At 45.8% G+C, this 514,049-nt stretch overlaps 2 protein-coding genes and 3 long non-coding RNA genes across 6 annotated transcripts; 3 read left to right on the top strand and 2 right to left on the bottom strand.

The window, feature by feature from the left end:
* Positions 1-42,618: 42,618 nt before the first annotated feature.
* LOC125399691 (uncharacterized) lies at positions 42,619-49,325 on the top strand. The gene is made up of 2 exons (XR_015003474.2): positions 42,619-42,694; positions 48,686-49,325. It is a non-coding gene; the product is annotated as an uncharacterized LOC125399691 (long non-coding RNA).
* An 8,883-nt stretch (positions 49,326-58,208) lies between these two features.
* Positions 58,209-475,928, bottom strand: Snx29 (sorting nexin 29). The gene is made up of 21 exons (XM_087910838.1): positions 475,836-475,928; positions 459,645-459,706; positions 457,362-457,414; positions 444,731-444,855; positions 420,695-420,875; positions 417,856-417,926; positions 416,502-416,750; positions 412,962-413,334; positions 405,959-406,089; positions 399,615-399,690; positions 398,626-398,708; positions 364,649-364,712; positions 362,471-362,599; positions 304,098-304,180; positions 248,544-248,650; positions 185,602-185,718; positions 160,193-160,248; positions 157,337-157,418; positions 105,065-105,205; positions 78,738-78,877; positions 58,209-62,017 (listed from the first exon to the last, which is right to left on the bottom strand). The coding sequence occupies exons 1-21, from the start codon at positions 475,840-475,842 to the stop codon at positions 61,888-61,890; spliced, it is 2,460 nt and encodes an 819-aa protein (XP_087766964.1). The 5' UTR covers positions 475,843-475,928; the 3' UTR covers positions 58,209-61,887.
* LOC148121058 (uncharacterized) lies at positions 453,078-460,902 on the top strand. The gene is made up of 3 exons (XR_015738936.1): positions 453,078-454,055; positions 457,404-457,525; positions 458,257-460,902. It is a non-coding gene; the product is annotated as an uncharacterized LOC148121058 (long non-coding RNA).
* A 2,716-nt stretch (positions 475,929-478,644) lies between the features above and the next one.
* On the bottom strand, positions 478,645-484,742 carry Tnfrsf17 (TNF receptor superfamily member 17). 2 transcript variants are annotated; one of them, XM_048433223.3, is made up of 4 exons: positions 484,584-484,742; positions 484,343-484,471; positions 483,344-483,490; positions 478,645-479,051 (listed from the first exon to the last, which is right to left on the bottom strand). In XM_048433223.3, exons 2-4 carry the CDS (start codon positions 484,455-484,457, stop codon positions 478,774-478,776), a joined length of 540 nt encoding a protein of 179 aa, XP_048289180.1. In that variant the 5' UTR covers positions 484,458-484,471; positions 484,584-484,742; the 3' UTR covers positions 478,645-478,773. The 2 variants fall into 2 exon arrangements, with proteins under 2 accessions (XP_048289180.1, XP_048289179.1); XM_048433222.3 differs by lacking the exon at positions 484,584-484,742 and having other exon boundaries at positions 484,343-484,577.
* A 7,757-nt stretch (positions 484,743-492,499) lies between these two features.
* Positions 492,500-495,518, top strand: LOC148121057 (uncharacterized). The gene is made up of 2 exons (XR_015738935.1): positions 492,500-492,898; positions 494,616-495,518. It is a non-coding gene; the product is annotated as an uncharacterized LOC148121057 (long non-coding RNA).
* Positions 495,519-514,049: the final 18,531 nt, after the last annotated feature.

Below are 514,049 nucleotides of genomic sequence, written 5' to 3'. Positions count from 1 at the left end.
AAACCTTACCTTCTGTGGCTGCCCTTGGAGATGGAGCTACTGACAGTTCTTGAGTTTATATGTCCCAACTTAAATCGCCTAAAATGAAAGAACAGCTCCCAGCTCTACTTGGAAAATCCTGAACGAAAATGTCAGCCTTGCTTGGGCCCTGGGCCACTTCAGACCAACTGGCTGTGGTAAGGCAGGGCAGATAGTAGTAAGATATAAGGTCTATAGGCTGCTGTCCCAGTGACAGGAACCTGCCCCTGTGAAGTGACTCATTTGGGCTGGCAAGCCCCTGAAAGTATCTTTTGGCAACTATCTACTGAGCCCTAGTTAGTATGTGGCACTACACGAGTGTGGTGCTCCCCTACAATCTCCACAATAAATTACACACACTTCTGACTTAGACAGCTATGAGCATGAAGTCAAGCTGGGCCGCCGGAAGGTCTGAAGACAATCTCTTTTGTTCTTCCCTCCCAGCTTCTGCTGGCTTTTGTGACTCTTGGTGGTCTTTGTCCTATGAACCCATCACCTCCACCACTGTCTCCCCTGCATATTCATTTTACATTCTTCCCAGCATCTGTGCACCGTGGAGCTCCCCAGCTTTCTCACTACCAATGAGAATGGCTACCAGTCATTGGGTTCAGAACCCGTATGGAGGGTACAAAATAATTCCATCCGAAGACCCCAAATTTCCCCTCACCCACCATGCACACTTAGTGATCCCAGACATTTGCCTCAGCTCGGGGAGGGGGGTGTTGTTCCTATACTCCCATGGGTAGAGGGCAGGGCTATGACTACACATCCCACTGTACACAGGACAGACTTCCATGACAGCTCAGAATGTCAGGATGGCTGAGAACGAAGAACCATGGTTGAGGATGTGGAGTCCTGTCTAACGGGAGCACTCGGTGGGCATAGTTTGCCTCAGCCCACCCCCCATTTCACTTCATTTAATCTCATCTACAAAGATTTCATTTCCCTGTAATGCCACGCTCACAGGCATTGAATATAGGACTTAGACATATTAAGAAATACTAGGGGCAGTGACTTGTCTCAGAGTAGGAAACGCCACCTGAAACCAAGCCTGGGGACGTGAGTTTGATCCCTGGGACACACATGGTGAGAAGAGAACTGTCCTCTGACCTAAAAGTTGTCCTCTGATGGCATGTGGGTGCCACAGCATGCATATGCCCTCCCTGTTTAAACATACACATGGAATAAAGTGTGTTCTTTATGAGTGCCCTGAGCACCTATACGTTCCAGCCCAGCTCCCTCCCAGGCTAAGGCCAGCTCACTGTGCTCACAAGTGAGAGGCATTGGAACAGCCCAAGACTGATTTTTATTTTTCTGTCTTATAATAGTTTTCAAGGTAACATTTGTTGGTCTTCTAAAACACGTCCTGCGCCACACAAGTATGTTGGCAATTACAAATTTAATGCAGAAAGGACAAGGGTTAGAAGATTCTTCCTGGACACCACTTCAGCATTTTCTCTTGAAGTTCTCATTTCTTTCTGAGTCCCCCCAGAGGACATGGCCACTCTGTCCCTTCTGACCTCCACCACCCATAGAAACAAGCAAGTTCCATGACCCTAGCTCCTTGTGGCCCAAATGGGACCATCCTGTCTCTAACTGGGCTGACCTTCTCATGGAGACAGCATTTGTCTGGGACTGAGGACAGCCACTGCCCAATGCTCTGGAGGCAAACTCGAGAAGAACAAGACAGAGGGAAGCCAAGATGAAACACTGGACGGTAAGACTCCTGGGTCTACTTCCTGTGTCCTGAGAGAATGAGAGAATCACATGGTGGACATATTGCCCACATTCGATCACATGGTGCCCCTGCATCATATGACAATTTCCCCCAGCTTAAAACTGTGTCAGGTTGCAGTGGAAGAGTCTGTGAGCTGTTCCATGGGAACCCAGCGGATCATCTTCCTCAGCAGTCTCGAGTCTCCTCCACCACCATGTCGACATCCTCCCGGGGCTTCCAGTGCCTCATCCATAGACATTAACAGTAGTAACTGCTGCACAGGGTATGCTACAAGTTAAATAAATGCACATACTAGGGTGTCAGAGAAATACACAGTGGATACTTGAATTCCTACCATGAGTGACCTTAATACCTCAGGTTCCTAGAAATATTACATTTTGTGTGTGGTGTGTGTGCAGTGTGTGTGTGTAGTGTGGTGTGTGTGTGTGCGGTGTATGTGTAGTTTGTATGTGGTATATGTGTAGTGTGTGTGGTGTGTGCGGTGTGTGTGTAGTGTGGTGTGGTGTGTGTGGTGTCTGGTATGCGTGTAGTGTGTGTGTGGTGTGGTGTGTGTGTGGTGTGCTTGTGTTGTGGTGTGGTGTGCATGTAGTGTGTGTGTGTGTGTGTGTGTGTGTGAATGCAGATGCACTCATGCACAGCATGCTTGTAGAAGTCAGAGAACAACACCAGGCGTGGTTCCTCACCTTCCACCTTGGAGGCAGTGTCTTTTTATTGTTAGCTGTGCCCACGAGCTTCCAGGGATTTTCCTGTCCCCACTTCCCATCTCACTTTAGGAACACCAACATTGCAGATACACATTGCTGTGCCTGGCTTACATGGGTTCTGGTGATTCAAACTCAGGTCTGGACAATTACACAGCAAGCAGTTGATCCACTGAGCTGTCTCAGCTCCACCCATCTCCTCCAGCCTGTGAGGAAGCCAAGGCTTAAAGGAGTTTGTTTGTCCCTCAGAGCCACACAGCTTGTGGTAGCAGCAGGCTTCAGTGTGCTGTCTCTACCCTGTGAGCTTCCCAGCAGCCATCACATCAGACTGGCCACAGGTGGGCTTTGGGGCTCAGTAACGGAAGCTCTGGGCGGCTGGGGAGCAACAGGCTGGGCCTCCGCCTGCCCTACATCTGTCCCGTGGAAGCCCCTGGGGCTGATGCGGAAACCAGGGACAGGACAGGCACTCGACATGCCACCTGCTTAGCATGCAAGGATGGTGACAGGAACCTCCCCCGGCATGCCGACACCTCGTGCTCACCCGGTTAGTCAGGTGGCAGTTCCAAGCCCCATCACCATCACCTACGGGTGGCACACAGGGCAGATTCCACCCGCACACGCTTCAGCCTCTGCTCCCCACTCCAGCCGAGGTTCCAGCTCTTTGCTTGCTCGCTGCTGCTTTTGTTTTAATTAAAGCAGATGATTCATCCTCGTGGCAAAACTCTCGCACAGCGACAGAAGACACAGACAGATGTAGAGGCACACATCGCCTCAGATCTCCGCGAGCACGAAGCTCTCCAAGGCCAGCTCCTGAAAGTAGTCTCCATTTTCAGGCTCTTGTTAGCCTTCCAGAAATAGTTTATGCATCCCCAAGTCTAGGAATCTATTTTAAAAACACAGGCACACACGCTTCCCCCTCTAGTTAATAGGACATGCCGGGCCTCTCGGTGTCACTCAGCGGAGAACTGCTGTGTGCTTCCCGTGGCATGCCAGGACGTGGGGCATCGTTTCGTTACTGCATGGACCAATGATGGGCCCACCCACTTATCCGTGCACACCGCGCCTGCATGAGTGCTTCAGAGCTTCTGGCTTTGCTTCAGGTGCAGGGAATTGCATAGAAAACCAGATCCTGGTGTAGAATTGCTGGGTCAAATTTTAAGTTTAATTTTAATTTCAATAAATGCCACCAATTTACCGTTCAGATTATGCAGATTACTAGGACAGTCCCCTCTTGCTCGGTTTCCCGGTGTGGGGTATCCAACTGTGTCTTTGAGAGTATGAACGCTCTTTTAGCTCCTGCCGTGTGCCCTCCTCCAGACAGATACCCACCCATGAGTTATAAGTCAGAATTATGAGGCTGGCTGCCAAAAGCATTTTTAGAAAAAAAAATCTTGTGAACAATATGAATAATGCATGCTCATATAAGCGATTGAAGCAAGTGCCCAAAAATGAAGAGAAATTTTTACATTAGATTAAGTGATAGATGTGGTTTTTTTTTCATAAGCAAAGCTGGGTTTGTTTTTTTTTTTTTTTTTTTTTTGCTTTGTTTGGGTGCTTATATGTTAGTGCATGTGTGCGCAAATGTATGCCAGTGTGTATGCACGTGTATGCATGAGTATGTGGAGACCAGAAGTCAAATTAAGTGCTTCCTAAGGATCCATCCACCTTGCTTTTTTATTTAGTGTGTGTGTGCATGGGCAGGGGGTCATATGCATACCTGTCCAGTACATGTACCCATAGAGTCCAGAGAAGGATGCTAGGTACTTTCTGTCATTCTCCATCTTGTTCCCTGAAGATTCTCACTGTGCCTGAAGCTTGTGGGTTTGGGGCTAGACTTGTGTAGTACTAGTGATCCTCCTGCCTCTGTGCACCCTCTCCCTGCCCCAAGCCAGGTTACAGGCACACACAGCCATGCCCAGCTTTTACAGGGAGGGGAGCAGGGACTCAGGTCTTTGTTGAGTCAGTCTCTCATTGGCCAGGTAGTAGAATTACAAGTGTGTGCCACTTTCCCGCCTCCTCCTCCTCCTCCTCCTCCTCCTCCTCCTCCTCCTCCTCCTCCTCCTCCTCCTTCTCCTCTTCCTCTTCTTCCTCATACTTGCAAGGCAAACACTCCTCTAACTGAGTCATCTCTCCAGCCCCAAATTCTGTACTTTTAGTAAGCTCACTAAGTCTTATTGTTTGAGTCAGAAATGTCCCCACAGGCTCATGTGTAGGGCATTCGTTAGGAAGAGAAACCTACCTGGCCTTTGAAAATCATAGCGCACTCCAGTTCCTTCCGTGTCCCTGCTTCCTGGTCTCACTCAGTAAGCTCGCCTCCATCACGTTCCCGCCACCATGCCCCCTTGACTTCCTTCTCTGTTCTGATGAACTAACATCAGCACAACCACCTCCCACCCTGAAACCATGAGCCAAATGCCCTGGACTCCCACTGTGATGGAAGCACAAAGGCTAACCCATCAGACCCAGCAGTGGGTGCTGAGTACAGAGACTAGAGGGGGAACTTGCTTTGCTCTTCATATTTTCCTGCTGTTCAGAAATTTTGATGTTCAGAAAATGGATGCTCTAAAAAGGTTTTAGAGTTCCCTTCCTCCCCCTCCCTCTTTTCCTCCCGTCTTTCCTTCATGTCTCCCTCCCCTCATCCTTCCCTCCTTTCTTCCCTCTCCCTCTCCTTCCTCCTTTCTTCTCTTCCCCCCCCTAGCCCTCTCCCTCCTCCTCTTCCCTCTGCTTCCATCCTCCTCCCCTTTTCTAATTTGGTTCAGGCTGGGACGGACCAGAGATGTGGACTTTGTCCCAACATTGCTGTCTCCATCTTTTGCTCTGGGGTGCATCGCTGACCAGGTGTCAGGACTTGACTCGGGATGAGAAGCCTCTAGAAGATCTGCGCTGTGATTCCTGACTGTGTGCACGGCTGGGAAGCTTAATCTGGACAGGAGCCTCACAGCGAACTTCCCTGATCCTGGGCTCCTTGACAAATCTGTGTCTTTTACTTCAGTTTCAGGCCCCATAAAATAACGATGTAATGCACATTTAAGGGATTCATTTTTTAGTCTGATTTTTGGCCTCTCTGTATGTCTTTTGCCCTTTCCCCATAAAAAAATAATTTAAAATACTTTATGATCTCATCGATATACTATTAGTATAAAATTGGTATAACAAAAGTATTATTACATATTTAAACACTCTCTTGGAGCTGAAAGTTCATGCTTGTTTGGTTTTTTTTTTTTTTCATCCTTGTAGACCTTGGCCTGGGGCTTGCTCAGTATAATGAAGAAGCTGGCCTCAAGTGAACAGGGCCTACCAAAGTGAGGTTATTATTGTTCTCTATTTTTACAAAAATGAGATCATGCTGAATGTCTCCACCATGATCTGCCTTCACCTTCAATAAGTCTCAGCTGCTTCTGCAGACACAGACAGCCCAGGAGGAGCTCATTCCTGGAAGAGAAGTCCACGGCTCGGATCCACGACTCGGATCCATGGCTTGGATCCACGGCTCGGATCTGACGTTCTTATTCCCTCACTCCCATCTCTGCCCCTGCTGGCACACAGCTTGTGGCTTCTGAACTTCTCTGCCTAGTTCCACTGTCTGAAAATGGTTCTACGGTCAGAGGCCCAGGCCTGGCATCATCTGGAGAGCTGGGAGGCTGACCTCTAAAGAATGTCTTCCACGATGGGTGTCCTTTGGTAGGGACACTGGAGCTCCCCACATCCCACTCCATTAATCTGGGAAACGATGCCTCCCGATGCTTTATGGCTTGTCTCAACCTAACTCCCACCCTGCCCTGCACTATCCTCTGGGATCTCCGCCCAAATAGACAGTTGTACCCACATCTTTGTCTCATAAGACAAAGCACTGCTGGGGGCACCTGCATTACTTTTTACATCACACAGATCACATTGATTACTCACAATCAAGTGAGTGAATATCAGTGCACTGTTTGCAATTGACACGGAAGCACGCACATTTCTGGGGCCCAGTGTTGTTTGGATAGCTGTATACTGTGAGGTGAACACATCAGCTGCTGGCCCTTCCCTTCCCTTAAGCACTCAACTTAGCTCAAAGTGGGCAGCACATCTCTGTTCACCATAGTCATCCTGCTGTGCTGGCACACATGGAATTTAGTCCTCCGCTCCCTGCCCTCAGGACTTGCTATCCATTTTCTCTGTCCTCCCCTCACCTTTGCCTTCTGAGCATCTAATGACCCATGTCCTACCCTCTTCCTCCATGACATCAACTGCTTTATTTTTGTGGATTGATGTCTTTGTTTTTAAAGCAAATTCTCGGTACTAAAGTGACTGGGTCAAGGGTTATGTGCTTGTTTCTGTTATCATTCAACAGCCACCGCCAGCCTAGCTGTCTCTAGCCTGCCAACACTGGGGCTCCCTTCCCTGCCTGCACTTCCGTCTCGCTCTCAGTGCATGGTGTGTGTGTGTGTGCACATGTATGTGCTCATGTGGCTATGAAGACATGTTGGCATGCATGTTTGCGGCAGTCTCTCACTGAACCTGGAGCTCACGATTTCCTAGACTTGCTGAGCAGTAAACTCCAAGAATTTCCTGTCTCCATCATCTCTCTGCCGCCGGCGGGGGTGCTGGGGACGTAAACTCAGGTCTTCAGATCTGTACAGCAGGTACCTTCCCCAATGAGCCTGTCTCCCCATCTTCTCTGTTTTGTGAGATTGAGCATTAGTACGTAGCCCAGAGTTGCCTGGGAGTTGTGATCCCGTTACCTTAGCCTCCCAGATGCTAGGGCTGTCGGCACCACCACACAGTCCTTTTCTTCTAGATTTACATTTTCTGCCCCTCCTGCAGCCACCCTCATGCACTACGAGTGCCCAGAAAAGCTGTTCCGTATAGGAAGATACAGGCTACAAACTCCCAATGCAGCCAACTGAGACTTTCTACTTGAGTGGTCGCTGGAGGCTGGGATTTGCTCACATTTGGAAAAGCCTCGCTTTAGGACTCGGAAACTTCAGTTTTGTGTGATAGCTTTTGGTCTTCATTTTAAAGTAATTCTCAGCTAGTAAAAAGAGTTGAAAGGATTCTGTTGAATGCCTATTTCAACATGAGATGTTTACTGGTTTTGCTTATCTGAAAGACACAGGATATACAGTGTTATGTAAATACGCATTAGACACACGTTTGTGATTTATGACTTATGAATGCACCTTTTTCTTTTATTAGCCATTTGAATAAGATGCTCACCAATTTCCCCTTTTTTCCTAATTGCCTAGTGTATCTTTTGCTAGGACAAGGTCACCATTGCATAGTCATCCTAAGTTTATCTGCTAGGAAGTTAACAGGCACCGGGCATGGTGATTTCACGTGCAGCTCACTTCCCCCAACGTTATCTCTCAGTCCAGAAATTATACATTTTTTCTGGGTCAGGCTCAAATCCAGGACAATGCATTCCCCTTCCTTCGGGGGCCTATGTTTTTAATTTTCTTTCATCTAGAATGTTCCTTGGCCTCACTCTGCCTTTTGTGACCTTGACATTTGTGAAGGTTCCAAGCCAATTACCGGCAGCACGTCCCTCGTTGTGGGTTGGCCTACCATCCCCTCATTACCAGATTCCTGTCTCACATCTCCAGCAGCAGATCAGAGACTGACCAGTCTGTCTTTGCCAGGCAAGAGAATGCTCAGTCTGTCCCCTGCTGTCCCTCATTTTGATCACTTAATTAAGGTTGTGCCTGCTGCTACTGTGCTACTGGCATGTCCCTGGGCCCCTCTTCCACTGCTGTCCAATGAGTGCTATGTGGCAAGGTATTTTGAGACTGTATCAATATCTTGCTTCTTTACAGACACCCTTTAATTTTAGTTTCATTGAGGGATCTCCACTGAATTATGTGTTTGAGGGGTGACTACAAGTCTCATTGAGAAGATTATAAGCAGGCATGTGTTGTGATTTCAAAGGATATATCTGAAGGAAATGTTTAAGATCCAAAGATTTCCATACCAACACCATATCGAAGAGAACACGGTGGAACAGTCAGAGTTGAGCCACATAAAGCTCTCAGGATAAAAGAAACAATTTCTATCCTACAGGCTCTGATGAGGCTGAGATGGTGAACTGTATGCTGTCCGAAGCAATGTGGGGTTCTGGACTGGGTCCTGGGCCATAGAGAGGATCTCAGCATGAACGCTGTGACGTTCTATCCCCATACACACATTTGCATGGGGATTCCATACCCTGAACCTCTGAGTCTTCTACCTCGGCCTCCTCGAGGGCTAGCACTATAGAATCAAGCCCCAGCAGCCAGCAAGTTGATGAAATCGGAAGCTGAGGTTTCACTGATGGTAAGAGCAGCATTAATCAATGCTGTATCGTCGTTATGTAAACAATACATGAGCATCCTCTACTCTGCCTTTGTAGTATTTGTAGAGACGTTTTTCCAAAATAAAAACTCCACTGAAAAGTTAAAAAGGGTGATAGGGATTTCATTTTGATTGCTGTGGTGGTCTGTGGATATAGAGAGTCTAGACACATCAGATGCATTAAGTTTTTACACTTTGTTATAAGTCAGTTATAAATTTATTTTAACCAGCACTATGGCAGGGAAGATGCTTTTTGACAGTGAGAACATGCCTTCCACACAGACATGAGGACCTGAGATCAGATCCCAAACACGATGTGAAATCTGGGTGCTTTGGCACACAGCTGTAACCCAGTGCAGGGAGAACAGGAAGGCCCAGAACTTGATGGTGCCCTGAAAAACAGAAAGGCCTGCCCTGAAAAACAGAAAGGCCCAGGCTCAGCGAGAGACCCTGCTGAAGAAAGAAGGTGGGGAGTAATGGAGGACAACACCTGGTATCAACCTTATGGCCTACACACACACATACCACATCACATACACACACACACCATACCATATACACCACATCACATACACACACATACACGCACCACATCACATACACATATACACACACACACATACACCACACCACATACACACACACACCACACCACACACACAACATCACATACACACACACACATGCACCACATCACATACACACATACACCACACCACACAAACACACCGCACATAAATACACAATATAACACACACATCACATATATACACACATACACACACCACACCACCCAACCACACCCACACATACATCACACCACACACCACACACACACACACCACACACATACACACACCACACACATACATGCACACATACACCACACCACACACATCACACACATACATGCACACATACACCACACCACACACATACACCACACATATACACACACATACACCACACTACACACACCACGCATAAATGCACGCACACACACCACACACACTTACATCTATACACACAGAGTGATGATTTGAATAAGAATGCTCCCCAGAGGCTCATATTTTGAATACTTAGCCATGAGGGAGTAGCACTATTTGAGAAGGATTAGGAGGTGTGGCCTTGTTGGAAGAAGTGTGTCACTAGGGATGGGCTTTGACATTTCAGAAGCCTATGCCAGGCCCAGTCTCTCCCCTCTCCCTCTCTCTGTCTGCCTGTGAACCAGGATGTAGCTCTCAGCCACTACTCTCGCTCCAGATGTGCTGTCATGATGATAATGGACTAAACCTCTGAACTGTAAGCAAGTCTGCTAATTAAGTGCTTTCTTTCCTAAGAGTTGCCATGGCCATGGTGTCTCCTCACAAACACAGAGCAGAGACCAACACACGCAGAGTAACTTGCTTGGGGTAAACTCCTAATACATGCTTACACACAGAATATATACACAAGGAACAAAAATGGATGGGAGACAGGAGAAGTGGCTCAGTGGTTAAGTCCTCTGAACTCCAGAGGACCCGAGTTCAGTTCCCAGCACCCACAATGAGCAGCTCACAACTGCCTATAACTCCAGGTCTAGGGGATCTGTCTTTTTCTGGTCTCTGTGGGAACCCACACACACTGGCATGCACTCACACAGACACACAATATATGTCAGTAAAATAAATCACTTTAAAGAAAGCCATGAACGGTGCTGGCATCGGGGCTGGCAGGGTGCAGGTGATTGTCTCTTGGAGCCCCACGATTTGCTGTGTTTCATGGTTTCCACACGACGCAGTTCCCAATGAGAGCATGAGTGCCCCACCCTGTCACACACAGAAGACCTTCATAGCTGAGGCATCTGCCACTTTGTGATGATGAAGGGATCCACATTCCGGAGCAAGGTCCAGAGCATCCCTGTGTCTGTGTGTGTTTTGAGGCAGGGCTGGGCAGGGGTTCACTGCTATGACTATGCAGATCCTCAGGCCCCAGCAGCAGTCTGATTTATTGTGTCTGGTGGAGGCCAAGTCCAGGTCCTGCTCACAGCCCAGGCATTTGCAGGTGGCTCAGCCAGATGTGGGTTGTGTAATCTTGCCCCTCTGAATGCACAAGGCTCAAGACCTAGCTGATCCCAGGCTCTTTCCAGAGTCTCTGGAACCCCTCCCTCGCACACCCTGAGTGGTGGTGGGTGGGCAATGTTCCAGGAGAGGTAGGGGGTCCCTTTTGCTCCTTTGTGGAAAGACCCAGAAAAGTTGAGGCCATGTCTCCAATGACCCAGGCCTGAAGTGGGCGGGCCCCGTCACCTCATTCCTCACTGAGTTCTGGGAATGTATTTGACTATAAGTATGTAGAGATTTGAGGGAGTGGGTTGCCTGAGGAAAGTCTACAAGGAGAAACTGAGGCAGAAACAGAAGGCACAAAGGCAAGGGGAAAGTTGGCCAGGTCACGGTGAGAGCCAAGGTTGAAGAGCCACAGGCCAATGCCCAGGAAGGCTTTTCTCTGCAGTGGAGAGTTGATGCTCTCCTGACAGCTCTTTCTGCAGAGGAAAGCCGGGTGTGCTGGAGGCAGAGACACCCTCCCTTTGTCTGCTCACAGGCTGTGACCCAATTAGCAGGCAGCTCTGGGGACTCTCGCTGTTCCAGGAGCAGCTGCTGCTTCCCAGGTAATAACTCAGTGCTGAGCCTGAGCTCCCAGGGCAGCACCCCATTTGTACATGGTGAAACATATGGTCCCTTCCTAGGTGTCTTCGCAAAGTCACTTTGTACAGACACTTTTAGGGGAGTCTGACAAGGGATGCCGTCCGCTGCAGCCTGCGGGGAGATGGGGTGAGGTTTGAGCAACAGAAACGGCATCAGAAGCATCAAGGCAGGAGGTGTCCCTCTCAGTCACAGGTTGGTTAGGCACACTATGGGACAGCTTTCCAAACTGTGCTGGGGGCCAGTGACAAGATCATTTCAGTGTCCAGGATGAGGAACAAACTGATAATTGCTTTAAAAGGGGTGGTGGTATCCAGGCACAATTGGGTGAATGGCCTACCAAGGGGTACAGCCTCAGAACTTGCCCTGTATGAGGTTCCAGAGTGAGGGGCAAGCAGAGTTAGGACAGATTCTCCTAACACATCTGTAATTCCAGCCCTGGGGAGAATAAGGCAAGAGGGCTGAATTGGGAGTTAGCCTGATCTACATAATGCCAGCTCCTGTTGCTCTGATCAGACTCCCTAGTGATCCTGCTCCAGACCTGCAGGAAGGTCAGCTCTTCAAAGTGCACCCCAAGTTCAGCTGCTTCTTTCCTCCAGCCCCGATGGAGGCTCCATGCCCTTGCCTGGTCACGATGGGCTCCTCAATGCTTTGGTCAAGCCCAGAGGCAACCGTTGTCTGTGCATGAATTACTCTGTGGCTTTGAACAGGCCTGTGTGATTGGTCATCCAAGACATGAAATACTGATGACCCAGGCCTAAGGTTAGCAGAGCCGGTATGTGGAATACATGGCGAAGACTGCAGCGAGGGTCATTGCTCAGGGCCGACACCATGCTGGCCTTGTGGTGCAGCTCAGGCAGTGTGCTTAGAGAAGGGTCAGAAAGTGTTTGTAGGTCAAGGAGACAGCTCCATCGGTAAAGCACTTGCCTTGACCTGAGATCAGACCCCAGAGCCCACGTGGTGGCACATGCTTGTAATCCCAGCTATGGGGAAGAGACAGGCAGCTCCTTAGAGTCACTGGCAAGCCAGCCTGGCCTATTTAGTGAGAGATTCTAACTCCAAAAAAGGAGGGTGCTCAAGGAGGGAACTCACAGCTGTGTTCTGACCTCTACACATGTGCACCAACACACACACACCCCACAGATGTAAATTTGACCCATGAGGAATATCCCATCATGACGCTGAGGGTCACCTGCACTCCTCTTAGGGGAAACTGAGGCAGGAGAGACTGTGACTTCCTGTAGACCTTTCCTACATATCACATGTCACTCTGGAGGGGCACTTATTCTGTAACAGACGCAGCCCTATGCTTCCCAGTACTCATCCTTGGGGGACTCTGAGTTTGTTCCTACAGAACAGGACATGGTGAGAACATGAGTACCTGGGGAGGGCCAGCTCGGTGGCTCAGCAGGTGAAGGCGTTTGCTGAAAAAGCTTGACCATCTGACTGTTGCAAGATATTCGATTACACCATGTAAAGATTTATCACTGTGATTTGTTTAATAAAACGCTCAACGGTCAATAGCTAGGCAGGAGTTATAGGTGGGATTTCCAAACAGAGAGAGCTCTGGGAAGAAGAGAGGCGGAGCTACCAGTCAGACATGGAGGAAACAGGAGGTACAAGATGAAAGAGAGGTAACACCATGTGGCAGGGCATAGATTACTACAATTAGGAATTTAAATCAGTAATTTAAGCTATAAGAGCTAATTGAAACAAGCCAAAGCTATGGGCCAAGTTTTCACAATTAATGTAAGTCTCTTTGTCACTATTTGGGAGCTGGCTGGTGGGATAGAGACTCATTATATATAGCATCCAGTATGGAGGCTGAACTATGCAACTGGGCCAAAAAGTGTTCTCTTGGGAGGCTCGGTCATAGCTCTTTTGAGAAGCCCTTCTGTACAGCAGAGCACTTGAGAAGCCAGCACTGGGTACCAACTCCTGCTGCAGGCAGACACAACAAATCCTCAGAGCTGGGGTGGGTAAATGCAGCTCCAGGCAGGTACCACTGACATAACTAGGCTCTCACAGAACCAAGAGAGTGGAGCCAGCCACCAGCCACCATATGCAGAGCCATGTGGTGGTAGCCTAGCAGCTTAAGATTTGACTCATATGATTAGAAAAGGTGACAGGTGCGCAGGAAAGTAGTCCAGACCAAGAAAACATTTAAACAAATACAGTAAAAAATGGGAATAGACAGTCATAGAAAAAAATTGTTTAAAGATAATAAAATCTTTAAAGAGAGAATAAGTAGGGCTGGTAAGATGGCTCAGAGGTTAAGAGCACTGGCTTCTCTTCCAGAGGTCCTGAGTTCAATTCCCAGCAACCACATGGTGGCTCACAATCATCCATGAAATCTGGTGCCCTTTTCTGGCATTCAGGCAGAACTATGTATATGTAATAAATAAATAAACGTTTAAAAAAAGAGAGAGAGAAAGTAATATAAAAGGAAAAAGCTGCATAAAATGGGAAATATACAGGGAGTCTGGATTCTATATGGTGTTTTATTGACTTTGAATGTTTTAAAGGCTAATGTGCAAAAAAACTGATGTGTGATTCCCCTCTATATGCTGTGGATACCAGTGTGCATGGTTCTTGGAAGAGGCCAGCAGCTCTGCCATGCTGAATTGGGCGGGGCAAGCAGGAAGTGCCATATTTCCCCTAGCAATGCTGCAACTTAAGTTCATAAGAAGGACTTAACATTTTAAAAAGTACTTCTGGTCAAAAATGATTACAGATATGAATAAAGACAAATCCAGATAAAAGAGACCTCTAAATGAAACAAAATATGTTTTTAAAATATATGTAGGCTTGGGAGAAAAAATAGAGAGTTATAAAAAAAAGTATAAATGCCTTTTAAAAATAAAACAAAGTCTTTAAAGAAACAAAGTAGAGACAGTCTTAGATTAAAGAGAGTAAAAAATAATAAACCACATAAAAATAAAATATATACAGAGAGTCTGAATTGTATATACTATCATGTTTTCTTTAAATTTTTTGACTGTAAAGGAGCTAAGTAGCCAACATGTATACTTTAAAGGTATCTTGTCTTCAAAATTTGGGTCTAACAATTTATTGCTTTGGAAAAGAGGTTTTCCTTTTGTTTCCACAGAGGATGAGAACCTGTGAAATCCTTCCAGACTAATGTGGTTTACTGAACCAAGATCTCCTAAAAGGTCGCTATAAATACCCAAAGAAATACTTTGTCCCCCCAAAAAGCAAAAAACAGTTTGAAGAAAACTACAGCCATATTCCCAAATATTGTTTATAAATGTTTCTTTACATTTAGAGGGGGATATGCTATAGAAATTTGCATTGGTATGGATCTTGGTTTATTGATACAAAGTTAAGGTCAATTTTATTATATGTATTTCTACTCTTGATTACGGTATTATGAATGTGCATTTTATTCAAAACTGTAATGTATAATTAAGAAATATAGGTTAATAAAGAGTCATCTATAATAGTCAAGCTTGTATACATGTTAGTTAGGTTTTCTAGATATATAGAGATATATTTCAGTTTGATAGGTATTATTCAAATCTTTCAGAGATCATCAGAATATGGCATTTAAAATGTTTTAAGAATTTAGGACTTTCCATGACAGTGAGACACATCTGCTCCTGACAGCACCAATAACTACAAGAGGAAGATGGGCACTGAAGAGGCTCCTAATGGAGTTTGTTAGCCATTTGGGCAAGAAACTGCTCTTACCTGGACTGCTTCATGGTATGCCGTAAAAACTGGTCATGTAGGACCTACATAGAAATCACTACTGAACTTGCATAAAGGTGAGATGGTCTTATGGGGTGCCTGCTTCATGAAAGAGTCTGACAGACACAGAAGAAAGTGACTGACAGACTGCTAATATAGGTAGAACTGTCTTTGAAATTTCCTGCTTTGTGAAAAAGTCTGTTGGATGCTATGGACCTGTATGCTGAAGATGGATGCCCCAACAGTACAGAAGAACTTTGGGTGACTGTCCAGGCAACAAGATGTCTCTGTCATTTCTAGAGTTTTAGAAGTTGCTTACAATGCACTTCCTGTTTACTTATGTAATATTATATCCTTCTGGAGACTTTGATGTAGTTAAAGAAGTGATAGTTGTAGTTTTCCTTAGCTACAATAAAAGATAAAGTAGATATAAATATTGTAACTATAATTCTTGCTTAATAACTGTTTGTTATACATAATTTTACTATGTTAAAGTTAAAACCTTCCTTTTATTTAAACAGAAAAGGGGAGGTGATTTAGGATTCCCCTCTATATGCTATGAATACCATTGGTTAATAAAAGAAACTGTCTTGATCCTATAACAGAGCAGGGCAAAACAGAGATGGGTGGGGGAAACTAAACTGAATGCTGGGAGAAAGAGGGCAGAGTCAGAGAGAAGCCATGTAGCTCCACCAGAGACAGTTGCTGGATGGAACTTCCTATTACAAAAAACAATGGCTGCTGAGAGATGCTGAATTATGGAAACTACTAAATTCAACCAACCTATATATTTTAAGAAAATTGTAACTTCAAAATGAAATTCAGAAAATATATTGTGTCATGGAGAGGTTATGCCTTTGTTTCCAAAGGAAACAAAATTTATGGTTCTCTTCAAAATTAATAAAGATCAGATTTGATTGGGGAAGAATCTTGGCTATAGACATAAAAAAAAAGTCAAGAAAGACAACAAGACAGGCAACGTATATGCTGATCCCTCAACATGGGAACAGCTCTGAGAATGGATGAGACATGACAAATCTTTTTGACTACAGAGTCCTCATAACCTACTATTACATGCCATCCTTTCATATGTCACAGATAGAGATTTATCTTACAATTTGGCTGTACAATCCAAACACACTTCCTGTCTGTCTGGTGACTCCTCTGACTCTGTCCTTTTTCCCAGCATTCTCTCTGCCCTGAAAATCCTGCCTAGCCATTGGCCTATTAGCTTTTTATTAACAATGAGAGCAATACATACTTATGATGTACAAAGAATATTCTACAGCATCCCCTAAAGATGTCATCACCCCCAGACAACAGAAACACAATACAGAATACAACACCTTCATTACCAAGAGATGGGATAGGTGGTTTTTGGTCATTCAGTGGATGTTTATCATCATTTGGGGCAGTTGGTTACAATTTGTTATTGGTCATGGCCAGGAAGGAAATTAAGCAAGGGAGAATAAATTTAAGGATCTCTTTCAGGAAAGAAAAAAGGGAATATGGGAATGATGGGAGAAAAGGGTATATAATTGAATCTACTTTAGACTAAAAAGCAACTATTAATCTCAAATATTTTACATTGATATGGATTTTTGTGTATTAATACAAATGTAAGGTTATTTTGTTAAAACATACTATATATATATATATGTTTCTGCTCTTGTTTAAGATATTTTATAGAGTGATACAAATTTAATACTATTTTTGTTATACTGTATATATGTTTCCATTCTTTAGGTATTTTATCTATGCAACTCATTTTAAAACGTAATATATAATTAAGAAATACAGGGTAGTAGCTGGGCAGTGCTGGCCAAACCTTTCTTTAATCCCAGCACTTGGAAGGCAGAAGTAGGTGGATCTCTGTGAGTTTGAGGTGAGCCTGGTCTACAAGAGCTAGTTCCAGGACAGGTTCCAAAGCTACAGAGGAACCCTTTCTCAAAAAAAAAAAGAAAGAAAGGAAGGAAGGAAGGAAGGAAGGAAGGAAGGAAGAAAGAAAGAAAGAATTACAGGGTAATAGTTAGTCATCTATAATAACCAATATACTTAGGTATATTTTCAAGGTTAATCGGAGATATATTTTGGATAGATAGGTGGTCTTCAAGCACTTCAGAGACTTACAGGATATGGCTTTTATGATGTTTTAATACCCTAAGGTTTTTCATGACAGTGAGACAAATCTTCTCATGGAAATATCACTTTACTTCAAAAAAGGATGATGGGCATCAAAGAACCTCAATATGTAGGTTTTTTTTTATTCTAGTAAAGTTAACCACTGGGCAAGAAACTTCCCTTGCTTCAACTGCTGACAGTATGCTGCCCAAACTAGACAAAAAGAACACAAAAGAAAGCGCTTGCTGAACTTTGCCAAGAAAAGGTATGACATTCATTCAAAATGCTGCTTCACAGAAAAATCTGTCAGATATTCTAGACCTGTAGGTTAAATATGGATATCCCAATGTTGCATAGAAAACTTGGGTGACTATTCTGGCAGCCAGCTGTCTCTGTCATTTCTATAGCTTTGGAAATTATTTGTTCTATACGTTCTGTTTACTCAGGTAATATTATGTTCTTCTTGGGTCTCTAATGGGTTCAAGAATAGATAGTTATAGTTTTACAGTTTTCTTTGTTACCAAATTCAGAAAAGAAACTTACATAAGAGATGTGAAGCTTATAAAGTTAAAACACATAAGAGCTTAAATTGTTTATATAAAAAGATGCTTTTAAGATTGTAATGCAGGTTATGATATAAAATGGTTTCACTATAAAACTTTGGGCTCACCAAGATGAGATAGTCAATGGAGTAATTTCTACAAATTTTTCAAATACAAATGGACTGAATACTGTAAATGCAATTCTTACCTGATAAATGTTCTTATTGCATGTAGTTTTATTGTGCTAGAGTGATGGAGGAGGGTTATCTGTCTATTGTGTTATTTTCATTGGTCAATAAAGAGACTGCCTTGGCCCTTTGATAGGACAGAAAATTAGGTAGGTGGAGTAAACAGAACAGAATGCTGGGAAGAGGGCTATGAGGCAGACGCCATGGAGCCAGCCACCAGGTCAGACATGCTGAATCTTTTCCGGTAAGCCACCACCTCGTGGTGCTACACAGATTATTCGAAATGGGTTAATATCAAGATATGAGAGTTAGTCAGTAACTAACTCTCTAGAGATAATGGGCCAGGCAGTGCTTAAATGAATACAATTTGTGTGTTGTTATTTCTGGGGCTAAGCTAGCCGTGCTGGAGCTGGGCGGGTCGAAAAGCAGGCCTGCCTGCAGCCCCTCACTACACTAGAGTTAAAATTTTTTCTTTTTATTTATACAATACCTGATAATTGTTCTTATTGTATACATTTTTACTATGTTAGAGTTAAAACCTTTCTTATTTATTTAGACACAAAGGAGAAATAATGCAGATTATTTGTTTATACTGTGAAGCTGTGTCTTTGCCAAGGTACCTCCTGATTGGTTAGGCAGGACTTCCTGATTGGTTAGGCAGGACTTCAGGGGACAGAGAGGACTCTGGGAAGAAAATCAGAGTTACCAGTTAGACTAAAAGAAAAAAAAAAACAGGAATTGCAAGATGGGAGAGGTAACACTGCATAACAGAAGGTATATGAATATAAATAGGTTAATTTAAGCTATAAGAGCTAGTGATGGCAGGAAATAATCGAATTGAGAGCTGAAATCAGCAAAATAGAAACAAAGAAAATAATACAAAGAACCAATGAGACAAAGTTGGTTCTTCAAGAAAACCAACAAAATAGACAAACCTTTATCTAAATTAAGCAAAAGGCAGAGAGAATATCCAAATTAACAAAATCAGAAAAAAAAGGGGGGACATAACAACAGACATGGAGAAAATCCAGAGAATCATCAGGTCGTCTTTTGAAAACCTGTACTCCACAAAATTGAAAAACTTAAAGGAAATAGACAACTTTCTGGATAAATATCATGTACCAAAATTAAATCAAGACCAGATAAACAAATTAAATAGACATATAACTGCTGAAGAAATAGAAACAGTCATCAAAAGTCTCCCAACCAAAAAAAGCCCAGGACCAGATGGTTTCAGCTCAGAATTCTACAAGGCTTTGAAAGAAGAACTAATACCAATACTCCTCAAATTATTCCACACAATAGAAACAGAGGGAATATTGCCAAACTTTTTTAATGAGTCTACAATTACCCTGATACCCCAAACCACACAAAGACATGAAAGAGAATTACAGACCTATCTCACTCATAAATATTGATGCAAAAATACTCAATAAAATACTGGCAAACTGAATTCAAGGACACATCAGAAAGTCATCCACCATGATCAAGTAGGCTTCATCCCAGAGATGCAGGGATGGTTCAGCATATGAAAATCTGTCAAGGTAACCCACCAACTGACAAAAAAGACCACATGTTCATTTGATTAGATGGTGAAAAAGCCTTCCACAAAATACAACATCCCTTCATGATAAAGGTCTTGGAGAGAGCAGGGATATAAGGAACATACCTAAACATAATAAAGGCCATGTACAGTAAGCCAACAGACAACATCAAACTAAATGGAGAGAAACTCAAAGCGATCCCACCTAAATCAGGAACAAGACAAGGTTGTTCACTCTCTCCTTATCTATTTAATTCTTGATCTATTCTTGAGGATCTAACTAGTGCAGTAAGACAACAAAAGGAGATCAAGGGGATACAAATTGGAAAAGAAGAAGTCAAATTCTCACTATTTGCTGATGATATAATAGTTTATATAAGTAACCCTAAAAATTCTGTCAAGGAATTTTTACAACTCATAAACACATAAACTCACAATCTTGTAGCAAGATACAGGATTAACTAAAAAAAATCTGTAGCCCTCCTTTAAACAGATAATAAATGGGCTAAGAAAGAAATTGGAGAAACATCACCCTTCACAATAGTCACAAATAACAAAATATCTTGGAGTAGATCTAACCAAACAAGTGGAAGACCTTTATGGCAAGAACTTTAAATCCTTGAAGAAAGAAATTGAAGAATACACCACAAAATGGAAAGATCTTCCATGCTCTTGGATAGGTAGAATTAACATAGTAAAAATGTCAATTTTACCAAAAGCAATCTACAGATTCAATGAAATGCCCATCAAAATCCCAGCATAAATCTTCACAGACCTTGAAAAAATAATGCTCAATTTCATATGGAAAAGCAAAAAACCCAGGATAGTCAAAACAGTCCTGTACAATAAAGGAACTTCTGAAGGCATCACAATTCCTGACTTCAAAGTCTACTTTAGAGCTACAGTACTGAAAACAGCCTGGTATTGCCATAAAAACAGACAGTATGACCAATGGAACTGAATTGAAGACTCAGATATCAATCCACATACCTATGAACACCTGATTTTTGACAAAAAAAAGCAAAAAATATAAAATGGAAAAAAGAAAGAATCTTTAACAAATGGTGCTGATATAACTGGATATCAGCATGCAGACTAATGAAAATAGATTCATATCTATCACCATGAACAAAACTAAAGTCCAAATGGATCAAAGACCTCAACATAAGGCCAATCACACTGAACTTCATAGAAGAGAAAGTAGGAAGTACACTTGAACACATTGGCAAAAGAGAACACTTTCTAAATATAATCCCAGTAGCACAGACACTGAGAGAAACAATTAATAAATGGGACCTCCTGAAACTGAAAAGCTTCTGTAAAGCAAAGGACATTGTCAACAAGACAAAATGGCAGCCTATAGAATGGGAAAATATCTTCACCAATCCAACATCAAACACAGGGTTGATTTCCAAAATATACAAAGAACTCAAGAAATTGGTCATCAAAAGAACAAATAATCCAATTTTAAAAAATGAAGTACAGACCTAAACAGAGAACTCTCAGCAGAGGAATTTAAAATAGCTGAAAGACTTTAAGGAAATGCTCAACATCCTTACGCATCAGAGAAATGTAAGTCAAAACAACTCTGAGATTCCATCTTATACCTGCTAAGAATGGCCAAGATTATAAACACTGATGACAACTTATGCTGGAGAGGACGTGGAGTAAAGGGAACATTCCTCCATTTCTAGTGTGAATGCAAACTGGTACAAACCCTTTGGATATCAGTATGGTGATTTCTCAAAAAATTAGAAAACAATCTACCTCAAGACCCAGCAATATCACTTTTGGGTATATCCCCAAAGGATGCTCAATCATACCACAAGGACATGTGCTCAACTATGTTCATAGCAGCATTGTTTGTCATAGCCAGAACCTGAAAACAACCTAAATGCCCCTTGGCCAAAGAATGGATAAGAAAAATGTGGTACATCTACACAATGGAGTACTACACAGCAGAAAAAAACGACATCTTTAAATTTGCCAACAAATAGATGGATCTAGAAAATATCATATTTAGTGAAGTAACCCAGACCCAGAAAGAAAAATATTATATGTACTTGCTTATAAGTGGCTTTTAGACATATAGCAAAGAAAACCAGTTTACAATTCACAATCCTAGAGATCCTAGACAACAATGAGGACCCTAAAAGAGACATACATGGATCTAAACTACATGGAGCATAGAAAAAGACAAGATCTTCTGAGTAAACTGAGAGCATGGGGAGCATGGGAGAAGGTAAGAGGGGAAGGCAGAGAAAGTGGGGGAGCAGAGAAAATCTGTAGCTCAATAAAAAGAAATAAATAAATTTTTGAAAAAAGAGCTAGTGAGACAAGCCTAAGCTACAGGCTGAGCTTTCATAATGTAAGTCTCCATGTTGTTATTTGGGAGCTGGCTGGTGGGACAGAAAAAAACTTGTTACATCTGACTTCCAACCCAGTGGCCCACATAAAAATAGAAAGAGAGAATCATTCCTCAAAGTTGTTATCTAGTTTCCATACATGTGCCATGCATGGCACATGTGAAACACCCACCCACATACAACAGATACACATATAATGAAACCATGTTTATACCTACATACACAATAATAAATTTTAAAGAGTTTTTTTTTTAAGTGCTTAGGAGGACTGGTGAGATTAATCAGAAGGTAAAGAGCATGCCAACAAGCCAGATGACCTGAGTTCAATCTCCAGGATCCACAAGGATGCACACATACCTATACCTATACCTATATCTATACCTATATCCACAATATTAATGTAATAAGAATGTTTTAAAGAAGATAAAAATGCCTAGGAAAAGGCAATATATTGTGTTGATCATGTAGTGGCTTCCCATGACGAGGGTCCTTCCTCCTTTGCAACCTTTATCCATATGGGTTCTAGATACCCATGTTTGTTGACATGTAGTTTTTTTTTTTGACATGCTGCTTACAAAGCAATGAGCCCTGGCCTTGGAACCCATTAGCTCTGGTCCCAATGACTGATGCTCCATCCATTACTAAAAGACAGCCCTCCAGACCCTTTGAACCCTCAGCCTCCTGCCCATTAACCCCATGGAGAACACAGAGCAGTCATTACTCAGCTTTGCACAGCTGAATCACCTCCTTCCCATGCCTCTTACCATTTGATTGACAGTCTGAAAACTCATGATTTGCCACAAGATCGATGGGGTTCATCACAATGGCTTGTAGATGGGCATTCCATATTAAATGTGGTACTTACAGCTTTTTACTTATGGTGTGCCTTTTTTTTTGCTCATGTTGTTTGGTAAGCAGATGCTCCAAATTTGTGACTATCTTAGTTCAAGAACCACTTGCCTTGCTCTGGTTTCTGTGTTGTGTTGTTATTTCACTCATGATGTGGGTGCCAAGCTCATGGGAAATATTCAGAAAGAAACAAAGTTTTCTGTTTTCAGTGGGGATGAAGGATGTGGAGGATGACGAGGATGGTGCAGTCTGCTTTAGGAGACTGTGACACCGACTCCCTCCGTGTCTGCTCAGCTACCATACTTGTTCTCATTCTCCGTTCTCTGATTGGTGGGAAGGCTTGATTGTGACTTTCCAGCTTTATTCCATTTTGGTTTATGTACACACATATGCCTGTGTGTGATTATATACCATGTATACATGTGTAACATGAAGGCCGGCTTGTTGGGGTATCTGTCCCGCCCAGTACCCCACAGCCGGCAAGCCCAAATAAAATCACTCACAAGACTTCATAAGATTATAAACTGATTGGCCCATTAGGTCAGGCTTCTTGTTAACTCTTATAACTTATGTTACCCCATTATCCTTATCTACATTAGCCACATGGCTCCGTACCTTTCTCAGCTGGGCAAGTTACATGCTGCCTCTTCGGTGGTCTGCGCAGGAGTGGCTGAGGAACCTCCCTGCTTCCCAGAAGAAATACTCCTGTTCTCATTGCCCCACCTCTACTTCCTGTCTGGTTGACCCGCCTATACTTCCTACCTGGCCAATCAGTGCTTTATTAAAATACATGATTGACAATACAGGAGCCATGTGGTTAATGTAGATAAGGATAATGGGATAACATAAGTTATAAGAGCTAATAAGTAACCTGACCTAATGGGCCAATCAGTTTATAACCTTATGGAGTCCTATGTGTAATTTTCTTTGGGGCTTGCAGGCTGTGGGGTACCGAGTGGGACAGAAACCCCAACAAGCCGGCCCTCATGTTACATACATGGGGACCGGTAGAGGCCAGAAGGTAACAGATCCTCTGAAGCTGAAGTTACAGATGGTTTTTAGGCCACCTGAAGCGGTCACTGGGAACTGGACTCTGGTCCTGTAAAGGACAGTACAAGCTCTTAACTGCTGAGCCGCCTCTCCGACTCCTAGTTTTTGCTTTTGGTATAAACAGTGTCGTGCTGTCCGCCTGGCCGTATGGCTTCCTTTTCTTCACAGTGTATCAGAGCCATGGTAGGGCACCTAGCCAGGTCTCCTACCATATAGCCTCAGCACAGAGCTATGGTACACATGAACTAAAGTGGATCTAGCCTCCTGCCTTGGGCAGGTGATGCTCACTGTAGCATATGGTGCTGAGTGGGCAGCCTGGGTCAGCTTGGTGACACTGGGAAAGGTTGTCCTGAGGGAAAATACTGAAAAGTTTAACTGCTGCATGCAGGGAATCATGTATGCTGTAGCTGCAGTTGACTCCAAGTGACAGATGAACAGTTACATTAAGGTCTTGATGCATTTTAATTTTTAGTTGTGTATGTGTGTGTGTGTGTTCACATGTGTGCGCACATGCGTACACACAACACCCCTTGAAGTCCAGAAAAGGGTAGCAGATCCCCTATAACTGAAGTTAGAGGCAATTGTGAGCCTTCCTATGTGGGTTCTGGGAACCTAACTGGTAACCTCTGCAAGAGTAGTGAGCACACTGAATCACTGTGCCATCCCTCTATCTTTGGGGTTCACTGATTTGATAAGTAAGAACATTTCATTAGACCAATGCTCTGACTTCAGCAATGCTGACCTCCATCTGGGGAAATGTAGACCAATGCTCTGACCTCAGCAATGCTGACCTCCGTCAGTGGGAATGCAGACCGATGCTCTGACCTCAGCAAGGCAGACCATTGTCAGTACAATGCTGCATTCACTCCCCCCAGAATCCCTTTTTTCTTCATTATTCTCCTGTAAGCAATGCAATAAGTTCATAACCTCTAAAATGCATACACATTAATTATTTTGTTATGTTTCAAAATCTTCTGGAATATACTTCTCTTCTAACTTTTGTCCTCAACAATTTTAAAATCTGTATAGTCAAAGGTAGTATTCGTGTGTGTAGATTAAGTAAATATTATCAAAGTCATATATATTTGCTCATATTTTATTGTCCCATTAATATTTTAAATAAAGTTTTAAATTTTGTGTAACATAGCCCATGTGTCCATTTTTTTTTCTAAAAGTACAAACAATTATTGGGAGATTTTGTTTGTTTGTTTGGTTGGTTGGTTGGGTTTTTTGAGACAGGGTTTCTTTGTTTCTGACTGTCCTAGAACTTGCTCTGTAAACCAGAATGACCTTGAACTCACAGAGATCCTCTTGCCTCTGTCTTCTGAGTGCTGGGATTAAAGGTGTGTGCCACCACCACTTGGTGAGCTTTTGCTTGTTTGTTTTTTTTTATTGAAGTCTCTCTCTACTTATGTAAATACTCTTTACTTACATCAGACCTCTGTCTGTACCTGCATTTGGTTCTGCTTGTTTGAACCTGTATTACTCTAGTGTCCTGTAGCTGTGTTGTTGCTGAATGGACACATTTTCCTTTGCTCTTCTTGAAGCTGCTCTGGTCCTTTTGCATTTCAGAACGAGACTCAGATTCCACAGAGACAAGGCTTGGATTGGGGAGACAAGGTTTGGATGGGTGAGACAAGGCTTAGATTGGGGAGACAAGGTTTGAATGGGGAAGACAAGGCTTGAATGAGGGAGATAAGGTTTGGATGGGGGAGACAAGGCTTGAGTGGGGAAGACAAGGTTTGGCTGGGGGAGACAAGGTTTGGATGGGGGAGACAAGGCTTAGGTGGGGTGTGTTACACTCACAGAACACAATGGGAAACGGTCAAAAAGTTTTATTATGTCTTCTTATTTTAAGATTTATTTTATTTGTAGTTATGTGTATATGTATGTCAGTGTCTAGCATGTACACATGCGTGCGGGTACCTAAGGAGGTGAGTAAAGGCCATTGGGTCCCCTGGAGCTGGTGGTTGTGAGCCACCCTGTGAGGTGCTGGGAACTGGACTCAGGACCTTTGCAAGAGCAGCAAAGATCATCTCTTCAGTTCATGTATTATGTCTTCTCATTCACGAACATGGTATATTCCTCACTTAATCAAATGCCTTGCTATAAAGGGCTATGATTTCTCTATAAAGATAATATTTGCATATGGTTTATAGTCTTACTGATTTTGCTAGATTTAGTTTTGAAATTTCCTTGATAAAAACACAGCATATGTATACAACACATGCACATACACATTCACACACACAATACACAGTCTTAGTTTGGGTTTCTATTGCTGTGAAGAGAAATCATAACCATGGCAACTCTTATAAATGAAGAATTTAATTGAGATGGTAGCCTACAGTTTCGGAGGTTGACGGGGGCGTGACAGCATGCAGGCAGACTTGGCGCTGGGGGAGTAGTCTTGAAAGTCCTACACCTCGCAGATAATAGGAAGTTGACTGAGGCACTGGTAGTCAGTTGACTGACTCGGGGTGGTATCCTGAGCATAGAAAACCGCAAAACCTGCCCCACAGTGACATACTTCTTCCAAAGTCTCTTCTGAGATTCATGTAATCTCTTAATTGTAATCCCCTGAAAATGAAAATCAAAAAGCAGATCACACACTTCCAACATATAATGGCACATGATATTCCAAAAGCGAGCAAAGGGAAAATAGCGAGGAAATACTGGACAGCAAATCAGCTGGGCAAACTCCAAACTGCATCTCCATGTCTGATGTCAAAACACTCTTCAGATCTCCATTCTTTTCAGCTCTTTTAGACTGAAGCACACTTCTTTCCCTTGGGCTGTTTCCACTCCCTGTTAGCAGCTCTCCTTGGCAGGGATCTCTAACATCTTGGATTCACCAAGGCAATCCAGGCTTCAACTTCACAGATTCATGCAACGGCCTCTCTACTAGGCCTCCATTCAGGGACACCTCTAACACATGCCTGGCTTCAGTGGCTTTATTCCGTAACTCCTTTTTTCTGTCCTTGACTCTACATCCAGAACCGTGTGACTGAAGCTGCCACGGTCTGCTGCTTACTGGGCTTGTAACATGACTCTCTTATTCAATCACATCTTCATCAGCTCTCTGTGCTTCACCCACTGCCTGAGCTTAGATGTCCTGAACCTGGATCTCTAGTTCAGGCTGCCTCAAACTCAAGAGATCCACCAGTCTCTGCCTTTCCAGTGCTAGGATTAAAGGTGTACCCCACAAACTGTATTTCCTTTACAAAGTTGGAAACTTAGCTGGGTGGGATCTTGCCCTGAAGTCACACCACTCCCTATATTCCATTTCTTAATTCATTTATCTCTTTGAACACAGAACTTAGCTGTATTCCACTTCCTGGTACTCTGTTTCTCCTCAAAATTTACATTTGGTTATTTACCCTGCTCAGCTTGCTCTTTTTCATTATAAATCTTTATAAGAATGAATTCTTGTAAACACAGACCAGCGTCTGTTCCAGGCTGTTTTGAGATTTTTTTAAATCAGTAACTCAAGTAAAATTTTATCCTTCTCAAAGATCTCTGATGCAGTTGGCAGCTCAGAGGTTCTGTCAGTTTAAAAGGACAGCCTCACCAAACAAATCTCAGTAAAATACAAATACAAATACAAGACCTGCAAGATATAAAGGTGTGAGGACAAATACAAGTTATCAAATTTCTCTCTTACACTGCCTTCCATAGTCTTAAAAATACTTTTTATTGTGCAAAGATATCTGTCACAGTCATCCTGATATAAATATGCTAATGTTTATATAATTTTATGTATATGTCTAAAATTTCTGTTTTCACAAGCCCCAAGAAATTCTTGTGAGTTCCAGGGAGCCTAATTTGGAGGATCCACCTTACAGGTCAGATACACCCACCTCAATTTCCTGGTCCTAAAATTTTTTTTCTAAACTTAACTTTGTCCTCTGTTCTGCCAATACCTTAAACAGGTATAAGAGACACCAGACATTGCCATACCACAAACACTGGACAGGAACCAACAGACCAGCTAAGCCAGTACCCAGCTTTCTCAGGTTCCCCCTAAGAGGGCACCCACAAATAAGCAGGAAGCAGTCTTGAGAATCTGCTGCCCCAGTTCCTTTAAACTGTTGTACCTAACCTCCTGCCTTTTTATTATAAAAAGGAGATGGTAATGTGATGGTCTGCTCTGTCCCCTTAAGAGACAAGCCACATCCACTCCCTCCCTGATCTTCAGCTTCCAGCCTGAGTCACTTCCCTTTCTGTATCCCTCTCAAAGAGGCAGCTTCTGTCTCTCCCTAGTTCTCCCCTTCCCCTCTCTGTTTCTCTCTCTCTCTCTCTCTCTCTCTCTCTCTCTCTCTCTCTCTCTCTCTCTCTCTCTCTCCCTTTCTCTGCTATTCTTCCTTCTCCTCTTTCATTCCATAACCTACTAAATAAATATCCAATCTCACTCTGTATGGTGTCCCTATTTGCCTGTCTGTTGCCCGCCATGTGGCTCTCTGCCTGGGACCAGCCATCTTTGGAGACCTGCGGTGTTGTCTCCTGGTATGCCCATCCATCTGTCTCTCCTCATGGGACTCGCTGCCCCTCATGGCTCACTGCAGCCACTTGGGGAACTGTACTGTCCCTGCCTGGGACTGGTTGCTCTTGGGACCCAGTGCCTGCTGCCTGCCCCTGCTCAGGAACCTGCAGCATGGTCTCATGGCCCACTGCCCGCTGCAGCCACTTGGGAACCTGTAGCATTTTACTTAATCCATTACACTAGCTAGGGTTGATATGATAGTGGTTAACTAGGGTTGCAATTAAATAAAGATTCATACCACCTATCATTTTATTGTTTTTCCAGGGCCATTGTGTCCCTGATAACTCCAGAATAGCTGGCACAGGAGCAGCATTATTTTCCTAATGTCATGCATAGTCCCCCTTGTTGCCGGAATAACAGATCAAGCCCTCTCCTGTTTTGGAGAACTACCTCAGGAAGGGAAGAGAGAGACTCCTCTAGGTGGGCGATGGGTTTCTCTAGGGCGGCTATATCTGCATCTATTGTCACTCTCAAGGCCTTGTAGTATCAACGCTGAAATTCCAGTACCTATGGCCCCAGCTACACTGACTCCTAGGAGCATGGATACTAAGACAGCTGTGACCGCTTCTCATTTTCCCCATCTTGGTGACATTTCTAATTGGTAAAAGTCTTTATCATCAGGGTAGTAGACAATTCTTGGGACTATCTGGGCCAGAACAGAGAAATCTTTGGTCTGACACAGGGTCTTAGGCCAGAAGCACAGGCCCACCCAGAGTCATCCAGCTGGATCAGGAAGTCAGCTCCCATAGGTACTGAGTGAGATTGCAGAGATAGACTAGCCGTGTTTACCTAGACAGAGACCACTTCCTGTCACCAGCAGCAAGGTGTGCCTCCCCTTAATTGGTTGCTGCCATCTGTGAGCTTGTGAGCTATGGGATGTAGTATAATTTCCCTTGACTGCTCTGCTTTCACAGCAAGAGGCCTTTGTATCGAGGCACAACCAGCAATTTTCAGTGAGACTGGGCTCTGAAGTGTTCAGAAATGAGAGGGTGGCTGATTAAGAGCCCCAGGGACCCCAGGCCAAAAGGCATGCCCAAATGTGATGCTTCAGTAGTAGATATTGGGGTTCTTGTGCCTTCTGGCTTAGCTGGAACAGTCAATACTTTACTGGGCCCCAAAGGTATGGTGATAGCAGAGTCTGAGCATGAAGCTACATAGAAACCAGCTTCCCTGGATCACCATATTCCCATTGCTTAAATATCAATACCCAGGTTTTACCTGATGCCCATACTTTCCTGCCTTACTTGGTGAATCAAATTAGTATTGAACTGATGCTCCAAGAGTAACCCCATTCACAAGCTGGGTGTAGCCAGATGTGGCCTGTGGAAACATGATCCCAAGAGGGACAATAGTATTTATCTCCCCCCCCCACATTTCCTTTCCAATTACTTGTTTCTGTTATGACTGGGGCAGATATAGAAATATTGCCCTTGTAAAGCACATGGGTTATACCTTGAAAAATAATGGGGTTTCAGAGTGAATAGGTCAAAGCCAGGTCCTCATGGGGGTCAGATCCCCAGCTTCTGAATTAATAATAACCCAAGTGAGGTTGTAGGACCAATAGGGAAATGTAACTATTCTACCCAGCTGTTAATAGGGGATACTCTTAGCAAGTACAGGCTAGGGAGGAGGACAGACATAGTCATTGTTTAGCCTACATAGCTGGGTCAGTGACATTCTGAATTCTCAATGTGAGAAAGTCCTGTGGGTGGGCAATGGCCTTCCAAAGTCCAGGGTGGCTTCTTCTGAAGCACAATCCTCAAGGTCAACACAACAGGTCCACAGGCTTCACGTGGGGGTGGTGGTTGTGGGTGGGGCTCCCAACCACCCTAACAGCTGTGGGTGTAGGCAGGATGACAGTGTGGGATCCCTTCCAGCCACGCTCTAAGGTCTCTTTCCAATATTGTTTGTTGATCACTAGGTTCACTGGCCAGAATCTGTGAGACACAGGAGGTGGTTCCTTCTCATTGACTGCACAAAGCTGGGGACAGAGTTGTCTTTGCACCTGAGAGCAAGCCTGTAGGGAGGAGAGAAACTTTGGTCAGCTAACAGTTCTGCCTTAAGGTTAGGGCAGTATTGGTGGAGGTCTGACATACGTGCTTTCCAATGGCATTAGGCCCAAAGGATAGGGGGAATTACAAACCTGATAAAGAGCAAAGGGGAGGGGAGAAACCACTCACCATCAGTATCAAGGGTTAATTTAGTTATGGTCTCCTTAAGGGTCCAATTTATCCATTCTACCCGACCAGAACTCTGGGAACAATAGGCACAATGAAGTTTCCCATTAGTCCCAATTACCTTAATTCGCTTCCGTGTTACCTGAGAAATGAATGCAGGCCCGTTTTATGAGCCCATGAACATTGGAAGACCATACTTTGGAATGATCTCTTCTAGTAGTTTCTTGAGTATTATTGCAGTCATCTCAGATTTGGTTGGAAATGGTTCAGTCCATCCAAAAAAAAAAGTATCTAAAAAGACTGATAAGTATCTATAACCACATAGTCCTGGTTTTACCTCCATGAAGTCGATTTCCCAGTTGGCTCCTGGTCGGGTTCCTCTTTCCTGGTGCCCTGTTCTTGTGACGCCATTCTTTGCATTCATGGGATGTCATGTGGGGCATGGCCATATGGCTTCTGCTGTTTTAGATTTAAGGTCAAAAGCCTTAAGGTGTGGTCTGCTCAGGAGCTCTTGTATTTTCTTCTCTCCCAGGTGAGTGCTCTGATGTATCTGCTGGACCAGTTGAGTGGTGAAGTCTGATGGGAGAATGATCCGTTCATCTGGGGTCTTGAGTCACCTTTTTCTTTATAGGCATTTGGACATATGTAGCTCCTCAGAACTCTTAGTCAGCATAAGCTGGAGATTCTGGCAGTGTGGGTTTGACCAGCTTCAGTTCTGAGATCAGACAGGCCAGTTGTTTCCCCTTTAGATGGGGTCTTCTCCTTTCTGGTGTCCCAGAAGTGTATAGCAGCTATTTTCCTGGACAACCATACGGCCCATAAGAGATCTAAAATCTCCTGTTTGTTTTTAATAGACCTTCCTTCTGCAGTCACTATCCCTCTTTCCCTGTAGATAGCACCCTGTAGATGTACTGTGGTGAGCACATATTGGTTGGCTATCACTGTAGATGTTGAGTCTCTTCCCTTCCAGCTGTAGTGCCTTAGTTAAAGTTATCTGATGTGGGGTGTCCTTCTGTATTTGTGTTGTTTTTATTGGTTGATGTGGCCCAAACATTTGACAAGAATTTCCACATAAAGGCTGAGAGAGTTTTAAAAAGAAAGGATTCTAGACAGACAATAACAGAGTCAAGCACAGCTTCTTGGTAGCCATCTTTGCTCTGAAAATCTCTCTTTGCTGGCAGTAAGCAGATGCACAGATACTTTAAGAAAGGCTTCTTGACTCAGCATTAGCAGCAAAGACCACATGGCACGTTTTAAGAGGCCCTGTCACCAAACATATGAGCAGCCAGTGGTATACTTTTTGGTGGTGGCATGAACCTAGAAACTCCACAAGTTGCAGCAAAAAATGTGGCTCCCACCAGAACCTCCACCATGAAGCTAGACTCTCGGGAAGCCAAGGATAGGGTGGAGTCAGCTACCAAAGTCGCAGCTATAATCTTAGTTATGCTGCTTAGCAGATTGAAAACTCATGTGGTCATAAAAAGATATACAGTAAAGACAGATTCAGACAAAAAACAAATTAAAAAAACTCTAAACAGTTTACAGTGTGTTTAAAAATATACATAGGCTTGGGAGAGAAAAGCAAGAGAAGAGAAAAAGGATAGAGAAAGTTCTTAAAAAAGAAATAGAGTAGCTGGGCTTGGTGGCACATTCCTTTAATTCTAGCACTTGGGAGGCAGAGGCAGGTGGAGCTCTGTGAGTTCAAGGACAGCCTGATCTAAAGAGTGAGATCCAGGACAGCCAAAGATATACAGAGAAACCCTCCCCTCAAACAAAAATTAAAAAATAAAAGTAAAAGAAAGCCACATAAAGATAGAAAACACACAAAGAATGTGGATTATATATAATATTGTGTTTTCTTTGAATTTTTTTTTACTGTGAATGAACTAATTACAGAGAAACATTCCATTGTATGGGCTGTTAAGCTAAACCAACATATATTTTAAAGGTATCTTGGCTTCACAATTTAAGTCTAAGAACATGTCACATTGGAAAAGAGGTTCTGCTTTTGTTTCCACAGAGGATAGAAAGCTGTGGATTCCTTACTGGCTAATATTGTTTGGTCAAACAAGACCCCCTGAAGCGATGGTCCAGAAGGTCTAACATCCATGACATCTTCAGGACTGCTGACTGAGATGGATCAATTACATAGGATACCCTATGACAGACCTGATTAACAGCACCTCCAATCAGCAGGAAGTAGTCTAGAGAACTATGCCCAAATTTGCAAATATTGTTTACAAATGTTTGTTTTCATTTAAAGGAGGTTGATTATAAATAGTTTGTGGTCATAGTGTCTTTCCAAAGAAAAATAAGGGAATATGCTATAGAAATGAATACTTTACATTGGTATGGACCTTGGTCTATTGATACAGATTTAAGGTCAAATGTATTATATGTATATTTCTACTCTTGTTTATGGTATTATGTTTATAGAGCTCATTAAAAATGTAATGTATAATTCAAAATTATGGCTTAATAGGTAGTCATCTATAATAGTCAAATTTGTAGTCAGTTATGTTTTCTAGATGTACAGTGACATATTTAAGATGGACAGATATTCTTCTAAACTTTCAAAGACCTACAGAATATGACATTTAAAATGTTTTAAAAACTTAGACTTTTCTCAACAATGAGACATGTCTGCTTCTAGCAGCAGCAGTTATTTCAGAGAGGTTGATGGCTATCGAAGAAACTCGTTAAGGAGCTCGTTAGCCTTAAATGTGACAAGGCTAGCCATTTGGGCAAGAAACTGCTCTTGCATGGAGTGTCTCATGGTATGCTGCATGAATGTGGGACATGCAGGACCCACAGAAAAGTGACTGCTAAAGTTCTCAAAAGTCAGGATTCCTGCTTCACAGAAGAAACTGCCAGACATTCTGCAGGACACAGAAAGAAGCGACTGATGAACTTTAGCAGTACAGACAGAACAGATCTTCAAATTTCCTGATTCACTGAAAAGTCTTCTGGATACTACAGACCTGTAGACTGAAGATGGATGTCCCAACAGTACAGAAGAACTTTGGGTGACTGTCCAGGCAGCAAGAGCTCTCTGTCATTTCTAGGACTTTGGAAGTTACTTTCAATAACATACTTCCTGTTTACTTAGGTAATATTATATCCTTCTTGGGTCTTTGATGGAGTTGAAGTTATAATTATAATTTTCCTTAGTTATGATAAAAGATAAATTAGATATAAAACTTTAGACTCATAAAGATAGGATAGATGATAGAGTATTTTCTTTAATTTGCCAAATGTAAATGGACTAAATATTTTAAATAAAATTCTTGCTTGAAAACTGTTTTGTATATGTAATTTTACTATGTTAAAGTTAAAACTTTCCTTTTTAATTAGACAGAAAGGGGGAGATGATGTGGGATGCCCTTCTGTTTATGTGTTGCTTGTATTGGTTCGTGAATAAAGCTGTATTGGCCAATGACTTAGCAGAGTAAAGCCAGGTGAGAAATCCAAGATATAGAGAGAGAGTAGACAGAGTCAAGGAGATGTCATATAGCTGTCAAAGGAGAAAGATGCCAAACATTACTGTTAAGCCACAGCTTCATGACGATACATAAATAGAAATGTGTTTATTTAAGGTGTAAGAGGTAGTCATTGAATATAATCCTGAGTCATTGGCTAAACAGTTTATATTTAATATAAACCTCTGTGTGTTTCTTTGGGACTGAACAGCTACAGGATTGGGCAGGACAGAAACGTCTGTCGAGAGCTATCTATCTGTTCAGGCCTCTGAGCTGATGTCCCAGGAGGCAGGGCCTCTGCCCATGTGACCTCATCATGGATAGTGACTGCTGCCACTGCGTACCTGGTACCATCTTGGATGAAACTACTGCCGTCAATATGCCACGTTATTTCATCCTTCATCAGAGGGATGTCCTTGAGATCTGGTCTGATCCCATGGAGATGACTAGGGTGTCCACCCAGCATGGAGAGGTTGGTCCAGGTTCAGATCTAGAAGCAGGGTGGCAGGGTTCAAGGCACTGCTGTTGGTAAACTACATTCTGGGTGGCTTTAAGAGCAGAGTTTGAAAATGGGTCAGCCAAACATTTGCCATTTATTGGGAGGGTGTTTAAGAATCTCATCAATAGCATGGGGGTGTCATTTTTGGGTTAATTCCAAGATCAGTTTTAGTCTTCAGTGTCTGTTGCTCCATTATATGGAGGCAAGGGGGCCATCCAGTGGCCACTGGGTCCAGTCTTTTTGATAAGTAGGTCACCAGTCTTTTCCCATGGACCAAGGTCTTACATCAGTACCCCCTTGACAGCTCCCTTTTTCTTCTCCACAAATAAATGGAAGGGTTTAGTGACTTCTGGTAATACTAAAGTGGGTACATTTAGTAGAACTGCCCTGATTTCATCAAAGGCTTTTTCATCTGTGGAGTCCAGTCAAGGGGAGATTTCCCTCCCTTTGTGACCTCATATAGAGGCTGTGCCAATTCATCAAACCCCAGGATCTGAAGTCTACAGAATCCATCAGACCCCAGGAATTCTCTCAGCTCTGATGGTTGCTAGGTCTGGAGACCCTTGGGATGGTTTCTTTTCTTGCTATTGGTAGCCATCTCTCACCCCCTGGACTATGTGTCACAGAGAAATTACCTCAGTCCGGCAGAGTTGACACACAATATTCCAGGTCTCCAGATGTTTGGGCAGCAGCTCATTGGCAGTTTTGCAGGTCTTTTCAATTGCTATTAGGAGATTGTCCACATACTGTAGCAGGCTGATGTTAGGGTATGTCTGTAGGCATCACCCAAGTCCTTATGAAGGGATTCTGCAAAGATGGTGGGAGAGTTTTTGAACCTCTAGGGTAGTTGAGTCCAAGTCAGCTGTCCATAGAATTCATCTTCTGGGTCTGCCCATTCAAAGGCGAGTAAGAGCTGACTGACTAAAGACAGCGTCCTAGAGGTCTAACACACTATAGACAGCCCTTTCTGGGGGCAAGGTACTAAGAAGTGTGTAAGGGTTAGACACCATGGGGTAAAGGTCTTCAGCCCTCTTGTTAACCTCTCTGAGGTCTTTAATGGTCAGAAGTCATTCGAGTTAGGCTTTTTAGCAGGCATTAGGGGCATGTTCCAAGACAATTGGCAAGGGATTTGGATACCATGTCCCTGAGCACTTGATATGGGGTGGGGTAATTCCCAGTTTGGCATCTCTGGCATTGGGCTTTGTCTGATGTGCGATGGCATTACATGGGCTTTCAGCTGTACTGGTATGGGTGGCCTGTGTGCTGCCAGCCCAGAAATGCCAGTCTCTGTCCATGCCTTTGTTGACCCATTTCTGTAGGAAGTCCCCAGTGTTTTATTGATTTGGGGGCCTTGCCAACAACTTATATTTATCTATGAGTGACATGGTGAGCATGTGTAGCACCTGTCTCTTAACTTCAGGATCTCCCAATGCAGCCCAGACTGGTGAGTCCTTATGTCCACTTATCTAAAGCTTTTGTCAGATCCCTGGTCTGTCTTTCTTCTGGGGTCTCTATTAGTAAACACTTTTCCCACAAATACAACAAGTGCAGCCAATTTCTTACCTTCAAAACCTTCTAGTTCATGTAACTTATAGCAGATGTCCAGAGCTGGTTGAGAAAAGTCGGGCTCAGTGCAGATCTCTGGCGCTCCTGGATCCAAGGGCATACGGGTCTTATAGGCCTCTATCAACTTCTCCAGAAAGGCTCCTGGCACTTCCTCGGGTCCCTGGCACACCCGATTTACTTCAGACAAATTTGTGGGTTGCCTCACAGCAGCCTGAGAACCTCCCATTAGAGCCTGGCAGTAGACTTTTAATCTCTCCCTACCTTCCGCCATGTTGAAGTCCTAGCTGGGTCACGTCAGGGGAAAACCAGGATTTATGAGGTCAGCACTGACAGCTGGTCTTCCCTCTGGGTCCAGAACCAATTTATGGGTCTTTACCAGAATCTGTTCCTTCTTCTCAGTACTAAAGAGGACCTGAAGTAATAACTGGTTATAGTCATTTATGTCGACTGGTGAGTAAAAGCACAGAATCTAACAAGTCAACGAGTCTTGCCGGCTTCTCAGAAAATTTAGGGTTCTGCATCTTTCAATAACGTGGGTCGCTAGTAGCAAAAGGCCAATGGACCAGCTGCTTGGGGGTAGGGAGCTGGGGCCAAGTAAAATTCCTCCTTCAGATCACTTGGAGAAAGGAGAACAGGGTACAGTGTGGCAGAAGGCTTGCCCCTTCCCTTCCGCCTTCCCTCTTCTCGGCAGCTACTGCCATAACCATCTTTGGAGGATGAAGAAAGGGTTTCAATACTTTAGGGGGCTTCTCTATAAGGAACTGCCAGGTGGTAATGTAGGGACCCTGATCAGGGAGCCCTAGTGATCCATATACTATGTTCTTGGCTCAATAGATGGTTGGGAGACCGAAAGTCCCCTCCTCCGGCCATCCCACATTGAGTGTGAGCCGCTCATTCCTGCACAAAATGGAGAATTTGTGCTCTTCCAGACCACAAACTCTAAGTGGCCAGCTTGGGTCCAGAAGTCCTTGAAGTTGTTCAACTGGATACTAAGGAGCTTAAGAGTTGATATTGTTTGCCCCATCTCCTTTTGGATAAGGAAAGAAGTTAGTGGACAAAAGCAGACAACAATGACACACACAGATGAACAAGCTGGCACATGCCTTAAACAGTAACCAGACTGGGACAGTGGCCTATCTTGCTGTATGCAAATCCCATTTTGCAGGAGCGACTTGATGCTTTGATGCAGTTCAACTGGGGACCCAGTGCCCTAGATCTCCTACAGATACAGGTGGGTCAGAGACGTCTCTCAACCCACATGGCATGAGTGCCAAAAGTGCATCCACTCGGTTCACTCGGGCCACTTAGTTTATCTTGAGCTTCCCAGTAAACAGCAGAGAACACGGAATACAAAGAACAAATGGAGATATGCAAAGAGCACTCATCAGCCAGTTTACAGAAAAGCGCTCACATGTCAGGTGTGTTCGGAAGATTTTCCAGCCATTGCATCGTATGTTAGGGTCCTGGAGAAGTTCCACAAAAGACCACCACCCATGTATGAAATCAACCAGAGCGTTTATAATCTCAGAAATAGAAGTAGCAGCATGCTGGGATCACACATCCAGCACAAAGGCCAAGATGGCACCGACCCCCAAGCAAAGCTCGCAGGCTCATCATACAGAGCCAGAGGATCATTCTCTCTATGATTGGCTCACACAAGTAAGTTATATTAGTACATTTATAATTGGTTAGGGCTGTTAGTGGTAGGCTAAGGCTATAGCTTGTCCATTTTTTGACAAGTCTGGACAAGTCCCCCACTTTGTCCTTATTTGATTATTGACTTGAGGTACCTGGTATGGAGGGCACTTGGCACTGTCCTGGTACTTGAAGTTCTTCATATCCTTGCTGCAGGGGCACTGGTTGCCCTTTGTGTCTTCCTCAGAAGCTGTCTTGTTTAGTTCAAGAGGCAGGAGCTGAGGCCTAGTTCTTAACTGAGTTATTAGGGGCCTGTCAGGACATCTGCCAGACTCTCTCAATCACCATGACAGGAAGCACGGCAGCTTGCAGGCAGACATGGTGCTGGAGAAGGAGCTGAGAGTCTTATATCTTGCAAGCAACAGGAAGTCAACTGAGGCACTGGGCAGTATCCTGAACATAGGAGACCTCAAAACCCACCCCCCATAGTGACACACTTCCTCCAACAAAGCCATACCCACTCAAACAAAGCTACACCTCCTTATTAGTGCCAGTCCCTCTGAGATTGTGGGGGCCAATTATGTTGAAACTTCCATACACACCAAAATGTAAAAACCATGTGTGATTGTGAGCATTGTACTTGGCCTGTCTCTTCTTGGATAGTTTGTACCCAGTGTTGAGGCCATTGGAAGACTTTTTGTGACCTGGGAAGTAATGGAGGACTTAGGAAAGAATTGAGCGAGAATCAGCCCAATCTCCATCTCTCTCTGTTCTTGTGTTGAATGGACAGAGACATTCTGTGTTGGGATAACTACCCATATACCATCATCTCCCTAGGAGCATAACCAAAGTCTGTCTGCACCCTCCTCTTTGTATCTAATCTACAATTTGTATTTGGGAGTGGAGTTAGAGGCATGTTGCAAAGAATGGGGAAATGTAGCCAGCAGCTACTGGAGTCTCAATCTCTGGTTTTAACTGGTGCATTCTCCATTTTGAGTTTTCCAAAGCATGTTGCTGTGTTTTTTGTTATTTTTCTCAATGCCTGGTAAAGCATTTTAGGGAAGAGAGGTTGCCTTGGACTTCATTGCAGCCAGGAAGATGGCACCAGAGCAGGATGCAGTGACTCCTCACGTCTTAGCCCATCAGGACAAAGAGAGATAGGTGACTCAGTTCTGCTTCTAGGTTGGTTGTACCAAAGGGTCTACAGCATCTGAAACAGCACCACAGGATGGGGCCATATGTTCAGACATACACCTTCAGTGATACCGCCCGTTCAGAGCACAACACTGCCAGACCATAAAATCATTTGAGATCTCCAGAGTCCTAAGACCTAGGTGAAGTTGATTTGAACCCCACCCCACGGATCTCTGGGAATTCAAGGCAGCCATATCAATTTCCCCAGATTCCCAGGTGCATCTAAGGGTGTCATCTGGGTTCTGAGTTTGAGCTTCTATTAAATTTTTACTTGTGCTAAAGAGAGCAGAAGATCACATCAGGCATCCTGGTTGAGTGATCTTCAGCATGGTCCTTAACTTTCCCGAGCTTCTTTGCCTGTGTGAAGAATGAGCTTGAAACTGCATTCCTTGCAGTTAATCTGAGGATTATGACTAATGAGCCCCTGACCAGGTGACAGTTAACACATGGAAAGTCAATACTGGGGAGCTAGGGAGGTGACCCAGGGGTTAAGAGCACTGGGTACGTGAGCAAGAGGACCTGAGTTTGAATTCCCAGCTCCCAGGTAGAACCCAGGGATGGCTGAGTGTGCCTGTGACCCCAGTATGGAAGAGGAGAGCAGGCAGACTCTGGGAGCTTGCTGTCTGGCCAGGCAAGCCAGAACAGCCTAGCTTCAGGTTCATCCGCTGATATCTCAAAATACAAAGTGCAGAACAGTAGAAGCAGATGCATGAAGTCCTCCTCTGGCCCCCACATGCACACACTCATATACAAGTGCACATATCACTCACACACACACACACACACACACACACACACACACACACACGAAGCCAATGCCATTTTTATTTTCCGGTCATGCCTCTCATCTTCTTCACACTTTATAAAGGAACCAGAAAAATCACTAGCCTAGTTGCATGTGTGATGGTGGCATTTGGGAGACAGAGGCAGGAGGCCTGTGTTCTGTGGTCAATTTGGGCTACACAGTGACTTGATCCATCACTGGGTTTCAATAAATTGCTGGCAAAAAGCACCAGTCAACAGATTTTGGTACTTGGGCCAAGTCCAGTCTGCTGCTGTTTAACCAGAGGTGAACTGTTCACAGTTAAGCCTTCTCTCAGAGCTAAACCCTCATACTGCAGATGGACGGCCCCCCAGAGTTCAGTCTGGACTCCCTGGCCTTTACAGTGTTTTTGCTGACCCTTCTCAGCATCAGTTTCCTCCTGGACTGCCATCAGCCTGTGCAACCCAGTCTGGAGACACTTGATTCAGGTGGCCAAGTTTTCCTAAAGGAACAGTCACTGCTTGTTTAGTGAAGTGTGTGTGTGTGTGTGCGTGTGTGTGTGTGTGCGTGTGTGTGTTCTGTGCATCCATGTTTGTGGAGGCTTGGGTGCACCACAATCCCGCTGCTGGAAGTGCTTAGTCTCCTTACATACATAAAGCATGTCTGAGGCCCAGAACAGAATAGAAACTAGTCTTAAGTCTGGACTTTTGTTTTTATGAGACAGAGTTTCTCTGTTTAGCCTTGGTTGTCCTGGAACTCACTCTGTAGACCAGACTGGCCTCAAACTCACAGAGATGTCTGCTTCTATCTCCTGAGTGTTTGGATTAAAGGCATATGCCCCACTACCCAGCTAAGACTGGGTTTAAAAATTGTTTATTATTGTTATTATTATTATTAGTGTAAATGACAGGGGGCATATGGAGGTTAGAGTGCAGCTCTGTGAAGCTGGCCCTCATCCTCCACAGTGGGGTTCTTCAGACTTGTGTAGTAAGTACTGAGCCATCTTGTTGACCCATGAGTTGTTTTTTGTTTGTTTGTTTGTTTGAAACAGTGTCTTTCTATGTAGCCCTGGCCAACTTAGAACTTACAATGCAATCCAGGATGGCTTTGAAATGTGAGGGACCCTCCCCAGGCCGTGCCCTTGGGCCAGCTTCTCCACTCCTGTTCTTCCTTCCCCCACACCCTTCTGCACTAGCTAACACCTCATTTTCCCCACTGCCATGTCCTGCACAGCTGCCTCTAGCCTGCACCACCACCACTCATGGACCACAGTGATGACCCTACTCTGTTTGAAGAGTCCAAGACCCTCTTGGGAGGGAGCAGGAACTCTCCATCTGTCTGCTGAGGGCATTTCCAAGGACACCTGTGTTCCTTCAGTGCAGAATTAGAGCTGCTAACTTTTAAACCGCATCTACCCACCTTATCCCTTCCCAGCCTCTAAAAGTATCAAAGCACTGGCTTTGTGGTCATTTCCCCACCCTCCTATGTCCACTCCACATTTAAGTGACTTCTCCCTCCAGGGTCTCTCTGAGCAGATGTCAAATGACAATGTGATTTTTGTCATATGCTCTACCCTTCCAGCATAGTGCCCCCCATTTATTTTAGTTGCCTTCTCTTAGCTATATTTTTTTTTAGTTTTCAGCATAAAACCTTATTTATTTGTTCTACTTAATAAAAAAATAATTAAAGCAATGCACATGACAAAAAGTTCTTCTGGATTGTTGCAACAGATGCAGTTCCGTGGGATAAATACGTTCATGACATTGTGCTTGAACAGCTCTGCTGGCCTCATCTTGTGAGCTTTACTCACACAGTAACTCTCCACTCTGCTGGCCTCCCTTAGCCCCTTCTACCCAACGTCTCTATGATTCCGAGTCTCCTAAATACCACAGTTAATCGTTCAGTGTGTCTTGTTCACTGCTGGGCTCATTTCCCCAGTGTCCCTGGGGTTCATTCATGTTTTTGCGGGGAGTCAGAAGGCCCCTCAGTTCCAAGGCTGAATGACGTGCTTGTATCAATTCATTCAGCTGTTGCTGGATGAATTGCCCATCCTTTTGATAATGGCGATCTTACTGGAGGGGAGGGGAGACTTGAGTGTGCTTTTACCTGCAGTTCTCTGACTGTTATGTTGACCATGTGTCTTGTGTGCATATATGTGTGGTAGTTACTTTTAATTGTCAACATGACATAATCTAGAATTACCTGGGAGAAAAGTCTCAATGAATGACTGTTTAGATCAGTATGATGGCTATTCTTGGCTATCAACTGACTACTTCTGTGCCTTTTAAAAAAAACTAAGTCTCTATCATTCTATTTTATCAATAAAGACTCAGAGAGGTAGATACTGGGGTGCAAACCTGCTAGCTCAGAGAGGCAGATGCTGGGGTGCAAACCTGCTAGCTCAGAGAGGCAGATGCTGGGGTGCAAACCTGCTAGCTCAGAGAGGCGGAGAAATCACCCTGCTGCTTCCTCCTCTGCCCTCTCCCCAAACAAAAACTCCTCCCACGGGATGTCCCTTCCATCTAGTTCCTGGGTGTGTTCTCGCTCTCTGTCCTCCTGACATCATCTACAATCTGTTTTTTCCCTGACAACTGATTGCTTGCTCTGACCTATGGTTGATTTTATTTAATCCTGTTTATAATATTCAAGTGGAGAGCTCTTGGATTTAAGGTGTGTGCTAGAGCTGAGCCACACCACAGCTAGAAGCAGGTCTTTCCAGTAAATAACACAATCCCAGGTTCACAGTGTGATCAGATATTGCAACACTTCCCCTTGTCTAAATAGAAAGGAAAGGTTTTGAGCGTAGCACAGTAAACTGGTGCGGGAGAATTGTCTGTATTCTGTCAATCATGTTCTAAATAAATGCTGATTGGCCAGGCAGGAGGTGTAGGTGGGAAAACCAGACAGGAAGTGGAAATGATGCAAGGAGAGCAGGAGTATTCTGAGGAGGAGGAAGTTGATTCCTCCCACTCTTGCCCAGATCACCGAAGCAGCAGGATGTGAGCTGCCCCACTGAAAAAGGTACTGAGCCACATGGCTAAAATAGATCAGAAAAATGGGTTAATCAAGATGTAAGAGTTAGCTAGTAAAAAGCCTGACCTAACGGGCCAATCAGCTTTTATAACTTACAGAAATCTCTTGTGTGATTTTTCTCTGGGACTAAACAGCTGGGGGAACTGGGAGGTACAGAAACCCCCAACAAACAGGCCTGGCCGCTCATGTTACAGTAAACTCTTTACAGCAGTGAAGTTATTTCTACCAAGTTTTCCACAATGTCCAACTCAGTTATATTTAGCAGTCTTAGGATTAAGAGTTTCTGAGTTTAAAGTTCTGTAAAATGTGCATGTCAGTCTCCTATGAATTCAGCAATTTGAATGACCTGAGCAGTTTTTAGTCCAAAGCTGACCTTTGGGTGGTGATTGTCAGCTTAGTGGTGTTCCCACAATCCAGATGATGGGTTTATCATTACAAAGCCTGGTCATCTTCTTGGAACCACAATCCAGATGGGCTTATCATTAAAGGGCCTGATCATGGGTTTATCATTACAGGGTCTTATCATCTTCTTGGAGAACTCAAAGGGTTGTGTGTGTGTGTGTGTGTGTGTGTGTGTGTGTGTGTGTGTGATCTTCTCCTGATGATTTGTCCTTTTTCTTCAGACATTTCACCTGTCCAGTGGTCTCCAGATTCCTCAGCTGGACACTCTTGTTCTTCTAGAAAGATAAAAGCAAAACCTTGTCCCAACGTGGTGGGGAGGGAGGTTATATCTTTGGTAGATAAAAATGGTTTTTGGCAATAGAAAAGTATTATCTTTCAATTTTAAAAAATTCTTTTGAAAATTTGAAACTAAATATAACTTTGTATGTGTGGATAAATATACCTTAGTATGTGGGGATGAATATACCTTTCTCTTTATATATAAATTCAAGGTTAAACTATATTTATTTTTAGATAACAAAGAGCATTTTCTTTGAATTTTAGTCTGTCTTTTGCAAGCAGCTTTTAAATCACTGTAATTCATATGTGCCTGTTTCTGCTTCACAAGTGTTTGAATTAAAGGCATGTGTCTCCCAAGTGCTGGGATTAAAGGTGTGAACCACTGCCTGGCTATGGATTCTTTATAATAGCTATTCACAGAGTTGTCCTGGTTTAATTTGGTTCTCCATTATCTCTTATTTTTTAGCATCAGAGGTAAACTTTCAAGTTTTTATAATGTGCAATCTATCATTCTTGCTGATTTATTCTGAGTTTTCCTGGCAAATTCAGAATAAATATTTAATATTCTAGTCTTAACTAAACATATTGCCAGTTTGTCCAGGGTTTCATTATTTTCAAATGTTTTGTCTGTCTTGCCTGTATGAGCTACATAATATTTGATGTCTTTGCTAAGTTTGTCTATTTCCATTCCCATCTCCCATGACCAGATATCTTTTCCATTTATCTGCCAGTTAGTAATTTTCCATTTTACTGATAGCTATACAATTGCACAAGCACCATGAACTAGAGAAGATACAGATTTTTATTTTGCCAAAAGGCAAATGTTGGTGGACTCCTTTTTTGTTTTATGAAGAGTCCCCAGTTGCCAATTCACCAATAAATATGATATACCAATAATTAGGGTATCATGTGGTTCAATATTGGTCAAGGCTGCAAGCATGGCTCACCAACAGCCACGAAAGCTGTTCCTGTCCCCGTTGGAAATCAGGTGCCTTTCTAGTAACCCTGGGGAGGGTTTTTAAAATAATCTGTAACATGGTGTGTGGTTTCTATAGTGTACAAACATACCAATTATGAGCCACATCTGAGTTTTGTCCCTGCATGGGGGAATAAAGGCTTGTGTTACCACCATCAGTGACCACCCTGCTCAAATATTTGATCTGAGCTCCAAATCACTCCAGCTCTGAGATATTTAAAATAGTTTGAATTTAAAATTTTTACATCTCTTAACTGTGTTTTTATTACCAAACAACAAAATATGTCTTATAATATTTAAGAAGAAAACTCAAAAGCTGATGTCCAAGATGGTGTGGGCCACGTGGCAATCTACAGTCTAATATTCTAACATGGAATTAAGACACATGTTTTTTTTTTAAAAAAAAAAACATTTTTCTTTCATGCCACTAAGGCAAGTGTGTCTTTGGTAAATTATCATTCAAAAATTTTATCATTTTTATTTTTATTTTTCATGCCTGATCAAATGAAAGACATTTGTTAGTCTTACAAGTTAGTTTGGACTGAATGACCAAGCTGTTTGATGAACCATCACCTCTCTTAATCAAGGGTGTCTTCTATTTGAACCTAGTGTTTATCAGTCTTGATGGTATCCATAGCTTTTCTTCTTCTCCTGTGGAAAGGCAAAACCTTTTCCCCAACATATATACATATACATATATACACCACACACACACACATATAAACCACTGTGTAATCTATCTCTGAGGGTTTTTCTTTTTTTTCTCTGACTTTATTTTTTTATTTTTTTTATTAATTTATAAAAGTTTCCACTTATGCCCCTCCTCTCAATACCCTCCCACTCCCCCCACTCCCTCTCCTCCTCCCTCTCCAGCCCTAAGAGCAGTCAGGGTTTCCTGCCCTGTGGGAAGTTCAAGTTCCTCCCCCCTCCCTCCAGGTCTAGGAAGGTGAGCATCCAAACAGACTAGGATCCCAAAAAGCCAGTACATGCAGAGGAAACAAGTCCCAGTGCCATTATCAATGGCTTCTCAGTCAGCCCCCATGTCAGCCACATTCAGAGAATCTGGTTGGATCACGTGTTCGTTCAGTCCCAGTCCAGCTGGCCTTGGTGAACGCTCATTAGATCCGTCCCCTTGTATCAGTGGGTGATCGCACTTCTGAGGGTTTTTCTTATCCTTGATTATTAAGCATATCTTTTAAAGTGTGATTAGATCTTTCTATAACTGCTTATCCTGTCGGATTATATATGGTATACCTGTAATATGCTTTATGTTGTAATATGCAAAACACGATTTCATTTTACTAGAGACATATGCTGGAGCATTGTCAGTCTTAATTAGTACAGGTATCCCCATAATAACCATAACTTCTAGTAAATGTATAATTACAGAATTAGCCTTTTCAGGATTTAAAGCAGTTGCCCATTAAAATACTGAATATGTATCTACAATACAGCATACTGTAGTGGCATTTCATTTATATTTTAATAAGTCAATAAATAAAGCTTGCCTGAAGGTCAGAGAGTAAAACAGCCCCACTGGTCAGCCTTACAGCCAGGCAGTGGTAACACACACCTTTAATCCCAGTGGTGACACCTTTGGTCATCTCAGTCCTAGACAGGAGGAGACAGCTCTCAGTCTCAGTCTCATTCTGAGATTCCAGGAGGCAGGATTGCCATTTCGAACTGAGTTGAGGTAAGAGCCAGTGGCCGGCTGCTTTGCTTTTCAGATCTTCAGGAAGGCTTTATTTATTAAAATACAAATGAGATGCCACTACAGTGTACATACGTTAATTTTCCGAACTAAGGAAAATGAAACACATCTATTTGTTAAATATCATTTCTTTGGGTACCTTTTGGGTTACTTCCTGCAGATAATAGAGTTGGTTATACAAAGAACAAGTGGGACATTTTGTTATAATTTCCTTGGCTTGTTGCCAAGTGATAGAAAAATGTTCCTTCAAACCTTTGTTGTTAATATGGTGTTTCTTATGAAATTCTGAGGCTTTTAGCACATTTCCCATTAATAACTGATCGATTTCATCAGTACTAGAGGACCTGGTAGACCTGTATAGGACCTGATATGTGTTATATACAAGCGATGATTTCTATTTCTCATTACTTTAGTTGAATAAATAGTGAAATTAATTCTGAATCATTCAGAATAAGTCGATCAATTTCATATGTACAACTTTTTCTGCATATTGAGAGTTCATAACTATATTAAGAGACACAGGAAAATCTAATAATACCATAAAAATTGCATACAGCTCTGACTTTTTAACTGACCATAAGGGCTTTGAGCCACTTTACCTATTTTTCCTGACTCATAATCTACTTTCCCTGATTTATTTGCATAAGTATAGAATGTGAGGGCTCCAGAAATTGGTGTCCTTTTTACTATACAAGGGAGAAACCAATTAGTTCTTTGATATAAACTGAAGTCTCTTGCTTTTGGGGATATTTGTTGCTAATCTCTCTCCCAAAAATTACTGCAAGCTCTTAGTCAGCATTCATTTGCCCATGGTGAGGTAATTTAATCATTAGTAAAATGTACCACAATTTCTGTTGGGTCTATTCCTATTAATTGACAAAGAATTGAAAATTTTTCTTTTCAGAATCAATTCAGAAAACTTTTCTACATAGGTCTTTTAATTTTTTATTCCATGGCCTATGGGGCAGGGGAGTGGCAGGTGGTGGGCAGAATGAAGATGGTGCCACAGACTCCTAGCAAGTGGCAGTGCTGGGAGGTGTGGCCTTGTTGGAGGAAGCGTGCCACAAGGGTGGACTTTGAGATTTCAGATGCCCAAGCCAGGCCCCGTGTGTCTCTCTTTTCCTACAGCCAGCTAATCTGGATGCACTACTCTTAGCTACTTCTCCAGCATCATGGCCGCCTGCATGCATCCATGGCCCCCACCATGAAAATAATGGACTAACGCTCTGAACTTGTAATCTGCCCTCAATTAAATGTCTTCCTCATAAGAGCTACCATGGTCATGGCATTTCTTCACAGCAATAAAACCAGTACAGTATGTTCACACGTGAGCACTTCCATGCCCAAGCATGCAGAGGTGAGAGGCCGCACACTGGGGATCTTCCTCTCTCACCCTCTGCCTTATTCATTGAGCCATGGTCTCTCACTGAATCTGGAGCCCTCTGTTTGGGTTGGACTGGCTGGCCACAGAGCCCCATGGGTCTGCTTGTCCACCCCGACTGCCCCTCGTGCTGGGATTACAGATGCTGCTGTCTTTCGTGTGTACTGGGTTCCGGACACAGGTGCTCACGCTGGACGGCGAGTACTCTGCTCATCCCTTCCTCGCCCACCCAACACTGGGCTTTGTTTTGCGCTTCTCTGATTAATAAAATTAACCATGTTTTGCATATTTTATCGGTCATCTTTACATTTTCTTTGAAGAAATGTCTATTTAAGGCCTTTGAATATTTTTTAATCAAGGTATTTGGTTTCTTTTGCTGGATTTAAGGAATTCTCTGTGTATTGTGGATATTATCTGTTACCAGATATATAATTTGAAAATACATTCCCCGACTCCATGGGTTGCCACTTTGATAAGGTGATAAGTTTTTTGAAGCACAAAATTGTTTGGTTTTCATGAGGTCTGATATGTGTCTTTTTTCTTCTGTGCCTTTGGTTGCAAAGCCTAGAAATCACTGTCGGGAGGCTTTCCTGTATTCTCTCTCAGAGTTTTATGCATTTTAGGTCTTTTATTCATTTTAAGTTAATTTTTGTGTATGGTCCTTAGGTTTAAGTATGACCAAATGAAGTCAAGTTCAAACTCTTTCTGGCCCATGTTATGGTGTGTATCATTTTCCCAATGCATGGCTGAGATTGGTCTTTGCACTCCTTAAAACATAAACATTTGAACACACAGTGGGATTGTCTATGCTCTTCCTCTGGTCTATAGGTGGGGAAGCATTCGGTGTAGCAGCTGTGGGCGTGGCTGTGGCTGTGGTCGTGGCCACTGAAATCTACCCTACATTGTACATTTGTTGACACTTAGGATGTAGTGGAAGCAATGTCAGAGTTTATTAAAGGAAAAGTTTGGCTCAATAGAGTTGAGAGTGGGGGAGATGCACTGAGGAAAAAAATGGTAGGCTGTACGAAGGGCAGATGCAGGCTGCACCAAGGGCGGATGCAGGCTGCACCAAGGTTGGGTGTGACTTCTCAAGGGAGTTCCTGCTCCGACTGGGAGAGTTAGTTTATGGGCAAATGCTAAATGGAAGGACTATTCAGGGGCTAGCAGGAAACTCCAAGAATAACTCTGACTCCTGGACCAGAGTTTACCTCCTTTTCTGTCCTCTTACAGGGTTTCCTGGATGTGTCACAGTGACAAATCAGTGCTGGCAGTGGCTGGTTTTCCAGGGCTGATAATTCTGTGATAACCATTGTGATGAAGCCGAGAGCACTGAGAGGTCACCCTGGTGGGTGTGCTGGCCCCAGTTTGGCAGGAGCGCACACATGGCATCCTAAACATCTCTTCAGTGTTGTGAGTTTCAAGCCACCTTACCATCTGCCCTTTTTCTTTCCTATGCCTGACTAGCCTCCCTCATTTCCCCCTCAAAGGACTCCATCCCTCCTCATCGATGTTGAAGGGAACAGAGTCCATTTCCCACATCTACCTCTGTCTGATGCCACCAGTGAGGGAAGAGCACCCTGGCCACCTGATCTATGGGAAGCAGAGATGTTGGGGGCAACTCTGAAGTTGGGATGGAGACGGTTGGAAGCTCATCCATGCCATCATTTCACCTTGAGCTGTGGACACTCGCTAGAGAATGCTCACCTTACAGGATTTAATGCAGAAGCCAGGTACAAGAAGCAGAGTAACCGTCATCAAAGAGCCTACGAGTGGCCGGCTTCTGTCTGGTTTAGCGAAGGCAGCTTGTATTGCCATGGTATTTGGGTGTGGGCTTTATTACATTAAAGGGGATCTGGAGAGTGGGGATATAGCTTGCGAGTATGAGGACCTGAGTTTCATTCTAGAACCCACATAAAAAAATTCTGGGTATAGGAGTGGGTCCTCGTAACCCCAGTACAGGGGAGGCAGAGTCAGGCAGATCCCCAGGGCTTGTTGGACAGCCCAGAGGAACAGTAAGCTCCAGACCATGCCTTAAAAGTTCCAACACTTTTTCAAGAAAACCATAAGCATTAATGAGCATAGTACTTGGGGTGGGCTTCAACAGCGATAGAGAAAACACATGATGATTGGTATATTCATGGGCCCCGGGGTGATGTTTCACTGCATGTGTGTGCAATGTGGAACAGTGAATAAGAGCACTCTGTATCCCCACCACATTAGACATTCACTGTCACATCCCATGGGCTCGTCCCATGGGGAGAGCGAGGACAAGCTCTCCCTGTGTCTGGTGACTTCGGGAAAACGTGTGTGCTGAAGGGGTCTGGGGAGCACTCGGTAAAGGACTTTGTGCACTGATGTAGTCACACTGACGGTGATGGGAACGCAGTCCTGTGGGTGGGGACGAAGTCCTCAACACAGTCTGGCACCTGGAACCTTCTCAGATGCTGGCTCCTTCCTTCGCTTCCTTCATTAACATAGGTTGATGTCCTTTGACTAAAGTGTGTCTTTCTGAGGGCTGCATTTCGAATCTCACTAATCAGCCAGCTCGGCAACCGTTGTCCCGGAGCTGTCTGTTACCCACTCTGCTTCCAAGGTGTCTGAGGAGAAGTGCTGGGACTCACCTCAGCTTTGCTTCTCTGGGATAAATGTCTGATGTGGGATTCCCCTCTGTATGCCACAGCCGGAACCAATGTGCAGCCTCTGTCTACAAACGTCTGCTGGGCTTACCATTGTTACATCATAGTATATGTCCCTGGGCCCTTGTTACCCGTGGCCTTTCCTGGGCCCCTGTTACCCGTGGCCTTCTTTGGACCCCTGTTATCCCAGCCTTCCCTGGGCCCCTGTTACCTGTGGCCTTCTCTGGTCCTCTGTTACCAGTGGCCTTCCCTGGTCCCATTACCCATGGCCTTCTCTGGGCCCCTCTTACTCCAGCCTTTCCTGGGCCTCTGTAACCTGTGGACTTTCCTGAATTTCCTCTAGGGTGTAACTTGTGTTAGTTGATTTTCTTGGTGCTGTGGCAACACTAACTTTAGGGAGGAAAGGTTCACATCGGCTTAGAAGGTGACACAGCCTACCACGGAGGGGAAGGCATGGCCACAGGAGTGAGTATCTGGGACTTCTGACTTGATCACATCTTGGAGGAACCAGAAACAGAGTGGACAGGGAGGAGGGCCAGGCAACCGACCTCTGAAGATCCACCTCTAGTGGCACAAGACCTCTGGTGAGGCTCTATGTCCTAAAGTTTCTGAGATATTCCAAAACAGCATTCAAATGTGTGAGCTGTGGGGAACACTTCTCATTCACATACAAGAGCCGTAGTATTGCTGAGTGCAGTGGCCTTGCTAGGCTGCTGCTCTGCTGACCTAAAGGATCGCCCTTGTCCATGTGGCCACGATGATGTGCCAGTGTCTGCAGCTCCTCTGTGTAAAGAAGAGACGGGCAAAGGATTAGCACCATCCGTATCTTTTTAAAGGCACAGCCCAGCAATGTCACACTTTCTTCTGCTGATAGTCTATCCTGTGCTGGGGATGTAGCTCCATGGGAGAAGGCATGACTGTCAAGGCTCCACAAGGAAAACAAACCAATGGCCATCCCTTAACTGCAAACGGGTTGGGAGTCTGATTAGCATTTGCTATCTTGTCATAGAGAGGAGCTAATTGTAACTAACGGTCCCTGCCTATCCTAGTCAGGGTGTGCTGCTGGACCAAGAGACGGCTAACTTCTCGAGAAACTTCTTTAGCACATAGGTTCAGAGACTTGCCTGGCCCTGCATAGGCTCTGGCTCCTGCCTGGTGGTGCATATGCAGAACAAGGCTTACACCATGAGACAGAAAGCATGGAAGCAGAGGTGGCACAGTACATCCTTCACAGATAAACCCCCAGTGCCGTAAGGGCCTATTACTGGTCCTGCCTCTTAGAAGTCCACTCCTTCCTTCAGTACTTCCACCCAGGTACCAAACCACCAGTCACGAGTCACTCCTTCCAGAAACGCACTTCTGACCATTGGGAGGGACACAAGCAGCCTGTAAGCAGCCTATCTTGTTTCCTCAGCCAAGCTACAGAATCCAGCCAAATGCTGCCATCTTTCATAGAAAGTTCTAGACGAATGATAAAGACCAAGAACATACAGACAGGCTGGAAATGTGGACAGAGTCCCAGCTCCTGTGTGTCTTGCTTGTCATCGGGAGCCGCTCACCATGCTGACCATGGCTGGCAATGGCCCTGAGATCAGAGCCCTCTGGGACAGCGCTGGGGACTGAGCCCCCACTTCATTTGCTAGGATGGCTGTCGGGGAGCCACTGGAGATGAACCTTATGAACATCATCTAACACAGCAGCTACCAAGAGGTCTGAGCACCTCAGAGGACAAATAAGACAAACTGTGGACAAGGCATACGTCTAAATCAAAACTATTTTTGAAAGCCTCATTCTTTGAGAAGATTCCTCCTGGATGTGTTTTATAAATAGGGCACTAGAATACATTTGTCATCTCTAAGCTTAGAAAACAGCTTTCTACTGAGAGTTTATGCTCAGGATTTTTGCTAACTAGGACACATGACAAAGAGAGTCTGAGGGCTCGATGTGATGACACACCTTTAATCCCAGTACCCAGGAGACAGAGGATCTCCATGAGTTTGAGGCCAGCCTTGGCTAAATCACAAGTTCAGGACAGCTTGGGCTACATAATGAGACTCTGTCACAGAGCGGGAGGAGGGAGGAGGGCAGTGGCGGGAGAGGGAGGGAGGAGCTAATCTCACAGTAAGGACTTTGGAGAGTCCCTGTCCACACCTACCCACATTGGCCCAGAACAGGCGCTTATCTCCAGAAGTTTAAGTAGTAGTGACTGCGCGTATCAGGTATGGAGGGTGTGTGTGAATGGCTGTGACCTATGGAGGCCAGAAGACAACTTCAGGTGTATGTATGTATGTATGTATGTATGTATGTATGTATGTATGGCCTGCCCAGAGCTTCCCAAGTAGAAGAACTGGCCAGTGGCCTTGTGAGAACCCACCTGTTTCTAGCTAGTTCCATGGATGGTAGGGACAGATGAGGTCCTTGTGATTGCAAGGCTTTACCGAATGACATGATGGCATTTGTTCAGTGAATTAAGAGGCATAGCACCAGAAATGTAAAAATGTGTCTGGTCCAATTGTCCTGCACAGCACAGCTTCCTGCAGCCCGACGCAGGACTGACAGCCAACAGTGTTCTGGGGGCTCCTGGCTTCACCTAAGTGTTTCATTCTCTATCCAGTTTGGTTCACTGTCCCCAAAATTCACTTGACCTCTTGGGAAAAAACAAAGCATCAGAACCCAAGAATATCACCCATGGACAAATAAAATGCACGCAGAGAGAGAACTGCTTTTCTTTCTTTCCCTTTCTTTCTCTTTCTCTCTCTCTCTCTCTCTCTCTCTCTCTCTCTCTCTCTCTCTCTCTCTCTCTTTCTTTCTTATTTTAGTTTTTGTTTTTGTTTTTTGTTTTTGTTTCTTCGAGACAGGGCTTCTCTGTAGCTTTGGAGCCTGTCCTGGAACTACGTCTTGTAGACCAGGCTAGGCTTGTACTCACAGAGATCCGCCTGTCTCTGCCTCCCAAGTGCTGAGATTAAAGGCGTGTGCCACCACTGCCCGGTTGGAACTGCCTTTCATGTGGTTCCTGGGGCTGCTGGGGCCATGGCAACAATCCCAGCTGGCTCATAGGTGCAGTGCAGGTGACGATACTGACAGAAGTCAGTACAGGGTCATTAGGTCACCAAGAACCTGGGGAGGCCCACGTATGCCTACATGAGTGCTCCTAAGAGGATCACTGTGACCCACATCGTCTCTCACACTCCCTGCTGTCTTTGCTGCCCACCACAGTCTGATGCAACAGAGCAGTGAGCACAGGCACCATCTTAGCCACAGGAAAGCAGCAATTGAGGGGATGGCTCCTGAGGCTCCGTGGTACTGAACAAGGCAGAGCTGGGCAGCACAAACTGTTGGCCCAATGGTGACTCTCCGTTGCTGTCTTCCCTCTTTGTAAGAGTTATTTATTTTATTGTATGTGCATGAGTGTTATACCTACATGGATGTATGTATTGCACCATGTGCATGCCTGGTGCTCATGGAGGTCAGAAGAGGGCACCAGATACCCTGGAACTAGATGTGGATGGTTTTGAGCTTCATGTAGGCTCTGGGAATTGAACCCCAGGCTTCTGCAAGATCTCTTACTTACTGAGTCACCTGTCCAGCTCTGTCTTCCCTCTCACTGGATCTATTTCCATCCATCTGGTAACCCAGCCAATGTGTATTCGGCGCTGCTCTGGGAGCTGAGACTCCAGGTGGAGGGAAGTGGGAACGAGTTATTGTGACAGACGTGGCTAGTCCAGAGTCTGAGGGTGACTGTTGGTGACTCAAAGGCAGGGGTGTGGAAAAGGGGTACCTCACCAGTGTAAATGGGGTGACCTGGAAGGTCCTTGATGATAGCACAATAATGTAGAAGACCTCCAAGAGTTCAGGAACAAGTGTGGTGGTCACAGGCCAGCGTTCCCCAGCCTTATACTGAGGACATGTTAAATTGCATCATCCCCAATTGAAGGAATGGGTGTCGTATGTGTTGTGGATGGTTCACCTGCCCACTGTAGACTGGTGAACATTATCTCTGATTTCAGTAGCATCCCCACCCCAGCCACACACACACACACACACACACACACACACACACACACACAAACACACAGTGAGGATAATCCGCACAGCCATCCTCGGGGAAATTGGCATGCTTCCTCATGATAACAGTGTTCTCAGGGCAGTGGCTGCAGCTTCTGCAGGGAGCCAGTGTTGGTCCTGGAATATTAGCCCGCAAGAGCACTAGTCCCCATCTCATACTGGACACGTCAGCTCCCCTTCCCCTCCCTGCTTCTCTCCTTCTTCCTCTTTGTTCTCCCCTTTCCTGCCTCCTCTCTTCCTGTTTCCTGGTAGTGGCACTATGTATGTAGCCCAGGCTAGCCTCAAACTCTTTATCCTCCGGCTTTACCTTCTCAAGTGTTGGGTTTAGAGGCATGCCCCACATGCCTGGAACTAGGCTGACTTCTGAGGAGTACATACCCAAAGGCAAGATTGCTGAGTCACAGGCTAGGTGCGCATTTGGCATTAGTTCTCCAAAGCATGCACATCTCCTCCCTAGAGGTGGAGGAAAGGAGGGGAGCAGGATCAGAGAGTAGCTGGAAGGCTGTGGGGTCCCAGGAGAGAGCTAGAGAGGAGTTGGGCTTGGGGTGCAGCTGGGTTTGAGTGGTGTGTGGCTTTCTTCCGAGGCCCCTGGAACAGATGCCAGAATGTGCTGCTTAAAGTAACAATGGTTCAGCCACCTAAAGGTGCAGAGTCAACGCAGGAGACCTGACCACTGAGGCTTCAGGGAGGAACCCTCCCTTGCTCTTCCAGCTTCCAGTGTTAAAGTTCTTGGTGTCCCTTGACAATAGCTGTGCGCCTCTTATCTTCGCCTGCCTTCCTGTGGACCCTCTTCTAAGAACGCCAGGCATTACATCCAGGACCCACTAAACTTCATCTCTACTCACATTGGAAAGTCTGGCGGACCTGTGGGTTTAGAGCAACACTGAAGGACCTGCTCTCAGAGTGTGAGAGGCAGAGCAAAGGGACGTGGCTGAGGCCCTGCTGTGATGGGAAAAGAGACAGGGAGACTCCACATGACTCGAGCGTTACTGACTGAGGAACCTTGTCATGGCAGGGGAGGCTACAGGCAGAGTAGGAGCATGGCTGTGAGCTATGTCTGAGCAGAACCAGCTTGAAAGAGTGGCTCAGACCTCCATGGGGAGCGTTTGTGCTTGTGTACAGTGTGCAGAGCCTTGGGTGACACCGTCCAGGGAGAATACACCCAGACCGGCCCAATGTCATCAAAGGGCTTCACAACACTCAGGGAAAGAGCAGGCCGCATTTCCAGGCCCAGCCTTTATGCTGCAGGGATAAATCAGAGTCGTGTTGTGTGCTCAGCAAACTGGGCAGTCGCCTGCCTGTCTCACCTAACTGCTGCTGAGCAAGACAGAGAGAGGCTTGTAGGATCCAGCACCAGGAAATGTTAGCTCTGTGTCCATCTTGGTTTTGTTTTCTAGAAGGGCTGAGCAGCCTCCACAGAGAGGTTCCTGAAGAGCACCCAGCAGTGCTGAAGAACCCAGGGGCAACCTTGACCTGCCGGAAGCTTCTCCTCTCAGGGTAGATTCCAGGCCTACCCCAGGATTTACAGTCATATGAATGGGACCTTAACACCAACGAGGTTGAAAAGGCCAATATGTCACCTCCATTCATGGAGCACCTGATGGTCAGATGTGAGCCGAAAATGTAATGGACAGGACAGAGTCTCAGAATCTGCCCTTGGCTCTGATGGCGTCGTCATGGGCAGCTGTGTAGAGAAACAAGGATGCCTGTGTCTTAACTGAGAAGAAGCAAAGGGGGAGCGATGTGAGGGGTTGGGGGGGGGTGTCCTTGCGCCATCCTTAACCTCTAGAAGAGAAATGGCAGCCATGGAGCTGCATAAATAGGTAAACAAACTTCAAAGGCAAGTTCATGCTATGGGGTTCAGAGAGACTGCTGGGAGAGACTTCAGAACACTAAGGAGGATGTCTTCAATGACCTGTCCTCAAGGCTCAGGGGACCGGCAGCAGAGAGATTGTAAGAGCTGGGAGGTGACGGAGGACTTCAAGGACACGTGTCTTCCAGACTCCACAGGGTTGACAAGCACGAGCTCACAGACTGTGGCAGCATGCACGGGCTGCATGGGTTCAAGCCAGATAAGGTCCCAGTACTAAGAGGGGGATGTGGACACAGGCTCCCATCCCTAACCAAGAAGCTATCTACAACTGACGCCCACTGGTGAAGGAAAAGCCATTTATTCCAATGGAGTCTCACTGGGTCTGTCAGCCACACCCCAGGGCAGGTCCACACCCAGTGGATGAATAACCAATACAGAATAACTCACTGATGCTTCTGAAGACTTTTTGTCTCATTTTGCTTTGTTTGGCCATTTGTGTATGTGTTAATTGGTCTTTTGTTTATTTGATTTTCATTTTTGTGAGATTATTTGTGTGTGTGTCTCTTGTTTGTGTTTGTTTTAGGGGTGGAAGAATGTAAGGATAGGTGGGCAATGAGGTGGGAGGATCTCGGAGTGATTGGGGGAGGAAATGATCAAAATATATGAAAAATATTGTTTTTCAATAAAAAGTTTAAAATAGGAGACTGCTGTGGAGGGAATGGTGGTAGCTTGGAGGGCCAAAGAAGGTTTATCTTCAAAAATGACCTTGAAGTTAGATCTGACAGATGGATGAATGGGGCACAGAAAGCAGGATGGACCAGCACATGCTGAGGGCCTGGGTTAGAGAAAGACATGGCATGTGTGGGGCCTAGAACAGGAGGCTGAAGGTAAAGGGAATGAGGGTGAGAAAGACACAAGGTGAACTGGAAAAACAATCTCAGGGCAAAGCCTTGAAATAGCACAGAAGGGATCGGCAGACACGAGAACGGACACAGAGCTCACAGAGCACCTGGTGGATGTCTGCCCTGGACTCCTAAGGTCTACAAATCTGCTGCATGGAATACTCAGCTTCCTGCTCCTCTGCTGTGGCCCCAGCCCAGGAGAGGGTGTGGGGACTTCAGGAGCCGTTGCCCTAAGGGGCACAGGACTGGTTGCAACGAGTCTTCTATGGGTAGTGATGTTATTCAGGGTCCTCCAAAATGGCAGTACTTGTGACAATGCCCTAAACAGATGGGATGTTAACGGATACACAGACGTCTAACTCTAGTATTCCTCAGGAGTCTCCTAAAGCGGTTTCTGCTTACCAGGGCAATTACCTCAGGCAGCATCTAGTTCCTGCCTGTAAAACATCGAAGGGTCCCATCCTGCAAGTTAGCATAAAGTCCACTTAATTTTCCACCATTTGCTTCTCTCCACTCCCCTTCAACACACACACACACAAACACGCTGAGAGAACGTCTTGGCGGTTTGATCCCCAATAAACCTTTCTACCCACTGAGTGGTGTCGTGTGGTAGCTCTGCGGCACCTTCAGTTACAGGACTCACTGAGGAGCTGAAAGGGAAGAGTGTCCTGAAGACCAGGAGCTGGGAACTGAAGCCATAGGGCTGACAGAGGGGAGGCCAGCAGGACTCTGGACCAGCAGCCACCACACGCAGACTCTCTCCCAGGGCCACGGTGGCTCCTGACATCAGTTGCTGGTGCTTTTATCTATTGTGGTAGGGTGGTGTGGGTTTCCCTGGCAAAGGCAGACCAGCCAGAGAAGGTTATATTGTGTCTGGCTGATACCCCAGGGTGACCCTGGCTGCTCCTGGATTTACACATTCAAAAGCATGTATCAGCTGGACTGCTGATACATACATGCTGCCTGCTGTTACCGTCATTGGCGGTCCCTGGTTCACAGCAAACACAGGGCCGGAGTTAGAGGAACTATGTACCTTTCCCCACTACTTCCTGACTGCGTGCACAGGAACCAGGCATGAGCTTGTGGAATTTTTTTTCTGAGTGGAATTCTTATTCTACATTCTACTTTACCAAGGTAAGTATAATACTACAAGTGACTCCCATATTTAACTCAGATAAAACGGCTGTTAGTTGAACCACATCTTGATGTCTGAAGTGTCACCTGAAGTGATAAGTGAACCTTCTAAACTTTAGAACCTAATGACTTTCTTGTGATGTATTCATTGAATTCCTAATTGTCAGTAAAGAATCTAGACAAAGAAAGCACAGAGAAGAAAATCTTAAAAAATGCCATTTTAATCCCCTCACTGAAAAGGCTTCTCTCAACCAGATTGTAACAAAATCCACAGCTTATTCCAAAAGAAAAATTTAATACAAGAGATTTTAGAAAATTAAACGTATTTGTTTAAAAATTCTATTGTGTAAACCTTAACATAAGAGGGGAGTTGGGATACCACATGCTCAGGCTTCTGGGCTCCAGGCACTGGGCTGCAGCAGCCAGAGGACTTCTCTGGGGTGGATGGGGATAGCAAATCAGATCCTCACTCCCCTGGAGGTCCCAGCTCTCAGGTTTTCTTCCGGTGCTCAGCAACCCTATGAGCTCCTATGTAACCCCCTGTCATGTATCCTGAGTCCCAATTCTTCCTGGGGCTTCCCAATCCATCCTACTGATAACAAAAACCTCCACGTGGTCAAGTGGTCTCCCCTGACAGGGAGTGGAGTTGAGCGGGTTGCGGATGTCGGCTGAAACACGCGGTGAGCAGTGTCTAGAAGACGGAAGATGGTCCCAGTGAGAAGTGAACCCGAGCCTTGACCCAGCGTCCACAGCAATCCACCCCTGTGCGCTCCACTTTCCCTGCCCACTGTCTACACTTTACTTCAGAACCATAATGGAGACCACGTCAGAGCAACAGAGAGCCGAACATTTGGCACAGAAACATTAGATAAAATATACAGTGCTACAGTTGTGCAAAGTTAGCGCAGAACCAACCTAAGCAGCAAACATTTAACACTAGCTTTAATGAAATAATGCACAATATTTTGAAGAATGTTCATTACAATAGACCTTGTTCATGAGGAGGCACCTGCCTTCTGGTCACAGCGCCCCTGACCAGGAGGCAGCTCTGTGGTGGGTGGCATTGTCCCTAGTGGGAGTGTTGAACATCAGGACTTATTGCCATGGGCACGTGACTGCTCCTTCTTGCATGCCTCCCAGCCAGTATAGCTGCGCAGGGACAAGGCATCATGGCTGGACTGCTACTGGGACATCCTGGCGCCTGAAGATCTAAGCTTCTCAGTCCTCAGCAGGGCATAGTTGGGTGGGTGTATGCAAGTGCAGGGTGCCAAAGAGATGGAGTCTGGTGGTAGACCTGTGAGACCAGGGCCCAGCCTGTGTCTCACACAGATGGAGCTGGTGTAGATGGCACAGGCGCCGAGGCCTGAACACTGTGACTTGGGCCTCAGGACACACAAACTGTTCCAAGAATGAAGTTTTAGCAGCCACAAGGATGCCAAGGCCACAGCCAGGTTCAGGGTTGGGAAACGGTCTCCTGAAGAGATGGCATTGTGTCAGACCCACTGGGTAGCCATGATCCTGCATTCCTCTCTAGACTTTGGGCCTCAGAAATGCCCTTTAGGAGCATTGTGGGAACAGTCTTCCATCACCTGACCCCCTGGTCTGCACTGCTCTGCCCAAGTTCCAGGGGGTTCACATGCTCACACTGTGAGGTAATGAGATAGGCAACCTGGAGCCAAGAATGATTGCTAGGTTTCTGTGGGATCAGTCTGAGCAGGTCTGGAGTGTGGTTCAGTGGAGAGCTTTTGTCCAGCACTTGCAAGGCCCCAGTGTCAATCCCCAACAAGGGGAAAAAGGGGTGGGTAAGAGGTGGATATCAAGCAACCAAAGTCCCACATGGTCCCTAGAACCATTCTCATATTCACATTATTGCAGAGTTGGACAAATTTCCCATAATTAATCCTCGAAAGCCAAGGCATCTACTCTTTCTCTCTCTTTCTTTTCTTCCTTCCTTCTTTCCCGCCTTCCTTCCTTTCTTTTTCTCTTCCTTCCTTCCTTCCTCCCTTTCTTCCTTCCTTCCTCCCTTCCTTCCTCCCTTCATCCCTCCCTCCCTCTGCTTTAACTGCAGGTGCTGAATGTGAAAGATGGTTCTGTACACCATCTGTGTTTGTACTGAGAGAACAGACTCTTAGTGACATGTGTTTGGGCCAGTCTGCTGCTAGGACCTCTAGGCTGTGGGAGATGTGGGAGGTGGCAGGATCCTTTCTTTACAGATCATGACAGAATACAAAGTGTCCATCTGAGTCTCCAAGCTCAGGAGGTGGGCTTGGGGCTACCAGAGTCTCACAGAGTCTTTTTTGCTGGGTCCATGTGCCCGCCCTACATTCTGGGTGTGGTGTTTGTGTGGAGTCTGTGGTCCCTTAGGCAGACAAGAGAAGAACCACGTTGACTTTCTATGGCTGAGAATCTCTTGGGTCCTCCCTTCCCAGCAAGCTGAAGATGGTTTCCCTACTTCCTCCAACTCCTGCTCCCAGTCATGAGGGAGGAAAGATGTGTTCTGCCTCATTTGGGCACAGCCCACCTGGCCCAAGGTGCCCTCCAGAATTGGAGCTGTTTAGGTCTCTCTGTCTCCCTGTACTCTGAAGTTCCCTCTTGTCTCTAGGGGACTTTTGCTAAGCTTTCCTTGGGCTAGAAAAGCCCTAACTTCCTCAGACCACTTGCCAAGGTATAGCTTTGAGCTGAAGCCCTTCTAGGACCACATTCAGGCTGCTTTCTGCGGTCGCCTCCCTAGGCAGATCCACTGGGAGCTCCTTGGCAGGCAGGGGCGCGCATACTGCTTGGTACATGGTTCCTTTTGTAAGCTTTTCCAAGCTGTCCCAAGACACCAAGGAGGTTTTGTTAGGGAGAGAGATCATTGACAGTGGGTCCTGAGAAGCAGACAGACCCAGGCTTGGTGGCAGAGGAAGGCAGAGTTGCCAAGCAGCCGGTTCTTATTCCACTCCATGCCTGAGAGCCTTGGCCTCTAGGATGGTGCCCTGAGATGAGAGCAATAGAAGACATCATCTTGGGAGAGACAGTATTCTGCTCCCAGTGAGACACATTAGGGGACAGAGTGTGCTAAACAACCTCAGGGGACAATCATTCTCCGCTCCATTCTGGCAGTGAGTCTGAGACACTATAGTGTTGGCTTGCCACAGTAATGCCCAGAGCCAAATCTCCGGTGACCTGAGGTCACAACCACCAATCTAGGGCCAGGGATGTTCTCCTCAGGGTCTTCAGGCTGCCCATGGCTGGACTGGATGGTGAAACCCCTCGGGTCCATTCTAGCTGCCCTTGCTGGAGCAGCCTTAGGTGTCTTGCACGGATGGTGCTTCCTGGAGCCAGCACAAGGAGAGAAGGATAAGATCTTCAAAGACCAAAGTCACTGCCAATGCCTTTGTTGGGCAACTAGAGATTCCTGGAGAAATCCCATCTATACCAGCCATGTGGCAGTGTGGTGGGGGACAGAGGAACAGGAGGAGAAGTCCCATCCGCAGGCTGCAGCAGTCAGTTGCATCAGGAGGAATCCAAGAGCGTAACAGTCATTCTAGCTCCCAGGCGGGAACACGTCATAGGTGGCATCTGAAGGATCCTTCTGCCCATGTACCGTGCATCTCAACCAGGGGTCCTGGCACCCACCAACCTGCTGGCAGAACTGGAGGAGGTGACAACCAGTCTTGGCACCCTTGGGGGTATAGTGACAGTGTCCCCATTTTCTCGGTCCAGTAAGCAATAACTTGCTCTAAGGACAGGGAGCCAGCAGCTAAAACTGACCAGTTTAATTGGGTGGCAGCAAGAAGAGCATGTTCTCTGTGGGAACATGGTCATCCTGCCAAGGTGTCCAGGGCCAGCCGCCATGGCTAGGTTGAGCACAAAGTGACTGGGGTGTGGATTCCACTGAGGTCAGAGGTCACCACTCTGAGGCTCCACATTGCGCATCTCCCTTGGGTGGCCTCGGGACAGCTTAGGGAAGCGGGAAGCTACTTTGGGCCTGCTGTTCTTGTTCAGTGGTTCTCCAGGCGGAGCGATATCCCTGCAAGACAGGAGGAGACTCAGTTGAAGGAAGAGTTGGAATACAAATGACACAGGCAGGGACAGGAGTGGCATGTGAGGCCAGCAGAGGTCACACAGAGACAGGACAGTGTCTGTTTGGCCAGCTCCAACTGGTCAGTGTAACTTGAAGAAATAAAATATTCGTGTTGCTGTGTAAGTTGCCCCCAACAGACTGTCTGAGCTAGCGTTAGGGCACCATGCCGAACCAGCCCGGCACTCTGCCATGCTTCCTTTCATCTCCCAATGAAGCCTCATCCAGAGCCAAAGAGAAAATGCTGCCCAAATCCTAGCACCCAGGGTTGTAACAGGTGTGCAGCCAGATGTGCAACAGGGACCTCTGCTGGTGTTCATCCAAGAGGAGAGTCAAGGCATATGCCAGTGTTTGGTGACCAAGGCATGGCTCACAGCCCTGTGGGGACGCTGCGGTGTGGCACGAATGAGCCCAGAGCCCAGGCCGCAGGTGAGCACAGGTGTGGTACTCAGCAGATCCTGAGCCCTTAGACTCTCGGCCGCAGCTCAGGACGCCCCTGAGTCCCCCTTAAAAAGAAGAACATATGTGGGGCACAATCTCAAAGCCTTTGGTGTGCTTTCCTTTCCAGTCCTATAGGGTCTCACCCTAGTCATCAACCCTCTGCATCCCAGGACAGCCCATAGCCTGCCTCACTGACCTGGACAAATGGTGGCTACTACTTAAAGCAAAGTGGGGGAGGATGACCTATTATGTACAGAAAAGCATGGGGAAAGCCCCTTGCAGACTCAAGCCTGCTCTGAGTAGATCGTGGGCTCTGACCTCTTCAGCTGCACCTCCACAAGCAGAGCAAGAGCCTTTTCTGTAGATGAGGAGGAGGCAGAGGCCACTGACAATGTGCACAAGGTAGGGTATGTCGAGATGAGGGGGGCAGGTCAAAACGAAGGTGGTGTCAGCTCCAACTCTTCCTGGCAGAGCGGTGACAAAGATAGCGAGAAAGTCCTGACCAATAGTGAGAGAGGGTTTTATGGGGACAGTAGCCAGTGTACCAAAATAGACGTGGGAAGAATGGAAGGGGACCCCACTTCAGGAAGAGTCTAAAGCTCCTACAGGCGTCGTGATGCCTGCTGTCATCCTAGCAGCCTTACTGTGCAGTCCATTTGGGGGTGGAAAACAGAAGCTAATCAAGGCAGAGTCTGGGAAACATGGCTACCTGTTCTAACCCCAGCCTTAGATGGATGACTCTCAGTGATGCCACTTCCTATAGTAACAATGCTCATGCTGAGCCCAGTCCCCCAGTTCCAATAGGCTTCAATGCTACCTCAACCTGTAGCTCAGAAAGTCTAGGAGCAAATCCATTCATTGAACATCACCCCTGAGTTGACTACAACCTGGATTCTGGACACATGCCCTGGGCCCATCCACTCCACATGGCAGGCCAAGGTCACTTAAAATGCCACCTGATCTTGTGTGTCCTGCATTCGTGTAGCCTTCTTACTTTCCACTGGCACGTCCTGTGCTTCCTCAAGTGGCACCCCAAGGTTGACTTCTTATGACAGTACTGGCTGGGTCTGCAACCTCAGTCTGCACAACCTCTTAGCCTCCTTCACACCACACATGCCACCAAGCCTGGAAGATTTCTTGTTTAGTAGGCGAGCATACAGCAGATACAGCTCTCCTGAGGGATGACTGTCCCCAGTCACCTCCTATTGGTTGTATGCACATGGTGTTGGCTATGGTGAGCAGCTGTTAACACAGACTGAGTGACCCGCAGAGCAACAATCACATCAACCAGGCCCTGCCTCCATATTCCTCTCTAGAGAGGCTGGCAGGCCTCATGTATACTGCCTGCATGGGTGGTGCCTGGCAGCAGGTCTCCACCTGCCAGCTTGGAAAAGGGCATGAGAGGGAGACCCTAAAGTCCACATGTTATTCTACTGCCAGTGAGGGAAGAGGGTCTCACTTTAGAGGAAAGGTTCAGCTACGGCCCTAAGCTATCTCACTCAGACCTGGGAGCCCCAGAAAGGCAACACTCACAGGACAACAGCCTGCAATGCACAGGGGGCAGCGGAGTCAATACACGTGGGTCTGTCCTTGGCTCACAAGAGCAGCCATTCTTAGCCCAGAGTCACCAGACTCCAAATGCAGTGCAAACCAAGCTTCAAGGCTTGTTTAAAGCTTGCTGGAGAACCCAGGATGGAGAAGCCGCAGTCCCAGGGTTTTGGAAACACAAAGGCTAGTTGAGAACAATTTCACTCATTGCTGAGGCTAAGGAGGCTCTTTGGTAGGTCAGCACGCTGTCTGAACTTTGAGAAGTGACTTTGGACAGTCATACTAGGAGGGTATGGAGTGCTCTCCAGTGTTCTCCTAGCACATGTGTCTATTGAGTCTTCATTCCAAGGAAAAGGGCTCAGCGAGGCTGGAAACCAAGAGCTCTGCAGCTTTCAGTCGGAAGCCAGTACCCAGAGGAGCAAACAGCAAAGCAGCAAGGCCACTGCACTCTCTGCCTGCACCACTCACCTCACAGTTAATTTCCACTTAAATGTAGTGAGGACTTCGGAGCCTCCTTCCTTGGCTTCCTCCCAGAACAAGGCTATTAGAACAAGACCACTCAGAAAGAAGGTGGCCCATAAAACCACCTCTGCACCTTTCTTAGAAGGCAAAGGAAATGTGGCTGAAGAGATGATGTCTGTCTTCCCTATCTCAGCTCTTCAGCCCAAAGGTACTTTTGAAATGTGTTATTTTATTTCATTATTTCCTAGAATAGGTAACACAGAAAGTACAGCAAATTTAAACAGAAAAGTACAGAGGTAAATGCCATGTGGGTCCCCTGCCCTGGTCTCCAGAGAACAGCCCTTCTGGTTCTGAGCAGTATCCATCTTGAACTACCTACTGCACAGTGTGTGTGTGTGTGTCTGTCTGTCTGTCTGTGTGTGTGTGTGTGTGTGTGTGACTTACATACTTTTTTGCTTGTTAATTATACAAATGGAAAATATACAGTGTGCTGCCTCCTGCTTCTTATGCCCATGGTACAATGTTGAGCTTCTCCATGCTGCTTCATAGAGATCAGCCCCGACATTCTGAAACAAGGCCCGGTGAAGGTCAGGCCCTTCATGTCTATAGGTCTGGGTGAGAGTGCTGAATGGGCACCGCTGCATCCCTAGCAGGAGATGCTGTGGACGGTGTGTGGGTGAGTAGCCCATAGTGATTAGCCTGTGGCAGTTTCTTGGGTTCTGCTTTCAACTTTTCTTTCCCTTGTGGTCCTGAGGATGAGCCCCAGGGCTTATACTCCTGTTAAGGAGTTCTTCTCCTTAACAGGAAGCTGAGTACAAATGAACAGATCTGCCCGCCACTGACATGGGGCCAGGCTCTGGTCTGCCATGAGCAGCATTGTTCTCTCTCCAGACATGCACATGTGTCAGGGACTATGAAGAGGAGGGACACAGGCTTCAGGGCCTGGTTCTGGGTTCAAAGTCCACTCTAGTGAGGTACAGAGACCCAAGGACTGGAACATGCAAATACCCAAAGCTAACACGAGCACGTGGAGGAAGTGCTGTGACTAGCCTAGAGCCTCATGCAAGACTTCCCACCTGCCGCCCTCTCAAAACCAGCCCACTTTCCCTTGCTATACACACGCCCATACTTGTCCCTTCTGAGTGGCCTGGGTTGTCTTCTTGGACAGCACAGTTAGACACTTTTGTTCCCAGATGACTCAGCAAATTTGGAGAATAGGCCTGTCCTCCATGGCTTCCTAGACGATGAAGCCGTAGAAAGTGCTAGGGAAGCACTGCTGCCTAATAAACTCTGGTGGTGTCCTTCCACCCTAGCAGGACCCTCTGCTGTGCTCTGCGTTTTGACCTTAGCCACAACAGATTCCTTATGAGCTGGGACCAAATGGGGCCTCTAAATTGTTTTTTTCCATGACGGGGTTCAGACAGAGTGACTGTAAATAGCCTAAGGGGAAACTGCCTATGGGGAGATCCATCAAAAGTACCAGAGGTCCAGAAGAGAGACACCAGCTACAACTGCCTCTCCAGACCCCAGTGCTGTCCCAGAGAGCAGTCTTGATATGACTCCCAGGAGCAGGGAAGGCTGCACTCAAGAGCAGGGGACTAAGCAATGGTCATTGTGACACAGGCCACCGTGGACTTCCAACACGATTGTGTTCTCTCATGATTGCAGTAAGTGTCTCCAGACATCATCAAAGCTGCGCAAGGCAGGAGGCCCACTTCCTTCCTGGAGTCGGTGAGGACAATTCTGTGGGAACACACTGAGCCCTGCCCTCATCTTGTGAAATCACTGGATGTTACCCTTCCCTAAACCACATGGGGAAGACCGGAGGCCCCAGAGCTCACAACAGGTTCTGACAAACTTTAGGCTTGTCCAAGACAAGGTCTCTCTGTGTAGTCCTGGCTATCAGGAACTCACTATGTAGATCAGACTGGCTCCAAACACACAGATCCACCTGCTGAGTCCATGGTCATCAGGCCCAGCACCAGCTGCTCTTTAAAGGCAGCTCTGCCTTCGTTCTGCACAGGTCTGTGCTGACCAACACACAGGCAGTGTGTGCACACCAGGGACACCTAGCCCACCCTACCCTCTTCTAGGTCAAGGGTTTAGAGATTAGCGTCACCTGTCTGATTTCACAACCTATTTACAACTCTGAGAAGGTGTCTCAAAGTCTTCAGCTACTGTCCTCAGCCTCCAGTCACTTTGGATTCCAGCAGAACCACATCCTACAGTAGGATCCCATAAGCAGGAGAAATCATTTCATGGGAATTAGGCTTCCTTAGGGCCACCTTTGTAGAACCAGAATCAAGTAGTGATCAACACACCACACCTTGCCTAGGACTGCTTAACAATGCAGCATTTCTCCTGTGCCCAACCTTAAACTAGACTTCACATCAGTATCCCAGCAACCGTCAATGCTTACAAATGGCAATTTTGATTAAAATTGCTTCCTGCCTTTTAATCATTACTTTCTTTTCTTCCTTTGAAATGAGTGACCAGGCCACTTCATCTTCAAACATCACAAACTCACAGAGCTTCTTCAAACTCACAGAGCAGGGGCTCTGTTTTAAACAAAGTGGATCAGTCCCTCATCCAACCCACCAATGCATTCAGGGATGTAGCACAAGGACAGTGCATTTGCCTAACATTTGCAATGCCCATTTCCAGCACAGCAATATACCCACCACCCGGTCCACATCCCTTCTGCAATGTAGAGCTGCTGGGGTCCCAGAATCACTAGTTAATGAAAATGGGGCCCAGCACCCCACCAACATGAATTTTCCAGCTCACCTCTCAAGCTGCTACCACTCTTAAGTCCCTCCCAGCTTAGCTCCGGCCCCCTTGGGGCTTGCAACTTCTCTGCCTGCTGAATTTATCACTAGTTTGGCCAAGGCACCTCAGCCCAGGCATGAGAATTCCTTTCTCTGTGGAGTGATATGAGAGTCCTGGAGAAGCCAGCTGTGGAGGAGGGGAGTGCTGAGGCAAAGAGAGATCAGGGGCCCACACCATTTCAGCAGATCGAGCATGCTGTCACCAGGTTTTGCTTCTGTTTTCCCAGAGCAGGCCTGGCTTCAAAGCATGTGTCCCTCAACTGTCCCAGTGACAGACATGATGGCTGTTATGGCTGAGTTCCTGTTGGCATCAGGCACAGCTGAGACTGCCTCTGCTTCAGCGGCAAACCATCTACACTCAATGCCCTGCAGCTTGCTCCATGCCCTAAGTGTGGCAGAAGAGACGCTGGACTCAGTCACATGCATGCTGGGTCTCAATCACAGCTCTGCTGTCATGATGGGCAACATCTCAACTTCCTTGGGCCTTGAGATCTTCTCCTTTAATGAAGACACTTAGTTTTCCCGGGTTTGGTGGGGATCAAAGGAGAAAGCATGGGCATGGAGCCCAGTGGTGTCTAGTTGGGAACGTACACTAAAAAGGACATCAGTGCCTTTAAGGATGTAGCATGAGGGCAGAGCACTTGCCTAATGTGTGCAATGCCCTGGACCCCATTTCAAGCACCGTAGAAACCAAACCAGAACCAGAGCAGTAGCAAAAATAAAAAACAGTTAGCAATATGCCTGGTGCCTGGTTCACATGGGTCACTCTGGGCTGCTCCTGCCTGGCAGGTATAGATGGCATCATCCACTCTCTAGCACCAGAGTGCCACCAGAGGGCAGGCCCCACCAAGGCCCCACCCAGAGGGCAGGCACACAGCCAGGCCACCTGTCTGCCCATGCAGCAGCTTCTATCTTCACTGGCAGGGAGGCAGAGGATGCTCTAGACTGGACGATCCTATGAACAGTATGTCTTCCCCCCTCCTGATGTCCCCAAGTGTAACCACTAGTCCTTCACGCCACTCTCTCCTCGATGACCTTACCTACCTCATGTGCCCGGCGTCACTTGTACCTCTCGCAGGCATCTGTCCTCAGGTTCTGCAAGAATGTCCAAAGGCTTCACAAAGCCCATCTCTTGCTCCTGAGTGTTTCCAAGACATTTATTTACTAACTCATCACCCTGTGCTTCTAATTCCACACACCAGCGATTTCCTCATGCACACTCCCTCATCTCCACAGTTGCCCAGTTCCACCCCCCATGCTCAAACTCCTCCTCAGTGTTCCTACCCCATCCCATTCCCTAGACCACAAGGTTTACTGGAACCTGCTGTCCTTGCATGGGCACCTCTCCTCACCATGCTGCCATTCTGCTGTCTCCAGAAGGTTGAATACTCTCAACCTCAGGGCCTTGAATTGCTTCAGCACTGCCAGTATCTGCTCGGAATACATCAGGCGCACACCCTGCACCTGGTGGAGAGCAGGAGCTACTCTGGGCTGTCGTAGTAGTAGTAGACTGGGCTACTACACTGACAGGCCCCAGGTAAGCTAACTGAGTGCTCCTCTGAGTGCTGGGACTAATTTGAACCCTTTGATTTCCTAATCGCAAATGTGTGAAGTTTTCCTTTCTTTTTTTTTAAGCAGGAGAGGTAGCTGCTTAAACATCTCTAATTTTCTCATCATGTTTTGTTCATTTTTTTAAATCAAAACAACAGTTTGAATCACAGCAGTCCTGTGGATAATGGGAAATAAAGATTTCTCCTCTTGTTCATGGTAATTATTTATAATTATCAATAGATCAATCTAGTATTTATATTCTCCTCACAGTATCCTTCGTTGGTTGAGCACGGGATGGGAAGGTAACATGGTTTTCATGATACTCAAGGCACCAGTCTATCACGCCACCACATGGTCATGTTAGCATCTCCACGTCACAGGTGCAAACCGGAGGACAGCAAGTGCAGCTCAAATACAGACTGAGTACGTCAACCCAGCATGGCCTCATTGTTTCCCATCTATTTCATGCACTGCGACTTGGGGGTTGGCCCCCCAAATTACAGTCCTGAGGGAGGTCTACATTAGCCCTTCACTGTCAATCAGTAACTAGCCCGGATTGCTACGAGAGGCAATAGGGAGCCCTGGCTGGGTTCCTGAGGCTCCCTCCCTGCCCACCACAGTCCACAGGGGTGAGAGCCACAGGCCATCATTCAGAGCCTGCCCTACATGGACGATAGCTTCCCCCTTTCCCATCCAACACTCCCATGGCCTGACTGCATTTCATTCTTTAATGACAGGGAGGGCTCCTCAGGACCGGGACCTGAGTCGTCGTGAATCTTACAGCCATAAAGCACAGGCCTGCAGCTGCCTGCTGTGTGAACACAGTCAAGTCACTCCCCTACTTTCCTGCCCCTGTAGAGGGGAGAGGAAAAGAAATGAGCCACTGTTGACGAGGTCAGGGGGGCTGATGACTGTCTTAAGACCACTTCTATGCTACGACGTTTCCATATGTAAGTTGAATCAAGACCCCTATGTGAAACTTGGCCTCTTGGATAAAAGAGGGGAAGCAAGTGACTAAAGGTGACCAGAAGGTCCCGTGGCCTCCCTTGTCTTGTCCTTTCCAGCGAGCTGCTGTCTCATGACTCCCAGCTGAGTATTAGGAGGTGCCATCAGAAGCCCTGGCCTCCAAGCCACCATCAGCTTTTTGACCTCATGGGCTGAGAGTTCTGCAGCAGTAACAGCCTGAACTTAGCTCTCAGCTGAAGCTCAAGTCTGTCCTTTACTGTGACTGACTTTACCACTCAGGCTGTAGGCACCTCTGTGGAGCTTCAAGACACATTTACCTTGCTAGGGACAACGACTCTGCCAGGGACGGCTATCCAGGCTGTACAGCATTCTATATATGCCAGGAGCAGAATACAATCAAGGGTATCCCAAGACCCTCACACAACTTGTGAGAAATGATCCCTGGACCCTGAGCCCCAGTACCCCCTTCCTCCCTCTACACCCTGCTCAACCTGTTGAGTTAGTGTGAGCTAACCCCTCCCTCCCACTACTTTGCCCTAGATGTGACCCAATGAAAACCATTGACCTGGGGCCCCAGTGAGAGACCAGCCAAGTACAGGCCTCCTAGCCTGTCATCTGAAGTGGGAGCAGTGCTAGAACGCTGGGCCACTGAGGCCTATAGCTGGTGTTTTCTACACAGCAGTAACACGGCAGGAGACACTGGTCCCCCAGCGACACGACGCTCCCACGGTCACCCTAGACGGCATATTTTAGAGGAAAGGCTGTGTGGCTGCCCAGCCCACAGAGAGAACACCTGCCATCAGAGCGGTGGCACTGCAGAGACAAAGTCAGCTCAGCCGTCACCACACCTCTGCCACCACAGCGATTCCGCCACTGTTTATAACTAACCCTAAACTGGAAGGAGGGCACTGTGCCAAAAATAACCTAATCTTTTTCTCTTTTTCCAAACTGAATTTTCTGAGACTCCAATGTTTAAATATAAAAGTCACAAAGTAGGGCAGGCAATTGTAGTAATATCTATGCTGCCAACTTGTATCCTTTGGGGACTAACGTGAGACTTTGAACACAAAAGCAAAGCTGTGACTGCAGTTAGAACAGCGCCGCTGTAAAGGCACACCCATGGTGGCATCTTTAAATCCTCTCTAGCCTGTGAGGTCTTTGTGACTAGCTCCATTTTACAGGTAAGAACACTGAGGCAGAGAGAGCCAGGCCACTGGTTATGAGGATCCAGCTCTGGTCACAGGGCCGTGTGGCCCAGTCTTGCACTTTCTGCGCTGATACGGCTGCAATGCAATGTGGCAGGAACCCCACCACTGCAGCTCAGCTTTCCTACCCTAAGGAAACCTGCCCACTGTGCTGAGCCTCTCACTCAGGAGAAGGAAGGCTTCGCCTGTGCTGCCATGGCTCTGGGCTCAGCCATGAGGGCGCATCTTGTGAACACCGTCACAGTCAAGGCCTTTCAGGTCAAAATAAAGGATGTGGTCACGGCATGGACACACATGGAGAGTTCTGTGGGCCTAGTGAACTGTGCAATGCTTGTTGTGCCCCTACATCCCAGAATGCTACACACTCTGCCCTGTTACTAAGAGCCCAGGAATGACCTGTGCACACTTCCACTAGTGACACGCCAGCTGCCAGCATTGTCAGCCGAAGGGACAACAGAGGAATGGAGCCTGCAAAGGGGCAAGTCTGAGATCACCAGGTCAGTGACACAGCCTCGGGTCAAACGCAGCCTGCTGTCCTCCATCACCACAGATGCCACCACTGAGCCACTGAGAGGAGAAGGTACCAGACAACATTTGTGCCAAGCGGCAGCAGCACAACTGCTTCTTGCCGTGTCAGTAGCTTCCTAAGCTGCCTTCCCAGATCAAGCGGGTGAGAAAACAGCCACAGCCCTGTCACAGCAAGTCCCCGAGTGTAAACAGGAGGAATCCAAACAGCTCTGCTCTTCCTCCGCAGGCGGATCGTGGACTTCAATGTTCTAGGGTCGTCCAGCACACTCCGGCATATTAGACAAGGGACATGAAAGGGCTGTGGCTCCCAAGCAAGCCAGCTAGGAGCAGCAGGTCAGGTGGTGCAGTGTAGAGCAGATATTTGAGGCCATGCCCCATAAGGATGCCAGATCCCGAGTTCCTCGTTGCATCTTCTTCAGCACCATTTTCCAACCCTTTCTGAAACCTGTGCTTCAAGTGAGCCCCAAAGCAGGGGCTTGGGCAGACCCATCTTGAACCCAGAGAGTTTTCAAGGAAATGGAAAGCAGACACATGCCCTCACCAGAGGACCAGAGAACTGGCAATGGAACCATGAAATCTCTCTGACCTGGCCAGCTCCACTCCTGCCCCTAGCCGAACGCTGGAGGTGTGCAATCTCATTTTTAGTCTCATTCCTAGTTTAATTCTTTCTCACCAGCGGAGGAATAACAACACACACCGACGGGGACACGTGGGTCTCGGTGACACAATGGAAAGAAGGCTAACCTAGCTCAGGGACGTTGGCAGGACAAAGCACCCACTGTTTTCAACACCTGTCTCTCTCCTGACCATATCTACAGACAGCTTTACAAGACGCAGCAAGTCTACCCTGCTCAGAATCTCTTAACATTATGGTAACACAGCACCATGGCCAAAGGGTTCCATTTCTGTATACCCTGCTCACTGTAGAATGAGGGCCTCCCACATCTGTCAGCTGGGTAAGGCCCTATCCATCAGCAGGCTGGGTCTGATCCCTTGGAGCATCCCTGCTTCCTCCGTGTTGACCTTGAGAGCTGGCTTGAGAGAGCTGGCTCTTGCACTGATGGAGTGGCAGGGATGCCACCACAGCTGTGCCATGCCGCCTGCTCCATGGGGCCTCTGCCAACTTGGCAGCCTATGTCGAGGGACAACTTACTATTCCTGATGCTCTGAAACTAGGTGCTAATTTCACAGCTCATTCATACAAAGGAGAAACTTTGGAAATGCTCCCCTCCATCCCTGGCAGCTTCTTCCCAGCTTCTCTTCTGCCTGGCTGGTGCTGCACACTACCCATGTCCCTAGAGCCCAGCCTTGGCCATCACTACTTTTTGTTCCTCCCTCTTTCTTTGGGTATCTCCATCACCTTAGTGACTTTCAAGTTAGCCATTCCCACTAGTGCACTGGGAATCTGTATCCCAGTGATGCTCCAAGGAGGAGTCTCCATGATTTTGATGCCTAGGTCAGACTTCAAATCCCCCAACAAGAATCTATTCTTAGGATACCCTCAGGCTTTTTCATTCACCATTCTATGGCCTACAGTGCCCTGTGCAGTGAACAGCAGAACCGAGAGTAACAGGCTAGAGTAACTTCCCGAGGCACAGAGGACTCCAGCTAACACCACCAGCACTGCTGCAATACTGCCTATTTTCTCACCTGGAGAAGGACACAAGCACCAGGTGGGTCTCAATGACTCCCTGGAAAGAAGGGCATCTGGCAGGACAAAGCACACACTGCTTTCAAGAACTGTCTCACGCCTGATCATAGAGCCCACAGGTCTGCAGGCAGCTTTACAAGACCCAACAAGTCTACTCCTCAGCCTGCTCAGAGATTCTCAACATGCTACACCTACCTCCTACTGAGGCTACAAGCACACCAGAAGCATGCTTCTAGAATGTACTTCTTACAGCTTCTATCCTGTGGCACATCCTATGCAAATTAGCACATTAGTCTTCATTGCATTTGCAAGCATACCCCGTTGTTTACAGCACACTCAGCATCTGCAAAGGCACAATGAACCAATGGGGAGGGAGGAAAAGGAAAGAAACAGGAGTCTTTCCTTGCAACACAGTAGCAGAGGAGGGCTGGGAGAAAGCTTACAACGGTGGGCTTTGCTCAGTGCCTTTTGACTAAATCTAGATCCAGGACAGAGGCAGCCTCCTGCCCCAGGTCACACAGGAGCTACCTGGGCAGACAATGGAGACTGGGATGCTGTGGAAGGTCAGAGTTCAACAAAGCAAGGCACGATCCTCTCAATGCTATTAAAGTTACACTTATTTTTAAACCCTCTCCACTCCTGGTCTGGTAGCTTGTATTAGGGAGACTTCTTGAACAGCTTGGCATTTATGAGGACTGTGCAGCCTAGACGGCTCCTGAGGATCTGCCACATCAGCTTAGGATAGAAGGTTCTGTGCACAACAGTAACCCCTTCTGAAACAAAAAGCCTCAATGTGGGCTCAAGTGGGCCCTGGCAGAGACAAGGCAGCCCACTGTGACCCTGGGCGAAACTTAATTGCTCTCTGGGAGAGCACGGATTTCTCATTTCAGCAGAAGCTATATTTAACAACATCTGGCGTAAAGGTAATGGTGAGTGGGGGAGAAACAGGGACCACACCCCTGCTGAACTCCGTGCTGAGACTTACTTCACTCTGTCTCCCTCACCTGTCCCACCAGGGGCATGGCAGCTTCCAAGGGGTGAATTCCTCTATAAAGAAATGTTTTAGTAACATGTTAAATGACAGTCTAGCAAATTATTGAAGACATGTGAGTGCTGCCCAGTTCCTCAGGGAACTCTTCAGCCCTCCTTTCATTAATGGCACCAGGGACCTGAGTAAACTTCCACAGCAGGTTGCTGACCTGGGACACTGGACCAACAGCTGGAGAGCCTGTGTGGGACCAACCTAGGCTCTCTGCCTGTGGGGTCTGCTTGTGGGAACCCTAGCAGTGGGATCAGGACCTGTCCCTGGCGCATGAGCTGGTTTATGGGAACCTATTCCCCATGCTGGGTTGCCTTGCCCAGCTTTGATATAGGGGGAGGAGCCTGCCTCAACTTGATATGCCATGCTTTGTTGACTCCCATGGGGGGCTGCCCCTTTCTGAACAAAAGAGGAGAGGCTGGGGCAGGGGACAGAAAGAGAGGAAGGAGGGAAACTGTGGTTGGTATGTAAAATAAATCAAAAATTTAATTAAGAAAACAAGTGCTCGGAGAACACAGACAATGTGGGGCTCCTCAGAGTGGACAGTAGGGGTTGCCATCTTTCTGTTCCCTATCTGGTGAAGGGGAAGTCTGGCACCCCATGTGCCACACTGGTACAGAATCCAAAATGGAGAAGAAATGCCCACTTTCCGTTGTCCCACTTCATGCCTCAGAGGGGCTGCAGGCCAAAGTGGGGAAGGCACAGTCAACCTGCCCTCATTCAAGTTCACTCTCAGATCTGTGGGGCTGGCAGACTGCTCAGAAGCCATGCAGTGGAGCCAGTAGGCTCTGTCCAACACTAGACCCGACACTGCAGAACCCTGAGGACTTAACGACATATTCAGGAGGGAATTCACCACTCAATTCCTCTCAGGGGCTCTGATCTGCCCTGCTCCCTGTCATATCTCCAGGGGGGATAGGATGTAAACACAGAGATTGGCTCACAGAACAGACAGGCAGGCACACGACATGAGTAAATGGTGACATGTATCTCAAGTCCATCACCTATGTGGACAGGCTCTGGGAAGAGCGGCCATGGTCTCTGCAGAACTAGGCAGGTCCTGTGACCGTGTGATACAGTGAGCACATGACACCATGAGCATGTTTGAAACCAGCCAGAGAGCCATGTGTGTGGTGGGGAGAACAGGGTAGCATTAGGATCTACCGGGGTAGCAGGATCTGAGGGGTACAGAGTCACCAATGGCCAAAGCCGAATGTTGTATGGTGGGGGGCAGGGCAAAATCAATCTTATGTTCAAGAGAAGCCTGGAATCTCAATGTTCTAATCTGATGGCGTTTTACAGTGGCAACCACATCACTTCAGAAACAGAGGGATCAGGTGTGTTCACAGGCTGTAAGTTTCCCAACTGCATCCCCAAACCTAGGTGAGGGCACCATCTGCCTAGGCTCCCCATGTGATGGGAGCAGCCCTAAGATCAATTATGCCTCCTCTCTGGCTGCACATGTTTCCATATTACAAAATAGTCTACACATGTAATCATATCGCTTTAATCTGACTGGTACAAAACCTTGTGGGGTTGGCATTTTAACGGCACCTTCATACAATTCCATCAGGAAACTGAGAGCCTAGAAGATGATGAGAAAAGACGGGTGTGGATGAGGCTGGTCCGTCTGACTGTGACAGTGTCTCAGAAATGCATCCTGAATATTCACTCACTCGACGTGAAAATACAACAAAGTGTCTGAAAGACCCAAGGGACAGCTGCAGAGATTTATTAACAATAATGCTTTGAGAGTTTATTTCTTTAATTAGAAATACATGCATATGTGCACATGTGTGTTCATATAGGTGTGTGTCTGTGTACACACATTTGTGTGTTTGTGTATGTGTGTAGGCTCATCTATGTATCTGTGTGAGTGTATGTATATATGTGTGCACACCTGTCTATGCATTTATCTGTGTGTATATATGTGTATATTTATTTGTATCTATGTACATATATATCTGTATATATGTATACATCTGTATATATGTATGTATATATGTTTGTGTATACTTGCCTGTGTGTCTGTGTGAGTGTATATGTATATGTGTGTATACTTGCCTGTGTGTCTGTGTGTTTATACTTGACTGTGAACCTCTGTGTGTGAGACTGTGTGTGTATGTGTACACTGACTGTGTATCTGTATAAACATGTGTATATACTTGTCTGTGTGGATGTGTGTGTATACTTGTCTGTGTATATCTCTGTGTGTGTAAAAGAGAGAGTGAGTGTGTGTGTGTGTGTATGTATGTATGTATGTATATGTGTCTCTTTGTGTATCTCTAACTGGAACTCTCTCGCTAGGAACTTCATCCGGGATGCTGGTCTCATGGTCCTCAAAGGTCATGAGGACCTTTGCTAGTATGGCCAAGATCTGGCTGCAGATCACCTCTCTGAACCCCCAAATGAGAACCACCTGCAACTTTCACCCTGCAATCTCATCTTGTCCACAAAAGACAGGAGATGTAGCTTAATTTGTAATGTCAAAGAAGGCCAAAGGGACACGGCTATTGAGTGCTGCCCAGAGTCTAGCCCAGTGTTTGGTAAAACTCCACTCCCCGGTCTCCTGATGAAATTCCCTTTGCTCTTTAAGCTCACAAAACTGGACCCTGTGTTCTGTGGCTAATCAGGGACAGAAAGTATCTCTCACAGCACCGATTAACACAAACTGCTGAACCTGCATTCCGGAAATGTTGCACACACAGTACAGTTGTCACAGCCTAACATGTGGGAATAAACACTGGTGCTGGCCTTCTGGAGCCAGCTGGGACCCTCATATTTCTTGCCTTCAGTCCTCTTGGGGCTTGTATGATAACTCTCTCTACAACAGAAGATAAACCCCAAATTGCTGGGACTCATAGGGAAAGGTTAATTCCCAACACACCTGGGCTGGAGATGTCTGTGAGAGATGAGTTAGTGTTTTTCATGATGTACTGTGGCCTTCCCCAAGTATGAACACCCAGGCACTGGTGTCCTACTAACTGGATAACGGTAAAATGTGGTGTCCCAACTTGTGTCTTTTAAATATGGGAAGGCATCTTTCAACACACAGTGCAGTAGATGCATGTCTTTTCACAAACCTTGAGACAGCCAGAACCCACAAGCAGTCTTCTCAGCTACAACAGAAGGGCCTCTGCAGGGCAGAAAGTAGCTCTATCTGGTCAGAAGTTCAGCCTGGAAATTCTGGTGCATCCCACAAACAGTGGAAATCAGCCTGGCTGTAGCATCACTGTGGGAATGAACGCCCCAGATGCCTTGCTGCATACTGTTTTAAAGAGCCCCAGTGGAAAGAAATTCTAATTTTGTCCCAGCAAATTATCCAGACTCAGACAAAGGCTTTGCAAATGAGATTCTGAAACATACCTGCGGGGACCCACAGGCTTTTTCCTATGGCTTCTCACACCTGGGACTTCCATGAAGAGAGTATATTAGAAACACTATCATCACCTTCAACAGTACCTGGAGACACTGAAAACTATAGGGCTTTGTGACCATGATCACTCTAACTGCAAGGACATAAACACCTCAGGCAAGAATGACACTTGGAGCAGAGTGACTGGTCACTGGTAAGGTACCATCTCAAGCACTGGCAAATATGCTTGACCTAACAATGGCACCAGAGAAGTGGGTGCATAGTCAGCAAGCAGAGGCACCAATGTGGTGAAGGACAGGTGCAAAGGAACCTGCCATCATCACCTCTGGGAGCAGAGACGACATCTGTTACAATAACAAACAACTCTGAATTGTCTTCTGTTTCTAAGGACATGACACACAAACCTCTCTCTCTCTCTCTCTCTCTATATATATATATATATATATATATATATATATATATATATATATATATATACTATATAGATATGGACTTCATTTTAAGATGATTTACAGTTAATGTGGAAATAACCAAAGTCTGTGGTGGTAAGAGTCAGTCAAGAGTTCTTCCTTGAAGCTATGACCCAAGCATAAGAAATACTCACACTGAATGTTTGTTTGGGAACACCTCAGAACTGGGAAAAATGCATCTTTCCTCTGACCAAGATCAACCAATGCTGATTCTGGGAGCAGTTTACTGGCTAAAGGCACTTACTGCCACACCTGATGACCTGAGTTGGACCGCTGGGACCCACATGGTGGAAGGAGAAAAGGCAACTGCAAGTTGTTCTCTGACACACACACACACACACACACACACACACACACACACACACACTTTAAAAAGATAATAAAAATTTTAAGCACAGTCCTGGACAGAGGACCATCAAGGATGCTCACTCACATAGGTCTCCCAAAGTACAGGGTGGAATTTGCATTTCAGCACCACTGACAGCTTCTAGGTACCACCTGCCTCAGACACTGCACAGAGCAACTGGCTCCTAACTTCCAAAGAAGCAAAGAAAGCAGAGCTTGCTGTGGTGTCCAGGAGCATTCCCCCACGACAGGTACTCACACAAAGAAGGGCACCAGCTGCACCAGGGTCTCTTTCTTGGGGTTGGCAGCAAACTCAGGCACCATCTGGATGACCTTGTTCATGACGCTGCGTAGGTAACTCTGGAGCTGCTTTCGTCGCTCCTCCACGAACTTGGCGTCCTAGGAAGGCAGGTAGAATGTGCACTCAGTATGCTTGTGCCATCAACTCAGAGCGGATCTTGTTCGACATGCACCCATCAGGCAACAACTGTCAGAGGATCTGGAGTACAGCTCCGTGGTGGAGCACTTGCCTAGTGTGTGCATGGCATCGGTTTCAATCACTGCTGTGCACAACTGGTCTCCAAGACTTTACATGTGCTATGGAAAAGATGTCTGGGATGGTATTTTTATCAAGCATAGGAAAGGCAGGTCCAATACCTGCGTACAGTGTGCTCCCACAAATGAGTGGGTGAATGAACGAACTGGAGTTCACAGGCCACTGGAGGTGACATAAGTGAATCTGGTAGCCACATGGTATACACAGTTATTAATCACACTGCTATCCTTTGGAGGACATGCTTAATTTGTGTTAACAGTTTTTCAAAATATGAATCTGTCACTGATTACAAAAGGTTCTATGAACAAAAAAAATTTACCATCCCTTCTAAATGTGGTTGAAGCTGTGTATGAAGCTGAAGCTGTGTGTGAAGCTGCCCAGAAGGCAGACACAGTATCTGAGTCAGATGGTACACACTCTCACCCAGCCTTACTCCATCCTGTGTCTGTCTGGTCTTGACAGGCAGGACCACTGCCCAGACAGTGCCCTGCACCTGCATGCCTCTGCCCAGGTGGGCTCTGGATCATGACAAAGAATGTGGGCAGTATGGGTGCCAGTGAAGGCTCCCTCTTTCTGGGCTCAGTGCAGAGAGGAGAAGGCTGTGGGGGAGCAGGGACTCTCAGTCTCACAGTCTGCTGGATCACACAGCAACAGAGGAAGCTGCTGCCTAGAGCAGAGCACACCCTCGCCATTGGACCACAGGAAGGGCCATCTCACCAGGGGCTTAGACGCACTCTGTCCAATGAGACCGTGTATTAGACGGTACTAAGGCTGGGGTGAGTGAGCACGAGTGGACACAGATGCCTGGTACCAGAAGAGTGACATTTTCAAAAGTCCACCCACATAGAAGAGCAGGCCCTGCAGGAGTGGACATGCGTAGATAGTACTGCAGGTTTTCTGAAACTAGAGTTTTATGGAGCCTTGTGTGTTCTCTGGCAAGTCTTCTTCAGGAACTGTGTGGGAGGAAGAACCAGGGAGACTCTGCTAGCAGGACTTCCCTGGCCCTATGAAGGCAGCAAGGTTTTCTTGTCCAAAGCCATGCCACAAGTTGCCCCAGCGCAACTCCAGTCCCGTGGGTTGGGTGATCACAACCAGCACTGCCTCCTCAGCCTGGTGGGATCAAGGCAGCAAAGGATCTTCCAGTCCAAGCCAGAGTCACTTGGACTATGTTCAGTGGGTCTGGATGCTGGATTCTGCTCCTTGGTCTCCACACTTAACACATCAAATGATTAGATGTTCATTCCTGACGGGGTTGATGGGAATGGGCTTACTCGGGCCTAGGTTTTAATTTGCACGAGAAACCTTGAAAGACTCTATAGCAAGAAGATGGGAAAGATGCTGTCAACCCTGGGGGCAGGGGGTGCTGTGGAGGGCTCTGGACTTGGACAGGGATAATGGGCAGTACAGCCACAGGTCAGAGATGGCAAGTGTCCCATGTGGAAGCCAGAGGACAACTCCTGCCAGCAGTCTGGCCTGCCCTTTTCACCTGAACAATAAATGTCTCCTTTCACCCAGGTCCTGCAGGCAGTCGTGACTTGGCAGATAGCGTCTCACCTGGAGGAACCCCCGATTCTTTCCTAGTACCATTCATATTGAGAGCCAGTACTGAGGAACCCGCTCTGTTTTGATTACAGAAAATCAAACTGAGCAGCAACCATTGTTGGGGGTGGGGGGAGAAACCTTGGGTGTCATCCCTCCAGAGGTACTGTCCACCTTATTTTTGAGACAGAATTTCTTACCTAGAGCTCTCTGAGTAGGCTGGCTAGCTGGCCAGTGCACGTCAGGGATCCTCCTGTCTCTCTCTCTCTGCCTCCACAGTGATGGGATTACAAGCATGCGTCATCATGCCCGGTGTTTTTTGTTTGTCTGTTGTTGTTTTAAGGCTAAGGTATTTTTCCTTTTACTTGGTGTTTTAATGGAACTCAGACCTCAAGCTTGCATGATAAACACTTTCCAGAATGCACTACCTCCCCAGGGAGCAAGAGCTCGAGTCTTCCTTGTGTCCCATGCTCCCCATGAGCTGCATCCTTAGGACACAACCAACGCTGGTGACGAGAACGATGGAAAGAACCAGCCCCAGGTCCTAAACTAAATGGCAGCTTAGCAGAGACAAGGGTCTTTAAGGTGCAATTTCAGACCCTCAACTCAACACAACCTCCAACCTACAGAAGCAAACCCTCCTGACCTTCTCTCCCTGACAGTCACCTGTATTCAGTTCGCAGAAATCCCACTTCCTCCTTGGCTTAAGCAGAAGCCATGGAATATACACAGAGGGATGCCTATCACCTCAGTACCAAGGCAGGCTGCCTGGCACAGAGGGATGCCTATCATTCCAGTACCAAGGCAGGCTGCCTGGCACAGAGGGATGCCCAGCACCTCAGTATGAAGGCAGGCTGCTTGGCACAGAGGGATGCCCAGTACCCCAGCACCAAGGTAGGCTGCCTGGCTTTTGACCTTGAGCCCTGAACTGCTCCCAACAGCTTTTGCTTTGGTCCTCAGCCTGAAACTCCATACTCCATGTGGACAAAGGCAAAGGAGAGACTTCCCAGCAACGTGGGAAGGTCATGTCATCCTCTCTGTAAACAGTGGTGGGTTTACTTTATTATGAACAATGGCAAGTTCCCAATAGCGCCTCATCTAATGAAACTGAACCATTTCCCACAGTTGTTTCGTCATTTTGGCCTTTTTACTAGATGAGCTGTGACGCTATAGGACTGAAGCCAGGGCCTCAGGCACACTAGGAAAGCCCATGTTAACACAGCTGCAGCTGGCTGCGGGGGTGCACTCCTGTTATCCCAGCACCTGGGATGTAGAAGCAGAAGGATCAGGAGTTCAAGGCTAGCCTTGGTTATGCAGCAAGTTTGAGGAATGCCCGTGTTGCATGAGACTCTATGTCAAAAACAGGACAATAAAATAAAATAAGTAATAAACAATTATAGCCACTTGATACTTCACTCTTAAATACTTAATTTAACAAATAATTCTAGAAAATTAGGATATGCTCCTATTTAAGCAAACACCATGACTACCGTCAACAAAGAGGACAGCACGTCTGTACTGCTGAGGTCCGCGTTTCAAGAGCTGCTTCTGGAGCTTTCCTTGCTGTCTGACTTTGTCTTGACACAGGTTCACATTTGTATCCCAGTGTGCACCAGCATGCCTGGCTGCTCTTGCAATGTAAGATGCCAAGGCTATATGTCAGCCAGAAGATGAAGGGGGCAGTGTGGACAGGGGTGCAGACCTCATGAAGAAGTCAGTCCCCACCATTTTTATCACAAGTACTGGCAGCAGTCCATGGACAAGGTTGGACCCACAGGCATGTTTTACATGGGCCGAGCAGTGTTTGAAAAGACTAAAGTGGGTGATTTCTTTAAACAAACAAAATCAGATCCTTAGCTTCCCTTTCAAGCCCAGCAACCCTGTGTTCTTGTCTTCACACCTGCTGGCCACTCACTAGCCTGCCGTCATTGGTGTTCTCCCTCCACCCCAATGCATATTCACATAGGTCTAGTTCAGCCTTCATCACAAGATGTTCACACAGTGTCCAAGGAGAACACGAGCCTTGAAAAAGTATGCTGGTTGAAATAACAAATACGTGCAGGAAGGTGACTGGTGACCAGAGAGAGCTGCAAGGAGGCCACAGGCCACAAGAGAATACAAAGATCCCAAAAACGCTGGGTGGTGAAGGCCAGGTTGACCTAGAAACAAGCCCTTGATTCTAAGGGCTTCTGGACAGGAGGGCAAAGGACAAAAGACCAGTATGTCAGTGAGCTGGTCCTTCAGAGCCTGTGTGTCATCCAGGGTACCTGGGGTGGTATCACAGGCACACAGTCAGTTCTTAAAGGTCCAAAAAACTGGGGAGCTCTGACTGGGCTCCTGGGGTGGCAGCCAGATTAGAAGGGTTGGGTCTGGACAACTTGCAGATTAGAAGGGTTGGGTCTGGATGTGAGTCTAGTACATAACCTGCCAGGCACCTCTGGGGGCCACTTGACATCTTTGTCTGGACACCATTGTCAACTGTGGGCAGAGTTATGGACTGAGTAAGCAAGGGTGCACACTGCAGTTTTGATGGGAGTGTCTGTCCCTGCAGAAGAGTCCCATTAGGCACAGCCCTTAATGAGGATGGATGCTATAAGATGAAGCTGAATACATGCTTGGGGTCCCCCCCCCCCACATTTCAAGGTGGCTCTGACAGGGGTCTTGGCTACAGGGAAAGCTCCAGCCTCCAGCAGTGCCTTCCCCAAGGAGAGAAGTCGCTGTACTCCTCTCGCTCCCTTATGCTCTTATCAAGCACAGCATGCACCTTCTGAGAGCAGCAGACAGGCCAGTCCCTGCTGAGAGGCAGCAGCTTCACAAGTGGTGGATCCAAAACAGGTCACTAGCTAGAGAATGTCAGAGTCTTGAGAGAGCCTCCCTGAATGGTCCTCCTGTGCCCATTCTGGTCCCCACCGCGGCACTAGCTCACTTAGCCATCTCTGCCTCCTGGCCTCGCATTAGACCAGCACCACAGGCAGGTTATGACCAACATAAGGTGACAGGACTGAGACTTCATGAGAAGGGGGCTGGATTTCAGGCCAGGTCTTCGTGGATCCTGGGGAGAAGGCCCATTACCCTAGGTGGTGCCCCAAGGCTCCCATGCTATCTACCACACCTATAGTTCACATCTAGAGAGCATGGTGTTAGGAGTTGAGACCAGCTATGGAAGGCTACAACACTCACTCCAAATCTCCTGAAATATGTGCAAAGATATTTACTTAGAGGAGAATGAAAATCAACACTGCTAAAGACAGCAAGCTGAGCACAGGCCCAGCAAGGATTTGACAAAATTCTTTCCACAGCTGAGCACCCCCATCTTACAGGGAGGACACAGAGGTGCCTGAGACAGAGATCACACCATCCATGGTCTTCATGGAGCTGGAATTTGAACCAGGTCCCCTGACACACCTAAAGACAGGTCAAGGGATGTACTGAAGACCTACTAGCCAGCTGCCCCATATCCTGCAATGTGGCTTCTCACACCACACACATGGAAACTGATGAGTAGGCTGGGAGCATCCTGGTTGGGTTCTGACGGTCCCTGGGTAAATGCTGCCTGGGATAGCAAGAAAAAGGGCATGTCATACCAAATACCATCTGCCTGACTTCTACAGCCACCATGCTGCCCTGCCTTTGCGAACCAATGTGCACACACCAGAGTGGACCTGCAGCTCTGCCAAGAACAGAAATAAGAGACCAGCTGGCCCTGTGGTTCATACAGGGTGAACCACAAACCACAGTTCAAACATTCTCACCTTGGCTGGGCTGTGGTTGAGGAAGGGGATCACAGAGGTCCTGGAAATTTGCTCTGCTCAGGGCAAGTTGGATATGGTATGGTAGCCTGTCTGTCTGCAGGCCAGTGTGAAACATCTCTTCTACCCCCGACCTTCAGCAGTTGTCACAGATTGGGTCCTTGGAGGGGCACAACGATTGAGCCACAGGAAAACATGAATAATGAGAAAACCTTGGTTTCTGGGGACCAGAGCGAATAGCCTTAAGTCTGCTTTCTTTTAATCTCTCAAGATGCCCCTCTATTCCTGCTGAACCAAAGAGGCCAGGAGATCTCTCCAAGACAGGAGGAGAGGTGATAAAAGCAAGCACAGTAGCTCTTTGGTCCCGAGGAGCTTTGGCATCACTGCAGATGTGCACTGGCGGTTGGAACAAGAATGTCCCCATAGGTTCGTATATTGGAATGCTTAGGGAATGGCATTATTGGAAAGGATTAGGAGGCGTGGTCTTGGAGGAAGTACGTCACCGGGGAGGGCTTTGAGGTTTCAGAAGCTCAGGTTAGGCCCAGCGACTCTCTATTCCTGCTGCCTGTGGATCAGGAGAGAACTCTCAGCTCCTTCTCCGGCACCATGTCTGCTTGCATGTAGCCGTGCTTCCTGCCATTCTTTTCCTTCCCCACCACGACACTGCTGACAGCAATATAGTCCCGTAAACAGTTTTTACTTCCTATGAACAGCCACGCTATCAGAGGCAGACACTCCCCCTCCTGGAATGTGGTGGGCACACATCAGGCCCAGTTGCTGGAGCATCTGTAATCTTGTCCATGGTGATCACCCCAATTATGGGCCCCTGAACAGAGACAGCATGAGGCTTAAACTCTGAAACATTAGAAGAAATTATAGCCCTCACTGAATGGGGATCCTGTGTTTGTGGTGAGAAGACTTTTACCTTATTAATTAATGACAATCATATCTCATATTCATTTGCAGATTCTGTATAATACCTATTCAAAATCCAATTGCTTTCTCCATCCCAGAAGTGACCCTAAAACTCATATATATGCGCACACACTTAAGGGACCCAGAGTGGTCAAACTAATATTGAGAAATAATTGAGAAGACTCATATTTCCCAATCCCAGAACTTACTACACAGTCCCACTGTTCAAGACAGCAGCAGAGAATAAATATTTAGATCCATAAAAAAAAAGCCTAGAAATACAGCCTCACATTTATGGTCAGTTGATTTTTCTTTCCATAAAGTTTCAAGACAACTCAATGGGAGGAGAGCAGTTCTACAGCAAAGGCGCTCGCTCAGCCGTAAGAACCACAAGTGACTCATGCATTTCTTTGCCATTCCATGGACAGCGGTTGCCGCAAATGAACAGCAAAACTGACAGAGCTGAAACTTAGAAACTGTTAAAAAACAAAACAAAACAAAACAAAAAGCTTCAGGAGTAGGTCTCTTTAACCCTGTTTGGTCAAGTTCCCTCATACATGACATTAAAGACATCAATAGCAAAACTGTCTTCTACAAAGGACCTCATCAAGAGAGTGAGAGGTAACACAGGATGAGAAGGAGGGGATTTCTGTAAATGACGCACGCACCAGGCTTTGTGTTTGAGGTAAGCAAACCGCTACCACAGCCAAACACTGTAAAAGGGCAAATGAGTCACCAGACATTTCTTCACAGACATGCAAACAGCCAAGAAGCACAAGAGATGATGCTGAGTGTCAGTGTCTACGGAGGCAAAAATGACACAAGGAGGCAGGACTCCAGGTTCTCTAGAGTGTGAGCAATCAGCAGTATTAAGTGCTGGTGAGAGTATGGAGAAATTATACATACACATGTCAACAAATACACTCGTATATTACAGACAGGCTTAGAAAATGAAGCAGCCAGCTTGGAAAACAGACTGTTCTTCAAAATGCTAAACACTCTGTTAACACATGCAACAGTCCAAATGCTTGGGCTCCTTCCAAATTAGCAAGTTAAAACCTCACCCCCAACAACATGGAGGCAGATGGACAGGAGATGGGAAGATCCTGAATTAAATGAAAACACAAAGGCCTGACTATGGAGGCAGTGTTAGGTGAAGCATTTGGAAGATGACTCGGTTGTACAGGTGGAGCCCTTCTGAATGGTCAATGGGATCAGTATTCTTGTCAAAGAAACGGGGGAAGCTAGTTGGCCCACTGCTGCAGCTAGAAGCCATTATGAACTAAGAAATAGACCCTTACCAGAGACTGACACTACTGATGACCTGATCTTGAACTTCTCACCTCTGGAAGTGAGAGAAAGGCGTTTCTTTTGGCTATAAGTCATCAGTCTATGGTACTTTGATACAGTGGCCTGAATAGACTAAGACACCATGTGATCCAGCAATTCTACTCCTACATGAAAAGGAATTAAGGGAATGAAATGGGAGAAGTAACTTGTATATCCATCAACTGATGTATGACCAGACAAAATGTGGTATATCCATACAATGAACAGTACTTGACAATAAAAATAAAATGCTGCTGCCTGCTACAACACAGATGAATCTTGAAAACAGTCCTGTGAGTCATGAATGCCACAGCACATAACTTTACTTATAAGAAATTTTCAGAGTGATAGGCTTGTACTGGAGAAAGGGTAGCAGTGGTTTCTGGGGGTCGGGGGCGATGGGGCATGACTCTAAAGGACGCATTTCTTTCTGGGATGATGAAAATTTTCTAAAAAGGGCCATGGTGATGACTGCACAGTGTAAACACTCTGAGAACCCTGGTGTACGTGTGAGCTATAGCCCATAGCCACTTAACAGGTGGGCTGGGAGATGGCTGTCAGTCAAGTGCTTGCTGTGGAAGCATGAGGGCCTGGGTTGGAGCTGCAGAGGGATTCCTGGGGCTCACTGGCCAAGTCAGCCTAGCCTACTTGGAGAGTTCCAGATCAATGACAGATCCTGTGTGGATGCTCCTGAGGAAGGTTGACACCTAGCTTCCATGTGTGTGCACCCCCTCCACTCTCACACAACAAAAGAACAACAACAACAAAAAAAAAACCCCACCAGGATATGGCACATGAGCATGGCAGACCATGGCAGAGTTTACTCCTTTTCCAAAGATACTTTTCCTTCTGGGAATGAAGCTAGCAGAAAGAAAGGAGGAGAGATCAGAGATGAAGGTTTGCAGGAGCTCTGGCGCCAGCCGTGCCTACAGCCTGGCTTCCACCTGCTACACCACATTCTGAGCTTATGCTTCACCAATCTGGGGGTAGTCTGCTCAGCTCCTCACTGCAGTTTGGATTCTCTGAGGCAGGCAATAGAATGTGCGGGTCACAGGATACCCCCTTACCTGCACTGCCCACCATGAAACCTACCCCAGGCTCAGGTTATTTCCTACCTGGCCCCTCCCACCCCACTATTTATCTAGCACCTGCTTCACAGGAGGAAAAAAGGGGGAAGACAAGCAGATAGAGGCAGCTCCGCACAGCAGTGGCAGGTAGTGGTTGCCAGAGAGGCAAGAACAGCAACCACGAAGTCTGGAAAGAACTCTGGCAGGATCCTACACGGCCCTGGTGAAGTCTATCACCCCTCTTCAGATGAACAAATTTCAAGTCATGGTACAGAGATACGTGGGAGCAAAAGGAAACGCTCTTGCTATTGAGCACACTCCCTGGAGTTAGGGTGCACACTCACAAGGGCCTCTGACTCATAAGTCCTAGGGTCTATTGGCTGCAGCAACCGCAAACTCATTACAAACTTAAGGGTGCTCCAAGACAGCAACCATGGCAGGGCTGCGACCTGACAAAATCCTGTGATTTCCAGTGCTGACTGAGTCCCAGAAGCCACACCTGCTGTTAGGTTTCATCATCCAAGTCTTTGGGAGAAGGACTTTATGCAGAGAGTAACTACTTTGATTTAAATGGAGAGATCCCCACAGGCTCATGAATCTAGACATTTGGCTCCCAACTTGGGGTGTTGTTTGGGGATCATGTAGAAATTTTAGGAGGCGGGATCCAGCTGGAGGAAGTAGATGACCGGGGTCAAATCCTTGCAGCTATGTTACCCCTGCCCATTTCCTGTCTTCTAGTTTGCAGTCCGCTACAATGGTCAGCAGCCTCCTTCACATGCTCTTGCCGCCACAAAGTTCTGCCCAAACACACAGAACCATTAAACCCAGAGAAACTTTTCCCGTTACAGTTATTGATTCCATCAGGTATTTGGCTATTGTCTTAGTTAAGGTCTCTATTGCTGTGAAGAGACACCATGACCACAGCAACTCTTATAAAGGAAAACTTTTCATTGGTGTGGCTCACTTACAGTTCAGAGGTTTAGTCCATTATCATCATGGTGGGACAAGGTGGTGTACATTCAGACATGGTGCTGGAGAAGGAACTGATAGTCCTACAGGAAGTGGTCTGGAACACTGGGTACAATCTTGAGAATATAGGAGACCTCAAAGCCTGCCTCCACAGTGACAGACTTCCTCCAACAAGGCCACACCTAATACTGCCACTCCCTTTGGGGGTCATTTTCTTTCAAACCATCACTTTCTGCTCCCTGACCTCCAAAGGCTTGTAGCTATATCATAATGCAAAAATGCATTCAATCCAGCTTCAAACATCCCCATAGTTTAAGACAGTCTCAATGTTTAAAAGTGCAAAGTTAAAAACTCTCTTTTGAGATTCATGCAATCCCTTAACTGTAATCCCCTATAAAATCAAAATAAAGCAGATTATATACTTCCAATGTACAATGGCAAAGGATATACATTACCACTCCAAAATGTAGGGAAGAGAGTATGGTGAGGAAACACTGAACCAAAGCAAGACCGAAAACATGCTGGGAAAACTCCAAACTCTGCATCTCCATGTCTGACATCAAAGGGCTCTCCAGATCTCCAGCTCCTTTCAGCTGTGTTGACTGCAACTTACTTCTTTCCCTTGGTCTAGTTCCACTCCCTGTCAGCAGTTATTCTTGGCAGGAATCCCATGGGTTCTCCAAGGCAATCCAGGCTTCAACTTCACAGCTTCATGTAATGGCCTCTCAAGGCCTCCATTCAGGGCCACCCCTGACACATGCCTGGCCTCAGCGGCTTTCCTCAGACATGGAGGCAAATTCCATATCCCCTTTCTGCTATACTTAACTCCAGAACTACACGGTTGAAGTTGCCAAGTTCCGCTGCTTTCTAGGGCTGAAATATGACTGCCTACTTCAATTACATCTTCACTAACTTTCTGTTTTTGATAATTTTCTTCATTGCTTAAGCTTGGCTGTCCTTGAACTCACACTGTAGACTAGGCTGGCCTCAAACTCAGAGATCCTCCTGCCTCTCCTTCTGAATGCTGGGATTAAAGGCATGCACTATTACACCTGGTACTAAGTTTTTCTTTAATTCCTTTTCACAAATTGGAAATTTAGCTGGGTGGGATCTTGTCCTGAGGTCACCACTCCCTTTATTCCATTTCTTAATCCATCGATCTCCTTGAACACAGGATTTAGTTGTAATTTGAAAGAATCACTTCCTGGTGCCTCTTTTCTCTTCAAAATTTACATTTTGTGAAAAAAAAATGTATTTTATTCACTCATCTTACTCCTTTCATCATGTATCTTGATTAGAGTTAACACTAGTAATTAGACAACAAAATCTACACTAGACTGTTTCTACTCTACCAGTGGAATTAATCCAAACTTCACTTTAGCCTCAGGCACTTTGGACAAGGGCAAAAGGCAGCTAGCTACATTCCTAACCAAAATAACACAATCTCTAGGTAACAAACTACAATTCTTCTCTAAAACTTCTGGAGCCAGTCCCCAAGTTCATCAAATCACATTCAGCACCATTGTTGTCTTCCATGCTCCTACTAGGATGGCCCATTATGCAGTGCTTAAAGCATTCCACTGCTTTCCTAACCCAAAGTCCCAAAGTCCAGATTCCTCCAAACAGAAGCATGGTCAGGCCTATCACAGCAACACCCCAGTCCCGTACCAACATCTGTCTTAGGCTTTCTACTGCTGTGAAGAGACTCCATGATCATGGCAACTCTTATAATGAAAAACATTTAATTAAGGCTCATTTACAGTACAGAGGTTCAGTTCATTATTATCATGGTGGAACATGACAATGTGCAGGCAGATATGGTGCTAGAGAAGGAGCTGAGAGTCCTATATCTTTCAGGCAACAGGAAGTGGTCTGCAACATTGGGCAGTATCTTGAGCACATATGAGATCTCAATGTCTACCTCCACAGTGACACACTTCTTCCAACAAGATCACAGCTCCTAATAGTGTCACTCCCTTTGGGGGCCATTTTATTTCAAACCATCACAGCCATAATGACAAAAATGACTAACAAACAGAAGTGTAGTTCTGTTTCAGACCCCATGACAAAACTGGGCTAAATAACCAGGTTGAGCCTTGGGCTGGCCCCTCTAAGCATCAATTTCCCCATCTGTAAAATGGGGCCATGCATAGTGCCCTGCCCACTAGGGAGAGCCAATGAGAGTAGTGGGCAGTGGGTGGCATTAACAGGCATTCAGACCAGGAGACCTGGGACATTTCATATTCTACCCTGACCTGGCAGACACCAATGCCAGAGATTTCTGAATACTTCCTGTGGGAGCAATATTTACAAGACCTCCCAATGACCTCAAGAATGAGGTGTCATTATCTTTCTGCTTGAAGACATTGAGGCACGGCAGGATGATTAACTTACATACTGGTGTCAAGATTTGAACTATACACCCTAACCCTAGAGTCCCACCCCTCACAGTCCCAAGGGAGAAGACACTATGTGCAGCCTAATCTGACCTTGTCCATCTCTAGCCTTGGTGGAAAAGCTTGCGCACATGTGTTGGGCATCTGCCTACTTGGGTCACAGGTGTCCTGAGCTGACATAGCATCCCGAGTCTCCACAAGGGATGGCCATCTTTCCATCTCAGCAGCAGGAAAGGACTGGTGTGGAACTAGTGTGGCCAGCATAGGTCTTGTGCTCAGCCCATCTAGCCACTGAAGCATCCCATGCAATGACAACAGGCCTGCTGCCACTCAGTTTAGCAGTCTTCACCCTGACTCCTGACCAGTTCAGACCAGCTACAGCCCTACCTGGTCACTGCAGAGCATCAGGCACCATGAAGATGTACCTTTATTATAGGCTTGTTTAGAGTCTCCTGTCTCTAACTCCACAGATTAGTACTGTCTTCAAAAATTTCAGGTCATTCAATTGAATGACCACAGAGAACAGCACATGGAAAGTAGGGCTGGAGTCCTTCCTGGTTCAGGCTGGGAGGGTAACACAGGACACAGCCCGTCATGGTGCACAGACCTCAGCAGGATTTTGAGGTGGCACAAGAGAGTGTGGGAAGGCCATGGCCCCCTGCTGCCCAGTTTGGGAACATCTATAGGGTCTTTCATCAACACCCATATCTAGAAGGTCTCTTACATCTGTAGGGTCTCTTCTCTCTAGAGGGTCTCTGGAGATCAGTACCATCCACTGGAAATGGGCAGCTGCTGGGCTTGTCTTCTGGAATCAAAGTGTCTGAGGTCATCAGTACCCCAAAGTCAAGTTGATGGGGGTTGCTATGACACCAAAGAAAATGGCCTAGTAAGAGAGCCAAGAATCCCTTTCCACTGCTGCTCCCAGGGGAAGCCTTCCATGAGAATCCCCATCAAGTGCTCTAAGTTGGGCTCTCTTCCCCCACTGCAGGAGGCTGGCAGAAGCAGGGGAGGGTGAGGAGAAAAAGTGAAGGTGGGAATCAAACAGGTAGCTACCGGGCATGTTTGTGGGTACAGCTTTCCTAAAGAACAACTTGCCCATCCCAAATGAGGTCTGGGTTTATTGTCCAGTATACAGAGCCACTTGTGATGCCTGTGGCTGAAGGTCACAAGTGCCCAAGAGACACTTCACTGATGGCATCAGATAGCCTTGCCACCTCAACGTCTACTCTTATCTTTCAAGGAAAGCTAAGGCCACTCTGGTTAACAACAGTGAGAAATTGGTGTGTGTGTGTGGTGGTGGTGTCTCAATAAGAATGGCCCCCACAGACTCATATACTGAATGCTTAGTCATCAGGGCAGAGCACCACTTGGCCTTGCTGGAGGAAGTGTGTGGCTCAGGGCAGACTCTCTGCCTGCTGCCTGTGGGTTAAGATGTGGAACTCTTAGCTCCTTCTACAGAATTATGTCTGTTGCATGCCACCATGCTCCTCATCATGATGGAAATGGACTAAACTTCTGAAACTGTAAACCAGCCCTAATTAAATGCTTTCTTTTATAACAGTTGCTTTGGTTATGATGTCTCTTCACAGTAATAGAGCACTGGCTAAGGTAGTTGTGTGTGTGTGTGTGTGTGTGTGTGTGTGTGTGTGTGTGTGTGTGTGTTTGGCAGTACTCACAGCCACCTGGGTCACCCTTTCAACATAGCTCAGACACTGCTCTTTGCCACTTTACATCATCCAAAAATAACTAAAGACCACCTGTGTGAGCACCATGTGCAAATACACCTCCCCAGCCTTTGGAGGCATGGCACTTATGCAGTGAGTTCCCTGCTGCACACAGGCTGGGCTGGCACAGTAGCTTCTCAAGGAAGATGTGGCAGACAACAGGGTAAAGGACCATGGTTTGGGCAGGATTTATTCATGAACATGACTTAGCTGATCTTCGTACCCATGACTGGGTCTGGCATGGCACAGGATCCCAGCATGAATCTATCATGAAAGCAACTGCTTTCTGCTTGAGATGTTTCACTGGTAGAAAGCAAGCCAGAAAGAAAGGTCACGTTTGCCCAAGAATAATCATACTTGACAAGAAAATCAACTTAGAAAAAATCAGGCAGAGTAAGAAAACACAGGACAACAAGCAGGAGTCAGGGAGTACCCAAGAAAGAGACTGCCCTGATCTTCTCAATCCAGCCCTTCCTGAAGTCAGACTCTTCCCCAAGCCAATACATTCTGGTTAAGTTGCCTTGGGCTGCACAGAGAGATTTTGTCTCTAAATAACAAACAAACAAAACTTAGATGGAAAAAGAAATTGTTCCTTCCAAGAAGCCTGCCCTGAACCTCCACGGTGACAAAAGTCAAAAGCTGTCACAACAGGGCACAGTCTGTGAAAACAGCAGGTCAGACATACTCATGACTGGAAGGACCCAGGGCACTGGATGCTGACGTGGGTTCTGGAGGACGTCCTGCTTAGTTACTGAGGAGTCCTGTTCCCCCAGTTGCCACTATGAGTTTCCATAACCATCCTTGTCACTGCCCTTACTGTGAGACACAAACCAGGTCTCAGAAGAATGTGGCCTTGGGGTCACCAGCTGACATCTGTGCCAGGATTCTGTCCACAGCACCATTCTAGACCTCACGTGGAGACCAACATCACCAGTGTAGACCTGACTTCCCCCGAGGAACCCAACTTTACCAGGTTGTCCCTGCATTCTAAGTCCTTTTCAGTCTTCCAAGGACTCTTGCTAACTACTCTGGCACGCCCTGCTAGGTCTTCTGCATACCAACTCCATCTTTCACCTAGCAGAAACCTCATCCTCCACCCGCAGTCACCCGATCCTCAACCTGTGGTCACCCCGTCCTCCACCTGCAATAACCTACCTCATCCTCCTCCATCTGTGTCACCTCGTCCTCAGTCACCCCGTCCTTCACCTGCGGTCATCCCGTCCTCCACCTGCGGTCACCCTGTCCTCCACCTGCGGTCACCCTGACCTCCATCCTCCACCTGCAGTCACCCCATCCTCCACCTGCAATCACCCTGTCCTCCACCTGCAGTCACCTCATCCTCCACTTGTGGTCACCCTGTCCTCCACCTGCGGTCACCCTGACCTCCATCCTCCACCTGCGGTCACCCCGTCCTCCACCTGCGGTCACCCCGTCCTCCACCTGCGGTCACCCTGTCCTCCACCTGTGGTCACCATGTCCTCCACCTGTGGTCACTCTGTCCTCTGCCTGCTGAAGTTCCTGTGTCTCTCCTGGCAGACAAGTACTCTCGTGTTCAGAAACAAACCACTAAATGTGAAAGCATACTAAAGCTACTAAGAGAAAAAGAAGGAGTGAAGAAAGCTAAACTCAAGGGGTGACTTCTCTAAGCAGGGAGGACTCAAGCTGAACTTTGACAGAGAAGTGGGAGGAATGGAGCAAATGCCTGAGGCAAGATGGGGACTGAGGACTCAAGTGTAAAGTGGGGACGGGTGTTATCCTATGAGGGGTGGCAACCAGGAGGCTGATGAGACTAAGTGAGTGTGTGCACATGGACACCGCCTATGCTTTGTGAGTACCGCCTGTGCACAGTTCACGACCAGGACAGCCCGCTGATGTGAACAGGGTTCTGCTCATCTCCTGCTACTGGGAAGAAGGCTGCATGGCTCACAGGAAGAGCACTAGCGAGATCAAAGGCTCCTTTGTGACTCAAAAGAGTTCCATTTTCAGGAGCTTATGAGGATCAGGCACTTGGCTCAAAAAAGCTTCAAAACTCATTATAAAAAAAGAACTGCACCTTCACTCAGAAGGCAGAAGCCCCGGGAAACTAAATGATGAGAATGTTCTGGGGGCTGAATTAATGCTTCTGTGACCCAGTCGAGAGAAACAGCTCTCCAGAAAAAGCCCCTGCTACTCAAGATGCAGTGCACCCACAGCCATTCCAGGAGAGGACTGGAAAGGTGGTGTGCTGGTTATTAGTCTTGGTTACCAACTTGACGATATTCAGAATTAACAAAAACTCAAATGGTTGAGCACACCTGTGAGTGATTTTTTTTCCTTAATTAAATCATTTGAAGTGGGAAGCCCCAGTTCTACTCTGGATCTGGAGGCAGACAGACACACCCAGCAGTGGTCTATATGACAGCAGTGCTTAGCCTGTGGGCCATGACCATCAGAAAACACATTTTTCCAATGGTCTTAGGAACCCCCAGCCATAAATCTATTTTCACTGCTACTTAATAACTATAGTTTAGCTACTGAGTAGTGTCTCAGTTACTAAGACCTTCGGAAATATGTGTTTTCCAATGGTTACAACCCACAGGCAGAGAACCACTGCTATATGGAAGAAGGAGGTTTTTGCTCTCTGTCTTCTTGCCCTCACTCTTGCTGGCAATGTCCACTCCTTCACTGGCATTAGAACCAACTTCTTCAGAATCCCAGCATGTACTAAAGCCCTGCTCAGATTTAGCCTCATGAGCTGGACACTGGTAGGCAGTCATTATTCATTTGATACATTCTGCTCCTCTAGAGATATCTGACTAATGCAGGTAGGTATTCCCTTAAATAATGTTCACTAAAGACCATGGTTTTGGATTTGTGGAGATGGTTGTGGCTGTGGACAGCAATGCCTCACGAGTACAAGGACCTGAGTCAACCCTAGGACAGGGCAGCATGTATGCATAACCCTAGGGGTGCAAACAAACAGAGCCTTGTTAACCTCACTGGCCAGTTAGTCCACCCGATTGATGAGAACCAGTCAGTGAGGGAACCTTCTCAAAAGACCAAGGTGGGCAATACCCGAGCAGTGATGTCCAAGTTGATCTTGTGTCCATGGGCTTGCACACAGACATGCATACACAAAGAACACAAGTCTAGCTTCTACTTGTATGAGACACACGCAAGCCTCCAGGGGAGCACGGAATCCTGCAGAGTCACTGCTCCCTCCAAGAGGTGGGGCTCCTCAAGTAGGCTGACTGACTGGCAGGCAGAGAAGCAGGCATGCCAACATTAAGGGGCATGCAGGAAGTGGGGGTGAACACAGAGAGTCTAAGCTGCCACCTGCATGAGGAGACAAGACAGATCTTACTAAAACACCGTGGAGACACAAGTCCCAGCTCCAGGAGAAAAGCCTTGTCAGCAGAAAAATGACCATGGGCTAACAGGCTTACAAGGTAAAACAAAGAAAAGGACGTTTGAACTGCTTATGTCACCCAGTCATCAGATATCTGGGGAGGATGGATTCAAAACTGGACTAAGATACTATCCTAGACCCAGTGCTGGCAAAAGAAATGAAACAGGCACTGCTGAGAGGGCAGGATCCACCTCTACCCACTGGAAGTGAGCAAGCGAAGCCACCGTGGGGATCAACTTGGCAAGAGTCCAACAAGGGAATGAAGACACGAATGTCTCATCAGCCAGCAGTCTCACGCCTTGGCCTACCTAGGGAAACTGAGTCTCAAGTAGATATGAGGTGGTGGACAGCACAGAATGCTCCTGCTGCAGTAACCAAGCAGGCATGGTGATGCAGACCTATAGTCCTAGAAATCAGGAGGCCAAGGCAGGGAAGTGGGTTCAAGGGCAGCGTGGGCTACAACACAGTGAGGCACATCTCAAAAGGGGGGCGTTGTTTAAATGACTAAATCAAAATCCTGTAATACACTGTAATACACTGAGGAATACAAGTTGGGAAAGGATAAAGAAATGACATTATTTATGCAGAGTCATAAAAAAACACTTTTATAATCCCACCACAAAAGCACAAAGGAATGGACCAACAGCTCCATACTGCTCCCCTCTGGGACGGGGGCTGCAGTGAGAACTCAGCTGTATTTATGATGTTTAATTTCTAAACATTAACATTCATTCCATCTGGATGGCGATATGTGCTTATCCTGTGTACTCTGGGGACTATCGGAAAATTTTGCAGTATTTCTTTTAGGAGCATAGAAGGCAATAGGACAAAATGTGCATGGCTGTTGGTGCAAAATGTTGATGTAGGCGGTGGGAAGATGGGCAGGTTTCTTACCCTATGAGTTCCTTCCTTTTCTTCCAAGAACTTGCACTAACTGGTGTGGCGGCTCCTGCCTGCAATCCCACTGCTGAGCAGCTTGGGCCAGAAGAATCACAAGTCTCAAGCCAGCCTGGGCTACAGAGGGGATCCTCTTTTAAAAAATAAAAATTAAAAAAAGGAGATCTACACACTATTTGACTAGCAATTCCATCTCCAAGTTCAGATCCCAGAAAGTAGAAAAGACAGGTAGAAGATTAAAAACAACATGATTTTTAATTAGCCAATGTCATCAGAGCTTCTAGAGACAGAAAAGATACTAAACTGTGGTGTCTTCACTGCGTGGAGTACTATACAGCAGTGAAGTGGGACCAGTAGGGACCCCATGCAGCAGCACAGAGAAGCCTGATGGCTGTGGTATCAGAGAACTTCACATGTGAGGGTCTCAGGCCTCAGATAACTTCTGTCATTAGAAATCAGGACCAGGACTATGCCTTGTGAAGAGAGTGACAGCAAGATGTTCCTGGTGCTGGGGCCTGTCTTGGCCTACTGTTGCTTGCAGGGGTGTTGGGATGTGTGTACTGTGAGGAAATACTCCAAACAGTACCTTCACACTGGAAGCTGCACCCCCAGTTTAAAATAAAACAACAGAGCTTGGAGTGACCTCACACTTAGGACCTGGGAGCTCAAGGGTCATTCCAGGCCATCCCAGGCTGCAGAGTGAGCTCCAGGCCAGCCTAATCTACAGAATGAGCTCCAGGCCAGCCTAATCTACAGAGTGAGCTCCAGGCCAGCCTAATCTACAGAGTGAGCTCCAGGCCAGACTATACTACACAGGAACAGAACAGCCATTCCTCAACAAGGTGACTTTCCTCTTCCTGGGGTAGATCACCTACAGCAGCAACCCTGGCGCCCTAAAGGAAAGAGTGAGGAAGGCATGGCAGCAGGATGGGCTGTCACACTGCAAGCAGGGTCAGACTCTCAAGTATCAACAGGGACCCATCTCTTCCTAAAGGTTCCACAACCTTCCAGAATAGCAGTACCATCTGGGGGACCAGATGCTCACACACATGAGCCCTGGCTATTTGTGGGGGGGGAGGGACATGTCATAGTCAAATCACAACAGAAGCCAAATTTGTGTGGCTTCCCTCTGGATCAGTTTGAAAACTAGCACCAGGGATTTGCATTATGCCAGTGCAGTATGAAGCCTGCACCGACCACATGCCCACAAGAACCTGAGCTGTCAGATACTACCATGGGCTGTTTGGCACAGAAGTTGTGTGACTTGACCAAGGACACACAGTTAGTGCTCCCCAGTGGGAAGGACCTGAACGAGGCCCACACTCTGCCCCCAGATCTCATGGTTTCTGAAGAAGTTCTTGACTACAGAGAAATTCAGCTAGTGAGCAGCCCGGAAAACTGGGGCCAGTGAAAATAACTAAAATGCCAGGGATCAGAAACACTGGAAATACACATACTTTTTTCCCAGCATGCGAAAGACTGTGATACCCAGCCCTTCATATGAGTGGGAACACTGGAGGGGAAGGTGGCAATTATTCTCAATTACTCAAGAAGAGAATAAGAGTCGAGAAGGACTCTCCTCTGGTGCCATTTTAATCAGCTGTCCAAACACACACACAAAACCAGCGGATGGAACACAGGTTAAGCATATTCTGAAGGCCTTTCGAGCTGGAGGGGAGATTAAATAATGATATACAAGCAATCTAACAGCCCCAGAAACTTTGTAGACAAGATCAGATGCTAGGCAGAGTCAAGTGGCGTGTAATCCACGTCAATTAGAAAAGCAGTGGGCTTGGCATAAAAACAAGGCTCTCCAGCCCAGCCGGACCGGGGTGAAGCAGGGAGACAGCTAGTTGTAGCTGACTACTTGGGAAGGCTATCCCCAAGTATCACATAGCTCCTTCTTGTCATCAGGCATAACTGGTTTGGCCTCTATATAACCCAGGCTGGCCTGGAACTTGCTATGTAGCTAAGACCGACTTCCAGCCAGGCTCCTCCAGACTCAGCCTCCAGACTGCTGGGACTACAGGTGTGAGCATCATACTTGCTGAAGATGTTGAACATCCTACTAACATTAGCTTTCCAGTGTCCAGGAGAGAGTGGTCAGGTCAGATGGTACCACATGGGAATCAATCATCTCTTTCAATAAATACAGTCTGTGCATCTATACCTGTGCCTCTCAATCAAATGAAAGAGGAAACTGGAGAAAGGAAATTAATGAACAAAATGGCTCCCAAACAACAATCTCTGCTGTCTGAGCTTGGGACTTGTCACAGGTTCATGCTCTGTGCTCTCTTTGCCTACCAAAGCCAGCTTCTGCTGTTCATGGTATCACCGGACAGAGAGATCATCAGGCAGCTGGTATCGAGTATGTGAAAGAAACCCATAAGATCAGAGAAGGCTTTCTAGAGGTGTCATAGGACAGAATATGTGACAGACATATTCGACCCTGAGTTCAACCTCTCCCCGTGCCACAGGCAGCAGACATGGGATGCAGTGGCACCCACACCTCCAGTTCTTTCTAAACGATAGCAAAGACTTTAGCGGATTTGATGCTGAAGTCTCCCCAAGGCTGAGCTCATGTCAGTGTGTCAGCTGTCCTGAGACGGATCTCTGGGCAAAATGACTCTGTATTGGAAAGTCCTTTCCGTGCCGTTTACTGACTCGAGAGAGCCGGTGCTCCTCTCTACTCTTGCTCAGTACATGAAGCACCAGGCCTGTATGCAGGGGCACAGGGCAAAAGAGCAGAGGTTCTGAATCTGGCTTTGTATGGACACAGCCCCGTTTATCCCCCAATTTCTCTTTGGAAAACTAGCCGTCTTAGATGTTGGGGGTCTCACCACCACATCTCTCAACTCCAAGCAGGGGCTTTGTCAATCAACTCTGAGACTGTATGACAAGGGGGCATCCCTGGGCACTGCAGCTCCACACAGACACCTGAGGGTCATAGCTCCAGAGGCTGATATAGGGTGAAGACAGGGGTTGGTGCAGAGATTTGGGAACAGGGTCACCCCATTCCTGCCTCTGTCACTTATGTGCTGCTGGGCCTTAGGATGCTCACTGACCTGAGCTCCAGTTCCCAGGCCTATATGCATTTCACATAGGGCTTCACAGAATGTACACAATGACAAAAGTAATAGAAAGCCATGGTTGTGTATGGCAAGCTTGGTATGAAATACCAGAGCTTGGCGTGCTGAGGCACTCTTTAGTTTTTAAGAGCTGGAACTGGACACAGTGCCACCAAATGTTCCCCTAGGTACTTCATAAATGTCACCACCTTTGAGCATCACAAAAAGCAACACTAGAGTGTTATGGCTGTTTCTGGTATTGGAGGGGACAGGCACAGAGAGGTCAAGTAACTTGCCCAAAGCTACACATCTAGGAAGAGCAAAGGACGCATCCCCAACTTCCTTCCCTTTTCTCCTCTCCCTTCACCCCACTGTCTCCATTCCCATTTCTCTCTCCCACTCCCATCCTTAACTCTCGGGCTCTCTAGCATGGTACACGCATAAAGGGATGAATGAACAGTGTTTGTCTCGCATGTGCTTCTGATCTCCAGGAAGGCTTGCACAGGCCCAAGGATGGACTGTGGAGGAGGGTACATCAGCTCCACAGATGGTCCCCGCGTGGGAATGAGGTACCAGGAGCATGGGAAGGTTCAGTGGGAGCAAGAAGTGATCCCAGCTCCACCTGATTTCACACAGAGCCAACACAAAGGTCCCCAGCTGGGCAGGACCCACTCACTCTCCCTGCTTACCCACCCCCCAGGCTTAAATAACATGCTGTGCCTCTACACACAGATGCTGAAGACTAGGACTCCACAGACTGTCTGCGGGGCCAGACATCAGCCCTGACGCTGGAAAGGCAGATAGCCTCGGTCAAATCACTTCACCTCCCTGTGCCTCTGCTTCCCCATCTATAAAGAGAGATAACAGTAACATCTCTACCACAGGCCAGAGAAGAGGTATGGAGCAGGCAGGAGAACCCCTCAGGAAAACTTAACCATGGCCAATGCCCACGACCTGTGAGTAGATGACATGGCATGAGAGGGTCCTGCTGAGAGGGGATACCACATTTCCCCAGGCAAAGTGGAAACTGTCTCCTTGATTTGCTTGGAAGGCGTGGCCACATAAGAACGGGCAAAGAAGAGACACTAAATATGGGGTGGAACACATGTCAAGGGGTGCAGAGGCCTCCAGAGGCCTGGATGGGCAGGGTGAGGAAGTCTGGCCTGAAGCCCACAGCAGAAATACTACTGCACTGAAGTTATGACTATTTCTTAAAGGTTCTCCACTACTTTGGAAGATTATGAATCTTTCTCTTTTGTTGTACTTTGTTTCCCAGAGACAAGGTTGTACTGCATAGTCTCGGCTGGCCTCTAACTTTTGGTCCTCCCATGGTCCTTTGCTGTGTAGGCTACAACAGTCTGAAGGGTGGATGAGCCCCTCAATGGCTTCCATTGGTTCCTCTAACAAACCTGTCACCAGAAGGTCCTGTTGGCTCCTCCAGTACTGGCCTCCTGTAGCCAACTCCTCTCCCTTCCTCATTATCCCAAACACAGTGCCCTGTGTGAAGGGACTATTGAGTGACATTCTTCCTGTAAGTCTGCCAACACCTAGATGACAGAGACCACTACGTCACTTAATGTCCCTGTACCTAGCACAACATCCCAGAATCTGGGACATATGCTACAATAGCCTCATGTCCTTTGAGAGGCCACCAGAGCTCTGTTTGCACATGTCCCTCTTGGGAGGGACCGGGAGCTGCACAGGGTGAGCAGCAGAAGGGCACATCTGGTGCAGCACCACTGTCTTCCCATGTGTCTTTAATGAGCATCTGATGGAAAGTTGAAAGGAATGTACCTTGCCTCAGAGCCAAGTGAGCACTCAGAAGGGCCTGCAGTTCTTGGTTCCCATCTGCTCACTGAACTGGAAGAGAGAGAATCAGCACCCAAGCCGAGACTCTGCAGAGGCATCCTGTAGTCAGTAGTTTGCCTGGCCTCTTGCACGTCCCAAAAAACTCACCCAGCTGGGGCGGGAAGGAGAGCTGCCTCAAGCTGACTAGCAAGTTTTCTACTGTTAGAATTCAGTTTGAGAAATTCCTGCTGAGACCCACTGCCTCACAGTCACCAGGGACAGCTGTGTGGGAAGGTACACAGACATTCATGTGGCCATAAAACAGACTGTGTAGCCTAGTCCCTGAAGGCTGCTCACACCAGTCAACTCAGGAGTGAGTCAGTTAACAGCCAAGGCTCACAGTGATTGTGTGTCCATGACTCAGTCACCCCAAATATGTCATGTATGGATTCTTCTTCATGGTCCAAACTCAAGAGTGAGTTACCTTTGAAAAACACCCATCAAACAAAAGATCCCAACATGGTGACTTTTCTGGACAATTTATATTCATGCCTTCTAGAAATCTTGCCATCAGGACACCAAAGCATATTCTAAGGTACTGGGCCCACATGAGTATGCATAAGTTTGGCCTTTAACTGGATTCAGTGAAGGCCCTGGCAGTCTACAGCCTGACCTAGTCCCTCTCTTGGAAATTTAAGGAATTGCCCAAATAGTCCAAGTTCTTCAGTCAAAGTGGACTAAAGGGAATGTATGTATGCCTCAACCTCATGCGAGGTCAAGATCACTGTGAAACCAGCCATCAACAATGACACGGTGGATGTCAGGGATGAGCTGGCAGTCAGGTCCTTGTGTCTTGACATCTGGTCACCACCTAGCTGGTCACTGGGCCGTGTTCACTTATATACAAATAAGAAAGAGAAAGTCTGTTCTATAGACACGGGGGTGGAAGGGAAAGGTCCACTATACTGGAAGGTGTGAGGCTTCTCCTGCATGCAGAGATCACGAGTGATGCCCTACAGATGGGGGCTTCTCCTGTATGAAGGCGACTGCAAAGACGAAACCTACTCCTAGTCTCTGTTGTACACAGGACAGATCCAGGATTGCCACTGTGCTTCCTAAATGATTGTGGTGGTATGAATAGGGATGGCTCCCATAGACTCACGTGTTTGAATGCATGGCCCATAGAGAGTGACACAACTAGGAGGTGTGGCCTTGTTACAGGAAGTGTGTCACTGTGGAGGTGGGCTTTGAGGTCTCATATGCTCAAGCTACACTCAGTGTGGCTTACAGTCTCCTTCTGCCGCCTGTGAATCAAGAACTCTCAGCTCCTTCTCCAGCACCACGACTGCCTGCACACTGCCATGCTCCCCACCATATCAAGAATTGACTAAATCTCTGAATCTCAGTCTCAATTAGATGTTTTCCTTTATAAGAGATGCCATGGTCATGGTGTCTCTTTACAGTGATAGAAACTAACACAAGGACTGAACTCCAGAAACTCTATTCCTCAGTCCTGAGCCTCAGTTGGTGAACTTGTTTCATGGGACTGGTGCTCTTGGTGGACTTTCTTCATGGAGGCTTATGAAATAGGGGAGGGAGAAGCAGGAGGTGGAGGAGTGGATTCAGCCTCAGAGAACACTTTTAGTGATACAAGAGTGTGGTAGGTTTAGCTAGTTCCTAGAACTTTACATGCAAATGGCTTTGGCAGATGTAATTAAATTAGGGACCTTGAGTTGGGAGACCACTGCAGGTCTGGATGGTCCACTGGCCTCACAAGAAAAGGAGGGGTCTAAATTAAAGAAGACACGATGATGGAAGAGATGAAGGGCCAGAATACAGTGTCCTGGTTGGCCGCCCATGCTGAGAACCAGCCTTACAGAGGGTCCTTGTCAATGCCATCCCTTCAGGTGCTCAAGGGTCCTGCACTGACCACATCTACCTGGATGTTTAGTATTCTGTAGCTGTACAAGTGCCTCCTTCCCACTTGATTCTGAATGGTTCCAGATGGCTATGCCCTGGAATCATCCACGGAGTTAGTGAGCCCTTAGTGCCCAGATGTCACTACAGGTGAGTGACACCAGGTAAAGATAAGAGACCTTGTGATGTGCTGGGAGCACAGTGGTTTTCAGCACCCTCAGCAGCCTGCAGTGCAGACACGGTAGTAGAAATGTCTCCACTCACTAACAGGAGGTTAGGGATGAGACCAACTGCTGGGACAGTTAACTGAGCACACTGAGACTGCCTTCTTCAGTCTCACCTAGTCCTTTGCATGGTGATTAATGACATGTTTCCTGCCTTCATAAAAGAAGTAGACATAACACAAGAGACCTTGCTAAGAAAGTCTGGTCCACCATCACACATGTAAATGAGTATTATGACAGTAGTGATTGGAACCAGGGAAAATATTGGATCAGAACAGCAGTCAGGAAGTATAACCAACCCAGATGCCAAATTATTCTCTCTGTGTGTGCATGTGTGCACATCTGTGTGTATGTAGAGACCAGAGCACAACCTTGAGTCTACCTTGGTTTTCACTGACCAGGAGCTAGCCAATAAGCTAGGCTGGGTAGTCAGTGAGCTGTCTCCACAGCATGGGATTACAGGTATGTGTGACATTACATGTATGTGTCACATTTCTAAGTAGGTGCTTGCTGGGCAGTTGAACTTGGGTCCTCAGGCTTGTATGGCAAGCACTGTTATGACTGGGCCAGCTCTCCAGATCCCTCAAAACTGTTTTAATTTTGTAAATTGTCTATTTGTGTGTGTGTACATAGGCACATGTGCTCACGTGTGAACACACATATGGAAGCCAGGAGACCTTGTCCCTTAACATGAGTTCCAGGAACTAAACTCAGCATCACAGGCTTGTTCATTTACCCCTAGGCCCTCTTACTGGTCTGTTTTTAAAGGACACAGCTGCACCTGCCGGGGTCTGCATTGTCTCTGATGTGTTCAGCAGCACAGGTGATGCTGAGTGTTCCTACTGGAAGGGCACAGCCCACTGTGCCCAGCACACTGGCTCTCTGGCCCTTCACAGTTAGGTATCACGATGAAATAAGGGAGACTCGGCCACAGGAAGACTACCCTTCCCTTAGGCGGTTACTTTCTCCACTGGTTTTTCTAACACTGCAGGTTTTCTGTGGTGAGTCGTCTTTGAGGACAGACCAAAGTGCAGTAGTGACATGGCCCCTGGATGCATACCTTGTTTCCGATGGCCTTTTTGGGTGGGAAGTTGTAGGCCCTCACTTGCGGGAATGTGCTCTGCAGCTGGTGGTGCAGTGCCCGGAACTCAGTGTACCTCCGGTACACATTCCACTCGTCGTCCTTTATCCGGATGTAGATCTGCCAACAAGGGAGACAGGAAGACAGGCTGAGTCCTCACAAAGGCGGGTGCTGCATCACTCTGTCCACAAAGGGGCCACATTTGCCTCACACCACCGGGCACCAAGTACCTGGCACAAAATGGTGGTACTGACAGCACCAATGGACACCAGAACAAGGCTGTGAGGCATGTGACAGGAGAGCTCAATTGCAAAGTATGTCCCCAGCAGGCTGAGGGGCAGCAGGGATACAGTTCCCTGTTCACACGTGAGCTGCCCTTGAGAGACGGCATGGATGCATCTCCCTGGTCACATATGTGGCTTACAAGCTGCCCCAGGGACACAAATTCCACAGGCCTGGGGTCATGCTGACCACCACATAGTAGGTCAGCACACAGTAGGGAAGCTCATTTAAGACAAAGGGAAGTGAGGTCAAAATCTTTTAGACTGCTGAGGGGCCCAGCAGAACACAAGGCCACATCCAGTGGCTTAAGCACATGCAGCGACAGTTTATCTCAGCCATGTTTGGGACACTGTCTGAAGAACACTCAAGATGCTGCTAGGACATAGCACAGCCACTGGTAAGGAAATCTGAGAAATGGGAGGCTCATTTTATTTTTTTGAGAAAAGTTTCCCCATGCATACCTGGTTGGCCTGGAACTCACTGTGTAGAACAGGCCAGATTCAACCTCACAAACATCCTACTGCTCTGTCTGCTGAGTGCTAGTATTAAAGGTGTGTGCTACTGCTCCAAGATGAAGTGTTTTAAAACCTAAGAATCATAGAGAGGACAAAGTCTCTGCACAATGACTATTGTACTTCATCACATAAAACAAGGGTCCCTATTTACAGAGCAATGGCAACAAACATCTCTACTGTGAGTCTCACAGTCTGACTGCATTCTTCATAATATATGTTTAAAAGCCAACTCCTTTTACTCAGCAGAAGCAAGAGCATGCTTACTACCCTGCTACAAGGATGCTTGGCTACTGTCCTTCTCTCCCCTATAGGCAGCCACACCTAGTTCTACAGGCCCCGTGTTTCTGCCCAGGACTCTTCAATCTGTCTCTAGTGCAGACCTCAGACATGAGCTGCAGCTCCAGTGTGCATCCGTACATTCTCTAAGTCTGAAGCCAGGCCCTAAGCCCTAAGACTAAGCTTCCTCTTAGGCTTTTACTGATCCATCTTCAGGAGCAAAGGCAATAACAAAACATGATTTTTTTGTCTCTACTGCTGCCTGCAAGCTGCCAGGCCAAGTCCAGAACAGTCTCCAGGAGCAGGGGATGAGATAAAGCTGATGGCTGAGAGTCGCAGGGCAGAGTAGGCTCTGGGGTTCCTGTTGTATCCACACTCCTGCCTTTGCTGGTATCCAGAGTGCATTTCTGGTGGCCACTATTATTATACCCAGAGGCCACTGATAACCAGGGGAACAAGAAGAGTGAGCTCTCAGCTCTGAAATGAGCCTCTGAACTCAGTGAGTGGGAGGTCCAAAGTTGAACATAAATGACAAACTCCAACCAAACATAAGACCTTGAGCACTGAGCACCTGTCATGGACTGGTGTTACACCAGGTACATAACATCTTCCTCTTGTCCTTGGGCTAAGTTGAAAAGCAGATGGTGGGAATGTATCCTCTTGAGATAAAGACATGGACTCAGAGAGGCAAAGTCACTTGCCGGGGGAAATGGGAAAATGAAGAAGGTGAGCCCAGAACTGTCTTCTCCCCAGTGTCCCATGTTTTCTGCCTCAATGCTCTGTGGCAATGGCTGGGGCTCACAGGGGCCTCTGAGACCTCAGACCAGCAGTGTGGCATTCAACATGACCTCCAGGTGTTCTGTTCTCCTTGCCAGAAAAGCCTGATTTCACCTTCTCGCACTTCACCCTTGGATCGAAGGATCTAATATGATAGAATAAAAATCCTCCATGTTAATAACAGCTGATCCCCCAACAACCTGTTCAGTATCCAAACCTGGGAAACTTGAGGTGCAGATGATGTGCTTCTACACCACAGGACTAAGCATGCATATACTGAAAACTGTTAGGGTCATTCATTCATTCATTCATTTTAAAGGGCTCCTCCCCTCCCATTTAAGTCTGACTGGCCCACTTTCCTCATCTTGAACCATGAAGACACTAACTCCTTGAAGGGAATGAAAAGCCACACAATCAAGCTCCCTTTTAAACAATGGATAAAACCATATATCTCTTGATCCAGCAGAAGGAAATAAAATCAAAGGGTGCTGCTGGGGTTGGCACTGGGGCTCAGTATCTTCTGCCTGAAGGGAAAATGATTTTGTGGAACAATTGTTTTGCACACTGTGAAGATGTCACTCTGGTTGGTTTTAGAAAAAGCTGAATGGCCAATAGCTAAGCAGGATTTCCAGGCACAGAGAATGCTGGGAAGAAGAAAGGCAGAGTCACAAGCAGATGCAGAAGAAGCAGGATGTGCATGCAGGAGGAGAGGTAACAGCCAAGAGCCAGATGACAGGATATAGATTAATATAAACTGGTTAGTTTAAGTTCTGAGAACTCGCTAGGAACAAGTCTAAGCTACTGGCCAAGCTTTCATAATTAATAAGAAAACTCCATGTCATGATTTGGGAGTGGGTTGGCTGGACAGAGGAAGACTTGCTACAAATAATGTCCAAAGTGGGGGCAAATATTTCCACATAAGACCATGATCTAAACTGTATGGCAGTTTTAGGTTTTGCTCATGCAGACAGAAATGGTTATAGATGCACAGTAAAGCAGATTCAACAGAAAATGAAAAAGAAACTCTAAACAGGCTATAGTGTGTATACAAAAAAATGTGTGAACTTAAAAAAAAAGAAAATGGATATAGGCAGACATAGAAAAAGTAATTTAAAATAATAAGATAAAGTCTTTAAAGAAAAAATAAAATAATATAAAAAGGATAGGCCACATAAAAATGAAAAATACACAGAGTATGGATCAAGTATGATATTATATTGACTTCAAAGTTTTTGATTGTTGATGAGCAACAATAGCTGCTGAGAGACATTGGATTATGAAAACATGTCAGATTAAACCACCCTATATATTTTTAAAATGTTTTCACTTCAAAATGGAAGTCAAAAAAATGTTACTTTGGGGAAGAGCCAGATTAAGCCACCCTATATATATTTAAAATGTTTTTACTTCAAAATGAAGTAAAAAAATATGTTACATTGGAGAGGAGGTTATTCTTTTGTTTCCATGGGAAATGAAAGATTGTGGATTCATCCAAAGTTGATAGAGATCAGATTTGATCAAGGAAGATCCCCTGAAAATCCTGGCTACAAACATAAAGAAATAAACATTAAAAAAATCACAAGACAGGTGATTTATACTTAACCTACTGAAACATAAAACAAAAAAAATCATCTTTGTTTGACTTGTGTACAATGCAGAGTGCAGATATGCATGTTACCTTTAGAAGTTTATGTGTTTTCAGAGCAAGGGAATGAGATACCAAGGAAAATGGGTAGCCCAGGTGATCTAGTATCTCATAGAGTCTCTATTGCAGTTTCCCCAGAGTTTGACATTCAGAACAGCTTCAAGGCTGCTGGCTGAGATGGCCCAGTCTCACAGACTATTCTAGTCAGGACCACAAATAAGCCTTGTGCTTCCCCATTGCACAGAGACTGAACAACAAATGCTATGGATAGTTTTTCCAGGATTTGATCATTATCTCAATATTCTCAGGTTCCATAAAGATGCTGTCACCCACAGTCAACAGGAAGCAGTCTAGAGAAACAAGATCCACATTCTGAAGATGTGGGGTGAATGGTTTTTGGTCATTTGGTGGGTTATGGGTATTTGTCATCATCTTGGAGGGGTGGTTACAAATTGTTATTGGTTTTGTTCAGGGAGAAAGCTAAACAAAGGAGATTAGATTCAAAGATCTCTTTCTGAAGGGAAAAGGGGAAATATGGCATAGAAATGATGGGGGAAAAGGGTGAGCTGTTGAGTCTATTTTTGAACAACCACTATTCCCAAATATTTTACACTGGTTTGGATTTTTGTATATTGATACAAATTTAAGGGTATACTGTGTTATATGCTTCTAATTCTTGTTTAAGATATTATACCTATACAGCTTATTTAAAAATGTAAAGTTTAGTCTTTAAAAGCTATTTAGAATAATAAAAAATACAGGTTAATAGTAATCTATAACAATTAAACTTGGAGTCAATATTTTCAAGGTCAGAGACATATTTTAAATATAGTCTTCAAATGCCTCAAAGACCTATAGAATATGGCATTTAAAATGTTTTAATAACAAGGCTTTTCATGACAGTGAAACACGTCTGCTCCTAGCAACACCAACTTACTTCAAAAAAGGATGACAGGCATCAAAGAACCTCCATTTGGAGTTTGCTTTCTTTGTGGGAAAAGCTAGCTAGCCATTTGTGCAAAGAAACTTCCCTTGCCTTGCTGACGGCAATATGTTGTACAAACTGGACAAGGAGAACACAAAGGAAAAGGCTGTTGAGCTTTGCCTATGTAAGGCAGAACTGGCCTTCAAAATTCCTGCTTCTTGGGAAAGTCTGCCAGATCTTCTAGGCTTGTATGCCAAAGATAGATGCCCCAACATTGCAGAGGAACTTTGAGAAGCCAGATGTCTGTTATTGCTATAAGTTTAGAAGTGACTTGCCCTGCACTTTCTGTTTACTTGGGTAATATTATATCCTTCTGGGGTCTATAATCAATAGGGACACTCCTCACAAACTTGGCAGGAGCTATGTATGACCCAGCTGAGGGTACACCACCGACACATACAGTACTCCAGTCTATCAGCACAAGCTGGGCGGGAGCTATGTATGACCCAGCTGAGGACACACCACCAACACACAGTACTCCAGTTTATCTGGACACCATTTACTACAGCAAATTTGAGAAATCAGCTTAGATGCCTATCAACAGCTGAATGGATAAAGAAATCATGGCCTATACAGTCACTTGTATTTAACTGTAAGGAATAAAATTAAGTCCTTTATGGGAATATGGATAGAACTAGAGACCATCATTTTAAATGAAATAAGCCAGACTCAGAAAGAAAAATGCTGCATGTTTTCTCTCACATGGGCATCTAGTTTTAAGAAATAATACATACATATATACAAACACACACACACACGAGAGAGAGAGAGAGAGAGAGAGAGAGAGAGAGAGAGAGATACACACACACACATGTAAACACATATGAGCATGTAACACATGAAAATAGAAGGACTATTCTATTAGAATAGTGGGGCCACTGGACAGTGGGAGAGAGGATGACAGAGAAGCAAATGCTATACAAGTATATGTGGCATACATATGAAAGGCCAGGGTGAAGCCAGTCATTCTGTACAATGAACACGTGGTAATTCCCATGGCTCCCTCATGCTTCTCACTTGTCAGCAGCACTCTTCTGTGATGGAGTACACGCTCCCCTGTACTTCTTCTTTATTGAACTTCATACAAATGGAGTCATGTTTGTCTAAATCACCATGTATGATTCCTTCTTGGATAATGTTGGTGAGATGCATCCATGCTGCTACATGCCCTCTCACTCGTGCCTTGGCATGGCTGCACAGCATTCCACTGCAGTAACATGCTACCAGTATTTTTGCTTCACAGGGATGGGCATTTAGGGTATTTTCAATTGGGTGTTCCTGTTCCTATCTCTCAGGAGCACAGACCCAAACGTGTGAGACAAAACTATTATGCTACTACCAAAACAAAACAAAAGAACAAAAACATGGCCAATATTTTCATGAGCTAAGGGAGAAGAAAGGTTTCTAACTTGGGCACAAAAGACGGTGCTAAAGTGCCCTGAATCTCCACCGAGTAACAGTTACACATGGCAGATACAGGAAAAATCCACGGGATGACAGGGTCTGCATGATGTGTGTGTTAGTAAGTCATACCTTCTTCCTGTCCTCTGGACAGTGAGTTCCCATCCTAACTCAAGGGCCTATTTGTCTAATCCAAATCCAGACTGGGCAGGACTGGGGCTGTGCCCAAGGTACTGTGGTAAGTGCCCTTGCACACCTGAGGTGCAGCTGGTCCAGCCATGAAGGGGAGGCCAGAAGTTGGACCTGAACCCTAGTGCCACCTCTTGTAAGTGAGATCATCTCTTCCATTTGGTAAATGAGAGTGATATGGGAGAACTGGCTGACATTAGCACAATGTCCAATACCTGTGTCAATACATCTGTCAAGTGTTGTTCTAATGTGCAACTGGTCACATGCACAGTTTGGGGGAGAGGGGAGGCAGGGAAATAGAATAAAGATCTGCAAGTTTGCTTTGGCAGGTGAAGTTCTACGTCAAAGGCCTGCCAAGCACAATACAAGCCTCTTTAGCCCCAAACACATGGGACATCAGGCTGGTTGGCAGGTTGGCAGAGGGTCAGGGCACAGGGCTGTATACAGAGAAAGCCTGGGCCCCCTAACCTAGCTGCTCCCCCGACACACACACTGCAACCCTAAGAACAGTACCTCACTCAGACTCAGCTCCTTCACTTGCAGCATGGGGTGGTCCTGAGACGCCATGTCTAGCAGGCACAGGGAGCAATGGCAGCTGCAGATATGGCAAGCCCTGTCACCTCCATCATCCATTGCCTTTGTGTACATGAGCTTCCCTATTACAGAATTAGGGGTAATTATAGGATGTGCAATCACGAAATTAAAGCAGGTAATTACCATGCCTAATTAATTGTCAAATGCTAGGCAGACAAGGGAACACAAACAGAAAGTGTGGCTGAGGATGGGGCAGTACCAAGTACCCTCTGCTTGCAGAAAGCTCAACAGCAATGGCAGAGGTCAGAACCTGACCCCCTGGGTGGGTTAGCAAGCACTAAAATAAACCTTGGATGCACACTGGGCTTTGACTCAGCCTGAGCTGAGCGCCCTCTGTGCTGGCTGCAGGCCAGCAAGGCATTCATACAGCCCTGTCACAAGCACACCCAGAGTCCCCATTCAGAGAGCTATCTCAGGAAAGAACCTCATAGGAGATACTTAATGACTGCTGTAAACCTTGACAAGGAACAGACTGTAGAGAGACGCTGGCCCACATGCAGCAAGGACTCACAAATATAAACTGTAGGTTTGCAAGCAAAACGTCAGGCTGCCTCTGCTTGCTGAGCACTCAAAGCATCTCCCTCTCCACTCTGCTTCTGCACCATACTGAGTCCTGATCCCAGAAGCAAAGGTTTCCTTACACGTGGTGTTTTTCATTTGCCCTTCTTCCTTCCTTTCTTCCTTCCTCTTTTCCTCCCTCCCTTCCTCCTCTCCTCCCACCCTCCATCTCCTTCCTCCTTCCCCCTCTCCCTTCTTCCTTTCCTCCTGCCCTCCTTCCCGCCCTCTCCCCTTCCCTCCTTTCCTGGGGATTGAATTAGAGTCTCACACATGCTAAGCCAGCAATAACCAATGTGCCACACCCCAGCCATCATTTTCACTTCTTATTTTTAGATCTCACTAAGTTGCTCAGGCTGGCCTTGAACTCACTCTATAGTTCAGGATGGCCTTAAATTTGTAATCCTCCTGCCTCAGTACTCCCATCCCCAAGTATATAGGATAACACAGCTGCACTACCAGGCTCAGAGTGTGGCAAGCCCAAAGAAACACAGGACTCATTTCTCTTAGAAAATGCAAGACTGACTCTCATTTCTGTTCACATATCATAGACAATGCCTTTCAAAATGTACCGGACATTTTGCATAAGAAGTTTTCCAAAGCTCAGTGATTTTCTTTGTCTTAAAATGCAGCCACGGAACAAGTAAGGTGTGTAAGCACAATTAGGTGACAGGAAGGCAGCAGAGACTAAGCTCAGTGCCTTTGATGGAGGAAGGGCCCAGAGCCACATTGTTTCCATACCAGAGGGAAGCAGGGACAGTCCAACACCAATATGAGGATTGTCACACGCAAACTAGTCAGATGCATTAGACGATCTTCAAAACGGCTTGAGGTTCCTATTTCACTTTGCTTCCTTAGCAGCCAATGAGTGCAATGATTTGTGTTTTGGCTCGCAGTCCGTGTTAATGTACCCTTGCTCAACTTTCCTTTTAATGAAACAGCTTCATGTGTTATTAACTGTAAATGTCCTCGGTGCTAGAACAAAATGCCTGAATTACCACAGGACCACACTGATGAAGTGATATTATCACAGTCAAAGGTGAGAAGATGAACGACTTAACTGAAAAAAAAAAAAAAAAACGACTTCTCAGTTCACTGGGGTATGTAAAGGAGCTGGGCGAGGAAAGAAATGTTGTTTACTGAGAGCTGCCAGTGCCACCCCACAGGCCTGAGCCCAAAGAATGCAGAAGAAGGCTTGTGAAGTGGAATGGGTCCTCATCCCAGGGGGAGAGGTCAGGATCCAGCTCTAGGCACTGTACTCCAGCAGAGCTCTGCTGTTCCTAGATACTCAGTGTTCCCTGACACGCTTCTCAGGGTGGCTTCTGGCCAGTGGTCTTCCGGCTGGCTTGCCCGCTCTCCTCTGAAAGAAAACACTGGGTTGGAGTCATGTGCCTTGCCTTCCAGACTCAGCTCACACCAGGCCTCTCCCTAGAGGGCAGTCTGATGACCTTCTATACCTCTCAGGGTAGGCTCTGGGGATACTGGAAGAACAAAGGCAGGCTTGATCCCTTCCCTTCTGAAACTTGAGCAGTCCGCCCAGAAAGGTACAAAGAACCCTAATGAATTCAAATGGAAAAAGAGCTGGAGGAGAGGGTGACATCTTCAGCTGGGCCAGGAATATGGATGCAGGTAATCAGCTCAGGGATGTTTGATTTAGAACAAAGACCAGACCAGACAGGTGCTGAGGCAGGGCAATCTTGAGTTTCAAGGCTAGTGGCTAGGCCCATTCCCATGAATCCATGCCTTGACACATATACAGAAATAAAAGACCCAGTGTGCTTAAAAACAAACAAACAAACAAAATGGCTGGGTATGGTGGTGTGTATATAGAATCTGCTCAGAGGAGCTGGCCACAGGAGAGGTACATACTTTCAAGTTCCAGGCCAGGGACAGACGTTTTCTGTGATGATTTGAATTAGAATGGCTCTCACAGGCTTATATGTTTAAATGCTCAGACCCTAGTTAGTAGAACTGTTTGGGAAGAATAAGGAGGTGTGGCCTTGTGGAAGTAGGTGTGGTTTTGTTGAAGGAAAAGTGTCACTTTGAAGTTTCAAAAGCCCACACCAGCCCCAGTCTCTCTTTCTGCTTCTTGCCTGTGCTTAAGATGTAAGCTCTCAGCTACTGCCCCAGGATGCCTGCCTCCCATGTTCCCCACCATGATGACCACAGACTAACCCTCTGGAACTATAAGCAAGCCTGCAATTAGGTGCCTTCCTGTGTAAGTTGCCTTAGTCATGGTGTATCCTCATAGCAGTAGAACAGTAACTAAGACACTCTGAAGACTCAGGTGGATGGCTGCTAAGGAATGACATCCCAGGTTAACTTTTAGCCCCCCCCCCACAATACACATATGCACACATGCACAGGCATGGATGTGAAATGTACACACAAAGAGATCCCACCATTTGTGGCAACAGAGGGGCTGCTGTGCTGAGATGGGGTGAGGGGCTCATGCAGAAAGTACAGGATAGGTAAGTTCGGCGATCCCCGGTGATAATGACTACAGCTAATGTCTAATGCCTTCCAGAAACTTCATCCCCCATACTAAATTCAGGAGGTGAAGAATGAGCCAATGTCATTGTGGTAGTCATTATATAAGGTATACACACAGCAGATGGTCATGTTGTATACCTCTGGATATATATAGTTTTTATTTATCAGTCAATTATTTTTAGTGCAGAAGTTTTCAAAAATAAAAGATTTAGCAGGCTGGGCATGGTGGCACCTGCTTATGAGCTCAGCACTCTGGAGGCAGAGGCAGGAGGATATCAACTGTGAAGCCAGCTTTGACTGCAGAGTGAGACCCTGTCTCAACAAAGGAACGAGAAAGATGATGGGGGAAGGTGATTAGGCCTGTCCGTAGTGCTGAGAGGACAAGAGGCACAGATGGCATATATGAGCTTAAAGAGCAAAGAAGAGAGCTGGGCATGGTACTGCACACCTGTAATCCCAGCACTTAGGAGGCCGAGGCAGGAAGCCGTTATTCCGAGGCCAGCCTACACTGCATAGTGAGTTCCAGGTTGGCCTGGGCTACAAGTTGTTTCTGTTTTGTTTTAAGTAAATTAGAGACTATTACAATACATGACAGGTGTGATTCCAATGGCATATGTGTCAGTGCAGTCACAGCCTGAAATAAACCAGGGAAGAAGGCAAATGCTAACCGAGATAGCTCTGGGTGCTGGCAGCTCTTATTGTGGTTTTTCAGGTTTTCCAGATTTCCTTCTTTGGTCAGATTTTGGTGACAGAGAAACAAAGTGTTACTTTACTCATCGAGTAAGATTGTGTCTGCTAGCACCTGAGGTGACACACCACTTCTTCCCTCTTTCTTCACACAGAACTGAAGGGCATCAAAACATCATGCTGTTAAGACGGCATGGCCATGTCTCAGAATGAAAAGACTGTCACTAACATTCAGAAAGAAAGAGCTAATGGATGGGTGAGTGTAGAGCCAACCATAGTCACAGGGCTGGCACAAGGAAGCCAGAGAGCAAGGTGGGAACCCATGGAAAGTCAGAGCTGGGCCATCTCCCGTGTGAAGACAGGTGAAGGAGGCTCCCCTGGGAAGGTCTGACGCTCCCGACCAGTCTCAGGCCCACTGAGAACTATGGGAACAGACAGCAAACTACTGTAGCTACAGAGCAAAAGCCTAACGCAGCTCCTGGGGCAGGAGACCAGCTTTGATAGCACAATATGTTTCTCTTAGCCTTGGGAGGGAAGAGTTAAGGGCAATGGTGAATGCCTACTCTGGGTCTGCAAGAGCAGGAAGCCAGACCCTTCTGGCCCTCAGCACAATGACAGAGGAGACAGTGTCTTGTGGCTGAGCTGCAGGCCACAGAGATCTAACCTACAGTAGTTTGCCTCATGCTTGCTGAGCGAGCATCTGCTAGGTACCAAGTTTTGCACGGGCCTTGAAAACACATAGCAGGTGGCCCAAGGGGTCAGAACGGTGATTATGAGTACAATCTGGGGGCTCAGCTGCCTGGGGCAAATCGTAATTATACATTCTTACTAGATTTGCTATCTTATTAGCCACATGACTTTCACTACTTCATGAAGTCATTTTATGACATAAAATGAAAGCAGTTGCCTGTGTAGACTGTGTTTAGAGCCGATCATTTTAGTTGGCATGAAAAACATAACGAAGTTTTCTATCAGCAAAGCTGTACACCTGTTCTAAAGCAGTCCACATACCACTTCAAGGACAGACAGACAAACACTATCCAGTGGTAGAAGTGGTAGAACTCAGAACAACAGGAGGGGGACATCCAGGAGACACCACATGCAGCGCAGTGCGAAGGTCTATCAGGGAAGGCTTCCGGGAGGAGTTTATACCTGAGTCAGGCCTTGAACGGTAAAGACAAACTAGCCAAGGTGCCAGACCAGGCTAGACCAAAACAGTGGGCAGCTGTCTGCTAAATTATACTTTCTGAATGATATATTCTTGAGGATGGGAAGTAAGATTTGCACTTATAAAAGAGTCTGGCACCTGGACAGCAATGATGATGCTAAAGACAGAAAAATGGCTGCATTCCTGGACAGTTTCAGGGCTTCCAATTCGCATGAACAGCTTCAGCCATGAGGAACCTTGCATCTTGCCCAGGATGTGGGCTGAGGTGTGTGGTGTGATACTCCAAGCAGACCCGCTGGGTTGGGAGGCAATGGCTCGCAAGCACAGCATTGGCCAGGGGTGGGGGTGGGAGTCCTGCCCTTGAGGAGCTGGAGCTCCTTGCCACACAGCCTTCCAACCATGCTCGCTCCATCTCACCACACACCTAGCCAGGGCCTTCAGTCCAGGGAGAAACACATTAATGCAGCTTGGTGGTGCTGGGTCCCTGGCCCTATTCCTCTCTGTCCCACACTGACTATAATGGAGAATACCTGTGGTGCTGGAGGAGGAAAGGGAGATTACTGGGAGCATCTGAGGGCATCTCAGAGAGGCCAGGGCTAGCAAGCTGCTGAACATCCCCAGGGGTTTGTGGAGAAACAGAAGGCTACCCAGAACCGTGGCAGCTGGCCCAGTGCCTGTGCTCAGTCATCTTCATAGACCAACGTACTGTGTGTCTTTTGCAGCCTGGCTCTCTCCATTTTTTGAGCACACAATGCATGTGGACTGAAAGGCCAATTCCCCTAGTTCCAGAAGGGCTGTATGAACACAGACTCAGTCTGACCTCTGTTGTCTGAGAACTCGGGATCCTGTCTAAGGTCCTGTAAATCAAATCTAAATGAACCAGTTGGACTGGTCTGCAGTCACACAGTAGTTACTTTCCTACTGTGATAAAACAAGGGGCTGGGAAGATGGCTCAGTGGGAGAAGTGCCAGCTACCATGCAAGCATGAGGACCCAAGATCCCAACACTCATGTAAATGCTGAGTTTGAGCACGCATGTCTATAACCTTAGCGCTAGTGGTAGGAAGGCAATAGGCAGATCCCCAGAGCTTGCTAGGCAGTCTAGAATTGGTGATCTCTGGGTTCAGTAAGAGACTTTGCTTCAAAAGGCGGGAAATGAAAGTAGGAAGACAGAATACACACACACACACACACACACACACACACACACACCCCCCACACTCCCTGAATCTATGTCAGGCTTGGTTTCTTCCTCTGCATCCTCACCTGGGCATGTCAGAGAACTGCTCTCACCAAAACACACTCTGGAGGCTTCAATTAAATGACACAAATAGGATGATTTGAACTAGGGGCTGCTATGCCACAGAATGCCAGCTCAGTGCATCCAGGCTCTGAGATGAGAAATGGCCTATAACTTAATGCTCACAGTGACATTGCTACTGCTCTTGCCCAGAGCAGCCCAGAGAAATCAGGCGTGGGCTCCTTTACACACAGTTGCAAGGCTGGATCTGTGGTCCTTACTCTTCCTCTCTGAGAAGCACCCAATTTGAGGGCTTTTGCAGCAATGTTTCACAGAAGTCAACAGAACAACAGGAGGATCCACCATGATGTGTGCACATCCCTTCCTGATAAGAGTTTAAAGAGACATATTAGCCATGGCCTTGTTTATCACCCAAGGGACCAAATTTCACTTGTATGTACACTGCAGACACCAGAACACTGGGGACCCCAGGCATTCCTTCCTCCCTCAAAATGTTACCATAAAATGGAATCATTTTTTGGTTCAAGCCCCTAATGCCCATGATGGGGCTAAGAATAACATTTTCCTACCTCCCAGGCTTGCACAACACCATGGAGGGCACTCACTGTGGGTATCACATCTGTCAGCTTTATCTTTGAAATGGTGGGCAAATGAGACACGGACAGGGGTTTGCCCCAAGGTCTAGAATCAGTAGGCAGTAGAGATGTGATTTGAATTTCTGTCTTTTCCAGCCCCAACTTGTGTTTTCAAGTTGCCCCTCTGTCTTCAAGGGGCAGAGAAGGGGCCCAGGTTCTAGTGGGCCATCCTCCAGACCTTTAAAGCCTTGAGATTCCCAGGCACCCATGTGTAGGGAGGCTGGGAGAGCAAAGGTGGAAGTCCCAGCTCTGGGACTGGCTCTGCCTCAGTTATGCTCTGGTTCCATCACCAGAGGGGGCGGAAACAAGCTACCAGAATCTGCACAACGGGACACTACCAGCATCTGTCTTGTAGGGCAGTTCTCATGGCTCACACTGTCATTGGCAATTCCACAAGGGAGTGAAGTCCCATTAGACATTAAAGAGTGGGAAGGAAAAGGGAATGGCCCTGTTGTCACAGCCCAGTGTCCACTGCGGTGGATGACCTGATGACTAAGGGGCCTCGAGAGTTATAGTGGACACCAGCAAGTGGATTGCAGCTGTCCTTTGATGGTGAGATGCAAGGGCAAGGCACTTTCTCTGCAAAGACCTGGCAGGTGGAATGCCAAAGAAACAGTTTTCAGCCAGCCAGCATGCATCTTCCGGTTGAGAGTTAGAAACTATCTCCTTTTTCTGGGCCGAAGTCCCTCTAGAAAACCTCAATAAGCCCATGGATCTTCTCCAGGATAAAAAGAAAAACACAAGACCACCCCACCAGGCAGATATACTCACACATGAATATTCCTTGGTATATACACACAAAAACACACACTGACAGATCATCTTGGAGCACTTCCATGAGGAAGCTCTATCCAGCCAGGACCAAACCCAGAGTTTCTGAGCACCAACCTGAGCTACAACCTTTCCATGGGACTCAACCATGTGAGCTGACATCACAACTCCACATCAGAGATGGGGACCCAGCGTCACTGAAAGAAGTTGGAGTTCTAGTCGGAGTCTTTTTGACTCCAGAAGAGCCCTAAAAGAATTCCCTGTGTTCTGGAAAGTCAAAAAGACACATAGAAGCTAGAAGCCCTTAAAGATGACCAAGCAGCCCTGTGGTGACCTACAGTTCAAACACCATGGATATCCAGCACAGATTCTTCCTGAACATCCTTCCACGGCCTCCTGATGGTCTGGCTGAGGCCCATGTGTGAGGCCAGGGGCAATAGCCAACGGACTAGCTTTTTCAGCAGACCACATGGCCATGGGCCAACAGCAACGGAGAACTGAGAACTGTTCCTGGAGATGGGGCCTGTACTGATGGTGCAGGGACCAATGGCCTGTCTGACCCTGAATGGCATCACCAAGCAATAGCAAAATCACTAGAAGCCCAATTTCTTTCCAACATCCCAACTCAAAGTCCAGTCAGCAAGCCAAGCATAGTGGTACGTATCTATAGTCCCAGCACTCTGTGAGTTGAGGCAGGAGGATCAGGGTTTGAGCCCAATCTGGTCTACAAACTGAGACACTGTCTTTTAAAAAAAATTCCAAAGTTCTGAAAACCAAAGGCTCTCAGCAAGTTTAGCACCAAGTCACTTGGCAGCTGAACTTGGCTGAACTCGAATGGGGGTGCTGTGACCAGTTCGCACCTTACTTCATGTCAGTATTCCTGTCTCTCCACTTACTGTGATTTAGTCCTTTCTAAAACCAACGAGAAGAGAAAGGTGAGGACGTATATCTGAGGGTGTTGGCTATGAAAGTTGTGATTGCAGGATTCCGGCTGTGCTAACAGGCCATTTAAACAAAGCTGAATTTTATGTTCTTCGCAGCCCAGACGATGAGACGCAAGGTTGGTCAAAAATCACCCCTGGGAGAGTCTAATGCTGCTCCACAGGGACAGGCAGTGCACATGGTTTGATCTACACAGACACTTACAGAATCATACAACGCACAAGGATTAGGAACTGTGACTTAGGAAGACTCTAATGATCGAGAAAGATCAGTCTTTAAATATCACTCTGAAGGAAAAACTAGTCAGCAAGATCAGCTGGCCGTGCTTTGTGAACTGATGCTCCCTCCTGCCTGCTGTGGTATATAAATTAGCAGCCAGGTTCCTAACTAGCTCACACACTTTCATGTAACTATGGCTTGCACAGAACTCTGGGGTTCCTAGTAGAAGCAGAGTATGTGTTTGACCTTGACCAATACCAGGAGGTTGGGAAGCACCTCTGCTGTAGGAGAGGACAGACACAAAAGACAAGAGGTGTGGAAGGTCTTAGCCCACCATAGCCTGGAGATAAGCTCAGCCTACACCAGCCAAGCCCCAAAGAACACACATATGTGAACAACAACACCTCAGCAATCTGATGGGTTGTCCGTTACACCACATTACTGTGGCAGGAGCTGACTGACTGGCCTACTAGGCAGAACTATACAAAGTCAAAATGTGTCTAGAAGCTTGGGGTGAGCTCCTTATGGGCCATGTTACTATTTCCCTTGTCTCATTTAATCCTCAGAGAAGATGCAAGGGAGAGAGGCTTCAGGGGCTCAGAGAGGCTTCTAGACTTGCTCAGACTCACACAGCAATGGAGCAGTGACTCTATTCAGGTCTGCAGAAAGATGGGAGGTGAAAGCAGGAGGATCACCTGGAAGTTCCCAGGACCAGCCGGCTGGAGAAAACAGCACAGCAACAGAGAACCTGACTCTGCCTCAAAACAAGATGAAGGAAGAATGCACTCATTGTGTTATGACTTGTAAGAGTGTACACATACCTGCACACATACACATACACTGACACAAAAGCCAAGGGATAATTGCTATCCCCATTTGCAGATGAACAAACTGAAGTCCAGCAAGCCAATTCTGACAGCAAACTGTCATTTAATAGCTATCTTTAGCGTCAGAAATCTTCAAATGCCCTACCTTAATGCCTATGATTCCAAGCAACTAAAGGAGAGGAGTTAGGCATGGCTGTGACTCATCTTCTGCAGCTGGTATCTACCCAACAAAGCCATGCCTGCCCATGCTGATGGTGTCCGCCGGGGAAGACAGCTTGTGGGACTCTCCCCAAGACCTTTGCACAGACTTTATAGAGCTTAAATATCATTGGATGAGGTCACCTGCCACTCACTGGGTGAAGATCAGACGTTAGAGTTATCATTGGAGACAAGGGGAGGAAAGGATGTAACCAGCATCCAAATCTACAAAGGGAATAATTCAGGAGTTCTGGCTACAGTGGTTCCTTCTGGGATGGTCTGGGAACCTACAGAGCAGGCAGCCATTGCCACCTAGAGGTTAGTCACAGCCACAGCTGATGCTGGTGTCCACTGGCCTTGGTTAGGGCAGGCCTGAGTCTGAAAGGCCCCGCCCACAAGGCCAAGAGCAGTGTGTGCTTTAGTAAATTATGGATAGTGAGCTGATGAAACGATGATTCGGTGAGTACAAGCACTTGCTGCACAAGTTGAGGACACCAGTTCAAATCCCCAAATCCCAGATATGCATAGTCTTTATAGACCAAGCACTTCCACAGGGAGATGGGAGGTGGATACAGGATAATCCCTAGACACTTGCTCATCTCACACAGTGGACAAACAACAGAGGCCCTATTTCAAACAAAATAGAAGGCAAGGACAACACTCAAGGTTGTCCTCAGACACAAACACACACATAACAAGGAAAAAAAACATAAAAAAGACAATTTCAGATGTATACTAAAGCCTCACCAGCCACTCTGAAGAATCGGTTCTGGCCCCAATGAGACAGAGGGTCCTCACAAGATGGCTACCTTGGTATAGGAAAGGAACGGCTAAGTTAGCAATGGAGCAGGTCTTCCAGAAGGCAGAGGGGTCCTGGTCCAGAGGAATGCCACCAGCTCTCTCACTTCCTTTCCTAGCTCCATCAGAAAGCAGTGGTGCCTGGGGACAAAGGAGTGCAGGGCTCTGGTGTGAGCACACTGTGTTAGAGGCTTTCTGGGGTCAGATCATCTGTAGAATTCTGTTTATGCCCTGGGGTCTGCACCTGAATGGGGGAGCACACACAACCCCTTGGTCATGTGATCTGGGCTTTACTTCTGGGTATCTCTGCTGTGTCTAGGTCCCCCGGGGTCTTAGGAAGGTAGGAACTTAAGCCACTTGCCAAAATGAAGGCCACCTCCAAGTTCAAGGCAGCGTTCTTACTCACAAATGGCCACAGAAACAACAAAAGAAATGGTCCCCAATGTTATACTAAGACAGTATTTTATTTAAAAACTCCACTTTGGAGGACAGGCCTGTGAGCAGGGTGGCAGTGCCTACCTTAACCACACTGTCCCCATCCTCACTACTGCCCTGGGGCAGGCACAGCTACACTGAGGAGAGACAGAGGAGCCAGTCCCCAGGGAAGGTGCCTCTCCTCTCACTTCAGTGCCACTGTGGGACAGGAAGTGGACAGCTAGCACCTCAAAGCCTGACCAGACACTCCAGCCTGCCTTCAGGTTCATCCATCTTTGTCATCTTTGCCTGCCTCCCAGGCAAGGTGTGGGATGCTCTGGGGAGCCCTTCACTGCCACCACTGGAGGGATCTCCCCGTGGCCACTGCCTCTTCTAAATACAGCTCAGCCCACAGCACCAGCACCCATCCTTCTTTTTGGAGACACTCTTGCATTGTTGATGTTTCAGACCAGGGAATTCCTCACGGTGCAGATGTCCTGTGTATTGTGGATATTTACAACATCCTCCTTTGGACTCACTGGGTCCTGGGAGCACTGATACCCATGGCTACAATCAAAACTGTCTTCAGACATCTCCTTGGGCACAAAATCATCCCTGGTTGAGAGTCAATGAAGGAAACTGTCTCAGAGAGATTCCATCATTTACCCAAGAAGTACCTACCTGATCCTGCATCTCACTTAAGTTTTTCAACCATTTCATGGGGTGGCAAAAGAGGGGCTCTTCATGACCTGCTCAGTACCTGGGGACTGGCCCTTTCTAGAAGCAAACCCAGAAAGATCACGTGGCTGTCCACAGAGAGACACTGTGCCCTGATTTAAAGAAGGGCAGGAGGCAGCCAGCAAAACCAGATTGGTTGTGAGCATCCACCAGATATAACAATACAATCATTCTGTGATGGCCTTCCATGGCTCAAAGGCTATGATGTAGGGCATCCTCAGCAGCAAATACCACTGAGCAGGATAAAACCACACCCAGATCACCAAAGGATTGATTGGAGGAATGGGCCACCACTGAATGAGCCAGTTAGAACGACTCCTAACCCTAACAATTCATCTCTCCACTGTGGCCATGAGGAGGCCTACTTAGGAGTGAAATGGGGGCAGTGGGTTGGGGCTGGGGACAAGGGAAAGGCTGCAAAGAGCCAGAGCTCTGAAGGGAGGTGCACATGCACAGGAGTGTGTGAGGTAGGTGGTCTTGGGTAACATCTCCGAACCTCCATCTCTCTATAAAATGGGCTAATGGTGGCATCACTGTTGCTACCTTGTGTTCACTGTGCCCAGGGTGCCCCCATGAGGGTGGTCTCGGCCACTCTCACTTGATTTAGGGAGGTTTCCTCTTATGTACCATGAGAGTTAATACTGTCAGCTTGACAGGATCTAGAATCACCCAGGAAACAAATCTATCAGAATGACTGTGAGGGATGTTATTGACTAAGTTAACTCAAGCTGGGAGATGCACCTTAAAAGCAGGTGACAACATTCCATGGGAAGATCCACCTTAAAATCAGTAACAGTGTGCCACGGGTTGGGGTCCAAGACTGCAGAAAACAAGAAGCAAGCTGAGCACAAATTTTCATCTCTGCTTATAGAAGGCCACATGCAAAGTGACCAGCTGCCTAACACTCCTGTCACTATGCCTGCCTCCTAAACTGTAGCCAAAATAAGCATCTCTTAAGTTGCTTTTATTTTGTCATAGCAATGAGAAGACTAACTAATGTAGTAACCTTGAGTCTTCAATCAACATTCCTTCCCTATGCCCTCCTGACAAGTGTGCCAGTGATGGGGGTACTCTGACAGGGCCAAGAGGGGGAGGGGACAGCAGGCTTTCTCCGGTGGGGCTGTTGCTTTAGCTTTTGTGGAATAAAATTAAGCACCCAAAAGTATTATATTACAAACGCAACCTCATGGAATCACCTGGGAAAATGGAGCATGACCTGAATGTCTTACTATCAAGCTGCACCTCAGCTCAGACAGGGAGTTTTCAAAACACATCCAATTAGAGTCCTGGGCCACTGGCCTCTTGCCCTAACAAGATGAAATCGATTTACTTTCTGAGCCAGATAAGCCGACTGCCAGTGAACACCACTTCCTCTCAATTGTGAAATCCCAACTTTGTCAAATGGTTTCTCTTTCATTTCCATACTTAAAAAAATGGAGGTTTAAGAACAGGTGAGAATCAGTCTGTGATGTTCTGGTTCCATCTTTAGGGTTTCCTGTTAGATTCCAGCAAATTGTGTATTTTATTGTTTTAGAATTCAATGAACTATGTCCCTGCTAATGTGTGCTGTGTCAATTGATAGGAGAAAGAAAGGTGATGATGCACCTACAGATCACAGTCACACCTCTGCAGGTGGAGATGCACCCACAGATCACACTGACACCTCTGCAGGTGGAGATGCACCCACAGATCACACTCATACCTCTACAGGTGGAGAAGCACCCACAGATCACACTGATGCCTCTACAGGTGGAGATGCACCCACAGATCACACTGATGCCTCTGCAGGTGGAGATGCACCCACAGATCACACTTACACCGCTGTAGCTGGACTTAATCACCCCAATGTTTTGGAAGTCAGAGTTTTATTTGAGGAACTAGTGCTGGTTTCTAGTGCTCATTAAGCCGTACTCTGTTATAAGAAAGATCACAGGAATCCACAGGCCCCATGGAATAAAGCAGGTAAAATATACAATATCTCTTTCAAGTTGACAGCCTAGTTCAACCAGGGCTTGCTCTAAGGGTCTCTGGGTCACTACTTGATCCTCACCACAAGGCACAGACAGGGACGTAGTTGGTCTGCACTTAAGCCACCAGCAAGTGGGTAAGGCCTGTAAACAGCCCAAGACCACCCTCTGACCCTGAACATGTCCAAGTCAAAGCCCCTTTATGACATGGGAGCAAACAAACAAAGCCATGGGGACAGGGAAGAAGAGACACTCCACCAGCTGGGACTTAAGGGCGATTTGGAGCAGGGAGCAGGAGGGAGAGAATCCAGGTGGAATAAATGTCTAAATTCTAGCACAATCACAGAGCCAAGTATAGAGAACAGGGTGGCAAACACAAGAACCACCACCGATACTGCCAGCCTGAGAGTTCACATTAGTATGTATGGTGACTGTGATCACCTATCGTAATTAAACATCCTCTGGCTTGTCACTGAACTCAGAGAGTCAGAGACCATATTGTGCTCAAGACATATAAGTGCACACCTGCACACAATGGATAAGCAAGCACTGCAAGCCCACTCATGATAGAAAACAAGAGAAAAAATACTGACTGCCCCTTAGGGAGAGGCAGGACACCGACAATTGCCACATGTGACTGATTTTGCCCTTTGCAATTATATGGTTTGACCTAATACTTATCTCAGGCATGCTGAGTCGGCACTGTGGTCCACTCCAGCACATTCTCGGGTAGACAGCCTCTGAGAAGTCATGCTTCCCCTGGCTCTTATGGCAACCTCACCTGGTTGTGCATTTTACCTGGTTCTCATACATAGGGCATCCATTTTGTTATGACCTGAAGTCCCATGACTTGGGCAGCTCCTACCAAGGCCAGAGGTGGGAATGCTGTGTTCCTTAGGTATGCACTCAGCACACACCCTGGCTATGGGACAAAGCACACATGGACTCCAAGGTATACTGTGTTTTGGTTTCTGTGGTGTTGACTGCAGGAACAGTTTGACTTATGCTTTCTTTTTCTTCCATGTCTACTGGCCACAACATTCTGACTTTTATTTCTGGGTCCTGTGCTTTAACTTTACAAAGCACAACTTCCAGAAAGGGGAAATGAGAGAATGTCTCCAGGAGCCCCCCTCCCCACCCCACAAAAGTCCTCTACACCCCATGGAAACCAGAAATGTGTCCCCTCACAGCTGGCTAATCTAAACTGGAGTAATTCCACCAGCATGGATGTGAGAGATGTTCTTGGTTCTCTCCTTTGACTCTCGTTTCTGTTCAGCGAGCACACAACAGCACTCTTAAAGAGCTGCATCAATCCTCAATTACCTATTCAATTAAAGGAGGTTAATACGTTAACTATGCCACCTGACGAGAAGCAACAATTACTGACTTGCTATGCATTCAAGAGGTGAAGTGCAGAATAAACAGGAAGAGAAAAGACTGGGTGCAGCTGAGGGTGAGAAGGGTGCATGTAGTTTCCTGAGTTCCATCCTCAGTACCACGAAAGAAGGAACCAGTGAATGAAGGAGTGAACAAACAAACCAAGGCATATAATTTCAAAGAGAAGCCACCATTTCAGCTGCATGCTCAGGAGTTAGAGCTGGCAGGGTGTGATGGAGGAGTGTGGAGTCTAACTGTCTATATAGCTAGCAGACAGCCCACTCCCCATACACTCACCCCTCCTGGTTCCAATCCTTAGCTACACAATGGAAGCATCAGGCATTCTTGGACAGTTCTCCAAGCTTGAGGGGGTTTATTCCCATATAGCACACGGTGGTTTGTATGTAAGCATAGGGTACAAGGGTCAAGTAAGAGGCTAAGGGGCTGCAGGAGACACATACTAAGGCCACTTTTCATTTCAGGAGAAATGGCTTCACTTAGATTCACCAGGCAAAACTCCTTCTTGTGTGTAATTCCCCCTTCCTCCCCATCTCCCTTTCACTTTTCATTCATTCCTTTGTTTTCTAGGCTATCAACCCATCAAACCCTGAGAAGATGAGGCCTGCCAGAGTGAGAGGGGTCTATAGGTAGGGAGCAGAGACCACCATGGAAGGAGGAAAGGATAGGAGCCAAGAAAGAAGAAAACAAAGTAGAGAGTGAAGATGTCTAGCCAGCTTAAATCAGGCGAGCACACTGAGGAGGTGGTGCGATGCAAAGGTCTGTAGGGAAGTGTGGGGAACATGCTCCCAGGCTCCTCTCAGCTGCGTCGGGCAGGGTCGGACAACTGTCTTCAGCCTCAGGCCCTGTTTCTGCTCCCACCAAGGTATGAGGAACACACACAGACAGGGCTGAACCTGACAGTGGGTGGGTGGACTGGCCTCAAGGACTCTGAGCGAGAAGCCCAGTGTGGGTGTGCCAGGTGTGCACCAGATGTGTAAGTGCTGGCAACAAGTGTGCTTGGGGCTTGGTGGCACCAGGGGAAGAGGGTAGGAGATATAGTGCTTTAGGTTGGGGTTATGGATGGTGGCACCAGGGTAAGAGGGTAGGAAATACAGTGCTTTGGATTGGGGTTATGGATGGTGGAACCAGGGTCACATGAGTAAAAGGACTGATCAGCTGACCAAAAATGCTATGCCTGCATACTGACAGAAAGCCTCCCCTGCCTCTGGCTTTCTTTGTGTATTAGTTCAGATATGTGGCTGGAGACTGTCTTCCCTCCAGAGATCGGGCAGGAGCTGCTGTGCACCCCACGGTCCCAGGGTTTCCCTCCATATACTGACAATGCCCTGCATCAATGGCCTGAGCACCCACCAGACAGGGAGAAGGGTACAGGAACTCAGCCCCATCTGTTCCCTCCTGGCACTGAGCACAGATGTGGCACCCTATGGGCACTCTGATGAGGGAAAAGAGAATAAATGCATGAGTGAGTGAGTGAGTGGAGCAGACGTGCAGAGAGAGAGAGAGAGTAGAAAAGAAACAGTAAGAGAAGGAGGGAGACATTCATGTTTTGGTTAAGTTGAAGCGAAATAGGATTTCCATAAACACATGGTCTTGCTTGTTTGTTGGACTTTTGTTTTGTTTGCAACAGTGTCTTATTTTGTATTTCTGGCCTGGACCTCACTATGTAGACCAGTCTGGTCTCAAACTCACAGAGATCTGCCTGTCTCTGCCTCCCAAATGCTGGCATTAAAGGTGTGTGCCACCATATTTAGCATACACAGTCTTTCTGAACTTAACTGCCCACCTGCATTCTATGCTAGACTCATGACACCCCAGACCCTTAAGGCTGACCTTTAATATACTCAGGTGTCAGACCTGAGTTGGACCACTAATATGTCCTGTCCTATCCCTCAAATTCAAAGACAGAGAAAGCAAGGCCAGAGACAATGCATTGGGATGACCTCATCCTAGCAGGTCAGTGGTTGAGGACTGTCTACAGTCCTTCCAAGGAAAAATAGGGCTCAGAGAAGCTGCAGAGCTACTTTGAGTCCTGAGCCTCGCTTGCTGTATGAGCAGTCAAGAAGAAGGCCTGTCTGAGCAACAGTGACGACTTCCTAAAATGGCATCTGGCAAGAAAAGCAGCCAGGTGTTCACACCCCACTCCACCAGGCAGCAGCACACCTTGCACACGGAAATGTCACGCATCACGCTCTCACCAAGCTGCTACCGTCTCCTTGGACTAAAAATGGCACTGTGTTCCTCTGTTTGTTTCTTTCTTTCTCCTAGAATAGAAACGCTGTCTGTGAGCTCTTTAACCCGCTGCCTCTCCATGAAAGCCCATGTCAACGCAGCCCCCAGCACAGTATGGCAGTACATTGGGGCAGTGCCGAGGGGACAGTTTAGCTCCTCTGGAAGGTCAACTGAGTCACATGAGGAACTCCAGCTGAGCACCCTACCTCCTCACATTTCCCAGTTGGCTATAGCTGCCACCTCATGAGCAAGGTTGATCCTAACGCCAACCCCAGTGACCAGCAGGTCATCAGCCCACGTTTTCCCAGGTCTGGGGGGCAGAGGAACAAGATGGAGTGGACAACTGCAGAGGCTCTGAGACCACCATTCCAGCCAGTGCCAAAGGGACTCAAAAACCTGACTTCCCAGACCCTGCTCCTCCCAAATGAAAAAATACTTTGTCAGTCAAGGGAGAAACATGCATGATTCTGTGCTGGGTTCTGAACCAACATGCTCCTGAAGAGGTTGACAGTGCTGGTAAGGATGAGGTGGCTAGAGAAATGGCAAGGTCCCTCTGCCACATCCCTGGGGCCGCTGAATATAAACTCTGCTCCAGGAAGCTCCCAAAAGTACTGCAAGAAGGACTGGAGTCTAGTATGCTTGCCCAATTTAATGGCTGGACTATCTCCCTGCTGTCCATTCAACAAGTGGGGTCATTTTCTAAAGGAGAAAGACAACAGCTTGGGATTTTAAGGAACAGGTGCCTGGTCAAAGTGTGCTCCTGCCAAGAGCTTTTATTCTATACCCTGGAGAGTACCAGCTGGGTCCTTCTAGGCACTACCTGCACTGACCTCCAAATGGGGGAGAGAGACATCCAAATTCTCTTTAGCCAATAAACAAGCATGAAGGTGCCATTGCACACTGCAGCAGAGACATGAAAGCCCCACAGTGCACTGCAGCTGGGGAGTTTACCTGGCCCTTCTGTAATGCTGGTCAGCAAGGGCATGGTATCAGACGCAAGCAGCCAAGAAAGCACTGACTGCTCCCATGGGCTATTTTAGGAGAAGCAGGCATTGGGGGCATCATAAGAAGGTCCTATTGGGGTAGGGTCATCGCTTGTCATTTGTCACAGGCCCTAGGCCTAGAACATTCCTAATTCCAGGTCACCAGACACCATGCTCTGAAGTTCTCAGGGTACAGGGCTCTTCCCAAAGCCTGGGTCTCTCTACTTCCTACTTAATCAAATAGAGAAACAAAAACAGCCACCTAATGTTTACTATGCTACAGGATCAGGACAGCAACCCCCATTATCTTCTGAACTGATTTCCATTATTGCCTCCATTTGGAAAAGGAAACTGAGGCTCAAAGAGAGCAAAAGGTCTATACAGGATCATCCAGAAGTTGGTAGGACTAGCTGGAGATCAAAGAATTTGAGTCCAAAGCCCAAACTCTTGATCTCTAGCATGTCAAAGAACATGGAATCAGTATCACCTGGGGAACTTCTCTGGCCAGGTGATGCAGGGCACAGGGACTAAGCAGTATGGGAGGTCACCCAAAAACACCCCAAAACAGCAGCCCAGTAAAGAGACAGAGGGAACAGCTCTGGCTAGAAAGGTAAGCAGGAAGTACAGGCCCCTAGGCACAGCACCAAACTGGGGCAGGTATGGGGGCCGATCAACTCCCATTGGTCAGTTGCCTTATCAGCTCTGGTTTAGAACTTTTGCATAAAAGACAAGGAAGCCGAGGGGGCAGTTGATCTGACAATTCTCCCTATCTGAAAACTTTTTAAAGGAACTCCAATTTAATGGGCATGAAACCTGAGGCATCTGTGTAGAGTTCCAGTGCCCCCTCCAGATATTTCTTTCTCTTTTTACTTTTTAAAGAAGATTTGCTTATTTTATTTTATGTGCCAGTGTTGTGCCTGCATGCATGTGTGTGCACCACACGCATGTCCCATACCTGTGGAGGTCAGAAGAGGGAGGAGTCCTGGAGATGCTGTGTCACTAGGTGGATGATGGGTCCTGAACCTGGATCCTTTGCAATAGCAGCCAGTGTTCTAACCCTTGCATCATCCCTCCAGCCCCTCCTTTTTCTTCCTTTTTTCATTTTAAAATGTTTTCAGAGCTGCAATTAAACATAAGGGAGCAATACTGCTCATCCCAATAACAGAGCCGTCCATGCTGCTCATTCTGGGAGCAGAATTCTGCTCTGTCTGCCCAGGAGGCACTGTAAGAAATTACTTCCCAGAAGAACACAGAGGGGCTTATGTGCTGTAGCTCAGATGTGGAATGTCCCCAAAGCCCCAGATATTAAAAGCTTGGTCTCTACTGTGAGGTGGTGAAGTTCTGAAGATATATAGTCAACAGGGATGTTTAAGACCACCTAGGCATGTCCTCTAAAGGGAGATGGGGCCTAGACCAGTGGCTCTCAACCTATGGGTCAACCTCTTTGGAGGCATCAGATATTTATATTGTTATTCATAACAGTAGAAAATTACATTTATGAAGTAGCAATGAAAACAATTTTATGGTTGAGGTCACCACACCATAAGGAACTGTATTAAAGGGTAGCAGCATTAGGAAAGTTGAGAACCACTGCCCTAAACTTTTTTCAACTAACCATGTAGTGAAACCTCCAAAACCATGAGCCCAAATAACTTTTCCTCCAGACGCTGGCTGTTTCCAGTTATCCTGTTATAGGATGGAAAGCTGGCCAACACTTAGGACATCTCACCCATTCCACCTCTACCTACCTGCCCCTCTGAGGCCGGGGGCACCTCACTGCCACATCACTGGATAGCCCAGTGCAAACAAAAGGAGTCCATAACCGATCTTTGCCTAGGCAACACAACCAAAAGCACTAGGAAGTACTACTGTTCTGCCCACAGCCTTCCTCCACAGGGAAATGCAGATCCCATGAGAAACATGAGAAAAAAAAAAAACTAGGAATGGTGACAGGCAGGTCACATCCTCCCTGCCCTTCCTTCCCCTTACCTCTCAGTCCACCCCCACCCCATGCAACCTCATTAAACTAGCCAGTATCCCGTCATTACCAAGTGAGGAATTAGACTGAGCTGGTCTTGGACTTGAACGTCACAGTAAGAGGTTGACTGCTGGCCATACCACATAGTGATGTTCCCTCTAAACAGAGGACCTGCCCACCCCTCCTTCCTGATTGCCCTTCCAGCTACCTATAAGCAATTTCTTCAGGTTATCCTGACCACCCTCACCCTCACCTGAGCTAAGGGCTGGACCTGCACTGTTACAGGCCTGGTGTGCACTCCCATTCACCATGGGTGTTTACAGTGATGGCAACTACTCCAAGCATCACCAGTTCTCAGACGCTCAGAAAACATGGGCAACTCTTACAAGATGTGGATGCACAAACTATCTAACACCGCTCCTGCAGACCTGGGGAATGGTGAAGACTCACTAACCCAGTTCTATGACTTATTCTTTCCCTAACAAGTGAAGAGAGGTTTCCCTGACCATCTCACCTAAAACAGCCTTTTCCTACCATGCTGTGCCCCCTCCTACCTCATCCTACGCCACTTCCTTTCCAGCAGTCAGTGCTGAATAGCTTCGCCCTGTCAGACAATCACTTGCTTGTCTGGCTCTGGCACATCCACATTCCTGGGAACAGGAGTCTTACTTGCCCAGCCTTATCAGCATACACCGGGCCCAGAGGACTTCTATACACAAGTTAGCAGGCTCAGTGATTGGTTGAAAAATAGGGTGGGTAGATGGAAGGAAGGAACTTCCTGAAAGAAGCCCAAGAATTATCCCTATGCCACTAGCATTGTCTGGCCTTGTAGTACCACCCAAGATTTTGGAAGCAGAGGTTTTGGTTGGCCATTTCTTAGCTTGGCTCAGTTCAGGGGAGAAAACTTACTCTTTAAATAACATGGACAAACCCACTTTCTGGAAGTTTTTACAAAAAGTTAAGACTTCTTTTTCTTTTTGGAGGAATGAGTCTATTCCACTTTTTTATGGATTCTATAAGAGTTATATATTTTTTTCACTATATCACAGAGCGTGGGTCATCATCCTCACCTTATGGATCAATATCTTTGTCATTAAACAACAAAAGTTCCAGCCCCCAAGAAAACAGCAATCTAATAATACACCACCCTCCTTCTTATAGGCCCCAGGGCTTGGGGAGCTGGGTGCTGTTCTTGCCCACACAGTCTTGACACCCACATCCTGGTCCTGGCCACTCCTCCAGTTTCTCCATTGCTCTAGCCCCTCCCTCTTCTCTGGTCAGGACCCCACTGCATCCTCACATCTGTACTCAGCATTACAGACAGGACATGAACCACTTCCTCCAGAGCCTCCCAAAGTCACTTCACTCCTCTGCAAAGGCGAGGCACCCGCTGCTCCTGAAGCAGCTTCCGCACAGCTCCTCTGTGGGACTGAGTGTGGCCAGTCAGTAAAGTGCCTGCTGAGTAAGCATGAGGACCCCAGTTCTGCCCTCCAGCAGTCATGTGAAAGAGGGGTGTGTGATGCATCTCTATCTAGCACTGAGAGGGGAGACACAGGAATCCCCAGGGCTCACTGACAAGCCAGTCTCATCAGGCAAGAGAGAGCTCTGGGTTCAGGAAGAGACATTGTCTCAAAATACAAGGTTAGAGAATGACATGCTTACATATGAAAATGTGTATCTGTACACACATGTGCATACACTCACACATTAAGTGATAAATAACAGTGGTCACAACAGTAGTGGTTACATCAGTAAGTATGGAACACAGACAAGTGTACAGCTAATTGAATACCACATGGCACCATTTTGTTAATTTCTTCAAGTCTCATAATCATAATCCTCCATAAACATTTTGCCCCATTCCACAGAAATAAACTATGGCTCAGAAACGTTAACCTTTCAGAGAGAAAATTGCTGACGTGGACAAGCTGAGATGTGAACTCAGAAGTGACTGATTCCAGATCAGGTGTATCTGATTCCAGGGCCCCTGTGGCTCAGTTCCCGTGTTCCTAACGGCAGCTGATACCTCCCAGAACTACAGTCACTACTGCTATTATAATCATTAGCATAATTTTGTTTTCTGAAGACATAGCTGACCACGTAGCTGGTTGGCCTAGAACTGCTGCTCAGCCCACACTGGTTGTGAGTGCACAGACTCCCTGCCTCGGGCTCCTGGGCGCTGTGATAGGCAAGGGGCTCTACACCAGGCCCACAGCTATTACCCCACACGTCAAAGTGACTCTGAAAGGTAAGTGACTTGTTCTAACTGTGCAAAAGCACAACTAGATATGTAAGGTGTTTGCTGCCAAATCTGAGGATCGGGGTTCAAGCTCTAGGACCCATATAGTGGAAAGAGTGAACTAACTCATGCTCCTTTGACTTCCATATACATACCACGGTACACACTGCACACATAGGAATAAATAAATGCAATCATTTTTAAAATAAATTGCCAGTTGTGACAGGATTGAAATTTGTGGTTTTCTTCTCCAGAACTCTTTCTAAAATATCACATGGTGGCCAAGTCCCCTAACCACAAATCTATTTATAAGGAAAAAAAGAAAGTTATTATGGCTCTCAGAAATGGTCATGATGGTAAGTAATTAAGGAAAACTGCATGCTGAATAAAATGAACAAGAAGTTCTATTTCATCACTCCTGTGCCCTATACATGGCTGGACATGAGGGGCAGAGTGATGAGACGATTTCTAGGTTAAGGATGGTGCAGATTTTCACAAATGAGGGAAAACCACCTAAGGAGGAAACTGCAGAGAAAACTGTGGGAGATACTCATTGCAACTGTGCCTTCGTGGGGAGCTGAGCTGTTTCCTTTCTCTTCCAGCTTCTATATGACGAGCATGCACTAGTTTTTACATTTTTAATGTTGCCTCGCCTCCAATCCCCTCCTTTCCTTTCTTCTTTTTTAGAAACAGCCTGTTGTAGGAATGGCTGCACCCTAGCTGATTTCCACGCTGGGGACGGGTACTGCTGTGGACTGATTAAAGTTAATCCAAGACTGTCAAATGTCCAAATTGTCTCCATTGATTTTTTTAGGTGAATTATTTCATTTTATATTAAACTTATTTGCAGCTGAAAACTTTGTTTTGATTACTTGTTTGGCGAAGTGGTAATGCTACAAATGTCTAGGAATCACATTTGCATGACGGTTGATGAGAAAGCGAGTTAGCCTTGTGGGAGAAAAAGAAAAAATCTGAATATTCAACAGTGCATATTAAATCTGAGGCCCACTGCTCCACTCACATTCACACCCTACCCGCATGCACACCTGCATCTTGACAAGCAGAAGGCCCACTTGGCGGGCAACTGCTGCAGGAGCCGCAACGTGGTTAACAGCTGGACTAGAGCTGACACTTGCCACGTGCCTGATTTACTGAGCCACTGCTATGGGACTTGCCCTCAGACTTTCTGACTTCTTCCAGGGCCTCCCCAGCCATGAGGTCACTCTCAGGAGGACACATGGGGCTGCATGTTAGAAGCCAGAGCTTCTCTTGATGTTTGAAAATCAGCTAGCCTTTGAGGACCTCCCCCCCTTCCTTCACTGTTAATGGGTCTGTCTTTCCTGATTGTGGGAACGGACTAGTCCGTGCATTTCCATTCATAATGGAGCAGATATAACAAGTCAAGCTTTGCCAAGGTCACATTTCCTGCATAATTTACCACCATGATCAGAGAACTCTTGCAGCAAAGGTATTCTCAACTTTTTTTAAATTTTTTAATTTTTATTTTTTTAAAGAAAACAAGCTATCTTTTTTCATTATACATACCAATCCAAGTTCCCACTCTCTCCCCTCCTCCCATTCCCTCCCCATACTCTCCCACCCCAACCCTATCCAATCCTCAGAGACGGTAAGGCACATTGCTTTGAGAGAAGGTCCAAGGCCCTCCCTACTATATATAGGCTGAGTAAGGTATCATCAAAAGAGAATAGGTTTCCAAAAAGCCAATACAAGCAATAGGGATAAATCCTGGTGCCAATGCCGGTGACCCCCAAGTCTGCACCAGCCATGCAACTGTCAACATTCAGAGGGACTAGTTTGGTCCTATGTTTGTTCTTTCCCAGTCCAGATGGAGTTGGTGAGCTCCCATTAGCTCACGTAGACTGTTTCAGTGGGTGAACCCATCACGGACGGTCTTGACCTCTTTGCTTATATTCTCACTCCTCCCACTCTTCAACTGGACTTTGGGAGCTCAGTCCAGTGCTCCCATGTGGGTCTCTGCCTCTGTCTCCATCAGTTGCTGGATAAAGGGTCTATGGTGACATTTAAGATATTCGTCAGTCTGACTACAGGGCAAGTCAAGATCAGACCCTCTCTCCTCTACTGTTTAGGATCTTAGCTGGGGTCATCCTTGTGGATTCCTGGGAATTTCTCTAGAGTCAGGTTTCTTGCTAACCCTATAATGGCTCCCTCAATCAAGATATCTCTTTCTTGCTCTCATCTCTGTGCCAGTACCAAGCTGTTTTCATTAAGGTAGTTCTGTAATAGAGCTGATGTCAGGGATGGTGATGCCTCTGCAAGTTCCTTTATTATACATGATTGTTGTGGTCATACTGGGTTTTTTGTTTGTTTGTTTTTCCATCTGAAGTTGATTATTATTCTTTTCAAGGTCAGCGAGGAATTGTGTTGAGATTGTGATGAGGATTGCATTGAATCTGTAGATTGCTTTTGGTCAACTTTTTAAAAAAAATAATTAAAGCTATCAAATTAGTTAACTGATTTTGAGACAAAGTCTCATTCTTTAGCCCATGCTGGTCTGAAATTTACTGTGTAGCTCAAATTGGCCTGAGTTCATATCCATCCTCTTGTGTGAGTGTCAGCCTTAGCACTGGGACCATTCAGAGCTTCTTATTATTCTGTTCTCTTTATTATTATTTGGAAAATAATAATTATAGTATCTAATATATTGTTATAAAATATAATGTATTATAATATGAAGTAATAATTATGATATGATATACTATAAATTATTATTATAAAAGCAAAAAAGTAACTGCTTTGAGAATAAAGTAAGAAAATACAGTTGAGTTTAAATAAAAAAGTGGAGGAACCCCCCCCACACACAAAATCTCACCAGAGGAAATCTGATGGTTATCACCAGTTGTAAACTTAAATATCATACAGCATTTTAAAGCCTGTTTGGCTTCTAATGTTTAAAAGAAAGGTTTAACATTCAAACCCAGGCTGTTATTTAAATGATTGACTTGGGCAGCTGAAGTCCTGTGTGGTAACAGCTGGCCGTCTTGAGAAGACAAACTGAGTCTCCTTCCACCTGAGCTATGCACATAGTCAGATTTTCCCATTTATTTTCCTATGCTTCTATACACATTTTGTTAACTTTTGAAAAAATGGGAGTAGACTATAAATTCTCCAGGTGATTTTTTCCTGTTTTGGCATCTATAATAAATAACTTTGCAAGCTAGTGTGTGAAATCTACAACTCTTGTCTCCTATGATATTTCTAGAGTGAGTATTGCTTGTTGAGTCAGATTTGATTAGATTTCATGTGTGGCTCAGATCCTCTTCTGCAGACCCCTCCCTTAGGGAGGGTCAGGCTTCCTGGCTCATTATCACAGCTCTGCTGAGTTCTATCAAGGGTGGTATTCTGAACAGAGGCTTCCAATGCCAAAGCACAGCTTGCCAATGTCTCTTCTCCCTTCACCATGACAGCAGCATGCACTAGCTGAGGACTCCCTTTGCTCTAAAATGCTGGCAGAGAGATCCTGTGACACACATAGGTGACCCTTGAAGGTAAAGCCAGAATAGGAAACAGACATGTAAGAAAAGTACTATAAGCTGGGAGGATCTTAGGGTTGCTTGTTATGACAGCAGAACCCAGTCCAAAGGAATGGATTACTCAAGAATTAAAATGAGAAACAACTAGAAAATTGTAATTAGTCTCTAGTTTGTGCCAAAGACTAACGCTGAGGTCTTGACCCCTTCCCTGAGCTCACCAGTCTGCTGCACTAGCTGCAGAGAAGGTGCAGCCTGGTTGGGGGCGGAGCTTCTCAAGCTCTCTATGTGCAGCACTTGTCTGTCCAAGAACTTTCTACACGGCCCCAAAATAAAGATGCGCAACACAGGCTTATAAATTAAACATTTACTGGCAAGAAATAATTTAAAAACTTATTTTAAAACATTTATTCTTCAGTACACATGAAATTTTCCCATTTGTGAAAGATGAACTCAAACTTGCATGCTAATGAGGATGTGCTGTCTGTGCTTATATAAAGCATGAACTCCTGGCTGAATGGTCAGCAGAGCGAGACCTAGAATGTCTTCAACATTCTTCAGAGTGACCAAATATTTAGATATTAAAATAATCAAATTAAACTTTCTAACACAGCACAATTCAAAGATAGAATTGATACTTTATGAGGACTTCGGGAGGGTCCTTCTGTCTTTCCGGATGAAGTCCTTATGCTTCTGTGAGTGCAGAAAACCTTCCATGTGCCACGAAAGCACTGTCCTTCGGAGCATAAGACAGTCTTGAACCTGAGAACGTGTTCTGTACAGCAACTAGTGCGTGTGGTATAATGATACACACAGTGCAAACACGCATACTGTATGTTCAAAGCCAAGACACAGGAGGTTGTGCATGCAACAGGCAGTGCTGCCAGAAATACACTGGACTCATTACATGTTTGATTCTGAATTTTCAGTCATTATGATGTTCAAAAATACTTTCCTGTTGCCAAGTTTCTCATGACTCCAAGACTCAGCTCTGCGACCCCTCCATATGGGGTCATGGTCCAGAGTTTAAGAAACTGGGTTCTAGACAGATGCAAGCACCTGGGTGGGATTTGGTCTTGTTTGATCTTTATCTCTGGCTGCTTTCTGTCAGTACTGTCCAGGAGATTCATCCTTTGATACAGACCTTCAATCCCTTGCTGTCCAGTGCTCCTCTGGATGAATGGACAACTCATGCATCTATTCTTCTACAGACATGCTTGTCACGATTGCTATTTTGCTTTATTATGTGGTTGATTCAGTTTTCCCTTCACTAAATCTCACTCTTTTGTAACGAGAATTTAGTCTACCTTTCTCCCTGCTGCAGTGCAACCCTTAGCATGTGTCTGATCCTGAACAGAGAGGAAAAGACATTGTAACATGGCCCAAAGGTGGGACCTCCTCCCAAACACAGTCTGCTTCATGAACAAGTTAAATCACTTCCAAACCCCTTCTTGCAGTAATCTACAAGTTTCCCTGCACATTTAATCTTTAATGCAGCCACTAGGTTCTTAAACAAGTCCTGCTTTGTAATGCCAATCATGATATTTAGATGTTACCAGTCATATGTGCAGGCACTTGCTGCCTATGGACCCATCCCGGGAGACTGCTTACTAAGATTCTCCCCACTTCCTACATCAGAACACTGTCATCTTTGTGCTTTCACCACATTCAAGAAATAAAAACTTTTCAATTAAATTATCACATTCAATTTCTTTGAAAAATATGCACTTGAAGAGAATAAGAGAAACAGCTGCAACAAAAACCAAAGTCTTGTGCAAAACAGAAGGAAAACTGATCCTGGGAGCTCTCACCGCCCAGGGCCACCAGAGTGATCCCACATTCCACCCTGGGCAAAGGGAAGGCACTGTTGCAACAGGAGAGCAGATGTGGCTGCTGGCTGCCTAGAAATACAGTGTTATCTTTTCAAAATGGAAACGGAATCTTTCCCATCACCTTGCTAAGCTGCAATGTGGACACATGCAACCCAAGTTTCACCTGTACATGTCTGCCCATTCATTCATTTAAATATTTGTTTACATGAACTGATCAAGGCCCTAAGTGTGTGTGTGGGGGGGAACCAGTGCTTACAGAGCAGTTAGAGACACTAACAGTTATCAGTCACATAAGCAAATCAAACAGGTCAGAAAGTGACAATCACTATAAAGGACATAAAACAAGAATGCACTGTAGAAAGTCAGAGGATAGGAGGTAACTTCGGGTGGAAGTGATGAGGACAACTTTTCAAACTGAGAAATGTTTGGGAATACAAAGTCCAATAAGAAAGACTAGAAGAGAGTCAAAGAGAGAATAAACACTAAGATTCCAAAAGAAGTCTGCAAACTAAATGGGATTGTTAGTACCCTGGGTTCTGCCAGACCCTAGAGAAACAGATGCCATGTATACAGAATTTTCTAATCAGAGCTGGCAATACGACCCAATAATTAAAGGTGTTCATTCCTCAAGTCCGATGACAGGAGTTAGAACCCAGGACCCATGGTAGTGAAGGACAGAGCTTCCACAGCTGTCCTTTGGCTTCCACAAGTGTGCCCCAGCATACATCCTCTCTCACACACATCACACAAACATAAGAAAAATAAAAACAAATGAAGACTTTCTTCCCAATCTTCTTGGAATTCAAGTAAATGAAGTACAAAGATGACTTGGCATAATATTTGGCACATGAAAGCACCTAGAAAATGCCACAGTTGCAACTACTGTCACTGTCATCATCATCATCCTACTACCAGCAGCCATCTTCATCACCATCAACCATCACCACCATGATCATTCATTACTAGCCATCATGAACCATTATAATCATCAATTACTATCATCAACCACCATTATCATCCTCAATCATCGCTGTTACTATCATTATCAGCCAACACCATTAACTATCACTATCATCAACCACAATAATCATCAACCATCACCACCATCAACAGCCATCATCCCCAAACATTATCACCATCGCTAACCATCATAAATCATTAATGCCATCATCAACATCATCATTATCATTTCCTTTTCCTTTGTCTGGGAGCTTAGTTCAGAAGGAAGTGACAGGCTGGAGAGATGGTTGGTAAAGTGCTCTTCTTCCAAGTGTGAGAACCTGAGTTTGGATCTCCATAACCCACACAAAAAGTCAAGCAAGGCAGTGTGCGACTGCAGTTCAAGCAGTGGTGAGATGGGAGGCAGACCGGCAGACCCAAGTTTACTGGGCAGTTTGGTGATGTTCCAGGCCAATGACAAACCTTGTCCCAAACACACACACATGCACATGACATTATAAAGACACACCTGTACACATGCGAACTTCCCACACCACCACACACAACCACATAGAAAGAGACAGTGGAGTGCATAGAATTAGAAGGGCAGCGACACCCAGATCCTCAGTTCAACTCTGCTACTCACTGCTGTAGGACCTGGGAAATACACCTAACCAACTTTCTCATACGCAAAAATACTTGTTCCCATGGAATGATGGTGAAGAACAGGACTTGCATATATGACCAGCTTAATAGACAGCACTGGCCTTATTCACATTTCCCCTGTCCTTCCTTCATAAATAGATTACTGCAAAAGTGGGTATAGAAGAGGTGGATTTGGTGACACAATTCTGTCATCTTCCTACTAGGTGACTTCCTTTTGCTAACTCACATGGCTGCTTTACCTTTGGCTTCTTCTAATTGAGGTATTCAAAGTCTATTTCTCCCCACACCTTCCCTGTGTGGGGAAGCGCACTCAGATCCTAGAGCTGAGATCCCTGTGCCCATCTGCTCTACCAGTCCTGGGCTGTAACCATCATACTGTCCGTTGGGACTCCAATCACCACAGGATGCAATTTCCACAGCCTTGTCTCTCTGCCCTGGAAAACAGCTTCCACACGGCTGCCAAACCAGGCAGCCTCTCCTAGTTCTAGACAGTGAAACAGTCTGACATCCGCACACTGCTGGGAGGCCTGGCACGGAGCTTGTGATTCACAGTCTCCTGGGGGGAGGTTGCTGGCAGCACAAGGAGATAACCTCTCAAGGTTAGGCTTGAAATGCTTTTCTGTATCTGGGAGAGGGTGAGACAGAGATGCAGAGCTCAGAGCAGCAGTTCCACCTTCTCTGCTTCACTAGGAAACCAAGACTTCTTAAAGCCCAGCTCCAAAAAACAAAACCAAAATCCCCCAGGCCTCATGGTGTCTGCAGTGGCTCAGAGATAAACATGATGTGAAGGCCTTCCGAGGCTGGCACAATTCAAGGTCCAAAGATGGATCACGGAGAAGTTCCCCCAGCCAGAACGTATTTATTCACCACCACATGTGTCTATTGCTTCAAACCCAGAAATAAAATAGTAATTACCCCTGTGCCATAGGCCTCAGGGAAGCAGTCATCACATAAACACAAACCCTAGGAGCTGATATCTGAACTGCCACAGGCTGCCTCAAGACAGTTGCTACACACTGCCTCCTGCAGCTTTAGGGTCAGCATTGGGCTGAGCAGCAGCAGCAGCACCAGCAGAGGAGAAGTGTCAGCATGATGGCACCTGTTTGGGGAACTTCGGATCCAGCTCAATTTAGCCCTTACAGGCAGGTACATGAATCATAATGCAGATTGATCTGGACTGAAGCTAGGGCAGTCCTGGTTCTTAATTCTTGACTGGAGAGAAAGGTGTGTGTGTGTGTGTGTGTGTGTGTGTGTGTGTGTGTGTGTGTACGCGCGCGTGTGTGTGTCTGTGTGTAGGACAAAAGACAACCAATACCTCAGCTGTTGTTCCATCTCCCCTCCCATGCAGAGTCTCCCACAGGCCTGTAACTCCTAGAGCTGGCTAGGCTGGCTGTCCAGCAAGCCCCAGGGCTGTATCTGTCTCCACCTCCCCAGCGCAGGAACACACCCTGAGCTGACAAACACTACCTCCTGTGTGCTGTGGCTTTCCTGTGATGTGTTTACAGCAGTGGTCCACAACGACGCTGGAAGGGACTTCTGTCTCAAGATGAGGGCCCCACCAACCAAACAAACACAGATTAAAATCTGCACGAGGACAAGGCGCAGTGAGTACTAACAGGAGCAACTAGGTAATCACAAGTAAATAGCCCCACCACAGGGCAATCCAGTAATTTAAAGCAACACTCGCAAGGAGGCACAATGTGTGCTGCAACGCTCATATGCAGCCCAGGCTGTAAGGAGAAAGGAGGGCCTGCAAGCTTTCCCTAAGTCCTCCCCATGAAAGAGCTCTGCTGAGAAAGCTGAAGTCATACCGGGAGAGGGAAACACACCAAGAAGCCACTCTACCAAATGACAGGTTAGGCTTCTCTGCCCGGGGTACTTCAAGAGTTAGGAGTTCTCTGTGTCAAGGACTAAGGGTGGGAAGGAGCAGCAGAGAGTGGGGGAAGGAGGCCAAGGTATCAGAAGAGGGGATAATGGAAGATGAGGCAGAGCAAGCTAGGGAGAGAAGAAGACAATGTAGGGGAAACAACAAGGCAAGAGGGAAAGGAAATGAGACAAGGAAAGGAGGAAGGGGGGAAAAGGGAAGAGAAGTGATCTCAGGTCTCCAGATCTGAGTCTCCTGTTTCTTCCTTGCCCCTGGCCCTCAAGCAGGTGTGGGGGAACCAGGAATGACTGCAACGAACCTGTATCCCTGGAAAGAAGCAGCTCATGGAAGCTCACAGTGGAACCAGGATTTCTGATGCTAGACCTAAGTAGCAGCATATGCTGAGGTGACCACTCAAGAGGGAAGGTCTGCCAGTCATAGGTGTGGGCCTCACACTACACAGCACCCTAGACCAAATGTCACCCTTCCTGTCAGGAGGTCACTGTGACTACATTAACTCCTCTTGGAGAGGCTGTAACAACTGTCATGCTGTATATGGGCAGGAAGTAGGGGAGAAGGCCCAGGACACACTCCTCCTGTGATTACAGGGTCCCATTCCAACATATGCCATACTGCACATCTGGGTCTGAAACTAAAGTGTGCTGGACGTGACTATAGGCTACATCCCGTGGTGACTATGTTAGCTTCAGGGAGGTCGCCTTAATGAGGCTTTATTTCAGCTGTAATTGACACACCCCAGCTCACACCCTGAGCTATGTGCTTAGACATCTAGGGAACCCTGGATACAGCAGTACTGAGAGCTACCCTGCAGCTGGAATCTTGTTAGGTTTGTGGCAGGGCATAACATATGTACCATGGGAGGTACTTGAATACTTGGTGGTGCTGTTGGGCGCAGGTATGGAACCTTTTGGGACAGAAGGCATAGCAGGAGGGGGTAAGTCACTAGGGGTGAGGCTCTGAGAGTTATAACCTGGCACTTTCTAGTCCTAGTCCTAGGCTTTCTATTTGCCACAGTTGTGTGATGAGCTACTGCCAGCTCCCTGCACCATACACTGAGAGGTTCCAGATGCCTCAGCTGCCATGTTGTGGTAGTTTGAAAGAAAATGGCCCCAAAGGGAGTGGCACTATTAGGAAGCATGACCTTGCTGGGGTAGGTGTGTGGCTGTGCTGGAGGAAGTGTGTCATTATGGGAGTGGGCTTTCAGTTATCCAATGCTCAAGCTACTTCCAGTGTCTCAGACCACTTCCTGTTGCCTGCAAGATGTAGGACTCTCAGCTACTTCTCTAACACCATGTCTGCCTGCACACATTATAACTCCTTTATAAGAGTTGCTGTAGTCATGGTGTCTCTTCAAAGCAATAGAAACCCTAACTAAGGCAGAAGTTTGTACCAGGGCCTGGAGTATTGCTGTGATAGGCCTGAACATGGTTTTATCTGAAAAAATTTGGATTTTGCAAGTTTGGGCTATTGTTGTGGGACAATGTTACTGTACACTATAAAGATTTGTCACTCATATTGATTTAATAAAACACTGGCCAGTATCCAGGCAGGAAATATAGGTGGTGCAACCAGATTAAGAGAATTCTGGGAAGAGGACAGGCAGAGAGTTAGTCACCAGTCAGAAGCAGAGAAATCAAGATGAGACTGCCTTACTGAGAAAAGGTACCAAGCCCGTGGTTAAACACAGACAAGAATTATGGGTTAAGCTGTAAGAGCTAGTTAATAATAATCCTGAGCTAATAGCCCATACAGTTTATAATAACTATAAGCCTCTGTGTGTTTCGTTGGGACTGAATGGCTATGGGACCAAGGGGGACAGAAACTTCTGTCTACAGGTTATGAAGCAGTGGAATGCTTTAAGCACTGCATAATGGGCCATACTAGTAAGAGCATGGAAGACAATGGTGCTGATAATGATTTAAACTGTCGGATCCAGGAGGTTTCAGAGAAGAAAAATATTAATATGTGATCTAAATACCAGTTTTGTGATGTTTTGGTGAAGAAAGTGGCTGCTTTTTGCCCTTGTCTAAAAAGTCTGCCTGAGGCTAAAGTGAAGCATTTGGATTAATTCCGTTGGCAGAGGAAATCTCAAAACAGCCTAGAATAGACTCTGTTGTGTGGCTATTAGTGTTAACCCTGATGAAGATTTATAGTGAAAAGAAACAAGCTGAGCAAATAAAAATACAAAAAGTACAGATAGAGAAAAGGAGCATCAGAAAAATAGAACAGAGCTAAATCATGTGTTCAAGGAGATAAACGGATTAAGAAATGGAATAAAGGGAGTGGTGACCTCAGGGCAAGATCCCACCCAGCTAAGTACCCAACTTGTGAAAAGGAATTAAAGAAAAGCTTAGAGCCCACTATGGTGGTGCATGCCTTTAATCCCAGCACTCAGAAGGCAGAGGTTGCTGGAATTCTGCGTTTGAGGCCAGCCTAGTGTACAGAGCAAGTTTCAGGACAGTCAAGCTTAGGCAGTGGAGGAAAACAGAACTGGTGAAGATGTAACTGACAAAGAGGCCAGGATCCAGTCCCTGTAAGTGGCAGAACTTGGCAGCTTCAGCCACATAGTTCTGGAGTTAAAAATAGAAGAAAGGGGCTATGGAATTTGCCTCTGCATCTAAAGAAAGCTGCCGAGGTCAGGCATGTGTCAGGGTGTCCCTGAACAGAGGCCTAGTAGAGAGGCCATTGCATAAAGCTGTGAGAGTGCAGCCTGGACTGCCTTGGAGACCCCACGATGTTGGAGATGCCAGAGCCCTGGGGTACCTGCTGAGAAGAGCTGCTAACTGGGAGTGGAACCGGCACAAGAGAAAGAAGTGTGCTGCAGTCAACAAGGTTGAAAGGAGTTAGAGACTGAAGAGCACATTGACATCAGACATGGAGATGCAGAATTTGGAGTTTTGCCCAGCTGGTTTTAGTCTTGCTTTGGTCCAGTATTTCCTCACTATACTCTCTTTCCCTGTGTCATTATATGTTAGAAGTATGTGATCTATTTTTTTATTTTGATTTTATAGGCGATTACAAAGAGACTATATGAATCCTTGAACTTTAGACTTCTAAGTAAGTTTGACACTGCTATAGACTATGGGGACTTTTGAAGCTGAGCCAAATGCATTTTTATTATGATATGACTATAAGCCTTTGGGGGACAGGGAATGAAATATGGTAGTTTGAAATAAAATGGCCTCCAAAGGGTGTGGCATTATTAGGAGGTGTGGCTTTGTTAGAGTCAGTGTAGCCTTGTTGGAGAAAGTGTGTCAATGTGCAGGTGGGCTTTCAATACTCCTATACTCAAGCTACCCCCAGTATCTCAGACAACTTCCTGTTGCCTGCAAGATGTGGTACTCTCAGCTACTCCAGCACCATGTCTGCCTGCATGCACCATGTCCCGCCATGGCAATAATGGACTGAACCTCTGAACTGAAAGCAAGTCACCACAATCAAATGTTCCTTTATAAGAGTTTCCGTGGTCATGGTGTCTCTTCACAGCAGTAGAAACTCTTACTGAGGCACATGCCTTCCCTCCTATAATGAACTATATTATCTAAACCAGGAATCCAGCTGAACCCTCTACCCTAGAGTTTACTCTGTCAAGTGTTTGGTCACAGCAGTGAGAAAAGCTGATGTCTGTGGCTCTCTTCTCCACCCCCTATTCATTCACGTTCCTGCTTCTCATTCCCAGCACTATATCCCCAACAGTGGCTGGTTACACCTTTTATTCTCCTGAAGACATTCCTCTGATATCTGTTATTCAATAATTACACAGTTGTACCTTGCCCAATCCCAAGCCCAGCTTGTCAACCCAAACCATATACATAGCAAATGATCGCAGAACTGGGACCACTCAGCCATGAGCACAGAAGGAAGAACAGGGCAGGCAGGGAATCCCCATGACCAACCACTTTACAATTCCATGACCTGTCAGGTCAGTGGCCTGACATCTGTGCCCACAACTCTACAGAGGAAACAAAGGTTGTGTGGGTGCAGAGGCAATCAGAGACAGCAGAGGACTCTGGTAGCCTGACGCTTCCACCCTCTGCTCCCTGTTACTGGGGATCTGATTTTATGTAATCTATTGCGTTTGAGTTCCCCAAGAAAAAGCAAATATCAAAAGGGAGTTAAGCCTGATACCTACCCATGAGGTGTGTCCACTTCTCTGTCGCTGTTTACAGGTCATGTCCTTAAGCCTTCTAAATATGAAATGGAACACTGACTATATCTTTCTAACCAAGAATACGTTGAAAACTCTACTACTTGGTGACCAAGGAAGTCCTCCCTTACTGATTTCTCATGGCCCTGGGGACTCAGCAAGTCCACATTCCAGTCTTGCAGTACACTCTGCAACTGTGAGAACATTTCCTTGTCACCAGTACCAGCTGCTATGTTAGCAAGGACAGTGAGCAATGGGGTATGGAACCTTTAGAGCAGTGGTTCTCAGTCTGTGGCTTGAGATCCCTTTTGGGATCAAACAGCCCTTCACAGAGGTCACACAAGACCATCAGAAAACATGAACACTTACATCATGATTTATAACAGTAGTAAAATTACAGTTATGAAGTAGCAATAAAAATAATTTTATGGTTGGGGATCAGCACAACATGAGGAACTATATTAAATGCTACAGCATTGGGAAGGTTGAGAACCCCTCCTTCAGAGGACTTCCGTTACTGAGACTGCTTCACCAAAACAAATCCATGGCATTTGCCTATGTGGTTAGGTGGGTGGGTAGGGAGTTCCATGGGAAGGACACTGAGAGCAACAAGGTCAGAGGTTGATACTGACTCAGAGGAAGTTCTTCAACCCATGATTCACCATCACTTCATCTGACACAAGAGCCTGAGGACAGTAGTGTCCAGTTCATGTGTCAAATGCATGAAATGAGAGAGAGCAACAAGGTCCACAACATCAGGTCTCACCTCCCATAAAGACTCCTGGGCTCCTGGGAACCTCCTACAGGTACTGCCCTTTCTCTGCAGCTACCCAAACACAGGTCCTGTGTGTCTACCCACCCTCTAGACACTAGGTTCCTCAGAAATAAGGGAGCTTTGTTCCCTGGGAAGGTCATATGAAAGGTTTGACAAACTGAATGCCAATCAAGATTTTTCATTATTGAAGCATGACCAAAGTCATTTGGTTAAGTGAGGACGCTAAAGGGTCATGTCCACACAAATCACATGTGCTCAGCATTTACATGATGCCATCACATGTGGCAAAGCACACACTCTAAGGTGCAACTAGGGTGTGTTGCTGTGGATGCCACCCTCCCTGCTCCTGCAGAATACAGCTGCTTGAGCACCGGACTGAGCCCCCCATGGTCCAAATGAGGGGCAGAAGGAGGAAGAACATGAAAAAAAACTCAAGACTGCGAAGGGTGCGATCACCCACTGATACAAGGGGACTGATCTAATGAGAGTTCACCAAGGCCAGTTGGACTGGGACTGAACGATGTGGCCAGATTCTCTGAATGTGGCTGGCCCGGAGCCTTTCTGAAAAGCCATTGACAATGACACTGGGACTTGTTTCCTCTGCATATACTGGATTTTTGGGATCCAGTCTGTTTGGATACTCACCTTCCTGGACCTGGAGGGAGGGGGTAGGAACTTGAACTTCCCACAGGGCTGGAAGCCCTGACTGCTCTTAGGGATGGAGAGGGAGGAGGAGGGGGAGGGGGGGAGTGGGAGGGTGTTGGGAGGAGGGGCGGAAATGGAAACTTTCATAATTTAATAAACTTTGGAAAAAAAAAAGAATACAGCTGCTTCACTCACAGCTCCTGACAAAGATGTCAGGTCACTGAAGCAAAGCTCAGTGGCCACTATGACTCACCACCGGTTTTGCAGAAGTTAAGCACAGGCATGGCATATAGCAGATCCTTTGTTATCAGCTTAGGGACAATTAAATTATACAAATAAAGAGGAAAAGGCCCTCCTGTTTGTAAAAACAAAACCAGGAACAAAAAATAAGAGTGACACCTGAGACCAATAGAGACTTCCTAGGAGGCTTGAGTGCTCCAAGAACAGCTGGAGACTACGTGCTGCAATCCCTAGAACTCAGTGCTGTGGGAGGGGACGTTCTAGAAAGGGAGACTGCACACGGTTTTTCATGGTCTACAGCAATTAGCTGATACTAGCTGGAGAAACCACGCTCACCATATGGCAAGCCCACAGTAGGCTCTCCAGACCATCGCAGTCACAGCAGACGCAACAGGTGGAAGCAGGTACAAGTGGGAGGAAGGAGCTCCAGCCTTGGAACTGGTTAGTCCTTCCACAACCGTGAAATGTCACATTCTAGGGCCCCCCATGCTTCTGCACTGCAGACCCCGTTTCTGCATTCAGCTCAGCTATGTCTTACTCAGCAGACACCTCTCTCTGCAGAGTCACAAGCTGTGTAAAGATGAAGTCAGAGATAAAAGACACTTGAGGCATACCAACTCAGGAAGGAGGATGAAAGAAGACAAGAAACCTAAAGCCTGGAGTCTAAAAACATTGCCCCTTCCAGACCACCTGGGCCCCCATATAGCCTACTGAGTGCCTATGATCTATTATTGATGGGGCAAAAAATGAAATTCCCCGGCATCCTCCACACAAACATGCTCAATTGGATAAACCTTTAACATTCTGGCTACATACATTTCTCTGGCAGGACTGGCATAGTAGGGAGGGCAGTTGCTCAAATACTGAGGGAGTCTTCCTACGGTACTACCTTTCCTCTCAGCCATAACAATACCCATGGCCTCTAGGTAAAAGGGCTGTTCTAGAACAAAAAGACCTCCCTGAAACAAAGCAACATTGTACAATGGAATCCTAATTGGGTCAAGCTTCTGGTGAGTGGAATCAAAGGCTGAATGAATCTCACACAGACAGCAAAATGCAGGTGTACTTAGAGGGAAGGCCTCGCGGGCCCAGGAGCACATGTGCTGATGTGCTATTTCTTGTCAATGTAGTAGCTGCAGCATTTGTCAAGGGAGGAAACAAAACTGTGGGTTGTTTTCAGGTCCAATACTGTGCTCTAAACATTTCAGCTGACCATTATTAGCACAGATATTCAATTCGTTTGGAAGTTGTGGTATCACCTGGAGAACCAGATTAAACATTTGTAGATGCATACACTAAAAATGTATTGATCGACCAATGGCAGACTTAATTACACCACGTGGCAGTGAGGAGAAATCAAACCGCAAACATAACTGAGTACTAAGAAAGAACGGGGGGAAGGGGGCACAAGCAAACGTGGGGGAGGGCAGGCACACTGAGGTGGCTGAGTGTGGGTTTGCTTCCCATCTTACTCATCAATGCTTGGTGGCGGTCAGACCTCAGTGGTCCCACAGTGCAAGAAGACATCCTCAGGATGAAAAGCAGTAAACTGGAAAGACGCTGGAAGCCAGTGTTGGTTTTGTTCTATTGCCCTCCCGAGGACCCACAACGGCTCCTGCTAGAATCCTCACTGCACGCCTGAGAACCCATAACGGTTCCTGCTAGAATCCTTTTCTGAATTTGTACAAGCACAGGGGCCGAGAGTGAGCATCTGTGCAATGCAGAATGCAGGCCATTTGCCTTCCAGCCTTTATAACTGGAGAATAGTCTCCAAGCCATTCCTCCAGGCAGGCTCTGGGGACCTGATATTACACCAACAATATGTCCTGAGGGAGCAACTCTGACACCCTGCTATGACTGGAGTGGTCATTGTGAGACAGCAAACTATTTCTGTCTGACTTTTGTGCATCCATGCTTGTGTGCATAGTGCACACTGAAGAGGTCCAGATGCCTCCCATCATCTCAGAGATTCAGGTGGCTCTATTTGCAGCAAATCTGAGCCAGGCTGGGCCCCTCCCTTTGGAATCAGCAGCTGTACTAACCATTTTTCTAGAGCTCCTAAAGAAATTGATTCTGCGTTGTGATCTGAATACAAATTGCAATCCACAGGCTCACACATTTGAACACTCGGTCCCCAACTGATAGCTCTGTTTGGGAAGGCTGTGGAATCTTTAAGAGGCAGAGTCTTGATGAAGGAAGTAGGTCACTGGGGGCAGCTCTTCAAGCTTTAAAACACAGCAGCACTTCCCAGTATCTCTAGTGCAGACACACTGTGACCAGCCAGCCTCTTGTCCCTGCCTCTCTGTCTTCCCTGCCCAGTGTAACATCTTTCTTGCCTTGATGGACTGTGTCCCTCTGCAAATGTGAGTCAAAAGAAACCCTTTTCTGTTGTAGAATAATCTTTTTGTACACTGTGAAGATTGTCACTCAGATTGGTGTAATAAAAAGCCAATAGCTAGGCAGGATTTGGGGGCAGAAAGGATGCTGGGAAGAAGGACAGAGATACAAAAGTCACCAGTCAGACGGAGAGGACGCAGGATGGGGAGTACAGAATAACTGAACCACTTAAAAGGTAACTGAGCCACTTAAAAGAATATAAATTAAAAGATAGGGGTTAATTTAAGTTATAAGAACTAGTTATAATAAGCCTAAGTTACGGGTCAAGCTTTCATGATTAATATAAAGTCTTCATGTGGCTATGTGGGAGCTGGTGGGACAGAAAACGTCAGACTACAAATGGTGTTCAAAGCCCAGGCTAAGCCATGTGGTGAGTTTAAGGTTTTGCCATGCCGACAGAAAAGGTTATGGATACACAGTAAATCAGGTTCGGATGGGGGAAAACCCTCTAAACGGGTTATAGTGTATTTAACAATGTGCATAGGCTTAAGGGGAAAAAAATGGGTATAGATAGTCATAGAAAAAATATTTTAAAAATTAAAGAGAGAGTAATGTAATTAAAACATTAGCCACATAAGGATGGAAAATATTCAGGGAGTCTGGGTCCTGTACTGACCTTAATTTTTTTGAATGCTGATAAGCAAACAGCAGCAGCAGCCATGCAGTTGTGAAACAAACTGGTGCATTAAACCAGCCTAAATACTTTAGAAATTTCCTAAGTTTAAAATTGAATCCAGTTTTGCTTTAGGGAAGAGGTTATCCTAATATTGTTTTTTAATCCGTCCAGATTAGTAAAGATCAGATTTCATTGGAGGAAATCTCCTGAGTATATTGGCTACACACATGGGGGAGGAAGCCAAAACAGACTACAGTAACATGTAAGCTGATCCCTTGACATGGGAACAGCTCTGAGATGAGACACGATAAATCTTGTTGGCTAGAGTCCTCATGACTTATTATTACATGCCATCCATTCATATGGATGGAGATTTATATTACAGTTGGTTATGCAGCCCAAACAGACTTATAAAGTTGACAGATGCCTTTTACCTGCTCAAACACAGAATCCTCCTTAGGTGACTTGTGCATACCATATATTCCATACTTGTGTTAATGCAGATATGTATGTTACCTTTGAAAGTATTTTCAGAGCAAGGACACCAGATCTACCAATGAAAACAGGTGGGCCACGTGATCCAGCCTCTCAGGGCGCTTCTGGTGGAGTTTCCTCAGAGTTCTGCATTCAGAACATCTTCAAGACTGCTGGCTGAAGTGGTCCAGCCTCACAAACTATTCTAGCTAGGACTGCAGAAAGGTCTTGTACTTTTCCATTACACAGAGACTAAACAACAAATAATTCAGCTAACTCTCTCAAAACTTGACAATTATATCAACTTGTCTAGGGTCCCCTAAAGATGACAGTACCCCAGACAACAGGAAGCAGTTTGGAGAACATGATGCCCACATTTCCAAGAAATATGGTAGGTGTTTTTGGTCATTTGATGGGCTATAGATGTTTCTCATCATTTAGGGAAGTTGGTTACAAGCTGTTATTGGTCACAGTCAGGACAAAAGCTAAACAAAGGAATTAGATTCAAAGATCTCTTTCTGAAGGAAAAAATGGGACTATAGGATAAAAATGATGAGATAAAAGTGTGGATTGTTGAATCTACTTTTAAACAACCACGAGTCTCAAATATTTTACATTGGTACATGTTGGGAGCTGCAGATGCTCAGACTCTGAACTTTCTATGATCCCTTGCCTACTGGAGTAAACTACTTGCTTTTTTATGCTTGCAGCTGCTCTGAGCACAAAACCTTCATGAGCTCCTGATAACAAGGATTTGCAGTGGAAAATCCCCAGAGCTAGAGTGTGGCCACTAGTCAAGGAGAGTACTATACAAGCTGCCTAGGAACATAATAAAATAGGAATTCTCGCTTTAAGAGTGACCCATGTCTCTGTGTGTTCTTTACTCCCCAGGTCCTTGCCTGACCACGGTTTTAGGTGGTACAGTTGCCATAGGTATGGTTTTTGTATACTGATACAAATTTAAGGCTATTTTTGTTATAGTATATCTATATTTCTATTCCTGTTTAAGGCAGTTAGTCTTTAAAATTGATTTAGGAAAATAAATACAGGTTAATAGTTAGTCATCTGGAACTATCAAACTTATTGTCATATTAGGTATGCTCTCAAGATCAGGAGGTCTTTGAACTCTTCATGGATCTGCAGATTGTGTCATTTAAGATGTTTTAATAACATAAGGCTTTTGGTGACAATGATACTCATCTGTTCTTGGTAGTACCAATCAACTTTAGAGAAGATGATGGGCATCAGAGACCCTCCAATACAAAATATGCTTTCTTTAACTGCCCTTGCCTTGGCTGCTGACAGTATGCTGACCAAACTGGACTGGCAGGACACAAAGAAAATGGACTGCCAAGCTTTGCCAAGGCAAGATAAGACAATCCTTCAAAAATTTCTATTTCACAAAAAAAGTCTATAAGATTTTCTAGGCCTGCAGGTCAAAGATGGATGCCCCAACATTACAGAAGAACCTTGGGTGATTGTCTTGTCAGTCATCTGTTCCTGTCATTTATTTTAGTTTTGAAAGCTGCTTGATCTGCACTTCCTGTTTACTAAGGTAATATTAGATCCTTCTGGGGTCTCTGATGGAGCTGAAGAGTAGGTATTTATAGCTGCAGTTTTCCTTAGTTATGACAGAAGATAAATTAGGTACAGAGCTTTGGACTCATCAAGATAAAAGAAATAATGGAGTATTTTTCTACAAATATGCCAAATACAAATGGACTGGACATTGTAAATGTAATTCTTACCCGATAATTGTTCTTATTGTTTATAGTTTTATATGTTAGAGCTAAAACCATTCCTTTTTATTTAGACAAAGAGGGAGAAATGTAGAACAATTTTTTTGTACACTGTGCAGATTTGTTGCTTGGATTGGTTTAATAAAAATCTGAACAACCAATAGTTAGGCAGGATTTTCAGGGTAGAGAAGATGCTGGGAAGAAGGGTGGAGATGCAGAGAGTTGTAAGCCAGACAGAGGGGAAGCCGGATGGGGAATACAGAATAAAGGTAACCAAATCACTTAAAAGAATGTAGATTAAAAGATATGCGTTGATTTAAGTTATGAGAACTAGTTAGGAACAAACCTAAGCTATTGCCGAGCTTTCACAATTAACAAGAAGTCTTCATGTGGTTCTTTGAGAGCTGGCTGGTGGGACAGAGATGGTTCAGATACACTTTCTCCCTTAGGTTGTTTTTTTCAGAGCATTTATCACAGCACCAGGAGAGCAGCTAAAACAATGAGACTAAATCTAAAGTCTGTCAGGGGTGGCAGTATGAGCTAAAAAGCCGTGCCATTAAATGTGTTTCTCTGTGTCTTTGTTTCCTTATCATGAGTCAGTTACAAAAGTGTCTTACCTCACTGAGTTGCTATGAGCACTGACAGAGCTAATTCTCATAGCATGCAAATCAGTGTGGGAGTAGGATACCTGCAGCTGGTAATTATTATTTATATTACTAACTTAGCCTAGTCATTCCTATGCCAATGTTCCCACCTGGCATCACCCTTAGCCTGTTGCTCTATTCACTATTGTGAATTTAGTATTATTCTTTAAGCTGACTCATTTCCAATTTACTTAAATTTTATTTTTAAAGAATTGTACCTCATATATGAGAAAGCAGAATTGTGTCATAACTCAGAGGCAAATGCAAAAATAAACATAGGGAAAACAAATGGCACCTGTTGTTGGCCAAAGGTGTCAATCACCAGCTTCCTGTGTTATGCAAGTAGGGATAAGGGAGGACATAATGCTGGGACATCCTCCAGAGAGGAGGCAGGCATGTCTAACCTGCAGCCCGCAGGACACATGTGTTCCAAGTAGTTATGACTGTGGCTCAACATCTTGTAGATGACAACGTCATACTGTAATGCTAGATAGTTAGGCACCCTGCAGTAGAAGTAGTAGAAGCACTATGGGGGAAGGCTCTCCCAAAAGCTCTGTCATTTGAACTCCAGACACTGTCTTCTAAACTAGCAACAAGAGACCCTGCTGTCCCCCTGCAGGGGAGGCACAGTTCTCAAGCTGCTTCCACTCTGATAGAGACATCACCCATGCCATACAACAACACAGCCATCACAGATACAGCTAGTGAGCTCCTGAAACATGACCAGTGTGACCAAGGTCACCACAGTTACAGCTAGTGAGCTCCTGAAACATGACCAGTGTGGCCAAGGCCACCACAGATACAGCTAGTGAGCTCCTGAAACATGACCAGTGTGGCCAAGGCCACCACAGATACAGCTAGTGAGCTCCTGAAACATGACCAGTGTGGCCAAGGCCACCACAGATACAGCTAGTGAGCTCCTGAAACATGACCAGTGTGGCCAAGGCCATCATAGGCACAGGTAGTGAGCACCTGAAACATGACCAGTGTGGCCAAGGCCACCACAGTTACAGCTAGTGAGCTCCTGAAACATGACCAGTATGGCCAAGGCCACCACAGTTACAGCTAGTGAGCTCCTGAAACATGACCAGTATGGCCAAGGCCACCACAGATACAGCTAGTGAGCTCCTGAAACATGACCAGTGTGGCCAAGGCCATCATAGGCACAGCTAGTGAGCACCTGAAACATGGTCTGTGTGGCCAACAAACAGGTATTCAATTTATTTGGTTTTAATAATCACAATCTAACGACCATGTGTGGCAAGTGGCTGTGATGGGACACAGCACAGTTCTGCTGGAGAGCCACACAGGGCTCTTCACAGGCTTGGGGTCATCCGTGGTTGTGGCTGTGCTGCCGGAAAGGAGATCCTTAGAGAGTAAACAGTAAGTTGCCACAGGGTACAGTGGAGGATCATCGGTCCCTGCCTTCCTCACTCTGAAGCCCCATGTGGAGATTTCTTTTTAGCTCTCTGGGAGGAATTAACAGCTTTTCTTGTTGTTAGCAATGGAATTAATTACTCAAAATAACCAACTGCCTTTCCTTTTCACAATGGCCGCCAGGAAGCCTGTAGGAAATTCAAATCACCAGAAAGGACTAGGTTGGACCTCATAATAAATACAGTCTCTGCTCTTTCCTTTTAAACCCTTTGAGTTATCCAACCCTGGTCTATTTTTCTCTTTGATTTTATCATTCTTTTCTATATGCTTCTCTAGAAATTACCTCAAGTCTAAATAACATGCATTAAAAACTCTTATAAATAATTCCTAGTGGTACCATTATTTAAATAAGTCATTTCTATCCATTATCAGTGACATGGAAAACACTGCATCAAGCTGCCTAAAATGTTTCCAAATACCAACCAGAAGCACTGTCAGACAAGGGCTAATGCATATGCTACGCATGGAGCTAAAACATACACATCTAAATCCCCACAAATCTGCTTGCAAAACTATCTCCGGAGCACACAGATCCTGCAGAGCTCGACTCTGAAGCACTCGTGCAAACAGTGCTTGGGCACTTCTGAGGCTTGTTTGCAGAAAAAGGGCCCTTTCTTTTGCAGTGTGTAACCTGACTGGGCATGGTAGCAAACCTGTAATCCACACACTTACAAGTTTAAGGCCAGCCTAGGCTATATACCAAGATCCTGTCTCAAAACAACAAAAGCATAGTCTGATTTTTATTAGGGTCTCCCCACTCTCAGACACGTGGTTGAGTAAGAGCACTGCCAACCCTGGTACAGGGCCGAATTGAGCCAACCATGAAAATCAAAGTCTTACCCCTAACCCCAAGATTCAGCCACAGGCCTGAGATCCAAGATGGACTATGAGACATGAACCAGGTCCTGGCTGAAGCCAGATAAAAAGAGTGGGTGTATGGTGCTGCGGGAAACAGCCAGCTGGCACAGTCACAGAGCAGCAGCAACACAAGGCAACAACAGGAAACTCCATGCACATCCTTCCACCTGACCAATGGCCACACACCACTTCATCAGCGCAGATCCTGCAGATATACAAATAGTGCCAACATGCAAAGCACCATGGCACAAACACAACTGGTTGGCATGAAACCCAGGTACTTACCTGATACACATGAAATGCATTGGCTGCTTTGCCTCGAAGAAACACGGATGGGATCCAAACATTGATCAGCGCCCGATTAGATCTGACCAGAATAAAGAGATAAAAGTGGCCATTTTTACTTATTAAAAAAAAAGCAGGCCAAGAGACTATTTTCTCCTCTAAAAGGCATTTCAAACAAGTCACTTATACAACAGAGTACATCACACTTACCAGTGAGATAAGGACGTGTTTAATAATTATCACTAGACCTCAGAAGACTATCTCTAAGGACCTTAGAGGGAGAGGATATCTGCTGCACAGCCCATGCTTTCCTTCACACTGCCTCACTCGATCCCTGAGAATGGTTTAAGACACTTGACGGTGTTTTGGTTACACAACAGTTCTGCCTTACGTGGTGACTTGAGGCACGCCATGCATACCCCATCACTGCTCCACCAACCTGAAAAGGGGGCTATGGCTGAGCTCTTCAGGAACATCCTGAAAGCTGTCTAGGCACGGTGCCCGTTCTGAAAGACCCTGTCTTGCCTCCACACAGTGCTATCCAGGGAGAGGGGCTTATCCTGAGCATTCCTGCTCAGAACCCATCAGCTTCTTGGGATTGTAGCATAATCTAAGATGCCAGGGGTTTGTTGAAGACTCTATGACCTTCATGATTTCACAATCTCCAGAGTAAAAAGCAATCTATCCTCATAAAAAATAATAAAAATAACCCTCAGGGAAGCAGCCCTGTGACCCTGGCACTTCTAAGTTCTGGGCCAAGGTGGTGACCTCCTTCCAGAGGACAATAAGCCAAGAATGGTCATGTGTTCAGGGTTCAAAGCACACTCAACAATATTGAGTCACCAAATTGGTCTGTGTACCCAATGGCACTTCTCAGGCAAAGGTCCCAAAGCCGTGCCTGTGTCTAGAACACCCCAGAACCTTTCTGTCACCTAGACAGGGGTACAGAAGAGCAATGTCCTGGTTCATTCCTTTTCCCAACTGTTAAGGCCAAAGCAGATGACCCCAGACTGGGTTACATGTTCTTTTTCCAAGCCATTTACTACACTGTTGGAAGTGACCCCTATGTGACTCCCTCCCATACACCAGCTCTTTGGTCCTCTCGCCCTCCTCCTATTGATCACTCATCTATTCACGGAATGAGTATCTAGTAGGACCTGGCAGACACAACTCTAAATATGAGCGACGGAGGAACAGAGAAAACAGATGCAGTCCCCCCTTCACCATGGGAGAGGGACAAATTACACAAATTATTCTGCCATGGCAAAGAAAATAGTAGGATTTCAGTTTTAAAATTTTATTGAGGCATGGTCTAATCTGGAGAATATCTCACGTGTATTTTGGAAGAAACCTGTTCTAGACTGGATCTGTAGGATTCACATGGCCCATGTGTTAAATGCTTGGTCCCCTGTCTGTGATCCTAAGAGGAAGTCTAGCAGAAGGGAATTATGGAGCCACAAACTTTCCCTAATTCTCTTTGCTTCCCAGCATCATGAGGTAGGCAGCTTCCTGCCAGCCCTGACATGGTGCTTCAACACAGGCCCAAGAATTAAAAGTCTGCCTTAGCATCAATTGAAACCTACAAAACAAAACAATTCTTTTAATTCTATAAGTAATAAAAATTTAATTCTATAGTAATAAAATCTGACTAACACAAGTGTGTATTCTATTTGTATCTGTATTTTTATGTTATGTTTAGTTTCTTTATAATGTTGTTAACATTCACTTACTTACTGACCTTCTTTCTGGTGGTTCTATATTGGAAATAGTGTGTAGTTTAACTGTTATCCTAGGCCTTGTTTTGTCTTAGTCTATTTTTATATCACGTGCTTTAAGGCCCTGTGGTTGGGGTGTATACATTGGCATGTCAAGTTCATCTTTAACTTAGATCATTTTTCCCCGTCCTTGATTTCTTATCTAGCACATCCACCTCATGGCAGCCCCCAAGACAGATGGGGCTCCCAATGCCCTGTGCTGATCGCAGTCCCACACCAGGTGCTAACATACTCAGCAAAACTGGTTCAAGGACTTTCACCCCATGTGAAGGGAACACTAGGCTCAGTGAGGGGATGTGGCTTACCTGAGGTCAGAATGTTGTAAGACCAGCATCTAAGATTTCAACACAGGTCTCCTAGCTCTAGACAAAATGCTCTTTCCAGTGTCCTGCCTCCCCCATGCTCTAAAGTAGCCTTTCTGAATGGCCTTTCTCATAGGGAGGCAGGATCTTTGTTACTGAGACTAAGGCTCACTGTGTGTCTGGCTGGTCTTGAATTCCTGGGTCTAAAGATAGAGAGGCTGGACCTTCATCCACTGACCACAACCACATGAAAAGGAGGAGGCTCTCTCTGGCCCCGTGCTCCTTGGGAGCCTACGGGGACTATGGATTCCCCAAACAGAGAGTCTGAAGAACGACTGCCCCCTCAGGGGTTAGCAGCAGAGCCCTCAGACAGACTCTGAGCCAGTCAACACCAGAGCAATGCGACTATTATGAGTGGGCCAGACAAAAGCATGGAACATGGGGCAGTAGCAAGGTGAAGAATAGAGTGTGGGTCCTGTGCAAAAGGAACCTCAGCTCCTTCTTAGCTGGCCATGGTCTAGCGGGAGTGACAAGTTAAAACTCTATGTGACACCTTCCCAATTTTAAATGTCAAGTCAAAACTGAAACGATCTTGAATGCCCAGGGGAAAAGCAAGCACGTTAGACAATTTGGACCTCAGCAAATTTGGATGCCTATAACCAAATGGGTTCTGTGTGCACCTCATGGACCTTTCTGCCACCCCTTGTAGACTTCAGGACATAGGCCAGCAACAGGGTTCACTCTCTGAGGGCCTCTCGAGAGCACATGCATAAACTTACATTTCAAAATCTGACAAACTCTGGTCTTCAGATGTTTGGCTCAAATCTCCAGGCACCTGCAGTTGGGAAAAAGGAAGAAGAGAGAAGAATGCACAGGTTACCGCAGTTTGCACATTCACCAAATGCTACTACTGTGGCTGCTGGAAAACAGTAAGATTTCATGGAGAGGTGGCTGGGGATGATGCTGCAGTCATAAAAACACGCTGCCATGCATGGTCTCAATTATCTTTACAGAAAAGGCACTGCTAATCCTATTGAGATAATCACAGGCATATAAAAGCATGTAATTTTGGAGCCATAAAGGACTAATTAGGATTGGAGATACAAGATATCATCTGTGCAATGAAAAAAATATCTATTGTCACTGTGAGGAGTATCACAAATGTCACACCTATTATGTGAGCACAAAAGGCCACTACTCCCTCAAAATGGCTGTCCTTTTGTCCCATAATGTATGTGAAACTGCAGGCAGAAAGAACACGAAGGCTCCTGGCTGGAAAGAGCTAGGGGAAGACACGACTGGTGACAGAACCAAGCAGTGTCACAATGGCCCCTACCAATGCTGCTTGGGTCCTAACCACATGCCACAAAGCCAAGTGAGATGGCCAGGAGGTACCAACAGCATGTGATCTCCAGGGACCCTTAGCCCCAACCCTGACCTGAGATAGGGATCAATTATCAGGGCTGGCACAAGGACTTGCAATAACTATGCTCTAACTATGGGATCCCCATACTGGTAGATGCTAAATAGAGGACCATGTTATCCCACCCCCAAGGTGAGAACTTCCTTTTACCATCTGATTAAAGTGGTCTAGAATTTTAAGAATGTAGACAAAGAAAGGGAAAACAGCGGAAACAAAGAAGAGTGTGGGGAAGCAAGGGGAAATGGTCAACAATGTCCATTTAGTTCCATTCAGCTGTAGAGGCAGGAGCAAGAGTGGGCAGTAGCCTGGGTCCTGACCTAAATGCCTTAGTACCAACTTAGTGCCTCCCTTCTTCCCAGCTCCACAGCCGTGAGCAAAGCAATTCTCCGAGATACAAGGTGATGAGTAGATTCAGAATCATCTAGAAGACTGGTAAGGCACACCAGTGTGTTTGTGAGGACTTGTCTGAAGGCAGTCAATGTGGTCAGAAAACTCAGGAAGCAAATACAGAAAGCATCACATCAGATCTTCAGGCTCTGTCCAAATTGTATGTAAGCACATAGATCCTCTGACCAGCTGAACGCCCAGGGAGCTCCAAGGGATGTGACTCCTGTGAGCTACCACCCATGCCAGGTAGCCTTCTTGGTCAGCTGCCTTTGAGGCACCCATGTCCCTGAAAGTAACCCTAATAAATTCACTAGATCATCAAGACAGGTAGAATCATTGCTTTGCCCCCATCTGGGGAGAACAGACATTTGTTCGTGTCTCCCCAGGTAAAGTCACAGAGAAGAAGGCCCACCCTCAATGGAAATGGCACCATCCCTGCATTGGGGAGCCCAGCGGAAAGGCGGGGCTTGGGGAAGCCTGCCAGCCAGCATTCCTTCTTACTGCTTCTCTTCTCAGGTACTCTGCCATTCCCCCCACCATGGTGGACTTCAAAACCCCTGCAAATATGACCCTGAATAAGCCACCTTTCCCCTGACGTGGTCTAGCAAAGCAGCTAATACATGTGTTGCCCTCAACTCCCCAACATGTTAACAGTGACAATACTTACACTCCCAGGGTTATTCTGAGGATAAAATGTGCCCCAAGTCATAGCCACTGGTTGCAAGCTCAGGGATAGTATGGTGATAGTTCAGTATGATGGAGAAGTAAGAGCTGCACATTGCTCTCCGTGATGACGCATGAAGAATCTGCCTAGCAAACTGAGGGTACCTTTCAGTCCATGCGTAACAGCCTGGAGGGAGAGTGAGCCAGCCTGGAAGGAGAGGGAGGCTGAGGCCTTTGTGGTGTCTTCAGCAAGGCAATTAAACTGGGCCCTGGCCACACAGCTTCCCTGTAAAAGTGTTGCCTAGAGATTCCTACAAACCCAACAGGGAGCCATCCAAGGGCTTTGGTGTCACACTGCTGCTTCTATGACCATCGCTTTCTTGTGGGTGGCTGGAAAGAGTTGATAGAACATATTCAGAAGGCAGGAGGCTGTAGGTACCAAGATCCCTAAAAAAGTCATCCTTTGAGAGGGAACCTTTTTGCCAAAAATTGACCTAGAAGTAGCAACCCATTCACCCATCAAAATGTCCGTAAGAGATCATACCTCAGGCAGCAGACAGAACTCAGTGTTAGAACATTTGCCAGCATGGACAAGGCCCTGGATTCCAACCCCAGCATAAACCAAAACCAAATCTCAAGTTTTCTTAAAATGTGTACGAACTATTCAACTATATTAACAATGTTAACTACAGAAGAATAGAGAGATTGGGCCATGGCCACACAGGGAGGCCTGTTAAAGCGAAAGCAAAGGAGCACCATTCTGGATAGTGCACAACAGGCGGCTCAGACACCGTCACTGACAGCAGGTGGGAGTGAGACTGAGGGGAGGGCCTCGGCTTTCATTACCCATCTTTCCACGGGATGACAGGAGCTATCTTCTGATAGCTCTGAAAACTGTGGGTGCTTCTGAAGAATGAGTTGACTGTCTTTCCAGTATGAAAAGATCTACAAGACAGATCTGTAAATGAGAAAAACCCTGGTGTAGACGCAGGCCTAACACAACTAGGCCCCACATGGAGAGGTGAGACCTACCTGGCACATCAGAACCCTGCAGGTATGAAAGCCAAGGCACTGATGGTAGGTATGCTCTGTGGGTGGAACCTGGGCCACTGGCTGTTCATCATCGTATCCATTTCTTTTTCTCTTATTTCAGACAGGTTCTCATGTATCCCAGCCTGACCTTGAGCTCTCTATATAGCTGAGCCCTTGAGCTTTTGATCCTCTGCTTCCATCTTCCCAGTGCTGGGATTACAGGCATGCACCACTCCTGATTTATGTAGTATGGGCACTGGAACCTGGGCCTTTCTGCATGTTTAGCAAGCACTCTACTAACTGAGCTACATCTCCAGCCCTGGAGTGAACACACTAACCATGTATGCATTTTGAAATAAAGTTCTACTAATTAAAACCTTAAATGAGGTGGCAGCTTATAGTTTCAGAGGTTTAGTCCTTTATCATCATGACTGGGAGCATGGTGGCATGCGGGCAGACACAGTGCTGGCTACATCTTGATCATAAGGCATCAGGAGATAGTCTGAGACACTGGGTGATATCCTGAACATAGGAAATCTCAAAGTCCACCCCTATAGTGACATATCTCCTCTAACAAGGCCATGCCACTCCAATAAAGCCACACCTCCTAACGGTGCCAGTCCTTGTGAGCTTACAGGGGCCAATTACACTCAAACTACCACACAAAGTGTACTTTCGATAAAAATTTGATAGTACACACAAAAGCAGTGGGGGAGTGCACATGGCCAATACGCTCCCTACGTGTAACAGCGCCTGTGTCGTTACAGTTGGGACAACAAACTACAACTAGAATATGGCAGCAAATTCAGATGAATCTGAATTAAACACTTTGGACTTTTCTGCAGTAATCTGAAACAAAGATGTTTTAACTGACATGCAATCTAGAGCAATCTGAGTATCATCATTATTAAAGTAGATATTCTTTCTCCGTCTTCTCCTGGGTCTGTTGCAGCTTAGCAAGTTGCAGAGTCAGTTGGGAAAGACTTTGCCCTTAGAGCCACTGGTACAAGTGGGAAGGACAGAGGCAGGGTTCTGTGCCCTTCCTCTCTCCCCTGCGGCACTATGCAGAGTTCAGACATGTCCAGGGCTCCAGTGACGAGGGGCAGCTCACAGGCATTGCTCCTCCCTCAATCTCTCCTCAGCTCCCGAGGCCAGGGACAGTTCAAGATTAACTAGAGGTGGGACTTGGAGGTTTTAAGGACAGCAGCTCCTTACCAGTGCACGAGAGCCACCATCTTAAAGGCAGTGTCCCCAGAGAATCCACCTCAGAAGAGTCTCTGAATGTGTGTGTCCCTCAAAGCAAACACCACAGGCAAACCAGAGGCAAGGAAAGGAAAAGACTTGGGCAGGCATCAAGCTGCCACTACAAAGCAAAGTGCTTCCTCAAGGAAGAGGAGGAAGAGGTACTAGGCATTTTTCTGACAGCAAGTATCCCCTCAGAGATACTGGCTTTCTGGGAACATTCTAGAGAGTGAATATAATTGCTTAAAGGTTGTTAAGTCCTGCCAGCTTAGAGGCTTTTCTTCTAACTCCGTAGCATTACCAGGATCAGGAAGCCAGGAGATATTTATTGTGTCTTCCTGAATCCTGCAGAGGCTGCTTGGGGAAAAAAAAAAGGCTATGACCTAGGGGGTCTTTGGGGACCCAGGCTGGTGACCAGGTCCGGCTCTGCACCTACTACACCATGATGATGGAGGGTAAAGGTCAATGTACATCTGAAGTTTGTCTGTCCTGCTGTCTGTCCAAAGTGATGCCAGATCTCCCCTGGGCTCACACCAACATCAGAAAACACTCTTGTTCTTTTTTTAGTGCTGGGTATACCATATACCACACCCCAATATTTATCACTAAGTTATACCCCTTGTCCCTTTCTCTAGTTTGTATTTTGAGACAGGTCTTACTAAGTTATCTGAACCAGGTATGCCTTGAACTTGGAATCTGTAGGCAGAGGCTGCTCTTTCATTCCTGGATGCCCAGACCCAAAATAACTACACAGAAACTATATTAAATACAACACTGCTTGGCCAATGACTCTAGCATATTTCTAGCTAGTTTTTACATCTTAAATTAACCTATTTCTTATTATTTTATATTTTACCACGAGGTTCGTGGTTTACCGGTAAAGTTCTGGGCATCTGTCTCATTCGGCAGCTACATATTTTACATTTGACTTTGCTTATTCTCTCCTCCTCTATCTGCTTGGAATTCCTGCCTGGCCCTATTCTGTGCTGCAATAGGCCCAAAGCAGCTTCTTTATTAACCAATGGTATTCACAGCATACAGAGGGGAATCTCATATCAGGAAGCTTCCTGCCTTGGTATCTAAATAGTTTGTATTGTAGCTGTGTACTACCAGGCCTGGCCAGAATGCTGATTCCATAGCACATTCTGGCCATAAATAAGGATGGAACAAAGATACTTTATAAGGCAAATCAGAGTACTTGCTAAACACAAACATATCTTAGACCTCTCTTTGGCTTGCCCTCCATGCAGGCATAATGAAGTGACCAGCACAGTATCTATATCTGCTTCTCACTGGCCCCAGAAAATGGCTGTTCCCCACTGGTCTGTGGTCTAGGCAGTCATGAGGCAGCAGTGTAGTACAAAGTCAGGCAAAGTCCAATCACTGGAGAAGCAGGACAGACAGATGCTTGGGTTCTTCTGGAGCAAAAGCCCCCAGTGTTATGCCCAGCCGGGTAGACAGTAAGAGGGATGGCAGCATCTATTCTCGGGCAGCATCAGGTTTTCACTGCCTTTTCCATCTCAGGGTCCCCTGAGGGCTGGAAGCAGGGACAGGCCAAAGCCAATAGCCCTCACCACACTCCACCCTCTATGTCACTGTGGAGCTCTAGACAGAATCCATTACTCTGACTTGCCAGTTCCCCATACTTAAGAAGACACCAGAGAATCTACCCCAAATGGCCACTCTGTCTTCCATAAATAGTTCTGAAATTGGAAGGGAAGTGAGGTGTGGAGGGGAGTACAGAGGGATGGCAAGAGAGGGGAGCAGAGCAGAAGAGAAAGAAAAGAGAAGGGGGACCATATGCCAGCTTGTTCAAGCCATCGGGGAGAGCACAGCATCTCCTATGGGCAGAATCAGGACATACATACAGAAAAGGTGGACAGGAAACAGGACCTGATAGTGAAGCTATGTCAGAAGCTGTAAGTTCAGCTATGGAAAAGGAAGAGACAGAGGATCATAAGTTCAAGGCTAGCACAGGCAACTTAGTGAGATCCTGTCTCAAAATAAACAGGCAGACCCAGCCTTCCCTGCAGTCACAGGGGAAATACAAGACACCAGCACGGGTCTTCTAAGGTTTCCTGTACCACAAACAGCCCACTCCAGTCCTCCAGCCAGCAGCCTGTGGTCAAGGTGCCATCCCTAGCCACAGAGAAGACACACATGAGGACTCACGTGAACAAACACGAGAAGCACAGATGTCAGGAGCACCGTCAGCCCTGCACCTGCTCAGGAGCCCCACTGATTGTACACACTCAACTCTTTCCATATTGGAAGAAAGCACCCACCACCAGTAAAGAATCGAGTTCACCTCTAGGTGGAGACATGCCCTTGTCTCCTCCCTCAAAAGCTAACCCAGCTGAACAGGTAAAGAACCTAGTTCTGAGACCACCCTCGGAGGAAAGGTTCACTGTGAGATCCCTTCACCTGGTGCAGTCCCCAGGAGCGGCCATGGCATCTGTGGAGTTGACTGCCCTGCAGAGTTCTGACCTGGAAAGACCTCTCTACTCCTACTTCTAGTCCATCTCTTTCTGATGTTGTCAGAGCCACGTTGCGCTGCCCCTGGTACTGTGGGTTTGTTTCCTCACTCATTCTCAAAGGCTCCCTGCCATGTAGCTGTCTGTTGTCACATGACTGACCTTCATGCCAGCTTTTCCCCCTTCTCTTCTCCATTTTCCTCCTATATATAAAGGGTACTGGAGTCTACATGCTTACAGACAGCAATATAGAAATCAGGATGTTAAACAGGTGGCTTTCTCCTTAAGAGAAGGGATGTCTTCCATTGAGAAGACGGGAATGGATGTGTTAACCTGCTAAACTTTGATGTTCTGTGGAGTCCTTAGACTCCTGAGCCTTGCTTCTTAGTCAACAGGACCCATTCTTAAGGAAGAAGACATGGGTATTTTGCAAAGAAGTTTCTGATGTAGTCACGCCCAAACTTTATTAAGATAACTGTTGCAAGGAAAGGTTTGGTGTTTTTTCTCCCAAGTTGTACTGTGTTTAAATAAGAGAAAGAAAAACTTGCTCAGGGTCAGACTCCAAAAGTCTGAACACCCTGGCTAACTAGCCATGCTGAACTGGGGTTCCCTCATGATTCTCATGCACATTGTTCCTCTACTGAGAGTAGAGTTTGCAGGGACCCCCACACTACGGGCAGCTTCAAGATGTACAGCTAGCCTGCCCCATCGTGGGTTTTTTAACTCAAATACTATGTCCTTGAGTTTCCCTTTGAGTCCAGTCTTAAAAATTCTTTTATAAGACTAAGAATCCCAAAAGAGAACCCCAATTTCCCAGTGTCGTGTGGTAGCTCTTCACAACACTCCAAGATTTCCAATAGCATTTCTTTGTTGCCTTTTAAAAAATTGTTGTTATTTTGAGACAGGGTCTCTTTGTGTAGCTTTGGCCATTGTAGAAGTAGCTCTGTCGACCACGCTGGTCTAAAACTCACAGAGATCACAGAGATCCACCTGTCTCTGTCTCCCAAGTGCTGAGATTGTATGCACCACCGCTGCCTGGCATTTTTTTAAATTTGTTTGTTTGCTTGTTTGTTTGTTTTTCAAGATAGAGTTCCTCTATGTAACAGCCCTGGTTGTCCTGTAGACCAGGCTGGCCTCAAACTCACAGAGATCTGCCTGCCTCCTGAGTTCTGAGATTAAAGGCGTGTGCCACCATTGCTGGGCTTTTTTATCAGAGAAAATGGACCCATTCCTGCACCCCTAGCCAGCATCAACTCTGAGTGGACAGCCAGCAGCACCAGTGAGAATGAGAGTGACACCTCGGAAGGCTGGCGCTGTGGGGCCCACGTCACTGCAGTCTTCCCACCGCAGGTCAGAGGAAAGTAAACAACCAATGGAGACCAGCAAAGGAACAGAGTCACTGAGATAAGAAAATAACTGGCAGTTTCTGAGGTAGGGGCTCACTGTGTAACCCATGATGCCTTTCAACTTGCAATCCTCCTGCCTCAGGCTCTTAAGAGCTGGGATTACAGGTATCTGCCACCATGCCCAGCTGGGTTGTTGAGTGGTTTGGCATTCAGTAACACAAGCACAGGAAAACTGCCCAAGGCAATACAGCGAGTAAATACCAGGAACAGGATTTTGAGTAGGCACTTTACACAAAGGTCTGCTGCCTCCCACAACAGAATCTTCACTGTTCACAGTCTGCCTGTCAGAGCCTGGACATTCAGAACTTCAGCCGTGGAGCACCTCTTACAGAGGGCCGATGTCTGAGTATTTCTCACTCTAGAAAGTACCTTCCCTGAGCATCCTAATGCACTGGACGGCCCACTGCTACCCCCCCTCTACCATCCACCTGTCCTAGGGGACCATCACCCCACACTGGCTGTCTGAGATCGGTCCCTCTCAGTGAGCTCAGAGAACAGACTGCATTTCCCTCATCAGCACAGCCACCAGTTCACATGACACTCAGCAACCCGGTCTAGCACCTGGCACACCACAGATACTGACTAAATGAATCAATCATAGTGTAAGCTATAATTCCACACTGAAATGTCAATCAATTTTTAAACTGTTTTGCATCAATTCAAAATTTTCATGTGTGGTTAGGATAAGTTAGTTTGGGAATAAAAAAAGAATCAAAGAAAAAGAATTTTATTTGTCCTTTAATACAAAGCTCTCAGATTCACTGCTCAAAAGAAAAGGCAAGAAGGAAACACGATGACCACAGTGAACACCTGTCCCACGACAACCACAGGGAACACCTGTCCCACGACGACCACAGGGAACACCTGTCCCACGACAACCACAGGGAACACCTGTCCCACGACGACCACAGGGAACACCTGTCCCACGACGACCACAGGGAACACCTGTCCCACGACGACCACAGGGAACACCTGTCCCACGACGACCACAGGGAACACCTGTCCCACGACGACCACAGGGAACACCTGTCCCAGGACGACCACAGGGAACACCTGTCCCACGACGACCACAGGGAACACCTGTCCCACGACGACCACAGGGAACACCTGTCCCACGACGACCACAGGGAACACCTGTCCCACGACGACCACAGGGAACACCTGTCCCACGACGACCACAGGGAACACCTGTCCCAGGACGACCACAGGGAACACCTGTCCCACGACGACCACAGGGAACACCTGTCCCACGACGACCACAGGGAACACCTGTCCCACGACGACCACAGGGAACACCTGTCCCACGACGACCACAGGGAACACCTGTCCCAGGACGACCACAGGGAACACCTGTCCCAGGACGACCACAGGGAACACCTGTCCCACGACGACCACAGGGAACACCTGTCCCACGACGACCACAGGGAACACCTGTCCCACGACGACCACAGGGAACACCTGTCCCACGACGACCACAGGGAACACCTGTCCCACGACGACCACAGGGAACACCTGTCCCAGGACGACCACAGGGAACACCTGTCCCACGACGACCACAGGGAACACCTGTCCCAGGACGACCACAGGGAACACCTGTCCCACGACGACCACAGGGAACACCTGTCCCAGGACGACCACAGGGAACACCTGTCCCAGGACGACCACAGGGAACACCTGTCCCACGACGACCACAGGGAACACCTGTCCCACGACGACCACAGGGAACACCTGTCCCAGGACGACCACAGGGAACACCTGTCCCACGACGACCACAGGGAACACCTGTCCCACGACGACCACAGGGAACACCTGTCCCACGACGACCACAGGGAACACCTGTCCCACGACGACCACAGGGAACACCTGTCCCACGACGACCACAGGGAACACCTGTCCCACGACGACCACAGGGAACACCTGTCCCAGGACGACCACAGGGAACACCTGTCCCACGACGACCACAGGGAACACCTGTCCCACGACGACCACAGGGAACACCTGTCCCACGACGACCACAGGGAACACCTGTCCCACGACGACCACAGGGAACACCTGTCCCAGGACGACCACAGGGAACACCTGTCCCACGACGACCACAGGGAACACCTGTCCCACGACGACCACAGGGAACACCTGTCCCAGGACGACCACAGGGAACACCTGTCCCACGACGACCACAGGGAACACCTGTCCCACGACGACCACAGGGAACACTTGTCCCACGATGACCACAGGGAACACTTGTCCCAAACATGAAATGGCACCATAATCTGCATGTGCCAGAGACATTCTCTCACACATCTGTTTTCAAATAGCCTTCCCATAAGCAATTAGTTATCATTTTTCTCAGCCAAAAGTGAGAAATATTTCTCAACCCATTGACACTCCTGCTCTCTCAACTCATCTTAAAGTAAGGAACCAAGTGTAAAAGGATGCAGGGCCTGGCACAGCTGGGGTGCCAGGCTGGTAGATGCTTGGCTGTAGACGGGATCACGATGGTGACCTGCACTCTCACTACCCTGAGGATGACTCAAGGGGTTTGGACCACATGCAAGGTTCTGTGCTTGTCTGTTTGTTAATTTGTCTGGTTTGCAAATATACAATTACAGGCATCAGTTGCTTGTGGTTTGAAAAATATTCAAGGCCAAAAATTCAGGTGCTAGCAACTACAAGCTTTTTTATTTTATCCTCTGTGTAGTCTGGAAAGTCGCATAGATTCCAACTTCTGCCGATTCATTTTTAATGGATCACTTTGTTCCATAAGATTATGAGGGTCTCGGGAACATTATTCTCAGAGCCCAAGGTGGTATTAGGTACGTATGAGATTGCTCACTGAATCTTCACACTGAATGGATAGAGGAGCAGACATCCAAACGGACAGATGGATGAATGGATGGCTGGAGGAGGGAAGGGAAGGAAGGAGCATATGTAAATGATCCAGTTTACTAAGAGTGGGCACCAGCTTCTTTCCGTGCAATTAAGATGCTTAGACAACATATGCATGAAGCCAAATATACAAGGACATACTGCAGCACCACGCATGGTAATGCAAGCCTGCGAGGAAGTCATGAATAGTTATATAACACGGAGTTAGACTACACAGCTACCAAGCAAACTGCAGTCTTCCTTCTCTGCTAATGAGGAATGGCCTAAGATAGAACACCAGAGTCCAAATCCTGACACAAGACAGGTGGCAGAGAAGAGGGAGGGAGAGTTGTGTGCCTGTGCACTTGGACTGAACATTTTGGGAGGAAGGACACTGGAAACGAAGATCAGAAGAAAAAACTTTTTCATTCTATAAAACTTGGTACCTTCCAGTTTTTACTATGTGCAACACAAGTTGCTAACATTCTCAGTGAAGCTTAATGATCATGCAATTTTAGATACATAAAGAAAAATGGAAGATGTGTGCCTCTGGGAGGGGAGCATGACAAGTCCAGGAAGGGGCACAGAGCAGTACTTTGGGTTAAGTTAAAGCTCAGCATGAACCTTGGGAAGAAATATGTGATGATGTCCGCAATTTTTAAAAACTGAATGGCAAAAACACAAATGAAGATGGATGGGTGGACAATGGGAAATAGATGGATAAATGGTGGGTGGGTAGATAGTTATAAATTACAAGTGGATGAATGCTAGGTAGGTGGGTGGGTAGGTGGATAATAGTTAATGGGTGAGAAAATGATAGGTAGTGGATGGATAAACAATAGAGATGGGTGGATAAAGGATTAATGGTGGTGAATGGATAACAAATGATGGGTGGGTAAACGGTGGGTGATGGAGAGACAGACAAGGGACACGGCGGGGATGGAAAGACGATGGTAAGTACACCAGCAGTCATGGAGAAAAATCTTTTTATAACTTAATTTCTTCATATAAAACATTTGAAAAGTTTTATTCGCTTGAGCTAGAGGAATAGCTAGATTGTGTTTCTATTCTCTATAGTAGAGCATAGGCTGGAAAAAGTAAAAGAAGAAAGTATTGCAGAGGTGAATCAAGTGTCAGTAAAGTTCTTGTGTTTTCTCTAAACTCTGCAACATTTATGGTACCTATTAGCACTCCATGTTTGAAGATCTCTACTCTTCTAATAGGTTTGCTTTGGTCTCGCTTTATGAAGACTAGTCATAGCTTTTCCCCAGGCTTCACTTTCCTCCAGGGGAACAGAGCAACAAGCCGCCTTGGCTGGTGTGGGTGTTAAGCGAATTGCCTCCCCAGAGCCTGGCAGAGCTGGTCTTAGCAAGCAGAAGTTGTTCTTCTTCCCAGTGGATACAGCTCAGGGGTGGACAGTAGTAGACGGTCGCCTGTGGTATTAAGGACAGTTGGAAACCTAGCTGAAGCCCCAGAAATCTGATCTCAGCAGTCCCCACCCTTCTGAGAGCCAACCACATTATTACAAACCCACACACTCTCCTGTTATTTATTCCAAAAATTTATATCAAGTTCTGATCTGGAGTCATATCCTCAGTCAAGAAGGGCAAAAGCATACAACCCATCCAAGCTATTAATGGCAAGACGTGGTATCAAAACAAAAGGTCACGTACCAGCTGGGAGGGAGAGGGAGCTGCAGGGTAGAGGGAAGGTATTTTGGCCTGGACTCTTTGCTCCCACAGTGGCAGACCTCTGAAGGACTTCTACCCACACCATGGAGAGCAGAGGAGATAGGCACGCCTACAGCAGGCATCTTCTCTACACCTAAACTAATCTGCCAGTATTTATGTACTATGTATTCTAAATTTTTTTTCTCTAATAGCAACTACAGGGGGTTGAATGTTGGCCCCCAAAAGAATGCATCTAAATCAGAAACCTCACAATCTCAGTGTGAGTTTATGTGCAAAAACAATGCAACAAGTAATGGCCCTGCCAGGAAGAAACTGGCCTGTCAATCTCTTTTGTCAATAAACAGCAAGTGAGTTCTGCTGAAGATGTCAGGCATGGTGATGTCTAACAGCCCTTTGATACTTACACCTCCCCGTATGTGACGCACCCCACTTTGAACTTGGTGACTGTTATACAAGGTGTTTCTAGAGACAAGTCAAAGCAGCGAGAAGGTGCTCTGCTAGACAGCCGCCTGTCCCCACTCTTGTCTACCAGGCTGAACAACAGCGGGCACAGTCATTTGCCACTCAGAGCTTCCCTATTTCCTGAGCAGAGGAGGTGCAGGAAACAGGGGCAGACATGGCATGCTGCTGCTTGCATCCCATTGTTTTCTGGGAAATCATCCCACTGGCTGATTGAACCCATGAATGGACACTAAATAACTCAAGTCATCCAGTGTGGCCTGTGCTGGCCACTCACATTAGTTTTAGACGGTGCAGGGAACTAAGCCAGCTCTGCCACAGTGGTCCCAGGGTCTCCGAGAGTCACTCTTTCTCTTGATGATGCACTGTGCTGTCCCTGCAGCAGCCACTGCTTCCACAAAAGGACAAGACAGATGTGGCAGGGGAAAGTGAGGACAGAATGATGTACAAATGAGCTATTTCATGGCACGGACTCCACAGTTTGTACTTTGCTAAAGCACAAATGGCTAGCTTTGCTGAGGCCTGTCTAGGCTGCTTTCTCTGGGTCTTTCACTGGGGACATCCCAAAAGATACAGACATCACAAATCCAAAGAGCCCTTTCAGCTTCCACATCCTATTTTACTTTAGTCTGTAAATTTTCATAGGCTTGAAAATGAAAACCCAAGGAAACAGCTTGATCCATCTCAGAGGGGAGATTGCGGGCTCTTTCAGATCACAGACCACATCAGCCTTGACTCCGATTCCCGTTCCAAGCCCAGGGCCTACTCAGAAATGCAGAGACTTAGTCATAAGCACAAGCCTAACTGCCCACTATGCATCACACCCATTGTCACCAGCACCATGGCTCAGCACTGGTGCTCATCTAACTGGACCCTGCTACCATCACCCGCCTTGGGAGGCATGTGCCACTGTGGGGCTCCTGGGATTCTCCTTAGTAACTCTTCTCTCCTTCTCCTTCTCTCTCTCTCTCTCTCTCTCTCTCTCTCTCTCTCTCTCTCTTTCTCTCTCTCTCTCTCTCTCTCTCTCTCTCTCTCTCTCTCTCTCTCTCTCTCTCTCTAGCTCATGGGTCCCTGAGGAATTAATTTAATACTCTACTTAGAAGTTAAATTAAACGCAACTTGGGAGACTTGCTTGAACAATTTTGCCTTTTTTCCCCCTTCCCATCTTTTTTTTTTAATGGATTTTTATTGAACTCTACATTTTTCTCTGCTCCCCTCCCTGCCTCTCCCTTCCCTCTTTCAACCCTTCCCCAAGATCCCACATTCCCAATTTACTCAGAAGATCTTGTCTTTTTCTACTTTCCACATAGATTAGATCTATGTAAGTCTCTCTTAGTGTCCTCATTGTTGTCGAAGTTCTTTGGGATTGTGGTTTGTAGGCTGGCTTTCTTTGCTTTATGTTTAAAAACCATTTATGAGTGAGTACATGTGATAACTGTCTTTCTGTGTCTGGGTTACCTCACTCAAAATAATGTTTTCTAGCTCCATCCATTTTCCTGCAAAATTCAAGGTGTCATTATTTTTTTTCTGCTGCATAGTACTCCATTGTGTAAATGGACCACATTTTCCTTATCCATTCTTTGGCCAAGGGGCATTTAAGTTGTTTCCAGGTTCTGGCTATGAAAAACAAAGCTGTTATGAACATAGTTGAGCACATGTCCTTGTGGCACGATTGAGAATCCTTTGGATATATATCCAAAAGTGGTATTACTGGGTCTTGAGGAAGGTTATTTCCTAATTTTCTGAGAAATCACCACACTGACATTCAAAGGGGCTGTACCAGCTTGCATTCCCACCAGCAACACAGAAGTGTTCCAAACAAAACGACAGCCTACAGAATGGAAAAAGATCTTCACTAACCCCACATCAGACAAAGGTCTGATCTCCAAAATATACAAAGAACTCAAGAAATTGGTCATCAAAAGAACAAATAATCCAATAAAAAATGGAGTACAGATCTAAACAGAGAACTTTCAACAGAGGAATCTAAAATGGCTGAAAGACACTTCAGGAAATGTTCAACATCCTTAGTCATCAGAGATGCAAATTAAAACAACTCTGAGATCCCATCTTACACCTGTAAGAATGGCCAAGATCAAAAATACTGATGACAATTTATGCTGGAGAGGTTGTGGGAAAAGGGGAACACTCCTATCTTCTCTTGTAGGTCTCCCATAGTCATATGTGCCAGAAGGCTTGCTTTATTAGTGAAATAAGAGAGAGATGACATCTGTCATTTCTGGGTGGAAGTTTTGAGAGACTGTATAGCTTATCTCTTGTTTCTTTCTCTACTCTGGCCAGGGTCTGTGACATAGAGAGTGAAAAATATGGAGCACAGGCCCTGCTTCCCATGAAGGACAGGCAACATAAGAGACAGGCGGTGGTGGCGCACGCCTTTAATCCCAGCACTTGGGAGGCAGAGGCCGGTGGATTTCTGTGAGTTTGAGGCCAACCTGGTCTACAAAAGCTAGTTCCAGGACAGAGAAACCCTGTCTTGAAAGACGAGAGAGAGAGAGAGAGAGAGAGAGAGAGAGAGAGAGAGAGAGAGAGAGAAGTTTCCCATTTGTGACATATTGGGAATATTTGTTACTACAGCACAGCATGGCCTTCCCTAAGTAACAAATTCAACCCCATTTATAGATGTGAAAACCAAGTCTGAGAAAAGTAAAGCATGGATCCTGTATCGAGTCAAGTCATCCAGGTCTAGAGAGCAGAAGCTCTACCCATTGCCCCTCAGAGTCTGAGGGCCCAGACTCTTCCATCATGCCAGCTAACCCATAGCTTTCAGGGACAGCCTTGTCAGGTGCCCCTGATGGGCAAAAATCCCTTTTCTACCCCTTCTTCTTCCACTAGCTTCTCTGCTGAGCTATCTTTTCTGAGTGTCACTAAAGTATTCAGGTTCCTCTGTAGCTGAGGGGTAACTTCACACACAAACTGGTAATTGTTTCAGTTAGGTAGCAAAGAAATAAGGGGTGGGTGATACTTGCTGTGATAGCTCCTTACACTTGACAGCCAATTTTTAAAAAACGACAACAGGAACATGGTCAACTTGAGATTGATATACAGAATTTTGGGCTGGAACCCAAAATTTTGGTCAAATACAGTGAGCATGCTCTGGGCATCCAGAGTGACGATGCTTGGTGAGAAGTGGGCACTAATAGTCACTCGTTCAATAAATATCTAATAGCCCATAGCAGGTGCCGGGAGCTCAGCCAAGTAGAGCAGAGACAAATAAACAATTCTGTGCTGAGTGATGATGAATGCCATGAGAGCACGGGCGTGTGCTCAGGGCTACAATCAAGTGAGAGTTCACCTTCCACGTGGCTGACTGGAAGGAGCTCTCTGTAAATCTGAACCTCATGTCATTCTCCGTGGTGGGTGGGACTAGTCATACATAAAGATACGGACAGCTCTGGGAAAGCAAGAGGCCTCTTGGTTCCCTCCTTACTAGTCAGCAAATGGGGGCACCCACCTCACCTGGGCCTCCGTGTTCGCTAAGTAAATCACAATGTCTATCTCACAAGCTTGCTAATATATTACAGCACTTGAAATGGGTTGTGGGGCACAAAAATGCTCAATAGAAGTTGCCCTTGATTGCAGGCAAGAGTGTGGTCACTACTGCCTTTTACAGGGCTCGTTACCTCCCAGGAAAGCCAAAAGATCTGCTGATAAGAACCATGAATGTCAGAAGCAGGCAGATACAGGGAACACCAGCATGGCCACTGAGGTCTGTTTAGAGGATGGGCTGGGCTTAGACCTTGAAGGCTAGATGGGAAACACAAAGAGGAAGGAGCCAGCATATATTCATGAATGGAGACGGGAAAGTCTCAGAACAATCTGAATAGTATAAATTATCCCACGGATGTTAAAATAGGCAAGCATATCTTATATGCATATACATTTACGTTTATGAAACGTGTACACATAAAAGACATCCAGAAGGATGTGTGCTGGCATCCACAGCAAGGTCACTAGAAGAGAGACCTGTGCTCTACCCTGTGATTTACTGTGCATGTTATTAAATTCTTTCTAAATATATTGTTTATGTTGTGCTATTTGGAAAACTTCTGAAAGCATGCTTGTTTTCTAAGACGAAGGGTAGAGAAGGAAAGCTCTGGGAACAGGAACAGTCAGAGCAGGCGTTAAGGGGATGCTTGGAAGGCAGAGCAACAGCAAGAGGCCAGAGAAGGGCAAGGGTCAGCCCTGCCCTGGCAGCTGCCAGATTAATTAACAAACCTAAGATAATATTTCCCACAGTAGCTGTTTCTCTGTACAAAAGTATATATAATGTATCACAGCTCCAAATAATCTCCTTTCACATTTCAAAGTTAACCAATCTCCAGAAAAAAGTGACAGAGTATACCACTATCACACTCTTTATGACTATAAATTCTATCTTTAAGTATTCATATTCTCTCTCTCTCTCTCTCTCTCTCTCTCTCTCTCTCTCTCTCTCTCTCTCTCACACACACACACACACACACACAGAGAGAGAGAGAGAGACAGAGAGAGAGAGAGACAGAGAGAGAGACAGAGAGAGAGACAGAGAGAGAGAGAGACGCATGCACACTCATCACTAAGAAAACTCTTGCACCCCAGGAGGGCATGGCAGGAAGCACTGGCTTCACAGGGTGGGGTAGCGACCCACACTGGGCAAGTATACTCACGCAGGCTATAACAGTGATATTCCATGACAGCAGAAATGAAGAAAACCACTTTATAAAAAAAGAAAAAAGAAAAAAAGAAAAGAATAAGGGGAGCTGAGATCTTTTTGAGTTTGTCGACATTTTATTTTATTTTATTTTACTTTATTTTATTTTATTTTTCAGTATTTGGAAGTGTTCCATTCAAGCTCTGGACAACAAAATCATCCCCATCAGAAACAGCAGTTCACAGACCTCACAGGACAACGGCTACGGTTCTCAAAGGCTGGCAGTAGACAGTACGGGGATAGTGACCTCTTCCTGGAGAGCACGGCTGATTTCTGAACTAAATCAGGGATCCTTTTAGCAAGATTCCCCCTAGCCTTCTTGCCTCCTAGAGAAGAGGTAGAAACAGAAGAGACACACCCTGGCTTGTGCAGGGTGGAAGCCGAAGGATCGTACTTTATGCAACACAAAGAAGAATTGGTGCTGGGATCTGACCAGAAGATTATGTATGCTTACACTGGTGAGGCCAGGAAGCCTCCCAGAATGACCCAAAAAGAGTCACAGTGAGATGGCCAAACTGCTCACTTCCCAGCCTAGCAAGCCTAAGCTAAGAGAGAAAGAGAGGGGTGGCAGAGGTTGGGATTTTCATTTCTCAAGAATTTATTTTTCAGGGAATAATTGTTTTTAAAAACTGTACAAGATCCTGTGGTATGTACAGGATCAGTAGCCACAAGGCAGCTGACTAACACAGAGAAAGAAAAAAAAATGCATTCAGTTAAGGGGAGAGCACACATAGTGCACTTAGAGGAGCTGCACAGGTAAACATGCAGGGGAAAAGCAGGGAGAAGATGAACACATCTCAGCCAGAAAGATGGTTGAGACAGACAGGTGCGCTCAGGAGTCGCCACAATGCAAAGGACAAAGCACAATCTGATCCCCTAGAAAAGAGGTAAACCCAGGCCAGCCCCACCGAGGATGTTGTCGAGTCTCCTCAGTCTTGGGACCTCTACACTAAACACTCTGAGAAACCTACATGACAGCAGCACACACTAGTCAGGTGCAAAGCACCCTGGGTTGTTGGGATCAGGGCAGCAGCTGCCTGTGGCAGACGTGGAGATGGAGTCTGAGTGCAGTCTCAATGGAAGACAGTGAGATCAGAGTGGACATAAGAACATCAGCACAGTCTTGCTTCCACCACCTTAAGAGGTGTTTCTGGGTGACCACATCTCTACACCTGGGCCATATAGAACCTAGCCACAGGGAGAAACCTAGGGACAGGGAGTAAGTGCCTTCGGGCAGGCCTTGAGGGTAAACAGATGAAGAACCTGGGACCAGTGAATCTCAAAAGTATTTTATCTGTAGGTCTCTGTTGCTCTTGATGCTAAGCAGGTGTGAAGCAGCAAACTGACCTAAGCACCTAGGAAAGGGGAGACAAGGATCAAAAGGCCTGATAATAATCCTGTCACATGTTTCCTCAGAATCAGTGGCAGGAATGCTCTCAGGTTATTCTGGTCTGGCCTGTGTCCATGCCAAACAACAGTACAGTCAAAGCAGACAGATACACATCAAACAATACATATTCTGAACTTTGATCTTGGGGGTGGGGTCACTATATCTCCCAGGTCTGCGTGCCTCATACTCTACACTTGAAGTGTGAGTGGCTGGCAGGAGCATAAACCAGGGCACTCCCTTCACTCTGCTGAGGTCATTACAGGGCACGGAGCTGACACAGCTTTGTGATGCTGTTCATTGCTAGGGTTTTCTGGTTGTGCCAAGGTAGGCTAGCACTGAAGTGACCATCTGCCAGCAGACACATGACTCTGATTTCCAAGGTTCTACACCCACAAGCCTTAGGTGGCCTGTATCCACGCACCTGCCACAGCTCACAGCAGGAGTCAGCTCCTGTGGTTGATGAGCAAACACCAGGCTTCAGGAAAGGAAGGTATGAGCCAGGGTAATCCCCCAGTCCAGGGTGCATCAGTATGCATCCAAAGTCACAGCGCTACTGAGGCGGCATCCATTAACAGAAAACAGAGCTGTTCCCAAGAGGGCTCTTCATTCCTTGGGTAGCAAAATTTAGAGAGGATCTTGCAAGCATTTTCCCAGATGATTTTGTGTCAAAAAACTAATATTTGTGCTAAGCCTCTATGTGGGATACACTTTTAAAAGCCTCTCAATAGCACTTTTCAGAATAATATGCATGACAGCAGACAGTTAAAACACACATGTCCAAGTGCAGAATTCAAAAGTCTCTTATAGCCTGGATGTGCTGTTCAGAGCTGCAAAGAGACCACAGACAAGACGGTGCTTAGAAATTTACCAACTGCCACCAAGCTGAAAAGTAAATTTCTTCTTAGTTTCTGTCCTTAAACAACATCAGCTCCATCATGCGGTCAGTCCCTCTGGAGATATAAAAGATGCAGATATGGACCCTGATTACAGACTGTGGGGTGGATCCACCCATTCCTCTCATCTCTGAACTTTAATCATTATTCTCTCACATCAGCTGGAACATCTCAGCAGCGGAGGGTAGATGTCAGTGCAAACCCCTAGCACAGTGGGGACTATCAAAGAAGGATAGTTTATCCTATCTATCCAGACTATCTGGAAGGATAGAAGGCCACTTGTCTGGACAATGGAAAGCCCTAGTTAGTGGTGTTCCCATAGCTACCATAGGTGTGTGTTACATTCACATGACACATGTTCCAGGCTGTGAGAAGAGGCTCATGCAGTCCACAGGGAAAAGGAGATGTAGACATGAAGTGATAACTCGGAGTAAGAAACATTGCCACAACGGATGGAGCTAGAAAACATCATATCGAGTGAGGTAACCCAGACCCAGAAAGATAAATATCATATGTACTCACTCATAAGTGGTTTTTAAACATAAAGCAAAGAAAACCAGCCCACAAATCACAATTCCAGAGAACCTAGACAACAATGAGGACCCTAAGAGAGTCATACATGAATCTAATCTACATGGCAAGTAGAAAAAGACAAGATCTCCTGAGTAAATTGAGAGAGGACTGAAGGGGACGGGAGAGGCAGGGAGGGGAAGGGAGAGGCAGGGAGGGGAGCAGAGAAAAATGTAGAGCTCAATAAAAAAAATCAATAAAATAAAGATATCCCCAAAGTTAAACAAGAAGAAGAAGAAGAAGAAGAAGAAGAAGAAGAAGAAGAAGAAGAAGAAGAAGAAGAAAGAAAGAAAGAAAGAAAGAAAGAAAGAAAGAAAGAAAGAAAGAAAGAAAGAAAGAAAGAAAGAAAGAAAGAAAGAAAAGAAACATTGCCACACAAAGAACCATAAGCATACAGGTCAGGGCCCAAAGTTAGAGCACAGGCAGGGATGGGCAGGGGAATGTATCAGGAACTGGCACCGAGAGGAACGTCAGCGCTTTCCCACTGTCTTTCTCAGAAAACAGCTGAGCGTCCCTTCCTGGAAACTCTGTCCCTGGAGAAGGAGCTTCTGGGAAGGCTGCGTGTGGCCAGGCCTGCGGGGAGCCCCTCTGGGAGCAGAGGCAACTGTGCTGCCTTTCTTCCAGGGCTTTTAGGAAAGTCTGTCTTCTCCAGGCAGACGCTTCCAAGGGATGCTGGTCAACTCCAAGACAAAGTGATCAGTATGATCAAAACAAAAGTTAAAAAAATTTAAAGTAAAACTAAATAAGCAACAGTAACAAGGACAACAACAAAAATCTTTGTGTGCACAATGCCAGAGGAAGGAAGGTCAAACAAGTGTCCAGCAGACAGCGGGACCTTTGAGAGTCTCATCTCAGAGAACATGCCTCATTCGAGGCTGCAGTACCCCAGGAGCATGAACTGAAGCATGTGAACAAAAGAGGGATACAATATGGTCCCAGGAATCAAGAGTCATGGTGTTGCACCTGGTGCCCTGGTCAGGGAGAAGTTCTACCCTTCTAGGTAATGAAAATCACAGCTGCCCTGGACAGCATTCAGGTGTGAGCAAGAAGCACAGCATGGACAAGGAATGGGCTGGGCTGTCACAGGGCCCAGGAAGAACCTGGACACCGTCACTCACAACAGTGACATCCACTCATTCGCACATCTGCAAAGTGCCTACTGTGGGGGACAAATCAATGATGAATTCATGGGGATCTCGTTAGGATGGGAAGGGAGAGACATGCAGAAACACTGAAGGGAAATCTGCCTGTGTTGGCATCTGGAAAGTTCCCTGAAGAAGAAAGAGATAGACCTGGTGGAGTCCAAAGCTCAGGTGGCCTTCCAGTGAGAGGGGACAGCAGAAGCAGAGGCCCGGGGCCGGGGAGGAGAAGGGTGAGCATGACGGAAATGCAGTGGACCCTAAACCCCTGGCATGGAGGTGATACATCTGTAAAAGAGGGTGACTTTTCTAGGCACATTCACTAGGATACGGCAGAGTGCTAGCCTCTGGGTTTTCCAGAACCATCCTGCAGCAGGTAGAGGAAGAACTTCCCAGCACCCTACAACCTTGCACGGCAAGAGCACTGGACCTGCCTGAGCAAGCAGCTGCCAAATGGCCTTTTCATCTGGTCACAGGATCTCACAAGGATGACCTTCTACCAACGCTGCAAAAGCAAAAAGGAGAAACTTCAAAATCCTTCAGCAGGTTTGGCCAGCTAGACTATGGGATGCCCACCCCAGGGAGCACAAGTCTGCTCTTTAATAGATCAGTGGGTAAGGCCACATGGAAACATCTCTAAGGTGCTTTGTCACATGCAAAGTGAAACACCATTGCAGCAGACGACCCGTTGTTGAAATGTGCAAGGTTGCGCAGGGTGCTTGGAAAGGTGAACCCAACTGGAAACTTCCTGCTCGTGGGTCACAAAACAAGGGTGTCAGGCAGAGGGGAAGGTCTAGAGACCTTAATGAATTCCTACTTAATGAATTCTCTTACTTCATTACTCCTTAATGAATTCCTCATAAATTACCAACTGTGTGTGTATGTGTGTGTGTGTGTGTGTGTGTGTGTGTGTGTGTGTGTACACACATGTGCAATGCACATTCATGTATGTATGAGAGTGAAGATCAGAACTCAGTGTCAGGGATTTTTCCTAAGCTTGTATGTATTTAAACCTGGGCACCGTCTCTGTGTCCCACAGCTAGATTCCAGACACAAGCTGCCATATCAGCTCTTTATAGGGCTGTAGAGATCCGAACCTCCTGCTTACATATCAAGACTGTGAAATAGCCGGGAGGCTCGTGTGTGGAAGCACTTGATCAAATTTTCAGAGACTGTGGGACTAGATGGAGTTTAGCAGGAGGAAGTAGGTGACTGGGTGGAGGTGGGGGCCTCTCTCCTTCCTGATCATCCATGCCCGTAAGCAGTCATTTCAAACTCACTAGCACAGTCACAAACCTCTCCTGTGCCACCATGATGGATCATGTCCCCTTGACCTGTGAGCCAATAAATCTTTGCTCCTTTTGGTTGCTTCATCCAAGTTCTTTTTAGATTTATTTTAGTTACATGAGTGTTTGCCTAAATGTATGTAAGTGCACTATATGCATGTCTGGTGCCCTCAAAGATCAAAAGGCATCGGGTTCCCTGGACCTGGAGTTACAGGTGTTTGTAGCCACCATTGGGTGTTGGGAACATAATCTGGGCCCTCTGTGAGAACAAGTGCTGGGAATCACTGAACGATCTCCCTAGCCCATTCCCTGGTGACATAAAAAGCAACCCATATCGTAAAATAAGACTTTTTGTACAAGTCTAAAAAGGTTGGTATTTTTAACTAATAAATAAAACTCATTCTCTAAAGCCAGACTTAGCTCTGCGGCTTTGCACTGAGGACACTGGTAAGCCATTTCACCTCTAAGTCTGTTTCTTCTTCTGTTGGATGAGGGGCAAAACTGGTAACAGTTAGGTAGGGAGGGGATGAAAACAAGACATTCATGCTTTAAGGCAGCACATCACACGTGGACAGTGACAACCACTCAGTCACTGCCAGCTTCACAACCTGTGCAGGAGGCTAACGGTCTTCATCCTGCACATGAGGATGAGACAGAAGCTGCTCTCTGTAATAGCATCCACATCGTTAGTGGACACCTAATGTTCTTCCAGCATAAAGGCCACTACCCAGGTTCAGACTGACCCTTTGCTAAAATGAGCCACTGCTAATTTCCTGTCTGTCTGTGTCCTCTCTCCAGTCAGTTCTGAAAGTCTGAAACACTCAGAGCTAGCTACAGAAGTAAGATCATCATGAAGACCTGCCCTGTTCACAGGAGACAGAGGTCAGTATCTGGGCATCTGGACTCACCACCCACTGTCTTTCCTTAGTCACAGGGCTACAAAGGCATCAAGAGGAGGAGTCACTGACCTAATGGTAAAGCAAGGTAACTGATCTAGGGGATAATAGCACATGGCTCTGCCATCACCAAGAGAGACAGCAGAATTTGTGGAACTGCCGACAGGAAACAGTTCAACCAGAGCTACACCATCAGTGAAATGAAACTGATCCCAAGTATCTAGACTCAAATGCTAGCTTAAGGAAAATAGAAACAGGAGGAGCATGTCAAACAGCTCTACCCGGAGATGCCATCAAGTAAACCCAAGAGTAAAAATCCAAGATGGAAAGCTCATGTTCTCCGCACACTGCAGGGAAAGAGAGATGAGGAAGGCCCCAACAGCAGTAAAGAGAAGACAGCATGGTGGATGGGGAAGGCTGACAAAGGAAGAAAGGGTTAAAATTTTATTTCCAGTAGAGAGGATGACCAATCTCCAGAGCCAAACTGCTAGGATGTCTGCAAAACACATGAAGGTACACTCCTGAAATGTCTGCCTAAAATGGTTGGAATGATTTAGCTACATCTTACCATCACTGTTAAGTTATGAGAAAGAAACCTAGGAGACAATTAATAAATTACAATGTCTGAGCCTCATGTGTATCACAGATTTTAAAATTGAGACAGTTGGACACTTGAACACCAATATTTGCTGCAATAAAGGATTTAGTGGAGGTAAGGAGTAAGAAGGGTATGGCATTTGTATTTTTACTTTTAGACATATATAGTGATGTCCAAAGATTAAATAGTATTTGACTCCCATACACAGAGGAGGAAACAGGACATGGTAAATTGAAATAGAACTGGCTACGGCTGGGGAAAGGACACTTGAGAGTGCATACCACTTACCTGCTAATCCTTGGAACGCAGAGTTCTGCACGAAAAGATTTTAAATGAAGATGATGTTATGATGTACGTGCATGGAAAGACCAGCATCCAAATTCCTACATCACAGCCCGCAATGATATGATACAGGAAACAAGTGAATGTCTAAAGGACATGACTGATGATAGGCTGTGTTTCATCAGAAACAGAATGATGGGGCCAAGGAAATGACCCAATGAGCAGTTCTCAACCAGGGGTGCCTGAGGGAGATGAAATTACTACCTCCTATGGAGTGGAAAGCAGGAATTCCAGAATTCCCAGGTTGTCCCATAACAAACAATTACAAGAATATCAACAGAGTGAGTGGAAAGGCCTATAACTCAGCCTATATGGGATGCTCCTCAAACCAAACTACTGAACAAAGTCAAGCAAAAAGAAGCAGCAAAGAGATCTATCTGTACCAGCAGACCACATGGGTACAAGACACAAAACCAACCCTGCTTCCTGACTGGAGATCTGTCCACATGGCAGATCACAGACATGCACTGTGGAGGGAGCATGGCATGTTTCTTCTGCCCAGCACACGTGGACATAGAGAGGTTGGAGAGAGTACACTCTACACGGTGCGCAGGACGATCTCTTTCATTCCGTGCCTGCACTTTCCTGCATCATCGACACCATCAGGAATGAACTGACACAGCTGCAAGGCTTGAGTCACAGAGGCCTGATGCCCACAGTGAAGGCGGGCAGAGGCAGATGGCAGGGCAAAGACCTGCCTGGTGGGGTGGGGAGCACTTACAGGACCTCGGAGGTCGATCAGCTCTTGCCTCATCTGGGACACCAGGGCTTCTTTGGCCACCAGGGCCCGGTGTAGACGCTCATTGAACTCAATCAGCTCCCCATGCATCTCAGCCACCTGAAACAGACAGGAAGGAGCAGCCCTTGTAATTCAGTGGTAGAGTGACTGCCATGAGACCCTAGCTTCAATACTAGCAGTGCAAAGATAAATTAATAATAATGATTATTATAATATTATTATAAGTAATAATTATGATGATGCCCCAGCTAGAGATGCAATGAAATACATGCCATTCTATTCATTGAGTCCTTGGTTTCAAGTGAGAAAAGGGAAACAGGTTCTTTTCCTAACCATGGTGACACACTCAGCAGCACCACTATAACCACAGTGACACACACTCAGTAGCACCACTGTAACCACGGTGATACACTCAGCAGCACCACTGTAACCACGGTGACACACACTCAGCAGCACCACTGTAACCACGGTGACACACACTCAGCAGCACCACTGTAACCACAGTGACACACACTCAGCAGCACCACTGTAACCACGGTGACACACTCAGCAGCACCACTGTAACCACGGTGACACACTCAGCAGCACCACTGTAACCATGGTGACACACACTCAGCAGCAGCACTGCTGCAGCCACCACTGTCTCCACATCAGAACAAACCTTTTCCATGCTCTCTGTGAGCTTCTTGGCAAAAGCTCTGAGGGGCTTGTGTATTGGTCCCACCTTCCAGAAAGAGAACTGGCACTCAGGAGCTTCAAGGGCCTGCTCTAGGCTGTGAAGGAGGGATCAGAGCTCTGTTGTGAGCTAGGATCCTACAACTACACCAGCCCCCACATGCAGCTGGCCAGAACGCTGTCCCTGAGCCCTGCAGGAAGACCCCAGTACATGCAGCCTCACTCAGCCTGGTTGCTGCCTCCTAACAGAGTCCTCCTATACCCTGAACTCACATGGCATTTGTACCTGCTTAGATACATATAATAACACCAGACTATTTGACACAAGATTCCAGCACGATATATGAAAGATACTGCCAGAGTACCAGAGGAGGGAATGACATAGGCAGAAGCTTCCATGGAGGGCTGGGAGGACACTATCCTGAGTCAAGGAGCAAAAGGAAGCCCCACCACTTATGACAAAGGTAAAATATAAAGCAGTACTGAAATCCAAGGAGGTTTCTTGCCATTCTTTCTGCTTTCTTATGTAAGCCTCTTAGTAATGAACATTCTTCCACTCATCAGAGAAAAAGGAAGGCATTCTTTAACTAAGTCTGTTAAGGAGTGGAAATGCCAAGAGACACATGACTGTGCAGTCAGTGAGCCTTCCCAGGCTTCATCCTTCCTTTTCCTGAGTGACCCATGATGGAGTTAATTTTCAGTACGTATGCATGCATGCATGTCTGTATATATGTAGATCCATTGACTCTTTGACAATTCTACAAAGAGAACACATTCTGTTCATCTAATCCTTCCATCTACTTGCTCTGGGGAATCCTTCTTTATGGTGTCCTATCTCCAACATGCCAATCTCACCAAGGATATGAAACGTTAAGTCGAAATGGCACCAAAGACACCTTAAGAGAAAGCATTAACGAAGTGGTGGGCCACTGCGCCTTTCAGCATCCCTGTGCTTGCAAGAAACCAAAGATCAGTTTTCCCCACTTATTCTTCACAAAACTTAAGTTATCTCACATTCAACACACACACACACAGTATCACCAACAACACTTGAAGACCCTCCCCATGTAAGTCATGTGACCTTCCAGGCCTTCCTCAAGACAAGCAGGAAGTCCACAGCTGCTGCCTCAGTGCTGATGGACCTGCTAATGTGCTCCCACAAAATGCAGGCTTCAAACAGGTGCTGTGGCCATTTCCTCCTGTAAGGAGGAGTTTCACAGTTTTGTTGGGTTTACCGTAGGAGTCAGCGCCACAACACTTTTCCACAAATGCTTACAGTATCAAACCCAACGATAAAATTCACACTCTATCCCTCACTCCACTTCTCACTCTTGCTCCTTGTAACATGGTTGGGCCTGACAGTCATGCTGAGCTGTGGGAGTCATCCTACAGACAGAGAGAAGGATCTATGCACCTGAGACCAAGCATCACAAAACTGAGATGCAGACGTTCAGCTAATTGGCCACGGTGAAGATGTGAGGTGATGCCAGCTCACAGAATGGCAATAGGACTGAGGCAGAGTAAACACCCATGAGACCCTTCGCATGACAGGTCAAGAGACATGGAGGAGGGTCCAGAGAAGGAGGCCCGGAGAAGTCAAATGGGAAAATGCTACAGAAAGGACTGGAACACACTCTGGAGGCTCAAAGGCTGCTCAAAGCGAGCCTGCCATATTGCCAACTGGATGCTGGCATGATGATAGCGCTGGGGTAGGACGGCAGTAGGGACACAAAGCTGTCTCCTTTGATGTTTGGCCAGATGAATCATGGTTGTGTTTTGAAGGAAAGACGAGAGCTTCCTGGAAGATGATACTTTCAGAGCGTCAGCAAGCTGAGTGTTTCCTTCAAGCTAGAGCATCAGGACAATGGCCTTCAAATACAATGGATCTGGGGCTATGAGAGAGCTTTTAAATTTGTGAGGATCCCAGAGTTACCATAATTGCCTTCCAAATCACAAAGGGTTATAAATGTAAAAAAAAAATGCCTCTGGCATTTCCTTTCATAATAGAATGTTCTCTATCTCGTCACATTCAAGTAAATCATGCTTGCCCTCCTTCAGGTAACAAAAGAGGTTTCTTGATTAAGAAAGAACAAGACAAGCCCCAAATTTCAGTAGCAACTGAAGCTCTTCTCATAAGAAACAAGAGCATATGCTCAGATGTCTCAGGATCTATCTATGAGGTGGGATTCGCGCTGCCTACTGGGCCTGTCTGTGGTGGCTGTTGGGAGAGCTCTTGATTTCTCCATGAAGAGTGCATGGCACCTGCCTAGTTAAAAACCCAGCCAATACTAGCTACCCTATCATATGCATACACACCGCTTCTTAGAAACTACAGGAGTCCAGTGGGCCTTCCAACAGGGTGCAACCATTCCTTATAGATAAGCTGTCAGGGTCAGTCGAAGCAGAGCAGAGATGCGTTTTGGCAGCCTTAGCAGAAATCTGTGTCCAAATATTTGCAGTGTAGTCGGAAGCCAATCTCTTTTGTGGTAAGGAAGGTAGCTTTTTCCTGCATGGACCCAGTTGATCATAGTTACCTGGTAGGTTCCATTCTGAAAAATGCAGATTTATGACCCCTAAAATCCCATTTGAAATGGGGGGACCTAGCATGAGCTTTACAGTTTACCTGACAAACAGAGGCCTCTAAAACACAGGTGTCAATAACTGTCACTACACTGTCTGAACTGCTGCCACCAAGTCCCCAGTGTTGACCCTCATGCTTCATGATACAGCCATGCCTCATGAAAAGATGACAAGCAGTCTCTCTTTTCAGCCCAGAGGACACCAATTCCTGCCAGTGAACAATGTCCAAGAACCCAGAAGCAATATTAAAACAGCAGTTAATGCTGATATCTTCCTAAGGTTTCTGGAAGAAAAAAAGAAATCAAGAGAAAGACAGCAACCAGGATACAGCCCTGTTCTGAGTTCAGGGCCATTACCTCAAAAGAATGCAAGATGTTCCATTCAGCCTCAATAGGCACAGGACCATCTTCCCAAACGGTTGGGACAGCCCAAATCATGGCAGATTCCAATTCCCACAGCTCCAACCTAGAGCCACCTAGCTGTGACCCTGGGCAATTTACTTTCTCCTTGTTAGGGGAAAGAACACAAATTTCAGAAGGGCTGAAAGGTGTTACTCAGTTAATAGTCCAGAAAGCTACTGAGCATGCGTATATGTGTGTGGGGGGGGGGTGTGCTTCATAACTGCTGGCTATTGCCACCATCAGACAGGCACCAGCAGTGTTAGTCAGCAGTACGCTGGCTCTGTAGAACCAATGCCCTCAATCTCTCAGATCTGCTCTTCTCCTCCATTCACTGCCAAACCATGCTTCAACCTGGACAAGCGCCATAGATAGCACCCTCTGACCCCAAGACCCCAGCTGATGCATGGTGCTTAAACAGAGCCTGAAAGATGCTTAATATATATTCTGTGGAGCCTTTAATCTTTAGGATGAGCTAGATGTCACAAATGGGTCTTGATGTGGGATTCCCCTCTGTATGCTGTGACAGTTATTGGTTAATAAAAGAACTGCTTTGGGCCTATAGCAGAGCTATAGGGGAACAGAGCTAGGTGGGGAAAACTAAACTGAATGCTGGGAGAAGCCATGTAGCCCCACCAGAGACAGATGCTGGAACTTTAGCAGGTAAGCCACAACCACATGGCAATACACAGATTAATAGAAATGGGTTAAATTAATATGTAACAGTTAGCCAATAAGAAGCTAGAGCTAACGGGCCAACCAGTGATTTAATTAACACAGTTTCTGTGTGATTATCTCAGGTCTAAGTGGCCCGGAACTAACAAGCGGCCTCCTCCTCCAGGGCCTGTCAGCTGCTGAGTGGATGAGCCAGTTAAAGAACAGCATGGTGCTAGACCTGGCTGAGGTAGATACCCAAGGAGCATTTACAATCTGATGGCAGTCCTGCCTCTCCCCTCCTTCTCCTCCATCACCTGCTCCTCAGGCTGGAAAAGGCTTTCTGTGCTGGGAAGGAGGTGAGGCCCCACAGAGCTGCCAACCATCCCAGGATCCTTAGAAATCAATAGCTGCCCTTTGTGAGCAAGCCTACAGCAGCAGGCAGCGCTGTCGAAAGAGAGTCCAGACAAGGCTTTTAAAGTAATTCTTGACCCATTTACACAGGACTGGCTGAATGTGGTGTTTTATGCATGTAATGGGTTCTAATTACCACTACTGTGTGGAACCAGGTAAAGTATGTGCAGAATTAACAGAAGGGTACCCCCTTTCCCTCCATTGGCCCTCCCGCAACTGTTCCAGTGAGAATACAGTTTGCAAGGGCTTAGAGTCATCAGAAGCAATCACAAGTAAGGCCCATGTGGCTGGGCGACCACTGTGCTCTGTACCAGGGCTGTCTACTGGCATGTGTGATGGCGTACTACCCAGTCCTACTCGTGTATCTTATGGGAGCTTTGTGTGACACAAGCATGGTCTTGGTGTCTGCTACTGCAGTGATCCCTTTATGGCCAGAGACCTCAGTTCTCTACCCTGTGAAACTGGGGCAGCACGAGCCCAGGTGCCAGGGACTGCTACCTGAGAATTTCTTATGCTCACAACAGCCTCTGTGGAGCCTGTCATGTTCAAAATAGAGTAAATGCTACAAATCGGCATCTTTTATTACTGAGGGGTCACTCAGGAGAGGATGGATGGATAGGTAGATGGATAAGTGGATGGACAGATGGGTGGACGGACAGATGGGTAGATGGGTGGTGGGTGGGAGGATAAAGCCGGAAATAAACTGCAATTTGAGTAGAGCTTTGCTGAGTGGGGAAGGCTGCAGAGAGGTGCACAGATGATGGGGGGATGCAGGGCCCTTCTCACCTGGTTGGCAGCAACCCTCACCTTAACTGGAACGTACCCTACTCCTCCTCCCACTTGCCACCTCATTGCTTCAGTATCAGCCCAGGGAAATTGACAGGAAACTATTGAAGGACTTCTAAACTTTGAATCATGGAGATGTTTGAACAGGGATAGAACAATGTCCCTCTGTATGCCCAGTTGTCAGAGCTGCTCGGCTCCAGTCCCCTCCAACCCAAGGCTGAGCCCATCCTCGCCCCTGTTACTCTGAGGCCAACTGCTGATGCCATTTCATCATATTTGTCAATGCTGCCTAAAGACTTTAAGCAGAGGAGGGACTTGAACATCCAGTGTGGGCTTTAGGAAGCAGCCATGCTGTTCTCTCTTTGGCATCTACATTCTAGATTCATTTTAACAGGTGTGGGAACAAGTTCACAGAGGCAGACCCAGATCATCTTTACATCCGCCCTCTTAAAGGGTAACATGCTCCATCCTGGTGCCATCTCATCATTCACATATTCAACTACAAGAAAACATCTACTAAGTCAATGTATGCTAAGTGTTGATCTGGGTGTCAGTTGATCAGAACCTAACTTGGAGTACTGGCATTCAGTGTGGGCAAGGGCACAGCAGAAGCACTGAGGCTTCTGGAAGCGCTGAAAAGAGGTACCCATCTAGTATGGATTCATGGGAAGGGTCCAGGTGAAGTGGCAATAAGCTTAGGTTTGACAGCAGAACAAGGGCTGCCCTATAGACATAGATTTAAAACTCCACAGCACTCCCCAGCATGCCTCCTACCCACTTCCATCCCATCAGGCATGGACTCCAGCCTGCTAATCAGGTTTTAAGCCAGGTAAAGGATGACTTCAGAGCAGCCAGACCCAAGGACAGCTGATTGTTTTCCAGGGAATGAGTTTCCAGGCCTGCATGTTACATAAGATGCTCCTGGGTTCCAAGGCTTCTCCAGAAAATATTTCACCCTCGAGTGCTACTTCCACATTAATTTTGCAGGATGCTGGAAAGCTCTGGCTCTTTATAAAAAGAAGCAAACTTTAAATTATGTGGCTCTTTGTCAGACTGTCTTCCAGAAATCAGTAGAGGCTGCTGTGCAGTTTCAATCATATTCCTTTGGAAGGAATAACAGAGACCTCCTGAATATTTCAACCATGGCTCAATAAATTAGGTCTAAGTTTCAAAGGAGGGACAGTAAATGAAAAACATTAACTTTAATGAATATCAAAACTGCTTTTCTCCCTTGAGATTCCCATTCTCATACTAAACAATGCTCACATAAACCTGACAGGAACCCACTAAGGGGAACAAGGCCTCACCCCTGCAGGGGAGGGGCAGGTCTATTTGTGTATGGTGTCATTTGTGAATACAAGCGCCTGTATGTAAAAGCAGGGGTGCACACCACACTCGAGTATAAGCCGTGGCATGGGACACTGCTTCAGAGATTACCTGGGGGCTGAAAGACATCTGACAATCACGTGCTGTGTGCCTGATGGCACCATGTGCACGATTACATGGCAGAGCTGTTGCTAGCATTAAGGGAGCTCCAGAGACAGGGGCACAATTCTCCTCTTCAGCTCTAGCATGGGCAACAGCCACAGTTCACAGTTCCTCAGGCCCTATGATCCTCACATGGGAAAGACAAGATGGGATGGTTTCACAAAGAGACAACATGGGTTTAAAGGCAGATGCTGGGTCTGAATCTGGGACCATGTGTGGACCGCGTCCTGTACCCAAGAGCAGCTGGTATGTTTTTGTGTGAACACAAGGCATTCAATGAACATGCACAGTGTTGAAACATGGTCCAAGAATGGAGTCAGCTGAGCAGAGATTTTGGAGAGCTTGTAAGAACAAGAGTCTTGTGACCTCATTTTCTTCAAAACACAGAATTGTTCTTGGACTGTGTTTTCCCGCTTCTCCCAGATGTAGCAGAGAGGAGTGAGTCTATTTCAGCTGTTGTCATTTGATTCCTCTACAGAAAAACAAGCTTTTGTCATGTGCAGCCTGTCCCTGTGACTGTACACCTCACTCAGGTGACTCCTCTTCACCCTCAGAGGACACTGATGCTCTGACTAAATCGGCCTTTAGTCCACCTCATTTTCAGGCTCCCTCCTCCCAGGCCCAGCTGCCAGTTAGAGTGGTCAACAGGCTCTGCCACAAACCACTCCCCTGAAGTCGGCTATGAGATAAGAGAGCGGGGGAGGTTGAGTGAGCATAAGGGGCCAGAAACCAGGGAAGGCTGTGCCTTATGTGGAGCTCGTGCATCATTTTTAAAGAAGGATCACAAGTGTAATTCCTGATTCCCAGAAGGAACTTTAGAGGATGAAGTGAAGACCAAGTCCAAGAGAATATCGAAAGGCATAAAAACAAGCAGAAAAGATCTTCAACCCACTCTGGGTCACTTAGTTATTAATTCGGACTGTCATTGAAATCCTTAAGGAAGAGTCAAAGTAGGATTGTAATTATGAGAAAAATATGGCTAATTTCTTGCATGAATATAAACTGGACTATCAAACTTTAAAATGGGTAAAAGAGGCAAAAAGGATGCACACATGCACACACACACACACACACACACACACACACACACACACACACACAGTTCAGACAAAAATTGATGATGGTTCCCTTAGCTTCCTTACTGGAGCCCCTTTAAATATGTATCCTCCATTGCCTGAAAATGACCCTGGAGTATGAGGTGAGGAATTTGATAACCAATGTAATCTTGAATTCTCTCCAGTTTTTGATGAGGACTTAGGAGGACTCATGAAAAAGCTAACTTTACAACCTAGACAAACTAGGGCACAGCAGGGAAATGGATTCGTTTAGCAATTTCTTCCTGGTCTCATGAGCTGTGCTTGGTATTTCCAGTGCAATTTCAACAAAATCAAAATGTTTATATGCACTAACCAACCCATTTAAGACTCTAGAAGGAGAAGCGACATTGGACAGCCCTTGCATATTATCTTGAGAGGCAAGAAAAGAACTACAGCTATTTGAAGCCAGACTAAAAGAAGCATTTGTGTATCATGTGGATCCTTCACAACCTTTAAAGGTACTTATTTTCCCCACGAAATTGTCTCCTACAGTATCATGTCACAAGAGAATAAACCTTTGAAATGGATTTATTTACACCATAAGGGTTACAAAATATTGTTTATCTTACTCTTCTTGCTCAATTAGTAAATCAAAGGAAAACCTGATGTCAACAGTTATATGGATCTGATCCCTGCTATATTCTATTAACTACCCTTTACTAATTTTAGTTTTAGAGTATTAGAGAACTCTATGAACTCTCAAATTTCACTCACAGATTACTGTAGAAGGATAGGAAAACATTATCCAACTGTTATGTTATGGGATTTTCTCACACAAACTGAATTTGTGATTACAGAAATTGTCCAACCTTCTCCCGTTCCACAGGCAGATACTTATTTTACTGATGGCTCAATCAAAGATATAGGAGGGATTCACAGTACAGTTATTCACCCGGAGGGACTCACTGTCCAGTTACTCATCTATTAACACTTCTGCTTCCTCAGCCCAACAGGTGGAGCTGGCTGTTTTGATTCCTCTATTACAGTTAATTCATAAACCCTTAAATATCATTTCAGATTCTGTTTATGTTGCAAAGGATTATTTCCAGCAAGACTCATATGTGCATGTTCTAACATCTCTGGTTTTATTGCAGATAGAAATAAGCAAGCTGATACATTAACCTGCCATATTTTAACTTCTCCAGAAGAAAACTGGAAGGGGTACGCATCTGCCATTGCAGATGGATCCACTGAAACAGTATGTATTCCTTTATGGCTCCTTCAGCCCAGGGTCATAAAGGATAATGGCAGAGGGTGAGGAGACTGCAAAAGTCACCAGAAAGATAGAAAACCTCCAAACAAGGGACAAAAGGCTATGTGGACCATATCACCAGAAGTCGAGACTGCCACGTTCAGACTCTGTGCACCAAGGGAGAGGTTATTCTACTCTGTGTTTATGAATGGACCTTGGGACTTGCTTATTTATAGAATAGTCATGCATCAAATGAAAACTAGATTTACCTGCATCTCAAATCAAAACAACTATGAATATCCTGCTATTAAAAAAATAAGAAATGGGATGTCAGAACATAGTCCAAGAATGGAGTCTGTGTAAAGAGATTTGGCTGCTTGTGAGAAAACCCCAAGAAAGCAAGACAAGAGTCTTGTGCCCTCAGTTTCTTCAATAACACAGATCTGTTCTGGAGTTGTGCTTCTATGTCCTTCCCGAGTCTAGCAGATAAGAGTGAGTTTGTCTCCGAATATTCATTACAACTGGTTACTGTTATTTGCTTATCTGCCTCCGTGGAAAACATGTCTTTGCATTGTGCAACTTGTCCTTGTGACTGCACACTTCACTCAGGTGATTCTTCTTAACCCTCAGAGTACAAACTGTCTAATGCATGAGACTTTAGTCCACCTTGGTTTTTGGCTCCGTTCTCCCAGGTTCTACTGCCTTTAGAACAGGAAACAGAACAGCAAATACAGAATTGACCTAGAAGCATTTTTTAAATGCTAAAAATAGACGATCAACAGAACTCCAGGGCTGCTTCAACCATGGACGATCTACCAGTGATGATCTACCCCCAGTGATGATCTACACCAGTGATGATTTATATATCCAGTGATGATCTACACCTATAGATGATCTACACCTAGTGATGATCTACCCCAATGATGATTTACATATCCAGTGATGATCTACACCAGTTATAGTCTACACCCAGTGATGATCTACACCCAGTGATGATCTACACCAGTGATGATCTACCCCAATGATGATTTATATATCCAGCGATGATCTACACTTATAGATGATCTACACCCAGTGATGATCTACACCCAGTGATGATCTACCCCAATGATGATTTATATATCCAGTGATGATCTACACCAGTTATGGTCTACACCCAGTGATGATCTACACCAGTTATGATCTACCCCAGTGAGGATCTACACCCAGGGAATGATCTACATTCAGTTGATGTGGGGTTCCCCTCTGTATGCTATGAATATGTTTTATTACCACTGGTTAATAAAGAAGCTGCTCTGGGCCTATCACAGGGCAGAATAGAGCAAGGCAGAAAATCTAAACAGAGATATAGAGAAGAAAAGAAGGCAGAGTCAATGAGATACCACGTAGCTGCCAAAGGAGACAAACATGCCCTGGAACCTTGATGATAAACCACAAGCCTTGTGGAAATATACAGAATAATAGATGTGGGTTAATTTAAGATGTAAGAGCTATATAGAAATACACTTAAGCTATCAACAAAACAGTATTGCAATTAATATAGTTTTGTGTGATTATTTTGTGTCTGGACAGCCGGGAACAAACAAATAAGCAGTCCGCCTACACCAGTGATGATCTACACCTATGGAAAGATCTATACCTAGGGAATGATCTACATCCAGTGGATGATCTACAACCAGTGATGATGTACACCCACGGAAACATCCTCATCTAGTGGATGATCTACACCCAGTGAACAATCCATACCAATTGATGATCTACACCCTGGGAATGATCTACACCCAGTGATGATCTACACCCAATGGGAGCACCTTTTTATTTTTCAAGAAATAAGAGGAGAAAGATCAGCTTGGGCTACAGGCCAGAAAATATATTACCATAGTCAGCTGGCCAGTCCTGCTGCCCAGACTCCCACTGAACTGTGCCTGATGCTGCTTGCTGCCCACCTTCCAGCCATCTGGATCACGAACTCTCAGCTCAGTCTGGCTTAGGCAGCTGCTAGTGTCAAGGCTGAAGGTTCTCTTCCCACCTTCCCAGAGAACAGCCCTAGTCACACATTGTTAGCTGTTTCTATGGGTCTGTCTCCCAGGAGGCGGGGCCTAGTGCAGGCCAGGGCTGGGGGTGTGTTCAACACTGTGTCCATGGCACACACAAGCAGCACCTGGCACCAGTGCTCAGAACTCATTCACTGACAATGGATGAAGAGTCCAGGCACCATGGGCAACATGAAAATATAAAAACAGAGAAAACTGATTGGGCTACTGCCCCTCAGCCCTGTCTAACGTACTTGGGGGAATCTTAAAATGGACATCAGAGAGGTATTCTGACCCTAAGACTTTAAAAAGAAAGAAAGTGTGTGTGTGTGTGTGTGTCTGTGTGTGTGTGTGTGTGAGAGAGAGAGAGAGAGAAGCAAGTGTGAAAAAGTAGGGACACAGCTTTGAAGGTAACTGGGTCTCATGGGGACCCATTTCTCTCATGTCCAACTTCAAGATCCAGGAATGCCAGCTGAATTTCCTGGACCTCAAGCTCCATTTTGCAAAAGAAAGTGATAGTGTCCCTGGCAGGACACACAGAGGCACACACCTGTAACTGTAATCCCAACACTCTGGAAGCTAAGGAGGGAGGACAGAAAGTTCAAGGCCAGCCTAGCTACATGCCAAGACTCTATCTCACAGAAAAAAATGAAATGGAACAGGAGAAAAATTCCCAATGGCAACATTCACTTCTCCACAGAACAAGCTTCATAAGGCAGCAAACCTCATCATCACAGGCTCTTGAATGCAGGTTAAGCCCTGCCAACCTTCCTGACCAAAGTCCACACTGTCTCCCATTCTTTCTCTGCCTCGGCACCTCCATGTTACAGTTTATGTGCCCAAATACTTTTTGCTTTATTCTCCATGCACAGGCCTGAGCCTAAGTGTGCCCTTCAGAGGGACCTCCCTGAAAATCCTGCGGGAAACTTTCCCAGCACTAAGTTGTATTCACCCAGAGCGTCTTCTCCCCCTGCCTGTGAAGGAAGCTTCTGTTAAAACAACACAGTGCCCCAACCTCCTAATGTGGGCTGGATCTTTTCCCATCATTTCTAGCCCAAGGAGAAATGGCAAAGGCACCAGGATGCCTCTGCTTAGGTTAGAATTCAAGAAGGATTTTCTTTTCTTCCTCTCATAGTCTATTCTTGTTCCCTGTATTGGAGTCAACAACAGAGCCAGCTCTGCTATGAGCTATCCTGTGCCAAGGAATTGAGGCCCAGGGAGGATTGGCACTAGACTCTTCACTGTTAGAGCGATCCACACATATGTTGTTTGACAATTCTGCCAGAAATCAGCAATATGACAAGATATTGTCTGAAACCACTATTTTTTAGAGAGATGTCTTAAACAGAACTAGATAACCACTATGACTAAATTACTTGTTTCTACAAAGTTAGGGGCAGGTCTGGTACACATACACACACACCTGTGCTTGGCAGAGACACTAAGTATTTAACTTGTGAATGAAAAGACAAAGCACTGGCAGAGGCAGGGGCCCTTTTCCTCCTATCTCCCTTTAAAATTATAATCACAAAGTCCTACCTCTCTTTAAAATTATAACCACAAAGTCAACTATGGTCAGAAACCACTATGACAATCTCCTCAGGAGGTTCTTCACTTGGGACATTACATACTAATGAGACGATGTCCTAAGTCAGTCAGTAAGAAGAGCTGACAGTTTATAGGCACAGCACTCTAGCTTTTTGTCTTACTTTTAGACCTGAGGACAGAAACCAGGTTTTCACATAACCTAGGCAATCACTCTTCCACTGAGCCATACCCTAGCCCAGGCCCACCACACTCTGAACACACCCAGTCCTACCTGAGCTACCTTAGCCCAGGCCCACCACACTCTGGAAACACCCAGTCATACCTGATCTAGTACCCTAGCCCATGCCCAGCACACTTGGACATACCCAGTCATACCTGATCTAGTACCCTAGCCCATGCCCAGCACACTTGGACATACCCAGTCATACCTGACCTCAGAAGTGAAGCAAAGTTGGATGTGGTTATAAATGAATGGGAGAACGGTTGACCCACACTAGCTGTACCAAGGACTCTCACCTAACCCTGTCATGGTTAAGCAGGAAGGTCTAGTTCTTCCTAAATGTATAGGCAAGGAAACTGAGGTCCAAAGAACTGATGTAACAGAGCAGAACCACAGAGCCAGACTGACAGCCAGATCCACCTGTTTCCAAACCCAGGTACTTCCCCACCCTAGCCAGAGATAACTGTTGGGCACACGTCAGCAGGGGTCAGGGTGACTGTGCACATGTCCGTCTCCTGAGGCATCTATTCTGGGGGCAGAACTAGCACATGACTCAGTACTGACAGAGAAATACATATGTTGCTTTGCAAATTTAGCCACAGAGCCACAATAAAACATGTCTTTAAAGCAATTCATGGAAACAGAATGCTTAACAGTCTGCTTTCATATGTCAAAAAAAAGAATGGAGTTGCAGGTAGGGTGAGTAGAGACGGAGTGTGGCTGGAGAAGATCTCACCCTACTCCATGCATTGGCACTGAGCTCAGGAAGAGCAGGAGTGAGAAGGATGTGCAGCTCACACTCAACCAAGGTTCTCACTGGAAGGCAGGTGTTGTCACTTTGGGGAGTGTACTAAACCAGATGAGCTGGCCATCTTCTTAGCTACAAAGGAAAGGACGAGCATCTTAAAGTGCTAGGTGACAGAAGTCTTCATGGGCCAAATACAGGCCTAGAGCAGATGCTAATCAACAAGCTAATATGGAAGACATGGGTTTTCAATAGAGAAATCACTGGAAGATCTGCCGTGTGTCTACTTCTCATCTTCTCCACACACAATACACATATCATATTACACACCACACACAAGCACACACATCACACTATAAACCACACACACATATACATACATACACCATATGCACATATTGCACACACATACATATACCACACACACACATATACCACACATACATATACATACATCACACATACACACCACACACACACATACACACACCACAATATACCGAACACACATATACAAACACCACACATACACACACTACAAACATATACATACAACATATACACAGACCATACCCCCACACATATATACCACACATACACACACCACACACATATACCACATGCACACATACCACATGTACATACTACACACATATATACACCATGCATACACCATACACACACATACACACACCAGAAACAATTACATATACTACACACATACCATACACCACACATACACACACACACACATCCATACACTACTACTACTACTACTACTACTACTACTACCACACAAACACACACACACACACACACACACACACAGCCTCTAACTATCCCACAAACCTCCCTGCAGTAGCCCCCATAGCACTCACCCTTTCTGCTCACAACAAAATCCACTCTGGCCTTTGAAAGCCTGGGAACTCAGACACTAAGAGATAGATTTAACTGTATAAAAACATCAGCATGGAAAGCAGCCATAGCCAGTCCAGTCACACCAGGTCCCACACCAGAACAATGGGTCTTGTACTTGAGCTCAGTGCTCGGTGCCCATTATCTTGAACTGACTTAGCATTGTGTAAGTAAGGTATGATGGACAGAAGAGAGAGGGGTGATGAGAGGCAACGATGATCTGTCTCTGCCTCCCCTCTGGCAGGGGGCGTCCCTGTGTCATTCCATAGACTAGGTCCTGGGGTCTTTGAGAACCACACCTACCAGTGAACTTGTATAACATGGGATATAACATGGAAAATGGAAACAGAAATTTAAAGAGAGAGGGTGACCTTGAACTTCTGCTGCCTCCATCTTCAGAGTACTGGGATTACAGGCACACATCACCGTACCTGGTTTGTGTAGTACTGAGAATAAACCCACTGGGCCACATCCTCAACTCCAGAATTCTAAATGCACCTCCAACTTGCCCTGGATCCCACAACAAGTAAACCTGTCTAGCACCAATAACAACAAGTTCCCACACACTATCCTGAGATCCTAGTCTGCATTCACCATCCCACAGCATCCTTCCAGTATAGGCGTGTCAGAGTCCATGAGAGCAGGTCATTGGCTCTTTTCCCTCGGGGTACACTGTCAAGGACAGTGAGCTTTGTGGCTGCTAAATTTCATGAAAAAGGAAGGGCTTACTCAAGCATGACAGAGAGGGTGGCAGAACCTGGGCCTCCAGGACCATTTCTGAGCTTCCAGATCAAGCCTTTTCTAAAGCTGCATCTTTAGGGCCTTTCTAGAAAGACGATTCTTAGTTTAAGGCTGAGGACCAATTAGTTCCTTAGTTTGCTTCAGACATGTTTTGTCCCCCAGCGATCCACATTGGGAAACACATCCCTTTAAAAGGTGGGACCTAGTTGAGTCTCCGGTAAATTAGAAGCAAGCCTTTGAAAGAGACAAGTATTTCCCCCAGGCCCCTGGTTCTTACGAGGACTATAAGTTAGGCATTGTGATTCAGGGCAGGAAGATTAGAAGTTAGAAGCTAGGCTAGGTCACAGGAGACCCTGTCTTGTAACAGGAGGAAGACCTGCTATACAAGCCTGAGAGTACCTGACCCAGTCTCTCCCAAAGTGGTTACAGAATTACCAACTTACAGTAAAATTTACATCAACATCACACTGTGTCCAACAGATACACAGTGTGCTGTGCCTGATATAAAAACTGCTTTCAAAGAACTCTATGCAGACCAGGCTGTGGTGGCACATGCCTTTAATCCCAGCACTCAGGAGGCAAAGGAAGGGAGATCTTTGCTTTCAAGGCCAGCCTGGTCTAAAGACTAAGTTCCAGGACAGCCAAGACTACACAAAGAAATCCTGACTGAAATTAAAAATGAATGAATGAATGAGAACTCCATGCAAGAACTGTGGGGTCAGTGTGAATGTGAATGGCCTTCTCGGGAAAGACAACCCTCATTTTGCATCTCAGCTCCACCACTGACTAGGTGGACGACCCTGAACAGGTGACACAGTTGGTATGTCCTGAGTCTACCACCACCGGCTGCCTGCGATGTCACCAAGTCCTCGCACAACCTGCAGCCCCTCTGCTGTCAGGGACGTCCTTCAGCACGAGCCTCGTAGGCTGGCATGAAAGCACCCCTGGCTCTCCTCTCTAAGATGGGGGGACAAATAATGCTTGCCATCTCTGGGGGACACAGAAAGAGGTGCAAATGTCACCAGTCTAAATATTAACTCTGAACAAAGACAGCATGCCATTCCAATTACTGCTCTCTGCGGGACAGGATCTTAAGGAGCTGGAGTTATGACCATACAAAGACCCCAGCGGAAACCAGAAGGCTCAGGCAACCCCAACAGCCTCATGGATGTGGGGCAGCGGATAGTTTCTGTATCACTGGCTACAAGGGCTTTTTCTTTTCTTTTTCAATTCCTACCAAGACCAATTCCTGAGTGCTCCACACTTAGGTTTATTTCTGGCTCAGTGCCGCCATGGGAGGTGGGCAGAGGTTCTGTTCACAGTACCCTGTGCCACATTAAGCTCAACACAAAAACTTTCTCCCCAAAAGCTCAAGCAGTTTCAGTTCCTCCTAGATATCTGAGAGAAAGCACTGCCTCTGGGTCTGTGGAGAAGGCCTGAGTTGACTGATTTTATTCAGAATGTAAATATTGTGGTTTTCTCTATCTCTCAATGGCTCTCACACTTTTCCAGACAGATAACAGTTTCTTAAAAAGACCCCATGTCAGCCCATTGTTGCACGCACAGATCCTACAAACCATCATTACGAATGTCTGTCACAGGCAACAGGGAAAGCAGAGACAGGCAGTCAAGGGCCTGGGTTCATGCCCTGACCCTACCAGTACCAAGCAGGATGGTCTTGAACAGGCTGTGATACTGTGGGGCTTTATCTTCACCGCTGAGCCAGATGTATTTGGACTGTTGTAGGACCCAGAACCACACCCTTGCAGGCGCAAAGCCCTCAAAGATCTGTCACCCAGTCACCTAGGATGACAGCAAAATGGTAGCCAGTCCCTCTAGCGACAGTGTTTCCCACACATACTTCAGAAAGCAGTGCCAAGTGTCTGCCTTGTCCCCTGCTGTGGTCTGTCATTTCTTACAGGAACAGCACTAAGTCAGCAGCCACTGTGCCCCTCATATGCACCGCCTGTGGAGGTGTCTTAGCTTTGCTCCCTACTGCTGTGATAAACACCCTCACAAAAGCAACTCAGAGGAGAACGTTTGGCTCACAGCCCCAGGTGACAGCCCCTGGAGGTGTGGAAGTCAAGTTATGAGGAACTGGAAGCAGCTCGTCATAGCCCAGCCAGTCAGAGCAGAGAACAACACGTGCTAGGGCTCAGCACCACCACCTCAGCCCTGCTCACACAGCAAGACCAGCCCACAATTAAGACAAGTCTTTGCACAACAATTAATGTCAAGATAGAGGTCCCTCCCCCAGGTGATTCTAGACCAGGCAGGGCAAGCTGACGGTAAAAACTGCCCATCACAGTAGGCTTCCTACTAAACAAATGGTGTATCCAAGCATTTCTCTAGGAGATCAAATCTGAGACCTCATGGTTGTAAAACAATTAAAAGGGTGGCAATGTGAAGTAAGGGGGCAGCGATGTCTTCAGGACATCAGGAAAAGAAATGAAGAAGCAGGCCAGGTAGGAGGTAGGATCTCAAGGAAACAGAGCTCAGGGAAAGATGGACCACTGCTACAGGAACTGGCCATGTTTTCAAGAGAATTTATTATCCATGAACTTGGTAGGAAATACAGTGATTATTTGACACTGACAATAAATTCAATACTAAAAATTGCACAAGGCAAACAAAGATCCACAGTCTACCTGCGACTCAGGTTACCACATCCTAAGTGCAAACTAAGAGTAGGGTGAAGTCAGAATTACCTCGCCACCTGTCTGCTTCACAATTAGGATTGAGCCTGTCACACAGAAACGGAGTGGCCCCATGTGTACAGGCAGAGCTTGTCAAAGCCATACCCAGGCTTCGTGTCTCAACATTTCTCCACCAGCAAGCAATAGCTGCCAGTGGCCTGGCTATGACAGTTCATCTGTTCTGCTCTACGACATCCCATCTAACACATCTCCTGATGGCTGAGCCTGCTAAGCAGCACTTAGCATTGTTCTAGTGCATGGCTCCAGAGCGGCAACTTTTGAAGTGTGTGGTACCCTTGTCTCCTCAGAGCTAAGGGATGAACCATCATTTCTCTTCCCTGTGAGGCTATCCAAAAATTAAACCAGTGTTTTATAAATAAACCCACTAGCTACAAAGGAGAACAGAGAGCCACATGAAGGGGCATTTATGAAATGACAAAGAAAATACACAAAAGTTGTATGTGTTTGTATGGTTTGGCATTGCATTCCTAAAAACAAAGAGAAAGGCCTGGACAAGAAAGCATTCTTTCCTAAATCTCCTCAACCAGGCAGTCTGCACGAGGGACTCTGCCATTGGGTACCTCCCCCACCACAGGACTCTACCACTGGGTGCCTTCCCCACCGCAGAACTCTGCCATTGGGTACTTCCCCCACCGCAGGACTCTGCCATTGGGTGCCTCCCCCACCGCAGGATGCAGGCTTGGAAAGGGATATGGACAACAGGTCCAGAGCAACCTTCACACTTGTTCGGGAAGAAAGCCTCACCAAGCAACATGTTCCAAGACAGGACTACAGAAGGCAAGGGGAGAACCCTAGGAAGAAGATGGAAGCAACATGATAACCCTCTCTATGTGGCCACCAGTCCACTAATACTGAACCCATTAAAAACACTGGTGATCGAATGAGCAAGTGACAGTGAATTTGGGATTTCCATGTTGACCTCTGGCCAGACGTTCTGGATCAAATGATCTGATCTCTCCAAACCATGAATTTCTCTTCCCTCAATCAGGGGCAACTCTGTCACCATGCTAGAATTGTGAAAGACGACCCCGTGTGGCAAGGCCTGGTCCCAGAGTCTACAGGTGCAGAAGAGGCGTCTCCCTGTTCTCTCCTTCTGCAGAAGTCTGGCCAGCAAGAAAGAGTGTTATAAACACATGCTAGCCACATGAGCAGAGCTGACCACGGTGATCTGAAAGATGGTCCATATGGGGAGCAAAGGTGGAGGTAAAACTTGAGGAGCTCAGGTGCTAGATGAGAAGAAAGAAGAGTGAGGGGAACCAAGGAAGAAGTGACAAAACAGTCAATCAGGACACCAAAGACTGCAGAAAAATAAAAGGTGGGAACATGGACAGTAGGGAGAGGGCTGGGAAGATGATGGAGATCCTGAGAAAGTCTGGGAACCGGAATGCAGGTGAACCTAGCAGGAGGGCCTTGGGATGGGGCTGATAAGGATCGAGGATACCTACCAAAGGGCCTCAGACTGTCCCCAAAACTCCCCCACCATACCCCAGGTCCTCACTAAGCTTTCTGATTATGGCCTCAAATACCATCAGGACAGAGAAGAATTTAGAGCCATCACTTTAGCAGGGGAAAAAAAGATAGAGTGTAACACATTTTAGCTATTACCAGAAAACTGTTTTAATGCAAGTTTCCCAACAGGCATGGCTACTAAGTAAGTAAATTCAGCTAGATCCAAATGCTAATTTACTTAAAATCTGTGGGGCATGACCAAGTTTCATGCTGAGACAAGAAAGATGCACCTGCTCGTCCAGAAGCTGATGTTATGCATGCACACATGCAACAGGCATGTGCATGTGGGAATACGCACAACACACTCCCATGGCCCAAACTTTACCTTTATTTAGATTTTTGTCTGAAGTGAGTATGATAGCAATAAGTGATTAGTAAGAGCAAGAAAGCAACAATTGTAACTAATCTTACTATACCTTCTAGTAATCCCTCTCCATGAGGGTGGGAAGGAGCTATGTTCTAGAACTTTCCATGGGTACTGAAAGAAAGGCTAGACGTACACCTAGCTTTATTATGCAAGTATACAACTGTGATAAAGGTTAATTGATAAATAGGCAGAGTCTCTCAAAAAAATATTTTTTAATTCTTATTGAAATTGCAGTTTCTACATGACATAAAATCCACAAAGAATCAATAAAGTAAAAAAAAAAAGGCGTTTCTAGAATTTTTACATGGCTGACCACAGGAAATAGAAACTAAGGAAAATGAAACCACAGACAAGAAAGAAGCCCCAGGAAGCACAGTAGTAAATGGGCCAGCATGAACGAAGCAACCTATACCAGGTTGTACGAAGTGTCCTGTACCAGGCTGCTTCCTATGTGAATGAGATGCTCCCCAAACTCATCTGCCAGCTGGACTGCACTCTGCCTGAGACTAAACAAATCACAGCACAGCACAGTTTAGGTGACTCCCTGGAGGGTGGGTGCACTGCTAGCCTGCAGTTTGTAACAGGTTCTGATTCTAAGACTCCTGGGCTGTATGCTGGGCAAAACCAAAGGTTCTGAGATAGGCTGCCAGGCTCTGCTACCTGACAGGAGGCCTCCTTCAGCTATCATTGAAACTCTGTGACTTGGCTGCCACATTCCACAGGGAAGATGTGACCCTGGCACCCAACTGCAACCCTGGCTCACAGATGTGTTGTTCAAGGGTACTTCCAAAGCTAGGTAATGGAGAAGGCAAGTTATTAGGTCGGCCACAAGGGGCCACCAATCCCTGAGCACTGTCAGTTACCAGGTCAAGTCCACAGCACGCTACAGAACTATCTGCAATAACCAGGGGGACTGAGGCCTCTGCCATGAGTTAGCAACTTCCCGCACTAGCCCTTCCATCACCCATCTCACAGTGAGAGCACTAAGGAGCGTGTCTACGATGATGCTGTGCCTGGCCTCAAACCCCAGCTCCCACACTCTGCCCAACACACACAACTGCAAGGACAAGGAGGATGATAAACAGCTGTAAGACATCTGGATCCCTGCAAAAATCAAGGCTTGTGCACTAGGAGGAAGGGGAGCTCGACACAGTAGGTAAAAGTGTTTGCTGTACAAACATGAAGACCTAAGCTCTGATAGCCAGAACCTGTATAAAGTTGATGGAGCAGCACAAACATCGGTAACCCTGGTGCTGCTGTGGAAGGACAGGTGGCAGAGACAGGAGGATCCTCAGAAACTCACGGGCAGCTACCCTGGTATTCGCAGGATGAACATCTCCAGCTGGAGGCAAGGACGAACACCAAGTGTGTTTATGTGCTGTGGCATGCATTCACACACATGAATACCACACCCACACACAGACAATGATATTGCTATTCAGGAAAATGTTTTAAGTCCAACAACACTGGGCAAGAAGCAAAGGGACAATTCATATGTGTACAAACACCTCTCCCCACCCTCAGTGACCTAACACATGCTTCGAATGAACCATGAACCAGCAGAAGCAAAACACACATGCCCCTGCTTTCTGCACAGGACTGTGTGGAGGCCACAGGCCACTCTACTCATTTACACCACTGAAAGAGGCAAATGCAAAAGTCATTGGCAGAACCAGGGCCAAGTAAGAGCCCAAATTATCTTGATCAAGTATCACCACTCAGTTCCAGGGTGCATTAAGTATGTAATATGCGAGGACAGGAAAACCCAGAAGGGCAGAGCCCTCTGTCAAGTACAGCTGAAAATCATGCCCAAAAGCAACTTTGGGGAGGAAAGGGTTTACTGCAGGGAAGTCACTGAGGCAGGATATTGTGTTGGCTGGCACACCACATCCATAGTAAAGAGCAGAGAGAAATGAACACACCTACCCCGCCTGCCTGGCTGCTCAGGCTCAACTAGCTTTCTTCACCCCTACAGCCGAGGGGCCAGCCCATGAAAGGGCACTGCCCAAATTCAGGGTAGATCCTATACCTCAATTAAGAATTAAGACAATCTCAAATGACATACCCACAGGTCAACTGGATCTAAATAATTCCTCATTAAGACATTCCACAGGGGTCTCTATGTATGTCAGGTCCCAGCACAAAGAGAACGCTGATGTACCTCAGTGTGCACAGTCGTGGGGGCAGTCTGCCTGGAACCCACCCAGCCTCAGGAGCATACCACTGTCTCTCTGCCATGGTACAGCTTTGGTTTGTCACCCAAGAAAGTGTGGCGGCATAGGGAGGCCATGTAAAACCCTTAAGAAGTGGCACCTACTTAGAGTCCTTGTGGTACTCGGGAAGCTACCCTCAGGTATAATTAAGGTAGATCTCACGAAGCCCAGGCTTCATGAGTCCTGAAGAAATGGCTCCCTGTTCACTGTGCTTCTGCCAGTGCCACCTGAGGTGGTATAGCCAGAAGGGATGTTCCCCAGAAGCTGCACCAAAACTGTGTACTAAATAGAATTTTTGTTATTTTTAAAGTTAGCCTGACTTGAGTGTTTGGTTATATCAAAGGAGGGTTCATACAAATTCCATGCTAGGCTTTGAAGGAGTTGCCAAACAGCTGGGAGGGAAGTTTTGAGCTACTAGTGCTACACGGTGAAGAGCCTGTGGAAAGGAAGCCAGAACGTGAATCTGAAGTCAGAAGAATCAGGGGTAGTGCTGGATCATGCACCATTTTAGCACTGAGCTAATGTGAGCCAACCAACTCTACCTTTTGTTTCAGTAGTTATAAGAAGTTTCTGGAAATGTTAAAAAAAAAGCCAGCCAATGGGCAGAGACACATTGATGAAAATACAAGGATTAGCAGAGTCATGACAGAAATGGGCTTAGACACAGAGGGTACGCTGGGGATAGGACTTTTTATTCAAGAAAGGGCTTCAATAAATAGCAAGATGGCTCAGTGGGGAAGGACACTTGCTGCTCCAGTCTCTGGAATGCAGACAACCAATTTCTGCAAGTTGTCTTCTTGTCCTCTGACTTTCATAATTATAGCATAGCACATGACATATGTGCACATGCGCACACATACACAAAGGAAATTTTTAAGAAAGAAGGAAAAATTAAAGACATCAAGTCATAAGATACTGAAGAGGATTGAGCAGGTCCTGAGTTAAACCTAGACCTGTTACCTTGTTTGGTAAAAGAAAGAGCTTTGGAGGTAGAGAGGCTCAGTCACCACAAGCCTAGTACTCAAAATAGTCAGGGTTGGCAGCAGGCTTATAAGCCCACATCTGTGAGGCAGGGCGATAAGGACCCATGGGGCTTGCGGCCCAGCTAACCCAATCAAATCAGTGAGAGACTTTCTAGATTACCTTGTATTGACTTTCCATCATTCCTCTTCAGTAGAGTTGCTCTGTCAAATTAAAACAGTCGGTAACATGTGAATGGGTATCTGCTGACATCCTACCACACTGCCTGCTCTTGGGAGTTCCCTAACTGGTGCAATCACACAAGATGGAATGACTAACATCAAAATGGAGACATCTGGGGTCTCATTCTCTCTCCCACTAGGGACCTGCAGAACTGGGATAAACTGCCAGCCAGTAGCCATATTTCACACAGAAGACTCAGTAGAGCTCAGGAGAGTCTGTGTTTCTCTACATCTTCACAGGGCAACTGTTTTGGTATTCTGTTGTACTATACTTACTGCTACGGGCCTGAGGCAGGACAGCAGTCTGTGTCCTGGTTGAAACTTTGTGGCATTGGTTACTAATGTGCTAATTTCCCTAGGTATCTTCATACTCTGTTGGCGGTATTGGCACTGTAGAAGTGGATGTCTAGGTAGTTTGAGAAGCCTTTGTAATTTCCCAGATAAATGGGTTGCTTGGTCAAAAAATGAGCTGTCAGCTATGGGCTGCATTCACAATACTGTTTATTACCTGAGGAATTATGAGACAGGAAAAGAGCTCAGTCTAGAGCATGGAGATCAACAAAGTGGGATGGGAGGGAGAGACTCAGTTAACGAACGGGCTGAGATCAGAGTCTGCAGATAGGTTTTGCTCACATACTATGACTTAAAGAGTGTTTCATGGTGAGCCAGCCAAGCCAAGCCAGGGCCACTCTCTGTGGATGCTCTTGTCTCACTCTCCACACTCCTGTGGCCTCTGTCCCTCACCCACACAAAGGTGTACGGCACTGGTGCAGCAGAGTGACCCGGCATTACAACATTCAAGAGACCATGGTGACAGGCTACTTGATTTCTCAAGATTCAAAGAATGCTGCTCTCAGTGTACATGAATGAAATCCCAAAGCCCATGCTATATAGTTCTCAAGAGAGTAGAGAATAGGGATGGTGTCATATGAAGTTAATACTCACATGGGAAAAAAAGCACAAACAAATGATGGCCCTACTTGGTCTTTGCAGACCAATCTTTTCTCAGAAGCCACTGAAAAGCAGAGGGAGTCTCCTAGACTCTCCTGTTAGTTTGCTCAACAATTGGTATATTTTCAACTAAAAATACATACAGGTAAGTCTGAGAAACCCAAACCAAGATTAGTGGAGCATTTGTCAACTGTGTGTGACACATAAAGAAACTTGAAAACAGTACTCCTTGCTGACAACAACCACAGGAGGGAGGGCATTTCACACACAAAGACTACAGCTCATTAAGACTGCACTCAGAACCAAGTCCAGGGGGACTGGAGATGGCTCAGTGTTTAAGAGCATTGCCTGCTCTTCCAGAGGTCCTGAGTTCAATTCCCGGCAACCACATGGTGGCTCACAACCATCTATAATGAGGTCTGGTGCCCTCTTCTGGCCTGCAGACATATACACAGACAGAATATTGTATATATAATAAATAAATAAATATTAAAAAACAAAAGAAAAGAAAAGAAAAGAAAAAAAAAGAAAAGAAAAGAAAAGAAAAGAAACAAGTCCCACACAGCTCAGAGCCCAAGATCTTCTGTGGTGATAGGACATCACAGTAATTAAGTAAGTCCCAAAGAGAGTTCTTTCCTTTCTAAGCATTCTTGCTGTTTAGTGGTCTGAGGTGCACCTGCCGTTGCCCTCCAGTGTCTATCTTTGAGACTTAATTAGCCTCCCCTTTCTTCTCCTTCCAACCAGGTCTGGCTAGATCTGGTCAGCATGTATCATACTTGGCAGTTACTGTTCAAAAACAGCAAAGGACATGAGCTTTCTTTATAAATATAAGTATTTTAGGTAAAAAATCAAAGACAATTAAATAAAATATAAAATTGGTAGTAGTGGAAAATATATAGTTCTAATCATGGCCGTAGGTCCAGGATGCATCAATGTAAGGCAGAAACTGAAGTGGTGACTTACAATGGCCTGCATAGCAGCATGCAGGACACCCAAGGACACGTAAGACTCCGCAGAGGAGCTCTCACTCCCCGCCTCACATTAGACTCTCACTGCACACACAGAGACAAGCATTTGTTTACCAGAAGCTCATAGCCGCTCTCACTACTGGGTCAGGTGACTGGTGTTGGTTATCTCTCTTGTCAACCTGAACAGTAACCAGGCTGAGTAAGGATGTCTTTTGTCTCAGAGCTTGAAGGCCACGGTCCGTCATGTATGGGAGGAGGGAAGCACAGCAGAGTCCATGCAGCTGCTCATATCTTGGGGATCAGCAAGCAGAAAGGGGACCAGAAGTGGTGTGAGCCTGTAAACCCCAAGCCACCTACTTCCTTCAGCAAGTCTTCACCTCTCAAAACTGTCACACACCAAAACAGCAGCATCAGTTGGGAATCTAGTGCTTAAACCCAGGAGCCTGTTGGGGACTTTCTCATCCCATATGACATAATCTAAGAAGCCTGCCACCGTCACTGCTGGACTCCCCTGCACTGTGCTATAGGGTAGTCATAAAGGATCTGGAGTAAGCACAGTGCTCCAGGGCCCGTCTCCCTTGCGATGACCCTTGATGTCCATGGATCCGACACAGTGGACTTCCTGCCCTGCTCCAGTGCAGAACACAGGTCTTGGCCAGGCTGATAGGAAAAGCTCCCCCTGCCAATAGGCTCCTTCCAGGGCCTCTGTTGAGACCAGGTGAACACTTACCCACCCTCGGAATATGGAGATGCCTAGGTCTGCTGGAGCTGTTTTTCTGGCTTGTAAAGGACTCAAGCTGGGAACAAAGTCCACAGAAAGAAAATAGAGCTGAAAGACACACAGAAACTTCCCAAGGTCTTGGCATAGTTTCCTCAGAAACCCCTGAACTGCCACACTTCTAGAAGCCACAAGAGTTGTTTTGTTGCACCGATTCCAAGGTCACTTATTAGGCCAAAATTACCTCAGGGCCTGTACCTCAAGGCCTATAGGACAGAAAAAAGCCTGGCTCGAGTACTTCGAGGCCTGAAGGACAGAGAAAACCCTGGCTTGAGTTTGAGTGAGGATGAGCAGCAAAAATTAGGCAGACACTCCTCCAGTCAGAGGGAGGGTTTGGCTGCCTCTCATTGGATGGAGGTACCCCACATCACACCACGTCACTTAAGCTATATAAGCTGCCATTCCCAGTAATAAACTGAGTTCCTGCTTGACGAGACCCCCTGTCGTATCTGATTGTCCTGCATCGTGGGGCTGTGGACCAGGCATCCTGAGTCGTGGGGCTGTGGATTGGGCGCATAGTGCACTCACCTTTCCCTGGGGAATAAGGAGGCCTAGCAATGACCAGGGGAAAACAGAGGTTCAAGAAGTCTGGCAACTGGAGGCTTAAAGAAGCTAGCAGCCATTAATCTGAACCACGGCTGTGACATCCCTGGCTCCCTCTCCTCCTACCCCACCAATGACAGTAAATCTTGCCTAGGTTCCTTTGGAGTTGGTGGCAGTGGACATCTGTCTCTTGGCAGCTTTATCTATGGCTTGGCATTTATTGCTTGAGTCCAAGTGTTTCTGCCCCCTGGGACCCATTTAATCGCTGCTCCCATCTGCTTTTTGGAGCCCCCCTGCTCACCTCCCAGAAGGAATTCACCACTGCTTCCAACTTTCTCCAAGGCTCAACAATGGTCCCCAGAAGACCATGCATACTCTGGCAGAATCCATATATGTTTCGCAGACATGTCTGCCCTCCAGCCAGGTCTGTTCTAGGCATGACATGATTCCAAGAAGTAGCAGGTGTCAAGTCCCAACAACCTGTGTGACTTCCTGGCTTGTTCTCTCCAGCCTGCTCAGCCTAGGTTTAGGAGCTCCCTGCTTTGCTATGTAGAGGAAAAACTGGTGGTGTGACCCTGGTACTGAGACCAGGGGCCAAGGGTGGTAGGGGAAAGGACAGATGCTATCTTCAGCCACAGGGCTGGAAAGCATGCTGATATCTTAAACCCAGGCCGTGATGTGGTGGGTGATAACATGGGCCATCTTGAAGTCACTGTGAAACTGAGCCTACCAGATGAAGGGTGATCTTACACTGCAGTAAGTCACCTGGGCTTCCTGAAGGAGGGCAGTTGAGGATGCTGAGAGCTCTGACCTCGGGGACACTCCTGTCCCGACTCCTTGTTCCTGGCATGGCAGAGGCACAGATCCAGGAGAGTACAACGGCTCTGCTTTCCCTGCTCTCCTGGTAAAGCCAAAGCTGTTGCATGCCTCTGTGTGCACCTGCTGTAGTTAATGTGTGCAGGGTTTGCCAAAAATTCCAACTGCCTTTTTATTTAAAGAAATAAGACAGAGCCCTGGTTAGATCAAGAAAATGAGTGTTTGGAAAGAATCATCCTTGTTACAGTGTAGTCATCAGTCTAGTTTTCTAGGTGGACCCTTGGAAAGGGGCCTTATGAAGGATTAAGTGCCTGACATACAGCACTTGCTTTAGAGCATTCTAGAAGGGGAGCATGAGGAATTCACAATTCACACAGTCAGATATACCCTGATTTGCAGTAGGGTTATATTCCACTAACCCATCAGATGTTGAAAATATTGAAGTTGAAAGTGTTACTGTTATCTCTGAGAACAGTGCCTCCTGTAGGAACCACCCTTCAGTGTCTGCCATCTCAAATCGCCACACTCCTAACCGCCCATCTTCCCATCAGCATATGGCTTCCTTAGGAGCAGGGCCCAATAATTTATCCTCTTCTCCCCAGTACATGGTCCAGAACAATTGCCAGGTATAGTGACTAACACCTATTATCCTAGCACTCAGGAGGCTGGGTCAGGAGGATTATGAGTTCAAGGTCAGCCTGAGCTACATATTAGACCCCACCACAAACAAAACAAAACAAAAATACTTGTTGATTGATAGTCTTAATGCTGACAGTCTCCTAGAACAAGGCTCTACAAGCTATGAGCTACTGACCAAATCGACCCTACAGTCTTCTTTTAAACACTGTTACTGGACCTGAAACAGTCTGCCTGGACTACCCAGAACAAACTACAGAAGTCCAGTTCTTGGCTCTGGAGGCTGGGTACCCAAGAACAAGGTGCAGGCAGAGTGGACTTCCTGGGGTCCCTCTGCGGAGACTGTGGAAGGCTATCTTTTGGATGTGCCTTCACACAGCCTTTTCTCTGCATCCCTTGGCTTCTCCCTCTTATAAGGTCACCAGTTGAGGTGATGACAGGTTAAGCTTAATCATCTTCTTAAAACCCTGTCTCCAAACACATTCACACTGGGATCAGGACTTCAGCGCATAATTATCAGAGGGACACAAACCAATCTCGCATAAAACATGGCCTTATTCTTGCTCCAGTCTAGAGCAGCATAAATGAGTGCTTGCAACAGAGACCATCTGATCCTGACAGCCTGATTCTGACTCTTCACTCTGCACCTCAGACAGCACAGTCTAGAGCTGAATTCCTCCTGTGCTCACAGAGTCTCACTTTTCCGGTGTGTCTCCACCAGGAAGCCTACTATGACATATGAACACCCTTAATTCTCTACACAATGACTGGTGGCTTTATCAGCCAGCCCAGCTTATCAAGAGCAGAAAAGTGGAGATGAATAAGTACAAGCTCACAAATCAGCCCTAAGCCATGTGTAGGGAATGAGGGAGCAGACGCCAGCCCGAGAGGTCAAGGAGGATGTGTGGCTTGTTCATGCCACATCGTGCATAAACAGCTCGGAGGCCGCCCACTGATGATTCAGGTCTGGATTTGGCGTCACAGGGTCCCTGGTACAGCACAGGCTGGCATCCTGTGTTCAGGTGTTTTTCACTGGCACTGCTGTGGGCAAAGACACCACTGCCTTTTATTCTAGCTGCTTCTCCCTGTGTTTAGTTACAATTTCAGTTAGGATCAAAGGACTTCTGTCTCAAAAACTCACAGAGAAGGAGATACTGAAGAACTAATTTTGATTTTTTTAAAACAATTTTGATTTTTTTATTATTATTTTATGTGCATTGATGTTTTGCCTGCATGTATGCCTGTGTGAGGGTATTGAGTCTCCTGGAACTGGAGTTTCAGACAGTTGTGAGTTGCCATGTGGGTGCTGGGAATTGAACCCAGATCCTCAGGAAGAGCAGCCTCCCGATGTTGATCTTTAACTGCAGATGTCAGCAGTGCTTCCTGCACAGTTGCTCTCACCTCTTGACACCATCAACTCACGCCAGCCTCACACAAACTGACTGCATAGTCACCAGCATGGACTCCCTCCTCTTCACGTCCACTACTTCATTCATTTACTTCTACATTTTAGAAAGAGAGGAGAGACAGAGACCGTGTGTGTGTGTGTGTGTGTGTGTGTGTGTGTGTGTGTGTCAGAGGATAACTTGTAGGAGTTGGTTCTCTCCCTCTGTCATTTGAGTTCCAGGGTTTGAACTCAGGCCATGGGGTTTAGTGACAATTGCCTCTTTCTAGTGAGCCACCTCACTAACCCTACTAACTTACTTAATCCCTACAACAAACTCACAAGGCAGAAGCCATGCAATATCATCCAATATCCTACAGATGATGAAACCTAGACTCAGCATGGCTTAGGACCCCAGCAGAAGCCACACAGTCAGTGAGTGATAGAGCTGGGCCTTCACCCAGGCTGTTACCTATAGATCTATTCCTAACCTGACCCACTGTGTCCTTTCTTTCAAATATAAATTACGGGAACAAATCACATCAAGCTCCATTCACCAACTAGATAGTCCCAGAATTAACAGAGCAGAGAGACATTAAAACAATGATTAGCTTAGAAACCAAAGAGCTAGGCTTTGTGTCCTAAGATGTCATCTTTGAACCTGTCTCATCAGCTGGTTTTATTTATGTTTGCCTAAAGACCAGAAGGGCAAAGCTAAGCCACTAGAGATCAGAGCACATATCTTTAATTCCAGGATTTGGGAGAAAGAGGCAGATGGATCTCTGTGAGTTCAAGGCCACCCTGGGCTACACAAGATCACTGCTGAAACAAATCCAGGTGGTGGTGGCTCACACCTTTAATCCCAGTACTAGGGAGCCACACCTTTAATCTCAGCACTAAAGGAATACAAAATGGGAGGAGAGAGGCTTAGTCTCCTTAGTATGCAGTCGCCCAGCCTTGATAGAGGGAAGACTTCTCTAGTGGCTTGGCTGCTTTGCTTTTCTGGTTTTTGGGTTGAACCCCAATATCTGTCTCTGGGTTTTTATTATTCATGCTACAGACCATCACTGAGGAATGTCAGGACAAAAACTCAAGAAAGGTAGCAACCTGGAGGAAGGAGCTGATGCAGAGGTCATGGAGGAATGCTGCTTATTGGCTTGCTCTTCATGGTTTGATCAGCCCGCTTTCTTAGAAAAACCAGGACCATCAGCCTGGGAATGGTTCTAACCACAATGGGCTGGATCCTCTCCCATCAATCACCAATTATGAAAATGCCTGGTATCCATATCTTATGGAGCCATTTCTCAATTGAGTTTCCCTATTTTCAGATAACTATAGCTTGTATCAAGTTGGCATAAGACCACCAGGGCAACTGACCCTTTTCAACTTGCCATGCACATCATTGTTAAGCCATAACCTTTCCTTCTGTGTTCTTCCCCAGGATCACATATTAATATCAATATTACAATATAAACATTCCAATTTTTAAAAACCCCACAGTCTTTAAATTTTCAAACACTTAAAAAAAGTCATTTTCTTTCTAATCCAAAGCCTTTTAAAATTCAGTTTCTCAACTGTGGACTCCTGTAAAATCAAAAATAAATACTTTCTTATGTCAAGAATCAGGACACAGTCACAATTTGAACAAAGCAAACACAGACTCCAAAACTGTAAGTAACTCAATGTCCAATTATCTGGGATTCACTCATGGAATCTTCTGGACTCCTCCAAAGGGTCTGGGTCACTTCTCCATCTCTCCCCTCCTCAGTACAAACAGTTTATCTTCTAGGCTCCAGCTGGCTTCACTCTACAGTTGCTGCTGTTCTTGATGGTCACTCCATGGCATTGGCATTTCCAAAATCGCTGTGGTCTTCTGCTTCAAGTGGACAACACTACCTTTCCAGGGCTCTCTTCCAGAACTCCAGGTCTGCCACAGTGCCAAACCTCAGCTGCTCTCCATGACTTTCAAAACCAGTACCACCCGGGTGATCAAGTCCAGCTGACAACAGGAGCTACACCTCAGCCACTACTGGAACACAGTTTCTGTGTGCTGAGCCTGAGGAAACACTTCCCAGAGGACTTCACCTCCATGATGCTGCTCTCTTCTTAATCACAGCCGATTCTTCAGCCCCAGCTAACCAGCATCCATTGTCCCAGCAAAGCAAAGTTTTTTCTTTAGTAGTTCTGGTCTCTTGTTAATCACAGCTGATTCTTCAGCCAAAATTAACCAGACACCACAGATTTTTTACCCAAAGAGCCCAGTAGATTCTTTGCTTCCCTCTGAAAGTTCACAAGTCAAGCCTCCACCATCCACATTGCTTTCAACATTCTTATCTCCCAAATACTACAGAACAACTCACTGCACTCTAAACCTCAATGGCTTTTCTAGCACAAAGTTCCAAGTCTCATAATCCTCCCCAAAACAACATGTCTGTCACAGCCCACTATCCTGGTACCCAAATCTGTCTTTAATCTCAATAGGTAGGTAGGTAGGTAGGTAGGTAGGTAGGTAGGTAGGTAGATAGATAGATAGATAGATAGATAGATAGATAGATAGATAGATAGATAGATAGATAGATAGATACAAACAATAGACAGACAGGCAGACAGATACATAGATACACAGATAGATAGATAGATAGATAGATAGATAGATAGATAGATAGATAGATAGATAGATAGATAGACAGACAGACAGACAGACAGACAGACACAAACAAACAATAGACAGACAGGCAGACAGATACATAGATACACATAAATGGATGATAGACAGACAGACAGACTGACAGATACAAACAATAGACAGACAGGCAGACAGATACAAAGATAGACAATAGATAGATAGATAGATAGATAGATAGATAGATAGATAGATACAAACAATAGACAGACAGGCAGACAGATACATAGATACACAGAAATAGACGACAGATAGACAGATAGACAGACAGACAGATAGACAGACAGATAGAAAAAAAGACAGAAAGAAAAAAAAAGAAAATAGATAGATAGAAGGGAGATTTATTACAGGCTGTGGTCCAGTTGATCTAACAATGACTGCCTACCAGGAGAAGAACCAAGAATCCAGCAGTTGTTCAGTTCATGTGGCTGGATGTCTCAGTTGGTCTTCAGTGCACACAAGAATTCTGAAGAAGTAGGTTCTAATATTTTGGAGCAAACTCACAAAGCCTCTATCTCCATCTTCTGAGTGTAGATAACAGATCCAGAGAACTAGTTTCCCCTAACATGGAAGTTATCGGGTCCCACATTTTTAAACTACAGGACCATTTGTAAAGCCATTCTCTAAGTCTCCAAACCAGGCAGAATCACCTGATCCTCACTAAAGGCAGATCTTGAAGAAGACATGAAACATGAATCAGGACCCCCCCACTACGATCTTCTACCATGCGGTGGGTCTTAGTTCCTGGCCAAAACTGCCTCCACAGACATTTAATTTGCATCTGCATTTATGCCAAAAGTTCTTCTTGTGGACGGGACTGTTTTGTCATGGCTCAGACAAAAGAAAAAACCTTAGCATTCGACTGCTGTTTTTTTTTCTGTCAAGGTCCACTAGGCATCTATTCTATATCAGTCCTGGATACATATCAGAAGCTGAGATGAATGAGGATATGGTTGATTTTATGGTAGATGCTATGATAGAAGGAGGATCTATACGGCTGAGAAGGGGAGCATTCATATATTGATACATTCACAAATACTGAGCAAGTGCACTAGAGACTGTCAAATACCATCTCAAGCCCCCCCCATAATCCTTTAATAATAAAAATCTGGTAAGTCAGGGCTGAACATAGGCCTACTAATTAAAGACATTTCCCAGATCCCTTGCAGCACTGTGTGACCTCACACGTTAAGACAATGGTGTGTAAAAGGCAGCTATATAGACAACATTTAGGTCAGATACTGTTTTTAAAATAATTTTTCTTAATTTTTATTTTATGTATATAAGTGTTTTGCCATGGTTGTGGGGTTCCCTGGAACTGTAATTACAGACAGTTGTGGGAGCCATCTGGGTGCTGGGAATTGAACCCAGGTCCTCTGGAAGAGTAGTTCAATGCTCTTAACCACTGAGCCATCTCTCCAGCTCCCCCCATTTACTAAATCTTTTTTTTTAAAGATTTTTATTTATTTGTTATGTATACAGTGTTCTGCCTACAGGGATGCCTGCACACCAGAAGAGGGCAGCAGATCTCATTACAGATGGTTGTGAGCCTCCGTGAGGTTGATGGGAATTGAACTTAGGATCTCTGGAAGAGCAACCAGTGCTCTTAACCTTTAAGACATCTCTCCAGCCCAGATACCTTTTTGATGGACCTGCAGAACAACGAAATAGAAAGAAGCCAATTCCGGGGTCTCTTAGTAACCTCATGGAGAAGAGTCATCCATCCTCTTGCCAATACCTCTGAAAGCAATCATCTTACCTTGTGCTTACCTCAATGATAAGTTATGTTAAGCTCAAAAACACACTCACTGAAATGAGCCCAACTTTTGATTGGTTCTTATTCTAGGTATCAGAGACACAGAAGTGATAATCAGTCTCTCCCTCCACAAAGTTCGTATTCTAAATGAAGACAGACAACATCTAAGCATACAAGAAATTTAGGAACTCTGAAGGAAATAAACCTTGTGTAAACTTAGAGACAAATTTATATGAGTTTGTGCGATCTACAACACATTCTCAAGTTGCCAAGAGTCCAGACCTAAAAGGCTAGGAATTCAGTGGCCTTGGGAAAAAATGCCCAGGCTCCCTGAACTGCAAGCCAACAGGCCTAAATTAGGTCAGGATAAAAGGTAACAAGGGTGCTGCCATCTAAAGAGCAAAGATAAGGAGACAAGAAGGAAATCAGGGCTGAGGAGAAGCTCAATGGGCACAGTGCTTGTAAACAAACCAAGGACTGGGATTGGGGTACACAGATAGGTAGATCTGGAACACACTGGTCAGCTGAACAGTGTTACAGGTTTAACGAAGGTCTCTGTCTCAAAAAAATGAAGTTGAGAGTAACAGAAAGATAGCTAACATTGTTTTCTGATCTCCACACACACATACTCATGAAAACACTTGCATGCATGCGTACACACACACACACACACACACACACACACACACACACACACACACACTGAGGCATAGGATGGGAAGATAAGTTTTAAACAAGAGAGGATGTATAAGCAAACACAAAGGGCTTCCTCTGGCCATCTACCTCTGGCCCCCTTGGGAATGGAATTTGATGAGAGTGGTCTTGATACCTTCTCACAACTAAAGGACTAAAAAGGTTCCCACTCAGATCATTCAGGAAAACAGAAAGGCCTCTCCAGTGTTCCAGTGGGTTTCAAATAAAAGGCTTGATTTTTCCCAGTATAGCCTGCCTCACAGTCTAGAACAGCAAGCCTTCGCATCTATCCTTCTTTCCCAAGGAAGCCCTACTCGACTCAATTACAAATTATATCTGGATTATGGTCCCCTAGGGAAGTCTCATCTCCTCCTTGCCTCCCCGGTCATCCACAGGAGCTAGTTAGGAAAGAACACACCTCCCTGTGGAGCATGCATGGCTCACTCACAGTCATTCCCCCTGAACAGATGTCAGAGTGGGTCTCTCCTATAGTAGAGCACTGCTCCTGAACCAGGATATGGCAGGTATCCCAGCCTCACATGCCTTTCAAAGACAGCGTTACTCCTGTGTTACAGGCACACATGGACGTCACATATTTAAAATGGCCTATTCAGATGAGTCTGTGCTTTTGAAACTACCAACACAATCAAGATAATGAACACATCCATCACTCCCAAAGTTTCTTTTTTTAAAAAAAAAACATTTATTTATTTATTTATTTATTTATTATTTATATCATATTCTGTGTGTCTGCCTGCAGGCCAGAAGAGGGCATCAGATCTCATTTCAGATGGTTGTGAGCCACCATGTGGTTGCTGGGAATTGAACTCAGGACCTCTGGAAGAGCAGGCAATGCTCTTAACCGCTGAGCCATCTCTCCAGCCCAACTTCCAAAGTTTCTTCAAAGACCCCTTGGTAATTTCATCCTCCCATGATGCATCTCAGGCAACCAATGATGCATTTCCTGTCAGTACAAAGTAGTTTGCAATTTCTAGAATTTTCTATCATCGGAACCACACAGCACATACTAGTTTGGGCCTGACTCATCAGCAGAATAACTACTTGGCAATCCATCATTACTGACAAGTGGTACACCATACAGACAAACCATGGTTCACATATTTACTCCATGGACTATTTAGGTCTTTCTAGTTTGAAGCTAATACAAATAAAGCTAGCAGTTTTCCAGCATCAACTGAGAAGCTGACATTGAGAGTCAAGGCAGGTTAGTACAGAGACTCTGTCTCACCCCAAACCCTGAATAAATAATGAAGTTGCTCTGACCACTGGCACATGAGTCTTTGTATGGGTGTGAGTTGGGCATGGAATGTTAACCTGCCTCTGAAGGTGGGGTTGAGTCATCAGTCATCGCTTCCTCTGGCTCAAGGACTGAGATTTCTGTTTAGCAGTCTCTCCAGGGGCTGTGAAAATGGCTCATACACATATGCAGGGGCCTCTGCGACTACCATGGTCAGCAGAGCATCATTCCACAAGAAGTAAGAAGGAAGTTAGGTACAACAGGACTCATTAGCCAGTGCCGGTTCAAACTTCAAGAGTCTGATTCCAAGTAGTTTATTTTAGTAATATTCAAGCACAGCACAATGCCATGAAAAAAAAAATCCTGATGATAATTAACTCAATATCATGTGCACAATAAAGTTTAAGACATGATTACATAGAAACTCTTTGTAACATACATGTGATATGTTCCATAAAGATAAATTCTATTGATTGACCGAGAAAACCAAGCTCGTGATAAGGGTCTAAGAAAGAATCTGATGTAGTCTCAGCCACACAGATAGTGCAAACAACACCAGGCTGTTAACCACCTCCTCCAGGGAGGAAAACAGGTTATACATCTCTCCCTTTGAAGAGACAATCCTGTCTGTTTAATATTCCTGGTTCCTTTAGTGCTTATTTGTGAACACAAGGATCTATACGCCTCCTACACACATACACACATGCATGCATCTGTCTCATCTGTAGTACATGCATGACCTCTGCTATGAGATTACGTTAGGGGCACAGAGAAGCCACTACATCTACATGTATCTCTTCTGCCTTCCCTGCTTGGTTCCTGCCCTACTATGTTTAACTCCAGAAAAGGAAAGCAATTATAGCCTGGCACAGAGCAGGGACTTTGGTTGACAGCTAAAGGACAGGCACAGGATTTCAGGCTAGTGACACACCAACTACATCAGACAGGAACTCTATGCTAATGCAGTCTCTGTCTCTGCTAATGGCACTAAGGGAAACCTTTCTGTCACCTCTCTCTTTGAATCAAGGTCCTTTAACTCTCCTCATGGGTTAGCAGTGTGCATATCTGGCCCACAAGTCTAGCTGGTCATGACCTGAGTTTCACTGGCTCACTCTCGTTTCTACATGAAACAGACTTAATGGTCTTCTAATGGATTTTGACACAATGGGCAGCTTACATAATCTCACAAGTATATGACTTCCTGACATTCTTTGCTTTTGCTCATTAGATAAATAAATCTTCATATGTTGTCAAGACTCTCCAGCTGGGAAACTGATGGGCTCGCCTTCCATTTGCACTCACTCAGAAACACCACTCTGCATGTTGCAACAGCCCTTATCACAGAGGCACTGCAGCAACTTCCGTCCCCACATCTGATGTGTTTTCTGACTACTGGTTATGCCAAGCACCCACAGCAGTGACATAGTAAGCACTCACTAAGCAACTCTGGAGTAGGGCAAAACATGAAGCAGCATTGACAGCATCATCTACCCAGTAGGACTGCTCAGAAAATTAAAATAAGTTTCTGCAAGGGACCAGTGAATGCTGGGCTATGTTACTTACCCTGCAGGAGCTATTCCAAGGATCACACACAACCCACATCCTAAATGAACCTGGGAATGACCTGTGTGCCCCTAAAAGAAAGTGACTAAAACAGTGACCAACCACAGTAACACAGAGTAGTAGCTGCAAGTCAGAGAAACCATCTTGAGCAGACCTGGAAGCAGGCAAGCTGGTGGAAACAGAGGAACAACAGAACCTCCTGTAGAGTGTGACCATGGCAAGTTAGTTGTAAAATCAAATGAACAACACTCAAAGTGGAGGTAGTGTTGGTTCAAGAGTTCCAAGGTCAAGGCCAGGGGGGAATGAGAACAAGAGAGCCTCCCCATGGCAGCACTTTGCTGACTGGTAGAAAACAGTGTCACCACTTCAAATGACCAGCACAACCATGTCAACACATACCAACTACACTCATGCTTTGACACAGGCCTCTAGGAGGAGAGCACTGTTCAGAATGACCTTGAGACAATTGCAGAATCCTCCAGGCTTTCAAGATGCAAGACTACTCAGGACCCTGCATGTCCCCCACACATTCTACCACAGGCAAATGTCTCGCCCCTTCTTGATCTAGATGCCTACACAGCAACTGTTTACACCACAAGTTCCCTAACTCTGTACCAGACATGGCATAAAAGGCAAAGCCTTTACCTTGACCAGGCCGTGTGAGGCAGGGTACTCATGTCAATTCCCCGCTCAACAAACATAAAACAGGTGTGGTAGGAATCCGACTGCTCCTTGAACCTGTCATGATGTCAGGAACCACATTCATGTGTTATATGGAGGACCCTGTCTGCCCTCTCCATTACCACAGTGCATCCCAGGCTCTCACCCTCCAGGCACATGGGTAGATAGTCCCTCATCTTCATGATAACACTCAGTTGGCATCATCCCTCGTGGGGTATGCAGCTGTCACTTGAAGAGGAAAATTTAGACCTGGCATTTTCCTTATAAAAGGAAAGGTGTCTTTCCTTATGGAAGCCCTCCTGCTTACAGAGGTATCCCCTGAAGAGCCTGTTGGTAAGCTGCTCTAAGAGAAGCAGGCTGAGGCTGGGGAGAAAAGAAAGGCCTGACTGGGAACTCTCTGCTATGGCCAGAGCCAAGAATCCAGACTGGATCTTACCTAGTATCATGCTGTGTTCTAACACTGCTCTGATGCCCTCTGAGGGGACAAGGGACCCCAGAACTCCTCCTGGGTCTCCATGACTCGCTTACCTCAAAGTTTTGATGAGCATAGAGCCAATCACTGTCCTATTGAGGCTGACACCTGCAGTGAATCCAGGCGACAGCTCACCCATCACGTCTGCCCTTCCTTATTTTTATTAGAAGATAGTAACTCTGGGGAAGAATCTGTAAAGTGATGGGAAAACCATGTGGAACATTTGCCTTTGTCCCAGAGGCCATGCCTTCCAGTGGCCCAAGACCGCCAGCACCCTTATCCTTAGATGCTATCTTTAAGTTCTCCTGGAAGCAATGCAGAGGTGGAGGTGTGCAGCATGCTCCCAGAGACACTGCCACACTCAACCTCAGTCCTAAGAGAACAGGGATTTCAAAGGCTGTGTAATACTCATTCTTCAGTCCAAGATCCTGCTAATCCAGCAAACTGTAAATACACATTCAAAAGTCTGTTTCAAGTTTCAGGTTACAGTTGCCACTACTCTGCCTAAAAGGACACGTGACTCTACCAAATTTGAGTGGGAGCACTGTCCTTGCCTATTTGAAAACCAGGAACAATAATGAAGAAACTGTCATTGTCCTACCCTGGCAAAGGTTCTCAGAGAGCAAATGAGTCCCATGCCAAAAGCAAGTCAAATAAATGAGGCGCTTGCTTTGGGCGTAACAGTGAAGGGAGTGACCCAAAGCCCAGAAGGAAGGATAAGAGTATTTTGTAAAGTAGCTTGACAAAATAAAAATGAAGGTCAAATAATTATGATTAAAAAATGAAAAGTTTCAAATAGAGAAATGTGATGATAAATCTTGATTGGCAGTGTGTTGGAGAATGGCAAGGTACACCTCTTCATGTTTGCGGGAGGGCATTTCCAGAGTGACCCACCTGAATTCAGGGGGCACCACCCAACAGTCTGCAGAAAAAGGACTACATGCAGGGGTTGTCTGTCTGCCTCCTGGCCACCAGGCTGTGAGATGCTCTGTTCCAGCATGCCCTGCCCCCACCATGCTTGGAGGAGACCATGAATGAGGCAGACTAACTCTCTCCTAAACTGTTTCTCTCCTGTACTGGTCACAGCACCTGCACGTCTGATTACAGAGGGCTCTACTTTACTGAGTCCCTTCTGCTTTGGGCTGGGGCACAGTGCTCAGCTCCAACACCACTGTTCTTCCTCAAACTGCAAAATGCATTCAGAAATGCGAAGTGACTTCCGAATGTGGCAGAGTCACTCCTAAATAAACACAGCTGCCAGGACTGAGGCCTTTGGTGCTGTGCTGCTAGGTCTCTGATCACCTGAGAAGGGCTCAGAGGACCAGCTTGACCCACTCCGTTCCCATCATACAGGTCCAGCCCCATCTTGTCACCTGTCATCGTTGCTTAGACTTGTCAGGTGAATCTCTGGCATCCACACAAAGAAGCAAATGGGGGGCTGGGGAGATGGCTCAGCCATTAAGAGCACTTGCTCTTGCAGAGGGCCTAGGATCAATTCCCAGGATCAATATGACAGCTCACAGCCAGTCCCAGGAGACCTGTCTTCTGACCTCTGAGGGCATCAGGCACTTGTGAGGTGCACATGCATATGTACACAAAATACAATAAATGAACCAGAAGCAGCAGCTAATAAGCAACCGGCAAACTGAACATAGCAAGTAAACAAATTATTTGGGTTGCAAGACTATTATTATCTGAATTAAAATCAGTTTGCTAACAATTCAAAACTAAAGTTTAAAATAAAGACCATGGCTTCTTAACAAAGGAAAGTTTTTAGGGTAGCACACACATGCCTCACACAACAGAAACCAGCCCCTGGCCCTGCCATGGGGGCCATCAAGATGCTGGAGTTAGTGAACACAAGCAGCCACAGTGACCGACCCCAGTAGATTTCTATCCAGTAGGGACACATGATGGCAAGGCAAATGAAATCACCCTGTTTTAGAACACAGCCAAGGTAAGTGAGACAGGGAGGAATGGGGCAGCGCCGAAGGTACACTGCTATGGAACACGGAGATTAGGAAAGGTGTCGAAAGGGGCAGGTAACAAAGACGAGGCTCTTAGGTTCAAGGCAGGGAGTGCTGGGCGGCCAATGAGCTCTTGTCTCTGTCCATGCCCTGCTTCAGTGCTGGGTACACAGACACGTACTGTCAGCCCAGCTTTGACACAGACGTTGGAGAACAAACCCAGATCCTCATGCTTGTGAAGACGGTACTCACCCACTGAAACATCCCTCAGAACCCACTCGGTCTTCTGCAGCATCCACTTACTAGTTTTTTCATTCCTTTGCTTCCTCATCTATAAAACTGGCAAAACGATACTTACTCTGAAAGGGCTGGCATGAGGACTAAAGGAGAGAGCGGTACATGAAAGCACTCAGCACAGAAATATTCTAGAAATACTGAGACCAGCACTAATACCTCCACCGCACCCTTCTGTATCAGCCATGCCATTATCATCTCTATCACCCCATCACTATGATCTTTATCACTTTCTTCTCTTTCATCTCCTCCTCCGTCTCCTACCACCATCCCCTCCATCCCCTCCTCCTCCATCTCCTACCACCATCCCCTCCATCACCTCCTCCTCTATCACCATCTCTTTCATCACCTCCTCCTCTATCTCCTATCACCACCGCCTTCATCCCCTCCTCCTCTATCACCTCCCCTGCATTACTCTCTCACTATGGCTCCCAGACAATTCCCCTTCCTCCTACTTCATGTCCCGTCACCACCCACCACCCTCCATCACTTTCACACCTAACTAGATCACTGTATCACCTTCATTATCTCCCCTCCTACACCCCCATCACTGCTATCTCCTTCTCTATCACCTCCTCCTCCATTATCTCCTTATTCCATCCCTTCTTCCTCCATCAATTCTACCACCATTGCCTCCTACACATCACCATAAGGATAAATTATACCCTTAGCTAAGGCTGCTTTGGATCATGGCTCTTTCCTTACCCCAAGCCACCCACACTCTTCCTTCCCAATAGAGACACTGTTTCCTGGCATAATGTCTTCTCGCTTCCTTTAGGCTACTGAAGCATTTGCCACCTTTAAAAACATATTCATATATGTCTCTACTTCACAGTACACTAAAAGGCAGCACCTTTTCTTCCCATCACTCTGCACAGGTGGGCACTGAGGGGTTAGTGTTCAGAGAACAGAACTCTTTACACTGCAATCTATTTGCTTTCCATTTTTGACACTCACCAGCTATGACATCACATATGAAGCACTTCTGTGGAGCTCAGAAGACCTATATACACACTGCATGCGTAAGCTGCAAATCTAGTTTCTACAGATTTCAAATAATCAGAAAGCTGATAGAACCAGATTTTTTTATAGTGTCACACTAAGATAAGTGATGTTCATAATTATGGCCCTGAGGCATGGCAAGTTCCTTAACTGCCTTCTAAATTATCGAAGATCAAATTATGTTCAGTTGCATTTTAGCACTAAGTGTATTTTAATTATATTCTCATTCTTGGAACATTAGTAACTCACATGGCTGAAATAGATGATCTAGGCAGCTTTGTGAATAAAACATTCTGGATAGGCTGAGATCTTTCAGATATTCTCACAAACCACACTCTACAGACACTGTAGGTGAATGAATACAGTTGTGTATCAACAACTAAACCACAGGAATATTGCTATACTACAACATAGAACACGAGAGCCAGGAAACAGATGAAGGTCATATATCAACAACTAAACCTCAGGAATATTGCTATGTTACAGCATAGAATACAAGAGACAGGAAACGGATGAAGGTCATGTATCAACAACTAAACCTCAAGAATATTGCTATGTTACAGCATAGAACAAGAGAGACAGGAAACGGATGAAGGTCATGTATCAACAACTAAACCACAGGCATATTGCTATGTTACAGCATAGAACAAGAGAGACAGGAAACAGATGAAGGTCATGTATCAACAACTAAACCACAGGCATATTGCTATGTTACAGCATAGAACAAGAGAGACAGGAAACAATGAAGGTGACAAAGTTTGCGCACCTGCTGAACAAGGGCCAATAATTCTGGTGAGCTTCCTAGAAGCCAGGCAGAGACGGTAATGTGAGGAGTGCTCTAGTGCACAGACACTCAAAAGACACAACTCATGAGAACCAACCACATCAGTAAGAAACTATTCTTGTGAATAAATTAATCAACAACAGCCTTACAAACAGTCCCAGGGCAAACAGTGATGGCTTGGGTGGCAGAGACAGAAAGATGGCGAGTCCGAGGCCAGCCTGGGCTAAACAGCAAGACTCTGCTTTAAAAAGGTTTTGTTTGTGGCTCCATGATGGAGCTCTTGTCTACTTGCCCGATATGTGCAACATCCTGGTTTGATCCCAAGCATGAGGGTGGGGGATGGGGAAAGGAATGAGAAGGGACAGGGAAAAGACAGAAAACCATTTTTAGAAGAGTATATATATGTACATCAGTGTGTGAACATGTACACACTACGTATAAATGTGGTTGTGTATACATGTACACACCTGTGTGTATGTTGGTATGTGCACATTATGTATAAGTGTGCATACATGTACACACCTTGTGTATGTTAGTGTGAATAGATGTACATAATATGTGTATATGTAGGTGTGTATACATGTACACTGTATAGTTGCTATGCACTACTTTATACACATGAAAGCATGTATATATTCACACATTCTATATATGTGTGTGTGCACATGTAGGTGTGTATATATTTTCTTATACTTGTATCTCTAGCCCCTAACACTTATACAAGCCAGAGTTTCAGATTTCTGACGACACAGAAAGAGGGTGGACAGACTGGGGGAGGGAGACAATGGGGACAGCAGGTGGTTAAGGACGACAAACATCAAGCTACACGTCTCAGCCATGACTTGGCTCCCAGGAAGCTGCTGCTGTGTAGGAATAGGAGCCTGGTGTTCATTTGCAAAGCACTACTGATGCATCGAAGAGAAGTCAGGCCAGCAGGGACTCCATGCACCTGTCTCAGCTATGGGCAAAGGCAGAGAGAAATGAATGCAAACCCTCTCTAGTCTTAGACAATTCAAAAACCAGTCCCAGTCCCAAGGAGTGGTCCCAATCACACAGGCCATGCAGATCTGGACAGTCTCTCCTGGAGCCTGTCCTCTGTGTTTCAGGTGCCAGCTGATAATCAACACTAGCCACACAGGTCTGGCGATCACCGGTTGTTCAGAAGCTGTCCTCTGACCTTCACACACGTGCTATGGCACACATGCACCCATACTCACACATTATACATACACACAACAAAAATAATTTTAAAGGTATTATCTAACAGAATATTTCCAAGCAGAAAGAGTACAGATACTATGGTCTGAATGTCCACAGGTCCCCAAAAGTCATACTGAAGTTCTAGCCCCTGAGCTGGCAGAGGGAGGAAGGGGTTGACTATAAGACGAGTGGGCTCCAGGAAGTGATTAGATCACAAAGATAGAGCCCTTATAAGTGAAATTTTACTTAACAAATGGCTCTCAAAAGAACCCTCTTGCCCCTACCCTCTGAGACCATGCAAGAAGGGCCCCCTGTCATCCAGAAATGGGCTGTCACAAGATACTGAATCTGTTCAAGAATGATCTTCCTGACCCCTGAAGCTCTGATAAATCAATTTCTATGCCAAAGACTTTGATTTTGACAAAACTGTTCAAACAAAGCCAGCAGATGACAGTATAACAACAAGCAGGGTGCCATTGTCCTAGTTTCATTTCTGTTGCCATTACAGACACCCTGATGGAAAGCTGCAGACGGAGGAAAGGGAGTTTCTGGCTTAAAATTCCACTGAGAAGTCAGGATGGGAGTGCAAGCAGCCAGTCCCACCAAATCCACAGTCAGAGCAGGGAGAAATGTGTGGCTCCCACACTGCTTGCTCTCTCAGCAACCAGCTGGCTTTCTCTACTCAGACAGCCCAGGGTCCAGCCATGGGACAGTGCCGCTCACATCTAGGACAATCCAGACGACCCCCCACAGACATTTCCAAAAACTAACCTAAAGAGATAATCCCTCATTATGACTCTCTTCCTACCACTTACCCCCAACTGTGGAAAGTTGACAGTTAGAAGTAACCAGCACAGCTAGATGCTGTAAACAAACAAACATGGACATGTGCCTGCTAGCTCAGAAGTCGGCTTCACAGGTGAAATTAATTCCTGCCCCCAAGGCTACATGTCCACTGCCTGGCCTTTGCAGGAAGCACGTGTCTAGCCTCACTGTCCTGTACGTACTGAACGAGAAAGGTGCAAGCTGTCTGGTGATTTGTCAGTCAAGGAACAGGGCCGAAGGGCAAACCCCAAAGGACCTGAGGGTCTGAGAAACAAGAAAGGCACAGGCTGCCCAGTGAGTCAACATGCAAAGGGTGGGGCCAAGGGCTCTGAGCCCCAGAAAGCCATGGTTGCCACGTCCAAGCAGCACTTGAAGGTTACACAGAGACTGCAGTGAAGTGAAACAACCAGATACTCCAGGATGTTGCCAGCACCCAGCTTTCCTAGGTGCCCCAAAGATGAATGACGCCCCCCAGGTCAGCAGGAAGCAGTCTTGAGAATGCAGTGTCCTCACCCCTACCATTACCTGCTACCCCATATAACTCCTCACTTTTTATTAAAAAACAAAAGGACGCAATGTTAGTATTCAGGCATCTGCACTGGCTTGCCCTTGGAGTCCTGACAGGATATGTCCTCAGCTGCAGCCACTAAAAGCAACCACTGTGTATATTCACTACTTTCCCCTTGAAAGGGGCCTTGCCCACCTCCCCCCTCCCTCTCCCTATCCCTCTCCTTCCCTGTCCCATTCCCTCAACCCACCCCTCCCCCACCTCTCTATTCTCTTCTCTTCTGCTGTTCCCATCCTCACTCCTTCCCCCTTTTATGTTCCTCTTCCTCTATTAAAAACAAAAACAAAAACAAAACCCTCATGTGAGCTCTGTCACACAGTGTCTTTCTCTCTTGTGCTATTTTTTAGATTACAACACTTAGAACCATCATGTTCTAAGCAAACTGTCTTTTTTGTCTCTGATACGACCTCTACTAAAATCCTCTGTGCAGGGTAGAGAGGACAAAGCAGCACTGTGCCAGACAAGGAAGAGATGACAGCACTGGCTGTCAAACAAACACATGGTGTATGTAAGTGTTGACTCTGAGAAGGATGGAATCTGCCAACGGGTTGATACGTTTGACTCTACCCCCAGAAAGACATAAGCACATTGGCATTGCGCTGCTCGCAGTGACTGGGCATTCTCCGAGCTGAGGACTCCATGGCTGAGGCTTCACTGCCTTGCAGCCTTCCAGCTGTCATAGATGACAGGCAATAAGGACACAAAGCAGGTGACTGGAGAAAAGAAAAGTGCAGCGATGTGGTGGATCATCAAATGGAAGTCAATGTCTAATCAGGCTGGATATCGGGGAAAGACTTCCTAAAGGGTCACATTTAAGCTGAGGCCTGGGGGGGAATATGTGTGAGATGTGTGTGTGTGTGTGTGTGTGTGTGTGTGAGAGAGAGAGAGAGAGAGAGAGAGAGAGAGAGAGAGAGAGAGAGAGAGAGAGAGGCTGAGGAGGGAGACTGCCAAGGGTCTGCTGACAGATGAAAGAACAGGGATTAGACTGACCCCCCCTCATAGGCAGACAGACAGAGGGACCATGGCTAGATAAAGAAGGTGGTAATAGTCACACAGACAGACGCACACACCAATTTAAATAGAAAATGAACCACCTGGTGAGGGGTAAGCAGAAGCCGGCAGAGGGTAAGAAGTCATCAGAACTCTATTCAATCTCCTTCACTAAATAACCAGGTACTCTACATAAGCAGGGCAAAGCTGCAGGTGTGCCATGAGGGTGAAGCATGTTAAAGCCTCATTAAGGGGAAGAGAAACTTGTGAAAAGCATCTGTCATTGACCTGGGCACTCTGCACATATGTGACAGTTGTGTAGCTTGATCCTCTTATGAGACTTCTAACAGTGGGACAGGGGTGTCTCTGACTCTTTTACAGGCTATTGGAACCCTACTCCTCACACTGGGTGGCCTTGCCCAGCTTTAATACATGGGAGATGCTTAGTCTTCCTGCAACTTGCTATGCCATGTTTTGTTGATGCTCATGGGAGACCTGCTCTTCCTAAACATAAACAAAGAAGTGGATTGGGGATAGGAACAGAGAGGGGATGAGACAGAGGGACTGGGAGGAGGGAGGGGGAACTGCAGCTGGGATGTAAACTAAATAAATAAAATTCCTTTTTAAAAAAGAAAATTAAGGTATGTATGTCTGCCTTAAATGATAAATAAAAAACATCAATGGAAAAAATAGAAATAAAGTTAACAGTATCCAAAAAAGAGAAAAAGAGAGAAGAAAGAGAAAGGAAGGAAAGAAAAGGAAGGGAAGGGAGGGAAGAAAAGGGAAGGGAATGGAGGGAAGGGGAGGGAGGGAAAGAAGGAAAGAATGAACGACAAGAGAGAGGGGGGGGGAGAAGCACTAGTTATTGCAGAGGAGCGGATGACAGCCAGGCTAGCCAAGGCCGAGCTTCTGCACTGGAAGCAGAGCCTGCATATCCCAATAGGAACCCCAGGAGATAGTGTGTTCAGCCGCTTCTCCCTCAATGGAAGCTCCAGAAAAGGCAGGAAGACGGTGGGGAAATCAACCACAGACAATGCTGTGAGAGACGATTAGTTTCTAAAAAAAGAAAGACCATCTCACATGATTTGAAAGATGAAGTTCTTGGGTTAGCAGGAAGAAAAGAATGTTCAGAAATTCTGGAAGATTCCACAACCAAGACTAGGGACAAATCTGAAACGTTCAGGCTCCCAGCCAAGCTCTGACAGTGGACACAGAGGACAGCATGGCCAAACAAGCCAGTGTCCCACTGTTCAGTCATGGAGGAAGTGGTGGAAGAGAAAGGTATCAGCGAATCAAAGCGCCTTCTCCTATGGGATTCCATGCCAGGGTTCAGAGAGGTCCAGCGCATGCTCCTGATGGGGCAGGCTGTCCTCATCCATGTGACTACAAGTCACAAGAAAAGCCAGGAGCCAGCCTGGGGTAAGTCTGGACTGTGATTGAAAGAGCCTAGAACTATGCCTCATCCTGGAGCAAGGACCAGGCAGTCACAGGGAACAAAAGGAAGTGCTTCCTGCTGGCACAACCTGGAGCCCCCCAAATTCCCACAGAGGGCAGAGGGTAGGGAGCACTAATGACAGTGGAGCTCCCTAGCCTCGGAGTGAAACAGGGAGGGGGTCCTGAGAAACCAGAGGTGGCCATCTTCCTGAGTGATTGGCAAGGCCACCTAGTCTACCAGAGAAGGGGGCACAAGGCAAAGGCACAACTGGGTTCTTTTATATATGACAGGACTCAGGACTATTACCTCAAGAGTGACACCAGAACTATCCCATAAAGTAATGAGACAAAAGGGGACACCCCCTCACTGCATATGCCCCTCCCAAAGGAGGAGAGAACGGTGCAGACATGTGACTGCTTCCTTCATCTGCAGATGAGGCATTGGAAATAGCAATCCCTATGGTTGAGGACAGGCCCAGCTGCTGGAGCACTTGCTACATAGAGTTCTGGGTTAAATCCCCATGGCAGCAGCAAGAGGACCTTAGGTACACAGAGAGGCTGAGGACAGCCTGGGCTACAAGAGACCTCCTCATCAAAGATGGAAGGGGGAGGGAGAGAAAGGGCTATCCCCAAGTTATAGTTAAGAATGCTTAAGACTCAGAGAGCTGAAGTGGCAGGGCCTGCACACACACCCGGAGCCCTGATGTCAGCTCTCCCACGACCAGTGTAGGAACAAACCACAATCACTCGCGACAGGAACACAGGATGTTTCCAGAGGAGAAAGGCTATGAGCTTCAAGTCTGGAATCTGACTTGAAAGTGCTTATCATTGAGCACTTAGGTGGCTTTAAATACTCTCAAGCTTACAACGTCTCAGTTCCCTCTATTAAAAAAAAAACTGTGCAGAGAGCATATACATCAAAGTAGAGACATGAAGAACTCCAAAACACACCTGTAAACAAACATGGGGTAAATGCAGTCAGTCAGTCCAACAAAGACCTCGGGCGCACCCAGAAAGATGTGCGCAGCTCCTCAAGGAGCAGGAGCTGGCTGCTTTTGCTTTTCTTTTAAACTCACTCTAGCATGCCTCCAATGTGGATCAAACAAAAATGTTCAACTTGGTCTTTCAAAACAGCTACTGGGACAAAGTCATTAGCTGAGCTATATAATTCACTTGATGAATTTGCTTTGTAATAATCTGAGTCACTCCCAGCCCAACTCTGAACCCCGGTGCGCAATGTGAAGTCTTCTGGTGGAAGACAGCACAGACATTTCAGGGCCCTGGACCGCCAAGAGCACCATATCTCATGGTGACAGCTTCACAAAGACAAATGGATGAATGAACTAGGATGTGATGGGACCTCAGAACTAGGTCACAGTTTCCTCCCCTGCCCACTGTACTAGGTGGGTCTGAAAATCAAATGGCAGGCCCAGAGTGACAGTTGACGTATCAGGTACTTAGTAGGGAGTCTCAATGGGTTATTCTGGTGCACGGGACTTTAATATCAGCACTTGTGAAGCAGGGTCAAGTGGGCCTCTATGAGTTCAAGGCCAGCCTGGTTTAAACAGTGAGTTCCAAAACAGCCAGAGCTACATAGTGAAATCTGTCTCAAAAAAATTTAAAAGGTGGAGTGGGATAGGGATCTCAATCACTTTAGCTTAAATCATTCATCCATCCATTCATTTATTTTGAGGTGAGTGGGTCTCTGGTGAACACTCCTGATGTCAAACACACACCTGGGATGGTCAACCAAACCTCTGATCTTTGTAAAAACCAAAGCCACTGTGCTTTATGTCAGTCTCATGGTAAAAGAGAAGAACAGATGACAGAGGTCTTAGAGCCTTCAGATAAAACAGAAGCATTCACTATCAGAGCTCAGCCCAAGTCTGGGACTCACAGATCAAGGGCCATTTCTGAAGTGACAGGCACCTGAGGCAACACTTTTCCAAGTCAAATCTTGTCAACTACTCAAGCCAAAATCTCTGCCCGCCCCTCAGCGCGTGCATTTGGCACCACCAGCTTGCCTGACAAATGAAATCTCCTTGGGGTCAGAAGGGAACAGCTGGCTGGCCTAGAAGGGAATTTCTACCTAGCGGCAGAGAACAGCCAAGAAGTGGGAGGGGGCAAGGAACACATTTGCCTGTGTTGCGCAGTAGTGAAGCAGAAAGAAAAACATTGGAGAGGGGGTTCGCAGTAGTGAAGCAGAAAGAAAAACATTGGAGAGGGGGTTCCCAAGCTACCATTTTCAGGAAAAAGAAACATCAACCAGGGCTGAGAAGATGGCTCAGTCAGCAAAGTGCTTGCCTTAGAAGCAAGAGGACCCAAGTGTGAGCCTTTATACAACTTCCCAGTCAGGTGGAAATGGGGGAAGGGGTGTCCCAGGGATCACTGGCCAGCCAATCTAACAGTATTGGTGACCTCCAGGCCAATGAGAAACCCTGTCTCATAGAGGCAGATGGCACACAAAGCTGTCCTCTGGCTTCACATGCACATGAACACACATGCATTTAAAAAAAAAAAACATTAGCTGTCATACCTAAAACATAAGAGACTCCTGAAAAATGAACAGGGGAGGGGCAGTGGAGGACTGGATGTGTTCCAGGAACAATGACACACCTAAGAAAATGCTGTGATAAACAACTCTTTTGAATGCTGACATTTAAAAAAAAAACTAAAAAACAACAAACCTTGCAACTAATAAACTGAAGGTGTTGTACCTGTCTCACTCCTGAGTCTATCAGCCCGTCAAACTTGTAATGTTCTTCCTGCAACCTGGACTGCCCTGCTCCACCCAGCTGTCAGGACACACAAACCATCCCCTCCATGGCAAAGTCTCAGACACTGCCCATTGCTCTGCATTCGCTGATCATATGATGCTACAATTTGGATGAAGCACACTCTACTGGTAGAACAGGGGCCCAAAAGTCCAGGGAGGTTTATGCATCTGCCATAGACTCTTTTGTTCATTCATTCATTCACTGAGAGCTATGTGAGCCTGAGCTGACTGTCTCCGAAGCATCCACTCCCCCTAGCGGTACACCCCAATCCCTATTCTGTGTCCTAGCACAGAGGAAGAGCAGGAGGGTGGTCTCAGCTGACTGCCAGTGTAAATGCAAAGCTTTGGCCAGGAATTAAAAGGCCAAGTCTTGTCTTTTCTGAATTTGGTCAGGAATTAAAAGGCAAAGTCTTGTCTTTTCTGAATGTGACCCTGGCAGAAAACATTTGCTCAGGGGGATCACAAGCATCTGGGGAGGCAGGGAAAAGCTACCCAAAGTTAATTCAACCCAGACATAATAGAGGCAAGGATGAAGAGAAACAGCAGCCTAATGACACAGCTCCCATCCCAAGAGTCAGCTAGCTAGACCCAAAATCATACTTTGTCCTCCGCTGTAGACAGTCAGGATAGGCTATGTTCTTCAGCAGTACCCAATATCTCCCTGGCCGAACACACAGAATTCCACTCCTGCTTTTACAACAGTCACAGGGGGTCAGTGGCAAATCAGCAAAGCTCCCTTCAAAGCGGCAACTTGGGAACCCAGACTAGTATCATCTTGTCACTGGGCTACACAGAATTCACAGCTCCCAGAGGTACCCTTCGAGGAAAACAAGAACCAGGACACTCCCCAACTTTTTCAACCTCCAGATGGATGGCACTCATCAGTTCTACTTAGATCCCAGTGACCCGAACAAGTCACATGGTCCCAACTTAGGCACAAAGGACACTAGGAAATGCACCTCTCCATCTGTCCAGAAAGAAAAATGAGATAGGACTTAATAAATGAATGTAATGTGTCTGCCACAGCCAATTTGAGCCAGTTTTCCTGTAGTCTTCACCAAAAACATTGTTTAAATGATAGTTACCAGTCCAATGGCAGGGGTCCTGCTGGATGTTTGGCTATCACAACATAATATGACAGCAAATGGGAGAACTCCACAGCCATTCACTGGTTTGTACAGCAGAGAGGACTTGGGGAGAGAAAGAACAAAATGAGAACAGTCAAGGCAAGTAAAGAGAAAACTGCCCCATACAAGACACAAAGGACACCTGTAGGATTGAACCCCATTTTCAGAAGAGTAGAAGAATGGCCAGAGATTTCCAAGATGACTTTAATTAAAAAAAAAAAATGTTCACTAACCCAGGCTAGCATCAAGCTAATAATGCCCCTACCCCAGTGTCCCAGGTGCTGGGATTATTGGCAGTCACCACCACAGGCCATCTTCAGATGAGATCTTAAAGGTGAAAAAGAAGTGAACAAGGAAAGAGGAGGAGGGGGAGAAACATGGGAAAAAAAGAATAGGGGTCAAGTTAGAAAAGTCCCCCAACCCCTGTGAAAAGGTGTGCATCTGAGAAAATGACACAAGCTTGAAGGGAGGTGACAGCTGTGCTGAAGAAGGCGGCAAGTGTCCGCCCCCCCAGGGTTTACTAACACCAGATCAGAGCCCTCGTCAGCACAGACTTTCATGACCCCACAGCCTCCCCCACCCCGCCCTCTCTGACATTTACACAACTCCACACTCAAGCTGCAGGCGCTTCAGGTCAGAGAAGGTCGACGTTCCAGTATTCACAACAGCCCTGATCCTTCAGCAGGCAGAGCCAACACCAACGGACAGAACTGTATCTTCTGAACCTCTGAAAGCAAGGCCAGACAACCCCTGCTACAGGTCCAGAAGAGCTTCAGGAAGCCACTTTCTGCCTACAAGTGAGAAAGCAAACAAGTGCCCAAAATAGTGGAGAGCTGAGGAGCTGAAACCAGCCACTATAATTACAAGTATTTTTATCTGTTTCCCAAAAAGGAGTATTGGCTCATCTTCCAAGTGTGTCTCTATGGAAGTTCATCTGTTCATTCTCAAATGCTCCAGACTCCTAGGCCAGAGACAGCCCCAGATATAAGCCTCCACACAGGCAAAGTCATGGGTAAAGGAGATGGGATGTACTATGAGAACAGCAGGTACCGCACCATCCTCTGCTAGGCAACACCACTCTGTGAAGCTGGAATCCAGCCCAGCTGGTACAGAAGACAGTTCAGCAAAGCCCATGCTCTAGAGCAGGGACAGGAGTGTGAGCCCTGGGAACATGGGCATGTGGTTCATCCCTTCCTGACCTTTGTCTGTCTGTAGGGAGGCAGTGCATTAGAGAATCCAAACACTGCATCAACACAAGGCCTAGAAACAGTATGGGCCTTCAATAGCTTCACTAGAGCAAAGCCTTTGTTCAACAACTGTCACCTGAATGTAACACACACACACACACATACACACACACAAACACTTCTGGAACTAATGCTCCAGAATCAACCACCCAGGCTCAACTAAAGACTTAGAGGGAAAGAGGAGTAGAGGCAGGGAAGGACAGATGAAGAAACATTCAGACTAAACCAAATGGAAGAGATCTACCCACTAACTGCATGTGTGAGCCTTATTTGGATTCTTATTCAAATGTTACTTTGAAATGGAAATATGAACACTCACTATGTTAACTATGAAATTACAATTTTTTCTCTTCTTTCCTTTGAAACAAAAACATTTTAATGCAAATAAACCTACATGTTTATAAAATTTAAAAAAAATGCTTAAGAGACTGATATGGGACTAGGAAGATGGCTAAGTCAGTAACATACTTGCCATGCCAGCATGAAGACTGGGTGCTATCCCTAGCAGCTAGGTAAGAAGCCAGGCATGGTGGCATACCATTGTAATCCCAGTGCTGGGGAGGTGGAGCTTGCTGGGCAGCCAGTCTTGTTCATTCCATGAGTTCCAGGCTCAGTGAGAGAATCTCTCTCAAAATAAAACAGAGAGATGTAGAGAACAACAAGTGATGTTGGCCTCTAGCCTATATATGTATACATACGCATGTGTGTACACACAGACACACAGAGTACCATATGGAACACAGCTGCTTTCTCCAACTTCAGGGAACTTCCCTGAGGAACTAGTCATTCCCAAACAAGGCCACTTAGGCTGTGGTCACACGGCCTTGTGTCCCAACCACTAAGTCTCCAAGGAACGGGTAAGTGGGCTGCTGACTGACAAGCCAGTCTATTCTGTGTAGGTGTGGCTACTTACACGCACTAACTGTTTACAGGTTTTCTAAATCTCAGGGTCTTTTTTATTTACTATATGAATATTGTTTGTCCCTGAATTTTTGCTCTCAGATGAAATAAATGATGTGCTAATGACACTTCTTTCCATCACGATGGCAAGATTACCGTTAATGGTAAAGTCAGTTTAGGTCTCCAGCTGGAGTCAGGAACACACACATCCAAGACCACCACCCACTGCAGAAAAACGGGCATGTGGCCATGTCAGAGCAGAAGCAGGTGGCAATTGAAGTTCAAGGTGTCAGCCTACCAGGAGGAAACTCTCTGTTGGCTCAATCTTGGGCAGGCAAGGCCCTGAGACCACAGACCCTGGAATGTCTTTTGCTTGGGCTGTGTCTTAGCATGTTTGCCGCTGCTGTCTTTCTCTGGTATCTGCATCGTGGGAGATCCCCACGGCCTGTAATGAAGTGTGTTTATTTCATGGGAACATCCTGTTCTACTGGGTATTTTATCTGTGGATTATTATGAAGATAATTCCTTCCTAAGCTGTACTGTCTGATTGATAATAATAATGTTAGTTTAAATATATTTTCGATGATAAAAATATAAACAAGGAAGTGCCACACAGCTAGAACCCATGAGTTTCTACTGAGAAGCCGTATAGACTGTGGCTTAGGTTAATGATTAAGGAAAACAGCTGAGTCCCAGTAGCCCAGCTAGCTTAAATTCTTTTAATCTTAATGTTGGGAGATGAGTTCACAGGTTTCAGAGTGAAACAAGGCTTTGAAAATAACAAAGTTAGGCTAAGTTAGGTGTTTTTATTAAATAGCTTTGAGGTGAAAAACCCAGGAGACAATCTGAAGTTTTGGAAAGGCACATAGTTGAGTGAGAAGCTCGTTAAGGTCAGGGAACAAGAACAAAGCAACCCAATTATCATTAGTTGATGCGTCTTTCTTGCTAGGATTGGTCAATGACCAAATGTGATGCTTAATTCCTTGTACCCATTTCTGCCCTCAATCTTCTGATAAAAGAAACTATTGATGAGTGGGTATGTACCCTAAAGATTTAAAGTTGAGCTGATTGATTCTTTTTCATAAATAAAAGTTTAGGTTTGTGATTCCTTTAAGGTTCCTTATAAGATTATCTTTCAAGATAATCTTCTTTGTAACTGCAAAACTCAGCCTGCCAGTAAAAGACCTGGCTGAGAAGAATAGCTTGTTTGCCCACACAGTTAATCTATAACAAGCTGCTTGGTTATAAATATATGTGAGTTCTTGAGATAATTTGTTTTTCACCTGGAATATGTAAAATGTTTAGTCATGTGAGGGAGATGAAAAACATGCTGTTTTACTGTTTGTTTTGTATTCACTGTAATCATTCACCTGAAAAACAGAATGTAACTACACTGTAATTCCTATATTGCTTGAAAAAACTTTATTGGAGTATATAAGCTGTAGAAAAAAGGTATACAGTAGAAAGAACATGGAAAGGACATAGAAGAATAAATGAAGAAGGGAACCATCAAGAGAATGCAGGTGTCTTTTTCCGTGACCCCCTCAGATAGAAAAGTCTTAGTACACACTGACTCTGTGGATTTCGCTTTGAGCGCTGTGCTGCTTTGAGGCTGGCCCCCCAGGCAGGGATAAATATCACTTTAGTAAACTGAGAAAGTTCCCAAAACAGCTGGGACCTCAGGCACACAAAACCAACATTTGCTGGCATCGTTTCACAAGTTGGCACTGACAGGTTTTGATACTTCCCGAGTAGCCACTGGTCATTTTCATACAAGAGATTCAGTGCAAGGACTCAGGAGAAGGAACCCCAAGCTGATATCAACATTACCCTGATGCTCCAAATGAAAAGCATGATGGGAAGATTTTGTTGTCTATTTTCAAGTCATGTGATGCCTGGTATGTGAGACCCAGTTCCCACGTTACATAAAAGGGGGAAAGTTTGTACATGCAGCACTACAAGACATTCAAGAGGTGCCAAAAGCTGGGGTATGAGCTGCCAATCAAGCAGACCCTGTCAGCAAGCACAAGAAAGGAGCTGAGCATGGGTGCAGGGAGCAGAAAGGCCACAAAAGGATGTGGCATCCACTGATCTTATAATTGGGGCACTGGTGACAGATAAGAAGGGATGGATGGGTTGTTTTGTGGTGGTGGTGACTTTTTGTCCGTGCATGTGTGTACATGTGTACTTGAGTACATGTGTTCCTATGGCTGCATGTGTGAGTTCAGGTGTACATTCACATGTGTGTACATGTATGTAAGGCCAGAGGTCAGTCTTAGGGAATCATTCCTCCAGGAGCCAACTACCTTGCTTTTACAGACTGGGTCTCTCACTGGCCTGGTTAAATTAGGGTGGCTGGCCAAGGTTCTTCCTGTCCCACTCGCCAATACATATTACTATGCATAATTTTGTTGTTTTAATCTGGGTTCTGGGTTTTAACTCAGGCCCTCATACTGGTATAGCAAACACTTTAGCAACTGTGCTATCTCCTCAACCTTCTGTTGAATTTTTTTTAAGACAGAGTCTCAATATATAACCCAGGCTGGCCTCAAACTCATGATCCACCTGCCTCAGCCTCCCAGGTGCTGGGGTCACAAATGTGTAACACCACAGCTAGATGAGACAAAGACTCTAAATCAAGGAAACAAGAGAATTCATTATCAGCTATGAGGAAAGTGGGAGAGAGGAAAGTAGGTCAAATGAGAAGTTACAACCAGAGAACACTGGCAGCTCAGGAGTATTGAAGCATCTCCAGGGATTAAGATGAGCTGGGGAGAGGTTAAGAGCACTGGTTATTCTTCCAGAGGTTCTGAGTTCAGTTCCCAACAACCACATAGTGGCTCACAACCATCTATGATGAGATCTAGTGCCCTCTTCTGGTATGCAGGAATACATGCTGGCAGAACACTGTATACATAATACATATACATATACACATACATACATACATACATACATACAAGATGGGCTAGGGAGTCAATATTACTGCTGCTGGATGCTTAACTGGAGGCTACACTCCTGCACAACTCAGAATCCATGAAGCAAGAGAGGGCAGAGCGTTTGGAATTCCACCAACGCAGAGGCCACAATGTCAGGGACAGATACAAGGAACAGGTTCTGTTGGCCTCCTAGAGTAGCCTTCAATGGGGTAACTGGCTGTATTCCACTAAGAACCTGAGGTTTAGAGAGACCCAACGAGAAGTGGAAACTGGAGCTCCTCTGACAGGTGGTGTCAAGTGTCCTCTAAGCCACCAGACTCCAATGGCAAAAAGAAGAATGATCAAAGTCCAAGCGCTACCCACATCTTACATTTCCTGGAGGCCAATGCCAGACTGGACTAATCAATTCTCAGATTAGGGGACCACAGGAATTACACTTGAAAGAGGGGAAGAAGAGCTTAGATGTATCTTGGATGTATCCAACATCTTTGAACTTCAAAACCTCTGGTGAGAACAAATCTGACGTTTCAGATCTTCAAGAGAGAGGGGAAGGTTTACAAAGAAAATTCTGGGCATCATCACTGGGGTCCCAAAGAAGGAGGGAGGAGCTACGTAAAACAGTTGTGGCGAGCTGCCAGCCTCTGCTGAGTGAGCTGCCTTCAAAGACTTGCTCCAGACAGTTCATGACTCCACCTCTGCCCTGCAGCTTCCCCAGGATCACAAGGCTGGTCCCCACAGACAGGCAGCACCTTCGTTATCTGTAAAAGCTCTGCTGGCCTTGGAGTAATGAGTGGCCTGCTCTCTTTACAGGTAAGCCACTTTGCAGAGGAAAAAAAAAATGGGAGAATTCAATCTAGAGAAGTAAAGGCCATTGAGAGATTATCTAGGACTCAGTCCCATATTTACAAACACCAGCTCTATCAGAGGCTCAGGGGCACAGAGGTTCATGGGGGAGAAGACAGGATGGAGAGAAGAGCAAGCACCTGCTGCTCTGGGTCCTCCAACCCTATGGGCTCATGTTTCCTCCCAGAAGCCTTTTTCTTTCTTTTTACTCTTTGTTTGTCATGCTAGGAATTGAATCTGGGGCCTCAATCACACCAGACAAGTACTCTCCCCTGAAGACATCTAACACTTACCATCAGAATCCACAGTTAGGGCTTCTCTGTCACTCTAATCTGGGCCCCAGGACCGACACTCAATATCCTACCAATACTTTACAAGTTACCTGAGTCTACTCATTAGATGTTGTGGGGAGCTGCATTTATGGAACACTAAATGTTTTACAAATATATGTTTAGAAAGGCTCTGTCCACATTATCCCTTATGAACTCCCAGCCTGGTCCACTCCAGGTCACCACAGAAGCATATCATAGTATGGAATATATGTGAGACATATTGTTGCCCTCTTCTGGAGCAATGCTCTCCTACCTCCTCCATGCACTGTGAGACCAAAATAGGAAAAATACACCTTGCAGCTTAAGGGTTCTGTCTGCGGTTAAGACAGTTAATCAGTTCCTGGTTGTCCTACATTAAGCCCTTGCAAGCTAAAATATATCCCCTTACCCTTGCTCCTTCCCTTTCCTTATATCTTTCTAACAATGTATAACAATGACTCATTTGCCCCTGTAAACATATTATCTCTCCTATTGCCAGGTTCTCTGGCAGAAAGGGGGGCAGGCAGAGCCGGACTCTCCCTGGGGCTGAACAGGATGGTGAGTGTAGAACCGCCCAGCCCTTCCCCGGCTACCTGGGAGAAACACACCCACTGAGTCAGACGTCTGTCAGGGGGAGAAGCACACCCACTGAGTCAGAAGTCTGTCAGGGGGAGAAGCACACCCACTGAGTCAGAAGTCTGTCAAAGCAGGAACTCATTTAATGGTATCCAGCGGGGGCTTATATAGAGTTGTGAAGGGGGTGGAGAAGCTTAGGATGGGTTGATGCAAAGTAAGGAACAAGGGCCAATATTCTGCCACAGTAGTAGTGGCTTGGCAGAGCCGGGCCTAGGCTGGGTAGCCAGAGACAGGTCTCCAAACTCAAGTTAGGTTCAGGAAGTTAAGCTCAAGTTAGGCTTAGGAAGTTAAACTGGGCCTCATGCCCAGGCCTCATGAGGCCCAACATCCTATGAAAAGGACCTCAAGAGTCTAGCAAAGGCTGCTTTCTCAAACCTTGACTTAGGGTGAGACAGCTAGCTGGATAGTCCCATGGGTACCCCAAAATATAGCCTGCTCTAACTGAACAACTAAACTGTGCTTTAGTCTTTCCTGCTCACACTTAACACAGCATCTCAAACACTAGCACTGCATGGATGCTGCTGCTGTGGCCTCTCCTGCAGTATGTCTACCCCTCTACTCCCCATTCAACTCTCTAGAATACTATCAGTGACTGTCCCTTTTGTCACATGAACCCTTTCTTTTCCTTCAGTGAACTCAGCATCCCAGGGCACATGAAGAGGGTACGGATTTGTGATATGATGCTCCCTTCTCTCTTGCTGAAAAATATAGCAAATCAACCAACTTTGCAAAGTGGTGGTCTGTAGCCAGAGAGCACTGAGTCTTCCTCAAGCAACTCTTTGGAAGCCATAAGTCATGGGCATGAAGTCTGCCCACGGCATGGAACCATAGGACACACTGGAGAGTGTTCCCCTGGCAGGTATCCTACAACTGTCACAGCCCTCCTTTTCTTCTCTATCAGGTTCTGATGACGAAATACCCCACCCCTTCACTCTATAGCCCCACTCCACCCCTTCACTCCATAGCCCCACCCCACCCCTTCACTCTACAGCCCCCACCCCTTCACTCTATAGCCCCCACCCCACCCCTTCACTCTACAGCCCCCACCCCTTCACTCTACAGCCCCCACCCCACCCCTTCGCTCTATAGCCCCACCCCTTCACTCATAGCGCCACCCCACCCCTTCACTCCATAGCCCCACCCCACCCCTTCACTCTACAGCCCCCACCCCACCCCTTCACTCTACAGCCCCCACCCCTTCACTCCATAACTCCACCCCATCCCTTCACCCTACAGCCCCCACCCCACCCCTTCACTCCACAGCCCCACCCCACCCCTTCACTCCACAGCCCCACCCCACCCCTTCACTCTACAGTCCCCACCCCACCCCTTCACTCTATAGTTCCACCCCTTCACTCTACAGCCCCCACCCCACCCCTTCACTCCACAGCCCCACCCCACCCCTTCACTCTACAGCCCCCACCCCACCCCTTCACTCTATAGCTCCACCCCTTCATTCTATCACCCCCACCCCACCCCTTCACTCTATAGCCCCCACCCCTTCATTCTATAGCCCTCACCCCACCTTTACTCTATAGCCCTTTTTTCCCTGGCTTATGGATTCTTTATTCATTGACTAAATGGACACAGCCCTGTCCTGGTAGAATTTAAAAATACGTTTACTCAAAGCTTGCTTATCATTTATTTGCCAATACAAAGTTCTTGACTTAGCAAGACAAGCTTCTGTCTTCAGAAATTTGGTATCCACTGGAAGACACCTTTGATGGCTATTGTTTTTTTTTTTTCAACTTAACAACACCAGTAATTAACCAAAACCCAAGTGACTAGGTACATCTGATGTGGGATTTCCCTCTGTGTGCTGTGATTACCATTAATGAATAAAGAAACTGCCTTGGTCTGTTGATAGGGCAGAACTTAGGTAGGAGGGGAACACTAAATGACATGCTGGGAGAAAGGAGGCAGAGTTAGGAGAGATGCCATGTAGCCTGCTGGACACTGACACCAGAACTTTACCCGGTAAACCACAGACTCATGGCAATATACAGATTACTAGAAATTGGTTAAATTATGATATAAGAGTTAGCCAATAAGAAGTTAGAGCTAATGAGCCAAGCAGTGATTTAAATAATATAGTTTCTGTGTGATTATTCCGGGTCTGAGTTACTGAGCTGCCGGGAACCAACAAACAGCCCTCCTCCAACATACATCAAAGGGATTTTTCTTAATGAAATCATTTGAAATGGAAAGACCCACCTTTAATCCAGATCTTTTGAGGTGGAAAGACCCACCTTGAATCTGGGCCACACCTCTGCTGGCAGCCTACATAAAGGACATGGGAGAAGGAAGTTTGCTCTCTTTGCCTGCTTCCCCTCGCTCTCGCTCTCACTGGAAAGTCCATTCCTCACTGGCGTTAGAGCATGCCTCTTCAGCATTCCAGTGTCTGTTCAAGACCAGCCGAGACATCCAGCCTCATGGCCTGAGCAACTATTGGATAGCTGGACTTTCCAGTGGTAGACAGGCTTTGTTGGACTAACTGGACCACAGCCTGTAAGCCTCTCTAGTAAGTCTCAGACAGACAGAAAGACTGATGATAGACTCATTCTATCAGGTCTGTTCCTTAGAGAACTCCAACTAATCCAACACCCATGTGGGTTATCCCAACCCTGCAGGCGGGAACTGTTTCTCACTCCACCACAGCTCTGGGGACCCAGGATTCAGGCACTGCCACCGCCCCACCTTGTCTCATGACCCACTGAGAAGAGCTACTGAACAGAGCTCTCCTGGCCCTGGTTTCTGACCCTTCCTTACCCGTCCATCCTGTCAAACTGCAGCTGACCTTCCCCTAACCTCACAGAGTTAGAGCTCACATTATCTGTCCCATCACTGCTCTCCGCTTGCTTAGGAACCAAATTTAAAAAGCATAGAGAAAGTGGAGACCTGGAGCTAGAGGGTGGCTCAGTGGTGGAGTCACGCTGTGGCATGTGTACCTAGCCCCCTCCCCCACGCACACAAATAAACATAAAAAATTAACTCTTGATAAATGTAACACACATGCAGACACACACACAAAATGACTCTTGATAAATGTTACACACACAAGCACATGCACACATGTACAAAAAATTCAAAGACTCTTGATGTTATTATTACCTAGGTGACTTGTAAGATGAATATTCTAATATTAAACCATCAGTAGATACTTTGTAGTCAAGGATTGACCCTAGAGTCTAGCATAATACTATTACACACTCTATCACAGAGCTACACCCCAACCTTTATAACTGTGAAATAGTGTTTCACTAAGTTGCCCAGACTGACTTTAGATTTGTGACCCTCCTGCCCAGACCTCCTGAGTCACCAGGATTACAGGTATGTCCTTCTGTGAGCACTGTTCCATTAAGCTGTGACTGGACTCAACCAGTAATCTCTCTCTAGACTGCATCTGTGCATGTGTGCCTATGTGGCACATGGGCATGCTTCCCTCTGTATATTACCTCTGTCAGGCTTCCATCAGGGGGGCACACACTTGAACCAAGACACAGGTAAGAGCAACCTCTTCAAGACAATGGCTAGCAAAGGTTCTCTGTGGAGTCCTCAGTTCCTGGCCACCTCCTTAGAAGCCCCTCTTCTTTACTACACTTTCATCTTTCGTCAGCTGTGCTCGGTCCCTTCTGGCAGTCAGCTCATCCTCCACTAAATATGCACAGCATCTGACAATAGCCTACATTTACAAGAATGGGTTGTACATGGATTCATTCTTCTCTAAATCTTGCACATCTGAGGTTAGAGTCTTTTCATATGTGTGTATACACACATGTGTGCAGATTTTGTGTTCATGTGTGTGGAAGTCAGAGGACAACCTTGGACAATATCTCTAGAAATCACATGTAACTCATGAGACAGGTTCTCTCCTTGGCCTGGGGCTTATCTGGTCCTCTTGTCTCTGCCTCTATAGTTTCTTTCAACATGAGTTTCAGGCTGCAGCCCCAAGTCTTCGGGCTCCCACAGCAAATGCCCTTTGACTGAACCTTCTCTAGTGTTATACACTCACACTTTGACTGAACCTTCTCTAGTGTCATATACTCACACTTTGACTGAACCTTCTCTAGTGTTATATACTCACACTTTGACTGAACCTTCTCTAGTGTTATATACTCACACTTTGACTGAACCTTCTCTAGTGTTATACACTCACACTTTGACTCCTATTTTCTTGCCACAGGAGCCAAGTGTTTCTAGCTAAGTAATGCTTTTCAGAGAACCGACTTTCCCTTCCTCATCCAGTGCTCTGATTTTATCTTTCTGTGTTTCATCTTTCTGGATCTTGTGCTAGCTAGCTGCTGTGGCAGGAAGCCCTCACCTTGGTCAAGCCAGAGCAGCCAGCATTAGGGATAACCACAGAATCAGGAATTGGGATCGTGGGACCCAACTGGGCCAGCCTTACCTCAATGAGCTTCCTCTCATAGGAGCTTGCTAGTTCCTCAGCAACTTCCCCAGGCCTCTGTTCAGGGACTGTAACTTCTCCATCAACGTTCCAAAGACTAGGTACAACTTTAAGAAAAGAAACACACTCAGGTAAGTGTCTTAACATGAATCAAGAAGATTACTCTCCCTTCATTTTAATGCATGTATTTATTTAATATTTATGCACATGTGTATGCAAGACTACAATTTCTCCAGTGAGAAAGCTCTTGATAAGGGAAAAAAATCACAATTAGTAATTACTTCATCACTACAACACCCTTACAGTACAACACAGTACGAGAGAGTACACAGTCTTCTGAAGGTCTAAGGGTTACTGGGTTCTGCACGGGAGTTTGGAGAGTGGCCTCATCACCCTGGAAGCCTTGGGGGAAAGTACAAACATCTCAGCAGCACACAAGCTCATGCATGCATCTTTTATGTTGGCCAAACTTGTTCTGGGAGGTGATACCTGCTTACAGTTTGCTATAGAATAGTACTGGGTATGAGGTCCCAGGCTGTGGTGGTTTGAATGAGAACAGCCTCCATAGGCTCCTATGTTTGAATACTTGGTCCCCTGTTGCTGGGACTGTTTGGGAAGGATTAAAAGGCCTATTTCAGAAGGTGTGTCACCGGGGATTAATTTGAGTTCTCAGAAGGCTGAAGTCATTCCCAGTGTGCTCTCTGGCTCCTGACTGCAGATCCAGGTGTGAGTTCTCAGCTGCTCCTGTGTCAAGCCTCTGCTCTGCCATCATGGACTCTAGCACTCTGTCTAAGATGCTTTAGTCAGGGTGTTTTAGGACAGCAATAGAAAAGCAACTAATGCAGAAGTAGAACCAAGAACCATATATAAAGGCTCCTTAGAGCAGTGATTCTCAATTTTCCTAATGTGACCCCTGAACACATATCCTCATGGTGTGGTGATCCCTAACCATAGAATTATTTTTATTGTTACTTTATAACTGTAATTTTGCTACTGTTATGACTCATAATATAAATATCTGATATGCAGAATATCTGATATGTAACCTCTGTGAAAAGGGTCATGACCCACAGGTTGAGAACCATTGCCTTTGAAGGACATCCAACAGCCTTGGGAAAGCCTCTGAAACCAGTGCATCAAATCACTGCAAGACCATGCTATGGGAAACTGGCCCCCAGGTCATGATGCACAAGGCATGGTCACCCATTAGTGCCTATTTTGTATAACACCAAATAATTAAAAACTCAGAATGAGCCAGGAAGCTCCAAAGCCACTAAGAGAACAAAGCCAAGATAGTAGTCTGGAAAAGGAAAAGCCCAGTGACATGCTTTACAAACATGAGCCAGGCTCCGTTTCCAGCAGTGCTAAGAATACAAGTCCTGAATGCCTACTAACCATATGGGATTATATGAGGGCAAAAGAGAGGCCTGAGGCAGCCCCAGGTGACAGGAAGGGGCCTCCAGAACTGCGGTGCAAGCACTGGGACCCTGGACGCTTCATGCGACCCATGGCTGAGTTTCAGGCAGTCCAGTAACCAAGTGGCCATCAGCCATAGCTGGGCAGCCTACAGGAGAAGCATGGCCTTTGGTGACAGTGAAACACCCAGGGCTTTGAAACGTTGAGCTGACTCTAACCACCAGTGACACCTGACACTCAAGGTACTTAAAGAAAATTTAGACTCCAGAAAAAGATGATCCAAGGAGCATGTTAAATTCATCCCCTTTAAAATCTCATTAAAGTATGAAATGGTTTTGCTCTAGAGAAAAGGGAACGGTGTAGAGGAAATGAAACAACAAAACGTGTGGCAGCTGAGAATCAGACAGGCAGAAAAGAAAGAGAATTTCAGCTCTGGACACAAGAAGCTGAACTGAACAGAATGACTCAAGAAAGACTTGAGACAAACAGGGATGGGAGCTGACAAGGGCAAGAAATCTGGGAGAAGTTGCAGTCAGAAGACTGGTTTGCTCTGGGAAGAAGCTATCAGCACATCTGGGCTGAGTTGAGTGTTAGGATGCATTACTGAAAACGGGGAGGTGAAGCTAATCCACAATGACCTTGTGAGATGTACCAGTCTCCTCTCCTAACCCTACTTGATCCCTGAAGAGCAGGGACACATCATGTATCTCCCAAGCAAGGTGACAAGAATGAATCCTCCTGGGAATCCAAGGAGCTCAAAGGGAAAACCTGAAGAGACTCTGGTGGTCACCAGAAACAACACAGTCAAGTAGACATGTGATGGTTGTGGTGGTGGTGGTGATGGTGGTGGTGATGGTGATGGTGGAGGCAGTGGTGGTGGAGGTGGTGAAGGAGGTGATAGTGGTGGAGGTGATGGTGGTGGTGGTGGTGGTGGTGGTGGAGGAGGAGGAGGAGGAGGAGGAGGTGGTGGAGGTGGTAGAAGAGGTGGTGGTGGTGGTGGAGGAAGAGGAGGAGGAGGAAGAGGAGGAGGAAGAGGAGGTAGTGGAGGTGGTGGTGGAGGTATTCAAAACCCCCGACTACTTTCTGTGGACTTAAGCCAAATACCACTATGGAACCATGCTGTGAACAGACTAGCCCTTTAAGATTTGTCTCACTTGGTCAGAGAATGCTGCAGATGCACAAAAAGCTGGGTCCAAACCAAGAAAACTTCTAAACAGACACAGTATGCTTCAAAATGTGCTTAGATACTGGAGGGGGATAAGGAGAGAAAACCTCTAAACAGACATAGTATGTCTCTAAAATGTGCTTAGATGCTGAAGAAAAAAAGAAAATGGATATTGAAGTGATAGAAAAATAAATGGTTTAAAAATAATAAAGCAAAGTCTGTAAAGAAAGAGTAAAGTAATATAAAAAGAATTAGCTACATATGGATGGGAAATACCACAGGGCATGTGGATCATATATAGTGCTTTGTAAACTTTAAATACTTTAAATACTAATGAACAAAAAATAGCTGCTGAGAGATGAAGAGGAAACAGGAGGTCTGAGACAGAAGAAAGGTAACACCACATGACAGCACACAGACTAAAATAAATGGGTTAATTTAAGTTATAAGAGATAATTGAGAACAAGCCTAAGCTAAGGCTGAGCTTTCATACTTAATAATAAGTCTCCATGTCGTTATTTGTGAGCTAGTGGCTCAAAGAAAAATCTAACTACACCCATCTGTATGTCGGCTGCTTGCACTGTGATTCATTACAGAGGCAAAGTCACCACAACATGGGGAACTGTGTTAAAGGGTCACAGCATTAGAAATATTGAAAAGCACTGGCTTACAGAATGTCTCTCCTTACCTAACGTCTATTCAGGCTTAAAAATGTACTTCTAGCCTCCTAGTCTTTGTGAACTTTGCTACGCTTTAGCTACTTTGATAAACTGAGTCATATAAGAAACTGTTAAATTCTATAATGGTATACTATAAAAGGATCAGGAAAGTTCCCAATCTCTCTGTGGACTGTATCTATGAGTTAAAACTTTTATTTTGATAATAAAAGGAGATACAATTTGGAAATTGTTATTTTTAAGGCACAAATATAGCAGAGATAAGGCTTTAAAATCCTAATCATATAAAAAAGCTATCAATTTACTATAAATTGTTAAAGATGATTAAGACATGCAAATTAATGGATCAAATTATTTGATATATTCAGAACTATACTTGTAGTCATACTAAATACTAATACAATTAATTATAGGAAAAAGTTTTATTGAGCTTCCTATGTGTGTGTTTTCAAGGTTAAGCCTGACACAGTAACTAAAAACAAGCAAAGGTGGTTTAGCGTGGATATACCTAATAGATAATGATCCTCAAACTTGCCAGAGATCTGCTGAATATAGAACTTAAAATGTTAAATGCAAAAAAGGTTACCATAACAGACAGAGAACCCCCAGCTCCTAATGGTGACCCCATAGTCTCCAAAAAAGATGATGGGTCACAATGACTTCACCAGAATTGTGGTGACCCTTACCATTGGTATAACTTCTCCAATGCCCTAACTGCTGCCAGGACCCTACCTGTACTGGCTTGTTTTGTGTGTCAGCTTGGCATGCAAGGTTCAGTCATCAGAGAGGAAGGCGCCTCAGTTGAGGAAATGCCTCCGTGAGATCCAGCTGTAAGTCATTTTCTCAATTAGTGGTCAATGGGGGAAGGCTCAGCCCATGGTGGGTAGTACCATCCCTGGGCTGGTGAACCTGGGTTCGATAAGAACGCAGGCTTGCACCCAGGGCAGTAAATAGCACCCTTCCCTGACCTCTGCATCAGCCTCTGCCTCCAGGTTTCTGCCCTCTTTGAGTTCCTGTCCTGACTTCTAACAGCAATGTTAGAGTATAAGCTGAACAAACCTTTTCCTCCCCAACATACTTTATGGTCATGGTGTTTAATCACAGCAGTAGAAACCCTAAAACACTACCTAAACTGTGGACAAGCAGTACAAAGTTGATTGTGCCACTTTGCCTAGACAGAGTAAGGACAGTCCCTCACAAATTCCTCCTCCACAGAAGGTGACCAAAGATTGATACTGCCCTAGGATCTCGGTCCCCAACGAAGCCATCAAGACCACAGGGGCCTAGGATAGCTTTCTGGGTAACAGATAAGTCTCTGTCTGTTAAGTGGAACAGACCATTTGGATTATACTGGTTATAATTTATCCTCAGATCTCTGACGGCAATGATGGCCAAATTAACTGTAGCTTCATCAACTTGACAGCAACAGGCAACCAGTTTCCTCCCTAGAACTGCAGCTACTATGTCAATTCATTTCATATATAAAAACTGGGCTTTGCTTTTTCTAGATCTACTAGGTCTCCTATCGAGAAAAGGCAGACAGGTTTGCCTTGCTTACAGGCTTCATATTAAAGCATAAAAAAGAACTTGCTTAACAATGACTGCTCTCAGTAATCAACCACTTATGGCAAATGATTAAATAGAAAATGGTTTTAAATTTATGCAAATTCTGAGGGTCTAAGAAAATGATTTAAGACATATCAAAAATAGGAAACGTTTCAGATTTCTTCCATCTTGTGCCACTGAAATACTACAGGTTCAAAGTTCAGAGTTTTATCCTTAATTGATGAAGTTCTCAAAGCTCGGTAAAGCACTGACTAGTCCAGCTGTTCCGTTGACTATGAGCTGCTTTTTCTACAACATGGATCTCAGTACTGTGGTGATTAAACAAAAATTGCCCCCATAGGCCCATAGGGAGTGGCACTATTAGGAAGTATGGCCTTCTTGAAGTAGGTGTGGCTTTGCTGAAGAACATATGTCACTGTAGGGATGGGATTTGGGGTCTCAGTAGCTCAAGCCATAACCAGTGAGACAGTTCACTTCCTACTGCCTGCAGATCAAGAAGTAGAACTCTCTCGGCTCCTTCTCCAGCATTATGTCTGTCTGCATGCTGCCTTACTTCCTACTATGACGATAATGGACTAAACTCTGAACTGTATGCCAGACACAATTAAATGTTTTCCTTTATAAGAGTTGCCATGGTCATGGTGTCTCTTTACAGCAGTAGAACACTGACTAAGACAAATACAGATCACAAACAGTGGTAAAGCTAATTAATATAATCTAAAACTTTTATCTCCTTTTGTAAACTAAAAAATTCATGTAAGCTTCAGGGACTCGAAGAAATCATAAGACTTGGATCTACCTCTCAAATGGTAAACAGACTCCAGAGAAGTACAGCCTAAGTTTCCCAATCTGCCTATTCCTAAAGATGGAAATCGCTCTCTCCCCTGGTCTTGGGATTTCTCCCTTCCCCCACCTACCAGAACTATGAGCCAGAAAGTTTCAAATGTAAGGCTTTCCTTTAACTTTAACTTTTCCTAAACTTTAACTTCTGCCCCTAGTTTATTTCTGTCTCAGCAGACTTCCACTTGGCTGATAGGCACCATCCAGAGATCAGGAAAGGGCTCTGGACTTGCTGAAAATTGAAGTGAACCAGTCTAGCCAATGAAATTGCTCCCTGTCTCCTCAGTTGGGTTAGGGTGTAGAAGGCTGCAACCACACTCTCCACCATAGATGGCGCTGCACCGCCAGGTGAGCTAGAAAGCTCACACGTGTTGGTATTTTTCCACTACTCCCAAGGTATCACCTGGGACTGGGAGCAGTTGACCAATCCAAGAATGACACGTCCGAAGCAGGGTCTGTTTCCTATATAAGGGATATGGGTTCCATCTTATCTGGGTCTCCGCCATGTTGGCTGATGCTCGCTCTCCCAAGGGGCATTAAAGCTATTTCTGCAGTAGGATCCTGTGTCCCGCATGGTTCTTGCAGGCGAGAGGAAGCGCGGGACATTAGGGAACCAGAGGCTTTTGGTGAATACCCCATTGCCTGAATCTCCTCCCAGTTTTTGACTAACATTGTCCTTTCAAAACCCCATGTGAAGATTCCCTGGGACTGCTTCATCCTAGGGCTGTCTGTCCTACTAGGGCTGTCTGTCCCACCATGAGCACGTGGGTGTTGTGCATTCACAAATGACCACAGGATCCAGAAGACACAGACACTAGAAGCAAATGAGCCTGAGGTCAAATTCTGATTAGGCGACCTTCTGCAAAGTGCATTGCTACCCTGGACACAGTAGTCTGCTGGGGAGATAAATACTCTAAGTTGGCAGGGTAATGTTGAAAGAATTCAAACAAAAATGGGTGAGGCAATCAACAGTATGCCTGGTTCAGAAAGCAAGCCTGTCTGTATTTGGTAACCTGACAAAAAACGGAATATCAGGTTGTGACCTTGACATCCACCCAAGTGAGAATTCCCATTAATCTAAATCCTCAAGACAGGCAGATCAGGTGCCTTACTCAGCACCTTGGTACTGATCACGTGAGCCACCATCACCTGCCTGGAAAGCTGACTACAGTGGACAACAAAGGCAGTGTGGCCGCTCCTGTTGGGGACACCTCCCACACCTCCCAGCTACCGAGATGGTTTACGGCATGTGTGTAAGCAAGCAAGCATTCTCAGCTTCCGTTTCCATTTCTTTAAAGAAAAAAAAATGTACTTTCTCTTGTGGTTTTATTTCTTTAAAAAGTTTACTTTCTTGGCTCATTTGGTAGCTCATGTGTGAGAATCAAAGTTATGTTTTATGTTTTAATTACTGTGCCTAAGAGATCCATAAAATAAAAATGCCTCTAACCAAGAACAGATATTTCCTGAGGTGCCGGAGGCTGTTGTTCATATAAGATAACACCTAACTCAGCACCATTTTCAGGAGGCCCTGGAATGGAACTGGCTAATATTTAATTAAAGCTTGCTTTAAATTTGGTTCGCATTTGTGGCAGAGGTCTTACTCTTCAAAGTGGGATGAGCATGCTCTCAGAGACTGACAGAGGGAAGACAGCGAGTCTGAGGACGGGACGCGCACCACGCTGAAGGACAGCCTGGGCAGAGAGTGAGGCTTGACCTCAAAATAAAGAAAAATTAAAAATAATTAAAAAGTGCTTTTTTAAGAAACAATTTTACTGCCAAAAGAAAAATACATTTTACATTTTTAGACCTCAACTGGACACAGGTGAGAGAGCTGCAAAAAAAGGGTAGAATCCAAACCCCACCGAGCCTGTGAGTCAGAGGACTGCTGCATGCTAGACAGTTCTCTTTCCTCAGAGCATCCTTTCTCAGTTGGTCCACACAGCTCAAGAAGGTGGGCAACCAAGACAAGAAGGGAATGATGGCAGTTAGATTCACTGGATGCTCACTAAGTGTCTGGCACCACTGCAAACCCTAAAGACCTGGAACATTCCACCCTTGTTCCCTGATTCCACCATCTTTTCAACAATGTCCAGGGAAACAGGAAGTGATGTCACCATCACCATGAACAGGAGTGAATCCATCAGAATGATATGATGTCAGCCAGTGGTGGCACTCACACATGTGTGGTGATACTAAACAGATCACTGGACTGTATAGTCAAAACTGACCCACTGGTGGTACAGAATGTATGAATTATAACTATCATGAAAGCTTGGACACAGGATCACTCTTGGCCACATACTTGCCAATATGTCAACAAGTAAACACACATGAATGCATGTACCTTTTTTTGGTTTACTTTTTCTACACAATACAATTGACCATGGTGTGACATGGTTCTCTCTGACTCCTAGCAGGCCTTGTCATTGTCCTCTTCATTCGCTATAGCCCTAGCACACAGCCTGGTCCCTTCTTTATCATAGCTACATTACAACTTGAACCACAGTCCTACCATCCCAAGTCAAAGAGCACACCCTTACCCAGCTCTGTGCACATTCAGAACATAACTGCAGGATCAATGGGGATAGAAGTTAAATATGACAACCAGCAAATCCCCAGAGTGTTCTGTCATGGTGACCTACCATACTGCCTCTGTGGGCCTCAGCTTCTATACCTAGTACCAACCCAAGTACAAGACTCCCAGAGCCCATACTAGTGTTATAATTTTTGTTTTCATTTTTATTTTTATTCAAGGCAGGGTCTCACTGTATAGCCCTGGCTAACCTGGAATTCACTATGTAGACAAGGCTGGACTCACAAAGATCCACCTGCCTCAGCCTCCCCGGTGCTAGGATTAAAGGTGTGTGCCACCATGTCCAGCTCACAGTCATGCATTTTCAAAACAAGATCCAGAGGAAACAAGACAAAGAAACTGACCAAACTGAGATGGCTGCATCCCTGAGCTCAGAACAAGTCATCCACCCAGTGGCTAGACTGAAAGGCCCAGAGAGCAAGCAAGAGAAGAAAGCCAGTAAAAGTCTGAAGTGGCAGCCCACTGGGAGAAGAACACACAGGCCCAGACCATGTGTGGTGCCACACACCTTTAATCCCAGCCCTTGGGAGGCAGAGGCAGGCAGATCTCTATAAATTCAAGGCCAGCCTGGTTTACAAGAGCTAGTTCCAGAACGGCTAGGACTATTACACAGAGAAACCCTGTTTTGGAAAGAAAAAATAAAAACAAAGGCTCAATTCCAGCTCTGCACAATCCTGGAGACACTTTCCAGCCACAGGCAACAAAAACCAACCACAAAAAAATTAGGACAGTAAAGATGATTTTTGTTCAGAAAAAAGGTGAGAAACCTTCACACAACTAATGTTGAAATTCTGAAATATGTCCCTGGGCCAGGACCCTTCAAGGACAAGTATCATGGATAAACTATAGAGATGCCTACAGCACAGAGAAGGGAAAGAAATAACATCCTTGAAACTCAAGGTTATGGCAAAGTCTACTGCTTCAAGGCAAATGATACATTTAGAGAAAAAAATTGTGTTGAAAGCTCACTTCCTTATGATTTCTCAAGAATGACAAAGGATCAGGTCACAGTGGAAGAAAATAAGGCCACAGACCAGCACAAGACACCTCGATGTGAGTGTTACTTCCTAAGAGGAGACACAAGAAGAGAGCGAAGGAAAGTGGGTGCTCATGTGGAGAAAGCAATGCCAGGGAGGCTATACGAGATGGATGGAGTATTAAAATGCAGATGTCTGGACCTTGTTTGCTGCAAATTAATTTGTGGATCTGAATGAAGGTCTAAGAATCAGCATTTTATACTGAAAGTGATTTCTACACACAAAATAGTGTGAGGAGAAGAATGTGATTAAAAGAAAAATCCAAATGCAAGAAACCTTAGAAGCACCCATAGTATTCATGACTCCAGAAGTAAGCACAGGCAATGCAGTGAGGCCTAGGACCTGAGCTGGATGGAAGCTGGACTCTATCTACCTGTGTCTCATGGACTCCTGGCTGCTTTGAAATGAAGCTGACTATCTTCCAGCTACTGTCTACCAGAAACTCACCAGCATGGATGAGGAAGGCAAATTTTATACTTTGTATAAGGTGTGTATGGCCACAGTTGTAGCTGATGCTCTGTGTGCAAATGAAGACTGGATGATCTACACTGCAGGCAGAAATGACAAATGTTTCACCAAAGCAGGGTAAAGTAAGGACATTCCTATTATCAGGAGAGAAAAGTGGAGAAGTAAAACACAAAGAGAAGGGATGCCCTGGGGCGGGCAGATAGAAAGGTTTCCCCGGACAGACACGCCTTGACGCCTGTGGCCCAAGAGACTGGCAGACAGCTTTCCAGTAGCTCTGAGAAAGAAGGGTCGGACTAGCAGCACACTTCTAGGTGTGTCCATCATGGGGTTTCCAGAAACAACTAGACTGTGAGGGCTTTGATTCCTTGATTATTATGTGACAGCATTTTTGGAAGGGAGTAAAAATAGAACGTGGCTCATCTGGAGGGAACAGGTCACTGGTATGGGACTCTAGGGTTGAACCTTATCCTGGCCTTTTTCTGTATCCCTTCTCTCTGACACCATGATGTGAGCCATTCTGTCCCACCGTGCCCTCCTGCCAGGGCACCTAAACACATGCTTCCTCCCATAAGCTGCTGTGCTCCTGTACTTGGTCACAGCAAAAGCTAAATACATCCACCTACCTTCCTGTTGTGAGAAAGCTTGAGACTAGGGAGATCAGGGAGACCAGAACAAAATCAGGACCCATGGTCCTGCACCTTTTCACTGCATTGTCCCACAATACAGACCACCACAGTCTGCGACAGATTTAGCAGTCAGGCTCAACCTAAACAGGATGAACACAGCACAGCCCTCTCCCTAGGCTCAGGGATCTCTGCTGAAGAGAATGAGGGAAGAAGACTCTAAGAGCCAGGATGACTTTGAGGAAATTGCATTTGCCAGAAAATAGTGAGCATATGCACAAAACCTGCAAGAGTTCAAACCAAACAAAACCCGCCAGGGAGGGGAGAGGAGTCCTTTCCGTTTGATAGCAGCTAAGAGAGTCAGTTTTCTTCAATGGTGTGAACGCTGGTAGGTTAGCCACACCCTGAGCAGGTCCAATCCCCAAAAAGAGGCAAAGCAAATCAGACTTGATAATTGTTGGGTTTCTGGGGAGCGGGGTGGTTTGTTTTTAAAATTTAGTCTTTAAAAGTTGAAGTTAGATGGGTAGGGAGGTGAGGGTGGGAAGAGTGGATCAGAAGGAGTTGAAAAGTAAATATAATCAAAATACATTGAAAGAAATTTTCAAAGAATTAATAAAAGTTTTTTTTTTTTAATCCAGCACTCAGGAGGCTGAGGAAAGAGGATCGGATTTAAGGCTACCCTGGGTTACACAGAGTAACCCTGGATGGATGCATGCATGTATGCATGTTGGGGACCTCACAGTGAGGGGCATACCCCAAACCATCCAGCATAATTACAGTTAGAGGCCAATTACAACTAGAGGCAGGCAGAAAGAAGGGCTCCCTTGGCCTGTGACACACCAAGCCAGGAGAGCCAACACAGCCCCCCTTAAAGCTGGGCAAACAGGTCAGGGCTGACTAGACCACACCAAGTTCTAAATAGTCCCACATATACTAGAAGCTGAATGCATTTTTCTCCCTAGTAAGAAAAGGACTTTGACATATTGGGAACAATACCATGATAAATGGCAAGCCAGAGGCTATTTCAAAAAGTCCACAGAGATGTTCTGCCTTGACAACTTCCTTGAAAATCCTAATTATGTCTAGGAACCCAAACTTCAGTGCCATGGAGGAAGCAGACGGCCGGAAAAGGGGGAGTCTGGGGAGGGGGTCCCGTTCACCACACCAGAAGCCACAGGACTGAGCCTGACTCTGTCCTCCTCCAGTTGCTTTTGGTCATGGTGCTTATCACAGCAATAGAAAGCACACATTGGAGCAGACCAGCGGTAAACTAGAGAGACTGAGGAGCTGCTCTCTTCAGGCAGGTCTGGCCTTGTTGAAAATCCCAAAGCTGCAAATGCAGCGGTAGAGGTCCCCGTGGATCTCCATCCCAGCAAAGGTAAAGGCACGTGTTTCAGTGTGGCCCGAGTCCCCAGTAGCGGAACGAGGAGGCACAACACCAGCACAGGTGACACGCTGTAAAGAGTGTTGGCAGACATGATCGGTAAAGGCAGGGGACAGCAGATCACACGGCACCTGGCAAAACACAGAGCTGCATCTGCTTTTCTCAGGAGGGAGAAGGTCAGCAGGTTTCTGGGCAAAGTCATGTGACAGACTGGCACCCTGGGCAAGTGCAACACTGAGCTACATCCCATTTCTTTTAACTTTTAAGACAGGATCTAAGTTACCCAGGCTGACCCTGTACATGCAATTTTCCTGCCTCCTTCCAAGTAGCTGGAACTACACCAAGCCCAGCCACCGCTAGATTATCCAAAGAGTAACTGTCCTCGTCTTGTTCAATACATCAGCACACTCGGTCCTGCTGTGAAATCTTCCCTCGAAAGTGAACTCTACACTCAGTTCAGAACCCCGACTCTCAGTGATACCCCCAATCCTTCTCCCTCTCTTTTGCCAATACTTCTCTTATCCCATACTCAGTCTTTGATGGACCTTAGCACTCACTCTCCTGGAGGTCTCAGTCTGGTCGGGGCTCCAGACACACTGCACTTACAGCTCAGGATTCTACCCACGTGCACAGCCAGCTTAAGTGCCCCATTTCAATATAGGAAAACTGGACTCCACAGAGGTCAAGAGTCATAGAAGTGCTCTGAGTTCTGAGGAGACAGGAAGGGTTGCTTGGCAGGAGCCGGAGCAAGGTCCTGATGATTCCCTCAGAAGGACAAATGCTTTGAAGCTAGTAGAGGACAGAGGTAAAGCCTCTTCTGAATCTATCACTTGTAAGTTGTAGAATGTGTCCCACACACTTGGTTTATTTTACAGATTTGGGAGAAGCTGGTAGGGACAGTGGAGGCTGTGTGTGGTAATAAAATGGTATTGGGAGAACAATACATCTCCATTTGGGGATTAGTCATGAGTTCTCATTTACTTGTGGAACAATAACTTCTGCAGCATCAAGGTCAGGGGAAACACCAAACAGGGAACCCATGCAGCTCAGCTGCACCGCACTGCAGAAATCAGACATGGTTGTGCTCACCTAGAACCCTGGCATTCCAGCTTTTAATTAATTCTAACATTAAGGAGCAACTAGGTGTGTGTGGGGGGGTGTCAACATGTGACAGGACAAGACAGTGCAGAGGCTCCTCCACTGGTGTTCTTACTGAAGCCATTACAGGTTTAACTAGATGTTCTTGCTGAAGCCATTACGGTTTAACTAGAATTTGATCTCCTTGGAAAATTACCTAATTCTGTCTAGCAACTCAAGGTCAAGATGCCCCAGCTAACTTACCTTAGCTTCTATTGAACTGCCTGCTTGTACAAAACCTCCTTGCAACCATACCTCTACCTCTAATTTACTCAAAGTTGCTAAGAGAGATACCAGGATGTAGTTTTTGTCAAAAAAAAAAAAACTATTCTAAACATTCAGGGCATTCAGAGATATAATTACACCTGAATACAGTCCCAGCTGGTTTGAACAATTTCAATTGGCTGTAAACTCTGTCTGAGTGGCCATCTCCAGTGGTCTCCCCAAAACAAATATTCCCTGTAAGGAAAGTATCCCCTCCTTCCTGTAAGGAAAGCACACCCTTTCTGACTTATTCTGAAGCAGCGCAGGGGCACTTGGGCAGAGCCTAGCTGAAACCCCATCCAGGAAGTGTTATAATTAGAGCCACACTAATAAACTGCCACAACAAATCTGGAAGGAAGAACATGACTTCTCTCTGAGAACAGAAGACTGTCATTTCAAATGAAGTAACAGTAACAAATGGTGAGAAATGTGACTAGGGAGTGACAAGGTCTATGTTCCAAAATTTAGGAGAGTCCTGCCCAATAACCCTCATGCTGGGGCAGGTTCAGAGACACTACTCTCAGGAGAGGGAACTATCTCGATTTAGATAATGTCAGACCCCAGGTCTCCACTGAAAACTCACTCCCAGGAAACCCTCTATTCTGCACATGTGGTTGATACATGATTCTATCAGTTAACACCAGAGTTGACAATGACTAGTGAGATAGGTCAGTGGCTAAGGGTGCTTGCTGTCAAGTCTGGTGACCGGAGTTCAATCTCTGGGACCCACATAGAAGAGGGAGAGAACCAAACCCTGTAGGGTCCTCTGACCTCCACATCCACAGTCTAGCATGCATGGTGCTCCCTTACAAGAATGAATAGATGTAATTAAAAATGTTAAAGAACTTTGGTCAGTGATGGCACACACCTTTAATCCCAGCACTCAGGAGGAGAGTTTGAGGCCAGTCTGGTCTACAAAGCTAGTTCCAGGACAGCCATGGCTACAGAGAGAACCTCTTCCTCCAAAAAGGAACTTTAAACAAACTCAAGAGTCAATGATAATTGTCTTCAGATCTCACTTGGCTCCAAGAGAGGTCAAGAATAAAAGCCACCATCTTGTTACAAGAACCTCAACAACCTGAGGTGTTCTTACTCTCCACTAGCAGATCTTACATGCAGCAAGTGCTATGGCCAGCCATGAAGAGACTTTAGGCATATGAGAAAAGGACATCAGGTGGCAGAGCAGTTGCAACAGGAGATCTGAGGGCAGTGAGGGCCACACAAGTCATCTGCCTAGCACACACAAAAAAGCTGTGGGACAGCCCATGCTAGTGGCCTGACCTCAGACACATGGGCATGGAGGGTAGATGACAAACATTTCATTTGTCTGCAATTGCATGTGTAGACGTGTATGTATATATGTAGACATGTATGGATATGTGCATGCATGGAGAATTGTTATGTCTGTACCAAAAGGTACAGAGAAAAATATGAAGTGTCTATCCCCATGTTCCATTCATAGAGCCTGCGCCCAGGATATATGAAAGGTGTCAGGGGGACAGGGTTGCTAATCCCCATGCGTCTCACAGCCACATGCTTTTCCAAGAATGAGCCTACCAAATTGAGATAGACTCTAAGGCTGGCATAGCAGGACATATATGTATGGGAATGCATGGTGGAATGAAGGAAAGGTGTGGGTTATTTTTTAAATCGTGCATGTGTGTTTTATAACTGAGTGACCATGGCATACACATGTATCACAACTTAAGAGTTGGTCCTTGGCTTCTACCTTTGAGATGGGATGTCTTTATGCTTGCTGCTGTATAGCAGGCTTTGCTAGCTGGTAACTCTGGGGGATTTCCTATCTCCACTTTCAGTCTCTCTTAGGAATGCTGAGATTACTAATGCTGGCTTTCCATGGGTTCTGGGGATCTGACCTCAAGTCTTAATGTCTGCACACCAACACTTTACCCACTGAGCCATCTCCCCAGCCCAACATGTGGTTTTTAAAGAACATAGTTAAGTACCATCAGTCACTTCACCTGAGGTTGACTTTAAAACCAACTGTTCTGGTAGTAGGCAAACACCAGCACCTTCTAAATGGTACCTTACTATGGGTAGTCCCAGTGTGTTCTGTTGGTGATTTTTACCATCCATGCTGGAGAGAACCACACAGGAACAGGACAGGACAGGTTTATACAGTGACATAAAGTCTTAACAGTGTCCTACATACCCACATGACTCTCCAGAATACTTGGAACAAGTGGTTCCCCTGTTTAATAGAGAAGCACCCTGGTGTTCATGGATACTGAAGGACCCACTAGGGTTCCAGAAGGCCTTAATCAAGTCTGTGGACTCTTCTAAAGGGACCACCTGAGACTGAACACCTGACTATTCAACCTGGTCTAATGCCCTGCATGTGACTGGCCAAAATAAAGGACTTAAGTAAGGTACTAGCATCCTTAAAAATACAAGAAACCTCTATATATCTTATATAAAGATACAGGAGTATTTGGGGGCTGCCTGTAAATGTATGTGCATGTGGAGGCTAGAGGACAACCTTGGCTATCATTTTTCAGGCACCTAAATTCATTCATTCATTCATTCATTCATTCATTCAGAGAAAGCGTCTCTCAGTTGGCCTGTAGCTTACCAAGTACGCTAGTGTGGTTGGCCAGGGAGCTCCAAAAAGCTGTCTGTCTCCGACTCACTACTAGGATGACAAACACATGCCAACTGGGTTGTCTATGTTGAGAATTAGACTTGTTCTCATAATTACAAGGAAAGATTTCCTTTGCAATTTCATATCTGAGCTATCTCTCCAGTCCATGAGTTTTCTCTTCAGTCTACTAAGCCCCAATCATATGACCACTTACTCCAAGGTTGGCAAGATCTTTCTCAGGAAAGCAGAGTCACATAAAACAAAGGGCTAGTAAAACACAAATAGACAAAAATATAAACATGGAGATTAGCTTAACCTTTCGAGCTACCACGTCAGGTTAGGAAGACACCTCAGTCAGTGGCTACAGCATTTGCCATATAGGAGAAAGGACCAGACTTTAGATCCCCAGAACCCACTTGAATGCCAGACAGGTATAGTGGCTTGTTTGAAGACAGAGACTGGGGGAGGGGCACTCCCAAGAGTGAGCGGGCTATAGCCATATCAGCATTTGAATGAGAGACCTTCCGTTAATGAAAAAGGTGGAAGAGCAAACAAAGATGGTTCCCAACAACAACCTCAGGCTTCTATATGCATTGCACACATGTACGTGCACGCTTCCACACGCACAAAACTGTAAAAAAAAAAAAAATGAACCTATTACGTTGAAATAAATGCACTGCCTTGATCAAACCTGTTCATCCTCCCCAAGCTTTCCCTCTTCATTAAAAAGGTATTACCATAACTTTCAGCTGATATCCAGCATGACCTTGCTCTGCAGTCACACTGACATACTATGTCTGTCTGCTCCTTCCTAGACTGAAAGCAGCACAGCGGGTGCAGATGCAATCAAACGGGCAAGAATGCCCTCGCTTCCTGCTGGGCTAGATTTGATTCGGATTCACTAGTAATAATAATTTTAAAAAATTCTTTTTAAAAACCAGCAAAATCAGATATAACAGAACTCCTGGGACCCATGCTCTCCCCTGTGTGACTCAGCAGACTTGTCTTCTCTAACCATTGAAGGGGAGAGAACAGCCATTTTCATGGTAAAACTGAGCTATACACTATCAGCATCAGCACTCTGGCCAGCTACTGATTCCCAGGGGAGCTGGAGGCACTTGGGAGACTGCCACTGGCTGGCAAGCAGGAGTCCCTCTCTCCTCCAACCCTGGACTTGAACTAAGGACTAATCCCTTTCTAGTACCATTACAATCAAGGCATGTAGGGAGGCAGACCTTGTGTGACAGCACACATGGAGCAGACAGAAAAATAAAAACAGACAGATCCACAGACAGACTGGATCCTAGTAATACGAAGTTCCTGGCCAATCAGGATAAACTCATATCAAATCCATCATGAAACACTACTTTCATACACACCAGTTTTCAGGGATTCTCTACTCAGTATTAAGCCAACTGTCTTGCTTTGTCTACACCAGTGAATTCTAAGGGACCAACAGACAGACAAACCCTTGTGCTCAATAACCATCAATCTTCTTAAGAACCCAGGCAGTTTGTGCAGTTGCAATTGGAATCCTGGCTATTTTTTTTTTAAGTCTGGCCTAATTTTAAAACTCATCTAGAAAATGAGAAAAACTGCCATTAAAAAAATAAAAAAATAAACAGGAACTACTTCCAACACTCACAAATACTGCAAATGAAATAAATCACAAAAGAGCAAGATTTGATTAGGCAAAATAAAGAGAATGATTTTAGTTTAAAACTTGCACAAAAAATTAAGGGAAAAGATATTTGCCACAAGAAATAGTAACATAAATAAAAAGCACAAAACATAAATTCTAATTTTAAGTAGCATTTTTTGAATGTACTAAGTATGATGGCACCCACTTGCAATCCCAACACTTGTGAGAATAAATTAGAATGGAGAGTTGAGGGTCAGCCTGGGTTACATAATGAGATCCTGTCTCAAAATTTAAAAATCAACCAATTACCAACTGAGTAACTAAAACTACCAATGAATAGGCTCAATCATAAAACACAAGACAGCAAGCATATAGTCAATATATTTAGACAAACTCAAACACTGTAAAATAAAACCAAATGTACACTTAAAGAACTGAAATAATGCACACAAAGCTTTGGAAGATGAAGCAAGCATGCCACATGTGGCTACCATCCAGACTCCTTCTAGAAAGCCCACTGATTTTCTTTGTAAAGAGCCCTGAAGTGCCTACTTGGTCTCTTCCAGGAGCTAACCGCAGAGAACTAATCAAAACCCCATCCTAAAGTGCAGACATAGAGAGCCACTAGACCAAGACCAAGACTAAATAGAAACACAGAAAACAATACAAAGAATCAATGAGACAAAAAGTTGATTCTCTGAGGAAAAACAACAAAATAGACAACCTTTATCCAAACTAACCAAAAGGCAGACAGAGAATATCCAAATTAACAAAATCAAAAATGAAAAAGGGGACATAACAACAGACACGAAGGAAATCCTTTGAAAACCTGTACTCCACAAAATTGGAAAACTTAAAAGAAATGAACAACTTTCTGGATAAATATCACTTACCAAAACTAAATCAAGACCAGGTAAGCAAATTAAATAGACCTATAACTACTAAAGAAATAGAAACAGTCATCAAAAGTCTCCCAACCAAAAAATAAAATAAAATAATTTTTAAAAAAGCACAGGACCAGATGGTTATAGCTCAGAATTTACCAAGATGTTCAAAGAAGAACTAATACCAATATTCCTCAAATTTTACCACACAATAGAAACAGAAGGAACATTGCCAAATTCTTTTTATGAGACTACAATTACCCTGATACTCTGATACCCAAACTACATAAAGACATTACTAAGAAAGAGAATTACAGACCAACCTAACTCTTGAATATTGATGCAAAAAATACTAAATAAAATAATGGCAAATCGAATCCAAGAACACATCAGAACCATCATCCACCATGATCAAGACGGCTTCATCACAGGGATGGTTCAACATACTAAAATCTGTCGACGTAACCCACCATGTAAACAAACTGAAAAATAAAAACCACAGGATCATCTCATTAGATGCTGAAAAAGCTTTCGACAAAAATACAACATCCCTTCATAATAAAGGTCTTGGAGACAACAAAAATACAAGAATCATACCTAAACATAATAAAGGCAATATATAGCAAGCCAACAGACAACATCAAACTAAATGGAGAGAAACTCTCAGCGATCCCACTAAGATCAGAAACAAGATAAGACTGTCCACTCTCTCCATATCTATTCAATATAGTACTTGAAGTCCTAGCTAGAGCAATAATACACAAAAGAAGATCAAGGGGATACAAATCAGAAAAGAAGAAGTCAAACTCTCACTATTAGCTGATGATATGACAGTTTACATAAGCGACCCCAAAAATTCTACCAAGGAACTTCTACAACTCATAAACACTTTCAGTAATGTAGCAGGATACAAGATTAACTGAAAAACTCAGTAGCCCTCCTGTACACAGGTGATAAATGAGCTGAGAAAGAAATCAGAGAAACATCACCCTTCCCAATAGCCACAAATAGCATAAAATATTTTGGAATAACTCTAACCAAACAAGTGGAAGACTTATATAACAAGAACTTTAAATCTTTGAAAAAAGAAATTGAAGAAGGCACCAGAAAGTGGAAAGATCTCCCATGCTCTTGGGTAGGCAGAATTAACATAGTAAAAATGACAATCTTACCAAAAGCAATCTACAGATTCAATGCAATGCCCATCAAAATCCCAGCAAAATTCTTCACAGACCTCGAAAGAACAGTACTCAACTTCATATGGAAAAGCAAAAAACCCAGGATAGCAAAAACAATCCAGTGCAATAAAAGAACTTCTGGAGACATCACAATCTCTGACTTTAAACTCTACTACAGAGCTACAGTACTGAAAACAGCCTGGTATTGGCATAAGAACATGGTGCAGGAGAATTATCTGTATTCTGTCAATCATATTTTAATAAAACGCTGATTGGCCAGGCTGTCTTTGAACTCACAGAGATCCTCCTGTCTCTGCCTCCCCAGTGCTGGGATTAAAGGTGTATGCTACCACACCTTGAACTCACAGATCTGTCTGTCTCTGCCTTTCAGGCAGTATAGGCGGGAAAGCCAGACAGGAAGAGGGGTGGAGCAAAGAGACTGGGAGTATTCTGGAAGCAGAAGCTCTCTCTCAGCCATTCCTGTACAGACCACCGAAGAGGCATCATGTAACTTGCCCAGCAGAGAAAGGTACGGAACCATTATGGCTAACATAGATGAGAATAATGGGTTAATATAAGTTATAAGAGTTAACAAGAAGCCTGACCTAATGAGCCAATCAGTTTATAACTTTATGGAGTCTTGTGTGTGATTTTCTTTGTTGCTTGCCGGCTGTTGGGGTACTGGGAGGGACAGAAACTCCAACAAGCCAGCCCTCATACTACAAGAACAGACAGGAGGACCAATGGAACCAAACAGAAGACCTGGATATCAATCCGCATGTCTTCAAACACCTGATTTTTGACAAAGATGGAAAAAAAATCAAATAGAGAAAAAGAAAGCATATTTAACAAATGGTGCTGGCATAACTAGATATCAACATGTAGAAGAATGAATATAGATCCATATCTATCACCATGCACAAAACTGATGTGGGATTTCCCTCTGAATGCTGTGATTACCATTAAAGAATAAAGAAACTGCTTTGGACCTATAGCAGGGCAGAAGTTAGAGAGGCAGGGAATACTAAACTGAATGCTGGGAGGAAGACAGTAGAGTCAGAGAGAAGTCATTTAGGCCCTACTGGAAACAGATGCCGGAACTTTAACCAGTAAGCCACAGCCACGTGGTGATACACAGATTAATAGAAATGGGTTAAATTAATATGTAAGAGTTAGCAAATACTAAGCTAGAGCTAATGAAGCAGTGAATTAATTAATACAGTTTCTGTGTGATTATTTCAGATCTGGGCAGCTGGAACAAACAAGTGGCCATCCTTTCTACACAAAACTCAAGCCCAAATGGATCAAAGACCTCAACACAAAGCCAGCCACCTTGAATCTCATATCAGAGAAAGTGGAAAGTACACTTGAACACATTGGCACAGGAGACCACTTCCTAAATATAACCCCAGTAGCACAAACACTGAAAGCAACAATTAATAAATAGGACCTCCTGAAACTGAAAGCTTCTGTAAAGCAAAGGATATGATCAACAAGAAAAAAACGACAGCCTACGGAATGGTCTTTTCTCCAAAATATATAAAGAACTCAAGAAATTGGTCATCAAAAGAACAAATAATCCATTAAAAAAAAATGGAGTACAGACCTAAACAGAGAACTCTCAACAGAGGAATCTAAAATGGCTGAAAGGCACTTAAGGAAATACTCAACATCCTTAATCATCAGAGAAATGCAAATCAAAACAACTTTGAGAGTCTATCTTACACCTGTAAGAATGGCCAAGATCAAAAACACCGATGGCAACTTATGCTGGAGAGGATGTGGGGAAAAAGTCCCTGCTGCACAGGGGAACTCAATTTCAGATCCCCAGCACCCATGTTAAAGGGGGAGCTGGAGAGATGGCTCAGTGGCTATGGGCACTTGTGGCTCTTGCGAAGGACCTACATTGGATTCTCAGTGCCCACAGAATGACTCACAACCATGGGTAAGCCCAGTTCCCCCTGTCCAGGGGATGGAACAGGAGTGTGAATAAAATATCCATACACACAAAAAAAATAAACAGATAAATAACAAACAAGTTACATCCCTCAGAAGCGCTCATCCAAAAGGCTTCTTAGACATGACACGCAAGAAGCACTCTGGTCTTCTTGTCCCTTGCTTTCTTTCTTTACAATTGAGGTTCAGAGGGCTTTGACAGTAAATTTAAAATTTAAGAAGGTCTAGATTTCCAAAAGGACTGGAAACACCCACATTTGCAACAACACAAAGAAGGGACCCACATCCAAGGCCAGGTAAACAGTAAACACAATTCAGTCACACAAATAATGCACCAGTCTGCAGTCTTGAGGAACAATGAGCCTTGAGGACATTATGCCAACTTCTCCCACCACCCAAGCCCTCCATCAATGCCCTGCTCCAGTATTCAAGCAAACTTTAAAATAACCCCTAAGAGATCTCCTGAGTGTTTGGTTCAAGCAAGCAGATGTATTAACTGGTGGAGCACAGTGGCCAGGTACTCAGTCAATGAGATTTGTGTTAGCGTGATATGGGGAAGCCAGAGATATAAAATCAAAACCTACAGTACTGGGAAATAAATATGAAAAGCAGTTCTGAGTAATGTGTATAAGCAGAGGCAGCATATATTAAAAAGAAAGTGAGAGACAGTGTTTTAAATCACATATATGCCACCCCTCCAGGCAGGAACAATTCCCACAGGAACAGAAAATTGTACTTTTCCAATAACCCTAAATTGTTATTTATTTCTGAATCCTCACCTGTTACTATTTGGTTCCCTTAGGTTTCCACACTGCTGAGAGAACTATGATTTTAAGTCAGAATCTATATTCCAAACGCACACAGGCACACACAAATCGAATCTACAACCCATGTTGCCAGCCACCTTTTATTGTGTTTTCTGTTTTGAACACTGATTAATTTTCCTTTCAATAACAGAAGTGTGGCATGCCAATTGCTCCACCCTTTCAGCATCCCATTCTTCCCTGTGTGGAGTCTTGGTCAGAAGCCTGAGAGTTGGACTGCTGAGCTGCAGAGGACCTCCAGCCTCTGCAGGTGGAAATCTACACTAAAGGAGGGACCTAAGACTGGAAGGAGGGGCAGAGATGGTGATTTCCATAACAATGCCCCTGCACTGCAGCCAACTCAAGATACAGTCTGCCTATACTGCTCCCCAACCTGGAAACCCAAAACCACAAACCTTCAAAAAGAAACTGGATCATGCTTCCCAGCCAAACTTCAGATTAAGAACTATAGCCCTGAGGAGCACCCCACACAGCAAGAGGAAACACAGGGTGCACAGTACCAGCTGGTCTTGGGTGACTTCTGTCAAGTCTGGGGCACATGGGTGAAGGGGAACTCAACTATTTTTGTCTATCCGCCAAGCTCATTAAACACCAGAGACCGACAGACAGAGGAGGGAGGAAATGAGCTCCCCGTGCCTCCCTCGGTGATTTCTGTCCAGGGAGGACAAACAGCTCTCCATCACAAAGAACCCAGAATCTATAGGCTGGAGCAGCTGTGAGAGCCAAAGTTATGTTTTAAGTTTTAATTACTGTGCCTAAGAGATCCATAAAACAAAAATGCCTCTGATCTGTAAACCCCTTGTCCACAGATACTTCCTCAAATGCTGGAGATTGTTGTTTATGGGAGATAACAAGTGACATGTCCTTGCTCCCCTAAACAAGTTTGTTTGACCCATCTGCACTGGATGTGCTTGATCACATGTGGGCAGTAAGTACATGGGCAGGAAGTACGTTAGGGTACATGCTTGCACCTGATTGGACTGAATGGGAAATATGGTGGCCTACGGGTTTGCCTTCATAAGCCTCTGTAAAATGTGACCTGTTGCCATTTTCTGGGAAGCCCATAATGGTCCGGCCAGAGTTTAACTAAAGCTTGCTCCAAATTTGGCTCAAAAATTGCAGTAGTGGTCTTCTTGCCCATTGAATTAAACACTGCAACCCAACCCATTCTGATGTTACAACTGCTCAAAGCAACTTTACAAGCTGATGAACAAGCATAGGACCCTGAGCTCCATCTCCAGCACCCATGGAACCCAAGCTTGTAATTCCAGAGTTGGGGAGGTGTAGACAAGAGAATCTCTGAGGCTCCACTGAGAAACCCATTCTCTCTCTCTCTCTCTCTCTCTCTCTCTCTCTCTCTCTCTCTCTTTCTCTCTCTCTCTCTCTCTCTCACTCACACACACACACACACACACACACACACACAAACCCACAAGGTAAAAGTTACTGGGTAGCAATACCTAGGATGACCTCTGGCCTTCACACACATATACAACCACATAGACAAACATGTGAACACACACACAGTGAAAGACAATCCATAGGACTGGAGACAAGATCTGTAAATCATGTATCTAGTACCTGTGTTACATAACTCCTGCAAGTCAACAATAAAGAAGGCACACGTAACATTTACAGCAATGACAGACATGATAAGATGCTCAGTATGATGAACCAGCCTGCCTCCATCTTAGGCATAAAATCTACTTTATAGCAAAGACAAACTAGATTCATTCCTGCTTGTGATTAACCCTTTGTTTCTCAAAGATAAGGCAGGCTATGCCCCACCTAAACCGTAACTACAAACCTGGTCTGCTCCTGCTCTGCTTCTGTAGCCTTGCCTATTTATCAAATCCCCCACCTGGAAAGCCCCTGCCGAGCTACCAAACCTTGTTTTCTCCATATCCGATGCTGATTTCTTGAACCTTGCTTAAATTTAGGGAGAGACAGACTGGGTACACAAATAAAAAGCTTGCTTTGATCAAGTACTGGTTTTTTGTTTGTTTGTTTGTTTTTTTAAAGGTGGCTGGAGAGACAGCCGTGGGTGCTGGGAACCGAACTCTTATATTTTTGGTTGTGAGCCTAGCCTTTAACGGCTGAGCCATCTCTCCAGCCCAAGTACTTGTTTTAATCAATTTGCCCATGATGATTTGGATCAGTGGTCTTTTTCCTCACATCTTTGTGGATCAGTGGTCTTTCTCCTCACATCTTTGGAACAAACAAATATTGTCAGTCACAAGGAAAATACAAAACAAACCCAATGAGGTATTACAGATGCCTAAAAGAGGAAAGACAGTAAGTGTGGGCATGGATGTGGGGTCCTCAGCCAAGCCCTCACTCACTGCTGGCGCAGAAGTGTAGCTGTTTGAGAGAAGTATGGTGGCATGCTCCACGGTCGACTGTAGTAACAGGTGTATGATGCAATGAACATATTAAACCATCAGATTGTGTTCTTTATCCAGGTGAATCATACCATGTGAGAACTGTATCCTAGTAAAGATGGTTTTCTAAACCTCACAATATCTCTACAGCATACAGAACTGTGGAGACCAGGAAGTACAGCCCATTTCCTCCCCACCACCACCCAACTGGGCCGGGGCTCAAAGGGGCAAGGAGAGGATGAGCACCTCCCAGCCAGGACTAGGCAGATGAGGAAAGGCAAACACGGCAGAGGGATTTCTCCTGCCTTACTTGCTGAGGGGCATCTGTGTTAGCTACTGTGTCTTATCTTCTGGACCAGAGCAGAGAGGAGGGGGAAGAAAGGGGGGCTGGAAAGAGAGAGAGGGCCATCCCAAGGCAAGCTGACATCTGACTGATCAAGAAGGGCCTGAAGCAGCACTGTAGTGACATAGTCTAACACACACCATGTGAAAAGCAAAAGCCACAGGACCAGTGAAATTAACAGGGTCAGTCAGTGCTTTGGGTTATAGTTTATGAGAGTCATTTTTTGTGTTTTTTTTTAATCACAGAAAAAGAAAAAAGTGGTTGGTTGGTGGTGGCGCACGCCTTTAATCCCAGCACTCAGGAGGCAGAGGCAGGTGGATCTCTGTGACTTCAAAGCCAACCTGGGCTACAAGAGCTAGTTCCAGGTCAGGCTCCAAAGCTACAGAGAAACCCTGTCCCAAAAAACCAAAATAAATAAATAAGTAAATAAAATTTTAAAAAGTCTTTGACCAAAGTGTGTAGTGTCTTCAGCAGCAGATAACCAACTTAGTTCTGATTCCACTCCAAGAAATACATGCCTAGGTCTGTCTGTCTAGACAACGACCCATGGTTGGGGAACTCACAAGCCCAAGGAGTGGTATACTATCATTATTTTGTTAAACAGACACAGCTGCCAAACTGTACCTTTATCCATAGGTTAGCGTAGCTCTCAGACCTCACTGAAGAATTTCTTTGCACAGTGGACAGTAGTTAAGGTGGAGATTCACAACTCCATGGGTGGAGAACAAGTGTCAGGGGAGTACGGAGCCACACACAGGACATCCACACCACTACGGCCCCAAGGCTCAGCAAACAACATGAAGACAGGTCTGAAAAACTGTAAAACTCGGAGTTTAGGGAAGACTGGGGTGAAACAGCATCTTCTGGACATGACAGGATCACTGTACTCATGGACACAGCACTGCGCCTGCCTGTACAAGATGGACACAGCTGTGCCTGCCTGTACAAGATGGACACAGCTGTGCCTGCCTGTACAAGATGGACACAGCTGTGCCTGCCTGTACAAGATGGACACAGCTCTGTGCTTGCCTGTACAAGAGGGACACAGCACTGCGCCTCGCCTGCATGGACAAGGCATGCACAAGATGACGCCAGCTAACATTGAAGCACAGAACAGTAAGAGGCTCATCAGCCTCTACTCCTAGCTAAGGAGTTACTGGCAATTAATGGCTTTGGAGTAGGGAGTTAGCTTTCTCTGTGATCTGTGGTAGGTGGACCATATGCCACTGGATCACCTCACACTCAGAGGAGTTTAAGCATAGAAAAATTAGATTTGATAAGTTATTTTTATGAAAAAGTAAAAGGACACAAAGTTGAAAGAGGTGAGGTGTGAGAAAAAGTTGCTGGGAGACTGGAAGTCTGCTCAAAATACACTGCATGAAATTCTCAAATAATTAATAAAATAGTATTAAAAATAGAAAAAAATAATTGGAAAGTATGCTGCAGGTAAGAAATTACTGCATAAGCTCTAGGGACACCCATGTAAGGTCCAAAATGAGGTAGAGGACTCCTGAACTTCAAGTCCTTCCATATTAATTTGGTTTCTACCACTGTGATACAATAGCCAGGAGCAAAAAGCAAAAAGTTCGTTTGGCTTCTATATCCCCATCACAGTCTATCACTGGGGGAAATCAGGGCAGGAATTCAAGCACAGACCACAGAAGAATGCTGCTTACTGGCTTGTCCAGCTACCTTTCTTATGCAGCCTAGGCCCACCAGCCCAGGGATGAGACCAACCATAGTTGGCTAGGCCCTCTCACATTATTCAGTAATCATGAAAATGTCTCACAGACATGTCCACAGCCCAGTCAATTCCTCAACTGACACCCGCTCTTCCCACATATTTCTAAGTTTGTTAAAAATAAAACATATCTAACCAGCACACATTCTGAGCCACAGACTGTTTGGACTGTCTCATCTCGCTGATTGTCACAACACTCTCTGGACATGAGAAAATAGGCCATGTCTACTTTTCAGACCAGGAATATCAAGTTCAGAGAAACAGCCTACTCAACCTGAAGTTCAGAAGAGGGCATGCCCAGCCAGCCTTACTTAAGAGAAGAGTTTCTGGTTTCCTACACACACACACACACACACACACACACACACACACAGCATGCATGCACATGTGTGTGCCAGGCCTCACCCAGAATGAGAAGGAAGGGACCGCTGTGAACTACCAGAGAAACCCTGAGCTTTAATTCACCATGCATGATCAACCTCACCCTAACCCTGTTAAGTCACTGTAGCAGTGTGGAGAATTACATTCTCTTAAGCAGTCAGATTTCCTGAATTTTTTGACTACCCACTGTGAAGCTCACTGGGAGATTAAAAACAAAGCCATTCTTTGGTTTACCAAAGGAAACCTAAGCCTGGGACTCAAGCTTTTAAACAATATTCACTACTGAAGTAATTAAGCCATAGGAAAAACACCAAGGGAATTTCCACAGAACTACCAACACCATTCCTCTGTAAGAATCTTAAGCCCGTTAAGGCATTTTCAAAGACATACAGGCTTCAAAATTTGCATTGTTAAGATGCCTGGGGTTGATGGCTGCCCACCAAGCCTGATGACCTGGGTTCAACTCCTGGAACTCATATGGTGGAAGGGGAAAAACCACCAACTCCCACAGTTGACCTCTGATGTCCACATAGCTCTATGGTGCCCACACATGTGCACATACACAGACTAAATAAATAAATGAACGCCCCTTATAAAAGGTCCTCTAAAAAGTGTGTAGGTCAAACCTACCACTATAATGCATAATAGAGGTGCAAGGAAAGCAGAAGAGGGCAAGCTAAGTCTTCCTACTTACTAGAACTGGGACCACATCAATGCAAACGACCAGCACTGTCCTAAAAGACCTCAGATAAACCACAAAACCCTAAAAGCACACATGCGGGTGGTCACAGGAGCATGTCTGTGATCTCAACTGAGGAGGAGGACTGAGCATTCATAGTCAGACCTGAGCTACACAGTGTGTGACACAGGCAAGGACAAGGAGGTGGGTAGCAAAAAGGGGAAGGGGAAGGGAAAGAGCGGGGAGTGTTAGGTACAGAGTGGACCCTAAAAATGCCAGTGTTGTTGACAATATTCTAAATGACAAACTCTCACCAAGTAAACAGAAGGACTGCTAACAGATACACAAATGCCTACAATCAGCATGCCTCAAAACCCTGTGAAGCAGCTTTCTGCTTGATAGGACTTCCCTCCTTCCTACTCTTACAAACACAGCAAACTATCCAGTTCCCTAGCTCAAACAAACCTGTAACAAATCAAAGACTCAGGCATTGTGGCCCCAAGCCCTCCTCCCAAACTCTAGCTTCCGAGCTGTTCAGCTCACAGTCCCTACCTCTACCTCCTCAAAACCGGCAAGGCTCTCCTGCTTTTCTGCAGCTCTCTCTGCTGCCCACCCGACCCCAGACAGCCACAGCAGTTTAAACCTCTCTTTCTACCCATGGAGTGGCCTAATTCTGGGGTCTCACTTTGCCCTTGCTTATGACGAGGAGGGGAAAAAGATGTATGGAGGAGGAAGAAACAGGAAAAATATGTATCAAAGAAAAGAACAGGTAATTCACTACGACAAAATTCCATTCATAAAGAGAAAAAAGTCCACAGCAACTCAGGAAATAGGAAATAGAAATAGTAACGCAGCCTGTAGATGTGGTGAGAGCAGCCAGCAGCCCTCTCATAGGCAGCGTTTCAGAAGCACACAAGGCTGAAATCTATAGTGGAAGTAAGTAAGGCTGCATTTGAAACCACATCCCTCTAAATCACTAGATGTACTGCAGGGGCTCTGCATGCACGGCATTTCCTACAATATTTGTCGGCCGAAAAAAAAGAGTACGACAGAGTCCAACAAAGGAAGCAGGCTAAGAAAACTCTACATAAAGCCCCAAGGCTGAATATCACTCTGCTTTTAATTACCTCGCAGGCCACAGCAAAGGCTTCATGACAGACAAGGGAGAAAAGCAGGACGATTATGATCACAGTGTACAGAGCGTCTGCAGCCCAGGTCGTCTGGAGGAGCACTGCACCCTCTGACACTGACTGCAAGTGAACCCGACACCCCACTCAACCAGGGTGCGCCACAGCCAATTTACCTTTCTACCTAAGAGGAAAAAGGAGTTTTCCTTTCTTTTGGGGTCTTTTACTCATTTTTCTTTTTCATTTATGTTTAACATGCATAATAAAAACATAAAAAGTATATATGTTAATGGAATATATCATATGTTTCAATACAGGTATGTGTTCTAGGTGCTTAAATCAGGATATATATATATATATATATCAACTCTAATAATGTTTATCATTTTAAGACACAGTTTCTCTATGTATCTCTGGCTGTCCTGGAACTCACTCTGAAGCCCTGACTGACCTTGAACTCAAAGATCCACCTGCCTCTGCCTTCTGAGTGCTAGGATCAAAGGCCACCAAATCTGGCTGTTTATCATTTTCTATCATAACATTTCAAATCATTTCCTCTGGTTTTTGAAATTCGCAGTGCATTATTAGGGTCTGTTTCATCCCCCTTGACCTTTCTCCTTCTCTCCCTCCCCTTCTCAGCCTCTAGAAGTCATATCCTTACTCTTGACTTCTCTGAAATCAAATATTAATATCACATGACTAAGATGACATAATACTCATCATACTGTGCCTGACATATTTCACTTAATATTCTCTGGTTCCTTCCATGCTGCCACATCAGGATTTCACTCTTTTATATGGCTAAATGGTAACTCATTGTGAATACAGGTATTTTATCTATCCATTTATCAACTGATGGACACCAGGGTTGTGACCATTTATTAGTTATTTTGACCAGGGCTGGAATGAGTATGGGATAAAAGATGTCTCTTCAACATACAGATTTTTATCTAGAAACCCAGAAGTGGGGCTGCTAAATCATATCATAATTACACTTTTCATTCTTGTGAAACTTTCATAATGATTTCCATATAGATAGAGATTTACAACCCCTGCAACCTCTCCTTTAAATCCTCACTAGAACTACCAGACGTCAGGGAGCTAGTTCAGTGTGGTTTTTATTTCCATTTAATGATGAATGACTTGTCGTAGGGTTTCTCCTGCTGTGAAGAGACACCATGACTACGACAACTCTTATAAAGGAAAACATTTCATTGAGGTGGCTGGCTTATAGCTCAGAGGTTATCATCATGGTGGGAGGGAAGGCAGCACACAGACAGACAGGGTGCTAGAGCAGAAACTGAGAGTCCTTGGAAGCTGTCTGTCTCACTATGCGTGGTTTGAGTATATATGAGGCCTCCAAGCCCACTCCACTGTGACATACTTCCTCCAATAAGGCCATACCTCCAACAAGACCACACTTCCTAATGAGTGTCACTCCCTTTGAAAACCACCATATTTTTTTTTCATGTATTTGCTAGACATTTCACTTTTGCTTGCTGTTTTGGGACAGCTTCAGGCCCAATCTAGCCCCCAAATTATGAGCCTTCGGTCTCTGCCTCCCAAGTGCTAGGTTTACTGGAATATGCCACTATGCCTGACTTATGGTTTTCTTTGAGCCTATTGAGTCTATTCTATGGTGTCTATTCAAGTTTACTGCCTGGATTTTAACCAGGGTTATTTACTTTTGCTATTGACCTTTTGGAGCTCTTTATATGCTCTGGATATTGAAGTCTAGTCAGAAGTATGGCTTCCATACACTTTCTCCATCCTTCATGCTGTCTCTTCACAGTGCTGTTCCCTTTATCATCTAGAATCTACTCAGTGTGATGCAATCTCACTGCCTGCTTTTGCCTTGTATACTGTACTTTTGGGGTCTTATTTTAAAAATCCTTGCAGTATTATTTCATTTATGTCCTTAATCAGTTTTGAGATAAATTTTTAAACTGGTGAGAAAAGGAATCTAGTTTCACTCTTCTGTACTTACTGAATTTGCCCAGCACCATTTATTAATGAGACTGCCCTTTCTCTAGGTGTTCTCGGCACTTGATGGACATCAGCATGGTGTGGGAGAATTGTCTGTATTCTGTCAATCATATTTTAATAAAACGCTGATTGGCCAGGCAGGCAGTATAGGCGGGAAAGCCAGACAGGAAGTAGGGGTGGAGCAAAGAGACTGGGAGTATTCTGGGAAGCAAGAAGCTCCCTCTGTCATTCCTGTGCAGACCACCAAAGCAGCAATATGTGAGCTGTCACAGTGAGAAAGGTAATGAGCCGTGTGGCTAACATAGATCAGAATAATGGGTTAATATAAGCTTTAAGAATTAGTTAATAAGAAGACTGAGCTAATGGGCCAATCAGTTTATGATCTTATGGAGTCCTGTGTGTGATTTTATTTGGGATTTTCCGGCTGTGGGATACCGGGCTGGACAGAAACCCCAACAAGCCGGCTGTCATGTTACATCAGTAGGTTCTACATGTGGCTCACATCTGGGCTCTGGACTCTTCTCCATTCGTCCATTATGTCAATACATCACTGTACTATTTCAAAGTCAAGTAGTAGACTGTCTTCTGCTTTGGTATTTTTCTCAAGATGGATTTGGCTATTCAGTTTTCTATTGTTCTGTGTAAATGTTAACATTGGCTTATGTCACACTGGCATTTGGATAGATACTAAGGTTCATATAAGAACACATAACAGTGTGGACTCCTTGAGGTAGGAGCTTACTCTACCCAGGGCCTCAAGGTCATGGCACTCTTCCTGCCTCAGCTCTGAAAGCTGAGATGCAGACTTGGGCCATCATAACAACATCAATTCTTCTGGTTGTGTGTGTGTGTGTGTGTGTGTGCCCACTGTGCTTCATCAATGCTTTGAAATTTACACTACAGAGATTGTTCACTAAATCCTTATTCTTAGACACAAGTACTCTCTACTTGCAGCTTATACCAATCTGCTTTCTGTTGATGTAATAAACACTATGATCACATGCAACTTAGCAGAGGAAAGGGTTTACTTGGCTTTCACTTCCCAGGTTACAGTCCATAGTTGAAGTCAGGATGGGAGCTTAAGCAGGAACTGAAGCAGAGACCCCCAAAAGAATGTTGTTTAACTGGCTTGCTCTCTGGCTTGTATCTTAGCCTTTTTAGATATACCAGGCCTGGAGATGGAATGGGCCCTCCAACAACAGTCAAGAATATCTCTCCTAGACATGAACACAAGGTAATCTGACGGAGGTCCCCATTCCCAGATGACTCCTAGGTTAGTATCAAGTTGACAATAAAAACTAAGATGCTGGGTGGTGGTGCACGCGTCTAATCCCAGTACTCAGGAGGCAGAGGCAGTGAGTTCTGGGACAGCCAGAGCTACACTGTCTGGAAAAATCAAGCCAAACCAAAACAACATCCCCCCCCAAAAAAAAACCTAAGACACAACCCATATCAATTTGAAGTAGTTAATCAGTCAACTCATTTTGAATAAGGGTTTGCATTTTTTCCAACTTTATGCTAAGAAAGGTCACTCGCACACTCAAGGTCTATCGCTTACACATAAGCTCACAAATCTATTAAAATTGTTCATTTTAGGGCCTGGGGAAATTTCTCCATGGTTAAGAGAACTTACTGTTCTTGCAGAGGACCTGTGTTCAGATCCCAGCATCCACAGAGCAACTCAAAACTAATTCCAGTCCCAAGAGATCCAGTAGCCTATTTAAATAAAGCTGTTAGATTATTAAAATTGTCCACTTTGCAACTCAATTTGATCTGCCTCAATGTGTGCTGGAACTTCTTCTGTGGTTGAATGCACACCTCTGGCCCTCTGCGAGGGCAAGGAGCCATGTGCTAAGCAGGCTGCAAGAGGACAATGGATGGAAGCAACCTAACTTTTACACTGCTTTTGTTTTCCTTTTAATTTGGAAAGCCTCCAACAGGAGTATATAAACTACAGTCTTTGAGTAAAATCTGGGGTAATGCCAGTTTTTATTGATGAAGTTTTACTGGCACACAGTTAGACTTACTTGTTAACATAGTGCTGGGGCCTTTAACAAGGGTTTAGAAACTGACAGAGACCTGCCTGGCCAACTAAGCCAGAAACACCTCTTATGTGTCCATTTCAGACAAAATTAGTTGGACACTGTCCTAGAAAAAAAGTGAAGGCATTTTCCTGAGTTTCCCCATGGAGCCAATAAGCTCACTGTGAGGGAGCCCAGGGCTACCTGAGACATCAGCCACCTCTCCAGTGAAGACAGAGCTGCAGAGCTGACCAGCACAAGACACTTCTCTGGACTGGCCATGAACAGTCTCCCATGGAGATGGTGTGTCCACCACCCCTCACTTCACAGGATGTTAAATTTCCACAGTGAAAGGTCACTAAGAACATATAATATATTTTAATTGATAAAACATCACACAGCCTTCTTAAAGAACATAATTTCTCAAAGGGAATTTCCAAGATTTTTAAATGGTATCAAGGTCATGTGATCCATTTGATGTAGCACATCCGTGTAATAGCAGACTCACTCTGGGTCCCACTGGCCAATTGACCCTGGGAGATCAAGCTCTTTTTGGCTTTACTGTGTTCATAGTGTAACATGGACACAGGCAATATGCTTCCAGGTCAAAGCAGGGTCTCATCCCTACTCCCATCATTCAGAAACACAAGTATATGGTCAAACCATATTTAATGCACACACTGTTCAAGGCACAGCTCTGGTACTGATTGTGGGCACCAATAATACAAGTGGGGATCATGCCACCATGGAGCTCACAGACTGAGAGCCTGAAAAACAGTCAAAGAATAAATTAAAGTAACTACAGATGAGAGATGAGAACAGGAGGCAGAAATGGCAGTTCAGAGTAAAAAGGAACCAGATTCTTTCCTGACTAAAAGCTGGAAATGCCCTCCAAGTGTCCAGGGCTCATCCCTGCCAGAGGTCAGAGATGCCAGAAGTATGTCTGGTTTTACCATGGCCAGAAGGTGGAGATACCAGGAAGGCAGTCTGGTCTCCCTAATCTCTATTCCCAGAGGAGTAGTCTTTCCTGGAATCCATGTTGTAGAAACCTAAAGAACCTCAACCCCTGGAATGAACAGAAGACTGAGCAGCACAATCCCGTGCCGACTCCAGGTCTTCCTGCTCAACAGGAGCTCTGCCTTCTTTCTTTCCCAGCCTTGATGCCAGCTGAGTTTTCAGGACCTGAGTCTCTCAAGCTAAGCACTACAGACTAAGAAAGGCTCCTGTGCTCCCAAAGACACCCCAGTATTCCCATGCCGCTATGACATGTGCAACAGAGAACACAGCTAAGATGCTGGAAGAAGGAACTGTCAGAGGCTGCTGCCATGGGGAGGTCTCTGTGAGGAGGTGACATAGCCATGTTCAGCCCTAAGTAATGAGGACGCGCTAGTCTGGCAAGACCTTCAGGGTTGGGGACTGGTGAGCACCCATAGAGAGGGAAACAGCATGGAGCACCTAAGACTCACTGGAGGCCCTATAGTCCATTGTGAGGAGGTAACTTATGGGGGAAAGAAGTCTTTCTCCCCATAGCCTCAGAAGATTGGATGTATTTATTTTTGGTATATGCAGACCAAGGAGCAACCTTGATTGTCATCCCTCAGTGTTTTTGAGACAGCGTCTTGCTAGGACCTGGGACTTACCAATTAGGTGAGGCTGGAATGCCAGTGAGCTCGAGGGCTCTGTCTGAATCCACCTTCCTAGCACTGGAATTATAAGTGGACTTTATATAAAATTGTTTACTTTTTATATTTATTTAATTATTTTATGTGCACGGAAGTTTTGCCTGCATGTATGTATATCTATGTGCATGTCTAATGCCTGTGGAGGCCAGAAAAGGGAATCACATCCCCTGTGAATAGAATTCCAGACATGTGTGTGGACTTCCATGTGGATGCTGGGAATTAAACCTAGATTCTCTGCAAGAGCAATGAACATTCTTCATTACCGAATCCATTCTCCAGCCCCATTTTTTTAAATGCCAGAGCTAGAGATTGAACTTAGACCTTTGTATTTGAAAGACAAGCATTTTTTTTTCAGCTGAGTTATCTTCCAATCCTAGATCAAATTTCTGTGCTCCAAGCTCTCTCCCAAGGGTGATGGGGAGACAAGGACTTAGATCTGTCCAGTCCAAGGGTAGGAAAAGCATGGCATGCTCCCAGAATTAAAATGAGGTAATGCAAACAGAGAGGAGGCAAGGTCAAAAAGGAGACAGAGACAGGGCCATTAAGGTGAGCAGGAGACAAGCGCAGTACAAACTTGCAAGTTTGGATTCTATTTGGAAAGCAACAGGGGGCCACTAAAGGGCTTTAAGAAAGGAATAGGCATGGCCATATTTGCGTTAAAACACTACTGCAGAGGAGTGGGGCTGAGGATGTTGTGGTATTGAAATCAGAGCGACCAGGATGCTGATGGCAGAGGTTGACACAGAGACGGACCTTGATCTGGAGCCCTCCGGTATTACACTCCACGTGAGCCGTCACCTGGAACACTGTGCTAAGGAAAGTTTGTAAGCTTAAACAGGGACTCTGGGAAAGGGATCCTGATTGGTTAGTAATGTCTGCATGAACCCAGAAGGAAGCAGAAGCATCCACATCTCTCCTAACCTTGCTGACAGAAACTTCAAGTATCCAATGCCTCTTAGACTTCCACTACAACCCACTCAGCATGCAGGGTGGGACCCAAGCATCTGTAAGTGTAATAAGTTCCCAGACAGCCTGCTGATGCTGATGGTCCAAAACTCTCACCATGAACAGCAAGTAGCAAGAGAATTTACTTTTTCTCTCAGCTCCCAGGACCTAACACAGAAAGGCCACTTGACAAACACTAAATGAATTAAGCAAGTGGCACAGTCCACCCTCTGCGGGTTGGTTCACTGCTGCCAAGCTGGAAATCATTTGGTGGGGCAGCAAGCACCAAAAAAGTGAGGAAATGTCCTGAAAGGTGAGGGATGTGCAGCACAGAACGGACAACGGTGGGGTCATCGCCTGACCTCTTAGCTTTGCAAGACAGCAGGAAAATTATAAGAAATAAAAAAGAATAGCACCCACTGATGGCTCCCAGCAGGCAGAGTTATGAGAAGGTCATGCTTGAACAAAACCACAAAGCAGACCCAGAGTCCTAGTGCCCCAAGAGTTAGATTGCCTTCTCAGACACACTGAACTCAGCTCTAAACTAAGAACCACAGTCAGACTCTGCTACCTGAAGAGACAATCCACTGGCAGGAGTCCTCAATGTTAAGATACACTGCCCAAACCAGAGGCGCAATCTGCACATTCAACTTCCTGAACCAGTTCCCAAAAACAACAGGGTCTCACTATGCAGCTCAGGCAAGCCTATGACCTCCCAAGTGCTAAGAGCACAGGTGTATGTCCACTTCTAAGCCCCTTTCTAGAGTAAACACCACCATGTGGCTCCATGCTGACCCAGTAAGCCCCAGGGTTGCTGTCACTCACACAGCCCTTGTGTCCTTTTCTCTCCTTTTTGAACTCACAGAATTACAAAACATGTCAACTTTTAAAGAGTTTACCTTAGTAGCACACATTCATTTCCAGGCAGCCACTAAAAACTCATGAGCACACACTCCTACTGCAATGAATCATGTTCCTGGCAGCATATGCCTCACCTCTGGGTCTCTAGGCTACAGCATCCCAAACTCCCAGGCATTATGGATTCAACCTATTCTACACCATTGTTTGTGGCTGCACATTAACCTCAAGCATGCCAATACTTTGAGGTGCCCTCAATGCTGAGCGAGATTGTTCTTCAGATAATGTATAAGCAAGAGATGGAGAGATTGGTTGATTGATTGATTGATCGTCATCACTGGGATTAATTGCCAGGAGTAAGTGGGGTGGTAGAGAAATTAGTGGTATAAAAGGGAGCCATTGAGTCTTTAGATGTGTTCCTATAGAATACCCAAAAGGGAGGCCATCTAGAGACTGGCAAGTTTTGCAGGGCAAAACCAGAGCCTGACTCCTCTATCCTTCTCCAGGTTAGTTAGGGGGCAAGAGGGCTATTCACTAACACAAGCAAATGACTACCGCTAAACTATCTATGGCAAGGGCAGTACAGCAAATTGGGGTTGGTCTTTACAAAATGATGCAGTTTGTTTTGTCTTCAGGCAGTTGTGGTTGACCCAGAACTGGCTATGAAGCTGGCCTTGAACTCACAGAAATCCTCCTGCCTCTATCTTGATACAGCTAGAATTAAAAGCATGCGCCACCATGCCTGACTTAATAGATGTAATTTTTTAACAGAGGACAAAGATTTGACGAGTTCAGAAACAAAACAAATTCCTATATCAACACCTTAAATCTTCCAAATAGCTCAAGAAAGACCTCAACTTCCCAAACTGCCTGGGCCCTGCAGCTCATGCCTGTGCTAACCTGGATGCCACTGTGATTCTCACTCAGAGCCAAGCCCAGTGCCTTTCTCTTGCTGCCTAGGGCAGTTTTTGACAAGGTCTTATTACGTAGCTCTAGCTGGCCTGGTGCTTGTTATGTGAACTCACAAACATCTGCCTAAATCACAGAAACTGCACCCTGCTGTGCAACTCCCTACCCATCTGTGAGCTTCAGGGGTAGACACTGGGTCTCAGATTTGCATCCTGCATCAGGATGGGGCCTGGACCATAAGGAGAAGGAAAGAAGACAATAGGAGAAAGGGAGGGAGCCAGAGAGAGTACACTTGCCACATGTACTCAAATTCCAGAAGACCAATTGCTCCGAAGCTGTGGCACGGGGGTGCTGGGTGGAGGAAGGAGCTGCTTTCCTGGTCAACAGGTAAAAGCTCTGGAGTGCAGTATGGGGCCCAGTCAGAGCCTTAGCAGCTGCTGGGCCTCTCAGAACCATGAGGCAACACCAGAAAGCACTGTGGTGTGGATGCCAGCAACCCCTGACTGAGCCTCAGTGTGAGTCAGACCACTGCAGCAGGTGAGGAGGGTCCCCGCTGGGCCTAACTCCAGAGACCTCCACACCGTAGCCTCGTCACTCTGAGGAAGTGTGTGGCAAACCACTGCTCACCACCTGCAGAGCCTTAGGTTTTGTGCTCTCAACAAGAAGAGGATATCCACAGCTTGGCTCTAGTTTGCTTCCTGCTGCTGTAATAAACACCATGACTTCCACTTCCAGGTCAGAGTCCATCACTGAGGTAAGGAGCAGGACCTCAAGCAGAAACCACAGAAGGACACTGCTTGTCAGCTCACTCCCTGACTCACACTTAGCTAGCTTTCTTCTATGGCTCAGCACCACCTGCCTAAGGACGGCACCAGTGACAGGCTGTGGAGCTCTTCCACATCAATCATTAATCAACAAAGGCTCTCAGAGATATGTGCACAGGCCAAACTGATCTAAGCAATCCCTCAATTGGAAAGCCTTCAGATGAGTCTAGGCTGCATCAAGTTGACAGCTGAAACCAGCAAGGACAATCAGTGGCCTGAAAAGGCTAGTCAAGCATCTAGAAGAAGACAGCATTTGGGCTGGAGAGAAGGTTCAGAGGTTAAGAGCATTGCCTGCTCTTCCAAAGGTCCTGAGTTCAATTCCTTCCAACCACATGGTGGCTCACAACCATCTGTAATGAGGTCTGGTGCCCTCTTCTCACCTGCAGACATACACACAGACAGAATATGGTATACATAATAAATAAATAAATAAATAAATAAATAAGAAGGCAGCATTCTACCAATCATAAAAGACTTCAACCAGATCTGGGCAACCAGCCCTACTCCTCACCCACCAACATAGGAAGATGGGAGGGGCCACCCCAAGTCAATATCAGCTCAACATAAAAGCCCAGTCCAGTCGCCACACTGTCACATGGTCTTTCTGCAAATTATGGAAGAAAGCACCGGAAAGTCAACAATCCTCAGGTGAAAGGCACTGGACCCAGATGGCCATTCTACTAGAAGGTGACAGAGTTCTCACAGGGCAAGGGAGAGTAGGAGGAAGTCACTCTTGAGATATGATTGATCCCTGTTATTTCCTCCTGCTTCCTGACTGCTCTGACATAAGTGGGGTCATTCATGTGTGCTCCATACTCTGATGGTCTACCCCACTGAAGCACAACATCCAAGAGTCAACTGACCGCAGACTAAAACCTCTGAAACCGTGAACAACAGGCTCTTTCTTCCTGCAGGCAGGCTGCCTTAGGTGTGGTATTACTGGAGAGAGCTAGCACAACCACCCTGATATGGTGCTATCTGTAAAGGTTCCAGAGGAGCAGTGTGTTTGGGGCACACCAAGAACAGAAGAATGGGGTGGGGTAAGTAGCAAACAGGAGGGACCTAAAGGAGAATACACACAAATTAAGAAGACACAGTAACTGAACTGAACAAAACTCAAGCGCAACAAGGACAGCCAGGTTTTAACCCTTTCTTCACGTGTACATGTGTGAGCAGTGCATGGGTGAGTGTATATATGCATATACATGCATGTGGAGGCCAGAGGACAATTTCAGCTCTCCTTCCTTAGGTGCCATCCCCTGTGAATTTTAGATGGAACCTCTCATTGGCCTGGAACTAGTCAGCAAGCCCCAGGAACCTGCCTGTCTCAGCCTTCCTAGGCCAGGATGACAGGCACACACACACACACACACACACACACACACACACATATATATATATATATATATCACTATGCCTAGCTTTCTCCACATGGATTGGGGACTGAAATCAAGACCTGTGCTTATAAAGCAGGCACTTCACTGACTGAAACAGCTCCCACCAAAGTTTTTTTTTTCTAAAAGCAATGGCTTAATAGTAACAATTGTCTGTAACATGGCCTGATATACCATATACCACAAGTGCAAATCCAGCCTGGAGCTACACATGGCTTTGTACATATTAAGAGAGCAAGGGATAGGAGAAGGGGGATGAGTGGGGGAAACAGGAGAAAGAATGCAGAGGAAGCAGAAATCAAGGGAAAGCCTAAACTCCTCACGCCTGGACCTTGGAGAAAAATGTTTGCCAACCTCTGGCCTTTGGTCCACAGGTATAACAGAGATCACATGATGACACAGTGTCATCTAGAGATATAGCGAGGTTCATGCACCCTCTGCAAGAAAATCACACAGGTCAGGAGACTGTGATCTACCGCAAGCTCACGACACGTCATGAAACAGTGAAGAATTCACCTACATGTCCTGCACTCAAGACAAACAGGACAGAATCCAAATAAATAACAAACAGGAGCTGCAGATGTAGCTCAGCTAGCAGACACCTGCCAAACGTGCATGAATCTCTTAATTTTGATCCCTAGCACAGCATGAAACAGGTACAGCAGTGCATGCTTGTGACCCCAGCATTTAGGAGATGCATATAAGAATTCCAGGTCATCCTCTGCTACAAAGCAAGTTTGGAGTCAATTTGGGATCCACAAGACCCTGTCTGAAGGAAGGAGGGGAGGAAAGAATGAATGAACCAACAAACGAATGAACTAACGAAGGAGAAGCTTGTGCTTGTGGGCTGTGATTTTGTGGAAAGCCCTGTACATGAAGGTTTGAGCACTATTTTGAAGGGCAGACAAAGCACTTCCCCCACACCATCTATCACCAGCCCCCAAGAAACCTGACACTATTGTCTCACTTCCTAATCTGCTGTGTGACTTAAGCTAAATTGTTTCCTCCTTGGATGAATGAAGATCATCATCACACCTCACAATTCAGGACAAACATGAAGCTTAAATAAGCACATGCTTCTTAGAGCTGAGCCTGGCAGCTGGCATGCTGAAACGTTAGTCTCCATCGTTTTTATTGGCCTTTCTATTTATTAAATGGTTCAGGTCAAAACCGAGAAGATGGGAGAGCTGACTCCCAACATCGTAGGTGAGTGGATCTGAGAGTGCAGGGCCAGAGGTCGCACCTGCAGTAACTAGCTCACCTCTTCTTGGGGGCTTTAAGGAGAGGCAGAGCATGTGAAGACCTGTATGGAACTGGACAGGTGGAACAATGTGTAGAGCTTACGTACAGCATGACACCACAATGAGCTGGATGGGCACTCCCTCCTCTTCTGTACATTCCCCACAATTATACCAAGAGAAGACCAGGCATAGTAGTACAGACTTGTCATCTGAGCCACTCAGGAAACTAAGGCAGGATTTCAAGTTCAAAATCGGCCTGGACTATAGAACAAGTCTGAGACCAACCTACACAACTTTATGAAACTTGCCCCAAAATAAAAGTGCAAAGACAGCTAGGGTTGAGTCTGTGGGGAATGCTTTCCCAGTACATGTGTGGTCCTGACTTCATCTCCAAATCTGAAAAGCAAAAAAGTGAACCTAAGCCAGGCATGGTGACATGCCTAGAATCTCACGTAACCAGGAGATTGAGACAGGAGGGTCACAAGTTAAAGGACAGTCAAAGATATATAGAACCTTAGAGAAGGTACCAAGATAAAATCCAAGAAATCAGATAGTCCTCATGGGCCTTGAATCTGAGCCCTAGCTGTGCTGTGGTTCCATTAACTCAGGTGGCTGCCCCAGCCCCAGCCCCAGGACCCTACTTCCTGCTCTATCTCTCCCTTCCTTACACAACACTATCTATGTTAGCAACAAGCCTGCCATTCTCCACAAATATCTGAGATTACTACAGCGTGCCTCGCAGAAAATGCTGAGTGAACAAAACTAAAGGGGAAAAAAAAACCTTCTGCATCCCACGATTCATATATGGGCAAGAGCGACACACAGTCAGTTGCTGGTGTTCCTTTGCTCCCTGCCAGGGAAGAGTGGCTGAGCAGCAAGGCAGACTGTCCGGGAGGCATGCCTGCTGTGCACACAAGCACATATTTATTCATTTTTAGAAAGCCTGCAGTGCCCCCCCTTTTCCCATGAAACCTGACCATCCTACTCAGCTGCTATTCCTGTCCCTTGCTCATTTGCGTAATTTTAACACTGCAGAATATAGCTAGCCTAAGAATATTTTTTATAATTACACCCATCACAGGAACTGTCAGTATCTAATGAAGGATAATTTCAGCTATTATAAGATGCTTAAAAGATCATTTTCATGAATAATTCGTAATATGAATCATTAAATTCAAACAATGTCAGAAATTTCAAAAAAAAAAACAGAAAGAAAAGAAAAATATTTTAGGTGCTTAAAAGTCACCGTCCCTTTAAAGGCAGAATTCCATTTCTTGCGTGCTCGGAAACAAGCTAAGACGCGGGATTGAATGGCACTGGAGAGGAAGCAACATGGAAGTTGAATTGGGACATTTCTTCTGACCCATCTTTCTCTCCAGCTCAGCTCAGTCACCTCTGCTCCTGCCACCGCAGAGCCCATGCAAGTCCTAAGTTCCAGGGCATCTACGTGACTGTACCTGCCCTCCCTGCCTCTCCTGCCTGAACAGGAAACACCTGGTCTGGAAACAGAATGAATGTATACAGCGCTGGCTCTCCTGGCACACACACCCAATCACATCTGTACCCCAAGCTCTTCGGTTCCAGAAACACCACACGTCCTTGTTGCTAACAGCTGGTTTCAACTGTCTGCTAAAGGTAGGGGAAGTTAGTACTATAATAAAACTGCAGGCCTCAATAGACCTTTCTAATAGGAGAACCACAGTTCCCATGTTTAGTCTGGGCCAAAGCCAAGGAAGCAGAGTGCAGGCTGGCAGGTGGGGTGGTAGGTGTGTGAGTGCTGGTGAAGGAATGATCAAGATGTGGATACAAACGACACCCACTTCCAAGGAAGGTCTGTCCCTGTAGGAGGCAGAGGTTTTCGCTGACCCCTACCTGCCAGCCGGCACTCGGCAGCGCTCACCCCACCGGCACATGCAGAGAACGAGCTGTGAACAGACAGTATACCCATGGTGATTCCAATAATCTGATACAGAAAGGACGACCCAGAGAAGTTCTGTTGAGGGACAATGCTACCTGGAAAGGCAAGGCAGGTCTGGGGCCTCTAACGCCCTCCAAATGTCAGGTGATAACTACTTTGGAGTGTGAGGACCCCTGGTCTCTGCTGGAGCTATTCAGTTCTATCTATTACTGTCTCATGAAAACGGGTATCAATGATACAACAAATGGGTATGGGCATGTCCCAACAGAACGGGAAGGAATGGAGAAACAGTTCAGTGACTAAGAGCACTCACTGCTCTTTCGAGGACCCCAGTTCAAATTCCAGCACCCAGATATCAGCTGACCACTCAAAACTCTCTTCCAGCCTCTATGAGCACCGTGAGTGCATGTGCTACAGACATACATGCAAGCAAACACACAAAATACCATACAAACCTGGATTTACAAGCAAGACTGCCTGTTCAAAACAGAGCTGGTCACTGGATCACGTGGGGGGAACACAAAGCAGGCGAGCATGTGATTAGGACATGATGTTTGCATATGTTTACATACATCATTTGGTTTGGTTACCTAAGAGGTAGAGATGGGTGACTGTGCATCACCATATTACAATAAATTCCATCCTCGCTTCCTGAAGACAAGCCAACAACATAGACAGGGCCGTTTAATACTTGTTCCCCTGGTCTGTGGCCCACTGTTAACTGAGCTGGCAGTTAGCGTCAGGTTTTATGGGGAGGAGGGAGGAGATGGGGTGGGATGGCGTAGGCTGAGTCTGTGTCCCTTCCAAATGACACAACAGCAGGCCGTGGGCCTGAAGGGTTTCATCAGACCACTGATAGACAAGACATAAGCCAAGGTAAGTCCAACCTTCTGTGACACCAATGCACACTAGACAAGGACAAGGACAGTTGGCCACTAAGAACAAAGAGAAGGACACCTCTTGTTCCCCAGTGAACCAGTCGTCTGAAAGTCCCACCGTACCCAATGGAGACTGTCTTCCTATCCATTCTTGCTGTCTCCCCCAGACTCACAGCACTGCTCATGGAAGTCACCAGCAGCACAGTGGCAGACGCTGCCCATGGCGGAAACGAGCAGTATTTCCATACAGCTGTTCTTCATTCCGTGGGGTTGGACACCAAGGCAGGAGACATAAGACACAGGTGCTGCTTCCCAGACATCCACGTAGCAAAGTGACTACATGACAATGTCGTGGGCAAACCACAAAACTTTTAAGGGTAACTTGAGCCAGGTGAGACACATACCTGTAATCCCAGGGATTATAGCAGGGGAGTTCTGAGGCAGGAGGATGGTAGTTTTGAAGCCATCCTAGGATACAAAGTAAGAAAGATAAACAAACATGAACTTGAAGTCTTAGCTTAGAAGCGATTCCAAATGAAACAGCATGGGGCGGGGGTGCGTAGTTATGTGGGGCATGCTGGGTAATGTGCCCAAGAACACAATGCTAGTGAAAGGCAGCATTAGAACTTTCTACACCAAACCCACAGCCTCAACGCTCATGCCACAACCTCTCCAGCCGGGGCTACATAATGAATGAAGTGGTCAGCATGCTGCCATCCTTCCCACATCTGCTGGGACTGTCTGCCATGTTTCTCACCGGCGACCAGCAGACACTTGACATTATTAGCCTTCATACCTTATATACCACTTCAATATTAAAATACCTATCAACCATTTGTTGAGCTGTTGTACCATCAGCTTTCTTCATATCCACATAAAAATTCTACTTATCAAGAAGGGAGTGGTCACAGGCAGAGGACATTTACTCCAGAGAACAGGTTACAGCACAAAGCCATACCCAGATCTTGAAGTTGTCTTCCAAAACAGTAAGAAAGCTAGAAGGGTAAAGAGTTGCTCCCTTATCCTTTGTATGTCTCTTCTTTCTTCCCAGTGCTGCTGCTGCCATTGTTTGTGGCAGGGCCTCACTGTGTATCCCTGACTATCCGGGAACTCAGTAGCCCAGGGTTCTGAGTTGGCTTCAAACTCAAGCTCTTCCTACCTTGGCCTTCCCATTGCTGGGGTCATGGATGTAAGCCACCAGAGATGACATTTTTGTTCGTTTCCTATTTTGTTTTGGTTTTCTCTGTATTTTCTAACAAGGAAAGAAACTGTTTTTGTGATGACAAAGGCACAGAAGTCCAGGAGGCAGCTTTTGGCTCAGAGGTAAACATCCCTCTGCTGTCTACTCTGAATCCTTCATTTTTCACAGGTGGCAGCCAAAAGGAGAGGCAAGGCCACCCAGCAGCACCGGGTCCTCCTAACTACCCAAAAATGGAAGCCACATGCTCCTAACAGTGTTAAAATGAGACAATCCCAATATACAATGCAGGCAAGAATAGTTCAAGGCAATGTGTGCCAGGCCTGACCTCATCTGGAGGAGTTTAGAGAGACTGGTTCCCTAAACCAATGATGCTATAAGGAAAGAATCAACAAAGAATGGAGATGAGTAAATGTGGAGCTGAGGAAGCTTGGCTCCAGCCTAGGCCTGGAATGCCTGGCAGCAAGTGTGATCAGTGCTAGCAAACAGCACGTCCCTCATCCTGTCTGCCACTCAGGCCAATACACTCGCTTCCCACTTCCCAGCTGGGTGTCTGCCTAGAACCTAGCTCTAACACTCCAAGTGTACTTGCACACTTGAGCAGACATTTGATAAGATAACATAGCCTAAAGCATACACACAAGGCAAGAAGATGACTTGAGCACAGGCTGGCTCACTGTTCATACCTGCTCTACCTTCAGCAGCTGCTGCATCCCCGCCAAGTCCCAAAGACCAGAACAGGCCACTGTGCAGACCTAGCAAAGGTCCTGGCGGACAGGGTTTGCTTCACACTGACTCCTTTAAAATGCTCTTTAGTCATTGTATATTCATGTTCCCTCCCCAAATCCCAGCAAAGTCCCCACAGGCACTCGTTCAGGAAGTTGCCAAACCAATTCAGGAAGCTGCACTCAGTGCTAGAGTACTTGCTGGACCTGGACACAACAACAACAAAACTAAACTATACCAACAGGTCAGTCTCTGTTTCCATCTTGGCAAATGTTTCTTGAATATGTCGAGAAGAAAAACAAACAAGAATTTTAACCCATCACTGCAGGTCCTAGAGAAATGCCGAGTGGTTAAGAGTGCTCTGTGCACTGGACGCCCCTGTTCCACCAGAGGCCAGCCAGCGATCAGAAGTTCAAGCCCTGACTTGGGTGGGGACCTTCTACTCAACTGCAGGCCCCTCCAGCAAGAAGACCAGAGGGGAAATAGAAACCAAGGAACAAAACACTTATCCAACAAAGACAAACCCAGAAATCAGCATCTAGACCTATGATCACCCCAAACCCAGGTGCCTAAACCCCAGTGTAAGAACACAAGAACAGTTAGGATAATATGCCACCACCAGAGCGCACTACAGTCATCCCTGAATAGTTCAAGACATCTGGAACAGAGGAAAATGACTTTAAACCAGTTTTATAAAAATGATAATAGAGACTCAAAGAGGAAACAAACAAACCCCTTAAAGAAATCAAGAAAGAAACAAAGAAAACAATGAAGGGCAAATATAAATCCTTTAAAGAAATCCAAGAAAAAACAAACAGTTGAAGGAAACAAATAAAACTGTTCAAGACCTGAAAATGGAAATAGAAGCAATAAAGAAAATGCAAACAGGGAATTCTGCAAGTGGAAAATCTAGGTAAGTAAACAGGAACTACGGATACAAATATCACCAACAGAATACAAGAGATGGAAGAGAGAATCTCAAGTGTTAAAGATACCATAGAAGAAACACATACATCAGTCAAAGAAAATGTTAAAGCAAGTCTCAATAGGGACAAGAAAAGTGAAGTAACCCTCTACATCCTATCATACAACCACAGATTAAAGCTGGATTTCAACAACAAAAAGCCTACAAACTCATGGAACCTGAACAACTTTTTACTGAATGGCCACCAGGCCAAGAAAGAAAATTAAATCAAGATCAAAGAAACAAATTAAATAGACCTATTAAACAGACCCCTATGGAAACAGAAGTAGTCATTAAAAGTATCCCAACCAACAAATATCCAGGGACAAGTGGTATAGTGCAGAATTCTACCAGGATTTCAAAGAAGAGCTAATATTAATACTCTTCAAATTATTCTAAAACATAGAAACAGAAGGAGCATTGTCAAATTCGTTTTGTGAGGCCACAATCACCCTGATACCAAACTACACAAGGATTAGTCAAAAAGAATTACAGACTCATAACAGTGGAGCAGGGGCTATCTATCTCTGACCCTTTTGCCTGCTTTTGGGACCCTTTCTCTCCTACTGGGTTGTCTAGTCCAGTCTTCATATGAGGGGATATGGGGATATGCCTAGTTTTACTATAACTTGACATGCCATGTTTGGTTGAGACCCCTGGGAGGCCTGCCCTTTTCTAAAGGAAAAGGAAGAGAACTGGATTTGGAGAAGAAGGAGGGGAAAATCATGGTCATGATGTAATAGGAGAGAGAGAGAGAGAGAGAGAGAGAGATTAATTAAATTGGGGGAAAGCAAGAAAAGCGCTCTGTGCTGTCACAGAGGCCTTGGGTTCGGTTTCCAGCACCTACACAGTGGCTCACAACTGCCTATAACTGCAGTTCCAGGGAGGTTGATGTCATGCATACACATGATGCACATAGGCAGGTACACACATATACATTTTTTTAAAATTATGTATCAACTGGGCAGTAAGAACAAACTTCTGAGAATGAAAAACTGGAGAAAATGGCAACAGAGAGAGCAGGGAGCACCTGCGGGGGAGGGACCATCTGCCTGGAGGACAGGGTGCCAGACAGGAGGAAAGTTCTAGGAGAAGGGGGTGGGCTGTGGAGCTCAAGTGCAGAGGACAGGGATAAGAGCACGAGCTGAAGGAACCTAGCCAGGGACCGCTGCATCTCCTCAGGAAACAGTCTCCAGTCTTCCCGAGGAGAGCAATCAGACAGGCCACTCTGCTGAGGCACAGGAGTCTGTCTACCCACTCAAGTACAGCAAAATGACCAGTTGCCTCAGGAAAGCTGTAATCAGAAACTAAAGCAGAGTGGTGTTTCAAAACCAAAGTGGCATTTAACAGAACAAGCCAGGGAGAGGCTGACTGACAGGCTGCAGACACCAGTCAAACTGGCAAATATGGAGGGGTGAGCATGCTAAAGAAGGACCTTTGCTTCTTACAAACCATAAAAAGGAGCAAAACCCAATGGATCCTGGGTATTTCCAGGTAACTGTTTCTGCTCTGGTTTGGAAGAGGAAAACGTCCTGCTGGGGCTGAATTCAATACAGCAAATAAAATATCACCCTCTCCCAGGTCACCAGGACATTTAGGTAGGTCACTTCTGAAAGCAGAGGCTGGATTCCTCTGCAACTATGACCATGAGTATTTGCTGAAAATATTCCCTGACATGGTGACACAAAAAGTGGCTTGGAGCAAGGCCCCATCCCTCGCAAACAACTTCCATCAGACACCCCAAACCCACCAGAGGCAAGGATGCTGGCTGGCCTTCCCATCTCTTACTTCCACCTGCCAGGAATATGGATGTGATGGCAGAGCCGCAGCCATCTTACAGGTGACATGAGGCAGTCATACGGGCTGGAGAGATGGCTCAGTGGTTAAGAGCACTGGCTGCTTTTCCAGAGGTTCTGAGTTCAATTCCCAGCAACCACATGGTGGCTCACAACCATCTGTAATGAGATCTGGTGCCCTCTTCAGGCGTGCAGGCATACGTGGAGGCAGAATGTGGTATACATAATAAATAAATCTTTAAAGAAAAAAAAAAGAGTAAAAGACATGCATCAAGAATAAGAAGAGATGCAGCTTGAGTGTCTGTGGCCAGAAAATATCCACGCTAGCCCAAGCTACTTCCAGACAGCTCATGCAAGAGAAAAACTATAGGAGCTACTGTGGTTTCAGTTTTCCTTTCAGCACAGCCAAGCCTCATCCAATCCAACATGGTATCCTAAAGCCAATGAAGGGCATGCTATGACAATGAGATTGAGATAATCCTGCACACATTCCTCCAGCAAACATCTACCCTCCTAACAAAAATGCTGAGCACACCCACTGCAGAGTCAATCGAGGGCCTGCTGCCATCCACCCCTTCCCTGACAGAATCTGTCCCTTTGCTTCTGAGCCCTCACATTGCCTGTACTCAGCCCAGTCAGTGTGTTGCTGTGGGGCTACTCCCATCCCACGTGAGCCTGACTTGACCACATCCTAACTGCCCTCTGCTAGATATTTTTCCTTAAGTGACAACCTCTCCACTGATGCAAATAATCTCAACCAGACCAAATCAGACCGAGTTAGAAGATGGCCATGTTTAATGGCTGCCAGCACTCCTGGGTGGCCCCCCAGAAAAACATGGAGAGTAAAATAGAGAATCAAAAGACCATGGGAAACAAGGAGACCACCAGAGAGAGAAAAGGGGAGACCACATGTTCATTCTCTGGGGGGCAGTTTAAATAACCTGTGGGAGTGGTCTTGACCTTCCCTGGGGAGGGGTCACTATTTGGAGGGCTTTCTTGGAGGTGGAGTTTAGACTGAGGCAACTCCCAGGGGAGGGAGCTTATGCCAGGAGCTGGGGTGAAGCCCCCAGCTAAACATTCCAGACTTTTTTGGATAAGCATGTTAGGAGCTGAGGTGATATTTTTAACTAAACATTTTTAGACTCCTTGTATTTATGGATGCCAGGGGGCTGGGGTAAAGCTCCCGACCAAACACCCTCTCCTACTTCACCAGGTCCCAGTGTTAAGTAAGGGATATACAGCATCTGAGGTGGGCCAGAGTTGGCCTGGCACATCTGTTGGTACAACCCATAGGGCATTTTCCATGATACTTTGAATTTTCAATTCAGTGACAGTGAGTTTGTCAACTTGACATGAACTAGAATCACCTGGGAAGAGGGACCCTCAACAGAACAATCTCCACTAGACTGCCTGCAGGTATGTCTGCGGGGCATTTTCTTTTCTTTTTATGGAGAGGAGGGAGCTCAAGATGGGGTTTCTCTATATATCCCTAGTTATCATGGAATCACTCTGTAGACCAAGCTATCCTCGGACTCACAGAGGTCTGCCTGCCTCTGCCTCCCCAGTGCTAGGATTAAAGGTGTAAGCCACTATTGCGCAGCTTTTTCTTTATGGCTGATTAATATGGGAGGCCCAGCTCCTGCAGCAGGTAATCCTGGGTTATATAAGAAAGAGGTCTGAGCAAGTCAGGAAAAGTGAGCTAGGAAGCAACACTGTCCCACGCATGGTCTCTCTTTCATCTCCCACCTGTAGGTTCCCACTTGACTTCCTGCTCCAACTTCACTCAGTGATGGACATGGAAGTGTAAGCCAAATCAACCATTTCTTCTCTAAGTAGCTTTTAAGCAGTGTTTTATCGTAGCAGCAGAAATCTAACTATAATGAATCCTTTTTTAATAAAATCTGAAATATGTATGGAAAAATATAAAGGTGTTAACCCTCAGAGGTGAATATGGAGAGTATTAGCTATATTACTCTCTAGGCCTTGCCAATAAGTTCAATCTAAAAAGAAAAAAAAAATCAACCCTTTGATGTCTGGGAACAGAATTCAGTAAAATGCAAGGAGTGAGCACAGTGCCACATGCTTGTAATTCCAGCACTGAAGAAGCCAGAGCAGGAGGCTCCCCAGAGCTTGCTTGTCAGTCTAACCAAATCAGCTCTATTTCAATGAGAGAGCCTTTCTCAAAAACTAAGGTGGATGGCAGGTGATGTGGGTCAGCAGGTAAGGACACTTGCTGAGCAAGCCTGGCAACCGGAGCTCAATCCTTGGAACCCACATGAAGACGGAAGGGGCTAACTGACTCTACAAAACTGTGCTCTGACCTCCACACATGCCATGGCATACACACCCCACACCTATACACAAAGTAATAACAAAAGGTTTAACAATAAAGCAGGATACACACATATGTCAACCCTTTAAGTGGATGTGCCACTTGGAGGCTAAGACAAAAGATCAGTTGAACCCAGATTCACAATCAGCATGGGCGATTACAATATAATATCACCCCTTTCTCTCTCTCTCTCTCTCTCTCTCTGTGTGTGTGTGTGTGTGTGTGTGTGTGTGTGTGTGTCTGTCTGTCTGTCTGTCTGTCTGTCTGTGTATATTCTCTGATCCATGGTAGCTGCTAGGACTTCAACACTTCAGGCAGGCACTAGAACCACTTTACTATTTTATCAGGATAATGGCTGCATAGCTTTCAGAGAGGTTCACTATACAATTATCACCATAATCGCTCACCTTTTACAAACTAATTGACAGGTGTCTGCTAATTTGTCTTGGCCCTCAACTTGGATCTTCAAAACATCACCAACCCTATTTATAATGAAAATTGTCTGCTATTTGACATGTCCCACCGCTTGTTCCGTGCACGCAAGTCCAGAAAGTCACTGTCATTATCTTCAGCCTCCAAATTAACATCAGAAACTTTGAAATAACTGCCAGCAAGAACACAGTCATTAAAGGTAACCAGTGCAGAGATTCAAGCCACAGCCCTCAGGCTGCCTTGCCCTTTCTCAAGGATCATGATTTCTCCAGGTTCCCTCCCCAGTGGTATCTCTTTACCAAGGGAAGAGAAGGGTTCTCAGGAGGAGGAAAGGGCATGACTACTCTACACTCACCAACACCCATAGCAAGCATGTCTGCTCAAAAAGCATGCTAAGCAGTGTTGAGCTGAAAGGTCTGATGTCTGATCCAGGAGGTCCCCTACCCTGGTTCCCACTAGACAGACAGCACACGGTTCAGGCGATCCAGAAAGAGGATGCCCTCCCCCTTTCATGTCTTTTTCTCGGAACAAAGTTAAGTAGTAAGGTGAAACAGCAGAGCAGCCTACCCAAGCAGAGTCTACACGCCCAGACCAGCACTTCAGCGAGCTCAGCACACAACACCCAGGCTGGGGACCCATACACCTCATGATCTAGAAGCCGATCACACTTGGAGGAAAAGAATAAGTGCTGGACCTAGTAGGTGAGAGCAGGAATCTTTGTTTTGTTTTCATTTGTTTGTTTTTCAAGACAGGGTTTCTCTGTGTAGCACTGGCTGTCCTGAGACTTGTTCTGTAGACCAGACTGGCCTCTAACTTACAGAGATCCACCTGACTCTGTCTCCCAAGTGCTGGGATTAAAGGTGTACACCACCACCACCAGCTACAGGCAGAAATCTTGATTCCTACATTCTGGACAGTGGCATTGATGGTTATTTTGTGTGTGTGTGTGTGGTTTTTTTGATGGTTATTTTTATATCTCAATGGTGACTGACAATATGATTGGAACCTGGAACATGGTATACAGATATTTGATAAAATACTAATCTAATTGTCAACTGTGAATGTCTTTGTCAGCCTGTATAGTATAACCAGATTTCACCCAGTCGAAGGCCTTAAGGTGGAAGAAAAGAGAAGGCCTATGGAAAAGATATATCAGAGGATTCGGAGTCAAGCTGTGACATCAGCTCTTCCCCGGTGTCTAGTCCGCAGGACACATTACAGATGGTGGGGCTGAAGGATGAGCCAGTTTCCTAAAATAATCCCTGCATACGCACACACAGTCAGTCTGTATCACTGTCGAACCCTGGTGTGTGTGTGTGTGTGTGTGTGTGTGTGTGAGAGAGAGAGAGAGAGAGAGAGAGAGAGAGAGAGAGAGAGAGACCCGGCACGCATCCACCTTTGGGGTGTTGGTTCTTTGCATGTACAGAATGGCAACAGCACCAGGGAAGACCCTGGCTGAGGGTTTAACTATCGATATTTGACCTAAGAACTTCTCTAGGTATTCTCAGGTTAAAACCATCTCACCGCCCTAGAGATTACCAAGTTAGCTAGTCTGGATGGCTAGTAAGACTGAGAAATCCCCTTGTCTCTGCCTTGCATCTCACCATGGCTGGATTTCAAGTGTATGCCACCACAACCAGCTCTGTAAGTCAGGGTCTAGGCACTGAGCTCAGATCCTCAAGTTTACGGGGCACTTCCTCACAGAGCATCGCCCCAGCTCCCGGGCTGTACATCCATCTTGACTCAGGACTTGAGCTATATGCCAGAGGGGAAATCAAAAGCATGGGAGTCAACGCCTGCTTCCTAGTCATACATGAAACTGTTTAACACTGGTTCCCTGCAGAGTAGGCAGGACCCCCTTAACCACAGAGTTGGCATTATGCCCATGAATGCCTAATTGTCAAGCTGGTTCCTAGGGTGTATGGTGGCACTTCTACCACCGCTGTAACAATGCAGGATGAAGACAAAGGTGACACCCAGAGCAAGAGCCAAAGCAAAGGCAGGGACAAGCTCTCACAGACCTCTGTCCACAACAGCCACCAAAGCCTTCCTAACAAGTGAGGAGGTCACCCCAAATTCTACTCCACGTTCCTTCTTCACAGAAACAGAAGAGTGGAAACTTTGATTTGTACCTGTAAATTTGAAGGTTGTTGACATTATATTTTAAAAGTTAATTTTAAGTTGTTTATTTTTAAAACCTGGAGGAATGTGTCCATAACAAGAACATAAGGACAAAGGTGAAAGTCCCAGGAGAGCCCTGAGGAGTACTGCCAACTGCAAAGCTCGGGGAGCTAAAAAGATTCCCAGTCTCTTCCCTCTAATGAGTTCACAGCTGTCTAAGTCACTGTTGACAAAGATTAAAAGATACTTTATGCTTACACTATGAAAATGTGTTCTCAGTTCTCTCCTATAACTCAGGAATTCAGACATTGCTGTGTCCATCCCTGATATCAGACGCCAAGGGCCATCATGAATCCGATGGCAAAGCAGCCTTCCTCCAGGTTCCAAGAGCCTGCAGGCACCGGGGCCAGGCAGTGAAGAGGTGGAGAGTAGGAATAAAGCAGGAAGTTCCGGCCTCTCAGGAGGAGGATCAGAGCTTGGGAAGAAAGCACTGCCTTTTACAACCACCTTTTAAAAGGAACACATCAACACACACGCTTATGGAGCACCACGTGAGTATCTGTTATGTACCTACACGTGTGTAATTTGCAATGCCAAAATCAGTGAAAAGACTGGAGGCTGGAAACAGTGTCTTGCTATGCAGCTCAGGTTAGCTTTGAACTAACAAACCTGTGGCCCTAGTTTTGAGTGTAAGGCTGTCTTCATGGTGCTGGCACACTGTGATAATTGTGGCTAAAAGGAGAGAACCGCAGGATGTCATAAGCAGCGGCAGGGCAGCTGATGTGTGCCCACTACTGAGCTCAGCCCTGAACGCCTGCAATGTGAGAGGACGCCCAGGCACACGGCATAGGAGAGCCTGGAAAGCGGCTGCCATCTCACTGCAAGTCAGCAAGGGTGATCACAAGTGCATGCTGAAAAGGCTTACACCAGCTCTGCTTCAGAGCACTCAGGCTGCCGTGTGAGAAATGGAACTTCTACTGCAATCTGTACACCACAGGTTCTGCTTGTGCATTTGGGGAGAAGTGCTCCAAAACTCCTGGCTCAGAAATGCATCTCAGAGTGCTGTGCTTTCTAAAAGCAAGCCCAGGGCCTGGGGCAATGGTGCAGCTAGAAAAGTGCTTGCCATGCACGTATCCCCAGCAGCCGTGTCCAAAAAAACCTGACACCATGATATATTCTTGTAACCCCGACGCTGGGGAGGAGGAGACAAATGGGTCCCTGGAGTCCATTAACCATCTAGTCTAGTTAACCGGTGAGTTCCAGGTTCAGTGAGATACCATGACTCTAATAATAAACACCATAGAGGTTGGTCTCTGGCCTCCATATGCAAATGCTGTAGGTCCATAAACATAGGAGGATACTAGCTGGAAAGACAGGGATTTTCAGGAGTGAGAGGGTAAGAGAGGGGAGCAAGAGTGAATACGATCCCAACATATTGCACATATGCATAAAACTATCAAAGTTAAAATATTAAGTAATACCAACAGCCAAGCATTACCTATTGGCCATTCACATCAACTCAAGTGGCAGGGAAGCGTGTCCCTGCCATGGGCAGATACTCCTTGTGCAAACTTTGTAAATTCTCAAAGGCAAGTTTCCATCCAGGCCCTGCTCCCAGACTTCCTTAATGACCCTAATGGCTTTAAGGGTCATTCCCAATCCTATAATAGAAGAGTAGCTGGGCCCCACCCTACCAAAAAAAAATTCCCCCAATCCCCGAGTTTGCCAAAATAAGGCCACATAATTCCTCCAATCCCAGGTCATCTGGAAACTCCCCCTTCCCTGCAAGAAACCCAATATAAACCCTATGTTCTGCTCGGGTCTCTGCTGTTTCTCACCCGAACAGAGGTAGCCACCCTCCTGGTTTTTTCCCTCCCAATAAATCTCATGTGTGATGTTTGTTGTGTGTTGTGACTTTGTGGTATTCCTTGGCTTCCAACTACCAGGATGCGCTTCCATCTGAGCTGCACCATTTACGTTACCCAGTACCTGTCCTGTGCCAATCCTTGTGCTGGTATACCTAGTGCCTCGCAAAGCAGGTACTGCCAACTACCCCATTTTACATATGAGAAAGCTGAGGTCGGATCACAGCCCGACAACTCTAAGTCCCGGAAGGTCTGATTCTTCACCCTGCCTACTCTCTTCTGCTTACATCCCTGGTCTCATGTGAATCAGCCATTCCATAAGGCTCACAATAATCAACCTAAAGTCCATAAAAGTGCCCAAATCATAAAACTGTTGCTAAGTCTAGTGAGCCTTAGTTTTAATTTAGCAAAAATACCAGCAGGATTTTCTGTCTAACTCTGTTTTCTGGAACCCCACCAACACCACTTTTCTACCTCAGTGGAGTATGTGTTCATCCGCTCCTGGAGCCTGCCCATCCAACAGTCATTCCCTCCCCCATGCTCAGCTCCACCTCACCTTCAGCTGTTTGACCTTCTCTTTTCAGCATCTGGACAGCTCCTACATATTTCTTCAGCTGGACTTTGAGCACCTCGTTTTCTCTGCAGGTATAAAAATGTTTAAAAAAAAAAAACAAATTTAAAAACTGACACTTTCCACCCTAAGCAGGGGAGGGATCTGTGTGAGGAAAAGACACAGTTGTGTCTTATCAGTGCTAATGTGCTGTCCTGTACCACAGCACTGAAAATGACTGGGCATACTTCTGGGACTTTCTTTTAGGAATGTTGGTGAAGGCCAACTGGTCCCTGTGCCTACAGACTTGGAATGCAAGCATATGCTATGTGAACCCACCAACCTGCCAGGTGCCATTCTGGGTCAGGCCCTTGATAGTGTTTTCTCCAATGACAGGCACACTCTACACACAGTTCACCTGCACCAGCTACTGTGTATTGTATGACTTGCCTAATGCTAAATGTTTATATATGATCCCAGGAACTAGCACAACTCCTACTTTGTAGATGGGGCAACTGGGACACCAGGAGGAAAATCATGACCAAATCCATCCCCAACCCCACATAAGATCATACATCTTACAATGGAACACAGACACACACTGGGCTACAACCACACCCTACTTCCCAAATCCATTCCTCAGGTACACTGGCTGGTCATGTGACATGAGGCTCCAGAAAAAGAAACTGACATTTCATTACCATCAACCATATATAGCTTGGCCCTTGAACACGTCAGCTCACCAAATCACACATGCATGCATTCATCCATTTTATCTATCACATAGATCACATAGTTTGGACCCATATAAGCTCACTGAACCACATACACGCACTTTCTTCCACCCATTATTTGTGGAAAACTCACAATGGACCTGGACTTGCCGCAGTCTCCCAGTTTGATAAGAGAGGAGTTTTGACAGATAATGTCTCTGAACAACAAGATCACATGGCCAAGGTCGCCAGTAACCCCCAGATCTCTCTGTCTCCAAGACAGATTTTCCTGTGTCCTTCTAGAGACCAAGATTTAGTCTCTTACCAACTACACCACAAGAGGCTCCTTGCCCACATTCTATTTCTCCCCTTTCACTTCCCACCCCAGGTCTCCAGTGTATTGTTAAACACACTGAAATGTTCTGTCTTCACAATAAAAAGGGCTCAAACCATATTTCTTCTATGACTATACAAATAAAGACTCACTGCAAAATATTCCAACAGTTAGAACACATTTAAGAAGGAACACTTAGCTGAAAACACAGCACCTGGAGAGAAAGCCCATCAATACTACCCTCTCTCCTATCACACGGGGCATGTGCAAATGAGAAAGCTTTATGGAAGAAATAACCAGTCATGTTCCCTTAACATTTCTGGCTAGAAGGAAATCATGTTCCTTGTCATTTTCTCCAGCTCTCCCCACTCCAGGGAAAACGGCAAACCTGGTGTGCACTGCCATGCCCTACAGCATGCACAGCTAACCACTCCAAACCACGCATACTCCTACAGAGACCAGCATATGGTGCAGGGCCACAGTGAACACTTTCTGCAACCAAGCTGTTTCCTTCAGCTGCACCACGGCAAGCGCTCAGACTATTGACAGGAACAGGTTCCTTAGTGTAATGCTACACACATACTTAGCTGTGTGTTTCCAGTGCCCACACTACAACACAGTCTATAAAGACAGCACTTCCCTTTGGGGACAGAGAATATAAGGGTCAAACCCAAGAAGCACCAGGTGCTTAGAAATTGCCATGGTGAACATATCAGCTTACTAGATGGCTATCTTTGGCAGCTGCCAGTTTAACCAGCTGGCTTTGCCCTGGTGAGAAATTAACACTTTCACACCTCTGGGGCCTGAAAAATCTCAAGTGAGAATGTGTTCATACTTTTTTTTTTTAAAGGATAAAGGCCTGGTGTGCTGGCCAGGGGGTCACTGGCCACTGATCCCTAGGAACAACCAAACTGAGTTATTGTTTTAAATTTTTATTTTGAAATAGCTGAAGATTTGCAGAAAGTTAGAAGAGAGCAAGAGGCCCTGCACAGCCTTGACCCAATTTTTCCCAGCGGGTACACCTTACATAGCTACAGGACAGACGTCATCACACCCAGATACCCACTAGGAACACAGTGTATGATGAGGCCGTCTTCATTATTGTAACTAGCCTTGAACGTGAGGTGAGCCCTGAGCCTTTGTCTCCTGAGTACTGGAACCACACACCAGCTCATAGTGTGTCTCTGAAGAGAGATAGAGACTTCAATGACCACAGCAGTCAGATAGGCTATGCCAGTAAAAGAAGCCAGGTAAGTATTTGGGACTCGGGGATGGTAGCAATCAAAGGAGTTCTTGTTACTGATGTCCTCCACAGATCTGGCTCTATTGAGAGGTAGTGGAAATTAGCATCTAGGGCAGTGGTTCTTAACCATCCTAACATTGGAACCCTTTACTATAGTTCCTCATGTGTGGTGTCCCCAACCCCAAAATTGTTTAACCACTACTTCATAACTGTAATTTTACTACAGTTATGAATTATAATGTAAATATATGCTATGTAACCCCTATGAAAGGTTCAACCAACCCCCAAGGGGTAGAGATCCACAGATGAGACCCATTGGCCTAGCAGAAGGTCTTCATCACTAGCTGAGTGCCCTTGAAGGAAACAGTGGGACCTGGCAGCCCCATCTGTCCACTTCCTCTTCTGGCCTTACAGTGACCGACTTTGCCCCACCAGGAAATGCTTCCTCACTACAGATTCAAAAACAGTCAATAAATCACGGACTAAAGCGTAACAGAACTGTGAGACCAAACACCTTTTTCTCTTCTTTGCTGACTGCCTCGGGTTTTTGTGACAGTCACAGAAACCTGGCTCATTTAAAAGGTGCCTTTTCTGCTTTTTCTTTCTTCTCTTAAACTTCACATATCACTAGCCCAGGAAAACAATTCTCATAGTTTGGACAACTAATTAACAAAAAATTTAAAAAACTGAATAATATTTTTTTTATTACATTTAATTGTTTACTTGTGTTCGTGGATGTGTGAGGGCACACACCGACACTGAACACCACTAGCTACTCCCTGAGCTAGCGTGTTCATCATAAGGAAGGCCTTAACTTGTAGTCAGAGAAGCCATTTAGAATGCATATTCTGCTCACTACCTAATCCATACTATGATTATAATATATTAATACCTGACACTTGACTACCAGTGGCACTGGGGTTCGAATCTCAGCTCCTGTTCTGACCAGTTCTCACACCCTTAGCTGAGCAGTGACAGCAACCTTGGCTCCTGCTCTCAGACACTCAGCAATGACAGTGACAACAGCTCTCCCCCTTTTTCATTTGTCGCTCTCTGGTTGTCAAGTGATAATTCAAGTGGTTCATAAATGTCTCACCCTGTTAACAACTGCAATATTTGCTTCCTGGGGGTCAACTGGACTTCTTCACTCCCTCTAGTGACAGAAGTGTCACGTGTCACTTATGGGATCAATTACAAGTAGACTACAACAATCCCTTTCTCTAAAAGGTTCCCATCTCTTATTCCCAGCCAGCATGTGAGAAGCCACAGAGCAGAAAAGAGGCCTCTTGGCAGCTTCGTGAGTGAGCCTGAAAGAACACCTTATAGCCCCATCAAGCCTTGAGTAGTGACTAGAACCCCAACCAACACTCTGGTTAACTTCACATGACTCTGGCCAGAGGGACCAACTAAGCCCTCCCCAGGCCTCTACCCTCTGAAACTACGAGGGATTGGGGAAGGCGGTACCTACATTGAACCTAGAATCTCAGATGCCAGGTGAGCATGTTACCGCTAAACACAAGCTACAGTGCCAGCCTAATTAACTAAATTTAAACTGATCCATGCCACTTTATGTGCATGCATTCACTTTATCCCCATGGTAATCCTATGAGGCACTTTTACTCCTGATGCTGAGCCTAGGAGTGGAATATAGGAAACAGAGGTAAGATTTTCAGAGGTCAAATAGCTTGCCCAAGGTAATTAACTTTCTCTGACCTCCAACCTTCGTTAAAGTGGAGGTCAAAGCCCTATTTACATCCAGCTGAGCACAGAGGAGGCCCTCTCTGCACCTCACTTCACTTCCCTAAATAGCAGAACTCAAGGAGCTCTGAGGATTGGCACAGCATGCACAATTCTTCCAACAACCACTTCTCTGGCCTTCACGCAGGTGCTGAGCATCGTCAGACACATGATGTAGGGGCACAGGACAGAATGCCCACCGCCCATCCTCACAGAGGTGGGATTCACAAAAGAGCTGTAACCTCACAGGTCAGCAAACAGATAGTGGAGTTCCAGACCACACCGCACCTTATAAAATTGAAGGGGGGATGGGAAGGAGGGTGCAGGTGGTGGAATGTTTTATGGAGGGTCTACAGGGCTGTTCTGAAAGCTGACAAACCTGAAGGAGGTTTAAGATTCCTGCTTCCAGAATCAGGATGAAGGACAGGGTGCATGGCTGTTAAAATGCAAATTTGATTCAGAGCCAGGGAGCAGAGCCTGGAAACCTGCATTTTTTAGTGTTCTAGTCAGGCTGCCAGACCCAAGACCAGAGGGAAGGGCTGGGAAAGCCTAGGAAGCTGGAAAGACTAGAACCAGGCCCAAGTCATGAATACCCCTGAGCCAAGGCAAGGACCAAGAGCACCCAAGGAATGGTGTGAGGGGGACACAGGGGCCATGTGACCTTCTAGAAGGAAGCCATTGCAGTCATCCATTCAAGAAATGGTGGTGGTCAGGACTGGAAGGCCTGGCAAGTAGCCACAGAGGAGGAGAGAAATCACAGCATTTCTACAGGAGTCCAGGCTGCCGGCCATGATCTGCCTGCTGGCCACCCTGCAGTTTCCTTTGAAAGCTCAGGGAAGATGTAAATCATAGAGTAGGTGGCAGCAAGTGCTTCTCCTACAGCTTCCAGTGACTACAGTAATTAATGTGCGCAAGTCAAAGCAATTACGCCTGCTGGATGTCAGAATAAACAACCAGCAGCCCCAGACAGCACCATTCAAAGGATAATTACTCAAAACAAAACCAACCAACCTCTTAAGTGCATTTGGTAATTCACAGGCAACAAAACACCACAATAAGACACACCTACAAAAATCTGTTCTCCTGGGCCAGATGAGAACTTGGCTTAGGGTACCTCAACTCTACTAGCCACTGATACTAAGTAAACACTACATCTAGCTACACCAAACTTCTAGAAGACGGTGTCTGAGGCCTGGCTACACAACGCCATGAGAACTACCTAAAGAGGGTAGTAATGGACCAGCCTGCCTCCATCTTATAGGAAAGACAAACTAAGCTCATTCCTCTTTATAATTAAATCTCTGCTTCTCAGAGGTTGGTTCTGCACTGACTGTTCCAGGAAACAGCAACCATGCTTTGTTCAAAAGATTATTTTGGTCACCTGTTGTGACTCCCTTAAGACCACCTTGCAACCACTCTTTGTTTCAAAAAGCTGTAATGACCATCTAGCAACAAAGGTAGAGACCTTTGTTTCAAAAGCTTGTTATGACCACCTTGTTATGTCCTGTTTCTGTAGCCCAGCCTATTGTGCCCACCAAATCTCCCACCTGGAAGACCCCTCCCCCGAGCTATAGAAACCTTGTCTTCCTCACATCCAGTGGGAGCCTCTGGAACCCCACCTTAGGGAGAGGCAGCCTGTGAACATGAATAAAAAAGTTTGTTTGATTAATTTGGCCATGATGGTTTGGGTCAGTGATCTTTCTCCTTCCAGTTTTGGGGTTAATAGCAGGAACAAAAGGCACCTAGTTTAATGGTATTGAAAGCAGCTCCTAAAACCTCAAGATCACTATAGAATGTACTATCAAAGCTACCTGCATATCTCTTAGTCTCCTCCACTCTCCCGTTGTGGAGGCTTTCTACTCCGGAGTCTACTGTTACTCTGAGTGTAATACATTTTTGTAGTTCTCTACAGAACACTGTTGCAGTCCAAGTTCCTACAATAAGCAAGGGCTGCTGTCAATACTCACAGACTTAAGTGCCCAAAGAGAAGCTACATAATTTCCCTAGCAAATGACAAGAGCTAGGATTCAAACCTTGTAGTGTGATTCGAGTCAGAGGGGGACCAGACCAGTCTTCCATACTGAAGATCACCAGCAGTATAGGAAGCTACTACACGTTCCTCCATAAATGTACTCTACAGGTTGGACCCTCACATTTCCTGCCTTGCAGCTGTCAGGGCTCCCAGGGATGCTCAACCAATCATTCAACTCAACCCCTACACTGCTGTAGAGTTTAACTTACCACGGCCCCTCCCTGTGACATGCCTTCTGACACCTGTGCCATTATTATGGCTGACCTGATTTTCTGTCTACATTCAATACCTCGGCAAACATCTATAAAGTGCCCAGATATCACCTCAGGAAAGATACTCAGAACACAGGATAAATGGTCAAGGACATCCCAGAATGGACCTGAGATGTCTGGATCTCAGCAATTCAACCCATCCAACTCCTGAGAGGGGTAGAGCAGGGAGCAGGGTCTTCCCTTCCTGAACTATTCAGTTCCAAGGCCAGTAGTGGCAAGTTACTTAAAGCAGAACTGATCAAATAGCCAAATGTAGCCGGGTATGGTGGCCTATGCATTTAATCCCAGCACTCAGGGGGCAGAAGCAGGTGAATCTCTGAGTTTGAGGTCAGCCTGGTCAACAGAGTGAGTTCCAGTTCAACCATAGCTACATAGAGAAAACCTGCCTCAAAAGAAAAAAATTAATTAAAAGAATAACCAAATTCATCAGAAAAATTCATTCAGGAACCAGACTCCTGCTACTGAAGAAAGGAATAACAAATATGTAAGGGAAAAGTGGGAAGGTCAAAATTCAAGAGATTGCTTTGAACTCATGAGACCATCCCCAAGGAACACAGTAGCACCATCATCACTAAGCAAAGCTAGGGCAATCGGACCACTGAAATAGTGAAAGAAATTACTTATGAGATAGTGAATGAAAAAGAAATGGTTAATATAAAAATTAAAAAATAAAAAATTAATTACAGTGGAATATCCATAGCTCCAAAATCTTCTTCACAAAATACCATTTGCAAAGGGGCAAAGAGTAGCTTCAGCAGAGCTCTTGAACTGAGTGTGGATGCAGGAAGTGCAACACCACCTACAGAGGTGCAGAGGACCTGACTCACCAAAACGATAACCCTACCAAAGATGCACGAACTGAATCTAATCATAAGACAACAAATAAAAGCAGCAGGACATTTTGCAAAGTAAATAGATATAATCTTTTAAAATGTCAAGGTCATAAGAGTGAAGGCTAAGGAGATATAACTATTGCGTACAACAATGATGGGTCAGTCACTCTGGTGTCCATCATTCTGCAGGCCAAGAAACGCCTAGGACAAATGGTGAGGGTGGGCACAGCATGAGGCTATGAGCAGCCAAGTGTGAGTGTTGGCTTCTGACTGCTGCCACTACACTGCAGTGCCAAGGACAAGGCCTGCCCGTGGCAAGCACACGTTAGTGTATGAAGGACGAAGTTAGAAGGAGAAAGCAGGTTCCCAGACCCCTCTTGGGAATCACATGCCCTGGAGTAGGACCTGGAGTCTGCACTTTAATAAACCACCAGGACACTCTGCCCTTGCCCTCCTGCCATACCAAGGTGGTGACAGAGACCCAGCGGGGGCAATGCTCTTCTTCCACTGCTGCCCCCAACACAGACATAAGAAGTTTTGGGCCAGTTCCTTTTCTCTCCAGTTCCCTCAAATAAGAGAGCATCAAGGGCTGCTAGGGAATTTGAACTTCTCCCACTGCTCTGTGGCTTGAGATGTGTAACAGCATCTCGAGTTTGGGGATACTGGGAAGACCCATCTCCCCATCCCTTCTATAAACCCCACCTGGTAAATTCTACTCAGAATGTCAAGCTGGGTCCTACATTTCAGATCCCAGGCACGGAAACAGATCAAAAAGCTCCAGGAATTCATAGAGATGATGAATGGCCTATGACACACCTCAGAATATCCTGAGCACAATGGGAAAACCACAGGCTCTCTCAACTCAAGAGCTGAAACCACATTTCACTTACTTCTAGCCTCCAGAAGTTAGTTACTAAAGATATTCATATGACAACCTGGAAGCTGACTTCTTACACCAGGCAAGACCATGGTCTTCTTTCTGTGATCCCTTGGCCATGTAAAGAAGAATCAACGTATCACTTGCATTCATAATGGTACCTCACTGGTACTCACTTCCCGTTGTTACATCCTTACTGCACTCATGATAATACTGTACTGGTGCCAACTTCCTGTATGTTACATCTATACTGCATTCGTAATAATACCATACTGGTGTTCACTTTCTGTATGCTACATCCATTCTGCATTCATAATAATACCATACTGGTGTTCACTTCCTGTATGCTACATCCATACTGCATTCATGATGACACAGCACTGGTGCTTACTTCCTGTATGTTATATCCATACTCATAATAGTACTGCACCGGTGCTCACTTCCTGTCACACTTTAGTCAGAGTGTTCAAGGACATAACATCATGATGCTTGCTTTTAACTTAACTACATGCACTAAAAAAGAGCCTATGTATGTATATAAATAAGACACAGAGATATGTAGACAGATAAATGTGTCCCAGAGATACTTTACTATCTTTATGATTATTCTACAAGTCTAAAATTACTACACAACATAAAGTTTAAAAAAATGTATTCCTTGACTCAGGATGTGGCTTAGTTTGTAAAGTGCTTGCACACAAGCAGAAGGACCTGCTTCAGTCCCCAGAATAACATAAAAAGCTGGATGTGGGGGTAGGCACCTGAAGCCCTAAGAACGGGAAAGCAGAGACAGGTAGACACCAGAAGTTTGCTGTCCTCCTGGCCCAGTGATCTGGAGAACGACCGAGGAAGACCCCTGATATGAACCTCAGGCTTCCACACACATGCACACTAAAGCTCACAAACATAAATCCCTTGGGGAAAGAAACACCACAGCTCCCACCACTACCCCCTTGCTCCTCAAAAGGGGGTTTATAATGATAGTTTAAACAGAAGAACTTGGAGACGAATGGAATATCTTATACTAAAAAGGATGTTGGCTTGGCAAATATAAGCACAGAGTAACAAACTTTAGGTGAAGTCAGGGAATACAACCCAGGTCCAAAGCTACAGTTCCCTCTATGACAATACAGGCTGAACCATTCTAACAGAACCTGGAAACCACTACGTAGCAATTGGGAGGTCGGATTGTCCTTCTTATCTTGCAACCTGCACTTTAGAAAGGGGGAAATGGCCAGCAGGCTGGGGATGCAGGCTTCTGTCGGTGTTGGTACTGATGCAATGTGGGCAGACTGAGACATAGTGTCTGAATAACAAACAGTCTCAGCCTCTTGAGACTACAGGCAGCAGACTGGACTGTGAATGAAGGAAGAATTTTAAAACAGTAACAATAACAAGATGCAATAAAGGAGACCACAAAGCAAAGACACAGAAATGCCACTGAAGAGAGCAGATTATTACAGCTCATGAATTGGAACTGTGGATTAAAGGTTCCCAGGCTTATGGAAGCCTCAGACAGAGCAAGGAGTTTCCAATTAGGTGCAAACAATTCCAGGCTACTTCACTTAAAGGTCTAAGTTCCTCCTGAAAAAGCCAAGAGCAAGAATTGCCTTGGAAGCCTTGCAATGGCCATGGGTCAGTGCAGAGTGACTGCTGCCCCTTTAGACAAGGAAAGTGCTTCCCACAGTTCCTCCAGCCACTTCTTTATCTCTCACACTCAGACAGTGCCTCACTTCTGTTAGACCTGGTCTATGGGCATTCCAGTCTGGGACGCCTACTGTACAAACTCTGCAGTAAGACAAGTTCCATGAACAGCACTGGGCTTGGAATTTCAGGAGTAAAACAAGAGCTTTGGTATAATAACCTTGGATACAAGTTCATGCTGACAGTGCCCTGTGATAGCTTGGGGCTGAGCCATTACAGCCTAAGTGACTATAACGTGGCCACTCACTGCACTACTCCAAAGTCAGCCCCAGGAATCTAACCAGGTGAGCCACATTTCTAAGGAAACAATTATTTTCCTCTTGACATTTAATGACTGTAAGAACTGACACAGCAAAAATAAAACCAACCCCCTTCAGCAGTTTGTCACTAATATTAGTCAATACACAATTAGGCCCCTTAACACTGTGCTCCCTTCCACCCCAAAACTTGAGGACAAATTATTGAAAAACTATAGCAGATATTCCTACATAGAGAAATGTGTGCTTCTGGACTCCAGGCTGACAGAATAAGGGTGCTGTGGGAGCACATTCTGTTTCTTCAGTCTATAGCCTTTAAGATACCAGCCCGCTTGGGCCTGGCTTTCATACCGTAAAAGCAGTGGTAACCGGGCAGGTGCCTGCTCTCTTGCTTCCGGTTCCCAGTTCTGGCTGCTAGACTCTGTTCCTGTTCACATAGAACTGTTGTCTAGGACAGATTCAGAAAAAAAAAGACCTATAAATGGGTCACAGTGTTGGATAAATGTACGTAGGCTAGGGAAAGAGAGGGAAAAGAGTATAGAGAGTTGAAAAGGAAATAAATCGTTAAAAAAAGTCTTTAAAGAGACAAAGTACAGACATAGATTAAAAGAGTAAAGAAAAATAAGCCACATAAAAGTGGAAAATTCCCAGAGAGTCTGGATTATGTGTATTATTGTGTTATGTTTGAATTTTTTGACTGTGAAGGAGCTAAGTACAGAGAGACATTTCATTGTATGGGCTGCTAAGCTAAACCAGCATATATGTTCTAAAGGTATCTTGATTCCAAAATTTGAGTCTAAGGATATGCTGCTTTGGAAAAGAGGTTTTTCTTTTGTTTCCACAGAAGATGAGAACCTGTGGAATCCTTCCAGACCCTTCTGAAAGGTCACTGTGAACACCCTCAAAAAATTACTTCACCCAACTGCTGAATGAGTTGGCACATCAGGGAGGTTAACTCTTTATCCATTATGAGTTACACTTCTTCTTCAGTTGGAACGCCCTCACACACTGTTTATGTGTTCTGCCCTCAACACTTCTGTTGTTATCAGATTGTTACATTTTCATGTTTTAAATGATGTCTGGACTTTGTCATTAGATGCTAACCCTTCATGGCTACTCTTTGTTCTAACAGAGTAGCTAAAAAGTTCAGGTTGGCCCCATTAAAATAGCTATGTGCATTTCTAGGCTACCCATTCTAGTACACAGGATATACCATGAAAGACCTGATTAACAGCGCCCCCAAGCAGCAGGAAGCAGTATGGACAAAACTACACCCATATTCACAAGTATTGTTTATAAATGTTCTTTTCCATTTAAATGGGGATATGATATAGATATGAATAATTTGCATTGGTATGAATCTTGTTTATTGATACAAATTTAAGGTCAATTTTGTTATATGTATATGTATTTTTGATTTTGATCAAGGTATTGCGATTGTGTAGTTCATTTTTAAAATGTAATGTATAATTAAGAAATATAGGTTAATAGATAATCCTCTATAATAGTCAAGTTTGGAGTCATCCTAGTTAGATTTTCTAGATGTATAGAGATATATTTCAGTTAGTTAGATATTCTTCAAATCTTTCTGAGACCTTCAGAATATGGCATTTAAATGTTTTAAAAATTTAGGACTTTTCATGACAATATGACATGTCTGCTCCTGGGAGCACCAATCTACTTCAAAAGGAAGATGGGCATTGAAGAAGCTCCTTATGGAGTTTGTTAGCCATTTGGGCAAGAAACTGCTCATGTCTGAACTGCTTCATGGTGTACTGTAAAAAAAAAAACAAAAAACAAAAAACTGGACATGCAGAATCCACAGAGAAATGACTGCTGAACTTGCCTAAAGGTGAGACGATCCTTCGGGGTTCCTGTTTCATGAAAGAGTCTGTGAGACATTCTACAGGACACATAAGAAAGTGACTGGCAAACTGCCAACATAGGCAGACCTGTCTTTGAAATTTCCTACTTCATGGAAAAGTCTGCTTTGTGTCTGTAGGCTGAATATGAATGCCCCAATGGTACAGAAGAACTTTGGGTAACTGTTCAGGCAGCAAGATGTCTCTGTCAATTCTAGAGTTTTGGAAGTTGTTTACAATGTACTTCCAGTTTACATAGATAATATTATATCCTTCTGGAGTCTTTGATGGAGTTGAAGAATTTATATTTATAGTTTTCCTTACTTATGATAAAAGATAAAGTAGATATAAATATTGTAACAGTAATTCTTGCTTGATAATTATTTTGTTATATGTAACTTTACTATGTTAAAGTTAAAGCCTTCCTTTTTGTTTTTTTTTGTTTTTGTTTTGTTTTGTTTTGTTTTTTTGTTTTTGTTTTTGTTTTTGTTTCTCTAGACAGGGTTTCTCTGTGGCTTTGGAGCCTGTCCTGGAACTAGCTCTTGTAGACCAGGCTGGCCTCAAACTCACAAACATCCACCTGCCTCTGCCTCCTGACTGCTGGGATTAAAGGTGTGCACCACCACCGCCCAGCCTTCCTTTTTGTTTAGACAGAAAGGGGGAAATGGTATAGGAGACCCTTCTGTCTTTGCGTTGCTTTCATTGGTTAATAAAGAAACTGCTATGGGCCTGTTGATAGGGCAGAACTTAGGTAGGCGGGGAAAACTAAATGGCATGATGGGAGAAAGGAGGCAGAGTCAGAGAGAGATGTCATGGCTCTGCTGCCAGAGATAGATGTGCTGGAACTTTGCTGGTAGACCACAGCCTCATGGTGATTAATAGAAATGGGTTAAATCAAGATGTAAGAGTTAGTCAATAAGAGGCTAGAGCTAATGGGCCAAGCAGTGATTTAATTAATACAATTTCTGTGTGGTTATTTCGAGGCTAAGCTAGCCAGGCAGCCAGGACAAACAAGCGGCATGGCTCTCCTTGCAACAGGGAAGCCAGCACCATGGGTTTCTAATGTGACTGGGATGGAAAGGACACCAAGAAACCAGTCAGGCACTGTGGGTTTGCAGCCCACGAAACTGGCTAGCATCTGTTCGAAAAGTGAAATGAAACTCTGGAATCAGGCTGCCAGTAAAGGGTCCTATGAAGTCTGGCTCCTTAGTGACTTTATAACTTGTTGCCTCTTGACCATTACCCCCTTTAAAGAATGTGGGCTCGCCCAACTCTAAATCCCCAACACAAAGCACAGTGCACCAAAGGAACTCAGGCAGAAAGTCTGAAGGCAACCCATAAACCTTGTCCAGCTCCTGAATGAAAAGTGGAAATCACTATAAAGGACACACTAGGAACAATTAGGGAACTGTGACTGTGAACTATGGCATTGCTGTCAATCATTTGAAGCATGAAATAATGTAGCAATGCAGAAGAATGCCCTTGTTCTAGGAGATAAATGCTGGCACATCTAGGGGGCAAGATTGATAAATGTGGTGTGGTTGGTTTTTTATTTTGCTTTTGTTTTGTTTGTTTGTTTGTTTTTCTTGGTCTTGGTTTGTTTGTTTGTTTGTTTTGTCAACTTGTTAAACAAGCCAGGGTCATTTGGGAAGAAGGAACTTTGATGAGAAAATGCCCCAACTGATAGGCCTGTAGGTAAGTCAGTGGGGGAATTTTTTCAATTAATGGTTGATGTGGGAGGGCCCAGATCATGGTGGACAGTATCACCCCTAGGCAGGTGATCCTGAGTTATGTAAAAAAAGAAGGTTGAGTAAGTCATTGAGGGTAAGCAAGGAAGTAGTGTTTTTCCATGCTTCTGCTCAGCTCCTGGTCTCCAGGTTCCTGCCCTGAGTTTCCCAACATCTCTTCCTGATGGATTAAGCTGTAAGATGGAGTGAACCCTTTCCTCCCCAAGCACGGCAATAAAAAGCAAACTAGGACAGTGTGGAAAACTTCAGACATTCAAAGAGTGGCATGTGCGCAACTACACGTGTTTATTTAGTTGGAAAAAAGACAGAAAATGAAGTCAAACGTGTAAAACATAAACATCCGGGCTCTCTGTTGCCACCACAATGCCTGACAGAAAGAACCTAAAGAGGAACAACTAGTTTTGGCTCACTAATTTGGTTCACAGTTTGAGGGAATTTCAGTCTACCACGGCGGGTGACACATGGTGGGGTTCACTGTGGCAGTTACTGTTCACATCAAGGTAGGCCAGGAAGTTGAGAGCAAGATAAGAGCAAGAGGTGAGTATACCCTTCAAATGGTCCAGGTGATCACTGATGGTGGCCAGGCCCCACCTCTGATGTCCCCCAGCCTCCCAAAGTATCACCCACCACCAGCTGGGGAAAGGGCAAGAGCCTACAGGGAAAGCCAAACCACAGAGCTGGTAAACCTAGGCACAACCTTGAAGTCTCCAAAATAAAAAGTTGTGGACATTTTTAACATGTTGTTTTATGTAGAAATTAACCTATAGGCAAAACTCATGACGACCTTTCTCTGTCCCCTGAGGGTGGAGCAGCAGAAGATGCCGAGGCTGGGGGGGTTGGTGGCTCCTGCACTTCACTCCTGACCCAGGGGTGCCCCAGCAGCTACCTAGAGGCCCTGGTGGGGCAGCCACTCTGGGAGCTCCAGAGCAGTCACTTCTAAGCACAAGGATCTCTAATCTTTGGTAATTAGCTGGCGCATTACCAGCTGCCTGTCTGCATTCCATTTACCCTCACTGGTAGCTTCCTGGCATTGGGCTTTGTCAGGTGGGATTATTATTAACGGAGGATTTAGGAGTATTATTAAAAATGCCTATTTAGAAAGGGATTCTGGGAAGACAGCAATGACAGCAGAATTTTTCAATAACTCTAAGTTCCTACATTAGAAAAAATAACAAAAGAGTAAAACCAAAGCATTTACAACAGAACCAGAGGTGGAGCCTTCCATGCATACTTCAAAGTTTAAATAGGTCAAGGCAAACTCACAGCCACAGGCCTGGGCAGCACCTGTACAGATGGATTCAAACACGTAACCACTTCCAGCACAGATGAGGGGTTCCCAAATCAGCTGGCCAATGCAGGTAAGGCTGCAGGAGAACCAGAGGTTCTCCCTCTCCAAATAACAGTGGAGTGCATGCTAGTGGTAACCCCCACTCGCCACAGTTCCCTCTCAAGACGGGCCACAGACTCTCTCATATGACAATGGAGCTCCAAGTGGGGGACAACCGCTTAAGTGGAGCAGCAGCAAAACAGTGAGGGGAGGTGCTGGAAGCGACGAGGAGAAAGAATCCAATGAGGGAGGAGGGCAAAGCCCAGTGGTTCCAAGAAGCAAGTGGTCGGGTTCCTGGAAATGATACAGGAGGGTCCTCATGCCTATAACAGCAGGTGCAAGGTCAGACTGACTACACTTGTTAGTCCCAGGCTACCCTAGGCTACATAGCAAGACTGACTTAAAATGAGAAGAGTTGGAGAAGAAAGAGAAAAGGAAAAAGGAAGAGGAGAAGGGGGAACATCATCGACAGGTAACCAAAAATACCCATGTAACTGTAAGCTTCTATTTCAAGACAACGGAAGCCACAGAAGAACAGTGCAAACCACCACTAAGAAAACTCAGTACCAAGGACAGAACATAGAAAACCCAAGAAAACACCTCAGGAATGAAAACAGAGAAGGTGAAAAAAAGCTGTCTCAATAAACTAAGAGGAAATGAAGTGATAGAAGAGAGATCTGAGACAAAGCAGTAAAGGTCAGCATACAGAGACGGGAGCCTGGAGAGGAGACCATAGGAATGGTCACCCAACAACACTTCATGCAAGCGCATTTGTCACAACAAACATTTGGAGCCGCCAGCTACAGAGCACTGGCTATACCAGGAATACTGACATGAGTGACAATGACAGGATCTATTCTAAAAACTTACCTGTCTCAGGGAGAAGACAATTCTGCAGCCAAGTGCTCTCTAAAGAAGGAAAATAAGACTAACCTCTCTGATAGTTCACTTCAAATAAATGCAGGGCACACTTTATGATACGAGAAAATGGGATGTGAAGATTGGGGGTCAGCAAAATTGACTTGAAATGGAGAGAACAGAACCAGCACCAACAGGTAAGAACTCCGGGGAGGTCACCACGGGCTCCACTGCAGATACAACTACAGAACAAGCCTAAGGAAAGCAAAAAGCTTTGCTTCTCACACACGGCAAAAGTGATGCAACCACAGAGCATAAACATGTCAAACTGTGTGCACCACGGCTGATGGTAAAGCAAGCACACATGGCAATGTGCCCGGGAAACGGCACCTAGAGGACAGAGGAGGCATATGCAAGACACGCTGTCTGTCTGAGCAATCATTAGCATATTGGGATAGCAGATTTGATACTTTTCTCTGAGACTTTATAAGTATCTATGCACAGGAATATAGATACATATATACATATGTGTATAGGTGTGTATAAACACATACTTAATATAAAATTTTCCATGATTTCATCTTAAAATTCCAAATTCAGTGTGATAAGGTGGTTTGCGTAACCACTTACATTGTGGCAAGAACCTTCACCCACCAACTGGCGTGACCAGCCCAATCTTTTATGTATTTGCATACCTTTTCCCCTCATACAAGGACTCCCAGGATGATATCATCAGGACATAATATACCAACTCATTTGCTTTAAACCATATACACAGGTATTCTCAGAACAACAATACCAAGTCTCTATGATAGCCAAGAACTCAAAAAAAGTTAGTGTCTGTCCTGCCACTTTACAAGGAGAAGAAAGCACTGCTCGTTAGTCTGAACTTTACAAACTTCTAATAACACGGTGTCCACACAGATCACCACTACCTTTGCTATTCTATCTGAGAAGTAACCCTTCCCTCCTTAGCCTGCTTTATGCTGGGTGCTCTAGCATAGCAACAAGAAAAAGGAACACAGCCAGCAGACCCGATGATGGTGGAGATGAGGCCTGGGGCAAAGAAGACTGGATAATCACTAGAAGTCAAAGAGGGAAGGCCAAGCATGGCCGCACAGCACTGGCCTGTCTGTGACGGCTGACATGTCATGCGTGACGCTGCTTGATTCTTGTTTCTAATGACAAGCACTCATCACAAGGTGACTAAATGTGCTAAATTATGCACTTATTCATTTAAAAGAATGACTGAAAAGGGGGCTAGAGTTGTGACCCAGTGCGGTACAGAATTCACTAGATGACCAAGACCACGGATTCCATCCCAGGAAGAAAAGAAAGAAGAATGGTGGGAGGGAAAGAGAAAGGAGAAAAATATAAAAAATATTAGCAACATAAATGTATTTAAAAACTTGACCTGCATGTTATATGGCTGATTTGTAACATATGTGACATATCTCAATAAAGCTACTTTTAAAATAAAAAAAAATGAAAATAATTGAGCACTATAGTGATACTTTATGTTTTAATAAATAAAGCTTGCTTGAATATCAGAAGGGTAAAGCTGAGCCACTAGAAGTCAGGTAGTAGAGACAGAGTCAGATGGATCTCTGTGAGTTCAAGACCACCCTGGGCTACACAAGGTAAATGCAGAAACAAATTCAGGTGGGTGAGGCTCACGCCCTTAATCCCAGCACTAGAGAGTCACACGCCTTTAATCCCAGCACTAGCGGGAATATAGAATGGGAGGAGAGAGGCTTAGTCTGCTTAGTCTGCAGTTGCCCAGCCTTGATAGAGATAAGACTTTTCTAGTGGCTTGGCTGCGTTGCTTTTCTGGCTTTCAGATTGAATCCCAATATCTGTCTCTGGGTTTTTATTATTCATGCTACAGAGCACTACTACAGACCATGCACCGAGACAAGACAAACCATGGGGAGTGAGAGAACAAGGCCAGTGGGGACTGCTGTGAAGCCAGCATCTTTATGTAAGATACTACCCAACACACACCCACACTAAGAGAGAAAGAACACAGGACAGTCACATCTGGAATCAAACAGAGCCTTAAGACCCTATTACTGGTGTCACCGGGCTCAGCTCCACTCCATTCCAATACACAGCTAAACAAACTGCAGCTGTGATGCCCCAGACACTGGCCTGTGACCACACCCAACAGAGCCAAAACTGTAATGAACCCCACAGTCTATCCTCGAGCCAGGAGACTTCCCTACCCACCAATGCCTAGGTCACAAACCCTGAGATCAAGACCCAGTGTGTCATGGTTCAAACTAAAGCATCATGTGCACTATTATGTAATATATAAATAATATTACATCAGATATATATTATATATAACACCTGGGACATATACAAACCCATTCTACGGAAGATTATGACTTATCCCAGGACTCAAACTAATAAAGAGCAGAGCTTTGGACCCAAGCCTGAAGAAAAACTATGAGGTGTCAGCAGTGTAACAAAACATCCAAGGCCGGTTGAGACAACCAGCACTTGTTTTTCACAGGTCTAGAAGCTGGAAATCCAAAACTCAGGTATCTGATATGATTCCCCTGGGGCCTCTCTCTCTTTCATCTTCTCATTGTGTTCCCATGCGACCCTCTCTGAGTGTGGACCTTGGCATCTGTCTCTGCCTGTACTATAAGGACAGTTCAACTAGGTATAAGCTGTGCTGTTATAGCCTCGATTAACTTTATCTCATTATGTGACCTACCTCCAAATACACTCACACTGGGAGGTGGGGCTTCATATATGATTATAGTGGGCAGAATTAATAACAATCAGTGACCAACATCTAGCAGAGGCAATACCTGCTGTAACTTTACAAGAGAGGAATCAGCAACTTAGTAACAGCACAGAGACGATGCAGATGACCCTGGAATACCAACTCCATAAACAGAGGGACTCCCAAAAAATTATTCCCAAACCAATCTCCTTTAGGAAACTACCAAAGCATCAAGTTAAAAATAATTAGAATTTCTTATTAGACCCCTCAAGAGAGAGCATGCTAAGCTATTTACTGCTCCTCCTTACTTCAGGGCCAAGAGAAGTAGTCTTTTTAAAGGCTAATAATATTTTGGGTTTATAGAATCATTTTCTCCCTCCAAAGAGAAAACCTGCCAGACACAAAATCCCCCTAACATGCTGCTTATTGAAGAGGAGCAGAGTGCTGAGCAGCTGTCCAGTGAGCCACAAGACACACACTCCATCTCCAAGTCTTCTCATTACACATTGCTCACAAATACCCACAGGGTTCATGTGTGTTCAAACACTGCCTTCACAGTCATCAAACAGCTCACAAGGTCAATCTGTCTGTCTTGTCTGTCTGTCTGCGTTAATTCCCTTCTTAAGTCCAGCCAGAGTCAACTGTAGTTCAAGCTGTTGTAGAGCTGGCCAGAATCCAGTGACAAATTTGTCTACCCCCCACCTGCATGGCATTGATTCTCTAGACAGAGGCCAAGACAGAAAATCTCAAAGGCCTGCATCTAGTCAGGACGGGACCTTCTCTTGGCCCCACTTAGAGTCGACAGACTGATCACAGACTAACTGTGGGCCCCTTGCTTCCTTGATGGGTGCCATGCCACTCACTACCTTACATGTCCCATAATTCCAGTGCTCAAGAGCACCAGAAAGATGTTCTGCTACCTCTTGGGAGATGACTCCAGAGTGGAGTGGTGTGGGAGGTCCTTCTGTATATGTGTTGTTTTTACTGGCTAAGGAATAAAGCTGCTTTGGTCTATGGCAGGGCAAACTATAGCCAGGCTGGAAGAGATAGATATAGAGTGAGTAGGCAGAGTCAGAGAGACACCATGTAGCTGAAGAAGGAGAAGGACACACGGGAACCTTACCGGTAGGCCACAACCTCATGGCGATACATAGATTAATGGAAATAGGCTAATTTAAGATGTAAGATTTAGTTAACAAGAAGCCTGAGCTAATAGGACAAAGAGTATGTAATTAATATTAAGCCTCAGAGTGGTTACTTCATAAGTAGCTGCAGGAGCTGGAGAGTCTTGGAAGTGACAGTGGAGGCAGCACTGTGTTTCCAGAGAGGCATGGGGAGGACTGCTAATGTGCCCCCCTAGACTCAGAGCTCTTGCCAGCAGATGGAGAAACTCAGATGCACCTTGTTGCGCCTTCAAACAGCAGTAGAGGGGCAGTGACACCACTTACAGAAACCAAAACTCACAAAAACGTAAGAAACCTGTCCACAGCCATCACAGGGATTCAGAGCCTGCCTTCTCCAGAAGCAAGGAGGTGTTGACTCCTAGGTGCACACCAGATCCTAACTGGTACTTAGAAGAAGCTACACTCAGATGGAGAAAGGCACAGATTCAAGTTGGAACCCAACACTTGCCACTATTTTCCTAGCACCATCAGATTTGCAAACTGCAGCCCACAGGTCGCACCTGCCCTTTGCCTTTTCTCACTGTGCTAGTTAGCTGACACCAACTTAGAAATAGCTGGGAATAATTGCCTCTACCAGACGGTTCTGTGGGCATGTTGTGGGCCATTCTCTAGATTAATGATTGCTATAGGAGGGGAGGGTCTAGTCTACTGTGGATGGGCTCACACAGTAAGACTCTACCTCAAAAACTGTATGGAGAGCAAGCTAGTAAGAAGTTTCATGTCATGGTTTCTATCTCTCCTCCTGCTTGAGTCCTGCCTTGGCTTCCCTCATGAAGGGCTATGATGAGATAATGTGAGCCAAATAAACCTCCTCCTCCACAGGTCACTTTAGGTCATGGTATTTATCACAGCAACAGAAATCAAAGGAGGACACTTATTAACAAAGTTTCACTAAAACACAACCCAGATCTGTGGCTACTTCACACTGTAGTCGCAGAGCTGAGTTCTAACAGAGACCAATCTGCCTCCAAACCTAAACTTGTCCTACCCATCCCGCACATGCACTGACTAAGTCCTGCTTTCTGATACCTTGGGTAAGTCTCTTTATGTCTTTTGATATCATGTCAGTGGTAACAATGTCAGGGCTCCTTAAAATGAGTACGCATAAGCATGGCCCCTCCTCTCTCAAAGGGTTACAGAAACCAGATGGTTCCTGAAACAGTTAAACCAAGGGCTTTGATGGCATTTCAGTGAGCTCTTCCTATCTGCCAAGTGGATCTAGGCAGTTAGCACTGATCACATGACATCATCCTTGCAGCAACCATTTAAAAGTGATATGATCTCATATCACAGAAAACACTGCGACCCAGACAACTGAGGCTTGTGGTTAAAGTGGTACTTCAGTTCAATGGAGCATCACCCTCTTCTCTCCCTGTTCTCAAAGACACAGAGGTGCTATAACAATGGCAGATATTACACTACATAGGCACCCCAACATCTCTCTTATCCCCAAGTTCACCCCTCCTTTCCCTGTTTCAGCTGCAATTTCCACTTAAAAAACACAGCTACTAGGAGTCACCTCGGGCGCCAGTCTGTGCTTCACCCGGTCACACTGGGAAATTCCCTTCTAAGACAGGGACCAGAACTCCTCCAGAAGCACTCAAGGGTCTCTATATGATTTAGAGCAATGGGTGTGTGGCTAAGGATTCAGCCCCTGACCTGCATGCCAGCTAATTTCATGTCAGAGATTCAAGGGTCTCATGGGACAGTACAAACCACAGGGCCTTGTCTGTGCTCTGGGTCCACAGGGTACCGGCTTGCACTCATATAGCTTTGCCAGGGACCCTCTCTAACACTGTGCACCATCAAGATCTACAGTTAAAGCATCTTTAAACTACATGAACGCTTCTAACTTTCTAAGATATAATCTGCATCACTACTGTAAAGCTATCTTCGGATGGACACACTATTATCCAAAAGCTGGGCGTGATGACTGCTCATTCCCTCACAGAAGGACCCTCACCTAAGTAACCAGTCACCACTCCCCAGCCATTTGTATTCCACTTTCCTGTATTTTTCCATGTATTCTTGAGATGTCACCCCATAAACTTGTAGGAGCTGAGGTGAAGCAGGGATGTGGTTGAGCTTCCTCCCTGGGGAGGGAGAAAAGCAGCCCTGAGCAGTCACCTCTCAGGACGCAGTAGCACAAGAGCGGGTAGGACTCCAAGCCACTCACTGCCCAGGGCACCCGTCAGCCTACTACGCCCAGGGAACTCAACTTGGGCTGGGGCAATTGTGGCAAGTCAAGGATGGGGGCCTCCGCAGCAGAGCAGAGCAGGAGGCAGGAAGAAGTGCAACACACAGAGCCAGACAAAGTTGGTTTGCTTCCCTGTGTGGCCTTGCTGCAGGACTCTGACCAACCGGGATATTTAAACCAAGAAGACTTAATGTTTCCTATAGCTTGTTCCTCATGGCTTATTTCACACCATAAAAGAACATTTTTGAGGTATTTAAATTTAAGTATAAAGGCCAGAAAATGGGGATAGGAGAAGAGCCATAAGGAATAATTCACTTAACAGTGTTAGTCAAAACTAACAAAATACTGTTTGTGGGCTGAAGACATGGCTCAATAAGAACACGTGCTGCAGAGCATGAGGACCTGAGTTCAAATCCCCAGCACCACATCAAAAGCCAGGTATTGCCAAGCACAATGCTGTCCCAGTATGGAGTAGAGATAGGAGGAGCACTAGGGATTGCTTGCTACCTGCCTCACACCAGAATCAGGAAGAAATGCTATCTCAAAGAAGTAAGGCAAGTAAGTATTCCATATGGTGAGATGCCTTCTTCAACCTTGGTCCAGGAGGGGAGGAGCTTGGCCCTGTCTATGTGCTAAGCTTTGATGATTCCCATGGGAGGCCTTCTTTACCCCTTTGAATGGAGGAAAAGAGAACTGTGGTTGGTGTAAAAAATAAATTTTAAAAATGATGAATAAAAAAAGAAGTAAGGCAAAAAGTAATAGAGCAGGCCACCCAATGTCCTCCTCTAGACTCCACTCATGTACACATATGCACATTTTTATCCCCAACCAACTCAGGAACTAGAAGCACCTATGCTTGTGGGTTCCTTCTGCCCCGAGCCCCTTCACTAGCTCCAGTCCATGCTGTTCTCTTAGCCATGGCCAAACCCCCTCCCTGAAGTTCAGAAGTGTTTTCACCTTGGTGGCTCTTAACTCAGCCAAGTTAACTTGGTGGAGTTAACTCAGCCAAGGACAAAGCAGAGAAGTGAACCAGGGACGGAACAAGACCTCCAAGAATACAGACCTTCATAGGACCACAGAAGCTCTGGGCAGTCTAGATGTCCAGACAGGTGACCTTCGAGTCACCTCTCTGTGAACGACCCATCTGTGTGTCTGGCAGAGCTCAACAAGGACTGTGAAATGGCTCCTGGGCTGAGCAAGAGTCACAGGCCACTGGAATCAGATCTCTCAAGAGTCAGAGAAACGAGGGAAAAATCACACAGCCCTTCCATCCCTGAATGGGAACAGTGACTTTATCATCTGCAAGACATTTGGCAAACTGAAATCTCATCACAGGGTCCTCCAGAAAGTAAAAAAATTCCTCTGGACGTAGATGAAGCATCATATGTCAATGAGCCATGTTGTGAGTTGTCACAATACCCCTGAGGTACCCTCAGCCTTAACCACTTCCAGATCTCCCAAAGCAGAGCTCCTAGACAAAGGACAGAAACTTTCACCTTTATGGTTGGCCTGAAATCACAGATTGCAAGAGTAACAGATATAAATGGACCACAGGCCATTTATATGTATACATGACTTAATTCACGATATTCAGTTAGACTGGTCTTCCTCATTCTAAGCACCTCCAAATACACTGCTGGTGAAGCTAATGGTAGGAGTGATCACACAAATAAAAGCAGAACTTGAAGCAGGAAATGCACATAGAATTCTCAGATTCTCTGGCATTTGTGTCTTTACAACAGTTTGTTTTTGTTTGTTTTGTTTTAAGACAGGGCTTCTCTGTGTAGTCTTGGCTGCCCTGGAACCAGGCTGTCCTCAAACTCAGGAGACCTCTGCCCCATGAGTGCTGGGACTCTAGCCATGCACCACCACAGTCAACTGTGTGTTGGTCCTCTCTTACTTGCAGTGACTCCCTGGGATATAGGTGGGAAAGACTATGATAAAGTGGCTCAACGTCAAGATCAGCCCTGACCAAATTTAGTACCCTCGCTCTGGCCCTCTTCCCTCCCCTCCTCTCCAGCTGGCTCCTTCACACCTCAGCATGAAGCCCTGCCCAGTACAACTTAGGGCAGGCTCCTTCCACTGTGCTCCAGGATCAGCTCTGGCTAACATCCCTCCAGGCACAGGCCACTCTGCACCCTACCCTAGTCCCTTGTCACCTCTTGCTGCTCTTTGACAAGGCCCTACCTGTGATTTCTGTGGACCCAGCACCTTTCTCTGTGGCTGTCACACATATGATATTCCAGAAACATTTGTTCTACCAAGAAGTTTTGTGATCTCCTAACTGCATTCTCAAGCTAGCCTTCTATCTTGACTGCTGCTCTCACCACTACTGACAATATTGTCACTCTGGATCTTAGATGGGGTTGGAACCCATACATACACTCGTAGTAAAATATATGGATGCTTAAGTCTGTTCTATAAAATGGCATAGTGTAGAGCAAATTCTAATTGGTCTTAATAATAAAAACCCCGAGTCAGATATAGGGGTAAATGCTGAAAGATCAGAGAAGTAGAGCAGCCAGTCACTAATTCTTACCTCTACGAAATCCTCAGACCAAATGGGTGATCCTGTCTCTAGGAATCCTCAGACTGAATGCCATCTCTACAAAACCTCAGACTGAATCCTGAGCTCCTGTCTCCTCCTACCTTATATTACTCTCTCCTTCCAGCCATATCATTTCCCATCTCCACCTCCCAAGTGCTGGGATTATAGGTGAGAGCCACCACTGCTTGACTCTGTTTCTCTTTTAGACTGATTCAATCTCGTGTAGCCCAGGGTGGTCTTGAACTCACAGAGATCTGTCTGATTCTCCTGAGTCTTGGGATTAAAGGCGATCACTGCCTGGTCTCTATGGCTAACTAGTGTGGCAAGCTTCAGGCAAGCTTTATTTGTTAAAGCACAAACAAATTATCACCAGAGCATAGTACGTGCATACACCCTCCTGTATGTCATCTGTGATTGACTTTTAAAGCCCTATACAAAGGAAGAGCTATAAAAATATTATTATGCAATACTACTTAGAGAACCAGAAAAAAATTGCACATGTTCCGTATAGACACAATTTTTGAGTCTCCCAAGCTGGCCTAGAAATTTACTACGTAGTCCAAACTGACCTCCTCCCCAAACATCTCCTCCTCCTGCCTCCATTTCTCAAGTACTAGGATTATGAGCATGTTCCACCACACTTGCTTTATGTGGTGCAGGGGATTGAAACCAGAGCCTTGTGGCAAGCACTCTACCAAGTGAGCCACATCTCCCGACCACAAGCTTTTGTTGCAAGCTGAGGAGCTAGCTGTCTTTCCCACTAGATATAAACCTGAAAAGAAATCAAGTCACTTCATGCCACCCCTGCCCAGAGAAGACAGTCTGGGACCAAACTCACATGGAGAGAACAAGGGGATCATGCCTGAACCAGAAATGTACCTGTGTCATGTGAACCTATTTACCCCCTTTCCACATCAGCCAACTTTCATTCTGTTTTCTGAAACTAACATCCATGGCGTTAGATGACACACGGTCCCCTCCAAATGAGAACCAAAGCTTATTTAATATCGGAGTGACTGAAGAGCCCGAAACAGTCAGCTTCAAGTGCATGGATCTGAGTCAGCATTCAGAAGCTGGTGCTCTTCCACGTGCACGTGTCACTCTTCCTTTGCACTTACGCACAAACGAGCTGACCTGAGACAAAGTGACAGCGAATTGTCTTTTCAGGCCACTGAATCACGGACTAGCTGACAGGCCTTTGCTGTGACACTCAGACACTAGAAAGCAGACTGTGGTAAGGAATGTGTTTGCAGATGGGAAGTCACTCCAGCCAGTCTGCACTTCAGATTGACTGACTAAAGGGCCTGTGTTCAAGGTAGAGCACAGGCCTCTGTTGGCACTCGGAGAGGTTCTAGTGCACATTCCCGATTTGTCCTGCCAAAGACTATTCACTCCGACTACAAAGTCAAGGACAGCAGTGGGAGGAGTTAAAAGCCATGAACGAATGTGTTCTGTGTGAACTCCACCACCCAAGAAAGAAAACCCATGGCTCAAACAGGTCAAATGCTCAGGCTGCTCCCTTTGAAGTCCAGCTCCCTTCCAAGTGAGAAGCTGTCAGTTAATGAACACACCTGACAACAGCAGTAAGTACACTCAGTTATACCAGCCCCAGGCCATAGGAAAGCACCATGGCTAAACTTCTACTGGGCTGACAATCGACAATCCTACTGCCTAGAATATTGTCCTCCTCTCCTGCAGATATTGGAGAACTGGCTCCTTCTAGTTCTTCAGATCTCTGTGACCCTACCACCAAGATACTGATCCACACTGCACCTGGGGAAAATGCTTCTCTAACTACATGAGTTACAGTTCTGCATCCTTAGTGGCATTCCGCTTGTACAGGACAATGATCAAACCTCCAGACACAATATGCAGGACTCGCTGATATGGCCTCTGCCCTGTCAACCCCTCTTGTTCACCTCCACAAGTCTCCTTCCCACACTCCTAGAAAAGTCTCCTTCCAGCAGGAAGACCTGAGTCTGAATGCCAGCAACTTCAAGAAGAAGAAAAGAAGTGTGGCCATGTGTGCCTATAATTCTGGCATTGTGGAGCAGAGACCGGGAAGCTCCCTGGACAAAACACTTGGCTTGGTGTCCACTGAGAGGCCCTGTTTCAAGACAGTAAGTCAGAGAGCAACAGAGGAAGACATCTGATGAACAACTCTGACCTCACACACAAAAATAAAAGAAATAAAAAAGCGGCCCCGACACCACCTTTCCAATTGACAAACCCTAACCATCTTTTGAAAGGAAACTTGAGGGCATCCCCAAGAAGGCTGGCATCCATTGTTTCATAGAAAGTACCACCCCTGGGGTCCCCACCTACCGTCAGAACCAATGAATACATAAAAAGCAGGCCCCTCCACCCTCCAGGATCCCCAGAACAAGGACTGTCTTCTTTCACTATTGCTGCCACTGCCCAGCTCAGCGATTAGCACAGATTCAAGAGTATCAGCCACAGGGCAGGCCTACCATGGTCTACCACGTGCCAGACTCTATTACACTGAGCCCGAAGTCAGCAAATCAAGCGAAGTCCTGATGCGAGGGAGCTCTAGGACTAGCTCGGGGATGAGACAGCCCATAGGCCAACTTCACCCTGTTCTGCCTTTTCTTTCCACTGATTTTATTCACATATTAATTTACCTACTATAAACTTCTCCCTGCCTTTCTTCATATTCACTCCCTAGCCTTTTATAGGAAATGCATGCCAACCTCTGGTATCTCAGGAAAGTAAGATGCCCTGCCATGTCCAGAGAGCCAAGTCAATGGATGAACATGCTAGAGGGTCAAATTGCTATCAAGAAAACAAGGGTGAAGTGGGAGAGCGGCCTGACAAGGCTCCTCAGAGGCAATGACATCTGTGCTGGGCCTGGTACCCTGAGCAGGACCCAGCTGTGCCAGGATTTGGAGGACAGCATTTGGGAGGCAACCATTAAATGCAAAGTCCGGAGCAGGCTGGCATTCGGTCACAGTCAAGCAGAAAGCAGATGGTACAAAAGGGAGGTGATGGGACCTAACAAGGAGACCGCTGACAGAGGGGTGAAAAACAAGGGGCAGTGGGCCTGGCAATGTGGAAAGCCCAAGTCCCATACGCTGGCCAGGCCTGCAGGTACGGGTGCTAACATGGCACAGGCAGCCACGCATTTCGTAAGATGTGGACAACTGTGGGAGGCAGGAGCACCAGGGAGAACCAGAAGACCCCAGCAGCTCACTGAGCAGGAGCCCAGCTGAACCACAAACCCTAGCTTAAAGGAATATGGTGACAGAAAAAAGATACCTGAAGTCCTCCTCTGGACTTCCACAGGCACAAGCGCACAACTCAAAATTAAAAAAAGAAAAAGTGTGCACGTGTGTGTGTGTGTGTGTGTGTGTGTGTGTGTGCAACTTCAGCATTATCTTTTCAAAAAGGATGTTTAATCCAAGATATTTGAGGCCAAAGCCTTGAGAATGAAGTGGCAAGAACTTGCCAAAGCCTCCGGCGGCTGCTCAACACACAGCAGCGTTCTGATGAGCAGGAATTGGTTCGTGCTCAGATAAGTGGCCACCATTGCTGAAAGGATGGCGGGTGCGGAACTCAGCCAACTCCTGGGACTCAGCAGGCTGTGTAGGCTTGGGCGGGGGGAGGCTAAGCCAAGGATTGGCTTGGCTGGGAGTCTCATGCACCTGTGCCAGCCATTGCTGGGAGCCAAGGAAGTCCTTTGTTAGACTGGTGTCCTCATCAGGGACACACGGAACCTTCACTCAAGCTAATTACTAAGACAATCAACAAGCCAGGCCTTTCGGCATGTTCATTAAAGGGCTGCCCTGGCAGAATGCATGCCACAAATCTCATTCTCCAGACACTCTCAACCAGAGGAGCAACTTCAGTCCACAGGAAAGGAGATGTCCCTTCCAAGTCAGAATCAAGCCAACAATACTATGCACAAGTTACAAAAGTGTCAGAAATCAGCACAGCACCCATTCCATCTCCTCCCAGTGTCCTCAACTTCCAAATGAAGAAACAGGTACAAAGACACCTGGGCTCACAAAGCAGACAGTGAGGGAGCTCGAGGTGACTCCAGTATGCACTGTGCAACCCTCAGTGCTGTTCTGCCTTGCTGCTACAGCCAGTACACAGCTAGGCACATTGTGTACATTTGAGAGGGGCCTGCAGGACTAACAAGGGACATAAAAATACTCCAGAAGTACAACCGGGTGGTCACACGGATAAGTATTTTACAGCAGGTGTTCACTCAATCCACTGGAGGTGGCTACTATTTTTTTGTATCCGAGATCTCACATTTAACACAGTCAGACAGCACAGTGCAGAAGGTACCCATCATAACAGCCGGGGCTGCTAGGAAGATGCAGAGGATGAAGTGCCAGGAGCAGTCCTGGAGGCTTCTCAGAGGTGGTGACATTACACTTGGCTCTTGACACCCGTGGACACAAGTGGGAAGGCACACGCAGATAACAGAGACACAAAGGGGTTTCAGAGGGCAGCCCTGCTCTCTATAGAAACGCTGTGCTGACTGTTTCCATGTCACCAGACACAGATCCTCACTTCACAGCTCACACGAACCTGCGCAAGTCCTGCATGCTGGTGACATTTTCATCTCTGGGACAAAACACCCCAGACAAAGACAATCTTAGGGAGACAGGGTTTATTTGAGAGTACACAGACTAACAGGGAAGCAATGGCAGCAGGAGCCCAAAGTAGCTGGTCACACTGCACCCACACTCAGGAGCAGAAAGACATGAGTGCCAGGAATCATCAGCTCACTTCATGACCCCAGCCCACGGACAGGGTCACCCACATTCAGGAATCATCAGCTCACTTCATGACCCCAGCCCACGGACAGGGTCACCCACATTCAGGGGTTATCAGCTCAGTTCATGACCCCAGCCCACGGACAGGGTCACCCACATTCAGGGGTCATCAGCTCAGTTCATGATCCCAGCCCACGGACAGGGTCACCCACATTCAGGGGTTATCAGCTCAGTTCATGACCCCAGCCCACGGACAGGGTCACCCACATTCAGGGGTCATCAGCTCACTTCATGAACCCAGCCCACGGACAGGGTCACCCACATTCAGGGGTCATCAGCTCACTTCATGAACCCAGCCCACGGATAGGGTCACCACATTCAGGGGTTATCAGCTCAGTTCATGACTCCATCCCACGGACAGGGTTACCCACATTCAGCATGTCTTCCCTCCTTAGTTGAGTATCTCTGGAAACGCCCTTAAAGCACATCCAGAGGAGTGTCCTCTAGGTGACTAGAAATCTATTCGAGGCAACAGTGAAGACTGGCCATCATGATAGAAAGCCAAAGTTTCTATTTGCTGACTGAAAAATCCAGAAAACAGTCGGGTGGTAGCACACGTCTTTAATCCCAGCACTTGGGAGGCAGAGGCAGGCAGATCTCTGTGAATTCGAGGCCAGCCTGGGATACAAGAGCTAGTTACAGGACAGACTCCAAAGCTACTGAGAAACTCTGTCTCAAAAGAAAAGAAAATGGAAGGAAGAAAGGAAAGAAGGAAGGAAGGAAGGAAGGAAGGAAGGAAGGAAGGAAGGAAGGAAGGAAAAAAAGAAAGGAGGGAGGGAAGGAGGGAGGGAAGGAAGGAAGGAAGGAAGGAAGGAAGGAAGGAAAAAAAGAAAGGAGGGAGGGAAGGAGGGAGGGAAGGAAGGAAGGAAGGAAGGAAGGAAGGAAGGAAAAAAAGAAAGGAGGGAGGGAAGGAGGGAGGGAGGGAAGGAAGGAAGGAAGGAAGGAAGGAAGGAAGGAAGGAAGGAAGAAAGGAAGGAAGGAGCAAAGATTGCTTAATAACCTCCTTCCAAGGACCCTGCATCGTGTCCAGGCAAAGGTTTCAGAAGACCCTGGCACACTGCCGCTGAGCAGCAAATGGCACTTGGGATGGGTACCATGAACCTCCCCAACCCTGGCCAGCAGCTCCTTGGAAGCAAAAGAAGTTAAGTGAGAGCTGGCGTATGGCTCGGGGTAGAGAGCTTCCCTAGCATGAGTAAGGTCCCAGGTTCCATCCCAACACCTCCAAATCGGGAGGGATAGGAAAAGGGGTGTCTGAGCATAATGTGTCCATGTCCCTCATCTCGAGCCTACCTGTGACTTCACACAGCTGTAGATGGCTTATTTCCTGCCCTAAACACCAGGGAGTCCCTCTGCTTCCTGCCTAATGGTTTTCTCCAGAGAGAAAGGAATCAGACACCAAGTAGGGCATTCTGAAAGTCGTTAGCACCCAAGGGACAATAATAAGTCAATGGAAGATAAGGCTGTGGTTATTGTCCTATTCTGTTCCTCAAGGGACCCTCCAGCTGCCCAGCCTCACCCATCCCCAAAGTACCCCGGACCCATCTACTCCGCAGGGGGTGGCAGCCTACTTCCTATAACTAGCATGCGAGACAGCCAGGCTGGCCCTACACACCAGGATCCCAGCTAGGACCTGCCCCACATCTAGTTTCTCTGAGCTTCCTGATAACCCTAGAGCATGAAGAAACAGGGAGGGAAACTGAAGCAATAGGAACCATACAGTTTGCATGGGAATAAGCAGGTCACCTCCCAGAGTGGCCCCTTCACTACAGCACTGTCACCAGAAAAGGACACTCCAGCAGGGTAGACTAGACAAAGTCTCAGTCATCAGCCCCTTTCATGTCCCACCAACCTCCTCTCAACACCTCTCCAAACCCATGTGTTGACAGCTCCACAGGTCTCTCCCAGACTGAACCCAGCAGGGCCTCCTTCCATGTTCCTAAGGCACAGTCTGCCTGGAGAATCTATGGCTTCTCCCTGCTCCACTCCATGTGTATATATGCATGCAGTATACATGTGTACATGTCTGTGTTGTGCTACTTGACGTACATGAGTGTGTATGGAGGCCAGAGGTGTGCGGGAGGTCTTCCTCTCGGACTCTTCCCTATTATCATTGTTGTGTAAGTGAGTGTGTTCATGCACACACCCACGGGGCACAGACAGTCAAAGGACAAATTCCCAGAGCTAGTTCTCCTCTACTGTTGGTTCTGGAGATGGTTCTGGTTACCCTGCTGTACAGCAAGCACTTGGACCCACTAAACCATCTCGTCAGCTTTCTTTTTCTTTTCTTTTTTTCATTTTTTTTTTACTTTTTTTATTTTTTTGAGACAGTCTCCCACTGATCTCAGAGTGTATCAGTACATCCAACTAGCTGGCCAGTCCCAGGATCCTCCTGTCTCTGCACCTCAGCTCTATTACAGATGTGTTACTACACCCGGAGAACAAACTCCGGTCTTCAGGCTTGTGCTACAAGTACCCTGCTCACTAACCCATCTCACCTGCCCATGTCTGTGGCTCTTCTTATGATAATCTCACTGCCATGAGAAGGGGTTTGCCACCCAGGTAAAGAGGTTTCCGGATCTGTTCTTGAGGCAGGCCCTCTCCTCCACCTGCTAGTAATCTCATCCCTGTTCTCTCAGGAAAACATTCTCTGGCTCTTAGCCTGAGCGGCTCCCCCACTGGTAGGCTGTTGTATTTCCGTGTACAGATAATCACAAAATTACACTATTACAAATCTTTGAACCAAATCCAATCCCTCCTGAGATGCAGCTTTTCCTTCTGATGAGCACAGAGCAGGGGAGTAGCGAGTGTAGGCAGCAACAGGAGTTGGACTAGGAAAGACTGCAGATCAGGGGCATGCAGCACAGAGCGTGGTGGGGGAGCAGGAGCGGGAGCATGGAGCAGGAAGACAGGCCTCCCTCGAGCTACACTCATTCACTCCCCATATGTATGCCTGTGACACACTAGGATCTGGGTTCACACTCTGAGGATAAAGAAACGGTGTCTAGGAACTAGCTAGGAGTGCTTTCCCATGAGATTCAAGTTGAGCAGAAGAGCCACACCCTAACCACACAGAAACATGGAGTTAGACACAAGCCACAGTGAGTGCTATTGCCATGATCAGAATCTGAAGTGTCTCCACAGCCTCATGTTCTGATCACAGTTTCCCCAGCTGGTGGCACAGGTAGAAAAACTATGGACCTGGCTGGTAGGAGAGGGCCACGGCGGGCAGGCCTCTGAAAGGGATACCCTCCCTGGCTCTAGTCATACTTTTCTTGCTGGCACAGTTTCTGACTCACCCACCACCACCATGCACATCCAGTCTGTCACAGCATCCCTGCTGTGATTGCTGGAACCATCCAAATCCAGAAGCCAGAACAAGCCTGCCATTCCCCAAGCAGTGAGAAAAACAAAGAGACAACTGTGAAGAAAAGTGTTAGGTCTCAGCCGGACAGAAGGCTTGAGTGTACCTGGCTGCCAGGTTCTCCCAGCATCCCTCATCCCTATCTGTCACAGGATGAGGCTGGGAAACCCCATCCTCTACCCTGAACTCTTCCCCCAGAGGCTCTTCCCTATACAATCCAGTCATTTTGGTTAACTGCCCCTTTTGTACCTTAGGTCTTCTGGATGCTGCACCTGGTTCCCCTCTTCCCTTCCCCTCCCCCCTTCCTCACGTGGGTTCAGGAACATCACCACTCTGGACTCTCCCAGAGGTCCCTGCCTCTGGCTATGCCCTCCAACTTATCTACAGTCTTTCTCCTCCACCAGTCCTGGGAGTAGCCATGTCCTTTCCTTTTTCTTTCTTTCTTTCATTTTTTTTTTCTTCATTCAAAAAGACTGCTGGAATCAACTCTGCTGGGTTTGGGGATTTTTAGATGTAATCGTTGGTGACACTTTACTAGAACATTCTCTAATAAAACCTGTCCCAGCACCTCAAGCTTCCAGCAGGAGGAAACCACTGCCATCACTGAAAGCTGAGGAAGACAGAACAGGACTGCAGCACATCAGACAAATTGCCTTCTGTTTGTCTTCAATTTAGAGCCCAACAATTTGTCTTCCTGTCATACTGCCTGGCTACATGAAACCACATTTTTAAGAAAAATTTAAAAAGCCACATTTAAAAGTTCATTGCAAAGACTGAGGGGGAAAGGCAACCCGCAGGAAATCAAAATCTTCACAGGCGTCTTGGGACTGACTGCTGAAGCAGGGCAGGAGACCACGGAAAATTTAGAGGGAGAGCAGGCTCAGGATCTGCAGGCTACAAGAGCCCACCCCAGCCCCGGAAAATGAGGGAGTGGCTTCTGTCCAACTTCTCACTGTCCCTGACTGGAAACAGCTACAGCTGAGTCAGAAAAAGAAAGAAAAGATGGTAGTAGCAAATATGGCCACAGACATATTCCATGGCAATCCTAGAACACTAAAGACACCCTGGTGGCCACAAAGCAGATGTCAGTCAGCAGGCAGACAGACAGACATCCAAACTCAGCCATGCCACTGAGTGCAACATCCTGTTCATAACACTTAGTCTGCCACCTCCCGTAACTTGAAGAAACAGCAGCCCTGGCTCACTGCCACTGTGGGGCTAACTGAGCTGGCATACATGAGACAGAAGAATCCTGGAGCACAGAAGGTATTAAAAATTAACACACACACAATCTTGGGAGCTGGAGAGATAGCTCAGTCTTTATGAGAGCTTAATGACCTAGCAGAGGGTCCAAGTTCAGTTCCCAACACTCATATCAGGCGACACATGTCCACCCCTAAGCAGCTTCAGCAGGTCCAACACCCTCTTTTAGCCTCTACAGGCAAATGTAGTCATGTGTATACACACATTACACACATATAATTTTTAAAAGTCGAAAGTAAATCTCATTTGTTATGAATCCCTGAAACCGTAGCATGTATGAGATACATTCAACTAAGCCTAATGCACCTACCAAGGTTCAGAGAGAGAAAACCATGAACACCAGGCTGCGGGCTAGGAAAGGTAGCCCCAGTGTCCATTCTCCTCACACAAGCACGGGAAAAACACCAATGTACCCCTTCTTCCTGGGCTGTAAACGAGCTTTTGGTCCAAGTGAGAGAGGTGGTGGTACACAAATGAGATAAGGGGAGAGAAGGATCAGAGAGCTGGGGCTGAGCACTGGGGATGCCTGGTGGCAGTCCTCACTAAGGAGAGGAAGTCAGCCTATGGTCAATGAGAATACATGGAAATGTACTAGAGGAAACTGTGAGGAAATTCAAAGCTGAATGGAGGAAGAGGAAACAAATGGGAATGGAGGCACAGTTGCTTTGAAGGGTAAAGACGCTCTCTCTTCAAAGACCACTAAAAGGAAGAGATCTGAGGGTACCAGTTATGGGCAGAAATGTCACAGACACTCAGTAGGACACTTCCTAAAGCAGGCAGGTCATGGAAGGGAGTGCAAACCAATTCCTAAGTGCAAAGGAGGGCTTCATGCATGACAGTGGTATGCGCTGATTTGCACGGAAAAAGTGACATCAGAACCAACGACAATAGGACCACTGTAAAACCTTCAGACACAGTACCTGGATGGCTGCTAATTTCACTGCTGACAATAAAGCAGTATAGTATATGTATAATGTACTATATAGTATAGTATACAGGTTTTCTACTTGCTTCTGTTTTAGCAGTACAAGGAATTGAACCCAGAGCTTTAAATATTCTAGGAAAGCATTCTATCACTGACATCTAGTTCTGTCCCCTTCGTTATTTCCTCCTTAAATTCTTGCCAGTTAAACTCATATGTAACTGTGCTGCTGGGGTAGCTCAGTAGCTTAGGGTACTTGATAACCTGAGCAGCTATACATGTAGAGGAAAAGAACTGACTCCAACAAGTAATCCTCTAATCACTACACATGTACCACACATGCATGAAACACACATATACAATGGTATGTACACATGAAAATAAGTAAGGATAATAAAGACTTTTTAATTCAGCTGGGCATGGCAGCTCACACCTTTAATCCCAGCACACAGGAGGCAGAAGCAGGTGGACCTTTGTGAGTTCAAAGCCAGCCTGGTCTACACAGTGAGTTCCAGGGCAGTCAGAAATGCATAATGAAACCATGTCTCAAAACTCATATTATCACCAATAATTTAAAGGTAAAACATTTAGGTTGCTCTTTAGGTACTTGTTTAGGTACAAGCTACTGTTTGGGGAGGCTATGGAATTTCTAGAGGCAGAGCCTGGATGCTGGAAATAGAGAACTAGGGTCAGGCCTCTGAAAGCTACAGCCCAGCTCAATCCAGATTGAGGTCAGCTGCCACAGGCTTCCCCTGCCATAGTGGAGGGGAAAAGAGCCTCTTGCCTTTGAGCGACCTCTGTCAGGGACTGGGTCATAGCAATGCAAGAGAAACTAATGTAGTTCTCTAGCCAAAAAGCTAAGGAAAGCATGGGACAGGCAAAGCAGGAGTGATACCTTAGCTAACAGTGCTAGGCCGACAGGGCCGCAGAGGCTTGCTAACCTAGTCCATCCACAATTTTTGAGACATTCCTGAACAAAACGTTAAGCAGCAAGAAGAAATACTAAACTCTTGGGTTAAGGATCTACCTCAGTGGAAGACTTGCTGAGCACATACAGGTACTGGTTTCAAGCACTCTTCAACTTAAACAAAGTGGGGCTCGGAGCTGAAAAGTCATCTCGGCTGGGGTTATGGTCTTCTGAAAGTCAAGGTCACATGCCCACTAGTGTTGAAGGAAACACAGTATGCTCCAGATTGCATCCTCCATCCTTCCTATCAGTTAAAGAACATTATCTCTTGTGTAACAAGGCAATTCCCCCTTCAGATAAAGGAGTCAAGACAAATTAGCCTCAATCTACACAAATTAACCCAAATCACAGGCTGTGACCCAGCCAGTGACCCAGGAACAGCCACTTCTTCACAGCCTGAAGCCTCTTGACCCTGTAACCATGGTAATTGCAAAGGACATAACTATTGTAGGCTATCTGGAGATGTGCTCACCAACCAAAAATTAGCTCATTCACCAACACCTTGGCCATGACACCACGTCACAGGGCCTGTGTTTCTAAAGTTGTAGCACTGACTCACTGTGCTAAGAGCAGATGCTTCACAGCCCTGGTTAGCAAAGGGGCAAGGCTCCCATGTGAAGAAAATAGCAATCAGTTCATACTAGCACTAATGAGGACCTGGGTAAGATCTGGTCACCCTATTTCCAGCTCTATACAAGTAATTTGTTCACATCGTGATTATACCCACTTAACACCAACAGCACATCTGGTGAGACAGTTCCTAATCCAAGAGCCATACAACTAGAGCCAGTCTTAAAACTACTGGCTCAGCCAAGCAGTACTAGTGCATGCCTTTAATCCCAGCACTGGGGAGGCAGAGGCAGGCGGATCTCTGTGAGTTCGAGGCCAGCCTGGTCTACAAGAGCTAGTTCCAGAATAGTTAGGACTGTTACACAGAGAAACTCTGTCTCGAAAAGACTACAGGCCTTACCCCTATCCTCTGGAATGCTTCAACCCTGCTTAAAGCTAGGCTCCTCCCACCAGAGCCCTCACCCTTCAGCCCACACCCACTTCTTCCCTTAGACTGGCTTCCTTCTGTTCAGGAACATATAGCAGGGAACCTGCACTCAGATCAGAGCAGACAGCTTGGCCCTGTACATCTTGTGCCAGGCTTCTGTTGTCTCTCTGCTTTCTGATACCCTAAGGATGTCTTTGCTTCACCACAGACTCAAAAGGAATGGAACTATCACCACAGACAGAACTTCTGAAACTGGGAACCAAGACAGATTTCCTTCCTTTACTTTCCCCAGTGACTGCCACAGCTGACTAACAGTCAACTCCTCACTAGGACTTGTGGGACTGTCTTCAGTCCTTTTCTTACTCCCCAGAAGCACCCTGAACCCCTGGGGTTCATATAAGCTACATGTGGCTTCAGGATAGCCTCTACTTTTGTGAGGTGGGATTCTCCTCTGCTTCAGCCTATAGCAGGGCAGAATATAGCCAGGCTGGAAAATATATATATATATATATATATATATATATATATATATATATATATATATATAGAGAGAGAGAGAGAGAGAGAGAGAGAGAGAGAGAGAGAAGGCAGAGTCAAAGAGATGCCATATATAGCCGCTGAAGGGGAAAGATGCTGGACAGAACCTTACCGGTAGGCCACACCCTCATAACAACACAAAGATTAATAGAAATGGGTTAATTTAAGATGTAAGAGCTAGTAAGGAATATGACTAAGCTATTGGTCAGATAGTATTGTAATTAATATAGTTTCTGTGTGATTATCCAGGTCTGAGCGACCAAGAAACAAAGGAGCAGTCTCGGTTTCCAACATGGTGTCACACATGGGCCTACTACATCCACATAAAACCTGAGAGAGCTTGGGAAGGAATTCTAGACACAAAAGAACAGAGTTAAGCATAGCTTCTTGTTAACCACATTTTTTCAGATAGGCTCTGCTTTCTGTAGGCAAACAGAGGCACGGATCCTTTAAGAGAAGTCTTCCTGACTAAGTGCTAGCAGCAAAAAATTTCACAACTTCTTTAACATCTATCTTCCTGGTTCATGCTGGCAGAACAAACTCTGGTTCTTTGGAGAGATCCTGGATTTAAATGGGGTCTGTGAACAACATGTTACAAATTGCTTAATGACTACATAGACCAGCTTCATCCCTGGACCTGGGGCTGTGTGCATGGCTTGTAGAGGCAGTGAACATGCCTTCGCTGTGTTGGACTGGGCAGAACAAACAGGCAGGGTCACAGAGTTAGTCCTAGCCATGATCACTTAGCATTATAAAAAAAAGTGTTCCTGGTCAGAAAATGATTACAGATATACAATAAAGACAGATTCAGATGAAAAAGACCTCTGAATGGGTCACAGTGTTGGATAAATGTATGTAGGCTTGGGAGAGAGAAGAAAAAGAGTATAGATATTTATAAAAAGAAATAGGTTTAAAAAATAAAACAAAGTCTTTAAAGAGACAGTAAAGGTAATATAGAAGAGTACAGACAGTCATAGATTAAAGGAGTAAAGAAAAACAAGCCACGTAAAGACAGAATGTGCACAGAGAGTCTGTATTATATGTATTATTGTGTTTTCTTTCTTTGAATTTTTTTGACTGCAGAGAGATATTTGATTGTGGGGGCTACTAACTTAAACCAACATAAAGGTATCTTGACTTCAAAATTTGAGTCTACATATATGTTATTTTGGAAAAGAGGTTCTGCTTTTGTTTCCACGAAGGATGGGAACCTATGGATTCCTTCCAGACTAATGTGACTTGATGGAACAAGACCTCCCCCCCAAAGGTCTCTGTGAATCCTAAAAATACTCTGTCCAAAAAACAGCAAAAAGCAGTTTAGAGAAAACTATGCCCAAATTCCCAAAATGATTATTTATAAATGTTTGTTTTCATTTAAAGGGGGATGAATTTAAGTGATTAATGATTATAGTCAATTTCTAAAGAAAAAATAAGGGGGATATGATATAGAGATGAATACTTTGCATTGAATCTTAATCGATTGATACAAATTTAAGATCAATTTCATTACACTGTGTATATGTATTTCTGCTCTTGTTTAAGGTATTTTGTTTATACAGCTCATTAAAAATTTAATGTATAATTAAAATTACAGATTAATAGTCATTTATAATAGTCAAACTTGTAATCATGTTAGGTTTTCTAGATATACAAAGGTGTCTCAGTTAGATAGATAATCTTCAACACTTCAAAGACCTACAGAATATGGCATTTAAAAGGTTTTAAGAACTTAGACTTTTCTGTCAATGAGACATGTCTGTTTCAGGCAGCACCAAACTACTTTAAGAGGTTGACGGGTACTGAAGAAACTCGTAATGGAATTTGCCTTCAATGTAATAAGGTTAGCCATTTAGGCAAGAAACTGCTCTTTCCTGGATTGCTTGATTACAGTATGTCATATGATCTGGACATGCAAGACCACAGAAAAGTGACTGCTGAACATTCCAAAAGACAGGATGGTCCTTCAGGGTTCCTGCTTCATAGAAGAAACTGCCAGACATTCTGTAGGACTCAGAAGAAAGTGACTGACAAACTGCCAAAAGGCAAAATAGTCTTTCAAATTTCCTGCTTCATGGAAAAGTCTACCAGATACTATGGGCCTGTAGGCTGAATATGGATGTCCCAATGTTACAGAAGAACTTTGGGTAACTGTCCAAGTATCAAGATGTCTCTGTCAATTCTAGAGTTATGAAAGTTGCTACAATGCACTTCCTGTTTATTTAGGTAATATTATATCCTTCTGGGGTCTTTGAAGAGTTGAAAACAGATAGTTATAGTTTTCCCTAGTTACGATAAAAGGTAAATTAGATATGAAACTTTAGACTCACAAAGAAATATTGTAACTGTAATTCTTGTTTGATACCTGTTTTGTTATATGTAATGTTACTAAGATAAAGTTAAAACTTTCCTTTTATTTAGACAGAAAAGAAGATATGATGTGGAATGCCCCTCTGTATGCTATGAATATGTTTTATTTCCCTTGGTTAATAAAGAAGCTGTTTCAGACTATAGCAGGGCAGAATATAGCCAGGCTGGAAGAGATATACAGAGAGAGAAGGTGGAGCCAAAGAGAAACCATATAGTTGCTGAAGGAGAAAGACATTGGACAGAACCTTAATGGTAGGCCACAACCTCGTGGCAATACATAGATTAATAGAAATGGGTTAATTCAAGATGTAAGAGCTAGCTAGAAATATGCCTGAGTCATTGACCAAACAGTGTTGTAATTAATATAGTTTCTGTGTGATTATTTGGGCCTGGATGTCCAGGAAATGAATGAGCACTCTCAGTTTACACTTATGTGCTGCTCTCCTTGTCACAGACTGTGCTATCTATCTGAAATGCTCTTGTTGGAGATTAGGAGATCTTTGCACCTATAAGCCATGCTTGAGTGAAGGTAGTGATGAAGACTCACGGATGACATACCACTCATTGACCACACTGTGTCTCAAGCAGCAACCTCCTCACCTACAGGCCTCCCTTAACCTCCTACCATGCGTGAGGTGCTTCTAACTGCTGTCCCCATTTTGTAAATGTAAAGCATCAATGAACGGGCATGTGCTACACACAGTCACAAGTTCCCCTCAACTACACGCAAGACCTTGTCTTAGCACACAACTAAACTAACGTGAAAAATAGTTTCCCAGAGGCAAGCTCACTTGTCCAAGGTCACAAAGAGGGCCAGTACTTAAGGCAAGGCTGACTGTAAACACCGTTGTGAACCATCACGGTGACAATCTTACAGGCAGAACTCACACACCATTCCCAGCACTAATCACAGCAAAGAAGGAGATCCAAGCAAGTGAACTTTCCAGGGGAGGGTTCACCCTCTTCCTCCCCTTCTCCTCACTTAGACTGACAACATTGTCTACTCATAAACAAGCAATCCTAGCAATCAGTCTCGGGCCACTGAGAAGGGAAGAACTGTAGACAACCTACACAAAAAAGATGATACAGACCAGTGAAATAGACCATCAGGTACTTACAACCATGACTGATACCCAGGCCCACATGGTGGAAGACCTTCCACATGTGTACACATACATACACACACATATGTGTGCATGCACACATCCACGCACACATGATACATTTTAACAGAAAGAAGTTGACACACTTTTTTTTTTACTCTGTTGGGATTTGAACCCAGGGCTTCACACATGCTTGCATATTTCACTGAACTACACTGCCAGCTCTGACATACATTCTCCCCCATTTGATTCTGTCTTCCTGGCGTCTAAAGACAGATTCAATATCAGGGAATCCAGTAGTCATCCTAGACAGTGAAATGACCTGGAAATATAAGTCAGACACAGTAGAACAACACATGGGTGGCAAATATTCACAGATTCACTCGTCCAGCAAACTCCTCCTGCACCCCACTGCGAGAGGCACCTGCCAACCTAAGTAGACTCAACAGCAAACAAATGAACAAAGCCCCTGCCAAGGCTGAGGTGTGAACACCAAAGGTCAGAATGCTACACAAGATGAAAATGCTACAGAAAACAAAAGGAGCAGCATGCAAACGCAGAGAGGGGAGGGATTGCTCTCTGGACACAGTGAGGAAAAACAAGGGCACAGGTAAGATCCTCCTCAGATAACCTGGAAAAGGAAACACAACAAGGATGGGGGAGTCTGAGGAGTCCGAGGAGGCTGGGTTCCAAAGCAAATCTTCTGCACACTGGAGACTACAGTCTCCTGGATGTTGGGCAAGCACTTTTCAGGGCCCTTGGTTTTCAGAGACAGTGTCTGCTGCATAGCCCAAGCTAGCCTTTTACCTCAGTTTCCTGAGCCCTGGGACTGCAGAGGCGTACCACATGACTACCCCTTTGTGATGTTTTAATTACACTTACTATTTTATGTGTGTGTGTGTGTGTGTGTGTGTGTGTGTGTGTGTACATGCCCGTGCGATAGAGCACACATGGAGATATTTTAAGAAATAGAATGTAATAGTCCATTTGCAGTATGAGGTGCACTTAAAGTCCATCAGTTACAGACAGCGGGGCTACTGGGCCCCTCTCTCTCCCAGAGGGCACTGGCACAAATCTCTGGAAACTGAAAAGTTACAAGCCATGAAGAAAGCAGAGGGCCATCCTGAGGCCCAAATATTCCCTTAGATAAGGAGGTGTCCTGCAACAATAGGAGGAATGCAGGAGACAACAAGTCTTGGCCTATGGAAGGAAACGACAGGCATCTTTGAGATGAGGAGACATTAAAAGCCTTCATCTTGCGTCACATCAGCACACCAGCCATTTTTGCCTTTTGCCTGCTTTATTTATTTCTACAGAACTGTATCTTAAAAACTATCTCATTGTCACTGGTCTCTGGAATTTGTTAGGATCAGAGGATGACTTGAAGGAGTCAGATTGCTCCTTCCACCATCTGTGTCCCAGGGATCATCTCAAGTCACTAGGTTTAGCACAAGCACTTTAACTACTGCATCACCCAGCTGGCCCTCTCTGTCATTCCCAACTGGTTCCTTGGGGCTTTTGCAGGCCAGCAGGCAACTTTCTGGGACCCTTGGCGCTGAGCATTCAGTGAGGTTAAGTTTGCAGCTTCCAAGGAAGAGCATATAAAGGAGGGCTCGTCTGCATCAGAGAACACATTCCTGGATGAATGTTAGTGGTAGAGCCAAATCTACTGTGTCTGTACCTCCACTGCATTTCACTCGAACCTGCGACCGCAAACTTCGCAGCGCACAAGGTCTACAGAACTCCAGAGCCACTAAACCTGAGAGTTATCTCTCTTTAAAACACATCGTTGCTAGGGCTAAAAATATCTCCCCTCTGCCAAGCTTCCTGCTGTTCCCCTCTGTGGCTGCAAAATAACAAGAAGTCACTTGGCAGTGATGTCACACTGTCACTGTCACTGCCCGCAGGGCTCGCACACTCTGACTATATTTAAGACCCAGGCTTCATGTCAGTGACATGGAAATTGCCACCTTGTGAACCAAACTGTACTGGAAAGGCTTGAAAATTTATTTTCTACGAATAAGCAAGTTGTGGATGCTGCCTTCTCTCAAGGCAGAGGAAGAGCCAAGTAGCCAACAGCAAGGAGTTCCAGCTCTTCATTCCCACTGTTTCCAGAGCAGCAACATTTCCCCCAGTTGGGCCACCTCTTCGGAGCTCTCTGTTGCCCCTCCACTCAGTTGTTATCTTAATGCTGACCTCTAGAGCTCCTCTACTTCCCATCAGAAAGGCTTGATGGAGCGCTAATGGACAGTGACCAAGTTTCCCTCCCCAGTGCATAATTAGCATAACCTGTTCATGAGGGCTCCAGTAATTTTATCTCTGTGCTTTGCTGTAGGAAGGAGACATTTCAGATACAAGCCTCCCACTCCTCCCAGACCTGCTGCGGAACTTGCACATCTTGATGCAGGACTAGAGTGGCACAGGTCTGTGGGAACTCCTGTACTGGGCACTAACAGCTCTGACCTTTACACACACAATGTAAGCACATGCTTCCAAAGGCAGAAACTCACACAAATACACTTGCTGATCCTTCCCCCGAATGCTGGCTCCGCGACAAAGCTAGCACCGAAAGAAAGCTTTGAGAAGCAGCAAACCAACAAGCTTCACATGGTTTCTCCACTGCCTGCCCTCCTCCCACCATGATCATTTTTCACATGGAGAAACACCTGGAAAGCCCACACTGGCCCTCGACTGTAAGAGAGTCATGGAGCATCCATGCAACTCCTCACTGCTTCTTCTCTTTGAGAATGCAGTTCTACAGTTTTCAGTTCAGGCAGCAATGTAGCACGAATAATAAAAACCCAGAGACAGATATTGGGGTTCAACCTGAAGATCAGAAAAGTAAAGCAGCCGAGCCACTAGAGAGCTCATACCTCCATGAAATCTTCAGACTGAAAGAGAGCGAGTTCCTGTCTCATCCCACGGTATATTCTTCTCTAGTGCTGGGATTAAAGGTGTGTGTCACCACCATTGCCGGGCCACTAGTGTGGCTGCTGGGATTAAAGGTGTGTGTCACCACTGCTTGGTCTGTAAGGCTGACCAGTGTGGCTGTTTTGTGTTCTGATCTTCAGGCAAGCTTTATTTATCAAAATACAAATGAAATATCACGACACAGCAATGTTTATGCATTTGGCCTTCCCACTCTCCTCCCCTAGAGCTTATCTGTTGGGAAAACCCATAGAAAGGAGACCTCCATCTTCTAAGTCTCAAGGGCAGGAGTCAAGTAGAGGTGAACAGGCAGTACCAACATAGGCCTTAATGAGTGTGTCCTCCGACCTCCCCTGGAGTTAATGAAGGTTATAAAGCTTATTCCACTACAATCTTCATGCTCCTGACTCTGGAACCCACTCCTGAGATTACACAAGACAAGAAACAGGGGACAGAGCTACAACACAAGGATTTAGTTATAGCTTTCACCTGCTCTGTCATGGAAGTGGACATGGGCTCGGCACTCACAGAGCTGGAAGTACACAAACACTGTGACAAGCCACACAGCTATAGAAATAACAGCAAAGTGGGTCCACTCACAGCCTGCCGTGAGTTATTGCCAAGGATTGTATTACTATGCTCTGCAACACTGCAGCACAACACTGAGATGACCTCACTTTATAAATCAGACAGGTTTATTTAACACACAGTTGGAGGGGGGGGGTCCAAGATTAACAGCCCCACTAATTGACAGACTGATGGGCCTCTGGCAATGGCCTCATGTGAGATGATGTCACAATCACTATCTCTGTAGGCCTTGTATTTAGTTTTTGGGTTTTTTTTTAAGATTTATTTCATTTTTACGTAATGTTATCTATCTGTGTGTATGTATTCACACGTGTTATTGGTGCCCTCACCTGGAGCTGGAGTTACCCGGTGTGGGTGCTGGGGACAGAACTCCAGTCTTCTGCAAGAGCAGCAAGAGCTTTCAATCACAACTACTCTGTCCCATTTTGGGCTTTGTTTTGTTTGTTTTTGTTGAGTTTGTTCCCCTCCAACAGTTGCCCTCCCTCCTCTCCTCTCCATCCCTTCCCCATCCACTCCTCATCCCCCACCCCATCTACCCCTCCTCTGTTTCTCTCCAGAAAAGGGCCATTCTCCCATGGATACCAGCCAGCCATGGCGTATCAGGTTGGTGAGACTAGAAACCTCCTCTCCTATTAAGGCCAAATGAAGCCTCTCTGGTGACCACTGGGTCAGACATCAATCTTTTCTGGCTGTTGTGGCCTGTGCCTCCCTGTTGGCTTTATTTTACTGACAGAGGGTTTTACTATATAGCCCCGGGTGGTTCAAACTCACTATACAGTCCAGGCTGGCCTAGAACTTGTGAGTCTTTCTGCCTGCGCCTCCTGGTGCTAGAATTACAGATGCACACCACACTGCCTGGCTAGGAAATAATATTTCAAAGCATAAAGCAAGTCACAGTTCAGGGCTGGGCTTACTGCTATCAGAACCAGGAGAGAGATGGAGATGGGGGGAGGTCTCTATAAAACTACCTTAATCCTTTCCAGGGGTGTTATGAGTCTGAAAGGACAGAACCTAGATGAGTCCATTGAAGGACAAGTCTGGGGCAAGTACAGGAGAGAGCGGCACTAGCAGACGTGTGCAGTGATGATAAGAGTGACGTATAGGCAGACAGGAGTGTTAATCTGGAGTGTGACGCAGGAAGAAGTGAAGTGAGGCTGAGGAATAGTATAAAAAGTGAGGCAAAGGGACTAGAAGCCATTCTCAAGATGATCTGCTAGAGACTCTGTCAGAGAGGTGCCAGAGAAACTCTACAGCATTGAGAATCAATCAATCAACCAACGAGACATTGGACCAGAGATCTTCCAAGAGCCAGAGAACTTGCTCTTGCCAGTGGATCAAGACTTGCTGATCCAGAGGTCTACGTCAAGAGCCACGAACCATCATCAGGTTGTGCACCCCAATGCCTTATTAGATAGAATATAGTAATGCTTGCCTAGGATTTAGAAATAGATACGTGCTTGTGTGATATTATACCCTTGCCTGTGATGATGATATTTGCTTCTTATTGGCTGTGACAGAACAACTGTAAGACCCTGAAGTGCTTACACAATAAATGTAGTTCAGACAAAGCAGAGAACTGCTATTCTGAGTGTCATTCACTTGCAGACCCCTAAGTGAAGCCAGAAGGTCCGAAGGTCACTCAGTAGTGCTCACGACAAGGGGCCACTTCCTCAGTGATGCAAGAACCTCCCAGCAGGCCCCTCAAAGGTTCCATACCATCTCCCAGAACTACCATGCTGGGAACCCACTTTCTTTATATATGACCCCTCGAGGGAAACTCCACCCAAACTATAGCAAAAATCATGAGCTATACAAAAGCTCTGACTTGTTTTGTTTTGTTTTTCGTTTTTCAAGACAAGATTTCTTTCTGTAGCCCTAACTGTCCTGGAACTCGTTCTGTCGATGAGGCCAACCTCAAACTCTCACAGAGATCCACCTGCCTCTGCCACCCAGGACTGGGATTAAAGACGTGTACCACCCAGCAATGTTCAGAGCTTCTATTGCTAGAATTATACTCTAGGAATTGAGCTGAAGAAAATATTTTTTGGAAAAAAATAATAAAGGAATGACTTTATGAAAACCAGTATGCTCGTGCTACACTCTGAGAGCCTAGGAGGAGTGAAGAAGAGTGACAAGCAAGGGCGTGCCCAAACACAGCGCCCCATGGCCACAGTAGTGTGCACAGACTGGTGCTGAGGCCGACTGTGAGAAACAAGGCTCCTTTCCTTCAAAGCCACTGTCCACCACTGGACCAGGTTCTGTAAAATGAGCATTTGCCTGAAATTCACTTGCATAAAAATGCCTCAGAAACAGTCATTTCTAATTTACATCTATATCTGTGTATATATGTGTGTGAACACACGGACCACATCTATATTTGTGTATATATGTGTGTGAACACACGGACCACATCTATATTTGTGTATGTGTGTGTGAACACACGGACCACATCTCTATTTGTGCACGTGTGTGTGAACACACGGACCACATCTATATTTGTGTATGTGTGTGTGAACACACGGACCACATCTATATTTGTGCACGTGTGTGTGAACACACGGACCACATCTCTATTTGTGCATGTGTGTGTGAACACATGGACCACATCTCTATTTGTGTATGTGTGTGTGAACACACGGACCACATCTATATTTGTGTACATGTGTGTGAACACACAGACCACATCTTTGTACATATTTGTGTACATGTGTGTGAACACACGGACCACATCTATATTTGTGTACATGTGTGTGAACACACGGACCACGGTCTAATTTACATCTCTATTTGTGTATATGTGTGTGAACACACGGACCACGTCTATATTTGTGTACATGTGTGTGAACACACGGACCACGGTGCGGGAAGTTGCCTCTCTGCTACCACTGTGTGAGATCCAGGGACTAAGCTCAGGGCACCACGCTCAGCAACAAATTCGGTTACCCATTGAGCAATCCTACCAGCCTTCTCATAAACAAAAATCAGTAACAGTGTTAGCTGTGACTGTACCCACATGGGCTTCTTCAGAAAATCTTCTGTAAGAACTATCAGCCACATGTGACTTTGTGACTTTATATTCTGGGGGAGGAGGGTGATACTTAAATATGATTTGAAATCTGCAAAGAAACAGAAGAAAATATAAAACACAAGACACAGAAATCGCAACATGCAACGAATGGTGTCAAAACTAAGCTTAAAAAATGGACTTAATAGACTGAGAATGAAGACCATGATTGTGTTGGGTCCATGGGATTTGGTACTCTTCCCATTTGGGGTTGTTCCATGGCTTTACAATTAAAAGGTAATTTTTTAAAGCCCTGAAGTAAGAGTTTTCTCAGGAAATGTCAACCAGCCAGAGATGGCAGGTTCTGCTCCAGCTGAGCATGATGGCACACACCCATAATCCTAGCACTGAGGAAGCTGAGGCAGGAGAATCAGAGTTCAAGACAAGATTGGACCATATATTAAGAACCTGCCTTAAAAATAATTATACCATACAATACATATGCGCAATTTTAACCTGGACGTATGCAATTCAGTGTTGAGTGAGCAAATCACAAGCAGGCACAGGCTCAAGTTCACACACAGATCAGTAAACAAACAAAGAAATCATCTTCAAGGTGACACACAGGTCAATAAACAAAGAAATCATCCTCAAGGTCACACACAGGTCAGTAAACAAAGAAATCATCCTCAAGTTGTTTATAGCTTACTTGAAAATGAAATCTTCAGCAAAACTTAAAAAAAAATTCAACACTTCCAAAAGAAACCAACAACAGTAACAAACTGACTCTCCATTTTGTTCTGAGATAAAAATAACAAATACCTTCACCTTCTTGAAATGGCGGCCAGTGAACGCCCCCTAGAGGTTGTCAGCAGCCTCAGTAACCCCTGGAGAACCTCAAAAGTGCCCACATCATCTCGGCCTGCTGCTGCGAAGTGGGAACACTCCTACATCCCTGGGTACCTGCCAGTACATTAAGATCTGGGCACCAGCTGTCAATCTTGGCTTCAGGCTGGAATTACCTGTGCAGTCTGGGTCTCGTCTCCGGAGAGTCTAACTTAATTAGTCTGGAAGGTGGCCTGGACCTAATAGTTCCCGAAGCTTCCCCTGGTGTCTGGAATGTGCAACAAGGGCTAAGGAGCAAGTTTAGTTCCTCAACTCAGAGAATTCTTTGTTAGAACATTAGTTATACCTGAGCAAACGCGAGCTAGATGAACTCCAAAGAATGATGGCAGCCTTGAGACGGAGGGAGAAATGACTTTGGTGACCAATACTACTCATGGTGCCGGCTCTGGCTAAGGACACATGCAGAGGCCTCTGACTTGCAAATTTCAGCACCAGTTCTTCAGAAAATCTAAAAGGATGAGACTATTTTGCTCTGGCTTTCCAGAGGAGAAGTATTAGGTGCAAAGTGGCCACCTAAGATCCCACATCCACAAGTGGAAAAGGCTCCTGTGTGGATAAGCATTTTCTGGTACTTGGGAGGCTGAGTAAAGAGGGTTCTGAGTTCAACGCCAGGCTAGATGCAATACACTGAGTTCAAGAATATCAAGAATGGTCTGGGCTATTTCCCAAGATTCTGTCTTTAAAAAAACAGAAATAACCAAAAAAGACTGAACTGAAGCAAGACTAAGCTCACACCTGCCCTACATCACGCCACACTTCCCCCTGTGCATAGCCAGTGCACTGGAGCACAGGAACATTCAGTCAAAAAGGTAAAGGCTGTGTTCATACACCCCACCTGACCCTGTTCAAATCAAGCACCTAGGTTAGAACTGACCATGTTCTGTGTATTTCTAATTGGCAAGGCAACACATTACAGCCATTCTTTGAGAGTAAACAAATGAACAAGGTTAACCATCTATTCTTGGACATTCTGGTGGCTCTGGTGAGCAGCTTCCCCTAAGATATGTTACCCTGTCCTGATGTGTGCCTTGTCCTCCTGCTTGGCCCAGTACGCAAGTCCCTGCTCTCAGCTGCAAGTTGTTAAGGACCTGGCGCTGTTGCTGAGCACAGAGCAAAGATGGAGAAAGGCAAGACTATTAATTCATCACACTAAACAAATAAAGCAGCCAGTGGCCTGAATGAGGAGAGGCAGAGGGAAGGGTGTAGGACAGCAGAGCCAGGGTAACTGGACACACAGTAGGAACTCAGATGACCAAGTGGGGTATCAGGTCAAGAGGCCATGAAACATACAACTTGCAGTGCTTTGGCAGGTGTCCATGGGGATAGTGCCGCCCCTGCCAGTGTGGGGAATAAGTATGCAGGGATGCCTGGCATCACAGCGGGGCCAACACACAGAATACATTCAGTTTGGGACATCTAAAGAATCTAGATGTGATGGAGAGGAACAACCATGGCAAGTCTACAGTCACAGCCCACCAAGGGAGGACCTCCTCCAGCCCCCCTACCTCCTACAGTTCAGACAGAAAAGATGCCACCTCCTGAACATGGGCAGCATGTGAGCCAAGCCTGAGAGCAAGAGTGGTACCCACGGCTGAGGAGATGAGGTGAGGCAGATGGACCTAGCTGTGGTCTATTACAGACCCTCTCGTCAATGTGAGAGAAAATTAAGCCTCATAACGAAGCCATCCACATGAGAAAAAGGAGAGGTGGAGAAACAGGTCTCCATGACACCTAGAGCCCTTCAGTTATCTGGCCATTCCACTGCCCTTCTTGTGAAGGGCTTTCAGTGGGCTTCTGTCACCCAATAGATAACAGCTCTCACTAGCTAAAGTTGTAGAGGACTGAGGTTTTTAGAAAGCCCCACTTCCGAAAATGTGACCAGAACAGTCTTGGGACAAGTAACAAGTAAGTTCCCTGGAATTGAACAGAAGAGCCCACCTGGCATTTCTCAGTGACACCATCACCAGGCCCATAGCCACTTCCCTCTCTCACCTAACCAACTTCACAGAGCACCTACTGTGTGCCAGACATTATGTTAGAGGCAAAGGAGACCAGGTCAACACAAGAGCACTGCCCTTCCATCAGGAAGTCTTTGCCAAAATTCAGGGACTTCATGACAGCACACAGTCATTGTCAGTACTAACTGTGTTCAGTGATGTTGATGCCTGAGCCCAAACACCAGGGAGAGACCTTACCTAGGTAGGTCAGGAGATACTACTGCTAGGGACAACCTAATGTGTAGCATCTGTGTTACTACGTGTACAACAGCCCTGTAGCGCCTGTACTATGGGATGGTTCACAAGTCAGGCAAGGGGCTGGAGATTGAAACACACACACACACACACACACAGAGAGAGAGAGAGAGAGAGAGAGAGAGAGACAGACAGACAGACAGACAGACAGACAGACAGACATGGGTCATCCTTGAAACAAGAACACTAAGAATGCCCCCTTGAATCAACAATGCCAACTTCATTGTGTTCCAGGGCAGCTTATATAGGCTTTTCTTGACCAATGGCCATGCCCCAACTCTCGGGGTTTTTCAGCTGCAAGCCCACCAGAAACCACTCCCCTGTCTCATGCTCAGAGCAGCTGCAAGCACAGGAAAACAAGATGTTTACAGGAAATTCAGGGTCTGGGGGTCCACAGTCCCCAACACTAATGTACTGCTGAATGTTCTTAAAGAGATAAGAAACACAAAACCCAGCTCTAATCCACTTCAAGAGCAATGGGGATTCATTGGCCCATGCTACGAGGTCCAGAGTGGCCTTCAAGAGTAGGCTGGCCCGGCAGCCCAGTGTATCCTGAGACCCAGCTCTCACACCTACTTCTCTCCATTCCTAGCTGCTGCACACCCTTCACCCTAAGGCTGTCTTCCCCCATGGGAGCACAATAGCCAAGGCAGCTCTAGTCTTCATGCCCCCACAGAAAGTCACCCAGAGGAAAGAGCCATCCAAGGGCAAGGGACAAAATCCCTCCAAAGTTCCAAAGATCTCCATGGCAGAATTAAACCACATGCCTGAGACAAGTCCAGGTCCCTGAAGCAATCATGCTTGGAAGGAGATGGAATTATCTTCACCTGAGCTGGTGCCTAGAAGAGTTCAGCTTCTGTCTCCAGCCAGTGACTAATGTCACTCCTGGGTGTATCTGTGAGAGGACTGAATGTGGAGGGCACCATTCCAAGGACTGGGTGCCCAGAGAGACTAACAAGGGAAAAGAGACGCTGAAGCCAGAACAAGTACTCTCCATCTCTGCTTCCTGGTTCACTGGGTGGTGTGCTGCTGGGTCCCACCAGACAATTCTGGCTACAGTGGACTAAACCCTCAGAAATAAGGAACCAAAATCTTAGGTTGTTTCTGCCAGGTATTTGGTTAGAGCAGCAAGTATATGATACAGCACAGTCACCATAGTGACCAAGCATTCTACCACCCCTACTAAGCCATAAAATGTTTCTTTTGCTTTACAGAACAGATTCCAGTTACTCCTCCAGAGCATCTTTGTTTGTTTTGTTTCTTAGGGCAGGGTCCTACTATGCAGCCGTGTGAGTGCTGGGATTCCAGGCATGCACTAGCACACTTGGTCAGAGCATGTTGCTTTTATCAAACAGAGCTGAACAGTGAAAGAGCTCCACAGAGAATGATGGATTTCCTCTCTTTTTAAAACACATGGAAAAGCCTGTCAAAGGTCTCCCAGGGGTGACAGATGGAGGATCTAAGCAGGGCTCCAAGGTCCCTGGTCTTTAATATATAGGACTATGCCCTATAAGCTGTGTCATGTGGCCCTCACTCTCACATGTCAACACCACTGTGGAAGATCTCACTGGTCAGCAGCCCAATAGCAGCAACACACAAGAGGGTATATGCTGGCCAGGCAGAGCTGGAAAAGCAACAGCAGGGGAAGCTGATGGCCAAACGGAGGCCAGCGTCAAAGGCTCCAAGGTGCTCTGGACAAAGAAAGATCCCAAGAACCCAGAACTAGACACATGAGGCACCAACCAAGAAGAAAGAAGTTCAACATGCTGAGCCACGCAGGGCATAGAGCTAGCTGTTCTAGACACCCAGCACCATTACACCCAGTGTAAAAGCCCACACAGGTAGACAGAACTGAATATCAATACCCCAGCTAGTGGTGTGTGGGGTTGTGTAACACTGAGGAGGTACAGCTCAGCTGGGGAATGGGTGAAGGAGAATCTACATTCAGTTCCACTTCTTCTGCTGAGATGTGAGGAATCCCACTGCATACTCCTACACCATGGAGTAACCTGCCACTACACCTCCCCCACTGCGACAAACTGTGAACTACAATAAACCCTTCCTCCCTTAAAGGTACTCATCAGATACTTGGTCACAGCAACAACAAAAATCACCTAATACAAGTATTAAGTAACACCTCCCAACAATGCTGATCAGGGAGGGAACACCTAGGCATGCTGCCTGCTGCAGTCACCTGGAGGGCCTACTGGTCATGGCTGTCCACTCCTCTGAGGACAAAGTGAAGACACTTTCCTCCTCCCTTCCACCTCTTCCCCCAAGACCTATGCAGGATTCCTGTGCCTCTGTGTGGAAAGCCTAAAGGAGAAACACACTGGAGTTCACATGGAGAGAGCTGCTGATAGCACCAGAGCACCTACGTCCAACGGCTTAGATCTCCCTGCTGCAGTAGCAAACCCTCAGGTTATTCGTCTACCAGAGCATGCTGACATCTCTCGGGAAAAAATCTGAGAAGTTATAGGTGAAGGGACAGGCTCAAGAGTAGTCCCCTGCACCGCGCACTTCCCCAGCAACACTGCTGGTGCGGGGCCACTGTGTGTCACCCCACTTAAAAAAAAAAAGAAGAAGGGGAGGTGGAAGCAAGCTGCGGGAAGACTGAGGGCTAACAGCCTCACCTCCTTTTTGCACAACAGGAGAGAAGTCCTGACAACAGGAGGTGAGGGAGTCCACAAAGGACACAGAAAGCAGCTCTCCAAGCAATGCTTTAGAGACAATCCAGCACCTTTTTCTGGCCCCCTCAGGTACCAGGAATGCACTTGGTACACTTGATACTCAGATATACATGAAAGCAAAATAGTCATTCATATAAAAAATCTATTACTATATATATATAGTAGCGCTTGAAGTCAGGAATGGTGATCCTCTATAAGTTCTGTATTGCACAGGATTGTTTTGGCTATCCTGGGATTTTTCTTTTACCATATGAAGTTGAGTATTATTTTTTCGAGGTTTGTGAAGAATTATGTTGGGATTTTGATGAGTATTGCATTGAATATGTTGATTGTTTTGGGTAATATTGCCATTTTACTATGTTAGTCCTGCCTATCCATGAGCATGGGAGATCTGGCAATAAAAATAGACACATGGATCAATAGAATCTAATCAAAGACCCTGACATAAATCCACATACCTATGAACACCTGATTTTTGACAAAGAAGCCAAAATTATACAATAAATAAAAGAAAGCATCTTCAACAAATGGTGCTGGCATAACTGGATGTCAACACGTAGAATGAAAATAGATCCATATCTATCACCATGTACAACACTCAAGTCCAAATGGATTAAAGACCTCAACATAAATCAAGTTACACTGATCATGGTAGAAGAAAAAGTGGGAAGTAGCCTTGAACACTTTGGCATAGGAGACCACTTTCTAAATATAATACCAGTAGCACAGACACTGAGATCGACAGTTAATAAATGGTACCTCCTAAAACTGAGGCACTTCTATAATGCAAAGGCCACTGTCAATTAGACAAAACAGCAGCCTACAAAGTGGGAAAAGATCCTCACCAATCCTACATCTGACAAAGGGATGATCTCGAAAATATATAAAGAATTCAAGAAGTTAAATATCAAAATACCAAATAATCCAATAAAAATAGGGTACAGATCTAAACAGAATTTTCAATAGAAGAATCTCAAATAGATGAAAGACACTTAAGGAAATGCTCAACACTTAGTTATCAGGGAAATGAAAATGAAAATGACTCTGAGGTTCCATCTTACACCAGTCAGAATGGCTATGATCTAAAACACTGATGACACCTTATGCTGGTGGGATTGCAAACTTGTACAGCCACTTTAGAAACTGTTATGGTGCTTTCTTATTAAATTGGGAATCAATCAACCTCAAGATCCAGCTATACCAATTTTAGGCATATACCCAAAGGATGCACACTCAAACCACAAGGGCACTTGCTCAACTATGTTCATAGCAGTATTATTTGTAATAACTAGAACCTGGAAACAACCTAGATGCACCTCAACTGAAGAATGGATAAAGAAAATGTGGTACATTTACACAATGGAGTACTACTTAGTTATAAAAAATGATGACCTCATGAAATTTGCAGGCAAATGAATGGAACTACAAAAAAAAATCATCCTGAGTGAGGTAACCCAGACCCAGAAAGACAAACAGGGTGTGTACTCACTCATAGGTGCTTATTAGGAGTAAAGTATATAAGTAACCAAGCTACAATCCACAGCCCCAGAGAAGCTAGATTACAAGGAGGGCCCAAAGACGGATGCTTGGATTTCCCTGGGAAGGAGAACTAGAAAAGATTTCCTGGGTAAACTAGAGCAGGGGTTGGGGGGATAGAGAGATGGGAACTAGAGGAGCGGGTTGGGCAGACTGGGTGTGGGAGGTGGGTCAGAAGCGGGATGGAGGGGGAAAGTAACAAAAAGACTTCTTAATGGGGGTGCATTTTGGGGTTAGGAAGAACCCCCCTAACCCCAGAGAAACCCCCAGGAACCCATGACCCCAACTAAGACTCCTAGCAATGGTGGAGAGGGTGCCTGAACTGGTCATCTACTGTAAGCAGGTTGGTGACTTCCCTAATTGCCATCATAGATGCTCTATCCAGTGACTTATGGAAGCAGAGGCAGAGAAATGTATTTTACTGAATCAGCAAAAATGGTCTGTCATGGTCTCAGTCTCGGTCTCTCTCTCTCTCTCTCTCTCTCTCTCTCTCTCTTTCATACATCTTTTTTACTTCAGATTTATTTATTTTTATTTATTTATTTTTATTTATTATAAAATTTATTATTATAAATTTTTATTTATTTATTTTTATTTTATGTGCATGTATGTCTGTGTGAAGGTGTCAAATACCTGGAACAGGAGTTACAGACAGTTGTAAGCTGTCATGTGGGTACTGGGAATTGAACTATCTCTCCAGCCCCATGGTCTCTCTTTTTATACATGCGATAATTCATTAACGTTTTTTTCCCCCATTTTACAACTAAGAAAACTGAAAGAGAGGTTAAAACTCACCCACAGCTGCATAACTAGCAGGGAACAAAACCACACCCTGATTTTCATTGAAGTCCAATGCCAGAACCTGGCCCCTATACAACTAAACCACCTGCATTATAAGTCCAGCCACCTGAGCTGGGGAGTAGCATTGGGGGTAGGGGAGGAGGGCCCAGAAAACACATGAGTCTCAGCCTATGACAGTCACTTCCCCAGAGTGACTATGCCACACAGCCCTTTTAATTCCCAAGCAATAACTGCCTGAGTAGGCCCACCATGGCCACCACCTGGTCACCACCATGGCCACCACCATGGCCACCACCTGGCCACCACCACACCACCATGGCCACCACCATGGCCACCACCTGGCCACCACTGTGGCTAGCTGCTCAGGTTCAGGTGCACTCTCCCACTTTCCCTTTGGGAGTATTTGTTCATTTTCTAGATGTCCTTCCGCCTACAAACTACCAACCTCCAAATACCTTAAATAGTTCTTCATGTGTGCCTGGGAAGGCTTCAGATTAAAAAACATGTGCAGGGTAAAATCCTCCCTAGGCCACTAGGGAAGAGCGCTCGGTACAGAACACATGCACAGCAGATTGAGGAGCACCCCAGGAACCCCAGGAATCCCACGGCCTTCCTCCTCATCCACATCAGCACAGATGAGAAGCACACACTGACAGAAGCTCAGCAAGCCACCCAGAAACACATTTCCAGGCATGGAGCCAAGGGTTGAGGCTAAGCTGACTTCCTAACACAAGCCCTGCCTGTTACTGATGCTCAGAGCAGTGTCTCTGAAGACTTAAGTTCTTAGAGCCAACATTACACTGCAGAACTCCAGTGAGGTCAGGTGAGAGGAGAGACCAGGTGAGGAAACATGCAACTAGAACCAATTTACTTCTGCCTCTGACCAGGCTCAATGGCCTAGAGCAGTGTTTTCACCCTTCCTAATGCTGAGACCCATTAGTACAGTTCCTCATGCTGTGGTGACCCCCCAACCATGAAAGTATTTTCTTACTACCTCATAACTGTAATTTTGTTATTGTTATAAATCTAATGTGAATATCTGTGCTTCCTGATGGTCTTAGGCAATCCCTGTAAAAGGGGGTGTGACCCACAGGTTCAGAACAGCTGCCCTGGAGCTGCATGTGAGGATGCAAAGGGGAAGAATTCAAGGAATGCAGACAGGAGGTCACATGACTGTGGCAAATTACAGGTGCATAAAAATCACTCACACCACAGCACTGCACGTAATTCTGGGCACCTGGATGGGGTCTGTACATGCTTTTCCCCTGGCCTTATTCAAAGCAGTTTCAAAGACCCACAAGTGTTACAGTTTTAGACAGAAACGTCACCCACAGGATCATGTTTTAGTACTGGGCACCCAAGTGTGGCCATGTTTGGGAGGGTACAGAACCTTTGGAATACGCAGCCTAGGAAACAGAAGTGGGTCTTCAAGATGATACCCCCTTCAGGAACCAGAGTGAGTCCTTTGCTTCCTGTTGGCTGCAGTGACTTAAGCAGCCACATTGCCATTTCCTGTCTGCTGCAGTGATGTAAGCAGCCACACTGCCATTTCCTGTCTGCTGCGGTGATGGAAGCAGTCACACTGCCATTTTCTGTCTGCTACGGTGATGGAAGCAGTCACACTGCCATTTTCTGTTGGCTGCAGTGACTTAAGCAGCCACACTGCCATTTCCTGTTGGCTGCAGTGATGTAAGCAGCCACACTGCCATTTCCTGTCTGCTGCGGTGATGTAAGCAGCCACACTGCCATTTCCTGTCTGCTGCGGTGACGGAAGCAGCCACATTGCCATTTCCTGTCTGCTGCAGTGATGTAAGCAGCCGCACTGCCATTTCCTGTCTGCTGCAGTGATGTAAGCAGCCGCACTGCCATTTCCTGTCTGCTCTACAGTGAAAATGGAGGAAGGAGGTGAAATGAGCAGTGACAGGTGCCAACTGTACGTGCATAGATAAAATGTGTCCACAGGAGAACAAACTCAGAAAAAACTGGATGTTTTCAGAGGAGCTGTGATTCTTAATTCATCACAGTTTATTTAATAAGATATAAACAAGATCACAGAGAAAATTAATTAGTGGCTCTTAAATAAAAATAGGCTCAATAGTATTTGTAGTTAGAGAAACGCGATTGAAAAATAACCCACAAGCCTAATTTTTATCTTGTGATACTATGGGACCCAAAACTTTGCTCCCTTAGAAACATAGCTGGGAGCTATATTTCCCGCAATGCTGTGGGGCCTGTGCAGGACATATGAAGGGCACAGCCTGCCCTTTCCTGCCCTTGCGTGCCTTTGTTCCAGCAAATGCACTCAAGAGAGAACACAATGGCAGGCACTCAAGTTACGCACTGGGAGTATCACAAAAGACTGAAAACCTCCTTAACATTCAGCCTCTGGCAGAGTGGTTAAACCAGTCCTGGTGCAGTCGGACCAGAACACGTCAGGAGCTACTAGCAAGAAGATGGCAACCCTGGTTACACGTACACAGAACCCTGCCAGGATGTGGAGTGGTATGGGGAAGAGAGGAGGAATTTGCATGCATGCACACATCTGCCTTGGGCACAGCATCTCTGCAACTGTTTATAGTCAAGCTAACAGGGAGCAAACTGAGCTACAGACAAAGGAGAATGCTCATCAGTTAGCCTTATTTTGAAACATATGCATATGTGTAGTTCATACAAAGAAGCACATCAAATGAAAATGCATAAATCCAATTTCCTTTGGCACTCTGTTTTCATTTAACTAAAAATATGAGTAAGGTGTGGAGGCTAAGGCAGGAGGACTCCAACTTTGAGGCCTATCTGGGCTGCATACAGAGCAAGACTATTTCTCACAAACAACAGAATGTAGAACGTTCTGCACATGCTTGCCTCTCCGTCCCTTGCCCTGTCTACCTTGCCAGTGCCTGGACCTTTGTGGAATGGCGCTCCTGCTGCTCTGCCACCCTCCTCTTCAAGGCGTCCACCTCTTGCCGGAGTGCAGCTGAGTGCTCCATCTCACCATCAAGGAGATTCCGCAGTGACCTGGAAAAGAGGGCCCCACAGTTCAGAGGCTACTCACCCAGCCCACTTCATCGCTGCCCACAGGCTCGCACAAACCACAATGCAGTTCCAGCTCACGTAAACGGACGCTGGCAGACAGCAAGTCTGAGCCTGGTGACTGCACTGAGTCCCAGGGCAGTAACCTGTGGTCAGACTCGGGGACCTTGCTCCTGTGACAGCTTAGATCAAGGGGAAACCAGGAGCTCAGCAGATGCCAGGGAGGCGCTTTAAAGAACCCAGCCTCAATGGGAACAGATCTCACAAAGGGAAGAGTGCCAAAACAGGCCAAATGAATATTCTGCAGCAAAAAAAAAAAAAAAAAAAAAAAAAAAAACCACAGAACACTTGCTCAGATTCCATGATATTTCATCCTGTTTCCACTGCTGCCCATAGAATAGACCAGGACTCACAGTCCACAGCCACCTCCAGGATAAGCTAGAATGCATGGCATTCTATTAGACACAGCACACGCTAAGTCAGTTTGTATGGTATTCTAAGGAGTGCATATTAGCACAGCATTATCTTATCTTCCTATACTTCTTAGCTCTTATGGTATGCCCATTCACATATACATTTGTTATCCAGAGAAAATGACCAGGGGTAGCAGTTCTAGGAAGGGTCACAGGTTACCACACTGAGGTAAATCAAATACGGTTCTGACTCACTGTATCTAAATGACTGTTTCTAGGAAATCAACTGTGATGTATTTATAGGCCACATCCAGAGGACGCCTACCATGAACATCAGGGTGTATCAAATACGCCAAGCCCCCACAGTGCCCCACCACTGAGCTCTCTCTAAGACCTGCCGTGTTCACTGGGAGCTTGGAGAAGATTCCCCTCCTGAAATATCCTGGTGCATCCTGTCTGTAAGGAAACAGTCAATATACCATCGCTGCCATTCTTCACAAGGGAAGATAAAACCCACGGCTGCATCCAAGAGCATCACTCCAGCTAGAGCAAGGAAACCAACCTTGAAGTGGCCAGCAGCTGTTTGTTGAGAATGCATGCTAGCTGAAAGTGCACTGCTGTTTTAGAAATCAAACTTATTTGCTTTTGTACGGCTCTACAAAGGACGATGGGCAGCTGGTCAGTTAGATCCAAAATAAGGTCTAAGAGAAAACTGTAACTGCTCTCACCAGTAAAGGAGAAAAGGTGACCTGTGCACCACTTCCCTGAGTCAGGCAGCCTCCCAGTGCCCACTGGCTTTTGTGAATAACCTCAGGCAAGCCTGTCCCTGGCTACCCCAGCCTCAACACAGACTCTGGTAGGAGAATGTCAACTTCAGACACTCACATGGTGGCAACTGGTAGTATCTAGAATGGATCTCAATAAAGAAGAAGAAGAAACTTAAGAAAGCACTTGGCCTCTTGGAGCTGACCACACTGGACTTTGGCCAAATTTAAGAAGAATCCAAATGTCATCCTGTCCCAGGAATCCCCAATTTGAGTGGAACACAGAAAATATACTCTCAGTTAAAGGTCACTTCAAGAGTATTCTTTGGGCAGGGAGCTGGACAGAAGTGGTGTGGCATTTCTTCCTAAGTGATAAAACTATTCTAATATTGGCATGGCAATAGCTGCACGTATCTGAGAATATACACAAACCCACTGCATTGTGGGTATGTGGATGACATCAGTGAAAGCTGTCATTAAAGGATGCTCCTCCACATTCCTGTGTTGGAAGGTGGCAGCATTGCTGCTTTGATCCCTTGCTTATATGCAAGCCACAGCAGATCTACTGAAATGGCCTAGTCCAGAGAAGTAAGAAATCTGTTAAGACCCCAGCACCCAAATCAGACAACTTGAAACTGCCTGTAACTCCTGCTCCAAGGCAGCCAGTCCCCTCTTCTGGTTTTCATTGCACATCCACATGCGCGCACAAAGACACAGACACACACACACGTAAGAATTTAAAGTAATAATAATAGTAAGGTAAGGAGCTTGGCATTAAAGCACCATTCTCTCCATTCATTGGTTCTGCCACTAGGGACAGAAAGTCAGAGAAAGAGGCAGCCATGATGTCACAATACCCGTTCTCTTCTTCCAGTTCATCTTTTCTGTTCATCATGGCCACGATGGCTTGGCGTAGTTCATCTGAGGAAAGAAAGCAAAGGCAATGCTATGAGCAGACAATCCTGTAAGTCATCTGTCCCCTATCCTCTCTGCAGTACATGAGCAGAAGCTCCTGCCAGTCGTCTGTCCCCAGTCTCTCCAGTACATACCGCTGCAGATGGCTTGTCTAGGTAAGTCCCTGTTCCCTAGAAAGGATTCTTTTACAGCCTCCGACACACAGTGTGTTCACTGTCACTCTCACCCAAACAAACAGAAGGGAGAGGTGAAAAGAGAGCTAATGTGTGTTGGGAAGAAGGATGGGTTCCTGGGAAAAACATACTCAGCTTACAATTTCTGAGTGCTTTCCCAAGTCTTTGTTCCTGGACAATGTCTGTTGTGAACACTGAATTGTTCCTCTTACAGTTGTTTATCAGCCCAGACAGCAGATCAGGTAGTACTCAGCTCCATGCTTGCATAAAGACAGTCCATCAAGGTTAGCAAACTTCTGGCTCCACACTGCCTTCTGAGGGTAGCAGACAGCTGATAGAGGACTACATTACACACACAGTACACACTGTACAATTACTCGGAGAGCTACCCCTCTAGCCTCCTTCACACAGGAAAGCATTCAAGGACAGGGAATGACAATATGCATCCACACTTCCTAGCTCCATCAAGCTTAACCATTGGTGCTGTGTGCATGCAGAAGGCATGGGCAGATCTTAGCTGTATCTCAAGATCCAGAGATCACAGAGTTGTTTTATCTGTTTTCTTTACTTGATTTCATCTTATGGTGGCTGCTAGGAAGTGCAGGGGCCAAATCACACACTTAGTAGTAGTCTGTAACTATGTCCAAGAGTCTACACTATGTCTAGAACCACCTACATGGATCCAAGTGGTGAGGTCACAACGGGTGCCCAAAGGTTCAATAGCCAGCTTTGTGTTTTAAGACCAGAAGCATTGATGATCTTAGCAAATTTCCTCAATTTTAAAATCTTTCATAATACAAAAAAATAATTAGGAAATACCTTTCCATAAAATTTATTAAGAAGAACTAGAAATTCTTATTAGGAATGACCCTCTAGAAGAGGGTGAGACTAGAAACAAGAAGGTTATCAATCTGTGGTACAAGCAGCCCTGAGAGATAGAAAGGAGATGTTAGGAGAAGGCCTAGGGCAGAAAACAGGCAGAACTGAACCATTGAGCACCTAGCCATGCTCTGCCTGCAAACACAAGGACCCAAGGTTCACACATTCAATTACTCATTCATCTACCAAGAACAGACGAAGTTCAAATACCTTCCCAAAGAGGCAGGCTCCCACCTGGTCCAAGGAAGGATCTTAATGGAGAGTAACAACGGCCATCACAAGCCTACGTGAAGCCAACTCAGTGAGGTATCCCTGGTCACTAGGGTCCTTGCTCAGGGCCTCACACCTGAGTTTCAGCCTCTCTCAGTGTCCTTCCTCCAGAAATGAGGGAGCAGCATCCCTCTCACCTCCTTGGAAGCCAGGAGGATCCGAGGAGACTGAGAAAGAGTGTCTTTGACGGTACTTCTCACAGGCTATAGCAGGAAGTCCAGAAGGACCTGCTGCTAGGCTGCAGAACTTTAATTGATAATCTTTAGAGAAAAAAGCAAAGCAAGTGATTTATCCCCAGGTCACTGTGGCTATGAAGGAAAATACAACCAACCAAATGAATTGTTCTATCAGCAGCAGGGAGGATAAAGCACTCTAGGCTCAGTCTTCAGGCAAGCCAGGCCAGTGCTGTGGGCACAGTGGACACAGGCTTCATTATTCCTCTACTCAAGGACCTGCACGGGTTCTGAATTTTCCTCTAGGCTTTCTTCCTCACTGGAGTTCTTAGCTAGCCTGAACTACTCACTGATGAGCAAAGGAACGAATGCTCTCAGTTGCCATCCGGAGCTGGAAGGCACAAGATCTCCTAAAGCAAGATCCTGCACGTTTGCCAGTAGTCTGCCTGCCCTTCTCCAGCTCTGCACTAACACATCTGGTTTACACTCATGAACTGCACTGCTGTACCCAAGCTGGGACCAGAGTGCAGCAGATGACAGCAAGGACACCTCCACCACCGCTGTACTCAGGAACGAGTGGCCTGGACAAGGCAAGGCACACTGGCAAGCCCTGTCTCTCCATTCTGCTCTGCCCCTCCCCTCCCAGGGGGTACAGCTCAGCCACATGAGCACGCCCCTGGGCATCTGTGTAGAACCACCATCCCTAGCTCAGCCACAGTGACAGTATCTGTCTGGCCAGAGGCCAACTGAGGGGTCTCCAGATGATCCTGACTGCCCCACTGTTGCCCAACCAGTGGTCAGACTTCCCTCTAAGTTGCAAGTTATTACACACATGTTATCTCACAGATTTCCTGGTCAGAATCCATCTCTCTTCATATTAAATCCCCCACTGACATTCTTACATGAGAAAACCCCAGCTCACCACCCCAGGCCCTGGTAGTGGGGAGTCTTTTTGGAAAGCTTGCCTAAGACCCCTTGCCCTGCAGCAGCTACAGGTAGGAGATGTGAGTCGCCTTGCTCTTCCCTTGCGCACACAGGTGCTGACAGAATACAGACCATGCTGCACACCTCAGTGCCTGGAATCCCTTCTTACTGCATGTTTAACTAACGTGTTTGAATTTGATCCAGAAAAATGAGTGGCCAGGGAGGCCATTCTGATCTAACCTTCCACACTTCTAAAACCAACAGCAAAGCCGAAAGACTAATGTCACATGCTTTCTCTTATATGTGGAATCTAGATTTGAGTGTGTGTGTGTGTGTGTGTGTTTGTGTGTATTGTGCTTCTATATGTGTGTGCCTGTGTTTCTGTGTGTGTATCTGTTTCTGTGTGTTCGTACCTGTGTGTCTCTATATGTGTGTGTTTCTATATGTCTGTGGCTGTGTTTCTGTGTCTGTGTGCCTGTGTGTCTGTGTGAGTGTATATGTGTGTGCCTGTATGTCTGTGTGTGGGGGGGGGGGGTGATGGAAAAAGGCCGACGAGGAGAGGGAAGGAAAAGAGAAGCAGTGGTAAGAAGGTAATACAATACACGTGTGTGGTAAGAAGGTAATACAATACACGTGTGTGGTAAGAAGGTAATACAATACACGTGTGTGGTAAGAAGGTAATACAATACACGTGTGTGGTAAGAAGGTAATACAATGCACGTGTGTGGTAAGAAGGTAATACAATGCACGTGTGTGGTAAGAAGGTAATACAATGCACGTGTGTGGTAAGAAGGTAATACAATACATGTGTGTGGTAAGAAGGTAATACAATACATGTGTGTGGTAAGAAGGTAATACAATACATGTGTGTGGTAAGAAGGTAATACAATACACGTGTGTGGTAAGAAGGTAATACATGTGTGTGGTAAGAAGGTAATACAATACACGTGTGTGGCTGGAAAGCAGGAGGTGCTGTTTCAGTCAAGGAAGGAGAACAGCAAAGGGAGATGGGGAGGAAATAAAAGGGAAAGTATAATGACATGTAATTATGAAACTCATTACGTCACATGTTAACTCTAAATGAATAAATAACACACACATACAGAAAACCAATGGCAATAATAGCACTTTCTGTGAAGTTACACGCCTCTGCCCAGCAAGCCTCCTGTCTAGGACAATCAGTAGCACAGAGCAGGACAGATTGTGACAGTCCCTTCAGCATTCCCCACACCTCAAAGCTCTATCACCTACAATGGTGAAGACTGCCCTGGTGAGCAGATGCAAAGGGCAAGAGGAAGTTCAGGTGTGAATCCTAGAGCTTCCATTCCAGGGACAGAAAATCCATGGCAAGTTGCTACCAATAGGCTCTGGGGCCAGCAGCCCTAACTTCAAGACCTACTCGGCCACGGGCCATAGGCAGCCTTGACAGGTTTCTGCCTTTGCAAACTATAAGCTGGAACTGTGCCTCATTTCCCCCAGGGACGGCTGGTAGCAGGCACAGGGCAGTCGTTCCATTTCAGCACTTACAGGATGCAGGCTCTGCAGTCAGGGGCTGGCCTCCAATCCCAGCTTCCCACCTGAGGATGCTGTTTATTGACCTTATCTGAGAACCTTAAGGGTAAAATGGGATCTTGACAGTCTGTTTCTTCAGGCATGGTAACACACCAGTAATCCCAGCATTTAGGTGATAAAGAAGCAGGATCAAAAGTTCAAGGCCATACTTGGCTACACAGGGAATTTGAGGCCAGCCTAGTGCACGTGAGACCCTGTCCAACAATCGGACAAACCCAGTCACTACATCACAGAAGTGCTGCATGTATTAAATAGGTAATATGCAGATGAGGTGTCGGAGCACAGCGGCATTTAACAGGTACTCTTGATAGGTCTCACTATCCCTTTCCCTTCAACTGCAGGAGACAGAAAAGTGAAAACACAGTGTCAGACATTGCTCACAAGTGCGGGTCACTTATGTGGGCCCACTTGCAAGAGACGTGGAATATACTAAGCTTCTGTGCACCTCGACCTTGGACAATAAAAAAAGAAACCCTTGAAAATGCTCCCTGCCGGATAGCCGCAGGCCAGATAAGGAGATCTCCTGAGGACCAAACACCATTCAACAGGGCAATGTGGGTAAACCAGGCCAGACACCAATGCACCACCTAGAAGAGACTGATTGAGTAGCCAGGAAGGAGTCTGGATACTGGCATTACGACTTGCAGCTGAACATCACATTCTATGGTGAGTCTTGAAGAACTGCTTCACAGAACCACACAGAACACTCAACCAGCGGCAGCAGCCTCCAGTGGCCACAGGAGAGCCTGGCCAGCAGACCTCAGGATCACTGTGTTGCCTGTGAGCAGCAGCAGGACAGCTAGTGCGATGTGACCCAGCCCTGTCATCCTGGTGTGACAGTGCCTGCCCCACACAGCGTTCCCAGCCTCCTGCAGGGGCCCTGGATTTGCACAAACATCAAAACAATGCATGACAATCACAAGTGCAGACAAAGGAACACTCTGTGGTAGTTGATAAAGGAGATGGAGACCTTTTCAGTGCCCCTTTTGCCTTTCACGGACTTCTACAGAGAACGGTGGGGACGGACAGACTCTACTAGAAACTCATTCCTGCTGCTGTGCTGCCTGATGGCTGTCTTGTGCCTTCCTGGGCAGCAGGGAAGGAATGTGGTTTCCATGTACCATGTGACTCACCATCCACCAATCTCACTTGCTGTGCATGAGCAGAGGTTTTTCCTCTCTAGCACGATGCAGCTCTTTCTCTGTGAGTCTCCATCACTGTGATTCCTTCCTCTTTGCTGAGGCACAATCTCCAGGGAAAAAAGCAAAGTGGAGCACCTGAATGTCAGCCTCTGTGGAGCCTGGCCATCTATCTCAAAGCAGTTCTTTGCCAACTTTAGCCATCAGAAATTGATCTGGGATAAGACACAGCATTTAAAATCACTGCACAAAAGATGGCTTCATCCACAAATGCTGTCAAGGCAAGGAACCATTTTGGAAACAAAAAGCAAGACTTCAAGCTCCACTTCTGCTATGAACTGAAATAAATCTCAAGCAGACCAGTACTTAAATAAGGGAAATGAAGCAATCAAAACTATAATTATATGAGCAAACACTCCTTTGGGTCTCCTGACATGAGAGCAGAGAAAGGACAGCTGGACCCACTCGGTCTCTGCTCATCAAGGATCACTAAAGTGAACAAGCTTGTCATTTCTGGCAGTTGATGTAGGCTCTCTGTGGAAGCCACAGCCATCCTAGTCAGTCATGCTCCACTCTGGACACCCAGACCTCAGTACATACTCCACCACACAGAGAAGAGAGCCACTTTCCTCTCAGCTTGTCAGAGGGAGGGGCAGTGCTCTGTGACCATTCCATGGGAACCCCATCGGCTCCCCCTGTCCCCTCTCACCGCAGCCCTGCACCCCCAACGCCCCGCTCCACAATAAGAAATAAAGGGAGCTCTCTGCAGCTACATATGTGATCCACAGTCACTCAGACAACGGACAAGAGAGGAGCTTTGGTAAGAAGGAAAGAGCTGAACCAGATATGGTAGTGCTCGCCTTTAAACCCAGCCTCAGGGAGGCACGGGGGGGTGGTGAGAGTTGGGGAATCTCTATGAGTTCGAGACTAACCTGACCTTTCCTGTCTCCTTCCTCACCTGTCTCTGTGTTTTAGAACATGTTCCTGAAAGGAGCATCTGAAGCCTAACTCAGAGCCCTTCAGGTTTCCCTCAAGGTATCCTCCCCTGGTTTACCTTTGCTCTCTGGCTGTGGCAGACCTGAAAAGCACAGGCCTGCCCCAGCTTATTCCCAGCCTAGCTCACAGACTCTGCTGCCACAGGCCTCCAGGAATATACTGGTGATGGTTGACTCCAATTGAGCCAATCATACAGAATTTTCTAGAAATAGATGGGCCATTAACTATGATTGGAAGGATAAAGGTAGATGGAAACAGATACATCTAGCCAAAAGGTACCTATTTCTAATTCAGTCCGCAAGGCCCATGAGCTAAAACGAGCTAAAAAGCTCATTTGCCGGCCAAGTTGGCATTGCCATTCTTATAGGAGAAATTAAACTGCCAAGCAGTTCGTTATGGTTCCTTAGTCACCAGATGCAGAGACCTAAATAGGACAAGAACAAACACTGGCACAGACGGCCTCCTAAGAGGTCCAGAGGAAAGGTCAAGTGTCACACGTGTCAAAGTCCCACAGCCTCACACTGGGGCAAAGCTGCAGCCAATCTGGAGTGATGTCCTGAACCCGGCAGGGCCTCTGATGGGCAAAGGAGGACAGCTATCTAGGGTCAAGAGCAAGAGGTGCAGGCTGACTTGAAGAGACCATGCAGCTACAGAAAAAAGGGCAACCATACATGCATGGCCTCCTAAGCTGCCAGGCTCCTGCAAGTCCTAACCAATCTCTCTGCCTTTGTATTCTGAGCTTGAGTGGGCTGCATCCTCTAGTCATCAGTTGGACCCTTCTCACTATAAGTTCCTCTCACAACATCTATTGTCTGGTGGGGGTGATAGCTGTTCAAAGGCTGGGCCACGAAAGCCTCAGCCCAGCCATCCTAGGAGTCCCTGGAGAATGGGGAACCCATTGCCTGCCACAGCACCTGACCACAGCACACACTTGAGAGCTATTAAATAAATCAAGGGGCAGGTGAAGAAGTGAATTAACAAAGAAGTAAATGGCTCACTGTGACCCACTGCTAAAACCCACCCTTAGCTCCAGGAACTGAGTGTCAAATGGGCAGGGCGGAAATGTCAATTGCCTTTAATAGCAAGCTCAAGGCCTCATCCAAGAACGCTAAACACCAGGTTCACAGCTGTAATTTCCTGCCCCATTGACAGGCGTTCGTGCCCAAGTACAGAGTCTGGCATCATGTGTCTGTGGGATGTGATATACACAACAGTGAAAGGCGGGGCAACAGGAAGGGGCGAAAAGTTCCTACGTGTCATTGCCACAACCTAACACTGTGTAAGCCAACACACCCATGCCTATTTCCCCACCCAAAGTGGCTGCAGGAACCCTCAATATGGCTTCAAAAGGCTCAGAAAAGCAAGGCCCCCTGGCATATAGGGGCCCTCACATGACCAGTCCAAAGCCACTAGCCTGTTCATACAAAGAACTCCACAGTTACTGAATAATGTGGTGTGGAGGGAGGGGATAAGCCTGAGGCTAATTGATCATACAATCCCTCTTTAGACTAAAGGGGAAACGATGATTATGTTGAGTAACAGAGAACATCTGGATGGGAACGGGTGTGCACAAGCACACATACTTACACTTGTGCATCTATCTGTGTGGTAATTCTGTTTTATACAGCATCTTTCCACAGACTTTCCAGAGCCCTTTACACATACTCTCCTGAGGCCCGTACTTGGTTCTATTAAAGAGAAAACTCTGAGGCCATGTGTACAGAAATAAAAACTGTTCTTCTATGGGTGTGTACTTAACCTACATCGTTATTTGAACTTAATACCCTGCTTGTCTATCTTTGTCTGCCTGCCCACTCCCTCTCCTTTTATCTACCAGAGAAAGGATCAACTATACTGAGCTTCAAAATATAACTTGAGGCAAACCTCAGAACCATTCAAGCTTTATCTGTTTCTCCCTCTTGCCTTTCTTCCCCCACCCACCAAGAGCTTCTACTTTTCCATGAGGATGAAAGAGAAAAGTATCCCAGGCCAGTTTCCACACTGAGATGGCTAGAAGCCACTACATATGGGTCTACTTTCTGTGTGCCCAGCAATGCACAAGGCTTCCAGGCAATCTCTTCTAGCTGAGATGTGGGTAGCAGAGTAGACACTCATGCCTAAAATACAAAGGAGGAGACAGGGCAGGGGCTGGGCCCAGCTCACACAGTTAGTAAGGGAAGGGGCAGGCATAAACACCCGAGGGCAGGCTCCCTAGGCAAGCCTGTCCCCTGACATGTATGGTAGTTGAGTATGGCCTCAGCCCACCCTGTTACCCCACTGGGTCACTGGAGGGTTCCAACAACTCCTCCAAATGCCTCTGGAACACTAGAGGCCTGATAAACTCCTAGGCCCATCCAGCTTCCATACAATCAGGATCTGTAAGGTTTGATAAACCCATGGCAGCAGGATGGAAAATGTAAGAAAATCTGTAGGCACAGAAGAAAGCCATCTTCCCACTTCTTGAGGAAGCTCTACACTCTTGTCACCTCTAGCAATCATTCATCTTCTCTTTCAGACAAGCACTCCCCACGCATACTCACACATGTGGCGTTTGTGTCCGACAACAGAAAGTACACGTCTTTAAGGCGTGTATCATCCTGGAAATCAGGGTAGAAATGTGCACACAAGGAGAAGAGCACACCCCCAAACTCCAAGCAACAGAAGCCACTTTCTGCTCAGCTACTCCCCTCCCTCGTTAACTGAATGGACTGTACTTGCCCCTTAGTTCATATGACAAGGGAATCCTACCTGCCCAGGCGCCTGTCATGGTGACTCTGGGAAAAGGTGGCCATTGAGTTGTATCTTACACGAAAAAGACCCCTTAAACCAAAGGAATAGATTTTCCGTTTCTGAAATGGGGCTGGAGAGTAAACATCAGGACCTGAATTCAGATCCAGAATCCATGTAAAGTCAAATGAGATGAGGCAACTCCCATCTGTACCAGCACTCCTGGGGCAAGACAGGAGGCAGAGGCTGCAGAGCCCCCGAAGCTCTCAATCCAGCTAGCCTGCTGTTCAGTGGCCAACCAGAGACATCACCCGGAGTTGTCTTCTAGCCTCTACACCATGGTGTAGGGACACACACACACTCATCAGGATGAACTTCCCCAAACCCCTTCAAGAATCCAACAAATCACTGTTCTCCCCTGCCACAGGCAGCCTGCTTCCCAGCCATCACCGCCCCTTTCTCAACCCCTTGATTCCCACTATTTCTGGCCTGTGAGTTTGTCCGCAGGTTTGGTTTAGATCTCTCTCATCAGCAGGACAAGTTCCAGGCAACTCTATCAGACAGGCCAGCATGAGGTCCTAAGGGGGTGTGGGCACAGAGAAACCCACTGGCCTAGGTGGGGTGCAGTGCGGGCTGCCCCATTTCTAAAGGCTCTGCAAAGCAGGAGCCTCGGAGCTTGAGCTGCTGTTAACCGGTGCTCTTAGCACAGCCTAAGCTCCAGGAACTGATGGAAGCAGAGACTTGGGCATTTCATTCATTTTTAGTATTTTATATACATTTTATTCCTATAGTTCTATATACACATACACAGTCTCACTTAGTATCAAAAAAATCAAGAAATAATCTTATAAAAATTAATAAAAGCAAATAAAATGTTTTCTTACTTTAAAAGAGTCTTCTATTTTATTATTCGAAGTTTTTCAGAAAGACACAGGCAGCTCAGCTTTTCAGACGTATTTACCAAACTAAAATCAGGACTAATTGTAAGGTTGCTTGGAGCAACAGAAAAAACAATACTGAGGGGTCACTTACATAAGTGGGCGTAGGTGGCATAACTATTTCGGTTTTGTTTGTTTGCTTGTTTTTAACAGTGAAAATTCACTGATGAAATTCACATGACATAAATCATTCATTTAAAAGTCAAAATCCAACAGACTGAGACTTCATAGAGTGGACCAAGAGGCAAGTGATCAGCCACTCAGCTGGACACCCCAGACTCTAGGCCCTAGAAACTGGGCAAAACTCCAGGCCCCTCCCGCACCTGCCTTAGCTTCACTAGTCAGCCAGAAGGCAAGTCTCCTGCAGGTAGGCTGCTCCAACACCCCCCCACAATCAATTGGACCCTCAAACTACAAGCGCCACTCTGCCTCTAAACCCACCCATCCCTTGTAACCTCAGAGGATCTCTGAAGCACAGTCTGCAATTGCACAGAGCTAACAAAGACATGTGTGACCAGTCCCCCATATAAATAAACTGAGAGAAAAAAATCCATATGATCATCTCATTGGATGCTGAAAAAGAATTTGACAAAAATTCAGCACCCCTTTATGATGAAAGTCTTGGAGAGATCAGGGATACAAAGAATGTATCTAAACATAAAAAAGCAATATATAGCAAGCCAATATCCCACATCAAATTAAATGGAGAGAAACTCAAAGCGTTTCCACTAAAATCAGGAACAAGACAAGGCTGTCCATTCTCTCCGTATCTATTCAACATAGTACTCAAAGTCCTATTACAACAATAAGACAACAAAAGGAGATCAAGGAAACACAAATTGAAAAGGAAGAAGTCAAACTTTCACTATTTGCAGATGATGATAGTATACACAAGGGACCACAAAAATTCAACAAGAGAACTCCTACAGCTGATAAATACCTTCAGTAATGTGGCAGGATACAAGATCAACTATCAACTCAAAAAAATCAGTAGCCCTCCTATACACAAATGATAAAGGAGCTGAGAAAGAAATCAGAGAGAAATTACCATTCACAATATCCATAAACAACATAAAATATCTTAGGGTAACACTAACCAAAGAAGTAAAAGACCTGTACGATAAGAACTTTAAGTTTTAAAGAAAGAAATTAAAGAAGCTATCAGAAAATGGAACGATCTCCCATGCTTTTGAATAGGTAGGATAAACATAATTTTAAAAAGGCAATCCCACCAAAAGCAATCTATAGATTCAACACAATCCCCATCAAAATCCCAACACAATTCTTCACAGATCTTCAAAGAACAATAATCAACTTCATATGGAAAAAAAAAACAGGATAGCAAAAGTAACCCTATATAATACAGGGACTTCTGGAGATGTCACCATCCCTGACATCAAGCTCTATTATAGAGCTACCGTAATGAAAACAGCTTGATATTGGCATAAAAACAGACAGGTAGACCAATGGAATTTAATCAAAGACCCTGATATTAATCCACTCACCTATGAACAACTGATTTTTTGACAAAGAAGCCAAAACTATACAATGGAAAAAAGAAAGCATCTTCAACAAATGGTGCTGGCATAACTGGATGTCAACATGTAGAAAATGAAAATAAATCCATATCTATCGCCATGCACAAAACTCAAGTACAAATAAATCAAAGACCTCATCAAAAATCTAGTCACACTGAACCTCACAGAAGAGGAAGTGGGAAGTGACCTTGAACTCATTGGCACAGGAGACAATTTCCTAAATATAACATCAATAGCACAGATACTGAGACAGACAGGTAATAAATGGTACCTTCTGAAACCGAAGCTTCTACAAGGCAAGGACAGTGTCAATTAGACAAAACAGCAGCCTACAGAATGGAAAAAGATCTTCACCAACTCTAATCAGACAGAGGACTGATGTCCAAAATTTATAAAGAACTCAAGAAACTAGACACCAAAATATCAAATAATCCAATTTTTAAAATGGGGTACAGATCTAAACAAAGAATCTTCAACGGAAGAATCTCAAATGGCCGAAATATACTTAAGAAATAGTCACCATTCTTAGTCATCAGGGAAATGCAAATCAAAAGAACTCTAAGATGCCATTTTACACTACTCGGAATGTCTAAGATCAAAGACACCAATGATAGCTTATGCTGGAGATGTGGGGTAAGGGGAACACTCCTCCACCGCTGGTGGGAGTGAAAACTTGTACAACTACTTTAGAAATTGGTATGTTGTGTTATTATTAAATTGAGAATCCATTTACCTCAAGACCCAGCTATACCAATTTTAGGTATACACCAAAGGATGCACAAAAATACCACAAGGGCACTTGCTCTTATGTTCATAGCAACATTATTCATAATAGTCAGAACCTGGAAACAATGTAGATGTCCCTCAACCAAAGAATGGATAAAGAAAATATGATACATTTACACAATGGAGGACTACTCAGTAGTTTAAAAAAAAAAGATATCTTGAAATTTGCCTGCAAATGGATGGATGGAACGGGGCGGGGGGAAAACATCCTGAGTAAAGTTATCAAGACTCAGAAATATGAGCAAGGTAAGTTCTCACTCAAAACTGGATATTAGATGTAAAGCAAAGGATAACCAGAATATAGTTCATGACCACAGAGAAGCTAGGTAACAAGGAGAACCCTAAGAGAAACATACATGGATCCCCCTGGGAAGGGGAAATAAACAAGATCTCCTGAGAAAACAGGGAGCATAGAGGAAGGGGGAGAAAGAAGAAGGGGGAAAGAGGAAAGAAGGCAGGGAAGAGAACTTGAGGAAACTGGATCATCAAGATGCAGGAAGAACAGAGAGGGAGAGTGAAGAAAGAGATCTCTTGATTGAGGAAACCACTATGGGGCTAACAAGAAACCTGGCACTAGAGAAATTCCCAGGAATCTACAAGGATGACCCCAGTTAAGACCTGGAAAGGGTGCCTGAACTGGTCTTGCCATATAGTCAGATTGATGACTATCTTAAATGTCATCATAGAACCTTCATCCAGCAACTGATGGAAGGAGATGTATAGACCTACAGTGGAACACTGAGCTGAACTCCCAAAGTCCAGCCAAAGAGAGAGGGGAGTGAGAATATGAGCAAAGGTATCAAGAAACACCATGATAGGGACACCCACTGAAACAGCTTACCTGAGTTAACAGGAGCTCACCCACTCGAGCCTGAGAGCAGGGAACCAGCATAAGACCAAACAACTCCCTCTGAATGTAGGTGACAGCTTTATGGCTGGGGTAGACTGTGGGGGTCAGGGGCAGTGGAACCAGGATTTATCCCTACTGCATGTAATCGCTTTTTGAAACCCATTCTCTTTGGAGGGATACTTTGCTCAGTCTAGATATAGTAGGGAGGGCCTTGATCCTTCCTCAAAGCAATGTGCTAGACTTTATTGACTTCCCATGAGAAGCCTTACCCTCTCTAAAGAGTAGATGGGGTAGAGTGGAGGAGGAAGGTGGAAGGACTGGGGGGGGGGGGGAGTGGGAACTGGGATTGGTATGTAAAATGAGAAAAGATAATTTTTCAAAAGACAATTTATTAATTAAAAGTAATAAAATAAAAGTGAAAATCCAGTGCTGTTGAGCATTGCTGAGTATTCTGTCAGCACATCACCAAAACAGAACTCACTGCAGGTTCCCACCTTGGCACCACACACCCACCCGAGGGATTCCAGTCCCTAATGAAATCCAACCTGTACTTTTGTGTGTGGCTTCTTTCACTTAGCATGTTTCCAGAGCTTGCCTACAATGAAGCAGGCATGGTTTCTCCATTCCTTTTCAGGGCTGGATAGCATTCCTCTGATGAGGCCACTGCTGATATGTGTTCACCCACTGCGGACACCTGGTTATGGTGAGCAGCGTTGCTATGGATATAAGTGCCCAGACTTGCTGGCACCACTCTTCAGTCCTTTGTTGGCATACCCAAGACTAGAATGATGAGGCCCTATGGAAATTCTGCTTAACTCTTGAGAAACACCCCAGTCAATCCACAATGGGGAAATACAGGCTTTTTAAGTCACTGAAGTTCGCTTAGTAAATACTCAGAAACCCATGTGGTAGCTATACCACACAGCCAACATCTCACGTTCACTTTAAGTGGTTTGCAACAGGCTGAGGGTGGAGAAGGTGGAGAAGAGTGTGAAGAGAGCCACACCCAAGAACACTGCTGTGGACCACCCAGCCAGCACAGCAAGCTTCCCTCCTCACTTCATCACCATGCACAGAGGAGACAGGCAAAGCAGAAGTATTTCACAAAGCATGGCAGACACCAGAGAAGCACCTGGTTAAGGTGACAAAAGAAATACAAGACAGAGCTACATTTGTGAATCTGTGAGAAGCAGAAACTACACACTAACCCCTGAGAAATAGCTGAATCAACAGCACCAGGGAGAGGGTGGTGTCTTAAGGAAGAAGATAAAGCTATTGCCCTATGGTATGATTATACTCAGTATATACACAACACATAATGCATTAATCTGAGGAGAGAACTGTGTTGTGCACCAGGGCCAGCAAAAACTCATCTGAATCTCTGTGAATGGAACATATCTTATCCCACTGGTCCCCACCTTAACCTGAGACTTCACCCCTCGGGAATCTGAGGACCCAAATGCTCCCTTTTGTGCCTGTGGGATGAAATCCTCAGTTAAGAGCAAAAAGTGCTAATGGCATGGGTGCTTCCCTGCTGGTTCAGACACCTCGCAGGAAAGGGGTTTGAAAGGCTTCCATAGAAAACACTGAAGGCAGATGCTGCTTAGGACAGTCTCTCTAGAACCAGCAGCTAACATACTAGCCTCACTAATCAGGGACAAAGGACACCGACCCCCAAAGCCTACAGCTCTCCTGTATGCAGGAGTTCTCCAGAGGCAGTGAGGGTGAGTGCCCAGAGCAGCCAAGAGTGCAACTTCCCAGAGACAGCTCCTCAGAGGGAAGGAGGCCCTCCCCTCAGGCGTCACTCCCCACCCTCTGGGCCAGTGCACAGAGACAGAGCAGAGGGTGGCCACTCTGACCAGGAGCAGTTCTCCACTGGGCAGGCTACACAGCACTCCTTCTGCAGCGCTCTCACCAGGGGCCAGCAACTCAATCCCTGGGACCCAGGGGTTGGTGCTTTTGCTTACAGCTCCTCAGCAGAGGTCAGTGTGGCCAAGTCGGGAAGCTCCAGAAGAGGAGGGCTCAATACAGCGAATGGCAGCTGTGGCAGCTGGGGCAGCTGTCACCAACATTCAAAAGCTCCTAATGTGGGCCAGCATAACCAACAGAAATTAGCCCAGTCAGTCCTCCCAACAATTCTCAGAGACTCCACTCCTGCCGGACAGCATATGGAGGAGGCCTCTGTCCTCGTTCCTGAAGAATTACTGTACTTTCTCTGAGAGAAGTTTGCAGTGTTGACACATGTACTATTATGGTCTGAATATTAATTAATTGCAAAGTCTTATGTGATGAGAATTTGGTCAGAGTGCAATTCTGGAAGGTTCTGGACCCTCTGGGAGGTAACCAAGGAACATGCCCTGGAAGGATGCTGGAACCCTAACATCTTCCTCCCTCCCTCCTTGCTTCCCAGATTCTCACCAAGAGGTGAGCGGTTTCCTATACATCAAGCTCCCACTACAACATTGTGCCTATCCACAGCCCCAAAGGCAACAATCAAGCAACCACGAACTGAAACCTTTGAAACAATGACCCTAAATATAATTTTGTGGTATGTCTGTGTATGTGTATATTTGTGTGTGCAGGCATGAGTATATGTATACAAGTATGTGAATTACACAATGAGGGCAGAAGTTGACATCAGGAGTATCCCTCAAGTGTGTTCCACAGTTATTTCTTAAGACAAGATCTCTCACTGAACCTGGAGCTTGCTGATTCAGTTAGGCTAGCTAGCCACTGAGCACCAGGGATCTGCCTGCTTCTGCCCCACTATTACAGGAATTACAAGTATGTGCCACTGTGCCTGGTTTTTCCATGGGTTCTGGATATCTGGATTCAGATCCTATGATTGTCTCAGAAGTATTTTCCTGGCTGAATCATCAAAGCTACAATATTAAAGGGCCATAGAGCACCCAGCAAAAGCAGGAGGGCACAGCGTGAGTGCTGAGTATGGAAGAGGGTGAGGCTATGGAGTGAGGGAACCTTGGCTTCTAGGTATACCTTTGCACATGGCAATTTCACACCAAGCTAACCTTGAAGGAGAGGGCCGGGTCAACCATTCCTTACTTCCTGGTCGTGGTGGTATCCCTTCTACAGATGGAAACCCATGAGAAGTCCCTTTATTAATAACTACAAGCAGGGTATGGGCCATGTGCCAGGCACCAGCTGACACTGGATGCCAATCACCTCATGAAACCCTCCAGATCTCCTCCCAAAGCAAGACTGGGATCAACTCACTCTGCAGGTAAGAAAGCTGGGAGGCAAGGCCACTTTAGAGAGCCTTAAAGATTTTCGCCTATAAGACTCCCTTTCAGGGTTCAATTAAAGACACCACGAATAGCTAAACGGAGGCTAGAAATCTGAGGGTAAAGACCTGAGGGGTAACAAATCTACTCACAACAGAAATCAATCGTCTGTCCATGTTTCTCTATTCTTCTCTCTTCCATCCATCATTCCTCATTGTCCACCCATTACTTGTTCTCCTCGACACTGTTCTTAGTTCTACATTGTTCTCCTTGTCCTCCTCCTTACAAATGTTCCCAGTCATATATACCCTTAAAACCAGCAGTTCCCTAGTCCTAGCAGGTTCCAGGGCCAGAACTCTTGTGCCCCATAGAAAATCAGATAAGAGTTTTCACACACACACACACACAGAGAGAGAGAGAGAGAGAGACAGAGAGAGAGAGAGAGAGAGAGAGAGAGAGAGATCCGTGTGAGTGGTTAGTATACAGCCAGTGTACTCCTTAATGGAGAAAGTTAGTTAAGAAAGGGAATAAAATCATCAGGGATTCTTAGGAGGAAAGTTAGTGTGCTACATTATTAGGTGATAGATAAAAGAGCTAAAAGGTTTATTTTCAGTAAAATTATGAATAGGCACGGATTTTATTTTAAATCAGTGCACCTGCTTCTTTTCTGCCAGTATGCATATAATCAGGTAACCAAGCAACCTACGTAAACAGTCAGGGAGAAGCTGACGGCTCCTGATCAGATACGCCAGATGATGCAGTTTCTCCAGCCCTAGGTCTGGAGTTAGACTTACTGCTCTAAGAAGAGACCCAGGCTTCTAATGGTCAGTTCCGGGCTATGCTGTTATCAGCCATTCTGGCTGTAGGGTAAACCCAGAGCAGCAGCTTTGGGCAGGTAGTAATTCTATGTCCTTGGAGATCTGTGAGTATCTTAGACAAAATGTCCTGTGCCTGGACCCTAAGCAGTGACCAAATGCCTACTGATAAATATAATTGCAGGAAGGCAGATCTCTGTGTTTACCTGGGAGAGAGGAACAAGGCCTGGCAGTGGGAAATTGTTCTGAACTAGGAAATTAATTCCCATTTATGTAACAGAAAGGGAGTTAGCTACAATGAAAAATCTACAGCAAAGGACAGTCACTTATTCACAAAGTAATAATGCCAAAAAGTCTTGCCTTTACCAGATCCCTTGGTTCTGACAAATTGCTTGTGAACAGATGACTGAGTAATTAATTACTGTATAATGTTGTGGCTTGGAGCAGGTCAGGAAGGAATTCTGACATGGGTCTAGGATTGGAACACAGGCCATTTTCAGATCGCCCCACAACCCCAGCTGTGGCTGGTGTGTGTGTGTGTAGAAGTTGGTGCCTGATATCACATTTGCATTTCAAAAGAAGCGGCTGGCCCTCTAGTGCTTCTGCAGGAATCAGCACTCTCAAGCTTCAGGTGTGAGGTGGAGTTCCCTTGGTCACAGGTCACGGACAGGCTTTACAACTAGAGCCTTAGGAAGAAGACTAAGAGACCTCAAACCAAAAGGTCTAGGGGTCTAAAGTAAATATTCTCCGCACTAGAGTCAGAAGAGAAATAATGCTCCCTTATCTTACTGAGGTTTGTCCGTCACTTGCAACCAAACAAGTCACACCCCACACTCGTCACACTGCACTGGCAATGTGGTCTGTAATGAAGGAGAAACGAGGGTGAGAAGAGCTTGGAGCCACAAGTGGCAGATGGGGGATGGGGAAGCAGACGCTAAACTGCTTTGGGTTTTTCACCCAACTGGGCCTCAGATGCTCAATCTGTAAGTGAGCAACTGACCCCCCATGCAGCCTCCAGCTCTGAAATGCAATGACTCCCTGAGAGCTGCAGATGAACTTGCAGATAGAATGTTCCAGGATCCCTTCTATGTGCTATCTTTAGCTGAACAACTGACCAGAAAACACATGTCTGTGACTTGACCACAGCTGCCAGTCTGACATGGCCCAGGGCTGCAATGCCACCAGCATCCATTGGGATGAGCTTCATGCATGATGGAATGATGGAGCTAACCATGGCAGGGAAGACTAATTGCGTATGAAATACCCATGAATAATTAGGATGCCAAGATGTACAGCTTCCACCCACCCTCAGGCTGTGGTATCAGATATACTGGCAACTTTCAAACAGACTCACACCATCTGCAATTAATTAGAAGCAACCAGCTACTGGAAGGGCCCAGACAAATCTCACACTGCAAGACCAGCAGAAAACCACAAAACTCTTCTATAGACCACAAACTTCACCCTCAATGCAGACGGGTTATAACGTCAGCCACACCAAACCTCCTGTGCAGCCAACTGTGTGCCACTTGCCTTTTCTGAGCCCTGGGTTCTGAAAAGGGGTGATGGGTCTTCTTTGTACCTCCAAGGTTAAGGAGGTGGTTTGATGGGAAGGGAAAATGAGGGACCTACTGTGTGCCTCCAAAGTTAAGGAGAAGAACTGATTGGAAGGGAAAATGAGGGTGCTATGTGCAATGTAGGGTGCTAACTAATGTCACCACTCGTCCACTTCCTCAATCCTGGGCAGTACGAAAGGAATGAGGAGGCGGCTCCTCAGATTTAAAGTAGAGGCAAAGCAGGCCCACTGCTGTAGTTTGGAGATAAACGGCCCCCACAGGCAGATGTGTCTGAACACTTGGAACACAGGTAGTGGCACTGCTTGGAGAGGTGAAACTTTTGTGACCATGGTCTTGCTGGCCAAGGTGAATCTCTGTGGGTGGCCCTACAACTGGTAACTGCCTGGCTCCCACCTCAGCCCTCTGCGGCCTGGCCACTGTGATGTGAACAAGCCATGACACAAGTTCCCACTGCCATGGACAGGGCCTCCCCAGCCATCGCACTTCTTCTTCTGTCTATGGGGATCTCCCTTAAATTGTTTTATCAGGAGAGTGTCTCAGTGGTGAGGTAAGCTAACAAAGCAAAGTCCAGAGCACAGCTGCCAGGAAACAGTGGACCCCCACGGGAGCCTCCAATACTCAGAGCTGCTGCCCAGAGCCAAATGTACTTCACCCAACACCATGGCCTCCAGCGCCATGGGTGGAACAGCCAGGACTCCCCTCGTGCAGCAGGAGCTGCTCCATACCCAGGCACCTGGGCCCCTCTGTGCTGTGCACATAGCTTTCCTTCTGAGCTAAGAATCGTCGGTTTTGCAGAGTCAGACACGGTGCAAGAGTGTAATGAGAAGCTGAACAACTAGTGACTTTTAGTGTTCGTTAACTTAATAGCTCTTCTCTCTCACTGTCACCTCGGTCCTTCCCTGCTGTAACAAATGACCACCCGTTCAGTCGCTTTCCAGCAGCAGTCTCCCAGGCCGCACATGAACACAAGATTCTCTCCTGTTTCCCAGGGTCTCAGGAAGGCCTCTTACCAGCCTTTCCTGTCTAAAGCTGCCTAGCGTCATCCCAACATGTCATGTGACCCTGCAACACATGGACTTTCCGTTCTCCTTTGCTGGCTGCCACTCTACAAGATGAAAGGTTAACACTTGCTTTCCCAGTTTACCCTGAGTTAGCCGGCTGTGAGACCCAAAGGGAAATCTGTGAAGCAGACCACAAAGAGAACTTTCACTTTCCTGATAACAAGAAAGTGCCGATACTACCCCATCTCTTTTGTTTTTTTTTGCTGAAAATGGATACAGAGTCTGGAACAGCAGGAACCACCTTGATCAGATTAACCAAAGCAGGAGGAGAAACCTGGAGGTTACCAGCTTGGTTCCTTTGGATTGCTCATCTGCCTTCCTAGTGATGGCACCTTCTACAGTGGCTGAACCACTTCCCACGAGGAGGGGCCGCTGAGTCAAACAGCCTGGCCATGACATAAAGAACAACGTTCTCAATCTTTCTTCTCTTCCACTCTTCCCAAAGAGTGCCAGTCTGAGATAAAAGCAGTCAATCCCTCCTGCCAGCAGAAAGGCTTTCTCTGTCCTAAGGACTATTCAAGAAGAGCTTGAACTTGGGAGGACCCTCCTGCCACCTCAGCTGCAAGTACAGCAAACAGCAGTTGACATATCAACAAGAAACCAGCTGGGCAGTGGTGGTGCACGCCTTTAGTCCCAGCACTCAGGAAGCAGAGGCAGATGGGTCTCTGAGTTCAAGGTCAGTCTGGTCTATAGTGTCAGAGCTAAGGGAGAAACTCTGTCACAAAAACAAAAACGAGAAGCCTCTGTGGTACCACACTGACCTTCCACAGTTCCTTTGTTTTTCTAAGAATTTCCTAATATTTCTAGGATATTGCCTAAAATATTTCTCAATCTCCTTTATGGGACTGTTGGCTGTTCTTGGTCAAATTCTAATCTAATTGAATTGATTTCTTTACTTCTCATCAGAACTCATGATAGAACAAAGACCAACTCCCTGCAGAGACGTCCTAAGGACTGAAGCTCAAACACCAGCAGAGGCCTATGCCAGGCAGTCAGGACACCAGCAGAGGCCTGGCAGCAACCTATCATTCAGGCTACTCACCCTCTACACAGCGCCTTGATTCTCATCTGCTCACCTCATCAACAATTGCCTAACACTGTCGAGAGGCCTGGTACTGGACAAGGTGCTGATGATGGGCCCTGATTTATAATGGTGCAAAAGCAAACACGTGTCCAATAGAAAGTGTAGGTCCAAGTTTGAATTTTGACGCTTTCCTGGGGTAGCATTACAACATACAATGGTCTCCCTTAATGCTGGGCAGCAGTCAGGCAATTAAGTGCAGGGCAGGCTGTGCCACTATTCTATGGTCCTGGAGGTTAGACTTACTAACTGTGTATGACATCACGGTGTAGCTATCATAACTCAAGGAGCATCTGTGAATTCAAGCATGAGAAATGAGACATGATCCCTGATCTCTGACCTTTGTCATTGGAGAGCCTGGATGCATGTGAGGAAAGACCAAACACTGAGTTGAGTTTCGGGTACAGACATGAACAGACAGGGAAGGGATCACTAAAAAGCCTAAGGGGTGAAGGATCAAGAAATCCCTTCCTGGGCTAGGGATGAGACTAGGTGATACAACACTTAAAAAGTGAGGGAGCAAAGACTCAGAGTACCCAAATGCTAGGGGACTATGTCCCAAACAAGAGTTTCATCTAACTTTGCCAGTGCTACTTGGTGCCTCTGCCAAGACAGCCTGAGCAACAGAATTGGCCAGGGATAAGCAAAACAAATTTATATCAACCAAGAGCCTCAGTCCCCAGTGAAGGCAGCAGACATCATGCAGTCTTGCTTCTGAGCCTCTTTCCTCCTTCAGCAGCTTGGATGGAGGCATCTGCTCTGTCCCTCCGGAGGAGCTGAGGGCTGGTGAAGATGGACGGCAGGGGGAAAAGCAATCAGTTTTCATCAACTCCCACGCAGGGCTGACAACACCCACGGCTGAGCTCTCTATGCAATAAGGTTGGCTCCCACCTTCTCCGTTTAATCACTGACTAAACACCAACACCATGAGATATTTGCAAAACTCTCTCCTCCGGGGTAATCACTCCATTTCGAGTAATATGGCTCATCATGGTGACAGGCCACACTGATGAGCTTTGGGGCTTCTGGGAATAGTCCTCAGAACCATGGACATTACAATCTCCATCTCCTTAGTATTCCGTCATTAACTCAGCACCTGAAGAAAGACATCTTCCTCTTTGCATCAACACCGCTACTTAGGAGACAAGAGTCTAGTTTATTCTAAATGTTTAAGCTTCAGTAAAGATCGATGAATGAGTTGCTATTGGCTTTTCCCAGAATGCACTATAAAAACTGGCTTCTGTGTATTTGTCATGGCTTCTTCCTGCTCAGGTTCATGGTGGCCCGCCCTCACTGTGAACATGCTGCATCACATTCTGAAGCTGGAAACTGACTACCTGCAAACTCCCAGAGCAAATCTCCTTCTCTTTCCTGTGTAGAGAACCTGGGAAAGAGCAGGAAGAAGCCCTAGTAAGGGCTAGGGAGAGGATTCAGTCAGCAGCACAGGGACCCAAAAAGTAAAAAAGCAATAGTGGTGTTAGCATTGGGGAGGCAGAGACACTTGACTCCTGGGGCCCCACTGCATGGTCAGTCTAGCCTATCAGAGACCCTGGCTCAGAAAACAAGGTAAACATGTTAATGTGGATGAGAGAAGGACTCAACCAACTGGTTATCCAAATCCAAATGGTTGATCCTAAAAGCATACTTATCTAGTGTGTGTGTGTGTGTGTGTGTGTGTGTGTGTGTGTGTGTGTGTGTTTATGTGTATGCGTGTAACAACAATTATAAAAAAAAGAGGCCATGAATTTGAAAGAAAACAAGAAGAGGAATATGGGAATGGTTAGAAGGAAGAAAGTCAAGGAGAAGATGACATAATTATAATCACAAAAAGAATAAAAAGAAAGAATTATTTTAAAAACAAGGTAGATGGTGCCTGAGGAACAAGAGCTGAGAAGAGCTGAGACTGCCCTCTAGCCCAACATGCATGTGAACACACATAAGCACATGTAGATGAAGCACACAAGCCTTAGAAACATGCGTGCAGAGCTGTTCTCACAGAGAACTCCACATGTCTGCAGCATCAGACAGGCTGACACAGACTGGCAGACATGGAAGCAACAGTGCAGGGCAGGTCTCCAGCATGCTTTGCATTTGTCCTGAAGGAGAAGTGTTCAGAATATGATGCATGCACACCATATGCAAGACTTTGAGCAGAAGATGTATGAAAAAACCTAACAGGTTTCCCAAGTTCAAGGCGCTCATGGCGTCAACTATTCCACAACGGAGAATATTTTAGTACAGTATGTGAGAATGGTGGACCTGCCCACAGCTGACTGCCAGAGGTTATGACTGAAGTCACAGTGCCAGACCACTTGAATGACAAAGAGAAAAGTAAGACACCTTTAAACCACATGGGCCTGCACAGAGTCTAGCCAGGGAGACCCTGAGTAGGGTTGTCCTGAAGAGCCATTTCCTGTGCTGAGGACTAGAAATGTCACAGGACACTCTTCAAACAAAATCCACTACTGGCAGATGGCTGGAACCCAGTGAAACCCATGACATCAAGGACATAGGCCCTGGTTCTTTTCCCTGCCACATGTGGAACTAGATATTTAGAAAAGAAACTGGAATGGTATAGATCAGTATTTTAAGTACAATTCACCTTTCTATCAAATAATTATGGAAGGGTTATAATCACACACTTGGGCTCCAGGAATAGATGAATACATTAATAATTATAAAAACATCACCAAGAAAGAACAAGTGGAAACAAGTGACTCAGAGAGAGTCAACTTTGTTTCCATTATCACCAAGGGCGCCTAGAAAATGACTACAATCAGAGCCACCAAAGCAAATGTTACAATTATTTTGAGGGTCAGACATTAAGAGGAGAAGCAGGATAAATCAAATGCTAACAGTTCTAGAAAGTAAAACCAGGAACAGAGGCACATCTGGCCAGCAGGATTCAGATGAGGGGGACAGCAACCAATTCCAACCCAGACCCCTGCCTCCTCCACCAGAACACCACCGACTGTCCCTATATGGTGCCCATTCAATAAGGGGTGAAGAAAAGGAGGACTGGGCGAAGTATCAGGTGGGACTCCGAGCTCGATGGCCATGGCTGTGCTGCTAGACCAGTGACTACCCCGTGGGACCCTTCCTGTCTGCAGTCTGACAGAGCGACAGCATTTCCTCAATGCTTCTTAATGGTGACGGGGTGTGGACACCCCTCGGTGTCCATGGTACAGGGCAGAGCTGCAGCTCAGAAACTCACCCTCACACTGCTTCTGTACCCCACCCTTCTCAGCCAGGGCTCCTCTCTCTGCAGGGCTTCCTTCCTTCTCTCTGTGGATCCGTCACTCCTCCCCTGACTCCAGCATCAGTAAGGAAACATCAGACGCAGCCCCAGGTAAAAGGCATTTATGCTTTCAGGTACTGGGCAGGAAGTGACAGAGCAGAACCTTAGATCCTCTTAGGAGTTTCTGCTCAGGGACTCACTCCTGACTAGGACTGATGGCTGAAAGCCACAAGAAGGTAGTTAGTGCCCACTGGTGACAAAGCCACTGTGCCACTCTCATATGACTTCCTGACTCCCTTCCTATCCAATTGCCCCTCGTGGCCTACATTCTACCATGTCTCACTTCCAGTCTTTGAACTCTGTGGGCAGTAGCTGACGATGCCTCTGGGCAGAGTGCACAGCCTCTGAGCTCACGGCCACACCCACTTTCCACAGACTGCCTCGCTTAGTCCTCACGGCAGCTATCAGAGTCTCGTCCTGTGCATCTAAGTGATGGGGAAACTGAGGCACAGAGTTTGCAAGTGGTAGCAATCTAGTACCTAGAACAATGCTCACTATGTGAGAGACATTTAGCAAACACTGGGGAGTGGATGAGAATTAAGTGAGGTGTGTCTTAATCACATATGGAGCTGAAATCTAGGAAACAAGATTCGGGAGGAAAGCGGGTTTCCAGCGTGAGCTATCTGTGCTGTATAACCCAGACACAGTCATGGTTAAGGCACCCGGGTTTGCACTATGATCAACGTAACAGCTGCTGCCCCGGGCTGGCTGCTGGGCCCTGAGTCAGTCCCATAGTGCACCTTAGTTCCAGTTCTTAAAAGGTCCAATGTTTGGAACAGTGTTGCCAGGTAACAGGCCTGCCTGCTTCTCTGAGATTGAAAATCCCTTCCCATGATATCAAGGGGAGAACAGACTGATTAGCGAGGCCAATGAGCAACAGTGTTTCTCTTGCCCTCTCTGCCGCGGCTCAACACCTAAAGTAATAAAGTAACAGGCGGAAAACTGTTGCTTGTCCTCCTTCTCTCTAAGCTGAACACTCTGTGCCCCAGGAAAGAAAAGGAAGGCAATGACCAAGACTCAAAAGCCACGAAGATATCCTTGGCTAAGCAAAATAGCAAAAGAGACACAGTTTCTAGTTAGTAGTATATCCCCTTCTAAAGTACCCCAGACTCCCCACTTCCCCTTCAAAAGCTATGGGCCCACCTGGAAAAGGTCTCTGCCCCATCACTCCAGCTGAGAAACACATTCATTTAAGTGGGTAGAGAAGATTACAGGTTCATCACCCCTCCCCTGCCACCCCTGCCCCATCACCCCTACCCCATCACTCCTGTCTCCATCACCCCTGCCCATCACCCCTGCCCCATCACCCCTACCCCATCACTCCTGTCTCCATCACCTCTGCCCCCATCACCCCTCCCCCGTCACCCCTGCCCCATCACCCCTGTCCCCCCTTACCTCTGCCCCATCACCCCTCCCCCATCACCTCTGCCCCATCACCTCTGCCCGCCCCCCAACTGCTGAAATAAGGCACCAGCCCTGAACATCCACAACAGAGACGCAAACCCCCATGAGGAAGAGGGGGAACAAATAGCAAGGAGAAAGGAAAGGCTACAGTGTCCCCTGGTGGTTAAGGAATGGTTCTGTCACCAACAACAGGGAGAAAGGCTTGCGTGGCTCACTACAGCTCTCAAACAAAGAAACTAATCCAGGAGTAGAGAAAGTCAGCTGTTAAAATGAAGATGATGGGAACCAAGGAGATGCAAACAGCAATGACTGTCCACTAGGTGGAGCCTCACTAAGCTAACATCCAAATGAATAAGAAACAGCACAGTGAGCCTCACTCCACAGGTGTCCATCCTTCCACATTTGCAGCTGCCAGGACATCTTCGTGGTTCACGGCCGGGGGCAGAGAACCTGCTGCCATAGCCAGGCAAGGAAACCCCGGTGTCTCCAGGCGTGGCCACATACCCCTTGGGAGCTGAAAACCACATCCATTCAAATGGGTCGAGAAGATTACGAGTTCACACCCAGGAAGGGAGTTTCAGAGGCCTGCATGGAAGGGATGGCTCCAGTAAAACAGGACATTGTGTCAGCCCATTTGAGCGGGTGCCCATTTGGAGGCTAGACACTGCATTTGGAATAGCTATCCAGTAATGAATTCTTTGAGAAAGGTAGCACCAGTTTTTACCTTTACGTTACTGAACATTTAACATGCTACAACTCTGAGATACTTTTTCCAAAACTGTCCTTTCAAAATGTAATTTACACTCTTTTGAATATTTTTCTTGCGTGATGCATTTAACCCTCACAATCCTACCAGAGGAGTAAGCCCTACTTTACACACCTTAACACAGAACTTGCTCTGCAGATAGTGAGAGGATGCCAGAGTGCCCCCTGGTGGCGAGGAGGCTGCAATGCCGTTCTACAGTCATCAACAGGGAGAAAGGCTGCTTCCTTACAACTCACAACTCACATCACATATTCCAACAAAAAAAATTAATTCAATAGTACAGAAACTCAGCTGCTAAACAGGAGGAAGAAGTATCTCCTAAGTAGTAGGAAAACACCCACTCTGGGTGGCTTTTCTAACAGGCAGATGGCACAACCTCACCATGCCTCCTAGAGAGGTTCCAACATTTAAGCTGGTCTATCACATGTTGAGCATCTCGGGTAGTATCCTTTGTGTTTACATGCTGTTGCTGCTCATGTGTGCACTGTGCAGTGCGCATGCAAATGTGCACACGTGCATATAGTCACTTTCTCTCGGCTCACTGGCATTCTCAACCCTGTAAAAGTAAAGGATGAATAAAACCTGTACAGAATCACAGCTCACATTCCAGTAGCCCTGATGCTATCTTGGCCGTACTGAGATTTGCACTGCTAGCCACTCAACATGAAAATATGACTGTACTTGCCTTTTACCAAGAAAAGTAGCTTTTTAAAGCCCCCATGACAATAAATAAATAAATAGAGCTGAACGGTGGTGGCACACACCTTTAAACCCAGAAGCAGAGGCAGGAGAGAATCTCTGTGAGTCTGAGATCAACCAGCCTAGTCTACAGGGTGAGTTCCAGGACAGGCTCCAAAGCTACACAAAGAAACCCTGCCTCAAAAAAGAAGGGGGAAAAATTGAAGCCGTGAGCACAACCAAAGACCACCATCATTTTGACACTTTCCAACCTAGTGACCACATTCACCTATGCTAGTCCAGGTCCGAAGAGCTATGGACAGGACTGGGATGGCAGCTCAGCTGTAGGGTGCTTGCCTCGCATGCACCAAGCCCTGAACTCTATCCTCAGCACTGAGGCTGTATGGACCAAGGGCAAGGCGCTCAACTACACCACATGATAAAGGTCATTTATATCAACGACTGTCACCACTGGGCAAGGAGAAGTAGCAGGGAGACGAAGACACCTTCCTTTGGCATAAGCAAATCACCACAGACACACAGAATCTGCAGCGTTGACTCTATCCTGCTGCCAATGAGAATCGTGACAAGCATGGGAAAACCACAGCTGGTGTAACCAAGAAGTAGGTAGGTTGAGGGGAAGCCACTATCAAAGCTGGGAACAAAACCAGGTCCTCAAGCCGTGGCTCCTTCTACCACAGCCAGCAGAGGCTGAGAACTCAAAAACTCTTCACAAAACTAAAGGCCCTCCCTTCCCTCCTGCCCTCCTGCCCTTGTCTTCTTCCTTCTGTGCTCAGCAGCATCTGGGGTGCCCAGTGCAGCAGTGAGTTGGCACTGCCTGTCCCCAGGAGCGGGGCTCACTAGAGGCATCAGAAAGGGAAAGGATGTCCAGGTCAGGAGCGGACCTGACACCTTCAGTCAACAACTACGAGAAAAACAAAGTGGTACCATATGACAAGGGTGGCAGACCAGGGGCAGTCAGCCTACTGGAGGGTGGTTCAGACATCGCAGGCGGCTCTGGAGCAAGATATCCCAGATCAAGGTTCCAGGACTGGTACCTAGAGAGTCTCGTTCAACATCTTCTCACTGTCCTCAGTGGTTAGAACGGCTGGTGAACTCTTGGAGGTCTCTTTCATGGGACTTTTCCCTCACAACCTCATCCCCTCCCTAATGCTTGCACTTCCAATACCACCATACTAGGGGTCAGCACTTCAACACATGAACTTCAGGGGAACACAAACATTTCAGGATGAGAGCATCATTCTAACAGACCTGGGTGCTTTCCTCTGAGGGTAGAACATTCCAGAAGCTTATGAGCTTCCAGAAACAGTTTCTTTATCCAGGCATCTGCAACTGCCCCAGAGAACTTCTGGAAAGACTGGAAATCTAAAGAAGCAGAGGCCAAAAGGAACCAGGCAGATATGTGAGAGCAGACAGTTCCAGAACCAGGCTCAGCCCTGGGACTAGTTGAAACTGAGGTTTAAGTACTTAGAATGGATTCACAAGATGGGCTCCTACAAGGCATGTACAGGAAATTCTAGCTCTTGGAAGAATGAGACAGAGCATCTTCCTGGGCTGCAGGAAGGAAGGCAGAGTGCTAGATATCATCCAGAAGTAACCTTAGAACCACCTCACCCCAGGTACATCTCACATGAGCTTTAAACATCAGGCAACAAGACAGTGGTGTTCATACGGATCCCCTCTCTCACTGTCCCTGGCCTGGGCCTCAGTCTTCCTGAGCAATGGTCTGCCTCTAAAGAACTAACGGCAGGGACCTCCCCTAAAGCTTCTGGACAGCTGACAAGACTCCAATCCAAAGTGCTGCCTGGTTTGACACTGGAGTGGACCAACTCTTCTATAAAGTGGAATGCTGATTCCCAACCCATCCAAGACAAAGGGGGAGAGTGGCCCAAGGCTGTAATCCCAACAGTCAGAAAGCTGAGGCAGGAGGCTTTCACCATAGTGACACTTGCTACACACTGAATGCCATACTAATCTGGGATACACAGCAAGTCATCCCCAAAATACACACACTCAGGCACACAGGCATACATATACACATACTCAGGTGCACAGGCATAAACATACACACACTCAGGCACACAGGCCTACACATACACACACTCAGGCACACAGGCCTACACATACACACACTCAGGTGCACAGACATACACACACCCACACTTTGATATACAACAGTAAAGTCAGACATAGTGGTACATGCCTATAAATCCATCACTCCAATTGAGGCCCAAAGATGATGACAAGTTTGAGGTTAGCCTGATTACCTAGGGAATTCCAGGCTCCACAGCAATATAATCAGAGCTACACAGCAAGACCTTATCTTAAAAAGCCAAAACAACAAAAAAAAGTAAGCCCACTAAGTTTACCCTGGGTGGTCACATGTTATTATATGTCCAACAGCTGAGGACAGTGAATTTCATTTCCTTAAAGAATCTGTAACTGTTGGGCCTACAAGATTTGGAGTTAGAAGACCAGGTCTGCTGTGGGACAATGCTCTTGTACACTGTAAAGATTTGTCACTTGATTTGGTTTAATAAAACACTGATTTGCCAGTAGCCAGGCAGGAAGTACAGGTTGGGCAACCAGACTAGAAGAATTCTGGGAAGAGAAAAGAAGAGAGTTAGTCACCACCACCAGATGAAGCAAGATGAGAATGTCTTACTGATAAAAGGTACCAAGCCACATGGCTACACATAGATAAAAAAATATGGACTAATTTAAGTTGTAAGAGCTAGTTAATAATAAGCCTGAGCTAATAGGCCAAACAAACAGTTCATGATTAATATAAGCCTCTGTGTGTTTATTTGGGGCCCGGAGGGACAGAAACTTCAGTCTACAAGGGTCCATCACCAGTTCCCCACCCATCCACTTAGTAACCATGCCTGGTGCAGAGTAGGTGTCCACTTACTTAACAACCATGCCAGCTGGAAGGCCTTGCCAAGTTAGCTAACTCTTAAGCTTCCATGTTTTTATGTGAAAAGAGGAAAGGCTGAGATGCAGTACTTGCAATCCCAGCACTGAGGCAAGAAGATGGCTCTATAACAAGACAGTGACTCAAAAATAAAACCAAAGAGACAAGATTGCTGGGGCTTACTGACCACAGCCTACCATAGGTTCAGTTTGAAATCCTCTCTCAAAAGAGTAAGCTGGAAAGTGAGTGAGTGGGACATCTGACATTCTCCTCTGTGCTCCGTGCACATATGTGCATATAAATCACACACACACACACACACACACACACACACACACACACACACACCAGATACCTAAGATAAGAAAAGAGGGTATGGAGGAGGTCTCCAGATATCTGCACAGTACCCTTCCCCTCAGACCTGTTGTCCAAAACAAACTAATCACCATCTGGATTAGTCCACAGATTGTCAGGTACTGGTGATAACAGCTACAAGACAGCCAAAGAAAACCATGGGCACATGGGAGTGAGCTAAGGGCACAGCAGATGGGGATGTGGTGCACTGGAGGTACATGTCACCAGCTCTTCTGAAAAGATGTGGATGGCAAGACCAGACAACTGCACAAATCGTGCACAGGAATCAGGGTGCACAGATGCCTGCACCAGCCTTGAAGAGGAAACTGGTAAACCAGCTTTGGGGAGTTCATGGTTGGTAAGTTCTTTTGTTGAACTCCTTGAGGATTTGTGAACGGTGAACATCTGGAATGCAAGTCTTCACTGAACTTGCACCTCTTGGAGTCAGTTGCTCCTGCAACATGTGCACTTGTACCAAGCAGCCCCAACATGTACAAAGCTACCCCCACATAGTGAAGCCTGCTGTGGTCCATCCTCCCAATTCCTCAGGGTGACAGTGCTGAGAACCTGAGCATTTAAGGGTGACTTTTTCTCAAGAGTGTGTGTCTGGACCCACAGGAGAAAGGCCCAGGACAGGCTTCATTACTGACAGGGGACTGTTAGAAAGTCTTCCTGTAGCTCTCCTCAAGTGCTCCTCCCACACAAACCTGCTATCTGCATCTTACAGCCCAGAACCAAAAACAAAGATGCTAGTACCAGCCTCCTGGGCCTCCAGAACTGAGAGCTAAGTAAGTTGTGTTTTTTTTTTCTTTATAAATCACACGGTCTCCAGGTGTTTCCTTATTGTAGTAGAAAGCAGGTTAAGACCTAACCCTAATGACAGGGCCTTCATAGTGATGATCAAGATTAAATAACTTCATAGGAGTAGTGCTCTGATCCACAGGACTACTGTTCTTATGGTGAGGACAGCAGAGACCTAGGTGTACAGAGGAAAGGTGACGTGGACAGAGAAAGAAGGCTACACCTGAAAGCTAAGGACACGCCTCACCAGAAATCAGCTCTCCAGCACTAACTTCGGCATCGCAGTTCCCACACACCACAGAGAAAGAAACATTTGCCAAAGCTTTCTGGTCCATAACCCTCTGTTCCAGCAGACTAGCCGATAGAGCTACACAGATGGCCCTTCCTATCTTTCTCACAGATGAAGCAAGTAAGATGGGTGGAGGCAGGAAACGCAAAACGATCTTCCCTGATATTTTTTTATATTTTTTTATTCTTCTCTTATATATTATATCCTGACCAGTTTTCTCTCCCTTCACTTCTCCCAAACCCTCTCTCTCATCTCCCCCCATCCATTCCTCCTCTGCTTCCCTTGAGAAAAGAGCAGGCCTCCTAGGGATATCACCTGAACATGGCATAACAAGTTACAATCAGACTAGGCACAAACCCTCATATCAAGGCTAAACAAGGCAACCCAGTAGGACGAAAAGGGTCCCAAGAGCAGGCAAAAGAAAGACATCCCCATTCCGACTGTTACAAGTACCACAAGAACACCCAGCCACACAACCATAACATACAAGCAGAGGACTTATGTCAGACAATGCAGGCTCTGTGATTGTCACTTTAGTCTTTGTGAGACCATATGTGCCTGACTGAATTCTGTAGGTGCTGTTTTTGTGGTGTCTTCAACCCCTCTGCCTCCTACAATCCTTCTTTCCCCACTTCCATAGGGTTCTCTGGGCTCAACCTAATGTTTGGCTGAGTCTCTCATCTGCTCCCATCAGTTGCTGGATGAAGCCTCTCTGTTGACAACTGGGCTAGGTAGACACTGATCTATGAGTGAAGCAGAGCATCATTAGGAGTCATTTCACTGGCTTTTTTTTTCTTTGTTGCCAGGTGTGTTTGGTTCTATCCTAGGTCTCTGGGGTATCCATCCTCTGAGTCCTGGGAATCTAGGCTGTGTCTGAGATGGGTTCCCTCTCACGGTATGGTCCCCAAATTGGGCCAGTCACGGTTGGCCACTTCCACAAGTTTTGTGCCACCTTTACCCCAGCACATCTTGTAGGGAGGACAAATTGTAGGTCGAAGGTTATGTGGCCATGTCCCAGTCCCACTACTAGAAGCCTTACCTGGTTACAGGAGATGGTCAGTTCAGGCTCCTTATCTCCCATTACGAGGAGTCTTTGCTAAGGGCATCCTTACAGATTCCAGAGAGTTTCCATTGCACTAGGTTTCCACATCACTCCCCAAAGTGGCCCCCCAATTCCAGGGGTCTCTCCCAGTACCTTCTCCCTCTACCTACATCCCGCCTGATCTCTCCTGATCCCATCCCCACCTGCTCCCAGTCTGCCAATGATATTTAATATCTACGGGAGACCTATGTGTCCCCTTTAGATCCTGCTTGTTACTCCAGCTCTCTGGGCCTGTGATTATCATTTACTTAACAGCTGACATCCACTTACGAGTGAGCACACACAGTGTTGTCTTTCTGGGTCTGGGTTACCTCATTCAGGGTGACTGTTTTCTATTTTCATTTATTTATCTGCAAATTTCAAGATGTCATTTTAAAAAAACCAGCTGATTAATACTACATTGTATAAATGTTCCACATTCTTTTTATCCATTCTTTGGTTGAGGGACATCTAGGTTGTTTCCAGTTTCTGGAAACAGTTTCTGGCTACTGTGGATAAAGCCACAACAAACATCTTTATGGTAGGATGGAGCATCCTTTGGGTCTATGCCCAGGAGTGGTACAGCTAGGTCTTGATATAGACAGAGTTCCAGTTTTCTGGGGAACCATAATATTGACTTCCAAAGTAGCTGTACAAGTTTGCACTCCCACCAGCAGTGGGAAAGTGTTCTCCTTGTTCCACATTCTCACCAGCATGAACTGTCTCTTGTTTTTAGCCTTAGCCTCTCTGACAGGTATAAGATGGACTCTCAAAGCCATTTTGATTTGCATTTCCCTGATGGCTGAGATGTTAAATATTTCTTTAAGTGTGTCTCGACCTTTTGAGATTCCTCTATTGAGAATTCTCTATTCAGGTTGGTACACCTAAAGACCTTGGTGTCGGAGGTCTTTCTGTCTATGTGTTGCTTTCACTGGTTGAATAAAGAAACTGCCTTGGCCTTTTGATAGGGCGGAACTTAGGTAGGCAGAGAAGACAGAACTAAATTCTATGTGTTGCTTTCATTGGTTGAATAAAGAAACTGCTGTGGCCTTTTGATAGGGCGGAACTTAGGTAGGCGAAGAAGACAGGGGCCCCAGCCCCACTCTCAATCTGCTGACCTAGTGATAGAGCGTCTGTCTTGAACAATTGTTGACATTTGTGTGTGTGTGTGTGTGTGTGTGTGTGTGTGTGTGTGTGCGCGCGCGCGCGACATAAAACCTTTCGCACCCACCTTTCATCACTGAGTCTCTAAGGCTTCTTCTGGGAGGTACAGCTGGAAATGGTTTGCACCACCTGGTCATTGACTAGATCATCAGAGTCACAGGGAAACTCAGCTAGAAGAGCTGCAGCTAGCTACATACAGAAGGCAGCTTGGAAACCACAAGGCAGAGAAGGTACCTTCCATCCATTAGCGGGCACACCCCCGTGCACCTCAAGCTGTCTACAGGATCTGATAGTGATACCATGGTCAAGTACACAGCAGGCACACACTCACCACCTTCACACCCGCTAGCCAAGCCCATAAGCACAGAGACACTGCTGGCATACACGCCAGACTCAGAAAGTACTTACGAACTGTCATGGACTCGGGCATTGAGGCAGATGGTAACAGACTACTCAGAGGGCTTCCTCGGCCTGGAGAACTGGCTTCCATACTGAGAGAAAGCAGATAGAAGGAAGTTATACTCGGCCAAATACACAAGTTCAGAGCTTGCAACGCTCACAGGTGAGCGTCCCTGGGAATCTACTGGAAAGACAGAAAGCAGCTGCCCCGAGTCAGCCACTCCTTCTTACTGCAGGTGAGCCTGGAGTTTACTGGAAACCCCAGCATGTCATTTTCAGAATCCTGTCTGTCTCAGTAACAAGACACCAAGCCAAGTATGGGGCAGTCAGGACCCCTCACCTTGAAGCTGAGCTGGGCATACAGATGGATAACTTCAAGACACCTAATTAAAATCATGAAGGGGGTAATAGGAGTAACAGAGATGATGGTGATGCTAGGAGACCTCGGTGGCTATGTCCCCTCTGTAAACGACAGTGACCCTGGGTATCTCAGTTTTCCGTCTGGGTTTTTGGTTGTTTGGCTGGCTGGTATTTTTGTTTTGATTTGTTTTTTGTTGTTGTTGCTGCTGTTTTAAATGTGGAAGGGATAAGCTTTCTACACTTACAAGCTCCCAGGCAGTAGCCTGAATACTTGACAACTATGACACCTTTCCCCATAACCTGAATAAGGGATGCCGGACACCATGACCAACTACTAACGAGCTCCAACTAGGAGGGCTGAGAAGGGACATCAGTGTGGTGGCAGAGGTGGAGAGGAGGCGGAGTGCAAATGAGGCTGGGTTGCCGCTGCCTGTCCTGGGGTGGAACCCTGGGCTTTTGGCACACTGTGCAAGCACTCCACCACTGAGCTGCCGCCTGCCTATGACAATGGATCACAGAAGAATTTATCTGGGTGAAATGGTCATCTATGACCCTGACAATGCACAAATGAGTACAAACCTATCTCTAAATGAGAATCAATGCAAATATAAACAGCACATCACGGTCCTGGCACTGACCTGTACCGAAGGCCGGGCTCTGGGAGGAGATGGTCCTCTGGTCCTGCCCCATTCTCCAGGCTTCCCACGGGGGCATCTGTGAGAAACCACGCCGAGAAGGTGAGGCTTGACATTCAACTCCATTTTCTCCCAACTATGTGCTCAGCTGCTCCATCAGCTGATTTTCAACTCTGTCCACGTACACACTGGAGTTTTCTACTACCTGTTTCATTTGCTCAGGCATCATTAAGGCTTGGCACCAGTAGCTACATATGACTTTTTTCCTCAAAATCCACATCTGGAGCCCAAGCCAGAATCTGGTTTTTTGTTAAACAAAATGCTCCTGCTTGTAGTGGACACTAGAGGGCAGCAGGGTCTCACTACTGGTAAAGTCTGCAGCTTTCCACAAAAGCCACTAAGCGTTTGGGAAAGGCATTTCCAAAAAGTGAGTCCACAAATCTCTAAAGCAAACAGGCAAAGGACGTTAATTGTAGCAGACGTATTAGCTGCTGCTCAGGCCTCCTTCCAGGCAAACGGCGCAGATCTGTAAGCCCGGGGCTGCACAGCAGCACTCAAGGGAATGCTTGTTCATTCCGACTTCTGAGTCAGGCCAGGGTCACAGATAGAGCAACCTCTGGGCCACTGCTTCTGCTTCTGCCAGGCTTAAGGGACTGCACATTCCACTCAACTCCAACTGATTTCAGTAACTCAAGAGCACAGCAAGCATGGTTGCACCCCAGGACTCCTCCTTGCTCCCTAATGGTGTGGTTAAAGTGTGGTTGCAGCAGAGTCCCTGCTCCTCACCTTCAGCTCAGCAGGCCACACACCTCTCTGTGCCTAGCTTCCCTTTGGTTTTGTTTGGAGACAGTGTCTCCTTATGGCCTCTAACTCAAGCTTTTCCTACCTCAGCCTTGGACTGTTGGAATTACAAGCATGTGCACGTTCACAATTATGCAACATAATTAAATTTTACATTGTGGTTTTGAGACAGGATTTCACTCTGTGGCCTGAGCTGGCCTGGCACTCACTATGTAGCTCAGGCTGGCCCAAACCTGTAACAGTTCTCGTGACTCCACCTCCTGAGTGCTGGGATCACACATGTGAGCTACCGGGATTTCTTTCACCCCTGCCCCTTTTGGAACCCTGCAGTCTATACTCTTACCTCTCAAGAGGAAAAATCTCAAACTCTCTCCTTTGGCTGAGATCTCAGCCCTAAATCCTGGTTCCACATTTCTGGCTATCAGAAATTTCTGCTGAGACCTCCTCAGGCCCAGCAGTCACCTGAACAAAAGACTACCCCACTTTTGACTGTGCTGACAGCTTAGGGACACCAGCCCTGTGGGCCACCACAGAGCCAGGTGGATCTGCTACCATTACGTGTTCTGCAAAGGCTTGCAGCTTAATCCCCAGTTCATGATGCTAAGAGGCAGTGAGACTTTAAGAGACAGGACCTGGCTCACTGGAGAATCAGATGCCCAGGCCCTTCCCAGCTCTCTGCTTTTCCTGGTCAGCATGAGGTGAGCAGCTTCCTCCATCTTTCATTCCTAACCATGATGCTCTGCCTCACTGCAAGCCCAAAATAATGGAGCAAACTGAACATGGGATGAAATCACTGAGCTTGTGAGCCAAAATATTCCTTTCCTCCCTATAAGTTGATTGTCCCAAGTATTCTGTTACAGTAACAGGAAGCTGACAAACATAATATCCAAAATCTCCAGTGTGACCCGAATTATCCCTCACTTGGCTCATGTGCAATGGCACATTGTAGTAATATTTCATTTGTATTTTAATAGATAAAGCTTGCCTAAAGTTCAAGAGTAAAACAGCCCCACTAGTCAATCTTACAGACCAGACAGTGGTGACACACACTTTTACTAACTACACTATAGTAGTTTACCATAGAAACCAGACAGTAGTGGTGTGCATCTTTAATCCCAGCACTAGAGAGGAATATAAGACGGGAGGAGACAGCTCTCACACACAGTTTCACTCTGAGGATTCAGGAGACAGGATCACCATGTCAGACTGAAGTAGAGGTCAGAGCCTGTGGCTGGCAGTTTTGCTTTTCTGACAGACCCCAATGTCTGTCTCTGGGTTTTTATTAATCATACCACAGCACATTTCTGGTTAGAAGGCTTGGTGTTTTCTAAGGACACTTCAGCAGGAGACCTCAGTCCAGTCATCCACACTGCTGAAATTCAGCCATGATTAACAGTCCATACACAAAGCAAAGCCAAGGCTCCAACACCACACAAAATGAATGAAAATGTATGGCTGGAATAAAGGCCATTGACACCCAGCCCACATTGCAGATTCAGCACTGACTTGGCATAACTGACCACACATCAGCTCCTCTGTGTGGCAGGCACACATGAGCTTGCACTGTGGTGGGCCAGATGTACAGGCACATAAGCATGGGCTGTGTCATCCTCCGGGCCTTCTCTGAAACAACAGTCACTTCCATCTTTATTATGTGTGCAGTGGTAGGACTAGACCATGGATGCTGGGCAATGCTTTACCACTAGGCTACACCTTCAGTCTGTATTATCTTCACAGATGAAGAAACAGACCCAAGGACTTCACCGACTTACCAGGTTCACAGAGTTAGCAAATGAAGCCCGGCACTGAGCTGAGTCTTCCTAACTTCAGCATGCAAGGTCACAAACTGAGCTGAAGTACGTTTGTCCTCTGATTTCCTGGCTCTCTTGTCTTGGCACCTCTGCATGCCCCGTGTCCTCTGCATGGGTATCAATCTCACAACACTGTGCATCCTTGCCTGCAGCATCTCTCCACGTCTGTCTGTCCTACATCCTCTCTCTGAGTATCAATCTCACAGCACTATGCATCCTTGCCTGCAGCACCTCTGTCTGCCCTGTGTCCTCTCTCTGGGTATCAATCTCACAGCACTATGCATCCTTGCCTGCAGCACCTCTGTCTGCCCTGTGCCCTCTCTCTGGGTATCAATCTCACAACACTGTGCATCCTTGCCTGCAGCACCTCTGTCTGTCCTGTGTCCTCTCTCTGGGTATCAATCTCACAGCACTATGCATCCTTGCCTGCAGCACCTCTGTCTGTCCTGTGTCCTCTCTCTGGGTATCAATCTCACAACACTGTGCATCCTTGCCTGCAGCACCTCTGTCTGCCCTGTGTCCTCTCTCTGGGTATCAATCTCACAACACTGTGCATCCTTGCCTGCAGCACCTCTGTCTGTCCTGTGTCCTCTCTCTGGGTATCAATCTCACAACACTGTGCGTCCTTGCCTGCAGCATCTCTCCACGTCTGTGTCATCTGCTCATCCATTCAGTAAGGGTTCACTCAGTACCCCAACCAAGGGCTCAGTAGTGGCCAATGTCAAGGTCAGGGTCATGATGGAAGACTGGCATGGTCTTGTACTTATGAACCTCACAGAACAGGAACTGAGGTCAGAGCAGTGAGGTCAGCTCTGCAAGGGGACACAGTGTGGGACATGAAGCCTGCCTGTCTGAGAAAGGGGTTGTGCAAAAAGATATGTGTTGAAAATTTTATTTAAAAATGCTATTTATCAAGAAAGTTATGTGTTCTAGTCCAGAACTCAGGAGGCAGAGGTAGGAGGACGGCCACAAGGTACAGCCAGCCTGGCCCCACATAATAAGTTCCAGACCAGCCAAGGAAGGCTACATAAACAAGACCATGTCTCAAATAGGATAAGAAAAAGGGCAACATCTGAGCTACAACCTGGGGACACATCCAGGGTGCAGAAAGTGGGAGGAGCGAGTGAGAAGAAGAGTAGGCCAACAGGGGTCAGGGGAGCAGCGAGTGAGAGGCTACAGTAATGACAGCAAACTGTACCCCAAGTACAGGCAGAGGTTTGGAGCACAGGAATGATGCCGTCTGACTGTGCTCTCCATAGCTGCTCTGACTAGTGAAAGAACAGGCACAAACAGGGACAAAAGGAGAAGGTGCAGACTGTTGAGAAGCCATTTTGCAACATCACTATTGGGGAATATTATTTTAAAGTGTGTGGCTTTTGTTTACATTTTGTTTTGATTTAACTCTGTGAAGCTGTGATTCTTTGCCTGTCTAAAACACCTGATGGTCTAATAAAGAGCTGAATGGCCAACTGTGAGGCAGGAGCAAGGATAGGTGGGACTGGCAGGCAGAGAGGACGAATAGAAAGAGAAGCGAGGAAGAGAACAAGGAGAGGAGGACATCAGGGACCAGCCACCCAGCTACACACAAGACACGGAGAAAGAAATAAAGGTATACAGAAATAGAGAAAGGGAAAAGCCCAGAGGCAAAAGGTGAAAAGCTGGCAAGAAACAAGACAAGTTAAGGCCAGGTATTTATAAGCAAGAATAAGCCTCCATGTGTATTTGGGAGCTGGGTGGCGGGCCCCCCAAAAGAGAAAAAAAAATTGCACAACACAGCCCTGGCAAGAAGTGACAGTCAGACACACTAGGGATGTGACAGCATTCAGAAAGCATTCACATTCTATACATTTCTCCTTTGCACAGGTAATGGATGAAAGACACCCCTGGGCCACGGCTGTAGGTACAAGTCGAACCCCAGCTACTTGGGAGGCTTGTGCAGGAAGATAGCTGGTGAAAGCCAACATGAGTGGCCAGAGGGAAACACTGTCCAAAATAAAAAACTAGTGGGCTGTCAAGACTGCTCAATACATAGTCAACTATAACTCCAGTGCCAGGGGATCCAAGGCCCTCTTCCGGCCACCATGGACACATAACTCAAATGCACTCATGTAGGCCCACACATAGACACACAAAATGGAAAAGAATTTTAAAGACTACTGATGCATTCCTTTAATCTCAGCATTCAGGAGGCAGAGACAGGGACATCTCTGAGAGTTTGAAGCTAGCCTGTCTATATGGGCCAGCTAGATCTACACAGTGAAACTCTATCTTGGGGAAAAAAAAATGATTAAAAGCTACAAAAAAAAAAAATACCAGGCAGTGGTGGTACATGCCTTTAGTCTCAGCACTTGGGAGGCAGTGGCAGGCAGATCTCTGTGAGTTCAAGGCCAGCCTGGTCTACAGAGCAAGTTCCAGGACAACCAAGGCTACACAGATGAACCCTGTCTAGAAAAAAAAATGAAATAAAATAAAAATAAAAAATAGTAAGGATATATCTCAGTAGTAGGGCACGTGTATAGTATTGTCAAGGCCTTGGTTCAATATCAGTGCTGCCACAAATAAAGATACCCTCTGTCTCCTCCCGGAACATAAAACCTCAGGTGGGATTTCCCTTCCGATCTTATGGTCTAACACCATACACTCAGCAGAAAAGCTAAATGCTGAACAAAAAACATCCTGAACCCCACATGTCATGTGACCCGATGCAGCCACCTGTCAACTACCACAGCATCTTGATTGCCAAGAATAAAGCTGCCTTCCCAGAGGACTCAAAGTCTATCATAACAGACCACAGTAGTATGTGGCAGTCATTCCTTGTACTTGTCTAAATGAGACCTAGCACCCAGAGGTGCAGGTATTTAATACTTGATCCTCGGTGGTGGTGCTGTGTGGAGAGGCTATGGGGAGGTATAGCCTTGCTGGAGGAAGTACAGCACTGGGCAGGCTTTGAGAATGTATAGCCCTTCCCATTACCAGATCGTTCTCTCTGCTCTTTGCTCAGGACGGATGGCAGGAGCTCTCCACTCCCTTCTCTGGTTGTCATCATGCCTGCTGCCATGCCTCCCACCACGATGGGCTCTTACCCCTCCGAACCAAAAGCCAAAACAAACTCTTCCTTCCATAAGCTCCATTTCATGGTGTTTTATCACAGCAATAGAGAACGAGTTAATACACTCCTCAACTTAACAAGCAACTCCAAAGGCTAAAAGAGAGATTAAAGAATCTAAAGGATGTTAGACCCAATGGGAATGCAGGGTTAGCAGGCCACATGCTTCAGTGAGCTGAGAAATGCCCTCAGATAAGCTGACCATCTCTAAACCATCACCAAATAGGCAGTGCCGATGCAGACACAGCAGAGAAAGGAGAAAAAGGCATAGGAGCCTTTACAGGGTGCAGGTGCCATCTCCCATCTCCCAAGGTGCAAAATAATGGTCACTATTTGTTGTTACTTTAATATGGCCAAGTTTAGCCACAAACTGTTGGAGCAAGCACGTGAGTCACCTTAGGGTCTTGCCAACCACTTCACCCTGAAGCTCTCAGTCGGAGTACCTGTAAACACCCAGTTCTATAGGAGACCCCTTAAGCTACTACTTACTTCTGAGTGTCCACAAGCTGTCCTTGCCCTGAGCCTCAGATCTCCTAGATTCTATTTCTAAATGTATAGATAACTGAAAATCCCCATCTGGTCCTTGGAGCAAAATATCTTACTGGAGAAGAGAGGACGGAAGCACTCACCTGTTGCAACATAGGAGCCCACTCCGCTGACAGGGAAGAGGACCTCAGTGTCGGCATCAGCATCTCCATGGAGCACCTGCAGCGGGGCCCAGCCATGCACCTGGGGGAGGCAGGCATTCCCATCCAGCGGCCTATGGAGAAAAGAATGCAGCTGCATGACAGGGCCTCAGGACTTATCACAACATCTCCTGGGCCTCCTCAAGTTCCCAGGTCTAGATGGGGCTAAAACAGAATAAGCCATGGGCTGGGACTCAGCACCACAGAGCCCAGTCAGACCCTCATGTGTTCTTTTACCAGAGCTTGCTGTGCTCAGCACAGGGGTAAAGAGCCAGCAAATGGCTGTGATGCTCTCATAGAGCTTATAGTCTGGAAGAGGACCCAGACATCAATCACAACATCTTTCAAGAACAAGAAGAGGGAGGCTCAGTTCAGAAGTGTGGAGCAGGCAGGAAGGCTGAAGAGGAAGACCCTTTTAGAAAAAGAGAATTGCAGCCAACGGCAGAAGAGTACACCAATAAACCCAACACTTGGGAAGTCAAGGCTGCTGTGCTGTGTGTATAGCTCAACATATCACCAACTTGGATTCCTGCTTTGGCTTAATTTGGTTGAGAATGAAGGGTATGTATTTTTTGTGCAAGAGTTTTTGGTTTTGGTTTTTTACTTCTTTGTTTGAGAGACAAGGCTATCTGGTTTAGAACTCTGTACATATAGCTGAGATTACCTTGACCTTCTTCACACAATCATTACTGTGCACTACCTTTGAACATAAAGAGACTCAACAGATCAAAATTACGCCTACTACATAAAGTAAGGAAAGGGAGGAGAAAAAGAAAAGTCTCATTATATAATTAAAATTTTTAATTTTTTAAGATTTATGTGTATGGGTTTTTTGCCTGTGTGTATCTCTATGTACCACAAGCATGCAGTACCCACAGAGGCTAGTAGACATCAGATCCTCCAGAACCAGAGTCACAAATGGTTGCTGTTATGTTCAAAGTGAGTCCCTAAAGTGACAGTCTGGGCTCTGCTCAGGCCAGACTCTGAGTTAAACAAAAGCACCCTAAATAGTATTCCTCAGAACCTTGTGAAGCCAGTTTCTGTTTGTCAGGAAGTCACTACTTCCCTTCTCTGTCCCTACAGGCAATGGGTCATCTAGTTTCCTATTAAAGCATACCCTGGCCCAGGCTCCCTCCCGACCTTTCTCTTCAGAGACTGGTGAAGCTTTCCCAGCCTTTTGCTATTCTCTATGCCCCAAGCAATAACCATAGCAATCCTGAATTTTCCCAACTTTTCTTTTGGGGTAGTCCAGTTTGGTGGCTTTACTGAGTTCGCATAGCTGTGAAGCTGGTCCTCTGGAAGAGCAGCCAGTGCTCTGAATCAATAAGCCATCTGTCTCCCAAGCCCCAAACCGTGTGATTTAGCAGGCCTGGTGAGAGGCTGCCCAGCCAGGGCCACATGATAAGGTCCCTGTTTCACGGCCACATGGTTCCATGGTGCAGTGCTTGCATGTACAAAGCTCAAGGTTTCGTCTGCAGTGCCACAGAGAGAGACCCTGATCACAAGCATGGTGACTAACACCTGTAATCCCAAGCTTCTGAGGCAGAGGCAAGAGGGCGGGACGAATTCAAAGACAACTTGAGCTATACTGTGAGACCCTGTCTCACAACAGCGTCACTGGCCATTCTCAACAGTACAAAGACTGAGGCCTTCCAAACCAAACCACAATGGTGTCCAGTCTCCTGCATGAACAAGCCTGTACACTTAACTTAAGGGAACAGGATGAGACATCTCTGTAAACATTTTAGACTGTGGCACACACATCTAGGTGGCTATTTCTTTATAAATCTTTAAAATGCAACAACCAAATCTAGCTGGGGTGATCACTGGGTAGGAAACCCAGGGAACAGTCCTAACAGCATCTTACCAATGAATTGTTTTCCTTCTGTGGCAAGCACAGGGCCATTCAGACAGCAGGGTGGAATAAGAGAGGGACAGTTCCTGCCCTGGACCATGTGGCCACTGACCCCCAAGTGTTAGTAAACAGAGTTGTGTCTCTAGGCTATTAGAACCACCCTCTTGGGGCTCTGATGCAACAGGTGGCTGTCAGATTGTTCCCTAAAAGGGCAGGCCAACTGACTTGTCCAAAATTGAGTCTAGGCCCAGCTCAACCTGGACTGTAGGAGAATATCTGGCAGTTAGATAAAAACCAGCATTCCTTAGAAACTTGTGAGGCACATTCTACCAAAAGGAACCACTTCCCTCACCTCTGAGAAAGGGACCTATGGTTCTCCATCCAATTAATGCAGACCTATATTCCAAAGTCCAAAAGCTAACCAGCATTCCAAAGTCCATGCTAACATCCTAGTTGACTCCACCCCGCACCCTGCGCCTTTTCAGCTACTCATCCTTCTTACAGTCTGTCATTCTGATTTCCTCTCCGGCTTCTCTCACTATGTTTCCTCTATTCTTTATCCCTAGCTATTCTCCCTTCTCTCAGATAGCACTGGCCATGTTCAATCTACTTTCTCTCTCTGCTTATGACTCTTGCAGATGCCTCTGACTGTCCTCTCTCACATATCTATCATAATGACCTTTCCCTTAACCACACCATGGAGTGGTTATGTGATCGGTTTACACAATGGTGACAAAGGGAGTGGCACATTCTTAGAGCAGGCAGCGGCACTGGCCAGTCTAGAGAGCTAAAGTTATGCTCTAGTTTACACTTCGGTGCCTGAGAGATTTATAGAACACAAATGCCTCTGACCTGTAAGCTCCACTTGCCCAAGGAAAGGTAACTTCCTGGAATGCTGAGGGCTGTTGTTTATGTACAAGAACAAGCCACAAAGTTTTTCCTTTTGTAAACAAGGTTGGTTGCTCCAACTGCACAGGATGTGCTTGATCCAGTAAGCAGGAGTTACACAAGCAGGAAGTATAAGTATGCTTGCCCCCAGTTGGATGAAGGCAAGAGGCACGTAGTCTCATGAGTTTTGCAAACTCTCATGAGTTTCGCAGAGATAGACATTCTCTGCGAATCCCAATTATGAACTTGGCCAGTGTCCATCACCCTGGCCAGTATTTAATAAAGCTTGCTTTAAATTTGACTCAAAATTTGTGGTAATGGTCTTATTCTCGCCTGGTGGGATTAACAAATCCTGTACCAACCATTCCACTACCTCTCTGGGCATGTGGAATTTTCCACTTGTTTCAAAGACAATTCTTACTATTTCTCACCGACCTGTGTGAGACAAAGTAAAGCCAGACTCACAAAGGGTTAAGATTTCAAACCCAAGAGAAAGTGCCCCAAAGGTCCACTGTCTCAGTTGACTCCTGAAGCAACAGGCCTCAAAATATGGCATCAAGAATGACTTTAAAAAGCCAGCAAGGTGGCTTAGCTTGCTGTCAAGCCTGGTAACCCAATTTTGATCCCCAGAATTCATATGATGAAAGGAGAGAACTGACTATATAAATTAGCTTCATACACACACACGTAAAAAAATTTAAGATTGACTTTAAAATAACAGAAAATATTGCTTATCATTAAAACAAAATATTTGTTTAAAAACATAAACAATGTGAAAACTAAAGAGAAAGAAGAAACTGTGGCCACATCATCCCAAACACAACCCGCTGCAAGGGCATCCTCAGCGGCCAACATTTGTGTCAACACTGAGCCAAGGTATCAAAGAAAGGGTTAAGTTACCAGCAAACAGAGAATACCTGCATTCTAAAAACATACAAGCATCAGGATTACAAAAACAAACAAATGAAAATTGCCCAAAAGGCTAACTCCAACACATACATACATACATACATACATATATACATAAAACCCATTCTAACAACAAAATAGTGTTAGGAGTCTACGCTCTGCACCCATAAAGACAAGCCCTACCCCCAACCCTCCCCACCCCGCCCCCACCCACCCCTGGAGGTTAGCGCCTGGTGCACATTCAGGTCAGACCAGGTGTTCTGCTTCCCTGAACAAGGGCTTTGGAATCTTTCTGCTCAGCTCTTCCTGAGTTGAGACAACGTCCTCGGGGCAGATTCTGTACCCAGGTCTAGAGAGTTTATTAACCATCTTCTGTCCTGACTATCAGCAGGCCCCATGCAGTCTTCCTGCCTGACTGTGCACGTGCCTGTCTGGGCCTGGAATGGGGGGTGGGAGCCCATGGAGCCAGCCTGAACCTTGTAAGCCCTGGGTGGATGAGCTGTGGCTCACTGCTCACCCTGTTCTTGCTGTAGACAACTAGGAGGTGTGAGGAACAGGGTGCCTAGTCACGAGATGGACATGTAACTTGTGACTCTCTGAGTTACCCCAACACTCTCCAAACTCACTTCCTTACTGGTCAGAGCACAAACAAGATGGTTGAAAAACTCCTTTCCAAAATAAAGTGATTGCCTATTCTGAAGAAAAACAGAAAACAAAGCCAATGTTTGTGACGGAATCTGGATAAAGAGGGATCAGGCACCAAAGAATTGTTTAAACTACCAGTAAACAAAGTAAGCCCAAATTTGGGCCACCAGATCATCCTAAAAACAAGAGAACATCAGACTTTGCTGCCAGAAGCAAAGGTAAGCGGGGCTGAGCCTCCTAGCCTGACCACACTCCCCCACAGGACTGCTGTGTGCAGACTCTAGACCTCTCCTGTGACTACGAGCTTAAATCAAAAGCCAAGTATTACTCAATAAGCCATTCATCACTGCTCAGCTCCTCCCCAGTTAGCTCTGTAGACTCTTCAATCAAGATGCCTCTGGATACTACGGAGAGGCTGTCCATGGTCCATGGAGGCCCAGGCTCCCAAGGTCACCCAGCACTGCTCTGTGCCCTTTACACATCACAATGCCCCTGGCTTACAAGCTGGCTTCCCCTCCAAGCTGCACTATATGGCACCAGAAGTAGGAAGAAAAATGACTGGGTGTGGGGCACTGACTCCCGCACACTCACCTACAGAGCCACACAATGCAGTGGCATTCTCAAGCCCTCACGGAACTGAAGGCAGTTTCAATGATTAACTGTATGTGCCAACTTGACTGGGCAACTCTGTCAGATACTTAGTCAAACATTATGCTAGAAGTTGCTGTGAGGGTATTTTTTGAAGATTAACATTTACATCAATGGATTTTTAGTTAAACAGATTATCCTGTTGGACTAAGTGGGCCTCATCCAAAGAGCAGAAGCTGCAATACAAAAACACACGACCTTGCCACAAAAAATAAAAAGGAATTCTGCCAGCAAACTGCCCCTGGATGTGAACAGAAACTCTTCTACTACCGATGTCTACCTACGGATTCAAACTAATCACATCCCACAATCATATGTGCCAATTCTCCAAATCAGGAGGAAGGAAGAAAAGGAACAAGCATGATGATGCATATCAAATCTCAGCACTTGAGTAGACGCAGGCCAGCTGTGCGCATGCGCATCCCAAGCATGGTTCCTGGTGCCTACAGAGGCCAGAAGAGAGCATCAGACCCCCTGAGACTGACTCACCATATGGGGACTGAGAATCCAGTTTGGATCCTCTGCAAGAGCAACAAGTGTGATTAACTGCTGAGTACTCTCTCCAGCCCCCAAAACTTTTTAAACAGACATAGTCTCCAGAGAAATAAAAGCGCTGGTAACACACAAACATGAACGACAGAAACATAGCACTGGAGGCATCCTGGGGCTATTAAGAGCACCATGGCATTTCAGCCCCATAAAAAGACACTTTCACACACGTTCAGGTCACACTTTTGACCAGGAGGGCTATGAAGTCAGCCATGATTAGCACCATGTGCTCTGGAGCTGAGGAGAAAAAGTAAGTGGCTGTGTGACAACTGTAGAAGCAAGGGTAGAACTGCGGGCCCACGTGACATCCTCAGACACAAGTGTTCGATTTAAATCTCCATCCCACCCAGGCAGCAAGTGCAGACAGATTGAGCTCTGGGAAGCAGCAACCTGAACCTGAGCATCGGCTTGGCCAAGTGCTCTGCCAAATCTCAACTCTGTGGAATCCTGTTCTTCCATCCTGCAAACCAGAAGGGATACCCACTAACCTAAAACAGCACCACACGGTCAGGCTGCTGACACAGCACTGCTCTCAGTGTGCTTTGTCTTTTGGAAATAGTCTCATTTGGTCCAGGTGCTGACCTTGAACTCTCTATGTGGCTAAAGACAGTCTTGGACTTCTGTTCCTGCAGCCTCCCACCCACACGTGCTCTGATGATAGATATATACCACCACACCCAGCTCATGCAGTGCTGAAGCACAAACCCAGAACTCTGTGCTGCAGGTCAAGCACTCTACCAATGGAGCCACAACACCAGCCCTCACAGTTCTTAGGTTAAGTCTTATTGTCACACAGGACAGTAATCTCTTCTCTTAGGCTCTCAAGAGCCAATCAGTGACACTCCTTCAAGCCAACTCCACTTTCTCCTGAGCGTCCTATGCTAGTACAAAGTTAGAGATGGAGGAAACCAATTTCAAAGTACACAGTTTTGCTGTCAATTTTGCATTAAGTCCATTTAAGTAGACTTCCCTTAATTCTCAGCAGGGTAAGGTCATAAAAGATCTAAAGAATGAATAATGCCCCCAGAGAAATTTTAAAAAGTGCACGCTATTATACATATGGTGTATGTGCATGTCATATGTCACATTCCTATGTTCCTGTATATGCACACATGTCTTGGTGCACATCTGGGGGTCAGAGTTCAAATTCACATCTCCGTCCTGTCTTTCTACCATGTTTGAGGTAGGATCTCTTGTTCTTCCCTGCTATGTATACCAGGCTATCTGGTGTAAAGCCTCCACCTTCCACCTCCCATTGGGAGCACGGGAATAACAGGTGCCTGCTCTCCACATCCATCTGGGATGCTGGGGATTGGCACGCAGGTCATCAGGCTTGCACGGTGAGTACTTTACCCACTGAGCCACCTCCATAGCCCAAAACTCACTCATTTCACTCACTTCCTAGAAAATGGCTGGCACACCTCCCTCACCATGCGCTCTGGTGGGACTTACTTGTCTGGCGACTCAGAGTGGCCTGCGTGTCTCCTTCCCGCTGGGCTCCTGCACACATCCTCCTCGTTTTCATCCACGTCATCATCGATGCTCTTCACATCAAGCTTCTGGAAGCCCAGCTCCCCGTTCAAAGACACAGCATCCATTTTCCAGGAACTGCTGCTCTGGCTCCCATTGGAGTTTGGTCCAAAGGGGCTTTCAAAGGTTGACACGACATTGATGGAGGAGCGGTCGGAGTTCTCCTCCGAGCTTTCTGCAGTTCCAGGCATCTTCTTTAAAGTGTTCCCAATGCTCTGCTCCTCCTCATCATCATCAAAAGAGACAATGTTGGTCACCTTCTTCCTCCTCCTCCTCTCCCTCTTACATCTGGCATCTGGCAAAAGAAAAGCTGTGGTAGTAGACAGAAGGAAGGCCAAGCTCTGCTCCCGTGGGGGCAGCAAAGTCTGTTATCACACCAAGAATGAACTGTGTTGGGGCTTTCGGGTTATGAGGTTTTTTGAAATACATTGTTTTCATACAATATACTCTGAATGTAGTTTCCCCTAGCCCCTCCCAGGTCCTCCCCACCTCCCCACTCACTCAAATCCACACCCTTTCTTTCTCTCTTATCAGAAGACAAACAGGCATCTAAGAATAAAATAAAGACAAACCAGAGTAAGACAAAACAAAGAAACAGAAGAAGCACAAGAAATGCATAGAAACGCAGACACACACATTTGCACACGCAGAAAACCCATAAAGATACAAAACCAAAAACCTTAATATATAAACAGCAAAAGACCTGTAAGATGAAAAAAAATGCCCAGACAAAGCATTATGAGATCAAAAACTCCCTCAAATACTACTGAGCTTGTTTATAGCGGTCATGTACTGCTGGGCATTTTGTAGGTTTTTTAAAACTGTTTTTAAATGTAGGTGTGTGTCTGTCTGTCTCTGTGTGTCTGTCTGTCTGTGTGTCTGTCTGTCTGTGAGTGTCTGTGTGTCTGTCTGTCTGTGTGTCTGTCTGTGTGTGAGTATCTGTGTGTGTGTCTGTGTCTGTGTATGTGTGTCTGTCTGTGTGTCTGTCTATATATGGGTGTGTCTGTGTGTCTGTGTGTGTCTGTCTGTATATGGGTGTGTCTGTCTGTATGTGTGTGTGTCTGTGCCTGTGTCTGTGTGTCTGTCTGTATATGGGTGTGTCTGTCTGTGTGTAGGTCTGTCTGTGTGTCTGTCTGTGTGTGAGTATCTGTGTGTGTGTCTGTGTCTGTGTATGTGTGTCTGTCTGTGTGTCTGTCTATATATGGGTGTGTGTATGTGTGTCTGTCTGTATATGGGTGTGTCTGTCTGTGTGTCTGTCTGTATGTGTGTGTGTCTGTGCCTGTGTCTGTGTGTCTGTCTGTATATGGGTGTGTCTGTCTGTGTCTGTCTGTCTGTGTGTGTGTGTCTGTGTCTGTCTGTCTGTGTGTATGTATGTGTGTGTCTGTGTCTGTGTATCTCTGTAAAACATGCACAGATCCTTTGGGGCTGGAGTTACAGGCCGCTGAGATGTGGATGCTAGAGACCACACTCAGGTCCTCCGGAAGAACAGCAAACACTGGGGAGGACAGAGGTACAACAGGCAGAACCTACTACTGTTGTTTTGCTAACACTCATGTAAAATAAAAAATATTTTATTTAGAATAAAAATATTCTAAATATTTCTGTTTATACCCAGAGGTTAGTGATTCTCTCAACTTTGGTCAGAGCAATTTCTTTTTGTACTGGACAACATTCAATGCAGAGACTCACAACTGGTCAAAGTACTGAGAACAGGCCAGTGTGAGTGCTCAGCCCAATGAGACATCTTAATCAAACCCACCCCACCCCACCAGAGGCAGAAATAACGTAAGATCCAGAAGGCGGATAGGAGTGCTACAAGATGACGTCTGCTGGACATGGTTTGGCTGTTGTAGTAATGAGCTCACAACAGCAGTGATTACTACATAAGACCAAGCCAGTGAACACGCCAGCGTGGCGGAGGAGGGGGTCAAGAGGTCTCACCCTGTCTGAGGAGCTACTGACAGTCAATGGCTGCTAGGGAAGAGAATGTGGATTTTCTTCAGGGGGCTGTGGCTGCTAAGTTGCTGGCGCTCCAGTGGATAGCCCACACCCATGCTTTGAGGGCAGCAGCGAGATTTTAATACAAAGAGGAAATGAAGGTGGGAAGAGAAAATGTTAGGGGAGGGTGGGAGGCAGACATGATCACAACACAGTACATACAAGTATGAAACTGTCACAGAATAAATGAAATGCTCTTTTTAAAAAAAGGCTAAGAAGGAAAGTTCTGAGGGGAGGGTTGGGGAGCTGGCTCTGTAGGTAAAGTTCCCACTGCACAAGCAGCAGGACTTGAGTTTGGACCCCAGTCCTGGAGAAAAGCTGGTCACGGTGGTGTACACCAGTAACAGCTCCAGCCCTGGGAGGGCAGAGACAGGCTGATCCCTGGAGCTTAGTGGCCAGCCAGTCTAGACAACTGGTGAGCTCTGAGTTCAGCTCAGAGATTCTGTCTCAAAACAAAATCAAGGGGTATAACCATAGAGGAAGATACCCCACAATGACCTCTGGCCTTTGCACTTACATACATGTGCAAACAAAATGCACAAACAAACACACATACACAAAGACAGACAGACAAATAGAAATAGATAGGCAGATAAAACAGAATTCTAAAAGTGGGGCCTGGTGGTTCAGGGCTGTAGTTCTGCTGCTCAGGAGCTAAGACAGAAAGATCCAAGTTCAAGACCAACATGGGCTGCAGAGTCAGTTCACAGCTACCCTTAACAACATATATAATAAGACCTTGTCTTGAAAAGAAAAAGTAAGAAAAGCTGGGGACATAGCTAGCAGAGCACTTGCCTAGTGTGTATAATCTTCACTAGAAAAATGAATAAATATATATTTTTAAATTTTTAAAGTGATGGCCACGATTACTGCCTTAAGGGATATGGGAAAGACATGGATCAGGATTTAAGCCCCAGGTTTTGGTTTCTGCTATATAGCAACTACTAACAACTCCAAATGCTCTACGGGTATCATCAGCTTCTGGCAAACTTATCTTAACTGAACCAGTTCCCCTTGCCTGCCTACAGTCAAAGCTCAGAGCTGCCCTCTTACCTCAGGCACTACTTAAATCGCATCCTCCCATACAGGCAAGCTCAAAAGCGTTCTCCCTGAAGCAGCCCATGCTCTCATCCCATATACAAGAACAATAAGTTGTTTGTGTCATTTGTTTTTAAATATCACCCCTGCCCATCCCCAAGAAGATTAATCAGGTGCTAGCAGAGTCTCAACTCACTGCTGAGCACCAAGAACATGAGGAGGAGAAGTAAGTGCTGGAAGGTGACCCACCTGGTTTCCTGCCCTTCCTGTCGGGTCCCTCTCACAGTGGACAATGACAAGAGCAAACACCAGGAGACTGTGTTCCCCGAGGAGACTGACAACTGTCAGGTGGGTTCCTCTCAGCCCTACTCTCAGTTCCTTTTCACTGGCCCTCCTATGCCACCCCGCGGACCCCTTCTGACTCACCAACACTGACATTCTTGGATATGACAGGCAGAGGGTCAGTCTCTTGCTCCGGCTTGATGAGAATGGAGACAGCAGAGGATGCTGTGATCTCCCTGAGAAGGCTGCTCATGCCCTGCGTGGACTCCTTCAGCAAAGACGTCACATTCTGTGTTGACTCCTTTAAGAGGTCAGAGACAGTGGGAGCAAATTTGCTCTGCCCATTCAAATCCTTGTTGTCAATGTTGATTGCAAAGAGTATGGAGTTCAGACCTGCCAAAAAGGAAGGGGAGGTTGCGGTGCTTGCTGTCATGCAGTCACACCTCCAACATCAGCAAGGAGACCATCTAACGGGGCATAAGAGGATAAATCTCATCTTCAGCATCTATAAAACCATCTGAAACTGGCATTGGCAGATAGAAGTTCATATGAACGGTCTTTCCACATTCTACTCCTGGATGTCAAATGACAAACGGAAATAAGGATCACCCAGGAGAAGACCGTGGAAGAAGTTCTGGAGAGAGGCTGCCTGGACCGAGCCACAGAACAGTCAATTAAGAGCTCAGAAACCTTGGTCAAGCAACTTTGCCACCTCCCTGAGCTCTAGTTTCTTTACCTTCACAATGGTGACAACAGTAACCCTCTCGGGATTGTGAGCACTAAAGATTTCACCTACCAAAACCTCAAGAGCTCAGTGTGTTCCAAGAACGCCATTCCAATTGCTTTATCCAAGATTGACACCAGCATCCTAAGGCTTATAAAGAAAAGCATGGCCAATGCCTGACTTTCTCGTCCCTAGATGAGACTAACATGACCCTCAATATGTAGATTTAATGTCAGGTTTTAGAAGAAAAAGTATGTAAAAACAAGAATTTGGAAGAAAGACATGCTATCACATTGATCACCCTTGAAGGGACAGTCGAGCAGCAAAGGATTTCCCAAGCCACAACACATCAATCCAGGGTCTTGCTCTATGCTGATAAGCCACATACACGGCCTTTTCTTTTCTATGGCTCTCTTGAAGCCCTAAAAAAGTGACTGAAAATCAAAGAGCATTCTCACCTCACAGAGGAGGAAAGAAGAGGTGACAGAGTGATAAGATTCAACTGGCATGCAGCAGAACCAGGAGTCAAGGCAGTCTGCCCACCCAGTCCCTCACGGCTCACCTGGCAGGTCACAGGCCAGACCTTCAACCTCATGCCTCATCTACATGGGGATCAAATTCTAGATAAATGGCCCCAACTTAAGAAGCCAACAGTACACTTCCAACCATGGGGACACAGAACATCACAGAATGCTTGGGCAATAAATGCACCCCAGAGCCCCTCTGTTCACCAAGCTTCTCAGGGCTCAGCACCCCTGCCTCAATCAGGCTTACCAGCTGCCATGGTAGGGAGCATGCTGGACCTTTCTTCATCCATCACAAAAGACCAGTCTTCATAGAACGTGCTGCAAAGCAAAGGGAAGCGGGAAACTCTTAGAGAAAGGCAGTTCTTGACATTCACACCCTAGCTAATGATGCCATTGATGGCTCCTAGAAAACACCAGGCCTTGCTGGTCACCCAGAGGGAATTTTGTTCCTCTCTACTTTGAAGCTTCTCACTAGAAACAAAGGTTTGAATGCACAGATCCTACAACTTCCTTCTTGGTCCCCTGAGTCTGTGAGCTTTAGAGGACTGAAATAGACATATGCAAACATATTTATAAAGAAGCAGAGATGAAGAGGACAGAGGGAAGGACTCCACTCAGCAATGCAACCCGGAGAAAGGAAGTCCAAGCTCACCAACAGGGTTTACCTGATTTGGCTAATACAAGAAGAGATGATCTCAGAAGCAATTACAGAGCTACAGGGCTCCATCAACCAGGGCATCCACTTATAAAAACTGCTAGGCTACAAACCCAAAAACCAGGTTAGCCAAGGAAAGGGCTGGGAGGGTAAAAGGTCCCTGTGGATTTCAGTAGCAGCTGGGGAGGCTCATTGAAGGCTGCAGGTAGACAAGGCAATATAGCCAAACCACGATACAGCGGGGCCTAAAAGCAGCTCTCCCAAGTCCAATTTCCAAGCACTCTATATGACTCTTAAGCAATAAACCACCAGAGTCAACAGTGCCAGGTGACAGAATTCTAAGTGCAGTTTCAATAACATCAGTTCAGTACTGAGTGGCCTGCAGTTCAGCAAAAGATGTGAAAAACCAGCTGCTGATGTGACTGACTACAAGATGGGGAGCCACATGGGATGGTGACAAACCACCTTGTCAAGCTGGCATTTTGATTGCACCCAGTTCCACCACAAATTGGAATCATTTGAAAATCTGAACTAGCTTTCATACATGTAAATGAACCTTGAGTGTGAGTGTGTGTGTGCGTGTGTGCGTGTGTGTGTGTGTGTCCATGAATGTGCATGCATACGGAGAACACCCTCCAGTATAATTCCTCAGGATCCATTCACCTTTTTGGAGACAGGGTCTCTCATTGTCCTGAAGATCACCAAGTAGGCTAGGCTGGCTGGCCAGTGACTCCCCAGGGACTGCCTGTCTCTGCCTCCTTATCCCTGGGACATGAACCACTGTGCTCACTCTTCCTACATGAATTACTGTTACTCTTGTTTTAATTATCTTTTTCTTCTTAGTTTATCATTGTGTACATGTGTATGCAGGACGTGTGTGAACTCAGGCACACAGGTGAGGTCCATAAACAATTTTTAGGAGTCAGTTCTCTCTCCTTTCACCATAGGATTGGATTCATGGGATCTGGGGATGAACTTGGGCCCATGCCTGTGTGCTCAGCAAGAGCTTTTACCCACCGAAAGCCATTTCACTGACCCTAGAACATTGTTCAAGACAGAGTTTCTCTGTAACTTTTAAAGCCTGTCCTGGAACTAGCTCTTTTAGACCAGGCTGGTCTTGAACTCAAAGAGATCCACCTGCCTCTGCCTCTTGAGTGCTGGGATTAAAGGCCTGCGCCACCACCGCCTGGCTTACCCTAGAGCATTTTTAAGAGTACCCACAGAATCACGGGTAGAATTACCAATAGAAGAAACATTACAGGGTGCGGGGGAGCATTGTCTCACACACACCAGTACCTGAGTTTGATTTCCAGGAAAGAAAAAGTAAAGCAGAGAGAAGGAATGGTTGGGGGAACATGACTACAGATGCAGAAAGGGAGACCTGAGCCTGCAAACAGGTGGGAAAACTGGAATCAAAGAACTGTCAAGTGCTGATAAAAAGCCAGCTTACTGCATTCATGAAATCTCACTGTCATCTCTAGGTCATGCTAACATGGAAGTTACTCAAGGTGCCAGAGAGGACTGACCAAGGCCACTCGGGGCATCAGGTAACATAAACTGTGTCTAGTCTTCTATCCTTACAGGGAAAATAACTGCTAGAGCAAAAGACACCATGACAAGGGAATCCCACCAAGCTAGGATTATCTCTGTGTATATTATGAGTGGCTTAGTTCTTAAGCCAGTGGCTTCTGCAGCAGTTTCCGATATTGTAAGGAGCTGGTTGGCTAGAACATCTTCATCTTGGTCTTGTGATCTCCTCCCACTGCTGAGGGGCTGCTGGATTATAGGTGTGGCTATATGACCCTCCCTGCCAATGAGTCAGGAGAGGAGGCATCTCCGAAGGCAGAAGCCCACTCATCCAGTGCTTACTTCAACAGCAATCCCTTCTCCCACTGTGAGTCTACATGTGCTTCCATAGGCGCCAGTCAGCCTGGTCTTCAGAAAAGAACATGAAGAAATAAAAATGGCCAACTTACTACAATACAGTCTGACAGTCTGACCTATACTACCTGAGTAAACTTTATACTCAAGAAAAAATGACACATGAAAAATGAAGCTTTTAACAAAACACTTTCTTCCTTAAGTGCTCACATTCTGAGCAGGCCTAGTCATGCAGTCTGTAATCCCAGCAGTAGAGAAACAAGCCAGCCTCGGTTACACAGTAAAACCCAGGCCACACTAGACTACATGTGAGACCTTGTCTCAAAATAAACAAAATAACAAATACAGTTTCCATCTCTTTGGTCAGTTTGAGATTGACTAAAGAATCCCAAATTAAAAGTCGGTGGAGGGAGGGGCAGGCTGTGTCCTAGGACAGTAGCTAGGCCCCGATCACAGTGAGCACAGACGGAGCTGGTTATGTGTGCCTCTCAGAGCTCCTTCCACGCACTGTGGATTCTTCCACCATGCCCAGGGCTGTCCTGCCGGGTACCTGAGCCTGGTGCGGTCAGCCAGGAGCATGTGCAGGTAGCGCTCCAGGGAGTGCTCGTTCAGGGCACAGCGCAGCCAGGCCCGGCCTCGGCCCACATCCGCAGTGATGTGATGCAGGGAGTAGAAGCGTTGCAGTTCGTGCTTGTTGAGGACCTCCTTCACGTAGAACCAGAACACAGGCTCTGGGGAGAGAGGGCAGAAGCACGTCATGGCCTACATGCTGTCATTTTCAGAGCAACGGTCAGTTTATGGAGTGTATATGGCATTCGTTACTTCCTTAGCACAGATAAAGTAGAACAAAGCAATAATCATAAAGTAAACAGGTCTCAGAACCTCCTACCCCAAGACCACCATTCCTAGATAACACTTTCAAAACCTTCATTCCAGTCTTTTTTTTATTGCACCTGTACAAAAATCACCATTTGTGGCTGCTAAATGATGTCCCCAAACATAACTACACACTAGTCTCTGAAACCTGTGAATGTAGCCGGAAGCAGCAAAGGAGTGTTGGCAACTCTGATTATGTCAATTCCCGCGGACACAACATATTAACAAGTGACCCACAGGGAAAAGGCCATGTGACTAGGGAAGCAAAGATTAGAATGCTGGCAGTGGCGGCAGCAGAAGCTGGGAGAGGTGAGAACGGTCACGACCCTGCAGTGTCAGCAGAACCAGCTTGCCATTGTCAGGCCAATAAAACTGACCTCAGAGTTTCAGCTCCAGGACTATGAGAATGAGTTTCTGTAGCCGAATATGCTATCATGCATCTGCAGTCCTGGCTAATCAAGAAGCTGAGGCAAACAGTGTGGTTTGAGCCAAGGAGTTCAAAGCTAGCCTGGGCAACAGAGCAAGATCCTATTTCAACAACAACAACAACAACAACAAAGAAGTACATTGTATAGTGTATGATTGTATGTGTATACATATAATTCTATATCTTGATTCAGTTTCCCCCTCCCCTTTGGTCTTTTGTTTATTTGATTGTTTTTTGGTTTATCAAGGCAAGGTTTCTCTGTATAACAGCCCTGGCTGTCCTGGAACTAGCTCTGTAGACCAAGCTGGCCTTGAACTCAGAGATCTGTCTGCCTCTGCCTCCCGAGTGCTAAGATACAACACAGCATGGTTTGATTCATTTTTTTCTAAATCATGAACATTTTCTAGATTCAAAGGGCCTCAAAACAATTTTGTGTTGTTACGTATTCACCCAGTGTTCTGAATACTGAACATGATTTTTGGCAGCTTCCTGGTGGGATATAATTTAGATCTATCTTGATTACAAAGAATTCACTACATTGCTTCTTCCCCTCACACACACACACACACACACACACACACACACACACAAAAACATCCTTGATCATGAATAATCACCCTCATTTCTAGATCCTCGGGAGAGCTTCCCAAATGGTCAACTATTTGGTATAACGACAGGAACAAATTTAAAGTTACGGGAAGGCTTGTTGAACCACAGATAGCCATTCTTACTGGCATCTCTTCAAGGCTACCTTTCTTATCCACATGTACAAATTATTTGGGAGTTGAAATTTTAGTGTATATACCTCATTTTGTGACCAATTTTCTTTACAACATTGACTCATTGACACTTTTTCATGCTATTGTCAGTACTACAATGACAGCTGTTAGCTACTGAGTATTAACTGTATACCAGTCATTGTCACGAATTTCATAAGTGACCTCACTCAAACTAAGGCCATTTTATTCAAAGCAAGGCCTGAACAAGTTTCACCTAGTTAATGTAAATGTTAATAAGCAGCATAAAACCATGGGGTGCGGGGGTGGCGCACGTCTTTAATCCCAGCACTCGGGAGGCAGAGGCAGGTGGATCTCTTGAGTTCGAGGCCAGCCTGATCTACAGAGCAAGTTCCAGAACAGGCTCCAAAACTACAGAGAAACCCTGTCTCGAAAAACCAAAACAATACCCCAAAAAAAGCAGCATAGATGAGCTGGAATGTGGTTCCTAACACAAGCCACTCCTATTTGCTTCTGCTGCCTTCAAAACAAGCATGTTCACAACTGCTTGATTTATTTCTAAGTGGAGCACAGCCACAGGTTCATAGGCCCCTCTGAGAACATTAAAGTCATTGAAGTTTCCTTCCAGAAGAATGCATATATGCATAGCTTCAAAAACTAAACCCAAATTAAGAAGTTCACTCTAACTCTTCAGTTCAACTGATCTAGGTTCACTGTATCATTCTAGTGAGCTTCATCTTTGAGGGGCATTTAGTCCAACACACAGGATAAATGGGTGACAGTTACATGGCCACAGAGCCATGCTGAACCTTGAATTCCTCTCCCATGAGCACAGAATAGGTGGGTCTGGGACTATGGGCTCACTGGAGAAAAGAGCAGGTAGAGTGTTGAGCACAAGGCCAGGCCAATAGATCAACAACGGCAGCCTGTGTAACCTCTCTCTCCCTTTCCGGGTTAGTAGCCCCTAAACGTATAGATGTGAGTTTGTACATATTTAGGGACCCAGCCACCCTCACAGGCCTTTAACTTGGTTACTTATTTAGCGTATGTATGTCCATCACAACACATGTACAAAGGTCAGAGAACGACTTGTAGGAGTCAGTTTTCTCCTTCTACCGTGCAGATCCCAGAGACTGAACTCTGGTTGTCAGGTTAGGTGACCAGAGTCTTTACAGCTGAGCCATCTCACTGGCTCACTCTTCAGAGCAAACTTCCCAGGAGAAAGTGCAGTTCACCCTCAGTCCTCCTCAGACCACATAGAGCACACAGCAGAGACTGTGCCTCTGCCATTTCCTGTGAGCTAAACCATTCTCTCCAGGAGGGAGGGAGCTCTGAAGACAAAGCTTAGGAAAGTCCTTAAAGTTTCAGGATTCACAGGGCCCATTCAGAGTCATAAAAACCGCAAACACCTGATGAGGGGAAAGACTCATTAATGGAGCTGCCCGCAAGCTAGACAGAAGTCCCGGACATGCAGTTTTGTTGATTCATCTCCCATTCTAGGGTGATCTTTCTACGACACATTCCCCTGAGTCAGCTATGATTCTATAAGTAACCCCAATAAACTGTGGTTCATCAAACTAGACTTAGGTGCAATCATTGTTTGGCCTGTTGTCAGTTCCCTATGGCTGTGAAAAGACATTTGTTTATGCCCAAGGAAAATTACATTCAAACACCAGAACAGGGGACTCTGGGAAGCACACTACCCTCAGCCGGCAAGTGATTCTCACTGGCACTCTGCCTTCTCAAAAACTACAGTGACCTCCCTCTGACCTTGAACACCAGTAGCACTTTACTGTGAAGAGTGTTTTGCTTACTGTGAAGATCCTTTTCAAGTCCGTCAGTGATGCCGTTGATGATGACGATTATCCCAACAGGGTTCCACTTCAGAATTAATGTGGTCTATTTAAAGCGCAGTTCGCCTACCTTTTAACACAAGCGGTGGCCATAATTTAATTTGGAAATCTATACCAATCTGCTTTGAAACACGGGGTAAGTTCCAGAGGCATGCCAGGGCTTCCACTCCTCAGAGCACTGAAGCCAACAAGAAGAGAGCCGGGAAGGGGGTTGTCTGGGGGCTGTGTTTGCGGCTGACTAACAGAACAGCTTTTACAGTTTCTAACAGGCCTCAGCTTTTACTGGCAATGCCAAGACACCACATCTACCATAGGTGCAGAGGATAAAGTGCTTGATGAGCAAGAGGAGGACCCAAGTTCAGACCTCCAGCACCCACAGCAAAAAGCCAGGTGCAGCTAGGCATGGTGGCTCATGGCTTTAATTCCAGCACTCAGAAGGTAGACGCAGGTGGATCTCTGTGAGTCAAAGCTAACCAGGTCTATATATGCTGTCCAGGCCAGGCAGAACCTGAATACAGGGGTGCACCTATAACCCCTGCAGTGGGAAAGCAGCGACAGGAGGGTCCCTGGAACTGCTGGTCAGCCATCCTACCCCAATCAGTGAGCTCCAGCTTCAGTGAAAGGTCCTTTCTCAAAAACTAAGGCAAAAGGCAATTAAGGCAGACCTGTGGCCTGCACAAAGACATGTACACACACTCAAACGTACACACGCACACACAAAACGTGAAGTTACATATAAAATGTGAATACGAGTTGACTCAATCGTCAGCCATAGCAAGCATGCCTGTTGTATAATGTGTTCAGTGTGAAGCAGCAATTGATACTCATCATTACAGTAAAGCAAAGCCTAGCACAAAGTGCCCAACAGCATCCTCCCCTTGCTCTGGAAGCCCTTTCTTTCCCACGACAAACATGCCCCGTGTGGTTCCCTATGATGCTGCCCTGACCTCTTCCACCCCCAGTAATGGCAGGTCCTACAAGTTGGGAGATAGTCAGACTACATTAGAGTGTCCATTTCTGTGACACAGCTTCATCCGACTCCTGTTTAAGATCTGAGCTCTTCAAGGTGAAGGGGTTAAAGTCTCCCACTCCCACAAGTGAGTTTAGGTTTCAGTTCTCTGAGAAAAGCAAAACAGGAGGCTCTCCCACGAAGGGCCATTTATCTATAATGCCCCTGCGTTCGGAGTTGAGGCCTGAGCCAGCCTCACAATATCTCAAGGACAAATCCAGCAGCCCCTTCTGAGTCACGTCCAAACTTGCCTAAGCTTGTACAAGTATGTCCAAAGATGATAAGACTAAACTTCAGCCAATTAAAAGGATACTAGCAAACTGCTGCTTATTTAGCCAATTATGTATGAGATGACATAACTGTTCCTGAAACTCCCTTAGCTGTGCTTAAAAGGAGCCTACACACTCCTCTCGGGGTCAGTGCCATTTTGTACAGGTGAATGACACCACATGCATGCAGGAATATTAATAAATGCTCTTTGCTTTTACATACTATTTGAGACAGGAGTATCCTTCAGTATTTCCTCAGACCCTACAATGGGATATTCTTTACATTAATTTTGATATTTAAAAACATATATGTATATATGTATGTGCACAGGGCTATGTGCATGTAAATGCAGGTGTCCACAGAAGTCAGAGATGTCAAATCCCCCTGGAACTGAAGTTACAGGTGACTGTGAGTTGTCCAAAATGGGCACTAGGTCCTCCGCAAGAGAAGTACATGCTCTTAACCTGTGACCCATCTCTCCATAGGGTTTGTTCATCTGATGCTTATCTAATAAGCAGTCTGCACAAAACTGATGCCCCTGACCTCCCCCAGACCTGGGGTACAGCTCTTCTCCAGACCCGGAGTACAGTTCTCCTCCAGACCCGGGGTACAGCTCTCCTCCAAACCTAGGGGTTGGGAGAGACAGCCCACAGGGCAACAGCTCTCCTCCAGAGCCTGAGTGCTGGGCGAAAAACAGCCCACTGAGCAACAGGTCCCTTTCAGTGCCGGGAAGGAGTATAACTGTGCAGGGTAAAAGCACTGTATGAATTGAAGCAATGTATCATCAAATTCTAAGGACCTGAGCTCCTTACACACACGGAGAAAGGGCTTCTCTCTCACACAGGTTAGATAAGATGGGTAGGTGGCTCAAAGATCCTAAAGGCCACAGTCCTGACTTCACTCAAGGTCACACCTCTGAGCTTCACCTTCACCAGGGGAACAGGAAGACAGACTCCTGACAAAGCCAGCTCTGTCACACCTTTCTTAGGCAAGGATAAGCAACTTCAGGAAACCACAAGGAAGCTGAAGTAGAGAAAAGCAGTGGGACTAGCTTAACCATTCTTGGCACAGCAGGCAAAGGAGGGCACACCACAACTGCAAACTCAGGTGGGTGTCTGACACTGGGAACACCGGTCATTCATGCTGAGGAAGAGCAAGCCATGAGATTCTAATCTAACATAGAACTGGGTGGGAACTGCGGCTCAAGCCCAGACCCTCCCTGTCAGAGCAGCAGGTGGTCAGCACAGCAGGGCTCCCAAGAAGGGACCACAGCTTTGCCACCTCACCTTCTTCCTACTGAACACAAGTCTGTGTCCAGAGCAGAGGGACTGTGGTTTAAATACGAATCATATATAGCAAAAGTTTGTCTATCCAGCACATTAACTTGATTTTTTTTGTTTTTATAAATCTGTGGTAATGGTAAATTCACCATTTTAACCATTTTTATTTTTATATTTTATTCTCTCTCTCTCTCTCTCTCTCTCTCTCTGTGTGTGTGTGTGTGTGTGTGTGTGTGTGTGTGTGTGTGTGTGTGTATTAAAAGGACAACTTAAAAGAGTCACTTCTCAACAAGGCATGATAGTACAAAGTTTTGGAGTATAGTATTTGTTTAACTATGTAAAGATGTGTTATATTTGTTTGTATTGCAGAATTAACTGTTTAACTATGTACAGGTGTGTTGCTTTTGTTTATGCTGCATTAGTTTAACTATGTAAATATGTGTTGCTTGTTGCACCTTGCCTGCCTAAGGCACCTGATTGATCTAATAAAAAGCTGAACAGCCAATAGCTAGGCAGAGGAGGGAAAGAGATGAGTGATAGACACAGAGAAATTAGGAGCCAGTCAGCCAGTCAGGGGTCAGCCAGCCAATGTCAGGGACCAGCCAGGGATCAGCCAACCAGGGAGGGGTCAACCAGACAGACACAGAAGAAGCAGGAAAGTAGGACATACAAAATGAAAGAAAAGTAAAAAGTCACGAGGCAAAACATAGATGAAGAGAAATAGGCGAAAATAAGTTATAAGAGCTAGTGGGACAAGTATATATGTGCATAAGGCCAAGCACTCATAACTAATAAGTTTCCATGTCATGATTTAGGGGCTGGCAGTCCAAGAAAGCCTGTTATATATGGTGCTCAACATGGGATTCATATTTCTACATAGGGCCTGAGAAAGTTGGGGAGGGGGGACAGAGAAAAAGGAAAAAAAAGTCAGACATTTTCTTCCACCATATGAGTCCCAGGGACCAAACTCAGGCCCCCCATGTTGGTCAGCCACCTTTTAGTGTATGTCCTGTAGCACTGTCTACTCACAGTCTTGTGTGGCCGGCAGGACTATCTATTTCTAGAACTTTTCATCATCCTAAACAGAACCTCCTTCATTAAATAGCTCCCCCAGTTTTCCCTCCGCCAGACCTTTGGGAGCTTCAACTTCTGTCTGTACAATGGACTATTCCAAGCACCTCTGTCAGTGGCTCTATGGTGTTTGTCTGTTTATGACTTAGTACAACGTTTTTGAAGGTTCTTCAATATTATGGCATGTGTTAATGTATTAGTGCATAACTCCTTAGTTTGAAGGTTCTTCAACATTATGGCATGCATTAATGTATTAGTCCATAACTCCTTAATTTTTTCTTTGACTGTTGTTTTTGTTTTGTTTTGAGACTGTGTCTGACTCTGTAGCCCTGGCTAGTGTATAACTTGGTATGTATTCCAAGCTGGCTTCAAATTCACTATACAGCTGAGACTAACTAATGCTTCTACTTTCTGGGTGCTGGAATTACAGAAATACATCGTCAAATCTAACAATTCTTCCTTCTCTCTCTCTCCCCTCCCTCCCTCCTTATGTCTACCTCCCCACAACCCAAAGACTTGCTATATTTATACTAACCTGGCCTGGCACTCTGTTATGCAGCTAACCTCAGACTTCCAACCTTTCTGCCTCAGCATCTGGAGTGCTGTATCACGGGCATATACCACCACGTCCAACTTTTCACTCCTCATGGCTATGTGAAAAAATCGGAAACATGCTGAACAGTATAGAAAATAGGAATACGTGTGTATGTGTGTGTGTGTGTATATATATATATATCATTCCTGTTATTTTTGCATGTGTGATGTGTAAGTGACACATATGTGTTGTGTATGAACATATAGGTATGCACATGTAGGTATGAACATATATGCACCTGTGTACACACAAAGAGGCTAGAGAAGGATGCAGGGTGTCATGTTTCATAGCCCTCTACCTCAGTTCTTTGAGACAGGGTTCTCTGACTGAAACTGAAAAGAGGCTCGCAGTCAGTAAGTCCCAGCAATCCGCTAGTTTCTGCCCGACACAGTACTGGCACGGCAGCTACACCGACCTTTTGCGTGGATCCTAGCTATTTGAACTCAGGCTCTCATGCTTGCACAGGCACCTAGCCGTCTCCCTAACCCCAGAAAGCAGCTTCTAAAATTCATGGCTCATCTCCTTTTAGATGGTATTTCATCTTCTCTGAAGAGACATATTCATCCTGAGAGGAGTAAAGGACCCATAGAACTTCCACGCTGATAATCATGTCTAAAACTTGACAACTCAGGTCAATATGAGCCTTCATTCATGACACATCAAAAATAAATACCTTTGAAAGAGCTAGTGGTCACAGCATCCCCAAGAGACCTTAGTCCAGATATACCAGACTGGGTATATACTGGTATATACTGGGGGCTGAGCCTAGGCACAGGCTAGGCAAGCACTGTGCCACATCATAGAGATAAAACTTCCTCTGAACTTGCAATCCTCCTGCCTCAGCACCCAGACTTTAACATACCGGGACCTACTCAAGCGCTTATGTCCTTTGCATTGGCACTGACTCTGTGCCACCGAGATGTCAAGGCTCCTCCCTGGACCCCTGAACATCCTCACAGTCTAGGGGCCCACGGGTTGAGGAATAGCATGCTTACAGCTCTCCTCTGAGGACAGACATTCTTTACCACCACTAACCACTCTGTCAGTAACCCTGGACACAGCTGGTATTCCCCCACGCCACACTGTTGGCAGACATCCTTCCGAGGCCTCTTTCACCAGAAGTAGATTTGCACGTTCATGACAATAACAGCAAACCCCAAGAAGGAACTGAAAGCCCAGCACAGAGGGGAGTGTGGCAGAGCGGACTTCCCCTCCCAACCAGGCTGTCCCAGCACATGCAGCTTCCTCAGAAATCAGTGTTCTATAGAAATGCAGTCACTGCCCAAGGGGACTCAGTGAATCAAAATAAACTCTGCTTTGAGTGAAGTGCAGTGGACCATTTTCAAAAACCCCACCGAGGTCACAGAAGCCTGTGCCCGGCTGGAAGGTATGGGGACAGCAGAGGGCAGGAGTGGCTTCCCGGGAAAGCTAGCGCTTTGCCTAAGCCACGATTTTGACATGGATGGTCCTTGGTCACCTCTAAGCTACAGGATAAGTGAAGCTGGAGCCTGCTCCTTCCCTCCCAAGAAAAGCAGCAGGGCACACCACTGGGAGGCTTCACCAGGACTGTTAAGGCAGAGCCAGGGTGAACTGGGTAGGGAGCTCAAAAAAAGAAAATTTCTAAAGTGAACACATTAAAACCACAGTGAGATTGCACTTCGTGTCCATTTGAACAGCTACTAGTTTTTTTTGGGGGGGGTGGGGGGGTTGTTGTATCATTTTGGTTGTTTGTTTGTTTTTTCAAGACAAGGATTCCCTATGTACTCTTGAGTCCTGGAACTCTCTTTGTAGAGCAGTCTGGCCTTGAACTCACAGAGTTCTGCCTGCTTCTGCTCCCTAAGTACTGGGATTAAAGGTGTGTGCCAGCACCAGCTGGCTTTTGTGGGGTGTTTGAAGGCAAAGAAAGAGCTAAGGAGACAGGACGGGATAAGAGCGGGACTGTTGAGAAGAAAGGGCAGGGATGGGGATGGCTGAGACCCAGGGTAGAAAGGGTCCGCTGCACTCGGCATCTGGAGGGTGTGAGCCTCAGCCCTCTCTGTGCTGCTGAGTGGGATGCAGCGCTAGGAGAACAAGGAATGCAGTGTTTCCTCCAAGTGCTAAACGCGGCCAGAGACTGCTCAGCAGGGGAAGGTGCTGACCTGGCAACCTGAGTTCCAGCATTGGACCCATGGAGGAAGGAAGGAGAGAACTGAATCCAAGTTGTCAACTGACCTCCAAACACATAATGCTGCATCCCACGCGCGCACACACATTCTCTCTCTCTCTCTCTCTCTCTCTCTCTATCTCTCTCTCTCTCTCATAAGTAAGTAATTTTTTTTTTATTTTAAAAAAGGTGAGTGAGGTGGGAAATGATTCCACAGGCGAAAGTCCCTGCCACCAAGCCTGATCACCGGAGTTTGAGCCCCAGGACCTGGTTAGTGAAAAGAGAAAAACATTGCCCACGAATTGCCCTTTGACTTCCACATGTACAATGGTGCGTCTACACAGCATACAAATAAATATATAAAACAAAATTTTATATTAAACATAAGATTACCAGAAGATCCAGCCATTCTACTTCTGGGTAAGTAGCAAAAGAACTAAAAGCAAAAAAAAGTACAAATATTTCTTTACCCATGCTAAAGCAACATCACTTACAACAGCCAACAAGCAATCCAAGTGCTGACAAGGAAAAGAAAGCATGGTTTATCTATATGCTGGAATGGTACTCAGCCTTAAACATGCGGGCAGTGACATTGTGGGGTGGGTGGGAAGCATATGGTAAATGGGGCCAGACACAAAGAGCAGTGTACAAACCTCATTCTCACAAAAGCAGAATGGTGGCTAATGGCTGCCAGGGGCTGGGGACTGGAGGCTAGAACATAGAATCAGCATTTAATGAGTAAATCATTTCAATTTAGGAATCCTGCCATGATGGGGAGGTATTTAATACCACTGAGTCTTTTTTATATTTATTTCAGGTGTTTGCCTGCATGTGGGTCTGTGTATGCTACATGTATGCCTGGAGTTAACAAAGACCAGAAGAAGTGTCTGATCCCCTAAAGCAGGAGCTACAGAAGGCTATGAGGCACCATGTAGGTGCTAAGAACAAAATCTGGGTCCTCTGTAAGAGCAACAAGCAATCTACGCCACTGAGCTGTCTCTCCAGCCCTAAGTTGCAGACTTTCAATGGTTAGGATGATATATTTTACGATACCTAGTTTACCATAATTGCGTATGGTGTGTGCATGCGTGTGCGCATGTGTGTGAGCACACCGGTGGAAGCCAGTAGTCAACATCAGGAGTCTTCCTCTCCTGCTGTCTACCTTACATTGTATGCTTGCACATCATGTGGGCACGTAAACGGTATGGAGGCCAGAGGACAACCTTCGGGAGTCACTTCTCTCTTCCCACCTTCCCATAAGACTGATGCCGGTTACGAGGCTTGTGCAGTCGAGGCTTGCACTGAGTCAATGAACCTTCCACCTCATTCTCTGAGACAAGGTCTTTCACTGGGCCCAGAGTTTGCATTTCTGCTGGACTGGCAGCTAGGCAGGTGATAGGTCTGCCACAGTCACGCCCACTTGTATGTGGACACTAAGAATCATGCAGCAAGCACGTTCCACACCACTCCTCGCCAGTCCCCAGTTTCTCACAGATGGCCTAGGAGTATTCTAGCTGCTCTTCCTGTTGATAAAATGCCCTGACCAAAGCGACTCGAGGACAGAAAGGTTTACTCTGGCTCGCAGTTCAGGGTACTGTGGTGGTCACCACCCTGCACCCTCAGGAAAAGGGCAGCAAGGGCTGCACTAAGTTGCTCCTTTTCATTCTGCCCAAAACCAAGCTCTTAGGATGATGCTGCCCACAGTTAAGGTGGGGCTCCCCACTCCATCTAACATAAGCAAAAAAAAAAAAACAAAAAAAAAACCTCACAGGCCTGCCCAGAGGCTCATCTCCCAGGGACTCTAGATTCTGGCAAGTTGACAGACTACATTAACCATCAGAAGTTTGGGGAAGGATGGGGGGGGGGGGGGGGCGTGTGAAGAAGATAATAGGAAAAAAATTTTTACAATAATAAAATGGCTGCCTAAACAAGACCAAACAAAAATAATAGACACACTTACTAAGAAAAGGGAAAATACTGAGGGGCCCTGTCCCTAGACAAACAACTACAGGCAAGTAACCACTGCTGAGAGAGACAATTAACTCTTCCCCTTAGGGATAAGCCCCTATTTGATTATAAACCAAGTGATCAGCCCTGAAATCATATACATACAAGCAACACTAAACAGACTCAGTAGGTTTTTCATTTTAAAGGACAAACAAAGGGAAAGAAGTATTTCCAAACCTGAAGAATTTCAGGACAGTAGAAGCCTGAAATACAACTCAGAATATGAGATGTGGAGACATAAACAAATCAGTGGGAAGGGTGTATTCTTAGCTCAACGCCTGCACTCACAAAAAAACACAATTTAAAAGGGGAGGAATTTGCCAGGTGATGGTGGTACACACCTTTAATCCCAGCACTTGGGAGGCAGAGGCAGGTGGATCTCTGAGCTCGAGGCCAGCCTGGTCTACATAGTGAGTTATAGAACAAGAACTGTTTCACAGAGAAACTCTGTCTTCAAGGAGGAGGGGTATGTGAGGGATTTAACCCCCCTTTATTGGTAAGCCATGAAAAGATAGTGTGTGATAGCGAAAGTCATTCCTCACAGCCCCCAGCACTCGCTTCCACTGATGAACTATGGGAAAACCACAGAGGTCCCAAGGCAGGAGTCACAGCAAGAGGGGGCTTTGTAGGGATCAGGCCCGTTCTTTTCAAAGGCAAGGGCCACAGTATTCCAACCTGTCAGCTGCAGATCAGGCTTGGGGCGGGGGCAGAGTGGAGAGAGAGCAGGCTAAGCTGGCCAGAACTTTTAAAGCCATGGCAAGAAGCACATACTCTGTGCCAACACTAATACAGATCCTTTATGTCTGGGGAGCTGGGACAAGCAGACTTTTAAGATGAGCCTTGAAGCTATATAATGTGTGGAGCTAACCAAGATGAGAGACAAAGTACAGTGCTTTGTAAGGAATTACCTTGGGGGCAAAGGGGAAGGAGAAGAAGGCTGGGGATAAAAGTCTGGGAGAAGCTAAGAGACTGGGATGAAGAACAGGGTCATTTGAGAAGCAAGGAACCCAGGAGCGAATATGGATGATAATAAGGACTCTGGCAGAGGACTTCAATAGGACTAGGTCCACCTAAAAAGAACCACTCTGAAAACATAGAGCTCAAGATCGTTATCTGGGCCTAAGAAAACACTGCCACAGGAATAAGCACACAAACAGAAATGTTCACCAAGAATCTATACAGAGTCAGGAGTTATGGCCCATGTCTGAAATCCCAACACTTCAAGAGGCAGAAGAAAAAGGATCACAAGTTCAAGTTCAAGGTCTGCCTGGGGTACATGGAAAGTTTAAGGATCGTCAAGGCTACCCAGCAAGACCCTGTTTCACAAAAGGAAAATATAAATGAATCAAAGCAGCATGTGTAGAAATATGAGGCAATGATAAATCTGAAGATTAACAATATCGAGTGTGCAGGTGTGGAATGATGAGCAAAGAGCAGGGAGTGGAAAGTGTCTCTAGTCACTGTGGCGGTGCAGGAAGCAGGACAAAGTAGGGCTTCAGCAGACAAGGATGACTACACTTCCCCAGGTAGCTTAGTGACAGCAACTGTGTCCAGCATGTTCTACCATGCCCTGCCGTAGCCTGCTACTACCCAGAGTGACATTAGTCATGAAGGCATAACAAGCACCAAGGACAGAACACGGATGCTTTGGCATCCGAAGCACTGTGGCTGAGTTTCTACCCACCGCCTCCTTCCTTCCGCAGCACTAGCGAGAGCTGATGGGACTTGCAGCCCATCCACTACAAGCCAAGCTTCTGTAAATTTCTGGGGTACTTTTAATTAATTTTTACTTTGTTAAAAAAAAAATTTACCACTCCCAGTTATGACTTAGAGATAGTGACGTGTCAGAACACTTGGCCACCAGCTATAGCGCGGTGGAGCCTGTCAGACATGAGACTCGGCAGATGGACACAGGGACTGCAGCAGTGTGGGGAGTTCTCGCCACTGTAACAGACTGGGACACTCTAAAAGCATGAGCCACGATAATTACACGCCTCTCTTGAGTGGCTTCCTCCAGGTACTCTGTAAGAAACAAGGAAAGGACTACTTACTACACTTCTGGAGGGGTCCTGGCACAAGGTGCCTAAGACACCAAGCAGGACGATGCAACTCACTGAGCACACTTTTCCTGAAGAGCCTTTGCATCTCCAGATTCTCCACTAGGAGCCAAGGACCCAAGAATAATAACCACAAAGACCTCTCACATGGGAGAAGGACAATGGGCAACGCAATGTGACACTGGGAGAGAAAGTGAAATCTGCCCTTCTTCCAGAAGACGGGGTGAGCTTCCTTGTCCACACAGGGCCAAAGCGTAAACACTTTACATGTTATGGGCCACATGGGCTCTGCAATAACTGCCACAAACTGGATGGTGACAAGCAACTGCAGTTGTATTTCTCTAAGACTTTATTTACAAGGCTGAGCTCCACCCTAAGTGACAGGTTGTTCATATGTGCTGCTTAACTTGCTCCCGAATTCAGAGTGGAAAAGTTGTGACTACCAGGATGTCCTTCTTCTGAAGCAACAAGTCATCCCAGATACTCAATGCCAGAACTTCAGAAAAAAAATCCCAGAGTCCCGAGCAGGAACCCCAGCTCTGCTACTTGCTAGCTGGCTTAGTTTCTATTGGGTTTATTTGGCTCGTGGTCCACTGAGGAAAGTCAGGGCAGGAACTCAGGCAAAGACAATGGGGAATGATGCTTACTAGGTTTGCTCTCCAAATCTTATTCAACCTATTTTCTTACACCAACCAGGACCCATCTAGAGACGGCACCTCTCACAGTGGGCTGGGCCCCCCCTCACATCACTCATTAATAAAGAATATGCACACAGACTTGCCTACAAGCCAATTTGATGGGGGCAGTTTCTCAATTGAGGGTCCCTCTTCCCAGATGATTCTAGTTCATGCCAAATTGATAACAAACTGACCAGCACACTGCCCCAGGGTTCTAAGCCAGCAGTCCTAAAGACACCATCAGGGACTCCACTGGATCCCTCTAGATATCTGGAAATTAGCACCAGTGGGCTACTGGTAGACACACTGTGACAAACCTGACCATGTTTTTCAAGAACTGTGGAAGGACTTTGAACTCTTGACAGAAAGGTCATTAAGTGCCCAGAGCTCAATAAGCTACTGTGGGACATGGCAGATGATGCCGAGTACAGGATAGCTAGTGTCAGATGGCTTGTGAGGTTTCAGAGGGAAGCAAAGACTATCAGGGTGAATTATGTGACATTCTGAACTAAAACTCTGTGATTCTGGTCAGTTGGTGCTGAAGAATCAGTTGTGATTAAGAAGAGACCAACATCATTGAGGCCGAATCTGAAGGAAGATAGAGATCATATTTCAAGGTAGGAACCAATGCCCTGGGTGGGAGCCAAGTTTGATGCTTATAACCACCCTCTCCAGAGAATTTACATGGAGGTCCCAAGAGAACTTCTCAATCCTTTCCAAGGACAGTGCCACCCATGACCTTACCTCCCAACATGGCTACACTGAGAGTCAAGCTCCCAATATGTGAGCCCTTGGGAATACCCCCAAACCATATCCAAAGCACACTTGCTGCATATAATCATGTTGCTCTTGCCAACGTGTGATAAATTAGGGATCTTCAGGCTGGCATGACAGGTTGGTGGGTAAAAGTGCCTTGCCACCAAGTCAGACAACCTGAGTTTAATTCCTAATACCCACAACGATGATGTGGGATTCCCCTCTGTATGCTGTGAATGTTTTATTGCCATTTGTTAATAAAGAAGCTGCTTTGGCCTATAGCAGGGCAGAATATAGCAAGGTGGAAGGGAAATTCAAGCAGAGATAGAGGAGGAAAGAAGGCGGAGCCAGGGAGATGCCAAAGGAGTATTTGCCAAAGGAGAAAGGTGCCAGAACATGATTGGTAAGCCACAGACTTATGGCAATACACAGAATAATAGAAAAGGGTTAATTTAAGTTGTAAGAGTTGTAGGAATATGCCTGAACCATTGGTGTTGTTGTAATGAATATAGTTTCCATGTGATTATTCGGGTCTGGGCAACCAGAAAAAGAAAGAAGTTTCTGTTTGCAACAGTGGAAAAAAGAACTAGCTCCCACAGGTTGTCTTCTAACCTTCAAACATGAACAGTGGCACACACGCCAACCGCCCTCCCTAAGTAAACAGGTAAAAAGCATTTAATTCATGGTCCCATGTCTCCGCTGGAGGACACACAGCAGACAAATACCAAGCAGCTCAAGAGCCTTCCAGAGACTGAGCACCAGCTAACCTCAGACAGAAGTCCCAGAACTGTAAGCAATACACTTCTGCCATCTGAAATAAATGAGTTGCCAATTTTTAATTTAAAAAAAAGCCACACCCCCAAAATTTTCATGATGGTAAATGAGCACTATAAGTGATTCCAAGCTAACAGGTCTGAAGTGTTAAAAGCATAGGCATCTTATTTAGAGAATACCATACACCAAACTCCCAAGTGATACAACAAAAAAGCTGAATGGCTTTGTACTTATTTCATAGGGGACATCTGTGATGGGAAACGTTTCACAAAGAAATTGCAGGCTCAATGACATTTCACTCAGGCCTAAACAATCAACGGTATTTTCCACAGTTAAGTATGAGAGCCCCTGAGACAACCTACCATCTTATTTGCCCAAAGGCAGTCATATAACTGGATATAATAAATCATAGCCATGGGGGGGGAGAATCACAGGGTTGTCATAATTATTATACACAAACACCCATTGAGCACATTGTTTTATGAGGCCAGACTAATCACTGTTCCAAATGATAAAAGGGAACTTTAAGAAAATCAATGGCAGTGGTGGCGCATGCCTTTAACCCCAGCACTTGCAAGGCAGGGGAACAGGGAACTCTGAGTTCAAGGTCAGCCTGGCCTACAGAGGGAGTTCCAAAACAGCCAGGGCTAGACAGAAAAACCCTGTCTCAAAAGAAAGAAAGGAAGGAAGGAAGGAAGGAAGGAAGGAAGGAAGGAAGGAAGGAAGGAAGGAAGGAAGAGGGGAGGGAGAGAGAGAGAGAGAGAGAGAGAGAGAGAGAGATCAAGTAAAAGCTGGGCATGGTGGAGCACACCTTTAATCCTAGCCCTGAGGAGGCAGAGTCAGGCAAATCTCTGTGAGTTCAAGGCCAGCCTACTCTACAGACAGAATTCCAGGACAGACAGAACATGGAATGACCCTGTTCCCCACCACCACTCAAAAGAAGGAAAATCAAATAACAAGCAAGCCATTCCACAGAAATAGATGTAAAATCTTAAAAATCAAATTCAACAATACATAAAAAGAACCAGCTGGGTTTGCTCTGGGAATACAGGAGTGGTCTAATAAAGACCTCAACTTCAACAAAACCAGAAAGAAGATGATAAAATGCAAACCAAATTAGGAAAAAAAAAAAAAAAAAACCTCTTAGCAGCTAGTTCCCTGGCAGAAAGGAATATCAGTCCTTTGAGATCAAGATCAGACAAGGAAGCCCATATTTCTGCTGCAGTTTAGCAGCAAACTGGAGGGTATGTCGAGAGAAACAGAGCAAGAAAGGAAAAAGAAAGTTCATTACCTGCAAAGACAAAAAGAAAGCCGAGGGTGGAAGGACCCACAAATAATCCCAGGATCCGTGAGGCAGGAAAAGAAAGATCTCGAGTTAAGCCTGGGCTACAGAGCCAAGCCTTAGCAAAATAAAGACAGGCAGGCTAGGGAGACAGCTCAGTCTAAGCCATGCAAGAGTGAAAGGGCCTGAGTTCAAATCCCCAGGACCCATATGTAAAGAAGGCCGGTGCAGAGCTCCTGTGAGGGACGGGGTGAGCACAGAGCACACCCAGAGTGCATGGGTCAGGCAGCCTGGCATTCACAGCAGACAATGACACAAGTCTTCTCAAGCAGGTGCAAGGGTGTCCTCTGACTCCACAAGCATGCTATGGCATGCATGCCCCTGCACTCACGCACACCCAAAAGCATGTGCACATGCAGACAAACTCATAAACAAAATTTTTAAAAATTTAAAATAGGAAAAAGGAAGGAGGAGTAAAGCCAAAAACTCTACAAACTTCTAGAATTAACCAACAGCTTTAGTAAGGTTGCTATAAACATGATTGATAAACAAAAGGTAACAGCATATCTGGGAACCAATAAAAATATTGGAAACTATTTTTAAATACTACTTTCAACATCAAAACATTTCAAATATATAGAAATAAATCTAAGCAACAATATTCATGGATTCCGTAAAACACTGAGAACTAACAGGACATCAATACGCAGGCTACCTAAGACTCACAGGCTGAAATAGTCACTACTGCAAACATGTGACTTTCCAGACTGATCTCTGAATTCAATGTAACCCCAAGTGTGGTTCCAAGAGAAATTTTTTTTTTTGTATATGTGGAAATGGACAAGATGATTTAAAATGCAAAAGAGATCAAAAACAGTCAAAACAATCTAAATTTGAATGTGTGGAAATGGACAATATGATTCAACTGCAGAAACCTAAGAGCAGCCAAAACAATCTAAAAAAATAAAGCCCAAGATTTACACCTACCAGATACAAAGGCTTTTCTTAAAATCACAGCATTGGTGACAAGGTGCTGTCACTAAACCCTTCCCAAAGGGACCCAAACACTGTGTGATGGCACAGAGTCACCAGAGAAGAGGGAGCCTCAATTGAGAAAATGCTTCCAGAAGATCCAACTGTAGGCAAGTCTGTAGGACACTTTCTTAGTGGCCCATGGAGGACTGTAGGTGGGGCCACCCCTGGGCTGGTGGTCTTGGGCTCTATAAGAAAGCAGGCTGAGCATCCCAGGAGGAGCAAGCCAGTAAGAGGAGCAAGTCAGTAAGCAGAACTCCTCCATGGGCCTCTGCATCATCTGCTTCTAGGTTGCTGCCCTGTGTGAGTTCCTGCCCTGATTTCCCTCAATAATGAACAGTGCTGTGGAGGTGTAAGCCGAATAAACACTTTCATCCCCAACTTGCTTTTGGTCATGGTGTGTCATTACAGCAATACAGACCCTAATTAGAACATTCTGTCTACCTTTCCTCCTAAGGTATCAATGACAAACCAAGGCATGATTCTGCCAAAATTGACTCTGGGGAAACAATGAGTTTCTTGGGATTCCTTACAGTGTGCCCTTACAGAACATAAGGAATGGGTTACGTACAAGTTGCAGGTGCTTCTTCCCTGCAAAGCCTTTCCACCCCTGGAAAGCCTCTATCCAGCAGGCAGAGATGGAGCCTCCTCCTTTAGTTTTTCCCACAATACACTGTAGCCCTTCCACATGCAATTAAGGCAGAGTTGCAAACAACAGGAGGTAGGGAGAGGCTGACTACTCAGGTGAGCGTCTGCTGGCCTTCCCCACCCCTCCACAATGGGATCTAACAGTCATCTAGCCCAGCTATGATCACCCCTTCGCAAGGGGCACAGCTGACCTTTCCAAGTTGCTGGTGTGCTTGCCTAGGAGGAGAGTCACAACAGTGCTACTGGCACAAGGGTTAAAAGACTATCCAGATATGATGTCCAGAAGAAAAAAATATATGCATGGACTCTTGATTTATGACCAAAGGGATGTTTCAGGGCAGTTGGGGAACAGCCAATAAACAGCTCTTCTTCAGTTAGACTTCCGCAAGGGAAGAATAACATACTAGCCCTCACATATGCAGAACTCAGTCAGCTATATGATGATCCTCATGGCTTTAGAATAAGCAAAGATTTCTTAAACAGATTCAGAAAAATTCAATTAATAGGATGAAAGATAAATTAGGCTATGAAAATGGAGTACCATGGGGCAGGGAGGCTTGGTCCTGCCTCAATGACATGATGGGACAGACTGAGTTGACTTCCCAGGAGCGGCCTTACCCTCTCTGAGGAGCAGGTGGGGGTTGGGTGGGGGGAAGTGGAGGAGTGAGCTGAGAGCAGGGAGGGGGAACTGGATTGGTATTAAAAATTAAATAAATAAATAAATAAAATTTAAAAAAGGAAAATGGAGTACTTTTATCCATCAAAAGATATCATTACAGGGTCAGTTACAGAGTTGGAAAGGTTTCCTGTGTCCTAGGAATAAAGAGTTTGTATCTATAAACTATCAAAAACTCATACAGATTAGAAGAACAACAACCCAAGGAAAAAATGGGCCAAAGTTTTGAACCTTATAAAAGAAGGTATCTGGGTGGCCGACAAGCCTGAGAAACAGGGTCAACAATGTGGTCATCGGGAAATGACAAAGCCTGGAAGATAAGCATAGTTATAAGGCAGGATGTGGAACCACCCCAGGTCTGGTACACCTGAACCACCTGCTGGCAGAAGCTGAACCACAACCAGAGTCTCCGGCTCAGGTGTGTGAGCCCCATGACTCACTAATTTCCCTCCAAGACACATACACATCCAAAACACAACAGAAACAGCTCCAGAAGTAGTGCTCACAACAGCTCCAAAGAGAGTAACAGGCTACGCAGCACTGACCATCAGTGGAGGCAGATCAGCTCCTGGTACCCAACGGCCCAACAGAACCTCACAGAACAATGCTGAAACCACACACAAATGAGGACATGAAGTTTCCTTCGAAATGAAGCAGAACAAAGGCCTGTGTGAGAAATGGGAGAAGCACCAGGCAAGGCTGGGTGGCAAGCCCAAGAAACAGAAACATCAGAGCCTAACGGCCAGTGACACTAGTGACTGCGTGGAGCTGCTTCGTGCTTCTGTGTATTACCTTGTATTCAATGTCTCTTCAAAGCTGAGGTCACAAACACACATTGTGGGACTGGGAAAATGCTCAGTAAGAAAATTGCTTGCTGTACAAGCATGAGGACTTGAGTTCAGCTACCCAACATCCTCAAAAAAAAGTCACTTTGCGGGCTGAACCCCATATTTCAACATGAAAGGATGATCAGTGGGTAAAGGTGCTTGCTGCCAAGTCTGAGTTCCATCTCTGGGACCTGCATGGTAGAAAGAAAGAACCAGCTACCAGGACTATCTTCCGACCTGTATACTGAGGCCATGGCAGACCACATGCACACATATACTAAAGCAAGCACAGCGCTAGCCAGGTGTGGCAAAAGCTAGTTCTGTGATCCCAGAACTGCGAGACAGAGGCGAGAGGATCCCTGAAGCTCACCAGCCGGTTCAGCCACCTGGTGAGCTCCAGCTGTACCGAGGGAACAAATGAGGTAGAGAGCAGTGGGCATGTCCTCCACACACGCATGCACAGGCGCACACACAGAATACTTCAGCATCCTCATCGGCACACAGGACAGGTCTCTAGGGCTCTGGAAGGTGAGTCCCCACGACGTCTGCATGCTCAAATGTATTTCCTTTACCCTGGATCATGGTCTAAAAAGGACAGAGGTAAGTTATCAGTATGTAGGGAGTAGAAACGACCTCCTCTCGAATCAGACAACAGCCAGCACTATCTCGTGCTTCAGGGTAGCAGGGAGAGGATGGCCATTCCTTTGCCAGCGTTCTCAGTGCCAACCAAGGGACAGCAGGCTGCGGTTTAAAGTAGAAACCCCTATTTCAACATGAAAGTCCACAATTTTTAAATGTTAGAATCTTAAAAAAATAAGTGCCTAAGGAACTGAGTCACTAAGCTCAGTCGCCCAGTGCCAACCCTGGAGGACCACATTCTCAGCGGTCACATATCCTTCAGTCAGTACTCTAAGGTGGAGCTTCTCTCTCTTCAGAGGGAAAAGAGTTTGCTTTGTTTGTGGTGTTGGGGATTGAACATATGAGCTCACACGTGTTAGGCAAGCACCCTACCACTGAGCTAGTGCCCAGTTGGGGAGGCCCATGCTTCTCAACTGTAAACAGAGCTGATACATGTAGCAGCCTCCTGGCTAACATAAGCCTCTGTCATTATTCAATAAACAAGGACAGTATCAAAGATGACTGAAATGCGACTGCCCTGAACCTGGGCCTCTGATTGCCTCATCTTACAATGAGAAAACATTGAGTCAGGGAGGAGATGTCCCCATGGGCTCCTGCCTGACAAGTCACTGGGAAGGATGTCAACCCTGCCCAACTTAAGCCACAGATCACAACCCCTATGCTACATTATGGGGTGAGGGGTTCATATCTACCCAATCCTTCTCTCTGGATTTCACGTTCCTCATTCTATCATCCCAAAGGACTGCTCCCAAGGCTCTCCACCTTGATCTCGGTTGATAAACCACTAGCCCTCCTCCCTTGGGAGGCTTTTAATCACTCCCTGCAAGGGAAGCGGTCTTAATCAGCCAAGGCGGGGCCAGCAGCCAGTGAATGGTTAATTAAGGCAGCCAACAGAGCTGACAATGAAACCCTAGCAGCCACCCCAGGGCTAAGCCAGTGCTCTGTGCCTGGCTTCTAATTGGCACAGCAGACAACAGCAAAGCCTGTCTCCACTTCCAGGCTACAGAGGGAAACTAAGCTGAGGCAGGTGGGGCTGAGGCCTTGGGGCTTTCCTAGTTATCAGAGTCAAGAAACAAGAGACAATTCTAGGCTGTGAGGCCACAGGAAGAGCTAATCTCCCTGTGGGGCCAAGAGGTCAGAACTAAAGAATGAGGTGAAGGAGAGGGCGAGAGTTCAGGGAGCTGGGGAGGAAGGGTCACTCCTGAGCAGCACAAGCTGTGGCACAACCTGCCAACCACCCTCAGAGACCATGCTCTCCCTGGGTGCTAAGCACTAAGGCTCAGAGAGAGCACCCACAGGATCACTATGGCTTGACTCTGCGGCCAGCAGCTGAGGTCACCCACTGGAAGCAATCAAGGGCCCCAAGTAAAGATGGAAACAAAGAGAAAGGGGATTCAGCAAACACAGGGGACTCTGGGAAAATCTTACCAAGCAGCCCAAACACTGGCCCACACCATATGTAGGCTTAGGGTGCACCCCAGGAAAGCATCTGAGACCCCACTATAAATCACTGTCGTCAACCTCTGAGGTAGGCAAGGTGGGCAAGGCACCTTGTAGAAGCTTACTGAAAGACACTGAGGTCTTTGGCCCAGATTTTCTTAGGATTAGCCCCTCCTCACCGTTTTTTATTTGTTTGGTTTGGGTTTGGTCTGGTTTTTGAGATAAGGTCTCACACAGCCCAGGCTGACCTCAAACTTCTTATCCTTATGCCTCCAACTCCCTAGTGCTGGGATTTTAAGTATGCACCACAGCGCCTGACTCCCTTGCTGGCTTAAAGAAGACCTGGGGGTACTAAAGACAATTGTATGTGAAATTCAGCAGTGAAAGGAATTCACCCCAGGCACAGTCTCTTGATCCACAGAACCACATTCGTTTCTGGAAATGAGCTACTCATTAGATAAACAGGAATCAAAGGTTTGCTGAAGAGCTGAGAGAAAATAAAAAAGGCCTAGAACTAGATGTGGTGGTGCCCACCCACCACCCCAGCGGAGGAAGATTGAAGTTCAAGGTCAAAGGCTAAAAAGTCCCAAAGCAGACAGCCTCACTGGCTTGGCCAGAGGCCATGTCCATACCATGGCATCTGACAAGACTGTGGGGACAAGGTACACAGGAGACCCTGGTCTCAAAGAGAGGCATTGTCCAGATTCCCTCAGACACCCCCACCACACACGCCTGCTCTGCCTTACGCCTGCTCTGCCTTTCTGGTGTATGGATGGCCAGTGGAAAGAGGACACGTTTTTCCTCAGCAGTAATGCTTGCATTAGCATGAGGACAAGGAAGAGTCGGAAACTGGAGGTAGTAGGTACAAGAAAGGTCACAAAAACTCTGCCTTTGAAATATGAAGAATGGAGAGATGCCCAGCCATCTCTGCATGACAATTTATTTCCAAGCTCATGGCCAGAGCAGAACATTCACCCGGCAGGCTTCCTCAGCCATACAGTGGCAGCAGTAAAGGCCTACGTACTTCTGGGAAGTGGAATGAGTTAGCGCACATCCAGTATCATCAAGGGCCAGGGTCCCACTAAGCACCAAGTGTTCCCTGTTTTCAGGGACAATATTTTACAACACTGAAATGGATAACAGCACAACTCTGAGCTCTGAGACCTGCAGGGTTTCTGGTGCTGCTTAAGTCATTTAATTACACAATGTCATGCTATCCCCACGCATTGAATTCAAACAGATTATTAATTTCCCAAACACTGCTACACCACACTGGTAGAATCAGCACTGTGGCTGTAGACAGCCAGCCCCAGAGGAGATTGTGACTACTGGCTCTGGGAACCACATACAAAAGATGACTTCATTTAAATTAAGGGGCTAGACAGCACTGTTTTTGCCTCTGTTTTTCACTCTGTGAATTTCTAGGCACACAAGCACAGGCCTAGGCCCACACGATGAGCCTGCTATGGAAAGACAGACAAGCAGCAAGGCAGAAGTGGGCATCAAGTACCTGTCTCAGTTTTGCTGGCAAAGCCTGCCGCCTGCTTGATGGCTGCTGCTGTGAGCGCTAATCCTCGGCTCCTCTTCATGCCATGCTGAAGGACGGCTTCAAACTGGGCACACAGACAGGTCACCCTGCAGGAGAAGCAGGGACTCATCAGTCTACCTGGGAAGTGACACCAAGCAGAGTGGGCTCCAGCACTGCAGGAGAACCGCCAGGTGTGACTCCAGAAGACACCCGGATTTGCAGACTTGGACGCTCCAAAAGCCCCACCCTATTTTTGTCTGATTCAAGTCAGGGATGCCCCTCAGGACCAGTGCTGGAAGAACAGGGGAAAGGGTGCTAACCAGCAGGTAATGAAAAGCCAATTTAAAAACAAATCAGTCCTGTGAATTGAACTGCATTCAATTCACAAGTCTCAACTCTTAATTCACATCACATAGTTTGCAAAGCACAAAGCAAGATGACATTATCAGAGGCTGAATCCAGTAGTCTGCCAAACCAGAAACACTCTAATTTCATGGCCTGCTACTTACTGTCATGTGAATTCTTATTCTTGTTACTTATTATATTATAAGAGATTACATCGTGAATTCCTATCTAGAGGTGACAAAAATTTTCAATTAAGTTACAATTGCTGTGCATTTAATTGAATTTCTCAATAACTGAAAAAAAAAAGGGAGCTTCTGAGCATGCCCGTGGAGAGATGAAGTCAGGGAAATCACACTGGATTCTCAGGTCCTCCCTAGGTTCTTGGGCCATGCTTTCTGAGCCCTTCCATTCACAGCCAGTGATAGCTCCTATGTGCCACAGCAAACTTCAGGTCAGACAAGGTGAGAGGGAGGGGGCAGACAAGGTTACTTACTGAGACCTGCCTCAAAACTAGATAGATAGATAGATAGATAGATAGACAGACAGATCGATAGATTGATTTAAGAAAAGAAAAGAATCACAACAGGGTAGGAGACACAGAAAGGGCCCTACCCCAAAGCCTCTGTACTGTTCTAAAAAAGTAGAAAAGTAAGGCCAGAGACCACACAAAACATTTCAGTACCTCAGAAATGGAAAGAAATTAGACCAGGGTGGCATGGGGAATGGAAATAGGCACAGCCCGGCCAACATTCTGTGATCAGATGGCGGTAACCTTGGAGTTATTACCTCAATATGACAAAAAAAGGCAGCAAATTAGGCAGAGGGGCCCAGTGCAAAGACCCCAAACACCCCGACCATCTGGCTCAACTTTGCCTGACTTTAAGGATATCTGCTCCACCTGTCACCATATCTGACCGCTCCAGGGGGCTGTCGCTATATGGGTGATGAAGCATTTTCACATTTATTACCTCAGTAACTCCCCAACAATGCTAGGAGCCCTGATGGGGTAGGCTTTATTTTCTCCAAATCTAACTCCCTGATGGGGTAGGTTCTATTATCTCCAGATCTAACTCCTGGCCTCTTGGATGGTCTTTCCCGGAACCCCTGTAGCCAGCAGGGCCTGGGCACAGGTCCCAGGATCCACCCACAATGAGACAACCCTCTTTGTGGGGCAGTTGTCACTCCTAAACATTAGCCATGTGTCTGCCACTCCTCTATGCCAAACAGGTATGCAAGTATTTGAGGGCTTCCTGAAGGCTGGGACAGATACAGAAGTATCTGAAATCCACAGAAACCAAAGTTAGAGCAAGACAGGGGCCCTGTCTTAGGAGAAACAACTCTAGACACGGTTGAGGCTTCTTTGTAATTAATGGAGGCCCCTAGCTTAAAAGGAATCTCTGCAAACTCAACCATCCATTTAACAATCCCTGGCAGTTTGCTTGGCTCCAAAGCACAGGTCAGTAACTGCCTGGCCAACTCCAGATAAAATCAGGCCAGGCCCCTCAGGGGAATGAAAAGCAGGCAAGCAGCAAGCCTGTGTTTGGAGGGTCCGGTTGCATTAGCAGCCCAACCTCCCAAACACACACAGGTCACAACTATGCTAACAGCAGAAACACCCAGGTGAGTGCTACTCCTGTAATGACTTCTCACAACGCCAAGCCAGAGGCCAGTCCATGTCAACATCCTCCAGGTCCCTGTGAACCTCTCTATATGACCTAGGCGTGTGTCTACTCATGATATCGTATTCAACTGTCTTCCTGGTGCCTTTACCCTGTGTTCCTGTCTAAGGCACTCTTAGTAGTTGGTATTGGAGTTCCATGTCTCTCCTGCTGACTGAGCGCTGCCCCAACACTGCAGACAATGTGATCCAAATGGTTCTTCCCCTTGGGATGGAGAGCACAGGCTTGGGGCTGCACAGTTCAGTGAGAGACGCATCTCAGGAGAGCTCTCATAGCTCTCAAGTCCCTAGGACCAGGGAGTCAGGGAAGGGACACCTGCACACACAGGAGCTTACCCTTTAGGGGACGTGGGCACACATAGGAGTCCACCCTTTAGGGGACGTGGACACACACAGGAGCCTACCCTTTAGGGGTGTGGGCACACACGGGAGCATACCCTTTAGGGGGTGTGGGCACACACAGGAGTCTACCCTTTAGGGGTGTGGGCACACACAGGAGTCCACCCTTTAGAGGACATGGGCACAAACAGGAGTCTACCCTTTAGAGGGCGTGGGCACACACAGGAGCCTACCCTTTAGGGGTGTGGGCACACACAGGAGTCTACCCTTTAGGGGTGTGGGCACACACAGGAGTCCACCCCTTAGAGGACATGGGCACACACAGGAGTCTACCCTTTAGAGGGCGTGGGCACACACAGGAGTCTACCCTTTAGGGGTGTGGGCACACACAAGAGTTTATCCTTTGGGACGTGGGCACACAGAGAGGCTCCCAGCATGACCATGTCAGGGAAGGTTTCCACTGTTTCCTGCCCTTGCTTATATGGTGCTAATTCCTACAAGACCAAAGAAGCACCTGCTTTCATCCATACATTTTCTTAGCTGAATCTGTATTTCCCAGAATTCCCTCTGCGAAATGTTCTTTAACTTCACTGTGAAAGGCTGACTGCCTCAATGGCATTGTATCACATCCAACTTACATTCCAAGTTAATGAGTTGGGATGTATTAATGAGCGAGGCTCTTAATAACAGGCTCTTAGTTTTTTTTAAAAAAGCATCATTCAGTAACATCACCCAGGTTTGTAGGCAGACAGCTGTTCACAGGATGAACAGCTAAATGGAGTACTATTTGATAGGCACAAAGCTGAGCTCAGTTCACCACACAAAGCCAGGAAAGGTGGTTCATGCCTTGGCACACAGCAGGAGGATCAGAAACTCAAGGTCAGCTTCAACTACATATCCAGCTGAAACCAGCATGGGCTACATGAGACTCTGTCTCAAAGAAATAAACTTGGGCATGGTGGCACAGGCCTTTAAATCTGGCACTTGGGAGGCAGAGGCAGGCAGATCCGAGTTCAAGGCCAGCCTGGTCTGTAAAGACAGTTCCAGGACAGCCAGGACTACACAGAAAAACCTGTCTCAAAAAATATAAAAATAAAAATTAAATAAATAAAATAAAGGCTTCCATGCAGTGTCCTTGCTTACATTTCCATTTCTGTACAACCTGGGGAGGAGTTCACTTCAGCTTACAATTGCAGTTCATCACAAAAGGAAGCGGAGGCAAAGGAGGAATGCTGCTTACTGGTTTTCTCAGCCTGCTTTCTTAGAGAACCCAGATACGCCTGCCCAGAGGTGGCACACACAGTGGGCTTGGTACACCCACACTGATTATTACTCAATAAAATGTCCCATAGACCTGCCTACAGGCCAAGCTGAGGGAGGCTATTTCTCAGGTGAGGTTTCCTCTTTCCAAATGACCCTGGCATGTGTCAAATTAGCAAACAACAACAGCAGCAGAAGCAGCACACTGCAGATATTCCGGAAAAGTCTGATGGTGGAATAATGGAGGCAGCACCCCATTTCTAGGCTTCATCCCCAGCCCTTGAGGGCTGGTGGGAGAGAATTTGTTTTTTCTTGAGACAAAGACTCATTCTGTTATCTGTGTTGGATTGGAACTCACTTGGCTAGCTTCAAACTCATGGCATTTTTCCTGCCTCAACTCCCAAGTGCAGAAGTTACAAACACTAGCCACCATTCCTAGCTTCTGGGGTGGAGGTGGGGGAGGTGGTGATGGAGTGGTGGCAATGGAGGTGTTGGAGGAGGAGGTGGTGGTGATGGTTCTAAGTATCAAACCTAGGACCTCAAGCATGCTAAGCAGAAACTCTACCATTGACCGACATCTCAGCCCCACACAGAGACCTTTTTGAGAAAACCAAATGCAACCTCAAAACTGAACAAGATTGACCCTGTTTGTAAAGCTCCAATGTTAACTGGGACAGAGTCAATAGCACCCCTAAAATCGATCAATGGCTAGCATAGAGGTAAGATGAAGTCAGTCTGCTACCCTTGCTCAAACCAGGGCAGGACATGATGACCATTTGAAAAGGGCTATGTCCTACATGTATGAATTAAGTCTGTGAAAGGTTCACACCCTTTGCCCACGAACTTCATTAGCAAACACACACACAAGACTACAATCTATATGAGATAAAGACTGAATGATAAAAATGGTATTATTTAGTCCTAAACACTTAGCACTAAAGGAAGCAGCTAAACAAATGGCAGAGCAGCTGTTCAGCCCTGAAAACATGCACAGGGGCAGCTGAGCAGGTGAGCAGGCGGACCAGTGAAGACAGCAGGGGCTGAGACAATAGCTGAGACTAAGTCCACACCTCACCGTGCCGGCCGGGCACCTGCGCTCCAGCTCTGAGTAAAACCACCCAGCGAAACAATGACTAGCTGGGCTTGTGCCTTCACATTTTCCTGTATTCACTTATTCTCTGAGGCACTGAAAAAGGCCAGAATACCACTACTCAGTCATAAAGATTGAACAAGCTTTGTTTGAAGGCAGAAATGAGGGGGAATAACTAAAACATGTAGGGAGCTTGAGCATTTTGTTTTAATTTTTTAGATCTCTTATTTTTATGTGTACAGAAGTTTTGTCAGCATGTATGACTGCACCATGCTGGTGCCTGGTGCCCACATTTGTCAGCAGAGGAGTGTCAGATGGCCTGGAATTGGACTTAGACGGTTGTGAAGCACCATGTGGGTGCCAGAAACTGAATCCAGATCCTCTGCAAGAACAAGTACTCTTAACCACTAAGCCATCTCTCCAGCCCCTGTTTTATTTTTTAAGGCTCTTATACCAGTTGTAGCAGCACACACCTTTAATCCCAGTGCTCAGGAGGTAGAGGCTGACAGATTTCTCTGAGTTTAAGGGCAGCTTGGTCTACATAAGAACTCTAGAACAGTCATAAAAGGGGGGGAGGGGGGAACAAGCTCTTTCTAGGTCGCCCAGGCTGACTTCAAACTCACTATGTAACGAAGGCCAGCTTCAAGTCTCAGCAACCTCCTCTCCAGCCTCTTGACTGCTCAGATTATGGATATGAGCTATCCTGCTCAGCTTGAAAATAATGTTTTTTAAGCTTTTCTTTAAAATGTTAAATTAAAACAAGCAAACATAAAACATACAGATAGAGAACAGCATGCTTCGGGCCAGCAGAGGCTCAGTGGGAAAAGGACCTGCACCCAAGCTTGATAACCTGAGTAATTGTCTGCTAACCCCCACACATATGTCCATACAGAAAATAAATATGCAAAAATGCTTATAAAACAAATAAAATACTGCAAAAAAAGACATCAAAATTTATTTTATTGCAGTTTAATTACTTTGTGTACATACATACCCACACATGCCACAGCACACATGCAGAAGTCAGGGGACAACTTGTCGGATTTGGTTCTCCCCTTCCACCATGTGGGTCCCAAGGATCACACCTGGATCATGAGGCATGGTAGCAAGTGCCTGTACAAGTGCCACCATTGTCCTAGCATATCATGTAGGCAGGACAAACTGGAGGTACAGAGTTTTGTGACTGAGCTGGTGTTTCTGTTTCTCTTCCCATACCGAAGAGACTAGACACAAGAGTGAAGCCTCCATGCAGGCATCAGCCCCGCTTCTCCATGTGGAATAGCTTTGTGGGTGCTGGCCTCGGCAATGGGGCCCCACTGTCAGTTTGTGGAGAACTCACTGTCTTAGCAACAGCCTTGGTCGTCTGGGGATTTCCAAGGGACTCTCTTGGCCAACAACTCAACTGAACGCAATGCAGTAACTATATTTGAGACTCATTTGGTGACAAGAGATGGCCAGTTGGGACTCCATATCCCCCATTATTAGAATACTTCATTAAGATTGCTTTCATATATTTTATGAAATTTCCACTACACTGATTTAGATTTCCAAAACATCACTCAAATACCCTCATTGATGCTTACTGACATGCCCCATGGCTTGCTCAGCTTGCTTCTTTATGTAACCCTGCTGTGGGACAATGGTTTTTTATCCTGCCACTTGTATTTTAATAAAACACTGATTGGCCAGTAGTTATGCAGGAAGTATAGGCGGGACAACCAGGTAGGAAGTAGAGGCAGGACAACCAGAACAGGAGAATTCTGGGAAGAGGAAAGAGCCAACCTGCAGTTGTCACCTAGCCCTCGAGAAAGATGAGAATGCCTCACTGAAAAAGGTACCAATTCACGTAGCTAACATAGACCAGAATAATGGGCCAATTTAAGATGTAAGAATTAGTTAATAAGAAGCCTGAGCAAATAGGCCAACCAGTTTATAATTTCTTTGGGACTGAATGGCTGAGGGACCAGGCGGGTCAGAAACCTCGGTCAGCATAACCCAGCACCACCTGCCCAGGGATGGCACTGACCACAGGGGCTGGCCCTCCTCCATTAGTCATCAATCAGGGAAATATCCCACAGACTTGCCTCTGATGGAGGCATCTCTCAACTGAGGTTCCGTCTTCCCAGATAACCCTACCTTGTGTTAAACTGACCAAAAGTCCACCAGTACACTTTTCCAGGACAGCAGAGAGGTACGTACAACACACAAGTCCATACGTCCATCCACTTTACCCTTTCCTTGTACCTTCATATTGAATGTTACCTCTGCTCAGGCACAACCTGTAGCCCCTCCACGCACCCATTTGCCCACTAATGCTACAGTCACCTCTATACCATCTAATTATAGGTCACTGTGATTGTTACCACAATTTACATGTCCAAACTCAACGCAATGTTCTGAAGGCAACCATCTTCTCAAATGGCGTCTCAAACACAGAACAGTTCTCCAACACCCCCTCAGCAGCAGGATAACCAGAGTCCTCTGACTTTTAATTAACTACCCCAAAATGCTGGTGTGCCCTGGCATAAAGCAAAAATGTAGGCTGAGATTGGTGGCACACACCTTTAATCCCAGCACTCAGGAGGCAGAGGCAAATGGATCTCTGTGAGTTCGAGGTGAGCCATTCTACACAGCAAAAATGTTGAATCCATTATGTTCTTCCTAAGTGTGCCCAGCAAATGCCACTAGAGATAAGCATGGCCCTGGTCCACGGAAGTGAGCTGATCATCATCCCCTGGTGTGTCTGTCACAAGAGAGGCTTGGAGAGGCAAATGCAGCCCAAAATTACACACCCAGTTGTCAGCAACTTGTGTCCATGGTAGTGCCCATGGTAGTGCCCATGGTAGTACCCATGGTAGGTCTGAAGGTATGTAGACTCCAGAGACCAGGGTGCACGCTAGTTGCCTCTCATCGTCACCAAATAAACATGAAGTGTCAGGGAGAATGAGGCTTGCATGCTGTCCACTGTGCTCCTTCTCAGCAACCATCATTTACACCCAAGACAAATGTTTATTTAAATTTAGATATGAAAATGTGCTCAGATTTCTTAAATATCCAAGAGTTCTACATCTGCTAAAAATACTCTTTTTCCAGGAAGGAATCAACTCATAGCCGAGTATGCTAGTGCATGCTTGTTTTGCTAGCACAGAAGGAGGTTAAGAGGCCACCTGTTCTGTTCAAGATTAGCCTGGGTCACACAGTGAGACCAGGCTACCCTGGGCTGAGGATGTACAACACCTACATAACACATGTAAGGTCTTGGATTACATTCCCAGTATCATATGTACAAAATATCTTTTTCTAATCTGGTTAATAAACAAAAAGATACAGGGCTGGTGGCTTACCACTGTAGTAGAATACCTGTATAGTAAGTGTTGGTTCTATCACCAATATAAAGTAAAAAATAAAAATTAAAAACCTATGTGGGAGAAGTGTCAGAGCCAATTAACCAAACCCAAAAGTTTTTCCCAGGCCAATAAGAATATGGCATCCAGTTAACACCTTTGACTAAAGAGGCTGGTGGGAAGCATGTGACACACTAAAGAAAAAAGTCACATGACGAATACAGAGGCATTTAAAATGGGAAAATGCAGCCAGGTAGTGGTGGCACACACCTTTAATCTGGCACTCAGAAAGCAGAGGCAAGTGAATGACAAGTGGGCCAACCCAGCCTATAATTCCCAAAGTGGAAGGGTTTCCCAGATGTAGAGTGAAATGAGCATTCCTTCATGGCAGGTACTCCTCACAGTGAACAAGGCCCATTAAATGCTAAGGCTGAGGTAAGCCAGGTGAGAGCCCAAGTGGAAAAAGAAGACCTACTCCTAACTGGACTCTGAGTGCCTACTTACTCGGGAAGTCAGTCCAGGGATCCCAGAGCTTACAACAGCCTGGCTACAGCACTCCTGGTGAGTGACCAATCCTCAGTGTCAACGTGACTAGATTTAGAATCACCGTGGAAGCACCTCTAGGTGTGCCTGTGAAGGTGTTTCCAGGAAAAGTAGTCTAGAGGGAAGACCCATCCTGGTCATGCACAGTCCCACGGGCTGGAGTCCCAGAGCAAACTGAAAGGAGAGTGCTGAGCAGCAGCATTCCCCTCGCCAGGTCCCAGATGGCAGACGGGTGGCTGAGTCCATGTGTGACCTCCTGCTGCTCTGAAGCCTCAGATCAGATCCTTTCATTAGCTGTAGACCTTGGCAGCTGCCAGAAGGGGGTGGTGGGCAAGAGGGAGAGGACAAAGTCAATGTTCTGAGGGAAGGCTGAGGAAGCTGGCGTGTCTGGAACTAGAGAGAGCTTAGGAAGGAGCGCCAGAGAAAGAGAATGCTCAGTGCCAGACAGGCATGCTGAGGATCTGGCTAGTCATCCAAACAGCTACCACGGGACTGTGTGAAGTAGAGCTCACAACAGCAGGCAGGCCAAACGGAGACCAGCAAGCAGCTGCACGACTGCTGTCGCTCACCATGGCAGCCAACATTCCCTCTGGAGGGGAAGCTTCCCACAAGAATGGACGGTGAAGAGGGCTCCTGCAGCCAGGCAAGCTTGCAATGATGCCAGAACTCAAGAAACCTTAGGCAACAGGACCTAGTTGGATAATAAAGGTAACTGGGGCATTGTCCCTTCTCAGGAGCCCTTTCTGCTTCCCAGATGCAGGACGAGCAGCTTGCACCATCACGCACCAGATACAGTGACTGGGGACTATTACCTCCAAAGCCATGAATCACCGTATTTCCTCTTTCTCTTGAAAAGCCTATCACAGGAACCAAAATGCTGACAAACACACTATCTGAGCACCATCATTAGCCCCTCTAGAAAAGGCACAATGTTACTAGTTTAAGCTGTCCTAAAGATGCAATGTCAACACAGCACCAAGCAATAGTCATTGATGACTAGTACTGTCAATACTTAGCCACAGCCAACAGCCACAGCAGCCGGAATCAACTTTTTCTTCTTCTTCTTTTTTTAAGTGTATGTGTATGTCTGTGTGTACATACCTTTATGTGTGGTACCCACAGAGGCCAGGAGAGGACATCAGGAGAGGTACTGAAGTTATAGGCAGTTGTGAGTAACCTGACATAGATGTTGGGAATCAAAGTTGGGTCCTCTGCAAAAACAGTAAATGCTCTAACCTGCTGAGCCATCTCTCCAGCCCAGGAACTAACTTTTTAAAATCTACTATTTAACAGCGTTTTTTAAAAAAAAATGTTTACTTTGTGTGTGTGTAGGTGGACATACAATTCATAGCAAGCATGTTGAAGTCAGAGGACAATAGAGAGAGTTTGTTATCTTCTTTCACCTCTGGGTATCTGGGATCAAATTCAGGTCATAAGGTGCCACAGCCAGAGACGTCCTGCCAGCACAAACATTAAGATCTTACCTAAGAAAAGGTGCAGCTGTTATGTAGGAACATTATGTGGTGATATTTTGTTTGTGCTTTAACAAAGAAAGCTTGCCTGAAGATCAAAGTGTGGAGCTAGCCACACTAGTTAGTCATAGAGACCAGGCAGTAGTCACCTTTAATCCCAACACTCGGGAGACAGAGGCAGACAGATCTTTGTGAGTTCGAGGCCACCCTGGGTTACATGAGATTGAATCAGTCTAAAAGAGAAACAGAGTCAAGCGGTGGAGAAGGGAAATGATATGGCTGGGCAGAGAGAATATACGGCAGGAGGAGACAGTTCAGGATCCAGTCTGAAGTTTTGCAGAGAAAGCATTCAGTCTGAGGATTCCTAGAGACAGGATACCCCACTCATTCTGATGATTTCATGGGATAAGAACTAGGAGCTGGTTGCTCTGCTTCTCTGCTATTTCAGCTTTCATCCCCTAATATCTGACTCAGGGTTTTTATTATTAAGACCAAGTATAAATCACACTACCTAGGACAGATACCTCTCGGAAAATGAATAGCACAATGATGAAGGAAAATGAATACATACACACACACTACACACACACTGCACACAGACCTGAGTGTGTGCATACAATACACACTATATGCACAGAAACACGCACATGCACACTGCACACATACGCACACATATACACACACACATTACACAGACACACACTGCACACATGTGTTTGTACTGCACATACATGCACATGCACACACACACACTGCACAGAAACACACACATGCACAGACATTGTACACACACACTACACAAAGTCATGCTGGTCAGGCTAGGGTGAGTACTTCTTAATTAACTCTGCATCCCAGTCCAGGGACAGAAACAACTCCTGGACAGCAGATCTGCATTCATAAGACTTGACAGTTTATAGCTATTCTTTTTACTCTTATTTGTGTTTTGAGACAGGGTCTCAACGTAATTGCTATCTAGACAAAATAACCTTAAATTGATAATCCTCCTGCCTCAACTTCCCACATGTTGGAATTATAGGCAGGGACTACCACACTCAAATTTCCTATTATTCTTTTGAGGGTGAAATTTACTGAAAATGCAAATTCTCAGTTGGGTATGGTGTGCACTCCTGTGATCCCAGCACTGGGAGACTGAGGCGAGAGGAGGCACAGATCCGGCCAAGCAAGAGCTCTCCAAGCTAACACACTTGTCTGCTCACAGCACTTGGACGCTGTAGACCCAGGTTAGGACTGACATCATCATCATGAATTTACAAGCTTTCCAGGCACTTCTGATGCAGGTAGACCCTAAATTCCAAAATGAGAACCCCTATGACAGAGAGTAGACCCCTTATCAGACTTTAATCCATAACGCTGATATTACGTTTTACTTATGTGCATGTAAGTGTCTGTGTATCTATATGTACACACATGCCATGGCAGATGTGTGACAGAGGACAGCATGCAGGACCATGTGGTTCCTGAGGATGGGTCATCAGGTATGGTGGCAGGGCATCTCATGGGCCCTACATACATAACTTTTAAATTGCTACATACACGTACATTTCCTGCTTAAAGGAAATCCTATGTAATATCATTTTTTGCTTCTTTGCTATGTTTGTGTTGCTGGGATTGTACAGAGTTTCATATACGGTAGGTAAATGCTCTAACGCCAAGATATCTATATATCCAGGTCTTTTTGCATCTTTTCTCCTCTCTATATATCTCTCTCTTTGTGACAGGGGCTAAACTGCCTAAACTGGACTTGAACTCAGAGATCCACCTGCCTCTGTCCCCTTGTGCTGGGTTTAAAGGCATGCACCCTCACCACCCAGCAATCACCTATTTCCTAACACTAAATACTTAGGCTTCTGAGTTTTCACAACTGTAAATCATTACAGGAATAACTTTATGTAGCAAATAGAGCAGACTCCTAGAGGAGAAGAGAGGAACTTAGAAGCATGTTGATAGGCAGTGGCTACACACGCACTGTAGAACCAAATGGTCACAGAGGCAGATCCGGCAGCCTCCATTCTTGGCACCTTTTAATGAACAGTAAAGTGGTTTTGAAAATTACCTGTTTTCTGAGCATAGTGCACATGTCTGTAAACCCACTACTGGCAGAGCTAAGGCCCATGAACAGTACTAGGGGTTCAGGTGAGATGGTTCAGCAGGTAAAAGCATTTGCCACCAAAGCCTGTCCAACCTGAGTTTGACCCCAGATTCCAAGAAGGAAGAAGAGAACCAACACCCAAAAGTTGCTGACCTCCACACATGCATTGTGGCATATGAGCACATGCATGCACACATACTATAATACATAAACCAAAAAAAAATTTGAGCCAGGTGATGGTGGCATATGTCTTTAATCCTAACACTCGGAAGGCAGAGGCAGGTGGATCTCTGTGAGTTCAAGTTCGAGGCCAGCCTGGTCTACAAAAGCTAGTTCCAGGACAGGCTCCAAAGCTACAGAGAAATCCTGTCAAAGAGAGAGAGAGAGAGAGAGAGAGAGAGAGAGAGAGAGAGGAAGGCAATGAGGACTCACCTGCTGTCAGAGTCTGAAGCAATCTCCTTTCTCCCTCCGAAGCGGATCTGGCACTGCAGAGAAAGAGAATGCTGAGGTCAGCTGCTAGGCTGAGACAGAGACATCACAGAACAGCCCACAAGGCCTTCAGATACAGTGGGGACAGAGGCCCTGGCGCCTCAAAGGTAAGAAGACAACACTCTGGCCTCTTACAGGAAGCCTAGTCTCCCTCTTGACTCCAGGAAGTGGGTAAACTAGGCAGACAGGAGCGCAGGCCCTGCAGTTACCAGGGAGCTCTCTGGCGCTGAGAACCTCCATGCCTGAGATGATGGCTCTTCTTGACAGAGCCCTCAAAGGGTTAGACTGTGTCAAGTGACAGCCACCTTGTTGTGCTGAGCAGCTCTGCCAGGCTGAGTAGATGGGAAAGCTACCTGTTTAAAATCAGAGCTACAACGCTACCCTAACCACTTTAGCCGTGAAACCCAGTCCACACGGTCACCTCACCTTCACCACTGTCCACCCAGCTCTGTTACTGTTGGTTTGATCTGCTTTGTTTTGAGACAGTCTCACTCTGCAACCAATTCACAGCCAATTCTGTGACCAAATTCACAGCAATCTTGGGATTACATACGTGTACACACTCCCAGCTCACTATTCCATGTTAAAGAAGTTTATGGGTAGCAAACTTGCGTCCTATGGAGACTTAAGATTAATCAAAAAAGGATACTGTTATCAGAATTTGTAGGTAAATGATAGATAAATACATTTTGTTTTTCAAGATAAATGTCACAGTTCAACTCCTCAGAATAACCTAGAAGTTCTGACCAGAAGCCCCAACCTGTTTCTTTAGGTGCTACATGTACAGCACCCAACTCATTCCTTGTCTTGCTGTCTTTGTGTTCTGGATTAACTGCAGACCAAACTCTACCTGTGCTAACAAGTGTGATTCATCCAGCATCCCGTGCAGAGGAAGGGCCAGACTCCAGGGGAGAAGAGACGACCTTAGGTTTATAAACACCATGACCAAAATCAACCTGAGCAAGAAAGGGTTTATTTCATCAGACATGTCCACATTGCAGTCGTCATCAAGGGAAATCAGTGCAGAAAACTGAGGTAGGAACTGAAGCAGAAGCCATGAAACACCCGGCTCACTGGCTTACTCTGCTCACTCTGCCTGGCTTGCTCAGCCTAGTTTCTAACAGCACCCAGGACCTCCTGCTCAGGGCTGGTATCTGCCCCTATGAGCATTAATCAAGAAAACCCACTACAGACTTGTCTACAGTCCACCTGATGAAGACATTTTCTCAACTGAGATTCTCTCCTTCCCAGGTAACTCTAGCTTGTATCATGTTAACAAAAGTCTGACCAGCACAGGGACACACTCAGAAAAAGCAGACAAATCTCGCAGCTGAAAAGAATGTGGAATTCCCTCAACCTCTTCACCACGCTAGGCTCCCTCAACTTCCAAACAAACATTGGATTCTCTGGTCCCACTTCAACATTTAACCCACAAACTCTATAAAGTCTTTCCCTCCTTATAATCCCATGCCAATAACAGTCAACAGTCCCTTCCAAGAGGCGACTCTTCAGTCTCCTTACTAACTGATGGCTCGAGTGAGCTGCTGATCTCTCAGTTTCACTCAGTGCCATGGTCTATAGAGTGGAAACAGTCACAGGAACTCCTCGGTCAGTGCTGAAGAATTCACTGTAAGGCACTTAGCACAAAGTGGACATGTGATGACAGCTAGCATTACAATGTCAGGCAAGCCAGCATCGACAGCCATACCAGCGTATCAGGAAGTCGGCACAGTTGCTGGCAACAGAGGCTCAGGGCGTTTGTACTTTGGGAGACGTAACTGCAAGCCAGCACCTTTGAAGAGCTGCCCTAAAACAAATCTGCTGGGAAATCAAATTCTGAAATGAAGACAGTCATTGCTATAGGACAGACTTTGAAACTCCAAACCAATAACTTCCTCTATCCCTACTCTTACTGCCTTTCCTGATCTGTCATGCCCCAGGAAAACTCTTTGTTCAGCCATTCTCTGAAACAGCTGGACGTGGTGGTGCGTAATCCCAGCAGTTGGGAGGCTAAGGTGAAAGTTCATAGGCTACTTAGTGAGTTCAAGGCCACTCTGGGCTAGTCGTGAGTTCAAGGCCATCCTGGGTGACCTGCTAATACCTAGTCTCAAAACAAACCCAAAACCATTCCCAGACACAAAATAAAGCTGTGCACATAAAAGGGAAGAAATGACTTCTACGTTACCTTCGGACATTCACACAAAAGGCTGCTGTGTGCATTCTTACCTGCTTCACTGCGTCCAGCAGTCGCTCCAGCAGGAATTGCCTTTTGTCATCGTTCTGTGACCCTGAAATGAAATGGGGTTTAATTACTTCTGTTTGATAACTAGATTCTGATTAAGGCTTTCTGGCACTCAATGCCGAGCACAGTGACACATGCTTTTAATCCCAGCACTCAGGAGGTAAAGGCAGGAGGATCTCCGTGAGTTTAAGACCAGCCTGGTCTACATAAGCAAATTCCAGGATAGCCAGAACTACAGAGACTCTGTCTCAAAAGAAGAAAAAAAAAAAGACTTTCTGACATTTGACATGATAATACATGGCTGTCCACAAACAAGACCAGTCCTCTATTCGTCTTTAACAAAATAAGCCGACAAACTGGGCACTAAGAGTCTATACTACCACAATGAGGTACAGCACAGGAAAACAGTGAAACTCAGTTTCCACAGATTGAAGGTACCAGTTTCTCAGCTGTGATACTACGGATACTTCAGCGAATGTAGCAATGTCCCTGACCTCTACTCAGTGGATACACACACATACACACACGCACACACATGTAGAAATAGCCATGCCAACTGTAGAAATAATCAGGCTAGCTAAGAATAAAACAATTATATTTTATTTATTATAAGGGGGAAAACTCATGAAACAGGAAACAAGAAATCCAATCACAGCAATGTCCTGCTGGGAAAAGGTGCACACCTTTTTACCTGGGTCCCAGTGAAGCCACGCCTTAACTAAGACCCACCTCTTAAAGAGGTCTGAAAGCTAGCAATGCTTTCCCCATCACACACACACACACACACACACACACACACACACACAGAGTTGGCTTCCTACATTGTCAAATGTGTCCTGGAGCGTGGGCTGCCCCTACCATGAAGTAGGATGTAAGTTGCCTGGAATGGAGGCCCTGTCCTTGGATGGTCTTACTACCTTTTCCCTGCTATCAGCTAGACAGGCTGGAAAACCTAGTTGCTAACTTTCTCAGCTATTGCTGACCTTACAGAGTTGGTCAATGATGTCTGGGGGTGTGACCCAGTTGACAGAATGCTAGCCTAGCATGTGTGGGGCCCTGGGTTCAGCACCTCATGAATCAGAAATAGTGGACACACCTGTAACCCCAGTTATTAGAAAGTGGAAGCAGGATGACCGGGAATTCAAGGTCATCCTCACCTACAAAAGGAGTCTGGGGTCAGCCTAGATTATCTGAAACCGTGTCTTAAAAATAAACAAACATTAACAGGTTGGCCAATGAGAAGCAAGAGTGTACTTGGGTATGCTATGCCCTGTGAAAAGGTGTGAAAGGTGTCGCTCCTTCCTCCATCCTCATGCCTGAGACACTTCACTACTCTGAGCCAAAGCAGTCCTTCGCCCCATTAAACTACATACATGCCCAAAGGGAAAGCCGGGAGATCCACAAAGGAACCTCCTGGTACCTTTGTGTGCCTGGCAGTGAGATGCTAAGCCAATATCATAAATAATTCTCACCAATTAAAAAACACATCTGTTCAAACCACCATAGGTGCTTGGTCGGTTTGTTACTTGCAGTCAAATGAATTCCCAAATGATTCCCACTAGAACAAGACACACAATTTTTACTAATGAGCTTTAGGGAAGGGGCCTTCAGCACCAGGTAGACCACCACAGGTGGCATAGATGCCCAATAAGAGGTTGGGTGGCACCAATCTACAGAATTAAGCTGTGGATAGCAATGCCCCAGTCACAGAGCAGTCACTTTGAACAACAGGAACAGAACTACTCCGTGGCCTCAACCCTGGGCCACACCAGGACGAGTGTTGGAGACACAGGAGTGAAAGGTATAAAGTCATTTTCTCATGGAGCCAAATGTATTAGGAAAAGAAGACGGTGCGTAAGCACATGGGTAATAAACAGTGATGGAGACAGGAAGAAAACCACAACAATGCAGCAAGAAGCGAGGACTACCGCCAGCATGGTGTGGGCTCTCTGCACAAGTGACATGGGAGCTGAACTCTTCATAAAGAAGAGCAGCAGCCACAGAAGGAAGGGCCCATTCCATGCAAAGCAAACAGCTAGGGGAGAGGTTGAGGCAAGACAAGCTCAGCTTCTGTGTTCCAGGATGAGAGGGGTAGGGGTAGGCATAAGGACCATCAGACAGGACTTGGGGGCAGGGACAGGAAGAACCATCAGGTAGGACTAGGGGGCAGGAGCAGGAAGAAGGACCATCAGACAGGACTAGGGGGCAGGAGCAGGAAGGACCATCAGACAGGACTAGGGGGCAGGAGCAGGAAGGACCATCAGACAGGACTAGGGGGCAGGAGCAGGAAGGACCATCAGACGGGACTAGGGGGCAGGGACAAGAAGGACCATCAGACAGGACTAGGGGGCAGGAGCAGGAAGGACCATCAGACAGGACTAGGGGGCAGGAGCAGGAAGGACCATAAGACGGGACTAGGGGGCAGGAGCAGGAAGGACCATCAGACAGGACTACAAGTCTTCTGGGGTTGGGTGGGCAGGATCATCAGACAGGGCAGGAGAGCATCTAGTTGGTCATGAAGGGTGCTTCAAACCAGTCTACTAGGCTAAGATTCTTCTTTAACCTGGACACTAACTGGTGCAAGTGTGAGTTTGATGGAAAACATTAGCCCCCTGAAGTCTGTGTTGGAATCACATCATGATACCTGTCTTCCTCCAAGCCGGGAGATAAAGCGAAGACACTTAAGAAAACAATTACTTTTGCTGAAAGAGGCTTTGACAGGCAGCCCTACACAGGATTATCACCAGACCCTCACACATCCTTCACCCCGTGCCTCTCCATAGCCTTCTCTTCACTTAGCAGAAGGGTTAGTTTCTGCTCTTCCCTCTAACACCAAAATGGAAAGTACAGCTTTCTTTCTTCCTTTTTCCTAGTAACAGACTCAACAACTCACACTGGACACTGACAACTAGAAGTGACAGTTTCACCCTGGAAGTGCAGAGAAACCCTGTCTGGACAGGCATTCTACTAGTCAGCTATGTGCCCAGCCACAACTACTAATCTGTGAGGAGTGGGAGCATCTGTGTGCACCACAGGGGATGTGTGTATGTTTGTGTGCATATGCATCCCGACACAAGAGGTGGGGTTTTTTTTGTTTTTTGGTTTTTTTTTTTTTGGTTTTTCGAGACAGGGTTTCTCTGTAGCTTTAGAGTCTGTCCTGGAACTAGCTCTTGTAGCCCAGGCTGGCCTCGAACTCACAGAGATCCGCCTGCCTCTGCCTCCCGAGTGCTGGAATTAAAGGCATGTGCCACCACCACCCAGCCTGACACAAGAGTTTAACCTCAGGTTTCATTCCTCAAGAGCTATCTATTTGGGCTTGTTTATTGGTTTGTGTTTTCCTTTTGAGCAGGGTCTCAGGTTAGGCTGGTAATCCAGGGAGCACCAGGGATCCACCTACCTCTGCTTCCTAGTCTTAGATTATGAGCATACTCCACTGCATCTGGCATTTTCACATGGGTACTAGGTATTTGAACTCAGGTCGTTATGTGCCCTGCGAAACACACCCTAGAGGCTCTCAGCCTAGAAGTTCTACTTGGCAGTGATCTCCACCGTCATGAATCCCAGTGAGACTATCAGCCTCAGCAGGGTACCTGCGGTCATCTGATTCCTGCACAGACTTGGGAAGAGAGTGTCCAAAACTGGTGGCTCCATGTATCAGTAGCAGGAAGTACAGAGGGAGCCCCTGGCTATGAAGGCAGGAACAGGCATCAGGAAGTCACAAGATGTAAGTCCTCATCCTAGCCAGGTCACTTGCTGGCCATGTGACAAGGCAGTCACTTCCCCTCTCTGGATACTGGTTGTTGTGTGACAGTTTGTGTGCCACTAGCCCTGCAGTATGCAGAAAGAACCCTGCACAAACTGGCACGCAGAAACATAACGTGCTCTCTCACGCTCTCCAGTGACAAACCAGAGAATGCAGCACACACGCATGCATGCATCAGAGCCCGGAAGCCCTCCAGCTTCCAGCACTGAAACTCCACAGGAAGAGTGTCAAGTCAACACTACCTCCTGAGCCCCAACTGTGTGCTAGGTCAATAAGTGACCAATCTACACAATCCTTGACCAAGAAGGAGAAAGGGTTCAACTCAAGAGACAGAACTAAGGCAGGGGGAGAAGACATTGACACTGGCACCACACCAGTCCACAAAACACCTGCAATAACAGCAATGTCTCGTTACACTCCAGAGGTGAACCCTAGTCTTCCTGCTATCTCCAGGGACAGCGTCAGCTAACACCAGCTGCTAATGAGCCAAACAAGCTTCCTTATTTCTTCTTAGATCACCATCAAAATTAAGGTCTCAAAATGAAGGGACTAAGCACAGTAATAGACATGTCTGGTGCAGGAAAGGCCCTGGGTTCCATCCCCAGCACCCCAGAGAATGTTCCCCAGTGCCCCACACAAGAGGTCACATGTTCACGTGATATGCCACAACCCAGCTCAAATGGCACCCTGTGGCCTTTCCTTGTCCCTGTCCTTAAGAGATAATTTTAATTTAGTGTTTAGATTCCAAAAGGCCCCATATAAATTTTATCACAAACTTCTGCCTGAGTCTCCAAGATGAGTTCAAACATTATCAGGTCACATTGCCATCTTGGTGGAAGGAATGAAAAAGCGAGAGCTTGCACTATCCTTCTCAAACTGTTCCTCCTCAAAAGAACAGACAGAAAAATTCAAACGCAGAGACAGGGGGGCAAGGGTTGGGGGGTGGACTGCTCTTGAGTGATAAGACTGTTTTAGAGCAGGACAGAGGTGATGGTCATACATTATAAATGGCACTAGACTGCTCAATTTAAAATGAAGGCTAACTCTGTGTCATATTGACAAAAATATTTTATGGGGCCAGGCAGTGGTGGCACACGCCTTTAATCCCAGCACTCAGGAGGCAGAGTCAGGAGGAACTCTGTGAGCTCAAGGTCAGCTTGATCTATAGAGCGAGTTCCAGGACAGGCTCCAAAGCAACAAAGAGAAACCCTGTATCAAATATATATATAAATATATATGTATATATACACATATATATGTGTGTATATATACATATATATATATATATATATATATATATGGAAGAACTGCCACAGATAGATACTAGGAAAAAAAAAGATCAATCCAAAGGAACAATTGGAGGATCGCCCCCAATGGATGGAGCAGTGAGCTCCACCCCGGACACTGGGGAGCACCTGTTGGGGGCCAGGGTCCTCACGGGAAAGCACATACTACCCAGGTATGAGAATTCAAGGAACCACTGAGAGGTCTTACCCAGGAGTGGGGGTAAATAACACTCTCAGCCTGGTGGCTTCACCTCCTAGGAGTAGCCAGCAGGGGATGGAGACTTTTTTCCTGGAGATGAAAAAAAAAAAAAATCCAACCCAAACCATCCAGGAACTGGCTGGGCGGCAGATGATCTTGACTGTCTGGTCCTCACTTATGTCTGTGGCATGCTAGGAAAGCAGGCTGAAGATGCTGAGAATCAGTCCCTGAGCGACCTCTGGAACCAGCACGCTAAAATGAAAGACATTTCTAGCACCCTGGAGACTTTTTGGTTGAGTTTTTGGTTGTTGTTTTGGTTTTGCTTTTGTTTGCTTTTTGAGACAGGGTCTATCTATGTAGCACTGGCTATTCTGGAACTCACTGTGTAGATCAGGCTGGCCTCAAACTCATAGGGATCAGGATCTGTCTTGCCTCTGCTTCCCAGGTGCTGGAATGAAAGGTGCCACAATACTTGGCTCTTGCTGTTTCTTATTTTTGTGGGATTTTTTTTGTCTGTTTTTTTCTATCATGGGTTGGAGAAACTGGGCTTGGTGTTGAACATTTAAAAATTATAGCACTCAGTAAACTATCACAGGAGGACCGCCATGAATTTGAGGTCAGCCTGAGCTACACAGTGAGTCCCAACCCAGTCAGAATTACATAGAAAGACCCTGTCACACACACACACACATCTGCAGTAGGTAGAGGCCAGGAATGCTGCTGAAGAGCCTGAAATGCTCTGGGCAATCCCCTCCACCAACATTTATCCAGTCCGGTCCCAAAAGTCAAAGGTGCCACAATTGAAAGACTATAATCTAAGGCTACGCCTGTTTGGGTCTTGCCCTGAGGTCACCACTCCCTTTAGTGCATTTAGTGGCAGGCTTTTCTTTAAATTTTTATCTCCTTGAGCACTGGACTTAGCTCCATTACACTTCCTGGAATTTCTTTTTCTCCTCAAATTGTACAAAAAGCTTTGTACTTCTCTTTGTCCAGCTTGCTCCTCTCGTTAGAGATCTGCTTAAGAGTGGTTTCTAATGCTTGGCTGCCTTAAAGTCTCCTCTGCCAACACCATTAATTCAAAACTCTTCAACTTAGCCTCAGACAGATTAGAACAAGGGGGAAATGCAAACACATTCTTTGCCAAAATACCACAACAATGTCTCTAGGCCAGTTACTAATATTTGTGCCCCCTGAAACCCCTTGAGCTGGGCCCACAGTCCAAACCACCCTCAGTACTGTAGTCCATGTTCCTACTACCATGGCCCAATAAGGCCCGTTTAAAGCTTTCTAATTCTTTTCTAGTCCAAAGTCCACATTCTACCAACAAGCAGCATGATCTGGCCTGTCACAGCAATAGCCCAGTCCCTGGTACCAACCTCTATCTCAGTCGCTGTTCTGTTGCTGTGAAGAGACACCATGACCAAGGCAACTCTTATAAAAGGAGCATTTAATTGGGGGCTGGCTTGCAGTTCAGAGGGTGAGTCCATGATCATCATGGCAGGAAATGTGGCACCAGGCAGACATGGTGCTGGAGAAATAGCTAAGAGCTACATCCTGCAGGGAGAGAGAGAGAGAGAGAGAGAGAGAGAGAGAGAGAGAGAGAGAGAGAGAGAGAGAGAGACACTAAGGCTAAAATGGGGTTTTGGAGCCTCAAAGTTCACTAACTTCTGTTAGTGAGCAACAAGGCCTTATCTCCTAATCCTTCTACTCCTTTCAAATTCCCTGGTGACTAAGCATTCAAATGTGTGAGCCTAGGGGGCTCTGGGAGCCATTCTTATTCTTATTCAAACCACCACAGTCACTGTGGCACTTTCTTTTTCTTTTTTCTTTTTTTTTTTTTTGGTTTTTCAGAGACAAGAGTTTCACTGTATAGTCCTAGTTGTCCTGTAGACCAGGCTGGCCTCGAACTTACAGAGATCCTCCTGCCTCTGTCTCCCAAGTGCTGGTCATATATCACCCAGCTGGGCTTTTGCTTAAAAAACATGGGAGAAAAGAGTGGAATGTCAGCTAAACAAACACAGGCCAAGAAAATGGGATGGAACATTTGGGGATGTATCTCAGTTGGCACAGGGCTTGCCTACCACACATAAAACCCAGAAACGTCTAAACCATACGTGTGTATACCACTGTAGGTGCACACCTGGGATCCCGCACTATAGGTGCACACCTGGGATCCCGCACTATAGGTGCACACCTGGGATCCCACACTGTAGGTGCACACCTGGGATCCCACCACTGGAAATTAGAGGCAGGAGGATCAGGAGTTCAAGGGTAATCTTCAGCTTCATAACAAGTTTAAGACCAACCGAAGTCACTTCAGACTGTTTCAAAAGAGATAGATAAATGGGTTGGAGAGATGGCTACTCTTCCAGAGGACTTGGGTTTGATTCCCAGCACCCACAGGGCAGCTCACAACTATCTGTAACTCCAGTTCTAGGTGATCTGACACCCTCTTCTGGCCTCTGCAGGCACTGGGCATACATGTGATACACAGACATATATGCACAAAAAAATCCATACACATAACATAAAATAAATCTTAAAAGGTAAAATAAATCCATAAAAAGAAAAGAAAAACGAATGGGATGGGGATAGGTAAGTTTCCCAAGAGTACTCTTGACGCCAGGGTGCCTCTGTGAAGGAGAGCTATACAGACACAGTCCTGCAGACTCCCTAAGCACCTCTATGCAACTGAGCACGAAGCCAGATCAACGTCCCTAAGCATTTCCAGTACACACTCTACAGAGTCCCACATTACAGACTTCAGCTTAAAGCAACTTCTGCCACATTCCAGGCCAGTGTGCTGCTCAGCAATCCAGCAAAACCCATTTCCCTAAGCTGACCCTACTGCAACAGACACCAAGCTAGACAGCCTTTGCTGAGCGAAAAGGGACAGGCTACACCGCTGTTCCAAGAGTGGGTGCTGAACGTCCTGCCAGCACTGCCACCTCACTCATAGCACTTCACTCTGGTTCAACTGCTTGGGCACAAACGCAGTCGGTGCCACCTCTGGGAAACCACCGCAGAGTCAGAAGGCAAAAAGGGAGGGCCATCTACCCTGCACACCACGATGTGCAGCACAAAACAAGGAGAAAAGAAAGAAGGGGGCAGGAGAAAGGAAGATCTAGCTAAGTCTCAACTTTGCCACACACAGAATGATGGACTGCTGCTGGATCGTGCAGTCCATAACAGTGACCAATGTGCCGTCTCTGGAGCAAGGTTCGATCTGGAAATATTAGACATGAAAGCAAAATTACAATTCTATTGTAATGATAAAATGAGCCACAGCACAGTCCTTCAGTTTTCTTTCATTGTCTTCATTCCAGGGTCCTTTAGACATTTTCACCTAACCACCCTCTCTACGGCATCTCCCCCCATCCCTTGAAAACAGTCTCACTATATAGCCCTAGCTGGCCTGAAACTTGCTACATAGACCAGGCTGTCCTCAACTCACAGAGCTCCTTCTGCCTCTGCCTCCCAACTGCTGGGATTAAAAGTGTGCACCACCACACACAGCTTTAGCTCCAAAGGTCCAGAGTGCTAAGAACTTGACTCTCGTTAGGCAGTCAGAACCTAGGCATACAGCAGCAGCAGTGGTCAGAGGCACTAGTCTGGGCCACCGATGGCAAAGATGTTACAGCCCTTCTGACACTGGAACATGAGCATTCTATCATAATACACCAGCCCTATGACATCATGAAGAAGAAAGATATTAATAGCCTTTGAATGAAAACCACATTCTTTTTCCAGTCACTGTTTCAGCAGATTCTTTATTCCAAGAGCAAGTCACTCCTGGATAGGGCCCAGTCAACAGCCAAGGAGAAAACTGCGACCTTCAATTTTCCAGAAAAATAAGAAACTGCCAAGATATACATATATTTGAGGAAGGAAGGGGCAGTCAGACTCGGTGATTTCTCAGACCCTGGATTCCCCTACCTTGAAACAAGGATCCCAGCATTTTTCTAACGTGAGGGTTCCTGAGATGATAGCTTCTGATAGACAAGAGCACCAGGACTTCCACTTATAGTTGGACAAAGGGCAGTGCTTGAGACTAGTAATAACCTCTCTTTCCCCGGTAAGAGCAAACATGCTACCTAGAAACCAGAATTCCTCAGCTCCTAGAGGCCGGCAGTAGACTGTTCCCACTGCTGAGTTCTCCAGGAAAGCATTTGACCACTCCCTCCCTAAGAGGGGCCCACACAGGTCTACCATTTAGGTATCTTTCCTCCTGGCAAAGATACTTGTTTACTTCTACAGGCAAATGTAAATCCACAATAGCTATGTGGGGTGTATATGTTATTTGCATTGAGGCATATATTTTACATATAACTCTATACACTGCATGCTTTGTTTTGTTTTTTCTTTTTGAGACAAAATCTCATGTAACCCAGGTTGTCTTGGAACTCTCTGTGTGGCCAAGGATGCCCTTGAACTCCTGATCCTCCTGCCTCCACCTCCTGAGTGCTGGGATTGCAGGTGTGCAGCACCATGTCCAGTTACTTGGAACTGAAGATGGAACTCAGGGTCTCATGCATGCTAGGCAGGCACTCCACCAACTGAGCCACAGTATCTTCAGCTCCATCCTGTCCTAGCAGAACAGGAGTTTCAATTAATGTATACACAGTGACTTGTGTATAAGTCTATGCTTTCCTTCTTAACATCTCTGAGGTTTGTTCTGTCATGGAGGCCATAACACATGGTGTTAACACATTCCCCACCAACAGGTATTTTCATACCTGTTGAAAATATGTTTCAACATATTTTCTGGGGATATGTTTATCTAATTGCATGCATTACCCAGGCCCATTACACTTCCCCAGATATTTGCACGTATGTTCTCAGCCTTAAACCCATCTTATCCCTGCCTCTACTCGAACATTTTAAACTTAAGACTAGAGCAGAGCTTAATGGCTAATTTATAGGATATACAAGAAACTGGAAAACATGTTAAGTCACCTTAAAAGCAGACAGCTTAGGGGAGGGAACTCTAAGCATGTATCCCCGGAGAGGCTGAGGCAAAAGGATCTCACGGTAGGAATATCTGGACTTTAAGGTCAGCCTAGGTTACACAGCAAAACACTGTCTTCAAAAATGACACTTTGGGGCAGACAAAATGGCTCAGAGAGTGAAGGTGCTTGCTAGGCAAGTCTGGAGATCTAAAACTAATCTCTAGAACCCAGGTGAAGTGAGCAGAGAAAACCGACTCCACACGCACACCATGACACCTACACACACACACACACACACACACACACACTTTTCTTAAGTCACTGTGAAGTCTGGGGACGTGGCTTAGTCAGGAAAGTGGTTGTTGTGTAAGCATGAGAAGTTGAATTTGACCCCAAGAACTTACAATTTAAAAAAGAATTTATTAATATGTATACAGTGTCCTGTTTGTGTATGTTTGTTGGCCTGAAGAGGGCACCAGATCTCATTACAGATGGCTGTGAGCCACCATGTGGTTGCTGGGAATTGAACTCAGGACCTTTGGAAGAGCAGTCAGCGCTCTTAACCTCTGAGCCATCTCTCCAGCCCAAGAACTTACAATTTTGAAATAAATAAATAAACCCAACCACACACGGTGGTACCTGCCTTTAGTCCCAGTGCTGGCGTGACAGATCACTGTGAGTTTCAGGCCAGCCAGACTCTGTCTCAAATAAATAAATAACAAAAAATTGTAACCTAGCGTTGAAGGTGCAGACAGACAGATTTCTGGGGCTTGATGGTCAGTTCAGCTTAATGGGAGAGCAGAATGTTTAGTTTAATGTTTAGATCTGGTCTCAAAAACCAAGGGAGAAATTGGCAGTGGTGGCGCTCGGGAAGCAAAGGCAGGAGGATCTCTGAGTAAAAGGCTAGCCTGGTCTACAGAGTGAGTTCTATGACAGTCAGGGCTACACAGAGAAACCCTGTATCGAAAAACAAACAAAAACGGGGGGGGGGGGGGGGGGGGGGTGAGGGGGGGGGTTGACTGAGAAAGACAGAGGTTGACCTCTGACCTCCATACTACCTCAAAGGTTGACCTAAAAAATAAATAGGAAAGCGGGGCATGGTGGCACATGCCTTAAATCCCAGCACTGGGGAGGCAGAGGCAGGCAGATCTTTGTGAGTTCAAGGCCAGCCTGGTCTACAAGAGCTAGTTCCAGGACAGGCTCCAAAGCTACAGAGAAATCCTGTCTCCGGGGGAAAAAAAAAAAGAAAGAAAGAAAGAAAATACACAGGCAAATAAATAATTGCAGGCTCACACCTGTAATCATATGTCACGTAAGAAGTAGAGACAGGAGAATCAGGAGTTCCGGGCCTGTTTCAGCTACAGTGAGGTCAAAGCCAGCCTGAGCAATGTAAGATCCTATCTCAATATAAAAAAGTCAGTCAGAAGACAATTCACAGAAAAGGAGAGAACTTTTGTGAGCATACCGATAAGAGAATTGTACCTGGAAATTACATAGGATTCTGGCTGCTCAGTATTAAAAAAAAACAAATAGCTCAATTGAAAACTAGACAGACTGAGGCTGGCATGAAAACTCAGAGGTCTTCCAGAGGACCTGGGTTCAATCCCCAATATCCACACGGCAGCACACAACTGGTTGTAACTCTAGCCCCAAGAAATCAGACATCCACTTTGGATCTCTGGGTCACCAGCCATACATGCAGTGCACATATATACATGCAGGCAAAATACCCATACACATAAAATATTAAAATGAAAAAAATTCCATGGATGTGATATAAACAAACATTTCTCCAGAGATGTACAACTGGCAACGGGCACAAGAGGCCATGTTCAGGATGACTAATCACTAGGAAAACGCACACCAAAGCTGCAGGAACTGTCGCTTCACACCACTAGAATGAGGTTATCAAAGACTTGTGGGACTTGAGAAACCGGACCCTTCATGGTGCCTGTGAGCAGAAGACAGATCGGCTTCCTCAGACGGCCCCACACAACCCAACAGGACTACTCTTCTACCTTAAGCTAAAGGAATGAAACTGGTCCCACACACAAAATTGTTACGTGAGCTTCCATAGCCGCATCCTTCTAAGAGCCAAGTGCAAACAACCTGAAGCCCACCCCTGGTGAGCAGACAGCAGGTGAGCAATGCCCACAACAGAGCACCACCTGGACACAAGAAGAAACAATCTACAGATTAGGCTGCTCCAGGGAAAAACCTTGAAAACATTATAGTCAGTTAACAAAACTAAAGTTTTATGGTTTTATTTGTATGAAATACAAACAGTGGGAAAATCCAGAGTGACAGTTGTGTATCCCCATGCTTGGGAAGTAGAGGCAAGGGGAATCAATGTTAAAGGCTATCCTGGGCTACATAGGAAGTTCAACATCTGCCTGCACTACATAAGACACTGTCTCAAAGAAAATAATAAAAACAAAATCAGGAGACAGGAAATAGAGTAACTGTCTGAAACTGTGAGGAGTGATTGCTAATGACTCAGGATTTCTTTTTGGAGCAAAGAAAACTTTCTAATATTGATCGCAGTGAGATTTGTACAATTCTGTCACAGTACTAAAATAAACTTTTAAAATCTCTTTTACACCAAGCGGTGCTGGTGGCACACACCTTTAATCCCAGCCCTTGGGAGACAGAGGTAGGTGGATCTCTGTGAGTTCAAGACCAGCCTGGTTTACAAAATGAGTACTAAATGAGTACAAAGTGACAGCCAGAGCTACTGCACAGAGAAACCCTGTCTGAAAAAAGCCAAAAGAACAAAAAAAAGAAAAAATTCTTTTCCAAAGAGATCTAAATTATTTAAAAGACAAGCCACCCCTAGATCTGGGTTTAAAATTACAACATAAAACAATTAATTATACATTTGAACATTAGACAGCTGGTGCTATTGAGGTATCACTGGTTTTTTATAGGATCACAAAATGAATTCCTTTTTAACGTGATATGAGAATACATACATATAAAGTATCTGCAGATGAAATGGTATGGCACTTAGGAGGGGGATAAGTAGTCAGGGATACAGATGAACTGGTCACCAGGAACAACTACCAAAGCAGGGTGACAGCAGAGCTCATATATGATTACACATTGCAATGTCTTAATATCCTTTGTTTTTCTTTTTCATTACACCATGTATCACAGGCTAACCTAGAACTTGATCTATAGACCTGGTTGGTTTAAAGCTTGTAGTAATGCTCCTGCCTCTGCCTCCTGAGTGTTGGGAGGGCTACAATTACAGACATGAGCCACTACCACACACCTGGCATGAAAATTCTCCTTGAAAAGAGGAGGAAATTCCTCCTGCACTTAAAAATTCAACATGCATCAATCATCAATCCCACAGCATGGGCAGGGCCACTTTCAACCACAATCTTTTAGAAACAAAACTACCCCGATCTTGGACCCAGTATGGAGCACATGGTTAGCAGATTGGGGCCTGAGTTTGACCTTCAGACTCTCCCTCCTGCCCCCAAAGGACCCTCGACATTGCACTTAGTTACAAACAACAAAAGCAAAGGATCTCTAGGAAACATGCAGTAGAACAACCCGGCTCTCAGGAGGTGAGGAGGCTCCTGTTGCAGTCTCCTTTTGCATGTGATTTATTCAGCTTTAGACTTAACGATTTTTTTAACTTCCTGAAACTTTTCTTGAATTCCTATTACATTTTTATTTATTTATTTAGTGTGTGCACAAGTATGCCACAATGTTTCTGTGGAGGTCGGAGGACAACCTGCAGGAGTCAGGTCTCTCCTTCCACCACCTGGGGCCCAGGGCCAGACTCTATCAGTCCGCTGCAAACACTAGAGTCAGAGTTTGACACTAAGTGTCTCCTTGAAAGATAAACTGATCAATTTCCTTTGGTTTCTCAATCTCAGTCCCTCCTCCAATGAAAGCACAAGAATTTCTACGGCAGAAATCTGAGGCAGGGCAGGCCCTCTGGTCACATGGAAAGGAAAAGGTGAGGACTAAGGCAACTTCAGTGAGAGGACCCGGGCTCAGCACGTACAAGGCTCTGGGCTCACCCTCAGCATCTCAAAGAATTTCAGAGTTCCTGGTTCCCACTGTTGTCATAGACGGGCCAGGGAGCAGACCTGTCCACAATCCCCACTCCACCTTTATGGAAACACTAATGGTGGAGCCCTGTTAGGAGACTTACCACCAGCCAGTGTAGCTGAGCAACCTCCAGTCTAGGAGGCAGATGCTATCATGTACCCTCATTTTGCTGAGAATTTCAAGTTAGTTTTTCTAACATACACTAGCTGGAAAGACGGCTCAGTCAGGAAAGCATGGGGGCCTGAGTCAGGATTCCCAGCCCCATGGGTAAAGCCTGGCATGTAGAGCGTGCTTCAAAGTTCAGCACTGGTGGACTGGGGCAGAGAGACAGGAGAATTGCCGAGACTTTAGGGCCAGTCTAGCTGGAATGGTGAGCTCTGGGACCAATCAACAAACAGGAAGTAAGCAATAGAGAAAGACATCCAAAGTCGATGTCTGGCCCTTCTACACATGTGCACAGGCAAACACACCTGCACACCCACACACGTGCATACACATACTAAATTAATTAAAATTATACAGCTTTATGTGTCAGAGCCAGGATTTGAACCCAATATGTTGGGCTCCATCCCCTCTTGGTGGGTGCCAGCTCACTTCTTTGCGGTGTATCATTAACGTTCAAGGACCTGAGACCTTAATTAGACCCAATGATTTGCTTTGGCAGATCAAGTAAAGTTCCTCCACCAGAAAAACCCCTCCAGCAGCCCGCAATAAGACCACTAGTTCTTATCATAAACCTTGCTCTTGGGGAACAAAAAGGACCAACATCCTTTTACAAACGCACACAAATAACTTCAAAGCTAAAACTAAATGCTCTCCTTTACCCCAACACCCGCTCGCCCCTGAAACATCTGAATGAAAGGCCAGGAAGGGACGAGGAGTGGGGGCTCTAAAATTCAACTGCACAATGAGAAAAACTGCGGGGATAGAGATCCCTGTGTCCAACAAGAGTCAACAGCCAACACGAGGCTTTCCGAGTCACTCCCATCTCTACATACAACACCCAGGAATGACTTAGCACCGAAACTGCAGCAGGACTTTTCAGAGGGAGGCAAGGATGGAGACAGACTCAGACTCAAGGGACTAAACTTCGGTATCACTGGGCACGTGCCGTCCACACCCATCTCCCTCTGACTTCCAGTCTTCCCACCCGCTCCACCTCCCCCGTTCGTGGTACTGGCTTGGGCAAGGCATCAGTCCCATGCAGGTTCAGCATTGGGCAAGAAGGGAAGGGCTTTAGGACACAACCAGAGACCTCAAACGATGAGCTAGAGAAGAAATGGAGAGAGCTAGAGCATGAACCAACAGCCCAAATGCAAAAGGCACAGTCGGGAGAGTGAAGCTGCGAGGCTAATGGGCCGGCTCTGGGGACGTAGGTACTGGGAATAAGAAGGACGGAAGACAAAGCGGTCGTAACACGCCCTCGGGAGACCGGGAGCTGCTGTTCTGGTTTGCTGTGGACAGGGGTTCAGGCCAGCAAACCCACGGTCGAGAGAGGCTCTTTGCCTTTGGAGAAAGAGTAGTCATTGGACCGGAGAATGACTGAAAACCAGGGGCCGGTAACTGGAGCTGGGTCCCAGGAGGGTGACGGAAGAAGAGGGGCTGAGGCACGCACTAGAGAGCTGAGAGTCCGGGGTGTGGAAGCCGGCCAAGGGGGAATCAGCGGGCTGGGAGAGCCTGGGAGGGACTAAGGAGCAAGCTCTGCTCTTGGAGTTGCCTGTCAATGAAGGGGCGAAGGGACAGGGGCGCCAGCCCCGGGAAAGTGAGTGCTGTATAGAAGACCCAGGGCCAGGGCTCCGGAGCCTACGAACAACCCCGCGGGAGTCCGCAGGGTGTGGGGACACAGGGCCCGGAGCGTGCGGCTGCAGCGGCGCCACCGGGCGGGTGACAGCGGCGGCACCGCCACTCACCGCTCATGTTGCCGCTCCCGGGGCGCTGTCTGCCGTGCCGCCGCCACCGCCGCCGCGTCTGCAGCCGCCGAGCTCCACACAGGCCGGGTGAGCGCGCGCCCCGCCCGCTGGCCCCGCCCCGGAAGCAGGGCCCTCCGAGGGCCCGCCTCCCGACCCGGAACCAAAATACCCTCACGAGTCGAGGTCCGAGGGTTGCGGGGAGGAGACCGGGAGCTGACGGGATAAACGCCTCCCCATCCCCGAGCCAGGAAGAAGACGTCAGTCTAAATTGAAGTCGGGACAAGGATGCGGATAGTCATACTGGGAGCCTGGAATAGTGGTGCAAGTCTGTCAAACCAGCCCTCGGGAGAAGGCTGACCCAGAGTTCAAGGTCATCCTTAAACTACATTGTGAGTTCGAGACTGAGACCCTATCTCAAAGAGTTGTGGAGAGGGGGAGAGTAGTGGGCCTGCAGAGCCTGGTGGCACAGGCTTTAATCCCATCATTCGAGAGGCTGAGAAGGGGGCTGAGCTACAGCGTGGTAGAGCACGTTCCTTTCTTTCACGAGGCCCGAGCTTCAGCTGTCTGTACAAACAAAAACAAAAAGTGAATTCAGAGCTATTCTGGCAACTTACCGAGATTCTCAAAATAAGAAGTAAAATCAGGGCTGTGCGTACAGCTCAGGAACAGATGTAGCGTGGTTAAGGCCCTAGGTTCAATCTCCAGCGTCAGAGAGACTGTGTGATGGGCCAACGTAGAAGATAAGCAATCCCAGAAGGTCTCTCTTTTAGGTCAAGCTCAGGATAGCTATTCCGGAAGGAACAGGTCAAATTCCTTACCAGTAACGGCTGGTTGGAGCACAGGGTGAGTGAGAAGTGGGGGTCAAGAAGGAGGATCTATTAAGATGGGGGGCCCTTTTGTAGGCAGGAACGTTTGCTTTCAGATTGCCAGCCCGTTGCTGAATGGGGGAATAGAAGGCCATGGCAAGCCTTTAAGCACAGTGATGCAATCAGAGTTGGCCTTTAAGAAAACTTCACGGCAAGATCTCCTAAGTAAATTGGGAGCGTGGAGGTCACCGGAGAGTAAAACTGGAGAGGGGAGGAAGGGAGGGGACTGGAGAAAAATGTATAGCTCAATAAAAACAATAAAAAAAGAAAACTTCACAGGCTGGGGAGGTGGGTCGGCGGTTAAGAACACTGGCTGCTGCTCTTTCAGAGGACCTGGGTTCAATTCCCAGCACCCATGTGGCAGCTCACAGCTGTTGTAAACCCAGTTCCAGGGGACAACACCCTCACACAGACATACATGCAGGCAAAACACCAATGCACGTGAAAGGAAAATAAATAAGTTCTTAAAGAAAACTTCACTTGCACAACTTTAACCCCAGCACTCACCAGGTGGAGACCAAAGAGCCTCAAGTTACATCTTGGGGTACTTAGAGGGAACTTGTCTCAAAGAGAAGTCACTTTCTAGAATGAGAATGGATTGTAATGGGGCTGGGGAGAATGGCAGCAGGTTAGGGAGGTGCGATAGATGTCCGGTGACGCTGTAGGTGACAGTGAGCGAGGAAAGGCTGGGTGCTGTGAGAACACAAGTTTTACATTCACAGCATCGAGGAAGTTCAGGGTGGTGGTGCACGCCTTTGATCCCAGCACTTGGGAGGCAGAGGCAGGGGAATTTCTGTGAGTTCGCAGTCAGCCTGGTCTACAGAGGGAGTTCCAGGACAGGTAGGGCTGTTGCATAGAGAAACCCTGTTTCGAAAAAACAAAAAAAAAAATGAGATAAAATAAAAAGCTGGACTTGAAACACTAATTTCCTCCTCTTGGGTATGAGCCTGAGGCTGCAGTCATCCAGCCTGGGTAACGTGGAGTCGCTCTCTATGCTAGCTAGAGGCTATAGCTCGGTGGGAAAGCGCAAGTGTGGGGCCCTAGATTTGATTCTCAGTGATACAATGGAAAAAAAGAGGTGACTAAGCCTTGGAGCTTCCCCTTCTCCTGGTGAAATTTCACATGGCTGTAGCTAACTTCTTCCATCTGTAAGGGCACAGCCAGAAAGCTCTCAGCAGATGCTGGCCTCTTCATATTGAGCTTTCCAGCCTCCACAGCAGACACACAGACCGAGGGGGGGTGGTGTTGGTCATGCATACCTGTAACTCCATGCCAGAGGCTGGAGCAGGAGAATCCAGGAGCTCAAGGCTAGCTTATAAAGAAAGACACATCACAGTCCTTTATATGTCACCAAACCTCAGACGTCCTGTGACCGTGCCTCCCTCCTCCCCTACCTCGTGTGTGTGTGTGTGTGTGTGTGTGCGCGCGCGCGCGTGTGTGTCTGGTGTAACAGGGTATTCTACCACTAAGCGACATCCTCAGCCCTGACAGCAACTGTCGGATTTTGTCTGTGTGAAAGGACTTGAAGCAGTATCTGGCACCATTAAGCCTACATAAGTGATCACACACACACACCTGCACTTGAGCCGAAAACAGTCACAGGTTCATGCTTGTCACAATTAGCAATAGCACATGGTTTGTGTAAGCATACTAATGTCTGCTGCTGCCGTAAGCTGGGACCTAGAGAACCTGTGCACTACACACTGAAATGGCCTGGCTTCTCCTGTTTACCATTAACATGGGATAACCTTGCTTCCTTTGGCCGTCAGGAGAACCCAGTTGGCCTTGAAATACACCATGTCTTGGGTGACTCCATAGAAACATGATACTCTAGGGCCTATAGTGGTTTTTTTTTTGTTTTGTTTTTTTTAAGAGAGAGTCAAAACTTTAATCAAAACCAAGGAACCTTCCACAGTTAAGCTCCCAATGTTAAGATGGGGGAATGAATCTAATGTAAAGAGTTTATTAAAGGACAATAGGCTATATCCCAGCTGATAAACATCCTAAAGACATGAAAAGCATCATCTCTGTCTCTGACAGGCTCTCAAAGTGGCTTTATACCAGACAGAGTTTTATTCTCTAGAATGAATTGGTTTCTCCATCTCTGTGATACTTTCCGAAGCAGTTGGCATATTCTTGCCATAGTCACTTGTTTTCGTGGTGACAAGAATGGTTGCACCCTCCTCCATGGCTGGAAGTGGGAAGTGGTCAGAATCAACCTTCGGGTTGCTTTTAGCACAGTCCTCGCAGGTGCATTCTTCCACCGTATACTCCAGGCTTCGGGGAAGAATCCTTACGTCAGCCCTGCTCTTCACCAGGTCAGAGTTGGCCTTGTCCGGCAGAACGGATCCTGATGGTACAGACACAGGCATTCACCGAAGGTCAGTGGTGCCGTCACAGCGTGCATGGCCGAACACTGAGCGGCACCAGACCCCAGCCCAGGCTTGGCCCCGAGGCAGATGGCTGTTTTGGGTATATGGAGTTCTTACACCTTGTCTTATGTTAACCACATTTAAAACTCAGATTTCACATGAGCTTATATGGACTCTATAAAGACAACAGAAGGGACACAGAGACAAAGGGCTGGATTCAAAGACAACCCCTGCTGTCTCCAAACAGGTGGTGGGTGTCCTTGTTGGCAAAGCCACAAACAGGGTCACTCCATAAACTTATTGTCCACTTGGCTCTTTCAAGTTCTGAGGGTTTGACCTTGTCTTACACAGGAAATTAGCATATGTCACAGCACATCAGAGTCAGCCTATGAGTGACATTTCAGAATACAGAAGCAAAGGTAACACACCTGTAATCCCAGCCACTCAGGAAACTGAGGTAGGGAGAGTTTGGAGCCAACATAGTCAAGAAAGGCCCTGAGTTCAATCTCCAATACAAGATGGGGAAAGAATGTACAAGGAATTTTTTTAGCTAATCTATTGTGGTGGGAGGAGTCACATCACAGAGCACCTGTGAGCATTACAGCTGCTTATGGGAGTGGATCCAGCTCAACCTAACATGCTTGGCAGCAAGTGTCTCCATCCACTGAGCACTCTCCAGCCTTCAGGTGTGCACTGTGGCCTAGTTTTTCTGACATGACATCTTATGGAGCATTTTCCAGTACATTAATTTGTGGAGGGAGTGGGGACAAGATCTCGTTCTGTAGCCCAAGTTAGCCTAGGACTCACTGTAGCCCAGGCTGGCCTCCTACTCGTTTTGTTCTGTAATGTATGTGAGTGTTTGCTGTCTGTAGGTATATGTACCATGTATATGCCTGGCGCAGAAGTGCTGAGTTCCCGGGAACTGAAGTTACAAAAGGTTGTGAGCTGCCATGTGGGTGCTGGAAACCAAACTGTGATCCTCTGTAAAAGCAGCAAGTGCTTTTAGCCACTGAGCCATCTCTCCAGCCTGTGGCCTCAGACTGTTGGTGACCCTTCTGCTTGCTTCAGCCTCCAGGGAACTGATGTTACAGTTGAAGATCACACTCCAGGATAATTCATTTGAAAATGAATTTCCTTCGATCCCATATAGTAATTCCCAGTTTGTCTCCAGTGCACATCTGTGAAGAATGAGTTTTCAAAAACACTTATTGTGCCTGGTGCTGGTGGTGCATGACTTTAATCCCAGCACCTGGGAGGCAGAGGCAGGCTAATCTCTGAGTTCAAGACCAGCCAGGTCAACAGAGCCGACAGGACAGTCAGGGCTACACAGGAAAATCTTGCCTTGAAAAACAAATAAAAAAAGGATTTTTTTGCATAAGCTTGAGTTCAGATTCTCACAAACGACATCAAAAAATGGGGTGTGAGCCAGGTGGTGGTGGTGCAGCCTTTAATCCCAGCACTTGAGAGGCAAAGGCAGGCAGATCTTTGTGAGTTCAAGGCCAGCCTAGTCTACAAGAGCTATTTCCGGGACAGGCTCCAAAAGCTACAGAGAAACCCTGTCTCAGAAAACAAACAAACAAACAAACAAACAAACAAAAAACACTGGGTGTGACAGCCAGGCAGTGGTGCACACCTTTAATCCCAGCATTTGGGAGGCAGAGACAGGCAGATCTCTGTGAGATCAAGGTCAGCCTGGTTACAAAGCCAGTTCCAGAACAGCCAGGGCTACACAGAGAAACCCTATCTCAAAAGAAAAATGGGGTGTGGCAGCAAGCATCTGTAATGCCAGATTTTTAGTGAGGTTAGAGACAAGAGAGAGACAGGAGAATCGTTCCAGAAGCTTGAAGGCCAGCTCGCGTCCTGGAGAATGAGAAGCGAGGGACCCTGCCTCAAAATGGGATGCGAAATGACTCCTGAAATTGTCCTCGGACCCCCACACGTGCTGTTGCCTGCGCCTGCACTCTCACAAAAGATTAAGCTTCCGCTTCCCAACATTCCACAGTGCAACTTTTTCTTCCAGGGGCCTGGAGAAATGGCTGCTCTTACAGAGGACGTTGGTTTGATTCCCAGCACTCACTTGGTAACTCAAACTGTCTGTAACTCTGGTCCCAGGGTACTCTGGCTTCTGAGGATAATGCACATATGTGGTACACATACATATGGATAAAATAAAATAAATAATAAAGCACCTCATTCTAAGTTGCTCTAGAAACACACTAAACATGGGGGGGGGCTGCCTGACCTCACTTCCATGTGGACCTAAAGATGCTGCTAAAGAACCGCAGGATGGTGGTTAGCAGACACAAGGAGGTAGAGAAAAGAGAAGCAGACGCTCGGAAGGCCAGAGCTGCAGCTCCAGCAGATGAAGATGCGTCAGCCTAGATGACCACCAGGTGACACTGGCGCTGCGAGCAGCAGAGCGTAGGATGCGGAGGACTGGCTCTGTTTCACTGTTTCCCTATGTGTCTGTAGTCAGAACATTGTATCGTGTACTTTACATATGTGCAGTTTGTATGTTAAAAATTTTGACGGGCAGTGGTGGCACATGCCTTTAATCCCAGAAACAGGCATATCCCTGGGCTCAAGGCCAACCTGATCTACAAATCTAGTTCCAGGACAACCAGGGCTACACAGAAAAACCCTGTCCAAAAAAAAAAAAAAAAAAAAAATCATAGTGGTTAAGAGCCAGGATTCCTTCTCTAGCAACCACCTGTAACTCCTACTACAGGGGGATCTGATGTCCTGTTCTGACATCCAGAGGAGTGTCTGGATATATATACATATAGACGTGTGTGTGTGTGTGTGTGTGTGTGTGTGTACACATATATCTATATGTGTGTTTGTATGTATGTATGTATGTATACACACACACACACTCACATACATAAAGCCACTCTCAGACACACACACATACATATAACTTTAAAAACAATTAAAATTCAGTCTCTCACCTACTGACCACATGGAGGACAGAGTAAATTACCCACCGTTCCACCTGCACTGGAAAGTGCTGGAGTCGATGCTTTGCACTTTGTGCATGGAAACCAAATGCATAAAGAAGCAGGACAAGGGCTCAGAAGATGGCTTAGTGGTATAAGAACTTGCAAGTCAGGGGACCTGAGTTTAAATCTCTATTACTCTGGTAACAAGTACATGCCTGCAACCTCCTAATGGCAGAAATGATATCATAGCTACAGCCACATGATTCGGTCCATTGAGAGAGCCTGTCTTTTTTTTTTTTTAAATTGAGACAGGGTTTCTCTAGCTTTGGTGCCTGTCCTGGAACCAGCTCTTGTAGACCAGGCTAGCCTCAAGCTCAGAGATTTGCCTGCTTCTGCCTCGCAAATGCTGGGACTAAAGACATAAGCCACCACCACCTGGCCAGAGAGCCTGTCTGGTGGCAACAAGGTGAAGAATAGAGGAAGACACTTGATGCCCTGCTCCGACCTCATGAGCAAGTGCACACTCACATGCATGCACCACACACACCAAAAGAAAAAATAGTTAATTAAAAAAAGATGCGGGACAATGGCCTCTATGTGTTTGAGAATCGCATGGGGAACAGTGCTATAAAATCAGTTCAGCCTGAGAGGTTCTCGGGTGGAGCATTTACTTCTCTGAGATTGGTACACCGTTATCCTTGAGATGGTCTGTGAAACCCGGAGCAACTGGTTATTCATTTCTAGTATTTTAGGCAGTAAAATGTTCACATGAAAACAGTGCTTTTAATTGTATTAAAAGCATGACCATGGATCTTGCCAACTACCACTAGCCTGAGAGTGCTGGCTCTCAGTGTGTGAGAGCAGAGTATCTCGTCCATGTGCTAGCTGCAGTCAAAAACACTTTCCAAGGAAGCCTCCAGAGCAGTTACCAAGAGAACTGGGGGGAGGTGGGCATCAAAAGGAGAGTGGCAAAGTAACTGTCAATGCCAGGATTTCTCTGTTGTTTGTTCGTTTGGGAGGGTAGTGGCAGCTGTTTTTATATTTTGTTTTTAGACATAGTCTCTTGTAGCCCAAGCTGACCTCATGTCATGTAACTGAAGATGACTTTGACCCCTTGATCCTCCTGCCTATACTACCCAGGTGCTAAGATGACAGGCATCTGCCACCACACCCAGCTCAAAATTTAAACTGTCCACTGACACATTTGAAAGTGCTGTAACCAAAAAGAAAAAAGAAAAAAAAAGGCCAACGTTAAAAAAGGAAAAGGAAATGAAACTTGGAAGAGCCACCCCTACAGAAATAGACTTCAGAGTCGCCATCAGACTGACCTGGGTTTTGAAGTTTGTCCTTCAGTGCTTCAGAGTTCATCTTCCTCAGCAAGAATGTGAGTGTGAAAAGTGCCAGAGAAACAGTCAAGGTCAAGCCCAGGAAGGTCCAGAGAACAATATGTATCCCTTTCATCGAGCTGGTCATGCCTTTGGTAAAAGATTTGTCAAAGAGATAGGAAGCCAGAGTAAAATTCACATCAAGTATGAATTTTCCAACACTCCCCTATTGCATATTCATGAATACCTTACTTGGGGGGGGTGTTTATTGAGACAAAATCTCGTGTAGCTCAGGCTGGCCTCTGACTCATGAGTCTCCACCTCCTACGTAAGCGCTGGGATTACAGAACTACAGCACTGTGACCATATGCACTGCTGGGAACAGAGGCCAGCGCTGTGTGTGCCAGCCAGGGACTCTACCAGTTCCTTACAGCATGGCTCCTTTTGTTGTCTTTGAGGCAGGATTTCACTTTAACCCAAGCTTCTGAGGAATTCACAGGCTAATCTTAAATTTGTGTGGTTTGCAGCCTGTGATTCAAGACCATTTGGGTTGTTGAATAACTTTCACAGAGCTAACATATCAGATATTGACATTAGGATTCATAACTAGCAAAATTACAGTTATAAAGTAGCCACAAAAATAATCTTATGGTTGGGGTCACCACACCACGAGGAATTGTATTAAAGTATTGAAGCATTAGGAAAGTTGAGAACCACTGAGTTAGAAGCCGGTATTGCCCATCCCTGACTTCACCAACATTGACTTTAAATTCTAAATACCATTCCTTAAGGTTTGATGAACTGCCAGATAAAGTTGAGTTTGGTTCTGAATAATTCCTTTGCTCCATGAGACATTTAAATCATTGCTTGATTTCTGGTTTTGATTCAGAGAAAAAAAAAAAGTTTCCCCACCCTCTCCATAGCTTTTATTCTCTGGTAGATAAACAGGCACTATCACGAATGCCTCCCAACAAGAAGCACCTATTGAAGAGTCTCACTTACTTGGATTACAGTAAGGCTGACAGGGTACAGGAGGGTTGGAACATCGAAGGTGGCAAGGTTTGCAAGCATGCAGCAGACTGTCAAAATATTCACTGTGGAAGCACCGCTGAGCCATGTGGGACTTGATCACTGAAAGAAACAGAAACAGCAGACAGAACAGCATGGAGGACCAGCAAATTCTTATGCGGGATTCCCTGTGAACAGCGGTCAGGGACGTTGAGGGGGAAGGAATGACCCCAACCTTGTTGGTTCTTATGAGGACCGCGGGTATTGTGGCGAAGGATTTGAACACCTCTCTGGCCCTCTGTCTCTAAGAAGCTTGGGTGGAGCAGTGGGGTGGTGTATCACAGCAAACCGCACCTGAAACAGAGACTGCCTATTTATAGAGGAAATCTCTCATCCAGGTGACAGTTGCACAACGTGAGCAAGCTTAGGGCATCAAGCAGAAAGGGCAGTAGCCGTTTAGGGACCATCTATTTGTGGGCTGTACCATGTGATAGGAGACAGACGAAATGAGAGCTGTGTCCTTCCACACTTAGAGACTACAGGGAAGGTAGACTATAGCCTGTAACTGGAGGGTGGTAGTGACTGACAGAAAGGAAGATGGAGGGAGGAGCCAGTCAAATATGACTACCAGTTATGCTTTGACATCTGGGATTAAAGCAAGAGGCTTGAAAGATTGTTTGGGGGCATTATGTCACGTCAGTAAAAGCCATCCTAGCCGGTTGTGGTGATGCGTGCCTTTAATCCCAACACTCTGGAGGAGAGGTAGACAAATCTCTGAGTTTGAGACCAGTCTCATCTACGAGGGTTACATAGAGAGACCCTGTCTCAAAAACAAAGTAAAACAGCAACCCAGATATATATCCATGGAAATAAATGAGCCTTTACCATCCCCCAGAAAATGTGTAGGGCCTTAGATTGATGACTTATGCACATATGTCTTGTCCTATATGATCCTGTCATGTCAGGGTTAAGGATTCAAGATTGAGTGTCATTGCGGTACATACCAATAGTACCACCATTTATGAGGCTAGGACAAGAGGGTCTCAAGTGGAAAGCCAGCCTGGGGTACATAGCAAGATCCTGTCTCAAAAATAAAATTTTAATTGAAGCTGGGCATGGTGTCTATAGTCACATGCCTATAGTCACAGCTACCTGGGATGTAGAAGGTAGTGAATCCAAGGCCAACATGAACTACACTGTAGCAACCTTATCATAAAACTACATGATTGGGTGCTGAAGAAATGTTTCAGCAGTTGCACTAGCTAGTCTTCCAAAGGACCTGGGTTTGATTTCCAGCACCTATGTGGAGGTTCACAATCAGCCATCTGTAACTCAAGTCTCAGGGAATCCAATGTACTCACCTGGCCTCCATGGGCACCAGGCACACTCATGGTGCACAGATACACATGTGGACAAAACACCCATACACATAAATGCATTTTTAAAAAATACATGATTGGGCCGAGCGGTGGTGGCACATACCTTTAATCCCAGCATTTGGGTGGCAGAGGCAGGAGAATCTCTGTGAGTTTGAAGCCAACCTGGTCTTCAGAGTAAGTTCCGGGACAACCAGGGCTAACAGAGAAACCCCGTCTCAAAAAACCTAAATAAATATATGATTGGATCCATACCAATTCTGGAAACTTAAGGGTTTTTGTGGCTTACTTGTTTCAGCCTGGATGAATACCATGTGAACAGAATCTTATATAGTAAGCCTGGAAAGATGCCTCGGTGGATAAGAACACTTTCTGGGCCATCCTAAGAAGCGGAGTTGGGATCCTAGTACCCACATAGCAAGTTGGATATCCAGTGTAGATTATAGCACCATCTGGGACCTGCAGTTTTACAGCCAGATTGAGAGAACACAGGCCTCAGCTAGAAGAGAGTTCTTGTCTCAAAGGAGTGGGAAAGAGTTCTAATAAAAGACAGCTGACACCTGTCCTGACGTACACACAGGTGCAGGCACCAGCACACACATGCATAAACAGACACATACACAAATTAAATATATAAACCTTTTTTAAAGTTTAAGTGTCAACATTGCATGGTAGCAAATGCCTATAATCCCAGCCTCCAGGAGACAGGCAAGCCGATCACTGTGAGTTCAAGGCCACCCTTGTCTACATATCAAGTTCCAGGACAGCCAGGGCTCTGCCTCAAAACACTACTAATGGCATCAATTTTAATACATTTCTATAAGCCAAAGAAAATCTGTGTTCCATTGTTGACATTTTTAAAAAGTACTAATGAGCAGTTAGAAAAACGGTTAGTAGTCCAAAAGACGATCGTAGCCTTTGATGTGTCCCAGATGTGCAGAGGCTGCTGTTGTTCTGCCTGATGAGCCCCTGATAGGCAGTGTTGCCGAGGGAGAAAGGAACAGAAGACAGACGGACAAGCTCGGGAAGAGCTTCTTCCTTGTAACTCAGAATCTGTAACATGAGGGCTGGGCTTGTTGGGGTTTTTTTGTTTGTTTGTTTGTTTTTCAAGACAGGGTTTCTCTGTAGCTTTGGAGCCTACCCTGGAACCAGTTCTTGTAGACCAGGCTGGCCTCGAACTCACAAAGATCTGCCGACTTCTGTCTCCCGAGTGCTGGGATTAAAGGCTTGCGCCACCGCCCAGCCTTGTTGGGGTTTATGTCCTGCCCAGTTCCCACAGCCAGCAAGCCCCCAAAGAAAACCACACAGAATTCTACATTAATCATGAGTTGATTGGCCCATTAGCTCAGGCTTCTTATATATTGTAACTTATATTAACCCATTTGTATCTATGTCAGCCCCATGGCTCAGTATCTTTTTCAGAGGAACAGGTCACATCCTGCTTCTTCGGTGATCTGGGGGGAGGCTTCCTCCTTCCTAGAATTCTCCTGTTCTCATCGCCCCACCCCTACTTCCTATCTGGTTGACCCACCTATACTTCCTGCTTGGTCAATCAGCGTTTATTTAAAACATGATTGACAGAATACAGACAATTCTCCCTCACCACTTCCGGGGGCGAGGGTGGGGGTTCTAAAACCAAACTTTGGGCGCCAGATAAAGGCACAAACAATCCCACACCAGTCTGGAATTATGGTTAATAAAATGGTTATTTATTTAAAGGAAAAAAACTTACATATCACTGTTCCAGACAACAGCCCTCTGTGTGATCAGGAAAGGAGTCTAGTAGCTAGAAGCAGAGCCAGAAGCAAGAGAGCGAGCACACGGCTACCTCTGCTTTTTTTTTTAAAAAAAGAGACCATGCCCAAGTGGGCTGGTATCTTAAAGGCTATTGGCTCAAGGAGTGGAAGTAGCTCCCGCAGCAAGAATCACTTTGTTTGTTTGTTTGGTTGGTTGGTTTTGGTTTTTTTCAGACAGGGTTTCTCTGTGTAGCCCTGGTTTGTTCATTTTTATTTTTGTTTGTTACCAGTTTGTTAATGTGTTTTGACTTCTGAAACAGAATCTCATACTTATGTGACCCAGGTTGGCCTCAAACTTATGACAATCTTTCTGCCTCAGCCTCCCACGTCTGAGATTACAGATGGTGTACACCTGCACACTCAGTACTTGGGTGATGGAGCAAGGAGGTTGTGGCTTCAAAACTAGTGTTGTCTCATCACATAGCAAAATGAAGTAGGCAGGGACAAAGCCCAAATTCTTAGAACAATTCTTTCTGGGGTTGGTATGGATGGGAGTGAGGCTTGACATTTTATTGATTATATTTTACTTATAGAATGAGGTTATGATGTTTCCTCTCCCACCTGGGCCCCGTTCTTCCCTCCCCTCCTCACTGGTGTTGGACCTGCATTGAGATCTGAGGACTACTTCCCTCTCAGTGACCCTCCCTTCATCCTTCCCATAGCCCATCGCAGTCCAGCTCCACCTCGGCAACTGCTCCTTGCAGAATCATCTTCATAAGGGGTCTTTCTTTTTTTTCTTGTTGTTTTATTGATTTTTATTGATCTCTGCATTTTTCTCTGCTTGGTTCTTACCCCTTACCTCTTTCCACTTTCGACTTTAACCTGTTTTCTCCTTAGCAGCATCTTCAGGAGTCCATCTACTTTACGTGCTACTTTATGCTTTTGTTTGATAGAGACCAGGTATCACTGTGTAGCCCAAGCTAATCTCAAACTCACTCTGGAACCCAGCTCATACGCCTCCCAAGTGGAAGCTATAGGCCTGTGTCATCAAGCCCAACTGTTACTTTAATGTGTGTGTGTGTGTGTGTGTGTGTGTGTGTGTGTGTGTGTACATGCTCCTAACACCCAGGGCATGTGAAGATGCATGGACAATTTGCAGAAATCTCTCTCCTTTTACTATGTGGGCTCAAGAGGTTGAATTCAGCTCCTTGGGTTTGGTGGCAAGTGCCACTGGCCACCTCACCAGCCCCAGTTTAGTGTTTAGACTCATGTGGTAGGAAGCACGTGTGAAAGGCACACACTGCTGCGCCATGGTGCCTGCCAGGGTCTTGTGTGCAGCAGACAGTGAGCAACACTTGAGTGGGAGGGTTTCTCAGCTCCTCAGATTACCTGGTGATACCGACATGGCTCTCAGAATGCTCTGCTGTGGGATTGATGTTTACAGTGGGGGAAAGAAGGGGAGAAGTGTTTAAAAAAGAAAAGCAAACTTTCCCGATACAGCTCCCTCTTAATTGGGAACAATAGAGGCATATTGGAGATCAAAATGAAGCCACTTTGAAAAATTCTAACGGGCTGATAGAACATGGTGCTCCTTAGGGTGTTGAGAAGAAGAGTTCAGAGCAGCTGAACTCCAAAGGGAGTCTGCAGAAACTAGGAGACAGCCTGGAGTTGGCTCCAGGCCCAATTAACCTTTTCATGTCCACAAGCAAGCCATGTTTTGGAGGGGTGGGCTGAGATCCAAGAAGCAGGAAGAGGGAGGAAGGTCTTGGAGGATGACTTAACATTGAAGGACCTACTCAGCTGGGCTTCTGAGAACCCTCCGTCCCCTCCGTAGATTCCAACCCTAACCCACTTCATCTCCTCTAACTTCATACCCACAAGGCACTCTAAAGACTAGTTGAAATGATTAACCAGTGTAGGGGGGGTTAGCAGTCCATCAGAGGCCAAGACTTTGGTTCTTTTGAGACATCTTTAATTTTGGACAGCGACCTACCAAAAAGTTTTTCCTGGAAATATTTTGATATGTATTACAAAGCAGTATGGGGTGTGTACTGTGGCATGAGTGTGGAGGGGAGGGAACAGCCGTGTGTGACAGTACTCACAATCTCCCTCTTGAAGCAGATTCTCTTGCTTGTAGCTGTGTCTACCATGCTGGCTGACACAAAACCTCCTGGGGATTCCCTTGCTTCCTCCCATCCCACTACAAGAGCCTTGGAATGCAGCTGTGCTCCACCATGCTGGCTTCATGTGTGTTCTAAAGATCAGAACTTGGGTCCTCACACTTCCCACCCCACGTACTTAACCCACTGAGCTAAACATGTGTGTATGTATGTATGTATGTATGTATGTATATTAAATTATATGTGTCTGTGATCTGTGTGTCTGTGTGTGTCTGTGTGTGGATATTTGCATGAGTGCAGGTGTCCTTAGAGGCCAGAAGAGGGCATAGAGTCCTCTGGAACTGGAATTACAGATGGTTATGAGTCGCCCAAACTGGTGTCCCCTGCAAATGCTCTTGACTGCTGAGTCCTCTACCCTGACCCATAAAGAAGTTTTTATGCCAGTCCTCTGGATGCTGAGTCAGGGGCATCTCAAGTTTGGGGTCAGCCTGGACTCCACCATGGGATTCCATCTTCTTGGGCCTCCTACTTAGTCTTTGCTTTCCTTTTTTTTTTTTCCTTTTTGTTTTCTCGAGACAGGGTTGTGCTATGTAGCCATGGATTACCTTCTTTGTGTGGCAATCCTCCTGCCTCAGCATGCTGGGTGCTGGGATATCACCATGATCCATTCTGCTTTGGATTTTTCAAAACAAAGTTTCACTTGGGAGTCCAGCCTGTGCTTAAATTTGAGATCTTTCTATTTTCTCCAGGGCACTAAGATTACAGCGTACCACCGAGGTGGCCAAGGATTACTGTTTCACAGTACCCTATGTAGCTGTGCAGTGGTGGCGCACACCTTTAATCCCAGCACGCAGGAGTCAGAGGCAGGATGACCAGCCTGGTCTACAGAGCGAGTTCCAGGACAGCCAGAGCTATACAGAGAAACCTTGTCTCAAAAAACAAAAACTAAAAGAAAAAAATTGTATGTAATTATTACAGCTTGCCTTAAAAACCTTTGCCTTGCCTCACTCCCTTTGAGAAGACCAGTAGCTACTCTTTCACCTGCCTTCTCAATGTTAGGTATCTGTTAGTGCCAAATAAATACCAGCAGCCTTTGGAAACACTCGGATTGCCATTCAAATGAGCAGTCCCAATGGCTTCAGAAGTGTGAAACATAATCATTTGTTCTGTTAGAGCTGTGAACAACAGCTGGAACCTGAGAAGGACTCTGGAGTGGGTTCTCCTCTGCTCTGTTTGGAAATGATTAGCTGCAGCTGACCTTGGGTGATTTATTACATCATCATCCTGAGGCATCAAACTAAAAAAGAAAAGGAAAAGAAAAACCGCAAACAAAAAACCCATCTTGTTTTTAAAATTGGGTAGTTCTGAGGATAGAGAAATGGCTTTCTAGGGCTGGAGAGATGGCATTTTGCTCACAACAAAAATATAAGAGAAATGTGTAAAAGGAGCAGTGGGCTGTGTTCACGCCCGGATCCTTGCTAGCTTACCCCAAAATAATTACATGGAAACTGTATTCATTTTAAACACTGCTTGGCCCATTAGTTTCAGCCTCTTATTGACTAACTCTCACATCTTGATTAATCCATTTCTAATAATCTGTGTAGCACTACGAGGTGGTGGCTTACCGAGAAGGATCTTAACCTGCGTCCATCTTGGAGAGGAGAGCTATAGCATCTGCCTCACTGCCTTCTTCCTCCCAGCATTCTGTTCTGTCTACTCTGCCTACCTATATTCTGACCTATCAGGCCAAGGCAGTTTTCTTTATTAATAAACCAATGAGAGAAACACATAGACCAATCACCCTCCTCCATCAGAAATGGCTTACTGGGTAAGAGTACTTGCTATTATTCCAGAAGACCAAATTAGGTTCCCAGCACTCATACTGGGTGGCTCACAACCGCTCATACCTCCAGTTCCAAGGGGAGCTTGGTGAGATTTTGTCTGTGCTGTAACAAAAAAAGCTTCCCTGAAGATCAGAATGTGGAGCTAGCCGCACTAGTTAGCCATAGAGGCCAGGCAGCACTCGAGTGATTGGACAGATCTCTGTGAGTTCAAGGCCACCATAGACTATGTGAGATTGCTCCAGTCTAAAAGAGAAACAGAGCCGAGCAGTGATGGCTCACACCTTTAATCCCAGCACTAGGGAGGGAGGTAGAGACAGGAAGGGATATGTCTGCATGGAGAGAGAAAAGTAAGGCAGGAGGAAACAGGAGCCCAGGTGTTCAGACTTGTAGAGGACTTGTAGAGACAGGATGGCCCATTTGGTCTGAGGATGCTGTAGAAGTGAGAACTCGTGGCTGCTGCTCTGCTTCTCTGATCTTCCAGCTTTCACCCCAATATCTCACCCCAGGTTTTTATTATTAAGATCAATTAGAATTTACCCTACAGGGGATCTTATGCCTCTGACTCCTGTAGGCACCTGTACTCAAATACACATGCCCAAATACATACATTTAACTAAAAATACTTTTAAAGAGGACTAGTGAGATAGCTCAGCTATTTAAAACACTGCCTGATCTTTCCAGTGGACCTGGGTTCAATTCCTAGCGCTCAAATATGGCTCACAATTGTCTGTTACTGTGGTTCCAGGGAATCTGTCTCCCTCTTCTGGTCCCTGCTAACACTGCTTGTATGTGGTGTACATACATGCATGCTTACATAATACATACATACATAATACACACAAAACACTCATCACATAAGATAAAAATAAATCTCTAAAAGGAAAAAGTCTTTTAAAATTATTTAAAGATAAATCTCTAAAAATAAAAAGCTTGTCAGCGAAAGGCAGGAGGAACTCTGAGTTTGAGGCTCTCTGGTCTACAGAGCAAGTTTCAGGAAAGCCAGGGCTACACAGAGAAACCCTGTCTCAAAAAATAAACAAATAAATAAATAAATAAGTGTAGAAGGCCACAACCACACTCTCCACCATAGATGGCGCTGCACCGCCAGGTGAGCTAGAAAGCTCACACGTGTTGGTATTTTTCCACTACTCCCAAGGTATCACCTGGGACTGGGAGCAGTTGACCAATCCAAGAATGACACGTCCAAAGCAGGGTCTGTTTCCTATATAAGGGATGGGTTCCATCTTATCTGGGTCTCCGCCATGTTGGCTGATGCTCGCTCTCCCAAGGGGCATTAAAGCTTTACTGCAGAAGTATCCTATGTGTACCGCGTGGTTCTTGCTGGCGAGACGGTAGCACGGGGCATCTGGTGCCATACCCGGGAAGAAGAAGAAGAAGAAGAAGAACTTTGCACCGCCGGAGACCCCTTGGACACAAGGAGGATTCAGAACTGCAGGCATGCGTGCTCAGAGAGGTACGTTCTAAAGTCCAGAGAGCATATCAGAAACTGAGCAGCAGTGGGAGGTTGTGCGCGCACCCAGATAAGTTAAAAAATGACCCTCCGGTAAAGAATGGGGGAGACAGAAAAGAAAATAAGTTAAAAAGGACCCCCCAATGATTTTAAAAAAGCAAAAATGGGGGAGAAGGCTGATTTACAAGGTCAAAAGCTTTATGTTATGTTGTTTGTGTTGTCTGTTGTGTACTGGATAGGAGAAAGATATTTAAACTTAGAAACTGCTAAGGATATGATGTTTTGGGAAAGAGGTTCTGTTTTCGTCTCCACAGAAAAGGAGAGCCTAAGGGTGTACTTGGGATTTATGTGGTTTGAATCACCGAGACCTCCTGAAATGTTGTAGTGTATACCCCTAAGAATGCAACGGCCCAATAACAGCAGGAAGCAGCCAAAGAGACTAAACGACGCCCAAATTCCCTAAAAGATTAAATGAGGTCCTTGCAGAGCAGCAAGTCTGCTTCTCTGAGTTCCGTACACAGGTTTGGGCTCGGAGTGGGTGCAGCTGGGGCTGGAGGGCAGCTGGAGCGGAGCTTTGTTCTGTGGCTATGGTGGGAGGCATATTGCACAGGCTCAGTTGGTGCCTGGCCTGGAGGGTATCACAGCTGTACCGAGAATGAGAGCGGTGCCACAAGCTGCCAGGCCAGAATTGTACCTAATTGTACCTTGCAATGTACCTAAAACTGTGAGGGTCTCTGAGGCTAAAATGGCTCTGATTCCATTTGGCTATGCTAAACGATGCTGACTTCAGGCAGGGCTGGTCGTATTTATCATAATAAAAGCGCAATTAAGGTTTAGACGCAGTAAACAGGCAGTACCGTATTACATCTACATAGTGCGACTTAAGTTTTTAAGAACTCAAGTCCTCCTAAAAGATTGCTGTGTATACGCTTGGCTTGTCTGATGTTTCAGGATCCGCAGGGAGGTAGATGCGAAGGGCCCTTGGATTTTGGGGTGATTTGGTCGTTGACTGGATCTGTGAGAGTTTACAGCCGCTTTTGCTGTGGCACAGGTGTTGAGAGTTTGCTAGTAGGGAAGCGGCCCTGGTCGCCGCCTCTCCCATCGGCCCCTTGAGCCGCAGACTCTGGTGCAGACCTTGAGATGTTGCCGCCTGTGCCGCCTCGGTCTGAGTGTCGGCTCCCGCCATACTCCGCCACCAACACAGCCTCAGAGAACTAGGCTAGCCCCGCGGGGAAGGCTGGGGCGCCTGGGGGTGGAGCCACCACTTCCTGGCCCGGGACAGGCGGAGCCGCACAGCAAACAGGCCCAGGGCCTCGGAGAATGGAGGGGTGGGCTCTGGAACCCAAGGCCACCGTACCGGCAAGGAATACGGGAGCCAATAAATCTTAAACCTAATATCAACAAACAGGGCCTGGGTTTTTCCTAGGCGCCACTGGGACAGCACGGCCTATATCATAAAAAACAGAGACCCTCAATCAGTTATCTACCACAGTGGCTACAGCCCTGGATCAGCAGGCTACCATAGATACATCTATTAGAGGTGGAATAATGGTTCTTAATTAAAGAATTGACCTAATGCAAGAACAGGTGGATAGCTTATGGCAGCTTGCCCAATTGGGCTATGAATGGAAAACTCCAGCCTTATGTGTGACCAGTGTACCATATGAGAACTTTATAAAAGTGGCTAACTTGTCCCGAGAATTGTCTTTGTATCTTGCAGGAGAATTTTGATGATTTGCTGTCCTCCTTGAGACGGTCCATCGTGACAATCAACTCCACGCGAATGGACATAAGCTTGGCCAAAGAATTCCAGTCCTGGATTGTGTCCTTCATCCCCTACTTCAAAGAATGGGTGAGGGTGGAAGTGTTTTGGAATGGTCCTACGCTATGGAATAGTGTTTCTCCTCTGGATGGTCTGCTGACTCAAATCCCAAAACCATAGGGATAAAGTGGTTTTTGCTCAGCGCTGGCTGCCCTAGAACAGGGAGCCTCTTCTAAAATGTGGTTATCTATGTTAAAGCAGTAAGGTTTAAGCCAACCAGCTCCTGCACCCCTAGGACTATGGTCCATTGCACAGGGTGGAGTGCTTGGCTTAGCTAGCCCTGAAGGTTGTGGAGCTTAAAAGCATCGCACAGAGAATGGCCCTCTCTGAGAGATAAGTCGCTCTGCATAAGGGTTTCCTGCCGTATATTTTCCTTTCCCAAAAAATTGGCAGAGGGCAGGCCGGATAGGTTCCAGGTGTCATGAGCCTAGGGACAGATTCCGTGTAAGCCCATTTTAATGTTTCTATTTTGGGAAGTGCGACCTCTATCTTTACCTTTTGAGGGAGTTGCCTTTCTGCAAAGAAGTAAAATTAGGGGGAGATGTAGAAGGCCGCAACCACACTCTCCACCATAGATGGCGCTGCACCGCCAGGTGAGCTAGAAAGCTCACACGTGTTGGTATTTTTCCACTACTCCCAAGGTATCACCTGGGACTGGGAGCAGTTGACCAATCCAAGAATGACACGTCCAAAGCAGGGTCTGTTTCCTATATAAGGGATGGGTTCCATCTTATCTGGGTCTCCGCCATGTTGGCTGATGCCCGCTCTCCCAAGGGGCATTAAAGCTTTACTGCAGAAGTATCCTATGTGTACCGCGTGGTTCTTGCTGGCGAGACGGTAGCGTGGGGCAAATAAGCAAATAAATAAGTGGAGAAAGATTGAGGAAGACCATAACATCAATCAGTCCCTGGCCTCCATAAGCACACACACATGCACACACATCTGAACACACACATACACCTATACACACAAACACACAAAAAGAAATCTGATAAGGTGAAACAGAAAACTAAGCTCCTTTGACAGAACAGGAGAAGTGGTCACTGGGCTGCCAGTTGTGAGGCTGCAGGTCTTGTGTCCCAATGAGGGGAGCACTGAGAATGGACCAGGAACAGCACTGCTGAGCCAAGAGGGAGATTGCTGGGCCAGTCTTTTATCACAGCTAACTCACATTCCAGAGAACTGGCTCAGCAGAGCTAGCTTAATCCCTTCCAAAGACATATCTCCACTGACCAAGGGACCTCCCTTGGAGACCATGTCTTAGTAAACTTCCAACCCTTGAGCCTTTGGAGGACAACATGAGTCTTAACTAGATCTCAGTTCTGATTCTACTGCTGCACTTTTACCTAAGAAGCCAGGAAATTTGTTTTTCTTTCTTTCTTTTTATTTCTTATTCTTTGTGGTTTTTAGAGACAGGGTCTCCCTACATAGCTAGCTTTGAACACATGATCCTCCTGGTTCAGCCTCCCGGGAACACATATCACCCCTGGAAGAGCTCTGTCTTGCCTTCTTCCAACCCGCTCTACACCAGCCTCTGTCTCCTCTTAGTCTTTGCTTCCTGTCTCACCTGTCATGGGAAAAACTCAAAACTAACTTTCCATTCCACCTTGAGGAACAAACTGAAGGGCTGGTCTCACTCAGTGCTTCTGCAAGCAACATTTCATGCATCTGTGGAAAAACCAATTAGCACCTGGTCAGTGTGGCTAAGGACTTTATTTTTATGTTTGCAATGGTAACAGCCCACACTGAATCTCTGTCACCCGTACTTCCAAAGCCTGTTTTGAAAGGACCACAAGGTTTCTTCACAAAAGCACAAGCAGCTGAGCTGGTGGAGCAACAAACCTAGATTAGCAGTGTTTCTGTTGCTGTCCACAAAATACTGGAAGACAGGGAACTCGAAGAAAAGGGGTTATGTGTAGTTTCCTACTCTGAAAGTCAAGAGCATGGCACCAGCGTGTCTGCTCAGGGCCTGATGACATGGTGCATGTTGTGTAGCAGAGGAAGGGAGGCAGTTTCCCTAAAGAAGGCAGAGAACACCGCCTGGGACTACTCTTCTTTTGGTGGGGAGGGTGGTATTTGAGAAAAGATCTCTCTGTGTAGACCAAGTTGGCCTCAAAATCGCAGAGACCCACCTGCCTCTGTCACCACAGCCAGCAGGGGCCAGCCTTTTATGGTAACTTCTGGAGAGTGGACTCTGACTGTAGGGAATGACTATAGCTGCCTTAGTCCCTTCCAAGGATATCTCCACTGACCAAGAAACCTCCCTTGGGGCCTTATATTATTCTAAACTTCCAACACATGAACCTTGTGAGACACACTCAAACCATAGTTAAGTCACTGCCCTGGAGGAGGTGCAGGAGCTGAGCAGCTGCTATCAGCCTCAGTGGACTCTGTTTTAATCTCTGAACCAGAACTTCAAGGCTGAAAGTCTGTTCAAGCTTTAAATGCCCTAGAGAGAGAGGAGAGTCAAGATGGGGCCCGCCCCAGGGACCACTGCACAGTAAGACTAGGTTTCAAAGCAATTTTAAAAAACAGAACAGCACTGAGTGGTGGTGGCACACACTCTTGATAGGGGAGTTCAACCAATCACATTCTGTTTTGGGGGTGTGCCGCCCTCAGGCTAAAGCCTGCCTATAAACCTAGCAAGCGCGCTCTGCTAGCGCTCTTTTTGCCTGGCTCCTGTGTCCAGGTGGATCATTTGGATTCTGGTGTAAGCTGTTGTAAGTCTTACTTCTGTTTATTAAAGCTGTATATTTTGTATCAAGATTGTCTGGGGACTTTTCATTACCAATCGCCCTACGGCTTCATCTGGCGCCCGAACCTGGGCCTTTTTCCCCCTCGTGGCGCAGGCCTAGCAGCCTGAGCGCACACCGCACCTGGGGTCTAGCCAGTTCCTAGCCGCATTCGCGGGGCCACGCAACTAACTTCCTTGGCTTTTGCTACCCCCATTGGGCACTGTCTCCCCCCAGCACTCAATCTGTGAATTTAACCTCTGGATTTGAGAGTATATATTTTAGAATTTGCTTTCCGGGTCAGCGCCATTGTCACGTGGATTCAGGTGTGCCCCTGCCGCTTACTAGCAGACAAGGGTCATTACAGGTAAGATTTTTTTTTTCAGTTGAAAACAAATAAATAAATACAATTTCTTTTGATTGAACATGTCAGAAAATATTACTATCCAAAAATTCAATGGCCTTTTTAATTGCGCCATGGAGGATAGCCTCCATGAGGTTTCTGATATTCCTCTTACTTGGTTATTTCTGAGACTTGTCGCTTTTCTGGTGTTTGGATATTTTATAAGGATGATTCAGTCCTTACAGATAGAATATACAATGCTGAGGGCAGAGATTAAAACCTTAAGGACAATTCAGACTGACACCAACCTCCTCAAAAAAGAGTTTGGAGTTTTCAAAGAGGAGACTAGATCAGAGTTTGGAGTTCTCAAAGAGGGGACAACCAAAATGACTCGTAACCGCCAGTCCGTGACTGTAAGTGCTGAAACATTAGCTGAGAGGATTAAAACCATTGAATGTGAAAATTGGACTTTATCAAAAGGGTATGATAGATTAATTGACAGGATTTCCATACAAGAAGGCACAGTACATGCCATGAGAATTATGTCCAAGGAGGATATGGTATCTCTAACGGACAAGCTCCACGCCTTAGAATTATCAATGAAGGCGATAGTGTCCAGGGAGGAAATGGTGTCTCTGACGGACAAGCTCCATGCCTTAGAATCATTAATGAAGGCTTTGGAGCATAATACTGAACAGGAGATTCAGGACTTACAGAAGGCAATGGTGAGCAGATTTACTAAGATTGAGGAAATCATAGACTCCGATGAACAGGAGCAAAAGGTAGAAAGGCAACATTTACCTCTGAAAACTCTAAGTCTACACAGAGTTATACCTGCCTTTCCAGTAATAACATGAGAAAAGATAACTGGCTCCAAAAACCCTAAGGTCATTAAAGAACATACATGGGAGCCTATACGTATGAATGATCTGAAAGAATTTAAACAAGCAATTGTGAATTATGGACTACATTCATCCTTTGTTAGAGAGATGTTAAAATCCTGGGCTCTGAGCAGCAGGGCCACCTCTCGAGATTGGAACCAGCTCACGTCAGCTGTCCTTGAGAACGGACCTTTATGGCATTTCAAATGCCTATTCAAGCAAGAGGCCAGACTTTTACAACGACAAGAATCAGCGAAAGGAATTGAGATTTCTCTTGATCAAATTCTAGGGGAAGGATTTTACTCTGATCCTCAGGAACAAGCTCTTTATGATGAAAACATTTTATCCATATGTGCCACAGCAGCTCTGGGACAGGGTTCAAGACTCAGGTCAGAGAGTAGAATTGTATATCAGGGTAAAACAGGGTCAGAGAGAACCCTTTATTGACTTCTTACAAAGACTAATTAAGGCTGTACAAATAGGGATACCTGATCCAGAAGCAAGAAATATAGTAATTGAGTCTTTGGCTTATGAGAATGCCAATGTAGAATGCAAAAGGATCCTGGGGCCTTTAAAGATCATATCAGCACCTTTGGATGAATGGATTTAACATACAATGAATGTTGATACATTTGATTATGGCAATGAAACATGGGTGCAAGAAGCAATTTCCAAAGGTGAAAGGAGACATCAGATTACAAAATGCTTTCATTGTGGCAAAATGGGACACATGAAAAGGGACTGCAGACAATGGAATTCCAGGAATAATGCCTCTTCTAGGAATAACAGGAATAGGAGGACTCAGCCTTCAGGTTTATGTAGGAGATGTGGAAAGGGCAGGCATTAGACGAATGAGTGTAGGTCAACAAGAGATAAACAAGGCAACCCGTTGCCATCGGGAAACTCAATAGGGGGCCTCTCGAAGGCCCCCATGGCAAATGTGGTCCAGTCATTTCTGATCACTGCAGAGAACATGCCTCTTCAGGGAAATTAGAATGCCCCATGCCTGCTGTTAAAAGCAATAACGGCCTGAAAAATGAGTTAAATGTGGTGAATGAGTCAAAAAATCTAAGAGGACAAAGTAAATGCATATTCTGGCAGACTTCTATAAATGAACAAAGACCAAAGCTAAGAGTGTGTGTAAATGGCAAATTTATTACTGGTTTACTGGACACAGGTACGGATGTAAGTATCATTACTCCAGAATCTTGGCATCCGCATTGGCCTCTTCAGGAGGTAGATATTCAGTTCCTAGGAATTGAAACTCTATCTCGAGTAAGACAAAGCACGAGATGAGTCAATTGTATAGGTCCAGATGGACAAATAGGAAAACTAAGGCCATATGTAGCCAATATTGCAGTGAATTTATGGGGGTTGTGACCTATTGCAGCAATGGAATACCCAAATTAACATTCCTGCTGCTTCTAGAGCCTATATTCCTGAGGAAAATAGTACAAGATATTACAGATGGTGGAAACCGGCCATTAGAGCTATACAAGAACACAACACAATTGATGGCCCTTCAGAGGTACCAACAGCCAAGCCTCTAAAACGGTTGATTGAGAAACCAATATGGACTAAACAATGGCCTTTAGCTGAGGAAAAGTTACAGGCTTTAGAACAACTGGTACAAGAGCAATTAGATGCTCAACATATAGAAGACTCTACCAGACCTTGGAATTCTCCTGTATTTGTTGTTAAGAAAAAATCTGGTAAATGGAGAATGGTGACAGATCTTAGAGCTATCAACAAGGTTATTCAACCAATGGGCCCTCTGCAATCTGGAATTCCTCTGCCCTTCCTGTTACCAAAGGGATGGCCTCTTATAGTTATTGATCTGAAAGATTGTTTCTTCACTATACCTTTACAAGAAAAAGATAGAGAAAAGTTTGCCTTCACAGTGCCTACTTATAATAACTCTCAGACTGCAAGGAGGTGCCAGTGGACCGTCCTCCCACAGGGAATGTTAAACTCTCCCACCCTGTGCCAATATTTTGTAAGCCAACCATTAATAATTATACGCAAACAATTTCTTAAGTCCATAATATTCCACTATATGTATGATATCCTTATCTCTGATCTAAACAAAGATACCTTAGAAAGGCTGTTTGAAGAAGTAAAAATAGTATTTCCTAAATGGGGATTGCAAATTGCTTCTGAAAAAATTCAGAGGGGAGATTCTGTTAATTATTTAGGTTATAAAATAGGTTTAAAAAGAATTAAGACACAAAAGGTATAAATCAGGAGAGACGAGTTACGAACTCTTAATGACTTTCAAAGATTATTAGGAGACATCTCCAGCCTACGACCGGCTGTTGGGATAACACCTGATCTAATAATTCATTTAAACAAAACCTTGGATGGTGATAAAGATTTAAATAGTCCCAGAGAATTAACAGCTGAAGCAGAAAAAGAACTGACAATGGTTGAAGAAAAATTACAGGAGGCTCATGTGGACAGGGTAAATCCAAAGCTTAGTTGTATTCTCATTATGTTGCCTTCCAGAATTTCTCCTACAGGAATCTTGATGCAAAGAGACGATATTATCTTGGAATGAATATTTTTGCCACATAAACCAAGTAAAAATTAAAAACTTATGTGGAAAAAGTCTCTGAATTGATTATAAAAGGAAAATTGAGACTTCTTCAATTAGCAGGTATAGACCCAGCAGAAATTATAGTGCCTTTCACTGCTGATGAGATAAAAAAGTTGTGGGAAGACAATGAACCATGGCAAAGAGCTTGTGCTAATTTTTTGGGAGAAATCAATAACAATTACCCAAAAAGCAAGAGACTTAATTTTATAAAGAGAACTTCTTGGATCCTTCCTCGAATTGTCCATGATGCTCCAATAACCGGAGCTCGTACATTTTATACTGATGCTAATAAATCAGGGAAAGCAGGTTACAAATCAGAAGGACTGAGTAAAGTGGAACAAAGTCCTTATGATTCTGTCCAGAAGGCAGAATTATGTGCCATTTTTATGGTGCTTAGGGATTTTAAAGAACCTCTTAATATAATTACTGACTCACAATATGCAGAAAGAGTTATCTTGCATATTAAAACTGCTGAATTTATACCTGATGATATAGAACTGACCTCATTGTTTATCCAGGTACAAGACATGATCAGGACCAGGCTTTGCCCTATGTATATAACACACATCCGATCCTACACAGGTCTGCCAGGTCCTCTAGCACAAGGTAATGCAGATATTGATCACTTATTGATTGGTAGTGTGCTGCAGGCATCTGAATTTCATAAAAAACATCATGTCAATAGCAACAAGCTAAGGAGATTGTAAAGAAATGCCCTACCTGCTCTTTTTATAACCAAACACCATTACCTGCAGAGACTAATCCAAAGGGTATTAAAAGGAATGAAATTTGGCAGATGGATGTGTTTCACTTTCCAGAATTTGGCAAATTAAAATATGTACATCACATCATTGACACGTACTCAGGTTTCCAATGGGAAACTGCTTTAAGCTCAGAAAAAAGCTGATTCAGTAATCATTCATTTATTAGAAGTTATGGCCATCATGGGTATACCTACACAGATAAAGACGGATAATGGTCCAGCTTATGTTTCTAGGAAAATGAAACGATTTTTTGTATATTATAATATTAAACATGTTACAGGTATACTATACAATCCTACAGGTCAAGCAGTTATAGAAAGATCAAATCGAACTATAAAAGATATGTTGAACAAACAGAAAGGGGTAAAAAATACCCCCAGGAATAGGTTACATAATGCTTTATTAACCTTGAATTTTCTCAATGCTAATGAGAAGGGGACAACGGCTGCAGAAAGACATTGGATATTGGAAAAGTCTGCTGAATTAAATCAACCAATTTATTTCAAGGATGTACTGACCTCACAGTGGAAGCCAGGAGATGTGCTGCGTTGGAGAAGGGGTTTTGCTCTTGTTTCCACAGGAGAAGAAAAATTGTGGATACCATCAAAATTAATAAAGGTTCGGTTTGAAGAGGAGAAGCCTCTTGGAAGAGATAAATGATAACTCACTTACAAGGATAATAATCACACCAAAAGTAAGAGAAATATATAGGTTGGGGGCAGGGTTCTCTTCTTGTCTCCACAGGAGAAGGCTCATTTTCAAAGGATCCAAGGGACCCTGAATAATTGAATATAAAAACTGCCTAGGACCAAAAGAGGATCAACAATGAATCCAAATAGTTTAGGTATTACTATTTTTTAATATGTACTAATGTGCATTTATTTATAAATATGTAGAGCTGGTTTTGGAGTTGGACAATGGCTCAGTCCCTCTTCTTTTCCAAGCCTGTTGATAAGAGATATCCCAGAGTTTCTGTCTCATGTCAAGAGCTGAGATACGGAACAGAATAACTATAATTGATAAATTTTCTTTGCCTTTCCCCACATCTGTTTCTATCTTTATTAATATATATATATATATATATATATATATATGTCTGTATATGTCTTCGTAGATAATGTTTAACTTTCCCATGACAAACAATAAATTTTCCTGCAGTAATCTTTAAAGCTTCTAGGATGAAGATGGGACCCCACAACATCAACCCTACCTGGTTACTATGATGTCATAATGTTGATAGCGCTATTTTTTTAGACCTGTTTTTTGGTACCAGCTACACAAAACAGTTCCGGATGATGCACAATATTTGACAACACTCTGGTCAGACTTCCTCAACTTATTCAGAGACTATTTACAACTCTCTCACACCAAATGTTTATATGGGAATTTTACCATCAATTATTTTCACAGGACCCCCTAAGAGAAACATTGCCCCTGTGACAGCTGGAAGCAATTTTAGAGGACAATGTTCCCTCTCCCAGTAGAATTTGCCCTCAGGTTTAGGGACATCATTTAGGGGTTGTTTATAGTTGATATAGGGATGAGGGAATGGGGGAGGTATTTTGTAAGCTCAGGGGTGTTTATCAAAAAAAAAAAAAGAAGAGGGGATAGATTGGGATAATAATATATTGGTATTTGTGAGTTATTGTTTTTAGAAAATTGTATTGGTGTTGATTTTTGTACATTGATATATTGAATATTGTATGTGAGCATGTTTCTACCTCTATTTGTATTAATATATATACATATATTTACATTTCTATCTCTGATTAAGATATTTATGTAATGATATACATTGTTTACATTTGGAGGTCATTGTCCTCACTCATTGCACAGTTGTTCATTCTCTTAGTCTTCAAGTTAGATAGATAGAAATCAATAGTCATATATGTTTATTATATTTATATTTAGGCTAATCAGGTTATTTAGATGCATAGAGATCATACTTAGTATAGATAGTATAATCTTCAACTTCTTCGAAGAGCTGTGAAAAATGGCCTTTAATCTAACTCATAGTTCTATAGTAGTGAGACACAATCACTCCTGGCATCACCACTCTACTCCCGAGAGAACGTTGAGCACCAAAGACATTCCACATGAAGCTTGCCTTCTTCCTGGCAGAACTGGCCTTTGGGCAAAGAAAAAGCCCATACCTCAACCACTGACAGAATTACAGAATATTCTAAATGGATAAAAGCAGGATTGTCTTATCTTGCCAAGACAGGGTGAGAGAGTCCTAAAAGGTTTCTTGCCTTTGAAAAACGGCAAGTCAGTTACATCAGGCCTTAGCCAAAGTTGGTTGACTCAATATTGCATACGAGACTCTGGGTGATTGCCCAGGTATTCAGTTGTCTCTTCCATTTGTTGCACATTTCGGAAGTTTCCCGCCTGTACTTCAGGGCTGCTTGAGTAAAATTATTTTCCTTCTCAGATCTTTGATGGAGTTGAAGATTAGATAGTTGTAGTTACCATCTACATTATTTAGACTCCCTGAGATAGAATGTTTAGCAGAACTTTTGTTATATGCTTCTTGCTTAACATTGTTTGTTGTTTGTAACTTTATATTTATTATTTGCTTCTATTGTATATAGTTGTATTTGGTTTGGTTCTGTATTATTTTAGAAAAAAAGGGGGAGATGATAGGGGAGTTCAGCCAGTCATATTCTGTTTTCGGGGCGTGCCGCCCTCAGGCTAAAGCCTGCCTATAAACCTAGCAAGCACACTCCGCTAGCTCTCTTTTCACCTGGCTCCTGCGTCAGGACTGATCATTTGGATTCTGGTATAAGCTGTTGTAAGTCTTACTTCTGTTTATTAAAGCTGTATATTTTGTATCAAGATAGTCTGGGGACTTTTCATTACCAATCGCCCTGCGGCTTCACACTCTAATCCCAGCACTCAAGAGACAGAGGAAGGTGGATCTCCAAGTTCAAGGCTATCCTGGTCTACAGAGTGAGTTCCAGGCCAGTCAGGACTACACAGAGAAACCCTGATTCAAAAAAAGGGGAACAAAGAAAAGAAGATGGGGGGGCGGGAGTGGTACGGGAGACTTGTCTGTATTCTGTCATTCATGTTTTAAATAAACGCTGATTGGCCAGGCAGAAAGTATAGGCGGGTCAACCAGACAGAAAATAGAGGCGGAGCAAGGAGAACAGGAGAATTCTGGGAAGGAGGGATCCCATTCCTCCCAGTCCTATCTCAACCACCTAAGCAAGATGTGACCTCCCTGCTGAAAAAGGTACTGAGCCATGTGGCTAACATAGGTAAGAACAATGGGTTAATATAAGCTACAAGAGCTAATAGGAAGCCTGAGCTAATGGGCCAATCAGTTTATAATTAATGCAAACTTTCTGTGTGATTTTCTTTGGGGCTTACCAGCTGTGGGAACTGGACAGGACGGAAACCCCAACTAGCAGGTCCTCATGTTACAGAGGAGGAGGGGGGAGAGAAAGAGGGAGGAAAGGAGGGAGAGAGGGAGGGAGAGAGAAAGAAAAGAAAGAAAAATCAATCAATCCGTGGGTGTGGGAATTGCTAGGATACACACACATCTAGAACAGAGAGCTCTTGACTAGTCCCTACCTGTCTTCAGTGAGTCATCAGCTTGCTGAGTGCTGAGGAAGAGGCTTTAGTTCAGACACTTACTCATTTGGGCTCCTGGTGGCAGCAGTGCCTAATGTTAGTCTCCCTGGGACTGCTCACACACGTGAGATGAGGACATCTTCATATGGAAAGGAGTTTGCTTTCTAGCTTGTCTGAATTTTGGTCTTGCCGTATTTCTTTTTTCATTCAGTGGTGTGTGTATGCATATATGTGTGTGGTGTGAGTGTACAATTGTGGTGTGTGTAGTATGTGTATATAGTATGTATATAGTATATGCATGTGTGTGGCACATTGTGGCATGTGTAATGTGTGTATGTGTGGAGGGTATGTGGTGTGTGTATGTGTATGATGTGTTGTGGTAAGTATGTGGTATGTGCTGTATGAGTATGTATATGGTGTTTGTGTGTGGTGTGTGTGTGATGTATGTGTGTGCTATGTTGGTATATATGTGTGGGTATAATGTGTATGGTGTATGTATGAGGTGTGTGTAGTGTGTATGATATGTATATTTGTGTGGTGTGTGTATATAGTATGTATGTGGTGTGTGGTATGTGTATGTAGTGTGTGGTGTGTATGTATGTGTGTGTAGTATGTGCTGTTTGACTGTGTGGTGTGTGTGTGGTGTATGTGTGTAGTGTGTATGTGGTATATGTATGGTATATACTGTATGAGTGTGCATGGTGTATGTGTGTAGTGTGTGTGGTGTATGTATGTGGTGTATGTGTGGTATGTGCTGTATGAGTGTATATGGTATATATATACTACTTACCTTCTTGAGACAAGGTCTCTCCCTGAACATAAAGAGCCCACAGTTGTGGCTAAACCACTAAACTGGCCTGTGTCCTCCTGACAGCACTGGGGTCATAGTCAGCAATATCCGCCCCTCTGTGGGTGCTGAGTATTCAAACTCAGCTTCTTGTGTGGTGGTGGTGGTGGTGTTTGTATCACAACTATGTTGTGCATCTATGGAGGTCAGAAGACAGCTTGTGGGAGCTTTCTCTCTGTCCAGCACATAGGTGTCAGCAAGTGCCCTTCCCCACGGAGCCATCTTGCTGGAGCTTTCTCTCCATCCACCATGTGGATCCACAGCAGTGACTTTATCTGTGAATAGCTTGCTGGTCCAGGTTCTCACTGCTCTGAAACAAGCACTTTACCCAAAAAGTCATCTCCCAAACCATTGTTTTCATTTGGATGATTTCAGAGACAACATCTTATTAGACACCCTAGACTGGCCTGAACTCACTGTCAATCCCTCAGTCTCAGTCCCTGCTAACCTAGAGCTGGGACTACAGGTGTGTGTCACCATACCCTACCTGCTTCTGTGTGTTGGAGTCCTGGATTTCTCGGAGACACCGCAATCCCAACAGCACTGCAGTGACGCACTAGACCCTTGCGGTAGTAGTCAAGTGTGGCGGTTGGAGACCCTGCAATTTGGAGAGCCCTCAGCCAGGTCTCAGAAAACGCCAGTCTCCTGCTGCGTGCTGATTTAGTCATGAGCAATAACCAGAAAATGCCATAGTCAGGACTTAAAATACTTTGTGACATATCCATGGAGAGGAAGTGATTAATACATAATGTTTAATAAAATGTACAGTCTGGCTTCCCTCCTCAAGGCCCAGAGATCTGTTTGGATGAGGAGACAGAAAGATTCTAAGAGCCAAAGGTGATGGAGGAAACAGTGTCTTCCAGACACAACTGGGTGGGTGCACATCTGAACTCAGACTGTCACAGCATGCCCAGGGCCTGCGCGGGTTCAAGCCAGACAGGGTCCCATCTCTAAAACAAGAGGCTATGTGAAATACATCCCTGTTGACAAAGGAAAACTGCTCCCTCCAGCGGAGTCTCACCAGCTCTAACGACCACACGTCAGGACAGGCCCACACCCAGGAGCCACCAACACAAAAAAAGCTCAACAGTATTTGTAGACTTCTTGTCTCCTTTTGCTTTGTTTTGAGGTTTCTTGTCTTTTACTTTTTTATTCTGATCTTCATTTATGTGGAGGGTTTTGGTATGTTTTTGCTTGTTTGGTTTTTTTTCTATCTATTTTGTATGTACAGGTGTTTTGTCTGCATGCATGTCTGTGTAGCATTTGCATGCAGTGCCCTCAGAGGCCAGAAGAGAGACTCCAGAGTGCCTTAAAGAGGCCAGACCCCCTGGAACTGCCATGCGGGTGCTAGGAGCTGAGCCCAGGTCCTCTGAAAGACCAGCCAGTGCTCTTACCACCGAGCCATCATTCCAGCCCATTTATTTGCTTTTTAATGAGAGAGAAAAAGAACATGAAGTTGGGTGGATAGGAAGGTAGCAGGAAGAAGATGGGAGGAACTGGGGAAGGGGAAAAATGCAATCAAAATATAATATATTAAAAATTGGGAAAGGGAGGCGGAAAGATGGTACAGTGGCTAAGAGCACTTGGTGCTCTTCTAGATAACCTGGATTCAGCTCCCAGCACCCACATGGTGGCTTACATCCACCTGTACCTCTAGTTCTAGGGGATCTGATGTTCCTCTCTGACATCTATGCATGCACACAGTGTACAAAACCTCATACAGATGTATGCACACACATAAAAATAAATACATAAGTCTTTCTATTTAATTGGAAAAAAACTTAAATGTAGATGATAGAAATGAGGTTCAGTTGGTAAAGTACTTGCCTATCATGTATAAGGATCTCAGTTCAATCCTCTACTGTATAAATGGGTGTGGTGGTATGTGCTTAGAATCCCAAAGCTCAAAACTGGACACAGGAGAATTAGAAGTTCAAGATCATTCTTGGTAAAGTAAGAGAAAGCCTCAACAGCACAGCAGGCAGGCCAGGCTTCTGGGAGCGGCCTCAGGAGTGCAGGGGGCGGTGATGACAGCAGTGGCCTCCAGAAATTATCCTACCACCTGCACCTGGAGGAGCGACCATCGTATCCGTAGACATGCCTGCACCTAGAGGAGTGACTGTCTGGGCCTGGAGGCACCTGGAGGAGCAATCACCAAAGGCTCTGCCCTGTTTACACCCGAAGAAGTGTTCAACAGAACCACAGCCCCAACTACACCAACTGGAGGTAAAGGGACCCCCCTGAAAAACAGGCTCCACCTGTTCTGATTAGAGGAAGAGATAGGTGGACAACAGGGCAAGAATAACTCAACATTATAAAGAGCAATACAGTACCACCAGAAACCAGTGGTTCTACAACAGCAAGACCTGAACACCACAAAGCTGAAAATAAAGCCAAGTGATATATAAAGGCAGACCTATCAGAATTACACCTGACTTCTCAATGGAAACAATGAAACCCAGAAGGTCCTGGTCAGGCATTATGTAGACACTAAGACACAACAGATGCCAGCCCAGACTGCCATATCCATCAAAGTTTTCAATCAACATCGATGGAAAAAACAAGATATTCCATGACAAAACCAGATTTAATCAATACCAATCCACAAATCCGGTCCTACAGAAAGTACTAGAAGAAAAAAAATCCAACCCAAAAAAGTTAGCTACATCCACAAAAACACAGGCAATAGATAATTCCATGACAGCAAATCTCAAAGAAGAGAAATCCACCACACAAAATACCAACAGCAGCAAAAAAAAAAAAAATAACAAAAATGAGCAATCACTGGTCATTAATATCCCTTAATATAAATGGACTCAATTTATCTATAAAAAGACACAGGTTAACAGATTGGATATGAAAACAGAATCCATCCTTCTGCTGCATACAAGAAACATACCTCAACCCCAAAGACAGACATTACCTCAGAGAAATGGATTAGGAAAAAATTTTTCAATCAAATGGACCTAAGAAACAAGCTGGTGTAGCTATCCTAATATCTAATAAGATAGACTTCAAACTAAAATTAGTCAAAAGAGATTAATAAGGTCATTTCATATTCATCACAGGAAAATCCATGAAGATGAATTCTCAATTCTGAACATCTTTCCCCCAAATGCAAAGGCACCCTCATTTGTAAAAGAAGCATTACTAAAGCTTAAATCACACATCAAGCCCCACACACTAATAGTGGGACACTTCAATACCCCACTCTTACCAATGGACAGGTCTGCGAGACAGAAACTTAACAGGGAAGTAAAGAAACTAATAGATATTATGAATCAAACCGGCTTAACAGACATCTATAGAACATTTCACCCAAACACAAAAGGGTATACCTTTTTCTCAGCACCTCATGGATCCTTCTTCAAAATCAACCACATACTCAATAACAAAGCAAATCTCAACAGACACAAAAAAATTGGAATGACCCCTGTGTTTTATCAGATTATCGGGACTTAAAGTCAAAATTCAACAACACTAATTGAGGAAACCCCACACACTCATGGAAACTGAACAAAGCTCAACTGTTCACCACTGCCTGTCAAGAAATAAAGAAATTAAAGAGTTCCTAAAATTTAATGAAAATGACTATACAACATACCCAAACTTATGCGACACAATGAAAGCAGTGTTAAGAGGAAAGTTCATAGCACTAAATGCCTACATGAAAAAGTTGGGAAAATCCCACACTAGAGAATTAACAAAACACCTGAAAGCTCTAGAACAAAAAAAGCCAACTCACCCAGGAGGACTAGATGACAGGAAATAATCAAATTGAGAGCTGAAATCAACAAAATAGAAACTAAGAAAACAATACAAAGAATCAATAAGATAAAGAGTTGGTTCTTCGAGAAAATCAACAAAATAGACAAAACTAACCAAAAGGTAGAGAGAGAATATTCAAATTAACAAAACCAGAAATGAAAAGGGGGACATAACAGATACTGAGGAAATCGAGAGAATCATCAGGTCATACTTCGAAAACCTGTACTCCACAAAATTGGGAAATAAAAAAGAAATAGACAATTTTCTGGATAAGTACCACATACCAAAATTAAGTCAAGACAAGATAAGCAAATTAAATAAACCTATAGCCACTAAGGAAATAAAAACAGTCATCAAAAGCCTCCCAACCAAAAATAGTCCAGGGCAGATGGTTTCAACACAGAATTCTACCAGAATTTCAAAGAGAATTAACACCAATGCTCCTCAAATTGTTCCACACAATAGAAATAGAAGGAACACTACCAAACTCTTTCTACGAGGCTATGGTTACCCTGATACCCAAATCACACAAAAACACAATTAAGAAAGAGAATTACAGACCAATCTCCCTCATAAACATAGATGCAATAAAACTCAATAAAATAATGACAAATCGAATCCAAGAACTCATCAGAAAAAGATCATCCACCATAACCAAGTAGGCTTCATCCTAGAGATGCAGGGATGGTTCAACATATGAAAATCTGTCAATGTAATCCACCATATAAACAAACTGAAAGAAAAAACACATGATCATCTCATTACATGCTGAAAAGCTTTTGACAAAATTCAACACCCCTTCATAATAAAGGTCTTGGAGAGAGCAGGGATACAAGGAACATACCTAAACATAATAAAGATAATATACAGCAAGGCAACAGCCAACATCACACTAATGGAGAGAAACTCAAAACAATCTCACTAAAATCAGGAACAAGACAAGGTTGTCCACTCTCCCCATATCTATTTAATATTGAAGTTCTAGCTAGAGCAGTAAGACAACAAAAGGAGACCAAGGGGATACAAATCAGAAGAGAAGTTAAACTTTCGCTGTTTGTTGATGATATGATATTATACATAACTGATACCAAATATTCTACCAGGAAACTCCTATAGCTGATAAACAGTTTCAGTAATGTGGCAGAATACAAGATTATTTAAAAAAAAATCAGTAGCCCTCCTGTATACATATGATAAATGGGCTGAAAAAGAAATTAGAGAATGTTACTGTAGTAGCAGGCCGCTTGTTTGTTTCCTGGCCATCCAGACTCCCCAAATAATCACATAGAAACTATATTATTTAAATCAATGCTTGGCCAATCACTTAAACATTTTGCTAGCTAGCTCTTTTTTAATTTTTTTTTATTTTTTGCTTGCTAGCTCTTATATCTTTGGTTAACCTGTTTCTATCAATCTGTGTATCACAACTTGGCTGTGGGAAGGGTTTCAGCATGTCTGTCTCTTGTGGGTCTATATGACTTCTCCCTGACTCTGCCTTCTTCCTCCCAGCATTCAGTTCAGTGTGCCCCGTCTAGCTCTATTTTGCCCTATCACAGGCCAAAATAGCTTCTTTATTTATTAACCAATAAAAGCAATACATACACAAAAGGACTTCCCACTTCACAATAGCCACAAACAACATAAAATATCTTGGAGTAACTCTAACTAAACAAGCAAAGAACCTGTATGACAAGAACCTTAAATTGTTGAAGAAAGAAATCAAAGAAGACACCAGAGAATGGAAAGATCTCCCATCCTCTTGGCTAGGTAGGGTTAACATAGTAAAAATGGCAATCTTATCAAAAACAATCTAAGGAGTCAAGCATGGGTGATTAAAAAAATGAAAAGAAAATGGATATAGACTTTAGGAAAAAATAAATAACTTAAAAATAATTAAGTAATGTCTTTAAAGAAAGAGCAAAGTAATATAAAATAATAAGCCATGTAAAGAAGGAAATACACAGGGAGTCTGGATCCTGTATGGGGCTTTGTTGAGTGCTGATGAGTGAATGACAACTGCTGGGAGACATGGACTGTACAAGAAACTGCTGATAAACCAGCCTACATACTTTAGGGATGTCTTAACTTTCAAATGGAATTCAAAAATGCAATGTGTTGGGGGAAAGGTTGTGTTTTTGTTTACACAGGAAATGAAAGGCTGTGAAATCCTTCAATTAATAGAGACACCAGATTTGACTGGGGAAGACATCCTAAAAATCATGATTACAGACATAAAGAAATAAACCTAGAAAAACTACGAGACAGGTGATGGATATGCTGATCCCTTGACATGGAAACAGCTCTGAGACTCGATGAGACATGACAAATCTTGTTGGCTACAGAGTCCTCACGACTAATTATTACATGTCCTCCTTTCATATGATATGGATAGAGGTTTGGTTATACAGTCCAAAAAAAACTTATGAAATTGATGGATGTCTATTGCTTGCTCAAACATAAAACAAAAAATCATCTTTGGCTGGCTTTTGTACACCACACAGTCCATACTTGTGTAATGAAGATATGTATGTTACCTTTGAAAGTTTGTGTGTTTTCAAGACAAGGGGACCAGACACAAATGAAAATGGATGGCCCAGGTGATCCAGCCTTTCCGAGTGCCTCTGATGCAGCTTCTTCAGAGTTCTACATCCAGAATAGTTCAAGGCTGCTGACTGAGATGTTTCAGCCTCACAGACGATTCTAGCCAAGACTTCAGATAAGACTTGTACTTTGCCATTACACAGAGACTGGACAACTGTTATCTCTAGTTTTCTAAGGACTTGACTATTATGCAAATTTTTTCAGGGTCCCCTGAGGATGCAGTTACCCCCAGTCAACAAGAAGCAGTCTAGAGAACACAACACCTACATTCCCAAGAGGTGGGGTGGGTAGTTTTTGATCATTTGGTGGGTTATAGATGTTTGTTATCATTTAGTAAGAATATAGGAATATAGTATAAAAAAACAACTATTCGAGCTAGAGAGATGGTTCAGAGGTTAAGAGCACTGGCTGCTACTGACTATCCTTCCAGAGGTCCTGAGTTCAATTCCTAAGCAACCACAAGAGGCTCACAACCATCTGTAATGAGAGCTGGTGCCCTCTTCTAGCCTACAAGAATACATGCAGGCAGAACACTGTATATACAGTAAATAAATAAATCTTTTTTAAAAAAGACAACTGTTCATCTCAAATATTTTATACTGATATAAATTTAAAGTTATTTTTGTTATACCGTATATATCTTTCTACTCTTATTTAAGCTATTGTAGCCACACAGCTTATTTAAAAATGTAACAAAGTTCTAGTACTTGAAAGCTATTATTGTAAGGTATTTAGGATTGCTAAAAATGCACATTAGTAGTTAGTCATCTATAACAATAAAACTTGTAGTCATGTTAGGTATATTTTCAAGGATAAACATGTATTTTAGATATGACATCCTAATATATATTTTAGATAGATAGGTAATCTGCAGATGCTTCAGAAACATACAGAATATGGCAGTTAGGATGTTTAATTACCTAAGGTTTTTCATGACAGTGAGACATGTCTGCCCCTGGCAGCCCCAATCTACTTCATAAAGGAATAATAGGTATTAAAGAACCTCCATACGGAGTTCACTTTCATTGTTGCAAAGCTAGCTTTTTGGGAAAGAAACTTTCCTTGCCTCAACTACTGGCAATACGAACTAGACAAGCAGGACACAAAGTCCTTCAAAATTCCTACTTTATAGAAAAATCTGTCAGTTATTCTAGACTTGGATGCCAAATATAGATGCCCCAACATGGCAGAGGAATCTTGGGTAACTGTTCAGACAGTCCATTG

Source organism: Myodes glareolus, chromosome 9 (genome assembly GCF_982192425.1).
Source record: "Myodes glareolus chromosome 9, mMyoGla1.1, whole genome shotgun sequence".
NCBI lineage: Eukaryota > Metazoa > Chordata > Mammalia > Rodentia > Cricetidae > Myodes > Myodes glareolus.
This window is presented reverse-complemented; position numbering and strand designations above follow the sequence as displayed.

Coding starts and splice junctions, on each gene's coding strand:
- Tnfrsf17 (XM_048433222.3), bottom strand. CDS start 484,505: ATGCTGTTCTGTCTGCTGTTTCTGTTTCTTTCAGTGATCAAGTCCCAC. Junction 483,491..484,342: donor TCAGCCTTACTGTAATCCAA/GTAAGTGAGACT, acceptor CTTTTACCAAAG/GCATGACCAGCTCGATGAAA. Junction 479,052..483,343: donor GGACAAACTTCAAAACCCAG/GTCAGTCTGATG, acceptor CTGTACCATCAG/GATCCGTTCTGCCGGACAAG.
- Snx29 (XM_087910838.1), bottom strand. Junction 399,691..405,958: donor GGGCTCCTATGTTGCAACAG/GTGAGTGCTTCC, acceptor GGTTTCTCACAG/ATGCCCCCGTGGGAAGCCTG. Junction 160,249..185,601: donor TGATCGACCTCCGAGGTCCT/GTAAGTGCTCCC, acceptor TCCCAACTGCAG/GTGCCTGGAGATTTGAGCCA.